Source organism: Podarcis erhardii, assembly GCF_964252035.2.
Source record: "Podarcis erhardii genome assembly, chromosome: 5".
NCBI classification, from domain to species: Eukaryota; Metazoa; Chordata; class Lepidosauria; order Squamata; family Lacertidae; genus Podarcis; species Podarcis erhardii.
This window is the reverse complement of record NC_138509.1, coordinates 95,962,189-96,493,528: the sequence shown is the minus strand read 5'-3', so window position 1 is coordinate 96,493,528 and position 531,340 is coordinate 95,962,189. Positions and strand designations below refer to the sequence as shown.

Here is a 531,340-nt window from a genome sequence, read left to right as displayed (position 1 = left end):
AGTCCTAACAGCAGCCCGAGCCTGTGCGTGTTTACTGGGAAGGAAATTCCACATATTAGGCACGTGTGCGTGCGTGAGTGTTACTTCCGAGTAAACCTGCACTGGATCCGGCGGCCTGGCTCCAGAACTCTGTAGCATCGGAATCGGTGCCGGGGCTTACTTCCAAGTAAACAGGCGTAGGGTTGAACTGCAGCAAAGGTGTTCAACCTTTCCCGCTGGACACGTGTTCAACGTGACATTAAGGCTTTCCCGGAAGTCATCGCATTTAAATAATCGGAAGCACACGACGGTGAAAATAGAGATGGGAGCATTGACCCATTTCTGCACCCGCATGATATATATATACCTGGAAGGGCGTGGATCCCATCTCCGCTCAGGAAGCAAGCTTACTGGATAGGAATATCATAATAAAGTAATGCAAAGCATGCTTTTTGGAAAGCAGGTGGGGAAAGTAGATCCAGGGGGTATTCTTTAGCTGAGATTCCTGCATTGCACAGGTTGGACTAGATGACCCTTGGGGTCCCTAGCAACGGTATGATTTTCTGTGATTTCTGTCAGAGTATGCATACTTACGTCTAGGTTTTTAAGAATGGGCCTCTTTTGCTTTGGCCTTTCCCTGGGCCACATAGAAGCTCAACAGATGTGCTGCTACCTTAAGCCTCACCTGTTGAATTCCCACCTGTCACAGAGACGTTAAATGCAGCCAAAACAAAACCTTAAATCAGGCTTCCTCAACCTTGGCCCTCCAGATGTATTGAGACTGCAATTCCCATCATCCCTGACCACTCGTCCTGCTAGCTAGGGATCATGGGAGTTGTAGGTCAAAAACATCTGGAGGGCCGAGATTGAGGAAGCCTGCCTTAAATTGTACACTTAGGAGGGCAGGTTTGGCTCGCTTCATTATTCGTAACCTGCTTTTTCGTCAGAACAAGGTGGCTTACCAAAGAAACCCAGAACGGAACAAAACGTAGCAGCACATTCAGAACGCTAAAAACAGCCACTGTGAGAAGAGTGATGGGAAGCCCTTTTTGAACTTGAGGGCCGCAGTTCCCTTCTAAGTCACTTTTTGAGGGCCATATGCCAGCCCTAAGTGCTGGAGCCACAGACAAAAGGGGGTGTGTAGAACACAAGTGTCACCTTTGTGAAGTACATCCACACATGCCTCTCTTTGCTCCCTCCTGAAAAGCAAGAGGCAGAAAAGTCGAAGGACAAATTGCAAGTCAGGTAAAGAGATGCAAAACAGTGTGGCCTGGTGAGGGAGCTGAGGACCAAACTGGGGGGGGGTCACATCCGGCCTCGGAGACTGAAGACCCCCCCCCATCCCTGAGTTACAGCATCAAAACGACAGAGAGAAGGGAAAGGGGGGGAAATGTAAGCAGTGAGTGAGTCATAGGATCAGAGAATTGTGGAGTTGGAAAGGGACCCCGAGGGTCATCTAGTCCAACCCCCATTGTTGGTCATCCCCAAAGCAGACCCGCTGAAATAAAGCCCATGGGTTTCAGGGAGTCTTAACTAAATTGGATATGACCCGGCAACTCAGAGTTGCAAACTTTTCAAGCAGCTCTTGATAGCAGCCATTCCTCCTGCTAAGCCCCTGCTAGCCTGTCCATTTTCATTAAGAGCGGAGGCAGATGTAGGTGACCGGCGATGTTTTTATTTTCTTCAAAAGGGAGGGTGGTCAGCCATGGTGTGCTTCTTTCCCCCAGCAGTTACAGCTGCAGCCTGAAACCTGCCCACCGCCACCTACGCTTCCATTTTAAGACTTGTGGTTAGACCAGATTTTGCCTTCCTTCCCACGTTGCGTGAGGTCTAGCGGCTGTAATGAAGAATTCTGGAGAAAACAGAAGCTTGCTCGCTCTTTTTGTGACATTTCAGTTGGTTCTAGTAAAACTGGATTTTTCTTCTCGCGGAATCAGAACCCTAACAGTTAGAAGAGACCCCCCAAGGTCATCCAAACCAACCCCATGTAATAATAATAATAATAATAATAATAATAATAATAATAATAATAATAATAATATCTTTATTGTCATTGCTCCCTCTCAGGGACAACGAAATTACTGTAATGCAGAAATCACAGCTAAATAATTTGGGACCAATATGGATTCATTCTCTCTCTCTCTCTCTCTCTCTCTCTCTCTCTCTCTCTCTCTCTCCACCCCCTTTACCTATTGTTCTTTCCTGCACTGACTCACCTAGCTTATTTTCCTCCCATTCTGTTTTCCTTTCCCAGGAAGCCCCCCACCCCACTTGATTTAAGAAGCTCTTGCGGCCAAGCGCACCTCCCCAGCCACTTGGAGAAATCCGAGACATAAAATAGAAAAGCAATTAAAGCGGCAATAAAAGCAGAGAATAAAACTGGAAATTAAACTCTGTGTCTGCAAAAGGCAGAAGAGGAGCAGCTCCCTGGCTATTCAGAAGTATCCCCATGAATTCTCCCTGGAGGATTGGTGGCCATCATTACAGGGGTGGTGGGTAAGGGGCTTTTTACAGGCTTTGAATGGTTTAAGTCCAGCCTTCAAGGAACTCAGCTGTGTCAGTTCTGCATAGGTAGCCTCCCTCGTAGTTTAGGAAATAAAATTGGGGTTTTTTGGAGAGGGGGATTATATTCAGAGCATAGGAAGATCAGATCAAAAGCTCATGCGATCCAGCAGCTGGCTCAGAAGCCCCAGAAAAATCTCAAGGAGAGTATGTAGGCAACATGCTCACAAGGAGCATGTAGGCCCTCTCTTGTTCATTGCAGCAAGGTAGACTGCGTCCAAACATGGAGGTGCCACTTTGGTGGCAAGTCACACAGAGCTGCTTTCCCGGAGTTGATCAAACTATACAGGCAGTGTGGATGGCGAGATATTTATGGCTGCCAACGTTTCAAGCAAGTGCTGCAGATGTGTCTTTAAAAGCAGCTGGTGTGTAGACTGCTACACACAGTCTACAAGCTCCAGCTTCTGATTTTTGTCACCCAGTGGGTCTCTCCCTCCTTTCTCCAGCCAGCATTACGTGACCACTAAGCATGCTCATTCTCCACTCGGACCACGTAAGGATGGGAATTTCGCTAATACAGTAGTGTCACATGCCAGGGTGGCCTCGTGGTTAGCGCATCAGACTAGGACCTGAGAGACCAGGGTTCAAATGAAGCTCACTGGGTGACCTAGAGGCAGTCATAGAATGGTAGAGTTGGAAGGGACCCCCAAAGGTCATCTATTCCAACCCCCTGCAATGCAGGAATCTCAGCTAAAGCTTCCATGTCAGTGCCTCTCAGCCTAATGTCATTGTTTGACAGTGGAACGGATTCCCTCTGGAGATTGTGGAGTCTCTATCCTTGGAGGTTTTTAAGCAGAGGTTTGGTGTCTGTCTGTCATGGATTCTTTGGTTGAGATTCCTGCTTTGAAGGGACCCTTTCAACTACAATTCTATGATTTCTTGAGGTCCTTGGAGAAAAAGGTGGGAGATAACGGCAATCAATCAATCAATCAATCAATCAATCAATCAATCAGAGGGGGGGTTGCGCCCTGTGGTTCTGTGATTGTAACAAAGAGAGCTGAGTTAAAAGTCAATCAGATTGGCCATGCCTAGTTTGGGTAAAGAACGTGGGTGGCGCTGTGGGTTAAACCACAGAGCCTAGGGCTTGCCGATCAGAAGAGTAGATAAATAGGTACCGCTCCGGCGGGAAGGTAAATGGAGTTTCCGTGCGCTGCTCTGGTTTGCCAGATGCGGCTTAGTCATGCTGGCCACATGACCCGGAAGCTGTATGCCAGCTCCCTCGGCCAATAAAGCGAGATGAGCACCGCAACCCCAGAGTCGTCCCAGACTGGACCTAACGGTCAGGGGTACCTTTACCTTTACCTTTACTAGTTTGGGATATCTCCTTTGAGAGACAGATTCACTCAGAGTTGTGGGTGGATACATCTTTTGTCAAGGAGATTAGCTAATCCTTATCAGCAGATGCCCCACACAGATAGCAAATGGCCTGAAGCTGTTCTGCAAAGAAGAGATATCTTAGAGAGCCTTCCCCCACTCACCTGTGGCTGGAGATCGGCTAGCTGCCTGCCTGCAGAAAACAGTAGTTTTGGAGACGGCTTCATTTGTGGGGAACTCAGAGGACAGTTACACCAAGCAAATGCCACCCGTGCCACTTTCCTTATGGCAAAAGCCCCAAAGTGAGGGGGAGGAGGGTCTTTGCATAAAGTGCTCCAATTCAAGGCTCTTTCCAGAGGGTCTCAAATTTCTCTGGTGGGATTCAATGGCGTAACCAGCCAATTCAGGTTGTGTAACAAGTTGATTGGGAGCCATTTGCTCAACAAACCCTCTTCCTCAAAATATCCAGACTTTTGACAATTGGGGAAATAGAGGGAAGATGTACTGGGTAGTGCCAGGTAATGTTGACCTCCCTGCAAACAAATGAATGCTCTATAAACTCATTTCTGTTTTGTAAAGCCCTGAGCGACTTGGGACCAGGTTACCTGAAGGACACCTTCCAGTCCTGTGAGATGTGGGTGAGATGTTTTCAACTGAGGACCACATTCTCTTCTGAAAAACATTCCAGAACCAGAGGCAAAAGTGGGCAGGGCAATGAATGTAAGTTTTACCTTTGAATTCTAGGTTAGTTTTCAACACAAATACACACACACACCCTCTCCATCCAGGCAAGTGAGATGAGTTGTTGCTTACTGCATTTCCAGTCGCTTCATACCCCCCAAAAAGGCTCAAAGCGACTGAAAACAGAATAAAATGCAGATAAACCCCAAGCCAAACTGAAGAACAATAGAAAAATTCCTAACATGCTCAGCCTTAACTTTAGGAGAATATAAACTGAAATCTCCCCTCTCCAGCCAGAAAGTTCACTGGGGCTCTTAGACAAGTTGTTCTTTCTATCCTTAACCCACCTCACAGGACAGACAGAGAAACCAGTAGGAGAACACTTCAATCTCCCAGGACATTCTATACAAGATCTCAAAGTAGCTGTTCTGTTACAAAGGAATTTCAGAAATAGACTGGAAAGAGAAGCTGCTGAATTGCAACTTATTACCAAACTTAAAACCATGGAGAGACCTGGTCTGAACAAAGACATTGGATTCTGACATTGGATTCTGACAAAGCCATTTTTCACCTTCTCACCCCTTGCTTTTTCCTGTAAGACCTATTGCAGTCATTAAGAGTCGTCAACAGGCTCATCACAGCTATCTGCCAATCACCCAATCCCACCACCCTTCTGAGTAATACCCCTCCCCACCTTCTCACTATATAGAAGGGTCTGGTGACTTCTGTTTCAGTGTATCTGAAGAAGTGTGCATGCACACGAAAGCTCATACCAAGAACTAACTTAGTTGGTCTTTAAGGTGCTACTGGAAGGAATTTTTTTATTTTGTTTCCACCTCACAGGGTAGTTGTGAGGAAAAATGGGGGCTAGGAAACGAGGGGTGTCGCCCTGGCTTTCGTGGGGAATCTCAATAATAGACCAGCAATTTGTGCGCTCGCTCGCTCACTCTCTGGAAGTGAAAAGTCTCCAGCTATTAGGGATTGGGGGAAGGTGCCAGGTCTACTTTCCTAGGGTGGGTTCAGGCCAGCTCATTACGTTTTGGGAGTGCTGCCCATTGTAAGTGCTTTCCCCACCCAAAGGGAAGTGAAAACACATAACTAGAATCAAGCAGCATAAGAAACCAACTTTTCTGCCTTTTCCGTGCCTTTGTCCTTCCTGCTTTTTCTTCTTCTTGTGTTCCTCACTGCTGAAGTCAGCTGTAAACCTCACCCACCCTACAATGCTGATGTGGGTTACCAGCACCCAGTTCCTTATTTGCACAAATGTTTTGTTGTAGTTGTTAAAAATGTAAGGGGGGGTGTCGGCATGCAGAGGGTCGTAAGGCCAGCTGGCTAGCCCCAGCTGGGTCGTCTCCTTCCAGCCGTCCCACTGCAAAGACCCATCAGCCTCTGCTCCGACGTAAATCTGTGACCCAGGCTTCAAAGCCAGGGCACACTATATCAGCAGAGCGAACTACGCACACAGAATAGGCGTGAGGCTTGCGAAAGCATACTACAACTACAGATTTATTAATCATAAATCAGGACAAAGAAACATGTCGTCTCTTTGTCATTAACTAAAAGCGAAACAAAAGAAGTGCCATGGTCAGATCACTTCCTGGTGCAACTGGACTTCTCCGCAACCCTTCCCCTCCGCAGGGAGGTGGGACCGATTCGGATGGTCCGCCCCCGCCACTTAATGGATCCAATTGGCTTCCAGAGAGTGGTAGGGGATGCTTTATCCCAAGTTGATGGCCTTTCAGCTGATTCCCTGGTGGCCCGCTGGAATGCGGAGTTAACCAGGGCTATTGACTGTCTGGCTCCGAAGCGCCCTCTCCGATTGCATGGAGCCCGGACAGCCCCGTGGTTTTCCCCGGAGCTGAGGGTGATGAAACAATCGTTGAGACGGCTAGAGCGCCGGTGGCGGAAAACTCATTCTGAATCAGACCGGACACGGGTTAGAGCTCAACGTCGAGCCTACCAAGTGGCAATGGCGACGGCGAAGAGGGCCTTCTTCACCGCCTCCATTGCATCTGCAGAAAACAGCAGCAGGAGACTTTTTCAGGTGGTTCGCAATCTATCAGAACCACCTGTACCACCGGGGCCTGGTAGGGACCCCAAGATCTCCTGCAATGCTTTTGCAAAGTTTTTTGCAGATAAAATCGCTCAGATTCAGAAGGAGGTAGACTCCACCGTGGGAGCAGGGCCAGGGCGGGAGAGTGCTAGAGTTCTGTCTGGTCCTGTTACATGGGATCAATTCCAATCTGTTACCTCCGAGGATGTGGACAGGCTGCTTGGACGAGTGAAACCGACCACCTGTCTCTTTGATTCTTGCCCATCCTGGCTGATAAAAGCGAGCCGGGAAGGGCTGGGCGATGGGATCTGCGGGGTGGTGAATGCTTCCCTCTGTGAGGGAGCCTTCCCAGACCCGCTGAAAGAGGCGGTCATTAAACCGCTTCTTAAAAAAACATCTTTAGACCCGGCCAATTTGGCCAACTATCGCCCAGTCTCAAATCTGCCATTCTTGGGCAAGGTGATTGAGCGGGTGGTTGCTGAACAACTCCAAGCACGCCTGGAGGAAACGGACCATTTGGATCCCTTCCAATCGGGATTCAGGCCTCACCATGGGACTGAAACTGCCTTGGTCGCGCTGGTTGATGATCTCCGGCGGGCTAGGGACAAAGGTGAGAGCTGTTTCCTAGTTCTGCTGGATCTCTCAGCGGCCTTTGACACCATCGACCATAACATCCTTCTGGACCGTCTAGAGGGGCTGGGAGCTGGGGGCACCGTTATACAGTGGTTCCGCTCCTTCCTCCTGGGCCGTGTCCAGAAGGTGGTGGTGGGGGGTGAGTGTTCAGACCCCTGGGCTCTCACTTGTGGGGTGCCTCAGGGTTCTGTCCTCTCCCCCATGCTTTTTAATATCTATATGAAGCCGCTGGGAGAGATCATCAGGGGGTTTGGACTGGGTGTTCATCAGTATGCAGATGACACCCAGCTCTACCTCTCCTTTAAATCAGAACCAGTGAAGGCGGTGAAGGTCCTGTGTGAGTGCCTGGAGGCGGTTGGAGGTTGGATGGCGGCTAACAGATTGAGGTTGAATCCTGACAAGACAGAAGTACTGTTTTTGGGGGACAGGAGGCGGGCAGGTGTGGAGGATTCCCTGGTCCTGAATGGGGTAACTGTGCCCCTGAAGGACCAGGTGCGCAGCCTGGGAGTCATTTTGGACTCACAGCTGTCCATGGAGGCGCAGATTAACTCTGTGTCCAGGGCAGCTGTCTACCAGCTCCACCTGGTACGCAGGCTAAGACCCTACCTCCCCGCGGACTGTCTCGCCAGAGTGGTGCATGCTCTAGTTATCTCACGCTTGGACTACTGCAATGCGCTCTACGTGGGGCTACCTTTGAAGGTGACCCGGAAACTGCAATTAATCCAGAATGCGGCAGCTAGACTGGTGACTGGGAGTGGCCGCCGGGACCACATAACACCGGTTCTGAGAGATCTGCATTGGCTCCCAGTACGTTTCCGAGCACGATTCAAAGTGTTGGTGCTGACCTTTAAAGCCCTAAACGGCCTCGGTCCTGTATACCTGAAGGAGCGTCTCCACCCCCATCGTTCAGCCCGGACACTGAGATCCAGCGCCAAGGGCCTTCTGGCGGTTCCCTCATTGCGAGAAGTGAGGCTACAGGGAACCAGACAGAGGGCCTTCTCGGTAGTGGCGCCCGCCCTGTGGAACGCCCTCCCATCAGATGTCAAAGAGATAAAGAATTACCTGATGTTCAGAAGACATCTTAAGGCAGCCCTGTTCAGGGATGTTTTTAATATGTAATGCTGTATTGTTTTTAATACTGATTGGGAGCCGCCCAGAGTGGCTGGGGAAACTCAGCCAGATGGGCGGGGTATAAATAATAAATTATTATTATTATTATTATTATTTGTCTTCTCAGAGAGACAGGGAAAAGCAAAAGCTATACACACAATGGAAGTTCCCAGCAAGCTGTGCTGGAATGTAAACAGACATGTGACATGCAACAGTTCCATGTCTGGACAGATTAATATTGAACACTTCTGTCCATTTAAACTTTGTTTAATTATAAACATATGTTCCTTTTCTTTCTCTTTTATTGCTATTATCAGGTGTAGATCAGGGGAGAGAGAAAAATACGTATTATTAGAATTATAGCAGAAAGCAAAAAAGAAAAGTCAGCTGACGTTAATGATCCCAATTCAAACATCTATTACCAAAAGCAGTCCTTGTGCCCAAGTAAATATTGGGATGAGATTGACAGTTCTGCATTCAAATGTAGGAAGGGCCGTAAAATCTTCAGACCATTGAATAATAGGTTTTCTTTGGGTTTTATAGCAATAAGGCCCAACGTGGTGAATCGTGTGCTGGTTATTTGTTAAAGTGAGCAGCTGTTAGGTGCGCCCCTGGTCTCCTGCCCATCACACGTTCTTAATAAAAAAGGAAAGTGTTTTCATTTCATTTTCATTTTGCAAAACGGTGACTCTTCCGAAGCCGAGAGCTGCAAAATTGGATCCTGCTACACCACATTTCTCACAGTTGAGAGACTGCCAGTCCTGCCCCTAGGAGCTCTGCACCATTATGTGCCATTCAAAAGTTGAGGGCCTACCCAAGAAATCAAAGGGAATTTCACCCCTGGTGGGTGGGCAGGAGACAGCTGTTCCCCCCTCAAGTGGCAGGAAGGCACCCCCATTTCATACACACCCCTCTTGTCACCCTCCCAGAGGTAGGTGGAGACCTGCTAACACCCTCTGCTCTGCTGTGGGTTTATTTTGATGTTACCTTTATATATATTTTTCAGTTTAAGTATTTTATAATCCGATGGTTGTAGCTTTGCAGATTAGTGGCTAATCTGCAGCCCACTGGTTGCATCTACCCTCCCAATTTCTTTGGGGGTGGGTTCCCAAGATCCCCCCCCCCCAAAAAATCTTATTTAAATTAAGCTTGCCAGGAAAGCTTGGCTGCAGTAGTTCATGCACTGCTTCAAGACTGGATTACTGCAGTGCACTCCAAGCGGGTCTTCTCTTGTGCTTGATCCGGAAGCTGCAGTTAGTGTCGAATGCTGCAGCCTGATTGCTGACAGGAGTGAGGCCTTGGGAATAGATAGATAAGTCTTGTTTCAGATCTGGCCTGATGGCTTGCAGAGGGGGAGGGCTTCTGAAATTCAGCTGAGGGTTATACACAGCCCACAGGTTGCCGCCTCCTGTTTTAGAAGATTCCAGGATCTGAGAATATTTCACATTTGCTTCAGCGCATTGATTTAAGGGAAGAAAGAGGTGCATGTCTGTGTAAGACACACACACACACACACACACACACACACACACACACAAACACACACTTGAATCCACTCTCCCTCCCACCCCCTCTTCCCGCCAGTGCTAGCCCCATGCATCAAACCGCACATTTTTCTTTCACCCGTTTAATTACTTCAAATTCACAACAATTTGTTTTCTCCCAGGCTTTTTGTAGCCAGGGTGAAATCAAACTGAGCAGGGCTGCCTGCTGCTCTTTAATCACTGCCCATAAATCCTTCTCTAGAGGCCTGCCTCCTTTGGCAACCGTTCAGCAGCAAGGTAAGAGATGGCAATTGGAGAGAGGGAGGTGAGGAGGGCAGAGGTGGAGGGGGCTGCGCGGGGGGGGGGGGGGAGCTCTGTTCCCGGTAATCGGCTCTCCCCCGCCGCCCCCCAGTCCACCCTGTTAATGTCCACCCTACAGGTCAGGCTTTCTGATTTTCCCATCTCAGCCTCTGTTCCCCAGAGAGCAGGCGGATGTGGCACCGGTTCAGTCGCTCAGGCTGGCATCTTTTTAACTGGTCCTGCTCAAGCACCTTGGCTTGTTTTTTTTAGCAGCACTCAGGCATATGGGAACAAGGCAGGTGAACCTTCTCCTGGCAATGATGGGAAGTGCAAGGGGCTGGTCTAGAGACTCTAGATGGCCCCAGATGGGTCCCTTCCAACTCTACCGCTCTATGATTCTATGATGTGGGCAGGGAGAGGGGGTTAAACTCCGCCTGCGTAACGCCTGCAACGAAAAGCTGCAGTTAATGGAACAGGTGGTGGCAGTAGTGCCTCTGAGCCCATGCAGAGTGGTTTCTGCTTGCCATTGAGTAATCGCGACAAGGTCACTGACATCTGGGGTGTCTGGGCAAAGGTTCTGTGGTGCTGGCTGCCAGGAATGCTGCCGGAAAGAGAAGTGGACAAACCAGGCCTGCCACTCCGCAGCAGGAAACCTTTCCTCTCCACGCTGCAGAGGTGCAAGAGTTTTGACTTCCCCCATTCCACAGCAACAGCAACGCCCCATGCAAAACAAAGGCAGAGGGAATGCGTCTCCCGAGCTGCCAGATATGAGTCACCAGACGGGGACAGCAAAACAAAGCTTGCTCATCATGTTAAAGGAGGTTCCCAGTGGCACAACAGCAGTATTTAGATGTGCTTTTCTAAGGCAGGATCTTGCCCCGCGCACTGGCAGTGTAGCTTGGAATGTCCCTGGCATTTCTTGGTCCAGAGAGAGAACATGAACAGCACACAGGAGTTTTTGCAGCAATCTATGGCAACGTTAACGATGGCAGAGGCAATATTGTGCTCCCAAGAACTAAGGAAGATGTAATTATTATTGCCAACTTAAATGTTTGGCTCTCTTTCCACTGAGTTGCAAGTCAGAAGAGAACACTGCTCCTTATTCATTCTCAATAATGAGGAATGCATATTTAAATGCAAATTTCCATATGGATTTTTTAAAATGCAGATTAATTATGAGATGGCACAGAATTTTGAATGAGTACATGTGGAAGTCCCAAAGGCAGTTAAGAGTGAGGTCCCTGATTCTGAGTCAGTATTGCCCTCACTCAGAATGGACCACTGCTTATGATCCATTTTGCAGCACCCCTGAAAAATCAAAAGGTTTTGCAGCAACCCTCTCCCACCCCTTTTAATGCATTCCCTACTCGCAATAACATAACTGTGAGATGTATTTTATTTATTTAAAACATGACTAGCCCATTCTTCATTGCAAGACCAGAGTGGATTACAATTAAAAGTGCAAACCAGATACATAATGCAATCAGCTCGAAGCAAAGGCAGATAAATTACAATCCAGGAATAATACATAAACAACCAATCTGACACAAAACTTCATTAAAGGGCTGGGCAAATGACCATGTCTTCAGCTGACACAAAACAATTAAACGCCCATCGTATCTCCATCCGCACCACATTTTTTTTTATTAAAGATTTTCTTGATTTACAAAAGTGTGTGCAATGTCTCTCGTATATTTTTCCCCCCATGTAACATTTTTACAAATCAGTTTCATTTGTTGAGACATTGGGAAGAAAAGGGGGAAAGAGGTGGAGTGGGGGGGGGGAGATGGGTCGGGATGGAGTTGGATGGCAATGTTTTTATTTTACTTACTATATGTAGGGTTTGGTGTCAGCGTTGCTCGTGCAGGTTCTTTGCTGTTCACTTGTGTTCCTTTGGTGGTGAGAGAGGTTGGGGTTGGCCCAGGGTGTGGTTGTTCATTTGTGGTTGGCTGTGGTGGTCTTTGTTTTCATGTGTGAGTGGAGTGGGTGGGTGTTTTGGATCAGGTTAGCCATATTGATTTGTATGCTGTTGGTGGATTTTTGCCATTGTCTTGTTGGGCTGTGTATGTGATAAAGGGGAGCCATACCGGGGTGAAGGCGTCTTCTTCTGTTTGTCCCCGTGTCAGTTTCAGTTTATTAGTTAATTTTTCTAGTAGGGCTGTTTCCCATACTATTTGGTACCATTGGTCCATGCTTACTCCTGACAGGTCTCTCCAGTGTCTGGTTATGGTGTTTCTGGCTGCTAAAAGTAGGTGGGTTATGAGTTCTTTGTGGTGTAAGTGGACATCATTGTCTTGGAAGATGTTTAGTAAGGCCAATTCTGGGGTGGTTTGGTTATTTTACTTATTTCTCGTATGGTTGTTGTCCAGAATAGTTGGATTTTGGGGCACTCCCACCACATGTGGAGGTATGTGCCTGTGGAGGCCGCACCACGTATTTAAAGAGCAGAGCTTTCCCCAGAGAACTGTGGAAACTGTGGTTTGTTAAAGGTGTCAGTAATCATAGGTGGGTGAGGGAGTACAATACAGTTCCCAGGTTTCTTTGGGGGAAGTCAAGTGCTGTAAATGTGTGGTGTGGATGTACGTAACCTCAGAAGGGAGTGAATTCCAAAATAGAGTCACAATTGTTAAGGCTCACTCTGAAGTCTTTATGGAATGAACCTCAGCTAAAGGCCCCACTGCCAGGAGAGCTCCCCCCCCCCCGGTCAAATCCTAGCTCAGTCCAATTAGTGGGAGGACTGTAGCTTTCCCCAAGGTTCTTAGATACAGTGGTACCTCGGGTTAAGAACTTAATTCGTTCTAAAGGTCCATTCTTAACCTGAAACTGTTCTTAACCTGAGCTACCACTTTAGCTAATGGGGCCTCCCACTGCCGCCGGAGCACAATTTCTGTTCTCATCCTGAAGCAAAGTTCTTAACCCGAGGTACTATTTCTGGGTTAGCGGAGTCTGTAACCTGAAGCGTCTGTAACCCGAGGTACTACTGTATAAGGTTAATCCTCCATCCACCAGCCTACCCCTGGGATCCATACCCACACATAGAATCATAGAATAGTAGAGGTGGAAGGGACCCCAAGGGTCATCTAGTCCTATCCCCTGCAATGCAGGAATCTCAGCTCAAGCATCCATGAGATGGCCATCCAATTTCTGCTTTAAAACCTGCAGTGAAGGAGAGTCCACCACCTTCCGAGGGAGTCTGTTCCATCGCTGAACAGCTCTTACTCTCAGAAAGGTCTTCCTGATTTTTAGTCGGAATCTCCTTTCTTGTCACTTGAAGCCATTGGTTCGGATCCTACCCTCCAGAGCAGGAGAAAACAAGCTTGTTCCCTCTGGCATGTGACACCCCTTCATCATATGGCCATCATATCTCTTCTCAGTCTGCTCTTTTCCAGGCTAAGCAGACTCAGCTCCCTTTACCATTCATCACAGGGCTGGGTTTCCAGATCCTTGCTTGCTTGCCCTCCGCACATGTTCCAGCTTTTCAACATCCTTAAATTGTGGCACACAGAACTGGACACAGTACTCTAGGTGTGTCTGATCAAGGAAGAATGGAGCGGGACTATTCCATCCCTTGATCTGGACGCTATACTTCTGTTGATGCAGCCTAGAATAGCATTAGCTTTTTTTGCTGCTGCATCACACTGTGGACTCTCATGCACACATACACACATTCATAAGAGGAACCTGGTGCATCAGGCCAATGGCCCATCTAGTCCAGCATCCCGTTCTCACAGTGGCCAATCAGATGCCTGCAAACAGGACCTGAGTGCAACAGCAACTCACTCCACTTATTCCCAGCAACTTGGATTCAGACAAGGTCAGCAGGGCATTGACAGTAACTATTTCAGCAGAAAAGAGGAAGTGAAATCTTAACTAAAGCCAGCTACACCGAGGACTTGTTCTCCAACAGAAGTGACTCAACAGGTGGGGCAGAGACTCTGTGCTAGCTTCCTGGCAGGCAGGTCGCTGTTGCTTATCGGGAAGGAGAGGGGCGAGGAGGCAGGGAGGTCAGCATGGTGCAATCACAGCAGCAGGACTGCCAGGTTTGGCTCCAGGGATACATTTGCACCACAATGACTTCTCCACTGCTGCCTCCCCCCCCCCCCGCCCTGTAAGCAGCAGAGACCCTTCTAATTTGCTATGGGGCTTGATGATGTGGGGGGTGGGAGGGTGTCCCATGGAACCCCCAAATTGCTCCCAAATAGAAAACCTTGCAGGATTTGTGACTTTCACTTTGGTATTAAAAATATTAGCACTAGCTGGAAAAAAATAACTCATAAATTACGTGTTGCCAAATGCTTGGAGGACCCTGGCAAATTCTATACTGTTTGGTGGGATTTTATCTTATATGCAACAGATGCAACAGAACAATGTGAAATTGGGTTTTCCTAATGGTTTTAAGTAGCGTATTTTTCGCTCTATAAGATGCACCAGACCACAAGACACACTTAGTTTTTGGAGGAGGAAAACAAGAAAAAAAATATTCTGAATTTCAGAAGCCAGAACAGCAAGAGGGATCGCTACGCAGTGAAAGCAGGAATCCCTCTTGCTGTTCTGGCTTCTGTGATAGCGGTGCAGCCTGCATTCGCTCCATAAGACGCACACACATTTCCCCTTACTTTTTAGGAGGGAAAAAGTGAGTCTTATAGAGCAAAAAATACGGTAATTTACCAACCTGCTATTAAGCCTCTCTGATATTTTTATTGCCTTTATTGTATTGATTTGTTTGATTTACTCCAATATATAGAAACATATTTTAAGGATGTCAGGGTCATCGGGCTCCTGGGCCAGTGGGGATTTGAAAGCCCAGACATTTATCCGATAGCTGCTCATGGATCTCTCAGTCATCTCACGACCACGGAAGCACCAAAAAGTGCCTAAGAAAAGGGTGTGGGGATTTTGCCAAGCTCTGAAAACTCCCTGGCTCTCACACACTTCACTGAACTCGTGAGTACAGCGCTCCCATGAGTGATGGAAAAAATTCAGAGTGAAACATCTGAACTGGCAGCCCTCGGTGTGCAGAAGCAAAGTTCGTGCATGTACACAAGGCAGATGGATGGAATCTGACCAGCTTCCTAGATGCAGGAGGAAGAAATCAGACTAGAAATCATTACACTACAGCTGCTCTAGTCTGGATCCAGTCATTCAGTACCCTCGTCCTTTTGCATTGGGTGGGAAAGCAGCTGTGTGTAGCGCCAGCACAATGACAGAGGCAAGCTAAGCAGTTGTAGAGGGTGGGGTGGTCAAGTGGTTTTCCGCTTGCCCTGCTCCTTTCCCAGTGAAAACCCGCTCTTTAGCGCTGTATTGGAACAAACAGCAATTCACAAAAACTCAGTTGCTGTTGGTTCAGATTGAGCGCTAGAGAGTGGTTTTCCCTGGGGGAAAGAAACAGGACAAGAGGAAGAGTGAATATACTCTGATACTAAGAAGGAGGTTGGCTCTGCAATAGATACAGCAGCCTGCAGAAAGGCAAGTAAACCCCCTGCAGCAACTAATAATTATCCATCCATCCACTTATCTGTATCAGTACAATGAAAGGATAATCTCTGGAAAGCCCCTTGGATGCTATTTCAATATACTCCAGAGGCCGCTGACTCAAGTTGAGAGAACAGCTACAGTTAGGAATGTCCCTATTGGGGACAGAAGTTCTGCACCTTGCGCAGAAATTCAGCACATGTTGCCTTTGCAACACAGAGGGGTAGTGACAGGAAAAGATTCATATGCTGAATTTCTACTTGCCAGGAGGACAAAGAGTCATGTCAGATGAAGGGTGGGAAGCGTGGAAATGTTTTTATTAAATAACATGTTTGCTTGTTTTATCATACAGTGTTGGTTTAAGTCCAGATTTGGAAAATGGTAACACATTCTTAAATGTAATATGGATACTTCTGGAAACTTCCAGAGGAGTAGCCATGTCAGGGTGTTTCCAGACGGGGGCAAAATACTGGAAACAGCTCATTCCTATATCTAAATGAGTCACTGGTAACAGGTTTCGGACTATAGTTGAATTTTCCCTAGAAAGGCTTGATCCAAATTAATTTTGGGGTGAGGAGAATATGGGCTTGCATTTTGATCCTGATGCCATGTGGTCCCTGCAAACAAACAAACAAACAAAATCTTCCATGCATGAGCAGCACCCATCCCACAATAAGCACCACCAATCGAGCAGTTTGGACATTCGAGATAAAGTGGAAAGGAGAAGCCACTCACATTGACAACTCAGTGAAAATTCCTCTGAGAAACAGGGATGGATGCAATTGGGGGGAGTTTCCACCACAGTAAATTTCCTGCTAATATTCAGGTATCCATGCCATTGCTACAGCCATCCTGACACAATGCACACTTCATAGCTGTCAACCTTCCCTTTTTTTGCCAGAAATTCCCTTATTCCAGCGCCGTTTCCCACTGCTATCCCGGATTGTTAGATATCCCGTAGACTGTCCCCAGGACAGGTGAGGCTGCTGATCCCTTATTTTTGAGGCTGCTGATCCCTTATTTTCAAATCTGAAAGTTGACAGCTATGGCACACTTATGTGCAAGCCCTCCTTCCTTGACAAGTGGCGGGTCCAGTCCATATAAATAAAACAATTGTCCAGTAGCACCTTAGAGACCAGCTAAGTTTGTTCTGGGTATGCACACTTCTTCAGATACCACCAGTCCATGGCACAGTTGGGGAGGGGGTGGCTACAGAAGAGCCAGGAGATCCGGCCTCCAGGGAATGCCAGTTCTGGGCACCACAGTTCAAGAAGGACACTGACAAACTGGAACGTGTCCAGAGGAGGGCAACCAAAATGGTCAAAGGCCTGGAAACGATGCCTTATGAGGAACGGCTAAGGGAGCTGGGCATGTTTAGCCTGGAGAAGAGGAGGTTAAGGGGTGATATGATAGCCATGTTCAAATATATAAAAGGATGTCACATAGAGGAGGGAGAAAGGTTGTTTTCTGCTGCTCCAGAGAAGCGGACACGGAGCAATGGATCCAAACTACAAGAAAGAAGATTCCACCTAAACATTAGGAAGAACTTCCTGACAGTAAGAGCTGTTTGACAGTGGAATTTGCTGCCAAGGAGTGTGGTGGAGTCTCCTTCTTTGGAGGTCTTTAAGCAGAGGCTTGACAACCATATGTCAGGAGTGCTCTGATGGTGTTTCCTGCTTGGCAGGGGGTTGGACTCGATGGCCCTTGTGGTCTCTTCCAACTCTAGGATTCTAGGGTTCTATGATTCTATGAATGCACCACAGCTGTTGTTGTTACAAGGGCAACACGGTCCTTGCTGGTTGGATCTGCTGTCCTGGTGGATCCTGCCACTTGACGCGGTCGCCTCACCTTGCCTCATGGGTGGGCTGGCCGTCCTCATACCAATATACCATAGCCAAAAATAACTACTTAGCAGTGCAGAGGTCCGCGGAGTGCTTAATTCCAGCCATCTGGTTTCACTGTCGCCCACATCCCATCCCAGAGAAGCACACAGGAGAGCAATGGCCCTTGCACAGGTTTATCACTATTTAAGTACTATACTTATTAAGCAGACACAGTCAATTGGCTTGGGAAGAGGCAGAGAAGTTTGCTGAAGCTTGGGACGCAGCAAAGATCATGGCCTGCATTTCTCCCTGACCCATCTGCAGCCTCTCGTGCCAACTGACCAAGGGGAAAAGGGTCTGTTCTTGTGCCTTTAATCACCAGTCGATCTGCAGATATCAACCTTAGTAACTTTTCCTTGCATGGAGGAAAAAAAGGTGACCGCTGACCAACACCCCCCACCTGCTGCAATGGGCAAAGTGGTGGAGGCATTTGCAAACTGGAGAAATTTGGAGAAATGCATATATTATCTAAATGCTGATGAATTTTCAGTTTCAATGAATTTTTTATTACTTAAAAAATAATAATTCACAAGTGGATGTGGAAATGTGGTGAACTCAATTTAAGAATAGGGGGGAAAGAGACACCGGGCCAAACCAAAATGGTCAGATTTGTCTACTCTTACGCTGAAAAGGCCATTACTCCTAGGTAAGTGTGTGCATAGGTTAGGCTGTTTCTGCCACACATGAGAGATCTCCAGAGCTACCCAGCAGCTGCCCGTGACAGTGACGCAATCACAACCTACCTTAAAAAGGTAACATTTACATTGAATGTTCTGCCTGCTTTTATCTCTGGCCCTGCCCACTGCTGGCATATGGCCCTCAGAAGGTCAACCAGGAGGGAATATGGCTCTCGGTCTGAAAAAGTCCCCCCACCACCACCACCGCTTTATCTGTTTTAATTTCTGCATGCCAAGCTGTTGTTACATGAGCACAGGAGAGAAAAAGTCCCAGTCGCTCCCACTTCAGCCACCTGTCTGTTTTTCACACAAATCCTTGACGGACCAGGCTGCACTTTGCATGGTAGGAGTAATTGCTTTTTCTGCTGACTCTGACGTTTCGGCTGCTCCGGGCCGTACGTGGATCTACTTCAGAAGCGAGATGCAAAGGGCGAGCCAGCAGCACATGGCTATAAATCTCCAGGTTTCTTTGCCCCGGACCTCCCCCCATTTTTCTCCTCCAGTGGAAGGGTCCTGCCAACTCCAGTTCTATTTCAATTACTGCTGCCTTGAGTTCTCCTTACCAAGCCATTGCGTTTTTATTTCTTACACTGAGCCTGTCTTCAACAACCTAGTGCCCTATAGATGTTCTGGACTTCAACTCGCATGGTGGGGATTGTGGCCCAAAACATCTGGACAGCACCAGAGTAGCAAAGAGCATTGTCTGTGCTAGGAAGTTGCATGCAAGCACTCAGCCAGTGCCTTCACTATATTCTTTTCGGAGCCTGCTAAAAAACGTTTTTGTTTAGACAAGCCTACCCAGATGTTTAGAAAGCTGATGCAAGTTCCCATCTGTTTTTATTCTACTGTTGCTTTACATTTTGAAAGTCTTAAATTATTTTTATTGATACTTTTATCTTTTTTTTTGTAAACCAATCTGAGGTGGGTTTTTTTTAAAAAAAACAATTTATAAAATAATAAAATAAATTTTCATTCTTTAAAAAACGTAAGGCTGCAGGATGGAGGATAGTTGACTGTGCATGTCTACACATTGAGTTCAGTGGGGCCAATTTGCCAGGGACTATCAGTCCCAATTTTCTGGCACCTTTATTGTCCCTGTTTTGATGCTGGGGGGAGGGGCATCTGATTGTAAGCTGCTTCAGGGCAGAGCCTGTGTCCTGTCCCTGTGCTCATGCTGTCCTGTAAAGCACTGAGTGCTTTTTATAAGGTTCTCTCATTGCCTACATTAAAAAGGGCAGTGGTGGATTAAAACTTGCAGAACGTAACAAAATGGAAAGGGGGAAAGTGCCAATAGCAAGGAGGCAAGAGGTTCTGTGGTGGCCCTTGCCATGTCCTAAGAACATCTTGAAGGACAGCTCCAAATGTCACAAGTGGGTGTGACAGCAGAGCAGCCAGGAAAACTCAGCCTCAGGGAGCAAGGGAAGAAACAGCTTGACAAGGAGGACTGCAACAAGCTGCTGATGGATTGGTTATTGTATTCGATCGATGTGGGGGTGGAGCTGTATCTCTGTGGCACAATGGGTCAGCACGTCTGGCTGTTAACCAGAAAGTTGGTGGTTCAAGCCCACCCAGGGACAGTTGTGGGCAAGATTCCTGCATTGCAGGGGGTTGGACTAGATGGCCCTTCGAGGTCCCTTCCAACTCTATGATTCTGTTATTCCTGACACTGCAGCACAGTGGGGCAAGGATGAGGCTGTGGCAGCAGTGGTGGGCTGGTGGCCATTGAGACTGGGTACGGCCGAAGGCAGGGAAGCCCACAGGTGGTGGTGCCAGAGGCAGTGACAGGTGGAGCCAACAAACACTCCTTTTGCCCTGCTCCCTGATGAGTTTGCCAGGTGCAGCAATGAGACCGAGGAGGAAGAGGAAGCAGGCAGCCAATGTCACCCTTTGGACTGGCCAGGCAAGTGGTGGCATCACCCTCCTGGAACTTTGTCGCTGCCAATCAGTGTAGACAATACTGAGCTAGATGGACTTATGGCAGGGGTCAGCAAGGTTTACCTTGCCTGAGCTGGTTCACTCCAGCGGAGATCCCTCCGCCGTGATTTCCGGCACCTGCACATGTGCAGTTTAGTGCAGCGTGCAGGGACTCACCAAGCGGGAGGCTTGGTTTGGGGGCTGCTTGTGGGCCGGCTAAATGAGCCCCGTGGGCCGCTTGCGGCCCATGAGCCCTAGGTTGCCGACCCCTGACTTATGGTCTGACAGTGTAAGGCAGCTAGCTATAAACCTGCTAAATGGCATGCTTTTGTCACTGGGTTAAAAAGCCCTGGGAAACCTTTCCTGTTAAGTTCAAAAGAAAATTGATGGAGAAAAGAATTCAGCTTGCAGTTAAAAACATCAACAAAGTAATGGGGTGTGTGTGTGTGTGTCTTCACACTTAAACATGGAAGTGTTCACATCTTCTGCTCTAACTCCCTGCATTCGTCTGATGACTAACAGAGGTCCATTAGCTTCCACACCCTTCCTGCTTCTGCGAGTCTGCACCTCCTTGCTCTGAAAGGGCTGTGTGGCAAAGCAGTGGTTAACTTGGCCAACCCATTCAGCCCCAATGACATCACCTGCTTAATTGGTTTAACTAGTTGGACAGCCTTTTAATGTGATGCTTTTCTTAGAATGGCTAGGTGCCAAGGAGCCTTGTGATTTCCAGATCAAGAACTGGAAGTGAGTTTAAAAGGCATTGCAAAAGTGTACAGTGCCCATTGTGACAAAGTTAGGGATCTTCCTAGGAAATACAATTAACTGAGAGGTTTCCTGTGTACACACCATAGAAATGAATGGAACATGAGCAACAATCTGGGCTTATCTACACCTCTTGTTTGCCCCAACTGCTGGAAAAACCCAATCTTTAGCACTGAATCAGAACAAACAGCAGTTGTTTTCCCCCTGTGGATGGCTGCTTTTTCCATTTTAGTGTTAAAGAGCAGGTTTTCCTGCGGAAACGGTGAAGCAAAGGCAAAACTGCTCGGATCCATGCTTTCTAGGCACGGAACAAGCAAAAGTGTGGACAAGACCTCTGTCAAATTTCTGCTTACGCACTACATCTTTAAAGCACAATTGAAGCACATCCTTTCCCTCAAAGAATTCTGGGCACTGTAGAGATACAATTCCCAGTGGCCTTAACAAACTACAGTGGTACCTCGGGTTACATACGCTTCAGGTTACATACGCTTCAGGTTACACACTCCGCTAACCCAAAAATAGTGCTTCAGGTTAAGAACTTTGCTTCAGGATGAGAACAGAAATTGTGCTCCGGCAGCGCTGCAGCAGCAGAAGGCTCCATTAGCTAAAGTGGTGCTTCAGGTTAAGAACAGTTTCAGGTTAAGTACAGACCTCCGGAATGAATTAAGTACTTAACCCGAGGTACCACTGTACAGTGCCCACAATTCTTTGAGGCTGGGCGGGGGGAATTTGCTTTGAATGTGTTTTAAAGGCAGGGTGTGTCCACAGCTCTTTGTCTTCAGCAAAGGAGCCCAAATTTTTCCCCTAGCATGGAGAACAAGGACCTGCGTCCTTGTTTTCAGTATAAAGGAAAACAGGCCTTCTAGGATCTGCATACTTAGTTGATTTCGTACCGTCTGACAAAAACCAAAGACCTCCAAAATATATGCAGCCCTGGGCAGCTGAGGGCCTAAGGTTCATGATTACCGTGAGGAGACCTGGGTGACCCACTGTTCCCAGACCCAAGGGACACTTTCGCCGCTCCCTCTCCCCAGTTAGGTATCTAGGAGCTCCCACCCAACCCAAAACCAAAGGCTCAAAACTACAGTGGGAGCTAGGAAACAGCAACAAGGCACAGGGCAATATCCACTCCAGTTCCGTGACTGGTATATGGCAGGGACAGGGCTCCACCTCGAGGAAAGACCTGGAATCGCCTCACGTTGGACATAAAGGATCCCAGATCATTCAGATCAGGGGTCAGCAACCTTTTTCAGCCATGGGCCGGCCCACTGTCCCTCAGACCTTGTGGGAGACCGGACTATATTTTATTTGGGGGGGGGGGGGATGAACGAATTCCTATGCCCCGCAAATAACCCAGGGATGCATTTTAAATAAAAGGACACATTCTACTCATGTAAAAACACGCTGATTCCTGTACCGTCTGTGGGCCAGATTGAGAAGGAGATTGGGCTGCACCCGGCCCACCAGCCTTAGGTTGCCTACCCCTGGTTCAGATCATTCACTGCTACAATTCAACCAGTAGCCTCGGCAAACAGGAGACCAAGAATTATCCTGGGGATCAAACCAAGGTCTATCTTGTTCAGGACTGAACTTTAAGTTGTGACCAGCCCTGAGGAACATGGAAAGCTCACAAAGCAAGTCACAATGAAAACACCTGTCTCTGTCATTGTTTTCCCCTAATACCAGAGACAGACTAAAATAGAACGTGAAGTTTCTCCCCCCCCCCTTTTTTTTTTTTTTTTTTTGCTGCAGTAGTATCATCCATGTATTTATTGCATCTTTGGAAATTTCCTGACATTGATTAGAGACCGTCTGTTTTTAAAACTGCTCCTTTCCCAGCAACCTGACAGGCTTCTCAGGACATGCAGAGAAAAGTGATGGGAAAATTCCCACTGATCTAATTTCTGTGTGTCAACACAGCTATCTTCAAAAGCATGGAGAGGGCAGTGTACCTTGGGCAGTTAAGTCGTAGAGTGGAATTATCAAAGTAACCAAAATACAGTGAAGTCACCAGTCATTAAGAAAGAACATAAAATTTACATAGAAACAACACTCTCAATTTCCAAATTTACCCACAATTGCGTGTGAACACTCCCCAAAGGAATTTTGCTAGTTTTGTCCCAAATTTTGCTAGCTTATCCCAGGCAGGGACCTCTTAAATAGTCTCCCCAGTCCAAGTTCCTCTCTTGGACTCCCTGATGTGGTCCAAAAGAAAGAAGAGCAATACAATTGGCACCAGCTTGGTTGCAGGAGTTGCTGGCAGGAGGTGTACAAGATACCACCCAACTGTCTTAGGGACTCCATTGTGGATTTGTGTAGGGTTTACTCCTGAACCTTTTCTTCTGAAGTTATCCCACAAGGCAGCAGAGCTTTAGGATCAGAGTTTCCTTCTCCTAGATGGGCTACCTTCCCATGTGGACAAGCCCCATGTGCCCCTCATTGTCACGACCCGGTTCATGGGTGATTGAAGTCCCGGCTGAGGACATTGGGACCAGGGGCAAGATGGCGGGGTGGGAGCAGGAACGGGGGTCCAGAAGCCAGGAGTCAGAAAGCCAAGAGTCCAAGGGTCAGAGAGCCAGGAGTCAGGAAGCCAAGTGTCCGAGGATCAAGAAGCAAGGAGTCACGAAGTCAGGGGTCTGAGGATCAAGAAGCAAGGAGTCACGAAGTCAGGAGTCCGAGGATCAAGAAGCAAGGAGTCACGAAGTCAGGGGTCCGAGGATCAAGAAGCAAGGAGTCACGAAGTCAGGAGTCTGAGGATCAAGAAGCAAGGAGTCATGAAGTCAGGGGTCCGAGGACCAAGAAGCAAGGAGTCACGAAGTCAGGGGTCCGAGGATCAAGAAGCAAGGAGTCACGAAGTCAGGGGTCCGAGGATCAAGAAGCAAGGAGTCACGAAGTCAGGGGTCCGAGGATCAAGAAGCAAGGAGTCACGAAGTCAGGAGTCCGAGGATCAAGAAGCAAGGAGTCACGAAGTCAGGGGTCCGAGGATCAAGAAGCAAGGAGTCACGAAGTCAGGAGTCTGAGGATCAAGAAGCAAGGAGTCATGAAGTCAGGGGTCCGAGGACCAAGAAGCAAGGAGTCACGAAGTCAGGGGTCCGAGGATCAAGAAGCAAGGAGTCACGAAGTCAGGAGTCCAAGGATCAAGAAGCAAGGAGTCACGAAGTCAGGGGTCCGAGGATCAAGAAGCAAGGAGTCACGAAGTCAGGAGTCTGAGGATCAAGAAGCAAGGAGTCACGAAGTCAGGGGTCCGAGGATCAAGAAACTTAGGAAGGCCCCAGTCTTGCAGAGTCCTATTGGTCACAGGGCCTGGCTCCTGCACGCACACATGACACTCATTTCTCTCTACAGCACATGCAGAAATCGCCCTATTGACCATTGGACCCACTCTTGGTCTCATCCACTCAATCCTCCAGAGCCTGTCTTTGCATGCAGGAGACATTCCTAACTCACCAAGGGTTTGAGACCCACCAGCCACCCTCACCTGGTTTAGCCAGACAAAGCCGTTCCTGGGATGTGGCCGTTGTGGGGACCAAGGGTGGACAAACTCCCCCAGAAGGAGCACAATGTGTCCCCCACCAGAAGTACTAGCCCTCCCCTAATATCCCATACACCCTTACGAACCAGCCACAGTGAAATCTGTGCCACAGTGTGGCATTAATGGCAAGAGAGGAAGGCTTCCAAGGTGGCCTACAGGTGGCAGCAGAGCCTTCTTGTCCCCAAAGTGGCCTTGGGTGGCGTGGCCTTTCAGGGTCTGTGGTCCCTGGCAGATTAGATAGATGTTCAGCCACTTGTGCCTCAGTTGCTGCCTGCCCCCACCTCCTTCTCTGCTTTGAAGCCCAAGAGACTTTGGCTGCCTCCCAGGGCCTATTGTTTGTGGGGCTGCTGTTTCTCAGAACTTGCCGCCATTGTCTCCCTCGCTATTGTCCATCTCCGGGCTGCTGTTCCCAGGGCCGGCCTCCAATTGCCAGGCTCTGCTGCTCACACCAATTACCAGACAAAGAGCGATGACTCAGACCCGGCTGCGCAGCATGCAGCTGGGGCCGCAGAGTGCCCACCTTCCCCCTTGAACTAGGGGCAGGAGCCCCGCCAGGGCCCCGAGGGGAGGGGAGTGGGGCGGCCGGTGCAACAGAAGAAGGATGGGATCTGCGCTGGTAGAATGATCTCATCCACATGAGGAAGGGCAACGCTGCTGAGAAACTTGCCAATTAAGGAAACAAACAGGAGCATCAGGATGCCTGGGGCGGGCATGTCGACAAGGGGGATAAGGCCCGAGTTGTTGTTGTGTTTTAAGGATGCTTAGTGTGAGCATATGAGGAGAACAATCACTACTGGGCAAGCAAACAAGGCTTGGGGCAACTGCTGTGGACAGGGAGAACTATTTCTCACACCTTTCCTGTTGCTTGTTTTTGGAGAGCCAACTAACAACTTTGCCCACCTTTCGAAGCCAAGTGTGTTGGGAGAACCAAAGGTGCATTATTATTATTTAGCCACTTCCTATATAAAGAGTCTCTAAGCAGCTTGCATGTTTTTTAAAGCATAGCAACCCTACATAAATGATCAGGCGCTGTGATTCCCCACCAGTTTGATTTTACCCCCGGAGGCGTACTCCATTGTCTCTCGAGACAGAAGATGCCAACAACCAAAAGCAGCAGCCGAGTATAGGCCTCATTGGACTGACTATGCCTTGTGACACAGTCCTGGCCATATACATTTCTCCTCCTGCTTTAGATAGAGATATGGATAACCTGGACAGGAGACCAAACTTTGCCAACCTGGTGCCCTCCAGCTGTTTTGGGCTACATTTTCCATCAGCCTTCAAGGACTGGTGGGAATTGTAATCCAAAGTGTCTGGAGGGCACTACATTGGCAAGTAGACGTAGTGACATTGTAGACCAGGGTTGGGGGATCTATGGCTCTCCAAAGGTTGTTGTACTACATCTCCCATCATCCTTGACCATTGTCCCTGGGGCTAATGTGAGCTAGAGTCCAACAGCATCGGGTTCTCCATCCCTATTATGAATTTACAAAGCCATTCCTTCTCAGGGAATACTGAATATTGTAGATGGGGGGTAGGGGAGGACTGGTGATCTCAAGTAGTCCTCTGTATATTTGGCCAAACTGCAGTTCCAACAATCATAGGAGCCAACTCCTAGGGGCCATGGGGGCTTCAGCCTCCCCCAATAAAATATTTGAGGGGGCTGCCCCCCACCCCAGTTGATGGGCATTGCCATTCGGATGGCGTGTGTGCACTGCGTCGTGATTGATTATGCAGGGCAGGACTTACCTGCCCCCCCCCCAATATTTTATTCAAGTTGGCACCCCTACCCACAATTTATTGTTGGAAGCCTTGACATGGTCATTAAACGTGTTGGAAACCACGGCGCCTTTCTGAATCAAAAATCCTCCAAGGCAGCTTAGGATTATAATAAGAACATACCAATTGTTGACAGAATAAAATAGCCCCCTCCCCAAAGAGCCATGCAAATAACAAATTCTGTTCATAAAAAAGAAGCAGTGAAAGATCCCCACAGTGGAGTAACATTGCTTATCTAAGAGCCACCTCAAACATGTGTATTGCATGAGCTGGTTCAATTTACCCTTGTAATTTATCCTTCCTTAGGGAGGAGAGAGGCAGCTTCCAATAATAAAATGAACCCTGCAATCAGAGCTTAACACAATATCCGCATATTATCACACACTACCGTTAAATACAATATATCACATATAAATATATACATATTTAGTTTCCTTCAGAATTTGGGGCATTAATACAGCGCACTCATCAAAGACCACTCTGTGTACTTTAAAAATAAAAATGGCTTGCCTTGCTCCTCCTTTCATGAAGCGGGGAGGGATGTGGCGGGGGGGGGGAGCAGGAAAGGGGGTGTTGCTGTGGACCGCGGTCCCTTTTCCGCACGCACTCTCCACCCGCTGCAGACAATGCCATTGTATCGCAGAGTCCTTAATTGTCGCACGGAGTGTTCTTGACAATAGCCACTTCTCTGGCAGATCAAAGGAACGTAATTGCAGTGGGCAAGGGGGCCAAAATGGCTGGCACTAGCGTGGGGGCAAAGGGGAAGATGAAAGGGCCGGCAGGCTGAGGCCGCTTGGCCATTGTGTGTCCCCCAAATCACATACACACAGGGCTGGCTGTTGGATTCGGGGCCTCCCTCCAGGGCCTCAGTACTTCTCTCCCCCACCCACCCAACCTGACAGAGGCAGGATATGCAAGCGGAGAATTCTCCTTGGTTTCATCTGATCCTCAATACTCTGTGCCAAGTGGAGATGGTAGCACCCTTTGGGTGGCAGGCCCTGGGAAACAGCCAACCTTGCCATTCTCTGGAGCTGGCCCTTCATGCACACTCTTCCTCCTGTCTCTGGGCAACAACTGGGGAGTGGTCCCCCTTGGCCAGGGGTGGATCTACTAGGAAACAGGGTCCATAATTCCAGAGGGGCCCCAGAAGCAATTTTAGTTCACACTGCTTAACAATTGTGGGTCTAGGTAAAGGTACCCCTGCCCGTACGGGCCAGTCGTGTCCGACTCTAGGGTTGTGCGCTCATCTCACTTAAGAGGCCGGGAGCCAGCGCTGTCCAGAGACACTTCTGGGTCACATGGCCAGCGTGACAAAGCTGCTCTGGCGAGCCGGCACTAGCGCCGCACACGGAAACGCCGTTTACCTTCCCGCTATAAAGCGGTACCTATTTATCTACTTGCACTTAGGGGTGCTTTCGAACTGCTAGGTGGGAGGAGCTGGGACCGAATGACGGGAGCTCACCCGCTGCGGGGATTCGAACCACCGACCATGCGATCGGCAAGCCCTAGGCGCTGAGGTTTTACCCACAGCGCCACCCGCGTCCCAGCAGACCCAATTTCATCATTCCACGTCTAGCAGACCCAATTTCATCATTCTACGATGCATCATGAATGCATATAATATTTCCCTAATTTTCATCCCCCCCCAGCATAACTCAAAAACTATAAGACACAGGAAATTTTTATTCACACCAGTGACTTTGACATGTGAGATAATCCAGTACAGCAATTTTAATCAAACATGCAATGTAGTAGTAGTAGTAATAGTTGTTATTATTAAATGTGATCTCTCATGGAATAACCCCATTAAAGAAGATAACAGTGGTTAGCCGGAACTCATTGCTGGTTGCAAAGGAGCCCCCATAACAGCTAAAGCTTCAGGGCCAACAAAATGTAGGTCCACCACTTCCCTTGGCATTTCAAGGGCAGCATTCTTTCACAAGCAATTTTCGGGGGGTGGGTGGGTGTGTAGCACCAAAAATGGATGGAGCACTGTTTGTACAGCAAGCTGCATTCCAGGAGGGGCAGAGAACCCTTTTTGTCTAGCAAGCCAGCTCCTTATCTGTCCCTTCTCCATGGGCCAAGCTTGACAGCCACCTGTCAAAGTCCTTCCTAAACAGCCGGCTGCCAGGTGCTTGGCAAATGCAGGGCAAGGGACTTTCGCAGTCCTGTGCACAGGGCTTGCAAGGCGCTTTGTGCAGCGGTTCCCAAGTGCCCGGCAGCTAGCTGTTCATGTGGGAATGGGAATTTCCAGGCACCACCGCCTTTATTTGCCTAGCACCTGACATAGTATATGATGTCAGGAGGTTGGTGTGTCTTGCCTGAAACAGCCTGGTGGACTAAATGAGGATGTCTGATAGGCCAGATTAGGCCCCTGGGCCTGAGGTTCCCCACCCTTCTACAGTGGTACCACAGGTTACAGACGCTTCAGGTTACAGACTCCACTAACCCAGAAATAGTACCTTGGGTTAAGAACTTTGCTTCAGGATGAGAACAGATATCACACGGCGGCGGCGCAGCAGCAGCGGGTGGCCCCATTAGCTAAAGTGGTACCTCAGGTTAAGAACAGTTTCAGGTTAAGAACGGACCAGAATGAATTAAGTTCTTAACCTGAGGTACCACTGTATAGACATCGACATCACCCAGGTATTATCCAGGTTCAATTACTCGATGAGCAGGGCCAATGAGAGGCATGGCTTGGGGAAAGGGTGTGGCCTGGGGAGAGGTCCAAGGGCCAGGTGGAGCGGCTCAGAGGGCTGCATTCAGTCTCCAGACCTAAAGTCCCTCCCCACTGGCACAGGAGCTTTTGGGAAAGACCACCTCGGTCCACATTATTTTTCTTGCAGCAAAAATAACCAGGAGTCTTCTGGTGGTACCTTAAAGACTAAGGAATTTCTTAAATGGCATAAACTTGCATGGACTCAAGTCCACGTTGTCAGATGCATATGTTTATACCACAATAAATCTGTTTGCTTTTAAGATACTATCCTCAGTTGTTTGTTTCAGGAAGCCAACTTTTGCTGCAAGGGTTTTCTGACTGCAGACATGTTGATGTTAATATTTCCCCCCTCAGCATTTCTTACAGCTTTATGTAACTAAACGATATGAAAGGGAAAACAAATCCAGATCCTGTTATTTTTCTTGGGTGAGTGTATTGGTGTAAAGCACTTCAAAACGGTGCTAGCACTTCAAAACTTTTGTTTTGTATTTTGTGTTTTCATTTTTGTGTTGTGATCAGCCCTGTGATCTTCAGATGAAGGGCAGTATATAAATTTAATAAAACAACAACAACCTGCAGTGGAGAACTATCGAAGCAAGAGCTTTGAGGAGGTTGCCTTTTCAGCTGTGGCTCTGTATCTGTAAAAAGCTGTCCACAATGAGGCCTGTCTAGCTCTATCATTAACACTGTTTTCGGCACTGTGTAAAAAAACACCTCTTTCCCGGGCATATGATGGATTATGAAGATTTTGCTGTTCATCAGTGTTTGGGCTGCAAATGTATTGCCCACAATGGCTGGCAGCAGCTCTCCAGGGTTTCAGGCAGGGAGTCACTCATAGTTCTACTCAGGGATGCTGAAGAGTTTATGTGGGATGCCCTACCACTGAGCTAATGTGTTATTCCCCCCCCCCCCCGATATCTTGCTAGCATCCGTCTGTCTTGAGAGACAATGGAGTATGCCTCCGGAGGTAAAATCAAACCTGTGGGGAATCACAGCGCCTGCTGTGGCTGCAGTGACCAGTAACTCGTAACTGCTGCCTCCCCATGTTGTTTTTGTTGTGTTAGCAGTGCTAAGGTGACCTCTCCGGGCACAACCCTGGGCAGTGTGTATGAATGTCCTGGGCTGCCCAGATAACAAAAAACCCCTCTCTGCTTTGCTAATGTGGTCCAAAGGAAAGCAGAGCAAGGCATTTGGCACTAGCTCGGCTGCAGGAGTTGCTAGGAGGAGGAGTACAAGGCGCCATTTCACTGTCTTAGGGACTCTACTCCGGATTTGTATAGGGCTTACTCCTCAGCCTTTTCTTCTCCTGAAGATATCCCACAACGCAGCAGCTACTTTGTTTTGTGCTGGAACCTTAGCTGGAATTACTGGAGATGATGGCGTCACTTAGAACCAACCTGTTAATCTCACTGAGTTCAGTGGAGATACAAAGGTGACTTACCTGGAACTCACGACCATTGCTTTTTGATGTCTTGGCCTCATGTGTCATCTTGCTAATGCCTAATAAAAGAAATGAGCAATCTTGCGACCTCACCACAACTGGTATTTCCCCTTGTCCTGCACACACTGGTCAACACAACAGATGAAGGATAAGGAAATGCTGAAGCCTATGGCATCCCAATGCTCGTTTCTTTTACTAGATGCTGCAAGAGAAACGTGGGGAAGATGCAGATTGTTAGCAACAGCTGTGCAACGCACATACATGTCCAAAATGTTCACTTAGCCTTTCAGCTGCACAAATTTCGTATTGGACACCCCACTCTAAAAAAGGTCAAAGGGACAGAAGGTGTGCTTTGCTCTTTGTTCACACCCTGTATCAGCGGTGGTTTCAAGTGAGCAGCTCTTATCTATTACAGAATATAGAATACAGAGGCAGATCTTTGGTCCACCTAGCTCAGGACTGTCTACATGGACTGGCTGAGGTTCTCCAGGATTTCAGGCTAGGATCTCTCTCAACCTGACCTGGAGTTGCCACTGGAGATCGAACCTGGACCAAGGATGCACGTTACCTGCCCAAAGGGGAAGGGGAAGTAGAGGAAGTTCTGACCCAAAAGAAGGTGCTTAAAAAAGGTTTTGGCAGTTTACATATGGAAACGGAGCACATTCTATCCTAATAACATTTACATGTATACTGTCCCTGATGCTGCCTGAGATTTAAGTGCTTAATAAACACAAAAGCCTAACGTGTCTAGTTTTTCCCTGCCTCCCATTCTTCCAACTGTGCATTATCATCTTTTCAACTGAACAAAATTGTTTTCCAATGCACATTTTGTGTCCAACTGCACGCTTCAAAGCAACAAAAATCCCTGAAAGATGCTCAGAGAAGTTTACGAGGAGGATTCGAAAGCAGGGTGATTTCACTTCAAATTAGACCAGGATCCTCAAACCAAAAGAAGTGCTTGCTTTAGCTCAGCCTTTGCCAACCTGGTACCCTCCAGATGTTTTTGACTGCAATTCCCATCTGCACCAGATGGAAATGACGGGAGTTGTAGTCCGAAACACCTGGAGGGCAAGCAGGTTGATTTAGATCCTGAAAAGAAATGGGAATGGGGAGCATAATGCTTCATTCTGAGCACCATGTGCATGTATAAAAATATATGAAATATATGAAACGACACGCCATGTGGCTTTATTCTAAGGGCAGGTCCACACTGTACACTTAAAAGTATATTCAATGTGCATTCAAAGCACGTAACTTCTCCCAGAGACCCTGGGGAACTGTAGTTGATGTTAAGGGCGCTAGAAATGGTACCTCCTGTGAGGGGAAAACTACAATTCCCAGGATTCTTTTTTTGGGGGGTGAAATCTGTGCAAGTGTGCATTAAATATGCTTTGAATGTATAGTATGAACAATACACCAAGATACAAAGCCGCAAACGAGTTTGGCCCAAGCACCGTTCACACTCCCTCTCTCCTCAACTTGGGCCTGACTCTGAGCTCGCCGCCCTAACACGTAATGGTGGCAGCAATCCCGTGAAAAGTGGGACTCATTGCCTCATTTTGAGCTCCGAGTGCGCGTACCAAAATCTTTGAAACGGCCCTCCAGATCAAGCCATGTTGCTTTATTCCGAGAGCAGATCCACACTACAAACTTAGAGAATACCCAATGCACATTTGAAGCGCATGGCTTCTCCAGAAGCATCCCAGGAACCGTAGTTTGTTGAGGGTTCTACAAACGATAACCCTGAGAGGGGGAAATTACAGTTCCCGAATTCTTCTTTTTTGGAGAAGATCCGTAAATGAGGATATCCATTCAGGATCGCCCAAGGTCGTCTCTCTCTCTCTCTCTCTCTCTCTCTCTCTCTCTCTGGGCGCTATGTCGAGCAAGAGGACCCAAGTCCTGCCTTTGGCTGTGCCTGTGAATACTTTCTTTATCCTGAGCAAACCGTTTTGTATGACTGGCTTTTCGGACTGATGAAGCGTGTAGCGAAACCTGTAATATATCTGGAGAACCGGTCCAACTCTAGACCCATTGAATAACATCTCATCTCGTTCAATCTTTGAAAAACAGCTTTGAAAAACTTTTTCATATTCTCCAGTGTGATACCCTTGCCATTGTGGCGGCATGGGGTTGCTGTCCCGTGATTGGACTTACACTAGAATAGAATCATAGAATCATAGAGTTGGAAGAGACCACAAGGGCCATCGAGTCCAACCCCCTGCCAAGCAGGAAACACCATCAGAGCACTCCTGACAAGCATTTAGGGGCACCAGGTTGGGGGAAGTCTGGCGTGCTCTGCACAACCTATTGCGCTCTTTAGAGCCCTGGTGGAAGAGAAGCCCTTGGTTTCCCAGTCGGGTTTCCTAATTGTCATTTGAGTCTCCGGCTTCCAAGAGAACCAGCCCCCTACTTGAAGGGCTGCTGGAGAACAGGTCTCTGTTTGAAGGCCTGAATTTGGTTTAAAGGAGACCTACAGTATAGGGGCCTTGACATCCACAGTGAGCACATCGGCAGCAGACTAAGCAGCCACACGTGGGTCGCTTGGTCCCACTGCAACAAGATCAGGTGCATTTCTATGCAAGTTGCAGGAATTGTTTTGAAACTTTCATCTGTACGTGTAATTCATAGAATCATAGAATCCTAGAGTTGGAAGAGACCACAAGGGCCATCGAGTCCAACCCCCTGCCAAGCAGGAAACACCATCAGAGCACTCCTGACATATGGTTGTCAAGCCTCTGCTTAAAGACCTCCAAAGAAGGAGACTCCACCACACTCCTTGGCAGCAAATTCCACTGTCGAACAGCTCTTACTGTCAGGAAGTTCCTCCTAATGTTTAGGTGGAATCTTCTTTCTTGTAGTTTGGAACCATTGCTCTGTGTCCGCTTCTCTGGAGCAGCAGAAAACAACCTTTCTCCCTCCTCTATGTGACATCCTTTTATATATTTGAACATGGCTATCATATCACCCCTTAACCTCCTCTTCTCCAGGCTAAACATGCCCAGATCCCTTAGCCGTTCTTCATAAGGCATCGTTTCCAGGCCTTTGACCATTTTGGTTGCCCTCCTCTGGACACGTTCCAGTTTGTCCGTGTCCTTCTTGAACTGTGGTGCCCAGAACTGGACACAGTACTCCAGGTGAGGTCTGACCAGAGCAGAATACAGTGGCACTATTCCTTCCCTTGATCTAGATGCTTGTTGAACGGTTCATTTATACAGTCTGTATAACGTTGATTGCACATGTAACTTGTTAAGATACAGTTGTACATTTATCCACTCCATGTTTACAGTATCTCCAGGCTTTGTTTTGCACATGGCGCCTTAGTATGTTTGTTGCTTGAATGGTTACAAGTCTTATCTCTATTCCTGCTATTATTCTAGTAAATTTGGTTTTATACTTATAAGCCAGTTTATGGTGGTGTTGTTTTGTTGCATTATTATTACTGTCCCCACATTGGATGCTTTGTGTATACACGACAGTCCTGCCATTGGCCCAGTCACGCCTCTTGGTCGAACCGACCTCACAGGGTTGTCGTGTGAGGAGGGAGAAACGGGTGAAAAGACTCTCCTGGGGCTCCTTTGAAGCGAAAGGCGGCACATAAAGAAATGGAGGCCCGTGCCCTAACACAGAACCACACAAGCGGCCTTCGCGCCTCAGCCCCGGGCCTCGCCTTTGAGGCGGCCGCCCGTCGTGGCGTAACGGCGGCGGCGAAAGCGCCACGGCCCGCTTAGGGAGGCCTGCGCGTGTATCTGTGCGCAGGTTCACGCTAGGCACTTGACACGCGTGTGTGTGTGTGTGTTCGTGTGAGGGAACAAGGCCTTGCTTCGTGGATCTCCCCTCCCAGGCCTGGCCTTTGCCGAGGGGAGCGAGCGAGCGAGGGGAGGCCCGGCCTCTCCTCTCCCCTCAGCCGAGGCCACGGCGCTCGGCGGCCGAGGACAAAAGCGCGAGCATGATCAAGCGAGGCGGGCCGCCTCTGATCATTCAGCGGGGAGCCTTTTGATGGCCGCCGGCCCCCGCCCGGGCTCACAAAGGGCCCATTCAGCGCGGCGGCGGCCGCCTCCGCCTCCTCCTGCTCCTCGGCGGCGCGCAGCGGGGCTGAACCAGGGCCCGGCCGGGCTCCCCTAATGAAGCCCTCCTGCGCCTCCCCTTCTCCCCGCCCCGATGGCAGGACCCTCGCCTGGCACCGCTGCCGGCCCTAATGAATGAATTCTCTCGCGTTTATTTATTTATTATCATTTATTCTTTCGGTGTGCTCCCCCCCCCCACAAAAAAAACACAACCATGAGCGTCGTCGTCTGTGCGGGTCCCCCCACCCCCGAGGGCACCGCATATAGGCGCGCAAGGGCGGCCTCGGCGGCAGCCGCTCCGCTGGCCCCGAGGGGAAAGGGAGGCTCCTTCTCCTCCCTCTCCTCCTCCTCCTCCTCTTCCCTCCTTCGCACCCCACGCCGCCCCGGAGGCGATGGGTCCCCTGGTGCTGCTGCTGCTGCTGCTGCTGGTGGATCGGGCCCTGGCCGCCCCCCTGGGCAAGGAGCTCTGCCCGATGCCCCCCGGCGCCTTGCGAGGTAAGAAGCAGCGTCCGCCTGGGAGAGGGACGACCTGGATTCAGTCATCATTTTTTATTTCTAAATATCGATATAGCCATGTCAAGCCATGCAGCTTTATTTTAATGGCTCAATGAGCACCTGGTTTTTATGACACGCCCTGCTTGGGCAGGCAGTGTCGTGCAGTGGTTAGCGCAGCAGAGGTTTCAGGAGCAGAGGTTTCAGGGTAGCAGCTTTGGCTGCTGTAGTCCCCAAATAGGTTTTGGGGTGTCCTCGCCCCCATCTAAAAACCCTGGAGAGCTGTTGCCGGTCAGTGGAAGCAACACAGAGCCAGGTGGGCCAGTGATGTGATTCAGTGCAGGGCAGATTGCTTCCCTTGTTCCTGTAGACACCATAGGGCTCAGGCACAGCCCCTTTCCCAACTCCAGGCTCTTTTGACTGGTTGTTTCAGAGATTTGAACCTGGGGCCTTCTGCATGCGGAGCAGCTGCTTCGCTGTTGAACTGGACACTGTTGTTACCCCACATCCCCTATGACTTCTGGGGGGGGGGTTAATAGAGGTACTGCAGATAAAAGGGACGCGGGTGGCGCTGTGGGTTAAACCACAGAGCCTAGGACTTGCCGATCAGAAGGTTGGCGGTTCGAATCCCTGCGACAGGGTGAGCTCCCGTTGTTCGGTCCCTGCTCCTGCCAACCTAGCAGTTCAAAAGCACATCAAAGTGCAAGTAGATAAATAGGTACCACTCCAGCAGGAAGGTAAATGGCGTTTCCGTGCGCTGCTCTGGTTCGCCAGAAGCAGCTTAGTCATACTGGCCACATGACCCGGAAGCTGTACACCGGCTCCCTCGGCCAATAAAGCAAGATGAGCGCCGCAACCCCAGAGTCAGTCATGACTGGACCTAACAGTCAGGGGTCCCTTTACCTTTACCTTTTACTGCAGATAAAAAATCAACAGGTGCTGTTCATTCTCGATACAGAGATGCAATAAGGCTGGTAACTTCCTCGTCCAGGTTCTTTTAACCCAGGTCCTTCTGCATGCCAAACAGGTGGATCTACCACTGAGCTGTGGCCGTATTTCATAGACTGCTATAGAGTGCTTCACGTTGGCTGTTTCCATAATCTGGATGACAGTCTTGTAAAGCAGACTAGCAGTATTTGTCTCCCACCCACCCCATGTTCGCAAATGGGGAGAGGAAGGCTGGGCTTGAATGCATAATGGCTTGCCCAAGGCTGCCTTAGGGAGTCCCTGGCAGACCGAGGGGGGATTTGAACCTGGGACTCCCTGCCCCAACACTGGGTCTTTAAGCCACTAGCTCTCTGGCTTGATACAGTGGTGCCTCGCAAGACGAAAAGAATCCGTTCCGTGAGTCTCTTCATCTAGCGGTTTTTTCGTCTTGCAAAGCAAGCCCATTGACGGCTTAGCGGATTAGCGCTATTAGCGGCTTTTAGCAGCTTAGCGGCTTATCGGATAAGCAGATAAGCGGCTTAGCGGCTTAGAAAAAGGGGGGGGAAAGGAAAAATACCCGCAGGAACTCGCAAGACATTTTCGTCTTGCGAAGCAAGCCCATAGGAAATTTGTTTTGCGAAGCACCTCCAAAACGGAAAACTCTTTCGTCTAGCGAGTTTTCTGTCTTGCGAGGCATTCGTCTTGCGGGGCACCACTGTACCAGACTAGTAAAAGCAGGGAGCGAAAGGAGAACGGACACTTCTGGCATACTGTAGCCTTGTTTGCATGCAGAAGGTCCCGGGTTCAGTCCCAGCATCGTCAGGTAACCTGGGAAAGGAGACTGAGAGGAGATATGACAGCAATATTCAAATATCTTAAGGGGTTTCACATGGAGGAGGGAGAAAGCTTGTTTTCTCCTGCTCCACAAGGTAGGACTCGAACCCATGGTTTCAAGTTATAAGAAAGGAGATTTTGACTAAACATCGGGGGGAGGGACTTTCTGACAGTAAGAGCTGTTTACATTGGGACAGACTCTCTCGGAAAGTGGTGGATTCTCTTTTCTTGGGTGTTTTGAAGCAGAGGTTGGATGGCCAACTGTCAGGGATGCTTTGGCTGAGATTCCTGCATTGCAGGGGGTTGGACTAGGTGACCCTCGGGGTCCCTTCCAACTGTACAATTCTGGGGAATGCCCTTGCAATTCTGGGGAATGCCCTTGCCCGAAGTCCTGGAGAGTTGCAGACAGTGAGTGGGGACAATGTTGTGCTAGGTGAACCATTGGTTTGACTCCGAATGAGGCAGCTTCATGTGCTCCTATCCTGTCTGCACTCATGGCCTCTCTCCCGTTGGAGAAAGATCAGCAGCAGGGCATTGCTCAATCCCTGGCATCTCCAGTTGGTCAGGGAGAGAGACGTCTGCCCGGAACAGCTGCTGCCAGTCAGTACAGAGCTGGACTAATGTCCTGACTTTATATGGCATCTTCCTATGTCTCCTCCTTTCTCTCTCTCTCCATGTTTTCAGTCCTCTTCTATGCATGGTAGATCCATGTGCCTACACACTTCTAGAGCATGGGAAGCTGCCTTCTACTGAGTCAGACCAATGACCCATTTAGCTCAGTATTTCTTGCACTGACTGGCAGCGGCTCTCCCTGGTTTCATACAAGACTCCCCCCCCCCAGCTGCTAGGGACTGAACCTGGGACCTTCTGCATGGAGAACAGGTGCTCACCCCCCCCCCGAACTATGGCCCAGCCACCTGGTGCCTTTAGTTCTAGTTTGACTTTCTCCATCTTCATCTGTTCCATGTATGTATGCTGGCATGCACCTCGCTCTCGGTTCTGCGATCGTCACTGCAAAGTGAATGCAGACACAGTTTGGCAGAGGGCGCTGGGATTATTTGATACCAGATGCCCTCAGCCAAACACTTCTGGGAAATCCTTCGCCTTTGTAACAGAGATCAAGCCAACTTGGGGGTGTGGGGGGGAATAAGAAAAATTGAATGCAGCCAGGCCAAACGGGGAAGTTGGCTGGAGCCAGCAACTGACTGCCCTAACTGCCACTTTCCCAACGCCTGTCGTTTTCGCTCCAAGGTATTACCAGGGCCAGTTTGCTCTGTTTTTTTAAACTGTTGACAATTCTTACTCCTATGCAACATCCATATATACTTTTGCCAGTCCCACATCGATGTCTGTTTTGCACTTGCAAGGAATCGGTCCTTCACAGTGGAACTCCCTGCCCAATTGCTATTAGGCAGGCACCTTCATGGTAGTGTTTTTAGTGTTTAGGGAAGCCTTCCCAGACACGTAATTTCCTTTGATTATGCATACATATATTTCTAATAACTGCTAATTTTGCTTATGTTTTGATACATTCTAAATAACTTATTTTGTTTTGTTTTTTAATAGATATTTATTAAAGTTTTTAGCAAAATACAACAAAGAAGAAAAAACACAAAACACAAAAATACAAAAAACACAAAGAATAGATAAAAAGAAAAAGAAAAAAGTAAAAATCCATTATTCTTTTGCTAACTTTAAAGCTCATATCCTTATTTTCCTGACCTCCTCACACCTTCCCTTTTTGTATTTCCATTTACATAATAAGATCAGCAAATCCTTACCCTCTTTTATTTATCTTAACTCTATATCTTAACTCTATTTATCTTAACTCTATTTATCTTAACTCTATATCGTAACATATCACAACTCTATATTTTCACCCATTATCAATTCACTTATTGCATACTCTTTTTAACTCTGTTGCTAATACCACTTATTTCCAATCCAACATCATTTTAGCATTCATTAATTTTATAATGTTTCTGCAGATAGTCTTTAAATTTCTTCCAGTCTTCTTCCACCAACTCTTCTCCCAGATCTCGGATTCTGCCAGTCATTTCCACTTATTTTGAACACCCAGTATTTTTTTTTTTTAACAAAACTTTTGATATTTTATATAAGCCACTTAGGGATGATTAAGCGGTATATAAATCCCATTAAATAATTAAAATATTTACAGTTTAGCACATAGTTAAACTATGGAACTCACTCCCACAAGAGGCAGTGATGGCCACCAACATATACGGCTTCAGAAGAGGATTAGACAAATTCACAGAGCTGTGATCTGCCTCCACAATCGGAGGCAGCAACGCTTCTGAATCCCAGTGTCTGGAAACCTCAAGAGGGGAGAGTTGCTCTTGCGCTCTAATCCTGCTCGAGGGATTCCCACAGGCTTCTGGCTGGCCACTTTGAGAACAGGATGCTGGCCTAGGTGGGCCATTGGCCTGTCCCAGCAAGGTTTTTCTTATGTTCTCAATGATAACAGCCAGAGTGTTTTTAATGGTGACAAAAGGACTACACACATGAGCCTGTGTAGAGTGGGATCGTGCCTGATTTGCTCCCCTGCTTTGCAGCTTCTGAAATAGCTTGCATGTGCACAGGTTAGTAAAACAGAGACCTCAATTGCACAGATAGAGACTACTTTGTGGACTATTGTACTTACACCAGTTTTTTCAGAAGTTGTGGAGGCAGAGACAGCAGGTCCCAACCTGTTTCTCTTTACTTGTGCCGGTTCATAACACCTGCATGTTCTTTTTTTCCGTTTGGACCCTCCACAATCTGGAAAGACTCTGAGTACTTTTTTGAATTCCAATCTTACCAGTTCCGCAAAGTAGGGCTGCCAGTTTCCCCACCGACTCTGTGGCCGTGCCTTTAAGCTGCAGCTTGATGTTCACAGGTGGTAAAAGTGTGGGTCTCCTCCACTCCCCGCCAAGTGCCCCCTACTCATCTCTGTCACTCATCCCTGCTCATCAAGCTGCTTGTAAACACACAGCTGCAAACCCTGGCAGAGAAGTTGGCAACCTTGCCACAAAAAAGGTTGCGTTCCCTAAACGAGCCTGCCGGTTCCTGTGAGCGAGAGGGTGCATTTGCACCCATTTGCAGTGGGTGATGAGCAGGCTGGAGTAGGGGAGCTTCATCCTTCCCACACTTACTCCTTCTCTTCTATAAATGCACTCCGTAAGATGTTTTTTCTTTGCAGCAGGCTGCCTCCCAGTCCCTGAAATGGCTGTGGTGGGCATTTGCAGGGGAGAAGCGGCTGGCAGGGGAAGGAGTAAGCATCCAATGAAGGAATGGGTTTCCAAAACCCAAAAACTGACTGTGCAGACAGTTTTTAAACTGCACCAAAATCCCCATTTCTCCTTAGCAGACAGTTTTGGGGTTTTGGAAACCCATTCCTTCACCGCTTCCACTGCTGATCCCTCCCCCTCGCCAAAAAACACCCCCTTTCCCCTGCTTAACATTAGCCTCTCTGTGTCTTGCCCCTTTGCAGCTCTGTCCAACCGTGGGACGCTGGTGCTGGAAGCTGCCATGAAGAGTGCCCTGCTGTCCCTGGAAGGGGCGCTGTTGGAGCATGCGCGACGCCTGCAGGAATGTGAGGAGTGCGTGCTCTGCCTCTTTGGGAACTGTGGCAATCGGACCAGGGAATGTGTCCGTAAGTGTTTCCCCTGTTCCAACCTCTTGGGGGGCATTGCTGGGTCCCCACATGACTTTTACTAGAACCCCAACATCTATGAACCACAGAGCCAGGTGCAAAAGAATTATAGGCAGAATAGCAGGAGGAAAACCAGGGTGCCTCTGAGCATGCACTGAGCTCACAGCCCTGTTGCACAAAAGTCCGCGCCTGCCTTGGCCAGCTTCCTTAATTTCAGCCACCTAACTCGGCTGCTAGGCTAGGCAGGCCTTAGCCCCATCTACTGAAAATCAGCCTGAGATCTCTCAGTGCATCCTGACCCTTCATCCAGAGAGCCTTGTTGTTTCCAAAAGCTGTGCAGGGGCATGAGCACCAGAAAGGGGAGGAAGCAACGGAAGGATAGGGAAACTCACGCCTCGGGGGCCAATGTGACTCTCCAGGACTCTGTATCTGGCCCTTGGAATGCTCCCTAAGCCATGCCCTCTCCTTAGGCTGCCCAGAGTGGGAATGTGGCCCTCATGTGGAAAAAGGTTCCCTGCTCCTGAAAAGCAAGCATTGGAATATGACCTGGGAGACCCGGGTTCAAATTCCCACACTTGCTTTTCAGGAGCAGGGAACCCACACAGCCATGAAGCTCACTGATCTTGGAGTCAGTCACCATCTCCCAGCCTAAACTACCTCACAGGGTTATTGTGAGGGTGAAATGCAGAGGAGGAGGACCATTTACATGCCACTTTGATACCCTTGGAAGAATAAGGTGAATGCATGAATGCAATAAACAAACAAACAAACAAATAAATAGAGAAGCGGCAAATATTTCAAATGATAAAGCAAGCCCCCAAGCCACCTTTTGATCATTGGTGGGTGCTGTTCGACATCCAATAAGACGCGTGGGGTGGGAGAGGAGATTTTGGTTCGCTCAGAGCATCCAAAGGACTTTGGGGTGACCTGGGAGTGGGCTTCTAGGTCTTCCTCTCTCCGCAGCCTCGGAGTTGCCCCTGGGCTCCCTGCCCAGCTGTGAAGCCGTCCTGCAAGCCCAGGCCATCCCAGAGCAGCCTGCCCAGAACTGGGCCCTCAGCAAAGCGTGTGCTCCATACCGACGCCTCTGCTCAGGCCAGGAAATTTCCCCCGACAGCTGCATACGCCTCATGGTCAGCCATTGCCAGCTCCGCCTGCAGGAATGCCGTGAGTGACATGCCAGTGGGAGGCCAAGGCGGGGAGGGGGGGTGCTTCTTATGCTTCTCTGGCCTTGCTCTGCACCTAGCGCTGTATGATAGAGGCTTCACTGTGGCTTGTGATGGTGGATCAGGGACCACCACCCAGTGCAACCTCCACCACTCTCCTGCCTTCCCAGTGCTTTGGACCACAACCCCAACCAGCCCCAGCCAGCAATGGATGCCCTCCAGAGGTTTTGGACTACAACTCCCATCCGTGCCGGCCGGGACCGATGGGAATTGTAGTCCCAAGCATTTAGGGGCCTCAGGTTGGGGGAAGTCTGGCGTGCTCTGCACAACCTATTGCGCTCTTTAGAGCCCTGGTGGAAGAGAAGCCCTTGGTTTCCCAGTCGGGTTTCCTAATTGTCATTTGAGTCTCTGGCTTCCAAGAGAACCAGCCCCCTACTTGAAGGGCTGCTGGAGAACAGGTCTCTGTTTGAAGGCCTGAATTTGGTTTAAAGGAGACCTACAGTATAGGGGCCTTGACATCCACAGTGAGCACCTCGGCAGCAGACTAAGCAGCCGCACGTGGGTTGCTTGGTCCCAGTGCAACAAGATCAGGTGCATTTCTATGCAAGTTGCAGGAATTGTTTTGAAACTTTCATCTGTACGTGTAATTGGCAGATGTGATTCATATGCCAATCTGTGTCTTCTTTTGCTGTGTTGTGTCCTTTGCCCCCTCCCTGCCCAGCCATCCCTGAGCCAAGATCCTTGCTATGGATCAATAGCCACCAAACCAGAGGACATTAAAAGAGGATTAGGCCAATTCATGGAGGAGAGGGTTATGGATGGCTACTGCCATAATGACTATGCTCTCCCTCTGCAGTCAGAGGAAGCAATGCTTCTGAGCACCAGTCAATGGCAACCACAGGAGGGGAAGGTGCTGAAAACTGCTTCTGGGCATCCAGTTGGCCACTGCAAGAACAAGATGCTGGACTTTGATGGGCCATTGGCTTGTTCCAGCAACCTTTTCTTATGTTCTTATATAGACATCTGAAGGCAGCTCTGTGCCAGGAAGTTTTTAATGTCTGGTGTTTTGCTGTATTTTTATATTACGTTGGAAGCCGCCCAACATATTATATTGTTATGATGGCCCGTCTAATCCCCTCTCCCTCGTCCCCCCTTGCAGGGCTGGAAAGCGACATGGACTATTTGAACACAGTAGCAGACCAGTCCGATCCAGGTGAGGTTGCCACCACTGGCGCAGTCACAGAAAATACCACCTTCCCAGAAGTGGGATGGAGCAGGGCTCGAAAGTCATCCCTGGAGGCTCTGGCCCAGCTAATCCTCTCCCAGGCGGATGCTCCTTCACGTGCATCACTGTTTCTCAATTCCCTTTGACAGCCTCAGCGCCACAGGGCTCCGGGGGCCCCATGCACCAGCATATGTTTTCCAATGCTTCCTGCAAGGGGAAAGGTCAGCGTTGGGCGCTGACAGGGCCACTGGGCCGAGCACTGCTCTCCAGGGACAAAACACTCGCCTTGTTAATTGGGATGAAGCTTGACAGCTACATGAGCACACAGACCGCTGTTTCCCCCTCCCAAAGCAGCCACTGCTGTGCTCTGTGCGATTGCTGCCCATAGGTTTTGGGGAAAAGGAGAGGTTTCCACTGTCTGGGTCCTAGCAGTCAGGGGATCCAACCAAGTCATACTTTTAGGGTTGTTGATTTGGCAAGGGGATTTCATCCACTTCGCATTCAAAGGTGAACGTGCCAAATCCACACTTTCCTAAACAGTACATGAACTGATACGCAGTCCTTCAAAATTCACCCTTCTTCAGATTTGGCAGTCTGATATCTACAGGCAGGCAATGTGTCCAGAAATGCACATGCCAGGGTAAAATGTGCATAAAAATGCATATGTTTCTGATTGTAGCATACAGAAATACATTATGCTAGGGGAAAGCAAAGCAGAAAACTGCAATTGGTATGCATTGCACAATGCGAATGGAGTTGCACAATTTTGTAGCATGCAACTGATGCTGTGTTCCCCAGTTTATTCAGCATTTTCTAGATCATGAGTATGCAGGGAGAGCCGTGTAGGGCAGTATGCAGAAAATCTTATCTGCAGTGCAATGGCTTCTGAGACTTTTATCAGATGCACAGTTCCAGGTCCCATATTAGCTTTCTTTTAATAATAATAATAATAATAATAATAATAATAATAATAATAATAATAATTTGAACGTAGAGATTACCAGGTACAGTGGTACCTCGGGTTACATACGCTTCAGGTTACAGACGCTTCAGGTTACAGACTCCGCTAACCCAGAAATATTACCTCGGGTTAAGAACTTTGCTTCAGGATGAGAACAGAAATCGTGCAGCGGTGGCGCAGCGGCAGCAGGAGGCCCCATTAGCTAAAGTGGTGCTTCAGGTTAAGAACAGACCTCCAGAATGAATTAAGTTCTTAACCCAAGGTACCACTGTAGTCGGAATTGGTGCTCAGCTACCCATTCTGTACTTTTTCAGTGCTTCTGTGAAATCTTAGAACTTGGCTTCCTTTTCCCATTTCAGAGTTGGGGCTGTGGAGAGATGGCAGTTTGCCCCCAAATGAGTTCATCATGGCAGAACTGAGACTTGGTTGTGAATCTTCCAGGTCCAGCTATTGGACTATGATCATGAGTCCTGACAGCCGCCCCACAATGCCCCCTAATTTCTCCTTTTTGTTTCAATTGCCAGGGCTCTGTGGGCACCGCGGGGTGCCACCTCCCAATGCAACGATGGCAAAGGCAAAGATCGTGGGAGGCAGCAAAGCCTGGCCTGGCGCGTGGCCTTGGCTGGTGTCTGTTCGGCTCAACGGAGAGCTGATGTGCGGTGGGGTGCTAGTGGGGGATGCTTGGGTCCTCACGGCAGCCCACTGCTTCACAGGGTAAGGCTGCGCTCTGGAAAAAGTCTCCATGTCTTGCATTCACACATGCATGTCTTCATTTCAAAAACGTACTGCTACTCAGTGAAATTCATGGAACAGTGTGCAGTTTTTTTAAAAAGACTGCTGTGGCACTGGAGCCAGTGTGAGGAATCTCAGGTCCTGGTGTCGAATGTGCCCCACTAGGCCCCTACTTCTGACCCTCAGGGCTCTCCCAAGGCCACACCCTCACCAGCTAGACTTCATGCTATCATTGAGTGCATTGGCCTGGCAGGTAATGCCTCTTGATTGCTTGAATGGAGATTAGAGAGGAGTGTGTGAGCATGTGTAGAAACTAGCCTATCTCAAGAAACAATGGCGTGTGCCTCCAGGGGTGGAGTTAAAACTGCTGCATTAGCAGCACCAAAGTGTGTGCAAGCCTGGGCAGTGTGTAGGAAGGTCTTGGGCTGCCCAGACGACAAGACCTCCCTCTCAGCCTTGCTGATAAGATCCAAAGGAAAGCAGAGCGGTGCCTTTGGCACCAGTTTTGCTGCAGGAGTTGCCAGAAGGAAGCATACAAGGCGCCCACCCAACTGTCTTAGGGTCTCTACTCCGGATTTGTGTAGGGCTTACCCCTCAGCCTTTTCTTCTCCCAAAGATATCCCACATGGCAGTGGAGGTTTAGGATCAAAAGGGGAAATTTGCATGAATTGCTCCACCCACATTTGTCTCTGTCCCCGCCCACCGTGGCCCCTGTAAGGTTGTCCAGAAGGGAATGTGGCCCTCTGTCCGGAAAGGGTTACCCACCCCTGACTTAAACCAAGGATGGTGAGCCTGTGGCCCTTCAGATGCTGTTGGATTCCAATCATTCCTTGCCAATCGTTCCACTGGTAGCTGTAGTCCAGCATTGTCTGACCTCTGAATAGCAGTTGCTATGTATCACGTGAGGGCAGAGGGCTGTCCTACTGAGAACCTGCTTGCAAGCCTCCAGTAGTCATCTGGTTGACCGCCATGAGAACAGGATGCTGGGCTAGACAGGACATTGACCTCATCCAGCGGGGTTCTTTTAATGCTCTTATTGAGCAAAGTCCAGCTTCCCCCAGTCTTTGCTGCCCCCTGGCGTCGGGAAAACCCGTTGGCTCCAGTTAAAGTGAAAATTGGCTCTGGCCGACATCCATTGAGCACACTGAGTGGGCATGGAAGGCTCGCTGTTTGCTTTTGTGTGGTGGGGCAGCAACCAAAAACCAGGGGAGAAGGGGGGGGCATGGCTGGCACCCTGAACAGAAGCACTCTACTGTGTTGTTGTTGTTGTTAGACTGTTTCCCCTTATGATAATAATTTGAAACTACAAGAGCCTTGACTGCTCTGTAGAAGCCAAAGAATAAGCGAGCTAACAGGTCAAGGTAGCTTATCTTGGTGCTGTGACCAAAAAGGCTCTGCTACTCCTGGCAACCTGCCAACCAGAAGGTGGGGAGACTTGGGGAAGATCCTCCTCCAAGGACCAGATCACACAAGGAAATTTGAATAGGAGAATGTGGTCCAAAGTCCCTCCCAGCTCCATAATTCCTTGATCAGATATAACCCTACCCAAACTGTTCAAGCCAGCCGCCAAATCCAACAGCTGGTTGGCATCTGTTAGCCGGTACAAATAATTGTAGATGTGACGCTTTGTTTTCTTCCTATGAGCACTTGAGTAAATCGCATGGCTTGGGTGGCTTTAAAAGAGAATCGGACAAATTCATGGAGGATAAGGCTGTCAGTGACTACCAAACCTGATGGCTACGTTCTCCCTCCACAGTCGGAGACAGTAATGGTTCTGAACGCAAGTTTCTGGTGCAGGTTGGGAGAGGGCTCATGCGCTTGAATCCTGCTTGTGGGCTTCACATAGGCATCTGTTTGACCACTGTGAGAACAGGATGCTGGACTGAGTAGGCTACTGTTCTTACGTACCCTCCTGTCTTTCTACCTGCAGAAGCAGAAACGAACTGGCCTGGTCAGTGGTCCTGGGCGATTACGACCTGACAAAGCTGGATGAAGGGGAGCGGGTTGTTCCGGTCAGTCGCATCCTTTCCCATCCCAAGGTGAGCTGGGGTCGCCAGTGTGGTGTAGTGGTTAAGAGCGGTAGACTTGTAATCTGGTGAACCGGGTTCGCTTCCCCGCTCCTCCACATGCAGCTGCTGGGTGACCTTGGGCTGAAGTTTCTCAGCCCCACTCCCCTCATAGAGTGTTTGTTGTGGGGGAGGAAGGGAAAGGAGAATGTTAGCCGCTTTGAGACTCCTTAGGGTAGTCAAATCCAAACTCCTCTTCTTCTTCCTGCTCCACCCACCCACAATGATCCCATTCTTAGGGCCTTTCTCCGTTCCTCCACTCTCAACTTCTCTTTTCTCTGCCCGCAGTTCAACCCCAAGACCTTCCACAACGATGTGGCTCTGTTGGAACTGAGCAGCCCCGTGACTCCATCGGCCTGGGTGACTCCAGTGTGTCTTCCTGAGCGACCCATGGAACTGGGCACAGGGATGCCCTGCTATATCATTGGCTGGGGATCACTCTATGAAGGTAGTGTGAGGAAGGGCAACCCAGGAGCTTGTGGGGAGTGGGGGCTAGGGTTGAGGGAGAAATTTGGTTTAGTTCACATCTAATAATAATAATTATTATTATTTCATTATTCATACCCCACCTATCTGGCTGGGTTTCCCCAGCCACTCTTGGCCGCGTACAGCATATATCAAAACATAATAAAACATCAAACATTAAAAACTTCCTGATACAGGGCTGCCTTCATATGTCTTCTAAAAGTTATGTAGTTCTTTATCTCCTTGACATCTGAAGGGAGGGCGTTCCACAGGGAAGTTGCCACTACTGAGAAGGCCCTCTGTCTGGTTCCCTGTAACTCCACTTCTCGCAGTGAGGGAACCAGCAGAAGACCCTCGGAGCTGGACCTCAATGTCCGGGCTGAGTGATGGGGGTGGAGATACTCCTTAAGGTATACTGGGCCGAGGCCATTTGGGGCTTTAAAGGTCAGCACCAACACTTTGAATTGTGCTCAGAAACACACTGGGAGCCAATGAAGATCCTTTAGGACTGGTATTATATGGTCCCAGCTCCCATATAGCTGACGGAACAAACTGACTGAATTTGCCCTTTCCAAAGCAGTACGCCAACCGAAACACAGCCACTCTTTGAAATTTGCATTTCTCTTAATTTTGCGATGCCGTTTTCCAGCCACATACAAAAATGCACTTTACTAGGCTAAAGTGTGCCTGTGAACGCATATATTGGTGAAAACACATTGCATAAATGTGCTAATAGTTGAGAAACTTGTGTTGCAAAAATTTGCGCACAAAAATATGTATTTGGGATATCTCAGTTGGTTAGATCAGGAGACTCTTAATCTCAAGGTCATGGCTTCAAGCCCCACATTGGGCAGAAGATTCCTGTGTTGATGACCCTCTTGGTCCCTACCAGCTCTACAATTCTATCAATTAGAACTAAAATGCTAAGGAATTTTCATGAGAACTCCACCAAATCTGGAGCTGGGCCCTAGAAAAAATGGAATGCCTGGAGCTACTGGCAGGGTTGGCCTCTCCCTTGTAGCTTCATCCAGCTGCCACATGGGAAGGGTTTCCATCGCCATGCCAAGGTGGTCAATTTTGTGGGGAGGTGGTGGTGGGAATTGAGATGCCTCCATAATGTCATATGCTTGCCCCATAGATGGTCCAGGAGCTGATGTAGTCATGGAAGCCCAGGTTCCCATCCTAGCTCAAGACATCTGCCGTGGTGCACTGGGGCGCCAGCTCTTTACCAGCGCCATGTTCTGCGCTGGATTTCTCTCCGGGGGTGTTGACTCCTGCCAGGTAAGGGGGCTCCCTGAGGAGGGGGTGGTGAGGGACAGTGGAGCAGTGCCAGGGGGGTAGCCTTCTGGCATTTCCAGCACACTGCTGGCACAGAATTTGGCATCAGGGCTTGGCAGGGATGGGCATCTGCTGAGAGCCCACGATTCCACCAGTGGTCAAGTGACAAGGACCTCCATAGTCCTGCTTCTCTTCACAGTTGCATCCTGCTTGTTCACTTGCCTCTCACTCAGGCCCAGAGCGGGAAAGCAAGGAAATAACAGCAGTGGTGAGGAGAGAGCGATGGGGAGAAGCTGCCACTGACTCCATGCTCAGCTGACAGGCTCTGTCCGGCAGCAGTGCTGAGGCAGAGGAGGAGCAGCTGGCAATAGTGGCAGGAAGCAGTCAGAGTCATGGAGGGGAGAGAAAACGCCATATCCTACAGCGGCCAGCTGGACTGGCAGGTGTGCCATGATGCCCACATAACTATTATAAGAAGACTCCGCTGGGTCATGTAGTCCTGCCTCCTGTTCTCACAGTGGCCAATCAGATTTCTCCAGGAAGCCCACAGGCAAGAGCCCTCCCTCCCTCCCTGTTTCCCATAAGAACTTCCAAAGAGCCTTCCTCAGATCTCAGAGTGTCCAACCAGATGCCTGTGGGAAGCCCGCAAGCAGGATTCAGGCACAAAAACGATCTCCCCTCCTGCAGTCTCCAGCAGCTGGAATTGAGAAGCATCCCTGCCTCCCAAACCACGGGAAGGGGAGAGTTGCTCTTGTGCTCGAATCCTGCTTGTGTGTTTCTCCACAGGCATCTGGTTGGCCACTGTGAGAACAGGATGCTGCTGAGGTGTGTGGTCGTCACGGCACCAGACCTGCCAGTCCAGCTGGCCACTGGAGGCTACAGAGTTCTGCGCTGAATGGCCCTTTGGCCTTTTCCAGCAAGGGCAGGGGGGGGGCAGGATTCCTTGACTTGCACATTTCCCTATTTTGGACCCACAGCTGTTTCTCCTTCCAGGGTGACTCTGGGGGACCACTCACTTGCTGGGACCCTTTGTCAGAGCGGTATGTGCTATACGGGATCACCTCCTGGGGCGACGGCTGCGGTGAGCGTGGGAAGCCTGGGGTGTACACCCGAGTCGCCGCCTTCACAGACTGGGTGCACCAGCAGATGGAGAGTGAGTGTCAATGTTGGCGTCATTGCTCCCAACTCCTCCAACGGGGGGCAGAACAAATGGGAGGTTGACTGGGGCCAGTCACACCTTTGAGGTTCATGGGACATGATGGAGGATGCACCCAGATGGGGAAGAGTTGCTGTAGCCCGAATTAGCCACATCTCTGAACCGTACCTCCAAAATACAGTTGCAAAAAGCAAGGCACTCAGTGGGCCTCATGATTGGTCTGGCGTTGGTGAATTTCACTTCAGGCACCTTCTGTCCCTGAACTGTGCCAGCCTGCCAATATAGGAACGACTATTTAGAAATTGTTGTCTGGGTTTTGATTTTTCCTCTCCCCCCCCTGTACATTTCCCCTTGTGTGTTGTGTTTCCTTAAATTGTAAGCCTGCAGATAGGGACTATCTTGTTTTGATGGTATTTAAGCTTCTCTGGGAGCCTTTTTGGCTGAGGAGTGGAGTACATGTGCTCTAAACGAAACAAGCAAATGAATAAATCCAAAACTGAGGGTGGGTGCAGGGTTTGCTCTGGTACCTCTTCGTGCTTCACAAATCCAATGTGTTGCTCTCCATATGTTGTTGGACTGCAACTTCCATCATCCCCTGACCTTTGGCCACACTGGCTGGAGCTGATGGGAGTTGGAGTTCTGCGACACCTGGAGTGAGCTGCGCTGCCTACCCCTGCTTGATGCCTTTCAGGCCAGCCCTGCTGGGAAATCCATGTTCCTTCCGACCCTTGGTCAGGCCCCTCCCTCTCTCCCGGCCGGAGCACATGGGCAGTGCTGACAACAATTCCCCTTTGCTAATCCTCTGCACAGAGTCGCCCTCCAGCCGGGAGCCCACCTGCTTCGAGCTGCTGGCATTGGCTCAGTTGCCACCCGATAGGCAGCGAGTGGAGCTCTCACACCTGTGTGCCTTCTACACCCAGCCCTGCTCCCCCTCTGCTAGTCCAGCGGCTTGTGCCCATGCTGCAGATGAGAAGTGCAAGGCCAAGAGGCAGCAATGCGGTGAGTGGCATGGCAAGGGCTGGCTGGGAGCAGGCTTAGCATGAGAACCCAGGGTATTACAGCTTGTAAAGAATCATTTGCCTTGTCGCCTGCGGCGATCACAATTCTCTCTAGGGGATCAGGCAGGGACATTAAAAAAAACACCACAGTTCTCTGCTGAAGCCTGCTGAAATGAGACAAATGGTCCTGGGGAGTCTAGTAAACATTTATGTGGGCAAATTAAGTCCACTTGGGTGGGCTTTTCTTCAAGGTGGGGATAATTGGGTTTTGGGGAGAAGGCTCGCCGTTACTGTACAAATCAGTATATGGTTGGTGTCTGCTCACATGAACACAGAGATAGCCAATCTCCACAGCAGGGAAAGTTATCTGCAACATTTCTGTCTCACCTTCCTGTGAAGTTATTCTCAAGGTGACAAATCCAATGAGAAGCGTAGACAACAAATCCAAAATTATAAATGGATTAAAAGAAAGCTAAAATGACACAATAAAAATGGCTATCAGTAGGAACACAATCAATATAAAAACAGCAGCTGTTGGAAACTTGTTCTCAATGGAAGCAACTATAAACGAGTGTTTGTAGGGGGAAGGTCTCAGCTGCCTGATGAGCTGTGATGGGGAGAAGTGAGCCTCCTCTGAATAGGGGATTTCATGGCCCAAGTGCCACTACGGAAAAGGCTCTGTCCATCCATCCCCAGCTTGTTCTTCTGATCTGGAAGGAAGCAGGCATTGTCCTCAGCAGGTCAGGCAGTGTCACATGGATGGAGGCAGTTCTTAAGATAATCTTTTTCCAGACTGTTCAGGGCTTTTAAAAGTCACAGCCAGCACTTTAAACTGAGCTCAGAAACAAACTTGTGATTATGATGGAAAAGGCTGGAAGCCTCTAAACTTCCCAGAGGTTTGATGGTCACCTTCTCCCACGCAGCATCCATGGAGGAAGGCAGACATCAAGCCTTTGGGGAGTTCAGAGGATCCCACTCCTTCCCTCTATAACTGTGACCTAGCACATGACTTGCATATTCTTCACGAGGTCATATCTGTGAGCTGAACTTCACCTCATGCTTTGAGAATTTCACGCGGTTGGTTTTGAGCGTTCTATCCCCCAAGGCAGCACACGTGAGAGACTGGCACACCATGCTTCCTTTGCCTAAAAGGGTGTCCCTGGGAAGCTCTGTTTCTTTCCCATGTACTCTGGCGCTCCGTTCAATGCCTTGTTTTGCTGAGGCTTAAAGCACCCCCAAAGTGAGCCAGACTGGATTCTTGGTGTCTTGCTGAGGGCCATTGTCCTTCCCAGGCTGGGCCCAGGAGGCTGATTGTTCTGTGTGGCATTCCTGGCTTAATCAGGTCTACATAAACACTTGTTTTTCTCCAAAGCATTGTTGGTTTTGAGGAGAGGCTTAGATCTGATCAGAGCAGCGCTGCCAGTGTCTTTTACGGAGCCCAGGGCCCTGGTGACAAAGCCGGTTCTCAGCTCGGAGACGTACTGAGTGAGAGATTGAAAGGTCCATTATGAAGTTCCTGCTGATGTGCAATTATTTATTTTGTATAAAGCACTTTTACCCTGTTCTTCAGACACAGAAAAGGCTTCTTGAGTGTGTTGCAAAGATTGGTCGTAAGACAACCTGGGCGGCTTTAAAAGAGGATTGGATAAATTCATGAGAGATTAGGTTGTTGGTGACTAGTAGCAATGATAGCATCTGCCCCATGATAGCTCAGTTGGTAGGGAATGAGACTCTTAATCTCAGGGTCATGGGTTCAAGCCCCACATTGGACAAAAGATTCTTGCATTGTAGGGGGTTGGACTAGATGCCCCTCGTGGTCCCTTCCAACTCTACAGTTCTATGATTCTATGGTTGGCCACTGTGAGACCAGGATGCTAGACAAGATGGGCCTTTGGCCTGATCCAGCAGTGCTCTCCTTACATTCTTCCTAGCATCAGAGCCCTTGTCCTTCCCATTCTCCCTCTCTCTCAAATTCAGCACAGTAATATCCAATCATGTATACTATAAATGAAGAAATAATGAGCACAGCACATACGACATTATATCATGCAGGCACATTATGAAAATTGACCAATTCTGTATGAAATTCATTAGTTATTTGATTTCCTGCTTGTGATTTTATATAATGTTAATTTTACCATGAATGCCACATTCCATTCTGCTTCTCTCCCCCCCCCCAAAAAAAAACCCATTTAGAAACATAAGGGACAGGTTATTAGTTTTTCCAATTGCAGGTTATTTTTTTAAAATTTTGCAGCTGATAATAAAATAGTTCCATACCGGATTCTTTTAAAGTAATAGCTTTTCAATCATGTAAAATAACAGTTTTTTGGACTGTAAGGAATTAAGCGTGATCTGTTCAGTGTCTCTTAGAAACGAAAGCGAATACCCCAAAGGGGCGTAATGGAGAAACTCGAGCGCATCTTCGAGGCACGTAGGGGCAAATGATAGATGATATGAAAAATGGATGATCACATTTTATGGCTTTTTTAAAAAGACGTAGGTACAGCAGGGAGTGGCCAGTTTCCTGAGTGAAGCACGTTGGAAGGAGCTTTTAATCCCCACCTTGGTTGTGGTCTCAGTGAAAATCACACGCAGCTAGTAGCTCTGAGAGGGAAGCATCAGATCATAGAATTGCAGAGTTGGAAGGGACCCCCAGGGTCATCTAGTCCACCCCCCTGCAATGTGGGAGTCACAGCTAAAGAATTCCTAACAGATGGCTATTCAACCTCTGTGTTGTTGGTTGTTGGCATCCACCTGTCTCAGGAGTGCTCCTTTGTGGGTCAAACCGTTGGAGAGTTACAGCGCCTGCTGTGGCTGTAGAGAACGATACGGGAGAGACAAGTTTCCTTGCAGCTGGAGCAGATGAAGGTGTCTGGTTGTGCTGATGCTGGTGCACCATGCGTTCTTCCCCGCAGTCATTCCTCCTTTGGTCACTGCTGTGGATGTACACCCTGACTGACTATCTCCAGGCACTGTGCTTGTCTGCAAGGGATTCCCATATGGCGGGGTTGAAGTTGCCAGCCTTTGTGTCCTGTTTGCAGACATCTTTGTAACGCAGAGTTGGTCTGCCAACTAGCCTGGGACCCGAACCCAGCTCCTCATAGAGCACCTCCTTGGGTATCCTTCCATCTTCCTTTCTGTGTACATGGCATCTCCAATGAACCGATTGGGACCCATGATGGCAGCATGGGAGGCTTTCATTGGAGTCTTGCTCTTAGCGTCTTACAGGCAAATTAACTGAGGATAAGGCTGCCAATGGCAACTAGCCATGACAAACATTTCTCCCTCCACTGTTGGAGACAGTATACCTCTTGAATACCAGTTGCTGAGAATCAGAAGTGGGGAGAGTTGTTGTGGGACTCAGGTCTTGCTTTGGGGCTTTTGAGAATAGAATATGGGACCAGATGAACCTTTCACCTGACCCAGCTGCAGGACTCTCCTTCTTGTGTTGCTCTTATAGCACTCTTAACTTGTTTTCCCCAGAGCTGCGCTCATATGCTCAGACCTTGTTGGAGTTCCTGCGTCGGGCGGAGGAGTTTTTCCGCACTCAGATTGACTTCTCGTTCTTCACACACTCCCTCCCCCAATTCATGGAGCAAGTTTACCACCACCTCTTCCCTCCTCGAGCACGCCAGGATTCCAGAGGTACTCCTTGGCCCATGTCTTGGGATCAAGACAGAATTTATATAAGGGATCTTGTAGCTCGGGTTTCACCGGTCTGTTGCACTCCAGAGGTTTGGACTACACAAACTATCAGCGCTGGCTGGAGCTGATGGGAACTGTGGTCCAAAACCTCTGGAAGGCTAGTGTTGAGGAAATAATGTAAAGGTAAAAAAAAGGTAGGGACGTGGGTGGCACTATGGGTTAAACTACAGAACCTAGGGCTTGCCGATCAGAAGGTTGGCGGTTCGAATCCTCACAATGGGGTGAGCTGCCGTTGTTTGGTCCCAGCTCCTGCCAACCTAGTAGTTCGAAAGCACGTCAAAGTGCAAGTAGATAAATAGGTATTGCTCCGGTGGGAAGGTAAACGGCGTTTCTGTGTTGTCCGCGACTGGACCTAATGGTCAGGGTTCCCTTTACCTTTACTTTTACCTTTACCTTTTTTTAAAAAGGTAACTTTACTTTTACCTTTACCTTTTTTAAGTCCAGTCAAAGTTGACTATAGGGTTGCGGTGCTCATCTCACTTTCAGGCCAAGGGAGCTGGTGTTCGTCCACAGACAGCTTTGCAGGTCATGTGGCCAGCGTGACTAAATCGTTTCTGGCACCATAATGGAAACCAGAGCGCACGGAAACACTGTTTACCTTCCCGCCACAACGGTATCTATTTTATCTACTTGCACTGGTGTGCTTTCGAACTGCTAGGTTGGCAGGAGCTGGGACTGAGCAACAGGAGCTCACTCCATTGCAGGGATTCAAACTACTAACCTTATGATCAGCAAGCCCAAGAGTCACAGTGGTTTAGACCACAGTGCTACCCGTGTTCCTACTGTTGAGGAAATATTGGGGTTCTGGCACACAGTTTCTCCCATTTCATCTGCTTGCCAACTTCCAGGTTATACAAAATCCCAGACAAAGATGTTTTGCTACATTGGAGAAACCAAGCTGCGATGTCCATTGAATTTCTAGGTCTTTAACAGGATGCATTTTTGCACGGCCAAATAAATTTATAGTTTCACCCCATCGTCTCTCTATTCCAGGAAATGCAGCCCCTGCTGAATTTCTGCCTTTATATCTCTGTTCAAAGCATATAGACTGACTTTGTCAGGAGAAAATTTGCAATGCATCCTCTGCAGCAATGGTCCTAGACCTGAGGAATGCCTGTTGCCCCATTTCCGCTGCTGTTCATCAACGGAGTTTCATCCTCATACTCACCTTGGTCCTAATGGCTTGTGAGCGCCCAGAGCTATCTCCACCTGCAGCTGAAAACTACAGGGACACAGTTCCTGGCCCTATTTCTACCCAGGGACAGAGAGTACCATCAGAACACATTATGACTGACTTATGGCTAAAGTCCCTAGCCGTGCTGCAGCCACCATAGGTGGGGAAGGGGCACTTCTCCCCTACCCCAGACTGACACCCGCATTACCCCCAAGAGCAGGTTGCAGAGCCAGAGGCGGTCATTGCCACAGGAGGTGGGCGAGAGAGCCTGCAGCCGGATGCCAGGAAAATGCAAAAACGAGAAACCCAGACTTCGCCCAGGAGGTAAGGCGACACCTGTGTTTCTGTTCTCCTGGTGCCTTGCTTGTAGGCATAGTGGCATGGTGCTGAGTGGGAAGAGTGTGTGTGTGTGTTTGTATGTGTGTGTGTGAGAGAGAGAGAGAGAGGGGGGGGAGCACTCTCCCATTAGAGCAGCCAAGAAGGGAAGCATACAGGAAGAGGATTCAGGGGAGCTACTGAGTTCTTCTCTGGCTTGGATTTTAATTTTTGGGGACCATGATGCTCGCTGAGGAGTAGGGAAATACAAAATTCACCACTATTAATCAGGGAACAATACTATAACTGCTGACCTTCCGACCAGCAAGCCCAAGAGGTTCAGTGGTTTAGACTACAGCGCCACCCGCTCCCTCATTTACCTTACTATAACCACAGAGAAAGAGAGAGGCGGGAGAAAATCAGATTTGTTGATAGTTATTTACTTCATAGTCCTGTAAAAGAAATTGTTCAAAATCTCAAAGCGTTGGGGTTCTAGAGTTAATTGCTGTAAACAGGCATAGCAATTGTACTTTCGTATTGGCAAAGGGCAGTGAATGCAAGCGGAAACTCAGGTGGATCGTGCCCACCGGCCCACCTCTAATTCCACGTGTTTATGCAAACTCACATGCGGAGCCTACTATACATGTGCACAGTGCGCATAGACTAAGTCCATGTGTGATCTGCTCCCTAGATAATATCCGGACTGACAAAGGGTTTGGATCAACCCAGAAGCTTACTTGCAACTTCTTCTTCTTTTTGGCCCCAATAAAGGTGTTGAGCTGCTGTTCCTTTAGATTCTTACCATACTGTTCCTTTGATGTTAAAAAACCTTTCATTTCAAAGAGAGGTTGCATTGATAGGCATAGGAGAGGGGTCAGGGAAGAGATCTTCAAAGCCAGGAGGTGAACCTGGCCAGACTTCCGAAATGTGCAGCCTCCTTCATTTTTACTCAGTGACGGTTCACGGAAACACACAATTAGCTACAGAGAGAGTTAAAGAAGTAGGTTTCTGTAGGCAAGGGCTGTTCCGAATGCTCATACTAGGGACCCCTCCAGGCAAGCTGTTTATTGAGAATTCATTGGTTTGTTTGCACACAATTTGATGTGTTTAGAGCCTAACACTCAGAGACACACCTGGGAGAGGACGTACAAGCTGCATGGCAGGCTTGTGGGTGGGCGACTCAGGAGCAGAGGTGCTGGGATAGAGATGGGCTGAGACCCTTTTCCTTACTCAGTGTCTCTTTGCAGGCCTCCTCGGTCCACCCTCCCCTCCTTTGCCTCATTGTTCCAGGGCACGGGGCCCAGTTTGGGCGACTGGGTGCAGGAGCTGAATGCCCTGGCCGAGGGCTCGAGAACCACAGCCGGCGGGGAGGAGCAGCTGTTCCTGCAGGTATGTGAATGGGGAGGGGAAGAGAGAGACAAGATTGGAGCAGCACTCTGGCTGCAAAGGCAGACAGGAAGCCATAGAAAGAGGAGAGAGATATGGATCACAGTTTCAGTCAGCTTCGTGGCGTTACTCTCATTAGGCAGCAGGCCCAGGCCTACCATAAAGCAAAGACAAGCAGTTGCTTCAGGCGGGAGCTGCTGGGTGTCAGCAACAACCTCCCACCACTATTCCTCCTGAGGTCACCCACCCTGTCACCCACCCCCTAAATCAGTGGTTCCCAGAGTGGGGGTACAGCTCCCTGCAGGGTGATGAGATTGCCGGGGGGGGGGTGCTAAGAGGCGAGGGGGACGGGGGCACTGGAGGTGTAAATGACTATCAGAGTTTGAAAAGCTAGTATCACTCAATCAGGTCATCCATTCTGTTGAATTAATCACACCAAATAGTTTTAACAGAGGTTTGATTGAATGTGCAATTAATTGTTACTATTTGAATTTTATTGTATTGTTATCTTCCTTAGTGGGTTGTACAAACTTCTACTCTGTACAGTGGTACCTTGGGTTACAGACGCTTCAGGTTACAGACTCTGCTAACCCAGAAATAGTACCCCAGGTTAAGAACTTTGCTTCAGGATGAGAACAGAAATTGTGCTCCGGCGGCAGTGGGAGGCCCCATTAGCTAAAGTGGTAGCTCAGGTTAAGAACAGTTTCAGGTTAAGAACGGACCTCCAGAACGAATTAAATTCTTAACCCGAGGTACCACTATATAATGCATTTTATAGGATAGGAGGCACTTGAGATGAGTTTATGAAAGATTGGGAACCACTGCCCTAAGCTAACTGCCAGGGCTTGAAGTAAGAGCCGACAGCCAGCCAGCCAGTGAACAGTCACTTTCTGTTCGTGCAGCAGGAGTGGGAGGAAGCCTCCTCGTCCTTTTCCCTGAGCAGCAAAGTATCTTGGCTTTTCTCCCAGGGGACCCATGGTTCATTTGCAGCTTTCTGCTCCTCCCCCAATATAAGTGAGAAGCACTTTGGTGCCATTAATGCAGCGGTTTGACTTCACCCCTAGAGGCATACTCCATTGTCCCCCGTGACAGACAGGTGCCAACAACAATAAAGCACTGGGGGAAGATGCATTTAGGGCACTGACACAAATCGCCCCTGTGATGGCATCCAGATGGTTTTTGTGCAGCGTTTTACGTGTTGCTGAAAGACACAGAATATCGATCAGTGGTGCAGTGAAGCACCCCCTTGTTTCACAGCTAAGCCGAGGAACAGGCAGATTACATCACATTAGCAAGCATGGCTAAAGGTTAAACCAGAGGTCAGCAACCTTTTTCAGCTGCGGGCCTGTCCACCATCTCTCAGACCATGTGGTGTGCCGGACTATATTTTGAAGGAAAAAAACAAAACAAATTCCTATGCCCCACAAATAACCCAGAGATGCATTTTAAATAAAAGGACACATTCTACTGATGTAAAAACACACTGATTCCCAGACCGTCTGCAGGCTGGATTTAGAAGGTGATTGGGCTGCATCCAGCCCCCGGCCTTAGTTTACCTGCCCCTTGGCTAAACTGACCCTTTTATTTTTGGGAGGAAATAAAGCCCCCAATCCCTTCCCAACGAAAAACATGCAAGCTTTGGAGCCCAGTAGAACTCTTCATCAGGATGGATATTCAGCAAAGCAGGGGAGTTAAAAATCTGGCTAGGGCTGCTGGGAGTTCAAAACATCCAGAGGACACCCAGTCTCTTTGTTCTCAAGGTCCTCCCATTATGCTCTTTCTAGTCATTCCTTGGCAGTTCTTCTGGTTTGGAACCGGTCAGCCATTTGACTTGCCAGGCCACTTGCCAGCCCCAAACAGACCTACCTATCGGCTCACTCTGAGCTATACCTCTGCCTTCTTTCCAAACACAGCAGGCAGATGGGGAGGTGAAGGAGCTGCAGGAACAAGGGTGGATCTTCCTTCAGCAGCTGCGAAGAGAAGTGGGCCTTCAGGATGCTTCCCCCGAAGCTGGGACAGAGGAGGAAGACACCATTGCAGCCACCACCACCACTCCCCAAGGTCTTGCCTTGAATGGTATGGAATGGGCCATGGGGCAGGACCAAAAATGGGAAGGTGGGTGGGTGGCTTTGTATTTGTGGCCTTTCCCGCCCCGACTTGGCCACAGTGATCCATGCGACGGTCATCTCCAGGCTTGACTACTGTAATTCGCTCTACGCGGGGCTGCCCTTGAAGCTGTCCCAGAAACTCCAGCGGGTGCAGAATGCTGCAGCGAGGCTCCTCACGGGGTCTCTGCCATGGGAGCATATTCACCCAGTGCTTTTCAAGCTGCACTGGCTCCCGGTGGAGTACAGGGTCAGATTTAAGGTGCTGCTTTTGACCTTTAAAGCCCTTCACGGCCTAGGACCCTCGTACCTACGGGACCGCCTCTCCTGGTATGCCCCACGGAGAGCCTCAAGGTCCATAAATAACAACACCCTAGTGGTCTCAGGCCCTAAGGAAGTTAGATTGGCTTCAACCAGAGCCAGGGCCTTTTCAACTCTGGCTCCGGCCTGGTGGAACGCTCTGCCTCATGAGACCAGGGCCCTGCAGGATCTGATTTCTTTCCGCAGGGCCTGTAAGACAGAGTTGTTCCGCCTGGCCTTTGGCTTGGAGCCAATTTGATTCTCTCCCTCCCTCTCTTTTTTTTTTCTTTTCCTTCTCCTCCTGCGATGAGGCTACATTTTAATATTTTAATGTTCCATTATTTTAATGTTGTATTTTATTTTTGTTTTTAAGTTGTAATCATTCATCTTGTTTTTATTATTGCTTGTAAGCCGCCTTGGCTGGGGAGGGCGGGGTATAAATAAAAAATTATTATTATTATTATTATTATTATTATTATTATTATTATTATTATTATTATTTGGGGCACTTGGAGGATGGTGTACCAGAGCAGTCAGTCCCTAGAATGAATCAAGAAGCTTACATTGCAGGGGTGGAAGGAGGCCAGATCTTTACTTCCCTGCAGGCCAACCTTGGCAGGTGGGCAGCACCACCAGTCAATCAATCTTCTGGTGTTATGATGGCCTGTGGTGGGGAGGGGTCTGCACCACTAGCGTATTCCTTTAGCGCCGCCCAGCAGGATGGAACTCTCCGCTCACCAGCACATGGGCACCGTTTGGCCTGGAACGGCCTGCTTTGTACTATCCCATGGTCAGGGCTGTATACAACTTTGCAAGCCCAATTTCAAATGCTGGTTTTAACCCATCAACTCTTTCACAACTGGAGAACCCAGTGTTTTACAGAGCGCCTTGGATGGCTCCGTCAGAGCAGGAGACTCGTAATTTCAGGGTTGTGGGTTCGAGCCCCACATTGGGCAAAAGATCCCTGCATTGCAGGGTTTTGGACTGGGTGACCCTCATGGTCCCTTCCAATTCTATGATTCAATTAAAGCCTCGTGAGCCTGCCTGGGCCTTCTGCATGCAAGGCATATGCTCTGACACTAAGCTGTGGCCATTCCGTAAATTGCTCTGTGATGGTTTTTGGTGCTTGGTTGTTGTTTTTTAATCAGTTCACATAATAACTGGAGACTTTCATAGTTGGCATCTAACAAATAAAAGAATAGCAATGGTGATACCTATTCAGAATTCTACCCCGAGGAAACAGGGGAACCGCCATTGGCAGAATTTCTCCACTTCTCCCTATCCGCCCTCTTTCCCTTGTTTCCCCTCCCCAGCTGTCCCCCTCCTCTCTCTCCCCCCCTTCCCCTGTGGTAATTAGGATTAAGGAAAAAAGATCCCCTTGTCCAACCTTCACCAACCTGGTGCCCTCCAACTGCTGGCTGATGGGGAAGAAGAGAGACAGGTTATGAGCAAAGCAAGGCAAGCTAGCTTTGTTCTGTGACTTTCCCCGTAGCTTCTCCCCAACTCTTAAACCTTTACTTTCCCATCTTGCTCTGTGGCAGACTCCCTGGCCAGCGAGGCCCACCCCCAGCGGGAAAAGCGCAGCCTTGGGAACGTGGGCCCCATTTGGGGAAAGGATGACACCTTCCCCCAAGGTAGGTTTGTCCGAAGCTTCCTCAAAACAGAAGGAGGGGAGGGGCCTTGGGTAAAGGGGCGGAGCCTAACAGCGTATGGGAGGGAACATCACCTGGTGGATCTAAGGGCAAAGCCTGTCAGCTTAGTATGGAGCAAAGAGGCCACATGTCCTCCTTTGCAGAGGAAAGTCCTCTATTTGATGGGCTGTCGGGAAGCCAGTCCTCTGTTTGAAGGGCTGTCCAGTCTAAGTCCAGTTTAAGAAGGTGTGCAATAGGGGCCTTGAAGTTGCCCATCAGCAGGTAACAGCTGGTTAGCAGACGGATCAGCCGCACAGCTCACCTGATCATAGTCTTCTCTACAGTGAGATATATTCCACAGGCAGCGACCAGTTTGTGCACGGCTTACATTCTGAGGCACCGGACGCTCACGTGAAATTTCATATAATCGGAACACCCATTGAAAAAGCCTGCAAACACCCCATTCCGCCCCTTTGGGTGACATTTTTTGGTCCCTTTCAGGTTCGGTGTGATGCACGCATGCACGGTCTCACACATATCAGACATGCCTAAAACGGTCGCTGCCTGTATTTATTTTTAAGTTAGAGCAATTATTTCCAAATGTGCATGTGTAAACATAAATCAGCATGGACAAGTATTTCATAAGCTGCAAGGGAGCTATGGGCAGGGTGGCCTTGGGGCAGAGGAAGGATTCCCCCCCCCCCCAACTCCCGACGAAAATCGGCCCCACCTGAAGCTGCCATTTGCCTTGGGAGGAAAGGTGCAGCTCCAGAGCCCAGCAGCCTTCTCTCCAACAAGAATCTTCCCTTCTGCTCTGAAATACTTTGCCTGTTCTCTCCCAAATCTTCTATCCACCTGCCTCCCATCCCACTCCCCTTCAGTTCCTGCTGCAGGCTCCAGCTGCCGGGGCGTCAATGAATCTGCCCAGCAGGTCCGTTCCGTGCGTGAGATGCACCGCTGGATCCTTCAAGTGCCTGAGAGGGACCTCGCCATGACCTTCCAGGAGGTGAGGAATGAGAGGATCTGTCAATTGTGGTTTCTTTCCATTCTCGTTTGTGCTCATCTTAAATTCAGATCTCCACATTCCCACATCAGTTTGCTGATCCCCCATGCCGCCACAGTACACGTGAAAATTCACTAGGCTTTTTAGTGCAAATTCTGCCTAATATGTACACATTTTTGCAAGACAGTTTTCCCTAATATAATGCTCATAATACAACGGTTGCCTTCCTCTGCACACGTTCCAGCTTGTCAACATCCTTCTTAAATTGTGGCACCCGAAATTAGACACAGGACTCCAGGTATGGTCTGACCAAGGCAGAATAGAGCAGTACTATTATTTCCCTCAATCTGGACACTAGAGGTCCATTGAATAGCATCAGCTGCATTTGATGCGTTGTTGCATTCTACTCTGGAGGCCCAGCATAGCCACCAGGGCCAGTAGCCATTGATAGCCCTCCACTGCGGCCTTCATTGTCTTGGCCCCCCCACTCGCTTCCTTTATGCTGCTGCCGCCGTTGTTTTCTCGCTTTACGCCTCTTTGTTCTTTTCTCCAATCAGATCCTCGTGGATCTGGGCTCCAAGAACTCCAAGGGCCTATACAGGGCACGCGTCCAAGCCACCGTTGGACACAGATCCACCTCCTTCACCGGTCTTGTTGGCCTGGCCAGCGACTCTCTGTACCGCAGCATGCCTGGCCTCATTGCTCTCGCCCTGGAGAGCCTGAAGACCTAACCTGGCTGCTCCTAGCAGGGGCTGGGCTAACAGGATGCCCTGCGAAACCAGAGGACGAAGGCACAGAGATGCCGCACACCCCTCAGTGAGGCCCCTGTCCTCCAGGTACCATGGCCTGGGAGTAAGGAAGTGTGGCACAGGTTTGCTGATCTGCCCGTGCAGGAATGAGGGGCCTTTCCTAATCCAAGGGCCGCATTGCCTTGTTGGGAACCTTCTGGGAGCCACATGCCAGCGGAAGGCAAGGACGGGCAGAAGGGAGCAAGCAGAGCAACAGACTCTCTACCTTTGTGCATCTGGCTGCATTCCAGCCAGACAAAAACCAGAAGTTTACATACACACACACACACACACACACACACACACACACACACACTCTCTCCAGGCAAACAAGAACCATTGTCAGTGATAAAAGACACATCCCAGCTAGGTCAAAACATTCAAAGAGGGGCAGGGCTGGGGAGCACTGGGATGGAGAGGAGACATGGCTTAGGGGGAGGCCTGGAGGCAAGGGAGATGAGCCTGGGGGGCAGCATTCAGCATCTCCAGGCCTCTTGGGTTCTTCATTGTACTATTGTAAGGGCAGCTCGGAGCACAAGCTAGTCTCTCTCCGCACCAAACCACATTCTGATTTTCTTTTTCCATTTGCTTAAACTGGGCACTTTTATTCTGAAGAAAAAGCAGGCATGGGGCCCCAATACAGAACATGCTCCTGGCCCAGATCACAGCCTCTCACACCCAATTCCCTGCTGAAAAATCTGCCCCCTTCCAGGCTTCTGTTTACCCCGCAAGGCGCTGCTTGCAGGAAACAAATCCAGAGCAGACAAAATATCAGTTAGGTGATGATGATGGCAACTTTCAGGACCTGAAACCAGCTGAGGGGCAAGCCTCATTGGGGGGGGGGGGGCAGTGTCATCTAATTGCGACTTTCTCTTCCAAATAAAAGCGGCAGGAGTAGAATGTGGAGGGACCCCCATTGTCTAAGGAAGTGTCTCTGGGGCTGAGAGTGGCCGAATAAAAGCCTTGCATTATGGGAAATATATTTATTTGTACAAAGGCTTGCTTTTGTAAAGAAATAAAATTATATTTTGTGGTATATCTTGTGGTGTGTGTTTTTTTAACCTTACAAAGTAACCGAAGCTTGGCAACTGGAAATCTTTCTCCCTCTCCTAAAAGAAAAGAGGAGGATAAGCATCCATATTCTCGCTAATCTGGTGAAGGCCAGATGCTTTGGCAGGGAGCATCAGCCCCTGCCAGCGAAGCCATCAGACTTCTGGTCCAGCGAGCTCTGTACTGTTTCCACTGGCTGGCAGCAGCTCTCTCTGGAGTTTGATTAATCGCAGAGTTCTAAGATTGAGTTAACTCATCATTAGCAAAAACAATATCCACAGTCTTCGTTGGATGTCAGACCTAATGAATGCAGCAGCTCATTTCTGGTGGATTTCCTCCATGAAAATCAGTTGCAGAGATTGAAAGTCCCTTCCTCCTCACAGCCATCTAAGTCTCCTAGCTCTACTAGCAATCTGAGACTGCCTGTGTGCAGCCAACCTCTCCACCACCCTTTTCATGCCTCTTCTGGGTCTGGGAGATGGGTGGGCAGGGGAGCTTGTAGTAGGAGGGGGAGACACACGTGACACTTCACCAGTCAGATTCATCTCTGCTTCCTGGCCTCCTGCTTCTGATTCTGGACTTATCTCTGCCACAGACTCTCCCAGCTCACTAAGCCCTGTTACCCTTCAGCTTCCGACAACCTCTCCCCATCTTCTCCCTATGACCACTCATTGTCCCACCACCACTCCCTGGGCAGAATCTGAGCCATCTTCCCTTGGGGGTTCCACAGCTGGTTCCTCCCACCATTCATCTGTGTCCAACCATTCATGACTCCAGCCATAGGAACATCGAAACCTGTCTTATAGTGAGTCAGACCACTGGTGCATCTAGCTCAGTACTGTCCACACTGACCGGCAGCAGCTCTCCAGGATGTCAGGCAGGGATATCTCCCAACCCAAGCCTTACCTGGAGATGTCAGGGATTGAAACTGGGACCATCTGCTTGCAATGCTGACACGCCACCCCCTAGCTCTGGTCGTTCCCACACAATGTCGTCACCTTAGCTCTGACCTCTGCTGCCCTGGGCCCCTTCCTCTGCGAACACGTGTGGGATGTGAAACACAAGAGCAGTGAAGTACAACATTCCTAGAGTGAACATGTTACACATGGGGAGAAATGTTTGTCCAGCCAGCAGCTAAACTTCCTGTTTCCTTCTGGCCTGGGACAGACTCCTCTGCATGTGACTAGAGGTGGGCATGGCCTCACCTGTGCAGGTAACAACAAAAGCACAGGGCAGGGCAGCCATCTCTCTCTGACTACTTTTGTCAAAGAAGCAACATCTGCTTAGCCAAAGATGCTCTCTTGGCCTCCAGCCAAGAGAGGACAAAGGGACTGTCTCCTTATGAGATAGTTTCCAGGTGTATGTTTTCTAACTTAAGTCTGCCTTCTGGGATCTGATTGTGAGCAGAATGTGAGTGAGTAAACTCTTTTTATACTTTTATAGAAGACTGTGTCATGTCTTATCTTTTATGAGAGAATAAGGGGAAAATACCAGAACAGTTGGTATAGAGGCTTTAGCGAGCCTGAGCAAACACATCCGCTGTGAGTTTTAAAAGGGGGATGTTACTCTGCTAAATTGTGAACTTGTTAACACAAGTTGGAAAGGCTATAATCAAACAATATATCCTCTCCTGCATCCCTGAACATTCCCACAACATGCAGCCCCTGGAAAGTTGCCTGTTGAGAAACAAAACTCCTGACCTAATGGGGGAGGGGATGGAGAGCCTGACTCCCCAGTTGTCCAGGCGTTGCCTTCTTTTTCTGGCTCAGCTCAAAGGCAGCAGCTGTGCGATCGCATAACTCAGTGCCCAGAGATCTTGTTTCCACTGGGACAGGAAGCGGCTGTCAGGGGAGCTTTAATGGATGAAGTGGACTGGGCAGTGCCCTGCGGGGTGGGGAGTGGGGGGATGGCTTGGCGTGGCAGTCAAGCTCATGCACTTGGAGCCTGCAAAGATGGCAGCGGTGACCCTGCTCCCACCCCAAAGAACTTCCTTTCAAAGGCAGCCGGGCTCTCACATGCTTAATCTCACATCGGCAGAGCAGCCTAGAATCATAGAATCATAGAGTTGGAAGAGACCACAAGGGCCATCGAGTCCAACCCCCTGCCAAGCAGGAAACATCATCAGAGCACTCCTGGCATATGGTTGTCAAGCCTCTGCTTAAAGACCTCCAAAGAAGGAGACTCCACCACACTCCTTGGCAGCAAATTCCACTGTCCAACAGCTCTTCCTGTCAGGAAGTTCTTCCTAATGTTTAGGTGGAATCTTTTTTCTTGTAGTTTGGAACCATTGCTCCGTGTCCGCTTCTCTGGAGCAGCAAAAAACAACCTTTCTCCCTCCTCTATGTGACATCCTTTTATATATTTGAACATGGCTATCATATCATCCCTTAACCTCCTCTTCTCCAGGCTAAACATGCCCAGCTCCCTTAGCCGTTCCTCATAAGGCATCATTTCCAGGCCTTTGACCATTTTGGTTGCCCTCCTCTGGACACGTTCCAGTTTGTCAGTGTCCTTCTTGAACTGTGGTGCCCAGAACTGGACAAAGTACTCCAGGTGAGGTCTGACCAGAGCAGAATACAGTGGCTCTATTACTTCCCTTGATCTAGATGCTATACTCCTATTGATGCAACCCAGAATTGCATTGGCTTTTTTAGCTGCCACGTCACACTGTTGGCTCATGTCAAGTTTGTGGTCAACCAAGACTCCTAGATCCTTTTCACATGTACTGCTCTCAAGCCAGGTGTCACCCATCTTGTATTTGTGCCTCTCATTATTTTTGCCCAAGTGCAATACTTTACAATACTTTACAATACCTAGTTAGCGGACTGTCAGGACTTGGGGCCGCTTTGCAGGAGAGCTACCGGATTTAAGTAGAATTGTCGCACAGAGAGACATATCCAAGCTTCAGGATCTTGGCCTCCCTGAGAGATTTCAGGGTGTGTAAAAATAGGGATGGGAAGAAATGGATCCAGTTCACCTTTAAAGGCGACTTCAGCTCATTCTCCAAAATACCTGGACCAAAATGCAGCCATTCTTTGACATTCCCACTTCTCTGAATTGCGATACAGTTCTCCATTTGGGTTGCTCTCAGTTTCTCCTTTTTCTTCATTTCAATTCTCCAGATTTTTGCTGAAATTGGCAATTTTTTAAAATTTAAAAGAAACCAAACCATGACGGGAAATGCCTCATTTTAGTGTAAAATTATCCCCATAAACATATTTTTGTATGCAGTTGTGACTAAAGCAATTTGCCTTTATGTAATGCTATGTGCATTTTAATGCACACTTTCCCCTAAAATTGTTCGGTTGAAGAACTGCATAGCAAATTTCAGAGCAAGTGCAAATTTCAAACAATAGTAGTGTTTCTGGTCACATTGGTTTGAGGAGAGGAGTGCAAAACAGGCAGTTTCTCATTAAAATAAGGAAGAAAAAATACCCGCCGTCCCCATTGGGTGCAGAGCCACTGTGAACTTTTTGTTTAAGTTTTGAACTTCCATGCAAATAAGGAATGAAGTTTAATAATCGGCCTCAGCATCATTTGGAGGCACCCGTTTAAGAACATAAGAAGGGCCTGCTGGATTAGACCAAACAGGGTCCACCTAGGCCAGCGTCCTATTCTCACAGTGGCCAACCAGATGCCAGTGAGAAACCTGCAAATTGAATCTGAACACAAGACCATCACATATGATAAAAAGCATCTTCTTTCTCTTTACATTTCCAACACTTGTTTGATTTAGATTTATACATTTTTGCCAGCTTACTCAGTGTTAGATACCAACGATCTATCATTTTCATATAATTTTCTCTTAAACCATAACATGCGGTACATTTTATATCCATATTCCACAATCGTTCCTATGGAAACTGCTCCATTTCTGCCCCCAAAACTGATCCTGCACCTCCATTCCACCTGATACCCACAGCACAAAAACTACACCTTGCATACTGAAGGGTCAGGCTGGGATCGGGGTGCTTTGCCCCTCCACTGGAGCCCCCCATGTGGGGCAGCTCAAGCCCTGCCAACTCTTTGTCCCTTGTTTGCCCGGAGCAAAACGTTCCTCTTGGCTCAGAGCGGGGAAGGAAGGGATAGATTTGCTGCCTCTTGTTCCTCAGTCCGGCAGCTATTTTCTAACTCTCTCCCTGCCTGCCCCTGCCAGCCTTGCAGCTGCCGCCATCCGTCCGCATTCCCAAGTCACGGTCCCAGCTCGGACTTCCGTCCCCTTTGGAAAAAACACGGCTGAGGCATTCGGAGGGGGAGCTGGGCACAGAGACGGCACAGCCGACCCGGGTGCCAACATGGACAGGCGGACACTCGCTCTGCTCTGGGTTTTCATCCTCCCAGGTAAGGATGCAGCTGCCTGCCAGAGGCTGCAGACCTGGGCCTAGTGGGAGAAGTCGCAGGAGGTGCTCCCAGCAAAAAGGTGGCTTCCAAAGCTGGGAGACTTGGAGGTGGATATGCGGAACGGTTCACTTCTAGTGAGGAGTCCTGGGGGTCAGGCTATTGGCATCAACAGGAGGGAGAAGGAGGGACTTTTCTGCCCCTTCATGCTATCTATCTATCATCTGTCTCTATATCAATCATCTCTATCATCTATCTATCTATCATCTATCTACCGTATCTATCATCTATCATCTATCTATCTATCTATCTATCTATCTATCTATCATCTATCTATCTATCTATCATCTATCTATCATCTATCTATCTATCTATCTATCTATCTATCTATCTATCTATCTATCATCTATATCATCTATATCTATCTATCTATCTATCTATCATCTATCTATCTATCTATCTATCTATCTATCTATCTATCTATCATCTATCTATCTATCATCTATCTATCTATCTATATCTATATCTATATCTATATCTATATCTATATCTATATCTATATCTATATCTATATCTATATCTATATCATCTATCTATCTATCATCTATCTATCTATCTATCTATCTATCTATCTATCTATCTATCTATCATCTATCTATCTATCATCTATCTATCTATCTATCTATCTATCTATCTATCTATCTATCTATCATCACCTATCTATCTATCTATCATCTATCATCTATCATCTGTCAATTTATCATCTATCTATATTTCACTAATTTTACATTCATTTTGACATTTCAGAACTTCAATTCCTTCCCCCTCTTTCTGCAGTTTCTTAAATTTGTTTTTAACATCTTCTGCATATCCAAATGAACTTAATTTGCTCATTTATTTATCTTCTTTAAATATATACTCATGAAACTGCAGGTTATTACAATAACCCTGCCAATGTTTTTTTCTGTTTATAATTTATCTGTAAATATTCAATAAACCATTTGCATTCTTTTGTTTAAAAAATTGTTATCTTGATTTCTTATTCTTCCAGTAACCTTCGCCATTTCTACATATTCCACAAGTTTTTGTATCCATTCTTCCTTTACTGGGACTTCTGCTTCTTCCCATTTTGGGGCAAGTAACATTCTTGCCACTGTGGTAGCATGCATGAATACGTTTCTATACATTTTAGGTAGTTCTCTCCCTATAATTCCCAAAAGAAAATCTTCTAGGGTTCCCCCCAAAAAGGTTATTTTAAACATCCTTTTCATTTCATTATATATCCCCCTTCATGTTAAACCAGAATAAGCTTCCAGCATTTATTGAAGCTGATAGATGAGGCAAAACACATAGGCACAATACTTCTCATTTTCTATGTGGGAATTTTCACATTTTATTCCCCAAAATTCTTGCGGATACTTATCTTTCATGCCTTCTTAGAGAAATGCATAATCTTGAACCTGGAAACTTCTTACCAGATGGTGGAGACGGGGAAGGGCTTTGGGCACTCTGCGTTTGCTCAGGGGAACTCTTTTCTTCTCATATTTCATGCTCCAGCGTGGGTGCTCCGGTACAGAGAGCATTGAAAGAAAAAGGGGGTTGTTGTACTGCAGCTGCCTTGACTCAAAAGAGGGGCAGAACCAGAGGGATATTGCATCCAGGTTCAGCTGAAGGGTTAAACTGAGAGCCGATGTGATGTAATGGTTGGTGTGTCAGAGCAGGACCCAGGAGACAAGGGTTCGAATCCCCACTCGGCCAGAAAGCTCTGTGCGGTCTCTGTGTGTGGTTTGGGAGCTGCACAGTCAGGGAAAAAACAATGCTGTCCAGGGTTGCAAAGACTGTGGAGAGAATAATTGGGTGCACTCTTCCCACCTTGGATCAAATCTATGCTTCCAGGTGCCATAAGAAAGCTGCAGAGATAGCGCAGGATAGTGCGCACCCCGGAAATGATCTCTTTCAGCTTCTGCCTTCTGGAAGAAGGTGCAGGGTTATAAAGACTAGGACTAGCCACCTGAGAAACAGTTTCTATCCAAATGCAATTTTGATTTTAAACGCAGTGTAAGGAGTCTCTATGGGTGTATATTGTATTTAAAAATGGGGTATCAGAGTTTTTAGTGGGCTAACCAGGTTGGGATAGCTGGGATAGCAGGCTTGTTGGTTTTTGAATGTCTTATGTAGATTTTTTCAATTTCGTTGTTCTGTATGGGACAATGACAATAAAGATTATCGTATTGTATCGTATCATAGCTCACAGGGTGACGCTGTCTCTCAGCCTATCCTACCTCAAAGGGCTCTTGTGAGGAACTCTTCCTACTGATGTCAGCCAGGCCCTGTCTCGGCACTGTTTTCGGCACCTGCCAAAAACATTTTCACTTAGACAAGCCTACCCAGGTGGCGTGCTCTGGTCCATGGGGTCATGAAGAGTTGGACACGACTAAACAACTAAACAACAACACCCAGGTGTTCCGAAAGCTGGTGCGAGTTCCAATCTGTTTCTAGCCTACTGTTATTTTAGCAAGTAGATAAATAGGTACTGCTCCGGCAGGAAGGTAAACGGCGTTTCCGTGCGCTGCTCTGCTTCGCCAGAAGCGGCTTAGTCATGCTGGCCACATGACCTGGAAGCTGTACGCCGGCTCCCTCAGCCAATAAAGCGAGATGAGCGCCGCAACCCCAGAGTTGGCCACGACTGGACCTAATGGTCAGGGGTCCCTTTACCTACCCTTTTAAATCCATTTGGGGGGAGGTATTGCCTTGTTGTTTTTTTATTATGCATTTTTGTGTGTTTTTGTTGTATTTTTGTGTGTGTGTGTGTGTGTGTGTGTGTGAACCACCCTGAGTTCTACAGATGAAGGGCGGTATACACATTTTAATAAATAAAAAAATAAAAATAAACGTCTGAGCTTGCAGGAAGGCTGATGAGCTGGAGCAAAGCTCTTCCACTTCTCTGGCCAGCTCCTGGGATGAACCACTGCAAAAGAGGGGTCTATCTGAGCTCCCCCTGCTTCTCTCCCCTTCCCTCCAGCAACCCTGGGCGTGAACATGGAGGAGAAGCTCATGAAGTACCTCTTTGAGGAGAATGGCTACAACAGTAAACTGCGGCCTGTAGCATCCAAGGACGAAAGCGTCACCGTCTCCCTGGCGCTGACCCTCTCCAATCTCGTCTCCCTGGTGAGCCCACCTTCCGGGATCCGTCAGCAACTGCTCACCACTTGTTGTCTTACGTGAAGAGCGTAAGAGCCCCTCTGGATTAGCCCCAAAAAGGCCCATTTGGTCCAGCCTCCTGTTCCCCACAGGGCCAACCGGATGGCCCCTCCCCACATCTTGCATTCGGATGTTGAAATGAGGGACATGAGGCAGGAGTTGGTAATGCAGGTGAGCTGTGCACAAGCAAGCTGCCAGCTAGCTCTGCTGAGGCTCTTTTTATTAGCACAATATGCAAAACCAGTCAAATACATTTTTGGACTGTGTCCTTTACATCTTCCAATCACGCGGTCATGGGGTGGTACAAAGTTATTTTGGCACCTGTTTCCACCGCGTCACTTTCCCCTTGAACAATGAATAACGAAGGAGACAAAGGTCACAGACAGGGCATGGCAGACCACAAAGAGAGCAAAGGTTAGATAGAGGGCATGATGTTCAGACAGCTGTGGCTTGTCTGCGGGTGGAAGTGTGCTCCACATCCGGCGGTCATTCCTTCAGGAAGTACACTGCTGTGGAACATGGATGCTCCATTTCACTGTTGTGGCTAGAAGCATTTGATAGACCTCACCTCCAGGATTTGAAAAGGACTAGCTGTCTTTAAAAGAGGGTTAGATGAATTCATAAAAGAGGAGAGGGCCATCAAGGACTGCTAGCCACAAATGGTCTGCCTCCACAATCAGAGACAGCGATGCTTCTGAATGCCAGTCGCTGGAAACCACAGGAGGTCTGTGCTTGGATCCTGCTTGTGGGTTTCCCACAGGCATCTGGCTGGCCTATGTGAGAACAGGATGCTGGACTGGAGAGACCATTGGCTTGGTCCAGCAAGGTTCTTATTTTGTCCAAGCTCTGGTTTAAAACCATCTCAGGCAATGGCCATCACCGCAAGGCTACTGTATCTGTGTCCTGTGTTGCAGATCCTGCCCTGCTGGTTAGATCATATAATCCCCAAAGCCCGTCCCAATTTTACAATTGCAATCCCCATAAATTTATTGTGTGCATTCTGAAGAACCGTTGCCTTTCGTCTGGGATAGATGGACCAACGGTTTGCTTTGGTGTGATGCAATTTCCTGTGTTCCAGCTCCCTTCTCCTTCTCGTCCTAATTGGAGCAGCCTAATTTCAAAGCCTCAGCATCCTCAGTGACAAAAGCGATGGTACCCAGGGCCCTCTTTAGCGTATGTGGCGCTGGGGTGCAAAAACTGCCCAGCGCCCCCAATTTTTTGGGGGGTGGGCAGGCCAAAGTTGTTGAGCCTTTTTTAGGGGGGCAGCTCAGAGTTGTTGAGCTTTTTTGGGGTGGGGCACGCAACTCTCTCCCATGCCGCTGGGTTTGATCCTCCCTTATTGTGTGTTGTTGCAGAAAGAGGCCGACGAAACTCTCACCAGCAATGTCTGGATTGAGCATGTGAGTAGCAGAATGCCCCTGCCAGCTCCTCCGACCCAAATCAAAGCCTGGTCATTGAAGTTTTTGTGTGTGTGTGTGTTGGTTCTCAAACTTAATCCATTCCGGAAGTCCACTCCAAAACCAATGCATTCCAAAACCAAGGTGCGCTTTCCCATACAAAGTAATGCAAAATGATGCACACTGGCCGCTTGTGGCCCATGGGCCTTAGGTTGCGGACCCCTGACCAAGACGTTTGAGAACCAAGGTACTACTGTATATCTTCATTACTTCCAGCTGAGCTAATGCTCTAATTTGAACTCCTGATTCGTGGCGCATTAGGCTTCTGTTTTATGGGTGTAACTTCATTGCTGATCTCACGCTGTTTGCTGCCGTGAATTTTCTCTATCTCTCTTAACGTTGGCATTATAGAATTTTTTTTGCGGGTAATTAAAATAAAGTAAATCCCTGCAGGAATGGATGGACTACCGGCTGAAATGGAACAAGACAGAATTTGGCGGCGTCGGTGTGCTCCGCCTGCGGCCGGACAAGCTGTGGCTGCCTCAGATTGTCCTGGAGAACAAGTGAGCACCAGCTAAGTCGCCCTTAGGGTTGCCAAATCAGTGGGACCACTATGCTCCTCTGCTTTCTGAGGCAGCTGGCTCTGCAGAACCTTAGCGGGCGATGTCTCCCTCCAGGCTGGTTCTTTCCTACATGGGGTGCAGGGCAAGGGTGGCATGTCCTGTGTTGCCACCAGAGGCAAAATGGGAAGTGCTGCCCGGCCCTACCGTTGCCGCGCAATCTCCACGGTCAGAAGCAATGCCGTTTTCCAGCAAGATCACGCTGAAATCTCACGATATCTTGAACGCCCCACGAGATCTTGCAAGATTTGTGGAATGCTCCCCCTAGGGAGGTTCAGTTAGTGCCATTGTTATATGCCTTTAGGTGGCAAGCGAAAACGTTTCCCTTCAACCAGGCCTTTGATTAATAATAATAACAACTATAATTTCGTTATTTGTACCCTGCCCATCTGACTGGGTTGCTCCAGCCACTCTGGGCTGCTTCCAACATATATAAAAACATAATAAAACATGACACATTAAAAAGCTGCCCTATACAGGGCTGCCTTCAGATGTCTACTAAAGCTTGCATAGTGATTAACATCTGATACCCTTTTAAATGTGTTTGTGAGAGTGGGTGCTCAGAGGGCATGGGATATTCGTTTGTCTTTGTTTTGATTATGCATCATGCATTTTTATATTAGTATTTTTATGCTGCGGACCTCCCTGAGATCTACGGATGAAGGGGGCGGTATACAGATTTTTTATTTTTCGCTCTATAGGACGCACCGGACCACAAGACGCACCTAGTTTTTAGAGGGGAAAATCAAGAAAAAAAAATAATTCCCCCCCCCAACCCCAAAGAGCAGTCTCGGGGCTGCAGGGGAAGCCTGGGTCTCCCCCCCACCAGCCCCAAAGAGAAAAGAAGCCAAGACAGCGAGCGGGATCCATCCCGCTCGCTGCCTTGGCTTCCTCTTTAGCCTTGCGCAGCCTCTCCAGCCGAGAGGAGGGAGAAGGGACTGACTGGCCACCAGTCCCTTCTCCCTCCTGGGGAAAAGCCCGCAAGAGCCGCACGAAGCTTGTGTGCAGCTCTTGGGGGCTTTTCCTGCCTGCCTCCCCCCTGCATTCGCCCCATAGGACGCACAGACTTTCCCCCTTATTTTTTAAGAGGGAAAAAGTGCGTCCTATGGAGTGAAAAATACGCTAATAATAATCGTCCTGGAAATTGGCACCAAAGCAACTTCTCCACTGGTGGGGGAGGGTTACCCATGGGGGGGAACACCTCAGGGACTTCCACCGACTGAGATGGCAGCTTCACTTCACCTCCTGGGTGGGCCAGGTCTGGTTTCAGGGGGAGGACAGAGGCCATGGTTCCACGTGGTGTGCAGAAACGCCTGCGTGGATGGGTGGATCGCCTTAGCTTGGCGCAGGATCCCGCCCAGTTTCTCTGCATCCTCCCTGCTTCCTGGGGGCCTGCCTTGCCGCAGCGGACAGGAAGCAGTTCCCCGGGAAGGACGATGCCCTTCTCAGCCCACGGCTCCCTCTCCCTTTGCAGCAACGACGGGACCTTTGAGGCCACCTACGACGCCAACATCCTCCTCTCCTCGGACGGCAGCGTCTACTGGCTGCCACCCGCCATCTTCCGCAGCGCCTGCCCCATCAACGTCAACTACTTCCCCTTTGACTGGCAGAACTGCACCTTGAAGTTCACGTGAGGAACCTCCAGCCCCCTTGCCGGGCTTCTTCGGCGCGTGTGGTTGGGTGGTTGGGTCCCTAGAAACTGCCACATGGCTCGTTCAGTAGAGTGCGAGACTCTTCCCCTCAGGGTCGTGGGTTCGAGCCCAGCGCTGGGAGCAAGATTCCTGTATGGCAGGGGGTTGGACTAGATGACCCCCGGGGTACACCTTCCAACTCTACAGTTTTATGATTCTATTATTCTGATTCACACATTTTTTGGGCAAACCATTTCCCCTCGTATAATGCATTTCCAGATAGTAATATACGTATTGCTATGCTCGCTTTACCCTGTCGAGTGCACGCTCTCTCCTTTTTGGTACACATTGATCACAGAATTGGTTCCCTTTAATACAGGCACGTCCAACTCCCCAGAGACTGTGATCTATTCCCACTATAAAAAAATCTGGCAGTGATCTACCCATTGTCATTGGAGGGAGGAGGAGCGTGTGGCGGGTGGATAGATTGCCCAGAGTTGTTGAGCTTTTTTTATTTTTTAGGAGATCCCACGATCTACCAGGATCAGCCGGGGATCTACCGGTAGATTGCGATCTACTGGTTGAACATCCCTGCTCTAATTCAACCCCTTGTATTGCAGGAGTCACAGCTATTGAGGTCTGGGGGGGTCGCTGGGCCTGAGGTTCCCATGTGTGTGTGTGGGGGGGGGGTGTTTTTAAAGGCTTCAAACAGACCGTCCGTCAGTTTTATGAAGTTTGCTTGGTGGGGCAGAGACGGTTCAAAGGCATCCGTGGAACCTTCGGCCACAGGATTCTCTGCTGACTGGCTTTCCGCCTGCCTTTCCCAGCTCTCTGATGTACAGCGCCAACGAGATCAACCTGGAACTCATGTCGAAGAAAGATGAAGACACCAATAAGTCGTACGTGGTGCAGTGGATCACCATCGACCCGGAAGGATTCACCGGTAAGTGGGGGGGAGGGGGGAATGTCCTCCTATAGGGGGGTCAGCAGCAGTGGGAGGAGGTCTCCCAACCCATGCCCTTTCAAAGTTGTAGGGCAGAAAACCATCGTCCTCAACGGCTGGGGGAAGATTCTCCACCCCAAGGGTTTCATTCCAATCTGGGCAACATGCCAAGGGCCACGTGTCGGCGGTGGGCGGGGCTAGAGGCAAACTGGGCGGAGCAATGAGTGCAATTTTCACTTTTGTACAGCAGCAGTGCCGGATTTATGTATAAGCTAAACAAGCTATAGGTTAGGGCCCTGCACTCTTGGGGGTCCCCAACAAATTTAAAGGGGGAAAAAGGTGGATGATGTACATTTCCAAAAAAAAGAAAAGAAAAAGGTGGGTGTACATTTCCACAAGATAAAAAATAAATAAAATAAAACCTATATACAGCAACAGTGTTTTGTGTTGTGTAGGCTCCTATGACGTAAGTAAAGGGCTCTGCCCGCTAGCCTGCTCCCTAAAATATCACTGGCTTGCTCATTTCTATATATAGGGTGCCTACATTCTGCATGGACTGGCTGCATGGCAACATGTAGCATGCAGCTGCAGACTGCAGGGCAGCACAACTGAATGTAGCTCAAGCTGTTGTACCTGTTGTGTAATATTAAAGAGTGCTTGTAGACTGATGATCAGGCAGCACAGACTAAGGGTATGAGTCTTATGCCTACTGAATGATTTTATATAATACATAATTTATTTATTTTGATCCCGTTATGGCTTTAGGTACCTATTAGGTCCATAAATTACCATATAGCATACAGTGGATGCTTGGGTTGCGAACGTGAACCATGCAGGAGGCATGTTCGCAATCCGCAGCGCTGCGTCTGCGCACGCGCGGGTTGCCATTCAGCGCTTCTGTGCATGTGCAAAGCTCAATTTAGCGCTTCTGCGCATGTGCAAGCGCCAAAACCCAGAAGTAACCTGTTCTGGTACTTCTGGGTTCAGCGCGGTGTGCAACCCGAAATCGCGCAACCTGAAGGGTCTGTAACCCAAGGTATGACTGTATATTCAACACAAAAAAAGCGACAGTTTGTTGTTGACAAAGGACAGCTGGACATATAAAGGGCCCCTTCCTCTTCAGTAGCTTAGGGCCTCATGAAACCTAAATCCGGCCCTGTACAATAGGCTAGTTCTGACACACCAACACACCTTTCTCTCCTCCAGGAAGGCATTGTCAGAGTTCAAGGACACATCTCATTCAGGGAGAAGCACCAAGGTGGGCATGAAGCAGGGCCAGGAGAGGGAATGGCAAGGGAGAAGGTGTGGCATGGGTAAAGTTTCAAGGGCCAGAAAGAGTGGCTTGGAGGGCCTGAGGTTAGACCTTTCGGTTAGAGAATCCTGGGACCTGTAGTTTACCCTCTCATGGAGAATAATAATAATAATAATAATAATAATAATAATAATAATAATAATAATTTATTTATACCCTGCCCTTCCTGGGTCAAAAACCAGGCTCAGGGCGGCTAACAACTAATTTAAAACACTTAATTGTAAAAGCAGCATAACATACAGTATAAAAACATTAATAATAATAAAACTCAAAGTTCAGAAATCAATTTAGGGGAAATCCATCTACTAAACACTAGAATAGTCACCAGGGCTAGCTGGCTGAATTAGTCCTACTTGGGCCAGCGAGGAGACCAGGGGAGAATTAGCTGTGGGATCCCAGAGCTGGTAATCTTCATAAAAGGGGACGGGGAGGGAAGGAAGGGGAATAAAAGATCAGGCTGAATTCAAATTAAAGGCCAGGGGGAAAATCTCTGTCCTACAGGCACGGCGAAAGGAGGTTAAATCCTGCAGGGCCCTAGTCTCATGGGACACAGCATTCCACCAGGTCGGAGCCACCACTGAAAAGGCCCTGGTGGAGGATAGTCTGGCTTCCTTAGGGCCCGGGACCTCTAAATCATGGTTATTCATGGACCTTAAGGACCTCTGCGGGGCAGACCAGGAGAGGTGGTTCCATAAACACGAGGGCCCTAATCCACAATGTGGCAGCACCCTTAATGAAACTACATCTCCCAGCATTCTCTGGGAGAATGCCAAATGTCCACCCTGCCTGCCTCCCTCCTGGTTCATGGGCCTTGCGCGTCTGCCCCCCTCTCCTTGAATGCTCACGACACCCCTGTTAAGAGCTCGGGAGTAATTTTACTTACCAGCGCTCAAGGGGGTCCCCGTGCAGAGTTTCAAGACAATAAAGCATTATGACAGCACTTTGCAACCACAGCCTATCAATACAAAATAATAATTCCTTGCGTTTATGTGGAACTTGCAGAGCATTCAAAGCGCTTTCTCACAATTATCTTGTTGTGATCCTCACAACATCTCCATTTGGCAGATCCAGTAATAGCACAGTAATTCACCCTCTCTCGGATCCAATTCGCTGCGTGCCGTCGCTTTGTGTAGCTGGCGGGGGGGGGGGCGGCAGGGGGAGAAGGGATGGGAGTCCTCAGCAGACGTCCTGCATCTTTTTGGTTGCAGGACTCCCATCTGCTAACCTCATTGCAGATGCAGGCTGAGTCAATAACCCCTCAAAAATCAACACTAGAGAAGAGATGGTTTGATCTTCCTGCTCAGTTCATGTTTGCACTGGCTCGGCCTCTCCTCCCTTGAAAATGTCCCCTTGAGCATATGAATAAAGAGATTATTGTGGACTTCAGGAAATGTAAATTGAATATTCAGCCACTCATTATTGAGGGGAAGTGCGTGGAACAGGTCTCGGTGTTTCGATTTCTGGGAATGGAGTTGAGAGATGACCTAACCTGGGGAGAAAACACTAAAGACCTGATGAAGAGAGCACAGAAGAGGTTATATTTTCTGAGAATCCTCCGGAAAAACAATCTCTCAAAGGACCTGTTGATGGCATTTTACCATTGTACTGTGGAGAGTGTATTAACTTATGGTCTGTGTGTGTGGTTTGGGAGCTGCGCTGTCCAGGGTTGTAAAGACTGTAAAAACTGCAGAGAGAATAATTGGGTGCACTCTTCCCACCTTGGATCAAATCTATGCTTCCAGGTGTCATAAGAAAGCTGCAGAGATAGTGCAGGATAGTGCACGCCCCGGAAATGATCTCTTTCAGCTTCTGCCTTCTGGAAGAAGGTACAGGGTTATAAAGGTACAGGACTAGCCGCCTGAGAAACAGTTTCTATCCAAATGTAGTTTTGGTTTTAACCGCAGTGTAAGGTAGTCTCTATGGGAGTATATTGTATTTAATTATGGGGTATCAGAGTTTTTAGGGGGCTAACCAGGCTGGGATAGCACGCTTGCTGGTTTTTGAATGTCTGATGTAGCTTTTTTCAATTTCGTTGTTCTGTATGGGACAATGACAATAAAGATTATCGTATCGCACATTACTCTGGATGTCCGGACTGGATGCCTACCCTCACATTCTGAACAGAGGGGCTTCTCTCTGTAGCTGTGTGGCACTGGCTGATGTAGTTATCCTTTTTTCACTGGTGGTGGAGATGCCTGTCTCTTTTCCCTAATCTTTTAGATGTGGCGGCCATTTTGTATTATGCTTCGCCTCAACAGCAGCCATATTGTGCCCCTCTCCATTTCGACAGCAGCCATATTGTGACTGGCGCCCCCTTGGCACTTTCTCCAAATTCCAAAATGAGCCAACTGGTGCCAAAAAAGATTGAGGAGAAAGGAGCAGAGATGTTTTGTCCTTACTTACAGCCTTGTACATAGCAGGGAGACGCATAACCAGACTCACAGAGGGAAGACTTCCTCAGAACCACGCAGCCAACCAGAGCATGTGTTACCTCAATAGAGATTGTGCCGCTCCGACTGGCTGCTAAGCAACATCGCCATCTTCCTCATGGCTCGTTGACTTTAACATTAACAGAATTAAACTTTAAGCTGCAAACCGAATTAACGCTGCTGCCGTACTTCCACTGGCTAGGAGCCCTCTCCATTCTGGGTTCCTGTGAACTGCGGCATACTCTCTCTCTCTCCCCTATCCAGAGAATGGCGAATGGGAGATCATTCACAGGCCGGCCCGCAAAAACACTGACCCGTGCGCCCCTCGCGACAGCAACAAGCACCAGGACATCACCTTTTACCTCATCATCAAGCGCAAGCCGCTTTTTTACATCATCAACATCGTCACCCCCTGCATCCTCATCGCCTTCATGATCATCCTGATTTTCTATCTGCCTGCTGACTGTGAGCAAAATCTAACCTTCAAGTCCAACCCTGTAACCTTGGCGTTATCAGCACACTGCTCTAACCAACTGAGCTATCCATATCAAAGCATGTGCCAATGAGGGTGGGATGTGTAGGACCAGTTCCAGGCTCAATTTGAAGTTCCAGTTTGATCTATAGAGAATTATGTGGCTCAGGACTCTGTCTTCCTCCTCCATGGGAGGCCCAGAGGGTGGTGATATTCTAGAAGGGCCTTTTTAGTGGTGGCTCCCTGTTTGTGGAATACTTTCCCCAGGGAGCCACACCTGGCACTATCTTTCTCTATCTGCAGGTGCCAGGCAACTTATTCTTTATTTTTACCTTCACCCAACCTTTTGACCCTTAATTTGAAGGCTCTCAGGTATTTGGAGCCTCTTTTAGTGGGGCGGGTTCCACGAGGCCTGTCTTCTACCTGCACAGGTGTGCTTTGAGTTTTCATTGCTCCTGTTTGTTGCAGTTGATTTCAGCACTCATACTATTTGTGTGAGTCTCTATGTCTTGCTTCCTAGACGAAAGCGGCTAATAAACTCCCCTCTGCTCCTTCTTTTGTGCCTTCCAGGTGGGGAGAAGGTGACCCTGGCCATCTCCATTCTCCTGGCTCAGTCTGTCTTCTTGCTGCTGATCTCCCAGCGTCTCCCAGCCACCTCCTTAGCCATCCCTCTCATTGGCAAGTAAGTCTTGCTCTGCCTGGAACACTATATTGAAGGACTAGGCTATCAAGGTCTACCAGCTGTTATGGCTACGCTCTCCCTCTTGAATCTTCTGGTCTTGCAGCTAGCCTTTCCTTGTGTTCTCAGCCTGCTTGTTCCTTTGTGATCCTTATCCTTTTTCTGCGGAGAAGGTCCTGTTGCTCCGCCATGACCTCCCTGCCAATTTGGATACAATAAAGGAACTGGAGGCCCCTCGACTGTCCTCGGGTCCAGTATTGGACCACTTTGACTGGATATCCCCAGCCGATGTGGACAGACTCCTCCGAGCTGGAAAGCCCACCACTTGTCCTCTCGACCCGTGCCTGTCTTGGCTGATTAGAGGGTGTCCAGATGAGGTGCGGGCCCCCCGGGGGATAGCATCAATTTGTCCCTTGGCACGGGGACATTCCCAGGGGAACTGAAGGAGGCAGTGGTGCGCCCGCTCTTAAAGAAAACATCATTAGATCCCTTAGATCTATCCAATTATCGCCCGGTTTCGAATCTTCCGTTCCTGGGTAAGGTGATTGAGAGAGCGGTTGCTGAACAGCTTGGTAGGTTTCTGGATGAAACATCGGCTCTGGATCCATTCCAGTCCAGCTTCCGCACTGCTCATGGGACCGAGACGGCTCTGGTCGCCCTAACAGATGATCTCTGCAGGCAGCTGGATCGAGGCAGGTCGGGGCTGCTGATTCTTCTAGACCTGTCAGCAGCCTTCGACATGGTCGATCACAACGCCTTGCCGACGTGGGGATCCAGGGCGCAGTCCTTCAATGGCTGTGCTCGTTTCTCTCTTGTCGGGGACAGAGGGTGGCGCTTGGGGGGGAATTGTCATCGCGCCACTCCTTGGTGTGTGGAGTGCCCCAGGGTGCGATACTCTCCCCAATGCTTTTTAACATCTTTATGCGCCCCCTCGCCCAGCTTGTCCGGAGTTTTGGGCTGGGTTGCCATCAGTATGCTGATGACACCCAACTCTATCTGTTGATGGATGGCCATCCTGACTCGGCCCCAGACACACTGATCAGATGCTTGGAAGCTGTGGCTGGATGGTTACTTGGGAGCCGGTTGAAGTTAAATCCTTCGAAGACAGAGGTCCTCTGGCTGGGACGGGACGATATGGGATTGAGGGGGCAACTCCCATCTCTTGCGGGGGTGCAATTAGTGCCAGCACCGTCCGTTAAGAGTTTGGGTGTAATCTTCGATACCTCCCTCTCCATGGAGGCGCAGATTACAGCTATAACAAAGGCAGCATTTTTTCATCTCTGCCAAGCTAAGCAGTTGGCTCCTTATCTCTCTCGCCCTGACCTAGCCACTGTGATCCATGCGATGGTCACCTCCAGACTGGATTATTGTAACTCGCTCTATGTGGGGCTGCCCTTGAGACTGACGCAGAAACTCCAGCGGGTGCAGAATGCCACGGCGAGACTCCTTACGGGGTCTTCGCTTAGAGATCACATTCATCCGGTGCTATACCAGCTGCACTGACTCCTGGTGGAGTACAGGATCAGGTTTAAGGTGCTGGTTTTAAGCTTCAAAGCCCTATACGGCCTAGGACCCTCGTACCTACGGGACCTACCGTCTCTCCTGGTATGCCCCACAGAGGAACTTACGGTCTTCAAATAAAAACATCTTGAAGGTCCCAGGCCACAGAGAGGTTAGGCTGGCCTCAACTAGAGCCAGGGCCTTTTCGGCTGCGGCTCCAATCTGGTGGAACGCTCTGTCACAAGAGACAAGGGCCCTGCAGGACTTGACATCTTTCCGCAGGGCCTGCAAGACAGAGCTGTTCCACCAGGCCTTTGGTCAGGGCGCAGCCAGACTCCCTCCTTTGGCAATCTTTACAGAACTTTTGTATGGTTGCCATCAATTTTGATTTTAATTAATTTTTATAATGTTTTTTGAATGTTGCACTATTTTAGTGTTGTTAGCCGCCCCGAGCCCGGCTTCGGCTGGGGAGGGCGGGATATAAATAAAATTTATTATTATTATTATCATTTTGCATTCTCCCCCTTCCTTGTTCATTCAGATTATTTCCGTTGTTCAGTATGAATTGTGCAGCTGCCTGGAAGGCTCTTGAATGGGGCAGCAGCTGTGCAGGGCGCCATCATTTGAAAACATAAATATTGCGTCAGGGACCGTGCTGAGGAAGGCTGCACTGAGGAAGAATGGTGGGAGCTACCCCCTCCCCTTGATCTTCCCAGGAGCAGGAGGACAGTATAGATTTGGAACAGTGGTTTGCAGAGGGGCATAGTTCCGAAGGCAGAAGCTGGGAAATACTGGAGGGGGAAGAGCTAGAAGAAGAACAACTGGGAGAGAGAGGGTTAACAGATTCACAGTCTTTGGGTAGCAGTCCTCCACTGCCCTCCCCAAGGTCGAGAAGAGCTCAGAAAGTCTCATAACAGAAAGCGCAGAGCGTACAAACTCAGATTACAAGACGTAGGAGTGACATAGATTAATAGGGACGGAGTGGGGAGTAACCCTTAATTGGGAGAACCGCCATTTCTAGGGAGACGTGTTCTTTTGTCTCTCACTGTGATTATTAAAGAATCTAAGCGGTAAGTCATTCCTTTCGTTTGATCTTACTCTTCACTGCCATGGGCGAGGAAGGCGATTCCCCGAAACCTGACATATTGGCTCCCATTTCTTTCAAATGCACCTTCTGCCTCTCTCCCCTTCCCTGGGCAGGTACCTGCTTTTCGTCATGCTGCTTGTGACTGCCGTGGGGGTAGCCATCGTCACAGAGCTCAACATCCATTTCCGCACCCCCAGCACCCACATCCTGACCGACTGGACCAAAGAGGTGAGCTGTGAGGGCCGGGTAACAGGGAGGGGGTGGAGATGTGTAAATCCCACATACCATGCATCCAGGAAATACCGCCAGTGTGGTAGTGTAGCATAGTGGTTGGTGTGTCACAGTAGGACATCTTGGAGACCGGAGTTCAAATTTCCACTGGGCCACAAAGCTTCCTTATACCCAGTCAGACCATCTATTGCCTACACATAACAACAGCAACAACAACAACAACAACAACAACAACAATATTACTTATATGCTACCCATTTGACCAGGCCTCCCCAGCCACTCTGGGCAGCTCCCAACAGAATATTAAAAACACAAAAAAACATTAAAAACTTTCCTAAACAGGGCTGCCTTCAGATGTCTTCTAAAAGTCAGATAGTTGTTTATTTCCTTGACATCTGATGGGAGGGTGTTCTACAGGGCGGGCGCCACCACTGAGAAGGCCCTCTGCCTGGTTTCCTGTAACCACTTCTCGTAGGGCGTGAACCGCCAGAAGGCCATTGGAGCTGGACCTCAGTGTCCGGGCTGAACGATGGGGGTGGAGACGTTCCTTCAGGTATACTGGGCCAAGGCCGTTTGGGGCTTTAAAGGTCAGCACCAACACTTTGAATTGTGCTCAGAAATGTACTGGGAGCCAATGAAGGTCTCTCAGGACCGGTGTTATGTGGTCTCGGTGGCCGCCCCCAGTCACCAGTCTAGCTGCCACATTCTGAATTACAGTGGTGCCCCGCAAGACGAATGCCTCACAAGACGGAAAACCCGCTAGACAAAAGGGTTTTCCGTTTTGGAGGTGCTTCGCAAAACGAATTTCCTATGGGCTTGCTTTGCAAGACGAAAATGTCTTGCGAGTTCCTGTGGGTTTTTTTTCCTCCCCCCCCCCCCTTTTTCTAAGCCGCTAAGCCGCTTATCTGCTTATCCGCTAAGCCGATAAGCCGCTAATAGCGCTAATCCGATAAGCCGTCAATTGGCTTGCTTCGCAAGACGAAAAAACCGCTAGACGAAGAGACCCGTATTAATTTTGTCTTGCGAGGCACCACTGTAGTTGCAGTTTCTGGGTCACCTTCAAAGGTAGTCCCACGTAGAGCACATTGCAGTAGTCCAAGCGGGAGATAACCAGAGCATGCACCACTCTGGCCAGACAGTCCACGGGCAGGGAGGGTCTCAGCCGGAGTACCAAATGGGGCTGGTAGGCAGCAGCCCTGAAGTCTGATCCTAGTGCTACCTGGAGTTGCCAGGAATTGAACCCAGGACCTTCTGCATGCCAAGCAGACACTCTACCATCTGAGCTATGGCCTGACCCCAAGGACTAATCACTTCCACAAGGAGGCTTCCAAGACCTCCAAGCAGCAACATACCTTCCAAGCATCCCTATTTTAATTCCCAGAGTTACAGAAGCCGCCCTGGCTTCTGATTTGATCCCAGAAAGTCCCAGGGGTGAGCTGGTGCTTGCAGCCAGCACTGGTTCTTGCAGTGGTGCTGGGTTTTCGCTGGGTTTTGCGGCACCCAAAGATGGACATCCCGATTTTACATGCCCCGATTTTCTTCAGGGGAATGTTGGAGGGTATGCAGACATGGAATATTCCTCCCAACTGTTATAAGAAAAAACTGCTCCTTTTCCCTTATCCAAGAGCCCATGTAGAGTCCTTAAGTGGGTCCCCCATCGGTGCGAGAAAATAACAGAGGCCAAACAGAGAATATTGAGAAGCAAAGCAGCTAGTAAGCCTGATCTTTATTAAACTGTTGCAACAGGGTGCTCCCCTCACACGCAGGAGAGGAGGAGGAACCCAGAACAATGGCATGCAAGCCCTTATATAGACTTTTGGAATTTCCCACCCTGTAGCCCAAGACCACCCCCCAAAACGTCATACATACATCACAGAAGGAGGCGGTCTACAGCAGAGATCCTGCCTGCCAGGATACCTGATAATGGTCACTGATTGCTTTACCTGGGCAGCCTGGGCCATTCTTTTGTGATGGTTAATATTTAGTTCCTGAGTCCAGGTCGCAAGCTCACTCTATTCATACACAGATGCGCCTTTAAAACAGGATTTGTAAGCAGAAAAAAGACAAAGGGAAAGCAGAGGAATATTCGAGGTCAACTTGAGAGAGTCAAAATGGCTTCAGGATTGCTCTCCTGTACTGTTTCAGACACGTGGTTTATATACTTATGCATGTGTTTGCCTTGGACATTTATGAACATTTAAATTATATTTGAGTGCTTAGAATTGTTATGACGCTACCTCCCCCAACCTTTCTGCTTCCCTGTCTCCCCAATGCTGCAGATTTTCCTGGAGACCCTCCCTCGCCTCCTTCGCATGTCCAAACCGGTCGAGAGTGAGCCCGAACACAGGCTGGTGATCCGGCGATGCAGCTCTGTGGGCTACATCGCCAAGGCGGAGGAGTACTTCACCGTCAAGTCCCGCAGCGAGCTGATGTTTGAGAAGCAGTCGGAGAGGCACGGCTTGGCTAGCCGCATCACCCCTGCCAGTGAGCTTGCGGGGGGCAGAGGGTGGTCACTGCTCCCAGGGGGCCAGAAGAGAGCCACCATCTCAGAGGGCTTGGGGAGAAGATGAGGCAGAACTTACGGAGGGCAGGACAGGCGCATGAGAACATGGGCCCTGCTGGCACAGACCCAAGGGACCACATGCTTTGCTCAACAGTTTTCTGTGAGCCATACAGTGGTACCTCTGGTTGTGAATGGGATCTGTTCCGGAGCCCCGTTCATAACCTGAGCAGAACACACCCCCCGCGTCTGTGCGTCCGCGGGTCGCGATTTGCTGCTTCTGCGCATGCGCGCGACGTCATTTTGAGCGTCTGCGCATGTGCGAGCGGCGAAACCCGGAAGTAACCCTTTCTGATACTTCTGGGTCGCCACAGGACACAACCTGAAAAGATTTAACCCGAAGCGTCTTTAACCCGAGGTATGACTGTATTTTATTTTGTTCCATCTCATTTTTAATTTGTATACCGTCTTTCTGTATTACTTTGCACAAGGCAGTCTGCAAAGCTGAAGAAACAGCAAAAAAGACAGTTCACCCATCTAATAACAACCTGATCCAATGCACAAAAGTCATAATAAAAACATAATTTTGAAATGAACAACCTATATCGAACAAAGCAAAATTCATTAAAATATAATAGAATCAAATATCAGCAGATGATAATTAAACAGTTTACACTTAACAATTATGATAAAGAACTACAAAACTAAAATCAATAAAAATAATGTCAAGTCACAACGCATAAAATACCACAAAACCTGCAAAACTGGGTAAAAGGGTCAAATTGAGAAACAAGGAGGCACAAGTTATAAAATTATTATTTTTTAATATCCCTGGTGGGCAGGGCCAGAGGCAAAAGTGGGTTTTACGGTTGCAAAGGAGGCTGGTTTCTATGCCCACACACATGCCCTTCTCTGCCCTCAGTCCACGCAGGTTAGAGGCATGGTCAGAGTTCTAGGACATAGTCCAGCCAGGCAAAAACACTCCAGCAGAGGGTGAAGGGGTGTGTGGCCTGGGGAGACTCCCAAGGGCCCGAGGGAGAGGCCTGGACTTCTCCCCCCCGCCCGCCCACCAGCATGAGGCTCCTCCACCATCTATCTGGCACAGCATCCTGTTCTCACAGTGGCCAACTAGATACCTCAAGCAGCACCTGAGTGCTCAGTTATCAACAACAACAACAATAATAATAATAATTTATTATTTATACCCTGTCCATCTGTCTGGGTTTCCCCAGCCACTCTGGGCGGCTTTCAACAGAATATTAAAAATACAATAAAGCATCAAACATTAAAAGCTTCCCTAAACAGGGCTGCCTTCAGACGTCTTCTAAAAGTCAGGTGGTTGTTTATTATCTTGAGATCTGATAGGAGGGCATTCCACAGGGCAGGCGCCACCACCAAGAAGGCCCTCTGCCTGGTTCCCTGTAACCTCACTTTTTGTAGCAAGTGAACAGTCAGAAGGCCCTCGGCACTTGACCTCAGTGTCCAGGCAGAATGATGGGGGTGGAGACGCTCCTTCAGGTCTACTGGGCTGAGGCCGTTTAGGGCTTTAAAGGCCAGCACCAACACTTTGAATTTTGCTCAGAAACATACTGGGAGCCAATGTAGGTCTCCACCAATGAATCACAGTGGAACCTCCTTTGGTTGCTTTTTATGAGAACTGTAACGAGCCTGAGAGAGGCTTCTGCACCAGGATGTAATGATCCTTAAAAAAGTCTTAACCAACTTACATAAAATATGCATTATAATTACACATCGGGTCAGATGTGAAAAGCAAGGAAAGTTTAGAAAGAATTATAAACTGACACACACCGGTGTGACCAGTCAGTAGAACCTCCGCTCTGGTTCACCGTGACTCAAATTCAAACTGAATTTTTATCTAACACCAGAGCACCATCTCCAAAACACGCTGGCTGCCAGGAAATTCGAATATTGTTTTTATAGACTGTAAATTTAGCTGGTGGATGTAAACGCTTGGGTTGTAAATTTTTTATGCCTGCCTTGCACTGCTGCTGTGGGCCGTGCTTTTTATTATTGCTGTTATCAGAACAGCAGCTTAGAAATATTGTTCATAAATAGATAAATGTTTGAAAGCCCGGGAATTGACGATGCGCTAATCTGCATTCGTGAACACTGCAGGGTTGTTGCAATGGGAGGGGGGGGGACAGGAGAGCCTGAACCCCTCTTCTGCAGCCCCCACTTCTTAGCAAATGGAGGTGATCACACACACCCATCTGCTTGTAAATTGTGGAATGTTTATTCCAAAAACGTTATGCAGCCAACTCAGTGACAACGATTCGCATGGCGACTAATTTATAAGTTAAATACTGCAGAGGGAACACAGAAATCTTGCAAATCAGTGGCAAACCAGACTGTGCCGCCTTCAAAACACCCTCAGCCGCCCCTGGGCAGATTAGAGCCCCTGTAAGCAGAGAAGCAGAGGTGGCCCATCCCATCTTGCCGCCTGAGGCGAAACGGGAAGGAGCTGCCCTGAGCGCGAGACGTATTTTTCGCTCCACAAGATGCGCCTGACCATAAGACGCACTTAGTTTTTAGAGCAGGAAAACAAAACAAAAAATATTCTGAACGAAACAGTGGATGTATGATTTTTGTGGTTCAAGCTGTGGCCACAGACATGTGATCTGATGGTGAATTTGGGGTGACCCAATACAAAAATCCTGAGGATCCATGGGCTTTTACCTCCCCCCTCCCAGGAAGCCTCAGCTAGTGTCCCTTATCCCTCTTCCGATCCCACCGATCAGCTGTTTCCTTTCAATACTCCCTTCCCTCTTGTTTGCCTTAGTGTCTTTTCCTTAGCTGGAGCAGTTTTTTTGCTCCTCCTTTTCTTCTAATTTCTCTCCTTATTGCTTTAGTCTTCCTGTCTCCTCTTCTTGCAAGTTTGCTGTCTTTACCTCCCCACTCCCAGGCAGTCTCCTTTATCTCTAGCGTCCTTCTCTCTTTCAAAAAAATAGGATGATCTGCTTTTTGCCCCAGGGCAATTCAGCTCCAGGGACCACACATTCTCTGCATAAGACGCACAGACATTTCCCCTTACTTTTTAGGGGGGGGGGTGTGCGTCTTATGGAGCGAAAAATATGGTACATACACTCTTGACACCCCCACTGAAGCCTCGCTTACTAGAGTCACAAGAAGGCAGCTGAGACTGTCCTCTGTGAAGTGGACTGCACGGTCACCCAAGTCTCGCTGTGGCCCAGGTTTGGTTCCAGTGGGTGGCAGGGGAGGCCTCTCTGGGGCTGGCAAGGGGCACTGCACCCCAGCAGCAGCTCCAAAGATCAGAGAGGATATTCTCGACGCATTGCAGGGGGTTGGACTAGTTGACCACGGGGGTCCCTTCCAACTCTACAGTTCTAGGATTCCATGAAGCCCCTTTTTGATTATGAGTCCACTGAGGTCATCTTGATTACAGATGGATGAATCTGCCAGCTGTGCTTAATATGCACATTTCTGCAAAGAAGTTTTCCCCAATAAAATGTGCTTTTGCTTCCCCAAAATGGAGAATGCCGCAGCGAGGCTCCTTACGGGGTCCTTGCCACGGGTACACATTCATCCAGTGCTTTACCAACTGCACTGGCTCCCGGTGGAGTACAGGGTCAGGTTTAAGGTGCTGGTTTTGACCTTTCAAGCCCTATGCGGCCTAGGACCCACGTACCTACGGGACCGCCTCTCCTGGTATGCCCCATGGAGAACCTTAAGGTCCACAAATGAAAGGTCCACAAATGAAAACACCTTGGAGATCCCAAGTTGCAAGGTGGTTAGATTGGTCTCAACTAGGGCCGGGGTCTTTTCAGTACTGGCCCCGACTTGGTGGAACGCTCTGTCACAAGACGGCCCTGCTGGACATCTTTCCGCAGGGTCTGCAAGACAGAGCTGTTCTGCCTGGCCTTTGGTTTGGACTCAGTCTGACCCTTATGTTGCCCTCCCCTTATGGTCTTGATCTATCAACTACTCTTAAAATGAGGCTGCATTTTAAATTGCTTTTTAACCTGTATTTTAAATTGCCCCCCCCTTATGTTTTTACTGTGATTTTATTGGTGTTAGCCGCTCTGAGCCCGGCTCTGGCCGGGGAGGGCGGGGTATAAATAAAATTTATTATTATTATTATTATTATTATTATTATTATTATTATTATATATTTGATACTGACTTTATATGCAGCCGACACATTTTTGCGCCCACTGCTTGGCTGGAGAACTGCACTGTGAAGGATGGCTGTACGTTTCAGTTCAGGTCCCCCCAGAAACCGCAAATTGGGTAGCTTCACCCCAAAGTGCAAACTGAACTGAATTCCTCTCGCCACCCATCATAGCCCAGTTTGCTTGATCCGGGAGCTGGGACCCAAATTCTGTGCTGCCCTCTCGGTGGCTGCCTTCACCCTGCATTTGTGAGGACCCCCCCCCCCCCGTTTCCTGGATGTAACCTGCTCAACGCTTCTCTCCTCTCTGTCCGTCAGGGCCAAACCCCCACGGGGTGGAGGGCACACAGGAACAGCTCTACAATGAGATCAAGCCGGCGATCACGGGAGCCAACTTCATCGTGAAGCACACGCGAGACAAGAATGACTACAATGAGGTGGGCTTGGCAGAAGGGTCACGGCTCATCTCTGGTTTACCTTTGGTTCCTCTGAGCCCACAGCTCCTTGCTAGTGCCTTAGATTACAATGGATTCCCCCTCAACAGTCATCTATGCCCCCCCCCCCCGTCCGCACTATGCATTTAAAGCAGTATCATTCCACTTTAAACAGTCCTGGATTCCCCCAAAGAATCCTGGGATCTGTAGTTTATTGTTTGGTGCTGAGAGTTGTTAGGGGACCCCTGCTGCCCCCACAGAGCTACAGTTCCCAGAGGGGTTTAAATAATAATAATAATAATAATAATAATAATAATAATAATAATAATAATATTTACACTCTGCCCATCTGGCTGGGCCTCTCCAGCCACTTTGGGCAACTTCCAACAAAATATTTAAAAAACTCCTCTTCCCAGGGAACTCTGGGAATTGAATGCTCTGCTGGATTTTAACCCTTGCTGGATCCAGGAGATTAGGAGGGATTGAGGCTAAATCTCTGCCAAACATAAGACCATTTTTAACGATGTTAAATCATCTTAAATAGTAATGATTATATTAGAGCGGCCTTGTACCAAGTCGGATCATTATTCCATCTAGCTCAGTGCTGTGCGGCACTGACTGGCAGCTGCTCTCAAGGGTTCCCGGCAAGTGCTATGGAATGGCTCTCCCAGAAGGTGCCATTGGGGATGAACCTGGGACCTTGTACATGCCAGGCTTATACCTGCAATTTTGCAATACGGCAGGCTTGCAACTTGCAGCGCATTTAACTGCAGGGTTGCAGCTTTACACATCTGGCGGCTGGTCAGCCGACACCACACAAATTAAGCATATGCAAGGTGGAGAGATTAAAAGCTCTTTTCCTGCCACAGAAATGACTTTGAAGCTTTCCACGTTGCTTCCCAAGCTCTGGGAAGGTCTTTTTGGCCCTAGGAGGCTCTCTGCCTTCTGGTTTCACGGGAAGCAAGGCCTGCCTAGCATGCCAGCTTTGAGAAATTGGCCACACAGGGGCAGTTCTGGGGTTGCTATGACTATGTGCCTTCTTGGCTTTCTACATGTGCTGGGCCTGGGTGTAACCTGTGAAATGCGGTCCAGGTCCGGTCCAGAATCCAAAGGTTCCGCTGGGAGTCAGTCCAACAGGGCCAAGGCGGGACACGAGGCAGGAAACCAGGCAAGGACAGGTACAGGGTCTCAGGCAGGTTCTAGCATACAGCAATGTCGCTCCCGCAACCTGGGGCGGGGTCCAACAGCCTTTTATCTTTGTCGGGGTAACGGGCGGCCCTGATCCCCCGGCGACTCACCTCCCTGTTTCGCCTGAAGGCGAGCACTCCTCCTGTGAGTACTCAGGTCTCTCCTTCTCTCAGACCTTAGTCTCTGCAGCTCAGGAGACGTTGGTGGGTTACTAGACCCAGGGACCGCCTCAGCCTCCCCCTGACCAAACCAGTAGTGGAGCAGCTGTAAGTGATGGCCCAGCTGGAGGCAATGAGGTCATCCCCGCATCTGGAGCTGGGGCAGGCTCCAGCCCCTGACTCGGCCCAGCTGGTGCTTGTTGCAGGGGAACCTGTGCAGACTGGGACTCTTCAGAATCAGGCCCCAGACTTGGTTCAGATGCCGCCTGAGGCAAAGGATCCGGTACGGACTGAGACTCCTCTGGTTCCAAGTCCGAGCCCAAGTCCCAGGCTATTACACTACACAATCGCCACCCCCTGCCAAAATGTAACCTCTCCTCAAGTTGGGAGCCTACTGTATCCCAGCTGAGCCCTGCCCTCCCTTTGCATCCTTCATCTCTGGCTGCTCACACCAACCGAGTGATAGGACCAGCCTTTGGCTCATGTGCCGCGGAGGCTGGATGGTAATCTGTCATGGATGCTTTATTGAGAGGAGGTCGGACTAGATGACCCTCGGTTTCCCTTCCTGCTCTACAATCCTATTATTCTCTGCTGCACAGCCCAGCTGCTGAGAGAGCATACTTGGATACCCTCACTTTCTGTGTCAGGCTGTGGTGCAGAATGTACTGTATGCATCGACCAGGAAATGGGAAGGTCCGTGTGTGCTTGAATTGGGCCATGACCTCTGTACATTGGTTGGGGGGGGGGAGAGATTTTGTGGTCTTTGGGCCCTTCCGAACCTTGCGATTTCATTGGCAGGAGATAGACAACTGGAACAGCATTGCGCGCACGGTGGACCGCCTTTGCTTCTTCCTGATCATGCCCGTTCTGAGCATTGGCACCTTGTGGATCTTCCTGAACGGGTCCTACAACCACCCTCCACCCTTGCCCTTCGAAGGGGACCCCTACGACTACAATGAAGTAAACAAGAATTACATCTAGAGCTGGAGGGGACCCTTGACCGCCGCCTCCCCGGATTCAGAGGGCTGCACTAGGCCCTTGACTCCATTTGAGAGCCGGTCTTCTTCCTTTCCTCTTACCTGTGAGATGGGACACAGCCCGTACTAACTCACACTCGCCTCCCAAGCCAGCTGGCGTGTTGCATTCTCTTAAATTGTTTCTGCTTTTCTGCCTTGTCTCTTGCGGTGCAATAAAAGCTGTGTTTCCCAAGCGCTGGCTCCGAAACTACAGGGAGAACATGTTCAGGCAGAAGAGTCCTGAATAGCAAGGGGGAAAAGGTTGATGTAACTTTTCTTAGGCAATGTGTCTCTGGGTGAGGAAAACCACCCTCACTACGTTCCACACACAAAAAATGTATCCCTTTCCATCACTGGTAAATTCTTGCACGTGACAGAGAAATATTATAAGCTGCCTTATGTCAAGTCAGATACCCTTGGTCCATCTAGCCTAATATTGTCTACACTGACTGGCAGAAGCTCTTCAGGGGAGGGGGCATTCTCAGCCCTGCGTTGGGATGCCAAGGATTGAATCTGGGGCCTTCTGCATGAAAAGCAGGTGCTATATGACCACCCCTCTCTTTTTTAAAGAAATGTGGTTTAGTTTGAACTATGGAAAAGCCAGCCATGCAAAGCTCCTATTGGGCAATGCCTGTGCCTTCACCAACACTACTTCCTGATGCAGTTTTTCAACATCCTGCAGTCCAATACACACTTACCTGGGAGTAAACGTGTTTCCAGATTAGGGATGGACAAATCTGAACATGTCAGTTTCTCTTTTTTCCAATCTTAGATTCAGTTCCCCACATATCAGTTTGCTTTTTTAAAAAGAGTCCTTGTGAAAAATTGTCAGAGTTTAGTGTGCATTTATCCAACATATACTCAGTTTTGTATGCAGTTTTGACTAATATAGACATTTTCCAAGACGTTTCCAGCAATAAACAGCATTTTTAATGTTATTTTCACAAATATATGCCTTTTTAATGCATGCTTTCCTCTGTTATACCAATTCCTGTGCACATTATTGGTCAGAATGCTACATTGCAAAATTTAGAGAAGTACAAAGCTTAAAGGATGGCTGTGTTTCAGTTTGTGTATTGTATCAGGAGGAGCAAATTAGGTAGGTCCACATTAGAATGCAAACTGAACTGAATTTATCCCCCATCCCTCTTCCAGACATGAAGCTCATTTTGCAAATGGGTCATTCAGATCTGATATTTATTCTGTGTGCGCATTTGGCAAGTGAGCTTCCACACATTCCTGCTGGGGGTTTTAAGGTAATATTGTTCCTGTACACCACTTGCCATTGTAGCAGGAACCCCCCACCCCAATCATTCAGTTTGTATAAACTTCACACACACTCACACACTACATATGCCACACTTCTGTTATAAATTCATAAGAAAATCAACCATACATCGGATTTGCACTGTTCCATTTTTAGTTTACTCCATGAAGGAAGGACTACAAAATGGGGAAGGTTTGATACAGGGCAGCCATAATCCCTTCACCATCCCAGCACATCTACAGGAGCCCTGCCCAGTTGCTATGCCAACCCTGATGGTCCTAGACAGAAGACAATCAAGATCACAAAAAACTTGCATATGGGAGTGGATTCAGCATGGACTGAAACAAAGGACACTGATCAGATCTTCCCTCAGGGGGCAGGAAACTGCAAACTCCCCTTTGTCTCCTGGAAGTGACTCATGGGGAGGGGGAGAGAAGGGAACCAGCCAGGTGACAGGACACTCAGGTTACCACTGCAACTCCTCCCTCAACCCCTCCTTTCTGTAATGTATGCATGATGTTTCTGGGGGGTGGGCTTGACCTAGAGGAGGGGAATTTCAAAAGTTTTTATAAGGTCTTGCACACCATTTTTCTGTGTCTTTTCTCTCACCTGCAAGTGAGGGGAGCACCCTGTTGCAACAGTTCAATAAAGGCCAAGCCTACAGGCTGCTGATTTGCTCCAATTTACTCTGGTTGGTGTCTTTACTTTTTGTCCAAGGGAGCCCTCGGATTTTCCGGTAACACCATCCATATCAGGGGGAGGGCTTGATGGAATGTATATGTGGTTTTTGTCCTTACCTGAGCAGTCAGAGAAACCTATGTGAAGTCTGCAAACAGGAGCTGAGGGCAAAAACACTCTTCTCACTTATGATCCGCAGCAACTGGTATTCTGAAGCATCCTCCATCTGACAGGGAAGGGAGAACATCGCCCTACGGTATCTTCTCCCATCCTGGTGTGCAGGTATTTCTGCATATGCACCTTTTAATTAAAAAAATATTTCCCCGGATACGCACAACAGCAAATACTGCTTACAGGCTTCATTTAACAAAATTTAGACACCATTTGACTGTAGCAAACAAAAAGAAAAACACTACTCCGCAGCCAGTTATTTATTCATTTAAATAACATGTCTCAAAGCGATTTAACAATAATTACAATTGCATATTTAAAAGCAACGATGGCTGCGATTGCATATTTAAAAGCATTTAAAACAATTCCATATAAGACAATCAAAACTACCACATATAAAAGCAATTTCAAATCCGACAGAAGATTCAGACAGGGATGATCGTATTTCAGAATGGGCAAAATGGAGGTTTGTGTATTTGGAAGCATTGCATTAAAAATAACCATACAAAAGGCCTGACACTGTTGGAGGGAGAGAGTTGGAAGAGAGATTCCTACTCTCCAGCAGCACTTAAGCACGATGGTGATTGCTCAAAGCACATTAAAAGTTGATTAGATTTTGATACGGAAGGGGGGGGCATGTCTTCTTCACCTTCTTCTTCGCTACAATATATCAATTTATTTCCAATTGTCAATGTCAAAAGGGACTAAAATCTATAAAATTCATAGAAAATCAACGTGCCAATTTGCTCAATTTCTCTAGGACTCCATCACACCTCCCCTGTCCTCCAAAATCCCTCAAGCAAGGTGTTAAGACCCTAATCCTGTCAAATCGCTCTGATCAGCCTTTCCTCCAGGCAATGTCAGGTGGCAGCCTATGCATATTTGGGACCATTGTCTTCTCATCCCCCCCCCCCCGTACTCAGGAAGTGTTTTCTGTGCATATCTCCAGCTCTGCATATTCCCCCTCCCTCCTCCATATGTTAATCCTGTGTAACCCAACCTCTCCTTAATGTATTCATGATGTAATCTGTGTAACCCAACCTTTCCTTAATGTATTCATGATGTAACTGGGATGTATTTTGCACTGTATTTGGGGACATGGAGGGAGTTTCAAAAGTTCATGTCACCCCTTTCTCGCTGTTCAATCTCGCCTTGAACCTGTTGCGCAATAAACTTGGATCTTCTGCAGTTTGCTCCTGTCTACGGCTGAGCTCATTTTCCTCCGCAGGGACCCACGGACTTAGTCCGATGAGCTGGGTGGCAGAGCAGCCTCGCACCCAGATTTTTGCCGTAACAATTTACACCTGCCCTCATCCACCTTGAAATGAACATTCATGACAAAAATACTTAGGCTAGAATAAATCACAGCCTCAATTCACTCTGCGCTGTGCGCCCCGAATCTTCATCCAAAATGGGTCTCAAAGTTGCCACAAAGCAACAGAAGTGGCCTCCTGAAGCGACCTCTGGACTGAGCCAAGTCATGTCTGGGGGCTTATTTTTAACCCCAGGCCCTGCCGCGTCTGCTGCCGGCTGTTGTGTGGAGAAAGGAGGTTAGGGGGTCAGGCTGCGGTGGGCAAAGGAGACATGGCCTCGGAGGAAGTGCCTTTCTCTGGGGCACAGATCCCATTTCACAGGAAGCAGCTGGGGTTCCGGGAATGTGGACCACCAACAGCTGTGGCCTGAGGGTGGGCCAGGATCTTGTTGGGAGTGACTGGGATCAAAGGGCAGGCGTGAAGGCACCAAGCTGAGGAGGATTCCTGCTCCCTTCAGTGACACCATCACTGGCTCAGTCGGGGGGGGGCGTATTGTGTTTTCGCGCACTGATCCCCTCAGCTTCTCAATAGAAATGATGCAAATTTATTTATTTAATTGAATAAAAGAAAGTGTCCCTACCAGAGAGGAACAGCAAACTAAGCTGATGGACTACAGCGAAATGGCAAAGCTGACTGGGAAGCTCAGGAACCAAGAGGACATAAACTTTTAAAAGGAATGGAATTTTTTAATAATTTATTTAGGAGACCACTGTAAGCAGATGAAAACATTAGCAGGGTTTTAATTTTTTTTAAAAAAATATATCTTTATTAATTTAAAATAAATACATTTATGAAAAAACAGACGTACATACAAGTAAACAAACAAATAACAGAAAAATCAAACAAACCACCACACTATAAGATACAAGAAGATTAATATAATTATCATCATATATACTCCTGATAGTGAACTCAATTATAAAACTTATAGAGAAGAAATTTAAACATTAGCAGGGATTTAATATCACTTGTAATGTAACAGGTATTATGGATAATATGGATGAATACAAAAGATAGATTAGAAAATAATTTGTAGTTGGAAATGTTTACATTAGGACACATGGGAGGGATGGGGGAAGTCACGAGATTCAGATAAGTCTCTTTATATGGATATGTAAATGGTACTGTTATAAACTTATTTTTGTAAAATCGAATAAAGAATGAATTTAAAAAACAAAATTTATTTATTTAAAAGCATTTATAAACTGCTGAATTATTTTTTTTCCTGAGAGGCATACAATGCTTTCTTTCTTTTTCTTTCTTTTTAAAGCATCTTTGAAGAATAATAAAGCCTAAAGCCAATATAAAAAAGCATATAAAACAGGCCCCACACCAAGCAGGGGGGCTGCTGCTGGCAATATCTGAAGTTGCCGGGAGGGTGGAAGAAGGACTGTACTGTTTATAGGAGGCCTAGCGGAGCCTCCAGGGACCTCCCCCCCCCCCAGGAGTAAAAAAAATAAAATCCTAGGCTGGGTGGTATTTTTGTCAAGCTTCTAAGACAAAGACCTTGAGCAAGTACACCCCAGGCAAGTTTGAATTCTACTCTCCGCTTTCCCCAGAAATTAAATAATGATAAACACCAAAACAACTGGCAAGCACATTTCTCGGTGTCTCCTGTTGGCAGAATATGGCACTCAGATAAGGATGGATGAATCTGTCAATTTCAGTTCCCTTATTCCGTCCGTCTGTCCCCTTTCCAGTCCTGAATTCAGTCCTCTACTGTCAGGGGCTCAGGAGCAGAGGCACAGGGAAGAGGGGAAATGGAGAGCGAAGGGGAAGAATCCGAGGGGAGCGTAGGAGAAGAGTTACAGATAGGTAGCCGTGTTGGTCTGCCATGGTCAAAACAAAATAAAAAAATTCCTTCCAGTAGCACCTTAAAGACCAACTGAGTTAGTTCTAGGTATGAGCTTTCGTGTGCATGCACACTTCTTCAGATACACTGAAACAGAAGTCTGTTTATAAAGGTCCGGTGACTTCTGTTTCAGTGTATCTGAAGAAGTGTGCATGCACACGAAAGCCCATACCTAGAACTAACTCAGTTGGTCTTTAAGGTGCTACTGGAAGGAATTTTTTTATTTTGTAGGAGAAGAGGACAGTGGTCCGAGGGATTCCATGAGCCTCTCCAGCGAATCGGAAGATTCACAGAAGGGGGCACCAGTGGCCAGGGGCAGGGGGTTCCCAGGGGGAACGCCCCAGGAGCAAGGGGGCAGCAGGGACTCCCAGAGCAGTAGTTGGAAATCAGGACCAGCTTCCCCACCAGAGCAGAGTGGGGGGGAAGAGTCCCAAGCATCGGGGCCACTGCACTCCCCACCAGGGAGAGAAGACGAGGCAGAGCTGACCACGCCTCCATCGGAGAGTCGGGCGACGGAGGGGAGGTCAGATCCGGCCAGTGTCCCGGAAGAGGGAAGCAGTGACAGAAGTAGTGTAACGGTTAGGAGAAAGGTCACTGGGTTGGCGCGAGAGGCAAGTTCAAATGCACAGGAGCGCGGGACAGCAGAGAATGAGGATTGGGAACCGGGTCCTAAAGCCCGACGGAGGCAGGGGGAGGAGCTAAGCGACTCAGCGTTGGAAGAGTCCAGAAAGGGCAATGCCCCAGCGGGCAGGAGGACCCAGAGGAGGAGAGAGCAGCGGAAAAGGTGGAGCAGGGCTAGGATCTTAAACTGGTGTCAGAGGGGAGGAGACTCAGACGGGACTTCGCCGATCTAGGGGTTAAGACGTAGGGCTGCACGCTGTGGCTTTGAAATGGAAACTGAACTTCAATAAAGACTTTTATACATTACCACAGCCTAGCGTTGGTCCTCTGTGAGCTGGGACCTAGAGGCAGCTCTGACATCTACATTTCTGCAGCAATTTCCCCTGGTGCAACTCCTCTTTGTAATGAAGGGGCATATTACAATATTGTTCTATATTATCCCAAAGGGGGGGGGGGTTCTACACCAGCCAGAGGGACAGGGTTTTTTTTCTGTTGCATAAATGTTACAGTGCAAATGGGCCTCTCTTTGGAATGTCTGGCTTAGGTGGGTAAAAGATAAGAGCAAGTTTGAATGGGTGTTATTGTGGCCCCAGACGGGGGGGGGGGGGCTGAAGACAAGGAGGTGAGTTGAAAGGGAGGAGGGTAATGGACAAAGCCCCATCTTAATGCTATTAGTATAAATCACATGTTTTACATGTGAGCACGTGTCCAGGTTCATGGCGTGGAGAGGCTGGTGCAGGAAGGAAAGGGGGGGGGGCAAACCCATGTAAGGACATAGGAAGTTGCCATAACTTTCGGTTTACAAGAAACCAGGTGGTATTGTATTTCGCAAATGTATAAAAAGCTGGCTCGCTCAGAATTCGGGGGCAGACATCGGGCAACACGTGTCTGTACCATTTTTTTGTCATGACAAAATAAAGGGATTTTTCCTGCTGTCATTTTGACTCTTTTCAAGCGTCTCTATTGCTCCAAGGATCTCATCAGATAAGGGGTCATAAAGAATGTCCTTCAAAACCTTACTATGCATTTTATGCAAATCTCTCCCTCGTATATGCACCTGTCAACCTACTGTTTGGTTGGAGAACCGTTCTGCAAAAATTCAGAGGTATGAATTCAAAAGGATAGCTTGTGTTTCAAGAAGTGTGAATCAGGTAAAGGTAAAGGGACCCCTGACCATTAGGTCCAGTTGTGACCGAAGAGAAGAAGGGGGAACACTTCCTACCTCTGATGCACAAACCCGTAACATCACAGAAACAAAACACCGGAGGGGACTTTGTAGGGCAGAGATGGGGTAAAGGTAAAGGTAAAGGGACCCCTGACCATTAGGGACGACTCTGGGGTTGTGGCGCTCATCTCGCTTTATTGGCCGAGGGAGCCGGCGTACAGCTTCTGGGTCATGTGGCCAGCATGACTAAGCCACTTCTGGCGAACCAGAGCAGTGCATGGAAACGCCGTTTACCTTCCCGCCGGAGTGGTACCTATTTATCTACTTGCACTTTGACGTGCTTTCGAACTGCTAGGTGGCAGGAGCAGGGACTGAGCAATGGGAGCTCACCCCATCACGGGGATTCAAACCGCCAACCTTCTGATCAGCAAGCCCTAGGCTCTGTGGTTTAACCCACAGCGCCACCTGTGTCCGGTAATTTCTCATTAAAATGCAAACAAAATTGAATTTTCCCTCCATCCTTATACTCAGGTAGAAGAGACAGGGTGGAAGGTGTCCTCACCTAATCTGAGGAGTTCCTATCATGCAAGATATAAGTCCTTCTCTTTGATCATCTATGGAGAAAAAAACCTTTTCTCATCCCACCTCTACTTTATAGGCAAGCCACTGCAATCTTTTGGTATGAAGCCCATCTCAAGTGGGCAGAAATTTCTCGGAAATTCTGCTGCCGGAGGCTGGTCGTCCTCTTTGTTCCTATAAATAGGGGCCCTGGCCGCTTCCCTGATCACACAATGCCCTGGGCACAGACATGTTCCTGGCACTTTCTCCTTGCGGCAGTTCTCCCCCAGCTCCACTGGGAAGATGTGACTGCGCTCAATGGCTCAGTTCGGCTTGCATGCCCAAGGGGGTTGGCAGGGACAGCCAGCCCCCCCCCCCCCGCTTCACCTTCTCCACTCTGTTTTTCCAAAGGCAGTCATCCATCACCATCAAGGAAACAGCTGACAATGCAAGCACTCGTGGGACAGCTGGTCTGCCAAGTGGCTGAAAAGGAGGGTTGGGGGATAGGGGGGAGGAGGAGGATGAGAGAGGTGGGTTTCAGCTCAAAATAGTCCTCCAGACCCTCCCACACACACACTGCTGCTTGGGGTTAGGAAGGAAGACCGATCTGCGCCACCGGCATGGGTTGGCCTAGCCTGGTCCTCGCCTTCACCTTCCTCACAGGTAAGGAGGCTCAGTCCAGGTGGAACTCCTGGGCTCATGTTGATGCGCTAAAACGGAACTCGGAAGCTTTTCCTTGGGAGCGGGAAAGGGGGGGAATTGCTTGGAACTGAGATGAAATGCGAAAGTAGGAAACTCCTGTGGGGAGTCAGATGGTTGGGAATGGTCTACACAGCTGGGCAGTGGGTCTCCATGGTTTCAGGCAGGGGACGGCCCCAGCAAAACCTGGAAGTGCAGGTGGGGGCTGACCCGGGGACCGTCTTAATGCAAAGCGGATTCTCTGCCCCTGAGCTATTGCCTAATGAGCAAGCAAGGGATGGGCGGGCCCCACCCTCGCCTCTGCAGCCTCCTTCTGTGGGGTAAAACAAATGGGATATCAGAGGGATTTGTCATGGACACAATGCAGTTGGGGGGAACTAGGCACAAAATTTAATGGATTGGAGATGATAAGATGATGATAGATAGATAGATAGATAGATAGATAGATAGATAGATAGATAATAGATAGATGATAGATAGATAGATAGATAGATAGATAGATAGATAGATAGATAGATGATAGATAGATAGATAGAGATAGATGATAGATAGATAGATAGATAGATAGATGATAGATAGATAGATAGATAGATAGATAGAGATAGATGATAGATAGATGATAGATAGATAGATAGATAGATAGATAGATAGATGATAGATAGATAGATACATGATAGATAGATGATATAGATAGATGATAGATAGATGATAGATAGATAGATAGATAGATAGATAGATAGATAGATAGATAGATAGATGATAGATAGATAGATAGATATAGATAGATAAATAGATAGATATAGATGATAGATAGATAGATAGATGATAGATAGATAGATAGATAGATAGATAGATAGATAGATAGATATGAAACTGGAAACAGGTAAGTGACACCTAAGGAGCATTTACAACACCTTTGTCCTTTTCAGTTTTAAGCTGCTCCTACCACAAGCCTAAGACTTGCTGATCAGAAGGTCGAAGGTTTGAATTCCCGCGGCGGGGTGAGGTCCCGTTGCTCAGTCCCAGCTCCTGCCAACCTAGCAGTTTGAAAGCACACAGTGCAAGTAGATAAATAGGTACCGCTCTGGCGGGGAGGTAAATGGTGTTTCCGTGCGCTGCTCTAGTTCACCAGAAGCAGCTTAGTCATGCTGGCCACATGACCCGGAAGCTGTACGCCGGCTCCCTCACCCAGTAAAGCGAGATGAGCGCCGCAACCCCAAAGTTGTCCGCAACTGGACCTAATGGTCAGGGGTCCCTTTACCCGTGGGTCATCTAGACCAACCCCCAGCAATGCCATGCTCCAGGGGTGCCCTGCCACCAAAGTGCTCACCTACGAGGGCTGGGTTGCAGAGGCAAGACAATCCAAACAGAGAACCAGCCTAAGCCCAAGCAGGATCCAGAGACAAAGTCAGGCACGAGTCCGAGGTCAAGATCCCAGGGAGGTTGGGCAAGGAACAGCAGAGCAAGGCAGCAAGACCAGACTCGGGAGCAAGGAGCCAGAGAACGCCATTGTTTCCAGCATCTGGAAATCTCAGGAGGGATGACTTAACTGGGCCAAACTTGGGCTTCCTATCGATCAGCCACCTGACATCACAATGGAACGAGGTGCGAGGTGCTTTGAAGTCCCAAAGTTGGGATTTCCCCTTGCAAGACCCTGATAAAAGGGAGGTCTTTCTTCTCCCTTCCTGAGTCCAGGACCATCTGATTATGGCAAGGGAATGACTATTAAACTGCATAGACAGGCCCTAAAATATCCTAGGTAGGAGCAAGTGCCCTCTGAGGAAAGGCTGTGAAGTTTGCCTTCCCCCCTCAAAGTCATTGTGGATGAAGAGTCCTGCTTGAGGGAGAGCAGCTGCTGGTCATGTCCATTAGCAAGCACGGGGGTGGCAGGTGCCAGCCGACAGTCACATTAAGAGTTTTCCAAAGTTCAGTCTCCCCTTGGAGCCGCCCACTCAGCCTCTCGACCCTGCCTGGCTCTATCAACTCCTCAGTAGGCAGCTGCAATTACCCTAATGAAGGCAATTTGCCAGCACTTCTCCCACACACTTCCCTTTTAGATTTTATTGGGCAGTTATCGTGGGCTAATAATTTGATAATGTACGGGATTAAAAAATAGTTAGCAAGGTAACCATCTGTGGACTAGACTAGACAGGGATAGATGGCAGGCGGAGCTGAGGGGCTTTAATATTAATCCATTATTATTTATGGAATGCATTCCACCTGCCTCATTAAATTCCCATTTCTGCCCAGGGATGGGAGTAAGTTTGGATTTGTGCAGGGAGCGGGTTTTTGTTTAGGGAGGCAGGGGATGATAAAGGTGGAACGTGATAAAGGTGTGTGCAAGTACGCTGGGTGTGGCGGAAGTAAAAAGGGAGAAGTCTGCCTATCACTAGAAATTCAATTCGCTTTGCATTTAAAGGTGAACTCATCTAAACCCGCAGTTTCTGAAAGAAGATGCAGACCAAAACATGGGCATCTTTCAGAATCCACACTTCTCCAAATTTTGCAATGCAATTCGCCATTCAAGCAACGTGTACAAAAAAAAGCATGTAATTAACAGGGTAAAGCGTGCATGGCAATACATATATTACAGTCCAAAAATGCATTATTAGTGGGGAATTATTTGCAAAAAAATAAATAAAAATTAATTGAATTGTAGAGTTGAATTGAATTATAGAGTTGAAAGGGGTACCAAGGGTCATTCAATCCCTGCAATGCAATAATTAGGTAACATCACATGCAGAAGTGTGTATATTAGGAGGAATTTACATTAAAATGATGGTTTAGGGTTGTTGTTGTTTTTTAAAAAAAGAATGCTGATGAAGAAATGCGGAGAACTGAAATTAGAAAAATGAGAAACTGAGAGAAACCAGAATTTTCAGATTTGTCAGTTCCTCCTCAGACGTTTCCTGATGAGATTGAACAGCAGTAAGTGCTGCAGAAACCAAAGAAAGTGATTTTCCTCACTCAACACACAATTCATTCCCAGAACTCTCAGAGCCGGCCCTACCATTGGGTCGAGTGAGGCAGCCGCCACATTCAGTAGATGCCTGATGTTGGAGAACAGCCATGAGATGTTGGAGGACAGAGCTGGGTGTGCCACACAGCCAGCCCTGCACCCTTTGTCAACTCTCTGGCCCACACCTGGTCTTCTCTTGCCTTGACGACTATAACCTTCCGCTCTCAAGTCTCCCATTGTCCCACCTGGTTCCCCTCACAGCTACCCATCATTTAGCTGTCATTCACTCCTCTCATTACTCTGACGCCCCTCCTTAACCTGGCTTTCTGTCCACACCAAAATCCAGCACAAGCTCCTTCTCCTTATCTCCAGGGCCCGTCCCCTTTATTTCTCTGCTCTCGTATCCTGACACAGCTCTGCCTGGGGTCTTTGTCCTCAGGCTCCGCCATCCTCAGGCCACCTGCTCCCCTTGCAAGGACCCCCACACTTTCTTGCTTGCTGCTCCCCATGTCTAGAGTCACTTTCCCTAACACCTGTGTGATGCCACCTCCTTCACTTCAAATGCTTCCTCGAAACCCTCCTTTTGCGTGGCAAGTTCCCCCCCCCCCCCGTGGAAATAATGACACAATTTTTAAGGTCAATGGGTTAAATAAGGCCACAACTTTTATTGGTTACAGGTGATGAGCGGTATTGGCTTAGGCATTGGTCCTAACTGACTATATCCGACTTCAGCCCGTCCGCCAGAAGTCCGGAAAGGCTTAACCACCAGTAGGGGGAGTCCTGCTGGTGCACATCAACTAGGAACTCCTCTAGGGTCACCACTTGGGGGCATGCCTTAGGCCCTTTCCTCCCTAGGCTTCGGACAGGGCCGTGCCCCCCGGGATCCTTTACCGGGCTACCCTTCAATATGTGGGGCAGGTGATGGTGCTTCCTCCCTTCTTCCATCTACAGTGCAATACCAATGCCTAACCGCCAATACCCAGAAAGATGTGACGATTTGCTACGAGGTAGGCAGAAACCAAGTGGCTGGTGCCAATTTGCCAAGTGGAAAAATTCCTACCAGGCCCCTCAATGGCGACCAACCAAGGTCCATAGCAAGGTCAAGGAACGGAAACCTTATAGGGCGGGAAAAGCAGGAAGAGCTGGTAAGCAGCAAAGAGGGAGATCCCCAGGCATGTCCTGCCTTAAATAGGGCAGGCCACACCCCCAGAGCCAGCTGATTGGCTGGCCAGGAGGTGACGCGGCCGGGAATCCCCCCAGTCGTGCGGGGGCCCGTGAAGCCGGCAACTCCACCTCCTCCAAAGAGCGGAAGTGGCTTTCCAAGGCACCTTTGGCTCTCCATACATAACAAAGAGTTGCTTCTTCATTGTCTTTCTCCAGTGGTCCTGAGCCGAAACCAGGAGGAGAAGCTTCTCAAAGACCTGATGGCCAACTATGACCGCAAATTCCGCCCAGCCAAGGACGAGAGGGACATTGTTGACGTTTCGGTCAAGCTAACCCTCACCAATCTCATCACACTGGTGAGGAAGGAAGGAAGGAATAAAGGCTTTATTTCCTCTCCCCCATGCAACATTTAGTTAAACTATGGAACTCCTTTCCACAGGACACAGTGATGGCTTTAAAAGATTAAATTCATGGAGGAGAGGGATATTGATGGCTATTTAGGGCATGTGACTGATTCTTGGGGGCACTGCAGAGGGCCCTACGACTGTCATGTAGAATGGAAAGCAAGAGGTAGATGCCGAATTTTGGCATTTCTTACATTCTTAACATCTCATACCTAAAATAGACATTTCAGAATTCTGTTGCTCACTAGCAAGGCTGCATGATCTAGTTCCTAAAGGAAGCACGAATGCATCTGCAGCAAGTTCCAATAGCAGGTGGAAATTTAAGGCTCAAGACAGATATATCATTTAAAAAATCACAGCACGCTCTTCACACATGATGTGAGCCTGGCTTCCCGACTTGCACAGCGAACACACATTATATCAAGCTGAATGTAGCATCAGCCTCCAGTCTTGCCTCTCCTTTTAGCTTTAAGTATGTTCTCCATCATTTTTATTGCTCAAAGCACCCAATGTACATTTATCGGCTCGTACATTCAACCTTAGCCTTGTTTTCAAAAATGAAAGGAGGGAAACGTTTATAAACAGTCGCAAAAGTGGCGGTGCCTTGGGGATGTCGTCATGGGTACAAGCCAACTGGCACCCTTATTTATTTATTTTATTTTATTTTATTAAACTGACATACTGCCCTTCATCCGAGGGTCACAGGGTGGTTTGAAGCCACCTCTTGCTGCGTATTTCCACTGAAGTAGTCTCACTAAAGGCCAGGATGCAAAGATGACAGAGACTGCCTCTACAGCCCCCTGTTTGCTGTCAAAAGGTGTAGGTTATAGAAGTTCAGGGTAAGTTGTAGCAAGACTGGATCAATGTTACAGTTGTCCAACTGTGAGGGCATCTCCACCTCCATCGTTAAAAACCTGGACGCTGAGGTCCAACTCCGAGGGCCTTCTGGCGGTTCCCTCATTACGAGAAGTGAGGTTACAAGGAACCAGGCACAGGGCCTTCTTGGTAGTGGCGCCGGCCTAGTGGAACGCCCTCCCTGTGGATAGCAAGGAGATAAAGAACTACACAACTTTTAGAAGACATCTGAAGGCAGCCCTGTATCAGGAAGTTTTTTGTTTTATGCTGTTTGTACAATGGTACCTTGGGTTACATACGCTTCAGGTTACATACGCTTCAGGTTACAGACTCCGCTAACCCAGAAATAGTACCTGGGGTTAAGAACTTTGCTTCAGGAAGAGAACAGAAATCGCATGGAGGGGGTGTGGCAGCAGCGGGAGGCCCCATTAGCTAAAGTGGTGCTTCAGGGTAAGAACAGTTTCAGGTTAAGAACGGACCTCCGGAACGAATTAAGTACATAACCAGAGGTACCACTATATATCTGTTAAAAACCACCCAGAGTGGCTGCACCAACCCAATTAGATGGGCAGGGGTACAAATATAATACAGTGGTACCTCCAGTTGCGAATGGGCTCTGTTCTGAAGGTCCGGCCGAATCCTGAGGTTTCCACAACCCGAGGATCACTGTTCTGCATATGTGCACGGGGAGGTAGACCGCTTCTGTGCATGTGCACGCGGCAAAACCCGGTCTGATACTTCCGGGTTTGCCACTTCTGTAACGTGAAATTTATGTAACCAGAGGCTTATGTAAGCCGAGGTGCTACTGTAACCATAATAAGAGCAGCAGCAGCAACAACAACACTCACCTTTTCTCTGCTCTTTCCAGGCATGGCCCACTCTTTAAAGTTCTGTGTCTGAGCATCATTCCCCTCCCCTCCAGAGCTTTCTCTGTGGAAACCTGCTCTTTGAAGCTCAATCGGAGCAAATGGCAATTGACAGAAAAACTGAATTAACATTTGCTCTGATTTAGCATTAAAGAGCGGGTTTTCCTGGAGCAAAAAAACAAGTGTGCTCAATCGTGGAACTTTTAAGCATGGACCTGTGCCTGGGAAGAGCAGGGCAAAAGGTAAGTGTGGATAAGACCTTAGATCAGTGTTTCCCTAACTTGGGTCTCCAGCTGTTTTTGGACTACAACGCCCATCGTCCCTAGCTAGCAGGGCCAGCGGTCAGGGATGATGGGAACTGTAGTCCAAAAACAGCTGGAGACCCAAGTTTGGGAAACACTGCCTTAGATGGTTTTCAAAGGAGGTTTCATGGAGGATAAGGCTACAAGCCACGACCTAGATGACTTTAAAAGGGAGAGAGGGCTCTTGTGCTCAGATCAGGCTTGTGGGTTTGACACAGGCATCTGGCTGGCCACTGTGAGAACAGGATCCTGCACTAGATGGACCTGATCCAGCCACAGGGTTCCTCTTACATTCTAACTCTGTCTCCTCTCTTTTTCCAGAATGAGAGGGACGAGGCTCTCACAACCAACGTTTGGGTAGAACTGGTAAGAGAAGCAGGCCCAGCTTCACCTGTTATCTTTTATGTGTTGCAAATTATGGACCCTTTAACTCTGCCTTTCCTACCCTGGAAGTCTTAAAAGCTAGTAACTTAATTTTGGGGGTGGGGTGGGGGGTGGGAGACAAATCCAGGGATACTGATGATTTTCCTAGCATCCTGGATTCTGGGTCTGGGAACTCTAGTTGTGCCTCTAGTTGAAATTTACCCTGGATTCAAATTTACCAGGAAGGAAGTCAGCCTCAAGACAGTAGCATGTTCCATTGCAAAATATCCACCAGGCCAGCCAGTGTGATTAACTGATTTCTTTGTTGGCAGAAATGGCACGATTACCGCCTGCAGTGGGATGCGGCTGATTACAACAACATCAAGTGTTTACGAATCCCCTCCACCATGGTGTGGCTGCCAGACATTGTCCTGGAGAACAAGTCAGTATCCTAAAGGGTTGTTCTCTTCCTCCTCCTCTTCCTCCTCCTCCTCTTCCTCCTCCAGCTCATCTGCCAGCTGGCTGCAGGTGAACTTGGGATTCCCCTTCTGTAGATAGGAGATGTGACCTAGCATGTCTCCTTGTAGCCAGGTAGCTTACTTGATCTTGGTGGGGTCCTCCTGGGCTCCTTCCACAAATTAGTTCCCAGAGAAATTGCTGAGTTTTGGGGGAAAGAGTAGCCTTCACCCAGAAGGAGGCAGTGTCTTTCTCTAGTGCAAAGAATCGTAAAATTGAAAAGCTGGAAGCGACCACAGAGATCATCTAGTCCAATCACTGGCAATGCATGAATCTTTTGCCGAACATGGGGCTTGAACCCACAAACCTGAGATTAAGAGTGTCAGGCTCTACCGACTGAGCCCTCCCTCGTGAACTAATTAGCTGGAAGAACAATTAAAACAGAGCTTACAAGCAGCATTTAAGATTGCATTATATGAGCTAGCACTGTCCTTCCTCATAGAAGATCCTTTTAATAAAATTGGTGGGGAACCTCCAGCCCTTGAGTGTATTTTAGGTCCCAGAAACATCTGGATTTGGCCCACAAGGGCTTTGGGGGCAAACTATGCCCACCTGTCTGTTACCAGGCAGGTGCCATATGGCATTAGGTGCTGTCACATCTGATCTAAGTACGCTGATTTTGGCACTAAGCACCACACAACGATGACTGGAGATAATCTTATCTCTGATCTTAGCGCTGTGGCACTTAGTGCTGAGATCAGAGACAACCCCATTCATTTGACTATAGACTGCCAGAAGGGTCTTAGATGGTCTTAGAAAGTCAGGGAAAAGAAAGGAATCACAAGGCCCCATAGCAGAGGGTAGAAGAGGCCCTTTTCCAAGATAAGAAGAGGGCTCCCCCCCCCTATTTTCCCACTCTGTGGCAGCTCTTAGCTAGGAGGTGAGGCTGCTCTCTTCTGAGACCAGCGCTAGGATAGGGAAGAAAAAAAATATGCCGAGTTGCCTCCCCACAACAGCACTGGGGCCGAAGAGGAACATCTCCTATCTCAGCGCTGGTACGGAGAAGATGAAAACACTGTTTTCTCACTCTTTAGCAATGAGTACAAGAGGAGCATCTTCTCCTATCTCAGCGCAGGTGCAGAGCAGAGGGGGGAAAGTGTTTCCTCGCTCCATAGCAGTGCTGGGGCAGGAGAGAAGAGTCTTCTATGTGTGCCTGCCTGCCTGCTTGAATGTGCTTGTGTTGACCATGCCCACCTCTGCCATGCATCCCTCTCAGGGGTGACCAACCTTCACTGCAGCCCTCGGGTCCCAAACGGCAGGAGAGCTCTGCTGCAAGAGGGAGGGGAAGGGATCCTGGCTCTCCTGACCTCTTCCTGGAAGCGGTTGGAGGATGGATGGCGGCTAACAGATTGAAGGTTGAATCCTGACAAGACAGAAGTACTGTTTTTGGGAGACAGGAGGCGGGCAGGTGTGGAGGATTCCCTGGTCCTGAATGGGGTGACTGTGCCCCTGAAGGACCAGGTGTGCAGCCTAGGAGTCATTTTGGACTCACAGCTGTCCATGGAGGCACAGGTCAAATCCGTGTCCAGGGCAGCTGTTTACCAGCTCCATCTGATAACCAGGCTGAAACCCTATCTGCCTGCGGACTGCCTTGCCAGAGTGGTGCATGCTCTGGTTATCTCCTGCTTGGACTACTGCAATGTGCTCTACATGGGGCTACCTTTGAAGGTGACCTGGAAACTACAACTAATCCAGAACACGGCAGCTAGACTGGTGACTGGGAGCAGCCGCTGAGACCATATAACACCAGTCTTGAAAGACCTACATTGTCTCCCAGTACGTTTCCGAGCACAATTCAAAGTGTTGGTGCTGACCTTGAAAGCCCCAAACAGCCTTGGCCCAGTATACCTGAAGGAGCATCTCCACCTCCATCGTTCAGTCCAGACACTGTGGTCCAGCTCTGAGGGCCTTCTGGTGGTTCACTCCCTACAAGAAGTGGTTACAGGAAACCAGGCAGAGGGCCTTCTCGGTGGTGGTGCCCTCCCTGTAGAACGCTCTCCCAACAGATGTCAAAGAGAACAACAACTACCAGACTTTTAGAAGACATCTGAAGGCAGCCCTGTTTAGGGGAGCTTTTAATGTTTGATGAATTATTACAGTATTTTAAATTTATTTTTTTTTTGGGGGGGGAAGCTGCCCAGAGTGGCTGGGGAAGCCCAGCCAGATGGGTGGGGTATAAGTAATAAATTATTATTATTATTATATTATTATTCCTCCCCTTGTTCCCCTCAGCATCGACGGGGTGTTTGAGGTTGCGTTGTACGTCAACGTCCTGGTGTCCCCTGATGGCAGCATCTCCTGGCTCCCCCCGGCCATCTACCGCAGCGTCTGCCCCATTGTGGTCACTTTCTTCCCCTTTGACTGGCAAAACTGCTCCATGGTGTTCCAGTGAGTACTAGTTGGAGCCTCCTGCACCCGTGGCAGTTCCCTGCGTGATTTAGAGGGTGGAGGGGGTGTCTCAGTGAGGGTGGAGAGGAAGGCAGTAGATGAAGGGGGACTTATCTTGCTCATTCATGTTCCTAACCCCCCCCCCAAAAAAAGAAAATGCTACTTATGTTGGAAATTTTAATGCCTGAAGGGGACTAATATATATTCATTTCTAACTGTGGGCACATTTTCTTTCTGCATTTATATCATATTTTTAAAATTAATTTTTCATATGCTAACATATATTTGCTTGTATTTACTTATTTAACGAAATGTATCTGCCGTTTGATTGTTAGCTCCCCACTTCTAAACAGTTGCATAAATTCAAAGTATGCAGCCCTATACAATCAAATTAATTTAGAAAATACCTATATGCATTATAAAACATACACCGAAACAATATACATGATAATGAGAGGATAAACAGGTATTTTAAATAATCATTTTATCCGTTCATACATTTACTTATATTAGCATGTAACCTGATATCTAAAGTTCCCTTTTTATATCTCACACAACCAGTTCCCAACAGTCTAAAATTTCTCTAAAATTTTCATATTTCTTTAACATGAATAATATCAATTTAACAATTGCCACCTGCTCCCATAAAGCACTAACTAATTCTTCCTTTTTCAGTTTATGGCCATCCTTCTAAGTCCTCCTTGCTAGAGCTGAAAATATCCAACACTTGAGTGTGGATATTCTTCTGTATCCTTTGATCATTCCCATTGCTCAAAAGGCATAAAGAGGGATCATTGGTCTGCCTCAGTCCAACTATTTCATTTACAGCTGAAATCACAATATGCTGATAAGGTCTGGCCGTCCAACAACCCCACCAGATGTGAACCATGGTTACCTAGGACTCAGATCTGATGAACCTTGGTTATCTGTATATTGTAGCACAGTAAGGGATTCTGCTCTGGTCTAGAGGCCTCTGGAAGTGATTGGCTGAATTGCGCTGGTGTCATAGAAGGCCTGGCAGGCGTTCTCAGGCAGGAATCGTGGCTAAAGAATCCTTGACCAATGGCAATCCAACTTCTAGTTGAAAACACTCAGTGAAAGAGAGTCCCCCACTTTCCAAAGGAATCCATTCCACTGTTGAACAGCTCTTACCACCAGAAGGTTCCTCTTAGTGTTTAGTGGCAATCTCCTTTTTTTTGTAATTGGTTCAGCTCCTACCCTCTGGAGCAGCAGGAAAAAACCTTACTTGATTCGGCCTTACTGAGTGATTTTATGTTTAAGGTCACAGACCTACAATGCCCGTGAAATCAACCTGCTGTTGACCGTCGAAGATGAGCAGACAATAGAATGGATCTTTATTGACCCTGAAGCTTTCACAGGTAACCCCACCTGCATGCAAGCCGAGGGGGACAACGGGTGGGAGGAGGTAATGATGCTGTCCAAATCCTTATAAGAACATCAAAAAACATAAGACTAGTCTTGTTGCATTGCGTTGGCTAAATTCAGCCTCCAGTTTCCTGCAGCAGTGAGTCTCATGCCTCTGCGAAACCTGCAAAGTCTCCAAGGAAAAGGGACACCCTTCCCCTGTCATTTGTTCCCATCCTTTGGTATTTACAGTTAAATTGCCCCTTACTATGGAGGCTCCATTTAATAGTAACGGATAGATATATCTTCAGTGTCAAGTTATTTTTTAAGGCTTTCTAAGCAACCATTCATACCTGCAGTGAATTCCACGAGTTAAATAAAGAGGAAGCACATCCTTTTTTCCTGGTCCTGATCCTACTGCCTGCCAGCTTTGCTGGCAAACTCCCCTGATTTCTAATGTTAGAAAATGTTCAGGGGATAAATCTCTCTCTCTCTCTCTCTCCTTCCACCTGGCACCACTCTTTAGGAAATGACAGGGCTGCCTAGAATCCTGAGGGCATTTGGAGGATTTGGAAAACAAAAGCATTTTTGGCACAGATACCACAAAGGCAAAGCATCATTTAGACCAGTGGTCAGCAAACTTTTTCAGCAGGGGGCCGGTCCACTGCCCCTCATACCTTGTGGGGGACAGGACTATATTTCGTATAAGAAAAATTGAACAAATTCCTATGCCCCCAAAATAACCCAGAGATGCATTTTAAATAAAAGCACACATTCTACTCATGTAAAAACACACTGATTCCTGGACCATCCGCAGGCCGGATTTAGAAGGCAATTGGGCCGGATCTGGCCCCCGGGCCTTAGTTTGCCTACCCATGATTTAGGTGCTCCCTGGCCCTGGCGGGGGCAAGGCGGTCGAGTCGTTCTGAGTGGGCGAAACGATTTAGCAGGGAAACTGTTTAACTATAAACCATAGAATCATGGAAGTGTAGAATTGGAAGAGAACCTGAGGGCCATCTAAGCTCTGTCCATGAGGTGTAAGTCAGGGCATTTCGTATAATCAATTTGACATACCAAACATGAGAAACAGATGGAATAAAGAACTGGAGGTTCGTATCTCACCCAATCAGTAGGACAATGTTTTTAACTTTGGTAGCCAATGTGTCGTTAGATTATGAATTATGCATTATACAACAAAAAGTAATAATTAGAATTCATTGGACTCTACTACACCTGCACAGAAAGGGATGATCTACAACAACATGCTGCACATAATAAGGAAATGCTTCTTTGAAACATGCTTATGCAGTATCCGACGCTTGCAAATTTCTGGAGGAAAGTATTAAGATGTATAAATACTGCTTTGGGGGATATTTTAAAATTGCCATAGGATAATATTATTCCAAGCCACATACCAACCATATGGGGTTTGACTGCGGGTCAACATAAATTAGGGCTGCCCTATGTCCGGGTTTGAAATAGTGTCCAGGCGGAATTTCCAAAATCACTAAAAACGTCTAAAAACCATAATAATAATAATAATAATAATAATAATAATAATAATAATAATAATAATTTATACCCCGCCCTCCCCAGTGGCTAACAACTGGTAATAAAAACAAGTTGATTAAAATACAATTTAAAAAACAAGATTAAAATACAACATTAAAACATTAAGATGCAGCCTCTTCACAGGAGGAGAAAGGAAAAAAAAAGAGTGTCAACCCATGTCAGAAGTGGGCAAATTTCCTTAAAAGCTCGACAACTTTTGTGCCCAGGTCCCCACTTTTAGAAATATGGCAACCCTAACGTAAGTGGACTCTTCATGCCCTTATTTCTGCTAAAAGACTGGTATCGAGACATTGGAAAGATAATACCATGGCCCCCCTTTTCCCAGCTGGAATGGGTAACATTCCAGGGGCCACAATCCAGTGGTGAATGGGGCCACTGGCAAAAGGTGGGTGGAGCAATGCATGCAAAATTCCCCTTTCTAGAGTAGGGTAGTTCCTACACAAACTCACACATCCCTCTCCTTCCTCCATCCAGACTGGCAGGAGACATTATCAGAACTCAAGGGCACATTCTAGCCAGGCACAAATCCTTGGGGTGGGTGTGAGGCAGGGCTGAGGAGGAGGGGTGGCTAAGGAAGGGGGTGGGGAGAGTCCTGAGGGCTTGGGGAGCTGCACTTGGGGTCCCTCTTCGGCTTTGCACCTGTCACCTGTTTGCATCCACCTCTTAATGGCTTCCAAGGTTTGCCTCACTTTGCTCTCTGGCCATGTGTCCCCCCCCCCCCCCAGCCTGCTTCTGTGGGTTATTAATAAGAATCACTGCAGGAGAATGTTTGGCATTTGTCATCCCCCCCCCTTTGTTCTGCTGGCTCCTCTCCTTCCCTCCCAGCCACTCCTATAGCTAACAGTTACATTTCAGCCAATTGATCCAGGAACGCAGCCGTCGCCAGCAGCTGCCGCTGCCATTCTCCATCATGTTTTAATAGCATCTCGGAGGTGGAAAAGTTCCTCTTTGGAAGCGAGAGGCTTTCTTGTTTTTTCATGATGGGGGACAAGCCAGTTATTTTGCACGGTTAAAAATCTATCTCTCCCGCAGACGGCGGGGGGAATAAACAAGAAAACACCAGCTTAATAGCGTGTCACGCTTGGCTTCGTGTTGCAGCCCAGAGAATGAGAGAGAGAGAGAGAGAGATAAATGTGGGCTTTTATATGGCAGCCGGGCCACTGGAGGCCTTGGGGACCAAACACATGGCAGAATCAGCTCTCTCTCCATCAGATTCCAGCTTCTGGCAGAAGTCCCTCTGCGGTGCCAGGCAGTAAGCTGGCAGCTCCAGGCATCCTGGCCCAGATGATCGGATGAGTCTTGCTATTGTGGATATATCGTTCACACAGGGCTCTAAATCCTCACTCAGATCCTGGGCACTTTTCTCATGGGCTCTGTTGTATCAGTTCTGTCTCTCTGTCTCTCTGTCTCTCTGTCTCTCTGTCTCTTTCTCTCTCTCTCTCTCTCTCTCTCTCTCTCTCTCTCTCTCTCACACACACACACACACACACACACACACCATGTAGGAAAGAGATTTCCCTCTGCACCTTTATTGTTTGCACTCGTTTCCCCATCAGCTCGTTCATCGCCAGCAGCTCCCTTCACCCAGGCTCCGTTCCTCGTCTCAATGTGGCAGCCTGGCTTCAGATCGAGGTGGCCGCCAGGACCAAACTTGGGGACCCCCAAAACAGCAGCAGCTGGTGCCCACTGGGAATAGTGGGGCAGTTGGCAGGGAGGTCAACAGTAGGGGGCGCCAGAGCTAAGGACAGGCAGAGCAATTTAGACAAGTTTTGTCCCCTCCTCATCTCTTGATTTCCGCAAGGGCAACACTGAGACTGTGAAGGGAGAAGCTGCTGGGCAAAGTGGGTGTGTCTGGGGCAAACTGAGGTTGGAGGGCCCTTAGTGAAAGAGGCACTACTGCCCACAAATGTTTGGAAGATGGGGAGCTCAAGGTGGTCTGGAGGCAATGAGCGATGCTTTCTTTTCAGGTGTGTTATTAGTTGGGCGAAGGCAACATTTCTCATCAAAGAATTATTTGATAGGCTTTTGAAATCTCCTGTTGGAGACTATCTCTGCTGGAGAATATTCTGCAGAATAGCCACTCCAGTTTTGCAAAGGAAGAATTTTGGGTGCTGCTGTGACCCAGAATGAATATCATTTAATGTTATTTCCGTATTGTTGAAGGAGGGAACAGGGCTAGAAACTTGGTGCACCTGTGTTTGTTTTAAAAGGTTGGGATGCGAGAATTCATGGTGATGTCAAAAATAGGGAATTGGAGAAAAGTGGGAGGGGGAGAGCTCTGAGCTGCTGGTCTCAGAAGTTCCATAGTTAATGTGACCGATATTTGTGTGTATATTTGCTCCTACCCACATGACGCTGCCTTCTCCTGACAGAGAACGGGGAATGGGCAATCAAGCACCGGCCAGCCAAGAAGGTTGTGAACGCCCAGCACTTCACACCAGATGACATAGGGTACCAGCAGATCATCTTCTTCCTCATCATCCAGAGGAAGCCACTCTTCTACATCATCAACATCATCATCCCTTGCGTGCTCATTTCCTCGGTTGCTGTGCTGGTCTACTTCCTCCCAGCGAAAGGTCAGCGCCAAAAGTATCACTGTGGACTCAGCTATACAGCTGCAAATAAGTGTGTTCTAAAGTGCAATATACAAATGTGACACCAGATGGCGACAGTGAGCTATGGCAAATTCAATGTATTTTTCAAAACTTTTTTTAAAAAAAACACATGTATTTTCACAGCATTTTTCAATATGTTTGTGGATTCCACCTGTGGTGCTTTGGTTGGCCTGGGTTAGGTCTGGTTAGCCTGTGGCCCCCCGGGTGTTGATGGATGATGGGAACTGTAGTCTGGAAAGCCCAGCTTCCCCCAACCTGGGCTAAGGATTCAGCACTCTGGACAGCTCCCAGGCTTTGCTTCACAGGGAGGCAAGGAACCGGGTTGGTCAAGAGGAAGTGGAAATTGGTGGGTCTTCCGATGTGGCTGAACTCCAACTCCCATCAGTCCCAGCCAGCACAGTCAGTGGTCAAGGATGATGGGAATTGTAGTCCTGCAACAGCAGAAAACCAACAGGTTCCCTATACAGGAAAGGGGGAATTTAGTGTGTGCCTGCCGGTTTTTGCAGCAGGCACGTGTTTAGCATGACACGGGCTACGATCGCCTCCAAATTTGCGCTGTTGAAAGCACTCTCACGACTTCCAGGCCTATTTATTCATTTCATCAGATATCTAAGTTTCCCCTTCATCCAAACAGACTGCAGGCAGGTGTAAATTAGTAAACATAGGGTAACCTCTTTACGCTTAGGGTCTTTGGCTCCTGGGGTGTCCATTTTCAGGACCCACCCTGCTTTTTTCTCAAGCTTCTAGTAAGAACTAACTCCACCTGACGATAAAATATAAAACCCGCATAAAAAGCAAAGTGCAGAAATGGAACATAAAGCATGAAACAGATCGTAAAACAGTATCAAAATCCTAAAACCATCAAGAATTAAAAACTGCAGGAATAAAATTTGGGAAGGCTTAGGAGAAAAGAAGCATTTTCTGTAGGTGTCAAAAACTGGTATAGCAACAGCAAAGTGATGACATAAGAGAAGACTCCTGGATCAGGCCAATCATCCATCTAGTCGTAAGTCCTCCTTTCTCAATGCCATGTATAATTTTATAAACTTCTATCATGTGTTCAGGGACGCAGGTGGCACTGTGGGTTAATCCACAGAGCCTAGGACTTGCCGATCAGAAGGTCAGCAGTTCGAATCCCCTCAACGGGGTGAGCTCCCGTTGCTCGGGCCCAGCTCCTGCCCACCTAGCAATTCAAAAGCACGTCAAAGTGCAAGGAGATAAATAGGTACTGCTCCGGCAGGAAGGTCAACAGCGTTTCCGTGCGCTGCTCTGGTTCGCCAGAAGCGGCTTAGTCCTGCTGGCCACATGACCCGGAAGCTGTATGCTGGCTCCCTCAGCCAGTAAAGCGAGATGAGCGCCGCAACCCCAGAGTTGGTCACGACTGGACCTGATGGTCAGGGATCCCTTTACCTTTACTACCGTGTCTCCTCTAACTCAAAGGCCCCAACGCTGCAACCTTTCCTCTTAGGAGAGTAATCTAGAGGACCCTGAGTTCCTCAGCACAATGAGAGAGGAGGAAAAACTTCTCTCCATCCAAACAATGTACAACAGCACAGGTTAAGAATCCCTCCCTCTAACCTGATAGATCAGCTCCTGCCTCCCTCGCCACCTCTGTTTAGCAGAAAAGAGCTGAGAAAGCTCAGAGCAAAACTGGGTCCCATCTCAGCAGGAACAAGGCCAAGATGCAGCCACGTGGCCTAGTGGCAACTGGAAGTTTGATAGATAAAGCCCCTCGTCCCCTAGCCTGCGATTAGGCAGTGGAAACACCTGCAGATGGGACTTACAGAGCATCCTGGTAGGAGAGAGTTGTTTTTAGGGTTCAGAAGACACAGGGTGGAAGGTGCTTTGCATCATTTTGAGGGCTCTGCCTCTCCCATCTCTCATCCTGGTGCCATTTACTGGATGTGAGGGCTGGGGCAGAAGCAAGATTGGGAGTAGGGCTGGCACACAAGTGAGAGGGGCTTGATCCAGCTGCAGCCCTGCTCTTCCTAACGTCTCCAGGACCAAGACTTGAATTGAGTTGGGGAGGTTCATAAGGAGCTCCTGGCTCACCAAGGCCAGCTTGGTGGGAGTCAATCAATGACGTGGTCCAGAGGCTGATGTCTCTTTCCCCGCTAGTCTGGGGTTTTGACTATGCTGTGAACCAATCAGTGAAGCATCCCTTTCTTTTAACCCTGTGGCAGTAGAAAAAAAATGGAGTTGGAAGTCCTAAGTTTAGAGAGGAAGCCCCTGGTACTATTTCAGATACGGTTAAGTACTTCATTCGTTCCGGAGGTCTGTTCTTAACCTGAAACTGTTCTTAACCTGAGGTACCACTTTAGCTAATGGGGCCTCCTGCTGCCGCTGCGCTGCCCCCGCACCATTTCTGTTCTCATCCTGAAGCAAAGTTCTTAACCCGAGGTACTATTTCTGGGTTAGCGGAGTCTGTAACCTGAAGCATCTGTAACCCAAGGTACCACTGTATTCCCTGCCTGTCAACTGGAGAGAGGAGGACAATAAGTGATACTTCTGTATCCCAGGCCTCTATTTTCAGAGCAACTAGGCATTCCTGGGGTGGACCTTCTTGGGACGGGGTGTGAGAGCATGATGAAGCAAGACAGAAGCCTTATTGCCTCCCTCTCTCTTTCTCTCTCTCTGCAGCTGGTGGTCAGAAGTGCACGGTTTCCATCAACGTCCTCCTGGCCCAGACCGTCTTCCTCTTCCTGATTGCAAAAAAGGTCCCTGAAACCTCGCAGGCAGTGCCGCTCATTGAAAAGTAAGCAAACAATGTTTAGGGAAGCTTTTAATGTTTGATGCATTGCTGTATTTTAATATTTTGTTGGAAGCCACCCAGAGTGGCTGGGGAAGCCTAGCCAAATGGGCAGCGTATAAATAATAAATTATTATTATTATTATTATTATTATTATTATTATTATTATTATTATTATTATGTCCTGTAGGTGGCAGTGATGGCCTCCAGCTTGGGGGCTTTAAAGGAGAATTCGACAAATAAATAGTTTCCAAAAAGCCACTCGTTTCATTTTAGCAAAGATTCCCCTGCATTGGGACATCGGCATGTTTCTGATGTTATTACACCAGTTCATCACTGAAGTGGCAACTCTTTGCGAAAGGGAGTTGCGGAATTTATCTTCCCAGCACTGTTGCGCGACAGATAATGGATAAATCCATTTTGCCGGTGGGGAATGAGGGAGAGGTAGCAGCTTGTCCAAGGCCCCGTGAGAAGCCTGCGAGAGTGGCAGGACGTGAGCTCTAGATGTTGGATTTGATCTCCGGCTGTTGGCATGGCTTTATTTTATTATGGCGGAAGCTCTTGAGGGCTAGCACCCACTTCATCAGATGTTATCCTGATAGATGCGTGACTAAGGCAGAGCTGCTTTCTAGACCACTGGCTGAAGCACCTCCTTCCTCCATTAAACCTCACTGCAGCCACTTTTGATGGGGAGGGGACTTTGCAGTTTGCCAAACTGCTCTGTGAAGTGCTTCTCCCCCTCCATTCAGCAACTCATCAGAAGACGTACACATGGTTGGTGGTTAGGATAGAAGGGAAATTTGGTTCTGTTTGCATTTTTAGGTGAGCCTTCCTGATTTGCCGCCCCCCCGCCCCAAGATACAATAAGTTAAACACAGCTGTCCTTCAGAATTCACAACTCTCTGAATTTTGTGGTGCATTTCTCTATAGACAAAAATTGGGTATACTAGGGTGCCTACAAATGCATATATTCACAAATGCATTACAGTGGAACCTCAGTTTTCGAACGTCTCCATTGATGAACGTTTCGGAACCAAAACGCCATAAACCCAGAAATAAATGCTTCCATTTTCAAACGCGCCTCAGAAGTCGACCTTCTAAGGCGGCCTCTGTTTCCAGTTTCCTTGTTGTATTGAGGCTTTTGTATTCAGTTTTCAGTTTTTGAACATTTCGGAAGTCGAACAGTCTTCCGGAACAGATTATGTTCGAAAACCGAGGTTCCACTGTATATCCAGGTTTGGGGTTTTTTTGGTTGTTGTTGTTTTTTTGCAAAACTGTGCCTACAAATGCATATTATTAGTGAATGCATCATATATGGGGAAAGCGTAAAATTGCAAAAACATGGACACATTTGCATACTGATATGTGTGCATTAAGGGGAAGGCATTTTCCATTTACTTAGAAGAACAAATTCTCAGACTGATGAAGAATAGGAAATGGTTGATTTTGCCACTGACTAGGGCAGGTGACCTGTGTGCCATTTCCCTTTTTCTCCCCAAAGGTACTTAACTTTCCTCTTGGTGGTTACTATTGCCATTGTCGTGAATGCTGTCATTGTACTCAACGTTTCCCTGAGGACCCCCAACACTCACTCCATGTCCGCACGGGTCCGAGAGGTAGGTCCAGTGGATGCTGCCCAGAAGCTCTGGGCTGGTCCCCTGCTCACCTTAGACCTCCTTGCACCGCTGAGCCCCAAGACTTGGCCTTTGCCTTACCTAGGAAACTGCCTTATCCTGACTCAGACCACAGGTCCCTCTAGCTCAGCGTTGACCACACTGACTGGCAACAGCTCTCTGGGGTTTTATGCAGGTGTCGTTCCCAGTCCTACCTGGAGATGTTGGGGATCAAATCTGGGGCCTCCTGCACACAAGGCATATCCTCTGCCACTGAGCTACGGCCCTGTCCCCTTCCTTCTTTCTTTTTTTAAAATAATTTTTATTAAGTTTCATCTTACCGAATTAAACACATCAAACCAATTAATCCAAATTATAACAATACAAATCATATAATCCAATTATTTTCCAATTTATAATTTTTTGTGGGGGGTACCCATGCTTCTTGATCGGCAGGAGTCCAATCCTCGAATATTTGTGCTGCTTTCATATTAAGAATGATATTTCCAGTCCCCTCTTCTCAATCCTTGTCGTTACTCATTTTCCTTTTCCTTCACCTCCGAGTTGCTCCGCAAGTGGGTTGAAAAAAACACAGTCTTATTTGTGTTTCTGTGTGGGCTTTGTACTTCCTTCTTGAAGAGCCACAGCCCTAGCTCAAACCCCAGACCTTGCCCTTTCATGTAACAACCCACTTGGAAACTGCCACAGACTGGCTGGGCACCAGGAGTGCCAGCTTAGCCCTGCGACCATGGGTGCCCGGGGCCATGGGTGTCATGCAGTGGGGACTTTTGTGGGTGCTTGGGCACCCAGGGCCCCAAGGAGATGGCAGAGGAATGGTGGGAGGAACCAGAGTCTGGGGAATGGTGGTGGGGTGACAATGAGTGGTCAGGACGAGGCGACTGGGAGGAGGAGGTGTCAGAAGCTGAAGAGGCAACAGGGCTTAATAAGCAAGGAGAGTCTGTGGGAGAGAGAAGTTCAGAAACAGAAGCAGGAGAGGAGGGAGGAAAAGAGGCAGAGATGAGTCAGGCTGGTGAAGAGTCTTGAGTGTCTCCCCCTCCTGCTGCAACAAGCACCCCTCCCTGCTGGTCTCCCAGAACCAGGAGAGGCATGAAAAGAGCAAAGGAGAAATTGGAGGCACAGTCTCCGATTGCTTGGGAAAAGCCATGGCGAGGAGGGGACTTAGGCAGCTGAGGGGAGGAAGGGACCTTCAGTCTGGAGACCCAGTGTGGTGTAGTGGTTAAGACCGGTGGACTCGTAATCTGGTGAACCGGGTTTGCGTCTCTGCTCCTCCACATGCAGCTGCTGGGTGACCTTGGGCCAGTCATACTTCTCTGAAGTCTCTCAGCCCCACTCACCTCACAGAGTGCTTGTTGTGGGGGAGGAAGGGAAAGGAGAATGTTAGCTGCTTTGAGACTCCTTCGGGTAGTGATAAAGCGGGATATCAAATCCAAACTCTTCTTCTCCATCTCAGCAACAACTTCATGGGGGCAAACCTGCCGGACATGAGTTGCTGTGCTCATTAGGCCTGACACTCCTGTGCCCTTCTTGTTTTGTCTGATAAAGCATTAACTCCAACTTGCTCTGTGTGGTTTCCTGCCGGCTCACTCCTGTCAGAAACCCTCCTGAGCAACCTCACCATTTTCTTCCCCCACCTCCCAGGTGTTTCTGAGGCTGGTGCCACGCTACCTGGGCATGCACATGCGGCGTGTCGACGCGCCCACAGGGAATCGTCTCGTCCGCCGGCGGAGCTCTCTGGGGCTCATGGCAAAAGCGGATGAGTACATGCTGTGGAAGGCACGAAGCGAGCTCCTCTTTGAGAGGCAGAGGGAGCGTGACGGGTTGGTGAAGATGCTTCTGGCGCAGATAGGTAAGTCTTGGGCGAGCAGCAGAAGGTGGTCTGTTGTGGAAGGGAGCAGACGATGGGGAAAGGGGAGATGTTTCTTTTTTTTATAATAATTTTTATTCATTTTAAAACATATTATTTATCATACATACCACAAAATTTCACATCTTATACAATCTTTTTGGACTTCCATCAGCACCTCTGATGATCCCCCATTTTTATCATTTCTTCTGCATTTCTTAAATTCATATTGCCTTTAATTATCTTAACTAACACCTTCCATTTTATCCAGTTATGCAATAATTCAAATTATTCACCTCACAAAACATCTTGCAAACCTACAAATGTAATCTGATCATCACAATTACTTTTCAAATAGTCCGTATTTACACCAATCTTCTGTGAATCTCTGGTCCTGCCGGTTTCGATTTTTTCCTGTTAATTTATCTAACTCTGCATAGTCCATCAATTTCATCCTCCAGTCTTCTTTCGTCGGTAATTCTTCTTGCTTCCATTTTTGTGCCAACAGTATTCTTGCTGCCGTCATTGCATATAAAAACAGCTTACAATCTTTTCTATTTATATCATCTCCTACAATGCCAAGTAGAAATGCTTCTGGTTTCTTAATAAATGTATATTTCAACATTTTTTTCATCTTGTTATACAGTGGTGCCTCGCAAGACGAAATTAATTCGTTCCGTGAGTCTCTTCGTCTTGCGGTTTTTTGGTCTTGCAAAGCACGGCTATTAGCGGCTTAGCGGCTTAGAAAAAGGGGGGGGAAGGAAAAAAACTCGCAAGAACTCGCAAGACGTTTCGTCTTGCGAAGCAAGCCCATAGGGAAATTCGTCTTGCGAAGCACCTCAAAAGACGGAAAACTCTTTCGTCTAGCGAGTTTTTCGTCTTGCGAGGCATTTGTCTTGCGGGGCACCACTGTATATCATTTCCCAGAAGTTTTTCACCTTTTTACATTCCGGGGGGGGGGGATGTTTCAAGTTCTTCCTCTTCCCCCACCCCTCAGCCTTCACGAGCTCAGAGCCCTCTTCGATTTGGACTGGGGAGCCTGTGTTCTTTTCCCACAGATGTCACTAGACTACAACTCCCATCATTCCCTGAGCAATGCCCTTGCTGGCCAGGGCTGATGGGAGTTGTAGTCCGACAACAAACTCTTGTTTTAGAGTCCCAGTGCTTTCTTTCTGGGGGTACTCAGTGGGGTGCAGGACCAACACATTTCCCCCAAATGTGTGGCACTTACTGCAACAACTTCATGGTGAGGAACAGCACCCTTTTTCCTAAAAAAAAGAAGAAGGGGGGGGGAAGCAAAGCACTGCTAGAGACTTATAGGGTTTCTTTTTCTTTTATTGATTTATAATAAAAACAAGGAAGACTAAGCCACAAATTGCAAGAACAGGGCAGGAGCATAGCAAAAAGGAACATAAGACTTACAGTATTTTTAAAAGTGCATTTTAGCACACAGCAGGCGGTGCTAATCCGCAAACAGCATCCGTCCCCTTTAAATCCCCAGAGCTGCTTCTGCCAGCTCACTTCATCCTCAGCTGTCCTCCTCTTCCTTGATCTTTCTGGGCAGTTCTTCTGAGCTAGGCCACGCCCTGCAGGCGGATTGCCTCTTCATCATGTGGAGGAGACTTTAAAAATGCTATTAAAACCCATTCTTCTCTATTAATTCCACTGCAGTCCACTCATACCAGGGGCCGCCAGAAGACTTTAACATTTTAAAACCAGCATCTTAGTGTTCTGCTGCCCTCTGTCTTTCCTGCATGCTCTTGGGTCAAGTGTGGAAGCTGTTTTGGCCCCCAACAAGATCTCCCCTGTTCAGATTCTTCCTCTGCAATCTTGACATTTCCCCTTTCCCAGGAGGCAGCTTAGAGAACGGAAGTCCCCAGGAGATTTGCAACAGTCTGTGCCGTGCTACCCCGGAGATCCAGGCCTGTGTCGATGCCTGCAACCACATTGCTAAGACTTTGGAAGAGAAGAAGGACTTTGACAGTGTAAGTTGCCATCTCAGATGTACAGCTGTTTAGGGACCTGTTCACACAGGCATGTTCTTCTCCTGCTGACTCTGGCATCAAGCAATGTTTTGCATGTGTGAATGCGCAGTCATAGGAGAAGATTGATTGATTGATTGATTGATTGATTGATTGATTGATTGAAATGATATCAGGGGAAAAGGCAGAGCACAAATCAAACCTATTTTTAAGCAGAGGCAATTAACACATTGTTTAGGTATGCATTCAGTTAATTAATTAAATTATGTAACACTTAACACCAAAACAGGTTTCTAAGCGGTTTACCATTATTGTTTATGGTTATTTATTAATTTATGTACTGCTTAATGGCAAAAAATAAGGCTTCTGAGTGGATTGCAAAGCATGAAATCCCAGCTACTCACACGTTGACACATCCCTTGTTAAAATACACCATAAAATAATTCTGCTACAATATTTAAATAAAAGCGTAACCCATAATCGAAAAGGGCAATAAAACAATCCCATTAAAACAGCACGGCGATTGAAACGGGAGATCAAGGGAATGCCTGTGCGAACAGGTGTGATTTCAAAAGCCGTCGGCATGCCAATGCAGATGGCGCCTCTCGTATTTCATTCAGCTGTGGGCTTTCATCTTGTCTGTCGAAAGCCCTCTTCAGGCATTTCTCTCCACACTTCTTCTTGTGCTCTTAAGTGCACTGCCAGGGCATGTGGTGCTCCCAGTGTTGCCCAACTAAGGAGGGCATATGCCAAGCAGGGATCTATGGGGTGTGGCAGGCCCTTAGGTAACCTGGTCCCTAGTTATTCAGGGCTTGTAAGTGCTAAGAGTAAAGCCTTGAATTGTGCCCAGTAACATATCAGCAGCCAGTAAAGCGGCTCCTTGGCAGGGGTCTTATCTATGGCATTGACAGACTGTGCAAGTCAACAACCCAGCTGCTAAAATCTGCACCAGTCGCAGCTTCCGAGTGAAACCCGATCGAATAATGAGCAGGCCTTCCGCTGCCCCAAATGGTGGGGAGAACCAGGAGATGAAGCGGTTGTGGTCGCAGCATAAGCCAGAGGGTTGAAAGAATGAGCTGAGGAGGAAACCTCACCATCCCGAGGAAACCCATACCAGGGGGCTGTGAATCAGTGGCAAAGGAACACCAAGACCCCAACGTCCTGCTTTGGAACCGTTAGAGGACTTACAAATCAGTGGGCAAGACAAGAACTTTATTGTCCCCCCTAAAGAAAAGAAAAAATGGAACAGACACAGGAAACTCCACCCAGGTACAACTAAATCCAGCGCCACCCAGGAACTAAGCTGTATAATGACACCATTCTTATTTTTATTAATTAAATTTCTATGCAGCTCTTCATCCGAGGATCACAGGGTGGCTCACAGTATAAAAACACAAAATCACAAACAAAACCATACCCCCCATACTGTCCACACACAAACACACCCTCTCCTCTCTTCAGAGGCTCCAGGCAAAGACTGTGTTGAGAATCCTCCGTTGGGAATGTTTGCCATGAAATTGGTCAGGGAGGGAGGGTGTGACTGTTCCTCCTCACCCCTGGTTTCACCTCTTTCCACCGCTACAACAGCCCCCCGGGTAATTTAATGCTAGTTTTAATTTCCCACAGGTCCTGTGGGCAAGGGTGCTGCAGCGTCCTTCCCAGTAGGCCTCTGAGAAACTAAGCTTTGGCTGCCTGTGATTGGGGTGACAGGCAAAAGGGGACTGCTTTGTTTCAGCCCTGCTCCTGTCTGTCAGGCTTCAGGAAATCCAATAATAATAATAATAATAATTATTATTATTATTATTATTATTATTATTATTATTTATATCCCGCCCTCCCCAGCCAAAGCCGGGCTCAGAGCAGCTAACAACAGTAAAAATAACACCGTTTACATAAAATCACAATCAATTAATTGAAATACATTCTAAAATCAATTCAGAATCAAATTAATGGCAACCATTGGGCTAGAGTTCTATGAGGATTACAGAAGGAGAGAGAGGGTCAGACTGTGCCTTGGCCAAAGGCCTGGTGGAACAGCTCCGTCTTGCAGGCCCTGCAGAAAGATGTCAAGTCCCACAGGGCCCTGGTCTCTTGGGACAGAGCGTTCCACCAGATCGGGGCCACGGCCGAAAAAGCCCTGGCTCTGGTTGAGGCCAGCCTAACCTCTCTGTGGCCCAGGATCTCCAATATATTTTTGTTTGAAGACCATAAGGTCCTTCGTGGGACATACCAGGAGAGGCGGTCCTGTAGGTAAGAGGGTCCTATGGTGGGCAACCAAGAATTAGATAAGCAAGAAGAGTTCTTACCAAGTCTTTTATTCAATATTCACAGAAAGAGGCTTTGAAAAGTGCCTCTCTTGCAGTAATGGCGTTGCTCTGATTAAAGCTCCACCCCTTCCATCTCTCCTGTTATACATCATCCGTAAGGTGGCTGATCTGTGCCTTCTGCCTTTAAGCTTTCTCTTCTCCTACTCTCAGTGCCCGCCGGGTCCTGGGAGAGGGGGGATCTGGTATGCTTTCTAAAGATACCAAGACTGTCAGCTGTCTCTCCTCCTCCTCCTCCTCTCTCAATATTTCCCAGCTTCTCCCCTCTGCAGCCTCTGAGCTATGACCGTCTGCAAACAACTGTTGTAAATCCATGCTGTCTCCCTCTTCTCTGGGAAGTGCCGGAGGGGGGGAGATGGACTCCACCATTCCTCCTCAGTCCCGCCCTCACACTGTCAGGCTCGAAGGACCCCTGTGGCAGCCTCCACGCCCTCTTCCGCTGGACAACTTGCACACCTCTGAGCCACCGAAAACAATTCTAACGTGCATCCTGTCTGGTGTCTTCTTTTTTGCAGGAGAACGAGGAGTGGATCTTGGTGGGCCGGGTCATTGACCGCGTCTGCTTCCTCTTCATGGCCTCCATCTTCATTTGTGGGACACTGGGTGTCTTCCTGATGGCTCAGTTCAACCAGGCTCCTGCAGAGCCCTTCCCAGGGGACCCCAAGCTGTACCTCCCCTAGGAATGAGGTCTATCTAGGGGTGGCGGCAGCAGTGGCAGCAGCGGTGGCAACCCCTCAACGGCCGTGTGTTGGCGCCATCTCTCTAATGAAACCTCTGTGCTTGGTGGGCTTCTATGCTGAGAGCCAATTATGTCCCATAGGAATGCAAGAAGACTCCATATCCATTGGACCATCTATCTCAATATGGTCTACACTGGCAGGCAGCAGCTCTCCAGGGTTTCAGGCAGGAGTCTCCTCCAACCCTACCTTGGAAAGGGGATCTTCTGCATGCAAACCATGTTCTTTATCACTGAGCTATGGCCCTCCCTCAAAGCCACAAAGCCTTCTTGTTTAAGTTAGTGTCTGCTAACGTGTTCTAGCAGGTGAGCACACCAGGATTGCCTTTTTTGGTGGGTTGCAGGGTTGCCCGTCAGTGCCTTCCCTGGTTCCTCAGCGAACAGCTGAAGCTAAGAGAGGCAGGCACTAGTTGTCCCCTCCCTGTGAGACCGTTGGAAAAGCTGCAGCCTTAAAGGTAGTCCATTACCTGGGGCTTGTCCATTAATCAGATATTTGACTGCATTCAGGCAGCACTTCATTCCTCTTCCCCAACATTTACTTACCTGAAAAATTCTGCATTTTATGTGCTCTCTCACACGACATGAAAAGCTACTTCTGGAAACATAGCAAAAATTGTAGTCCTGATTTCCATGTCCATTGCTTTTGGAAGCAACCAGTTCGCAATCCCTTTGTGGCTGTTTCTAAAAGCAATCAACGCGGAAATGAATATCATGGGAGTTTTGCATTGTTGTTTTTTCTGGAGTTTGTGGAGGGAATTTGGGGCAGGGATCTGGCAGAGCATTCCCTCCTGCCGTTTGCATGAATGGACTACACACATAAAGAGTGGCAACGTGTCCAATGGCAGGTGTGAACAGAATTGAGCGCGGCACAGTGGCACCAAACGTCCAAAGGCCACAGTTCCACAAGGCAATGTGAAAGGAATGTGAGAAACTCATGCAGATGCCTAGTGGAATTGCCATCAGGAAAATAAACAGGATGGAACACACACACACCCCGACACACACACACACACACACACACACACACACACACACACACACACCTGAAGGTGGTCTTTGTCTCTCAGCAAGGGCTGGGGCTAGGAAATAGAGCAGGGGCCAGGAACCTCAGGGCTGGGGCCAAAAGCACCCTATCTGTCTGGACCTCAGGAGCCTCCGCACAACAACAGCACCCCTTTCCCCAGGCCTCTCGCAGTGAGGGAACCGCCAGGAGGCCCTCGGAGGTGGACCTCAGTGTCCGGGCTGAACGATGGGGGTGGGGACGCTCCTTCAGGTATACTGGGCTGAGGCTGTTTAGGGCTTTCAAGGTCAGCACCAACACTTTGAATTGTGCTCGGAAACGTACTGGGAGCCATTGAAATCCTTTAGGACCGGTGTTATGTGGTCCCGGCGGCCACTCCCAGTCACCAGTCTAGCTGCTGCATTCTGGATTAATTGCAGTTTTTGAGTCACCTTCAAAGGTAGCCCCACGTAGAGCGCATGGCAGTAATCCAAGCGGGAGATAACCAGAGCATGCAGCACTCTGGCAAGACAGTCTGCGGGCAGGGAGGGTCTCATCCTGCGTACCAGATGGAGCTGGTAAACAGCAGCCCTGGACACAGAATTAACCTGCACCTCCATGGACAGCTGTGAGTCCAAAATCAGTTGCACATTCCTAGGTCCAGCTTTACTTCAAATGCTCTGTGTTTCTTTCTTGCCTGGGATGTGTCCTTAACCCGGATGCGATAAGAACACAAGGCAAGGCCTGCTATAGGAGCAAGGAGGGGCTGTGGTTCTTGGGCAGAGCACAGTCTTAGAGAGACCAAGGTCCGCAGCCCTGGCTTCCTTGTCTTCTTCAAAGCAGCGTCGCAGCCCAGAGCGCTGTTTGCAGAGGCAGGAGAGACAAATTGCAGTGCCGCTTGCTCCTTCAGTCCCCAGCTCCTGTTCATCCAGTCAATAGCGAAAGACGATTAGCCATCTCTCAAACTCTGCTCCAGTCCAATGAGAGGCCTCCTCCTTTTATCCCTGCACCCTGCAGTTAACGCCACTTCCCTCGCTTGGGCCCAAAGCTTATTTTCCCCGTTGCTCTATCTCGCTCCTGCAGCCCCCGACTGGGGCTCCTCAGACACGGCCATTTGGACAGGTTGGCGTTTCTGCTGTCAGAACAAGGCCCCGAGGCCAGAGCAGCTCTGTTTCCTGCTGCCCCTGTGCCGCTATATTGTCCTGGCCCCTCTCCAGGCCTTGTCAAAACAGCCGTCTCAGAGGCCCTCTCTGCGGATAACTCTTCCGAGGACCTGCCAAATCGCCTGCCTGCCGCTCCCCGGAGCTGTGGCAGGTGCAACAGGCCAGCAGCGGTAATGACAGCGAGCGAACGAGAGGCAAAGAGAAGGGTTTAGATAAAGTCCCTGTCATTAATCCAGACTGATCCTGGGATTTGTGGCTCGCGCGTTCTTGAAAGGTGGGCTGCTGTCGTTTCCTGAGAGGGAAAGAGAGTTTAGAAACTGACACTCTCTCTCTCTCTCTCTCTCTATCTCTCTCTCTCTCTCTCTCTCTCTCCAGTCTGCTTAAACTTTAGCTGAGTTCCCTGCATTTGCAGGGGTCCCTACAATTCTATGATTGTATGAAACCGCAGAATTCGCAGAGGGCAAGAAGGTGCTGTAGCCACGAGGGCTTGCGGACACGGACAATACAGCAGTGGCAGCTGGTGACCACTGAGGCTGGTGGGGTGGCTAATGGTAGGCGGGGTCTGCTGGGGTAGGCGGAGCCTAGATCTTAGGAGGAGGAGCCAGCCAATCAAGGTTTTCCCTCCACCTTCCTTTTAAAAGAGAGCAAGGGGAAGAAATTCAGATCAGTACACATTTAAAGACAGATTTGTCAGTTTTGTTGCCAAACAATGTGGGAACAACAACAACAACAATTTATTTATATGCTGCCCATCTGACTGGGTGGCTTCCAGAAAATGAAAACATCAAAGACTGTAAAGCACCAAACGTTAAAAACTTCCCTGTACAGCGTTATACAAAGGAATCCGAAATGCACACTAATTGAATTTTGCAGTGCTTACAAAGATGCATATTATTACGAAGGTTGCACACCCTGAATCTCTGCCGTGTAGTAGCAAAATTCCAGGGGGTTCCAGGTGCTCACCCAGGGTTGTGTTTCGTTGGGAAGTTGAGGCACAGCAGAGGCTAGTGTCTTTAAGAAATATGGTTTATTTTACACATATTTACACCTAAACCCTTCAGCGCAGGGGGCACAGAACATTATGCCCCAAGAGTGTCTCTCATTGCCCCTCCCAGAGCTTCAGGAAGCTTGGGTCCAATGCAGTGGTCAGTCGTGGCCCCTGGTCTCCCTGGGCAGCCTCTTCCAGCCAGCGCTGCATGGGCATCTTCCCAGTGCCTCCTTCTTGTTCCCAGAAACCATCATTATAATGTCATGAGAGAGGAAGAAAAGTGTTTCTCCGCCCACTTTCTACACACCATGCATAAATTTATACACCTCTAAATATGTCTCCTCTCACCTTTTCTCTAAATGGAAGAGCCCTAATTTCTGTAACCTTTCCTCACCCTTTCCTGTGCTATTTTTTGAGGTACATCCTGTGTTGCCAACAGGGCTGGGAGCTGGGTTCCCCTCCCAACACGGTGGTTCTAGGGTTTGCTAAGGATTGGGACAAGATAAAGAGAACAGAGCCTAGGAAGCGGGGAGCAATGGAATGCATGGAATATGTGAGCATTCAGCACCCCCAGAAATAATACCTCCCCACCATCATTGACAAGCTGGAAGGTGTGCAGAGGAGGGCGACCAAGACGACCAAGGGTTTGGAAACCAAGCCTGATGAGGAACGGTTGAAGGAGTCGGTTATGTTTACCCTGGAGAAGCGTATATGGGAGCCATCTTCAAGTATCTCAAGGGCTGTCACATGGAAGATGGAGCAAGCTTGTTTATTCCTTCTCGGGAGGGTAGGACTTGAACCAATGACTTCAAGTTACACGAAAGGAGATTCCAATTAAACATTAGGAGCATCTCCACCTCCTTCATTGGGACACGGGTGGCGCTGTAGGTTAAACCACAGAGCCTAGGACTTGCCGATCAGAAGGTCGCGGTCTGAATCCCCAGGACGGGGTGAGCTCCCGTTGCTCGGTCCCTGCTCCTGCCAACCTAGCAGTTCGAAAGCACGTCAAAGTGCAAGTAGATAAATAGTTACCGCTCTGGCGGGAAGGTAAACGGCGTTTCCGTGCGCTGCTCTGGTTCGCCAGAAGCGGCTTAGTCATGCTGGCCACATGACCCGGAAGCTGTACGCCGGCTCCCTCGGCCAATAAAGCGAGATGAGCGTCGCAACCCCAGAGTCGGCCATGACTGGACCTAATGGTCAGAGGTCCCTTTACATTTACCACCCCCATCGTTCTGCCCAGACACTGAGGTCCAGTGCTGAGGGCTTCTGGCAGTTCCCTCATTGCAAAAAGCCAAGTTACAGGGAACCAGGCAGAAGGGCTTCTTGGTAGTGGCGCCCGCCCTCCCACCAGATGTCAAAGAGAAAAACAACTACCAGACTTTTAGAAGACATCTGAAGGCAGCCCTGTCTAGGAAAGCTTTTGGTGTTTAATAGGTTATTGTATTTTAATATTCTGTTGGAAGCTGCCCAGAGTGGCTGGGGAAAAATAGCCAGATGGGCGGGGTATTATTATTATTATTATTATTATTATTATTATTATTATTATTTCTTTCTGGCTCAAAGAACTGTCTGACAGTGGCATGGACTGCCTTGTAAGGTGGTGGACTCTCCTTCATTTGTGGTTTTTTAAAGAGAGGTTGGATGGCCACCTGCCAGGAAGGCTTTAGCTGAGCTCCCTGCCTTGCAGAGGGTTGGACTAGATGACCCCCAGGGTCCCTTCCAGCTCTACAATTCTATGATCTTCCTGTCAGGGGCAGACTTTGGTAATCTTTCATAATACGGTGCTCTGTGCAAGGCCTAAATGTGGTGCCTCAAAACAGAACTTCTGAGTTATGGATATTCCCGATTTTGAGTACCCTTGGCACAGTAGCCTGTGCGGTGGAACCGCCCACACTGCCCAAATCCGGTGCTGTCCCTGCCTCTGGAAAGTTTCCTTTTGCCGTTCACGCCCTCTGCTAGCTGACCTCCTCATCTGATGCATATGCCCTTCTGGGCTCCAGCGACGCCATTGTCCCCGCACAACAGGGCAGATCCGGGTAGTTGGCATGGGAACACTAGGAGGAATGGGGATGGAGATTAGAGGCTGGGTTTGCTGGAGGTGGCAGTCTCCGTCCTAGGATGGGCCAACTGTTTGGGTTTCTGTGGTCTATGTTTCTTCTTTCCTCCTGCCTCCTCCTCCCTGGTCCGTGGCTGCTGCCTCCAGAGCCCCACGTCTCCTCGAGATGTCTGTGATAAACTCCCAGCCTTCCCCCTTTGGACACCTGACACGGGAGAGACACATTGAATCCGTGGCCAAGCCACTGAAGTGGGAAGATGCCCCAGAGCTCCTGGTTGGGGAGGCACCTCAGGGCTGCACCGGTGATGTCTTGGCTACTGGGTCAGATTCAACACGGCTTCAGAGGCACCCCCTACAGGTAGTCAACACATGGGGCATCAAGGAGTCCAACTGCAGCACAGAGGCTTGGATGTGTTATGAAACAGCACCCTCCAGAACAAAGTGCCAGGGTGCCCTGGATTTACCTCTGGTGCCACCAGTCTACGGAGGGGGTCAAGAAGGAGAGCTGGGTCCCTCACGGCACCGAGAGGCCGGCACTCATCCTGGACTGCAGTTACTGGCCGGGGCCCAAGAGCTCTGCATCACCTCCAAGGCTGAGCGCCACGGTAAGGACCCGTTCTGATGCCCAAGGAGACTCGAGCAGGGGGTGGGGGACTTGAAGCCCAGGGGGCGGGGCAAGTGGTCCTCCCAGACACACTATCTGGCCCTCGAGAGTCTCTCCTGGTCGCACACCTTCCCAAAGCCACACCCCTGACTGTCTCTCCTCCTTCAGGGCTTTCAACTGGCTGAGATAGAATAATAGGATTGTAGAGATGGAAGAGACCCCAAGGGGTCAGTCTGTGCAAACCCCTGTAATGCAGGAATCACAGCTAAAGGGTCTTTGAAATGTAGTCTTGCTGTTTGCTTGCCTAGATGAAGATAGGTGTGTGTGTTTGTGTAGAAACCTATGGTCTGTGCGTGGCTGGAATGTATCCTTCTGTACAAAGCCAAGAGTCACGCACATTGCTCCACCTACTTTTGCCTCTGGCCCCACCCACTGCAGGCATGTGGCCCCCAGAGAGGAAATATGGACCTCAGATTGAAAAATCAAACCCTCGCATAGAGTTAACGGTCACCGCCTGGGAGGATGGCTTCCCTGTTTAAGCATTCCTTTATAGCATAGGGTTACCAGATGTCCCCAGTTCCTGGGGACAGTCCCCAGATTTGCAAATTCCGTCCCCGGACAAATTCCGTCCCCGGAATGTCCCCAGATTTGCAAACCTGTCCCCGGAAACATGGAAGCTGCAGCCTCAGCAACCCGGAGCCAGCCTGGTAGCGCAGTTGGCTCTGGCTGGCTTCAAGAGCTGCTCGCTGCCATGGCACCCGCCATTGTTCCTGCACCACAGCAGCGAGCAGCTTCTGAAGCCAGCTAGAGCCAACTGCACTACCAGGCTGGCCTCTCCTGGGCAACGGCTACCCGCCCGTGACTCCCAAGCCTCCCCTGATCTGTCAAAACAAAGGGGGAAGGGGGAAGGAGATCAGGGAAGGCTCGGGAATCACAGGCAAGTGGCGCGCCGTTACCCAGTTTTTTTAAAAAAAACTCTGCGCATTTATGTTTCACAGGGTGCGAAAGAAGGGCTTTGCACCTTTATACAATATGCATGCGTGCTTGGGCCCAGAGTCTTTTGCCTCACCAACCCCTCTACTGACTCCCTCTTGCTACTCAGCTTAAAACAAAAGTATCCCCGGATTCATTGAAAAAAATCTGGTAACCATATTATAGCAGGGATGCCGAACGGAAATGACATGGGCGGGGTGTTGTCTTCCTCGGTCGGCAAATGCTCTGGGGGGGGATCCCACAAGTCAGAAGGACATTTGTCCTGCAAAGCCTAGGATGACCGGCTCCTTGACCCTGAAAATGAGTGACTTCCGACAATAACGGACTGGCATTACCAGCTACAAGAATTTGCTGAAATGGCGCAGTTAACAAATACCCTGAGAGGCAATTCAAAACAAAAATTTGTTGAAAAGTAGGATAGATATAAAACATATCTTCAAAACTATAGTAAAGGTTCGCTATCTATGCTAGCATTTGATTGACGTTGGAGTGAGTTGAGAAATAAGACTAAGAGCACATATTGATATAGGAATGTATTACATAATATGTAAAGAAATATACAATAATATACAATACATTCATTTGTAAAAAAGGAATATACAACGGGAAAGACAGGAAGTCTAGTGTGTTGGTAGGTACCTCGGGTTACATACGCTTCAGGTACCTCGGGTTACATACGCTTCAGGTTACATATGCTTCAGGTTATAGACTCCGCTAACCCAGAAATATTACCTTGAGTTCAGGATGAGAACAGAACTCGTGCTCCAGCAGCGCAGCAGCAGCAGGAGGCCCCATTAGCTAAAGTGGTGCTTCAGGTTAAGAACTGTTTCAGATTAAGAATGGACCTCCAGAACGAATTAAGTACGCAACCAGAGGTACCACTGTATATGATTTTGGGGGGGGAAATTTTGTTTTTGTTTTTTCTCTTTGTTCTTTCATTTTTTTGTTTCATTTTCTTTCTAGGTATATAAAATTTGTATATAATTTTTGCATACATGTTGGAAATTATATTATAGTAAGTCCTGTAATGTAATATGACAACATTTACCGATGTGATATAAGAATGTTAACAAATAAATAATATGCAAATTCGGGGGGAAAAGGAAAAAAGGAAAATGACTGACTTCTCCTGTGCGGCAGGAGGGGTCAGAGCCCCCAGAAGGCCTGGCAAGGACCCAGAACTGCTGGTTAATGTTTTCTAACGCATAGTGTGAGCACGAGAGCAAGAACCTGGCTGCAGAATCAGGACAAAGGTCCATTTAGTCCAGCATTCCGGCCCAGTCTGTAACCCTGGAGAACTGCTGCCAGCCAGTGTAGGCCGTCCTGAGTTAGATGGACCAATGGTGTGTCTCAGCCTAAAGCGGCTTCACAGTGTCTTTGTGCTTCTTGCACAGGACTTGTCAACAGCTCCCAAAGAAGAAGCTACGTCATCAGAGGTGCGGCCGGCGAAAGGGGACTCCTGCTGTTGGCCACCGAAGGTTAAGTACAGCCTCTGAATTTCTGGGAGTTCCCACATCAGAAAGAGACAGAGAGGAGGTTCAGCCCCAGGACAAAGCAGCAGCAGTAGTAATAGTAATGATAGCAGTGTAGAATCATTGAATTGCAGAGTAGGAGGGGACCCTAAGGGTCATCTAGTCCAACCCCCCGGCAATGCAGGAATCTCAGCCAAAGCAGCCCTGACAGTTGGCCATTCAACCTCTGCTTAAAACCTCCAAGGAAGGAAAACCCACCAGCTCTTGGGAGAGTCTGTTCCACTGTCGAACAGCTCTTGCCGTCAGAAAGTTCTTCCTGAGTTTGAGTCAGAATTTTCTTCCTTGTAACTCAAAGCCATTTTCTTCAAGCAGGAGAAAACAGTAGTCATAATAACAAATAATAATTTGCTTCAGTCCTAGTAGCATTCTGTTTACTGCCTGTGTCTATTTTGCAAGAGTTCATTCATAAATCCATTCCACCACCACCCCTTTCTGTATTAATCAGGGATTTATTTATTTTTTTAAACAACCCTGCAAAAAATTATACTTAAATAGTTATGTTATGCCAAAATACAGACAACAACCAGTACAGTTTTGGTATTTAATATTTTTATTGATTGTGTTAAAAAGTGCAAACATGAGAGAGAGAGAGAGAGAGAGAGAGAGAGAGAGAGAGAGAGAATGTAAACTATCAGCGTCACAGCCTGGAAGGACATAAGTACAAAATTGCAGTGCAGGTCCAAATAAAGTATCTGTTCATACAAATATTCCCTTTACAAATAACAAAGAAATGTAGAAGTAAATAAGGAGATGAAATAGAATGGATAGTTATAATTATATGCAAGAAAAGAGGGTAAAATATGGAAACCGGGGGGGACGGGGGGGGAGGAGTCCGAGGGCTTGTATAATCCCAGTATTGTATATATGGAAAATGTTTGGAGTGTATGGAAATAATGTTAACATAAAAATCTGCAAATAAAAAATTTAAGAAACAAAGGAACAAAAATATGTAAAAATATTCTCCACCCATTAGTCCCATCATTACTGGGAATAAAGCAGTGCTTTTTTTCTGGGGGTATGTAGGGGTACGCATACCCCTAAACATCTTGCGAATCTTTGTACTTTGATCCGTTTACCGTATTTATTTTTCCTGATTTGAAATATAAAATGGTGGTTTTCTTGAGTCAAAATAAGAGTACCCTGAAACATTTAATTTTTTTTTAGAAAAAAGCACTGGAATAAAGGTTCTGTAATGTCTTAGGTGAGCCAGACATTTGCACGTAGGGGTGGCCATGAGAGTACGTGTGTCTCGATATGCATATATGAATATAAAAAATTGTTACAATTCTGGCAGAGCCTTCAGCTGAAAAAGCAACCGGCCTCTCATGCCCAACACATAGCAGTCCCTGCAGAACAGCACCCGCTTTGGGGCAGGAGGGGAATAGGTTCCATGCCTGAGCCATGACCGTGCATCTCTCTCCTTTCCTCTAAGAATGCAACAACTGCTGCTTTCACCTGTGTGGCCCTGCCCGCCCCTGCCACCTTTGCCTCCAAGATGAGGAAGGCCACGTCGTCCTGTGGTTCTGCAGACCTTTCCGACTGGGCCTCGGCTGTCTCCGTTGCTGCCAGATGGAGATGGTGGCTTTCACCGGCGATAACCAGCTTATCGGCACCGTGCGCCAGAGGTGTGTGTGTGTGTGTGTGCAGGCAGTTCAGACAAGGGCGGCGGGAGGGTTCAGAGGTGAGCAGTTGTCCATGCCACTGGAGCATGCATGAGATGCCCAAATATTCTCGGCTGCTACATACCCTGAGCCTAACTTTTAAGGCAGCTCTGTTGCCTGCTAGGAAACATAATCCACCATGTACACTTCTTTGATGGGATCTATCTGCCTACCAGTCCCTGGGATCTGTATCTTGGTCACACTTGAATTCAGGACAGTGGGGAACATTCTCCCACCATCCTTGATTACTGTCCCATCTGGATCAGGGCGAGTCCAACAATATCTGGTGGCTCTGCTCTGATTTGAAAATCTGGGGCCGCCCTTGGGCCTGATCCGGAAGCTCCAGCTGGTGCAAAACTCTGCAGCTGGACTGTTGAAGGGGGGGGAAACCATTCCAGCACATTAGCCCGGTGCTCAAAAGGCTAATGTGCTCAAAAGGCTAATGCCCATAAGCCAGCAGGCGAGATTCAAGGCCCTGGACAACTGAGTTCCTGGATACCTCTGGGACTGCCTGATCTCTTATGTTCTTTATTGATCTCATGGGGGAGTCACTGTTAGGGGTCCCCCATGGCTCGGATAAGGAGATTTGCATTTTCTATTGTGGGTCCAATTGTGGGGACTTCCCTTCCAGTTGATTTCTGACAGTGTGCCAACTAGAATAAAATATTGTGGGGGCCCAGGTAAGCCCCGCCCGGATAATCAATCACATGATGCAATGCATACACACCATTTGAATGGGAATGCCCATCAGCTTTGTGGGGGTCCGGCCCCCTCAAATGTTTTATTATGCCTCCACAACCCCTAGGACTCCTGTGCTGACAATACTCCTCCATTTTGAACTTCAGGCATCGCTGAAGACTATTCCAGCAGGCTTTTAACCGAATTCTAATTTTAATCATTCTAACTCTTTTATTGCACAGTGGAACCTCGGTTTTCGAATGTAATACATTCTGGAAGACCGTTTGACTTCCGAAACGTTCGGAAACCGAGGCACAATGGGCAGTCAGCAAAATCCATTGAGAAAATAGAAAAGCATGCAGCGGAAACTGTTTGACTTCTGAGGCATGTTTGAAAAGGGAAGCAATTATTTCGGGTTTTTGGCGCTTGAAAACCGAAACGTTCGGCTTCCGAGATGCTCGAAAACCGAGGTTCCACTGTACTGGGTCTTAGAGACCACTGTAAATTAAGCAGGATATAAATTATCAAAATATACCAATGAAATGAAATGTCTTGGGGTGTGGCTATGGAACTGAAAGGGTGGACCTTGGAGACAAGGCCAATCTCAGTTCCCCAGTTCTGCGTTATTGTCGACATTTGAACAAAGCAGTGTGAACTGACCCCCTATTGGAGTGGGTGGGCTTCCTCTGTCCTGTTGGCTTGGAGATTTATCCCAATCCCCAACCCACAGCTGCTCCCCTCTACTGTCTCTGTGCCTCCCACAAGACTCACCCGCTGATGTGCTTAGGTGCTGCATCTTCTCCCATTTCCTGGAAGTCAGTGATGCCTGTGGTTTTGCCACCATGAAGATCTATGGCTCCTGCATTCCTAGACGGTGCTTCTCCGAACAGGAGTTCCAGGTACGGAAAGAGGTTGAGGGGCCCATGACAGATGGGAAACAAGGCGTCTCAGAAAGGGAAAGTAAGTTTTGCTTTGTCAGAGAGATCAGCACTCCTTCCAGGGTGGAAGGTGGTGGCCCAGGGATGGAAATAATAATAATAATAATAATAATAATAATAATAATAATAATAATAATAGGCACTACAGAAATTCACTATGGGCCACAGGGTGCAGCTGAACCAGGTTCCACAATAAAGGATCCCATAATAAATTACACACACACACATATATATACAATAATAAAATAGTAATAATAGAGATTAATGATATGTACGTGTAAAAACAAGATTCAGCCATGCTGAACTTTATAAAGTAATTGTAGAAGACAATATTGAATATGCCTTTCCAAATGTAGACGCTTGCTTTCATACATTTTTTAATGTTAATGGTCACAAATTGCTCAGCTCACTGTTCGTTTTCTTAGCTGAAGTATATTAAAAATCCCAACGGAACAGCTGTGCCACAAGGCAGGCTGGGTGCCTTATCTCTACTAAGCATAGAAACAGATGTGTGACATTAGATTAGTTTTAAGGATCAGGTCAAAGAACTTCGCAATTAGAAAAAGTAGGATAATTTTTTCCAGATACAAAGTATACAGACATATACAATATCTTCCATCTTACTGCAGGTTTCGTTTTGTTTCAAAAAGTAGAAATTTATTATACTGTACAGTTTATTGTGGCTCATATTTTGAATTTGATATATATGGGGGCACCAGAATCCTTTCAGTGCTTATACGGGTCTTAATCCGGCCCTGAGAAGGCCCTTCCACCCATCCAAGCCCTAGCGGTGCTGTTCGAAATAAGCCACCACATCAACCTTTGCCAACCCGGTGCCCCCAGATGTTGCAGTCCAAAACATCTGGAGGGCACCAGGTTGGCGAAGGCAGCCTGAAAGTGAGGACAGGGAACACTCCTTTCGCTCTCATTATCTTCCCAACAACACTTCATCATCACCACAGCTCCGCTGACATGATGTGATCATTCACCCATGGATGACAGAGTGTCACTTCAATTCAAGAGCCCTGTGATCTTGCCATGGGCTGTTGACGCCTTTCAAAGTTAGCTCCACACCCTTGACTTGCTCCTTCGATGAAAGCCCGGCTGGAGCACCCTTGTCTCAAGAAGGGAGAGCCCAGGGTGCTTGCTCACAATGCCATCATTGTGGGGAGATGGTTTCCTGTAGGTCCGGCCCTACCGTTTGGCAAGGTCAGGCATCTGTCTCAGGCAGTACATAATGGGCAGTGGCACTGAGTTTTTGGAATCTGAAGAAGTGTGCATGCACACGAAAGCTCATACCAAGAACTGACTTAGTTGGTCTTTAAGGTGCTACTGGAAGGAATTTTTGAGTTTTTGGAAGACAGAGCAGTCTTGCCAGAGCTTTGAAAGCTAGCCTGCTTCCATCAGGTGTGAAGGACTTTCTCCCACTACCGTTGCCGATGTGAGGGTCAGGCAGCCATCTGAGGCATCTTGTTCTCTGCCTCAGGTAGCAAAGTGTCTTGGCTCCCAGCTCAGTGTGGCATTCAAGGAAAGCTTCTCCCATGTTGATCATTGAGCATGACCTTTGCTCCTCCTCTCTCCAGGTCCTCTCCTCCACTGACAGCGTAGTAGCCACTATTTGGAAGAAGTGGCCAGGATTCAAGGAGGAACGCAACATGGATCATGAGTCCTTTGGCGTGGACTTGGGTAGGAGAATTCCCGTCCTCTTTTGGGCAGAGCACAAAACATTGCAACCTGGTTGTCACTTGCGACATCTACTTGCTGTCTAGCTGTTGTTGTTTAGTCGTTTAGTCGTGTCCGACTCTTCATGACCCCATGGACCAGAGCATGCCAGGCACTCCTGTCTTCTGCTGTCTACCGATATTATGCTAATATTATTAAAAAATCAGAGTCCTTAGTTTAGCATTTGCAAAAGTGCTCAGGGTGCCTCTAAAATGTTGTTAGCATGCTAGAGGGGAGGAGAGGGGAGAGAAGAAGGGGAACACTTCTTACCTGTGATGCACAAACACATATCACAGAAACAAAACACTGGAGGGGTCTTTGTAGAGCAGAGATGGGGTAAAAGTAAAGGGACCCCTGACCATTAGGTCCAGTCACGGGTGACTCTGGGGTTGCGGTGCTCATCTCGCTTTACTGGCCAAGGGAGTCGGCGTACAGGTTCCGGGTCATGTGGCCAGCATGAACAAGCCGCTTCTGGTGAACCAGAGCCACACATGGAAACTTCGTTTACCTTCCCGCTGGAGCGGCACTTTGACGTGCTTTCGAACTGCTAGGTTGGCAGGAGCAGGGACCGGGCAATGGGAGCTCACCCTGTCGCGGGGATTCGAACCGCCAACCTGTTGATCGGCAAGCCCTAGGCTTTGTGGTTTAACCCACAGCGCCACCCGCTGGGCATAATCAGGCAAGCCAGACCTCTCCATCTGGACCATGAGGCTGATTCAGGGAGGCTATGCCCACCTGCTCTACACGTGACATCCGACACCTGGGGGGAGGCAAGTGAGGGTGGGGCTTGTTCAAATGGACCTTGTGGGTGCTGATGATTAGCCGTGCCTGCAAAGCCTCCTTGTGCAGAGGATTTTCCCACCTCTCCTCTGGCTCTGTGTCCCTCATGCAATCCCCCAATCTACTTCAGATGTTTCTTTGTGGGGGGGGAACCCCCACAACAAATTTAGGGGGTGCCTTTAGGTAAGGCATTTCTGCCTGCCTGTTTCCACTAACATATGTGTTTTAATGCACGCTTTAGCCTAGTACATACTGTCTTTTTCGCTCCATAAGACGCACTTTTTCCCTCCTAAAAAGTAAGGGGAAATGTGTGTGTGTGTTATGGAGCGAATGCAGGCGGGAGGCAGGCGGGAAAAGCCCGCAAGAGCCGCCACACACACGCTCCACATGACTCTTGAAAGGGAGCACTGAGCAGAGCCTGGGATGCCTACAGGCTCTGCTCAGCGCTCCTTTTAAAATATTTTTTTTTCTTGCATTTCCCTTCTAAAAACTAGGTGTGTCTAATGGTCAGGTGCATCTTATGGAGCGAAAAATACGGTACGTCTTTATATGCAACACTTGGCTGGAGAACTGCACTGCAAAATTCTGAGAAGTGCAAATGGCAGTGTTTCAGTTGGGATATTGATTCAGAAAGTGTTCACCTGTCGGATTCCCTCCCCTCTACATAGAAGTAAACCCCTTATTCAGTGGAGCTCAGCAGCAAGCAAGTGGGCAGTTTATGCCTGCACCAGCTCCCCAGAGAGAACTCCCACATTCTGAGGTGCCCAGCCAATAGAGCATGAGACTCTTATTCTCAGGGTTGTGGGTTCGAGCCCCAGGTTAGGCAAAAGATTCTTGCATTGCAGGAGGTTGGACTAGATGACCCTCGGGGTCCCTTCCAACTCTACAGTTTCTATGATTCAGCCACCTCACAGTTTTCTGCCTCTGTGACAGATTTCTCCTGTTATCCCAGCAGCAAAACTGACTCCAGCAAGTTCCTCTAGCCCAGCTCTTAGCTTTGAAAGATGCCGCCTTTCTCAGACTCTGATGGGTATTCCATTCAAATAGCGGGAGAGACATTCCCAGCTCTTATCCGTCAATCCTTTGATGCATGTCCACTCGCTCTTTGTCATCCAAATGCCTTTTGCTGGGCTTTGAGCGTTCTTCATTGATACTGCAGCACTCAGAAGCCAGCTTCGCGGAGCTCAGGGACACTTACTCCTCTTGGGCAAAGGACGGGAGAAATTCAATTTCGCTTGTACTTGTAAGGGTGAACCGTCCTGATTCGCAGTTCCAGAAACAACACACAAACTTCAACATCAAAACAGGGCTGCCTTTTGAAATGAACACTTGTCTGAATTTCACAATGAGTTCCTCTGGCCAAGTAATGCGTACCAAGATGCATAGGGTGTGCACAGAATGCATACATTGGTGAAGATAACATTTAAAATGTGCTATATTGGGAGAAATGGCTATGCAGAATGTATATATTGGGGGAAATTGCATAGGAACGTATGTACATTAGGAGAGTTTTGCTGGTGGGGTTTAATGAGGACTTTAAAAAATAATGGAGACTGATTTGGAAATTTGGCAAATGTAACTTAAGACTGGGGAACTGAGAAACTGAGAACCAGGCTTCACTAGATAGGAACGCCCCATTTGGCTGCAGGCTTTAACCACCAAGGGAGAAAGTCATCTGAGCTCTGGGTGGTTTACTTATGGGGAAAAAACATGCACAGGAGTGACTGTGAAAGTGGCAGAAGAGAGCTCTGAATTTCTGCTAGACCGGGGGAAGGTGTGCAACTCTGGGAAAATGTAGAACCCTCCATATTATCAATCAGTATGGAAATGGGAGCGCTTGATTCCTAGCCTTGCACTGATAAAAAGGAGAGAACGGCATCTCTTGAACCCAACAAAACACAAACATTGGAAGTTGGAAGAGAGCGCTTAGAACCGACCCGTTCCCATCACAGCAAGACCAATTTCACACTTTGAAAGCATTAGATCTAGCTCAATGCAGGCTCCCTCTTCAAAAGAAAGGCGATTTGTACATTCTCAGAGATAACTTCTCCCTTTAACTTCACCCCAGTCTTGAAAAATACTCTCCCCCCCTTCTCAGGGGACAGGCTGTCTGTGCATGGTCAAACTATTTAGCATGAGGTGGGAGAGTACTGGAAAACAAAAGCTGGCCTTAGCAACCCCATCCCAGGAGTGAGCAGGGAAGTGTTCTTGCTGTGGCAATATTCTGTCCTCTTGTGAATAATACCCAGTTCTCTTTCCGGCAGTTGCAGCAGACCTGAGCAATGAGGAGAGGGCTTTGCTCCTGGCTGCAGCATTCCTGCTGGTAAGTGGTGAAGCTGCGGATCGTTGCCACTGTGTGTCCTCGGTGAGTCAGTATCCCAACCAGGCAAAAACACTTGGGGGGCAAAGCAGAGTCAGTGAGGAGTGTGCCCCCCCCTGAGACTTCTGAGAGCCAGGTGGAGAAGACTAGAGGGCAGCATTTAGAGACCCTGGGACTGAGGTTCTCTAGTCTGGATTCAACAGTGTTATGATACTGGCTCTTTCCCCAAATTTATTCTTTAAACCCCTTTCCTACCAACAGGGAAGAGACTCCTGCACATCAGCCAAATATTGGCTGTGGGTATGTATCCTCCCCAACCCGCCTTGCATGACAACAGGCTCATAGCGCCCTCTGCTGGCTGCCTTTTGCAGCCACAGATGAACAATGATCACCTCCCAAAAAAGGATGCATGAGTCAAGAACAGCTTGGCACTGTTTTGCACTGACTCGCTTTCCCTTTTCCCCTGAGAACTGGGCCCAAGCTGGTCACTTTTCCCCAATGAAATGTGTATGCCCATTTATGTTACTCTAGCTCACGCCTCTCGGTTTGTGACGAAATAGAAGACTGCGACCTCCTTTTTGTGTTTTGTTTCCCAGAACTTCATGTTCTTTGAAGTGAGCTGATGGGCAGCGCTAAGAGAAGATGGAAAGGAACTTTTGTGGCTCAACCCCGTTCTGCACCCAGAGGATCCCCAATTGTAACGTCTTGCCGTGGAGAAGCTCCCACAGTGTCTCCGACTAGGAAGGCCAACTTTGTACTGAAATGCCTGTACCTTTCACAGCTGCCTGGGATCCAGGCATCCAACAGGATAGGCTGCCCCTCCTATAGAGGTCAAGAGACGGAAGAGAAAGCCTCACCTACTAAGGGTCTGTGTGTCAGGCGGTTGTGAAAGGCCCAAGAGCCAGTGCAGAGAGGAAAAGTTGGCAGCCCTGTCACAGAGGCACCCTGTTCCACTTTGGAGCAAGGGCATTCGTCACCCCACTTTCTCCTTATGCAGAGGATGGCCACGGAATCATAGAATTGTCGAGTTGGAAGGGATCCCGAGGGTCATCTAGTCCAACTGCCTGCAACGTGGGAATCTTTTGCACAAGGTGGGGCTCGAACCCACAACCCTGAGATTTAGAGTCTTGTGCATCCCAGAAGGTGATCTGCAAGGTATTCTTTAGCTGCGGTTCGTGCTTTGCAGGGGGCTGGAATAAATGACCTTTGGGCCCCTTTCAATTCTGCAATTCCGTGATTCTGACTTGATGCCAGTGGAAGCTGCTGGTTCATGAGAGAGAATGGGGCAGTGCCCAACGAACCTGTTTGCCCTCACTTGGCCCCAACTCCGCTTACCTTGCTATTCAACCAGTCCAGGGAGTGGGGGCACTGCCTTTCTTCCCCTTAGACTTAGCATTGGCCTTGTAGAGTTCAGCAGGGAGGGAGAGAAGCAAGGGGACAAAACTGGAATGAGTTGGCTCTGCCTTTTCTTGGCTTTGGCGCCACCTGCTGTTGGGCTCCCTGCCATCCATCCTACTAGCTTCAATGGGTAGCATGAGCTGCCATTGCATTCGGCACCTTGGAATTTCGAACATGAAAACAAGATTCCTCGCAGAGCCCAAGAAAGGTGGATCAAGAGCCATGAGGCCAGAATCCAGCATTTTGCAGTCCCCATGTTCTCAGGCTTCTGGCACCGAGGGTAACTACTGAACTTCCTTCTGGAGCTCCTTAGAAGCCATTTTGCAATATAAATGGCCTATAAGTTGTAATTTATAATAATGTTTAGTACGGTATCTGCTAATTGAGGATAGGTGGGTGGCTTTTAAAAACTTTTCCATGCTAGCTTTTGTTGCGTAAAATAATTTGTGCTGGATACTTGCTTTAGTCTTCAGCTTCTAGTGGGAGTTTTGTAGTTTTGAAAGCTGTTTTATGTAACTTGTACATTGCCTAGAGAATATTAGGATGTGGCTAATAAATTTAAATGCACAGCATGTGAGGATTATGCTGCAAACCTTTTTGATGAAACTTGCTGATGAGTTTGTTTGGTGAAAGCGTCCACTCAGACGGAAAGTGATGCTTCCTCAAAGAATTGACTTTGCTCATGGCAGTGTCAGCATGTAACCAAATCTGGTTGGCTAGGCAGCATCATGGCATAACCTCAGTGACATCACCAGGTAGCGAGATATGCTTTGCTGTGTGGTGTCATCATATAACCTCATTCGCCGCCTGATCTCCGACTGCCTGGAATTTCCCTTGACTAATCAAGGAAAATGATGTAGGAATAAGAAGTTTGTGTTTGTGGTAGCAGCACAGAGGTTAAAAATATTAGTGAGCCTCATCAAAGGAAAAATAAACATTGTATATTGGGATGATGATTGCTAGTCCCCAATCCTCTGGGATGGTAGCCGATTGATCTACGCTGGTGAGCAAGGCAGCAAGCACTGGGGCCCACCAATCAACATTGGCCTTAAGAAGCTCGGGTGAAATATTGTCTGCACCAGGAGCTTTGCTAGGTTTAAGAGACACGGAAGTTAAAAAAGGCAGTGAGCCTCATCAAAGGAAAAATAAACATTCACAGAGTTTAGGATTTTCCCCCCAGCAAATGTTTTGAAAGTTAGCTATCTGCATGGGGGATGGCAAGGAACTCAGGGCTGGTGTTAGAAGTGGGATTTTTAAAAGGTGCATTTGATCCTTGGCTGCTGCTCTCTGAGGATACCGAGTGTTGAAAGTTAGGCACTCTCCTGAGTTTTAGACGGAGGCCCTTTCCTATCCCGAAAATGCAACAACAGGAGGTGCCCGAATTGGGCCTGCTTGTCATCGAGACAGCCAAGCTGCCAGGGCTGTACTGCTTCAGACTACCAGTGGGGACTTGCATGGCTGAATGCTCCTCCCATATAAAAATGTCCCAGCACAAGGAAAGCTGAGATGTCAGGGGGAAGCCAGGCTAGAACTCTTCTCTCCAACATCTAGGTTTATATTGTAATGGACAGAGATGATGTTGTATGAACACGCGATTGTGTGAACCTGTACCGGAAGCCTGAAGCAGTACAGGCCAGGCAGAGGCTGACCTCCCCAGTGACAACTGGGCCCAGGAGGACCTTCTGCATGCCAAACATGTGCTCTGCCATCAAGCTGCGCCTCCTCCCCGAAGTCGCCAGCCGACTGATCCATCCCCAGGGGCCCATTTTCACTCCAGGGTGGCTTGCGTTCCAGCTTTGTTACGGATGGGAGGAACCACCACCCAACATACTTCAGTGCTGCTTAAAAAATCAAAACAAAGAGGCAGCAAATTATTAAAGCGGTTCTGAATGGAAACCAGAGGGTGAGCAGAGAGAGATAAAAACACCTCTGGACCCCATATTGTCATGGTAGGCGCTGCAGGGAGTCTGCGTTTTCAGATTGAACAGCAGGCCTCGTCTCTTAAAGCCGAGCTCATGAGCAGATGAAGCAACAGCAACTTGTTTGGCACACAGCTGGGACCTCGAGCGAGACTAAATCCTTAAGTGCCATCATTTGCGGAACAATTAAGGCAACATGGTGGGCAGGAAGCAGCATCTGGCGGCTTAAGCTCCCCTTCCGTGGGTATTTTGCTGGCTTACAGCGCCCAAGTGCTATTAGGATGGAAATCAAATCCCACTCCTGTAACCAATATCGGAAGCGGCAGGGGTCGCGTGTTTATCTGAATAATAAATGTCGAAATGCAGCGGCTGTGCCGACTCATGATCCCGTAAGTAGCAGAAAAACCACAAGCTGCATCTAGATGGGATGCGATGTGCGCCTAGGAATGCAGATCGCCCTGTGGGAAGAGAACAGGGGGGCCTGGGCCAGAGGAGGAACCGACCCTGGTGGTCGGAGACAGCAATGCTTCTGAACGCCATTTGCTGGACTCTTGCGTTCTCACGTCCTGCTTGCGCGTTCTCTGGCCGGCCCCTGCGAGAACAGAGTGCTGGATTGATCCAGTGGCCTCCTCTTAGGAAGGGGGAAATGGAAAGAGAGAGAAACACACCAGGGCTGAATGAAGACACAGCAAGATTCTAGGTCATGTCAACATTCAGAGGAGGAGGCACCACACCATAGAAATAAAGAGAAAACACTGCCCTCTTCTCTGCAAAGACAAAATGCGCCTCTGTTGAAGGAGCTGCTAAACCACAGGCAGCCTCTCCAGCACTCCCTTCTGAAAATTTCTCATTTTTTAAAGATGCCTCCCATAAATGTCCCCACTGTGAGGACTGTGGAATTGTTTTCCGCCACCCTAAAAAAAAAATTTAAAAAAATTGATTCCCATAGGTCCTGAGCTATGACAATGATGCCGTGTCTTTTTCTTGTGGTCTCTGAGGTCCAGTCCCCATCCCCCCCCCAAATCCCCATTTATTGTGGTTTCACAATTTGTTGGAAGCTGCCAGAGCGGCTTCGCCCCAAAGACACCGCTTTCCAGTAATAGCTCAGTGACAAGTGTCATACGTAGCCCTGGTTTCCAGACTAAAAAGGAAAACCCCAGAGGCAGAACCAGAAGAGGTGCTTGCTCTGATTGTCCCTGGTCTGTTTTCTTAATAACCTTTGAATTCTTGTTCCTGTTCTATTGCACTGCCATGGCCAAAAGATCTTAAACGCCTGTCATGTTTGACTGATTTATTAGCTCAGTTAACTTTGCAACTGGGGCAGCCTGAAGAGAACCTGCAAAGCCCCCGCCCCCCCCCCGAGTGTAAATGTGCAGTCATGCACATTTAACCTGCTTAAAGCCCCAGCACCTGCCTGTGTTCCCCCAGAAGTCAAAGAGAGTGCTCAACTCCTCCCCTTAAGGTCTTCCAAGCAGGTTGCCCTCTCAGATACCTGTTAAGCAGACACGACGACAAGGAGGAGGGAGTAGAGGCCTAATCGTTTATTGGCAGAGGTGAAATGGGGGCACCTGCCAATCGCCAGACTGCCTCCGCCTCTGCAGCAGACATCCGGTTAATACTGGAAATTCCTGGGCAGGAAGAGCCACTTAGCAGGAGGACCCTCCACATCGAAGAGAAACGAGGCGGTAGGGCACCCGGGCTCCGGTGTGGAATGCAAAGTACGGTCACCCACTGGGCTGGACCAAGATGCTTGGGTGCTGGAAGGTCAGTCTTTGGCACAGGGGTGAAAGCCATTGTGTGTCAAATGCCCAGGCCATCCTGCCTCCTCAGCCAGCGGACACATGCACACAGAAAAACCCTCCTCTCCCCCTGCCCGCCTTTTCTGAGCCAGGCTGAGGAGGAGCTGAGTGCTGTATCCCCTCCTCCTTCTGCTCCTCACAGTGCGATCTTGGTATTTCGGAAGCTTGAGTTATCCCTGAAAGACAGAGGAGGGAAAGGCGGTTAGCAAATGTATTCTGTCCAAGAAAAGCGGCTGCAGTTTGGTCCACGATGCTCAGGGGAAATTTAGTAGTCAAACATGTTCAAGTTGTGTCGTCCCCCATCCCCCCGCTGCAGCAAAAACAAAAAAAGGTTGCTGAGTGAACAAGTACAGGGCATGAATTTTGGCCACAGGTAGGCCCAGGAAATCCAATAATAAAAATAATTATAAACAGGCATCCTGAGACCCTGTCTATCACAAGGAACTGCATTGCTTGAGATATCCCCCAACTCTTCACTGATGGGAAGAGTGCCTCCCATGCACGTAAAGACAAAACGTGAATAGAGCAGCTTGTGACCCATAGTATCAGCAGAACTGCAGGTAGGTGGATCAAGGGAGAAAAATTGGATTCTGAACATCCCTTCCTTCAATTTAATGGTTGGTGCTGTTAGCCACATGCATCCAATATGATTCAATTCCCTATCAAAGTGTACATTATCCTCCCAACTGCATCCCCCGCAACCATTTCTGGTTCTGTTCAAAACCTTGCCCCCTGAACAGGTCATAGCTCCCCTAACAACAGTAAAGGGGGTGGCCTATGTGTTTGAGAAAGGCGAGCCTAAGAACCTGATCTGGGAAGATGCAGCTCTGCTAGATCAGGGGAGGGAAAATGAGATGACTCTGAAGTGGAAGGGGAGCTAAAAGATCTCCCTACTAGCAGCCACATAGGATGCCACAAAAAGCCTGGAATGGGCTTGGTAAGATGCTCAGAGAGCAAACTCCATTGGGCAAGGGCGACTGGAGAAACCCCCAGGGGGGAAATACAGGATTGGCCTGGCCTGCAAAACTATTGCAAGGCTGTCAAAAGCAAGGCAGAGTGAGAACATCTGGAGGACCTGGGACAAGAGGCAAGGGTAAATGCACCAGGTCCTTCAGGTGCAACCTTGCACCATGCTTGATAAACAGGTGCACATGCATGTAAAGGGGGCCTCTGAACATAACACGTTTGCTGCTCTGCAGGCCACACTGCAGAGTGGCAAGGAATGCACATCTCCTCCCCAGGAACCAGCGTGGCTCAGCCACTATGCGTCAGGGCAGCAAGCTCATATTAGCCTGTGGAAGGAGACACAAATCTCCACCTCTTGCGTTTGTGCTTTGTGACACTTGACTTAGACTGTGTAAAATGTTTGCAGGACTGGGGGGCCCTCGCTCTGCTCCCTGCTCTAACAGCTGGCATCCACCCAACACAAGCAAGTGGGAGACGTACCTCTCAGCCTCACAAGGCCTCCTCCCTCTGGAACAGCGACCTTTGCAAACAGGCAAAGGGGCTGTCTGGAAGTGGGCAGCTAACATACGGCCATTAGAGAACCTGGTTTCCACTATTAATGTAGGCTCATAGAGAGATGATATTACTGAGTGGAAGACTGATCACAGCACAGATGCAGGGAACCTTTGGCCCTCCAGATGTTGCTCAACTACAACTCCCATCAGCCCCAGCAAGCATGGCCAATGGCCAGGGATGAAGGGAATTGGGCAGGTTGCTTTTCATTCTTCTTCTTTAAATTTCCCCAGAACCCCCCCCCCAAATTACATTATGAAAACTTGTATTCTCGTACACACAATACAACTTATAACAGTACACATCTCTCCTACACATCCTTATTAAGTGATCCACAAGCTATTTCAAACCTTTGGAACTGGTCTTTAGTTGTATTTCGGATATATTGTATTTAGAATGAAATTAATAAAAAACTGAAAATTGGGGAAAAAAAAAAAAGGAACTGGTCTTTAGTTTTACTGGAGAACAAACTAAAGCTCCATCGTTCTCCCGCAAAGGTGTCGTTGTGCTTTGTTCCTCTCGCCAGCCTCAATTTGTGAGTCAATTTCTCCATAAGGGCTATACGCCACACACTATTGTACCAAGCATTCAAGTTTGCGTCTCTTACATCCTTCCAGAATGTGGCTATTAACCATATGAGAGAAATCCGATTTATCCACCAAGTCCTGATTTTCATTTAAAAACAGACTCCGTAATGGGATGATGGGAGTTGTAGAGCTGAGCGACAACTGGAAGGCCAAAGTTTCCCCACACCTTTTCTACAGGTAACGTTGACAAAGGTCTGTTTTATTTCCTTTTTTTCCTCTTGGAGACCAGAACTGGCTTTGCGCAGGCCAGCCAAGGCGACCAGAGCTTTGTGGTCTGCTCTGCAAGGCTGCTGCAGCATTAAGAATCGCAGCAAATCTTGTCGACAGAGAAAGGCCAATAGTTTGTCCCGGCAGTGGGACAAGGGAGCTGCCCAGGCTGAGAGTGACCAAGAGTCTATGCTGGGGAGGGAGAGAGGGGAGGGGAGGGGGGGCTCTGGCTGAGAGGTGCACCTCACAATCATGTAAGAAGAAATATGAGGCCCTACCCTGGGTGTGTGAGAGAGGGAGGAAGAGCCCCCGTTCAGCGGCCGCCGCTGTTCACCAGCCCATGAAACTCCTCCCAGGCCCTGGCAAGCCAGAGGGGTGGGGGGACGAAAATGAGAAGAGGGTAGGGTGGGGAGGAAGAGAAGGGGATAAAACAACGGTGACAACACACACACACACAGAGGAGAGGAAAAGAAAAGAAAACGAGCACTTCAAACCAAAGGCTTTAACTCTGAACAAGAGCAAAAGAGCAATCGTGCGCAGTTTTAAAGTGCTTGCCCGGAAGGCGCAAAGCAGGCTCCTAACAAGGGAAGCCGATTTGAAAATGCAGCCCAGGCATCTCAGGGGGGCAGAAGGCAGGTCAGGAGCTCTTCACCGTGTGCCCCAGCCCCACAACGCCCGAGTAGGCGGCATTTGCTCCCATTTTCCCCTGGCCTCACCCACTCCTCCCCTCCCTCTGTTGGAAGCGTGATTTTTTTGGGGGGGGGCTCTTGGGACAAAGATCCGTGCTGTTTTTAATCTTCTGTTTCTCTGTAAAGTTCCACGCATACCGTACACGGTGCAAATAATGGTATTCAGAGACACAAAGAAGTACATCAAGCTACCTTGTATGGATACAAACCATTAATCCATCCAGCCCCTTGTTTTGTCCAACAGAGGGAGAAAAAGAGGGAGGGGAAAGATGGCCATATGAGGTTGTCCAACACTAATCTAGCTCAATATGGCCTGTTTACTGACCACCACCACCTCTCAGTGCTACATGAGGTCCTTAAGTGAAAATGCCAGGGAGGCAGCATAAAGCATGGATGCAAAACATGTGCTCCTCTACTGAGCTATGCTCCTCTCTTCCTACCCTATGGTCCATGGGTTCGAGCCCCACGTTGGGCAAAAGATTCCTGGGTTTCAGGGGGCATGACTAGATGACCCCCATGGTCACTTCCGCTCTACTATTCCACAATTCTGTACAGGCCTTGCCATGCTCACCTTATTTCCATAGTTCTTCTCTCTGCCCCACTTTTCCAGGATATATAAGAAACAGCATCTCATTGTCTCAGAGCAATTGAACACCTAGTCTAGCATGGTCAACAGAGGCCTCAAAATCCGAAGGCTCCAGCTGGGAGATCTCTGAACCTCTAAAACCTGAAGCCCTTTAACTGGGAGGGAGACTCCCCAGCAAGCTGATATCTTGCTTTCGCTGCCTAAAACCTCCCCCCCCCCGAAAACATGGGAGAGCTTACAAGCGATGAAATTTCTCCACCACACTCAGGCCTGAGAAGAACCCTGGGCAATGCATCACGCTGCATGCTGAACACAAGTCCGTTAATAGAGCCATTTTTTGATTGGAAAGCGGAAGCCAATTGTTGCCAGTCACGTCCTGCCTTAAATCTGCTTAGCTAATGACACCCACAATAAACATAAAAGCGTGATCACTATCTGCAGCAAAAGTGCTTTCAGATAAATCTCGGGGAATGGGCCTAATGTTGCCTCCTCTGGCGCTATTTTTCTCACTGATGGGCCAAGTGAGCAGGAATTGGGGGGGGGCGCCTGCCTGCTTTGCGGAGTCAGACAAATGGAGGCGGAATTGGGAGAGAAGACGATTACCTTAACAACTGCCCCTTCGCGTGGCTTTCTGCTGCCAGAAATACTCTCTTCTCTGAAACTCTTCTACAGCAGCACAGGGGGGAGAGCCAACCCGGCTTTCACAATCTCTACACCCCTTCACTGGGTTCCCCCCTCTAACGCTACTTTTCAGGCTGGAGTTCAAGCTTTACCGAGTCACGACACATTGGTTCACCTAGCTCAAAGATGTCTGCACTGGCTGACGGTGGCTTTCCAGGGTTGCGCTTCAAGCCAAACTACAGATTTTCTCCCATTCCCTCGCTCCTAGATCTCAACAGATCTGCTGCCTCACAACTTGCCAGCAATCCCACCTAGAAGTCACCAGTGTTGCTTCCTCGTTACCAAAAGAGGTGCAGATTTTGTCATCACGATCTGTCTACATCACATGGTTTTTCTCAATCAGAACCCTTACTTCTGTTGCTTTGAGATTTGCCTGGAGAATCCCAGAGGCTTGTGTGGGGTGAGTTCCTTCTATCAAATGGCAGACCCTTCTCCCAGTTCCGCTTTCCTTCCATATAAGATGAGCGTGGGATGAGCATGTTCCTAGTAATCCTGCAGCCAGAATACCAGGGAGTGTCTTTAGGAGGGGGAATGTTTCTGTGGGACCGCTCTCTGTCAGCTGGAGCTGCAGAAGCTGCCAGGGGGCCAATTAATGCCTGCTGTGAAGGGGCTCAATTAAGATGCATTGTTGACTCAAGCTGGCACAACTTCAGTCAGTTTCCTTCTCCCCTGCCTGCCCCACGAGCTGGCCTTTCCTGTCCCTCTGGCTCCATGCAATGTGGACGGGAAAGAGATCAATCCAGCTGCCCCACAGGACCACTTTGGTGCAGAAGCAAAATCCCCAGCCCTGCTGCCATGCTCAGGAGCAACTGGAACGGGTCCTTTTGTCTGAGCCTCCTGGAGACAAAGGATTTGTGCTGCAGGAAGGACCGAGAGTGCAAAGCGATTCCAGGGCTTAAACACTTCTGACTCCCGTGGCTGAACTCTCTTTGAGCTGAAAATGGTGTGAGAGAAGGGAGGTGGAGGCCTTCAGTTTAAAGCTCTTAGGCCCAGCCTGAGAAGCCCTGCAATGGCCACCAAGAGCAGACTGGGGCCAGAGAAGCATTTCTAAGTTTCTCATGGGGGGAAGAGGGCTGGGAGGAAAGAGGGCATGGAGGGCAGGCCACTGACTTAGAACAGAGGTGGGGAAGTGGTGGCCTTCTAGCTGTTGTCGGATTCCAATGCCCATCGCTGGCCATGGAAGGTGGGGCTGATGGGAGATGCAGTCCGAAACCATCAAGATCAGTGGCTCCCAAAGTGGGCAGCACTTGTTGGTGTAACGTGAACAATGGGTTAAATTGCACAGGGCTTGGTCTGACACCCCCCATGACCAGATGTTTGGAGATAAGGTGCCAGGTGCACTGGGTTACCATAGCAACACCACCGAGGTCGAGTGTATGGCTTGTTGAGCCATGCACCCTCCCCACTGGTTCAGGAACGCAGAGACGAGTCCAATAGTCTCTAGGGTGTTGCTTTCGTTATGTCCTGGGAGGTCCATATCCTGAAGTCCTGTCCTGTTTGCTGTTCAGGGTCTGACTCTGAATATGCAAGAGTTAGAGGAAGAGGCTGTGGGTTTGACGCAGCAACATTAGCTAGCATGGTGATAGTTTTTGTGGCTCTGTGCATATGTATCTTGACTTCAAAGCCCTGAAGAACTGTATATATTAGACAGTAATGTTTAGCTTTGTCTTGCGCCAGAAGACAGTAAACACTTTGTTGCTTTGAGCGGTGTGGGAGAGTTTTTCCCTTAACCGGGAAATCTGGAAGAAGCTGCTCTGATGGGAGCAGGAAATCTCTGAAGACTCTGCTGGGGCTCCCTGTACTCAGCTGATGCGTCACATGGCTCAAGTTGTGGTGAACAGCCAACTGACTTCCACCAACAGTACCACCCCGTGGGGAGCCACAAAGAGGCAAGCGGATGGAAACGGGGCGCAGAAGGTGCAAATGACTATCACTGGAACTCGCTCGTGAATTTTGTAGATATAATTAAACTAAATAGGTTTAACTGGATTTTGAATAGATGTGCAATTAATTGCCCATTTTGAATTTTACTGTGATGTTACCTTCCTTAGTGGGTTGTGAAAACTGCTCATCCAAGTAAGGCTTTTTTATAGGGTGGGGGGGCACTGGAGAGGTATTTATGGAACCAAGGGGGCAGTGACCCAAAAAGTTTGGGAACTACTGATCTATTTAGTCACCGACATGCTACCCCAGGCTTAGGAAGTGCCACAAGACTTGCTTCTGTAGTTCTGGAAGAGAGCCTTGCACCCTCACAACAAATGATTGTGGCAAGGGGTCTGTTTCTTCCACAGTGAGACTGCATGGTTTTGGAGGAATGCCCTTGCAAACAGGGGTTGATGGAGGCACAGAAAAGTGTGCTCGCATGAAGAGAAGACCCAGGCAGCCCCCTGTGCCAGCTTACCTCTTCATTTTGATATTCAAATTCTTTTAGTTTGTGTTTTTAATCACAAACCACCGGGGGAGCTCTAATGGCTGAAAGGCAGCCGGCATTCAGTTAACACTGTCAGTAAATGAGCAAAACAGTCAGTGGAGGGCAAACGTCTGTGGATTGCTACCTCCCGAGTCACCTTCACAATGCAAGGAAGGGTTCAGAGCTGAGCCCGCCAGAGGGGGTTATAAGCGGCAGCTCAGCTGCCCAGAGAGGAAAGGCTGTGAGACCCAGGAACTCACATTATCCCAAACTCGGCTCACGGCATAAATAATGAAGTGATGGGAACACAAATTACCCCCCGAGCGAGCAAAGGTACCGTAAAGCAGGCAGTGAAGGCTCCATTAAAGCAAAGACCAACAGGCACACTGCCTTGCTGCATGATGCATTTTCCATCAATCTGATAATAAAATTCAGGAGATTTCTCTTCCCTGCAGTGCCTGGTGAATCAGAGACCTTAAGTCCTTATATGCTGGAGTTCCAGGAAACTGATGGGGATCCGCTACTGTGCAGCGGATACTGGAAAATTTGCCTCATCTATTCTGCTGCTCTCTAAAACTCAGCTGTCACCTGTTTGTGGTGAAATTCATTCCCTGTCTACCCTAGCTAGTCTGCATATGTCTATACATACATTTTTGTGTGTGAGAGAGGGGGGGGGAGGGACGGACGGACGGACGGACTCTGGAATTACCAGTTTCACAGCTTCATTTGTACTGACTACAAGGGGGTGCAGAATAAAAGTCTGATTTATTTTAGAGCTGTGATTCACTGAATTTATTCTATTACCATTGCATTTTGTTGAACTATTTTACAGTATTGTGTGTGGTGCACTGTGTGTTGGGTCTTTATTCTTAACCCCCACTAAATGTGCCCCAACTTCAGTTGATTATAAGACTGCAGAGTAAGTCTATGTTATCTTTTCATTATAAAAAAAAAACAACATCATGCAGATTTAGAGGCAGGTTTTTACAAACAAAAGCCAGACCTGGATCAACAACTGAGCAACGGCTACTCAATGCAGAAACAAAAGCAGATGGGTGATGGGCAGAACAGTATCAGAATCCTCCCCCCCAAAAAACCTTTTGTTCTATATTGATTGCCAAGTTAAATACCCACCCATGCAATCACAACACTCTCACATCCAGAAGTACCATCATGGACACCAGGGACTCTTGATGAAAACTGGCAACCATCTCAACATGAGATGCTCCCCGCTCCCTGATTTTTCTTGTGCAACAGTCCCAACATGAATCACTTTCTCCAAAAATAAAAGGATTCCACAAACTTCCCTAGATAAGCTGCACCATCAAGAAATGACTCTGCCATCACCCCACACAAACACAATATTTCACCCAAGCCAAGGTGGGGGACCTCTGGCCTTCCTAATATTACTGGACTCCAACTCCCATTGGCCCTAACCGCTGGCCATGCCGGATGGAGCTGAGCAGAGGTAGTGTTCAATGGGTGGGTCTCACCCCAACCTGAAGCAAGCTGCACCAGCAATGCTACCACTGGTTTTCCAATGTCACTTGGGGGTTTTCATTGGGGTGGCGGAGAGGGAGAGAGAGAAACGAGGTGGAGGCAAAATAGGAGAATTACAGAGAGACAGACAGAGGGAGAAAAAGAGGGAGGGGAAAGATGGCCATATGGTAAATAACGAGAAATGGGTCCTACATTGCAGGATGCAACTACAACGCAAGTCTGAAAAGGGTCAAAGTTGCCAATCTAAATGAATCCTCCTGCACTTAAACCCATTACTAATTGCCCTCTTCTCACTAGATACAAGGAGGGAAATGTTTCTTCATCTGTCCCCATATTTGAAAGCCATCAAATTCCTCACCTCCTTCAAAGATCCGAAAAGAAAAGCCCCCTCCCAATAGGGAGCAGCTGCCTTGGCTCTTAGCCGCCATCTGACATGTCCTGCACAAAGTTGCCAATGATGCACTGGCTTGGGGTGGGCAAGTTCAGGATTCTACTACCTGGCAGCTCCATCAGGGCAGAGAGTACCTAGCTTAGGACTGGATATGGAATTGTTCCTGCCTTCCAACCTGCTTCCTAACAGCCTACAGCTCAGGCAACTCGCAAATGAAGTCTGCCAACCTCCCGGCATTAATGGATGTCAGGATGCAACCTCCATGATCAGGGACAGTATACCTTGGAGAACCGGAAGTTGAAGGACAAGTAACAGAAGGGATAGCTGTCTCCATCCCTGCTCATGAGTTTTCAGAGGCTGCTGGTTGGACACTGTTGTAAACACAGTGCTGAATGAATGAAACCTTTGGTCTCATCTAGCCAAGCAATATTTTCTCTCTCTCTCTCTCTCTCTCTCTCTCTCTCTCTCTCTCTCTCACACACACACACACACACACACAGTTGGCATCTGTCTGTCTCAAGAGACAATGGAGTGTGCCTCCCAGGGTGAAGTCAAACTGCTTCCCTGGGGCGCAAGCCTGGGCAGTGTGTCTGGAGGTCCTGGGCTGCCTCACTGATGTGATCCAAATAGGTTTGGCACCAGCTTGGCTGCAGGAGTTGCTGGAAGGAGGTGTACCAGATGCCACCCAACCGCCTTAGGGACTCAACTCTGGAAATGTGTAGAGTTTACTCCTAACCCTTTTTTTCTCCCAAAGATATCCTGCAAGGCAGCAGAGGTTTAGAATGAGTTTTCCTCCTCCTAGATGGGTTACCTTCCCAGGACGAGTTCTGTCTGCCCCTCGCTTCCCTCTACAGCATATGCAGAAACCGCCTTATTGACTGCTGGAAACACTATTGGTCTCATTCGCTCAATCCGCTGGAACCTGTCTTCGCATGTAGGGGAAGTCCCTAACTCACTGATGGGTTTCAAACCCATCGACTACTGTCGCCTGGTTTAGCCAGCCAGTCAAAGCCATTTCCCGGGGTGTAGCCACTGTTGCATGCTGACAGCTTCTGAGAACCACAGGTGAGAGCGGAGTGCAAGATGGGGACCAAAAGTGGACAAACTACCCCAGAAGGAGCCCACCAGTGGTACTACCCCTCCTTTAACGCCCTCCTCTGGGATGGTCTTGCTTCCTTCCTCCCTGGGATTCTGCTAGCCAGGGGAAAAGAAGCAGGTGCCCTGCTGCATCCTTGCTCACTCACTGGACCAGAAAACCCTCTTACTGCTGAGTTCTACTTCTGCATTTTATTCATCTGTCCTCCCTCTTCCTTGGCTACGTTAATCTTCCAGCGTCAGCCCACGCGCCCCAACCTGCATCTTTGCTTATAGTGCACTTAAGTGAAAAGGGTTTTTCACATTTTTCACCCCCAATATGAAAGCTCTTAAATATGCAGCGATCCTTCATCACTTTGCGGGAGAATTAAAGTCATCTTCAATGGCCTGGCCTGGTAAACTATAACGCTCTCATTTAAAATACAGCTGTCCTCTCCGTGTACTATAATCCTCTCTTCTAGTTAAAGGGCCTCTGTCACCGGGGGGGGGGGGTTAATATACAGCATTTATTATGATTAGAAATCATTTGTACAGCACAGTAAATTTACATAGCGCCTTCCTGAGAACATTTATAAATCTAATGGGTCTATAAATCCCCGTTAGTCTCTGTGTTTTATGTCTCCAGGAATGTGGTGCACTCAAATCACACCCCCTCCCCTCCTGCCACCTTGGCTTGGAAAAGGGGGAGACCCACAATCCCAGCCCACTCTACCAAGCAGCTACCGGAGGGCCAAGGCTGGTTTCGGGGAACGCTGGCATTCCTTGAAGGCTTACTGACAGCCAAGCCACCTTCAAACTCACCACTAGTGAGCTGACTCCGCAGGGAGGGAGGTGCTAAAGGAGGCCCTCTGAGTTCCTGGCCAAAATCCTACGTGAAGCAGATGAGAATCTTTCCCAGAATCCTCCAGGGAGAAGAGCCAATATGTTGCAGGACTCACAACTCCCATCATCCCCAATCAGCTTGGCCAATGAGATACAAGATCACAGTCTTTGTACTTTGCAGCACCTGGAGAGGACAAGGGTGGCTGCCCCTGCTCTGGAGGATGCTGGGACCCCTGTGGCAGATGCCCAAGGGTTCCTTAGCGGACCAAGGGACACACAAGCTCCATCAGACCTCCTGTTCCCACAACTGCCACCCAGGAAGCAGAGCGTATTCCACTAGCTCTGCTGCGACACACTAACTCCAACAGGCACCTTCTGCCCTGAACTGTGCCAGATGGTAGGAGCAACTATTCAGAAACTGGTGCCTGAGCTTTGATTCCGATTTTCCTCTTCCCTCCCTGTTCCTTTTTCCTTGTGTGCTGTGCTTGTGCCTGAGCTTTGATTCCGATTTTCCTCTTCCCTCCCTGTTCCTTTTTCCTTGTGTGCTGTGCTTGTGCCTGAGCTTTGATTCCGATTTTCCTCTTCCCTCCCTGTTCCTTTTTCCTTGTGTGCTGTGCTTGTGGGTAGGTACTGTTTTGCTCCGATTGAACTCAAGCTGCCCTGGGAGCCTTTCCTGGCCGAAGAGTGAGGTACAAATGCTCTACATAAATGAACAAACGGGGTCCCTTGAAGGTGGAGAGCACTGATGCCGGTGAGCTAGGCCACTAACTGCAGGCAGCAAGAAGGCTGTGCGTAGCCCTCAAGGCAACACGTGCCAGAACAGAAGAAGCTGTGTGAGACACCAGAAGTGTCCCAGTGTGGTGACAGCGCCACAGCTCCACAGGACAAGGAATGGATCCCTGCATTAACACGGCAGACACAGAGGCAAGCCCATTACAGCCAGTGCTCCCCTCCCCCCTCGCCGCACGTACTTGATGCTGTCCGTGTGGGTTTTGTATTCCATGATGGTGTTGGGGGGCAGGTTCAGCACTCGCCGGAGCGTGTCCCGTATCCGGGCCGTGGTCGCTTGGTCGCTGGCCGTCTTGTTCCATATGGAGATGATGTCCTCCTGCAGGGCGAATGCCGGGGGGTGAGCAAAAGGGGATCTCCCACGCCTCAAGACGGCAAGGCTGGTCCCGCGACACCCAGAGCGCGCCTTACCTGGAAGCGGACGGAGACGACCGCCCCACAGATTTCTTCGCCCACCATGAACTGCTCTCCCAGCATTGCCAGGATGAGGTTCTCCCAACACCGAGAAGCTAAGCCCTTCCGGAGACGGATGATCCACTTGCCGCCGTTCTTGTTGGCATCATCCTGGGAAGACGAAAAGGAAGAAAATGAGGCCAACTTTCACACTGCCCCAAACCAGGGAGGGCTTTTCTTCCCCGGCTGCCTCTACGAAAGCAGTCCTTGCAATCTTTTTAGGCTGTACCCAGTAAAAGCAGCGGGATGGGCCAAATAAGAGCAATATGGCACCTAGGAGTAGGGGAAGGACAAGGCCTCAGACTATTTCTTTTTCCTGAACAAAATCATATATTGAGAAAAGGGACTATTTCAATGTCATATTAGCTATGTTAATAGCGATAAAGCTTCTCTTAGACCCCCAACGACTCTATTGGCACCTGCCCTGGGATTTTAGGGTGAAGGGTGGGAAATAAAGTAGAGGGGATATCTCAGTTGAATGGCATGAAGATTGCAGGACTTTATTTCTGTATTCTGGCGTTTTGTCTCTTCCAGCAGGCCTGTTTAATATCTGGTTTCTTTTCTTGCATTTAAACCTCTTAGGTACAACTTCGAAAACTATATTTTTACTTAAATGAAGGGAGTTAAAAGTTTTAGATGAAATAGTCTTAGGAAACAGTAACTGATTTCCTAGTTTGAATGATCACCCACTAACAGCAAATGAAAAATAAACAGATGTAAGTGCAGCCAGTGAGACCTATTACAGACCCATCTGCACCCCTCAGCTCAGCTTCTGCGTCCTTTTTGTGATCTTCTCCTGTTTCCTTCCTACTGCAGCACCTGTCAGGACTCACCTCCCACATAGGTTTAATTCCTTCTTTGAAAAGGTGGAAGTCGCTGTGGCCCGTCAGGTCCCCGGGACGAACCATGTGGCTATAAAATCTCCAAAACTGCTCCACCTATATCAAGAGGAGAAGCACAGCCAAGTCAGGCAAATCTTCCAGGAGCCAAGACAGGTCTTCCTTTTCAGATTCTGGCTATGGGTGGTTGTAAGACAGCCAAGTCAGGAAGGCGTGACAGCAGCATCTCTTGTAATATTGTAAATGTCCAAGGCACGTTAAAAAAACAAACAGTGACAGGCAAGACCCCCCCTTCCTTATTCTAACTCCCACTCTCTGCTAAATGTCTGTCTGTCCCTTTGCACTTATCTTGACTGCACAACATTTCACAGCAACCTGCCCTACCACTCCCTGACTCACTTGAGCCACTGCCTCTTTCTTGGAACTCAAGCAACACTTGAGGCAGGTGACCAAATCACAGCATCATTGTGTGGTTGCTGTTTCCACTGCAGCTTCCCACCAGTGACTGATGTTGGCTTGGCATCGGATCAACCAAATATAGGTTACGTAGCAAAAGTGTGCTAAACCATTATATAAATATTAAAAACAGCTATCATATATATGCCACCTTTAGCACTCGAAGTGCTTCGTATAGGTGATCTTGCCATAATCCTTACAGTCATACCATAGGGGTAGGAGAGTTCTTACTCTTATTCGTATTATTTATTAAATTTGTATAGCACCCTATAACCACAGGTCTCAGGTCACATGTTACAACATAAAATCACAATCACATCATGCAAACAGGGAAGGGCTGGGATTAAACAACTGGGGAATGCGTATTTATTAAGCAAAATCTGTGTGCCGCTTATTTGCAAGTGAAATCACCAAGTGCTTTAGAAAGAATATAACATATACAATAAAACTGTCAATAAAAAAAGGAAGGTGAAATTTCATCCAGGGAGGTCTTGATTTCAAGTTCATTCTCTTAGCTGAGGGAAAGAACCCATAGAATAGTATAGGACTGCATGCACTGCATGCTGAAAGAAAGCCCCTACCCCAACCCCTGGTGCCCCTAGACAGAATCTGGAAGCAAGAGATGGTAAAGACTTTCCCCTGACATTTGGGAGAACTGCTGCAAGTCAAAGCAGACAATATGGGCTAAATGGGCCAATGGCCTGAGTGCGGATATGGCACCTTCAGTTGCTCAATACAAGTCATAAGCATCTTTTACTCACCGGCCTTCAGAGCAAGAATACAGCCTCCTTTCCCACAAGTTTGTAAAATAGTAGGAACTTGGGACCATGAAACATTTCACGGTGTTTAGCCACGGTTAAGCAACAGACCATTGACTGGTAGTATTGTGAATGACTAACTGGCCACTGGAACCCCCACCCTCATATTGGGGGTGCAAGTTCAGGAAGAATGGGAGCAGAAGCAGCGGCAAAATGGGTGCCACTTGCAACAACAACAACAACATGGAAAGTCCAGGGGCCTCACAGGCGCTTGTGATCATAATAGTGTCCAAGAAACTGAGGAGGAAGAAGAGAAAGAAAGCACCACTTCTCTGTTCTGCAGCAAACCGCTTTGCATCTCAGACTATCAAAAAAAAAAAAAAAAATGCCCAAAGCTGCGGCAAATTGTAAAAGAAGTCCCCCTTGCCAGAATGGAATTCAGATACAGCTCACGTCCCTTAAAATTCCACACCTACAAAGCTTTTTGCGGTGCTATATAACATGCATTATTACATCATTTGCAGAAAGGGGTTCTGCCTTTCGAGCTTTTAGGAACTAGATGGGGAGTTACACATCTTAGGCAAATGAATAAATATGCCACCCCTGGAGATCAATTCATAGCAATAACTGCACGCCAGCGGTTCTGGAGAGCGCTGCTGCCCTCCAGTGGCCCAGACACAAGCAACTGCAGGCTTGCAGAAACTGTGCTGAATTATGCGGAGTAGAACTTGTCAGAGGAGCAAGGCAATCTTCTGCATCATCTACTAAGGAAGTAAGTTCCACCGAGTTCACAGAGGCTTACTCTCAAGTAAGGGTGCCAAGGACTGCTGGCTAAGGCTCAGGTTATATGCAATAGTACCAGAACTACTGGTGTCAACACAAAGTACTAGGTGGATGCAAGGTTCTCAGTGGGTCACTCAAACGACAGTAATGTGGAAAGGAAAACGGGTCACATGTTTACTATCAGCAAGCTCATGGCTTCGGTTCTGAACAGAGCTACTGAGAAACAAGAGGATGGTATCAGGAAGGTTGGGGAAAGCTATGCAAAAGCACAATAAATCATTAGTAATTAAAATTATTAATAATTATAATACAGTTTCTTATGGTCCCAGGGTCGGTTGCACCAATTTAAAAACACAATGTCAAGCACAGTTTTAGACAATTTACTGCCACAAGAATAGAGAGGGCCTTGTCTACCTATCTATCTGTCTATCTTAGGAAAAGACAGCCCCAAAACAGCCTATTGAGGACTGAGCATGCTCAGCGGTCACAGAAATGCTGGATGTCAGCCTAGAGAGGAAACAGAAAATTTGGGGGGAAGAAGAATGGGATGGGTTGGAGTATCCTGAAAAGAAGACATGTCTGCCTGGCACACTAAACAGGAGCACTCCTCACTGCAAAACTTTCCCACTTGTGACTTCTACTGCAATCTTCCCATTTGTTCATATACTACAGTAATTCCAGCTGCTCATTATTTTTGGTTTAGGGCATTGGCTAGGCAGTCATGAAAGGGAGGTGGGGCTGGGCACAAGGGTCCCATTTGATTGGTTAAACAAGAAAGCCAGAGAGGAGGGCCAGTAGAATTCTCTCCTCACCACACCTCCCTTTGGCTACAAACAATCCAGGCACCTGCGCTGTCGCCCAGAGAGTTTCGGCACTGCAAACCTGCTCAGCCAGCTTCTTTCCAGGGCTGAGCATATGCTGGAAGACCTGCTCCCTGCCTTGCAGGCCTTTTCCCATCTGACCTGGGAAGATGAGGACCGGACTGACTCCAGCTACAAAAGCTGAGGCTGCTGAACAGCTGCCTTTTGCATCTTTATTTTAGATATTGTTGTGATTTATGCAGAAACTGTTCAGTTTGGTTTTGTCTTTTTTAATGTTTTATTTACTGTTCATGACTACTATTGTTCTGCTGTAGTTATGTGTAGTTTTTTCACGTTGTAAGCAACCTTGAGCATGCCCTGAACTGTGGAAAGGTAGCATGCAAACAGAATTATATATGTATGTCAAGATTTTAAAATGAGACACACAACCACACAAGAGAAGGCCTTCTTTCAGAACCACACTTTGCCTTTGACACAGGGTCATGTTGGGCACTTTAGAGCAGGGGTTGTCAACCTGGTCCCTACCAGCCAGTAGTGGGCATTTCAGGATTCTAGGTGGGCGGGAGGGGGTTCTACAGCACAAGCTGAATCCTCCTTCCATTGAGCACTGGTGGGCGGTAAGGAAATTTTACCATCAAGAAAGATGCATTAGTGGGCGGTAGGTATAAAAAGGTTGACTACCCCTGCTTTAGAGGAAAAGGAACGCCCTTTCTCTGATGGGGCCATGAGAACAGGAAGCACCTAGGCTGAGACACAGGATGGGGGGGGCATTTTGAGAAGTTGCCTGTGTGGCTGTTGAAAAAGGAGGGTGGGACCTAATATCAGATCAAGAGGCCCATAAACTCCAGCATCCTGCCTCCAAAAGTGGCCAGCTAGATGTTCCTCGGAAGACTGGAGGCAACTGCTCTAACCCATATTCACAAAGCACCTGGTATCTACCACTGAAGCTCCATTTAGCTGCCATGGCTACCTAGCATAAAGAGACGCGTCCCTCATGAATTTGTCTGACCCTTTTTAAAAGCTATCTAAACCAATGGTCAATCCCTGTGGCAGTGATTTCCACAGGGTGGTAAGAGATCCGTACAATGTAAAACTGCACACGGCGGCTGGTTCAGAATTCCTCCGTACAAGATGCAAGGGAGCCACTGCCACTCTGAATCCCCTATCGGTCCAGCCTAACTCTAAACACGACAGTGCACACACTCACTGTGAACGTAAGAGATATACAAAGCTGCCCCTTGGCCCCACTACCCCGATGCTGCCTGCTTGGACCGGCAGCCGCCCTCTAGGGTTTCAGAACAGGAGATTGCACCAGGGATCTTATCCATGCTGAGAATGTGCCCGATGGCTGAGCTGTGGCCCCTCCCTGTTTGCTTCTCATGCGCAGATAACACCTGCCCCGCAAGCTGCACTGAATCCAGTTAAACGAGCGACAAGACAGAAATGCAACTCACGGAGGCGAAGGTGCCAATTTGCTTGATGTTCTGTTCATAGCTCTGAGAGCTGGTGGGCCTCCCGGGGGTCCGCCTGGAGTACCAGAAGGTGTAATTATACTGCAGGGGGTGCTCAGCCGGCCCTGGAACCACAGCCTGTGTGAGAAATTGAAACAACTCATTTGTCCTTACGCATTTCTCTAAAGAGAAGGCTGAAAGATGTTTGCAGCATTAGAAGCCTGCCTGCTCCTGCCATCACGGAGCGTGAAAGAACATTTTAGCCTCATTTTCTTCCTGAAATTCGATCTCTGCTAATAGCTTGAAACAGACCATTAGTCTGGCAGGAATTGACTATACTTCAAACGAGAGATTAGCAATCCTCAGCATGCTTGAGCTTCTCCAAGCTGGCAGAGGACGAGCCCCATGAGGGACGTTTTGTGTTTCTCAAAAGCAACTCATCAGACAAGGCCAGTTCATGAACTCCGTCTACATGCCTTTATAGGTCTCCAATTGTTAGGATAACGGATCTTAACGGGGGCAGGCAGTGGGGGTCTCCTCTGTGAAGCAATGGAGAAATCTATCCCCGTTCCAAGCAGGGAAAACAGATGGAATTGAACATTTCAAGCGAATCAAGAAAACCAAATGTCGGTAATGCATACATTAGAACAAATGTGATCATCTTTACAGCTTTCCAGGGCCAAAATCACCCAACTCAGCTCCCAGCTAACAAAAGGCAAGCCAGGAAAACCTGGGCTTCATCTCTCTCCCACCCCAGAAACATCTGCACTGAAATAACCCCAGGTATGAAATAGCCCAGCTCCTTCCTGCCAGGAACACAACTTTTGAACAAAGGATGGGCTGGAGTGGGAAACTCTCATTTCCCTCAAAATGCCCACTACTTTGGCTTGGGGGGGGGGGCTTGTTTGCTGAAGGAGGAATTCAAGGTGTCTCTAGCAGGTTTTTGCACCTCCCCAGCCCCTAGCCAAAAGGGATCAATGCAAATGAGGGCCAGAAGACAGCATCTCTCTTTCACTGTCAATAGTATGATCAGGTTCAGCAATTTGCTAGTGAATGGAAACTGGAGAACACACTGTTAGAGGATAATGCTGCTCCCTGGCTTGGGTCCAGCTATTTGGTGTCAGAATCTTGGCCATGGGGTTCTATATATAACAAGCAAAATGCTGGTTATTCCGACAGGGAGAGGAAGAGTACACCTATACTGCAGAAGTTGGGTGTCCTTGATTTTGCTGGGTGTCCACCCCCGTTTTTTCTTCCCAACTGCAACATGTTTCCTTTGCCCCTTATAATTTGAAGGAGTTCGCCAACATTCAAACCTACTTCCACCTTTTGTTCCATTTGATCATGCTAGAGTGGGATGCAATTTCTACACAAAGGTTCTTTTTAAAAGGAAGATGTTGTGCCTTCCTCAAGGCCTGCACACACCTTACGTCCCAAGTCCATGGCTGTTGTGCCAAAGGAACACAAGGCACCTTTACCTTGCAGTAATTGGAAGCCTAAGGGGTGAGTACAGACTGTTCCCTACAGGTGTGGGCCTCAACCACAGCAGCTCTCTAATGCAAAGGGGAGGGCAGGAACAGATGGGCTAAACTACACAAAAAGCCTTCTCAAGCCCAGAGAAGAATCTCTGCCAGAAAATAAAAGGTATTCTATTAGGTTACATTTAATCAAAGGAACTTTGGGCAGTGGAAACCTTACAGAAAAGAACAGACCCAAAGTCCACAAATGAGTTTGCTTGAAAGGCAGGCAAGTGCCCCCTTTCCAAAGCAGAGCAGGGGCACCAGTCCTGCTGCCTTTGTAACAAAAAAGCCTCTAAACCAGGGGTGGTGACCTGCAATTCACAGTTAGGAATAACCCCTTTCCTATCTCACTGCGGGCCATCTGCTTTCACGGCTGCTAGTGAAGGCAGGAGAGAGCTGAGGAAGCACAGCCAACAGGCAGGATAGGCACATGAATCTTGCGTCAAGGTGTGTGCTTACTGAAAAGTAGAGGGAAGGTGGGCAGCCACTTCTGTAGGTTCATGTGCGCTTGCGCCAGATGGAGTCAAGGAGCGCAGTTCTAATATCAAATTTATCTACAGCTAAATGTCTGCCATTATTGTCAGGAAGCATGTTCTTGCAGAAAGAGAGATTATCTATTGCAAGCGGCTTTGGCAAGGAGAGGATACAGACATCGTGTAAGTGCCGCCCAAGGTTTCAGTAGGTATTAGGAGTGTTAGGGAACTTTGCCTTCATGACATGTTCCTAGCCTCAAGGAACAAATGGCAGCCATTTGCTTAGATAGGAGAACATAATGGGTTGTCCACGTGGAAAGTCATTAATGCTTTAGGGCTGAATTTGTTCCCAACTCCAGAACCGTATGGATGAATGGAATTGTTCGTTATCAGTCAATTCTGCTTTCAAGATAAACATTTTCAAATAATTCATATCTTCTTTAACAAAGGAAAGGCATGGAGACTAGGGAAGGGTCTTAGTGAAAGTTAACCATAGATATTCTCTGGACACTGGAGCTATAGGCTAACGCTTCCCCCGCTCCCTCAGAATCATCAACCGAACACTCCAGTCTGGTCTACAAGGAAGAGGAAAGAACGTACCTTCCTCTTGCTGATACTTTGGGGTTTGTCTCTATCATTTTTTTCCTTCTCACCATCTTTCTGTGTGCTGTTCTCTTCATTCTGGTCATGATCTCCACTGTCATCATCCTTCAGACTGGCAAAGAAGTAAATAAAATAATCAGTTTGAAAGCTCATGACTGCTGTTCCTTTTTGGTATTGTCTGAAGAACTTTTGTAGCACACCCCTGGAAACCAATCTTATAGGAAACAGTTTAAAAAGCTGGATATGTTTAGCCTGCCCTATATTTGCCATCTTTAAAAAAATAAATAAATCCCTGACACCAGTTTAAAACTGTAAACTTACTGGGGCTAGAGACCTGTTTATAAAATTTATCAAGAAAAATAAAACATCACATGCATTGATGGTCGTGTGAAATGGAGTTCCTTTTGCCTTAAACAGTCTCTAGCCTATCATCCAGCAAGGTCCCAGTCTCTTTCTTTCACAGTTATTTTTCAAAGTGTTATTGTACCCCACTAGTCCACTACAAATTCAGCGCTTTCTTCTACCACATCTGCACACCCTACTACATCCCCCATTATACTTCTTTCCCGTGTCCTGATACATGCCACCATACCAGGGAAAGTATGTCAACAGTGCTAAATAATGGTCAAACAGTGGCAGTTACATCAGGTCTTAGTGGAGTATTTTCTTATAGATGAGAAGTGATTGCCTGCAATAAGAAACAAGTGTGTATCTTGAGACTGGACCCAAAGATGTCAGTTGGGGGTTTGAACAGAGAGGTGATTATCTCCCCCTGGGTATCTCTTTGCCAGCTACAGGTGCATATCAGGCAGATACACCTGAGGTACAGTGGGGGAGAAACCCACCTCTTGATTTTTGCCTGTTAAAGCCAGTGCCTGTGTCTGTTGGGAAAGTGGCAAGACTTGTGAACGTCAACAGTGAGATACAGCCCCTTTCTAAACAAATGCAAACTGTCACTCAACCACATTTTTTCTCTACCAAAGGGCAACACAGCTCAGTGACAGAGCGCCTGCTTTGCATGAAGGTCCCAGGCCCAATGCACAGTATTTCCAGGTGGGTCTAGGAAAGTTTCCTGTATGAAACCCAGGAGAGCCACCACCAGTTTGTGTGGCCTGGGGTTGGGCAGAAGGCAGAATGGGATTGATTGGCAGATGGTTTTCGGTAGCTCAGTAAAGGGTTGCCACCTCTCTCTCTCTCTCTCAAATTTTAAAGAATAAAAACAAAAAGCCTTCCTCTTCCCCTGTTTGGCTGTCAAAACACCTGATCCACAGTGAATTTACAAACAACTGCAAGGTGGCAGACTTTGAGGTCCTTGCAATAAAACCAAGTAGTTCCCACAGGCTTGAAGACTGCCCTTGCCCTCATTACTGAGCTCTGCCCAACATGGGAAGAGACCATACCCCAGTGGTAGCTCACAGGATCCAGCTGCAGGAAGACCCTAGATCAATCCCCAGCATCTCCAGATAGGGTAGGGAAAGGCTTCATACTGAAGAACAGCCTCTGCTGGATCAGGCCAACAGCCCATCCAGCCCAGTACCCAGGGCCAGCCCAAAGCATTTCAGCACCTAAGGCAGACCCCAAAACGGCTCCCCTACCCCAGCCAGGGAAGCAGGGGGTAAGGGAAGGTGTACATCGTCAACAAGGGAGGGTGGGGGGTGAGAGAAAGATCTACCTCTGGATCTGCTGCCGCTTCACCTTGCCTCATGGGTGGGCCGGCCCTGTCCTGTCCCCTGCAGGGGCCAACCAGGTGCCCATTACAGGGAAACCCTCACTCAGGGTCCAAGCACAAGAGTGACTCTCTCCCCCTCCCAAGTCTTCCAGAAACTGCCATTCAGGACCATTCATAGGAGCCAAATCATTGGGCCGAGGTCCCTTCAGCACCACCACCCCAGTAAAATATTTGAGCCCCCCCCCCAAAAAAAAACTTATGGGCACTGCCATTCAAAGGGTGTGTGATCTTCTGATCGACTGTGCAGGGCGGTGCTTACCTGCTCCTACCCGCCCCGCCCCCCCCCACCAATACAGTGGTACCCCGGGTTAAGAATTCGTTCTGGAGGTCTGTTCTTAACCTGAAACTGTTCTTAACCTGAAGCACCACTTTAGCTAATGGGGCCTCCCGACGCCGCGCGATTTCTCTTCTCATCCCGAAGCAAAGTTCTTAACCCGAGGTACTATTTTTGGGTTAGAGGAGTCTGTCACCTGAAGAATCTGTATCATAAAATCATAGAATCGTAGAGTTGGAAGAGACCACAAGGGCCATCGGGTCCAACCCCCTGCCAAGCAGGAAACACCATCAGAGCACTCCTGACATATGGTTGTCAAGCCTCTGCTTAAAGACCTCCAAAGAAGGAGACCCCACCACACTCCTTGGCAGCAAATTCCACTGTCGAACAGCTCTTACTGTCAGGAAGTTCTTCCTAATGTTTAGGTGGAATCTTCTTTCTTGTAGTTTGGAACCATTGCTCCGTGTCCGCTTCTCTGGAGCAGCAGAAAACAACCTTTCTCCCTCCTCTATGTGACATCCTTTTATATATTTGAACATGGCTATCATATCACCCCTTAACCTCCTCTTCTCCAGGCTAAACATGCCCAGCTCCCTTAGCCGTTCCTCATAAGGCATCGTTTCCAGGCCTTTGACCATTTTGGTTGCCCTCCTCGGGACACGTTCCAGTTTGTCCGTGTCCTTCTTGAACTGTGGGGCCCAGAACTGGTGCCCAGAACTGGCAGGCGCAGCTTCTCCCCGCCCTGCAGCCCCGGGCGCCCTACTTGCCCTCACGGAGGGAGGGCGGCCTGCCTCTCCGCCCATCTCCGGCCCCCTCCGGGAGCGCAACGGCGGTTGGGGGCCGGGCCGAGGGCGACGGGGAGCCGCTTTGCACGGGGACCCCCTCCGACTAGGCCTCAGCCGCGGCGCCTCCGACTCACGCGTCGAATTTGTTGTTCATCCTCCTCGGTGACTCTCTCGCCGCCGCCGCTTCGCCTCGCCTCCTGCCGCTCGCCCGGCTACTTCCGCTCAGCCGCCGCCGCCGCTTCCATAGACACGCCGCCTACGCCGCCCTCCCTTTGCTTCCGGCGGAACCTGGTTCCCCTCGGCCCACCGCTCCCGGCCGGCTTCGCTGAGGCTCGTGTGCGTGACATCCGGTCATGTGACCGGCAAGCGGCTTTTGGGACTATGGTTTTCGACGAGCGTCTAGGGGGCGGCGCTCTACATTTAGGCATCTCTATGGTGGAAGCGCGGACTCGGCTTTGAATCCAGAGGTAGGAAAAGGAGGGAGGAGCGCCTTTCGTTTTCCGCATGGGCATTTCCTGGTTCACATCGAAAAGCAGTTTTGTTTTTAACGTCCTCAGGGAGAGAGAGAGATGAGGAATCAGTGGGAAATCTGAGGTCTTGACGTGGTGTGAGGGGGCACCAGCATATGTCACCTGAGGGTCTTCTCCATGCACCCCCTCAGAGGGAGCTGGGGAGAGCGGGGCTTTCTCAGTGGTGGCTCCCCTTTATGGAATTCACCTGTGTGGTTGTGTGTAAAACCTGTGCATTTTAGGTTGTTTTATCCTAGTTTTCAGTGTTTGTTCCCCCCCCCAGTGGCTTAGGGTTTCATTTTTTTTAAAGTGACCCAGAATGCTAATACAGTGGTACCTCGGGTTAAGTACTTAATTCGTTCTGGAGGTCCGTTCTTAACCTGAAACTGTTCTTAACCTGAAGCACCACTTTAGCTAATGGGGCCTCCTGCTGCTGCTGCGCCGCCGGAACACGATTTCTGTTCTCATCCCGAAGCAAAGTTCTTAACCCAAGGTACTATTTCTGAGTTAGCGGAGTCTGTAACCTGAAGCGTCTGTAACCTGAAGCTTATGTAACCCAAGGTCCCACTGTACACAATAACAATTCTGTGACAATTCCAATTTCGGCTGGTTGGTGGCACTCGAAAGAGAGTGACTTGCAATAGTCATAGACTATTTTCTGATGCTTGGATACCTGGCCAGTGTACACATTCATGGCAGGGGAGTGGCTAATCCATGTGCTGTCATGGCCCCTATGGCAGCAGGGCATAGCTGGTGGGCATGACCCCATGTATTTGCACAGTGCAGTTTTCTGACCAAACAGGCGCATCATACAAAAAATGTGTTCTGTCAAGGAAATGACTTCTTTACAGTGAAATATGAAATTAATATTCAGGGCAGCAGCTGAAGAAGGAGCAAAAAGGGTTTCCTCCTGTGTGTGTTTCTTTGTGGCTGATTAGCTGCTCTCCCTGTGCAAAGGTCAGAGGGGGCAGGGTTTCTGCTGAGGTAGGTGATTAGCTGTGGGAGGAGCTTATCAGAGCTTGCAGGCCAGCGGCGTTTGATCCATCTTTTAGATTTAGGGGAGCTAGTCTCAAATGTTTGTTGGGGGAGATCTAGGGGTTTTTTGGGGGGGGGAGTTATTTGTCCTGTCTGCACACTTCTTATGATGGAGGACCGCTGTAGCCACCCCCAACAACACGTTCTCAAGATGGAGAGTGAGGGAACAGCTGCAGTCGCCTGCGGTTCCTGCACAATGTTTGCCATCTTGCCAAAGGTTGCAGGCAGCTTTACCTGCAGCAATTGCATGTTGATTGCCCTCTTAAAAGACAAAGTCCAGCAACTGGAGGAACGTGTAGCTACGCTACAAAGAATTAGAGAGCTGGAGCTCTTCTTGGAAGCAACAGAGCACACTGTCTCCACCAAGGAGGAGACAGGGGACTCCCCTGAGAAGGAGGCTAGTTCACCAACACAAGAGCCAGATATATGGAGAAACGTGACTCAAAGAAGTAGGAAGCCCAGGGTTCGCTCTGATTGTTTAGAAATACACAATCGCTTTGAGGTCCTCTCCCCTAGCATGGAAGACGAAGAGCAGACTCCATTTGAGGATCTCTCCCTCATTACAGTCGATCAGGTATATGAAGACGAGCAGCAAAGTCAGTCCTCAGGGAACGTGCAGGCGACCTTGGAACGGACAGCTCACGGAAGAACCCCGACCAAACCTAAAAGGAGGCGTGTAGTGGTGATAGGGGATTCCCTACTGAGGGGAACAGAAGCAGTGATCTGTGGGCCTGACAAGATGTCTCGGGAAGTGTGCTGTCTCCCCGGGGCTAAGATCCAAGATGTAACTGAACGACTGCAAGGAATCATAAAACCCACTGACAAATACCCCTTCCTCTTGGTTCATGTGGGAACCAATGACACTGCAAGCAATAGCCTCCAGAAGATCAAAAGAGACTATGAGGCTCTGGGCAGGAAATTGAAGCAATTAAATGCACAAATTGTCATCTCATCTGTCCTCCCAGTTGAACGACGTGGCCCAGGGAGAGAGAGAAAAATAGTGGAAGTGAACAGCTGGCTTCGCAAATGATGTAAACAGGAACGGTTTGGATTCTTAGATCACGGACTGCAGTTTCTTGAAGATGGACTTCTGGCAAGCGATGGGCTGCACCTCACAACGGTTGGGCGGAATGTTTTTGCCAAAAATCTCAGAAACCTCATCAGGAGGGCTTTAAACTGACTAATGTGGGGGAAGGAGACAGTGCTCCTGAAGGTAGGAGTCTATCAATTGATGAAGATGATCTTCCAAATGTCATAGACCGAATGGAGCAAACAGCACGCAGACCTAGTGATGGGAGGAAAAAATCCTTAAATAAGAGACACGGGGGAATGATTAATGGACTTCAATGTCTGTACACTAATGCGCAAAGCATGGGTAATAAACAAGATGAGCTCTTGGTACAGCAAACTAAATATGACATAATAGGCATCACTGAAACCTGGTGGGATAAGTCCCACGACTGGAATGTAATAATGGAGGGATACAATCTATTTCAGAGAAACAGACCAGACAAGAAAGGAGGAGGAGTGGCGTTATATGTCAGGGATGTGTATACCTGTGAAGAGATCCAAGATTTAGAACCTCAAAACTTCCGGTCGGCGCCAGCGTTTAATGGCTGCTCTTGCCTCGAGCTCCGAGGCAGGACTGCTCCGCGAGTTCGGGTCTGACCCGCTACGGCAAGCGGGGGACTCCTAAAATCACAGGCGCAGAAGCCTGTGGGCAAGGAGACTCGGTGGGCACCTTTTGCGCCCCCCGGCACTGTGAAGGAGCCTTTTTAAAGGCTCCGGAGCGGCATCGGGAGTAAGCGTGGTGCTGAGAGTCGCTACCCAGCCCGTGGAGTGAAGCCGCGTCGCCATGAACGGAGAGCGCCGATTCCTTCCTGAAATTGAGAATTGACAGCAACACCCGTGAGTAAGATTGAGGGACTGAACGGGACATTAGATTTGGAGATTTAACTGAAAACGGGAAAGGCATAAAATAAGGAAGTCTGCCTCCCCGAACTGCATGACTAACAAAGCAACGAAAAGAGTAAGCTGCATTTGAAAGAAAAAACAATTGTGGATTTACAGAGTGAACTCTTGACTTTTTATTCATTGCTCTATGTTCTGCCTGCTTTTTTTGTTATTCTTTTCCTTTTGGATACAATTGAATGCTCCCTCTAGAGGGTCTAAAGAGAAACTGTAACATTGAGAAAGAAACAGTGGGATTTTCCACTTGTAAGTCTTTCCTGTGAGAACGACCTTGAGGACATGAGCGGCCCAGATGAGATAGTAACCAGACTTAAAACAAAGCAAGCACAGCAGAAGAAAAGGGGCTCAATATCAGGCACAACACCAGCTGCACAGGAAAAGACAGCAACAGCATCTATGGATCCTATGACACAGGCATTGCTTAAAATAAATCAATCTTTGGAAGCTCTGACAAAGCAGTCCACAGAAAATTCTAAAAAATTGACAGAACTGACAACAAGACTGGACTTGAACACGGCAAGTGTATCATCTAACACAGATTCTATAAATAGATTAATCCAAGAAAGTTCTGAAACACGAAAAATTGCGGAAAGTGCAAAAAATACTGCAGAAGAGAAGGGAAAAGTTTGAGCCGATCAGAAAAAAAGTAAATGAACATGATGCAGCCTTGTCCTTACTGGAACTACAGAGAAAGGAGAAAAATTTGAAATTAAGACTGGTACCCGAGAGTGAGGGGGACAACCTTGTGGAATTCCTTAGAAACAACTTAGAAATGGACGGAAAGATTATCCACAAACCTAATGAGATAAGTAATTGTTTTCAAAGTTTTTTTAGGAAACTGTATGCACAAGGGCCAGTCAATGAACAAGAAATTGAAGAATTTATCAGAAAATATGGTCTACCAAAAATTTCAGAACAAAGTAAAATGATCTTGAATGAAAAAATAACAGACCAAGAAATAGAGGGTGCCATTCAGAACATGCAACTGGGAAAATCACCAGGACCAGATGGACTGACTGCTAGATACTACAAAACGTTGAAGGAATGGTTAATACAACCATTGAAGGAAGTTTGCAATGAAATTATGGAGGGGAAAAAGGCACCTGAATCGTGGAAAGAGGCTTTCATCTCACTTATACCGAAAACAGAGACTGAAAAGAACCAGGTTAAAAACTACCGCCCTATATCTTTACTTAATGTGGATTACAAAATTTTTGCAGACATTTTGGCAAAAAGACTGAAGAGAGTGTTGATAGGGGAGATTCATAAGGACCAAACTGGCTTTCTCCCAGGGAGACATATGTCAGACAACGTGAGGAACATTACAGACATTTTGGAGTTGTTAGAAGTTGACATTAACAGAAAGGCGGTTTTGATTTTTGTGGACGCGGAGAAAGCTTTTGACAATATTTGCTGGAGCTTTATGAAGAAGAATCTCCAGGGGATGGGGGTAGGCCAAGGTTTTGAAAACGGTATAGGTGCAATATATTCCAAACAAAAAGCAAAGCTAATTGTAAACAATGTGGTAACGGAAGAAATATCTATAGAAAAAGGTACACGACAGGGGTGCCCAATATCTCCTTTGTTTTTTATATCGGTCCTGGAGGTTTTGTTAAACATGATTAGAAGGGACCAGTTGGTTAAAGGAGTTCAGGTCGGAGTTAGACACTACAAACTAAGAGCATTCGCAGATGACCTAGTATTGACTTTACAACAGCCAGACACTAGTACCAAAAGAGTATTAGAGCTAATCGAGACTTTTGGTCAAGTAGCAGGATTTAAACTTAACAAACAGAAAACGAAAGTGTTGGGGGAAAAATTAACTATGGAGGAAAGAGAGAGATTTCAGAATGAAACAGGCTTGGAAATAACGAAAAAAGTGAAATACCTGGGGGTAAACTTAACATCTAAGAACGTGAATTTATTTAAAGACAATTATGAAAAATGCTGGTCAGAAGTAAAGAAAGATTTAGAAATATGGTCAAGACTGAGACTTTCCTTGTTAGGCCGAATTGCTACTATAAAGATGAATGTATTGCCTAGAATGTTGTTTTTATTTCAAAACTTACAAATATTGGACAAGATGGACTGTTTCAAGAAGTGGCAGAAAAATATATCAAAATTTGTCTGGCAGGGCAAAAAGCCCAGAATAAAATTTAAGATTTTAACTGATGCAAAAGACAGAGGGGGGTTTGCCCTGCCGGACTTAAGACTCTATTATGAATCGGCAGCTTTCTGCTGGTTGAAAGACTGGCTACTTCTTGAAAACACAGACATTTTGGATCTGGAAGGGTATGACAATAGTTTTGGTTGGCATGCATATCTATGGTATAACAAGGCAAAGGTATATAAGAGTTTTAAAAACCATATTGTCAGAAAAGCATTATATAATGTTTGGATTAGATATAAGGATCTGTTGGAAAGTAAAACTCCCAGGTGGTTGTCACCAATGGAAGCTAAGGCAGTGAAAAAACTTAATATGGACTCTAAATGGCCAAAATATTGTGAAATTCTAGAACAAGATGGTGAAAAGGTTAAATTTCAGAGTTATGAGAAATTAAAGTCCAAAGTTCGAGATTGGTTGCACTACCATCAGATAAACGAGACATTTAAGCAGGACAGGAAAATTGGATTTCAGAAGGAGAGGTCAAAATTAGAAACAGAATTGTTAGAACCCAATACAAAAAATTTGTCAAGAATGTATAACTTGCTGTTGAAGTGGAATACACAGGATGAAATGGTGAAATCAGCTATGATTAAATGGGCACAAGACATCGGTCATGACATTATGTTTGCTGACTGGGAACAGTTATGGACCACCGGTGTTAAATTTACGGCATGTAATGCCTTAAAAGAAAACATAATGAAAATGATCTATAGGTGGTACATGACCCCAGTCAAGCTTGCAAAAATTTACCATTTGCCCAATAACAAATGTTGGAAATGCAATGAGACTGAAGGCACTTTTTATCACCTTTGGTGGACCTGCCCGAGGGTTAAAGCCTTTTGGGAAATGATCTATAATGAAATTAAGAAAGTCCTTAAGTGGACCTTCCCTAAGAAACCTGAGGCTTTTCTCCTTGGTATGGTTGGCCAATTGGTGTCAAAAAAGGATAGGACCTTTTTTATGTATGCTACTACAGCAGCAAGAATTCTACTGGCAAAGTATTGGAAGATGCAAGAACTACCTACTCTGGAAGAATGGCAGACAAAGGTGATTGACTTTATGGGACTGGCAGAGATGACCGGCAGAATCCGCGACCAGGGGAAAGAGACAGTGGAAGAAGACTGGAAGAAATTTAAAATGTATCTTAAAAACTGTTGTAAAATTGAGGAGTGTTAAGATGTCAAGGGGTAAGAAAAAGAGAATTACAGCTGTAACTAAAAAATTAAAGAAAACTTAATGAAAGGGAACTAAAGGGATTAATGGATTAAAGGGTTGCTAAAAAAAAAATTGTAAAATAAGGATGCACCGAAAGGGAGGTATGGGGAAGTCGGAGGGAAGAAGGTATATGAAAATAAGATTGTGAAATTATATGTGTTTGTTTTTGATTTGGTTTGTTTGTATTATGTGTTGTGTTTGGCTTTTTGTTTATGTGTTTAAAAAAAAAATCTGAATAAAAAATATTAAAAAAAAAAAAAAGATTTAGAACCTCAAAGCCAAAGTGAGAGCATTTGGGTCAAAATTAAGGGAGAGAAGAATAACAGGGACCTCATTGTGGGAGTTTACTATAGATCCCCAAGCCAAACGGAGGACATAGATGATGCCTTCCTGGAACAGATGGCCAAGCATGCAAAAGGAAGGGAGATAGTAGTAATGGGGGACTTCAATTACCCGGATATTTGCTGGATGTCAAACTCAGCCAAGAGCATAAGGTCAAACAGATTCCTCACTGGCCTTGCAGACAACTTCATTGTCCAGAAAGTGGGAGAAGCAACAAGAGGAACAGCCATTTTAGATCTGGTCCTAACCAATGTTGATGACCTGGTTAGTGGGGTAGAAGTGGAAGGATCATTAGGCGCGAGTGATCATGCTCTTCTGAAGTTTACTATACAGCGGAAAGGAGCAGCCAAGCATACTAGGACTCAATTTCTTGACTTTAAGAAAGCCGACTTCATAAAACTTAGGGAAGTGCTGGGTGAGATCCCATGGACAGTAATACTAAAAGGAAAGGGAGTTCATGATGGCTGGGAGTTTGTTAAGAGGGAGATAGTAAAAGCACAACTTCAGGCAATACCAATGAGACGGAAACATGGAAGGTGCCTAAAGAAGCCAGGGTGGCTATCTAAAGAACTTTTAACTGAGTTCAGATTAAAAAAGGATGTGTACAAAAAATGGAAAAGGGGGGAAACCACCAAAGAGGAATTCAAACAAATAGCCAGCACGTGTAGACACAAAGTCAGAAAAGCTAAAGCACAGAATGAACTCAGGCTTGCTAGAGAGGTTAAAAGCAACAAAAAAGGCTTTTATGGGTATGTTCGTAGCAGAAGGAAGAACAAAGAAACAGTGGGGTCACTCAGAGGAGAAGATGGTGAAATGCAAGCAGGGGATACAGAAAGGGCCGAACTCCTCAATGCCTTCTTTGCCTCAGTCTTCTCCGATAAAGAAAACAATGCCCGACCTGAAGAATTTGGAGCAAATGATTCAGCAGAGGAAACACAGCCCAGAATAACTAAGGAGATAGTACAAGAATACTTGGCTAGTTTAGATGTATTCAAGTCTCCAGGGCCAGATGAACTGCATCCAAGAGTATTAAAAGAACTGGCAGATGTGATCTCAGAACCACTGGCACTCATCTTTGAGAATTCCTGGAGAACAGGCGAAGTCCCGGCAGACTGGAGGAGGGCAAATGTTGTCCATTTTCAAAAAGGGGAAAAGAGAGGACCCAAATAATTACCGCCCAGTCAGTCTGACATCAATACCAGGGAAGATTCTGGAGCAGATCATTAAGCAAACAGTCTGTGAGCACCTAGAAAGGAATACTGTGATCACCAATAGTCAGCATGGATTTCTGAAAAATAAGTCATGTCAGACTAACCTGATCTCGTTTTTTGACAGAATTACAAGCCTGGTAGATGAAGGGAACGCAGTGGATGTAGCCTACCTTGATTTCAGCAAGGCATTTGACAAGGTGCCCCATGATATTCTTGTAAAGAAGCTGGTAAAATGCGGACTTGACTATGCTACCACTCAGTGGATTTGTAACTGGCTGACTGACCGAACCCAAAGGGTGCTCATCAATGGTTCCTCTTCATCCTGGAGAAGAGTGACTAGTGGGGTGCCACAGGGTTCTGTCTTGGGCCCGGTCTTATTCAACATCTTTATCAACGACTTGGATGATGGACTCAAGGGCATCCTGATCAAATTTGCAGATGACACCAAACCGGGAGGGGTGGCTAACACCCCAGAGGACAGGATCACACTTCAAAATGACCTTGACAGATTAGAGAACTGGGCCAAAACAAACAAGATGAATTTTAACAGGGAGAAATGTAAAGTATTGCACCTGGGCAAAAAAAATGAGAGGCACAAATACAAGATGGGTGACACCTGGCTTGAGAGCAGTACATGTGAAAAGGATCTAGGAGTCTTGGTTGACCACAAACTTGACATGAGCCAACAGTGTGACGCGGCAGCTAAAAAAGCCAATGCAATTCTGGGCTGCATCAATAGGAGTATTGCATCTAGATCAAGGGAAGTAATAGTGCCACTGTATTCTGCTCTGGTCAGACCTCACCTGGAGTACTGTGTCCAGTTCTGGGCACCACAGTTCAAGAAGGATACTGACAAACTGGAACGTGTCCAGAGGAGGGCAACCAAAATAGTCAAAGGCCTGGAAACGATGCCTTATGAGGAACGGCTAAGGGAGCTGGGCATGTTTAGCCTGGAGAAGAGGAGGTTAAGGGGTGATATGATAGCCATGTTCAAATATATAAAAGGATGTCACATAGAGGAGGGAGAAAGGTTATTTTCTGCTGCTCCAGAGAAGCGGACACGGAGCAATGGTTCCAAACTACAAGAAAGAAGATTCCACCTAAACATTAGGAAGAACTTCCTGACAGTGAGAGCTGTTCGACAGTGGAATTTGCTGCCAAGGAGTGTGGTGGAGTCTCCTTCTTTGGAGGTCTTTAAGCAGAGGCTTGACGACCATATGTCAGGAGCACTCTGATGGTGTTTCCTGCTTGGCAGGGGGTTGGACTTGATGGCCCTTGTGGTCTCTTCCAACTCTATGATTCTATGATTCTATAAAGGGGTCGCAGCCTCGTAGGGAGGACCGAAACCCTCGGAAGAGCACCATTGGTTAGGCTCCGCTCCGGTCGGGAAATGAGAAATACCAACACCAGGATTCAGGAAAGCAAAATCTGATCTTTATTGAAAGAAGGGGGGGGGGACAGTTGCAACAGGGTCCCCCCTCAGGTAACAAGGACGGAGTGAAAACCTCGAACAAAAGAGCTGCCTTGGTTTTTATACCTTTTGGTTTCCATACAGATCTATGACAAAGAACAGCGGAGGTGGCAGGAAGTGTGAAGAGAGGATTAACATAAGGTAAGTAGGAGTTTGTAAGATCTTGGGAGGTGTCAATTTTGCTGGAGGGCTGAAATAATATGTGTTGAACTTTCTATTTATCTTGGATCTGGCTTTTTATCTACAGGAAAAACCAGTTATGCAGATCGTGAGGCTGGATGTTCCGGAAATAGTTTCAATGTTAGTATGAAATCCTGTTCTGCATAGCTATCAATTCAGGTGTGATAATCTCATGTTTGCATACTTATTGGAAAATAAAACTAAGAGTTTGTATTTGTGTGTATTCATGGTATTATTTGCAGACCCAGTAGGTGGCAGTGTGGGTATAAATAACTTGTTGTTTTATTGATGACTCTCAGGGGTCCCTTCCAATTCTACAGTTCTAGGATCCTATGATTCTGCATGGTCAACATTCCAGGGACAGGATCCATCTTGGACATAATAACATAGGAAGAGCTTCCTGGATCAGGCCAATGGCCCATCTAGTCCAGCATGCTGTTCTTGCAGTCAGCGGCGTAGCATGGGTTGTCAGCACCCGGGGAAAGGCAAGTAATTTGCGCCCCCTAACCCGGGGAAAGGCAAGTAATTTGCGCCCCCTAACCCGGGGCAAGGCAAGTAATTTGCGCCCCTAACCCCTAACCTGCCGCCGCTGCCAGCTTCTTCTTGCTGCTGCCTGGGCTGGGGTATTTACGGTAAGGTAGCCACGGCAGCGGCAGCGGGTCCGTGTCAGGTGATCTGAGGCAAGTTGCCACTGGCGTTGCCGCCCAAACGACGCCACTTGCCCAGAGGAGGAGGGCAGAGAGGCAAGGAAAATGCAACATGGCCCAGCAGCTGCAGTGGCGGCGGGGCTGTGAGGAGGGGCTGCCTGGCGCGCCCTCCGCGGCCCTGACGCGCGGGGACCCTGAGCGCTGAGAGCCGCTGCCTGCCAGACGCCTTCAGCCCGGACGAGCGCACAGCTCGTCGGTTCAGCGAGACATGGGGCTCTGCTACAGCCTGCGCCCGAGGCTCTTTGGCGACTCCGGAGGCGGCGAGCGCGCCCCCCCAGATGTTGCGCCCGGTGCGGCCGGCCCCCCCTGCACCCCCCACGCTACGCCACTGCTTGCAGTGGCCAAGCAGATGCCTGTGGGAAGCCAGCAAGCAGAACATGAGCACAAGAGCCCTCTTCGCTCCTGTGGTTTCCATCAACTTGCATTCAGCAGCAAACTGTGGAGGCAGAGCAGAGCCAACATGGCTAGAGTGTCCATCGATAGCCCTCTCCTCCATGAATTTGTCCCATCCTCTTTATAAGCTGTTCAGGTTAGGGGCTGTTGTTTTGCAGGCTCCTGTGCACAGCGGAAGGATGAGCAGTACGTGCCACATACTTTACATTACTTTATTTACACTTCAAAGCTGATAGATTACATACATGCATCTTGCTTCTGCGAGAGCAGAGAAGCAACCTCTCTCTTCGGAAACACAGGGAGAACTGTGAAAAACAGGAAACCAGTGTACATCACATCCAGTCTCCCTTTCCCGTGGGAAAGCCCAACAGTACGCTGACTGTGGAATGTAAACACCTGTCTCGTGACAAGCACTTCGCTGCACAGTGAAGGAATCAGAAACCAACATCCTCCCCCTTTCTGTGAACATCACTGGGCAGCGTGTTCGTACAATATCAGTACAAACCCAACTTCTGTACATAGGTACAGTGTTGATCCCTTGATACAATCTTGGACAATACATCAGCAGGAATTTCATTACCTGGCATATAGGACACCGTTACGAGTCCCTTCTGAATACGTTCTCTAGCATGTTGCAACTTCAATTACAAGTGCTTCGTGCTTTGCTTATAACCTTCAGAATTCAGCAAAGCCAAACATGCTTTGTTGTCCTGGTAACCCTGGATTGGACATTTGACAGGAATTTTCATGTCTTTGCACAATTGTAACAACCATTCACAATCTTTAAGTGAATAAGACAGTGCATTCAGTTCAGCTTCACAAGTACTTAAGCTAACTGTTGTTTGCTTCTTGCATGACCAATCAAATAGACCCTGATTGTACATATAGCAAACTCCAGATGTGCTTTTCCTGTCTGTAGTGTCACTTCCAAAACTTGCATCTGCAAATATCTCAAGACCACCAGACTTCTGATTGTTAAATCTCAGTCTGTAATGCATAGTGCCTTTCAAATACTGCGCTATGCGTTTCAGAGCTTTCCAGTCCTTAACAGTAGGATTGTTGACTTGTCTGCTTAGCAAATTACAGCTAACAGCAATGTCTGGTCTTGAACATCTGGCAATGAAGTTTAGCTTGCCTAGCACACTTCTGTACAATGTAGTGTCAGAAAATGCTTCTTCAGTGTCATCTACCTGATAACCTGTTGTCATCGGTGTGTCTACAGGGTTAGCATCCATCAGGTTTAGTTTGCTTAACACATCAGCAATTTTCCGTGACTGGTGTACTAGAATGTTACCATCTTGATCTCTCTCTATTTCCAGAGATAGGTAGTTGTTTACCTCACCAAGATCTTTCATGTCAAAGTGCTCTTTCAGTTGAGCTAGGGCGTTATTGTACATTGTGATATCTTCCCAAAAGAATAAAATATCATCAACATAAAACAAACAATACAGTTTCTTTTGCCCCTCCTCTTTGACAAATACACATGGATCAGCTTTCCCTTGCTGAAAACCTAGAGAAAATAATACTTCAGTGAGTTTTGTGTGCCAACACCGTGCACTTTGTTTGAGACCATAAAGGGACTTCTTCAGAGCACAAACATATCCCTGTTTTACCTGTACGCCATCAGGTGGAAGCATATAAAGTGATTCACCTAGAGATCCGTACAGAAAAGCTGTATTCACATCGTGGTGACCAACGTGTAGATTCTCCTCTGCAGCTAGCTTGAGCATAAGCCTAATGCTCTCATACCTCACGGTGGGTGAGTAGGTCTCGTGATAGTCTTCACCTGGTACTTGTGCAAAACCTCTGGCTACCAATCTGGCCTTGTGTCTGACTATCTTGCCATTTTGATCAGTCTTCGCTTTGAAGACCCATTTGCTTCCAAGCAGTTTCATTCCTGGAACTACTGGAACAAGCTCCCATGTTTTGTTCCTCTCTAAGGAATCAAGCTCAGCCTTCATGGCATTTAACCATGGCTCAGCTTCCTTTGAATCCAAATCCTGGATTTCTTGGAAACTTGAAGGTTCAAATACCTTCTTGGAGCTTTTAACATCTGTTATTGCTATCTTAGCAAACTCATCAGCAAATCTCTTTGGAGGTCTGCCTTTTGTGGCTCTTTGTGACCTGCGAATTAGCCTTAAGTCTTCAACACTCTCCTCTTCCTTCTTAGGAGAAAAATGACCTATTGTGAACAATGGTTCTTCCAATTCTTAATCAGAGCTTTCAGAGGGTCGCATAGAGGCTTTCGCACTCTTGAAATCCTCTGAATCACCCAATTCAGCTTCAGACTCAGAATCAGAACCTTCATCAGTGGGTGTGGGTTGTTGTGGCTGCTTTTGCTGTTGTCCATCCTCAGTCTCATCACTGTCATCAGGATAAAATTGGAAAATTCCCACATTCTCCCCCCACTTGGCATTGTACTCAACACTTCTTGTGAGCTTAATTGTCTTAGAGTCAGTCATCATTATTCTGTAAGAACCTTTCTGGTAACCTAGAAAGATACCATGCAATCCACGCTTGTCTAACTTGGAGCTTTGTGGTGTGTGAACCCACATGTCAGAACCAAAAATTTTCATGTGTTTGATGTATGGCTTTTTGCCAAACATCTTCTCATACGGGGTACAACCAATCGCTGAAGATAACCTCCGATTATAACTGTAAGTAAAACACGAGAGAGCTTCGGCCCAATAACTCTCTGGAAGATTTGCATCATGTAGCAAGGTTTTTAACCCTTGAAGCAATGTTTGATTTGCCCTCTCACAAAGTCCATTCTGCCATGGTGAGCGAGGACTAGACAAATCGTTTTGAATTCCTTTCTCAGTCAGAAAAGCTTCAAACTGCTGAGAAGTGAATTCTCCCCCGCGATCACTGAAAAAAGTCTTTATCTTCTTACCATGCACATTTTCCAACCAAGCACAGAATTCCTTGAACCTTGGAAAAGCCTCTGATTTCTGCTTGAGATTGTACACATAAATATACCTGGAAAATGCATCAATGAGAACCATGAAGTACCTATTTCCACCCAAAGAGGGCGCTAGTGGTCCAACCAAATCAGCATGAACAACCTGGTATGGTTCTGTAGCTTGCCTACTAGACACCTAACCTTTTGCAGCCATTTTCACCTTGTTTGCTGCGCATGCCTTGTACTTCATGTGGTACCTGCAGGGTTTAATAGTCATACCTTCAACCAAGGCAGGCATTTTAGATACTGCCTCAGAATGCAAATGACCAAATTTTCTGTGAAAATCGTGAATACATTCTGCATGCAAACTTTTGTTAGTACCTGCAATGCAACAAGTTTCATCCTGCACAACATCATCAAAATACAAAACAAACAACATATTCAGCATCAACATATTCAGCATGCAATACATAATCATTTTTCTTTGTGATGATGCACTTTTTGTTCTTAAAGGAAACAATTTTCCGTTCATTCAGCTGTCCAACACTGAGTAGATTATATTTGGCATCTGGTACGTAAAGTACATCTTTTATCAATAAGTCCAAACTGTGAAGAACAACAGTTCCGTAGCCTTTACTGGGGATTGTGTGGTCATCCGCCTGGTGAATCGCACCTTCCTGCGGTGTAAAAGACACAAACAGTCGCTTATCGTTGCACATGTGGTGGGTCGCTGCTGAATCAACAACGAAGAAAGATCTAGACGTCTTCTGGACCTTTGCAACCTTTGGAGTGAAGCGTGAGACCATTGCCTTGTGCTGCGTTGTCCTGGACACCGGACCTTTGCCTTTGCTCTGGCCTCTTCCACGCGATGAGCTTTCGCTGCGCTGCTCTGTCTTGGCCCTGGGATATTTGCATTCCCTCTTCATATGGCCTAGACGTCCACACGAGTAGCATTTCACTGCCTTCAAAGCTTTGGCGCCATCTGGTGGTTCCACTGCACTCTGGGATGATGTCTGTGAAGACTCCCCCTTACCCATGCAGCTAGCACCCCGGCGGTATGCTTCATTCTGAATCATGGCAGTAACTTGGGCTACTGTGAGCTGAGCAGTGTCATGAACAGCAATCTGAGTGCCAACAGACTCCCCATTTGCATTAGCCAGCCTTCTGCAGCTAGCCATCATGACTCTGGCATTAGCCTTCTGCTGCATTAAATAAGCTGCGTCTCTGCTGCTTCAAATCAAGCTGCTTTATACAAGCTGCGTCTGTGTACAGCTGCAGCTGCTTCATTCCAAAAGCAAGTTCAAAAGTACTTTCGATTTTCCAAGCCTCCCCCAAGCCTAGGAGCTTGTGCCTTGAGCCTTTGCCTGTGCCGTGGCAAACGGCTTTTAAAAGTTCAAAGTCCAGCCATAAAGCCATTAATTAGGAGCTGGCAGGCTGCCCGTAGCATTAGCACATACCTCTCATCAATCAACTTGATGCGCAGAGCGATCCGTCCCTCTGTTCCTCTGCATTCTTTTGCCGGCATTCTGAAGTCCATCCGTCAGTTTGACTGCGTTTTTCTGGGCCCGATAACCATAAATGTTGTTTTGCAGGCTCCTGTGCACAGCGGAAGGATGAGCAGTACATGCCACATACTTTACATTACTTTATTTACACTTCAAAGCTGATAGATTACATACATGCATCTTGCTTCTGCGAGAGCAGAGAAGCAACCTCTCTCTTCGGAAACACAGAGAGAACTGTGAAAAACAGGAAACCAGTGTACGTCACATCCAGTCTCCCTTTCCCGTGGGAAAGCCCAACAGTACGCTGACTGTGGAATGTAAACACCTGTCTCGTGACAAGCACTTCGCTGCACAGTGAAGGAAGCAGAAACCAACAGGGGCCACCACTGCTTCCTGTGGAAGCAAGTTCCATCGTGCTGCGTGAAGAAGGACTGTCATTTATCTCTCCTAAATCATCCAACATTCAGCTTCACTTGTTATGAGAGAGGGAGAAAATCTTCTCTCTATCCGCTTTCTCTAGGCCAGGCACAATTTTTTTATATAAAAAAAATTATTCATTTTTCTTTTTCATTCATTATATACATCTCAAATTCTTAACATTTACTACATATTCCTCCCTCCCTCCCCTCCAAGGCTTCCCCCAGCTTCCGCTTCTGCTTTGTTTCTATTTTCACCCAATTTGCTATCTCTTAACAGAAAAAGTTATTAATAACATAACTTCAAGCCTAAAGACAGAAAAATAACAGTAAATACACCATCCTATTTCACTATCTTCTAAACATTTCCTAATGCTAATAATGTGAATGTTTATTTAAATCCTGCCACCAAGTCTATTGACTGTGTTTCTGCAAATATAATATGAATGGTTCCCAATCTTTTTCAAAGTCTCTGTTGTCTTTCTCTCTTAATCTGTCTGTCATTTTTGGTATTTCTCCAGTCTTCCAATTTTGTGCAATCAACATTCTTGCTGCTGTAGTGGCATACATAAACAAAGTCCTCGTTTCCTTTGGTATGTCTAGACCTAAAATACCTAACGAAAAGGCTTCTGGTTTTTTTACATGCCAGGCACAATTTTATAAGCTTCTTTTGTGTCGCCTCTTACACACCTTTTATCTGAACCAGAGTTTCCCCACACTTGGGTCTCCAGCTCTTTTTGGACTACAATTCCCATCATCCCTGACCATTGTTCCTGCTAGTGAGGGGTGATGGGAGTTGTAGTCCAAAAACAGATGGAGACCTAAGTTTGGGAAACCCTGATCTAAACCCGAAAGTCCCAAATGCTACAACCTGTCTTCATAGGGGAGTCACTCCACCCCTTTGTTGTTGTTTTTTAAAGATATTTATTAAGATTTTATATAATAAAACAAACATACAACAAAACAAAAAGAAAAAATACATCACAAAGAAACAGAAAAAACAATAAGAACATAAACAAGAAAAAATCCATTTTTTAACTTAATATCTATGTAACCCTCTTTCTTGACTTCCTCGCATCTCCCTTTTTTGTGTTCCCCTTTACACAATCAAGTTCAGCAAATTCTAACCCTCTTTCAAACCTCATTTAAAATTATATATTTCAACCTATTATATCTCCAATTTTTCTTCTCTTTTCAAAATCAATTTTTACCTATTCTTTATAACTTAATCCCTTGTGCCAATTTGTTTAAGTTCGACATAATATTACTCTGGTCTTTCCCCCCTTTTCTTTTTAAAATTTTTTTGCATACTCCTTTTAACTATATCACTGATGCCATATTCTCTTTAAATCCAACATCATTTTAACATTCAAACATTTTACAATGTTTCTGCAGATAGTCTTTGAACTTTTTCCAATCCTCTTCCATCGACTCTTCTCCCAGGTCACTCCACCCCTTTGATGACCGACCAGAACCTTCCCCAGAATCCAACCCTGACTCTTGATCATTGGCCCCACTCCTCCAGCTCAGCCATTCCTTAAGACCCTGATTTCTCCTCTCTGGTCCTGCTTCCGCCCTCTCCCAGGTCATCTAACTCCTGGATCTGCCCATCCCCACCACGACATCTCCATGGGGCTCATGGCGCGCATTGTCCCTCAGCCATCCCGATGGACCAGCCTCCACTAAAGAACAGGGATCTTCTAATAAATCTCAGCACCCTTGACAAACGACAGTAACCAGGATTTTTTGGCAGAAGCCACAACTGTTTAAAGTGGTATCTGTCAGGGAGGGAGCTGTGGTGATCACACAGGGTCCCCGGACGTTTCACCATCTATTGATCCCTGTATCACCACTTTATTTCTCGCTGCCACCAACCAGGCCCTACCTAGTACAATACTGAGTCCAGTCAGGGTTAAATTGGAACATAACGTCTCTTTATTTATTGCAGTTTAACAAGCGTGTGGTTTCATAAACGGTATCGGTCAATTACATTCATGGGGTGCCTATCCAGACCTATAACTTCCGCTACCTGCTCTCTCTCACTAAACCACCTCTCAGATATTTACTTGTCTTCCTAGCTCCTAACTGTTCCTGACTCAGCTTATTTTGCTACACTAACTCAACCTGGGACGCAGGTGGCGCTGTGGGTTAAACCACAGAGCCTAGGACTTGCCGATCAGAAGGTCGGCGGTTCGAATCCCTGTGATGGGGTGAGCTCCCATTGCTTGGCCCCTGTTCCTGCCAACCTAGCAGTTCGAAAGCACATCAAAGTGTAAGTAGAGAAATAGGTACCGCTCCGGCGGGAAGGTAAACAGCGTTTCCGTGCGCTGCTCTGGTTCGCCAGAAGCGGCTTAGTCATGCTGGCCACATGACCTGGAAGCTGTACGCCAGCTCCCTCGGCCAGTAAAGTGAGATGAGCGCCACAACCCCAGAGTCGGTCACAACTGGACCTAATGGTCAGGGGTCCCTTTACCTTTACCTAAGTCAACCTACCCACAGATTCTATCCCAATTCACTCCAACCCAACTCCCAACGAACTCCTCCTCTCCGCCCCTCCCAGAGCTGGTTTTATAGTCCCTCTGACTCCACCCCCTGGGTTCTGATTGGGTAACCTGTTTAACTATTTCACCTCCCGCACTTGCATATGTTAACGTCACAGGAGCCGACACACAATGTGTAATCTGTTACGAAAAAGGACCAATGCAGCAGCGAGCTGCAGCTGGCTGGAATTGCCAAACAGGATGTTGATGTTTGTGACTGTACCGTGGGAACGAAGGGACAGTCTATTCACTGTACTGAGCACTGGATGTTAGCTCAGAGTGTCATCTGATCTGTACTGGAAGTACAGGGGTGGAGTTTTATCTCTCTGCTGTTGGTGTTTGGAGAGTGCAGACGTGTTTCTCTGTACTGCTGCATAGACAGAAATAAAGGCATGCAAATCCATTTCTGTCTGTCTCTTTCCCCCTCCTGGGGAAGACAGGGAGGAGGGAAGAGTGGTGTGTTCTTCTCACATTTGAGGAGGATCGCCGATAGAGACTTCGCCTGTCTCCTGCCGGGAGTCGCAGACAGGGAGGTCAACAAGTAATCTAAGCCGGGTGCCCAGAGAGTGGCAAATTCCTCTGACAGGCTAAAGATTACAACATAATCAACTTGGGGAATTTTTTTACCACAGGATGTGGTGAGGTCAGTACTTTAGATTTACAAGGGGTTCTGAGAGATGATTGGGAGATATGGTTTGTCACTATTAATGGACAGCTAAATAGAAACTTAACCCCAAAAGTTAGGACCAAGATTCAAATCTTGACTGGGTAACTTTGCTCACTAGTAACCTTGAACCATGAGGACGAGATGGTTGGACAGTGTTCTCAAAGCTACCAGCATGAGTTTGACCAAACTGTGGGAGGCAGTGGAAGACAGAAGTGCCTGGGCCAAGTGAGGCTGCTGATCCCTTATTTTGGCTGCTGATCCCTTATTTTTGAGGCTGCTGATCCCTTATTTTCAAATCTGAAAGTTGACAGCTATGGTGCTGGGGCACCTGCCTGTTTCCTCTTCTTCATCATCCTCCTCCTCCTCGCTCTCAGCCTCCAGTACTTCCCAGCTCCTCCCCTCCTCTGGGGTGTGTCCGGTTTCCCACCACCAGGAGCCAGGATCCAAATCCCCCTGTGGTTTCCCTGGGGGGCCCTTGGCCAGGTGTCCTCCACCATTCCTCCACATCTAGCCTGTCCCTGACAGTGCGATACTGCTTTTAAAAATGTAATGCAGATGGGGCCTATGATAAGTCATTCGGGGGCAAGGCATATTATTATAGGAATGTCACAAATGGGTATGTGAACCTATTAACGGGGGTCCTTGGGTAAAAGAATACCCACCTGGATGAAATTAGGAATATTTGTTTCTTTATTCAATTTATAATACATTGCATGGCAAGTCCCCCCCCCCAGTGGAAATAATGACACATGACACAATTATTAAGGTTAATGGGCTAAAAAAGGCCACAACTTTATTGGTTACAGGTGATGAGCGGTATTGGCTTAGCCCTTGGTCCTAACCGACTATATCCAACTTCAGCCCGTCCGCTTGACATCCAGGAAGGGTTAACCACCATTATAATAAATAATAATACATTTTTATTTATACCCTGCCCTTCCTGGTTCAGGAAACTGGGCTCAGGGCGACTAACAACAAATTTAAAACACTTAATTGATGCTACACAGGTTACATACGCTTCAGGTTACAGACTCCGCTAACCCAGAAATAGTACCTCGGGTTAAGAACTTTGCTTCAGGATGCGAACAGAAATGGTGCTCCAACGGTGCGGCAGCAGCCGGAGGCCCCATTAGCTAAAGTGGTGGTTCAGGTTAAGAACAGTTTCAGGTTAAGTACGGACCTCCGGAACGAATTAAGTACTTAACCTGAGGTACCACTGCACCAAGAAAACAGCATAAAATATGGTATAAAGCGTAAATAACAATAAAATCAAAAATCAATTTAGGGGGAAAATCCATCCAATAGACATTAGATGATCACCAGGGCTAGCTAGCTAAATTAGTCCCACTTGGGCCAGCGAGGAGACCAGGGAAGAACGAGCTGTGGGATCCCAGAGCGGGCAATCTTCACAATATGGGGAGGGGGAGGGAGGAAGGGGAACGAAAGATCAGGCCAGGTTCAAATTGAAAGCCAGGTGGAATAGTTCTGTCTTACTGTCTTAGAAGGAGTCCTGCTGATGCACATCAAATAGGAGCTCCCCCAGGGTCACCAATAGGGGGCGTACCTTAGGCCCTCACCTCCCTAGGCTTCGGGCAGGGCCACGCCCCCCAGAATCCTTTACTGGACTACCCTTCAATATGTGGGGCAGGTGATGGCGTAACCTCCCCTCTTCCAACTACAGAATTATACCAATGCCTAACTACCAATAGCCAAAAAGTTGTGACGATTTGCTACGAGGTAGGTGAAAACCAAGTGGCTGATGCCAAATTGCCAAGTGGAAAAATTCCTACCAGGTCCCTCAACGGAGACCAACCAAGGTCCATAGCAAGGTCAAAGGCAAAACCTATAGGGCGGGAGGGTGGGAAAACCAAACTGCTGAGGAGCGGCAAAGAGGGAGATCCCCGGGCACGTCCTGCCTTAAATAGGGCAGGCCACACCCCCAGAGCCAGCTGATTGGCTGGCCAGGGGGTGACGCGGCTGGGAATCCCCCCAATCGCATGGGGGCTGGGCTGTGACGCCCGCAACCCCACCTCCTCAGAAGGGCGGAAGTGGCTTTCCTTCTCCCAGAGGAGTTCTGGGCAGCAGAAACATAACCATCAGTAGCAACATTTAAATATTCTAAAACCAGTTTAAAACATGTAGATATGAAAGGGGCAATTCAGCTGTCAGGAAGATAGCCCATCTCTGCAGCCCACCCACCTCCTCTCTGGGTGCAGAAATAGCCCCCCTTCCCCTCTGGAACTTAGTAAGGAACAGCACAGAGCTTATAGGGTTGTGGCACCATGGCCAGTCCTCCAGTTATAGGCTTGATGCTGACGCTCTTCACTCCTTCTGGAAGCTGTAATTTAAAAACCCGCAGAAGTTTGGTGAAGACAATGAAGAGTTCGGTCCGCGCCAAGCGCTCCCCCACACAAATGCGATGCCCTGCATGGGGAGGAACATTGAGATCCAGGTTAGTTAGTCTTGCGTATTCCTTGCTGTCCAGGAAAAGGTGACACTATTCCATAAGGCTCACACAGCCATTGAATGACACACACACATTGCAACATACATTGTGGGGCATCTGCGGGCATTTTTCGGGGATGGGGTGGGAGAGAGGGCACACTTACCTACTGCAAAGGGTATGAAGGCTTCCTTGCAGAAGAATTTTCCATCTTTGTCCAGGAAGTGATTTGGGTTGAACTGATGAGGTGTCTCCCAGTGGTCAGGGTCATACAAGACAGAAGCTACATCGGGGATGATGACGGTGCCCTGCAAAACCATTAAGTAATGATTATAATCAACTCCTCAGTTCCAATGGCTCCACATATGGACAGATCAAAGTAAGCTCCTGGAATGGAGTGGGAATGGAATCTTAAGTACAGTGGTACCTTACTTGTTGAACTTAATCCATTCTGGGGTCCATTTGACTCCCAAAACCACTCAAAAACCAAGGCGCTGCTTCCGCTTGGCTTCAGGAGCTTCCTGCACTCAATCGGAAGCTGCGTCAGATGTTCGGCTTCCTAAAAACATTCGCAAACCGTAACACTCTCTTCCGGGTTTGCGGCATTTGGGAGTCGATTTGTTTGGGAGCCAAGCCATTCAACAACCAAGGTACCACGGTACTTCTGTATCATATTTGCATAACTCAAATACGTTGGGTGGTATTTTACTGAGGTTTTGCTCATTTAGCTGCTGAAATTAATGAACACGACCAAGTTAGGGCTGTAAATTTCAATGGGTCTACTTAGTGCTAAGGCCACTCTGAAGCAGAGCTGGGAACCTGTGGCCCTCCAGATGGTCTGACTTAATATAAGGTGGTTGCCCGCGTTCCATGGGAATTTAAGGTATAACAGAAGGAGGAGAATCGGTATACCTTTTTAAGACGATAGCCTTGCAGGGTTATGTCTGTTGTGCATTCTCTGAAGGACCCAACCAGCAGGACATTGCAGAGGCGCTGGACCTCATGAATGACGGCATTGGTGTACGGCAACCTCTTCCGATCCTCATAACAGACCTCTTTGGAAGGATCCAGGACGGCATGTAGCTCCTCCCGGACTTTTTCTGGTGAAATATACACACGCATGCACACAAATCACCATGTCATATCAGATTAGCGGAGGAACCTCTGGCAGTCCTTCGGATAAATTTATATTTGATCCATGTCAGGACTAGGAAACCCCAAAGATCACACTGCCTTCCGTGAAACTTTTGGGGGGCCATATCCTAGCCGGGGCGGGGGGGGGGCAGAAGCAAAAGTGCATGGAGCAATGATGGAAAATTTCACTTTTGTGCAGCAGCCTAGTTTCTGCACACATCCCCTAACGCCTCTCCGTCTTCTATCCAGGCAAGGAAGAAGCATGATCAGTCGGTGGCGTAGGGTGAGTTTCTGATGCGCAGGGCATGTGCATGCATGCCCAGAGCAGGCACACATGCGCATGTTGGGGATGGGGGCGGAGGGTGAACAGAGCCCTCCAGTGCCAATCAATGCCACTGGATTATGAGAGGGTGCAAGCTGCACCGGGGCTGGGCCTTTGGACAGAGCCTCCTCCTACAGAGACAGGAGAGCATGGCTCTACATCAGCCAGTTGGGGCTTCCCCCTGCGTGGGTGCTGGGCAGGCAGGTGGTGCAACGAGGTCCTGCTTAGTTCCGGTGAGGTGGGGTGGGGGGGAGCCTGGATGGCCAGTGCAGAGCCACGCTCTCCTCTCTCTCTCTAGGAGAGGAGATGCTGTCGCTGTGCGGCTTGCCTCCTTGCAGGGCACCTGGGAGCGGCGTCAGAGGTCAGTGGCAGTGTCGCGTCAAATGAAATGTCTGTGCAGGTGGGGGAAAGGGCTGGCAACTTGGGCAGGTGCAGTGTGGGGCCCGTCCCAGCCCCAAAGATCCGGCCCTGGGGCAGCTTGCCTCCCCGCAGGGTGCCTGCAGTGGGGGCACCTGGTTGTGTCCTCTCACACCCGCAGAATCACATGTCTGGGGTCGCCCCTGCCACAGCCCCCGTCAGGCTATGCCAGCGATCAGAGTTCAGGAGCACATCTCAGCCAGGCAAAAAGACTGTATTTTTCCGTGTATAATACGCCCCCCCCCCCATGTATAAGACGACCCCTATTTTTTTGGACCGCAACAAAACTATTTGGGGGGGGGGGAGATTGCCCAGAGTTCTACAGTCTGCCTGCCAATGAAAATCGCACCCATAGCCGCAGCCACCAATCATCTGCATGCTCGTTGCCAAAAGCCCACCTGTACACTCGACGCAACCACGGCCAATTGCAGGCACGCATCGCCGCAGCCATAATAGCCAGCTCAGTTGCAGCAACAGTAGCCAATCAGCAGCAGGTCTTGCCAAAGCAACCAATCACAAGCCCAAACGCCACTGCCAATCTCCTGTTGGCTGCTGCCACCAATCACCCGTCCCCCCTCTGCTATCCGTGTATTAGACGACCCGCAATTTTTGCCTATTATTACTAAGCAAAAAATATTGTCTTATAGATGGGAAAATACAGTATTTGTGCTATGAAATGGAAGCTGTGAGTGCTGTGACCAGGGGAGAGTTCTGAAGGCCAGGTAGCATTACCTGCAGAGCCACATCCAGCCCCAGGCTTGCAGTTCACACACACTGACCAATTGGGTTAGTATGTTAAGGATAAACTAATGTTGATAGTTCAGAGGGAAATTCCCAAGTGTCAAAAAAGACTATTTATATATGCTACTACTGCAGCCCGTGTCTTGTTAGTCCCCAAATGGAAAAAGAGCGAGGTCCCAACCAAAGAAGAATGGCAACTTAAACTGATGGAATACGCGCAACTTGCAGATTTAACATATAGAATAAGTGAACAAGAAGAATATACATTTGAAGAAGACTGGAAGATGTTTACTGAATATATGGGTGAAAATTGTGTTCATTTAAAAACACTGGAAGCATTAAGATAAATTCAACAGTGTCAATAAGTTTCGATGGATATAACAATGGTTTACAAAATGAACTGGTAAGCAAAATGAACCACGGAGAGAAGAAGGGAAGCCATTGATTTAAGGTTGTTTAAATGAATATTTTGAAATGCAAATTAGAAAATTTTATTAAAATTGTGTGTGTGTATATATAAAACGTTAAGAGAAAAGGTGGAGGTGGTATATGCGCTGGCGAGTTAGGTGCACAGCAAGCAGCTTTCAAAACCAACTCTTTGCTTCAGTGAAACAGGCTGCAAAGTCCTGCCCCCGTCCCCGTCTGTTCAGCCAGCTTGTGCATGTGCTCGTGGATCTTCCCACATGATGCTTTCTACCTATAAAACGTATCTGGACTTGTTACGGAGGCCTCACCTTGGATGTCTTGAAAGGCTAGCATGTAGAGGAGAGCCCAGAGAAGCGTGACGGAGGTCGTCTCGGTCCCCGCTGCAAAGAAGTCGGTGATGACGTGGATCATGTTTTCCTCGTCAAAGGTGCTGCTGGGGTCGTCTTTGCTCTGTTGGTGCCCAAAAGGTGAGAGTAAGGTTAAAGGGTTCAGTGGCGTTCCGTTCTTTGTGTGGCCCCTGGATAGGGCAGCATTCTGAACTATGCCACAATACAGTGTGAAACAAATGGCAGTTGGGCAGAGAGCAGAGCAGGAGTGGGGGAACATTTTAGCCTGTGGACCGACTTCCCGTCTAGGCCACCTTCTGAAGGACCATGGTAGGTGGGGCCAGAGACAACTCTCAGGACCCATAACAAACTGCAGCCCCCAGAATTCTTTGAGAAAAGCCATGACTATGTGAGATAGTCTGGAAAGTGTGCAGAGGAGGGCAACTAAGATGATGATGATGATGATGATGATGATAAAAATTATTTATACCCTGCCCTCCCCAGCCAAGACCAGGCTCAGGCTGGCTAACACCTTATAAAAACAAATTGATTGAAATACAACTTAAAAACAAGATTAAAATACAACATTAAAACATTAAAATACAGCCTCATTTCAATGGAAACTCAAATCAAAAACTTTTTGGGGGATGAAAACGTCAAGTCTTCTACAAGGCTAACTTTCCAGACTGGTCCTACATGGGCCAGAAAAAAGCCCGGGAAGTCCCCAAATAGGCGTTCATTCACAGGAGGAGAAAGGAAAAGGAAAAGGAAAGAGAGGGAGGGGATCAGACTGGTTCCAAGCCAAAGGCCAGGTGGAACAATTCTGTCTTACAGGCCCTGCAGAAAGAAATCAGATCCCGCTGGGCCCTGGTCTCATGAGACAGAGTGTTCCACCAGGCTGGAGCCAGTGTTGCTCTGGTTGAGGCTAATCTGACTTCCTTAGGGCCCGGGACCTCTAGGGTGTATGGACCTTAAGGTCCTCCGTGGGGCATACAGGGAGAGGCGGTCCTGTAGGTACAAGGGTCCTAGGCCATGAAGGGCTTTAAAGGTCAAAACCAGCACCTTAAATCTGACCCTGTACTCCATTGGGAGCCAGTGCAGCTGGAAAAGGATCTAGGAGCCAAGCCTTATGAAGAGCAGTTGAAGGAACTGAGTATGGAAAAGAGGAGATTGAGAAGAGATATGATAGCCATCTTCAAATGTTTTAGGGGCTGTCACAGGCTTGTTTTTCCCTGCTTCAGAGTGTAGGACTCGGACCAATGGCTTCAAGTTACAAGAAAGGCGATTCCGACTAAGCATCAGGAAGAACTTCCTGTCAGTAAGGCTGGATCTACACTCACCTTTAAAAACGTTGCTAGAACGATATTAGAAAACGTTGAGACAGTCCTGTTTGGTTTCGCTTTGCTTCCTTTCCACGAGGTCTGCCTAAGTTTATGATAGCTAGTTGCTCTGCAGAACCCTCTGGTGTCACATTTTAATAACACATCATTAACATTAAAAAAGAACGTCATATGGCTATGGTTATCAGAACCACTGCTTAACTCTTTTTTAGTGTTAAATGAGCTGTTTGACAGTGGAAATGTCTCCTTTAGGAGGTTGTGGACCCTCCTTCCTTGGAGGCTTTTAAGCAAAGGTTGGATAGCCATCTTTCATAGATGGTTTAGCTGCATTTCTTACATTGCAGGGGGTGGACCAGGTGACCCTCAGGGTCCCTTCCAACTCTTCGATTCTACAATTTACCAGCATTTCCACCACCTCTTCAGATGAGCTCCAGCTGCACAGAAGGCAGCCCCTTACCTTTTCAATCTGATTCAGATAGTAGTCAATTAAATCCTGCGGGTCAATTGGGTCCCTGGTCTTCTCGTGGCTTCTGATCTCGTCCCTTATAATTGCATGCCCTTTCGCCAAGCATTCGAAGGCCTTCTGGTGAGGTCCCGGCAAATGGTGCATCAGCCCAGGGAAAAGATCATATGCCTGAAGATGGAGGGAAAGAGGAGACGCTTGGTTATCTGCCCTCGCCGCGTTAATTGTAGCTCTTTGAAGGGCACGCGGGCATACCCTCCCATATTTTGAGTCCCAAAGCCAGAGTGCATGTCTTCCCGCCCGTACTCCTGCGCAAGTCAGTGGACCCACGTGAGATCACGGAGCCCAAAAAATGCACTTTCCCCAGAGCTATGCTTGCACGGTGCGCCAAAGCATGCCTTTTTTGGGCACCACACTAAGATCGGGCCACTTTTCGGGGTGAGAGCTCGGAACAAAATTGCACGAGATCGTGACACCCAAAATGGCTGCCCTGCCCTCACATGAGAAAATGGGATGTCCCATTTTTTCTGGGACAGTTGTGAGGCATGTGGGGGGGGGGGTAAGCAAAGGCTGCTTTCGTGAGTGTGTAATTATGGCTCCCAAAAAGGATCTTGTATATTGAAGGGCCGGTTATTCCTTCAGGCTATTAAAGCTAACGGATAAATAAATAAATAAATAAATAAATAAATAAATAAATAAATATTAATTATGGGTCCTTGGGTAATATGCTTATGAGGGATAATTGTCTGAAACTACATTGCTGTTTTTGGAATACTGCTTCCCCCCGTCTCTCCTCAGATCCTCGCTTTCTTCTCCTTTCTTGCTTTTATCGTCTCTCTTCCTCGCTTTATGGTTGTTATTATCGCTCTTTGTGTATCAGAAAGTGAAAAAATAAAAACAGTTACCAAAAAAGAGAGAGAGATTATGGGCCTGACATTGCCTTTGAAGCACCAGCATTTTAATGAGGGATGCCAAGACGACGTAGCATCAGATAAACCTACCCATGGCTGCTAGTCAGTTCTGTCTTCACTGCGGGAGGCTGTGATGCTTCTGAAATGGCAGGTGCTGGAAGCCACAGCAGGGGAGAGGGCTCTTGTGCACACACAAAAAGGATGCTGGACTAGAGGGACCTTTGGCCTGATCCAGCAGGACTCTTCCTAGGTTCACCCCTTTCCCTTTTCATCCTCACAACAACCATGTGAGTTAGGTTAGGCCAGGCATAGGCACACTCGGCCCTCCAGATTGGGACTACAATTCCCATCATCCCTGACTACTGGTCCTGATAGCTAGGGTTCATGGGAGTTGTAGGCCAAAAAAACATCTGGAGGGCCAAGTTTGCCTATGCCTGGGTTAGGCTAAGAGACTGTGTCTAGCTAAATGTTGCCCAATGAATTTTGTGGTTGAATCCTGGTCTTTGAGGCCCTAGTTCAAAACCTTGCAGGATACTTTTGGGAGAAGAAAAAACTAAGGAGTAAACCCTACACAAATCCAGAGTGGCGTCCCTAAGACAGTTGGATGGTGCCTTGTTCGCCTCCTTCTGGCAATTCCTGCAGCCAAGATGGTGCCAAACACCTTGCTCTGCTTTCCTTTGGACCACCTCAGTGAGGACAAGAGTGGAGTCTTGTCCCCTGGGCAGCCCAGGACCTCCAGGCACACTGCTCAGGCTAGCATCCCAGAGAAGTCACTTCAGTGCCTCTAACGCAACGGTCTGACTTAACCCCGAGAGGCATACTCCGTTGCCTCTCAAGACAGACCGATGCAATAACCCAGCTACCCTTCTGACACAGGACATTCACTTAATTTTGTTTTTTGAAAACTTTCGGAACACGCACAATTCGAAACGGGCTGGGCAAAAAATGGAACATGAAATCGACAGCCTTGACCATATCTTGGAAGACCTCGTCGTCGTAGGAGAAGCGATGCCCAAACACCACGGACGAGATCACATTGGAGACCGCAGGGAAGATGGCGAGAGCAGGGTTCATGGGCTTCCCTGAAAGGGCAGGTGTGATAAACTGTCATCATTTAACATTCAGACCAGCATTTAGACCTGCCTAATATGAAGCCAAACGTTTTCACCTGAGAGGCCAGGAGCAAATCTAGTAGGAGGGGGAGGGCTGGGTCTGCTACAAAAAGTGGCTCCATTCATTATTGCTTTTGTGCTTGTCTTTCATTTCATTCTTTCAATGTATGATTCTGCCTGACACAGTGCTGGGAAACTTTTGGCCTGCCACATGTTATTGTACTACAACTCCCATCATTCCTGGCCTTGGTCCATACTTGCTCAGGGTGATGGGAGATGGAGTCACTTCCTGCATGTAGAAGCATCTCCTCCTCCTCACAGACTGTTCCTTGCCGCATGCTACGAGAGTGAGACTGAACCCAAAAGTGGCCTTCTCTTTGCAGAAGATCCTGCACAAGACCCAGACTAAATCCCTCGGGGCAAGTTAGGTAGGATTGCACCAAGGTTTTTTTTGTGTGGTGTTTTTCCAGGGTGCAAGAGCAAATAAACACGATCAGTGAAACACTGCACAAAATCAGTCTCAACCCTGGAGCCCTGCCAAGAATCAGGGCAGGAGTTCAGAAGCTGTTGCATTTAAAGAGGCTGTGCTCTGTTTTTTAGTTGTTGGTTCCAAAGGAGCCAGGGAGGGTGCCCTCCTGCATTTTGGGTGATTCTGGAGGGGAGAGGGAAAGGGCAGTCTCCATAGACTTGCAGATCATCACATTTTTAAATATGTGGTTTCCTGGATCATAGAACTGTAGAATTGGAAGGGGCCCTGAAGGTCACTGCAGATGCAGGAATCTCAACTAAAGCATTTATGAGCTGCGTAAATTCCAGAGCTTCAACAGACACATCCTAGGCACGCCTATGCTTTTCAGTCTTACACCCACGAGGCCTAGAAGCTTAAATAGTCACACTAGAAGAAACTGATCCTATAAATGCATTGGGCAGTTAAACCTTCCATTTCTGCATTGTTAGCCCCGACCAGAAGTGCTGATCAATTCACAAGCTTGAAACTGCACATAATGTTTTTAATATTTAATGCTGTATTGTTTTTAATACTTGATTGGAAGCCGCCCAGAGTGGCTGGGGAAACTCAGCCAGATGGGCGGGGTATAAATAAAAAATTATTATTATTATTATTATTATTATTATTATTATTATTATTATTGTTATAATATAATGGTGGTGTTTCTGACCTCCCTCATTTCGAAATAGTTCGAGGAGATAGTTTGACTCCTGTTGAATGCGGTACTCCACGCCCTTCTTCCCCATGCCTAAATTCCGCAGGGTCATCAGGCTAAAGCGCCTCTGCTGCTTCCAGATGTGGCCAGTTGCAAACAGAACTCCTGTTAGAGCAGATCAGCAATACGTTATAGAAGCATCGGAGTGGGGTGGGAAGAAATGCATCAAAGAACTGTATACTGTATGCCTTACGGTGGAAAAAGTTTGTATGTTTTTAGCTGTTGGTATTTTATCTGGATTGCTTTAAATTGTGTGAGCTGCCTTGAGCCCTGGCCCAGGAAAAGGCAGGATATAAACAACAACAACAACAGCCTGGAGAAGCCAGAGATGGAACCTAGGATTTTCAATGGGCAATCCAAGCGCTGTGCAATTCAGCTACAGACAATCCTGGACCCAACTCTAGTTGTGTGTTCATTATGCATAGCTGGCAGGGCAAAATGTGGAGGGAGGTGGAAGACATATGTGCAGCTCATTCCTATTATTATTATTATTATTATTATTATTATTATTTTATTTTACATCCATACACAATTTTGGTACATGTACAGCCTTAAATAATTATACCATTAAATATTGATTTAAACTTGTATTTGTACATGCTCTTTTCTTATAATTTCTAACTAAACAAAAATAAACCAAAGTAAAAAAATCCAATAAACTAAATTCCAATAAACTAAATTATATGAAAACAGACTTCCCGTCATTTCCCGATGTAAGTTACATTTATGACATTGAATGTACTTATACTTCTTACCTTACTCTTACTATAGTTTCTAGTACTTTCTTATAACATATCATACCGTTTTCCCTTGCTTAGTAGTATTTAATTTACACAAGGGTTATTAAAACGCCATAGATGTTATTTTTGTAGGTATTTCTTGAACATATCCCATTTTTGCAGGAATGATTGTTGTGTATTTCCCCTTAATCTATCTGTCAATTGAGCCAATTCTGGATAGTCTAATAACTTGTTCTGCCATTCCCTTACTGCTGGTACTTTCCCCCCTTTCCAGTTTGATGCAATTAATAACCGGGCAGTGGCTGTTGCATATAAAAAGATTTCTCTTACATTTTTCAGGATATCACTGCCTAAAATTCCAAGTAGAAATGCTTCTGGTGTGTGCAGCTCATTCCTATTGAGGAAGTATGGATGGATGCCATTTGGATCCACTGGGTATGAATTTCGATGGTGTGTGCGCTTGTATGTAGAAGCTCGTCCACATTCTGCCATGGCTACTCAAATATCTGCCAGAAGCCACTCATGCACTGTGGATTTTTGAAGGGGTCAGTTACTGAGAACATTTGTGGGTGCCACAGGAGGTACTCGTGGGTACCCCAATGCCTGCAGGTGCCACAGCGGGGTCCTCTGGAGTAGCAGATTCTGAGCTAGGTGGACTCATATTTTTACTTTTTAGGAAATAGCATCCTATATCCCCGCATTGTATGCAAAAACAAGAGGGCCTGGAAATAGACTGATTTGTCCATTTCTGATTTGTCCATTTCAGTATACAGTGGTACCTCAGGTTACAGATGCTTCAGGTTACAGACTTTGCTAACCCAGAAACAGTACCTCGGGTTAAGAACTTTGCTTCAGGATGAGAACAGAAATCGCACACTGGCGGCACGGTGGCAGCGGGAGGCCTCATTAGCTAAAGTGGTACCTCAGGTTAAGAACAGTTTCAGGTTAAGAACGGTACCACTAGTTATGCAGGTCCAGCTTACCAAACACAATGCGTTCCCTGGAAATCATTTGTTAGGCGAGTGTTTGCATAATGAGTCCACAATTTCTATTGATTCCTATGGGAACATTTCTAAATGGGGATTTGATTGATTCCCCCCCCCCCCCCGCCATGGTTTGTTCCTAGGAATTGCTGAAGCCAACACGCAAAAGAGAGACAAAGGGAAAATTGATTTGTCCGGTCTAACGAAACACAAGCAAGCAACGAAGTAAGGAAGTGGGCAAACTCTGGCTGTTTGGATATCTGGATCTGTGGAGTGTTTAGCGAGGTCGTAATTTTGTACGTTAAGATAAGTGAATTTTCAGATGGCGAGCGGATCGACAGCGGAACCTGCGTGTATTGGGAATTCAATTAGCATTTTTGATGGACATTGTTTTTTCCCCTGTATGCTCCCCGCCCCCTATTTGAGTGCATTTTGTTGCATTTGATCAAGGTAGAGCCCAGAAATCTCAACACTCTTAACGGTAAGGAGGTTGACTTACCTTTTCCCTTCATTGTCTCAATCACGAAAGGGGTCATGGGCCGGCCCGTCATCTGTTCGGAATGCGTGATCAGCGCCTCTTTCACAGCATCAAACCCATTCAGGATAATCATGGGTTTGTGTCCCACCCACATGGTGAAGATCCTCCCATAATCCTTTGATATCTGCAATTTAGACAAATAAAATAAAATAACTTTTCTTGCAATTATTTATTTAATTCTTTTTTGAAACAACTTTGTAGGCAACTCTAGCAAAAGCAACTTCCTCCCAATATGCTTTGCTGCCTGAAATGAACAACAAGTTGGCACCTCCTTCCCGTTCCACATACTGTCAAAATGCAAACCGGCAGTAAATCACACAGTTCAGAGTTTGCTCTTTACAGTATTAGCAAAAACACAATTTCCGCAGACTTGGCCGAGTGTCAGGCCTAATGGGCAGAGCAGCTTGTTCTCTGTGATCTTAACTCCATGAAAATCAATTGTTGAGACTGAAAGTCCTCGGCTCCTTGCAGTCGTCTGTCCCCTCTTCGCCAGTGCTTTCTCCAAACAATCTGAAATTGCTCCTGTGTGAAGCCAACCTCTCCTCTGCCCTTTTCATGCCTCTTCTGGTTCTGGGAGTCAAGGGTGGAGGGGAGCTTGTCACAGCGGGGGGGGGGGGAGATACCCGTGACTCTTCACCAGGCTGACACATCTCTGCCTCTTGGCCTCTCCTGCTTCAGCTTCTGCCTCTGATACTGGACTTCTCTCTACCACAGACTCCCCCTGCTCACTGAGCCCTGTTACCTCTTCACCTTCCAACACCTCCTCTTCTCAGACTTCTCCCTCTGACCACTCATCATCCCACCATCGCTCCCTGGACTCTGAGCCGCCAACCCTAGCTGGTTCCTCCCACCATTCCTCTGCATCCAACCAGTCCATGACACATACAAAAGCTGACTGGACTGGTAGATGAACCTTACTTCAGTGCTGCTGCTGGGGCATCCTCCTTCTCCATACCTAAGGGTATCTTAAGGACCACCTGGACCCTTAAATCCCAGCTGAATCACTGAGATCATCTGCAGGAATGTTGTTGGTTGTCCCCTGAGTTGGTGAGGCTCATTTGACGTCAGTGCAAAATAGAGGGTGGAATTCAACATTGCATTCTTCCGCTTGTTCCATCTGTCAAAGGATTTCAGCTTGCCAGGTGGAACAATCCCCCTTCTCCCCCCCCCAGTGCTGTTCTAGGGGGTTCTACCAACCATCCATAGCAATGGGGGGGGGGCTGCATGGGATGCAGAAAGGGAGAAAGCCACATTTTGCAAGTGTAGTTCCTCACACAGGGCTTCCATTGACAGGCCTAGTTGGCTAAATCCTCTTCTTACCCGAGACCTTAGTGTCACTGGTCCAGTCCTGTGGAATGTTCTGCAAATAGACACTCAAGTTGTCACGTTCTGTTTCCACCTTTAAACACCCACTGAAGACTTTTATTTACCACCAGTGGGGAGTTTTCTGGGAGATCTCATGCCATTGGTGGTTTGGTCCAGAGTTTAAAGAGGGCCACTCAACTAGGGATGTCAGAGAATTCCAATAAAGGCGAAATGAGAGTGGAAATTTCCCATGCCGGTTTATTCATCCTATATATACATTGCTGTTTCAGACCTGGTGTGCTGGGAGAATGAATTACTATTTTCCCTTGTTCAGTTCTTTACAGTGTTTATCTGGATGGGACAAGGTCACATTCCATTCCTTCCACTGTTTACCAACTAGCATACGAGCTGCGGCCATAAATAACTCACAGATTACATATCCAGTCTCCGCCATTAAAATTCCACTCTGGAGTTCTTCCTCGGGGTTTCCGGCTGATGTCACTATTTATGGCAGTTGAGTTCTACTGCCCTCCAGGGGTGGGTGAAGAGTCATTATAGAATCATAGAATCATAGAGTTGGAAGAGACGACAAAGGCCATCGAGTCCAACCCCCTGCCAAGCAGGAAACACCATCAGAGCACTCCTGACATATGGTTGTCAAGCCTCTGCTTAAAGACCTCCAAAGAAGGAGACTCCACCACACTCTTTGGCAGCAAATTCCACTGTCGAACAGCTCTTACTGTCAGGAAGTTCTTCCTAATGTTTAGGTGGAATCTTCTTTCTTGTAGTTTGGAACCATTGCTCCGTGTCCGCTTCTCTGGAGCAGCAGAAAACAACCTTTCTCCCTCCTCTATGTGACATCCTTTTATATATTTGAACATGGCTATCATATCACCCCTTAACCTCCTCTTCTCCAGGCTAAACATGCCCAGCTCCCTTAGCCGTTCCTCATAAGGCATCGTTTCCAGGCCTTTGACCATTTTGGTTGCCCTCCTCTGGACCCGTTCCAGTTTGTCAGTGTCCTTCTTGAACTGTGGTGCCCAGAACTGGACACAGTACTCCAGGTGAGGTCTGACCAGAGCAGAATACAGTGGCACTATTACTTCCCTTGATCTAGATGCTATACTCCTATTGATGCAGCCCAGAATTGCATTGGCTTTTTTAGCTGCCGCGTCACACTGTTGGCTCATGTCAAGCTTGTGGTCAACCAAGACTCCTAGATCCTTTTCACATGTACTGCTCTCAAGCCAGGTGTCACCCATTTTGTATTTGTGCCTCTCATTTTTTTTGCCCAAGTGCAATACTTTACATTTCTGTTAGATAAAATGGCGTCCGGCACGTTTCCTTGCTGCGTCACTCTGCTGTCCGTGCCGGTCAAAACAACGTCTTAGCTTTCTTAGCTTAGTCTTTAGCAGAGCTCACACAGCGGGAAAAGCTGTTGCTTTGTGTGGGTAATAATTCAAACTGGATGCAGGCTTTTCTCTTATCTCCAATAGTCTTTAATGAGTAGAATAACAACATAAATCAGCCCAGCGAATTGGCTGCCATCCCTCCACTTTCTCCGTCAAAAGCGAAAGAAAAAAGACACACAGAGAAACACTCCCCTATGTGAACATAGCCACGCCTCAGAATGTGAGACGTCACTCAGAACTGTTTAACCCTGTAAGTTCTGATTCTCCTCCTGTTAAAATTCATCTTGTTTGTTTTGGCCCAGTTCTCTAATCTGTCAAGGTCGTTTTGAAGTGTGGTCCTGTCCTCTGGGGTGTTAGCCACCCCTCCCAGTTTGGTGTCATCTGCAAATTTGATCAGGATGCCCTTGAGTGAGCACATGCCGGTGGTGATCAGTGGCAGAGTGTCGTGGAGTCGATGCTAAGAGCTGATTGACATCAGACCTGAGTCTACAGGATGGCTGGACTCCGACTTTCACGTTCTGCCTTTCAAGTTGGCAGACACAGGCTTGAGTGGCACAGTGAACTCCCCAGACCACACTGGGGAGCATTGCCAGGATTTTCCCCCCTGCCTGAATCTCCCCGCTGCCTGTGTAGGGCAGCAGGGAGTGATCGCCATTGACTCGTGACATAGCAGGTAAGAATTACCACAACCCACAAGTGCCAGAGGTTCTCCTCCTCTGGACTAGAGTCGTGCAACCAATATGCCCCTTTGGTTTCAGATAGTACATGGGCAGACGGGTCTAAAAAGCCTGGGACACAATTTTTCATGGCCCACTAGCAGCTATGGTGGTTCATTGACTGGAATTAATGTATTTAGTATTAACTCTGGAGGTGTATATTTGGCTTTGACCAAACTAAGCATCCTAGAGCAAAATATACATCACGATTAAACACCGCCCGCCCCCGCCCCATCATAGAACCATATAATCATGGAATTGTGGAATTGGAAGCATCTTCAAAGGTCATATTGTCCACCCCCGCAAATATAACCATAAAACTGTCATCGCCCCTTATTTGATTTAAGAGCATCAAACATGAAAGAAAAGAACATGCTTAGAGTGCACTTCATGTTTCAGAGACAGAAACACCCCTCCCACTGTATATAGGTCTCGTGATTCACACTGTCACTAAAGAAAACAAGTATAAGTAAACTGTCTCATCTGAGCCTGGGTGTTACTTATAATCGAGTACAAGAAGTAACAGCCAGAGCAACAAGTGTATTATGTAAGCAATGTATGAGAAACGGTGTGTCCTGCCCAAATTGTTTCTTCTTCTTCATCATCATCATCATCATCATTTTATTATTTATACCCTGCCCACCTTACTGGGTCGCCTCAGCCACTCTGGGCAGCTTCCAACACAGTATAAAAACATAATAAAACATCAGTCATTAAAAACGTCCCGATACATGGCTGCCTTCAGATGTCTTCTAAAAGCTGTATAGTTATTTATCTCCTTGACATCTGATGGGAGGGCATTCAAAAGGGTGCGTTTAATATTTTGTCAGGAGGCTCCCAGAGTTGCCAGGAGGCAACCCAGTGAGGTGGGCAGCATAGAAATAATAATAATAATAATAATAATAATAATAATAATAATAATAATAATAATATCGGAGGGGGTTCACATGAACAGCACATCTTCCTGGCTGCAAAAACGGTGGGGAGACGTACTCTTCTCTCAGTAAAACATAAACAAAAACCTGTCTCATTTACAAGAAGCATCGTCAATTTTTTGCTTGCGACTTCTAAATACATACCTTCTTGTGCATTTCATTTCACTTTTAATATGTACACTGCCTTTCTATATTACTTTACACAAGTTGGTTTACAAGCAGAAGAAACCACAATTTATACAACGAAGGTGATACACCAGGGGTTGACACCCTAAGGCCCATGGGCCACAAGCAGCCCATGGGGGTCATTTAACTGGCCCATGGACACCCACTGCCCACTCGGGGACCCCTGCCGCCCGCTCGGTCGGCTCCTGTGTGCTGTTCTAACCCATCTTTATTCGTGACAAGTAGCCAAAGTATTCTGACCCCCTTCCCTTCTGCTGCTGCCATCTTAAATCAGTTTCATTTCAACAATATGGCAAATCATGCCAGCATAAAATAAATACCTTGGTGTATGTTTCCTGGTTGAGACTCAAGTCCAAGCGCCACAGACCTCCAATGATGGGAAAGGGGGTTGGCCCAGGTGGGTACTGCCGACTCAGCCATTGCAGTTTTAGGAACTGCACGATCAGGAGAGTTACAATGGCAATGGCAAAGAGCCCGCTCACTCCCACCATTGCCCTGGCTGCTTTATCCCTCGGATTTAGGATCAGCTTGTGCCTTTGAATGGTCTGGAAACATCTGCTTCCTTAGTGAGCTGTCTTCATCTTCAAGGCTGCCTGAAAGTTTTTGTGAAGGCTGCCTCAGCTTCCTCATTTGTTACTGCATGGTGGCAATTAGATAAGGAGGTAATAGTCATGTTGAAATTGTAATCAATATGATGATTTAATAACAGGGTGAGGAGATTGTGGGGAACAGGCCGTGCTCTTTCTTCATGACAAAGGGCCTCTCCCTGGTCTTGCAACTATTGCATTAAGGCCGTGCTGCAATAGCATCCAGCTAGAACGAGCTGCATCAAATCATTCGGAGCAGGCATGCAGAACCTGTGGCCCTCCAGAAGTTGTTGGACCACCTGGGTATTGGCCGTGCTGGCTGGGGCTGATGGAAGCCGGAGTGTGACATCGGAAGGAGACCAAGGCATTTGGAAACGATGCAATAAGGAGTGAGGCAACAGGAGCTGTAGCAAGATGAAGAGGACAGGGTAGTTCTAGATGACATGTAGATGACATAATCCTAGTCTTGCGCTACTGCTAAGCAACTTAGGCACCACCTATAAGCAGAAAGTGTTCATTCATTCCTGCTCTCAAAACAATGTTACAAAAGTTGGCTGCCACCCCCTCTCTCTGCCAAGCTGTGGCAGGGTTCCAATGGGTTCCAGTCTGTGTTCCTTTGGAGAATTGAGGTATGGCGGAGCATTCCCTAGCTTTAAGAAATATGGTTTATTCGCCTATTTATACCTTCTGTCTGCATGGAGGGGGTCCAGATCTTACAGTATGGTCATTTCAAGAGGGGCTTGTGCCCCAAAGCAGTGCAGCCCTGGAGTCGAAGGCATTTCTCCCAGCCAGCAAGCGGCCAGCCTGCCCAAGATGGATCCCAGTCTTCCTTCCTTCCTTCCTTCCTTCCTTCCTTCCTTCCTTCCTTCCTTCTTCTTCTTCTTCCCAGCAACCCTTCCTCAAGACTCTCTTTTCCTGTCACCTCACACAAAGCTAGGCTGGTTTCCTTCCAAACCCTCAGTCTGTGTCCACACCTCAGGGCAAACGGCCAGGGCAGTTGTCTTGCACTGCCAATTGTCCTCAATGGCCCTGTATTCTGTTTTATCATATCATCAATGCATAGTACAGTATGTTACAGTCAAACACATGGTAACAAGAAATGGGGGGGAAGGGAGAGACTAACATAAGTACATGACACATATCTGTAAATAAAAATAGTAACATATTATAACTCTTATAAGCCTTAATTTTAACTAGCCTTCCTCTTTTTATCTGTTTTCCTATCTGTTGTCTTTTTGACTGCGCTTTCTTATTTTACTAAATTATTTTCATTACCTTACACTGTCCCACTTGGTCACATCTGCTGCTGGGTATTTCCCGCCCTCCAGTCTGTTACACTTACTTTCTTGTTATACTATTTTCCCCCTATATTTCACATATAATGCCCAGTCCTCTTTTAAATTCTTATCGTCATTATTTCTTAATCTAGTTGTCTTGCTGGCAAGTTCTATATATTCTAATATTTTAAGGTGCCATTCTTCTCTTGCTGGTACTACATCTTTTCTCCACTTTTGTGCTACCAGAATTCGGGCAGCTGTAGTCACATACATCCATAGAGTAGTTTGGTTTTTTGTTTTTTCCATTGTTATTCTTCCCAGAAGGAAAGCTTCTGGGTTTTCAGGTAACGTTCTTTTAAACGTTTTCTTAAGTTCATTATGGACCATCTCCCCTATTTCTTTTATTATTCTAGAAGGCCCTGCATTGTTTCTTAATGACCCTAGCTTGGCCAGGTTGTTTTGCATAGACTAGCCCAGGAATTCCTCTACCGCTTGTATTTCTCCACATCCCAAATAACCAAAATCCTATCATTTATTAATTTCTGTGGTTTGGGGGGAATTCCCCCTCCCAAGTCCATAACAATAATTTCCCACAACCAAATCTTTTGGTGCTTAGCTTCTCCAAATTCCCAGAACTTACTTGACCATGATTATATTATATTCTGCCCTTTAGCTGAGGGTCACATGGTGGTTTAAGATATAAAAACACAAAAATATGTAACATAATAATAAGCGAGAACACAGTAATCCCCCCCCAAAAAAACCCCACACACAGTTTATAAGGCCATGGACTGTCTAACTGGCCAAAGGTCTGGGAGAACAGGAATGTATTTTCCTGGGGAGGGTGGTTACATGAGACACTGTTCTCTTGGTGGTGGCCCCTTGCCAATGGAATTCCCTTCCAAATTATATGTGATCTGCCCACACTCTTGAAGGATCCTGAAGTATTATTTGATTTGCAGTTCTACAGTGAGTTTTCTCACTGTGGTTCCTTGCATTTTATTTGATCTGTTCGTTTGGGAACTGTTTCTCTTTCTCTGATTGTGTTTTGCTATTGTGCTCCATTTTGGAATAAGGGCAAGATATAAATGTATCAAAGCAACCAATTAAAGAACCCAGTCCCACAGAAGGCTTGGGTAAGTTAAATAAGAATAAAAGATATAAAGGTGGGCACTTTTGCATCACCATAAAAGAAAAAACAAATAACTGAAAACAGGACAAAATAAGGCACGGATTTGCATAAAATGTGCATATATTCATAGTTGCAGACTGAGAAATAATTTCTATAACTGCTGCCCAGGAGCTAACTGTTGATAAACCACTTCAAAACCTCTACTCCCGCTTTGTAGGGTTCTTCCTCTTCATTTTATTTATTTATTTTATTTTTAAAATTTCCATACCACTTTATATTTTTAAGAAAAATCTCAAAGCGGTTTACAGCATATTAAATCAAGAAAACATAGATAAAACAATCTGAAGAAAGACAAATATAGAGTATACAGTCAAAGCAACATAACAGAAAATTAAAATATTATCTTAAAGATTTCAAAATAAAACATTACAAAGGAGGTCAACTACAGAATTCATATTTAACATAGTAGGGCTGGTGAGGGAGCCCTGCCCCCTAGGCCAGGTGGAAAGGGCCTTGCGGGGAGCAGCCTTCACGCCCCACAGCCGGGCAATGTTCTTCTAGCCTCACAAGGAGCCTCTTCAGTGGGGCTGGTGAGTCTGGGCCCTGCCCCCTAGGCCAGGTGGAAAGGGCCTTAGTCTGGGAGCTGCCTTCACGCCCCACAGCCAGGCGATGTTCTTCTGGCCTCATGAGGAGCCTCTTCAGTGGGGCTGGTGAGTCTGGGCCCTGCCCCCTAGGCCAGGTGGAAAGGGCCTTGCAGCCTTCACGCCCCACAGCTGGACTTTGCCCTGACAGCTGTTCCAACATGTGATGTTGATGGGCAACCATAAAAAACATTTTTCTCCTTAACCATTTGTATTATTTTATTTATGCAGGGGGTTGGACTAGATGACCCTTCCAACACTACATTTCTATGATTCTATGATTCTATATATTGGAAGAACATGCACCACAGCCCCTTGTGGACAGCAGCTTCATGCTGCAATGTTCAGGCAAAGTTTTTAAAAGTTTCACAAATCTTCTTGCATCATCTCTCACTGGGCTACTGAGTTAATAACCAGCTCATAAACTTACTTCAACAGTGGCTGACAATTTTCCTGGAAAACTAAGCAATGCTGTTCCCAATAAAGATTTGAAAGACTATGGGGGAGTTGATTTGGTGTCAGGGGTGTTTCAGTTGTAAGAAGTCTGAAATAGCTGGCAGTATGGTGTAATGGTTAATGTGTGGGGCAGGGCTAGCCTCACAATTGTTGTTTGTTAAGCAGTTGATGCTCCACACATGCACACACACCCAAAACAGTGCTGATCTTCGCTCCCCACTTCTTCCTGATGCTGATATTTATCTCCCCACCCCCACCCCATTTCAGATGCTGATCTTCACTTGGGGAATATCGGAAATGGGGAGGGGGGAGTCGGTCTAGTCCTGCTGTGTTGGATGAGTTTCAGTTAGTAAGGCCCAGGCATGTGGACAAGGTGTTTGGATTGGTCTGGGCGACCACTTGTGCCCTGGAGACTCTTGGCTTATAAAAACTAGCAAGGAGGGGGCAGCTGGCTGGGCCAGTGAGGTGATTAATTCCTCCTTGCGAGAGAAAGTGGCCCCTGTCACCTCAGGAAACCCTTCCTTAACTCAGAAAATCTACCAGCCAGTTGCTAATCTCCCCTTCATCAGCAACGTTCTTGAGCAGGTGGTTGTAGACCAGATCCAGGTGCTCTTGGAGGAAACTGATTTTCTAGATCCATTTCAATCGGGGTTTTGGCCCAGTTTTGGCCCAGAAACTACTTGGGCAGCCTTGTACGATGATCTCTGTTGGGAGAGAGATAAGGGAAAGGTGTCCCTTTTAATTCTCCTTGACCTCTCAGTAACTTTCAATACCATCAACCATAATATACTTCTGGGCTCCCTCTGAAGACTGTCCAGCTGGTGCAAAAGGATATTGTCACTGGGGCAAGCATATTACGCCAATCCTGGCCTGACTGCACTGGCTGAAAATTAGTTTTAGGGCCCAGTTCAAAGTGCTGGTTTTGACCTATAAAGGCTTAAACAGCTCAGAACTGCAGTACCTCAAGGACTGCCTCTCTCCATATGAACCTACCCAGACCCTGAGATCATCTTCTGAGGTCCTTCTTCATGCGCCTCTTCCACAAGAGGTCAGAAAAGTGGCAACGCGAGAATGGGCCTTTTTTGCAATGGCTCCCCATCTGTGGAATGTTCTCCCCAGGGAGGTATGGCTGGCGCCCTCATAATACACATTTAGGCTCCTGGCAAAAGCATTCCTCTTCAACCAGGCCTTTGACATTCTTGGCAGATGATGCGTAAGGCACCGTACAAGTGTCCTGATCCACACGGATTCAGACCACTGCAAATAAGTAAATACAGTGGTGCCTTGCAAGACGAAATTAATTCGTTCCGCGAGTTTTTCGTCTTGCGATTTTTTCGTCTTGCGAAGCACGGACTTTGGAAAAGCTTCAAAAATCACCAAAGTCTTCAAAAACCTCAAAAAAGGCTACCACATCACGTGCTATGAGTTGCTCCTCGAAGTGAATGCACGGTTTTAAGAAAAAGGAAACAAACTTGCAAGACAAAGGAAACAAACTTGCAAGACGTTTTCGTCTTGCGAAGCAAGCCCATAGGGAAATCTGTCTTGTGAAGCAACTCAAAAAACGAAAAACTCTTTCGTTTTGCGAGTTTTTCGTCTTACGAGGCATTCGTCTTGCGAGGTACCACTGTAGTCCAGGCAAAGGGGAGATCAGCAGTCCCAGGAAGCCAAAGCACGAGAGGGAATCAGCTGTGGGTTTTCAGGACCATGGCCAGTGATCCTGCTGCTAAGACAGACCATGCAAATTTCAAATCTAGGTACCCACCAAGAAGTTGTTCCAGTAACAACAAAAAAGAAGTGTTAGTACTGCATACCCTCAAGTATCCCCTGGGAAAAAAAGCATTGTTGTTGTTGTTGTTGTTGTTGTTGTTGTTGTTGTTGTTGTTGTCGTCGTCCCCCAATTTGGAGCCTTCCAGCTGTTGCTCTCACCACCCCGCCAAGCCGGCTGGAGCTGATGGGAGCTGCAACAACTTCTGGAGGGCAGAAGGTTGGAGAATGCTGGTGGGAGAGATGGGCTGGCTACTCTGCACCAGAACACTACACCTTGATGAGCGATTTCTTGGTAAATTCAGGATAAAGCAAGATGGGTGTGATGATTGCACCCTGCAGATTGAAGTAACTGTGTCAGTGTTTAAATCCTGGCTTCACTGGCATTTACTGGGGATTAAGGGAATAGGAAAGCAACAGCCGTTAGGCAAACTCAAGACTCTGAAAGGAAAACAGCCATAAGGGAGGTGATCCATGTGGCAAGATCTGCCAAGAACATCTTAGGATGCAACTTAGGGGACTTTCCCAGGGGAGTTGAAGGAAGCAGTGGTGCGTCAGCTCTTAAAGAAAACATCTCTAGATCCCTTAAAGGTAAAGGTAAAGGGATCCCTGACCATTAGGTCTAGTTGTGGCCGACTCTGGGGTTGTGGTGCTCATCTCGCTTTACTGGCCAAGGGAGCCGGCATACAGCTTCCAGGTCATGTGGCCAGCATGACTAAGCCACTTCTGGTGAACAAGAGCAGCGCACGGAAACACTGTTTACCTTCCCACCAGAGCGGTACATATTTATCTACTTGCACTTTGATGTGCTTTCGAACTGCTAGCAACGGGAGCTCACCCCGTCGCAGGGATTTGAACCGCCGACCTTCTGATCGGTCTTATTCAACATCTTTATCAACGACTTGGATGATGGACTCAAGGGCATCCTGATCAAATTTGCAGATGACACCAAACTGGGAGGGGTGGCTAACACCCCAGAGGACAGGATCACACTTCAAAACGACCTTGACAGATTAGAGAACTGGGCCAAAACAAACAAGATGAATTTTAATTTTAATAGGGAGAAATGTAAAGTATTGCAGTTGGGCAAAAAAAATGAGAGGCACAAATACAAGATGGGTGACACCTGGCTTGAGAGCAGTACATGTGAAAAGGATCTAGGAGTCTTGGTTGACCACAAACTTGACATGAGCCAACAGTGTGACGCGGCAGCTAAAAAAGCCAATGCAATTCTGGGCTGCATCAATAGGAGTATTGCATCTAGATCAAGGGAAGTAATAGTGCCACTGTATTCTGCTCTGGTCAGACCTCACCTGGAGTACTGTGTCCAGTTCTGGGCACCACAGTTCAAGAAGGACACTGACAAACTGGAACGCGTCCAGAGGAGGGCAACCAAAATGGTCAAAGGCCTGGAAACGATGCCTTATGAGGAACGGCTAAGGGAGCTGGGCATGTTTAGCCTGGAGAAGAGGAGGTTAAGGGGTGATATGATAGCCATGTTCAAATATATAAAAGGATGTCACATAGAGGAGGGAGAAAGGTTGTTTTCTGCTGCTCCAGAGAAGCGGACACGGAGCAATGGTTCCAAACTACAAGAAAGAAGATTCCACCTAAACATTAGGAAGAACTTCCTGACAGTAAGAGCTGTTCGACAGTGGAATTTGCTGCCAAGGAGTGTGGTGGAGTCTCCTTCTTTGGAGGTCTTTAAGCAGAGGCTTGACAACCATATGTCAGGAGTGCTCTGATGGTGTTTCCTGCTTGGCAGGGGGTTGGACTCGATGGCCCTTGTGGTCTCTTCCAACTCTATGATTCTAGGATTCTATGATTCTAAGTCCTAGGCTCTGTGGTTTAACCCACAGCGCCACCCACGTCCCTCCTAGATCCTTTAGATCTATCCAATTACCTCCCAGTTTCAAATCTTCCATACCTGGGTAAGGTAATTGAGAGAGTGGTTGCCGAACAGCTTGGTAGGTTTCTGGATGAAACATCGGCTCTGGATCCATTTCAGTCCAGCTTTCACCCTGGTTACGGGACCGAGACGGCTTTGGTCGCCCTAACAGATGATCTCCATAGACAGCTGGATTGAGGCAGGTCAGGACTGCTGATTCTCCTAGATCTATCAGCAGCCTTTGACATGGTTGATCATGAACTTTTGGACCACCGCCTTGCCGACATGGGGATTCAGGGCACAGTCCAACAATGGCTGTGCTCCCTTATCTCAGGTTAGGGAAAGAGGGTGGTGCTAGGGAGGGAGTTGTCACCACAGCACTCCTTGGTGTGTGGAGTCCCGCTGGGTGCAATCCTTTCCTGATGCTTTTTAATATCTTTATGCGCCCCCTTGCCCAGATTGTCCGGAGCTTTGGACTAGGTTCTCATCAATATACTGATGACACCCAGCTTTATCTGTTGATGGACAGCCACCCTGACTCGGCCCTGGACACACTGACCAGATGCTTGGAAGCTGTGGTTGGATGGCTGTGTGGGACCCAGTTGAAGTTAAATCCTTCGAAGACAGAGGTCCTCTGGTTGGGTCGGGACGACATGGGGTTGGGGGGCCAACTCCCCTCTTGCGGGGGCTCAATTAGTGCCAGCGCCTTCTGTCAAGAGCTTGGGTGTAACCTTCGACACCTCCCTTTCCATGGAGGCGCAGGTTGCAGCCACAGCAAAGGTGGCATTTTCCCATCTCCGCCGTATTAAGCAGTTGGTCCCTTACCTTTCTTGATCTGGCCACAGTGACCCATGCGACAGTCACATCCAGGCTTGACTACTGTAACTCGCTCTACACGGGGCTGCCCTTGAAGCTGATCCAGAAACTCCAGCGGGTGCAGAATGCCGTGGCAAGGCTCCTTACGGGGTCCTTGCCGTGGCATCACATTCATCCAGCGCTTTACCAACTGCACTGGCTCCCGGTGGAGTACAGGGTCAGGTTTAAGGTGCTGGTTTTGACCTTTAAAGCCCTATGCGGCCTAGGACCCATGTACCTACGGGACCATCTCTCCTGGTATGCCCCACGGAGGACCTTAAGGGCCACAAATGACAACATTTTGGAGGTCCCAGGTCGCAAGGTGGTTAGATTGGTCTCAGCTAGGGCCAGGGCCTTTTCAGTAATGGCCCCGACTTGGTGGAATGCTCTTTCACAAGAGACTAGGGCCCTGCGGGACTTGACATCTTTCCGCAGGGCCTGCAAGACAGAGCTGCTCCGCCTGGCCTTTGGTTTGGACTCAGTCTGACCCTTATGTTTCCCTCCCCTTATGGTCTTGATTTATCGGCTACTTTTAAAATGAGGCTGCATTTTAAATTGTATTTTAACTTGTATTTTAAATTGGTGTTTTGTTTTGTTTTTCCCCCTTTTATGTTTTTACTGTGATTTTATTGGTGTTAGCCGCCCTGAGCCTAATAATTTATTATTATTATTATTATTATTATTATTATTATTATTATTATTATTAACAGATCTCTATCTCTAGTCTGTCCCAACACAAGATAGAAGATAGGGCTGTCAATGGCTGCCCTGATGCCACGGCAGCTGTGCACCACTTCTAGCACTGAAGGCAATATGCCCCTGAATATCAGCTGCTGGGAAACACAACTGGAGGGGAGAGTGCAGTTGCACCTGTGTCCTGCTTGTTGGCTTCTGATAGGCATCTGGTGAGAACAGGATGCTGGACTAGGTGAGCCTTTGACCTGATTCAGCAGGAGTCCATCTAGATGTCAGGGACTGGACTGAAAAGGAATGGCGGAGGCTGCCCCCTACCCCTCTTGAATCTTCCCACGAAGAGAAGGGCAGTATAGAATTACAACAGTGGTTTGCAGAAGGTCATGACTCTGAGACAGAAGAAAGACAGAGCTGGGAGATAATGGAAGGGTAGGAGGGGGTGCAACAGAGCCAGAACAGCTGGCTGACACATTATCATTAGAAGCATTGCAGACCTCGCCTTCCCCCAGAACTAGGACAGCTGATAGAGTGGAAGAGCAGAAAGCAAACCCACAAAGGGCTTTATGTAGCCACAGTAAGGGGAGTGAAGCTGCTGCTGACGACAGAGAGGGAAAGGAGGGAGATTACTCGGAGCAATAACAGTGATGGATAGGGACTGCATTCCTTTGTCCCTCTCTGTAAATCCTGAATAAATTACATAGTAAGGACTCTTCTTGTTAGCTGTTTCTTCTTGCCGCTCATAATGCAAGCTCATGGGAGAGTTGTGTACAGCTGTTAACCAAATGAAAAACAACAAAGCCAGTGGATCTGATGGGATACCTGCCGAAATCTTCAAAGTGGGCGGAATTGAACTTATACAACAACTTCACAAGCTCGTCCAAAAAATCTGGGAAAGAGAAGAGATCCCAGCAGACTTTAGGGATGCCAAAATTATCAATCTCTTTTAAAAAAGGTTACAGAACTGATTGTGGAAACTATCGAGGCATCTCTCTATTAGCTGCAGCCAGCAAATTCTTGCAAGGATCTTAGCAAACCGTCTCTTAACAATATCCGAGGTGACCCTTCCTGAATCCCAAAATGGTTTTCGGCCTTCTAGGGGGACAGTGGACATGATTTTCACCGCTCGACAGCTTCAAGAAAAATGCAGAGAGCATTTATTGACCTGACTAAAGCTTTTAACACTGTAAATCATAATGCCCTGTGGACTGTCCTTCTGAAAATTGGCTGCCCAGATAAATTTGTAAACATCTTTCGGCTCCTCCATGATAATATGACAGCAACAATAGCAGATAACAATGGCTCTCAAAGTGAACCATTCTCAGTGGGATCAGGTGTTAAACAGGGTTGTGTTATTGCCCCAACTCTGTTCATTATTTTCATTGCCATGATCCTACACTTTGTCGAAGGGAAACTCCCCACTGGAGTAGAAATCATATATCGAACAGATGGAAAGCTCTTCAATCTGAGCAGGCTGAAAGCAAAGAGTAAGGTTACCGTAACTTCCTACATAGAGCTTCAGTATGCTGATGACAACGTAGTGTGCACACACTCAGAGAATGACCTCCAAACCATCCTAAATATCTTTGCAGAAGCTTACGTAAAGCTTGGCCTATCACTCAACATCCAAAAAACCAAAGTGCTGCACCAACAAATACAAAATAACCCCTCTGCAGTGCCACAAATCCAACTCAATGGTGTAACGTTGGAAAACATTGATCACTTCTCCTACCTAGGCAGTTATCTTTCCACAAGGGCCAACATTGATGTCCAAATCAGGCATTGCCTGAGCTCTGCGAGTGCGGCTTTCTCCCAATTGAAGTGCAGAGTGTTTGAGGACTGGGACATTCGCAGGGAAACCAAAATGCTTGTTTACAAAGCTATTGTACACCAACCTTACTGTATGCCTGTGAAAACATGGACTGTGAAAACATGCCTGTGAAAACATGAGGAGACCCAGGGCCAGGGGGTGGGGCAAGGCAGGTGGAAGGAGGCCTTGCCTGATGGAGTCTCCCCCCTCACAGTTCTTCCTCCAGGCACTGCTTCCTTATGAGGAGACCCAGGGCCGGAGGGTGGGGCAAGGCAGGTGGAAGGAGGCCTTGCCTGATGAAGTCTCTCCCCTCACCTGTATAAGAACTAGTATGAAAGAGGCCTCCCAGCATTGTCACAGGCCCATATAAGAACAGCGTAGACAGTTGGGCCTGATGGACATTGACTGTTCCCAACCCTAATCCTGCAGAAAGCCATCTAATTAGATTTTAATTTGTTTTTAGGAGGTAATTTAATTATTGTTTGATTTTATACCAATGTTATGTACTGAAGTTCTCACCCTGGGCCAGCAGGGGGATACTGTAGATAGTTATGCAAATGAAGGATCAAAAGTGACGTTCAGTGATTGGATAGTTTTAGAAAGTTGTTGCAGTAACAAGGTACTGGAGCTCTATATAAGCAGGCTGACTGAGCCCTTCAGTTCAGTTCTGTTCTGGCCTCTGAAGAAAGAAGAGCTGTTTGAAGAATTGCTGTGTCGTCTGATATGTTCACCCACAACTTAACATTATATATTTGATGTTAGCCACCCTGAGCCCATTCTCGGCTGGGGAGGGTGGGATACAAATAAATGTTGTCTATTATTATTATTATTATTATTATTATTATTATTATTATTATTATTCAGCATAGTCATTCAGTTTCATAAGCTGCTCCTACTTTGTTGGTAATCCTTCTTCTTTCTACATCTGTGCATATAAAGTTCTGGCTGCTGCTGTCGTGTACATAAATAAGCTAGTCAGCTGTCTCCGGACCTCTGTCCCCATTCCTAGCAAAAAGGCTTCAGGGTTTGTTTGTTTTTGGAATTATCAGTTTAAACATCCTTTTCACTTCATTATATGTGTTTTCCCCAAAACCCTTCACCTTTTCACAGGACCACCACACATGATAAAATGACTCTTCCTCCTGTTGACATTTCCAGCATGTACTTGGCACTTTCTTATACATCTTTGCTAGTTTTTATGGTGTTAAGGGCCACCTATACATCATTTTCATATAGTTTTCTCTCGCTGTCCTCCTGGCCATCATTATCATGTATATTGCTTGTTTATCACCTCCGGGGTTGCCAGATGGCACTCCTTTTGTAGTTCTGTTTTGTTTACCCCAGAAATATGTGTGCTTAATTAGTTTTGGTAGTTTAACTTTGTCCCTACGTGGGGTTTGTTGAAATGCTCAGAAGAAATCTGATTGGTTCTTACAAAGTTCTTTTGTGAATAAAACGACCTGGGCCGAGGGGCAGGGAGAGATTACTATAGGCACCCTTCCCAGAGTCTTGCTGGTTCAAGCCTCTGTGTGTATTCTTATTAATCAGAGTTCAATCCTTCCTTTACTTTGGGAACGCCTCAGAGAGAAATGTGGGATCTTTCTAGAGCACAGGTAATGCCCAGCTGCCATAGAAACATATGGTTAGGAGTTTGAAGGTGTTCCATACCCCTCTAATCCTTGGATCCTGTAAGTGTTAGGATTTAATTAAGACTTCTAATTCTTGGACTAGCCAGGCCAGCCCCTGATAAGGAGTTAGGCTGGGTGAAGAGTCATTAAATGGCTCGGTGTGTGAATGAGGCCTCCTCCCTAAACAGACAAAGCCAGAGTTTGGAGCAGAGCTGAGCTCCAGTGATGGGACTGAGAGGCAAGAGAGAGAAAGCCATGCCAGGACCAAGACCCTCTTGAGGTGTTAATTCTGTGAAGCCCTCTAATGTTTTTAATATTTAATGCTGTATTGTTTTTAATACTTGATTGGAAGCCGCCCAGAGTGGCTGGGGAAACTCAGCCAGATGGGCGGGGTATAAATAATAAATAATAAATTATTATTATTATTATTATTATTATTATTATTATTATTATTAATGTAGGCTCAGGTTTCATATATGTGTAAATATGGCATAGCTGAGCAAGAATAACTTCTTCACCAAGTTAATTTTATATCACAATTTCAGGGATCAAAAAGCTGGTTGATTTGAAGTGAATGTGTTTATCTTTGCCCACAGATTTAACTACTGTTCCTGGCAGAAAGAGAAAGGGTGCACTGATTTATATATTTGCATAGTGATTCCAGGAAACACTTAATTGACTCTTTCTCAATTGGCACAATGGGTGTGTGGCCTAGATGGACAGATAAACAACTGAGTGGCAATTGTTGTCAAGGCTCTGTCAAGGGCGGCGGTCTCCACCATTCCTCCTCAGTCTCGTCCCCCTCAATTGTCAGCCTTGCACATCTGCTTGACTTTTATGAGTGGAAGGTTCCACTCTCTGAACTGAACCTTATGAAGTGTCTGCAGAACCTGGGGCTGAGCTGTTTAAATATTTGACAGTGGAGATCTTCCCTTAGGAGACTTGAGGTCCGAGAGGTAGACACAAGGAGTTTAAAACCCTTTGAGGTCTTGCAAAGGGGGCTTGTTTCATAGAATCATAGAACTGGAAGGGACCACGAGGATCATCTAGTCCAGTGTTTCCCAAACTTGGATCTCCAGCTGTTTTCAGACTACAGTTCCCATAAACCCTGACCACTAGTCTTGCTATTTAGGGATAATGGGAACTATAGTCCAAAAACAGCTGGAGATCTAGTACAACCCCACAAATGCAGCAATCTTTCATCTAATGTAGGGCTCGAACTCACAGCCTCAACTGAGCTATCCCTGTACATGCATTCATTTTCAATGAGCCTTCAATTCTTCCCACTTCCTTCACTGAAATCAGTTTGGGAGACAGATTTGGGGTGAGACCATGGCAGCTGTCAATGGGCAAAACTATGGTCTACTTGCCCCTTTTAGTTCTGTCTCCACAAACATTCAGGAGAACTGCCGGTGATTTCTGATTCTAGTGTACTTCACTCATATGACTAAATCTTGATCTTCCTTATGTTGGAGGGATTGCAAAGAGAGAGGGATGTATGGGCATATGTGGTGGTCCTGTGAGCATGTGCACAAGTTTTGGGAGTGGATATCAAAGGAAGTTGCTGAAATTATTGGGAAACCTGTTGTTGTGGAACCTAAACTATGCTTGATATCTGTATTTCACAAGGTAAATGCAAACCTATGATGCAAACCCTCTTGTGTTTCTGCTCAATGAACAATAGTCCAAATGTGGAAAGAAGCCTTCAACTCGCCTTAACATCTGGTTTAAGAAGGTCATGTGCATAGCTGGAGTTGTTTCCTGTTCTGGGCACCACAGTTCAAGAAGGATGTTGACAAGATGGTGCAGAGGAGGGTGACCAAGATGATCCATGGTCTGGGAACCAAGACTGGTGAGGGAGCTGGTTATGTTTAGCCTAGATAAGAGGAAAATGAGAGGAGATATGATAGCCATCTTCAAATATGTTGATCGGAAGGTCGATGGTTCAAATCCATGCAATGGGCTAAGCTCCCATTGCTCTGTCCCAGCTTCTGCCAACCTAGCAGCCCAAAAGCACACCAGTGCAAGCAGATAAATAGGTACCGCTGTGCCGGGAAGGTGAACGGCATTTCCGTGCGTTCTGGTTTCCATCACGGTGTCCCATTGCACCAGAAGTGGTTTAGTCATGCTGACCACATGACCCAGAAAGCTGTCTGTGGACAAACGCCAGCTCCCTCAGCCTGAAAGCGAGATGAGCACCGCAACCCCAGAGTCGCCTTTGACTGGACTTAACCATCCAGCGGTCTTTTACCTTTACCTTTTTACCTTACACGGAGGATGGAGCAAGCTTGTTTTCTCCTGCTCTGGAGGGTAGAATCTGTACCAATGGATTCAAGTTACAAGAAATGAGTTTCTGACTAAACATCAGGAAGAACTTTCTGACAGTAAGAGCTGTACAACAGTGGAATGGACTCCTTTGGGAGGTGGTGCACTCTCCTTTTTAAGGAGAGTTTGGATGGCCATCTGTCATGGATGCTTTAGTGGCAATTCTTGCATTACAGACGGTTGGTCTGGATGACCCTTGGGGTTCCTTCCAGCTCCGCAATTCTATGACTCATTGGAAATTGTAATAAATGCCCATCTTTGTTCAGCTATGATATAAAGGGACCACCATATTACATCAAATTCAGTTTTCTTAGCTATCCCTCAAACCACATAATTTTGGGTGGCCCTTCTTTCCTCTAATATCACATCCCACAGTTTATCTAGCCAACCTTTCATCCAGCAGTCTTCCAGTGACCTACTATCCTCAAGTGTGCTGCTGCCGGGAGTAAAGACACCAGGTCACATTGGATTAACTTTGCGTCAACATAAGATGGGATCATTCGAAGTCATAAGGCTGAGTCGGGTGGGATGATTTAATTCATGGTGGCTGAGATTTTAGCAAATTATGCACCCCAAAGTCCTTAATGTAACAATACTTCTACCAGAGAAAGCAAATACACATTGCTTGTGTCTAGGCAGACTAAGTTTTTGTTTTGTTTTGTTTTTTAATTCATTTTTATTGGGTTTTTCATTTTTACAATATCTGTAATCATTACATTACAGGTACATTCAAGTTTCAATTTCCCTCTTCCCTGCTGACTTCCCTCAACTTCCATCCCTGGTTTATTACATCTCATATTACATTCTGCTGTTTATATATACTTCTATATTATCATACTATTAAGTTTCTTGTTTTCTCATAAATAAAATTGCAAGTGTTTATTTAAATCCTGCCAATGACTCTATTTTTTTTGTTGTTTCTGCAAATATGATGTAAAAGGTTCCCATTCTTTTTCAAAGTCACTATTGTCTTTTTCACGTAGTTTATCTGTTAACTTTGCCAACTCTGCATAGTTCATCAACTTCTCTTGCCCTTGTTCCTTTGATGGTATTTCTCCAGTCTTCCAGTTCTGTGCTATCAGAATTCTTGCTGCTGTTGTTGCATACATAAATAATGTCTGTTTTTCTTTCGGCAGTTGTCCTAAAATTCCTGTCAAAAAATCTTCTGGATTTTTTTAGTAAATGTCATTTTAAACATTTTTTTTCCAATTCATTATATATCATTTCCCCAAAAATTTGAATATTCTTACATTCCCACCACATATGGTAAAAGGTATCTTCCCCTTCTTTACACCTCCAACAATTTGTTCTGTTTTATACATTCTTGCCAATTTTGTTGGTGTGACATACCGCCTGTACATCATCTTCATATAATTCTCTTTTAACAATATACAATCCTAAACTTCAAATCAACTTTCCAAAGTTTTTAAAGCAGATTTATGATGCAGCGTAAGGCTTTTTTATGTTGTAAACTGCCCTGTGATTGTCAGTGCGGTATATACATTTCATTAATGATATAATAATTTATCCTATGAACTGCCCTGAGACCTGTGGTTATAGGGTGGTATGCAAATTTAATAAACACACAAACAAGCAAGCAAACAATTCTTGCTCAGGCTTACACTTCCTATTTCTTCTTTGACTGTAACACAGAACATGCTTTTCATTCTGAATGAGTGCCGGGCGAAAGTAGCTTCTTAACTGTCAGGGAACTGCCATCAGAGACAGAGGTGGAGGGAAGGCTCCTGAGCAATGCCGGAGAGGGTCCCAGCAGGGAGAGAGGCAGCCCAGCTGCTGGGGAAGGAAATCAACGTAACACCAGGAGAGAAGGGGGGCAGATGGGGGAATCAGAGAAAAGGCTCCAGGACTCTTCAACGGAGACTAGTGGGGAGAGCACGGGTGCTCCGCTGCCCACACCCTCCCTGCGCAGAAGACTTCCGCGCAGGGAGAGTAGGAGGAGACTTGGTGTCAAAGAACTTTTTTGCTGGAAGAAGTTTAAGAAACGCCCACTGACGGATGCTGCCAGCGACTGAGACAGCCACGAAGTGAAGGGCTGTCCAGACAGAAAGGGTTCAACCAGGCAACCAAGCCAAGAGTGGTGGCAACTTACGCATGAGCAACCCCCTAGAACCATTACATTAACATAGGCACAAAGAGAGAGATAGCACAAGTTCCTTTGCACTTGGCAACCGGCAGGGATTTCTCACTGCGTGCTGATAAGCATTGCATCAAATGGATTGAGTTACCAATGAACTATATATAGAATCTGAAGAAATAAAACCCTCTGACTCAGCCTTAGAAGACTGGAGGACTGGGCTCAGCAAATAGGGGTGAGATGTGTATGTGCCCGCTAGGGATGATGGGAGTTGTAGTTTAAAGACCCTGAAGGGTGGCAGCTTGACAAAGTATGGAACAGCCAATTGCCAGCAGCACACAACTCACATAGTTCCACTTGTAGTCTGAAATGAGCCTTTTTCTCTTCACTGCTCTATTGAGTAGTTTGAGACAATAAAATGATAGTGGCAACCCTCCAGATCCCCATACTTTAAAAAAATAATAATAATAATTCATTTTTATTAAATTTTCCACTTTAACAATCCAATAACGGTAAAGGTACCCCTGCCTGTACGGGCCAGTCTTGACAGACTCTAGGGTTGTGCGCTCATCTCACTCTAGAGGCCGGGAGCCGGCGCCGTCCGCAGACACTTCCGGGTCACATGGCCAGTGTGACATCGCTGCTCTGGCGAGCCTGCACCAGCGCAGCACACGGAACGCCGTTTACCTTCCCGCTATAAAGCGGTACCTATTTATCTACTTGCACTTTAAGGGTGCTTTCAAACTGCTAGGTGGGCAGGAGCTGGGACCGAAAGACGGGAGCTCACCCCGCCGCGGAGATTTGAACTGCCGACCATACGATCGTCAAGTCCTAGGCACTGTGGTTTTACCCACAGCGCCACCCGCGTCCCCAACAATCCAATACAATCACATTAAATATTCCAAATTATACATATACATATCAAATAATCTGAATATTCTGCCAGATTATAAACAGGACTTCCCATGCTTCAAGTTTGGAGGGTTCTGATCATCTCATATCTCTACTGCTTTTCATAGTCACTTCTGATGGTTCCTCTAATTCTTCCTGTTGTTAACCTTCGTTTTTTCACGGCCTCTGAGTTGTTCCCACAAGCAACTTGAAACAAGCAATGATGTGTTTCTGTGTGGATTTTATGTCTATGATCTCACACACTGGTGTTTCTGCTGAATCAATCCAAAGGTCTTTTCGCTGCTGGCAGCCACCATCTTCACTCAGTTCCGATGAAATCAAGTCTAAGTGTCTGCTCATTAATTTCCCCAGACCGGTTGCATCAAACATTAGCCTTTCCAGGGGAGATTTACCAAATCAAACTGGAAATACAAATATAACGACATATTAAAGGCTCACCTCCCTCTATGACTATTTGTAGTTCTGCAACTCCATCTTGACTTCCATAATGGCGGATTTCCAAATTAAAATTGCGACACAGCTGCCACATAGATTCTAGGAAACTGTCTGCTTCTGTCTGATGAGATTCTGCTTCTGTCTGATGTCCACACCCTGGAGAATCTTTTATCCTCTTCCAAGCAAATCAAAGATCAAAAGCCTTAATTATATAGTATTATTATTTCCAAACAGTTTATAATTTTAGAGCCATATTATATAAACAAATACAAAACTTTTCAATCTCGCTTGTTATAGTTAATGTAAACAGCTCTTCTGGTTTTTTTTTTTTTTTTTTTGCCAAATATTATAATAAAGCAAAGTACAATAGTAAGAGAGGCTTACCCCCCCCTTTCCGTTCTGTTCCAACATACCAACTTAGATGTTAATCCTTCTTCCACTCAGTCTTTTTTTGGCACCTCAGTGGCTGGCTTAATTGGCAGAGTAATTTCTCCCTCCTCGCTCGAAGCATGTCCAAACCTTAAATCCAATTTTTCATCTTAAGAAATGGAACTTGATTCGCTCGCAGAGACAGCGTCCAGGAGAGCCAGACTCTCTCAGGGGCTTTCCATCCAGTGCCCCCAGCCCCTCCTTCCTTCCGAATTTGGGGCTGGTTTGTTGGGCATCCGCGGATGAGACTGTGTCTTCCCATACCCCCATGAAGATTTTGGGAGGCTGATTACTCCCATCTCAGCCTCTAGGTACCCCGTGGGAGCTGGAGTGATGGAATTTTCAGCCATCTTCCATGGCGCCTCAAGCGGAAGTCCCAGATCCCCATACTTTAGAGGCTCTCAAAGTGTGTCAGGCTGGGGCTGGTGGTGATCTGCTGGAGGGTCTCACTCCCACTGGCTCCTCCTCTGGCTGGGGCTGGTGGGACTTTCTGTAAACACATGGAGGGCTCCAGGTTGGATAAGGCTGTTTTGCATGATACTGGGATGCAAGACAAGGTTGTACAAGCCATTCCTTTGATTCCCATTTCAACATTGAGTAAGATTGATTTGATTCCCTCCACCCTGTTCCCATTCTTTATTGTCCACCCTTGTTCTCTCGTGAATTTATTATTATTATTGAAATCCCTGGATTTCATACACAATCTTATCTACATGTAAAGGGTAATAATGATGATAATAATAATAACAACCTTAAATAATAATAATAATAAATTTTATTTATATCCCGCCCTCCCCAGCCGAAGCCGGGCTAAGGGCGGCTAACAACACCAAAACAGTGCAACATTATAAAAACATTATAAAAGTTAATTAAAATCCAAATTGATGGCAACCATAAACTAGAGTTTTGTAAAGATTGCCAAAGGAGGGGGTCAGGCTGCGCACTGACCAAAGGCCTGGTTGAACAGCTCTGTCTTGCAGGCCCTGCAGAAAGATGTCAAGTCCTGCAGGGCCCTTGTCTCTTGTGACAGAGCGTTCCACCAGGTTGGAGCCGCAGCCGAAAAAGCCCTGGCTCTAGTTGAGGCCAGCCTAACGTCTCTGTGGCCTGGGACCTTCAAGATGTTTTTATTTGAAGACCGTAAGTTCCTCTGTGGGGCATACCAGGAGAGGCGATCCCATAGGTACGAGGGTCCTAGGCCGTATAGGGCTTTGAAGGTTAAAACTAGCACCTTAAACCTGATCCTGTACTCCACCGGAAGCCAGTGCAGCTGGTATAGCACCGGATTAATGTGATCTCGCAGCGAAGACCCCGTAAGGAGTCTCGCTGCGGCATTCTGCACCCGCTGGAGTTTCTGGGTCAGTCTCAAGGGCAGCCCCACGCAGAGCGAGTTACAATAATCCAGTCTGGAGGTGACCGTCGCGTAGATCACAGTGGCTAGGTCAGGGCGAGAGAGGTAAGGAGCCAACTGCTTAGCTTGGCGGAGATGAAAAAATGCCACCTTTGTTATAGCTGCAATCTGTGCCTCCATGGAGAAGGAGGTATCAAAGATTACACCCAAACTCTTAACGGACGGTGCTGGCACTAATTGCACCCCCGCAAGAGATGGGAGTTGCCCCCTCAATCCCATATCATCCCGTCCCAGCCAGAGGACCTCTGTCTTCGAAGGATCTAACTTCAACCGGCTCCCACGTAACCATCCAGCCACAGCTTCCAAGCATCTGATCAGTGTGTCTGGGGCCAAGTCAGGATGGCCATCCATCAACAGATAGAGTTGGGTGTCATCAGCATACTGATGGCAGCCCAGCACAAAACTCCGGACAAGCTGGGCGAGGGGGCGCATAAAGATGTTAAAAAGCATCGGGGAGAGTATCGCACCCTGGGGCACTCCACACACCAAGGAGTGGCGGGATGACAATTCCCCCCCCAAGCGCCACCCTCTGTCCCCGACCAGAGAGAAATGAGCACAGCCATTGAAGGACTGTGCCCTGGATCCCCACGTCGGCCATAATAATAATAATAATAATAATAATAATAATAATAATAATAATTTATTATTTGTACCCCGCCCATCTGGCTGGGTTTCCCCAGCCACTCTAGGCGGCTTCCATAAAAACCAAAAATACACTAAAATATCACAGATTAAAAACTTCCCTGAACAGGGCTGCCTTAAGATGTCTTCTGAATGTCAGGTAGTTATTTATCGCTTTGACATCTGATGGGAGGGCATTCCACAGGGCAGGCACCACTACCGAGAGGTGGTGGTCCAGGAGTTCGTGATCGACCATGTCGAAGGCTGCTGACAGGTCTAGAAGAATCAGCAGCCCCGACCCGCCTCGATCCAGCTGCCTGCGAAGATCATCTGTTAGGGCGACCAGAGCCGTCTCGGTCCCATGACCAGCGCGGAAGCCGGACTGGAATGGATCCAGAGCCAATGTTTCATCCAGAAACCTACCAAGCTGTTCAGCAACCGCTCTGTCAATCACCTTACCCAGGAATGGAAGATTCGAAACCGGGCGGTAATTGGATAGATCTAAGGGATCTAATTCAGACGTTAAAGACTGAATTATACTAAATAATTGCGCCGGGTGAGAGCTAGCGGATGCAATGGAGGCCGAGAAGTAGGACTTCTTAGCGGCCTTCACTGCCACCTCGTAGGTTTTCATAAAAACTCTATAAGATGTTCTTGAAGCTCCGTCATGGGCACCCCGCCATACTCGCTCTAGCCGTCTGAGGTCCCGCTTCATTTTCCGGAGCTCCTTGGTAAACCAGGGAGCCCGGTTTCTGCGGGGTCGCAGAGGGCGCTTAGGTGTGATCTCATTGATGGCTGCCAGGAGCTAGGTATTCCAGGCCTCAACAAGCTCAGTCAATGAGTCGCCAGGGGGAGAAAGGTCCCGCAAGGCTTGACGGAATCTATCAGGGTCCATCAGCCTCTGCGGGCGAGCCCAAATCGGCTCGCCACCTAAGCAGGGTGGGGGTGGAACGTCAATCCTGGCTTTCAGAGTGTAGTGATCAGACCATGGCACCTTCATCGAAGGAAACATGATCACATCTATACCGACGCCAAAGATCAAATCTTAAATATTAATTGAAACTTATACTTATATGTGCTCTTTTCTTACATTTTCAAACTAAACAAAAATAAACCAAAGTAGAATCAAATAAAGTAACCTATGTTAACATAGACTTCCTGTCATTTCCCAATGTACTTTACATTTACAATATTGAATGAAACAAAATAAAAAAATTCCTTCCAGTAGCACCTTAAAGACCAACTGAGTTAGTTCTAGGTATGAGCTTTCGTGTGCATGCACACTTCTTCAGATACACAATACAATACAATCACAATACAATACACAATACAATACAATCTTTAAATAATCTTCCCAACAATACTATACTAGCTACTATGGATGTGGAATCTCTGTATACCAATATCCCACACAACGATGGTTTACAAGCTATAAGGAATACCATTTCAGATAAAACCACAGCGGACTTTGCTACCAAACTCTGCCAATTTGTCCTTACCCACAACAACTTCAAATTCGGTGATGACCTGTTCCTTCAGATCAGCGGCACAGCAATGGGCACCCGCATGGCCCCACAGTATGCCAACATCTTCATGGCGGATTTAGAACAACGTTTCCTAAACTCCTACCCACTCAAACCTCTCTTGTACCTGCGATACATTGATGATATTTTTATCATCTGGACACATGGTCAACAGACCCTGGACACCTTCCACCAGAAATTCAATGATTTTCACCCCACCATCAACCTAACAATGAATCAATCTATGCAAGAAATACATTTTTTGGACACTACTATAAAAATACAGGATGGGCACATAGACACCACCTTATACCGTAAACCAACTGACCGACAAACATATCTACATGCCTCTAGCTACCATCCCAAACATACCAAACAGTCCATTGTATATAGCCAGGCACTACGTTACAGCCGCATCTGCTCCAATTCTACAGACAGAGACTCTCACCTAAGAGATCTACAGCAAACCTTTTTAGAACTAAAATACCCAGCAGATGAAGTTAGACAACAGATCAACAGAGCCAGACTGATACCCAGAGAGAACTTGCTGCAAGACAGACCCAAAAAAGAAAATAACAGAACACCTCTAGTCATCACATACAGCTCCCAAGTTAAAACAGTACAACGCATCATCAGAGATCTACAACCTCTCCTGGACAATGACAGTTCTCTTTCTCAAGCTCTGGGAGGAAGACCTTTCATTGCCTCCAGACAGCCCCCCAATCTTAAACAACTCCTAACCCACAATAATACTATAACCAGACTTAACACGGACACTGGCACCAGAGCCTGCAATAAACCCAGATGCCAACTTTGCTGCCACATACACCCGGACAACACCATTACTGGCCCCAACAACATCACACATACCATCTCGGGACTATTTAATTGCTCATCGTCTAACATTGTGTATGCCATAAAATGCCAACAGTGTCCTTCAGCTCTCTATATTGGACAAACAGGCCAGACCTTACGCCAAAGAATAAATGGACATAAATCCGACATCAGGAACCACAAGACAGAAAAACCAGTAGGAGAACACTTCAATCTCCCAGGACATTCTATACAAGATCTCAAAGTAGCTGTTCTATTACAAAGGAATTTCAGAAATAGACTGGAAAGAGAAGCTGCTGAATTGCAACTTATCACCAAACTTAAAACTATGGAGAGACCTGGTTTGAATAAAGACATTGGATTCTTATCTCATTATACATGACAAAGCCATTTTTCACCTGTGTATCTGAAGAAGTGTGCATGCACACGAAAGCTCATACCTAGAACTAACTCAGTTGGTCTTTAAGGTGCTACTGGAAGGAATTTTTTTATTTTGTTTTGACCATGACAGACCAACACGGCTACCTATCTGTAACTGAAATATTGAATGAACTTAGACTTATTACCTTACTCTTAATATATTTTCTAATACTTTCTTAAAACACATCGTAGCATTTTTCCTTATTTATTAATATTCAATTTATACAAGGGTCATTCAGAAGCTGCCATAGATGTTATATTGTTATTATATTTTTGTAGGTATTTCTTGAACATATCCCATTTTTGAGTAAATGATTGTTTTGTATTTCCCCTTAACCTATTTGTCAATTGAGCCATTTCTCCATAGTCTAGTAACTTCTTCCGCCATTCCCTTACTGTTTCCCCCTTTCCAATTTGATGCAATTAGTAACTGGGCAGCAGCTATCGCATATAAAAAGATTTCTCTTATATATCTCTTGTGCAATTTTTCAGTAACCAGCTTTGAATTCTTGGAAGAATTTAATGCTGTTACATGACAGAGTGTACAAGACATTTGTTTTTCAACTTTCCTAGATTTCTCAACGAACATAACCTGCATGATTATTGTGCATTATAGGTCTAATGGTTGTGGCTGTGGTTGCGAAACCTCCCACATACTGTCTAAGGCTGCGGTCGGGAAGGTTTCCCTCGCCTGGGCCAGTTCACTCCCGCAGAGATCACTCTGTGGGTTGGATCGCATCTGTGCAGATTTTCTGATGCAATTTTCGGCATCTATGGAGAAGCAATTTCTGGCACCGCAGAAGCAAGTCCCCGCTCCTTGCTGCACCGGTTTAGCGCAACATGCGGGGACTCACCGAGCAGGCCGCTTGGTTCGGGGGCGGCTCCTGGGCCATTTAAACGACCCCCTTGGGCTGCTTGTGGCCCATGGGCCACAAGTTGCCAACCCCTGCTCTAAGGTGAACCAGCAGTAAATCACATCATTATTAGGCTAATTGAATTCTTTACTTTTTTTTTTTTTACTATACAGCTGTAGCCAGCAATTTGGAATTTTTATTACTTTGTTCAAAAAATTCTCTTTTCAAGAAAATCAAAACAAAATAAAAAAATTCCTTCCAGTAGCACCTTAAAGACCAACTAAGTTAGTTCTTGGTATGAGCTTTTGTGTGCATGCACACTTCTTCAGATACACTCTGTCAGTTCAGTGTATCTGAAGAAGTGTGCATGCACACGAAAGCTCATACCAAGAACTAACTTAGTTGGTCTTTAAGGTGCTACTGGAAGGAATTTTTTTATTTTGTTTTGACTATGGCAGACCAACACGGCTACCTATCTGTAACAAGAAAATCAAATCTCTCTGCACTGTTTCCTTATCTTTATTTTCTAACTCCTTCCTTTTGTAATTGTGCATAACTTCTTTTATATTTATCATTAATATATTGATTTTCCAATGTCCTAATTTCTTCCTTTAACTTTTTCACCGCTTGTTGTTGTTGTTTTTTCAATTTACTGGATTCCCTAATACCAATTTCCCTCATCACCACTTTCATTGTATCCCATATTATTGCATGAATACTTTGCCCCTTCTCATCAATCTCCCATATGTCAAATAATTCCTTTCCTATTTTATTTACTGTTTGACTATTATTGACGATCTTTGTATCTAACCTCCATCTTCTGGCTTCCTTATAATCTTTATTTTTAATACCGTATTAACCAATGTGTGGTTGGTTACCTTTACAATATTATTCCAATTTCCGTATTCATTATTTTATATATTAAGTTTTTTGAAACGAAGATATAATCTGTCCTGGAATGGGTCTTATGCATTGGTGAGAAGAAAGAAAATTTCTCTCCATACACGTTTCATATCTTTCCCTTTCACAATTTTGGCTGATCCTCTAGTGTTACTACATCTTTCCTCTGGAGTAGGATTTGACTTACCGGTTTGTTTATCAAATACCATATTGAAATCTCCTGCCATAATCATATAGCCCTTTTGAATATACTCCATTTCCTTAAACACTTAATAAAAAAATTCCATCTGACTTTCATTAGGACCATAAAAATAAATCATAGTGTATTTCCCCCCGTTATTGTTCTCTGGATTATTATCATAATCATCAAACCTTTACTGGCATCACTTACAAACATTCATAATAAATAAGCCAGTGCAATCTTGTCGTCATTTCAACAGTACAGTCATTTGCCCAAGGGAAGAAGAGGCGAGCAATCTGTTTCATCTCTGTGGGTTTCCAGCAAGGGCAGGATCCTGCAGCATACCGGTGACAAAAAATCAAATAGAGGAACTGGAGGTGGTTGGAGGGTGGATGGAGGCTAACAGATTGAGGTTGAATCCTGACAAGACAGAAGTACTGTTTTTTGGGGACAGGGGGCGGGTGGGTGTGGGGGATTCCCTGGTCCCGAATGGGGTAACTGTGCCCCTGAAGGACCAGGTGCACAGCCTGGGAGTCATTTTGGACTCACATCTGTCCATAGAGGCACAAGTCAATTCTGTGTCCAGGGTAGCTGTTTACCAGCTCCATCTGGTACGCAGGATGAGACCCTACCTGCCCAAGGACTGTCTCACCAGAGTGGTGCATGCTCTAGTTATCTCCCGCTTGGACTACTGCAACGCGCTCTACGTGGGGCTACCTTTGAAGGTGACCCGGAAACTGCAATTAATCCAGAATGTGGCAGCTAGACTGGTGACTGGGAGTGGCCGCCGGGACTACACAACACCGGTTCTGAGAGATCTGCATTGGCTCCCAGTACATTTCTGAGCACAATTCAAAGTGTTGGTGCTGACCTTTAAAGCCCTAAACGGCCTTGGTCCTGTATACCTGAAGGAGCATCTCCACCCCCATCGTTCAGCCCGGACACTGAGATCCAGCGCCGAGGGCCTTCTGGCGGTTCCCTCATTGTGAGAAGTAAGGTTACAGGGAACCAGACAGAGGGCCTTCTCGGTAGTGGCGCCCACCCTGTGGAACACCCTCCCTTCAGATGTGAAGGAAATAAGTAGCTATCCTATCTTTAAAAGACATCTGAAGGCAGCCCTATTCAGGGAAGTTTTTAATATTTAATGCTGTATTGTTTTTAATACTTGATTGGGAGCCGCCCAGAGTGGCTGGCGAAACTCAGCCAGATGGGCGGGGTATTAATAATAAATTATTATTATTATTATTATTATTATTATTATTATTATTATTATTATTAATGAGTTATCACCAGCCTAGCAAATATTCATTGTTCCTCATTCATTGCTTGTGCACAAATATCCGGGACCGATTTCTTGCAGTTCTCCTGTGTGTTTCAGAGACGGCAAGGGATTAGCTGAATAAACTATTTGGTCAGATCTATGTTCTGAGCTGTGAGTATATTATTTGATAAAGGATGAGCTGTTATATGCCACCCCAGTCTCTGTGAGCGCTACAAGATTCTAAGGGTTGCAGGCACACTATAAACAGGAAATGAACGCATAGCCACTGTGGTTTTAAACCCGTTCATTTCCTGTTGATGGAAAAGCTGTTGATGTTACGCATGACCTGACCTGCTCCTATGGATCAGATAAGAAACTAAATAACTGATCAAGCCGGCCGTAATGAGGTCACCACAGGTGTCCTGTACTAGCCTACACATAAAATCTTCACAATTTTCTATTTCCTTCTGGAAATAGTCCTTTTGAAAATAGCAGGAGTAGCAAGAAGGAGCAAATAATTTACTCGATGAATATTGAAGAAGGCAAGCTGCCACCTGGTGTATACAAAGTACAAAACTGGGTTTGCTAACCATCTGAAGGCAGCCCTGTTTAGGGAAGCTTTTAATGTTTGATGTATTACAGTATTTTAATATTTTTTGGGAAGCCGCCCAGAGTGGCTGGGGAAGCCCAGCCAGATGGGCGGGGTATAAATTTATTATTATTATTATTATTATTATTATTATTATTATTATTATTATTATCTTTAATAATCTAAATCCGCATCTCTTTGAAATTATACAGTCATACCTCATGTTGCGTCGACTTCAGGTAATGTCTTTTCAAGTTGTGTCCCACGGCAACCCAGAAGTACCAGAATGGTTACTTCTGGGTTTCACCGCTTGCGCAGAAGCGCTAAATTGCACCACGCGCATGCGCAGACATGGCACTTCTTGATGCGAACACTTCAAGTTGCAGATGTGCCTCCGGGAGAGATTACACCCGCAACTCGAGGTTCCACTGTAGTTGCTATCCCTCTGGATTTTGACATACCATATGTGTTGCGTGGCAATTCCCCTCCCCCCATGTGAAATGAAGACACCGGACACATTATTTAAGGTTAATGGGCATAAAAGGCCACAACTTTACTGATTACAGGAATTGAAAGGTATTGGCCTTAGGCATTGGCTCCTATCGACTACCCGGCATGGAGACCGGGAAGGGTTATCCACAAGCCGTGGGAGTCCTGTTGAAGTACGCCAACTAGGATCCCACGGGTGTCACCGCTCGGGGGCATGCCGGAGGCCCTTACCTCCCTAGGTTTCGGACAAGGCAACGCCCCCCCCCCCGGAGTCCTCTACCGGACTACCCTTTTCCTTGGGGGAAGGTGATGGCGCTTCCTTCTCCCCCTTCATTTGCATAACAATTACCCCTGCCAATGCCTGACCGCCAATCGAGCAAAGCTCGCCGCCAATACCTTCAAACCTGTAACCAACTCCTAATCCCTGCTATGATGTCCCCCAACCAGATATCATTTCCAGCATCTGACAGATGCACGCCATCCCATCTGTAGAGGGCCTCGTTGCTGTACTGGATGCCTGGGTGGCCTATGACGCACCCACCCAGAGCCGCCACTCTACGTGCCACAGCCCGCTCCAAGACCTTTCTTGCTTTATTGATTCCAACCGGGCTCAAACTATCCCTCCATGTCCTCCTCTCGAGCAACGAGGACCACAAGACGGTAATGTTTGGATAAGCCGCCATCAGATCAGCAAAATCGTCAAAAATGTTCCATCTCAAGTCTATAGCTTTGCGGTACGCTAGGTCGTTCTCCCCCAGCTGGATAACCAGAGCATCAGGTGGGCCCTCAGAGGCTGCTCTCGCCATCACGGCTGGCTTGAATTCGTTCCAGCGCATCCCCCTTCGCGCTATCCATGCTAGCTCAACATTTGCAGGTAAGTTCACTTCAAGAACACTTCAAGTTGCGGACGTGCCTCCGGGACAGATTACATTTGCAACTCGAGGTTCCACTGTAGTTGCTACCCCTCTGGATTTTGACATACCATATGTGTTCTCATAATTATTTATACCTCTCAGTTTGAGTTCATTAACCATCTCTTTCGTCTTATGCGTTTGCTGTAAAAGTATTATATCTGCTTTGTCATTATTCAGTAATGTTTCTGTCCTCCTTTTCATCATCAGCGCTTGGACCTGTTCCTGGAATGTTCCTGCAATGTACTTGATGTACCGGCACTTGAAGTCCTCACTATTGACAAATATACAAATGCTGGAGGCAAAGCTGTAACGCCTTCTTTGTAGGAAGAATATGAAAAGCAAGCCAACCTGCCTCAGACATCCCAGAGCAGAGCTGAGGCTTAAACCTAAGGTGGCAATGGAGATCAGCAGCTGCCTTGCACTTCTGGCGGTGTCTCTCCTGAGTTTGCAGTTCTTGAAGCTACAGTGGGCAAGGCACCACTTCCCACCTGGACCACTTCCGCTACCTCTCCTGGGGACCCTGTGGTGCTTTGGCTCTGGATGGCATCAAGACACCCTCTCCAAGGTATCATTTTTTGCTTATTAAGGGTTGTTTCCTAATATGAGGGTGTAGCAGCAAGACCTCCCAGCATCTGGGTCACAGAGGAAAGGCCTCTATTTGTTGCTCCAGACACCGACCCAGTTTCCTGAAGGCTACTGGTGGCATGTGAGGTGGGGTCCTTCACCACCCCTGAAGGCCACAGGCTGACTTCTGGGGCACAAGGCAAACTGCTTATTGCTGTGCCTTCCAATACCTCCCCTCCTCTCTCTCTCCCTCTCCACTCTGCCTGACACAGGGGTGCCAACTTGAGTAAAACATTGAGGGGGCCCAGGTAAGCCACGTCCCGCATAATCAATCACAAGACGCACATCATTTAAATGGCAGTGTCCGTCAACTTTGGGGGGGGCACCTGGCCCCCTCAAATATTTTATTGGGGAGGCTGAAGGGACCTCTACCCTTAGGAGTTGGCTCCTGTGACCTGGCATATGCATCCTTGTCCACTCCAACTCATGTTCCAAGGCATGTTATAATTCTGCCCACCCTCCTCCAAATAAATAGTAGGGAATGGGTCAAGCTGTTTCAGTTTCTAATTTTCTAATTTATTACAATCCCACCACGTATGGTAAAATGTCCCCTCCTTTTCCTTACACTTCCAACACATATTTGAGCTAGTTTTATACATTTTTCCTAGCTGCACTGGTGTCATATACCATCTATACATCATCTTCATATAATTTTCTTTCAACAAAGAACAATCTGTAAATTTTAAATCAATTTTCCATAACCTTTCGCAATCTTCCATCATGATGTTATGACCTATATCTTGTGCCCATTGGATCATGTCTGATTTTACCTCTTCATCTTTCATCTCCCATTCTAACAGTATGCTGTGTGCAGCCTTCATTAGTTTCACTTTCCCTTCAATCACATTCATTTGAAACCTAGACCTTGTATAATTGAATCCTTTCTTGCTGTCTTCCTTATATGTTTCATATAATTGTCGATAATGCAGCCAACTCTGAAAATGATCTTTAATCTCATCATAATCTCTTATTTTCCATTTTCCATCATGGTCCTTTATAAATCAACATATGTGAGCCACTTTCCTTTCTTTCCGAGTGGTTTGAGCAGTAATGCTTCATGTGGTGAACTCTCAATAAAGATTTCCTAATTATATGGTTAAGGAGCCAAAGTGTTAAGCTATAAAACCCTATGAAGCAACTGTGTTAAGGAACTGAAGTGAAGTAACTGGAAATAAGCTGACCATTTGCCACCTAGTCTAGAAACTTTTGACATCTGCCTGAAGCGTAATAACGGAACATAAACAACTGAAGTTTAACAGAAGCTGTGCTTGATTAGAAGCCTGTAACATCCATTAGATTTAGTATAATTAATAATAGGTTAACTGTTTCCTGAAAAGGCATTATCTCCCGATACATCCTTTTTTTATTCACATCATTCTGTTAAATTAATCTTTATTGCTTGTTCAACTTCTGCCTGAGTCTCCCAGTTTTTTCCCTCACAGAAGAACCAAAACACAACCTGTGGTGGTTGAAAAATATTTATTATGGAGTGTGTACATGGCAGGGATGCGCTACATATTGGTATACAGCAGTGAGATCCACTACATTTTGGTGGTAGCGGTGGGATCTGCTGCACTAGTACATGCACTAAATAAGTTAGTAATGAAGTAGAGAAGATGTTTACCCAACAATTGGCAGTTTGACTGGGTGGTCACAGAGAATCATAGAGCAGTTGAGTTGGAAACCAACCCCCTACAATGCGAAGTTTGGTGTAATCAAGCAGAGTTCAATTCAGAATAAGAGGTAGCCTTGCCATATTCTGGTTTCCCCCACTTACTCCCTGCCACCAGATACAAGTGGATGTGGACTCAGCCAAATTCAAATGAGGGGACATGGATTTACAGCTAAATAATGATCAAATATGGACAACAAAGGAATCCTTGGGCTGCAGAATCCTCCACAATCTGTCCTTTGTCTTGTACGTGGACCTCCATTTCTGTATTGCTCAATATATGTCTCCTTTTGTGTGTGTGTAAAGCTCAACACTTTAAAAATGGCTTTTAAAAATGTCTGACGGGATGCTTCCGAACAACCCTGTTAATGGGTCATTTACTCTCAGGTGGGTTAGACAATACCCCCGCCCTTTGGATAATTAAACAACCTGGAGTGGGATAATTAAATAACCTTTAAAAGAGGGGAGGGGTATTGTTTTTGTTTGCTATGTTATGTGTTTTTATGTTTTCATATTGTAAAGTGCTCTGTGATCCTCAGATAAAGGGTGTTATAGAAAATAATAAAATAAAATAAAATAAAAACTATCAGCTTATCCCAGGAGTTTGGAAATGTTGGAAAAGAGGAAATGTTGGGAAAGAGGAAAGAACTGGATGACATTGCAACAAAGATGTAATTACCCTTTGTTGCAATTTGGCTGTGGAATTCCATGGAGTTGGTCCTGAGCACATGTCATCAAGTTGAATCATGCAGAGCAATGTAAAGGTAAAGGTACAGCGCTCATCTCGCTTTATTGGCCAAGAGAACCGGCGTACAGCTTCTGAGTCATGTGGCCAGCATGACTAAGCCACTTCTGGCAAACCAGAGCAGCACACGGAAATGCCGTTTATCTTCCGACCAGAGAGGTACCTACTTATCTACTTGCACTTTGACGTGCTTTCGAACTGCTAGGTGGGCAGGAGCTGGGACCAAACAACAGGAGCTCACCCCGTCGCGGGGATTCAAACCACCGACCTTCTGATCAGCAAGTCCTAGGCTCTATGGTTTAGACCACAGAGCCTACCGCGTCCTGCAATGCAATGTAGCATGCTGCAAACCCAGTTTGTTGCTTTAACTGCTCCTGATTCTCAAATCACACCAGTCATGGACTTTTCTAAAGCGTGGGATTAGTTGGGTCATGTTGCAGAGAAGGTTTTCAGCTGTGCACAACTGGAAGGGACTCATTGCAGGTGGTTGGCTATGTTTATTTGAACCCAATTGCCTGCACTAATTATGCTCATACACTTATGCTTTTTAATTTTATTGTTTAAAATACTGAATTTTGCACATAGTGTAGAAAACAATACAACAGAATAGGGGAGAAATGATGAATCACATTTTGGTGGACAGTACATATAAATAGATGGGACGCGAGTGGTGCTGTGGGTTAAACCACCGATCCTTGGACTTGCCGATCAGAAGGTTGGCGGTTCAAATCCCTGTGACGGGGTGAGCTCCCGTTGCTTGGTCCCTGCTCCTGCCAACCTAGCAGTTTGAAAGCACGTCAAAGTGCAAGTAGATAAATAGGTACCGCTCTGGCAGGAAGGTGTTTCCGTGCGCTGCTCTGGTTCGCCAGAAGCAGCTTAGTCATGTTGGCCACATGACCCGGAAGCTGTACGGCGGCTCCCTCAGCCAATAAAGTGAGATGAGTGTCGCAACCCCAGAGTCGGCCACGACTGGACCTAATGGTCAGGGGTCCCTTTACTTTTACATATAAATAATATAGACGACTAGTGTCCCCGGTGCTATTTTTCTACAAAAAGAAGTGCCGGAACTCACCACGAATGCCTCTCTTGTTCTCATATATGCCTTTTTATTTTTAAAACGACACAGTTGTCCAAGATTTACGGGAAGGTCTTCACCATCTGGGTTGGGCACAAGCCGATGATTGTTGTGAATGGCTTTCGTTTGGTGAAGCAAGTGCTCAGCAACTACTCGGAAGAAACCTCATGTCGTGTAGTAACTCCCTTTGTCAGAGACACAATGAAAGCAAAGGGTAAGTGTAACCCATAAAATCATTCCCACTGACCCCACCTCAATGTTGTTGTTGTTGTTTAGTCGTTTAGTTGTGTCCGACTCTTCGTGACCCCATGGACCAGAGCATGCCAGGCACTCCTGTCTTCCGCTGCCTCCCGCAGTTTGGTCAAACTCACGCTGGTAGCTTCGAGAACACTGTCCCACCATCCCGTCCTCTGTCGTTCCCTTCTCCTTGGGCCCTCCATCTTTCCCAACATCAGGGTCTTTTCCAGGGAGTCTTCTCTTCTCATGAGGTGGCCAAAGTATTGGAGTCTCAGAACAGTGCTTTCCACAACCCAATAAGAAAGATATGAACACAATAAAATTCAATTAAAACTAGTTTAATTGATTCAATGAAATTGATCCAGTGATGCCAGCTTCTCAAAGTCTGGTAGTCATTTACACCTCCAGTGGACAGCTGCTGCCCTCTAACCTCTTAGTATTCCAACTTTGGGAACTACTGGTCTAAGAAATTATTCTTCTTCTATTATGTTCTGGGTCAAGCCCCCACCCAGGAAACCTGGGACTCCCATTGGGATATCTGGGTAGCAGTCTTCCCATGATACACAGTTCTCTGTGGAATGTCCACCCATCAGATGTCAAGGAGATAAAGAACTGCACAACTTTTAGAGGACATCTGAAGGCAGCCCTGTATCAGGAAGTTTTTTTAATGTTTGACATTTTATTACATTTTTATACATGCTGGAGGCTGTCCAGAGAGGCTCAGGAAACCCAGCCAGATGAGAGGGGTACAAATATAATTATTATTATTATTATTATTATTATTCCTAAAGAAAATATGTGCAAGTAATAGTGTTCATTCAATAGCAATAGTGGGTCCACTTACAATATACTACATGAGAATCAGAAACTTTATTGTTAGTTAACCTTTGTTTTGCTTTGTATTTATGTGCTTAAACCTTGGTTGCTGTTTTTTAAATTGAATTTCTTCTGTGTTTGTTAAATTGTTGGCTTTTGTCATTTTTGAATTTACTGACATGCTCTGTATTTCATATATTTGTATTTCGGTGTTTTGAGTGTTTGCTGCAAGCCACTTTTGACACAGCTTATTGCAGAAAACTGGCATATTAGTAAACTTATGGGGATCACTGCTGGCATCTGTCTATCTCAAGAGACAATGGAGGAGGTTGGAAGGTTGCAGCGCCTGCTGTGGCTGTAGAGACCGATGTGGGAGAAACATGTTTTGTTGCAGCTGGGGCAGATGAAGGTGTTGGGTTGTGCCGCTGCAGATGCAATGTCCCACCTTCTCCCAATATCCACCTATTCCAAAGGAAGTTTGTGCCCTTAGGCCTTACTCACAGTCAGTTCAGGGGTGCAACCAATGAGCAGGGTTCTCGCAGACTTAGAATTTCAGAGCTGGGGGTGCGTTGCAAGAGGGAACCCCAGCAGGTGGCAGCAGAGAGGCTGCGGATGGTGCATTGGAATAAAGCACAGCAGTCGAGCAGCTGTCTCTTGGCCATGTTTTATACAGATGTTTGGCTTGCAAAATTCATTTCTGAACAAGAAGATCTTGCTGCCCTTAGGTATCCTGTTTTCAAGTGGCCACACCTGGAAGGAGCAGCGGCGTTTTGGGATATCTGTGCTCCGATCGCTGGGCCTTGGAAGAAGAAGCATGGAGTTCTGTGTGCAAGAGGAGGCTGGCCACATGGTGGAGTTCTTCGCAAGCAAGAGAGGTCAGGAATATCATTGATTCTAAGGCACTTTTCCTAACACCGGGAATGAACCAGATCAGCCACCACCAACCAGGTCCCTCCAGATGTTTTAATAATAATAATAATAATAATAATAATAATAATAATAATAATAATAAATTTTATTTATACCCTGCCCTCCTCAGCCAAGACCGGGCTCAGGGCGGCTAACAACCAATAATAAAAACAAGTTGATTGAAATACAACTTTAAAAACAGGATTAAAATACAACATTAAAACATTAAAATGCAGCCTCATCACAGGAGAAAGGAAAAAAGAAAGAGGGGGAAGGAATCAAATTGATTCCAAGCCAAAGGCCAGGCGGAACAACTCTTGTCTTACAGGCCCTGCGGAAAGAAATCAGATCCTGCAGGGCCCTGGTCTCATGAGGCAGAGCGTTCCACCAGGCCGGGGCCAGTGTTGAAAAGGCCCTGGCTCTGGTTGAGGCTAATCTGACTTTCTTAGGGCCCGGGACCACTAGGGTGTTGCTATTTATGGACCTTAAGGTCCTCCATGGGGCATACCAGGAGAGGCGGTCCCGTAGGTACAAGGGTCCTAGGCTATGAAGGGCTTTAAAGGTCAAAACCATCACCTTAAATCTGACCCTGAACTCCACCGGGAGCCAGTGCAGCTGGAAAAGCACTGGGTGAATATGCTCCCATGGCAGGGACCGCATGAGGAGCCTCGCTGCAGCATTCTGCACCCGCTGGAGTTTCTGGGTCAGCTTCAAGGGCAGCCCCATGTAGAGCGAATTACAGTAGTCAAGCCGGGAGGTGACTGTCGCATGGATCACTGTGGCCAGGTCGGGGCGGGAAAGGTAAGGGATCAACTGCTAGATGTGGCGAAGGTGGAAAAATGTCGCCTTGGCTGTTGCTGTAACCTGTGCCTCCTTGGAAAGGGAGGCATCAAGGATTACACCCAAACTCTTAACGGAAGGCAATGGCACTAATTGGGCTCCCACAAGAGAAGGGATTTAGTCCTTCATCCCCATATCATCCTGGCCCAGCTAGAGGACCTCTGTCTTTGAAGGATTTAGATTTTGGACTGCAATGCCCATCCTTCATAGAATCATAGACTTGCAAGGGATATCAAGGCTCATCTAGTCCAGCCCCCTGCAATGCAGGAATCACAGCTAAAGAATCCTTGACGTATGGCCATCTGTCATGGACTGGTGGGATGCGGAGGACTAATGGGAGGCACCAGCTGGGGAACTCCCAAGGGAAGAAGGCTCAGAGCCCAGGGAGTGGTGGTGGGATGGTGATGAGTGGTCAGTGGGAGAAGATTGGGAAGAGGAGGTGTTGGTAGCCGAAGAGGCAACAGGGTTTAGTGATCAGGAAGAGGCTGAGGCAGAGAGCAATCCAGAAGCAGAGGCAGAAGCAGAAGCAGAGGCTGGCGAAGAGAGAGGGCAAGAGGCAGAGATGAGGCTGGCTGCTGCAGAAGCCAGGAGGACTCTTCTTCCTGCTGTGATCAGCTCCCCTCCCCGCTGGTCTCCCAGAACATGAAGAGGGATGAGTGAAGACAGGCAAGATGATGGAGCCTCAGATTGCTTGGGAAGGAACCAGAGAAGGAGGAGCTGTGGGAAAACGGGGACTTTTAGTCCTTGAAACTACCTCATAGCGGCAAATCCTACCAGGAAGCGTTGCTGTGCTAGGCCTGGCCTCCTGAGCTGTCTGTTTTTTTGAATAAAGAGTTAACTTTGCTGGAGCCGTGTGAGTTATTGCTGACTCCAGCTGCATCCAACCACTGCGTAACAACCTCTGGTGAAGGAGAGTCTACCAGATTCCCAGGGAGTCTGCTCCACTGCCAAACAGCTCTTGTCTACACTGACATGGGCTGATGGATATTGTTGTACAAAACATCTGGAGGGAACCAGGTTGAAGGCTGCATCAGGCTATGCATCCATGAGGACTGGTGTTAACCAGGGAATGTGAACAGTTTTGCTGGATCAGAATAAAGGCCCAGCAGCGGCTGCATGGAGAAGCAAACAATCAGGTCACAGGGGGTGTGTCGCCTGTTTCTATCTGCTGTGTGTCCACCTGGTGCCACAATGATGTCAGGTGATTGGCAGGTAGGTTGCCCTGCCCACTTGTCAAAGTTGGCCCCTTGGGGTGGATTCCTTTCCCCCTGTGATCAGAAGGCCTAAAGGAGCAATATGGTTAAAAGAAGAGCGAAACAAACAAGTTGTTCTTAGAAGGGAGCAGAACGATTATGCAGATAAACTGTAAGTGACCTTTCCAACACACATTCAACACTGCTCAGAGTGGTCATTGTGACAGAGGACACCTGTATTTTTCTAGGCGAATCTGTAGACCCTAGAACCCCCCTCTTCCATGCCTTCTGTAGTGTGATCTCCAACGTAATTTTTGGACACCCTTTCGACATTGAAGACAAAGTGTATCAGAAGCTGATAGAATGCATTGAGTATGAAGCACATTTTTTCCTCTCCACATTTCATTTGGTGAGCGACTTTGCTATTTTGCTATATTATATTATTGCAAGACAAAATGTCATCATCCTGCAGTTTGCACAGCAGCTGATAAGCTGTGAGGGGATGGGGGTTAGGATGATGTTTAAAGGGATTGGGTTGCAGGTAAGTGGGGTTGGTGAGCAATGCAAGTGGCGGGGAGCAGCCCCTAGTGTGAAGGAGCGTCTCCACACCCATCACCCAGCCTGGACACTAAGGTCCAGTGCCAAGGGACTTCTGGCGGTTCCCACACTCCAAGATGTGAGGTTACAGGGAACCAGGCAGAGGGCCTTCTCGGTGGTGGCACCTGCCCTGTGGAATGCCCTCCCATAAGATGTCAAGGAAACAAACAACTTTTAGAAGACATCTGAAGGCAGCCCTCTTTAGGGAAGTTTTTAATGTTTGATGTTTTATTCTGCTTTTAATCTGTTGGGAGCTGCCCAGAGTGGCTGGGGGAACCCAGACAGATGGGTGGGGTATAAATATATTATTATTATTATTATTATTATTATTATTATTATTAGTCTCTGAGTATTTGTATATGCATGTGTGTGTGCGCGCGCACACCACACACACAATCTTACCAGTTTTGCAAGGCGCTTTCATGCCACTGCTTGTCTGGCCCGATCCTTCTTCCGTTTGAGGGAGGTATCAGCCACCAGGGAGAATGTGCAGGTGAAAAGTTGATTCCATTTGTGAAAGCTTAATGGGACACCTCAGGCCTACTTAGAGTCAGCAATCCAACGAAGAGACATAAGCAGTGGGACACCTGAGCCAATGTGGAGCCGTGCTTAGAGTGTCAGACTAAGACCGGGGAGACCAGGGTTCAAATCCCCACTTGGCCATGGAGCTCCTTGGGTGACCAAGGGCCAGTCACTGCCTCTCAGCCTAGCCTACCTCACAGGGCTCTTGTAGGGATTACCGTATTTTTCGCTCTATAAGATGCACTTTTTTCCTCCTAAAAAGTAAGGGGAAATGTGTGTGTGTCTTATGGAGCAAATGCAGGCTGTGCAGCTATCACTGAAGCCAGCAGAGCAAGAGAGAGAGTTGTGCAGTGCCTCTTGTTGTGATGCCTTAGCCTGATCCTCCCTCCTCCTTCCTCTTCAACAACATTCGATTCAGAATATTTTTTTTCTTGTTTTCCTCCTCTAAAAACGAGGTGCGTCTTATGGAGCAAAAAATACGGTAGATGAGGAGGGAACCATGTGCACTGCCTTGAGCTCCTTGAAGAAAAAGATGCCCATTGAGGCATCTGGTTGGCCGCTGTGAGAATAGGACGCTGGACTGGACGGGCCATTGGCCTGATCAAGATTCAGGACTCTCCTTACGTTCTCTCTCTCCCCCTCCAGTTGTACGAAGTGTTTCCGTGGCTGATGCGCCGCCTCCCAGGACCCCACCAGAAGGCCTTCTCATGCTTGGAGCACATCCATTCATTTGGAAGGAGTGAGATCAGAAGGCACAAGGAGAAGAGAAAAACAGATGAACCGCAGGATTTCATTGACTTCTATCTGGATGAAATAAATAAAGTAAGTGCCTGTTGGAATGGGGGGCTGTTGGAATGGAGACGCCTCCAGGGCCCCGAAGGAACACCATTCTCTGTAGGTTGGTGGGCTCTGTCCAAAGCATGGATGTATGAGTCTGTCAGTTTTGGTTTTCTCTTCTTCTTTCTTAGCCTCAAGTCCATTTTGCCACGTTTCTGCATCAGCTTATGGGTTTATTTACTGTATTTTTCGCTCTATAAGACGCACCAGACCATAAGACGCACCTAGTTTTTGGAGGAGGAAAAGAAGAAAAAAAATATTCTGAATCCCAGAAGCCAGAACAGCAAGAGCAATCGCTGCGCAGCGAAAGCAGTGATCCCTCTTGCTGTTCTGGCTTCTGGGATAGCTGCGCAGCCTGCATTCACTCCATAAGACGCACACACATTTCCCCTTACTTTTTAGGAGGGAAACAGTGAGTCTTATAGAGCAAAAAATATGGTATTTCATAAGATTTATATACTGCTTGATAGTTTAAAAAAAAGAACTCCCCCCAAAAAACTCAAAGCAGTTTACAAAAGGAATAAAACAATTAATTTGTCTAGTGTTGGACTACTACCTGGGAGACCAGGATTCGAATCCTCACTCAGCTCACCCAGTGACCATGGCCCCTCACAGCCTAGCCTACCTCACAGGGGTGTTGTGGGGATTAAATGAGGATGAGGGAGAACCATGTACACCACACCCCTTGAGCTGCTTGGAGAACAAAGATGGGATATCCGTGCAATAAATCAATATATATTCATTGTCGACAACAGAAGAAGGATGACCCCGAATCGACCTTTGACGAAGCCAACTTGGTTCATGTCATTTACGACCTCTTCACAGCCGGGACAGATACTGGTTCATCCACTTTGTGCTGGGCTCTGCTCTTCATGGTGGTTTATCCAGACATCCAAGGTGAGAGCCGGGATGTCAATGCTCTTGAAATGTTTCAGTCCAGAGGGAGTTTGTGCAACAGCTGGGCACCGGAAAAGCAGCAGAGGGCCGTGGCCCAATTCAAGTACGGTTTTTTTAATGTGGGGTGTGTGAGAGAAAACCCACATATTCATTGTTGGTTTGAAAAGTTCCTAAGCATTTCTGTACACCCACACCAACATGTAACAGCTAGGGCAACTCATTGTATCTTCTGGTATAAAGTCCTGTCCTGATGGCATCACCGGTTTTCAATATGTCTTTCTGCCCCCGTGATTTGGAACTCAATATGGTGTCCATGGTCACCATATTGTATTACTGTCAAAATGTGTATATTCGGAGAAATATACACAGTTTCTCTCTTTTTTCCAGTCTTCAGGTCTCTTTATTTCTGCACCAGTTTGCAAATTCCACTCCCTGCCCCACACTCCTAGTCCTCATGAAAATCTGTCAGCATTTTAAGTGCGTATTTCTTCCCCCAAAACCACATTTTTGTATGCAGAGTTTGCCTAATATAGATACTTTTGCAATATGTAAATAATATAAAGCATTTTCCCCTGTTATTTTAACTACGCCAGGCACACCTTTCCCTAATACACATATTTCTGTACACATTTTCTATTGGGGAATTGCATGACATTCAGGGCTGGTGCTCAGTGGCCATTTCTGATACTTTGAATCACTCTGAGCTTGTGTTGGAATGCATTAATTGTTTCATGAATTTGTGTTTGTTTGTTTGCCTTATTTATATAGTGTTGTGTTTTTATATGATTATAGAGATTGTAATGTTTGTTAATTTTTAATGCTGTTGTTAATTGTGAGCCACTTTGCACTCAATACCGTTGTTGAAAATGTGGGATACAAATAATAGAATGATAGAATTGTAGAGATGGGAGGGACCCAAAGGGTCTCTCTTCTAACCCTCTGTGATGCAGGAATCACTTTTATTATTAAATTAGGTCAAATCAGATGATTTGGAGAAGGGCACATTTTGAAGAGTAGTTGTGTTTTGGTACTTGTATTGTTTTGAAAGGGGCGAAATGGGAATTTGTATGCAAATCAAGCAAAATTTCATCCCCACCCATAGCCTTAGGGATTCATTTCCACCTCAATTACAAATGTCTTTATGGACTGAGGATGCCGAAGGGTTTCTAGAGCTGTGCGGTCATTGTAGTAAGATTGCTTTGGTTCTAAATGTGAACATGATTCCACAGAGAAAGTTCAGGCCGAGATTGATGCTGCTGTGACACGTTCCCAACGCATCTCCTATGAGGATCGGATGAACCTGCCCTACACCAATGCTGTCATTCATGAAATCCAGCGCTACAAATACGTTCTCTTGGTTGGAAATTTCAGGCAATGTGCAAAGGATGCAACTATTTTTGGTTTTCCCATGAAAAAGGTACAGAACTCCGCCCCCACACAACAATGTGCACATCCTGCCAATAGCTAGACTGATGAGAGTCTTCTAATTAGTGGGCAGCATGTGCCCAGCAGATCAAGTCTCCCTGGTTTATTTATACTCCACACTTCCTCACAAATGAATCCCAAGGCTGCTAACAAATACATCATAATACAAAGTACAATCAGGGCTCTTTTTTTCAGCCAGAACTCGCTGGAAATCAGTTCTGGCACCTCTCTGTTGGGTGCCATTGCAAGAACAAGAGAGGTATTCATGGTGAGTTCTTTCACCTCTTTTTCTAGAAAAATAGCACTGAGTACAATGATAACAAAGCTCACCTAAAATACCGATTAAAGGCATACAAAACAATCATAATGAAAGAAATGGTGCAGTAGTCTGACTTCCTGCACTCCTATAATGTTTTCCTGAGCTGGGCTCAGAGAAGAATTTCAGGAGTCACAGATGCCCATATTAAATGAGAGCTGGATTCTTCACTGGCTTGGATCAAAATCTGAGCCTTGGGAGAATTACATACAGGATTCCTTCCATGTATGTCTACCAGCTGTCCCAGCCTACCAGAGCTCTCCTCCCTTTCTATTTATCTGGCAACTCAAGGTATCAAAAGCAGCATTATACAGCGGTCCGAAGGCCAGGTTAAACTCAGGCAGTTTGTGTCTCTCTTTGCAGGATACTGTAATTATTCCTGATATAGCCTCTGCGCTATATGACCCTGAAGAGTGGGAGACGCCTCACCAGTTCAACCCAAACCACTTCCTGGATAAAGAAGGGAACTTCTTCGTCAGAGAGGCCTTCATTCCATTTTCAATAGGTAAATGTGACTTGCCATTCAGTGTAGAGTGCATTGGAATGGCTGGTTCTAGAGCAGAGTTTCCCAACCTTGGGTCTCCAGCTGTTTTTGGACTACAATTCCCATCATCCCTGACCACTGGTCCTGCTAGCTGGGGATGATGGGAGTTGTAGTCCAAAGGCAGCTGGAGACCCAGTGTTGGAAAACACTGGGCTAGAGCAAGGAAGGGTGGGGCTACATTTTTTCAAACCAAGGACCACATTTCCTTTTGGGCAAGATACAAATGTGGGCAGGGCAGCGAATACAGATGTTGCCTTGTGACAGTTTTCTACGCACACTCCCTCTGTATCCCCAAATCCAGGCAAAAACACCCAAGAAGGGTATGAAGGAGGGTTGTTGAATGGTGCGACTCAGGAGGGCATAGGATCTGGGGGGAGCTCCAAGGGCCAGGTAGAGAGGTCTTAAGGGCCACATACCTTAGGCCTGAGGTATCCCAATCCCTGGACTAGAGAAGTCAACACAACATGGGCGAAATCTCTTGGAAAACCTTATGTTGTTGGTCACCCTAAGCTGTCCAGTTATTACAGTGGGTAGTATCTCCTTCCTTAGGGAAGCGTCTCTGTCTTGGGGAGAATCTGGCGAGGATGGAGATTTTCCTCTTCTTCACTAACCTGCTGCAAGCATTCACGTTACGGCTGCCTGATGGCATGCGGGAGATCAGCACAAACGCTGTGAGAGGAGGGTTAGCTGTGCAACCGTATCCTTACATGATCTGTGCTGTTCCTCGCAAGGCTACAGCTTGGAAGAGGGAACAAGAGGCTAGCCCAGAGAGCCTAGAAGCAGACGTCACCAAACCAAGCTGTTGTAGTTTAGTCGTTTAGTCGTGACCGACTCTTCATGACCCCATGGATCAGAGCACACCAGGCACTCCTGTCTTCCACTGCCTCCTGCAGTTTGGTCAAACTCATGTTCGTAGCTTCAAGAACACTGTCCAACCATCTCGTCCTCTGTTGTCCCCTTCTCCTTGTGCCCTCCACCTTTCCCAGCACCAGGGTCTTTTCCAGGAAGTCTTCTCTCCTCATGAGGTGGGCAAAGTCTTGGAGCCTCAGCTTCAGGATCTGTCCTTCCAGTGAGCACTCAGGGCTGATTTCCTTAAGAATGTATCTGAAGAAGTGTGCATGCACACGAAAGCTCATACCTAGAACTAACTCAGTTGGTCTTTAAGGTGCTACTGGAAGGAATTTTTTTATTTCCTTAAGAATGGTTAGGTTTGATCTTCTTGCAGTCCATGGGACTCTCAAGAGTCTCCTCCAGCACCATAATTCAAAAGCATCAATTCTTCGGCGATCAGCCTTCTTTATGGTCCAGCTCTCACTTCCATACATCACTACTGGGAAAACCATAGCTTTAACTATATGGACCTTTGTCAGCAAGGTGATGTCTTTGCTTTTTAAGATGCTGCCTAGGTTTGTCATTGCTTTAATCCCAAGAAGCAGGCATCTTTTAATTTTGTGACTGCTGTCACCATCTGCAGTGATCATGGAACCCAAGAAAGTAAAACCTCTCACTGCCTCCATTTCTTCCCCTTCTGTTTGCCAGGAAGTGATGGGACCAGTGGCCATGATCTTTATTTTTTTGATGTTGAGCTTCAGACGATATTTTGCGCTCTCCTCTTTCACCCTCATTAAAAGGTTATTTAATTCCTCCTCACTTTCTGCCATTAAGGTTGTGCCATTTGCATATATGAGGTTGTTGATATTTCTTCCGGCAATCTTAACTCCAGCTTGGGATTCATCCAATCTTGCCTTTCACATGATGAATTCTGCATATAAGTTAAATAAGCAGGGAGACAATATACAGCCTTGCCGTACTCCTTTCCCAATTTTGAATCAATCAGTTATTCCATATCCAGTTCTAACTGTAGCTTCCTGTCCCACATAGAGATTTCTCAGGAGACAGATGAGGTGATCAGGCACTCCCATTTCTTTAAGAACTTGCCGTAGTTTGCCAATGAAGCAGTAGTAGATGTTTTTCTGGAACTCTCTAGCTTTTTCCATAATCCAGCACATGTATGCAATTTGGTCTCTGGTTCCTCTGCCCCTTCGAAATCCAGCTTGCACTTCTGGGAGTTCTCAGTCCACATACTGCTTAAAGCTGCCTTGTAGAATTTTAAGCATAATCTTGCTAGCGTGTGAAATGAGTGCAATTGTGTGGTAGTTGGAGCATTCTTTGGCACTGCCCTTCTTTGGGATTGGGATGTAGACTGATCTTCTCCAATCTTCTGGCCACTGCTGAGTTTTCCAAACTTGCTGGCATATTGAGTGTAGCGCCTTAACAGCACCATATTTTAAAATTTTAAATAGTTCAGCTGGAATGTCATCACTTCCACTGGCGTTGTTATTAGCAATGCTTTCTAAGGTCCATTTGACTTCACTCTCCAGGATGTCTGGGCTCAAGGTCAGCAACCACACTACAGGGGGTGTACGAGACATCCATATCTTTCTGGTATAATTCCTCTGTGTATTCTTGCCACCTCTTCTTTTTTCTTTTTTTTTTTAAAAATATATTTTTAATAATTTTTACAATACAAAATTATAAAAAAAAATCTACTTTATCACCAATACAATCTTTTTGGACTTCCATCAACTCCACTGAGAATCCTCCGTCTTAATCACTTCTTGCGCATGCCCTGTTTAATATTGCATTACATTAATAACATATCTTATCTCTTTTTCATTTTTACAATATTTCAACTATTAATTCTTCACAGAGCTTCCTGTAAACCTACAAACGTTGTCTGATTGTTACATATACTTTTCATGTACTCCGTAAATTTTCTCCAGTCCTCAGTGAACTTCTGGTCCCGCCGGTTCCGAATCCTTCCTGTTAATTTATCAAGTTCTGCATAGTCCATTAGTTTCATTCTCCACTCTTCCATTGTAGGTAATTCTTCTTGTTTCCATTTCTGGGCCAATAATATTCTTGCTGCTGTTACTGCATATAAAAACAACCTATATTCTTTCTTATTAATTTCATTTCCCATTATTCCTAAAAGAAATGCCTCTGGCTTCTTTATAAATGTATATTTCAACATTTTTTTCATCTCATTATATATCATCTCCCAGAAGCATTTTACCTTTTTACACTCCCACCACATATGATAAAATGTTCCCTCTTTTTCCTTACATTTCCAACACTTATTACTTACTTTATACATTTTTGCTAACTTTACTGATGTGATATACCATCTATATATCATTTTCATCACATTTTCTTTTAATGCAGTACAAGCAGTAAATTTTAATCCTTCATTCCACAATTTTGTCCAATCATTTAATTGTATGTTGTACCCAAAATCTTTGGCCCAATGAATCATAACCAATTTAACCTCCTCATCCTTTGTATACCATTCAAGCAGCAATTTATACATTTTAGACAAAAATTTTAAATCATTATTCAATATTTCTTGTTGAAACTTCGATTCTTGGGGGGGCCACTAGGGGGCGCATCGGAAGATGGCTGACAATAACATCTCTCCGACCCACACGAGGTAATTTGGAGGCTATGATGGGAGTAATTAGCCTCCCTACCCCCCCGATGGTGGGGGGGGACTGCCTTGCCTGCTGTGCCCTATACCACCCCCGAATTTGTGGGGATGGGGGCACTAGGCACAAAGCCCTCCTGTGGGATTCCGGTGCTCCTGAATGCCGTCCCTGATCCACGCCACTAGCTGCAAGAACTTCAAAAGAAACAATTTGGATGAAGGAATGCACATGTTTCAAGGAAGAAGGGGGAGTAAAGACTGCTAACAGAAGAGATCTATGATAAAACAAGAAGAGTCGAAGGAGCAAGTATAAATCACGAGAAGATACGCCAAGACTCGGTATGGCAAAGGGACTGATGGGGGAGGGGGGAAACCTTACTTTCTTTCCTTATGTGATTAAACAAGAATCTCCTCCCCTCATGAGTCAGAAATGTCATTTTAAGGACTTAAGCCATGGATTTAAGGCTGTGTGGAGATAAACTTTCGAACCAAAGCATGTTTTAAGAAGAGCGTGGAATGTATAAGAGCTTTGGAATGACGCAGTTAAAAATGCCGTCGCCATATTGGGAAGTTCTGTCGGCGGACTTAAGTCTGAGAGGAGAAATAGAGAAATAAGTGGGACTTAAGAACGACAGTTCTGTAATTAATGATGGAAAGAGCGCTGTTATCTATGAAGGCGATGATATATGGAAACCATCTCGATTTGAGGATTGGAAGAACAGAAAAATCCACACAGGATTATTATTGGTGTTTATCGGCTTAAGGAGACTATCAGAAGAGATCATAAAGAAAAAAGAGAAAATATATGAACAAGATGTGATGTGGAAACAGCAAGATAAGACTGGATAGAATTATGAACTCTGTTTGGATTGATTTGGACTGATTTGGACATTAACGCAGTAGCAAGAAGATGATCAGAATCCCTTTTCGGATCTTGAAATATGGGTCCCCCCAACAAAATTTAAAATTCGGCTTTGTAATTCGGAATTTATGTGATGTGATTTAATTTGATTTGATTGGCCGATTAATAAAAATTATTTTTTTAAAAAAAGAAACTTTGATTCTTTTTCAGCAAAACCTTTTTCTCTAACATCTTTTTTAAACATTTTATTAATCTGAAAATAATGCAGCCAGTCATTAACATACTCTTTCACTTCATCATATGGTTTTAATTTCCATTTATCCCCTTCTTAAATTATTAAGTTCCCATATGTTATCCACCTCCCACTCATACTGATTTTCTTCACGCTCATCATCTCCAACAGAGACAACCAATGTGGTATTTTTTGTTCCAATAGGTTTTTATACCTATCCCAAACTCCTATAAGAGATCTTCGAAAGATGTGGTTTTTAAATCCTTTATTAACTTTTTTCTTATCATACCATAAATATGCATACCATCCGAATCTGTTATCAAATCCTTCCAAATCCAACAATTCTGTATTTTCTAATTTCATCCATTCTTTCAACCAACAGAGGCATGATGCTTCATAATATAATTTCAAGTCTGGCAAGGTGAAGCATCTGTTAATAACTTAAATTGTATTCTCGGCTTCTTACCCTGCCAGATATACCGTGAAATTATCCTTTGCCATTCTTTAAATATCACAGCCCCTTTAATTATCGGAATTATCTGAAATAAAAATAACATCTTTGGTAACACACTCATCTTAATCTTTGAAATTCTTCCCCAAAATGATAACTTCAGCCTCCCCCACACCTCTAAGTCTCTCTTAATTTTATTCCACATTGGTGTGGAATTATTTTGAAATAAATCAATATTTTTGGGGGTTAACCAAATTCCTAAATATTTCACTTTCTTGACCACTTCTATACCTGTTTGTTGCTGCATTCTTTCAATCAATTCCTGTTCCATATTCTTAGCAATTATCTTAGTTTTTTTCTTGTTCAATTTAAAACCTGCAACTTGACCAAACTGTTCTATTTCTTCTAATACCTCTTTAACACTTGTTAGGGGTTCTTCCACTGTTATAACCAAGTCATCGGCAAAAGCCTTTACCTTATATTCATTTTGACCGACTGTTACCCCCTTTATTGACTCACTCTTATTGATCTTAAAAAGACTTCCAGTACCGATATGAATAAAAGTGGTGAGAGAGGACATCTTGCCACCTCTTCTTGATGTCTTCTGCTTCTGTTAGGTCCTTACCACTTTTGTCCTTTATTATGGTAATCTTTGTACGAAATCTTCCTTTCATATCTCCAATTTTCTTGAACAGATCTCTGGTTCTTCCCATTCTGTTGTTTTCCTCTATTTCTTTGCATTGCTTGTTTAAGAAGGCCCTTTTGTCTCTCCTTACTATTTTTTGGAAATCTACATTCAATTTCCTGTATCTTTCACTATCTCCCTCACATTTTGCTTGCCTTCTCTCCCCCGCTATTTATAAGGCCTCACTGGACAGCCACTTTCTTACATTTCCTTTTCATTGAGATGGTTTTCGTTGCTGCCTCCTGTATAATGTTACGAGCCTCCATCCATAGTTCTTCAGGCACTCTGTCCACCAAATCTAAATCCTTAGACCTGTTCCTCACTTCCACTGTGTATTCATAAGGGATTTAATTTAGATTATATCTTACTGGCCCAGTGGTTTTTCCTACTTTCTTCAGTTTAAGCTTGAATTTTGCTATAAGAAGCTGATGATCTGAGCCACAGTCAGCTCCAGGTCTTGTTTTTGCTGACTGTATAGAGCTTCTCCATCTTTGGCTGCACAGAATATAATCAATCTGATTTCGATGCTGCCCATATGGTGATGTCCATGTGTAGAGTCGTCTCTTGTGTTGTTGGAAAAGAGTGTTTGTGATGACCAGCTTGTTCTCTTGGCAGAATTCTATTAGCCTTTGCCCTGCTTTGTTTTGAACTCCAAGGCCAAACTTGCCAGTTGTTCCTTTTATCTCTTGACTTCCTACTTTAGCATTCTAATCCCATATAATGAGAAGAACATCCTTCTTTGGTGTCATTTCTAGAACGTGTTCTAAGTCTTCATAGAATTGGTCAATTTCAGTTTCTTCAGCACCGGTAGTTGGTGCATAAACTTGGATTACTGTGATGTTAAAAGTTCTGCCTTGGATTCGTATTGATTCGTATCGATTCGTATTCTGTCATTTTTGAGATTGCATCCCAGTACAGCTTTCGCCACTCTTTTGTTGACTATGAGGGCCACTCCATTTCTTTTACTGGATTCTTGCCCACAGTAGTAGACATGATTGTCATCTGAACATTCGCCCATTCCTGTCCATTTTAGTTCACTGATGCCCAGGATGTCAATATTTATTCTTGCCATCTCATTTTTGACCACATCCAACTTACCAAGGTTCATGGTTCTTACATTCCAGGTTCCTATGCAATATATATATATATTTAAAATTATATTTATTACTTTTAAACACTACAAAAAAAAGAGAAAGAGAAAAGAAGAAAAAAGAAAACAATACAATACAATGTATAAACATTACACAACACAACACTAACACAATAAACTAAATAAAGCCAAACAAAAACAATTTAAAACACACATCATACAATTTCAATGTCATATCTTTCATTTACTTGTTTCCACGACCTCCTCACACCTCCCTTTTTGTATTCCACTTCTGTTAATTGTTTCAGCAATTCCTTTCCATCTTTCTCTGTTTTCTGTCCTATATTTATCTTAACATATTCTAACCTTATTTTTCCCTAATACTCTAATAATCTATCTATACTTAATTCCTTATAACATTTCTACTAAAGCCATATAACTTCATTCCAACATTTTTCCAACATTCGTCAATTTTACAATATTTCTATAAATAGTCTTTAAACTTTTTCCAATCTTCTTCCACCGTCTCTTCTCCCTGGTCTCGGATTCTGCCAGTCATTTCCGCCAATTCCATATAGTCCATCAACCTGGTGATCTTCTGTCCGAGGCTCTTAACTCTTTTCCAAGTCCCTTCTGCAAGTCTTCTTCGTGCTTATACAGGAACTTTGCTTTGTCTTCTACTGATCTTATTTTTATTTTCCTTCCTTTGAGGCTGAAGAGTAGATCTCGGGGAAACTCCCTCCTAAAGATGATTTTATTCCTTCTCGACAGGGCAACCAAATCTCCATAGTTAGACCTAAGATCCAAAAGGTATTTCAGAACGTTTTTAAAAATTTCCTCTCTTGACTGTTGTTCTTCTAAGTTCTTCTGGTAGTTCCAACAGTCTCTTATTTTGTTCTTCTCTTTTTTCCCTCCTCTTCCAAGTCTGAAGGCCCTCACAATTTTAGTCTCTTCTTGACCCAAGTCCAGGTCCCAAGAAACAGCAAATTCCTGTGTGAGGAAGTCCATCAAATCCAGTTCAGGCAGGGCTCTGATCCTCAAAATCTGTTTTTCTTTAGATTCAATCATGACAGGCATCAACTTATGATCATCAAGTTGCATCTGTGAGGCTGGGACTCTTTCTCTCTCCAATTGTGTTACTTTAGATTCAACAGCAACAGCTTTCTCCCTAGCCTTCTCCGCAGTTTGCCATGTCAAAGTAGATTCCTGTGTCAATTTCTGGATAGTTTCTGTATTGATGTTCACCTTTTGTCCCATATTATTTATACTTTCTGTATTTAAATCCAGCTTCTTGTGAAGCTGTTCCAGCGAGTCATTTATCTTACATAATGCAGCCACTAAGGCCTCTTCTGTCAACATTCTTGACCGATTCAAGGTCAGTCCCAGAATCTCACAGCTTTTTATCTTACAGCTGGAAATTCCCCCAGCTCAGCTCTTATAACAGTTTCAAAGGCTTCCTCTAGAGGGAAACAGTTTCTATTTGTATTAGTCCTTTTAAACACAGTTCAAACAATAAAGTTAGTTTCAATTTTCAGTTACTTTTACTCCTTTTTAAGAGCAGATGGAGAGAATGGAAACAATGTATCTCTCTTATTTAGCTAGCTGTCAGCGAACGTTCTAATCACTATCAATGAACAATCCAAAAACGTCAGTCTTACTAGCAGCCCGTTTCCAGGTTCGGAGCGGTGGTATTTTAACTTTCTTTGCTCTCTCCTGCAGGCACACACAATCCAAAACAATCCAAACAAGGGGGGTTTGATATTTTCTACCGATGGAAATTTAGTCCTTTACAGTAGGCTTTCCAAGACTTTAGCTTACAGTCTCTTTGCTTCAGTCTATTTACAAAAGGGGAAGGCGGACTTCCTGTTTTGAACCTCCCCATTTCGGTGCCAAATTAAGATGTTTAAAAATCCAATTCTCCGCTCTACTCACGGGTAGTTGCTTTAAAATCAAATTGTCCACAGGAAAAAGTCAGCACTCTCCGGCAACAGCTATGCAGCTTCGCTCCGTGGAAGAAGCAGTCAATTCGAAGCACCGCGCCACTCACCCCACGTCACTCCGGATCCCCGAAACCGGGTTTCCCCGCGAGTGGGGGAGGCGCAAAAGGTGCCAGCCGAATCCCACGTTCACAGGCTTCACCCGCCTGTGATTTTTAGTGGGTCTCCGCCTTCGCCATGGCGGCCAGACCCAGATTTCCACGAGGCAAATTCCTCCCGATCAGAGGAATTCCGCCATTACCGGAGCCGCCAACCCGGAAGTCCTATGCAATATTTTTTTTTACAGCATTGGATTTTCCTTTCGCTTCCAGGTATATCTGCAACTGAGCAACCTTTCGGCTTTGGCCCAGGCGCTTCATCAGCTCTGAATCTACTTGTACTTGTCCTCTGCTCTTCCTCAGTAGCATGTTGGATGCCTTCCAACCTGAGGGGCTCATCTTCCAGCGTCATAACTTTTATATGCCTGTTGTCTTTGTCCATTGAGTTTTCTTGGCAGGGATACTGGAGTGGCTTGCCGGTTCCTGCTCCAGGTGGATCACATTTAGTCAAAACTCTCCACTATGACCTGTCCGTCTTGGGTGGCCCTGCACGGCATAGCTCATAGCTTTTCTGAGTTATTCAAGCCCCTTTGCCACAACAAGACAGTGATCCATGAACCAAGCTACTTTCCCATGAATCCTGATGGAGAACACCCAACTGCATTGGTTAAGAAATCTGATGTTGCTGAACAGGAACTCCTCTGTGGGTACATGGCTTTCTAACCAAACTCAGCAGTGACCTGAAGGCAGCCCTGTTTAGGGAAGCTTTTGATGTTTGATGTATTACAGTATTTTAATATTTTTTTGGAAGCCACCCAGAGTGGCTGGGGAAGCCCAGCCAGATGGGGGGGTATAAATAATAAATTATTATTATTATTATTATTATTATTATTATTATTATTATTATTATTATCTAGATGTGAATGTCTTCCAGCTGCTAATTTATTTGCAATACGATTCAGCACTTGTTTTCAACTCCTGCACAGAATGGTATTAGCTGGATCAGACCAAAGGTCCTCCTCTTCTGGCCCGTTTTTCTCAAACACAGCCTGGGACCTTCTGCATGCAGAGCAGTTGATCTACCATGGCTCTTTTCCCTAATTTCCATAAGGAATAAACCAAGCCATTTCAAGCATGTGTCAGCCATGTATTTACGAAGAACCTGGCATATAATGAAACTGGTCCTTGTAGGCTACAGACAGACACAGCTCGCTCACATGAAGGACAAGCATGAGTGCAGCTTTCCCAGAAAGCAGCTCAGGTTTCGCACAAATTGTAGCCCCACACACATCAATTTTCTGGCTCAAACTTCATCGTTCATGGGCTGGTTCATTGGCAAACCACCCTCTCAGCCTGAGCCCCTGTCTGTGTTGTAGTAATAATACTGACCTGCTATACAGGATTGCTTCCTTGCCAGCGTAGGTGCCTTGCCAGGATCATGTTCACCTAACTGCCTGCTTTCCCCAGATTTTCACATGGGGGCCATGAGTTTCATTCAACATCCTAGAGCCAAAAAGGGTAGCAAAAACCAGTTACATCTTATCATTGTGAAACTACTGCTTTACTTCATCAGGGGAGTCCCTCTTCATGGTCCCTATGCAGGATGAAGGATGCGGTATGGGGACCAGGAAGGGAGGGCCCTTTTTGGTGGTGGCTCCTCCCATTTGGAATTCCCTTCCTATGGAGGTGAGTTTATGGGTTTGGGCAGCTGGTTAAGACTCACCTTTTTTCAGTGGGCATTAGGAGGAGAAAAGACGTGGTTGGAGAAATCAGCTGGTTGCTGCTGCTGCTGCTGCTTTTGATAAATCACTGTTTTGTAGGTTGTTATACCTCGTTGTGTACTTCAGGGACTGTGTTATTTTATGCATACTTTTTTCCATGTTTGACTTTTATAAACCGCCCTTTGTACAAGCCACAGGGCGGTTTGGAACAATCACCCAACTGGATAAATGAATGAAATGAAAGAAGTGGGGTCACTAGCAGGGTTTGAGTAAACACTTGCCATTAAGAAAACAAGCAAAAAAAGTTAAGATGTAATAATGGGGAAATAACAAAGGGTAAGAAGTAATGTGGAAAATATGGTACAAAATTGGTAAGATTATAACAATACTTAATTAAAAGATTATAAAATGAAAGTAGAAGAAAACAGGCAGGAGAAGTAAATATATAATGAACCAGAAGAGGTGGTTGGGGAAAGTGGGGGGGGGGAGGTAGGGATTTATATATCATTTTTTTAAAAAAACATTGATTGTGATGAATATAAAATCTGCAGAACTCAATAAAAACTATTTTAAAAAATGAATGAAATGAAAACAAGGTGAGAACATTGATGTATGTTACATATGCATTATATAAGGGTCTGGTGACTTCTGTTTCAGTGCATCTGAAGAAGTGTGCATGCACACGAAAGCTTATACCCAGAACAAACTTAGTTGGTCTCTAAGGTGCTACTGGGCAATTTTTTAATTTATTTCGACTGCGTCAGACCAACACGGCTACCTACCTGAACATACGCATTCTGTTGATTATAATTTATTTTATACAGTGGTACCTTGGGCTAAGTACTTAATTCGTTCCAGAGGACTTTAGCTAATGGGGCCTCCTGCTGCTGCCGTGCACCTGCCGCATGATTTCTGTTCTCATCCTGAAGCAAAGTTCTTAACCTGAAGCACTATTTCTGGGTTAGCAGAGTCTGTAACCTGAAGCGTATGTAACCCGAGGCAGCACTGTATTGCTATATGAGGTCTCAGGAGAGAAAATGATCTACTATTTTATATGTAAGTTAATAGAGGGGTGTGTGGGTGTGTGGGTGTGCGTAATTTCTGTTGGGAAACCGCATAATATTATAATAAGTGGAGGTCTTGCTCTGGCATTGGAGGGGACACTTTGAGCAGTATTCTACTAAATAGTTGTGCAACTTCCACTTGCAAAATGGGATTCCCTCTCATCTCCCCTCCCCCCATGTGACACCCTGCACCTCTCTCAGGTCTGTTCTGAAAGGTTGGGGTGGGAAAACTTGAGTATACTTAGGGGGCAGTGTATTTGGGAGAAGAGCAGGGAATCCCCATTGCACAGGTGGAGGTTGTTCTGCTCATGCAAGCAGTTACTTATTGTGACAGTTGAATGCTTTGGGAAGCATCTCCAAGACTGAATGATAAAACGAAATGATTCAATGCATTATTATTGGACACCCTGGAACAGAGGCCAATTGTTCACGGAGCTGAGAGGCCATGATGTCACCAAGAACTTTCATTTGCCATCTGGACATACAAACATCTCTGGAGTACTTTTGCATTTGTACAAAAACAAAAGGTCCTTCTTGTAATCAACAGGGGAACAAAAGAACAAATGAACACAGTAAAAGAAGGCAGTTTAAAAAAAATAAAAGTCCAAGAATTAACCAGATGTCTGGGGGAAGGGCAAGACCGAAACCTGAGCTAGTGTTCAGTTTGCTGTTATCTTATATTTTGGTTGTGAAGTTGGAACAAAAGCAGTTTCTGTAAGCTTGGGGGGGGGTTGCAGGGGGGTTAGGCTATCTTCTATCTCTCAGTTTCTCAATTTTCCGGTCATAATGTCAGTCTGCCCCATTTCCACAGCCGTTTGCAATTTTTGTAAGAGTATGCATAAAAAATTCATATGCATGTTTGTTCTCATGCCTCTGTATGTACCCCCAAAATATCCATTTTCATGACTTCCGCCATCCCAAAATTTGCTTAAAAGCTTTGGTGAAAACTCCAGAACAGACTTAGGAGACACACAGGGTTTGAAGAAGGGGGAATGTTCCATTATGCAAGGGGAAATCCTTGCCCTGATGGAACCAGTGACTTAGGACTATGCTCAATTTAACCCCATGTAATAAAATAAAAGAAAATAAAATGACCTCTTAGAAACCAGGGGCTGAAAATCCAGCATTATGGTTTCCTCTCCCCTTCATCTCCCATCCATCCTCTAGATCAAGAGCATGGAGCCTATGGCATCCCAGATGTTTTGGGACTCCAGCTTCCATCAGCCCCAGCCAGCATGAAGTGCCCAAAGTCTTATGGGAACAAAAAGTGCACTCATGAATGCATCTCAAAATCTTCTGCAACCTTGGGCTTCTCAGGAGACAAATTCACCTGGAAAGTGTTCCCAGAAAGTAAAACCACTGACCTAATAACTTACGTACTTCTATGTCCCATGGCTTTCATTCTCTGATTTATCCAGTAACCTGACCTTCTTTTCAAAAAATCACATTCCATTCAAACACACACCACATGCTGCAATCCTCCCAAAAGTATACCAGTTTTAATGGCAGACAAATTATTGTAAACTGTATGGTGGATTACTTCATCATAGAAAGTGCTTGTCTGTGTGCACACATCTGCATTTAGGAGATAATTTGAGATGAGGGGTATGGTGACCATCCCAATGTTGCTGGACTTCAACTCCCATCAGCCTCAGCAAGCAGGGTCAATAGTTGGGGACGATGGGAACTTTAGTCCAGTTTTTTCAGGTTCTGCTGCCCTGTGCTGAGCAGCAAAAGTTCAGCACCCTGGAGAGCTCCAATGTTCTGCTTCAGATGGGGCAAGGAACTGGGTGGGCTAGGGGGAAAGGGCCAGGAACTTGGAACCAGTGGCACATCTGAAATTGCTGGACTCCCAGCTCCCATCAGCTCCAGCCAGCAGGGCCAATGGTCAGGGGTGACGGGAGCAGGAGCCCAGTGTCCTCTGGGAGGGGGGCGGCACAGGTTCCCCCGCCCTGTGCTGACATACACAGGCCTAAAGGTTCTAACTCTGGAATTCTTATTCAAGACTATTCTTCAAAAAAAAGGGTGGGGGTGGTCAAAAGCACTTCTCTCCTTGGTGGGGAGAACTTAGTTCTTCATGTTTCAAGATGAAGTCCTAGGCTCTGTGGTTTAACCCACAGCACCACCCGCGTCCCTCAAAAATGAAAGTAACATAGTATTAATTTAAAGGGTGTGTTCTCTCCCTTGTGATTCCTAGCAACTGGTATACAGAGGCAATGCTTTTAACACACCCACACTAATATCAGCAAAAAATCATCTTGTGGCTGGCCTAACTATGTGGAAGAAGAGGAAAATGGTTGTGAGCCATGACTTGGTGTTAATGAACTGGTGTTGCCAAGAGACCTCATCAGAGCATGAACAGAAATAAGTCTATCCCAGATACAACTGCTCTGCAGCATCCCGAACAGAGTCGGAAAATAATTGTGCAAAAAAGAAAGCAAAGCAGAAAACTAAGCGACACAGGAGGAAATTTTTAACTGATTAAGATCTTCCATCTTTGTGGGTGTTTTCTGCACCTTTTTGAATAGAAGGCTGGAGCAGTGTTCATTGAGGCCAGACATGATGTCAGGTAAGGTCAGAAGAGAGAGACAATGCCTAGTCAGGATGCCTATGGCCAAAAGACAAGAATAAAAAGAGCTGCGTAATGTTGAAGTCATACCTTAGACCAGTAATTCCCCAAATGTTTCTGGACAGTGACACCCACCTTCTTGGTTCCATAAATTCATCCCCAGTGCCCTGGCTGGCCCTACCCTGTAAAAAGGATTATTCATTATAGCGGTTTGACAAACCCGCTAAGGAAGATAATAACACAATAAAATTCAAAACAGTAACAATTAACTTCACATTTATTCAAAATCCAGTTTAAAATGTTTATCTAATTAATTCTACAAAACGGATGAACTTGATCCAGTGACCCCAGCTTTTCAAAGTCTCTTAGCTGCCCCCCTCCCAGTAATGCCTCTGCCCCTGTGGGGTGATATTGCCCACTTTGGGATCCACTGCACTCAGACCTTATTCACAGGTATTGTTGTGTATTTTCAGGCTTTTCCTTTGCAGTCAGGAGGTCTAGAAACTTATTCCTTGTCTCACGAAAAAAGTTTTGATTCTCAGGACTCTGAAGAAGCTACGCAACCCCACACCAGAAGACGGTGGCCTTGGGTTAACAGCACAGCATATTTCCACCTTGCAACTTCTCCTAGGCAGATTTCCAAAGAGACATGAGACGCCGGGTCTATCGAGGGATAGCGCAGATCTCAAAGTAGTGAGGCTGCAAAGTGCCCCCCAAAATAGGTTCTGTATTGACATCTTTTGACCCTTCCGCCAAGTGGAAAGTGAACGCCTGCAGGAGGTTGGAGAAGAAAAGAAACATCTCCGTCTTGGCCAGGTGATCTCCCAAGCACACTCGCTGCCCTGTAGGAGAAGGAGAGAGGTGAAGTCAGGCTGTGCACCGTAAGGACATAAGGAGAGCTCTGCTGTTGGATCAGGAAAAGGGGGAATCATAGAATCATAGAATCATAGAGTTGGAAGAGACCACAAGGGCCATCGAGTCCAACCCCCTGCCAAGCAGGAAACACCATCAGAGCACTCCTGACATATGGTTGTCAAGCCTCTGCTTAAAGGCCTCCAAAGAAGGAGACTCCACCACACTCCTGGGCAGCAAATTCCACTGTCGAACAGCTCTTACTGTCAGGAAGTTCTTCCTAATGTTTAGGTGGAATCATCTTTCTTGTAGTATGGAACCATTGCTCCGTGTCCGCTTCTCTGGAGCAGCAGAAAACAACCTTTCTCCCTCCTCTATGTGACATCCTTTTATATATTTGAACATGGCTATCATATCACCCCTTAACCTCCTCTTCTCCAGGCTAAACATGCCCAGCTCCCTTAGCCGTTCCTCATAAGGCATCGTTTCCAGGCCTTTGACCATTTTGGTTGCCCTCCTTGGGACACGTTCCAGTTTGTCAGTGTCCTTCTTGAACTGTGGTGCCCAGAACTGGACACAGTACTCCAGGTGAGGTCTGACCAGAGCAGAATACAGTGGCACTATTACTTCCCTTGATCTAGATGCAATACTCCTATTGATGCAGCCCAGAATTGCATTGGCTTTTTTAGCTGCCGCGTCACACTGTTGGCTCATGTCAAGTTTGTGGTCAACCAAGACTCCTAGATCCTTTTCACATGTACTGCTCTCAAGCCAGGTGTCACCCATCTTGTATTTGTGCCTCCCATTTTTTTTGCCCAAGTGCAATACTTTACATTTCTCCCTGTTAAAATTCATCTTGTTTGTTTTGGCCCAGTTCTCTAATCTGTCAAGGTCTGTCAAGGGACCCATCTAGTCTGTTCTCACAGTGGCCAACCAGGTACCAATAAATTTACATCCATTGCCATTTGGAGAACTCTTAAGTTGAAAAGCAGGGCATACCTTTCTCAGAAAAATAGTACAGTGGTACCTCGGGTTAAGTACTTAATTCGTTCCGGAAGTCCGTTCTTAACCTGAAACTGCTCTTAACCTGAAGCACCACTTTAGCTAGTGGGGCCTCCCACTGCTGCCGCGCCGCCGGAGCACGATTTCTGTTCTCATCCTGAAGCAAAGTTCTTAACCCGAGGTACCAATTCTGGGTTAGCGGTGTCTGTAACCTGAAGCATATATAACCTGAAGTGTATGTAACCCGAGGTACCACTGTATCTAGATCTTTCACAACCCGTTTGCTCAGTATTGACACAAAACCCCACCACCCTCTGCTGCTGAGGGCCTGAGGTTAAGTGCTCATTAATGTGAAGATTTCAGGCTCATCCCAGGGCATGAAGATGCATTGGGAGCCTAGAGGGGCAAACTGGATTCCCATGGGGAAATCTGCTGACCTGAGCCAGTGGTGGAACATCTCCAGGAATGGCTTAGAACAGGCATAGGCAAACTCGGCCCTCCAGATGTTTTGGGACTACAACTCCCAGCATCCCTGACCACTGGTCCTGTTAGCTAGGGATCATGGGAGTTGTAGTCGCAAAACATCTGGAGGGCCGAGTTTGCCTATGCCTGGCTTAGAAGGTCCTCCTTCCCTGCCCCACATCTGAAACCCCGGAAAGACACTGCCAGAGTAGACAAGGCAGCCCCCTGTGAAAATTCATAGGCAGCCCCCTATGAAAATGAGCCCCTCCTAAGAAAATATGTATTCCTACTGGCCATGATAGCTTGTCTCCACAGCTGGAGAGGCAGCAATGCTTCTGAATACCAGTTGCTGGAAACCATGGAAGAGGACAGGGCTCTTGTGTTTGAATCCTGCTTTGTAGTGATCAGGTGGGATTGCTATGAGGAATTATAACAAATACAGAGTAAGCCATCTGTGTCAGCAAGGAAAGCATTGCGTTGACTGGGTTTAAACTATTTTGATATGATTCTTGATCAATCCACATCTCTGCATCCCTGTTCCATTTCTCTTTCTTGATAAGTCACGTACACAGCCCAGTTGCTTCGCCAGGCAGGCATCCTGGGACATCAAAGACAGTGGGAAGTTTCTTTGATGTAGCTTTTCTGATATGTTAATCTTAGGATGTTAATCTTAGGGCCAGGAAACAGGAAATAAAGGTGATAATGATCGCTGTCCTCCTGGCCGTCCTTCTTATGTATATTGCTTGTTTATCACCTCCCAGGGTTGCCAAATGCACTCCTTTGTAGTTCTGTTTTGTTTACCCCAGAAATATGTGTGCTTAATTAGTTTTGGTAGTTTAACTTTGTCCCCACGTGGGGTTTGTTGAAATGCTCAGAAGAAATCTGATTGGTTCTTACAAACACTCTGTAAAAAGTTCTTTTGTGTATAAAACGACCTGGGCCGGAGGGTGGAGGGAGAGATTATTATACGCACCCTTCCCAGAGTCATGCTGGTTCAAGCCTCTGTGTGTATTCTTATTAATCAGAGTTCAATCCTTCCTTTACTTTGAGAACGCCTCACTGCTTGAAGGCATCTCACAGGCGTCTGGTTGGCCACTGTGAGAACAGAATGCTTGACTAGATGGGCCATTGGCCTGATCAAGCAAAGCTCTTCTTATGTTCTTCATATACTCCTTGGGCAGCCTTAGGCGTGCTACTATGTCTTTCAACTCCCAACAATGCAAAGCAAAACCCTCAAGGAAACCACCAAGATTTTGTCTCCAGCCTTTTCATCTACCTAAAGAAAATGGAATGAAGGCTTCTGGACAAACGAAATTTCCGTCCTTGTCAAGGAAGTGGTTGGGGTTGAAGCTTTCGGGCGTCGCCCATTCATTGGGATCGTACAAGGCAGAAGCCATGTTTGGAAAGATCATGGTGCCCTGGAAAGAAAGAGTCAGAGATTCAGTCCTGCCTTGCTCCTGGGAAGCAGATCATACACTCAGCTCTCAGTTCAGTAAAACCCCTCTCTCCAATAATTGCATGATTCGCTACCTGGAAAAGCAGAGGGCTCTGGCAAAGAGAGACTCAATTGGCCTCTTGTTGGCCAGAGATAATGCTCTGAGCATCTTCACCTCTCAGGGATGGTGCAACATCTTCTGCGATGGGGTAAGACACAAAGGCTGTGTGGACACCATACTTGTACAGCACATTTAGAGAAGATGGCTCCCCCCCCCCAGAATTCTGCGCACTGCAGTTTATTGAGGGTGAGGGGGGCTGTAGCTTCATTGTGGGTAAACTACAGTTCCCCTGAATCTCTGGGGGAAGTCATGTGCTTTAGATGTACGGTGGGCAGAATGTCATTTCCTGCCCAAGAAGAAACATGGCCAGCTTTCCTTCGATGGTAGAACTAAAAGTGGTATCTGATAAACCTCTGCAGCGTTTTCTTAGGCATTTGAATGAAGCAGGGGATGTGGGCAGTTGAGGTTCACTTACTCTCTTAATGGTAAACTGTCGAATCATGGTGTCCTTCACACATAACCTGGGCAACCCAACTGCGATGATGTTGCTGAAGCGCTGGACCTCATGGATCACGGCATTGGTGTAGGGCAGCTTCTTGCGATCCTCGCTGCTGATCATTTGACCAGGAGCCACAACCGCGTCAATCTCCTTCTGGATGTTCGCTGAGTGGAATCCAAACACATTCATTTATTTACACACACAAAAAAGTGCATGCAAAACTTTTTAGCAAATTCATCCCAACACAACAGTCGGTTGGCATGAAAGACAACATTTTGTTTTCTTCCGCGTCATTCAGAAGACGCAGTAGTTGAACATCATTTGCACAATTCAAAACTGGTGCAGCGTTACATCATCTCACCTTGGATGTCTGGATAAAGCACCATATACAGAACTCCCCAGTAGAGAGTGGTGCTTGATGTCTCTGTTCCACCCAAGAAGAGGTCAAATATACACTGGATCATGTTACTTTCATCGTAGGCTGGTTTGGGCTGGTCTTTCGTCTGCAGAAGAGAAGAAATAGAAAAATGGACACACCTAATGTCACGCTTGCAGCTGTAAATTTTCAAGGGCTTGCAGCTAAACATTCACAAAGGAGCATTTCCCAGCAGGAAGAAAAATACAAATTCTAATTGGGGATGGAGCAATTGCTCAAATTATGGAGAAGAAGATGAGGACAGCACATCCTGAGCAGTTCTGGTCATGAACAAAGCAGCTACTTACTTTCTCTATCTGAGCAAGGTAACTATAAATGAAATCTTGAGGGTCATCTGGGAGTCCTGCAATCTGGTGCTTGTTGATCTCCTTCCTTATGAACGAACACACAAAGTCTCGGGCGGTCAAGGCCTTCTTGTGAGGCCCTGGGATACACTTCATAAGCCAGGGCATGACATTATAAATCTGGGGAAAGAGACATGAACAGATGGAGGTGCGGAGAAAGTTGCTGCTCAGTATTAGAGCACCTGCCCTGTGCACAGAAGGGGACAGGTTCAATCCTTGTCATCTCCAGGTAGGTCTGGCAATGTCTCCACATCTGCAACCCTGGAGAGTCGGTGTGGACAATACTAGCTGGAACCGGTGGGATCGCTTATCTCTATATGAACCTTCCCAAGTAATGAAGAGGCTTGAGGAGCTGAGCCTTCAGTGGAAATCCCTCCCTAGAGAGGCCTGCCACACTCTTTCAACTATAGGGCTGGTTGAGGCCTAGATGCTTCAGAAGGCCTTTTAGGTAGTAGGCTGAAATAGGATGCCCTCCAACACATCGAGGTGAAAAACCAGGTGCAGGTCTTCCAGGGCAAGTGATGTGACCCATGCGAGAGTGTGGCCCTGAGATTGCGGTGCCGAAAATAGGCATCATGCTCTCATGAGAAAAATTAGGATATCCCGATTTTATCAGGACACTTGAAGGGTATGAAATAGTTCAATAATTTCTGAACTGCACCAGAAAATACTTCCCATAATTGATGTGTGAACAGAACATGAATCAAGTTTGGTTTGGGGCAGAACTTTGAAAGATTTCTAGCTCATCTTCAAGTTCACTTACATGCATTTAAAAACACAAAAACTTTTTGGACTCCTTGGGCCTTCCTTCACACTTAATTATCATAATTGTTGGGGGATATTGTAATTGTTAAATATCATAATAAATACGATTGTATTTATTTTCTAAGGAAATTCTTCCCTCACCACAAACTGTCTAGCAAAAGTGAAACCTTTTACTGCTGTTCCTTTCGGGAAAGGAAATATTGAAAAGCAACGCAAAATAGTGGCTTGCTTACGTTGTGACCGAGACTGCCAGCAAATTTGAATATGGCCTCCATTGCTTCCAGGAGCTCGTGAAACTTTTTGTCCTCAGTAGAGAAGCGATGCCCAAACACCACGGCGCAAATCACGTTGGAAACGGCGAGGGTCAGAGCGAAGGACGGATTCATGGGTTTCCCTGCAAATGGAATCATCAAGGGCCCATTTGTGAACCAATCCTGTCAAAGTAGCAGAAGAAGCGACAACCAACATTTGCCCCCCTGGTGTCCTCCAGATGTTTGGGACTACAATTCCCATGAGTCCCAGCGAGCTTCTGGATCCAGCTTGGTCACAGGAGGCTCAGATAGTTGTCATGGCTAGAAATGCCTTTTACCAACTGAAATGAGTACGTCAGTTAATACTGTTCCTGGACTGGGAAAGCTTGGCCAAAGCAGTTCATGCATTGGTTATTTCAACACATGAATACTGCGACACAATTGCTGCCAGGAGCGAGGCCTTGTCAGCATATGACATCTGTGCTCAGAGACCTGCAATGGCTGCTGATTTGCTACCCAGACAAGGTCTAGGTGTTCCCGTTAGTATATAAAGCCCTTAACAACTTGGCACCTGAGAGATCGCCTTACCCAATGTATGCCTAATCAATCAGTTTGATCTGTAGAGATGGCACTGCTATGGGAGCTACGTTATATATTTGTAAGAACTCCATCTTTTAGTGCAGAAGCACCTATGCTCCCTTTCTTCATATTTCCACCACACTTTGTTTCCTGTTATTGGATGAGTTGTTTTTTGTTTGGTTTTTGTCCGGGGCGGGTGAGGGGGCTGCTTTAGGAAAATTTATTTGTTGTTATTCATTATTATTGTTGTTGTTGATTAAATTTCTATACAGCCTTTCATCCAAGCAGCACAGAGCAGTTTACAAGTTAAAAACACAAAAATCCATGACATAATTAATTAATTAAATTTGTATACCGACCTATACCTGCAGGTCTCAGAGTAGCTACACCACAAAATCACAATATACACAAAATACATAATAAAGACAAAAACAACTCCATAAGCCAGCCCAAAAGCTACAAAATAGTCAGCCAGCGATGCAGGATCTGACCCCAAGATAATTCCTACACAGCTGGCTATTTTGTAATTTTTGGGCTGGTCTTAATAAAGATATTATTTTTGGGTGAGATGTAACCATAAATAAAAATAGCCAAAGTTTGTGTTGGCAACAGGTGGTGTGGGAGATGCTTCAGAAGAAAAGCCCCAGTGTGAGCCGTTATGTGATTTCAGAACTGTAGAAAATTTAAATTCAGAAGTAAAAGAGAAGCGTTTCTTTCATGCTACAAGTCTGAGATATCAAGAAGTTCTCATCTCACCCATGCTTATTATTTCAAAGTGATGTGGGTATCGTTTGATTCTTAGGATACCCTAATTGCCTTGCAAAACCAAAATATTTTGATGCTGAAATTCTCTCATTGAGTAATGTGGTAACAGAGACATGGAGACACTTTTCTGGTTTAATCTGAGGAATCAGCCATGGCCTCTGCACTCAGCCAACCCAGGATGAAGATCTGAAGAGCCAGCATGGAGCAGCAGTTAGAGTATGAAACTAAGATTTAATAGATCCAGACTCACACACCCTCTCAGCCTTGAAGCTCACTGGTTGACTTTCATATATCAGTCTCTCTCACCCTAACCTACCTCACAGGGTTGTTGTGAAGGTAAAAATGGTTGGGGGTGAGGAAGATCAGTGTATCCTGCCTTGAGGTCCTTGGAAGGAAGCTTGGCTATAATTGCAATAAATACAAGTATCCAGGGCTTTTTTCTGGGGGGACGTAGGGGTACGCATACCCCTAAACATTTTGTGAATCTAAGTTTGGCCTCATTAAGGGGCAGTATTTCAATATGAGTAGGAAAATGACGGTGCCCCTAAACATTTTTTAAGGGGAGGAAAAGCACTGCAAGTATCTATTACAGTTCTTCATACAAGGTTTGAAAAAAATATCTTGGCTGCGCGATTCCCAAAACCTGCTGGTTTTCCCTTGGTCTCCAGCCAAAGGTATTTTGTTTGGTGTTTTCGTCTCCTCTTTGAGAACAAGAGAAGAAAGCAGGTTAAAACTGGAATCCAGTGCAATCAATATTTATGGCTTGCAACCATTGGTCAAATCAGATGCCTATTAGCACAGACATAAAACGTGAATAAATGCATGTTCCATCTAAGATGCAATCAAAACTAAGAGGAACCTTAAAACTTCCTGAGGTTGCTCTTAGATTTAGCTTGCTGAAATTAATGGGAGCATAAGAAGAAAACAGGGTTCTGGACTGGAAAATAAATTAAAGGGCAAATTCTCCCTCCAACCCTGAGCTGTGCCGTACCTTTAGTGCTCTTAAAGTTCTCCACCAGGTGATAAGCTTCATCTTGGATCTGGTACTCCAACGTCCTCTTCCCCAGCCCCAATGTCTTCAGAGTCATCAGCGAGAACTTCCTCTGGTGCTTCCATGTGCTGCCCGTTGACAGCAAGATACCTGGAGGCATTGAAAGTCAGCTGTGGACTGCTGCAGTGGCCCATTATTTGCATTCAGAGCACAGAATCCAAACCCTTCGAAATTATGCTAGGAGGTTGCCACCAAAGCCCTGTTTCCAATGCCAGGACTTTGACTAGCATAGACCCTGACTCCAGCTACAAAAGCTGAGGCTGTTAAAGAAGCCAAAGAGCGTATTAGCTGTGAGCCCTGGAAGACCTTCTTCCATCTGTGCTGGGAGGGCAGAGCCCTGAAGGACTGACGGATGAATGGATGGATGGATGGACTGACTCCAGCTACAAAAACTGAAGCTGATGAACAGCCACTTGAGCTGAGGTATTGCTTGGGTGTGGGAGGGCGGGTTGTTGCTCTTATTGATATTGTTTTTTGGTATCTTTGTTTTATATCTTATGATTTATGCAAAATACGTTTTATTTATTGTTTATGGCTAATTCTGTCATGATCATACATGATATTTCACGGCATAAACTCCATTGAGCATCAATTTGTGGGAGGGGATTGGAATTAAGTCCTTGTGAAAATTCATCAGCATTTGGGTGGAAATCTTTGCAAAACAGTTTCCCCAAATATAATGCAAAAGGGATCTGGGAGGAGCTGCAAGCCCCTCTCTTTGGAAGCTGAGGAGCTTGTGGGGTCTTGCTAAGCCAAGATTTGCACCGTGTGAAGCAGCCGGTTGATTTCATAAGTAATAGGTTTTTTAGCACTTTATAACCAAAGTGTACTAAAGAGGAACTCTACTAAACCCACAGAGCCACTCCTTCAATTCTGCTATGGGAACAACACGACTCTGTGGCTCCTACGCAAGCGAGACAGCCTTACCTTTATTGTTTGCCAGAGCTCTAAAAAACGGGACTACAGGCCGGCCAACTACATCTTCTGGGTGGGTGGTGAGTCCATCTTTCACAGCTTGGAACCCATCCAGAACTACCACAGGGTGTGGACCAAACCATACAGTATAGATGTCCCCATAGGATTTTGCCACCTGTAGGAAAACACCAGGGAAGCTCAGGCAAATAAAAACCACACCCAACCTTTGAGCAATTCTGTTCTTAGTTTTGGGTTGGGCTAAGTACATTAAATTCATGCATTGCTTCCCAATTTTAAAAGCTCCAAAGTTTGGGGGGGGGGGGTTTGCAGCGAAGTGTCTAGAAATGCCATAACAAAACCATCTGAACACATTAAAAACAGCAATACAGTATTATATCGCTGGCCAGGAAAACAAAGAGGACTTTGCTTGGTGACTAAACGATGGCAAGGTTGGTGCCTGGCGGGGCTCCCTGGGCAGAGTGAGGCCACTTTGCCCTCCTTGCAACCTTCTAAAGCCATCAGAGCCACGTACGGTGGCTCACAAGGGGCTCGATAAACCTTACTGATTGCTTCACATTGCAATCGGCTCCAAAGAGGAGATGGGCTGAACCTCAGTGGCAGACAGCAATGGGCGATTCTGAGAGTTTGGGCATCTCTCAGTTTCTCACTTTCTCAGTCTTAAATTCAACCCTCCACATTTCTGCAGCAATTTGAAATTTTGCTTTTGAATTCTCATGAAAAATCACTCAGCATTTTAGAGGGAATTTCTCCTAATAAACCTATTTTTGCATGCAGTAGAATCATGGAATCTTAGAGCTGGAAGGGACCCCAAGGGTCATCTAGTCCAACCCCCTACAATGCAGGACTCTCAGCTAAGCCATCTATGACAGATGGCCATCCAACCTCTGCTTAAAAACCTCCAAGGAAGGAGAATCCATCACCTCTTGTGGGAGACTGTTCCACTGCTGAACAGCACTCACTGTCAGAAAGTTTTTTCCAAACGTTTAGTCGGAATTTCCTTTCTTGTAACTTGAAGCCATTGGTTCGAGTCCTGCCCTCCAGAGCAGGAGAAAACAAGCTTCCTCCCTCCTCCATGTGACAGCCCTTGAGATATTTGAAGATGGCTCTCATATCTCCTCTCACTGTCCTCTTTTCCAGGCTAAACATACTTTATGGACTTTATGGATAGAAAGAAAAGTCAAGGTAGCCCATAAGTAAAATATAAATCTATGGCATGCACAATACAACTTTAAGATTCTAACTTAATAAAATCAGTATCTTAGCCTAATGGACAATAGATTCATCTTCATATGCTATGCCACTGACAAACTGGAAATAACATGCAGAATCTCATGAAAACAAACATTGTGCAAAGCCAGTATCAGACATGTTTTGATTGATCAATCAAAACATGTCAGTATCAGACATGTTTTGATTGATCAGCCTTCTTCTGACGGATAAAGAATACAGAATTCCAACTTGAGCATGAATCCAGAAGGTATAATTGCTTTTACGATGCGCTGCAGCAAGAATTCATTTCTAAATTTCCAAATTTAAAAACACAGAGACTTCTAACAGAGCACACTGGCCAGCCAACCCGCCCAAAGTAATAATCCTGAAGACAGCCAATACCCTAATTTGAAAATGAGGGGGCTGTGGCCACAGAGACCCCGGTATTAAAAAAATCATTTGGCAGCCAAGACTTTAGCATATCCAAAGTTCCAAAACCTAGAGCATCAGAAGAAGCCCTAAGATGAGTCAGACTATTGGTGCATATAGTGACTTGTCCATAGTGACTTGCAGGTGATTTTTAGGGTTTTAGAGAGAGAAGACTACCATCAGATGTTGGAGATTAAACAAAGGACCATCTGCATGAACAACGGATGCTTGACCACTGAGCTTGACCACCCTTCTCCTATCAATCTCCTCTTATCAACCCACTGGGCATTAAGCCCCCATTGCTATTGCCCGTTCCTCTATCCTGTTGGCCAATCAAACTGCTGGGAAATAGATACCTTGGTCAGGCTCTCACGAGTGACGTTGAAAAACCTCAGCTGCCATAGGCATCCAATAAAGGGGAAAGGCGTTGGTCCTGGAGGGAATTGTCGTTTTCTCCATTGCAGCTTCACAAACTGGACAATCAGGAGGCAGAAGAGAAGGAAGAGGAAAATGGAACTTAGTGCCGGCATTTCCATGACTCTGAGTTGCAGAGAGGCATGAGTCGGACGCCTTGCGCTCTGTCCCGTGGGTGTGAGTGCATTTCGTTTGCTGTGCCTGAATTTCAGGCCTTCCCCCCCCCCCACGCTGATTTCAAATCCCATATCTGAACAGCTCCAGGCAGGCACTTTTCGTGCGCTGTAACATGTTCGGAAACTTGTTTTATGGAAAGTTTATGAAAGTCCTCCCTCACCTGAATATGTCAGATCAGTCTAGGAGCGATTAAAGTTACGAATTAATTTAAATACGACAGCTGACACATTTGGTTGACTTTTCCCTGGTGCATCAACTGCAGCTGTAAAAAGTATGGTTGGATGAGCATTTCTTGGGTAAAAAAATCTGTCTTTTGTCATACTTCCTTGGTGCATTTGCTTTTAACAGCTTTTACATTTTGTGTACTTTATGGACTCATTGCTCACTTTTCATTTGGAAAGCAATGAAATTAATAATAATAATAATAATAAATAATAATAATAATAATATCTGATTTTTCTAACCTACTTTACTGGAAGACAAAGAAGTACAGTGGTACCTCAGGTTAAGAACTTAATTCATTCTGGAGGTCTGTTCTTAACCTGAAGCACCACTTTAGCTAATGGGGCCTCCTGCTGCCCCCGCACCGCCACTGCACGATATCTGTTCTCATCCTGAAGCAAAGTTCTTAACTCGAGGTAATATTTCTGGGTTAGCGGAGTCTGTAACCTGAAGCGTATGTAACCAGAAGCGTCTGTAACCCGAGATACCACTGTACATTATAGTCTCAGGAAACTGCAAATAATCACAGTATCCACCAACATCAGATGCAATTACTAAAACTGAGAACAGAAACAATGAAACATTCACACAATTCAAACAAAATGCCCCCCTCTTTTCTTTTCTTTTCTCTTCTTTCTTTTTTTTTACAATAATCACTGAAACATCTAATACTTAAACAGGCAACCTACTTGAGTGACTTTTCCCTCATTTTCATTTTGGGAACCTATCATTTAAATGGTCAAAAGAGATGTGCCAAGTAACAACCTTATTTCCCACTGAGAGCAGTATTTTAGGGCCAGGGTGAGATCTTTCCCTGTGGCAACTGGTTTTCACTGAGGTGCGCATTCCTGCCAGGGCTGTGTGGTCCAGCCAGCCATGATATGAGGATGTAACTTAGCATTCCTACAGTAGTGCGTATAACAGACCTAAGTCCTTTGGCATAAATTAGATTCAAGGCAGGCAGTATAAATTTTTACCATGCTTTTGCCAAGGTTATGGCACTGTCCTCAGCCTCTTTAAAAAACATTTTAACAAAAAAACAAAGCTCTTCACGTATCTCTCTGCAACCCAGATCTGATGGGTATATTCCACTGAGTAACTGAGCACAGGTCACAAATTATGTCTATTTTATTGGTATCAAATAACTGAACCAAATAACTGTTTTGAAGTGCAGCTTTGTAGGGGCCCAGGGAAAAGAGAGACAGCTAGTGCCAGAGAAATAATAATAATGATGAATAGCAATGGGGATGATGAGGAAGAAGTTGTCAAACCTTATGCAAACTAAGGCATATCGGTCTGGAATCAAAGAGATAGATAGGTCAGTTCAAGAGGTTAAAGATGCAGAGATAATCCGGGAGGCCCTAATATAGGGTGGATCTAGACACAGAAAAAAACCTACTATAAATAAGTCAGAAATTAGATCGTTATAACAAAATAAAAAAATTTCTATGGAAAATCGCATTTTAAAATTTCCTGCTCTCTGGCACCAATCTGGTATTGCATGTTTATAGCGCATTCAAATCGCTGTTTATTTACTAATGTAGCTGAGTCCACTGTCTGTTTTATCCCATACGGAACCCCTCTTCTGCAAGCTGAGTTGCATTCAAACATCCAACATGAACAATCACACAAAAAACATTCAAACACCTAAACATTTAAGACCAATCAGTTCTATGAACAAAACAATTAGTGAAACTCAACAGTAAATTAATAGAAGCAAATTGAGTCATAAAACCTAAACATTTAAGACCAATCAGTTCTATGAACAAAACAATTAGTGAAACTCAACAGTAAATTAATAGAAGCAAATTGAGTCATAAAACCAGCCTGTAGCCAATGGCACCTGACTACATGCATGCTGACATTATCAGATTATCAGTTGCCAACAGATTGCTTCTGGCCTGGAATTTATGCCTGTAGCACAGGGGTCAGCAAACCTTTTCAGCAGGGGGCCAGTCCACCGTCCCTCAGACCTTGGGGGGGGGCGGACTATATTTTGAAAAAATATTGAACGAATTCCTACGCCCCACAAATAACCCAGAAATGCCTTTTAAATAAAAGGACACACTCTACTCATGTAAAAACATGCTGATTCCTGGACCATCTGCAGGCTGGATTTAGAAGGCGATTGGGCCGGATCTGGCCCCTGGGCCTTAGTTTCTCTACGCATCCTGTAGCTTTTCCAGGGATGCATTTCGTTCTTCACACCTTCTAAAGATAAAACAAATGGTGATGAAACTCTGCCTCCAGCTCTTCCATTCTGTCCACCCAGTTCCCTTCTGCCTGGACCAAGTTCCTTCCACACAGGCCTTTCCCATCTCATACGCCCTTCTACTCCAAGAGATTAGACTGACAACCAAAGCATAAATTTAGAAAATTGTTTTGGAATTATAATCAAAGGAATTGCAAATACATGAGAAAGGTGTCTTATTACGGCACTTTGAAGACCAGCGGATTTATTGTGGCACTTGAGGCCACATGTTTCTGATGAACAACTTTGTGCAGCAATTAATCTTCCTGCTGCAAGACTCCTTGTGTGTGTGCATGCGTCTGTTTGTGTACAATTGCTAAAACAGCTGCCAAGGCAATAGTAAGAATGCTCATTCAGTTGTCTTCAGCTGCTTCCGCACTGGGCAGACTAGGGAGATGTGGGAGAAATCTGATTCTGTTCACGTTTAAAAGCAGTGCGATGTAATTTGCAATTTCCAAAACAGGATGTGAAGCGAAGTACAACCATCCCTGGAAATTCACACCTCTCCAAATTTTGCAAAAACGCATATACTAAGGTGTAGTGGTTAGAGTGTTGGAGTAGGAGCTGGAGGTCCAGGGCTCAAATTCCAACTCAGTCATGAAGTTCACTGGGTGATCTGGGGCCAGTCACTGCCAGTCAGCCCAACCTATCTCTCAGGGTTATTGGGGGGACTGAATGAGGCAGGGAGAACCAGGCACACTGACTTGAGTTCCTTGATAAAATCTGGATATAAATGCAATGAATAAATAAAACAAAGTGTGCATAAAATTCAGCGTAAGTGAAAATAGCATGCCAGAAAGATTAGGCGGAATTGCATAAAAACACGTGTTTAATTGAGGACATTTGCTGGTGAGTTTTTATGAGGACTTTTTTAAAAAATCAAACCAATCCAGAAATGTGGGGAACTGAAACTTACAGCTGGAAAAATAAGAAACAGAAACCAAAATTAGCAGATTTCCCCGTTTCCCTACTATACAGTAGCTAACGCTTCCTTCACACTTTTTAGAAGGCATCTACATATCGTGATCAACAAAGAAGCTGAACAGGTCAGCGTAGGAGTTGGACTAAGAAAATCACCATCCTCATCATTTGCTCTCCAAGGGATGCTCTTTGCACGGCGGGAAGCATAATACCATTGCTCACTTGTTCTTCTCCTGCAGACTGGGGAGGAACAGGTTGTGGCAACCCGTTTGTGGGAGGTTTTAATGTGCCTTTAATTGAAGCATAATCAGTGGCTTGAGGTGGTTCCCAGAATTCAAACCTTCAAAGTAAAGCTGGCTGGGGAGAGATCACATCACAACACCTGAACAACTTTAGCTTGAAACACATGTTAAGGACAGTGATGATTCATGGCTGTTGTCAGACCGGTTTCTCCAAACAAATCCATGAGGAGAGGCATGCAATTAGAACCGAAACCTTGAGATATAAATAATTGCACAAGCTTCAGGCCAGAGCTGGTTAGGTGTCTGTGTTTTCATCAGACCCTGAGTCTGAGATGAGCCAGGAGCCAAGAAAATAACACCCGTGAGAGCAGCCAGCGGTCAGGATCTGACAGTCAATGAAGAAACCAGAAGCTGTGAGCAAAGGCTCTGTTTTCAAGTTCTTGGTTTTTAGAAAGAATCCTCTTGTATGTGCTGTTTTTAATTGATGAAGTAAGCTGGCCTGGGAAGGGCCAGAGCTCAGTGGCAGAGTATTGCTATGCAGGCATGTATCCCAGTGTCACGGTCCAGTTTACAGGCGGTTGAAGTCCTGGCGGAGGACGTCAGGACCGGGGGCAAGACAGCGGGGTGGGAGCAGGAATGAGAGTCTGGAAGCCAGGAGTCAGGAAGCCAAGGGTCTGAGGGTCAGGAAGCAAGGAGTCAAGAAGCCCAAGGCAGGGAACATGTTGCTGTGGCAAAGAGCCAAAGGGAAATGCTGACCTTATATCCCTTCCTGGCTCTTGCCACCAGGTGCTGTGAGTTACCAATCGGCCTCACCTGTGTGGCCGCACCTTGCTTCTAGAGAACAAACTTAGGAAAGTCCCAGTCCTGCGAAGCCCTACCGGTCACAGGACCTGGCTCCTGCATGCACTCCTGACACCCAGGCTCAATTCCTGGAATCCCCAGGTAGGGCTAGGAGAGACCTTCTGTCTGAAACCCTGGAGAGATTCTGCCAGGCAGAGACCTAGATCTAAAGAGAGAAAGTTGTGTTTCAACATTATGTAATATATGTCTCCCACTGATTTCAATCTGACTAAAGTGTGGCTAAAGTTCTCTGGACTGGGGTCTTGTGGATGCTTGGCTGGCTGGCTGGCTGTTGAAAGTGTTTGCCACCTTTCCACTATGCACCCAGGACCATAGCTGTCAACGTTTCCCTTTTTTTAAGGGAAATTTCCTTATTCCGAATAGGATTCCTCGCAAGAAAAGGGAAAAGTTGACAGCTATGCCCAGGACCCCCGAGGCCTCTCCCATAATAACAGTGACATGAAAAGAAGCGTCGTAAAATATCCCTGAGCCATAAAAGAGCTAACAAATTTTAGTAGAACAGGCTCCTCAGAAAAACCCAGCAGCAACTGCCTATTATGGTAAGAATTCACAACACGAAGCATTGTAACATTGAACGTTGTAAAAGGTTCAAAGGTGGCAACACCCTAAAGACAACAAAGTGAAATCTAATTTCAGTGGGTGTCCAAAACTTTTATTGAATCAATGTGATTATTCTTCGCATGTTTCACTGACAAGTTGTTACTTAGGAAGGAGGCCAGAGAGGGAGAGATGGTATAAACCAGCATTTTGAAAAGCTCTGGGGCTGGTTGGCAGTTATCTGGGCCCATTCCCCTCTGCTTTCAGGTCCATTTATGGCACTACAACAGCCTTGGTCCCCCTGGCTGATGATATTTGCTGACAGGGGGAGTGTGACTCTGCTCAATCACCTTGATTTCTCTGAAGGTTTTAAAACCATTGACCGGGGTGCTCTTCTGTAGTGACTCTGGGAAGTGGTGGGGTTGGAGACCCTTGTATTACAGTCGTTCTGCTTCTACCTTCAGGTAACAACAACAACAACAGTTATTATGGCTATCAAATTCGTATGTTGTTGAGAAGATGTACAAGGCACAGAGCTGGCCCAAGACATTTTGCTGCCTGAGGCAAAGGACAAGATGGTGCCTCCCCTTGCATGTTCAGAAGGTGGCTGGTCTGCAAAATGACTCAAACGTCAACGCTGGCAACAGGGTAGCAGCCTCCCCCAGCACACCTGAGGGTTGCTGGCTAGTTCAGTGGGGCCAGAGCAGCCACAGAGGCAGTACTGCTGCCACCCATAAGTAACTTTGCCCTGAGGTAGTTGCTTCCCTCTGCCCAACGGTTGTGCCAGTCCTGACAAGGCACTTTCAAATTGCTTTGCAAAGTGCTGTCACAATCCTGCACTGGACCAAATGCTCATTGGCATTACAAATGCCTCTTCCACATTAGGAAGGATCAGAAAGCATTAGGTAGAGCACATTCTATAAGCAGAAGGTCTCCTGTTCCATCCCTGGCATCTCTAATTAAAAGGACCAGATGATTGGAAACACTTCTTGAACGTCTCAAGAAGCCAGATCTGGTCTTGGGTGAGTGTTACAACACAACGTGCAAGAAAGAGATCCAAAAGCTCAGGAATTTGGCACATGCTATAGGTACATGCTACAGATCCAAGCTTGGGGCGTGATACTGTTAAGTTTGAACATGCAAAATGTGGGCTGATATGGCTTTGTCACTCTAATTAAGAGAAGTGATTTAAGTGAGACATATGCCTAAACAATACCAAAATTTAGAAGATGTCTCAATATGTTTACTATTACAACTTTACCATAATCTTGCTCAGCAAAATGTACATGAATCTATGCAAACCTCATCGCAACTCTGTGAAACTGGTTTAGCGTAGCCTTGGCAGCCCAAGTGCTAGGAAATGTGTGGCTAGTCTTTCCCCCTGGCAAATATTCAGTTTACTGATCATGCAACTATTCTTTACCGTTGCTGTGTTGCACTGCAGTATTTCTTTTAATTAAAAACAGACAGACAGACAGACAGACAGACAGGGTTTTATGCTTTGGAAATGATCCCAAATTTAGGGGGTGGGAAGCCTCATATTTCGCTTATTTACAAGGGCTCTTGGGTCTGTAATAGTGTACAGTAAGTCTTGAGCTCAGCTCACATCTGCAGGCAATCTCTAGGGTTGCAGTTTAAAAGGTGGTTTTAAAAATGTGGGCTGGGGACTTCCTCAGTAGGAGTCTGTCAATTGGAAGATCAATGTGTTCTCCTCCATTCCCAGCTTCATGAATTGTCTGTCTTTCATTACCGTGAATGGAGTCTACTGCCGATGGGAGCACGAGATATGATAGAAGTATGCTAATGGGTTTTTTATAGCTGCAGATGGTCCTACGAATGGGCAGGAGTCGGGGTCTGAGCTGAGTGCTTGGCAGATTTATTCATTCATTTGGGGGGTTATAGGCCTCCTTTCTCCTCTGAGAAATGAAGTACTCCAACTGCAGCAAAATATTAGAAACAGGAGAAAGCCAAAAGTCAACAGAAAAACAACCTCTAAAATTACATATACCGTATTTTTTGCTCTATAAAACTCACTTTTTCCCTCCTAAAAAGTAAGGAGAAATGTGTGTGCGTCTTATGGAGCGAATGCAGGCTGTGCAAATATCCCAGAAGCCAGAACAGCAAGATCCCTGTTGCTGTTCTGCTTTCTGAGATTCATAATTTTTTTTTTTCTTGTTTTCCTCCTCCAAAAACTAGGTGCATCTTGTGGTCTGGTGCGTCTTATAGAGCGAAAAATACGGTGTATAGGAGGGAGCAGTAAAACATGGGAAAACCCCAAAAGCTAGGGCTAAACAAAAGAAATCTGTGCAACATATAATTCAAGAGAGAGCTGGGAAAGTACAATGAAACCAGTAGAGGATGTTGTGATGCTCACCTGACTTCCTGACAGTTGTGTTGTTTCTGCTTATTGGGAAGAAGAGGTGGAGGTTCAGGGGAGGTCAGCACAGTGTATATGCACTGGCAGGAACACCAGATTAGCCCTGATGGTGTAGACTTTATCACTTTATCACTACCTGAAGGAGTCTCAAAGCGGCTAACAATTTCCTTTCCCTTCCTCCCCCACAACAAACACTCTGTGAGGTGAGTGGGGCTGAGAGACTTCAGAGAAGTGTGACTGGCCCAAGGTCACCCAGCAGCTGCAGGTGGAGGAGCGGAGACGCAAACCCGGTTCACCAGATTACGAGTCCACCGCTCTTAACCACTACACCACACTGGCTCTCAGGTGAGCACTGCCACCCCACCAGGCCATCTGCTTGCTGAATGGAACACGAGAGAGAGAGAGAGAGAGAGAGAGAGAGAGAGAGAGAGAGAATTTGACTGCCAACTGCACACAAAAATTGCACATCCCACACATTCCGGGAAAAGGCCCTTCCCGGGCATTCTGCCCACCACTTCAGAAAGCAAAGGCATGTATGAAAGGGCTGCCCCAGATTATCTCAGAGGGCAAGCAGATGCATGGCAACTGAAAAAGGCATCAAATTAAACACATGCCAACTTTGGGGCACAAAGAAAATATTGGGAGCAACCTGATGAGTGGTCGTAGTTAAGCCCTTTTGGGTCCAGGGAGCTTCACTTCCTTGATTTCCAGTAGTGTTGCCAAAGGAGGGAAGGAAACAGGCTACCTTGTTTCTGTGCTTTTAAAAGCACCTTGATTTGTAAAAAATGATAGTGCCACCGATTTCTAATATCTGCAGATCAAGCTGCTTCTAGAAGCATGGGTTCATAATTTCGTTTTTTAAAAAGCTGTTTCCCACACTGCTGACTTCGTTAATCGAGTGCACAAGTCTGAGTTTGTTTTTTCAGATTAGAAACTAAAAAAGGTCACCCCAGTCCTCTTCTTCAGTTACTACAACGTTCCCCAGGTGCAGATCTCTTTCATCCATAGCTGTCAACTTTCAGATTTGAAAATAAGGGATCAGCAGCCTCACCTGTCCCCGGGGCCAGTCTACGGGATATCTAACAATCCCAGATAGCAGCGGGAAACGGCGCTGGAATAAGGGAATTTCCCACTAAAAAAGGGAAGGTTGACGGCTATGGTTTCATCGCTTGCATTTATTTTGAATACCTAGATAATTATTTTGCTAGAAGAGAGAAACAAACACGCTGATAAGTTGTTGGTTTCCCAACAAAAGAGTTTCCCATAAGCGACATCTTCCTGTTCCCCTCAAACAGAAAGCACAGTGTGGAAACCCATTCTGTGAGTCACCTGGCAGATGCCTTGGCATCAGAGAATACTCATAAATCACACCTTAATTAATGACAGATTAAGGGACAATCTCGACAGGATGGCAGAGATTCCTGACCAGCCGTCCTGACTCTTTAAATTTGAGAAGAAAGCAGTTGAACGGGGGGGGGGGTGGAATGAACTCAGGTTATGGCAAAAAAGCTCTGGGGCTGAACGATGTGGGTGGAGATGCTCCTTCAGGTCAGCAGCAACACTTTGAATTGTGTTCAGAAATGTTCTGGGAGCCATGGTAGATCTTTTAGGTCAGGGGTTGGCAAACTACGGTCCCCGGGCCGGATCAGGTCCACCAGGGTTCTAAATCCGGCCCGCCAGGAAGCCAAGACTCCCGACAATGGCGGCGAGAGGAACAGGCTGAGCGGTGGCGGCTCTGCTGATCAAACGCCGTGCCGTGCTGAGGTAAACCAGGCGCGGCGTTTGATTGGCAGAGACGTCCCCGCACCACGCTGAGGTAAACCAAGCGCATTTGATTGGTGAGCCGCCGCCACTCGGCCTCTTCCTCCCACTGCCGTCGCTGCCCTGGTCCTCCTGTGTCTGCTGCTGTCCTGCGTCCCCATGAGGGGGGCAGCAGCGGTGTTCCTGGACGACAGCCGACCCAGGCTAGGGCTCGGCGGGGCCACCGCCACAGTGCTCTCATTGGCGGCCAAAGTGACGGTGGAGGATGATGAGGTCTGCGGCAAAGTGGCCCAGGCGGTGCCCTTCACCTCCAGGGAGCAGGAGGACGAAGGGGCGGAAACGCCTGCACGGGGTGGGAACTGCAGGTGAGGCAGCAGCTTGTCCTTGTCTCCATCTCCATGCTCCTTGGAGAGTTGCACTGGGCAGTGGGCACCACTCTCGACCAGCTCCTGCAGGCTCCCAGCTCCCGCAAGCGTGCCAGCCCACTCTCCAAAACATCCCGTCTGGCCCCTGACAGTGTCTGAGGGACAGTGAATTGGTCTCCTGTTTAAAAAGTTTGAGGGCCCCTGTTTTAGGTGTTATAATAAATGCATTCTATTCTTTCTATCGTTAGAACAAAGGAAGGAAGTCAATATGTGTATATGCATGTAATGACTAGATTAGAATGATGATATGGTTTTATTTGTAGATGTGTGTTTTTGGTTTTTGTGTGTGTGTGTTTTCTCTTGTGTGTTTTTTTTTTTTCTTCCCTTGTTTGCGCTGTTTTATTTCGGATTCAATGTTTGTAATTTTTGTTGTAATTTTGCGTTGAAAATTAGAAAAATTAAATAAATAAATGCGTTCTAAAAGCATTTACTAAATGCATGCATCAGGATGAAGTGCAGGTGAATTTTCATGAGGAGTTAAGGAAATAAATAAATCATGAACTGTGAAGAACTAAATTTAAGATGGGGAAAATGAGAATCTGGGAGAAAGCAACACTGACACAGAGTCATTCATCCCTACCTGAGATTCATTGGGAGTCATCCCTCCTTTCTCCAGACCTGCCCAGCTGACCTCATCACTGGCCGCTGAGCCAGTGAGAGCTCAGACTGCACAGTAGGCGTGGCTTAGTCAAATAGTGGGGGCTCCCACACTCATTAATACCATTTTTAAAACAATAATAATAATAATAAACCAAAGAAAAAGGAAGGGAGAGAAAGAGAGGCGATGTGTCTGCAGGAGAGATGACTGCAGAGACATCTCTTAGCAATAATTAGAAACAGGAGGTTTTCTGAAGGAGAGACCGAGGACAAAGGATGAAAAGGGACATTTAGGGGGATGATTGGGCTAAGTGGACTTTTCCTACTCGCAGTCCTCTCTCTCTTCGTTATACAGTTTCTGAAGCTGCTATGGGCACGGACCCACTTCCCCCCAGGACCGACGCCTCTTCCCGTTATTGGCAATCTGTGGCTCCTGGATTTTTCCCTTAAGAAAGAGATTCTTGCTAAGGTAATTACTGGCAGTGGTTGGTGGGCAGGTGGGGGGTGGGGGGCAAAGGCATGGTGCCCAGGACCAGGATAACGTGGGTCATTTGCACAGAGCTTACTTAAGCATCGTTTTGATCATTACTGTGATATTGGCTGAGCCCCCAGAGGACATCAGGGGAAAGATTAGAGACAGTCAAACCTGTCCATTTTGGTTTCTTTGTTTTCTGATATTAAGTTCAGATTTCCCCATTCTGCATCAGCATGCTATTTTTTAAAAGTCCTTGTGAAAGACCTCTCCAGCATTTTTCTGCAAAAATTTCCCAGTAGACACACGTTTGCAAGCAATTTCCCCTAAAGTAATGTATTCTTGTATGTTATATCCGCTAATGTATGTAATGCATCTCGATGCACACTTTCCCCAAATATGCACATTTCTGGGTCACAATATTTGATTGGGGAACCACATTACAAAACTGAGAGAGGTGCAAATTTCAAAGGATAACTGTTTCGGTTCACGTCATGGTTTCATGAAGTGTGTTTTCAGGAGTTTCATAATAACGAGCGAACGGAAGCAAATTTCTTCCCCATCTCAAGGAGGGTTGGACTAGATCAGGTCAGCAAAGTGTGTTTAGAACGAAGTTAGTGACCCTCAAACTGGGGAAAACAAAGATAATTAAGTAGAGGAAACAGAAAGAGAAGACTGCAAAACTGAGTCCTCTTACCTATTGTATTGGTGCCTTGTGTTTCTATCCAAATTCACTATTTTCTTTTAACCCAGCAAAGTTGAATTAGAAATCCTTCATCTCCCAAAAGAAAAGAAAAAATTTATCTAGGGCCCTTGATTTTTATTTTCTGTAAAAAAAATTAAAAAAATAAAAAGTTACAGGGACCCTGGAGAGCCACTGGCAGTCAGTGTAGACAATGCTGAGGTAGATGGACCATTGGTCTGACTCAGTAGAAGGCAGTTTCCTATGCTCCTATCCTAGTAGGTTCCCAGCTGACTGCTGCATGGCAGGGAGAGAGATCTTTTGCCCTCCCCAGAAGGCACCATGAGTCAGAAGGTTATTTAAAAAGCAACTTGTTTACCCAGACGCTCCCAAGTCTCTCCAAAGGCAAAGAAGTCTTCTGTCTGGAAGAAAAGGACTCCCCAGGAAGGAGAGATGATAATCTCCACACTCGTTTTCTGGCTACTGCTTTAGTGCCCTGCAGGCATATATATCATAGTCCAGTTTGGGTGCGATGCTAAACCATAGTTTTAAGGTAAAGGTAAAGGTACCCCTGCCCGGACGGGCCAGTCTTGCCAGACTCTAGGGTTGCGCGCTCATCTCACTCTAGAGGCCGGGAGCCAGCGCTGTCCGCAGACACTTCCAGGTCACGTGGCCAGCGTGACAAAGCTGCTCCGGCGAACCGGCACCAGAGCAGCACATGGAAACGCCGTTTACCTTCCTGCTATATAGCGGTACCTATTTATCTACTTGCACTTAAGGGTGCTTTCGAACTGCTAGGTGGGCAGGAGCTGAGACCGAACAACGGGAGCTCACCCCGCCACGGGGATTCAAACCGCTGGCCATGCGATCGGCAAGTCCTAGGTGCTGAGGTTTTACCCACAGCGCCACCCGTGTCCCCAAAACCATAGTTTTAGCCCTATGCAAATGGTCAGCATTGCGCCTCAGGCTGGAGTGCTCCCCCTAATGGTGGGTGGGCTGGGCCCACGTCAATTTGCACTCATTTGCAAATTGCTAATTCATTTGTTAGTCTGTATATGTGTGCACACAGAGAATACAAACAGGAGAAACTTCTCAGAAGTGTCAACCAAAAAAAAAAAGGTTGATTACAGCTCAATACATTCCAGAACACTGGTTCCTTCTTTAGGAGCAATTGTAAACATTCAAATTGTGCCTTTACCAACCTGGTGTTTTGGATTACGACTCCCATCAGCCACAGGCAGCACAGTCGCCCAAGTCGCACTGCAGTTCACCAGGAGACTTTGCAAGGCAACACTTTTGGGAAGCCCTATGCAAGGTGTCTCCCCGTATTGCCGGGCAGCAGCCTGTGGGCAGCCAGCCTGATCTGGTCTTCTGAATGCCAGCAGTCATGGAGAACCTGGCAAGGCAGATGCCAGCACCCGAGGCTCTCTCTAAAAGTGCTGCAGTTCTTGAGGGAGAAGGCCCACCATTGGTGCTCCATGACTCAGCAAGGAGCCAGCTGTGGCACACCCAACCAAGAGGGATACTGGCTCGGTCCCGGAGTGCCCAACCAGACAGCTGCCAGCATCAGGGACCAGAGCAGAAGTAGCAGCCAGGAAGGGCAGGCCTGCTCCAGGGTTGTGGTCATGTGGCAGCAGGGATGGGATATGCCCATTTCACAGAAGGCCAATATGCCTCATGGTAGGGCTGGCACCCCTTCTTCTAGTTGCGACTTCTCCACTCCACGTTGTACATACTAGCTGCTCCCAATCTTGTTTACCACATTGCACTGCAGACAAGTAGAAGTTGTTATCACATATGTATAAGAATTTGTGTAAAAGGTTGTACATCTCTTGATTTGTCCCGCTGCTGCCAACTTCCTTTTTGCTGTATTGCCCAGTTGGTTAGAGCATGGTGCTGATAATGCCAAGGTCGCAGAGTTGATCCCCCTACAGGACAGCTGCATATTCCTGCATTGCAGGGGATTGCAGATGATCTTCAGGGTCCCTTCCAACTCTATGGTTCTGAGGCTCAACTATAGCAACAAACTAGACTGTACAGCTCAAATATTTGTGCACAAGGTACATAGATTGTACCTTCATTGAACATTGCATGTAAACAACCCTGCAGAGATTTGGGGTTAAAGGACTTCATGTTCCTGACCTCAGGAATCTTCATAACAGTCCTCTAAGACAGGTCAGTGTCCATAAGAAAGTAGTCTCCAAATATTTTCACGGTCAAGGCAAAATCTGAACTCAGAGCTTTGTAGTTCACAGAACTGCATAATTCCCAGACCCCAATCCTTTATTGACCCCTTGCTAAAAGAAAAATGCCAGAAAATCTCCTTTCAGCTCACTTCTTCAGCTGTGGTTTTAACCACACTGTGCATAGCTAAACTATGGAACTCCTTGTCACAGGAGGCAGTGATGGCTACCAACTTGGGCGGCTTTAAAAGAGGCCTGGGCAAATTCATGGAGGAGGAGAGGGCTATCAGTGGCTGCTAGCCAGGATGGCTATGCTCTGCCTCCACATCTGGAGACTGTGCTGTTTCTGAACAGCAGCCGCTGGAAACGGCAGGAGAGGAGAGTTTCTCTCGTGTTCAGAGCCTGTTTCTGGGTTTCCTGTGCGCATCTGGTTGGCCATTGTGAGAACAGGATGCTGGACTAGATGGGCCATTGGCCTGATCCAGTAGGGATTGTCTTATATTCTTGCTTTTTTTAAAAAAAAATAAAAATGATAATGAACTTTCTAGTTGGCAAACATCTATGGAGACATCTACACCGTCTGGGCAGGAACCATGCCTTTTGTCGTGCTGAATGGATACACGGCAGTGAAAGAGTGCCTTGTCACTCACTCGGAAGAGACTGCGGGAAGAGTGCTCTCGCCTTTCTATAAGGATCTGATGGGCGAAAAAGGTAAACACCGATATTATTCTTTTCTTGGAAATTAGACTAAAGCAGATCTTTGGTGTCCTTCTGATGCCTTGAACAAACAGGTGACAAGAAGAAAACTGGTAAACTGCTGGCACAGAGATACTGCAGAGCTGAAGCTCTTAAATTCTTCCTGCCAAGTGAGGTCCAATTTCAGTTTTTGACCTCACCCCATCTCTTTCTTAGTATGCAAGAGGTAGATAGATAGATGATAGATAGATGATAGATAGATATATGATAGATAGATAGATAGATAGATAGATAGATAGATGATAGATAGATGATAGATAGATAGATAGATAGATAGATAGATAGATAGATAGATAGAGATAGAGTGGTACCTCAGGTTACATACACTTCAGGTTACAGAACCTGAAATAGTGCTTCAGGTTAAGAACTTTGCTTCAGGATGAGAACAGAAATCGTGCTCCGGCGGCGCAGTGGCAGCAGGAGGCCCCATTAGCTAAAGTGGTGCTTCAGGTTAAGAACAGTTTCAGGTTAAGTACGGACCTCCGGAACAAATTAAGTACTTAACCCGAGGTACCACTGTAGATAAATAGATGATAGATAGATAGATAGATAGATAGATAGATAGATAGATATAAACAACATGAGTCAGGAATATGGAATCCTGTTTCAGGGATATTAAAATAAACTGTTTTCTTTAACACTTTTATGAACAGAATAGATGTTAACCTTTACAGGTTTGAGCACTATCTGTTCGGAGTATTTATTACAAACACACACGTACAATGCTATTTTTCTAGGGGGGAAAGAAATGCCAGAAATCACCATGAACACTTCCCTTGTTCTCTTAGAATGACAATGGAGAGGTGCCAGAAGTGAGTTGTCATGTAGCATTACAAAGAATCTATCATTCACATTTCTTTGTGACTGCCTAATAACTTAATTGTCACAGTCTGTACCTTCTGCAATGCATTTCCCTCTGACCTCACTGCTTCCCATCCTGCCAGTAGCTGAGGATATCACTTTGTGCATCTTAGGAAGTAGACTGTGGTCTAGAAAGCTCACACCGGCCTTCGTCAATCTGGTCCTCCCCAGATGTTTTGGATGACAACTCCCACCAGCCCATCCAAGCCACCTGGAGAGCCCCAGGTTAGCAAAGACTGGCTTGTGCCATAGTTAATTTGCCAGCCTTCAAGGCGCCATCTTTATCTGTTTAGCCGCAATGGATAAACACAGTTGAAAGATGTCATTGCCAACATTATTGTGGAGGGTAAAAGATATTATCGCCCATCATATTACAGCTGCACTGCTTGACACAGAAAAAGGATTTTCTTTTGTGTCACACAGGCATTTATCCTACGAACAACCATAACTGGAAGCAGCAGAAATACTTTGCCATGATGGCACTAAGAAGCCTTGGGGTGGGGAAGAAGCACCTGGAACACAGAATTCACAACGAAGCCCACCAACTCCTAATGGCAGTGACAAGCAAGGAAGGTAAGCTTTTAGTTTTTGATTATGATAGCCCTCTCCACACAACACGTGATCTGGGGTTCCTTCTTGCAATGGACCGATCTGCAAGGCACTCGGAAGACAACTGTGCAGAAATGAAAGGGTACAGCCCCATCCCTCTGGAATTCAGCTGACGGCTGATGCACTTGCCAAAATAACTGGTTATCTTGCAAAGAGGAGGACACCACTTCCTTGCAGTGCTTGCCCTGCACAGCAGCTGTTTCCAAGTGATTCAATTGTCTTTAAATTTGAGATGAGCAGGTTTGTTTTGTGGCTGTGAACTCATCTTCTGCCAGTTCTGCCACATATGAATGCAAAGTGGAGTGTGGACAAAATGAAACAAATGAGGTTTGCTACAAGAGAGAGGGCCTTTTCAGTTTTGGCACCCCAGAGGGGTCTGCCTAGTACCAACATGACGATCTTTTTAGGTGCCCGGTGAAGGCGTTTCCGGTTGTAAATGTTTTTTACTGCTTTTAAAAAAGAAACTTTATTATTTTAAAAAATGCAAAATACAAACAACATTCAACATATTGATACAAAGGGTGGTGGGGAGGAAAACTAGAATATATAAGCGGGAGGGGAAGAAAAAGGAAAAGAATACCCTACATTAATTCATTGGCGATGGTGTGTGAGTGTGTGTAAAGGTAAAGTGACCCCTGACCATTAGGTCCAGTCATGACCAACTCTGGGGTTGCGGTGCTCATCTTGCTTTATTGGCCGAGGGAGCCGGCGTACAGCTTCCGGGTCATGTGGCCAGCATGACTAAGCCGCTTCTGGCGAACCAGAGCAGCGCATGGAAACGTCGTTTACCTTCCCGCCGGAGCGGTACCTATTTATCTACTTGCACTTTGACGTGCTTTCGAACTGCTAGGTTGGCAGGAGCAGGGACCGAGCAACGGGAGCTCCCCCCCCCCCCCCGTCCCGGGGATTCAAACCGCCGACCTTCTGATCGGCAAGTCCTAGGCTCTGTGGTTTAACCCACAGCACCACCCACGCCCCTGAGTGTGTGTACCATGCCACTAATACTTCCTGCATTCACAGGTTTAGCCTTCGACCCCCAGACCCCCATAAACCACGCTGTGGCCAATGTCATCTGCTCTTTGCTGTTTGGGCATCGCTTCGCCAGTGAGGACGACTCTTTCAACCGATTGATAAAAGCCACCTATTTGATCGTCTTCATTCCGGCTTCTTTCAGGGGTGGGGTGAGCTTCCTTCTATTCCTGCTCTTGTTCTCTTGAAAGCCGTTTTCTGTTACGCTTCCTCAAATTAAGTGAAAACAGGGACCTTTCCGCTCAGGGTCCTTGTGTTCTCACCCCACACAGTGCATGCTGCAAAACGCCACCTATTTTTGGGGTTTGGCATGACCAGCTGCTGCCTTCCTTTTTATTCTTTTGCAAGATCAATCTGCATCCTTTGCAGAAACATTGCATTCTTCTGAAAAATGGCCTGCCTCCCCTTTCCAGCACATTAAGGTTCTCTCAGAGCCGTTTTTTGGCTCACTCGGAATTAATTTCACGACACTCCTCCTCACCTGCATTTTCCTTTGTTGCCACAGGTATATAATGTTTTCCCGCAGATTATGCGCCGCCTACAAGGGTCACATCAACAAGCGTTTGAATACAACAACTTCCTCCATGCCCTTGTGAAGGACGAGGTCCAAAGCCACCAGGAAAGATGGAAGGAAGGTCAAGAACCAGAGGATCTCATTGACCTCTACCTGGACCAAATGGCAAAGGTAAGAACATGGCTTCTGTCCAGCTTCATCACCGTGCCTGTCCTCCTGAGGCAAAGTGGCTTTGGGCAGGACTCAGCATGGCTGCTAAGAACAAGCCGGCCTCTGATGTTGCTTCACCCACAGCCAGCCAGCTTTAGGGCACATTTAAAGCACTATCTGAAGAAGTGTGCATGCACACAAAAGCTTATACCCAGAACAAACTTAGTTGGTCTCTAAGGTGCTACTGGACAATTTTTAAAATTTTATTTATTTATTTAAAGCAATATGATACTGCTTTAAGCAGCTGCGGATTCCCCCAAAGAATTCTGGGAGCTGTGGTTTGTTAAGGGTCCTGACAGTCGCTCGGAGGCCCCCATTCCCTTCACAGAACTACAATTCCCAGAATTCGCTGGAAATTAGGGGTGGAATCCCTACTACAGTGGTACCTCGGGTTAAGAACTTAATATGTTCTGGAGGTCCATTCTTAACCTGAAACTGTTCTTAACCTGAGGTACTACTTTAGCTAATGGGGCCGCCCACTGCTGCCACGCCACCGCCATGCAATTTCTGTTCTCATCCTGAAGCAAAGTTCTTAACCCAAGGTACTATTTCTGGGTTAGCGGAGTCTGTAACCTTAAGCGTCTGTAACCCGAGGTACCACTGTATTCTGGAAATCACGCTAGCAAGGCCCATGAGGACCCTGACTGAGGTTGAATGGGCCCTAAATGTACCACCTCCGTATTGATGAATTGCATTTACATGCCACGCACAGAACGTCAGAAGTCCTCCGGGCAGTTTAAAACTCAGTGCCAAATGCAGTCCAGAGTCCTAAACAATTAAACTAGTTAGCAACAATAGAAGGCAGCAGAAGACAAACTATCTACAAACAGGGCTAGTCCACATGAGGCAAGATGAAGCGATTGCCTCAGGTGGGATGACCCACAGTGGCAGCAGATCCAGCCTCCAAGGGATGCCTCACTTGTAGCAACGGCTATGGGACACCCCTTGGAGGCCGGATCTGCCTTTCCCACAGCACCACACACACACACACACACACACACACACACACACACACACAATACCACCTCAACAGCAGCCTCTTGGTGAATAGGAGGGTCTGCTGGTCTCCTTCCTCCCCTAGAAAGGAAATGGCAGGGGCTGCCCTCTGTGGTCTCCACCCATCTGGCACGGTTGGGCCCCTTTTCCCCACACAACAACCTTTGATTCCCAGTTCAACCATCAGGTCAGGTTGATTTGATTCTGCCCCCTGTGTTTCTGATGTGGATCTTCACTCCCTGTTCTTTCCTGGTGGGGATGCCGCACCATTTTGTGGTTCACCACAGGTGCCAAAATGTCTTTGAGCTGGCCCTTGTCTACAAACCAGCCTAAGCACAGCAGCATAAAATCAATTTTGAAGCAGCCAAGAGAGAAAAAAGTTGGCGGCAGAATCTGAAAATATCCAATAAATATAGCTTTGTGCTTACCCTTCTGAATGTTGCTGCTCATTATATGGAAGATTCCCCCCCAGTTTTCTGGGGGTCAGGAATAGGCTGGGAGTGGGGTATAAGTAGCTGCAGAGAAAAAGGAGCGTTTCGGGAGCCCTGACTGTTCAGCAACTGAATCTCTGGCAACTGAATCTTTGACTCATGACCTGACTCTGCCTCCAATACTGGCTGGCCAAAAAGGCCAAGGTTACTTCACAAGTAGCTCTTGATGGAAAGGGATCCACTAAGCTTTTGTGCATTCTGCCCACAGAGCAAAGATGAGCCAACGTCCACTTTCAATGAAGACAACTTGGTTCAAACTGTAGTTGACCTCTTGATCGGAGGGACCGTGAGCACCACAACTATCCTGTACTGGGGATTGCTTTACTTGTTAAAATATCCAGATGTTCAAGGTGAGTCACTCATCATCATCATCATCTGCATCATTTTATTTGCAGTCCACCTTCCCATACTTAAAACCATGCTCAAGTCAGCTTACAACAGGAAGAGGTTTACATCTGATGTGAGGAAAAGGCTTCAAGAAGTATGCAGCCCAATTGAACAATTTCCATATTAATAGTAACATGATCTAAAATAAAGATGTACAAAAAATCAATATCAATAACAACAACAACCCCCACTGAACTCCCAGGCCCAAGGGTCTGTTCAGCAGCCTCAGCTTTTGTAGCTGGAGTCAATCAGTCAGGGCTCCACCCACCCTGGCCAGGTGTGAAAAGGCTTGCAAGTCAGGCAGCTGGTCTTCCAGGACTCACAGCCGAAGCTGAGGCCATTGCAAAGTGTGTTGCTAATATTGATTCAAGAACCGTGTTGCCCAGTCCAGGTGTGAGCATGTGCAAGACTGTGCATGCGACCCAGGAACATCAGCTGGGGATGAGCATCCACGACTGTGTTGCAATGGGAATGGGAATACCAATGCCGCGTACTCTGAATGGTATAAGAGGTCATTGTTTTATGGTCCACCTTGTATTTGCCAAATGCAGGGCAGAACGGAATACGGTGCCTTCTTACCAGTGGTGTGGTGTAGCCAGTGTGGTGTAGTGGTTAAGAGTGGTAGACTCGTAATCTGGTGAACTGGGTTTGATTCCCCGCTCCTCCACATGCAGCTGCTGGGTGACCTTGGGCTAGTCACACTTCTCTGAAGTCTCTCAGCCCCACTCACCTCACTGAGTGTTTGTTGTGGGGGAGGAAGGGAAAGGAGAATGTTAGCTGCTTTGAGACTCCTTTGGGTAGTGATAAAGCGGGATATCAAATCCAAACTCTTCTTCTTACATCCCTAGCCAAAGCTGCACATTGCATGAAATGTGTGATCCCATTGAACGTGTCTGGATTTGGGGTTAAAACAGCACATGTTGTAGAGCAGGAGTTCCATAAACTCTTTTTCTCTGCCCCCAACCTGACCCTGTAAAAAGCATGATTCAGAATAGCAGTTTGCACAACACAGCAACATTCAAAGCAGTACAGTGGTGCCTCGCAAGACGAAAAGAATCTGTTCCGCGATTCTCTTCGTCTAGCGGTTTTTTCGTCTTGCGAAGCAAGCCCATTGACGGCATAGCGGATTAGCGCTATTAGCGGCTTAGCGGCTTTTAGCGGCTTTTAGCGGCTTATCAGCTTAGTGGATAAGCAGATAAGCGGCTTAGCAGCTTAGAAAAAGGGGGGGGGAGGAAAAAAAGTCGGAAAAACTCGCAAGACATTTCGTCTTGCGAAGCAAGCCCATAGGGAAATTCGTTTTGCGAAGCGCCTCCAAAACGGAAAACCCTTTTGTCTAGCGGGTTTTTCGTCTTGCGAGGCGTTCGTCTTGCGGGGCACCACTGTAACAGTTCACTGCACATTTAGTCCAAATCCAATGAAAATTGTTTAGTTTAGTTCATTTGACAAAATTGATTAACTTGGTCCAGCACCCTTCTGTTGCCCCCTGGCCTCTTAATGCCCCCCTAGGTAACCCTGCCCACTCCCAGTGGGTGGTACCACCCACACTGGGTCCCTCTGATGCAGAGCATGATTAAGAGCAAGACTAAGTTTTCTCCCCCGGCGTTGCTGCCATAAACCACCCCTTCCCAAGCCACTGTTTGCATTGGAATGGGACTCAGCTACTGGGGTCAGCAGCAACTTCAAGGAGGCAGTTTTTTTCCAGGACCATGGAGAGAGGAGGAGGAAAATCAGCTTCCCACTGGCCAGAGTTTCAATCCTGACTAGGCCCACCCGGCTGCTGTTTAAAACAAAACAAGAAACACACCCAGGGACATTCAATACAATGTAAGGCCCCCATAGAGAAAGCACCCATAAGTAGAGGGTCGGTAATACTTTCATGATGCTGTTGCATTACAATTAACAACAACAACAACAACAACAACAACAACAACAACAACAACAACAACAACAACAATAATAATTTATTTATACCCCACCCATCTGGCTGGGCCTCCCCAGCCACTCTGGGCGGCTTCCATAGAAACCAAAAATACAGTAAAATATCACACGTTAAAAACTTCCCTGAACAGGGCTGCCTTAAGATGTCTTCTGAATGTCAGGTAGTTGTTTATCGCTTTGACATCTGCTGGAAGGGTGTTCCACAGGGCGGGCGCCACTACCGAGAAGGCCCTCTGCCTGGTTCCCTGTAGCTTTGCTTCTCGCAATGAGGGAACCGCCAGAAGGCCCTCGGCGCTGGACCTCAGCGTCCGGGCAGAATGATGGGGGTAGAGACGCTCCTTCAGGTATACTTTTAGTTTTAATATAGTTTTAAATGCTGTATTTTGCCATGGAAAGATTTTGTTTTGAACAGCAATTTTTTTAAAAAATATTGAACGCATTCAACAAATAGACTAGCTAATAATGACTGTAGAAGAACAAAATTGCATGTTCAGTCGACTACATGTGTGAAACTCCTAAAATTACAAAGCAAGCTGACAATGGTGCAATCCCAGATTAAAGAGCAGTGAGAATTGAGTCAGACTTGCAAAGCATTTTGCAAAATATCAAGAGAGTTGGAGGAAGGGTGTGAATCTCCTGTAATAGGAGCCAAATGAACAGGTCTAGGCAGAACCTTGTAGAGCTGGGTCTCACTTCCTGCTGAACCGCTGCAGGCAGAAAGTCGACCAGTATAGCTTCCCTGTCGACATGTCTCCTTACCCAAAAAACTGCACCAGGGGAAATTCTGCCTGCCATGTGGCTGTGAAAGAAATAGGAGAGCTTGAGGGTAAAAAAGCGAGGTGACCAAAGCATATTGGTAAGGCCTGGGGCAGTGAGGCATTCACAAAGTAAAGGAAGGATTGAACTCTGATTAATAAGAATACACACAGAGGCTTGAACCAGCATGACTCTGGGAAGGGTGCGTATAATAATCTCTGCTCCTCCGCCCCCTGGCCCAGGTCGTTTTATACACAAAAGAACTTTTTACAGAGTGTTCGTAAGAACCAATCAGATTTCTTCTGAGCATTTCAACAAACCCCACGTGGGGAAAAGTTAGACTACCAAAACTAATTAAGCACGGGGTAAACAAAGAACAGAACTACAAAGAAGTATATTTGGCAACCCCTGAGGTCATAAACAAGCAATAAACATGATAAGAAGGATGGCCAGGAGGATCATTATCACCTTCATGTGAAACCTGTTTCCTGGCCCTAAGATTAACATCCTAGGATTAACATATCAGAAAGGCTACTTCAAAGAAACTTGCCCACTGTCTTTGATGACCCGGGATGCCTGCCTGGCTGTGTACGTGACTTGTGAAGAAAGAGAAATGGAACAGGGATGCAGAAGTGTGGATTGATCAAGAATCATATCAAAATAGTTCAAACCCAGTCAACGCAATGCTTTCATTGCTGACACAGATGGCTTACTCTCTATTTGTTATAATTCCTCATGGCAATCCCACCTGATCACTACAGGGCAGTATGTTCTACAGCCTTGCATTAACTTACAAGGCACATTAACAACTTAGGGTCAGGATACCCCAAGGACCACAAACTCACTATATCGCTCCCTGATCACTGAGGTCTGTGGCAGAGTGAGTGGCCCTCCGTGGCTCACAGCTATCAGGAGCTGTACATTCAGTATTGTGGGCCCAATCCTGTGGAGCTCTCCAAAGGCTGAGAACAGAGTTGAACCCCTCTGATGTTTTTTATTCCAACAGGCATTTCTGGTTTTAGGTTGGATTTGAACTGGCTTTGGGGGGGGCACTGTTGGTTTGCAAGCCCTCTCCTCAGAGGCTGGCCCCTCTCACTGTCCTCAGAGCTTGCTTACCGGTAACCTCCTCTGGCTGATATCCAGACAGACCAGGGAGATTTTGATAGGCGACATTTTCCCAAGCGTGGGTAGAATGCACAACCCCTCCCTCCTGCTTCCGCAGGAGAAAGAAAATAAGTCAGAAATCTATTTACATTATGTTTATTTCTGACATTACAGCACTAGAGAAAAACACGTCCTTTCAGTTCAGTTCTTCTAGCACGTCTGACAAACTTCCTGAACATGCGCACACAGAAGGTTTCAAATTACACTCTTCACAAAGACTTATCCAGCCTGTGAATGTCCTGGGAAATTCTTCTTTCCCACAGATAGGCACATCATGTGATGTCAACAATCTGGCTGTATGCAGCTGTGATGTTTCCATATACTGACAGCCACCAGGGGGCGCATTGGAAGATGGCCGACAATAACATCTCTCCGACCCACACGAGGTAATTAAGAGGCTGCTATGGGAAGTATGCAGTCTTCCTGGCCCCCCCAAGGGGATGGGGGGGACTGCCTTGCCAGCGGTGTCCATAATTCACCCCCGGATTTGAAAGAAGGGGGTGCGGACACTTGGCACAAGCCCTTGTGTGAAGTCGGCTCTTTCCGGACGCTGTCTCCAATCAGCGCACTGGTTCGCTTTAGCTCAAAATATATAATTGGAAATATATAATTGGAAAGAAGCTAAAGCACATACATCAAGCGAAGATTGGGAGTTAAGACTGCTGATTAATGGATCTCTGCGAGCGGAGCGACAGGCGGGACAAATAAATCAAGTGATGAATCACAATTCAAAGACTGGTATGTTTGGAGCGAAAAGGAAAGGGGGTGGAGGAAAAAACTTTTCTTTTTTTTTTGCCTTATGTGAGTATTAATAACCCTCCACCCCAGAAAGAAGAATCGTTGCAATTTATTAATCACAAGCAGGAATTCAAGAACTGTATGGAGTGAATTATTGATCAAAGAGAGGATTGGTAAACATTGGAGAACGGAGGAAAGTTTTATGACGCAGTTTCAAATGGTGTCTCGCCAAGACAGGCTTGCCTAAGAAGGATGGGGGGGGGAGGACCAGGGTCATCGGAATGTGAATGCTTATAGGAATGTGATCTAGACCTTGGCAGAGCCCTCTGAGATGTTTGGCAAGCCTGGGAAAATTAACGGGCAGACCGAGGGTAAGTCTCTTTACGGAGGTGTGGAAATGGCGTCTGTCCTTATGTGATATGATTTTTGGAGAGTGTAAAACCCACACAGAGGATGTTTGTTTTCAACCCGCTTGTGAAGATTATCAAAGATCGCAAAGAAAGGAATATACGATAACAACAAGAAGATGAGGAAAGTAACAAAGAGACTATCTGGACAGAACTGGATAGAACTGTCTAATTAAAGCAGCAATATAAGTGATGTTTGGACACCTTTTCGGAGCTTGAAGGATGGGTACCCCCAACAAAAATTTAAAAATTTGGCTGTATAATTTGGAACTAATGTGATCTGGAGATAATGTGATTTGATTGGCCTGTTAATAAAAATTATATTTAAAAAAAAGAATTTGAACTGGCTTTGTATTTTGTAATTCAGTTTGTGGAATTGAGTTTAGTGCTAAGATGCTCATATTGCACAGTGGAATGTTCTCCTCCTGCCAGACACCTCCAGGCACATTCCAGGGGTGTGTGAATCAATATATAACTTGTTGAAATAAAGCAATCAACCTTATGACTGCCTATTTTCCATATGCCTGAAATCCAAAGAGTCCAGGGCAGAAATGGGGAACCTGCAACCCGTCCAGATGTTACTGAACTACAATTCCTTTCAGCACCAGCCAGCAAGGCCAATGGGCAGGAATCATGGGAGTTGTAGTCCAGGACCATCATGAGGTCCACAGGTCCTCCACCCTTAAAAATAAAATAAAATAAAAAATGTAAAATGAAAGATGGAGAGTTTTTTCACATGTGATGGACATGTGAAAAAATGAGGCAAAAATGGGATATGATTTATAATGAATTGAAAAAAATGTTTAAATATACCTTCCCCCAAAAAACCAGAAGCCTTTTTGCTGGGATTGATAGGAGATGAATTAAGAAAAGCAGATCAGAGACTGTTTATGTATGCTACAACTGCTGCCAGAATCTTAGCAGCACAAAAATGGAAAACTCAGGAAATACCAACACTAGTGGAGTGGCAGACAAAAATGGTTGAATATGTAGAATTAGCAAAATTGACCCACAGGATCCGTAACCAAGAGGAAACAAAGTTCAAAAATGAATGGGGTAAATTTGTGGAATATATAGGTAATAACTATAGAAGTTTAAAGACTGTAGTAGGATTAAAATAAATTTTGTGACGTGTATAGAATGCTATTAAGAATCTGCGAAAAAAGAGAAAATTTAATATGAAAACCTGTTGAGGGGAGGGAGGGAAGTCCATGCGCGATAGAGCGTTTAGAAAATAAGTAGACATATGATTGTGGAATGTTAAAGTACCGGTATTTATTTTGTTTATGTTAAAGAAAACTCAATAAAAAGCATTTAAAAAATCAAAAAAAATCAAAAAATCAATGAGATGGTATGAGGAAATGAAGACTAACAAGGAAGAAGAATTCTGCTGGTGTCCATTAAGGGAATTATTTATCTGCAGAGAAAATCCATGAGGAAATAGACGCCGTTCTGAGACCTTCCCACGTCATCACTTATGAGGACCGGATTAAAGTGCCCTACACCAATGCTGTACTTCATGAGGTGATGCGCCACTGCAATGTGTCCATCACTGGACCTTTCCGGAAATGCTTGGAGGACATCACTCTGCTGGGCTTCCCCCTTAAAAAGGTACAAGATGCCCCTTCCCCCAAAGGCAGCACTGGCGGAAAGGCGGGGTATGAATACACATACAATAAATATAATCATCATTGTGACCATTATTGGCACCAGTCAGGAGCTGGCATGCTTTGGGTTCCTCCAGGCAGCCTGTTAATTTGCTTACATGGAGGGCAGACAAGGCCCCATCTTGCAAAAAGGATTGCCCATCAGTTGTTTCACACAATTTTGAATCACGTTTCTCATTTATTTTGCTTACTTATTTATTTCATAGAATTCATACGCTGTTCGATTTTTCTTATTTTTAAAAAGCAGTACAGTCGTACCTTGGAAGTTGAACGGAAAGCGATCCGGAAGTCTGTTTGACTTCCAAAATGTTCAGAAACCAAAGAGCAGCTTCTGATTGACTGCAGGAAGCTCCTGCAGCCAGTCAAAAGCCGTGGAGGCCCGGTCAGACGTTCAGCTTCCAAAAATCGTTTGAAAACCGGAACACTCACTTCCAGGTTTCGATTGTTCGGGAGCCAATTTGTTCGAGATCCAAGGTACAAAAAGGATAACAGTAAAATTATTTCTAGAAAGAACTAACAAGGATATTCTGATGGCAACAATTAATTTGCAAACTCATCCGAAGTAATTCTCCCTCCTTTTGCGCAGGGGACCCTGGTGCTGCCCAACCTCCACTCGGCGCTGTATGATCCAGATTACTGGGAGACCCCCTGGACCTTCAACCCGGGGCACTTCCTCGACTCGTTTGGCCGGTTTGCAAGCAATAAAGCCTTCTTGCCTTTTTCGACAGGTAAAGAACCTACTCCTTCTCCTTCCCAGGATGCAGTTTAATGGTGAAATCCCATACCGTGATGGTGGTGGTTGTGGTGGTTGTGATGATAATAATAATAATAATAATAATAATAATAATTTATTTATACCCCGCCCATCTGGCTGGGTTTCCCAGCACAATAAAACTTCAAACATTAAAAACTTCCCTTTACAGGGCTGCCTTCAGATGTCTTCTAAAAGTTGAATGGTTGCTTATTTCCTTGACATCTGATGTCACCCACAGGGCAGGTGCCACTACCGAGAAGGCCCTCTGCCTGGTTCCCTGTAACGTGGCTTCTTGCAGCGAGGGAACCGCCAGAAGGCCCTTGGCGCTGGACCTCAGCGTCTGGGCAGAACGATGGGGGTGGAGATGCTCCTTCAGGTCTACTGGGCCGAGGCCATTGAGGGCTTTAATGGTCAGCACCAACACTTTGAATTGTGCTCGGAAATGTACTGGGAGCCAATGTAGGTCTTTCAGGACCGGTGTTACGTGGTCTCGGAGGCTTCCAAGTTAAACAGACCACCTTTGATGATAATTGGGTAACATCAAATGAGCATGACCAACATAGTAGGCGAGGGCTTGGAACTGTCTTTCTTTCATGGAAGCGATTCTGTTCCTTCGATTCTCCTACAGGGCGCCGGTCCTGCGTGGGAGAACCTTTGGCAAGGATTGAGCTTTTCATCTTCTTCGCTAACCTGCTGCGTGCCTTCAAGTTCCACCTTCCAGACGCAGAAAAGGAAGTCAACATGGAAGCCATTAATGTAGGTACCTGTCAGCCGCACCCGTACAGGATCCTCGCAATTCCACGCTAACCCAACCTGGCTGCAATTTCCTTCCAGGAGCATCTGGGTGGGCCAGATGGGGAGCTGTTGGAAGAGCCAATGTCATCCATTCTCATTGCCAGCAGTGGCTCGCAAGCTTCTTAAAGCTGCCGCCCTCAACCTTAGTTACCTGTTACTCAGGTGAACTTCAGCTTGCACCAGGAGAAGCCTCCCGGAACGAATCAATGAATGGCCATCTTCTACCTCTCTCCAGGTGAGAGATGGAGAAGTGGCTGAGAGAGAAAACCCAGGTGGGAGCTGGGAGGAAAGGCAGCCACAGGTGACAGGTGTGGCTTCCATCCAATGCTTGCGGGTTAATTGCAGCGAACTTTTTTGGAATGACAATTCTTGGCCTCCCCTAATTCTTATGCTGCCATTTTATTTCTTTTGTTAGGCATTCTTCTCTCTCCTGTTCATTTTTAAGTGACTAAATTAGGTTAGTTTGTTTGTAGTGTTTTATACAACTCAGTAGGGATTGGCTCCTTTGCATTTACTTATTGACAGTATTAAATCTAATTGTTCCTAGTATGTCTCTTGAAATGTTATCCTGACTCTTTGGGCCCCGTTTTGTGGAGATCACACTTCGTGAATCCGACGGAAGTGGGCTGAGGTTCATAAGAGCTTGTGCCATAATAAATGTGTTTATTAAGTGCTGCAAGACTCTTTGTTGCTTTATCACAGATGCCATGATAGCCCAGGTTTTGAACACCTGCCACGCTTAATTCCATGCTGCTTCCTGTGTCATTTTGTAGACAGAAACCTGGAATGTAAGTGTTTGCATTTCTCTGTAGCTAAAGGGTTATAACCAGACCACACCAATGACTGCAGGAGGCGCCAAATAAACCATGCAGGGCTGGGTACTGTGCATTTTGACAACCCTTGTTATCCATTTAGGAGAGATACCATCTCTTACCTCCAGGATCTTCCCACCCACCCTTTCCCACTAACAGGGAAGGAAAAGGAGATTGCATATACACACATACATATACACAAATACATACAGGCAGTCCCTGGTCTCCAAGCTTGCTCTGCTTTTCCTAATTTCCCGTGGTAGCATGTTGGAACAAAGCAACAAAACGGATATAGGGAGTGATTGCCACTACAAAGAAAATCATTGTCAATTTCCTTTATCCCAATGGGGCAGACAAATTGAAAACGTAGACACTTGCAAAGTCTAGTGGGCAACACAGATGCCTGGAAGAGTTGTCTATAGCAGAGAAAAATGAGGCTATTTTCCATTTTCCTTACTGTTTTCAACACACACACACACACACACACAACTGGCAAAGCATTACCATGAAAAAAGCACCACAGTATAAAAGAACACAACTCACCAAATAAGCTCGTGTGAACGGAATGCCATTTAACATTTTAATATATTATTTTCAAAAGACGTTTCACCGACGACCTCATTTGTTAAAAAAAATACAATATTTTAAAATCTCACTTAAGAAATGCTTTCCAAGGAAATCTGGAAAAAGATCAGTTTGAACTATAGAGGCATAACTCTCTCCAACTAATAATTTTAAAATTATAGCTCTTCTTAAATCCGTCACGTGCGATTTCCTCCCCGCAAAGTTTCAAACCAATGCCTTATTACAAAGGGGATTATTCTCGCTTCACCAGCTCACATTGTCCTGAAAGAAGCTCCTTAGAATCTCCCCAACCAGATAAACACAACTGTTTAAATAACTTAAATAAATAAATAAGACGTTCTGGGCAACTGCAGCCCAGCTGCTGCAAGATCAGCCCCACCAAAAGGCTCAAATAAGGCAGGAAATTCCAGCCAGGAGGTTTTTCCTTCATGCCTCACCGGATTCTGGCCAAGGTGGAGGGAATCACCGAAATCAGGAGGCAGAGGGCTTGAAAAAATGAACGTTGGAGTGTGGTGGAAGAGTGCAGTGGGAAATCGAGAAAAAGGAATGGGAATCCAACGAGGCAGGAACAGAAGCATGGGGTTGGGCTAGATGACCCTTGAGGTCCCTTGCAACTCTGTTCTATGGAGCTGGGAGAGGAATCCAGTTTAGACAGAGCTGTTATACCTCCCAAGTCCTGTCCACTTATCACCTTCCACACAATACTCATTTTTGGGGGGGAGTCTTGACTGTGAAGGACTAAGCCACTAAGGGATATGATGAGAGGTTTGCTGAGGGGATGGTTTTCCCAAGCAGCTTTGAGCAAGTCTGCCCAACAGTCAACCTGCCTTTGTGGGCTGAAGACAAATAGGTTTAGAAACGTACTTTTTTCACCCTTCGGTTAATTGTACACAGGTGGTGACAGGCAGGCTACTCACTCACTGGACCCGTTCACGGTTATTGTCTCGAGGCAATACTGGTTCCATTTATTATTATATAAATCTGGTTTTATTTTTGGTCTTGCGGGTTTCAATGGAGAGCAAGATAGAAATGCCTCAAATAACATAATGTAAGCCATCTCCTGCATTTACACCTAGTTTGGGGCAGCCAATACAGTGGGGTGGGGGGGATTGTCAAGCACCTAAGACGCTGCACCCAGCTGCGAGTGGCGTCTTGCATATGTGGAAAGCATCGCTGGCCGCAATCACTATCTTTTTAAAAACTTCCTTCCTGAAAGGATGGTAGCATTTCCTGTCTGCTTCCTCCTGGCCTCCTTTCCCCACTATCTGTTTCCAAAGCTTACTTGGTTAACGGTTTTGTCTCCGAGAAACCGACTTCCACTATGAACACACACACATACACACACACATAGGGCAAAAGTCTCACCACCACAGAATCAGAACAGATTTGAACACAGCACATGCACAGCGGTGCCTTTCCGACGATATTTAGAGGGCACTGAACAAAGTACACCAAGCAAAGTCCATGGATCTCGACACAGTTCATACGGGGGTATTTGAAACAAACAAACAGGAGAGGAATTGGAGGTGAGATTTCGTTCCGTTTGATTTTAAAGAGAGGGCCAGATGCGACTCTGCCTGGGGGGGAAACCCAGTTGGGCCCAACATCCGTCGGGTTAAAGAAAAAACAGTGTTGCCCTTCTCAAGGCGCCCACCACTTCCTCCTTTGCTGGGTGTGCCAATTCCAAATTACATTTTCATCACAGCTTTGAAGGAGACCTGCAGAATGAAAGAAAAACAAACATGCACACTGTTGGAAACAAAAACAGAAACTGCTGTTTTGTGGGCTCCACCCCCCCCCCAAACCTTCAAGAAAGAGTCCAAAGGAGAAATCCACACAGTCAAGAGGTCCAACACGAATGGCATGGAATTCAGAGAAGCTGAGCTCTTATAAACAAGCAGAGTGCCTAGTCCTCCTGATATGTCTGGAGAGGGCTTTCAGTACACGGATGCTAGTTAGAGAGGGGCGTGCTTCTAGGGTGGGAGTTTGAATCGGGTGCTAAGGGCCTTTTAAAGCAGATTTTAGCTCGTCTATGAAGCAACACACCTGAGCTCACAGCTACCAGGGCTGCATCATTCAATAACATCCCAAACCTCTCTGGAAGGGGTAAGATGTGTGCCCACTTAGCTGACTTGATCATCCAAGTCATGTTATATGTCTTGGAGAAGACTTACATTGTTTGTTGATGCTAGATTTATAATGTTAGGAGTTGGGGAGTGCTTAATATTTATATTCCGCCCATCCGGCTGGGTTGCTCCAGCCACTCTGGGTGGCTTCCAGCACATGTAAAAGCATAATAAAACATAATAAAACTTTTCAACACAGGGTTGCCTTTAAATGTCTTCTACAAGTTGTGTAGTTATTTATCTAACCATCTGATGGGAGGGCGCCACCACCGAGAAGGCCCTCTGCCTGCTTTCCTGTAACCTCACTTCTCTCAGTAAGGGAACCGCCAGAAGGCCCTTGGAGCTGGACCTCAGTGTCCGGGCAGAACGATGGAGGTGGAGACGCTCCTTCAGATATACTAGGCCAAGGCCGTTTGGGGCTTTAAAGGTCAGCACCAACACTTTGAATTGTGCTCAGAAACGTACTGGGAGCTGGTGTTATGTGGTCCTGGTGCCCATTCCCAGTCACCAGTCTGGCAACTGCATTCTGGATTAGTTGTGATTTCTGAGGCACCTTCAAAGGTAGCCCCACATGGAGTCACATTGCAGTAGTCCAAGCGGGAGACAACCGTAGCATGTACGACTCTGGAGAAACAGTGTGTGGCATTAAGGAACTACTTTTGAATTTGTGTGTTGTGTCTAACTTGCACTCAACTGAACCCCACAAGAATTCTGGCCTGCGCAAGCGTGTTTGGAAAATTATGAAGGTTGCTCTGTAGAAATAAACTTTTAAAAGGGATATTCTAGGTCTGTGTTTCTTGGCTCTGCTAAGGCTTCTCTGTTGTGATTTAAAAACAAGCCAAGTTAAGAACTGTCCACACAGGAGTGGAGATTTGGCTGTCTGGCTCTGAGTATAATAACACTGACCTACCTCACAGAGTAGTTTTAAGGCCAGCAAGGCTTTAAAAAGCCTCTTCGTCACCCACCCCCTTCGGATGTTATACCTTGCTCATCCAACTCATCAACTGCTGGCAACTTATTTAAATGGCTATTTTCAGGAGTGATTTTAAAAGCCTTTTTATTGTTCTGAGAAATCTATGCACATAGGCAACAAAAGCTGTAAGAGCACAACTAGAAGGGATGTCAATGCTTTTAAAGCAGGGATGAGGGATTTGTGGTTCTCCAGATGTTGCTGAATTAAAACTCCTACCGTCTCCGGCCCCTTGCCTCTGCTGGTTGCAAGGGCTGATGGGAGCTGGAGTCCCTCAACATCTGGAGGGTCACGGGTTCCCCATCCCTTCGTTTTACAAAGTCAGCTTAACATGACCAAAGCAGCTCACAGACCAGCAAATTAGGACCAGGGTGGCTTGTAAATTCGGGACTCTCAAGAAGACATGCAGCAGGATCCTATTTGGAGACTGTATTCCCCTTTTTCTTATGGTGGGAAGATGGGGGGGGGGGCAGAACAATTATGGGGGTGCCTGGAGTGTTTTGCTATTAGATTTGCTCTGGGATTTTCGGTCAAATTAGCAACGCCAACCCAAAGGGCTCTTTCGGGCTCCTTATAACTTCCTTGGGAAATAGAAAGGATAGCTCAGTTGGTTAGAGCATGGTGCTGGTAACGCCAAGATCACAGGTTCGATCCCCGTATGGGACTAGGCGATCCTCAGGGTCCCTTCCAAATATGCAATCCTATGATAAGATGAAAAGAGGTGGCAGTTTGGCCTGATCCAACCCCGGGGCAGGCTTGTTCATAATAATAACAACAACAACCACCACCACCACCACCACCGCCCATCTGGCTGGGTTTCCCCAGCCACTCTGGGCGGCTTCCAACAGAATATTAAAATACAATAGTCTATTAAACATTAAGAGCGTCCCTAAACAGGGCTGCCTTCAGATGTCTTCTAAAAGTCTGGCAGTTGTTTTTCTCTGGTGGGGGGGGGGCATTCCACAGGGCGGGTGCCACTACTGAGAAGGCCCTCTGCCTGGTTCCCTGTAACTTGGCTTCTCGCAGGGAGAGAACCGCCAGAAAGCCCTCGGAACTGGACCTCAGTATCCAGGCAGAACGATGGGGGTGGAGATGCTCCTTCAGGTATACTGGACCGAGTCAGGCAGAAGGCATCACTTGCCGCTGCATTTCTCCTTTCCTCTCATTCACGTTGTCTTCTGAGCCACTCCAGTGGTCATTTCTCAGAGCACTTGAAAGGTCCAGAAGAGCCCGCCTCCAAGGTCTCTTCCAGACAGTCTGTCTGTTCAGTATTCACCCCAATTTGTTTGCAGGGAGACTAGGCAACACTGGCTTTTGAATGACATTGGCTACTGTTTCTGGGAAGTTTAGATGGTGTTGCCTCAAAGCAAGCAAGTTGCCCCGCACTCTCCTCTGCATTTCCCCCTCACTTTCCTTATTGCACAATGTTTCTCTTGGGGAAACTCGGGGACTGCACAGTCAGCTACAATCTGAATTTCCCTGTGTGTGCTGGAATCCCACCCAAAAAGAACGACAGTCTGGACGTGCCCAGGAAGTGCAAGGGCAGGGGAGAAGGGCACCCCTGGGAGCCATGTCTGCAGTAACAGGGTGCCCAGAGTCAGCTGAGGCAGAAAGTCCCTGGGTCATTCGGGGGGGGGCACACGGAGGGCCCCAGAGGATGATCTCAGGGTCCGGGGTGGTTTACATGGGGAGAAGAGGTCCTTGAGGTACTGCAGTCCTGAGCCATTTAAGGCTTTGTAGGTCAAAAGCAGCACTTTGACCTGGGCCCGGAAACTAATTGGCAGCCAGTGCAGTGCATTGAAAGAGAAAGGGATTATTATTAGTATAATTACAGTCATACCTCTTGTTACGTTTGCTTCAGGTTACGTGTTTTCATGTTGCATCCCATGGCAACCCAGAAGTTCTGGAAAGGGTTACTTCCAGGTTTCGCCGCTTGCGCAGATGCGCAAAATGACATCACGCGCATGCGCAGAAGTGGCGAATCGCAACCCGCGCGTGCGCAGGCGTGGGTTGCGTTCCTTTTATGTTGCGAATGGGCCTCTGGAATGGATCCCGTTCGCAACCAGGGATACCATTGTATTATTATTATTGTTATTATTATTATTATTAATTGAATTTATATACTTCCCTATACCCAGAGGTCTCAGGGCGGTTCACAGAATAAAATCAAAATATAAAACCACAAAATACACAATCAAAATGAAAAAAACAACCCACTCGTAAACCGTTTTGATATTTTGTTTTTTGTACAAAAATCCAATCAGTGTATAAATTTTATGAAATAAATACAGTGGTGCCTCGCAAGACGAAAAGAATCCGTTCCGCAAGTCTCTTCGTTTTGCGGTTTTTTCGTCTTGCAAAGCAAGCCCATTAGCGGCTTAGCGGCTTAATGCTATTAGCAGCTTAGCGGATCAGCTGATAAGCAGCTTAGTTGCTTAGCGGATCAGCTGATAAGCGGCTTAGCGGATCAGCTGATAAGCGGCTTAGCGGATCAGCTGATAAGCGGCTTAGCGGATCAGCTGATAAACAGCTTAGCGGCTTAGAAGGGGGGGGGGGGAAACCCCACAGGAACTCGCAAGACATTTTCGTCTTGCGAAGCAAGCCCATAGGGAAATTCGTTTTGCGAAGCACCTCCAAATCGGAAAACCCTTTCGTCTAGCGGGTTTTCCGTCTTGCGAGGCATTCGTCTTGCGGGGCACCACTGTAGCTGTCTGGAAGGCACCAGATTGGGGAAGGCTGAACTCCATTCTGATGGGTAACAGCTCTCTTTCCAAGAATCTGGATAGGAATCTTCCAGCACGACTGAGGATCACTGAGTCAGACCCTTGGTCCGTGGATACCTCAGTATTGTCTACACTGACTGACAGGAGTTCCGCTCTCCAGCCCAGGCCTACCCGGCAATGCCACTGGGGTTGGAACCTGGGGCGCTCTGCACATGCACAGCAGATGCTCTACACTGAGCTATGGCCTTTCCCTCCACACGAGGCAGGAAGAGATGAGAGGGGCAGAGAGTGAAACTGATGGGAGGAGCCTCGAGGAGGAGAGCCCAGACAAGCCTACAAGTCACATGTCCGCTCTTGGAATCCGGGCGTGCCCTAAGTCAGCCTCAGCCAACCTGGCGCCCCCCTGTCTGGGGCTGATGGGAGTTGTAGTCAAAAACAACTGGAAGGCACCAGGATGGCCTGATGCTGCTCTAAGCGACTGCCTCCTGTGCCAAGCTGAGAATTTAAAAATGCAATTAAAAACGCAATTAATTTAACATGAACTGATTTTCAAAAGTGCCACTTGCCTCTTGCAGCCTTTGCCCCAAGGTCTCCTTGCTCCGAATGCTCTTCCTGTGCAAAAGAAGATATTACTATTGCAAAATACAATGTAGGGCCAGTCCTACATCACTAACCAACAGCTTCAGAGATATCCTGAAGGAGCCAATTTTTGCTGCTGCTGCTGCTTTTGCTTCACACCTTGCCAACACTCACCACCCGACTTTGCCATTAGAGGGGCTAATGAAAACATGAGCTACAAATGGCAATTTCTGTTGAGAATGGGAAATATTTATCTATTTTTTACATTGCTTACACTGGCACCATTGGCATCAATAAAATATTATCTTAAAGATTTCAAAATAGGTAAGGTAAAGGTAAAGGAGCTCTGGACAGTTAAGTTCAGTCAAAGGCGACTATGGGGTGTGGCGCTCATCTCGCTTTCAGGCCGAGGGAGCCGGCGTTTGTCCACAGATAGCTTTCCGGATCATGTGGCCAGCAGGACTTCTAGCGCAACAAAACACCATGACGGAAGCCAGAGCGCACAGATTTCAAAATAAAACATTACAAAGGAGGTCAACTACAAAATGTGGCAGTTAAATATAAATATAAATAAGAATGAGAGAACACATTTCAAAATAAGATATTGCTTAAAGGAAGTCAAATACACCATATTTTTCCGTGTATAAGACTAGGGGTTTTTTTACCAAAAAATTAGGTTTAAAATAGGAGTTCATCTTATCCACGGGTAGTGCTGAGGGGTGCTTTCTTAATTTGGAGTCCCCCAAAATTCATGTATTATACATGGAGGCGTCTTATACACAGAAAAATATGGTATTATGTTTTTATTATTTATTACTATGGATTGTTCATTGGTGTACGTGATATTTTGTGTATTTTGTTATGATATTAAAATTACTTTTAAAAACCTAGTAGTGAAAAATGGTTTTCTATTTGTAGTGTGGATCAGTTCCTAGAACAGGACTCTCAAAGAACAGGACTCCCCAGCCAAAATGGGGGGAGACAAGGCAAGGCAGGTGCCCAGTCCTGTTTGCAAAGACATCCGTGTACAGTGGTACCTTGGTTCTCAAACTTAATCTGTTCTGGGAGTCTGTTCGACTCCTGAAACCGTTCAAAAACCAAGGCATGGCTTCCAATTGGCTGGAGGAGCTTCCTGCACTCAATTGGAGGCCACAGAAACACTTACTTCCAGGTTTGCGGCATTCAGGAGCTGATTTGTTCGACAACTAAGCCGTTCAAGAACCAAGGTACCACTTTATTCTGAACCTGGTGCTCTGCAGATATTTTGACACTCCAACTCTCATTGTGCTGGAGCTGATGGGAGTTGATCATTCAAACATCTGGGAGGCAACCGGTTCGGGAACACTGATCTAGCAGAAGCAAGCATGGCTTTACCTGTCTATTTTGGTAGCTACGATCACCGTGAAGCTGCCTTCTGTATCTGGCAAATATGTAGAAGGAACAATGGCGTAATTCCCTGAAGAGAGGCGGCACAGCTGGCTTACTTCCTGCGAGTAGCAATGAGGCACACAACTAACCACCGGCTCCAAGTGCAGGAAGGAAGACGAAGGCATTTTCACGTTGTTGTTGTCACTGGGGACCTAAAAAGGATTGCAGGCTGTTAAGAAGGCTTCCCTGTGACCCTCAGGTATCGACTCCCTTAAGTCAACGGCAGGGCTCAATTGTAACACAAAACCAAAGCCTGCCCACGAACCATGGTTTGTTTCAGGCCAAGAAACCAGCATCTGAAACCGGGGTTTGAAGGAGTTTGCAAGTCACAGCTTGCGCTAACCACAGTTTGCTTTTCTGCCCAAATTCAAAGATGGCTGATAAACCACATTTGAGGCTACCGGTCTGCCTCAGGAAGGAATTGAACTGATAAGGGACAGTCCCAAGAAGATAGGAAAGAGAGAGAGAGACAAACAAAGACAGAGACACAGAAGCAGAGAGAGAAGCAGTTCCAAACCATGGTTTATCGGTTGTACTTATGGAAGCTCCAACCATAGTGTGGATTCTTAATCATGGTTAGCCACGGCAGAAAAGGCCTGTTCTTCTGTTGCCACCATCTGGACCTCAGGTGAAGGAGGCACATGAAGAAGGGCCTCAGAAGATGAATGCAGGGCCCGGTCAGTTCATATGGGGAGAGTAGGTCCTTGAGGTTTCCTACCTGGAAGATGTGAAACCCTATTGGGCGGCACTTGTTATCTGGGCAGTGCTGGCGGAGGGCAATCTTGATGCTGCTCTGCCCCACGCCTGTGGGGACGGAGAAAGGGAAGCAGGGGTTGGTGTGGAAGGAAGGGAAGTTGCGGCTGCCGCCGGCGTTCTGCCCTTTCCTCCAGCAACCCTCCAGCCGGGCTGTGTCCCACTCGCCCCCCGGGAGCTCTTCACGGATGGCGTTGTCGGGCGACGGGAGTTTTATCTCACTACAAAGGCAAGGCGAGGAGGGCAAAGAGAAGAGATGGGGGAGAGAAGGGAGAGAGGTGGGGTTAACAAAGGGCACTTCTAGACCACAGTACCCATCATGGTGGTTCTGCGTTAAAAGGCCAACCCCCATTGGTCAGAAAATGGAAAGCGTAATGCTGGTGGACAACAAAAGAGGTCGAAAGACTCTCTCAAGGCAAATCTTAAAAAAAATGTAGTATAAACACTGACAACTGGGAAACACTGGCCTGCGAGCGCTCCAGTTGGAGAACAGCCTTTACCAAAGGTGTCATGGGCTTTGAAGATGCTTGAACTCAGGAAGAAAGGGAGAAACATGCTAAGAGGAAGGCATGCTTGGCAAACCATCCCCATGATCAACTCCCACCCAGAAACCAATGTCCCCACTGTGGAAGGAGGTGTGGATCCAGAATTGGCCTCCACAGTCACTTACGGACTCACTGTTAAAAACCCTGTTTATGGAAGACAATCTTACTCAGCTACAAGGGATCGCCAATGAAGAAGAAGAACCTGGGTCACCAAACCCATATGTGATCCCTTAAATTGAGATTCATCTGGACATGTTATGCTTCTCTATAATAAATTTATATCCTGCTCCTGCCCACTCCAACCTGGCTTAAGACCTGATTTTGGAGGGGGAACCGCACTGGTTGATGACCTGCAGTGAGGCATGGACCACCTGGTTCTCTTGGAACCTCTTAGTGGCTTTTCATAGAACCGTAGAGTCGGAAGGGACCCCAAGAGCCTTTAGTTCAACCTCCTGCAATGCAGGAATCACAGCTGAAGAATCCATGATGGATGGCCATCTAACCTCTAGTTTGAAAACCTCCAGTGAAGAAGAGTCCATAAACTGCTGAAGGAGTTGGTTCCACTGTCAAACAGCTCCTACCGGCAGAAGGTTTATCCTCTTGTTGTGGGAGTTGGGCATGTTTAACCTGGGAAAGAGGAGACTGAAAGGAGATATGATCGCCCTCTTCAAGCATCTGTCACACAGAAGATGGAGCAAGCTTGTTTTCTCCCATCCTGAAGGGTAGGACTCGAACCAATGGATTCAAGTTACAGGAAAGGAGATTCCGACTCAACATCAGGAAGGACTTCCTGACAGTAAGAGCTGCTTGACAGTGGAACAGTCTCCCTCAGAAGGTAATGGACTCTCCATCCCTGGAGGATTTTAAGCAGAGGCTGGATGGCCATCTGTCATGTACAAACTAGTTGAGATTCCTGCATTGCTGGGGGTTGGACTAGATGTCCCCTGGGGTCCCTTCCAACTCTACGATTCTATGATATAGCACTTGCAGTAACAGTGCCCACCATTATTTAAATCACAGGGTGGGAAATCTCAAGATGCAGCTAAGTTTCACACAAACTGCCAAGCTCGGTGTCACAACACCTGCTTCCCAACCCTCAGCATCTCCAGGACAGAACTTGTGTCTGAAACTTTGGAGAGATGCTGCCAGCCAGAGTTGGCAAAACTGAGCTGGGTGGACTAAGGGTCTGACTCATGTACCACCCTCCCTCCCCACGTTGCATTTCCTTTCTTTCGGATGCACCTGAGGGATATTCTTCCGCTGGAGAAGACCCGAAGCAGGAAGTTGCCCTCAGCATCGTTCAGGAAGGTGCTGGGGATGACCAGGTAATAGCCAGGAGGGAGGTCACAATGCAGGTGCACCTCTCGGTTGTAGGAGTGGCAAACGGTGCTGGAAACTGGAGGAGCAGAGAGCGTCTTTGGGAGGCTGAACTGTTTCTTTTCGACCTGGAAGGTGGAAAATCAATGGCAGTGCTGCAGAGGTCTTACAAAGTCTTACAAAGTCTTACTACGGCCTCGGCCCAGTATACCTGAAGGAGCGTCTCCACCCCCATCGTCGGACGCTGAGGTCCAGTGCCGAGGGCCTTCTGGCAGTTCCCTCATTGCGAGAAGCAAAGCTACAGGGAACCAGGCAGAGGGCCTTCTCGGTAGTGGCGCCCGCCCTGTGGAACGCCCTCCCATCAGATGTCAAAGCGATAAATAACTACCTGACATTCAGAAGACATCTTAAGGCAGCCCTGTTCAGGGAAGTTTTTAATCTGTGATATTTTAGTGTATTTCTGGTTTTTATGGAAGCCGCCCAGAGTGGCTGGGGAAACCCAGCCAGATGGGCGGGGTACAAATAATAAATTATTATTATATTATTACTATTACAAGTGGTCAAGGCAAACACAAAGCAGGAACACAAAGCATTCGTGTCCCCTGGAAAGAGCTGTTTTTGCTTTCCCCCAGGAACCCACCCCAATGTATACAAAGAAAGCCCCCATAATCTGACCTTAGAACCTGTTTTGTGCTCAACAGTATTATTATTTATTAAATCTGTATACCGCCCACCACCCATACATTTCAGGGCAGTTCACAAGATAAAACTACAGTCGTACCTTGCATCTCGAACGGCTTATTGCTGAATGTGAGTGTTCCAGTTACTGAACATTTTTTGGGAATCAGAAATCAGGAAGACCAAAATTTTAACAAGGAATGGGGGGGATTATAATTTATCTTAAAAACCATTGTAAACAGCTAAAATCATTAGTAGAATTGGAATAACACTTGTAGTTTAATTTTGAATTTTGGATATAATGGAGATGTAAAAGCTTTGGATTATTATAAAAGGTGCAGGAGGAAATGGTTAACAAAAGGACCCACAAAGGGGAAGAGGGAATTTCAGGAGAATCGTGTCTTTCTGTTGGTTGTTGGATAATTGACTGTAAAACTTTAAACTGAAAAACTAAATAACTGTATTTTTAAAAAAGAAACATTCTGTATAAGGAGGCGGCCCAGATCCCCACCCACACTGCTCGTTACCTTCCATATGTGGAGCCCCACCGCATGGTAATTTTTGCCTCGGATGCCATCGTTTAAAGCGGGATCTGCTTCCACTAAGCGGGGCCAGTTGCGGATCCTGCCCGCCCAGTCAGTGCTGTGCTTGCGGTGTTTCTGCAGGAGGGCAATGCACACCTCGCTCTGCTCAAAGACCCTCAGCCAGAACTTGGGATTCGTGGGGAAGGTGCTGTTGTTGCGGCAACCACCTGCGGATTGGCCCCTCACCCAGGACCCGTACAGCTTCTGCGTGTGGCTCAGCACTCTGTCTGTGGGGAGAGATGGAAAAAAATACGGTATGCACACATCACATCACTGAGCCAGAGCAGCATTTGGGGTCAAGGGGAGACCGCATCTCTTTCCTTGTGTCCTACCGGTGTAAAGGCTCTGAAGCTGTCCTTCTTCAGTAATCGGGTACCCAGTTATGATCTCATCAAATTCCGCAAAGAACTCCTCCTCTTCGACCCAAAATTCTCCTTCCTGAATCTGGGACAACAGCTCTGCAGCAACCACAGGGTCCAGTTGGCTCCACCCTGGACCACTGAAGAACAAGAGGCAACAAGGACAAAAATGAATGTCAGTGTGGGGGTTAGAGTGCCGCTCAAGGACCTGGGAGACCAGGGTTCAAATCCCTGCTCGGCTCACTGAGTGACTTTGGGCCAGTCACTCAATCTCAGCCTTATCTAGCTGACAGGGTTGTTGTGAAGATAAAATGGAGAGGGGGAGAGATATGGGGAATAAATGTCATAATAGATACATTTATTATTATTACTATTATCATTATTCACAATGTCATTCAGTGTTTCCCAAACTTGGGTCTCCAACTGTTTTTGGACTACAGCTCCCATCATCCCCAGCTAGCAAGACCAGCGGTCAGGGATGATGGGAATTGTAGTCCCAAAACAGCTGGAGACCCAAACTTGTGAAACACTGGACACGGTACTTTAACAAAATACAAAAGGTGAAGTCCCTACAGCAAAATAGAAATTTCCTCTCAACTAGCCCTGCGATGTCACTCTGAGGCGCAGTGGGAAATTAATATGGAAGCTGCCATTTTAATTTCCCACAATGCCCCAGGACCAATGCTACATCCAGAGCTTTGGAGAAGGGAAATTAAAATGGCTCCTCCATGACACCCCACAAGAGAGAGGCCAGGGCAAGCACAGTGTTGGCGCCTGCCAGACCACTGGTCCCCAGGCATCTGCCCAAGGATGCTGAATGCCAACCAGGCTGGCAAGTTGGGCTCCCGGGTGAAACAGAGAACTACGGCTCCTGTGGTTTTAAGAGGTGTATAGAAGACAAGGTATGCCGTCTGAAGGTTTGTCTTGTCCACAAGTCCTTAAGGTGGAAGAAGGGGCTCTGTCCTCTTCCTCACCTGGACACCTTCCTGAGAGACAGCCTATCTGGACATCTCCCATTCTACGTCTGGTTTCGCCCGACAGAAAGAGCCAAAAGTTGACATGCTTCATTGGCGCAGAAGTAGAAAGACGAGAATGGTTGTTGGCACACCGGCAGGTAACAATCAGCAAAGGTGTGTGTGTTTGTGGTTTGGGAGCTGCACGGCTGTAAAGACTGCCGAGAGAATAATTGGGTGCACTCTTCCCACCTTAGATCAAATCTATGCTGCCAGGTGCCATAAGAAAGCTGCAGAGATAGCGCAGGATAGTGCACACCCCAGAAATGATCTCTTTCAGCTTCTGCCTTCTGGAAGAAGGTCCAGGGTTATAAAGACCAGGACTAGCCATCTGAAAAAGAGTTTCTACCCAAATGCAATTCTGGTTGTAAATGCAGTATAAGGAGTCTCTATAGTATATTGTATTTTAAAATGGGGTTTCAGAGTTTTTAGGGGGTTTTGAATGTCTTATGTAGATTTTTCAATTTCATTGTTCTGTATGGGACAATGACAATAAAGATATTGTATCGTAGCCTACGTCTATATTCACTGTCTTCTCCTTGGCGAGCGCATTAGCAAAAATATAACCCTCTTCCCACTGGGGCACACTGCCCCACCAACCTCAGCCAGCCCCCACCCGCCTGCCCCCTTACTTCCAAGCAGTCCAGAAGGTGGCCCTGGTTGTCAGCTTCCTCCTCCTTAGCCTCCATGTTGCCCTTGTAGGGCTCAGAAGGGATGGGGGCGGAACTAGAACAAGCTGGCTCTGCCTGTCAATGGGCTCTAGCGCCACCTAGGGTTGGGCTCCCTGCATGCTGCCCTACCAGCCTCAACCAGTCATCAATGTCCCCCTTTACAGCCCTTCAAAGAAGGGATCTGGGCTGCGAATGGGGCAATTAAGAGTTCTGCCACCACCGCCAATGTATGCAGAATCCTCCCAAACCGATATAAGCAACTCGCTTCCTGGTTTGAGGACAGACCTGAAGAAGCATTTATGGTGTTTGCAAATGGCATCTGATGCAGACCCACGCAGGGACAAAAGCACGGCACCAGGGCATCCTTAAGAAACTGGCATGTGGAACGCCCACTCACCCCTCCCTCCAGGGCCCTTTCCAGCAACGCCTCCCCCAGGGGTTACGGATCCGCAGCAGGATGATCTCCTTCCGGGACACTTTGGAGAGATCTTGCATGTCGACAACGATGAAGGCGTGGAACTCCCCCAGTTCGCTGGTACCTGGGCATGCGGAGAAAGCAACACAGACATGCCCCACAGACATGCAAACATCATCTCTTTGCAATGGCAGCTCCCAGTTTATGGAACCCCCTTCCTATTATCTTTCTCCAGGCGTCAATTCAAGGTCTATTTATTTGCAGAAAACTTCAGTGCAACCAGAGTAACTATACTGGGATAATAATATTGCTAATGGTTTTGGTTACGCTTTTGGTTACTGTACTGTGTTTTAGATTATGGTTTCGAATGCTAACTGCACCTCAGCAATGAAATACAAGGGTGTGATTGTCAAAACCTTGAAAATGAAGACTGCTTACAACAGACGCATTTCAGAAAGCAGCCTGGCCATCCATAGGCTTCTTGCCCAGCTAAATTCTGAGACTGAACAGGCTTTAAAGAGCTCCATGTTTACCTTGCCGTGAGCTGAAGACGGAGCAGCTCATCACGCATTTCTCTTTCAAGTTCATCAGTCTCCTAAATACCGCCTTCTCCAAAACTTTGCCTGCCCTCTCCCTTTCTGTGCTCCGGCCTGGGTCTTTGAGGGACCACCTCTCCGCTAGGCCTCCTGTCAGATCCACAAGAGCGTCAGCAACCTGGCCTGCCCAGAGCTGTTCGTAAGATCCATGCACCCTAGAGAGAGAAAACACAAAAACTCCAGGACATCATACCAGTACTTCAAAAGAAAGCTGAAGTTGGTGAAAATATGTAAAGTCCCTGCCAATCCTTGGGAAATCCGCTAGTGCATCAGTTAGTGGTAAGTGTATCAGAACTATTGAGGCGAGTCAAGCCTACTAAATATTTTTGGTGGCTAGAAGCTTTCGGATGTGTTTTGCAAGACCAGGCAACTCTGATACATTGGGCACCAGCAGCCAAAATTATCCACATGAATGGAAAACGCTATGTCATCCACACCTATTTTTGTAAGGAAGAAAAATAAGTGCACCAGATTTGGAAAGCATTTAGAATCCTGCTGAAAATATTTTTGTTTAGAAAAATCTGAATAGGTAACTAACTTTTCCACAAATTCAGAGTCCTCACTATGCAGAAAGCACAGCTAAGGGCAATTCTGGAAAAGAAAACAAGGACTGCAAAGGACACACAGGCCACGTTTGCATGTAACACTAAACCATGGTTTAGTACTGCATACAGGAATGGGAATGAGGCTGAGCCAGGCCTTGGGCTCAAACACTCCCCACCCAAGTGACTCCCATGCTGCTGGGAGAAGGACTGGGCCAGCATTTCCTTTCAGTTCCTCCAAATCTTAGCTTCTTGTTGAGTGTGAACCAGGAGTGGTGTTTCACCACAAACCCTGGCCAGTTTAACAAGCCAATTCCACAACCCATAATTCAACAGTGGCTTGTTTTAAAACTGTACAGGGCATAATTTTTCTTGATTTTATTCACTGGGAGAACCCCATCAAGAGTAGCAGGTAAGTCACAATAGGAACTGTCGTCCTATAATCAATTTCCTGGGATTTCTGGGCCCGTTTCTCTCCCAGAAGTTAAGGAGACCTTTTGAGCCCCTAGAGGGTAAATGTCTGGCCTGTCACTTGGCTCTGCCCAAGGAGGAACAAGGCAACACAATGGACTGACTGTCGGTCCTAAAAGATGAGCCGTTTGCCCTTAGGGAATTATCAGGGAAATCCTCTCATTTTGTATTAATTCCCAGTGTCAAAGTAAAGAAGCCAGGAAAGCTTTCAAATGTTTACGCCCCTTCAGGGTTCTTCCAACCACTTCCATGTGTGGAAGATCACACACAAAATGAACACTCAGCGCAACCAAGACTTGTTTGAAAATTGCTGTGTGAATCTGTGCAGCCGGGCACACGGTTTGCAATCCCCTCCAGGGCAAGTCCCTCCACACGTACTTGGCATAGGCCTTTTCCAGGAGAGGGAGCCAAAACACATCTTCTGTCTGGCACTGCGAGAAGCAGAGTTTGCCCCCCAGGCAAGGCAGGCGGTCGTCTATGGTCACCTCCACCCAGTGCCCAAATTGCCAAACCCGGCAAGTGAAACAGCCTCTGTATTTCTCATCTCTCCAGCTGGGCTGACCTGGAGGTATCACCTGCGAAAACAAAACAAGAGCAAGTCAGAGGCAACAGGAGCAGGCAAAGGCTTTTGCATTCCGCGTCTGTGCAGGCGCCCGAAGACTCCTTTCCTTCCTGCCTTCTTAAAACATAGCAAGATTCTAGTCCTTATGGCTACAGGAAAAAAATCTTAAAAGCATATGTGCAACCTGGGGACATGGCACAATGAGCAGGGCAGTGTTTTGGTAACTTATGGCCCCTCCTCTAATCTTCCAAACACACCTTGGCCAGACACCCGTATTCATTCTTCCTCTCATTTCCTAAATAGAAACTTCTGCTTAATATGTGAAGTTTAATCTGACTGGGAACCAGCAGTGAGATTTGGAGTGATTTTAAAGGACTTGTTTTGAATCAAGCGGGTAATAATAATGCACTAAAAGTAGAAGTACCATCAATGAAAGATGGGCAACATGACTGAATTAGCAAAAATGACGGCAACAATTAGAATGCAATCTGATCAAAATCTCCAAACAGGAATGGAAATGCATAGAAGAATACATGTCCAAAAGAAGCTCCAACAAGAATTTATTGATATGTATAGACTGATTTCACAAAGTTAAGTTAAACAGATATATAAGAATGTATGTTTAACTATTAAGATACAAAAATACAATCACAATAATAAAGTTTTAAAATAATAACAAGGAAGTCACGCAGTGGTGAAGGGAAGACACAGGGCAAGAAATATGAAGCAAATAAGAAATGGCTAGATGTCGGTACATAATGGAATGTGAAAATGTGACTTTATAAATATAATATATGTATTACTATGTAAAAATTTCATATTTGTACTGTGGCGTTAATAAATAAAATCAAATAAAAATAATGCAGTAAAATGCACCTTACGTTTCAGAGGCACTGTGCCAAGCTAGGCTTCCTGGTGCCAAAACAGATAGTGAGTCTAACATCCGCAATTTGTTGTCCTCCAAGTGTTTTGGACTGAAACTCCCATCATTCCTGACCATTCATCATGTTGGCTGGGGCTGGTGGGAGTTGTAGTTCAAAACATCTGCAGAGAACCAGACCGTAAGAACATGGATCCTCTCCCAATCAAAGGAGCAGCACTGTCCTGTACCTTGGCCAACAAGTATTTACTCTTCTGTAAAGCGGCACAGGCACACAGGAACCAGCAGTCTCCCAGCATCCCTTGCTTGACTTGCCACTCATATTGATTGTCGGAAAATAATCGAGGTGTAGAACAAATCTCCTGGTGGGGAGAAAGAAACAGTGCAAGTTTACTGCTAACTTTTTATAGAGCCAACTGTATTTCAGGATTAAACAGAAAGGCTCTGGGATTCTGCTTTGAGTGGTGTTACAGAACAGATTGGTTCTATTCCTTGGAGGTTTTTAAGCAGAAGCTGGATGGCCATCTGTCACGAATGCTGTAGTGGAGATTCCTGCAACTGCCTGGGGTTGGACTAGATGACCCCCAGGGTCCCTTCGAACTCTACGATTCTATAATTCTATTGCATGTTCTGTACTTCATCATTTGGGACTAAGCCAGTGCTCCCCACCCGATTCACTTGCTACCTATTTTGAAAAGCTGCAGAATTAGTCAGATCATGTAAGTAAATTTATTATTTTATTATTAATTTGGGCTGGTTTTTTGTAGTTAAGCAACATGTTTTCCTCAAATTAAGCATGAGGCAACTGTGTAACAAGTCACTGCTCTGGAAAAATCTGGAATGCTGTGATCATACAGGTGCTCATTATCTATAAATGGGCAGCTGCTGTCATGGGTCATAAATCAACCCTCAGATGCTGTGCACAGAGGTGGAAAATAAACCTAAGGCTTTAAGAATGGAGAAGCAAGTTCTGGGGAGAGAAACAAATGGTACTGTAAGTTTCCACCAGCTAAGACAGGAGCCGATTGTTTCGCACCAACATAACCTCCACTTGCCCTATCCAACACAAACCTGCATTTCCTAGTACAGCTTCCCCACTGTTTTTCAAATGTGCATGAATATTTTTATAGTAAGGTATGTCTGCATAAAGACAGGGGTGCCCTGTTAAAAATAAAAGGTGGTTTTGCAAACTTTTCACTTGAAGTATGGGAGCAGGAATGAGGTTGATCTGGGATTCTATTTGCACAATTAGAATGGCATGGAGGGGCGAGTGTGTTAACAACAACCCCCCCCCCAAAAAAAACAATTGGAGGAAAACACCAGCTGTACCCATGGAGGCTCCTCACATGATTTCTAAATCACCTGGGAAGCATCCTCCCCCCCAGTTGGAAAGGCTCCCTGTTTCAGAAGCTGACCCTCCACATTGGCAAGGACAAACACTTGCATCCTTGTTCCCACTCCGCCTGACCACATGGAGTACTAAAATGCCTAGATTGGGTTGATGTGGCTCAGGGCAGCTGGGAAACCCAGTTCATTGCAGATTCTATGATTTTATGAAGTCAATAATCCACCATGGCTGCTCTTAAGAGCCTCACTCTTGTCCTCATCCTGGGATGATTTTTTTAATAAAAAAAACAAACCAACAACTTATCATACTTTTCGTTCTATAAGACACACCAGACCACAAGATGCATCTAGTTTTTGGAGGAGGAAAACAAGGGGAAAAAATATTCTGAATCCCAGAAGCCAGAACAGCAGCGATCCCTCTTGCTGTTCTGGCTTCAGCGATAGCTGCACAGCCTGCATTCGCTCCATAAGACGCACACACATTTACCCTTACTTTTTAGGAGGGGAAAAGTGAGTCTTATAGAGCGAAAAATACGGTAAATTTGTTATTTGTTCGGCTACTCACTAGTGACTAGGATTTTGCTTTTAAAAAAACCCACATCAGTCAAAGGGTCTCTGTAGGCTGGTGGGTTTTGCATGTATTTTATTTAGTCATTTAATTAAAAAAAATACACACCACTTGACAGTAAAAAAAACCAAAAAACCCTCAAAAATATAAAACAATAAAATTGGGGGGGGGGGGAATCACAGCCATGGTTCAAAACATACAAAAGTTAAAATACTAAAACAGATTAAAATTGTCTCAACTTACTAAGCAAATGGGTAGGCTTGTCTAAACAAGAATGTTATTTGCAGGCACCAAAAAGAGTACAGTGAATGTAGCGATCAGGTGGGATTGCTATGAGGAATTATAACAAATATAGAGTAAGCCATCTGTGTCAGCAATGAAAGCATTGCGTTGACTGGGTTTAAACTATTTTGATATGATTCTTGATCAATCCACACTTCTGCATCTCTGTTCCATTTCTCTTTCTTCACAAGTCACGTACACAGCCAGGCAGGCATCCTGGGTCATCAAAGACAGTGGGCAAGTTTCTTTGAAGTAGCCTTTCTGATATGTTAATCCTAGGATGTTAATCTTAGGGCCAGGAAACAGGTTTCACATGAAGGTGATAATGATCGCTGTCCTCCTGGCCATCCTTCTTATCATGTTTATTGCTTGTTTATGACCTCACAGGTTGCCAAATATACTTCTTTGTAGTTCTGTTCTTTGTTTACCCCGTGCTTAATTAGTTTTGGTAGTCTAACTTTTCCCCATAGTTTTGGTAGTCTAACTTTTCCCCACGTGGGGTTTGTTGAAATGCTCAGAAGAAATCTGATTGGTTCTTACGAACACTCTGTAAAAAATTCTTTTGTGTATAAAACGACCTGGGTCGGAGGGTGGAGGGAGAGATTATTATACGCACCCTTCCCAGAGTCATGCTGGTTCAAGCCTCTGTGTGTATTCTTATTAATCAGAGTTCAATCCTTCCTTTACTTTGGGAACGCCTCAGTGAAGGAGCCTGCTTGCTTGATCTCAAGAGGCAGGGAGTTCCAATGTGCAGGCGTTGCCACACTAAACAATCAAGTGCTTAGAGATGTGGAACGGGTCAAAGGATAAACCAGGACATTTGTGGTATGAAAAGTTACTTGATTTCAGTGGGAAGTTACAGCACATGCATTAGTTGGAAGTGAAGCAGTTTGACTACTCCAAAACCTTGGCAGATGCAAACAGTATTGAAAGTGGGACTGCGTTTAACTGCCCTGAGCACAAATCATCACGAAAGCACAATAAATAGGGTGTGTGGAGGAGCCAAAACAAACCTGAGGTCTCAGCCAACAAATCTCCCCCCTGAAATGAGCCAGAGGAGTCGAGTAGTTAAAAAAGAGAGAGTCGTCATTAGCCGGAAATGCGAGGTCCTTGTAAAGATCTCCCTTGAGATCTGACGGCTCCCGGTCTCCCAGCATCTTCTATGAAACAGCAAATATTTGCATCAACGTCAGAGGCTGCAGGACTCCAATTTAAACCTGCAACCGTATTAGAAAGGAGGGAAAGGAACCACAGTTATAAAGATACACACTGTCATAAAAGAAAGGGTGGTGGGAGAGGAGAGAAAGCAAAGAAGACATAATAATAATAATAATAATAATAATAATAATAATAATAATAATAATAAAATTATTTATACCCCGCCCGCCCTAGCCAAGACTGGGCTCAGGGCGGCTAACACCAAGTATAAAAGCAATTGATTAAAATACAACTTAAAAGCAAGATTAAAATAGAACATTAAAATGCAGCCTCATTTCAGTAGGAACTCAAATCAAAAACTTTTTGGGGATGAAAACGTCAAATCTTTACCAAGGCCAACTATCCAGACTGGTCCTATGTGTTCCAGAAAAAAGCCAGGGAAGTCCCCGAATAGGAGTTCCATCACAGAAGGAAAAAGGAAAGAGGGGGAGGGGATCAAGTTGATTCCAAGCCAAAGGCCAGGTAGAAGAACTCTGTCTTACAGGCCCTGCAGATCCCGCGGGGCCCTGGTCTCATGAGACAGAGCGTTCCACCAGGCCGGAGCCAGTGCTGAAAAGGCTCTGGCTCTGGTTGAGGCTAATCTGACTTCCTTAGGGCCTGGGACCTCTAGGGTGTTGCTGTTTATGGACCTTAAGGTCCTCCGTGGGGCATACCGGGAGAGGCGGTCCTGTAGGCCCCCAGAAAGAGGCTCCTTTCTAATACAAGAGCTTGGGATCACAGAATGGACTGGGCAGGAGGTTTTGAGTCGGATAAAAGGAAAGACTTCTTCATGCAAGGCATAGTTAACTTACAGAACTCACTGGGGATGGCCACTAGCTTTGAAACAGGACTGATCAGATCCCTGGGCTGGTTAGGCATGACAGCCAAAAGGAGCCTCCAGCTTCAAAGGCAGTATACCTTTGCACAAAAGATTCAAGAGGCAGAGAGCAAGAGAGGGCTGTTGCCCTCACAACTTACTTGTGAGCTTCCCAGAAGCACCTGGCAGGGACCGTGAAACTGTTGGGAGTCCATTAAAGGAGGAATGTTAGAGAAAAGAATTGCAACGTCATTTGGGGATGACTTTGCGCTGTCTGTGGACCAAGTCCAGAGATGCTCAAAAGTAGCAGAAGCTAATGCTCTCCTTACCCTATAGGTAGCCAAGAAAAATCAGACTCCTGCTCCCCCTAGCGTGAAATGAACGTTAAGTCACTTACCATGCCTGCTCTCTGTTTCCGTCCCTTTTACCTGCAATAGTCTTCATTCAGAAACCCCGGATACGTCCTAAAGAACCCACAAGCTGGGTCTATACAAATCGGGGGGGGGGGAGGGAGAGGTACAGAGAAAGGAATCAGTTTGCATGGGGAAAACCAGACTCGATACTAGTGATTCCCAACCTTTTTTGGGCTGTGTCCCACCTGAGCATCTCTAAAATCCTGACGCACGCCCACGTGACATATAATTCTTATTATTCAAAAAGGGATCTCCTATTCACGCGGAGGAAGCCTAAAAGGCCATTAACTTGGTCTAAACTCATTCTCAAATTGCCTCACTTAAAAATCAAATTGCCCCCCTGTGGGGCGTTTGGGAACCACAGCTCTACACGGTGAGGAGCCGAGTGAGAAACAATGAGGTTTTCCGGGCCTTTCAGGCAAAGCAAACAGAATCAAAACTCTGTAACCGGAAACTCCAAATTTCTGCCCCTGATATAAATATAATTTGCTGTTCTTATGAGGTTGGCCCTGGCTGAGGCGGCGATGGTGATGCCAGCATTGCCAGAACAGGATAGGGAGATATGGCAAAATAAATGAACATTTTCCCATTTATTTGCAACGAGCCCCATCGGCACTATAGATATATGGCAGTATTGTGCTTTAAACCATCATAGCTTCCCCCAAAGAATCTTGGGAACCGTAGTTTTTTAAAGGCCCTGAGAGTAGCAAGGAGACCCTCCTCTCCTTGGGGGCGCTACAATTCCCAGAGTTCCCTGGGAATACGGGCTGGTTGTTAAAACACTCTGGAAACTGTAGCTCCATGAGGGGGAATAGGGGCCTCCTAACAGCACCATTAACAAACTACAGCTCCCAGAATTCTGTTTTTGCTGTTGCATGACTCAGCACAAATGTATCAGGTGTTCAAAAAGGAATGCAGTGGTGCCTCGCAAGACGAAATTAATCCGTTCCGTGAGGCTCTTCGTATAGCGGTTTTTTCGTCTTGCGAAGCAAGCCCATTGACAGCTTAGCGGATTATCGCTATTAGCGGTTTAGTGGCTTTTAGCGATCAGCTGTTAAGCGGCTTAGGGCTTAGGAAAAGGGGGGGGGACCGCAGGAACTCGCAAGACATTTTTGTCTTGCGAAGCAAGCCCATAGGGAAATTCGTTTTGCGAAGCGCCTCCAAAATGGAAAACCCTTTCGTCTAGCGGGTTTTCCGTCTTGCGAGGCGTTTGTCTTGCGGGGCACCACTGTGCTACCTTTTCATTTATCTAGGATTATTTTTAAACGGCAATGTTTATTTATATTTTATAATTTTATATTTAGACCTTTTATTCTTATTAAACAACTATCTGCCTTTTAGAGGACATCTGAAGGCAGGCCTGTATAGGGAAGTTTCTAATATTTGACTGTGGTTTTATTATTTGTCGGAAGCTGCCTAGAGTAGCCGGAGCAACCCCCCGTCAGATAATAATAATAACGATAATAATTGTATTTTAAATGAATATTTTGGATTGCTCTTTGCAAATCGCTTAGGGGTTTTCTGTCAGGTAAAGCGGTATATAAATGTTGTACAATAAGCAAAAACAAACAGTGTGCTGCCCTTCTCGTGTGGAGGCAGCTGGAAGAGGCCACTCCCTTCATCACCAAGACAACCCTGCTCACACTTCTTCCCCACACAATGCCAGGAACAATGAAATGCTCATAGAATCCTAGAGTTGGAAGAGACCACAAGGGCCATCGAGTCCAACCCCCTGCCAAGCAGGAAACACCATCAGAGCACTCCTGACATATGGTTGTCAAGCCTCTGCTTAAAGACCTCCAAAGAAGGAGACTCCACCACACTCCTTGGCAGCAAATTCCACTGTCAAACAGCTCTTACTGTCAGGAAGTTCTTCCTAATGTTTAGGTGGAATCTTCTTTCTTGTAGTTTGGAACCATTGCTCCGTGTCCGCTTCTCTGGAGCAGCAGAAAACAACCTTTCTCCCTCCTCTATGTGACATCCTTTTATATATTTGAACATGGCTATCATATCACCCCTTAACCTCCTCTTCTCCAGGCTAAACATGCCCAGCTCCCTTAGCCGTTCCTCATAAGACATCATTTCCAGGCCTTTGACCATTTTGGTTGCCCTCCTCTGGACACGTTCCAGTTTGTCAGTGTCCTTCTTGAACTGTGGTGCCCAGAACTGGACACAGTACTCCAGGTGAGGTCTGACCAGAGCAGAATACAGTGGCACTATTCCTTCCCTTCATCTAGATGCTATACTCCTATTGATGCAGCCCAGAATTGCTCACAATAGCCCCCACAGAAAACCCATTCAGGTCTCTTCACACCCACACCACATTTAAAGCACATGACTTGCCTATGCCAAAGAATCCTGGGAACTGTAGCTTGGAGAAGGCGCTGGCACTTGTGAGGGGGCAAACTACAGTTCCCAGGGTTCTTTTGGGGGGGGGGAGTCTTGCACTTTAAATGTACGGTGTGTGGATGCGACTGCAGGCATCCTCAGACACAACCGACCCCCCAAAAGCGACCTCAGAAGCGCAGAAGAGCATCTTCGCCCTCAGCAACCCCCGACTCACCGCGACCAACATGGATGTCGCATCGCCAACACCATGTTCTTTCATGCCATCAAAAGCCAGCGACACCTCATGTCCCTTGTCCCCCACAAACGCACGCAGGGCCACACCGGTGGACGTGTCAGCCTACCGCCCTCAGGGCCGGATTGAGACCTTTAGAGGCCCCAAGCGCTTTAAAAGATTTTGATGCCTCTGTATATGTCTAATTCAGCCGACGCAACCAACAAACATGTGAGCTTCAATGGACCGAGTGGCGCTTTGCCAGTTGACAGATTCTAATTTTGTTGTATTTCCAAGATTAATGTATACCATTAATATCTATTAATTATTATCATCTATTATCATCTATTATCATCTATTATTATATTATTATTATTATTATTATTATTATTATTATTATTATTACTATTATCATGTGTGTATATGGATGGGCGGGGTATAAAAAAATAAAATAATAATTATTTTTTTATTACGCCATTTTTTTCCCATTTATGTAGGAGGCTTTAAATTGCTGCGGTGGCCTTCTCTTGGTGCTTATTTTGCTTCACGGTTGATCTAGCCCCGATCCCCATCTTTCTCACCGCAGATCCAAGCTATTTCTTCATTACGTTCCTATCCTCCAGGGATCCCATGGCGGTCTACTTGATTCTCCCCTTCCCCATTTCACCCTCACAGCAACCCTGCAAGGCAGGCTAGGTTGGGAGCACCGGTGACAGGTCACCCGGTGTGCTCCATGGCTTCCCAGGGTCCGGTGGTGCAACACCCCAAGCCAGCATAATGCATCTATATGCATGCCACCCGCCACCCCCAGCCCCATCTTCTAAATCTGTGCTTTCAGCTGCTGTGCAACAGGCTGAACTTTAATCAGGGGAAAAAAGAGAGAGGAAGGCAGCAACCCACTTCAGGGCAGGATGATATTTTCCACAACAACTAAAAAGCCCAGGCGCCTTGTTCTGTGTTGCACTGCATCGCCATTCCAAGCAGAAACCCCCACCCTGGACCACACCGAAGGCCTGTCCATCCCAGTCTTTCAGGATCTGCCCAGCAAGCCTGGCCTCCCCTGTTTTGCGCGCCCGGCACCTGTGAGTCACAGGTACAGTGCCTCGGAACATGGAGGCTCGCTAGGTGCCATGCCCGATCGCTGCCGATTGCGCACCCCCTTTTAGCGCCCTTCAAGCAAATGGATGGCAGCGAATTCTAGCACACCAGGAATCCATCTCACCCCAGGAAAAGCCATGCCTGGGGCAGCCCCACCTTGGCCCCACACCAGCTTCCGCTTCCTCCCCTTGCCCTAGCAAACAAAGCCCCTCTTGTTCTCTTCCCATGGCAAAGCAACTCTGCATGCAGGCGTGCATGGTCGTGCAAGCAAGCAACCCCTTTCGCCCCTTGCACAGCGCGCTCTGCATCCATCATCCCCGGTCCCACCTTTCAGCCAGATCGCAGCGGAGATCTCCTCTCTCCAACCAACCCAAAGGAAGGTCCGAAGCACACGATGCAGCCACGACCAATGGCAAAACCCCCTTGTTCCCGGTGCAAAAAGACACACACACACACAAACCCCCGTGCACTACCTTTGTAGCCTAGAAAACTACTGTTCCCATCATGCATCTGCGTCGACGAGCTGCAAGGCTCCCAGCATGCATTGCTAGCCGGAGGGACTACACGTCCCAGCATGCCCTTGGGGTATTTTCTCCCTCTCGCCTGTGCAAAACTGCCCCGGGTTTCCCCCACCCCTCTTTTCAGATCTTTGAGCGTAGGCAAGCTATGCATTTTCTAAAAACAATAACTCAAGCTCTGGCACAGAGTGCCAAATAAGAGGAATGGTTAGTAGCGCACGGAAATGGAACCTCCCAGTTATTAACCCGCATCTGTTCCAGCGCGTAACAAAATCTGGGACTTGAGCTGCCTTGAATTCAAAAACTGGGCTCCCTCGTCTTCTACAATGTTTGCTGCCCTTGCAGTGCAGACCACAGCTTGTTAGGGTTTAAAAAAAATCTGCTGGCAAGATAAATCTTAGGAGCATTCCAGTTCTTTTTGTTTGCAACCGCCTCCCCTCTCACTTAATTGCATGACTAGATGGACAGTGACACAGAGCCATGGGTCTGTTTAACATAATCATACCGGCAGTTTTGTTCTCATTTCCTTTCCTAATAATCCTGCACATGGAATTTGCCTTTTTCGCAGTTGCCACACACTGACCCCAGGAACTCTTTTTCTGATCGTTCGCCACCAGTTCAGATTCTATAAGCATATACGTGAAGTTAATGCTGGCTGGGGCTGATAAGAGTTGCAGCCCAAAACTTGTTAGGTGAAAGCTACCTTAAAACACCAACCAATTTATTTATTGTCCCCCCCAACAAATATCCTGGCTATACCCATGGTCCATGTGATGCATACATTCCACCAGTGATCCTGCTCTGCATTGTTATGGATCCGTTGCTAATCCAGCTTTAAAGAGCAAGCACACTCCTAGCTACTCGGTCGGGCTGTGATTGCTCAGTACTTGAATCTCATTATGTTATGTACTGAGTTCAATAGGATCCAAATTGCAGCAGTCTGATTGGTCCTAGAACAATAGGATTCAGAATGCAGCAGTCTGATTGGTCCTAGAACAATGCAGCAGTATGACTGGTTGGCAGGAACCACCCAATCATCCTCCAGATATAAGTGAATCCACAACCTGATTGGCTTACAGTAGAATTCCAGAATTAGCCAATCATGTGCAGCCCATTGTGTAAATAATGTACCGTATATAAGCAAAACAAAACAAATTCCTTCCAGTAGCACCTTAAAGACCAACTAAGTCTGTTCTTGGTATGAGCTTTCGTGTGCATGCACACTTCTTCAGATACACACGAAAGCTCATACCAAGAACTGACTTAGTTGGTGTTTAAGGTGCTACTGGAAGGAATTTGTTTTGTTTTGACTATGGCAGACCAACACGGCTACCTATCTGTAACCATATATAAGCAGATACTTTGAGGGGACTGGCATTCATTCCTCCTCACCACTATGAGCTGAATAAAGAGCATGAAATCACTTTGCGACTCTGAGTATATTTCACATTACTATATAGAAATCTCATCACAAACAAGCAACCAGCATTGAGCAAACCAAGAAATTCTTAAGGTTTGCTGAAAAATACTTGCTTCCCTGGGGAGAGAGTTTTGAACCTGGAATCACCAGGCTAAGCACTGTTAATTTGCCCAGGCATTTTAAGGATGACTGCTGTTAGGTTTTGTGCTGGTGATCTTAACAGTGCTCAGATTGATTTAGTGTGCATAGTGTTGTTGTTTTAAAATTTTGTAACCCACCCTAAGATCTGGATGGCAAGTGGTCTAGAAATGCCAAGAAATAAATATGGTAATTAAGTGTTCCTCTGGCAAAGTCTGTGAATCTTGCATCAATACTTTCGTGCCCTGGTGTGATATTTGTCTGGGGTGGGTGGGGCTAAGGTTGAGACAAGCATAGATGGTGCAGTGGGGGGGGGGGGAACAGGCAAAACTGAGATTCAGAAAGTCACAAAGTTTAGTTTAATTCAACATTTATCAGTGATGTTATCATAAGGCATCAATGTACGTTTAAAAAAGGAATTTCCACCAGGGTTACATACATTCTCTCCGGGTGGGGGGAGGATTGCAATAAAACGGGGGCCTAAGACAGCCCAGGGTGCAAGGCGGGTGGGGGCAAGACTCTGCCAGGCTAGAACTGCTGTCAAAGGGGGTGCATGCCAAGAGTGGCCAATTGTTTGCAATGCATCAGGTGGGTGTGTGGAAAGGGAGGGAAATCCCCACCATATCCCCCACTGATTTTAACTAAATTTAATCTCTGTTTTGAGGGAGAGACGAGCTTGCTGTGACTTCAAGGTACCACAAATTAGGTGAAGCATCTTTCCGATGCTTGTAGTTTGTTATTGCTTTATCAAGCTTTGAGGCGAAACACCGACGCTGCCTGAAAATCAATTTAAAATCAAAGAATGGGTGGGGAGAACGGAAATGTAAATAGCAAGCACCCACTATTTTTCTATGTTCAGACTGCTGCCCGAGATGCCTCGCTCCTGCCTGCAATGTGTCGAACATGGCCTCTCTTTTTCCAGAACGGGCGACATTAACCAATGTTCTTGTTGAAATGTGGTGGCCACGAGCACAGGCAAAACCCATGGCTGCTCCACACTACTTTGTGTAACAGACAGGGAAATGAGGAGGGGAATTGTGTGTGTCCAAAAACTGCAGAGGAATCACCGACTGCAGGTCCCAAGGAAGAGTCCGCCACGTGTTCCCCAAGTGCACGGGGGCAAGACATCTACGGCAGGGGGGGAGGAAAACTCTTCGGGCTGAGAAAAGCAGTGACGTTTCAGCAAAGGGAGGGCCAGATACACGAAGTCACACACCCTTATCAGACAAAAACACACATGCTGAACATAGAGCAGCCTCTCCCCCCCCCCCACCTGCAATTTGCATTACCAAAAAACCCCCAACCCAGTTCATTTCAACAGATCTTTTTTTGGTGATGCAAACTGTAGGTGCTGGGAGCCTGATAGAGATCGGAGCCATGGTGTAGGAGGTCAAGGGCTTTTATCCCCCTTGGGTATGCTCCCCATCTGGACCAAGTCCCAATGCCTGTAGTTTGCCGCTTTCTCCCTCCCTCCTGCAGCCAGCACAGAACTCAAGTAGGAGGGGGGGGCCAAAGAGGAGACGTTCAGGGAGCCTGATGGGAAGCCTCTGAGGTTTGCATCCATCCTGCACATGAATAAAAGGGTTCCCCATCTGTTCTTTACAGGATCACAGCAGCAAGCACCAGCATATTCTTGTCTGCCACAAAGCGTTAAGCAGCCCTTCGGGCACACTCAACTCTCAAAAAGGCAAACAGTTAATTTAAAAAAAACACACACATTCCTATACTGCCTCCACCCCTGGAAGATATGGCAATTACCAGCACCCTGTTTGATTTTCGTTGGAAGCCTCTTTGTAGACCTATTTGTTCAATCCTCAGCTCTCTGCTTCTTGCAGAAAAAGGCGCTCAGAGAGAGATATTAAAAACACAGCCGCTCCCACAGCAGGAAAACGTGACGCTGCACCGTTTTGTCCACTTCCAGCCATCTTCTGAAAGATGTACCAATGCCTCTACATACGGTTGCCCTTCCATTCACTTTCGACAAACAGCAGTTCGGCTGGCTGGTCAGAAGGGCATTGCATAGTCAGTCTCTGTTTCTCTCTGCCTAATGGCCAGGAAGGAAAGGCTTTGCTGGTGGGCAGCATGGCTCTGATCTCATGAGATGGCTTTGGAAGAAGCTGGCTTTCAGATTCAACGGTTGCTTTTTCATCCAGAGAGAGAGAGAGAGAGACTTAAAAATGTCCTTAGCCAAGACACAGGCTGAACAGGACACAAAGCATATCATTCTGCACTCAAAACCTAGGCTGTTTGTCCATTCCTATGACCATTGGGAAGCACCAACAGACCAGAGACAATCCAACAGAATCTTCACTTCTTCTGGCCTCCTTTAAAACGAGCAGAATTTGCACATTTAACAAATGCGGAAAGTTACCGGAGGATTGTGCCTGAGTTTGCCATTGCATCCCATTTGTTAATTTGCAATATGAGTTGGGGATGCGAGTCAACCTTACCTGCTGTTTTCAGAGCTGCGTTCCAGACACTAATGAAGGATTTGCAGCGTAGTTTTAGGAAAACAGGCCCCCGGCCCCATTGCAGTTAGTTGAGTGGGTTTGGTTTCAAACATCCCGCAGAGGAGAAAATCAGAAGTGAAATGACGGAGGATTTCAAATCCACCCCGTCTCCTAGCCTTTAACGCTTGACCAGCTTGATGAAACCAAGGCATTGCTTGAAGGCATTGTTCTAAACCCTCCACCTCCTGAGTAACACAGTAAAAGAGCACAAAAACAGAACAGACTCCCCCATCACTCCTTTTCTGTTCTTTGCAGAACACTGCCAAACCTTCAAATCTCCATGATCCTGATAGTGTTCCCCACTCCCTTTACTTCCTTGTCAGTGCACAGCCAGTGGCGACTTTGCCTCTCTGAAGGCCTGGAGGACACAGACCCTCCCAAGTGCCCGAGAGAGAACTCTTCCCATTTGCAGTGGGAGAACAAGAGTCGCCCTGGAATCCACATTCATGATGCATCAAGTCAACAGATCCATCCCGTAACAGTTCCCGCTTGCAGCTAGAAGGGGAGACATCCCTGATATCTGGCTGTGCCAACGAATCGGGCACCGGAAGGCACATTTGTGTGTGTAATGGGGGCGGGGGTGGGTGGGAGCGACGACAACAGGTCCAATCTCCCCCCCCCCCCCAAGCTGTGGCACAGAGGGTCAGGAGACAGCACTTGGTTCACGTTGCCCCTCGCCTGGCTGCTCCTCCACTTTCAAATGCCCGGCATGAGCTAGGGAGCTAAGCAGACACGTTTACGTCCCTGAGAGAAATGGCACTGTGTGCAGCTTCTGGGGGTTTGTCCTCTACCACAGCAGCCAGAGGGTCTGCCATAACAGCTGCCGCATCCATGGAAAGGAGCGGGTTCAGGCCCTGCGTCAAGATCTGCTGAATGGTCTTCCGCAAGTTGGGGTGCAACTGGTTCTGGGTCTGGTAGAAAATGTCCAAGGCAAACGACTTCAGGGTGCCGGTGCAGAGGTCCTCGTACAATGGAATCGTGTACATCCGCGACATCTGCAATACAAATGGGACTCAGTGACCATACAAAAATAAATATGCATTCTGGTTTAGAGCTAACAAGGAAAACGGATAGATCAGTGGTACTGCATAAGCCAGCCAAAGGACTGTCCTATTATTATTATTATTATTATTATTATTATTATTATTATTATTAAATTGTATACCACCCTTCATCCAAAGATCACAGGGCAGTTCACAACATAAAAATACAAAATAGAACACAAAATACATAACGAAACAAAAACAAACCAATAACCCTCTCCCACAAAAACATTTTTATTATTGTGCAAACACATTATTCTTGTACCCTAGTAAAAGGAAAAGTACTAGAGAGCACAGCAGCAGATATGTTCTATGCAAATGAGACTATTTTATTATTTTGCTAGTTATGCTGTTTCAAATGTGCCTTTTATATTTGACTTCAGTTTTCTTTTGAAATGTTTAAGATAATCAATCTAAGTTAGCGATGTCCATTAATTTCATTGTGTCCTCCTTCTTGTTACAACATCATCTCTTCTCATCTCTTATCCCTCCTCTCTCCTCCTGGGCGATGCTTCTTCGCATGTTTCCCACCCACATCCAAACTTTTCCTCCACCTCTTGATTCCCTCCTCCGTGTAAAGCACCTCCTCCAGATCAGGAAGTCTTGGTTTGGCTCTCAACCTTAAACTCGGCAGGCGGCCTTTGGCGAGCCACCCTCTCTCAGCATCAGTCCTCTGTCTGCGCTACAGGAAACATAATACTGACCTGCCTAACATCATCCAGCCCACCAATGAGTTCAGCCACCAGTTTCCACATGCCGACAAACTGCACCACACACCTGATCCACACACTCAGTCCATCAGCAGGAGTTCCAGGGTTGTTTCATGCCCAAATCTCATGCCCCCGAGAGACGCAGGGCGTTTCTAATCTGGAAGTTAGTACCTGGTTTTCCAAGAAGCGCCGGACTTTGTGAAGATCAGGATGGTAGTCGTTGCGGACAATGATCTGCAGCCAGCGGATGCGAATCTCTGCGTTCATGCCGTCCAACTGAGCCGAGTAGCATTCAGACAGCTTCGATATCACCTCTGAAGAGCACATACGGAAACGTTCAGAAATGGAACAAGGAGGCCTGGCAATTCTCCAACCCAGAAGGGCTTCAGATCCTTGAGAAGACTGAATTTGCAAATCTAACCCAACCACACCTTAATTCGAAAAATGCCCCTAGATTTTGGTCTGCCTCTGGCTTGCTCTGAAGTTTGTATGAGCGAAGGCAGCTAACATTCACTGCCATTCATAGCATGGTCGCTTCTGCTCATATGGTGAGATGCTCTGAACAATACTAAGGAGGAAATGAAACTCATAGGGACATAGGAAGCTGTGGTTGATCGTGCAGGTCCACTACTCCATCTAACTCAATACTGTCTGCACTGGCTGGCAGTGGTTCTCCAGGGTTTCACACAGAAACCTTTCTCAGCTCTACCTGGAGATGCCAAAACCAGACCTGGAATTTTTTTGCATGCAAAACATGGGCTACCCTTCCAAATTGCAATCCTACCCCCAAACTGGCTACAGGCATGCTGATCCCCGGGGTGAGAGTAACAGTTAGACCGGATCTTTGTAATTTATAAAAAGACATGCTTTTGCTGTCTCTAGAGAATCCACAGCTGTGAAACACTGGCCAATTTGTTTCTCCAAATGGATGTGGCGAGATGCAGCGTCTTGCGACCATCTCTTTTGCTTAGGAGTTTGCAGTGTTTCCTTACTGGCTAATAAGCCACCTGGATGTCAGAGCCTATTACGGATAACTCTGGAAGACCTGAATATTTATTATCTGGTTATTGAATTTCTATACCGCTTAATATATTAAAAGTATCTCTAAGCGGTGTACGAAGAGCTTAAACAACAACAGACGACTTAAATATTACACAAATACACAGTTACATATTAGAATGTTACATTAATACAAAGTCTGTGTGTGTGTGTGTGTGTGCGCGCGCGCGCATACTGCATTCTTTGCTCTATAAGACACACCAGACCATAAGACGCACTTAGTTTTTGGAGGAGGAAAACAAATTAAAAAATATTCTGAATCCCAGAAGCCAGAACAGCAAGAGGGATCTGGCTTCTGGGATAGCCTCTTGCTGTCCTGGCTTATGGGATAGCTGCGTGCAGCCTCTCCCGGGAAGCGGGATGAAGGCTCCCCCTGCCTGGAAGAGGCTGCGCTAAGGCAGAAGCCAGGACAGCAAACGGGATCGCCTGGCTTATGGAATAGCTGTGCGAAGCCTCTTCCAGGCAGCAGGAGGAAGGCTCCCCCAAGAGCCGCGCTCCCTTTAAAAAGCCCCCAAGAGCTGAACACACGCTCTTTAAAGGGAGTGTTGAGCAGAGCCTCCCGCCTGCATTCGCTCCATAAGACGCACACACATTTCCCCTTACTTTTTAGAAGGGGGGGAGTGCGTCTTATAGAGCAAAAAATATGGTGTGTGTGTGTGTGTGTGATGATCAATTCATTTTCCTTCTGATACACCCACCTCCTCAGCCTCCGGGTTCTCACCCAGGGCCCAGACAAACACTCAGCAAGCCCACAAAAGTCTCACAACAAGAAGAGTTCCTGGAAACAACAGACATCACCCTAGTCTCCCATTCTTTATCAGAAGGCACAAGGCATGTGATACGTCCTCAGGCTGCCCACAGCTGTGTCCCATTCAGCTGTACTCACCACACCCAGTTTCAAGTACAGCAGTTTTGTCAAGTTTCCCAGGGGATCCTGTCCTCTCCTCCTCCAGCTCCATACTACTGGCTGGTCACTCATGCTCCCATTTTACACTTAGGGCTGTCTCCCATACAAACCTTTTACTTGCGACCTTCAAATTTTTCTGGCTGAGCTACGTAGGGACTCAGATGCTCACCTGCCAGCTCAACGAAACTCACCTTCAGGCAGTGGAGACCCGTCCAGCAGCCTGTCAAGGAAGAGCACGGTCTGGAACGTCCGCCATTCTGCGATATCAACGCTGCCGGCAGCAGCCACAGCATCCAGAGGCTCTGTAGTCCAGAGGCTGAAGAGCGTCTCCACGGGGCAGGTCAGACTGGATCCCTGAGATAAGTCTGGCTCAATTAAAGGAGGACCCGTCGCATTGAGCCAGCGTTCAAACTCTAGTCCTGCAACAGACACACAAACCAGAATCAAACAGGGAGCGGCCTGCACTTCTTTTCTGTCAGGTTTCTGTGAGCACTTGCAGCTATGTTATACTGGATCAGGCTGGTGGCAGAACACTATCTGAACTGGTTGGCAGTAGTCCTTCAGCATCTCAGGCACAAATATTTCTTCGGTCCTGTCCCTGGGGATGTTTTTCGCTCGTGATACCAGTGTACCATTCAGCAGTGGATGGTACTCACTAGAAAAGCTATGGACTCTCCTTCATTGGAGGTTTTTAAGCCAAGGTTGGATGGCCATCTGTCTTGGACCCCTTAGTTGAGATTCTTGCATCGCAGGGGGTTGGACTAGATGTTCCTTGGGGTACCTTCCAACTCTACTGAAAGAATGATTGCCAGACGTGGAGTACACTTCCACCCGCAGACAAAGCCACAGCTGTCTGAACATCATGTCCTCTATCTAACCTTTGATCTCTTAGTGGTCTGCCGTGCCCTGTCTGTGACCTTTGTCTCCTTTGTCATACGCTGTCCAAGGGGGAAATGATGCGGTGGAAACAGGTGCCAAAATAACTTTGTACCACCCAACGATCTCAGGACCGTAAGATGTGTAAAGGTCACAGTCCAAAATGTATCTGACTGGTTTTGCATATTGTGCTAATAAAAGGAGCCTCCACAGAGCTAGCCAGAAGCTTGTCTTGGAGCATGCTTGCCAGAGTGCTTCTGCACAGCTCACCTGCAATACCAACTCCCACCTCATGCCTTCACTTCACTCTACGATTCTGTGATTCTATGAAACTGGGACCTTCAGAAGGCAAGACAACAAAGTAAAGCAAAGCATGGGTCCCAAGTCTACAGACCATGTGCCAAGGCAATCTTAATCTCCAATATCACAAAACAATCATACCTCTCCCTTCTCCCCACTCCAAGCCCTACTCAGATAATACCATGAAATAACACTATTATTGTTTACACTGCAGTCCTTGGATATGACACAGCTTGGGGTCAGGAATCCTAGCAGATCATCTGCCCCAGTACAGATCATGCCAAGCTTTCAAGATCTTCCAAGGAGACCCTGCAGGTCAGTTCATGACCATTATTATTATTATTAACATTTCTATACCACCCTTCCATCTGTAGGTTTCAGGACAGTTCACAACATGAAATGCAAGATAAAAAAATACAGAAAATATATAATAAAAACAAGAACAGACCAATAACCTACTTCCCTTCCCACAAAAACATTTAAAAGGGTATCATATGTTAATCAGCCCAAGGCCTGGTTTAAGAGGAATGTTTTTGCCTAGTGCTTAAAGGTGTATAACGAAGGCACCAGGTAAGGCTCCCTGGGGAAAGCATTCCACAAACGGGCAGCCACTACAGAAAATGGTTTGTCACCACATGGCAATGCAGAAGTGGATCTTCTTGATGAGAGCAACACTCTGTGATATCCCCTTCCTTGAGTAACCGGTGAGGTGGAGACTGCAATGAACTTTAAATGCTGCTTGAAAACTCTTGTGTTTACCCAAGCTTCCCTGGACTCTGACTCTTAACTTTTTAATTTTCTGTTTGTACAATGCTCAGTTTGTGACATGTTTGGCTGTATCCAACAAAGAAGGTCCAGTGAAATTAATGAACCTCAGTCAGTCACATCCATTATTTTCAATGGGTTTATTCGGAATAGGGCTGACATTGGATACAACTCCTTTTAATATAGATTTTAGCAATGGATCAGAATGGTAGATGGAATATATCTGGTAAGGCTTGGGCTGGATATAGAAGGTTTTTAAATATGACCCAGGGCTATGATGATTCAATGAGCAGGTGATCTACAGGGAATATCTGGGGAGATGCACATGAAAAGGATTGGACTTGCATGGTCTTATGCTGGACCACTTTGAAGAATTGCAGGCATCCTTGCCAAAACAAGCTAACAGTGGAGGCTGGCATTCCAGTTAACCACATGTGCTTTGACGGGAAAAGTAGATGCACACCAGATAAGCCTGATTTTCCACGCAATCTGCATGTGGGGTTCATATTGTTGCTCTGAGCAGTTTCTATTTCTCTGAGACACGACCCCACGGCTTTGCACAAATCTGTGGGTTGTTTAAAACACAACCCTAACAAGTAGCAGGGTGTCAAAGGCTGTTGAGCAGGGAGTGGCAGGCAGTTCCACAGGCTCAGGAGGGCCTTCAAGGAATTTTGCAGCAGTTTAACATGCCTGCTCAGATGGAGGAGCCAAGTGCACCCTCGCTTGCTTCTGGGATCACCTCCACCTTAGGAAGAGTACATACCCTAGAAAACAGGCTAGAAATCCACCACATAAAATCCACAAAATGTTAAGACAGGTGCCGTCTCTACTGAAGACCTTCACCATTCAACAAGCCTTTTAAGTGGAGTTGTTGTTGTTGTTGTTATTGTTGTTGTTGTTGTTGTTGTTGTTATTATCCTAATCTGTATCTGTATTGGATCTGAACTGTTTTTACACATGAAACTGTCTTATGCATGTCTTCATCGCTGATGCTTTCACTGTTAAATCGCTTCTAGGTGTTTCATAGGAAGCAATTCATAAATGGAATTAAATAAACAAGCGACATAATTCTGTCGAGCCTGGTTTTCTTTCTTTCTTCTCCTCAGCACCTTTGAGAGATGATATTATGATGGAGATTTCTTTCTGCTGGCAGGCACAACACTAACCAGTCAGAGAGGGGAAGGAGGACAGGGGCAAACTCTTGAAACTGCAGATGGGAGCCCATGGAAAATATATAGCTTAAAACCAAGCAGCAATTAAATTAAATACAAATACAAGCCACCCAGCTCTTCACATGTCTTTGCTGCAGGCCACACCCTGTTAAATACTTCCCTTTTCTCCTCCCAGCTCTAAGTGGTGTGAACTTAGAACAGCAACAGCATGAATTATATTCAGATTCCAGTATCAGTGATGAGTCAGCCATCGAAAGCAATTCACAGTTGTGACTTCCTTGAACCCAGCCCCTGCCTTCTCCTCCTTTGCTATGAATTGCAACCTACAGATTTAGCTTAAGCTGCAAGAGTGCAAGAAACAGTTGAATCATTGGCAGGCCAGAGGAGACAGCTCTTTGCTGCTTCTCATAGAATCATATAATTGGAAGAGACCTTCCATCAACCCCCTGCAATGCAGGAATCGCAAACTAAAGCACGCAGGACAGGTGGCTAGCCAAGTTTCCAATGAAGGAGAGTCCGCCACCTTCCAAGGAAGTCTGCTCCACTGCTGAACAGCTCTTACCTACGGGACCCTTGTACCTACGGGACCGCCTTTCCTGGTATGTCCCACGGAGGACCTTATGGTCTTCAAACAAAAACATCTTAGAGGTCCTGGGCCACAGAGAGGTTAGGCTGGCCTCAACCAGAGCCAGGGCTTTCTCGTCTGCGGCTCCATTCTGGTGGAACGCTCTGTCACAAGAGACTAGGGCCGTGCGGGACTTGACATCTTTCCACAGGGCCTGCAAGACAGAGCTGTTCCACCAGGCCTTTGGCCAAGGCACAGTCTGACCCCCTCCTTCGGTAATCCTCACAGAACTCTAGACCAATGGTTGCCATTAATTTGATTTTGAATTGATTTTAAAATGAATTGATTTTAAAATGCTGTGTTGTTGTTAGCCACTCTGAGCCCGGCTTCAGCTGGGGAGGGCGGGATATAAATAATAATAATAATAATAATAATAATAATAATAATAACAACAACAACAACAACAACAGACAAATTCTTCCTGATGTTCTTGTAACTTGAAGCCACTGGTTCAAGTCCTACCCTCTGGAACAACATTAAGCAAGCTTGCTGCATCTTCCATATGGCAGCCCTTCAGATCTTTGAAGATGGCTCTCATATCTCCTCTCAGTCTCCTCTTTTCCAGGCTCAACATCCCCAGCTCCTTCAACCGTTCTTCATCGGGCTTGGTTTCCAGACCCTTGGTTTCTCCCATCCCATTCCACCCTCTTTACCACCTGACTGCCAAAGAGGCCCACACAAAGCACCACGACTGTGGAGCCCTCCCCTCTCTCTGTCCCTGTCTGAATGGCACAACAGCTGCTGCACTGCACACCCACGGAATGAAGGCGATGCTAGTGCAGAAGCTCCCAGGGTCATTTATTCTCACCGTGCTTTAATGAAAGCAAAATCAGCCAATGTGTTCTTCTCTACCTGTTCTGCTCTCAATGCATTGTTCTTTCAGTTCTGGAAAGAAAGCCAGGAAGGAATCCAAGAGATCTTGGGCCACCACACTAGTGAACTTGTACTTCTCAATGTAGGCCTGGAAGAGAGCCGGGAGAATGGGTCAAGGAGTTGGCAAGTTTCAGGGGAAAGAGAAAGACAGTTAAGTAGCAAGATCAGGGAAGGAAGGGCAATAAGGGAGAAGGCAAAGGGGGATGGAACAAGCATGCAGAGGAAAAAGTGAAATGAAACAGGTAAGGAAAGTCTGTTTCCCACAGGAGACTGCATAGGAGAGAGAGAGAGAGAGAGAGAGAGAGAGAGAGAGAGAGAAAGAAAGAAAGAAAGAAAGAAAGAAAGAAAGAAAGAAAGAAAGAAAGAAAGAAAGAACTTATGTAAACCAACATTGTTGACCCACATTACCACTAACACCCCAAATCATGAAACTCCTTCCTCCTAAAGATTCACTAAAGGACATTCATCTGTCACAAGAACTTCCTTTAAATTATTTGGCACTTTAGTCCTTTAGGAAGGCCAGGCTGAATGCAGAATTAAATATATAATGCTCCAGAAAGTTGTTGGTAATTGGAGAGCAGGGATGCAACTGGCCTGCACGACAGGCAGCATCTCTTGGCGTACATGAACACAAGACTCAGGCTAACTGCAGAACGAGCCAGAAGCCACGCCTGAGAAAACCAGTGGAGATTTATCTAGCATACACTGCCATGTCAGCTGCTTAGATTAGAACAGTATGCCCCGCTTTTCTATTAAAATATCACTCAGAGCAGCTTGCAGTGAAAAACAAAAATGCAATATAAGGATACTAAAATGAAACAATCAATCTATTAATATTAAGAACAACAGTAATATATATCCACGTTCCTGCTCCTCTTGCTGCATCCAGCCCAGCAGTTTCTGGAGCTCTGACTCAGGACCCCTTAAGTATTGCCTCACTTTCCACCAGCACCAGCCTCTATGTTCTAACTGCTGCTTACTTGATCTCTTCCTTAACACTTGTGGGGATGGGGGGACAAGCAGTGAAAGCGAGGTCTCTGGCAACATGTAGGCCACATTCTCAAGATGGGTGTTTGCCATGAAACCCCTTCTATCATGTCTTCCTTCTCCACTACCTCCCAACTCATTGCTTTGACCGGTCTTGAAAGACCTACCAGTACATTGGCTCCCAGCACGTTTCCGGGCACAATTCAAAGTGTTGGTGCTGACCTTTAAAGCCCTAAATGCCCCTCAGTCCAGTATACCTGAAGGAGCGTCTCCACCCCCTTCATTCTGCCCGGACACTGAGGTCCAGCACCGAGGGCCTTCTGGCGGTTCCCTCGCTGCGAGAAGCCAAGTTACAGGGAACCAAGCAGAGGGCCTTCTCAGTAGTGGCACCCACCCTGTGGAATGCCCTCCCACCAGATGTCAAAGAGAAAAACAACTACCAGACTTTTAGAAGACATCTGAAGGCAGCCCTGTTTAGGGAAGCCTTTAATGTTTAATAGACTATTGTATTTTAATATTTTGTTGGAAGCAGCCCAGAGTGGCTGGGGAAACCCAGCCAAATGGGCAGGGTATAAATAATAATAATAATAATAATAATAATAATAATAATAATAATAATTTATTATTGACTGAGTTGTTTTAACTGGGACCCTTTGCTGATCTATTTCACTGAGCGGACTCCTGCAGAGGTATCCTCATCTAACAAACAGCTATTTTCAAGCCCTTGCTTATAGCATGCCATACTGCCTCTCCTCCTCCTTTTCTAAATTTGACATCCCTCTCTTTCTCATGGATGTTGCATACAGGCAAGAGTCTCACATACATGCACACGGACACACCCCGCCTCTGAAACCCAAGTTACTAACTCGAAGGAAGGCATCAAAGCGTGCTGGGTCTCCACAGAGCTGAGACAGGTAGTAAACAAAGCAGTAACCTTTCTCGTACGTGAAGAGGTTCATCAGATTGCTAGGATTCACACCTGTAAGACCGAGGGATGGGGGATAGGCAAAGGGAGGGGAGGAGAGAGAGAGAGAGAGAGAGAGAGAGAGAGAGAGAGAGAGAGAACACAGTAGTATCTTGGTAAAACTGCAAGCAAAAATGCCATCAGAAGCTTCCTTGGTCCACAGCTTTTTTCCCTCCTCCTCAAATTACAGTTTTTAATGACTTATTTATACAGCTTCATCAGTGTCGATGGTGCTCCACAAAGTTTCAGAAGCAAAAAATGAAACAGGCCCCTGTAACCCCACATGCCAAGAGTGTGCAATCTAGAGCAGAAAATGAAGAAGGCAAGAGAGCGAGAGGGATGAATCTGTGGTCACAGCCACACTCCTTCAACCAGGCATTGGTTGATTAAGGTTCTATGGCTATTAAAATCTGTTTGGGGGGGGTATTGGCTTCTTTGTTTTATTATGTATTTTATATTCTCATTTTCTGTTTTTCTGCTATGAACCACCCTGGGATCTTGGAAAGGAAAGGAAATCAGGAAGACCAACATTTTAATAAGGAATGGGGAAAATTTATAATTTATCTTAAAAACCATTGTAAATAGTTAAAATTGTTAGTAGGATTGGAATAACACTTGTAGTTTAATGGTGAATTTTGGACACAATGGAGAGAAGAAGAGGAAGAAGAGTTTGGATTTGATATCCCGCCTTTCACTCCCCTTCCGGAGTCTCAAAGCGGCTAACATTCTCCTTTCCCTTCCTCCCCCACAACCAACACTCTGTGGGGTGAGTGGGGCTGAGAGACTTCGGAGAAGTGTGACTGGCCCAAGGTCACCCAGCAGCTGCATGTGGAGGAGTGGGGAAGCAAACCCGGTTCACCAGATTATGAGTCCACCGCTCTTAACCACTACACCACACTAGCTCTCTAGAGAGGTACCTCACTGGAGAGGTAAAAGTTTTTTACCTCACTGGAGAGGTAAAAGTTTTGGATTATTCTAAAAGATGCAGGAGGAAATCAACAATAGGACCCACAAAACACCAATAGGACCCACAAAGGGGAGGAGGGAAATCCAGGAGATTCTTTGGAATCTTGTTTCTATGTTGTATATGTGACTGTAAAATTTTAATCTGAAAACCCCCCACAAATATATAAATTTATAAAAAGGAAAGGGAAGGAAAATAAAAATAAAATAGCACCCTTGTACTACTTTCATAGTTTCCTCTAAAGGATCTTGGGTACTGCAGTTTGTTAAGATTCTCCTAAGAATTCTCAGCACTCTTTACAAACTACAGTTTCCAGGGTCACTTGGGAGAAGCCACAGCTGTGAAAGTGGCGTAAGAGTGCTTCCTGGAGGAAGCACATGAAGAAGGGCCTCAAATGGTGACCACAGGGTTTGGGTTGGTTCATATGGGGAGAGGCAGTCCTTGAGGTATTACCATCAAGTAATCTAGCCGTTAGGCCTTATGTAATCTCCTGGGGTTCTTACAGTACAATCCTACAGAGTTCAGTGGGGCATAGGCTTACTGTCAGGCAGTAAGCACAATTCAAAGTGTTGGTGTTGACCTTTAAGACCCTAAACTGCCTCGACCCAGCATACCTGAAGGAGCGTCTCCACCCCCATCGGTCTGCCTGGATGCTGAGGTCCAGTGCCGAGGGCCTTCTGGCGGTTCCCTCACTGCGAGAAGCAAAGCTACAGGGAACCAGGCAGAGGGCCTTCTCGGTAGTGGCACCTACCCTGTGGAACGCCCTCCCATCAGATGTCAAAGAGATAAACAACTACTGTATTTTTCGCTCTATAAGACACACTTTTTTCCTCCTAAAAAGAGGAAATGTGTGTGCGTCTTATGGAGCGAATGCAGGCTGCGCAGCTACCCAGGAGCCAGAACAGTTCTGGCTCCTGGGATTCAGAATATTTTTTTTCTTGTTTTCCTCCTTCAAAAACTAGGTGCGTCTTATCTTATGGTCTGGTGTGTTTTATGGAGCGAAAAATATGGTACCTGACATTTAGAAGACATCTGAAGGCAGCCCTGTTCAGGGAAGTTTTTAATGTGTGACATTTTGATGTATTTTTAATCCTTGTTGGAAGCCGCCCAGAGTGGCTGGGGAAACTCAGACAGATGGGCGGGGTACAAATAATAAATTATTATTATTATTAGCAAGGATTGCAGCCTTAGAGACCCTTCTGTAGTCAAAGAATGTAAAGAAGCAGGGAGATGAGAGAAAGAAGGGAACCCAACAATGCAGGGGCGTTTTGTGGGACTGAAATCCAAAATAACCATCTCCATACTTTATCGCGAAAGCTCGTTGCCTGCCCCCTAATTTAGAGCAGCATTTTGGTAACAAAGTTCCACTGTGCTATTTCATGCTTGGCCTCTCTCTGCGACACTGAATTTGCTTTGTGGAACTGACCCAAGATGCAGCCACCTATTTCAGGCTTCAAGGGGTGGGATGAGATTACAGCCATGATAGCAGAAGCTCATGCATAGCAGGAAGCCAGAGATGGTCAGGGTGAGCCGGCCTGTTTTATAAAAGCCGAGACCCAGCCGGCTAATCTCAACACAGGACATACCTGGCTCCAGCTTGACCTGAAGCTTGCTAACAGGGTTGTCCTCCCCAAGGAGCTTCATCTGCCTGTGGAGGGCATCAAGGCGGAAGGCAGTCTCCAGGCACGTAAAGGCAGCACCTGCACACGAAAACAAAATGTATTGGTGCCTGAAGCCTGCAGCCAAAAATCTGGCTGTGCATTTCAAATATACCGTACATGTGGACTTCAGCTTCCCTTCCCATTGCAGCTCCTAGCCACCTCTTTTCTCTGATCATTCTCTCTCCCAGTCCCTCCGGCCGTCTCACACTCCTCTCGTGGCCTTCTGCTTTTGCCTTCCCTCCTCTGGACCGCTCCCAGTTCCAAACCCCATTTCTTAACCTCCCCGTGACCCTCCCTATTAGGCCTGCTCTCTTCACAGGACCTCACCATTCTGACCCAGTCCTTGCTACCATCTGAACAACTCACCTACTGGCAGACTGTCCCCACCTGTCTGTGACATCATGGAAGGCCACCCAAACACAACAAGAAGCTACATTGCCAAATTGCAAAACCCCTCAATCTTGGCATTATAATTAAGATTCAGGGAAAGTAATTAGTTCATTCAGCGTTACAACAATTTTACAGAGAAGGGGTGGGCACACTTCAGGTTTGTGGCATCTGCTTCCTCTGTTTTTCACTAAAACCTCAAGGGAACCCAACTGGAGCCAACTGCAAAATAGTAGGTTGGATATAGACTTGGAATCGGTGCAAGGTGCCTCTGAGCACACGCATAGCCCAGGAATTTATATCCAGAACCTCAACTGAGCTCATAGTCCTTCCACACAAAAATCCGCTCCTGGTTTCCCCCCAAAGCTTTCTTTAGTTCAGCAGCTTAATTTAGAGAATTCTGATCTACTGAAGATTGTCCAGACCAGTTGATTGCAATCAATCTTCTGCCCACAACTGCTGTGAAGTAGGTCACTGCTTCAGGAACTGGTGAAATGAAGGCCAAGAGCAAGCAGCTAATCTGAGATAAATGACCAGGTTGAAATCCTGGGCTTCCCAAGAAACGCCCAGTGTTCAGCAGAGGAGATGGCACAGGATCTCAAGGAAACAGGTGATGGAATGGTGTAAACTTTAGGGGTGTCACCCTGAAGGCAATTTTAAATCAAGTTATGTGACAGCTGCTACCACATGTTGAGCTGTTAAAGTGAATCACATAAACTGGGACATTTTCTGCATGGAACTGGAAACCCTTTTGTGTATCAGTTAACCAAGAATCAAGCTGCAACCCACAATTCATCGACTCCAGAGCAGTCTCATTAAAATTCAGTTGTTTCCGTTTCAGTGGTCCAATCTCTCCTCTGATTTCCTATCTTATTTGTCTTCAGAGGTCAAGGTTGGGTATGATTAAAAGACTGTGAGAGCAGGATTCTTGGTTCGGTACATATAAATAGATGGAGATGGGATTTTGCTTGATGCTACTGTTACATGTGTGCTAATGTACCATTTGATTAAACAGAAAGAAAAAAGGTTAACAGCAATTGTGAGATGATACAGGATTGCAAGACTCTGCAACCTGACTACCCTTCTAGAATTCACGTACCGAGACAAAATACTGAAGCAACTTTTTTTAAAGCTACTTCCGGACTAGTTAAGCTTCTCTCTTCTTGCCCTTGGGATACTGCTTAAACAGCCCTCACGTTAACTGTAAGGTTGTTATTGCACTTTGCCAGATCTTAACCTATTATAGCATTTTTAAGAATGGATTCCAAATGTCACTGAATTTGTCCATGACAAGTCTGTGTTTATCTGCAAGTTGTTCATACATTGCGAGTTTGTGTAAGTCTTCAAGTAGAAGGGAATTAGGGCTACTCTTGAGGCAGGATCTAAAACCCATTTCAAATAATAGTTTCAGATCTTGATTAAATAATGATGGCTTTCGCCAAAGGACGGACAAAGTGCTTTACGGACGTCAGGAGACGAAGGGGAAATTTGCTCCCGGGAGGGGAGGAGCCATGGGGAGGTATCTTGAGCCTGGCTTCCAATTTGTTGAGAACAGTTATTTGGGAAGTATCAAGAGCTCCAAGAGATCTAGAGTGTCAGGATTGCAGCTCCCTGGTGCTTGGTTAGGAACTGTAGATGCTATAAGAATGGCAGCTCTTGAGGACCCCTGCTAACGGCACCCAAGTTGCTGAAACAAGCTCTTCTTTTCAAACGATGTAAACAAGGTCACGGAAGCGCCACCTACCCTGCCGCTTACCATAGGTCTCAGTGGTGATCCGGCGCTGAGCGTAAGTGGCCAGCCCCTCGCTCAGCCACATCTCTTCCCACGTGGCATTGGTGACGGCGTTGCCAAACCAGCTGTGGGCCACTTCGTGGATGACATCGATGATGAGGAATTCGTCGCTCTCCAGGATGGAAGAGATTATGAAGGTGAGGCAGGGGTTCTCCATGGCGACAATGGGGAAAGAGGGAGGAAGGAAAACGATGTCGTACCTGGAAGGGACAAGGAGGGGGTGGGGAGGACGCAGGTCACTCTCAGGACCTTGGAGCCATAATTCTCACAAGTGTGTGGAAATGCATAGAGGAGTCCCCCTTCCCAGCAGTGGAAGACTTTGGGCTCTCAAATTTCAGCCGCGCCCTGTGAGATGCTAAAATTTGGCACCCTTCAACTCTTGAGCTCTGTTCTAAAGCATTGTTTTGGCACCCCAGTGTGACCCCAATAGTCACTCCACCCTAAAACTGCCTGTTCCCAGTCTCTCCCAGCCCATCTGTGCACTCTGGGGGCGGGGGGCGGATCCAATTAAGCGGTTGGTTTGGCTGTATGTTACGCATCCACCACTTCTCAAAGGAGCTGAGAGCGGCAAACCTGAAAATTTCCCATGTTATGGGGGTAGATTAAGACAGGGACTGGCTTTGTGCAAGGACTCAAGCCCTGTAACACACTGCACAAAATCAGTTCTGGAGTTCCTTTCACACAGTCCAATGGACTAGCCCCTTATTTATCACAGTCTTTCTACTTGCAGTAGGAAAATGAAAGAATAATGCAGCCCTCCACAGCTACGGCAATGCCTTCCCTCCCACATTCACCTGCCACAATTTAAGAAGGATGTTGACATGCTGGAACGTGTGCAAAGGAGGGCAACCCAGATGATCAAGGGTCTGGAAACCAAGCCTGATGAGCAACAGTTGAGGGAATTGGGTATGTTTAGCCTGGTAAAGGGGAGACTGGGAGGAGATAGGATAGCCATCTTCAAATATCTGAAGGGCTGTCACATGGAAGATGGAGAAAACTTGTTTTCTGCTGCTATGGATGGTAGCACCTGAACCAATGGATTCAAGTTACAAGTAAGGAGATTCCGACTAAACATCAGGAAGAAATTTCTGGCAGTAAGAGCTTTTCAACAGTGGAATGGACTCCTTCAGAAAGTGGTGAGCTCTCCTGCTTTGGAGATTTTAAAGCAGAGATTGGATGGCCGTCTGTCATGGCTGCTTTCATTGAGATTCCTGCATTGCAGGGGGTTGGACTAGATAACCCTCAGGGTCCCTTCCACCTCTATAATTCTATTCTATGATTCTATGACTCCATGAAGCGCCTTGAACAATTGTTGATTGTATTCTTGATTTGAAAAACCACCATTTAAAAGTCTAACATTTCACCCATTAGCTCTGGATTCTGATCCTTTTGCACTCTGTGTCAGAATGAGCCAGACTTTATATTATTCCAAGTTTTCTGTGCAAGGAAACAGCGTGCTCACAATTTGCCAAAGCACCCTTAACTTCAGAATAAAACCCTTCCGGATGAGGCACCCATTGGATGCCTGATACCATTCTTGGTACCCAAGAGGTGCGGGTGGCAGGCTAGAAAAGAGGCCCTTGAAACTACTGAATCACTGCTTCTACAGATACCTTCAATATTATTCCAAAAGCGTGAATGCACCAAACCTACCTTCCCCATATATAGGGCCCATAGAGGCTCTCTGCAGCACTGAGCCAGCGCTCAACCCGACCCGAGAGTTTGCTGATAGCTGTTGACAACAGGCATGGTTCCGCCCACACTTTGCTCCTGTTACAAAGACAGCAACAGTCAACTCACTGACTTCATGCTGGTTCCGCCATTCATATCATTCACTACTGATTTTGGATCCCTGTTACGAAACCTAAAATACACATTTGCAGACAATATCAAGGTCTAAGTCAGGAGTTGTCAACCTGGTCCCTACCGCCCAGTAGTGAGCATTTCAGGATTCTAGGTGGGCAGTAGGGGGTTCTACAGCACAAGCTGAATCCTCTTTCCATCGAGCACTGGTGGGCGGAAAGGAAATTTTACCACCAAGAAAGATGCATTAGTGGGAGGTAGGTATAAAAAGGTTGACTACCCCTGGTCTAAGTAAAGTTCCTGATTGATGATTAGGCAAAAGCTACAAATATTTTCCTGGATATGGAGATGCCACACTGTGTGGCAGGTGTCTTGCGGCACAACCAGTCAGCAGTGTTCAAGCTGCACAGGTCTGATCTACAAGTGTGCAGTGTCCCATATCACCAGGAGCAGCTTTTCCTGATCCATCTGGCACGATGACTTCCAAGCACAAGCCTTGCATTTACGCATTAGCCTGGTTGCCGCAGGTGAGCAAGGATTCTGTGCAGGCGAGCAAGCGGGCTGGTGGAGGAGGCATAGATTGCTCCATCCTTCCTCGATCAGTCCACTTCCTCCACCACCAGCATGGAAATGCAACATGGAAAGTCTATTCCTCCACCACCAGCATGGAAATGCAACAGGCCAGAGGAAGGCACCTGGATCACTCTATCCCTTCTCCACCACTCTGCTTAGTGGGAAGCAGTTTTCTACTCTTCCACCACCAGCACAAAAATGCAGGCTAGTAGACGAACAATGAAAACATACAGGCTAATGAACTTTGTGGGCACATTTGAAAGGCTGCTAAAGCAGCTCCTCACAACGAGCACAGCTCAGGCAGACAAAAGTAGCTTACCTAGGACCAATGTCTGCAGGTACAAGGTCCCCTGCCACCAGTGCCACAAGGTAAGCAGGAATTGGGTATTCCATGTAGAACTGATAGGTGCCCTCTTCTTCCTCATAGGTGCTTTGGGTAGCACTCATCAACACTTGCATACCTGCAGGAGCCTGGGAAACAAGCAACGGGCTGTCAGGATGCTCTACGGGCCAAGGAGACTAAGAGCTGGTTTGCACAACACTCAGTCGCCTGGTCTGCACATCCCAGCAAGCTAAGCTGTGGCTCACTGTGTGCAAACATGCAGAGTCCTGGAGAGGAGCAAGTAGCCACTTTGCTCTTCCCTGGTCCTTTTTGTTTTTCTTGTGCTGCGCTGAGCTAAGCCAAGGTTTGACTTGGCACGACATCCAAGCACAAGAAGGGCTGTAACTCAGGGGCAGAACATCTGTTTTGCCTGCACAAGATCCCAGGTTCAATCCTTGGCGGCTCCAGGTAAGGCTGGGGAAGGGTTTAAATCCTGGAGAGTAGCTGCTAGCCTGTGTTAACAATACTGAGCTAGATAAACAAGGCAGCTTCCCTTGTTCCTATGGGGTGAGGCTCGCTCCTCTCTAATCACAAACTGTAGCAAAGGTTTTTTTCTTGACTAGTGCTTGCAGTTGGTAAGGAGAGAGTTTAGCTACAAGTCTGGGTTTGGACAACAGGCTAAGCCAAACCTGGGCTTAGTTCAGCCCAGTGCAGAAGCAAACCCCCAAAAAAGAGTGGAGAGCAGCTGTGAGTTCTTCTCTGGGAACTCATATCTTCACCGCTGTTTGGTGACATGCAAACCAGGCAAATGTGCACTAAAAAAAAACAGAAACTGCCCATGCAATCCAAATTCCTAAGATAAAAGGAACTCTATATAAACTGTGAAAAATGAGAAGATTTCCATAATTTATCCAAGTCTGCGTAACTTTTTGTTGCTCTGCTAGTCACTGGTAGGTCAAAAGAGCAGTAAAGGGCACTAAAGCCCCAGCTCCTACCCTTGGGAAATCCTTCCTGCCAACCCTCTGGCATCTGAGATAACAACAACAAGAGATTAGACAGCCGGACAGCTTTTTCTAGGAAGGATATTCAAGAGGTGTGAGCAGTATCAGTTGAAGCAAGATGTCTCTGCCCTAGCCTGGGGTGAGAAGAAGGGGAGATTGTGATCCACTAATATACCAACTAGCCAGTTTCTCATGGACCAGTATTGTCAGCCTTTCAAAAAGGATGCTGAATCAGACTTCAATTTGAATGTCAGGCAGCTACATTTGTGAGCCAGCGTTAATACTCAAAAGCATTTAACGCAAATTAGTTATGCCTTAAGAGAACATCAGTGTGTACTCTTGCTTTTTAAAATTTAAAGCACACCCATGGAACGCAGGGGATCTAGTAATAAACAAAACAAAAAAGCAATCCCGCACAAGTCTGAAGTCAGCTCAGCCTAATCCTCCAACCACTTGAGTGAACAGGGAGACACAGATCAAAGTCTCTTGTGCTGATCGAAATGGATCAAGAGGTATAAAAGACAGTGGCTCATGGATGCCCAAAGTGATGTTTATTTCAGAGTCCAACTCCTGAACAAAAAGAACCAGAGTTCTTTGGGAAGGGGGGGGATGCTTAAAACCTGACTGCCTACCTGCACATGGCCTTCTGGCAATAGACCCAGCAGATAAAGAAAAAGTTGTTAGCCAAACACCCATCCCAAAAGTATTAATATGGTATAAGGGAAAGCACCAAACTTTTTCCCCAAACAGGTCTGTTCAGACAGATCCCAACATTTCACAGAGCACAGCAACCTGAACGACTGTTTCTCCTCCCTAAGGAAATGGTGGTTTGTTACAGGCTTCCTCCTACCTTGACGATGGCGGAGTAAGTACATTTCACAGCTGGCGTGTCAAAACAGGGGAAGAAGGAGCGATTGCACACGGAATGGCCTTGCGTGAAGACAAATGGCTTGGTGTTGCCGTAGGTCAGGTCAGGATCCAGCCACCAGATCTAATGGAAGCAGCAAGAAGGAATGTGTGAGAAATGACAGTAATAAAAGCAACGGCCCTAAGGGAGCAGAGAGCATTTTTTAAAAGAGTGAGACGAGTTTCATTTTATTAAACTGCACACATCACTCATGAGGGAAGAGGAGAGGGAGGCAGACAAGCTGGCAAATACCCCACCCTGTGTCTGTCCATGAGTAAGCCAGACTGCGTCCTTTTCCACCAACATTGGCACAACCGTAGTTAGTGGAGGACCAACCAAATGCCCTGTATGAAAGTGAACCAGGAGAGGCAGGCAAAGAAACCATCACAGTTTATCCATGTTGAAAGCTGTCTAATTGTTAATAGTTAATTACTTAGCCAGTCCGTACCACTACTACTTAACATACCAGAAGGAATGGCTCCTCCCAGACATACCTCACCACCACTTCAGGTCACCAATTCTTTGCTCTACCAAACTCAACTGCCTTGAGGAAACATACCAAATGCCATCTCTGCATGCTTTTTGCCAGCAAACTCAAGCATCAATTTTTGTTCAAGAAAGGTGTTTAAAATAACACTGACAGATGCCCAAGCTGGTGTCATTTCCACATTGCTGCTGCTAGTTTTGAAGTATTGTTCTGTTTGTAACAGGTATTTTGTTTTACTTGTTTGATTCATGACTTCAGGCATTCTATCAAAAAGTGACAGTAAGCTTTATAAATAAAAATGTATATTCAGAGGGCATCAACAAGTCAAAGGCTGGCTGGTTTATTCCGAACAGGCTTCTTTGTCCCACACTTTCCCATCATGCGTGCTTGAAGGTTTTCCATTTTATCTTCTCCCTGGTGCCATGCATCTGCTCAGATTTCACAAACCAGAATAATAGCATGTCTCTCTATGCTTGATTTATAGCAAAGAAATAACTTAATAACTTCTCTGTGTAATTGCAGGCAAGTTCCCCCCCCCCATGTGATTGTTCTTCTCAGCAACCCTGGCTCACCTGACCTTACCATAACTGGAATCCACCGCACTGGACTAACCTGCACTGGCGGCATCACAATGTGTACAAGTGCCATTAGAAACAGAATTAAAATGCAATGCCAAAAACAGCAGCAGGACTTACATATATGCCTAATTTCTACATACACAGCAAGCCTTGCTCACAGTGAATCCAGATGGCCCTTAGCCACGTGGTAACTTAACCTTTGCTTCTGCCGTCCAGATGTTTGGACTATTATTTATTATTTTTATTTATTAAATTTGTATACTGCCCCACACCCATAGATCTCAGAGTGGTTCAACTATAACTCCCACCAGCACAAGAACATAGGAAAAGCTCTCTCATACTAAGAATGGAAGCCCTTTTTGGACTATCTCAGGAAATATTATAGTTTGATGAACTTGCAAGCAGGATCTGAAATGTGAGCAACAGAAGGAATTAGAGAATATAGTATTGATGTATTGGTATAAGAAGGCATTGTGCAGCAAGCGGGGGACTGAAACACAATAGAAAATGGGGTGGGAAGTTGAGAAAAGTTAAAATTATTATGTATTGAAGTATATATGTCCAACTTTTGAAAATTCAACAAAAATTATTACAAAGGAAGCTACCTCATACTGAACCAAGCCACTGGTCCAACATGCTCAGTACTGCCCACACTGACCGGCAGCAGCTATAAAGGGTTTCAAGCAGGGGATGTTCCAGGCCATACCTGGAGATGCCAGCGACTGAACCTGAGACCTTCAGGATGCAAAGCAGATAGCTAGGCTGGCTGGAGGTGCTGAGAATTGTAGTTCCAAACATCTGGAGAGGACCAGGTTGGTAACTTTCCATAGTGTGCATGCAGTCAGCTGGCAGCCTGGTCATCAGTCCCACCCTGCCATTACTATACTCCTGCCCTTAATCAGAAACCCAGAGGAACAGTAAGAGTTTCCTCACTTATCCGCACACTACAGATCAGCAGAGGGTAAGTACTGAAAAGGCTGCTGCTACCCCTCGGCTTCCAGCACCAAGCCTGTTGGCAGCCACATCATGGACTTGGCATCAAAGGTATTATGGATGGTCAAAAACACACTACAGTTTACATTCTTTTACTGATTCAATGATTAATCTTTCCGTTGGAAGAAAAAATCCAGGAGTCGTCCCAAACTAGGTTGCCCATGCTCCAGATACAGACATACCCATACTAGACCAACCCTCTCTCTTTCTCGGCCCTCAATCATTGTGGTACAGTGGTGCCTCGCAAAACGAAAATAATTCGTTCCACGAGTCGCTTCGTCTTGCGATTTTTTCGTCTTGCGGAGCACGGATTCCCCGGGTATTAACAGTTTTACGAAAAAGGAAGCAAACTCGCAAGACGTTTTCGTCTTGCGAAGCAAGCCCATAGGGAAATTCATCTTGCGAAGCACCTCGAAAAACGGAAAACCCTTTCGTCTAGCGAGTTTTTCGTCTTGCGAGGCATTCGTCTTGCGGGGCACCACTGTATGTTGGGCCAGCTGTGACATCGGCAGCCAGCTGACCAATCCCCTCTCTTCGTCCTCTCCCTATTTTTTAAAATTTCAAGCTCTAAACAGGACGGAGAGATTCAAGCGTGCCATTCATTTAGTGGGCATCTAGCTAGTTCCAAAACATTCCGATCTCAAGGCTACAAGCCTATTTTTTATATATATTTGGACTTTTACAGTAAAGACAGTTCAAGCCTTCCTACCAATCTGCGCTTTACGCCAAACAGCACAAGGAGAAATGAAATGCTCATAAAATGTGTGCCTTGTTCACTTGGAAAGAACAGCAAGGGAGGAGTGCAGAGAAACAGAAGGAAATTAATCCAGAGCTGTGTCAACATTTCGAACGAAATGGCACAGAGGTCTCCAGCTGTCTTGACCACGGGCAGCCTTCCAAGAGGCAGCACAGAGAAAAGGCCTTTCCAGTGCCCTCTTTTTAGAACCTGGTGGACAAGCATGGCTTGTTCCATTGTCATGAAAAGCACACAACAGTAAAGATAAGTTCAATTGTCTGATTATCACAAAGAGAGAGAAAAGATTTACGAGAAAAATACCAACCATTTATGGATAGCTGCTCCTAAGTGGGTTAAAGCCCTATTTTCTCGACCTCACCTATCAAACAGGGTGAAGAGGGAATGGAAAGGCCCTGAGGATTTGAAATAAGGATGGGGAAATCTAAGTAAATACTATATTGTCCAGCAGTTGATTTCAAACAGATGGGAAGGAGCAAATAAATTCCAGCACAGAAAAGGATGATGGCCAAAGGCAACAGACTTTGTCATCCCAGGGAGGGGAGGGAACTGCCTCAAGAGTTAGCCTCAGCATTGTATAAGACCCAGTGCTTTGTTGTGGTGCACGATGCTATGGAGAGTGCTGGCCCTGTGCAACTAATCACCAAAGTATGTAAAAATAAAAAAGGGAATTATACGGTAGCTCTGCAACCCTCAAAGAGCCTTAGGCCACCCTACATCCACATGATCAGGAGACTGTTCCCTTTGAGACACTCTAGAATTGTGTCCAGCCCCATGTTTTGTTTGCCACATTGCTCTCATGGCAGTATATGCAGAAATTAATAAGGAACAGGGAGTGCACACCCCAAATTAAGCTTTGGGGCATCATATACCACCCACCCACCTCCAGAAGAGTGGTATCTATGAAACACCAGAACACTGTGTCCACTTGGTGTAATTTCTGAGCAATTCACCAAAAAGTATACTAGATCTACATCGAGAACTTCCCGATATATGTGGAAATGAGTAAGAAACTGGGATTGTGCACACCACGAAACCAAGAGACTATCGCTTTCGGACTGCCCTAGCCTTATTTCCAACTCAACTCTTTCTTTTTGCAAAAGACACTGCTGGCCATGGTGCCCCATGCAAATCTTTGCAAATAAATATAAGGAACTGGAGCTGCACAGCCCACAATAGGCTTGGGGCCACCCCAAATCATACTTACCCAACCAGAAGGCTGTCACCTTCAGGTTGCCCTAGCACTGCACCCAGCCCAGCAGTCAAGAGCATTGGGTCCACACTAATAATTGCCAATGCATGCAGAAATGATCCAGGAACTGGGGTTGTACATCTGGCACTAAGCTTTGGGGGTTGAATTAGAGGACCCTTCCAACTCTATAATTCTATGATATCAAGAAGACCATTTCATTTTGGTGGAAGGGACTACCAAGTGTGCTTCTCTTAGTTTCTTCTTCTTCTTTTTTATTGGCTATTATTTACATAGGAGCTGCCTGCCTGATCGTCTCTTGTAGCAGATACGATGTTAGGGTGACTCAAAGGCAATAGTCTCTTGCTTGCAGAAGTGCATAACCCTAGCTCCCTATTTTCATATACGTTGGCCATTATTGGTGTGGGCACAGCCCAGCATGTGTGACGGTGTCTTGCACCAAAATGAAGCATTGCTGTGGCAATTCAAAAGCATCAGTCTCCTGGTTGTACCAGTGTGTGACCCCACATCTGTTGGGTCCACGCCCCCAGTTCTTTATCCATTTCCCCTTATATACTGATAATAAATGGAATGGAGGAAATACACTTCTCAACATCCTGAGCCAAATCAAAGCACTGGGTGGCTGCAGTGCTAGGAGTGTCTCACAGAAGATACTCCCCTGGAGCTGCAGGTATAAGACTTATTATGGTAGCCCAAAGCTTTGTATGGAGTGCACAGCTCCAACACCTTATTTGCAAGTAGGATTACCATGTGTTAAAAAGCACTGCACAAAATCAATGGCTTGATAGAGAAGAATTATTGAGGGTCTTGAGGATCTAAAAGGGGAAAGTCACAGAGATATACAGCATACCCCAAAACTTATTTTGGGGTGCAGTGGAACGTAAGCCAATTGCTTACTGAAACTGCTCATGTCGCATCGTTGCAAATTGTCTTGGGGAACTGGCAACTAGTTACCAACACCAGTCCTGTTTGCAGTCCAGCTTCTTTAAAGAATCCTTTAAATTCTGGTTTCATGAGTGTGCTGAAAATTCTGTGCAGGGAGATCTCTAAACCCTCCTCACAGCATATCCAGGATTCTCTGGGGAGAGGGAATGGCTCTTATTCCAAATCTCAGTCTCCTTGACTTCACTGACACATAGCTGTTTTCTTGACAGAAGCCTTGTGATGGTACCATCCGAGAGTGTCCTTGACAGCTGTTCCCCAATTCTGACCCTACCTTCTAGAAAGACTGTGGCAAGAATCAAACTCTGAACATCTTCTGGAAGTGATATAATATCCTATATAATAGAGAGGATAGAGAAATAGGGAGCGGAGGCAACATCTTTTAGAAATGTTCTTCCATGAAAATGTTTTGTTATGCATGCAAGTTATTATCAGACACCTGTTAAGTCTTTGGGGTGGGGGGAGTTGAGTTCATTACAAATGCCATGTTCACTGGAAAGGATAAGGCAGTGTTAGCAGCTGTCACAAGGTGACCTGTAACAGATCAAGAGCAAAGGATCGCTGGTTGGAGAGTGAAGGGAAGGGGAATTCAAGTGGATCCCTGCCCCCACCTGTCCCACATGCCTATTTGCAGAGGAGACTTTCCAATATCTTAAACCAGTTGCATATGATATCCAAACTGGGAAACTGTGCATTAAGGGCTCGTTGGTCCTGGTTTGATATTCTGATTTGAAGGGAGCCTTCAGACCAGTTTTCCAGCTCAGATGTCCCAGGAAACTGTAGTTAAGAAACGAGAAATCTCCAATACAGTTGGGTGCACCAGAGGATGAGGGAAGCAGAGGGGAAAGGAGCAACTGAACTTCATTAATCATTTGTTGTTGGGTCAGCCCCATTACGTTTGATGCAGACCAATGTGGCATGACAGCTAACGTGATAGATTTGGAGGTTAACCTCAGAGAAGTCTTTTCACATATTTTTGCCTGCCACAAAACCCTTGCCTGTTGCGTAGGATGCTAGAATGCATTCTAGGAAACACTCACAGCTTCCACAAGGGTCCGGACAGTGGTGCTGGATCTCTTCAGGAGGGTATCCTCCTAAAATAAGAGGAGGAACCTTTATGGCTCTCCAAATTGTGTTGGCCTTCAACTCCCATCAGCCCCAACCAGAAGGCCAATGACCAAGAATGGCAGAAGGCATAATCTAATTATATATGGTAGACCTGTTTCCTGTCCCTGCTCTGGAACATACATCAATTGTTCTGGTTTTCTACATCTAACAGGTTTTCCCCATCTAATGGTCTAGCTCCCATTGTGGCAAAGTTCCCCACTTGAAATGTATTTAAATGCATTTATTTTTTATTCTTTTTAGCAACTTGTCGCTCAAGTTATTTTTCTGCATCCCTTACTGTCAGTTTGCATTTCTTTTGCAATAATCTGCTTTCTTTTTCTTGTTCCCGTCACCTGGATGAGACTTCAGTTTCCTTAAACGAAGCTGGCCTTTATAACTTCCGTGACTCTGTTGTTTAACCGCGCTGGTCTCCTCTTAGACCTTGCAGCATCTTCCGTACTCCAGCCGAGCTGCTGTCAAAGGGCAGTCAGCTCCAGATCTGCACAGCCTCCATGACCATCACCCGCATTGCCAGTTATCCCCTAAAATGCCCCCACAAGCACCACCCACCCACCCCAAAACACACAATCTTTGGGGTTGCGCAGAGAAAGGGGCACTTACAGCAGGTGCATCAATGGTGGTGTAGCGGATGATGACCTGGAAGGGCTGGTGAGGCTCCAGGGAAGACGGTAAGGAGATGGTGAGGGCCGAACCGTAGTCCGTGAAGGGGTCCACCCTGAAGAAAAGCGGGCAAGGGGCCACCGAGGCCGGCGAGGGGTCGTCGGGGAAGGTGGGAATGGGTGGCGGGGGCACCCCAGGCACCAGAGGAAAGTCGGAAAAGGAGCACGAAAAGTGGTTGATGGGGCTGGCCGGGGCAGCGAGGGGAGAGTGGGGGGCAGCCGCTGCAGCCCTCAGGGCACCCTCGGGGTCCGGCGGAGGGGCCCCATCCTGAGAGCCAGGGGCAAGGGGGCAGTCTGGTGAAACCAAGAAGTCGGGGGGCCCTGCCACTGGGCAGCTGTGGTGGCAGCGGGGGGCGGCCAGGGGGTCTGCCGGGGGCCCGGGGCCCGCCAGCTCGGGGGCCAGGGGCGGCCCCAAGGCCGAAAGTGCGCTGGGGGTGCTGAGCGGGCAGTGCGGGTGGGGGTCCGAGAGGGGCGTGGGAGAGGGGCAGCGGGTCAAGAGGCGCCCGGGGGCCGGGTCGCTCCTCTCCGGGCCGGACAGCTCCGAGGAAGAGGAGGAGGAGGAGGAGGAGGAAGAGGAGGCGGGGGCGGGGTCCCAGGCGGGGCACCTCGGGGCGCCATCCCCGCCGCCGCCCCGGCTCTCCGCGCTGCCCGGCGAGGCGGCGTCGGGGAAGACGAAGCCGCAGCGCCCGCCGCCGCCGGCCGGGGAAGGCCGGAAGGCGACCGAGGCGACCCGCAAGGCCGGGTGCGCGTCCAGCACCAGGGCCTGCCGGCGGCTCTGGCTGCCGGTTCGGCGTCCCCGCCGGGCGCACAGCTCCAGCACCGAGCAGCCGGCCAAGGCGCGGGCGTCGGGCCGCAAGTGCAGCCCCAGGCGGAGGTGCCGGAGGCGGAAGAGCGAGGAGCTGGAGGCCGAGGCCACGTCCGGGGGGCTCTCCGAGGCCGCCATGGGCGGAGAGAGGCGGCCCAGGCGGCGGCTATGTGAAATCCATGGGCGGGAGGCGGCGGCGGCGGCGGCGGGGCGGCGGCGGCGGGAGGCTCGCGCAGGCCGCTCGGCAGCGCCAGGAAGAGGCTCGGCCCGGCCCGGCCTGGCCCTGCCCAGCGCCGGGGCCTGGCTGGCTGACGGACGGACGGGCGGGCGGGCTGACTGGCTGCCGGGCTCGGGTGCGGGGCCGTCGGCCGCCGGGAGGCGCCCGAGGGAAGCGGGAGGCGGCTCGGGGCCAGGAGGAGGCCGGCAGCGGCCAGCAGGGGGGAAGGGAGAGCGGCGGCGGCGGCGGCGGAGGAGGAGCGGAGGCCGAGGCCTCGCCGTCACGGAGAGGATTCGGAGCGGAGTCGGGTCCACCCGGCAAAGGACCCTTCATATATATCCCCCAGCCTGATTATTTCGTTTTCTCATCTTTGGGTACTCGACACGTTGCACTGAAAAACAAAGCCAAGCAGAAGAGACTCTGCACATGCTCTAGGGCAGTGTGTGTTGGCAGGGCGTTGCAAACGCGCGCGCACACACACACACACACACACACACACACACACAGTCTATTTCAGAAATAGACTGGAAAGAGAAGCTGCTGAATTGCAACTTATTACCAAACTTAAAACCATGGAGAGACCTGGTCTGAACAAAGACATTGGATTCTTATCTCATTATACATGACAAAGCCATTTTTCACCTTCTCACCCCTTGCTTTTTCCTGTAAGACCTATTGCAGTCGTTAAGAGTCGTCAACAGGCTCATCGCAGCTATCTGCCAATCACCCATTCCCACCACCCTTCTGAGCAATACCCCTCCCCACCTTCTCACTATATAGAAGGGTCTGGTGACTTCTGTTTCAGTGTATCTGAAGAAGTGTGCATGCACACGAAAGCTCATACCAAGAACTAACTCAGTTGGTCTTTAAGGTGCTACTGGAAAGAATTTTTTTATTTTGTTTTGACACACACACAAGTACGTTAAGTTTGAAATCCAAACAAAATAAAAAGATTCCTTCCAGTAGCACCTTAAAGACCAACTATGTTAACTTAGTTGGTCTTTAAGGTGCTACTGGAAGGAATCTTTTTATTTTGTTTTGACTATGGCAGACCAACACGGCTACCTATCTGTATTTGAAATCCAAAAAATAGGTTAAACACACTCTTTGGGCAGAGCAGCTTTTCCCTTAGTACAGGGGTTCTCAAACTTTTTTCTCTGGGCAAGTGATGCAGGTGTATTTTTGTTTTGTAAACATGGGAGGAAATTCACACAGCTCTCCTGCCTTTCAGCTGATGATGGTAGTTGAGGTACTTAAGCCCTGAGCCCTTTAGGTAAATCATTTTGCCTACTGAATCAGCATGCCTGCTTGTTGATAAATTTTGTTTCCTTTATCTAATCTCAGGATGCTACAAATCAGAGTGTGTTGCATCCAGATTATAAAGAGTAGACCTGAAATTGCTGGTCCTGAATAAGTTACAGATAGGTAGCCGTGTTGGTCTGCCATAGTCAAAACAAAATAAAAAAAATCCTTCCAGTAGCACCTTAAAGACCAACTAAGTTAGTTCTTGGTATGAGCTTTCGCTGAAGAAGTGTGCATGCACACGAAAGCTCATACCAAGAACTAACTTAGTTGGTCTTTAAGGTGCTACTGGAAGGAATTTTTTTATTTTGTTTTGGTCCTGAATAAGTCATGGCCATTCATTTCAGTGGGTCCACACTGGGTAGGGCTAATATTGGATACAAGCCAGTATAAAGATTTGTACCTACTAAAATCAAGAGCAAAACTGACCAAACATTCACAGAGCTGGGTTTTTTTTTTTTTTAGTGTTCAATTTCAATAATGAATCATCTAATACAGGAAACCAGCTTGAATGACTTTTTCCTTGTTTTTGTTTCGGGAGCCTATTATTTCAGTTGTCAAGAGATATTTGCAAGCTGGTGTTCTGCTAAAAGCAGTATTTATAAGAGCCCTGTGGTAAAAATTTCCCTGCGACAATTGGTTTAACACATAGTGGGGGCAGGGCTGCTTGTGTGCTGGATCCACCCCCTGGCCAAATTTCACCTAGTTCATGGCATCAAGTGCACACTCTTCTCTTGCCCTTTCCAGCCTTCCCCTTGGGAAAGTTGAGGTGGCGCAGGAGTGTTGGGTGCTGCTCAAAGGTGCCCAATAGCATATGCCCCCAACCACCTGGCAGGTGAGGAGGCAAAGAAAGCTATCATACCTTTGCCTCTCCTCAGCTCTGGATTGGAGGAGCCGATTCCCTAAATGGCTTGTGGGTGAATAGACCCCACTTAACTCAGTGAACTCTACTCCTGACTAGATATGCATACAGCTGTTCGACTTCCTTACTCCTGTGATAATTCGCTTTTTCAAACCATGCTGTTAACCAATTAGCATAGAAATAAAGCTTGATCCTTGACTGCAAGGGTACCTTCCATCCTGGCATGGAACAGATTATTATTTCTGCAGAGCCAACAGAAGCAACTGTCCTTACCATATACATTGATACCTCTGGTTACGAACTTAATTCATTCCGGAGGTCCATTCTTAACCTGAAACCGTTCTTAACCAGCGTTCCACTTTAGCTAATGGGGCCTCTTGCTGCCACCGCCGTACAATTTCTGTTCTCATCCTGGGGCAAAGCTCTTAACCCAAGGTACTACCTTGGTTAGCGGAGTCAGAACCCAAGGTGTTTGTAACCCGAGGTACCACTGTACAATGATGTTACTTGCCCCTGTCCCAGCACTGCTTGCTTTAAAACTACAAATGCATTTGATTACATTTGTGCCCCGCCTTTGCTTAAGGAGTTCTGGGGTTCTCCCCTCCCCTCCCTTTTAGCCTCGCAACCACCCTGTGAAGCAGATTAGGCTGAGAGACAAGGGACTGGCCCACTCTCCCGATGAGCTGCATGGTTCAGTTTGGAGCACAGAGTCCTTAAATCTCGGTCTCCCACTCCTAGAGTCAAATACTTTAGCCACAAAGACACACTGGCTCTTCCTTGCAGAAGGGATGTAGCTTTGTGTCCCCTTTACTGCTTTGCACTGCACTTGGGATGCAGCCAGCGCTTCTGAAGAAAGAGCTTCAGCTTGATATACTAGGGATGTTGATTTGTTCATGTAGCTGACACCCAGTGCTCCCCCCCCCAAAAAAATAGGTGCCAGTACTCACCATGAGGTTGTTAGAGTAAGTATCACACTTTTTAACAACAACAAAAAAGAGGTGCCTGTACTGCATACCCTTGAGTACCCCCTTTTTTAAAAAAAACACTGCTGGCACCAAGTAGTAGCAGCAGGGCAAATTCCATGTACTTTATTGCTGGGAAGATAATCCACCACGGCCCAAATAACAGAACGCACACAAGAGTTTTACAAAGCCCAAAATAGTTTTTATTCACTTTTTCAGATTTCTGTCTCAACAAGACAATTTGCAAACATGCTAAGGCTATAAAATGTCCAACTGGACCAAAGGAAAAAAAAGAGGAGGGGAAAAAAGACATGCAACGCTGACCAATTTTAAAATCACAGCTATTACAAGACTGACCATGCCCACCTGGGCTACTGGCCCCAGACAACAGGGATGGCGTACAGTAACCATGGTAACGTACCACACAGGACTCAGCACCTGAGGTAGGTCTCTTTACAGTAAGAAAATAAAATTTCCTACACCAGTGTTAAACCCTGATCAGCAGGAGCCTGCTAAAAATTGCAGTGGTGGTGGTGGGAGGGATACTTATAGTAACAAATATGCAGAAAATAAAAAGCTTGCACGCAGACAGAGTAGGGCAAAGAATTAATTGTTACAAACACCCAAGTATCTGAAAAGCTTCCCAAGTGAAGTATTAGCGTATTTAGATCACTAGATCTATAATTCAGCAGAGGCCACTTTGAAAACTTTTGCAGACAGCACCAGGGTATCAATCTGATGGTGGTTAATTGCTGTAGTTCATTAATGATGGATGGATGTGCTCAGGAAAGCAGAAGCAGTTTGCATTTCCTTTCTATAAAATATAAACCGAACTCTACTGATAGAGAATGTGTATTCACATTCCCTTTATTGCACCAGAGCAAGTGGCAATGAGTTTTTCTTTAAAGGCATCTAATGCTAATGTGTGGTTCTTCCTCTCTTGCTACTGACAAAGCTCATTTATGAATCTCACAAGAGACACAAAGAAACCTGACCCCCCCCCACTGCAGGCGTGTTATGGGAAACAGCTGCCACTACTTCCATGTGCCCTAGCAATGTGCCAAAGAGCATGATGGGTCTGATGAAACCAAGCCACATCAACAGAACCCATCTCTCCTCTGTGAAGGACAGTGACAACAGGACACAGGAGGAGACAAGGGCAAAAGCCCACTTCCATCCAGAGATCTGGGAAATTCCAGCGCTAAGAGAAAACAGACTGCAGAAGACAGAACAGGGTCTAACGCAGCCTGGAAAAAGCCAGGTTCCCAGTACCGTAAAACTGTACAAAAATGATAGAAAAGAATATGCACTGGTATTAACACAGCGCTCATTTTAATATAAAATAAACAGCTTACATTTCCACTGTAAATATAGGCTATGTACAGAATTCTGTATAGATATAGCTACATGTATAAAGCTTCAATATAGGCCTCTTGATAAATTTATAATCATGGCTCCCTGAGCCATTTTGTAGAGTGCATTTAATAGCAAAAAACTAGTAACAAGAATATGGAATAAATACCATAATAAAAACCATAAAGAACCCTCCTTACAGTACTTTTTAGAAAAGAACTGAATCGTGACCCACAATGCTAAAAATTAAAAGATGAAAAGGCAATAATCTGCTTGGAGAACATGAAGACAGAGGAGTTCCTGCCACAGGCAGAAACTGTTACCCTCCTGATTAAAGTGACATTGCCCTGAATTTTAGCCCTTGACAGCAATCTTATTTTCTGCAGCAGCAAACATGGCATAGAAGCGAGAGTTCTCATTGGACAGGAGAACCGATGGAGTATCAAATTCCATCACCTAGAACAAAAATTAAGGGGGAAACCATTAGAGATACATGGAATGTATACCATTAAACCTTTCATTTACCAAAAGGAGTAACACTGAATAACACAACAACATTAAAGCAGTCCAGCCTTCCTCAACCTAGTGCCCTCCATATGTTTTGACTATAGCACCCATCAGCCCCACACTGAAGCTTTCAAAAACAAGTTTTAAAGCACCCCAACAAAGAACCTGTTCAGATTTTCCTTAAAAGTCTCCAATGAAGAATATCAAACCACCCCTTTAAGGCAGTGTGTTTCATTGCTGAATAGCTCAGAGGTTTTAACATTTAAACCAGACCTGAGATCTCTCCTAATTATGTAAGCATTGCACAATTCTGTCCCGGGTTGAAGAGGGGCTCATTGCAACGGCTTGAGAACACTAGTTCTGTGTGATCTTCTGCGTAGGGGGTGGGGGGGAAAGGTTCATTTCTTGCTCACCTGCCCTTGCATCAGAACCATGATCCGATCAGAACCGAGAACCGTATGCAGGCGGTGAGCAATTGTCAGCATTGTGCAGTCTGCAAATGCCTCCCTGATAGTCTCCTGGATCAGCAAATCAGTCTCTGTGTCCATGGCAGCTGTTGCTTCATCTAAGATCAAGATCTGAATAGAAAGCGTAACATGAACGTTGTTAAAAATAGAGACATACACCTCTCTCAGTGCTCCCAAGAAGGACCAAAAATGTAACAAAACAAAACAAAGCCCTGACAGAAGCTGCCAAGAAAACCAAAGGGCAAGTAGGAAAGTACCGTATTTTTCGCTCTATAAGACGCACCAGACCATAAGACGCACCTAGTTTTTGGAGGAGGAAAACAAGAAAAAAAATATTCTGAATCTCAGAAGCCAGAACAAGAGGGATCACCTCTCGCTGTTCTGGCTTCTGGAATAGCTGCACAGCCTGCATTCACTCCATAAGACGCACACACATTTCCCCTTACTTTTTAGGAGGGAAAAAGTGAGTCTTATAGAGCAAAAAATACGGTAAGTACAAATAGACAAATAAGCGAAGAGAATAAAGTACTTTTCCTAGGTGAGGGAGAGAGACTAAACAGAGAGAGTAGTCACAGGGAGCTGCCTCTCATAGTGGGAATCCATAGACCTTAGTTGTTTAGAGTCCTCCTGCTCTGCCCCAGAGAACAGCCCACTATGAAAGGACTCAAAGGATCCACTGGGTTCACCAGGTGTTCCTGAACTGCAACTCTCATCATCTCTGAACACTGAACACGTTAGTTGACGGGGAGTTGGAAGTCCAACAGCATAAAGAAGGCACCATCTTGGTCACCCAACAGGGTCTTAACCCTAGGAGGCTGAATTCTGCTTTGCGCTGGCTCAACACAAAAAATAGTGCAAACTTGAAACACCACCTTAGCTGGGGGGATTAGGAGGAGGAAGCCTATTAGGCTGCTGGGATACATTGGACCCCTTCTATTATTTACTATGACTAGTATTTCACCTATGCATTTAAAGTTTCTGTTTGCTCCCTCTTCTGCTTTTCGTCCAGGTCCTTCTAATAGCCCATAAATGACTGCCTAATTGGTGGCTTGGATCTTTTCCCTAGGCACAAGGCACAGGCCTGTTTGCCCCCCCCCAAAAAATACAACATTACAGGATGTTCTCTCTGTACGTTCTTCTTCACTACAAAAAATTAAGTTGATATTGTGGGGCCCAGTGTACCACAATACGTTTTGTGTCCATCTAGGAGTCTGCTGGACCCCAACAGCAGATTGATACTGTCAGAATAAATGGTGGATAATGGTTAAAAAAAACGGGACTGCCAAAAACTTCAAACATATGCTGGCTTTTATTGTTTCCTTCTTTTTAAATCCAACATGTGCATGCAATGTGCATCACAGTAGAAAATTGCCCTAGCAGCGTAACAGGAAAGGAGCTGAAACCGTATGCACTCTTCTGCCTGTGCAGATGAGGATAGACCAAGCAAGGAGGCAGAGGATACAAGGAGGCAGAGAGTAAAATGCAGAAAGCTAAACAGGTTTCACTTTTGGGATCAAAGGATGAAGCCGACATGTGTACTCTGAACAAAGACAGCATTCTGGAAAATTATCTACAGTAAAAGATGTGGTAGCCAGTTGACTATTGCTTTAATCCTGACATTGGAACAAGCTTTTCTTAGGGAAGAAGATAATATGCCAAATACATATGGTCTTTGTCTTCTACACACCAGCTCACCTTACAACGGCGCAGTAATGCCCTGGCAATACAAAGCAACTGCCTCTCCCCGACAGAGAAGTTCTCGCCATTTTCCATCACTTCGGATTCAAGTTTCATGGGCATCTGAGAAATCTGAACCAGAACAAGGGAACAGAGATGGATCAATGCTGTGGTCTGGCACGGTTGCAGCACAACAGTGTTTTCCAGGGGCACCACAACCGGTTATGAGAAAAACGAAGTGTGTCACAAGAGTCCAAGCACCTCTCACACAAGGAACACGACACACAGATCCAAGATTAAAAGTAAGCATTCTCCTCTGATTTTTAGAAACCTCCAGCGTGGACCACACCAGATTCACACAGCATCACCAAGGAAGAGCCCCTACCTCAGTCAACAGTGTGCACAAGAATTCATCTGGCACGGTCCTTTATTAATTTATAACATCTGAATCACTTTTACTCAAAAGTGAGTAATGATCTCTGACCCTTTAAGCGCGCAGGTCAGCAGTGATCTTGGAAACCATGTACAAATTGTATGCATATGTGTGTCTTAGAAGCTGTTATCCAGATGGGTTATGCTGACCCCCATTATGTGCATCACTGCACATCTGTGCAAGTCTCCTTAATCCTTCCAACTTTCCAGTTGTTTATATGAGCCAGGCCTCACTCTAAAAAAACAGAGCCAGTAAGGGTATGTGACCAGTTAACAATTGTGCTTAACTTCGAGCCAGATAATTTAATAAATGTATATAATTTGCACCTTATTAGCTTTCCCTGCATTTTTTTTCCTTTTACAAAACAAGATAGAGGACTCGTTTCAGTCAATCCTATCCAATTGCTCTATACCTGAAGGAATGACCAAGGGTACCCAGATGGGTGGGGTATAAATAATAAATTTATGATGATGTTGATGATGATGATTGCTTGCTTGCTAAAAAAACTTTTTTCTCATGCAAATGGGACACTGGCAACCATCTTACATGGCCAAGGTGCTGCACTTGGGCTGCTAAAGAACCCCCAACCCCTGTCACCAATCTCCTTACTTACACAGTCCTTCATGTGAGTCCTCTCCAAAGCATCCCAGATTTGCTCTTCACTGTACTGTGTGAAAGGATCCAAGTTATATCTAGAGGAGGGAAAGAGTGTAACAGGATACGATCACCAATTCTCTTCTCGAAAGGCATGTAAGCACCCACCAAGACACAAGCACCATGGAAATCAGGCCATCTTCAAAAGACAACCTCAAGGTAGCCAAAATCAAAGATGAATTGCTCCAAACCTGCCACTTTGCCCAACGCTCAAATGCCATACTAAGCGGACATGTTTTTGTGACTTTCTGCAGCCAGCACCACAGGCTTAGAAGTCTGTAAGACTGAATCACCTTTGTTCACGCAGGTTAGGTAAAACTAGGGCGCGCTCCCAAAAACAAGTGTCTAGAGCAGAGGTGGCGAACCTATATTGGCCTGAAGGCCAACCCTCCAGGGGCTGTAGAACTAGAGTTGGAAGGGACCCTGGGGGGGTCAATCAAGTCCAATCCCTGCAATGCAGGAATACTGTCCTCAGCCGTCCCTGGGTGGGCTCAAACCACCAACCTTCTGGTTAACAGCCTGACACACTGACCCATTGCGCCACAGAGGACAATTGTGGGTGTGGCCACCATATACAGTTACACACAGAGAGAGCCACGCAACCCTCCCTCCTCGGTTGAAAAACACAGATTAACTGTGGAGTGGGACTTATCAACTGGGTGACAGGGAAGAGGGGAAATCTGCACCCCTCATAAGAGTGCTGGGCTCTGCCCAACCCACTGCTGGGTCTACGGTATTATTATCATCAGCTCCCACTCCCCAAATCAGTAATACCTGAGGGTGGGGTGGGGGAGAAGCCCTTGACCTGGGGGTTAGTCGCAATGGCAACCATTTATCACAGAATACTTAAACCAACTTTTCCCAACCTGGTGTCCTCTGGCTGCTGCCGGACTACAGCTCCCATCATCCCTGACCATGAGCTGCATGGGGCTGATGGGATTTTGGAGTCCAACAACATCAAGAAGGCAACACGTTGAGGAAGATCGAGTCAATATTTAAGCAGCACTAAGATACTTAATTCAATTCCCTTTTGCCTTACAAAAGGAACAAAATGGGGACAGTGGAAGTAGACAGCAGCAGTGAATCACTACTCCATGTCCCAGGGCAATAGAACTCCCTTTTCTATTGTGGCTAAGGCAATTTCACTTGAAGGGTGGCAGGTGAGGGAGAGGAAGATGCAAGCTCTTTTCTACCTCTTTAGCTATGGGTGAAACTAACCTCACGGTACCACTGAACAACACAGGCTCTTGAGGAATTATGGACAGCTTGCTCCGGAGATCTGCTAAGCCAATGTCATTGATTTTCACTCCATCAATTTTAATGCAGCCTCCTGACAGTTCAACCAAGCGGAAGAGAGCCATTCCTAGAGAGGACTTCCCTGGGGTGGAAAAGCAAGGAGGAATTAAGGGTTAACTGGTGACTTCTGTAACACACAGTCATGGTCCAAGTCCAGACAACAGGCAGAAGCAAATACATTAAAAACTCACTCCATGAATGGTTAAAATTAGAGATGCCATGTCAGCCTTTTAGCAGCCAAAAGTTACTTTTTAAAATTTGCCTAATATATTTAGATTCCACCTTTCAAGCAGTTCACACCTTAACATCATGGCTTATAATTGAATAGACATAATATAAAAGTGAAATGGGACAAGGAGAGGAGAATAATAAAATGCAGGTTCTATAGCTACATCTGACTGCAATTCTGAGAGTGAAGGAGCCAAAAGACTATAATAAAAACAACTCTGACCAGAGAAAAAGCCATATTCCTGGGAGGAACCCAGAAGACACTCAATTTATTTATACAGTGGTACCTTGAGTTACATACTTAATCCGTTCTGGAGGTCCCTTCGCAACAGGAAACCGCTCGTAACATGAGGCACGCTTTCTCTAATGGCGTCTCCTGCTGCTGCAGCACCACTGGAGTGGGACTTCCGCTCGCATCCTGGGGCAAAGGTTGCAACAAAGGGCATCTACTTCTGGGTTAGCAGAGCACATAACCCGCAGCATTCGTAAGGGGGACGGTATGTAACACGAGGTACCACTGTATTTATTTATGAAAAAGTATTTCTATACTGCTATATCTTAATATATACCCAAGTCATTTAAAACAATACAAACATACAAAAAAGCGTTAGAAAGACAAAAAGAAACATCAGCAAACCATTTTGGAAGGATGTGTTCTTTACTGCCTGCATAGGCCTGGCAGAAATGAAAGGTTTTCAAAAGATGTTTAGAAGTTGGCACAGAAGGTGCCTGCTGAATCTCTCCTGGCAGAGCATTCCGCAGGATTGGGCCAACGGGACTAAATGAAGCCAAACCATCAAGTTTTATTGTAGTGGGTGTGTCAATTGTGCAGATGCATATAGTTGCCAATGTGCAGGGTGTTCTTCTTCAGAAATAACAAGTGCCAGGCACATAAGCCACTAGGTGGCTCCAGTCAGCTTTCATTGGTACTGATGGCAGCACTTTCGCAAAGATACAAGGGGCTGGATTTTAGCTTCCTGGAGTGTTGCCTAGATATGTCCTTACCTGACCCTGTCCTTCCCACAATGCCAATCTTTTCCTTGGGTTTGATGGTGAAGGACACTTTCTTGAGGACAAGCGGCAAGTTCTCCCGATACCGCATTTCTGCATTTTCGAAGATGACTTCTCCTTCCTGGGGCCAGTCTGGAGGGGGAGCCTTGTTCTTAATCCGAGCTGGAGCCTCCAGAGAAAGAGTCTTAGAAAGTTGCAGAGGTTAAAAAAAAAGAGGTCAGGTGTCAGCTGAGAACAGTGGCCCCAGGAATATGTTCTCATAAGAGACTACAGCTGGTAACTGACTCTTCAACACAAGCAAGATTCAACAGAAACTGACACATCATGCATGGGAGAGATGGGGCAGCTCCTGACCTCGAAGCATTTTTACTGAGATCAAGGCACTCTTTCCCTCAAATCTTCAGTCATGGAAGGAAAATACCCCATGATGATGGGACAGCTCCTCTTACATCCAATTTGGGAACAAAAGTGTCAGAAGCTTCTGGAGCAAAGAGCTGTCTCAGTTACAGCTATTGCCCAAGGTATTGGTTTCTCAGAGAATTCTCTCTCACCCCTCCTCATTGCATAAGCTAGATGGATTATGACTACATAAACTTTTGGGGATAAATATTGGCAATGCGGGAAATAAATCTAGGACACAGAGGTGACCTTCTGTCAAACTCTTTTCTCAGCTCTCTGTTGAGTATTGCTGCTGTACTACCAAATTTTATTTTTGAGAGCAGATTCAGCTTTGACAGCCCCCAAAACTGAGGGGGTGCCTCCTCCCAGTGGAGATTTCAGACACTTCCTGAAACGGAGGGGAAAAGTCACCATCACAAGATCTCATCCCCTTCACAAACAGAAGGAACCTCACAACTCAGAACATTCCTTCTTTCTTTATTTTGACAAGTGTTCTTCCTGGAGTTCAGTTGCCAATATTGTACGAGAGTTACTCTGTGCCAACACAGTGCAAAGTAAAGTGATTTCATTTAAATAACAATCCTCCACATTTTTATGATCATGCCACCCACAAGGTTAAGCTCATGTCACAACGTGTCAAATTAAGCCAATTTTTAAAATATGTTTTTCATTAATGCTTCTTAATGAAATTTCCTAAAAGAAATGAAAATTAATGCAGTCAAATGATACAGAATAAATCAAGACAAAGTGTTATATGCATACATGTAAAAATTAAGCCAGTACAGAGCACAGTTAAATGGCTGGAGGGAGTTTTATATAGAGAGGTCATCTAAGACCATTAAAAGCAATAGAAAAATATTTTGAGTACCTTGATATAGTGGTCAATCCTCTCCACTGAGGTGAAGCGGGCCTCTGTCTCTGAAGCTAGCCTGACTGTGAACTGGAATAACCCTGTGAGCTGATGACAAAACAGACAAGGATGTTATCTTTAAAAAATAAATAAATGCATTTTAAAAGAGAATGCTTCTAAGGACTGGTGATAAACATTTTAGATTAATCTGAGTAGTGATATGCAAGGAACCAATATGGAATCTGAACTATTGCCACAACAGTAGAAGAACAACATGAGAATTATAAGAGGCTCTTAGATTTAACCTAAAGAAAGTGATTTGAAACCTCAAAGATAGCAATTTCATTCTAGATTCCTACTCTTTCCTCCTGTTGTCCTATTAATCTGTAGGTAATAAGAGTCTGTGTTGGTAGCCTATTGAATTAATTGACCACAAAGGTGTGTTTTCTATCCAAATCTAATGGTATTTTAAAATGAAAAACACTATTTACTTTTAAAAATTAAAAACAGCTTCTGAACACAGACTAGTGGTTATGATTTCTCATCTTCATTTGAATGAATTTAGCTTTCCAAGTAAACATCAAACATTAATGATTTCCTTATACTGGGCTGCCTTCAGATGTCTTCTAAAAGTTGCAGTGTTATTTATCTCCTTGACATCTGACAGGACAGTGTTCCACAGGGCTGGTGCCACCACCACGAAGGCCCTCTGTTTGGTTCCCTGTAACTTCACTTCTTACAGTGAGGGAACCACCAGAAGCCCCTCGGATCTGGACCTCAGTGTCTGGGCTGAACGATGGGGGTGGAGACCCCCCCCTCAGGTATACTGGGCCGAGGTCGTTTAGGGCTTTAAAGGTCAGCACCAACACTTTGAATTGTGCTTGGAAACATACTGGGAGCCAACGTAGATCTTTTAGGACCGGTGCTATATGGTCCCGGTGGCCGCTCCCAGTCACCAGTCTTGCAGCCGAATTCCGAATTAATTGTGGTTTCTGAGTCACCCTTAACATAAATGCAAAAAAAGAAAAAAAGCTCCATGGTATTATGTAATATCAGCAATCCAGCCAATGTCTGTGGGCTCAGACAGAGAGGCAAAGCAGGGTGGCCAGTTTTTAGCTTTTATTATAGATATGGTCAAACAATATATTTTTACTACTGCACAAGAATGGCGTTTCTACTTACACCTGGAGTTCAAAGATTCAAATGCAATTTTGAAAACTTCAGAAGGGACGCCATTACCTGAACAGCATAGGAGATGGCCAGCCCAGCATAGGCAGGCGAGATCTGGCCGTGCATGAGAACAATCATTAGGCCAGTGGTCGTAATGAGGGCAATGCTGACAATATCCAGTCTGACAGCGAGCCAGCGCATTGCACAGCTGAACAAGTAGAAGGGTGACTGATTGTCATCCAGCAGTTCTTGATATCTAAAAGGAAAATGATGAGAAATATTAGTAGGATTCTAGGTAGCTTACCTTTGTTTTAAATGCAGAGAAATTTCACCAAAAATTGACTGCAGTCAAATGACAGCAGTCAGTATATATAGAGTCCAGTAACGTGCAAATACTGTGTTTCAGAGACATAAAGCAATAACCTGCGCAGAAACTCCTGCCCTTTATTGTAGGCATGGATTGTAGAGAGGCCTTGAATGCTTGATGTGATGTGTGAGAGGAACGGGGACTGTGTAATGTTGTCCAGACGCTTCAGCTCCCGAATGAAGACTCTGCAGAAAGAAAAGAATCAATTGGAAGGGCGAGATATCTGGCCCTGCAAACTACTTGTGTAACCTGTCTGGGGGAACATTACTGCAGAATCCCTGAACAACGGTTGCGTTTACCTCGATACAACATGCAGCACTATAAAAAGGACGACAAGGGGCCCAACTGCCATCAGGAACCATGGAAAGACACCAGAGATCACTCCCACACAGAAGAACACCAGGATGACGTTCTGTATGAACATTTCCGCTTGAAATGGCAGGCGAACATCAACTGGAAAAAAATAGACGGAGATGGCAGTCTTCACATAGGAGACTGAACACAAAAAGAGTTCTGATCTGGTAAAAGCTCTCCTTCAGAAATTCAGGTCTCACTTCTACCCAGGAAACAGAAACTTACCACCATATTCTTCCAACCCAGGCCATATCTATCCAGAACTCTAATTCTGGCTGTCACCATATCTACAACTTGGCTGTCACCATATCTACAACCAGGCTTGTTCAGCTACAGAAATACCAACCTGCCACTTTAGGAAAAACCCTGACCCACAACTTAATTTGGAGCCATGCTCTCCTCTTTCATCTATATGCATTTGAAAAAAAAAAGTTGCTATATATATGGAATATATGGAAAATAACTGTTTACAGCTGAAAACGCTGGCAGCATTAAGATAAATTCAATAGAGTAAAAAAAAATCGATGGATGTAAAAGTGGAAAACTGATTTGAATGGTTATAGTAAAATATGCAGGGATGTATATGCAAAATGAACCATGGAAAGAGAAGAAGGGAAGTCACTGGATATTTTAACATTTGTAAAATGTTTATTTGGAATTACAAAATTGAAAATTTAATTAAAAAAATTTTTTTAAACCTCACTAGTTTTCATACTAGAAAAAGTCAGTAAGGACTTTCCCTGGGCTGCTTTGGGAGGCAGAGAGTGGGGTATAAAATTGACAAATAAATAAAAGAAATTACTCTGCCCCACCAGTCATAGATACGTTTCATATTTTACATGCATTTTTTAAAGTTTCCATAACATCTGGAGGGGGGGGATGTTTCAACATGCTAAAAAAAAAGCATGTGGTACAGTCTTATTGGAACCACACCACTTCAAATTGGCAGTTATTCTTGTATATTTATTTTCCACATGTGTATGGGTTACATGCTTGAATGTCAGCCAATTTTTTTTTAAAAAAGAATCTACACATAGAAAGCTTGCCACCAGAAGAGGTAGCCCTGGCAGAAACACATCCTTTCCACAGTTACCAGTTAGTCCGAACAGGTCACTTACAGAGACCAAGTATAGGTCATTAACAGAGACCAATTACCTTCATCCATGTCTTTGGAGAACCTATTAAGAATTCGCCCTGCAGGAGTTGTATCAAAAAATTTCATAGGGCTGCGAAGAATCCGTCGGAAGAGCTCATCATGGAGCCTGGAGGAGGCTCTCAATGTCCCCTGCAATGAAAATAAAGGAAGTTTATGGAATTAGACAAAGATATCTGGTATATGCACTTAAAACTAGGCTGAAGAACCTACAGCTCTTCAGATGTGGATGAACTCCCAGCATCCCTGACCTGCCTGGGGCTCATGGGAGTTGGTCCAACAACATCTGGAAGGACAGATTCCCATCCCTGGCTGGCAGGCTTCAAAATGGAGATTCACAGAACATCTCTCAATATCTTTCCCACCAGCTCTTTTCAAAAGAAGCAGCTAGGCTATTGCAACCACAAGGAAGCATCCCTCCTTTCCTTCCTCACAATGCAAGAAGCGAAGCTTCCAAAAGAAAAAGCAGACTCTGCAGAGAGCCCTGGGAATGCTTTCCTGGGAATGCAAACTAGGGTGGTGGCAGCTGGACAGAGGGGGAGAGGGAGGCTCTTCAGTCCATGGGTAAGCCAAACAGGGTTCTCGTTTGGCTTGCAAGTCTATTTCCCCCAAGTCACCTGCTCCACACCTGACATTGTATGCAAAATCAGGTGCAGATGCAGCTGAAAATGAACAACTGGGAACCTTAAAGGATGCATCCAATGTTTCCTTGGAAAGTGGGGCTTGTATAATAATAATAAAAAAAATAATAATTTATTATTTATACCCCGCCCATCTGGCTGGGCCTCCCCAGCCACCCTGGGCGGCTTCCAAAAGAATATTAAAATACTATGATACATCAAACATTAAAAGCATCCCTAAACAGGGCTGCCTTCAGATGTCTTCTAAAAGTGTGGTAGTTGTTGTTCTCTTTGACATCTGGTGGGAGGGCATTCCACAGGGAGGGCGCCACTACCGAGAAGGCCCTCTGCCTGGTTCCCTGTAACTTGGCTTCTCGCAGTGAGGGAACCGCCAAAAGGCCCTCGGTGCTGGACCTCAGTGTCCGGGTAGAACGATGGGGGTGGAGACGCTCCTTCAGGTATACTGGACCGAGGCCGTTTAGGGCTTTAAAGGTCAGCACCAACACTTTGAATTGTGCTCGGAAACGTACTGGGAGCCAATGTAGGTCTTTCAAGACCAGTGTTATATGGTCTCGGCGGCCGCTCCCTGTCACCAGTCTGGCTGCTGCGTTCTGGATTAGTTGTAGTTTCCGGGTCACCTTCAAAGGTAGCCCCACGTAGAGTGCATTGCAGTAGTCCAAGCGGGAGATAACCAGAGCATGCACCACTCTGGCGAGACAGTCTGCGGGCAGGGAGGGTCTCATCCTGCGTACCAGATGGAGCTGGTACACAGCTGCCCTGGACACGGATTTAACCTGTGCCTCCATGGACAGCTGTGAGTCCAAAATGACTCCGAGGCTGCGCACCTGGTCCTTCAGGGGCACAGGTACCCCATTCAGGACCAGGGAGTCCTCCACTCTTCAGTACTCTTTAAATCTTTAAAGAGTATTCAGTACTCTTTAAATCTTCCACCAAATGTCAACCTTGCTGGGACTGCTTGCTGCACTCAAGAGCAGCTCCCAAGCACAGGCAATCCTGGACAAAGTCAGGTTGGCAGTTGGTGCAGATTAATGGTGGCTACAAACCCTGCTGGAATCCCCTGGGCTCAGGAACTCCAGAGTGGATTGAAACCCAGCCGAAAGCAGATTTGGCAGCCCAGCACCAATCAGCTGTGGCTGCAAATCCCATTTTCAGCAGGGATCTCCATTTGTAGCCCAGTATGAGTGTGCTTCCAATTCTTTCCCTTGAATCTGAGTCACCTGACACATCACGGGTTGACAGGCAGGTACCAAAAGGAAATGAAGGAATATTCCTCTGCGATACGACACAAAGCTGGCTCACCTCAGTAAACCTGGCCATTGGGCTCTGCTGCACAAAACGAAAAAAGAAGCCATTCTGTTCCTGCCTCTGAGACATACACATACCTTGACAAAGACGACGCCACGCACAACCTTCAGAATCAGCATGATACACATTGAGAGCGCATAGATGCCAGCGTAGTAATGCATATGTGGGTTGTCCTTCATACTGCTGCTCACAACCGTTTCATTTCCCATCATGAGAGTAGTGTTCTATTAAAAATCAAGAACATACACAGTATATAGATCTGCTCTGTTTCACAGTCAGTTGACCAAACTTTGTATTAGCCTTGAATTTCTATATTTCTACGAATGAAACTCTGCTGGTGGAATTTTTAGAGTCCTTCTGGAAGTCTAGGATAATACGGCTAAATATGCACTTTAACGTCAAAGCAATTATTTAATTAAACCATCAAATCAGGCTCACAAGTTTGTTCTTGCAACAATATAAGGCCCCATTCCCTCTGAGATGAAGTTACTTTGGCTGACAATTATCTTGGAAAAAAACTTTCCCTTGTATACATTATTGCACTTACAGATCTGTCATTCTCCATTCTTTATCCTAGCTCTTTCTAGATACTGGACCAACAGACGCTGTCTCTCAGCCACCTGGTTCTGCTCCAGTATCAAAGCCTCCCTAGAAATAGTTATTAACAATTTTGATTACTAGCTCTCTAAGCTCATTTTGCATATGATTGCTATAAGCTTTAACTACCCCGTCTCCCAAAGAGCTTACTTTCTTGTTGTAAATTTCAACAACCTACAAGGCCATGTGGGTATAATAATATTGACCTACCCTACAAGAGTTAAGTACAATCAAACCTCGGCTCCCAAACACCTCTATTTTAGAACGTTTTGGCTCTCAAACACCAAAAACCCAGAAGTAAATGCTCCAGTTTTAGAACATTTATTGGAAGCCGATTGTCCGACGCAGCTTCCACTTGAGTGAAGAAAGCTCTTGCAACCAATTGGAAGCCGCACTTCAGTTGTGAAACATTTCGGAAGCCGAACAGGATTATGGAATGGATTACATTCAACAACCGAGGTATGACTGTACTGCAACAAGACGATGTATGTAAAGCACTCAGAATGTCTGGAAACACTTTATAAATGACAGGTATTTGTGATCCACTGACTGACAGGATGGTGTTTTAGCAAAGCTGCTGTCTGGCTGGTTCTCACCCTTGTTATGGGAGGATTTGCAGGTGGGCCTGTAGTTCTGTGGGAGAGCACATGCCTTGCAGGATCTAGCCTGGCATTTACAGCTAAAAGGACTGCAGAGACCATGTGATCCCATGAAGACAATCTCTTCTTAATCCACTAGCAAATCAAATATATTGTTGGCTCTTACCCCACTGCCTTGCTTGATCCAGTAACTCAGCCACCAATTGCTGAATGCAGTGCTGCCCACATTCAATATAAAGAGAGCCATGATGATGATAAAAGCAATGGGGCCTCCAGCTGCTTGGATATAGACGCCATAAACTGACCAAGGGACAGAACCTTTGCCTTTCTCTTCCAGCTGCATGAGTTGACCTAAAACACACACATACACAGAAGGGGGGGGGGAGAGAGACAGACAGAGAAGCAAGAAGTGAGCAGACTAACAAGGCAAGACCCAGAGACTGCTATCTGTACTGTGAATGTTTCAGCATCCTCCTTATACAGATTTCCCTATCTATGCATGGCATATAGTTTTAGAAAACAAATAGATTGAAATTATTAGTGGGTCAGAATTAAGTTCTGCTCTAGGTTCTCTCATATAAAGACAACCCCTATCAGTATTCAGGCCCTCACATCACTCAATGCAAGTTTAATGATTAACCAGCATCTCTGTGGCACACAAGAACTTAAAGCTTCAAATGCCAAAGGGCAAGATGGGTCATCCACACCTAAACCAGGTTGTCAGCTGTATTGAAAACCATCTGGAATGTACTAAATCCAGACAGAATACACTCATGGACTAGATCACTTTAAGCCAGAGTTCCATTTGAGCAGAAGTAAGTTTGCATGCATTTCTGGGTGGAAAACGGTACCTTCTTCCTTCTTGACTGCTTTCTCTTTCTTCACAGATCCTGTTTTAGTGCCTTTATCTGGGTGCCTTTTCAATGAATTGTTTGTGGTTTTCTTTAAATTAATCTGGGGGGAAAACAAATGGGGGGAAATTGGACACAACCTATTTTAACTCCGAAACAGCACATTCAACGAAGATAATTGCAGAGACGGTTCTCAGTAGAAACTTCCTCTATCCACAAGAAAAAAACCAATGACTAGTCACTTTCCATGAGAGCTGCAATTTCCAAATGGCTTGCAAGCATAAGAAAAGGTAGTAACAGATACCTCAATGTGTGGAGTCTCTCCCAGTTGCAGGTTATTAAAAATGGTTGCATAGTCACCATTCAGATTCATCAGATCCTCATGGCTTCCCCTCTCAGTGACACAACCCTCTTTCATGAAGATCACTTCGTCACAATCCACAAGATACTACAAGGCCAAACACAGGGAGAGAATTATTACTGTGTGAGGTTGCTATGCCCAAATTCCTTTTTCATTTCCCCCTCCCTGATGTTAATGGGTTATCACAATACCATGAAGCAACTAGCCCAATAATATAGGTTTAATTATAATTACACCAAACAGTACTTCCATCTGTTTATCCTGAAACTGTGTCTAGTCAGCTTTACTGAAGAACATCGTTACTGTTTTTTTGAAAGCAGTTTATTTCTGTCTAAAATGCCCATCCCTGTTTTATGATCCACTAGATTTTTCCAAACTTGAAAACCCAACTGCTGCAGCCTCATTTCCTTATTCTGCACATTAACCACCAGGTGTACTGTGCGTGTGGCTGCAGTTATTTAATTCTGGATGCATTTCCTTGGTTTCTCTCTGCAGACTCCCTTGGCTGCCTTCCCCTCTGCGCTTACACTTAGGATAGTGAAGATGCCTCTTACCTTTCCCCTCTGCGGAGCGATCAGCAATTTGGGCTATACAGATTAAAAGCTACTCTCAACAGCGGCATCTACCCTCACCCAAATTTACTTTTCCCACGTCAAACTGATGGAGAGACTGAGGGTAGAACCACAAGTGTACCTGCAGCTGGTGGGTGATAAAGAGAACTGTTTTTGACTTCATGTGCTTCCGTATTGCACTGTTGAATATGTGGTTTCCAACATGGGCATCCAAGGCGCTGAGAGGGTCGTCAAGGATGTAAATGTCCTTGTCGCTGTACAGAGCTCGAGCGAGGCTGATTCTCTGGCGCTGCCCCCCACTCAGGTTTGCGCCTCGTTCACCAATCTAAGTTAAAGATGCTTTGTTAAAGGATCTCCTTTTTTATCACTTAAGATGAAACATTACATTTATATCCTGTCCTTCTACCAAAGACCTCAGAGAAGTTGCACGATAGCCCAGCAAGATGGGAATCAGTGTTTATTGGCCCAAAAACAACAAAGGCCTGCACTACGTTTCCTCCACATTTGAGCCAAACCACCTAACTGCTACAGCTCACTGGGCTTGTGAATCCTGGGAAGTAAGTGCAGTCAAAGGCAAAAAGAGAACATGACATGGCCAACAGACCAGTACACCAAAATGAGGTGTGTGTGAGTGCCTGGCCTTATAGTGAGCTGTTTGCCCTGGGAGAGTGGCTGCCTAACAAGATTCCTACCTCTGTCAAGTCTCCATTAGGTAGGATAGCCAGATCAGGTCTGAGACAGCAGTCATTCAGCACAGTGTTATACCTGGAAAAAACACATTTTTAAAAAGCAGTGAACAGCAACATTTCCAGGTATGGTGTTAGCTGCAACAGAGGAAGGAAGGACTGAAAAGGAGCTATGAAAAATTAGAAAAGGAGCAAATATACCAAAGAAACCAAAGGCCAGAAATTGCAAACTTTTAATCAGACGAAGGCAGGCAGTACATATTACAAAACTGCTTCAGAAGGCATGCAATGATAGTACGGAAATAAAGGGACATATGGAGTATCTTTTTTAACTCACACCAAGCTGGACCAGGCTGAGCATTTGCAATTTGTCAGTATATCACTACAGCTTACAAACCTTTCTTCTTCAAACTCCTTCCCGAAGAGGATATTGTCTCTAAGTGTTGCATTGAGAATCCAGGCCTGCTGGGCTGCGTAAGCAAATGTTCCATCCACAGAAATGCTGCCTTCCAGCAGAGTCATCTGAAACAAGCAGAAGAAAGTCGAGAAATGATACCATTCCACATCTGTATGGGAAAGGTTTTCCCTCCTTCCTTTCCTCTTATACTCCCCCCCTGCCCTGCTCAACCTCTCGAGCACAAAAAAAGCATAGCTTGTTTCAAGTTCAGCATGCATAGCTATTTAAAACTTTTTAAGATCTTAAGCATTGTTGTTTATGATCCAAGTCTGAGGTCTGATAAATTATTTATCATGTGGACTAAAGGTACATTGAGCAAAATGCTGGTGGCACAGATATCGTGCTCCTCTCACAGGCAGAATGCAAACAGAGCCAGCAAAACAGACAGTGTGAAAAAATAAGAAAACATGAGATTGTTTCTCACCTGCCCTAAAATGGCTGAAATGAACGAGGTTTTCCCACTCCCCACGCTGCCACAAATGCCAACAAGTTTCCCCTAGATTAGACCGTAAAAAGAAATGTTATTCTAACAGAAATAGTATTTCATGGTAGGAAGCAATCTTAACAAGTGCAAGGGGTGGGGAGAGGAATCACTGGCAATATTAGATTATACAATTGGGAGGGGGGGAGGGAAGGAGACAAGAAATCTGCAGTACCGGAGAAGGCTGCCCTCAGCATTAGTATTTTTAGTCTCACATCAGTTCCCTTGCCAGGAAGTTGCCAGTATCTTCTGGACTTACTTGCCACAAAACAACTTCCACAAAACTCAAACTATAGTAAACTCAAAGCAACGACCAGCACAATTCTATGCACATTGGTGATTACTCCCATGTAAGCATGCACAGGACTGCAGCATCAGTTTTTGCATTTTAAATTTTTATTTAGATACACTTATATTCCACCTTTCCTTCAATAAGTTCAAGGTGGCATATCTAGTTCCCCTCCTCCCCATTTTATCCTCACAACACAACCCCTGTGAGGTAGGTTAGGCTGAGAGTGAGCGGCTGGCCTAAGGTCACCCAGTCAGCTTCATGGCCAAGTGAGGATCTGAACCCTGGTCTCCTGGGTCCAAGGTCCAACACCTTAACCACTACGCCACTGGCTCCACACTGTGTTGAAGGGAAGTCACTTTAGCCTTTCGCTTATTATACACAGCACTGGTGTTTATGTGTGAAAACCTATAGGAGCACTCACATGGACCCTTCCCGTGGGGCTATATAGTAGGTCACAGCTCTGTAGCATGCCTGACCCTCTTTTCAGGACTTAATACGTGTATTATTGCACTGATGTACTGAAACTGTATTTGCCGCAAACACAAAACACAGCCTTTTAAGTTCTGATGCAAAGGAGAGAGACTTTTGATTCCTCACCTTCTCGATTTCCAGGTCAACATTGTAAAGAACCCTCTGCAGCCGTACATTTGCTAGATGGACATTTTTGTTCTCCTCCTCCGGGCTTGGCGGGTCGTCGCTGTCCACTAAGAGTTGACCCTTCTGCTCAGCTAGCATCGCCTGCTGTCCCTCGCGTTGCTGCAACTTCATCTTCTCTTTCTTGCCCTTCTCTTTCTTGTCTTTTTTCATTTTAGGAGTCATCTTTGGGGAGCTCTGGACACTGGCATGGGAGGATTCCCATGCCAAGGTGGCATTTTTCACCTCTATGGCGGTGTGTGGGTTGGCTGGTTTTTTCCTTACCATATGAACCTCTTCCATTAGAAACAAACTCTGATAGGAGTTGTGAGAGAGGTGCAAAGATGAGACACCTGGTCAAGACTGGAAGGGGACAAGCCTACGGCACACTCACGCAGCAACACACATCAGGCTATACAGTGGAAGGAAGCTGAAGAGCAAAAGGTAGCTCATTAGTGAAAACTAACTCCAGGTCCACAAAAGGGCCTGGCTAGCCATGAATGTGGTGGTTCTCAGACAGAGAGTCTTCTGCAGAGTCACCATTCTCTGGACACAAATATGGTTAGCTTCAATATCGTCCGTCCGTCCCCCCCATTCATCTTGCATTTCAGGGTTTGGAGGATGACATAGAGTGACAAGAGGAAGCAGAGGAAAGGTTTGCTCATTAGAAATCCCACAAGACTTAAGGATGCAAAATGTTTCTTAGCCAGTGTTCGGGGGGCGGGGGTGTGGCTGAATTCCCTGCACAAAATTCAGTTGCCTAAGAATTTGACAAGTTACAAGAAACTCTGAGGATAGTACAGAGGCTCTTTATCATGTTTTCCACCACATCCATATACTCATATATTCTTAGGTTCCACAATATCTGTCAAACAGTTTAGCACAGAAAAATCAAATGAAAACCAAGCAGTTTCCAGTTAGTTAAACCGCTATTTCCAACCAATATGCACCTTTCCCTCAGATACCAATTCCCTACCCAGAAATAATTATGGGAATTGCACTGGACTACTAAATTAGGTCTACTCTACTCTGAGCAAAACTCAGTTGATTCCTCTTTGTATCTTTTTGTAATGATTCTGCTGCTGCTCTCTCAAATAATTAAAAATGATTAAAATGGGCTAAATCACTGGCTTGCTTGAGGAATTTCTGAATGTTCAAGTGGCAGTAGCTTAAAGATCCAAGAGCCATTTATGCATATAAAATGTATATATACATACATATGTAAAATGGCTTTGGCTTTGGGGAAAGAGCTGGGCTCCAGCCAAAAACTCCTAGAAGCCCAGAGAAAAAGGGGAGGGTGTGGTATATCCAAGCTGCAATGTGCATCCTGGTTGTGTTCTGATATGCACTCTCAACACACACAGGACAATGGTGAGGTCTAGCAGCCCGGACAGCTCTCTACTGCAAAGGACTGAACATCCTAAAATAAGCCACAGAATCTCCTGCAACTCACAGGGATTCCACAGAAGAAACAGATATGGTTTTCTGAAGATTGAAAGTCACTGTTCTAAGCAACCAACTGATACTATAAACTATTATGGTTACCTATATTCCTTACAGTAGCCTGAAATCCTCACATTTGAAAATGCATGTATGACATGCTGTCCATGTTTCTCTACAGGCTTATGCTTAAGAAGGATGCAATCCTACACTCACTTTTTACAATGGAGGTAAGTGCATACTTTAAGATTTGAGTCAGTATATTACAGTAAAAATGGCCAATCTTGCAATTTCAAGAGAAGTCAATAATGTCTACATCACACCCTTCTTGGGCTGAAAGGAGCTAAAGTAGCAAGGTTGCGACTGCTCACCTTAAATCTGTCGGCTGCAACAGATGCTTCAGAAAGAGACTTCACAGAAAAAGGTGTGACTTTCAGAGCAAAGGTCATTGAGTTGAATACTGTAACCACAGTAAAAGCCTGAAACACAAATGGAAGAATTTTTAGCACAATATTTAAAAGGATGCCTCCTCCTGTATCAGCCTGCTTGAGCATTAACATCAGCAAAAGAAACCCTGCTTGTAGCCCCAGCCCCTAATGAAGGGGGGGGGGAGAGAGAGAGAAGTGCATGTGAGGGCCTTTTCTGTGGTGGCCCCGTCCCTGTGAAATAACCTCCCCTTTGAAGCGCTTTGTGCACCCGCACTGCTGACATTCCACTGACAGGTGGAGACAATTTTGTCAAGGCCCTTGAGGATAGGAGAAGTTGGATCCTAAAGTTGGTAATTATTGCTTTTATTTGTTCACCCCCGATTTTTCAACTACCAAGGTGGAGGAAAGCTCTCTCCACCCAATGTAATGGCAATGGGAAGAAGCGTCACAGACCAGAAGCAGGTAAAGGATGATTTCAGCCACCCAGCCTGCCCATTCCCATGTCTGAAGTTAACATTACCTGAGCTGCTGTTAGATCATAGCCAAGGATCATATGAACAGAGAAGGTCACCACACTGGCAATGACTACAACTATGGGAGCCACTCCTACAGTAATGCTCTGGACATATCCAACACGTTCCAAGATTTTGCGTTCTTCCTCTCTGATTTCTGAGAAGAGAGAACACAGCCGCAAAACACATGAGACAAGCAGAACACGCAGCACATGCATGAAGCTCTCCATGTTAGTTAGAGAACTTTCAGTCATGACATCACAGATATGTTCCAGAACTAAACTTATCGTGGAACAAAATGATGATATAGATAAGTACTAATACCAAAGACAAATAATATGCCTATGTTTTAGGTTTTAAAATGCCCAGCACTGGAGCGCGTCATTTTTAAGACTAGCAATCCCAAGCATGAATGCAGATTGGCTCTCGCATTACAAGCAGCCATACAAGTTCAACAACAGTGAGAAAGAAAGAAGTTTCCAGTGTCATGACCAGGTTTCAGCCGAAGCAGAGTGCTAAATGATCTAGCAAGGTCTCTTTCTTGCCAAATTGTTGGGAGGTGGAGAGAAGGGAAACTGACACTCACTTTGAACATTCTGAGAGAAGGCTTTGACCCAGGCATACATTTTAATGAATTTAATGTAATTAAGAACTTCATTCATTTTCTGGACACGCTCATCGGTTACAGACACACACTGCCTTCTGAAATAAGCTGTGAGGCGGGATGCAAACATCTGCAATGAAAAGAGGCACCATAAAACCCAAGAGCAGACACAGTAGGATCACCTTTAACAACAAACAACACATATTAATCGAAGTTCACCAGGTCTGTGCAAGGTGACTTAATGGTGGTTTTCTCATCTCTAGGGGTCTTGTTGCCCAAGAAGGAAGGAAGGCTATCTGAAAGCATCCAGACACAGGATAAGTGGCAGGGAGCATTAAAAGGAAATAACAAAGTCTGCCACGAACAAACCACATTTCATTTCTCTTGCTTAAAGCTACAACTTTCTAAATGCAGTAATATTATTCAGAAGACTGGGGTTTTTTAGAAAACAATTTTGGGTTACGTTTTTATATGTCAGTCATTGTAGTAGTTTTAAAACACTGTTTAGATATTGTATGTGATGTACTGTGTGCAATATGATTAACATTATATAGTGTGTATTTACTAAATATATTACATGGGGTATTTTTTAAAAAATGTATGTTTTTAGACTTCATGGTTTTTACAGACATTTCCCTAAATAGTTTCATCAAAAAGCATTGGGAGCCATTTCTATTTGTGTGGTTGACTTCTTTGCAGATTTACCACAACTGTAATTGATCCTTATTTTTGTGTATCATCTAGCAAAGAAGATCAGTGTTTGACCTTCATATGCAGCCACCAACATGCAGCTGACATGCTTTTTCCTTTACACAAAGGAAGTGCTACTCATATAAAAAAATGCATCACATTTGATTGAAGCAGACTTTCTGACCTTTCCTTCCTAAATACACCTTCAGCTCATGGGCAGATAGGCACCCACTCACCATTGCTGGGTAGAAGAGAATGAAGACTGCCGATCCCAAAAAACCTGTTGGTCCCAGTATGATGACGTTATAAACCATGCCAAGAATAGCAACGATAGGACCTCCAGCCAACAAGCTACCCACTGCTGTCGCCTCATACATTCTCTGTCCATCATTAGAACACATGTTTATGAGCTGAAACACAATGCAAATGAAAGATGACCAGGGAGAAGAGACGCACATTATCCTCAGAAGATTTAACTCCTATTATTTACAGGTAGCTTTTCTGCACATTTGCATTCAAAGCCGTGTACAACAACCATTTAATTCATTTTGTTTTAAAAAACAACTACTGTACCAGTCAATAAAATTGAACACCAAAAGGCAGCTATGGAGCAATACGGAAAGAAAGAAACTCCAAATGACTGTTCAAATCCAAAGGTGGGGAAAGAAAACTCCTCAGCAAGGGAATTCCACATTTGAGTACCACTGCAGAAGAAGCCCTGCACTTGATATCCATCAGTTGTATGGCCAGGAAGGGCCAACCAAATAGCTTGGAAAGATTCATATGGGTGATGCTGGCCTTTCAGGTAAGTCTGCCCCTACCCCACGCCAAGCCAATTAAGATGAAATGCAAGAGCAAAGGCACTTGCAGATAAACACTCCTTGAAGCAAGCACAGCAGACCATTTTTTGCTCCCCACCTTCAGAAGTCTTGTTATCCTTCCTGGCTTTACTTTAACCAGGACTAGTTCAGATAACGACTAAACAGCATGCTTTCAGAAGGCACTTGGGACAGGTTTATGCTGTGGAGGGAACACACAGAGCCCTCTGCATAAACTGCTTGCCTGAGTTAACTGTCTAGCTGGGAGCTGTATCTGCTTGACTTGAACTGCAGGTTACTCTGAGTATGTGGGGGCATCCCCACACCACCCACTCCCACCTCCCCCCCCCACCGCCCGGTATTTTTGCTTTTTGCAATGGCAAAAGGATGCATTTCAGCCTACCTCTCCCAAAGACTTTTCCTTGATATTTTTCAGCTTGAGTATTTTCTTAAAAGCCATGGTAAGGATAGCTCCGCGCAGTCTGACCCCAGTGCGGTAATTTAAAGCCCAGGTTAAAGCCAAGGACCAGGAGCGCACTATCTCTGTCATTAAGAGGCCAAAAACTAACAAGAGGCTGTACTGCAGGTTGGGCTCCGTTTGCTGCGTGTATTCAAGGAGGTGTTTCACAACAAAGGCCTACAGGGAGAAATGCAAACATGCATGAACACCTCAATGTGCCAGAGGAACCATTTAATTGTTTTATGTTAAGTTAGAAATAAGGAGCTACTTCATTTCCAGTAAGAAACATGTATTGTTGATTAGAAGTCTTTGGAACCACAGCTATTAAATAATCCATGCTGAAAACAAGCAGTAAAGTCAAAATTCCGCAAGTGAAATAATTTGGAATTTTTCAATGGTTTATAAGAAAATCCTGCTCCTTGAGGTAATCTAACTTAACATAAATCTGTCAGTTAGCTGAAAGCAATCCATCATCATATTCTTTATAGTAATCTGTACTTATGCAAAAACTGAGCACATCTTTTTTAAAAATAAAAAATAAAAGATATACACATGACATTAAGACCTGTTTTATTTCTTTGTTTCAAACGTGCTTATTTGATAAAAAGGAACAAATGTACCTACAGTTGAACTGGGGAAGAGTGTGAGAAGGACATTTTGCAAAACATTCCTGAAAATAAACATCAGCAGTTTAATAGTAAAGAAAAGGACAAGCAAGAAAATAAAAAAGGCGATAGCAACAATTAAAAAAAAATGCAACCCTTCTCCCACTCCACCCCGGCCTCCCCCCTCAAAAGACAAAAACAATTTTACCTCGGCAATCACATTTCAAACACCACCTGCAAAGAGAGAGGGAAACAGCACCAAAGCACGAGTCCCCCATCGCGTGTGCTGACCAAGGGGCAGAGTGCAGTACACAACTCACGTTCATCGCAATATTAAGTACTAATAAATGGAAGCAGTAACTTTATTATTATTTTGTAAAGTGCCACCATATTAAAATGGATAAAAACATCTCACAAACACTGTACAAAAGAAAAGAAAAGAAAGGTGCTGTGGAAAACATACAAATCTGCACACACAAGGAAAAGTTATACAAGGCCTGAATCCAACATACAGTCTGGCTTCCGACACAAAACCAAGTTAAAACTTCACATACACACAGAATTTAAACGATACATGAAAAAGCAGAGCCAGTATTTGTTCACAAAGTCCGAGGAAGAGCGAAACTTGTGCGGCTAGTCAGGAAGACTTCCAAGGCCAGGTGGGCTTTCGTGATTGGTTTAACAGAGCTCTACTACAATAAGGCTTCCCAGCTGGACTTTTTCAGCGATGCCTACAGATGCTGGCGTTTAGGGTTCTTTAATCAGAGCTGAAGTACCTTTGCCAACCACAAAAATCTGAAACCAAGGCAGCGGTTTGGGAAGGCTTTCAGAGTCCGCAGGAAGTCCTCTTGACTAAACTAAGGTTTGCAAATCAGAGTTCTGTGCAACACAAGAATGGATGGGAAACGAACGCACACTGCTTCAAGCAAAGGTAATAGCTGCTAAAGCCCAGCATCAAGTGACAGATTAAAAAATGGAGGCAGAACAAGCACGTGAGTCCTGAGGTAGTCAACTCTGAATGTCATAATCGAGAACTCAACTGTATAGCATTTCTCCCATGCACTTCCATGTGCACATGTTAAGAGCCAGGTGTCCATCGTGTTCCCAAAGTGACCATTAAAAGCACAAAAAGAGAGCCTTATACAAATTCCTGATCAAAGTGCAACAGCTCATGTTTCAAGGTTACGTAAGCCAGCTTTCTCCTCCATTGGCCTTGCTTTACATCCTTCATGTTCAAGACATAGCAGGCTATGCAGCTGGCTTGGTGTTACTTAAGCAAGAAGGTATTTGGTTCTTTCCTAGCATTCAATCCTACAAAGGCAGCTGAGTCAGTGGAAGAGCCAATAACTCCTGAGCCAAAACCTTACAACACACTGACAGGTGTGGTACAGGGGGGAAAGTCTCTAGCAGAGCATGTGCAACATCAGAAGGAATTCTCTTCTTCTCTAATTTAGAGCGTTCCTTTTTATTGCACATGAAATCAGAAACTCCAGTGTAGATTAAGAAAGGTTGCTTACACTTTTTTAAGATTTGAAGAAAGTTGTTATAGCAATATTAAGAGGGGAAATGACAACATTTTCAATCTTATAACATTGTTTTTGGTTAAAGCAATGAAGAGAATACCATCATATAAAACTGTACAAAAATTATAGCTACCAAAACTAGCAGAGGTATGGGAAATTACTTCTGAAAACTATCATGGAAATAGCTGCCCTTAGCTGCCTGACTATCTTAAGCATTCCCATGAATAAACGTCACCTTACCTTTCATCTTGGCGTTGGATTCTGCCCAGCTTGACTGTCTCATTCTGATCGCAGAATACAGCCATCCTGGAAATTCTAAAGAACAGCTTCTGTCATTGGTTCCACTACAGAGAAAAATCCCCCCCAGCTGCATCCAGCTTTTACAGCACAAAGGAAGCTGTGGCTGGAGTTGAACTGGAAGAGTTGGAGGCTTACCTCAAATAGCTCCCCCTTCCAACCAACCCCCCTCCCCACACCCCACAATACACCTTCTTCAAAAACTAAATGAGGAATCAAACTGCACTTCACTGCAACAGGAACTTTTGCTGTTCTTCCAAAGAGAAAAAGCTGCTTTTGAGCATCATCCAAACCCAAATTTAATACCTTTGGCAGGACTGAGCAAACCTGAACATGAAATGCTTAGCAGCCCCCACAATAGAACATATTTTTAAAAGTTACATCTCATTCTGAGCTCTACAGGCATTAGACAAACCCATGTTGTCTCAACTGGATGAAGGGTTAACATGAGTCTGAAAACAGTGCCAGGAAAGAAATTTTTACAAAATATACTTTAAAGGGGGAGGGGGCAGACTATTGCACATCTGGATATACAAGGAACTTATGGACAGTAACACCTCTATGTTTAAGAATTTTAAGAACTGCTGCTTCCCATTAGCATACCATGTTTACTCCTGAGAATGGCAATTTGCAAAAATGGCTCATTTTACTTAGCAATACAAAAGGGTAATTTGGGTGCTCTGTTTTCAAGCACCACTCTCACACGAAAAGATTTAAAAACAAAACAAAAAACAAAAAACACTGATATTTCAGCATGAACAGCAATTAGGTTTCAAAGTAGTGAGGTAGTAAGGATTCCTCTCTTGTTCCAGACAACAAAGTCAATTAATAGAGTTCTTCATTCAGAGAACACAGGTTACTGAGTAATGGAGGATGTGCACAGATTAGGTACATCCTAATCCAGCACAGAGTATATTCTATTCAGTTCCTTCCTGTCTTGCAGTTTGGGTTTGATAGATTGGAATCATATAGTCCAAAGACATAAGGGGCAACTCTGCTACTGACTCTATGCTAGAGGTAAGAGCATCCACAGGTCCCTGTAGTGAAACAATGACAGAAGCTCTTCTTGGGGGAAGCTTGTTCTGATTAAACCTCATTCTTACTGGCAATTAAAAGCATTATCAAATAAAGCCACTTGCAAGTGATTCAAAGTTCCACCACCAGCTATTAACAAACAAAACAGAACAAAGAAAACCAAGAAAAACTACTTACTCCCTTCTTAACAAGGAACGCAAGAAAACTTTCGAGATTTAAGAAAATGAGTGGGGTTTGGAAATTTTTAAAAAGAGAGAGACAAAAGACAAGACTGTTTTTAACATTAACCTCAGCTGTACTTACCCAAGCATTGAACCATCCCGCTTAACAGCACACTGAAATGTGTACTACAAGCAATAACACTGCTCCTACTCCTCAAGGGAAATTTGTAGAGAATAGATTTAGTCAAGATGTTAAAGAGTAAATCTTGCACAGCACGTGCAACAAACAGGCGACAAAAAAAAATGCTGTGAATGTCAAGTCCTACATGCTGCATCTTCATTACCACCTACAAGTAGCAGCTACAGTCTTCCAATCATGCCACCAGAAGGATAACCTATCCGACTGCCTTTTCAAAGAAGTCGAACAACACTAGCTCTGCAGAATCCTCTGAGCCCTGTTTCCTACAGATCTTAAGAAGTGATTTAGTACCAGCACTCCATTCCATTTATTGCAGAGAGCACTCAAAGCAAGTGACCTAACAAAGGACTGCTTTGCTGATTTCCCCCAAAATTCATCACCCTCCCGTATCCAGCCACCTGGTACAAACAATAAAAACCGCCATACACACACAGAACAGTTTGAAAGCTTTAAGATTCCCGCAGCATTCTGAAAAGACTTATTCATTTTCTGCAAACTGCAAGGCATATTTCTAACTAATCAAAACATTTCGAAGATCCTCTGCAAGAACCTGGAATACATTAGCACTGGCAATGGGATGGAGCCCACTCTGGATGTTAGACAAAGGATGGATAGTACTTACTGGTCCACTGAAGCCAGCAAGTTGTGTGACCATCAAGCACACTATGGAAATGATGAGCCTGGTGCGACAGAAGACCCATACGACCCTTCGGAGAGAGGCATCATCTGGCCCACGTTCATGCAGTTCTCGCTGCCACAATCTTTCCAGCCTGGAACAACACAAAATACAGATGTAAGGAATCTCACCTCCATTTTCTTCAACATCAAATAACATGAACTAAATGGGACAAGAGTGGGAAATTTTTAATAAAGAAAGAAGGAGAAAGAAGAAGATCCAAAGGGGAGCCATTAGCATAGCCCTTAATTAGATGGTCTTCAGTTCATTTCTGACGGCAAGGGAAAAGACAAAGAAAACAGATAGGAGAAATTTCCAGAAAGAAGTAGCCAGAACAGCCTTCAATCATCACCTGACACAACATATTACAGTAGGCTATCCCAAGGAAGGCAAATCTTTTTAGAGACAACATAGCAAAAACATACCTTCTGCAGTTAACCTCTGACGACTCATGGGTTGATAAGGACCATACATCTTCTGTGAACAGTTCTCCTTTCTTATAGGCTGTTCGTGCCAGAGGAGTAAGCCAAGAGAATGTCAAATAGGAGAAAAGTCCGGCATTGTCTATTGGATGTCGATGTCTATAATTAGAGGAAAAGAGATATTATAACAAAACCAAAAGCATAAAACACATTACAGCTTTCAGAAGTAAAATAAGACCTTTAATTATTCAAGATGGTGGCTGCCACTTTTTCTTAGCAAGCTTAGCTGTATGAGTGGGAACTCACTTTTTAAAATCCAAGTTGCTGTTTTTCCAACAAGCATGCTTCTATCACCTCTAAACACTTCTATTTTCAGATCAGTTGTGTCTGTAGTTTAATACACAAAGTCTTACTTTGAAGTAGTCCGGATAGGTTTCATCAAGTTCAAGCCATGGTGATATTTTCCTCTGTGATGGCCCTTATCCAACACGCCCAAGTGAGAATTTGTTGGGACATCTAATGGAAGACCTTCTGCCCGAGCAGCTGTTTCCAATGCATCTTGGAATTCAAACGGCTTGACAGGAAAAAACAGAATGCAAATAAATTGGATTAAAAAGCATTATTTCTGCCTCAGTCCATTTCATATCTTAAGGATCCTAACAGAATGGCAAAGCACATACTTTGCATATCCCACTTCAATCTCTGACACCTCCAGGTAAAAGTGGGAAAGACTCCATCTAGAAACCATGGCTAGGCACTGCCAGTCAGTGCTGACAATGCTGAACTAGATGGGCCAGAGGTTTGAACCTATATCTGTCAGCTTCCTGTATTCCAAGCAATTCGACGACCCTGCTTGATGGGGGCTAGTGCGTTCCCATCTAAAACAGGAAAACCACAGGATTGCTCTTTGCTGGAGGGAATGGCATCAGATCATCTTTTATCTTCTCCTCTGACTTAATATCTGGTGACTGGCAGACTGCATCATATCCCTCAGAGAAACGCTCTGAAGACCACCAGTAGTTTGCATTTAAATTATAATCCCTCAAGCATTATAATCCCTCAAGTGACATTTCTCCTACGGGTCTGAGTCATGGGGCACCATATTGCCTGGGGAATTGAAATCTACATAGCTACAACACAGCCCTCCACCACCTAATCCAGTGGCATATGTAGAATCTACAGAATTCCAGCTTTCCAGGGGGAGATACCATAACTACTACTACTACTACTACTACTATTATTATTATTATTATTATTATTATTATTATTATTATTATTATAGAATTTATAGAGCATTAAGAAAAGGCAATGCCAGTTCTAGGATAAGAAACTAACAAGGTCTTTTGTGGTGCTTCCAGCAAGCTGGAGCCAGGACTTCTATATGTCCTGCCAGGATTTTTCCTTGACCTTACTCACTCCTGTTGCATGCGTCTGAAAATTGAAGTTCCATTTTGCTGTTATGGTTAATAGCCACTGATAGACCCATCCTTCCTTGCCTGCCTTTCCTGACTGATGAAAATAGTTCTCATCTGGTACATTGCTATATCTGATTTGTTTCTTTCTGGCAACACCCAGCGCATACACCCAGAACATACACAAGATCCTGTTAACAACCAAAGTTAATAATTTCAAAACACTGGATGAAACAGGTGTGACACCATTTAGTTAAAGCTGCAAATTAATGTGGTTTCTCCACCCACCCCAGAGCAGCTTTTCAAAAATGAATTTCTAACTTGCTTGCTTTGGATAATTTGAAAAGGATATTCTGTGTCATGCAAACCCATTTCATTGATCTGTGCCAACCCCAATTCATCAGGGAGTTCAAAATAACAAAAAGCTTTCACTTCATTTCTCAAACAATTCCAAATCCTCCAATCAGGAGAAATTCTGATTGCTCATTAGGAGAGAGACATTTGCTATGTACACACCAAAGTTGCTATAACTTTATCAATTTGTCCTACAAAAGTCATAGCGGACATGACTCTTAAAGAAACAAAAATTCCTACCTGCATGCAACTTGGAAAAAAGTATTTATTCTTCAAAAGGAAGGAGAAGTTATTGCATATACTACCAAGTTCTGGAGCCCAGAAACTGTATCCTCTCTACATAAACAATCACAAACCAAGAGCTGCATTACATAGTCTATACTGTATTAGGGTAGTCAAGTTAGGCCTAGCAACAAAGGATGCCCTTAATAAGGCAGTTAAGTCCAGCTGTTATTGTTCCTTGGCCTAGAACACCACTCCTGAAATTAACTAGCAAACACCAATTGTCAGGTTATTTTAGTTTATCAAAACTCACCTTTTCAAGCAGGGGAATCTGTAGATATCAAACGTGTGACAGAAAGAGGAGTGTTCAGTTAGGATGTAGGAAACCCAGCCCACTGATTCTTGAAGTAGGATTGGGCAAGTCACTAATTAACTTACAAGAATGCCACAAAGCTAAAATACCACATGAAGCTGCTAGCAGCAAGAATACCCAATACTTTACAGATTCTTTTTTAAATAATCTACTTTAAACATGTGCTTCATAATTTTACTTTCTTACAAGACAGATGACTTAATGACTTTTTACAGACAGGAGAATCTAACAGAATAATAGTATAATCTAATCTCCAATATATAATTCAACAATTGGTGGTGTATGACACAACCTTTGACTAGTGCCTATGAAAGCCCATGTGGTACAGAATACAAACTGAGCTGAAGAGAGTTAAAGTGTCAGAACATGCCGTTCTTTTCTTCAGAAGAAGAACTCTGCCTCTTCACTCAGTAACATGGCAAGTATTTGAAATTTTCCTGGCCACTGCTCTGCTCAAAGCACCAGCCTCTCTAGCACATAACGAAGATGTTATTTTGCATCTTCATCTTGTAGCCCAGTCGAGACACAAATGTGACTTGCAATAGCATAGCCTCAAGTGAATTACTCAAGCCCTGATTAACTTTTCAAAAACCTTCTCCAGTTTGCCTCAGAGCTCCCACGAGACACAGTAATTGAAAATCCTATCATCCTCTATAATCCCACACACGAAGCTATTACATGTGATTTGAAAATCACAAGGCCTTTATAGCTGTTCATTTTCTGAAACCATACTAAGAAGGTGGGGAAAAGAGAGAGAGAGAGAGAGAGAGAGAGAGAGAGCGCTCATGAAATAAAACAGACAGTAACATACTATACTGTATACATGTAGCTCAGCATAAGAGAAAAGTGGAGGTGCAGGTGGTTAACCTTAGCTAACCTAAACAGGTATTGCTTCCGGAAAGAAAAAATACCTTACAGTACTTATTTCATTTCAATGACTGAAGCAGATATGAGAAAGCTGCAAGCACCTCTAACTGGTTTACAGGGTTTTCTAGGAAGTTTTTTTTTTAAAAAAAAAATCCCTATGAAGGAACCCTAAGATGGTTGGATAGCGCCTTATACAGTCATACCTCAGGTTTAATGTACTTCAGGTTGAGCGCTTTCAGGTTGCACTCCGCAGCAACCCAGAAGTAACAGAGTGCGTTACTTCTGGGTTTTGCCACTCACGCGTGCGCAGATGCTCAAAATGACATTACGTGCATGCGCGGAAGTGACAAAACGTGACCCGCACACACGCAGATGCACCATCGCGTCTTACGTTCTGTTCAGGATGCGAACGGGGCTCCGGAATGGATCCCGTTCGCATCCCGAGGTACCACTGTATGCCTTAAATGCAACTCCTGCAACCCAGCTAAACGTATTGCTCTACTTTCCTTTGGACCACATCAGCCAAGAGAGGGGTAATTTGTCTGGGCAGCCCAGGACCTCCAAACACACACTGCCCATGCTGCTGCCCTGGGGAGGTCAATATGGTGTTGCCAATGCAGCAGTCTGACTTCACCCCCAGAGGCACACTCCATTGTCTTTCAAGACAGACTGACGCCAACAACAAAGTAGTTAAGTTAATCCATGTATTGCCTGGTCTGGGATAATGGCTCACCAAATATGGGTCCTTTAAGGGAACATAGGGAGTGGCTCCATGCCAAAGAGCAAGTGCGTGGGCTTCTCTCCCTCAACTGTTTGTGAGTTAGAAACACAAAAGGCCAGAGTTGACTGTTGAATTATGTGAGCTATAATCTGGAAGCAAAAGCTCTCTGGAAAGTCAGAGAGAGAGAGAGAGAGAGAGAGAGAGAGAGAGAGAGAGAGCCAGCCATGTCTGACTGGAATCTAAGGCTGTGGTGATGGGATAGGGTGTTAATGCTGCGAACCCCTCAGTCATAGGATCAGCTTGTATTGTTGACAATCACCTGTCTCAAGAGACAATGGAGTGCGCCTCTGGGGCTGAAGCCAAACCAATGAAGAATCATAACGTTTGCTGTGGCTGCAGAGACAGGTGGCAGTAATAGTAGTAGCGGTAATAATAATTCATTATTTATATGCCACCCAGCTGACTGGGTTGCCCCAACCTCTATGGGCAGCTTCCAACAAATTAAAATGGATCTGTGTAGGGTTTACTCCTTAGTTTTTTTCTCCCAAAGATGTTCCACAAGGCAGTGGGTATGGATTTTCCCTTGGGGTATGTGTGTATATACGTATATGCATATACATATGTACATATACGTGTGTGTATGTGTGTTGTATATATGTGTAAATAAACCATATATCATAAAGACTCCACTGTGTCTCATTCTGAAGAAAACATGAACTCTGGGTAAGCACCTGGAACCCCTGGAATCTTACAATGCTTGGAGATTGGGGTGAAACAATATTTTTATTGTACGCCTGTTTATTTTACTGTATTTTAATGTTAGTATATTTTCTTATCTTGTTCTAAACTGCCCTGAGATTCCCCAATAGGTGGTATGTAAATACAGTCGTACCTTGGTTCTCGAACAGCATGCGTTCCGGGAGTCTGTTCGACTTCCGGAACCATTTGAAAACCAAGGCGTGGCTTCCAATTGGCTGCAGGAGCATCCTGCAGCCAATCAGAAGCTGCTCCGGCCTTTCAGCTTCCGAAAATCATTCAAAAACCAGAACACTCACTTCCAGGTTTCGACCGTTTGGGAGCCGATTTCTTCAGGAGCCAAGGTGTTTGAGATCCAAGGTACGACTGTACAGTACTTTAATAAATAAAATAAATTAATTCCCCCAGTCATGTCACAAAGTCAACTAACAAAGAGCCTAAAATAATGTAAAGGAGCCCTTCTACCTAGAAGTACTACATCAATCCTTAAACATTTCTGGGCCACGACAGCATAATGCACAATTACTACACAGCTACAAGCGCATTTCTCATCCTTACTTCAAGGCGTCACAGGCCATATCTGAAGAAGTGTGCATGCACACGAAAGCTCATACCAAGAACTAACTTAGTTGGTCTTTAAGGTGCTACTGGAAGGAATTTTTTTATTTTGTTTTGTACAGGCCATTAATGCAGGTATGAACAGTGTTCCTTTGGTCTTCAAGCCACGGTGGAGCGGGTGGGGAACCATGCAGAAAAAGAGCATCTACCCCTGCAATTCTTCCATTTTAAAGTGTATAAATGGCATGCACCTCCTAAGCATGTATTTGCACTGTAAAAATATTCAGAACCTGCAACCCTGGGCTCTTATGCTCCTAGCCCTGCCCCCATCACCCTTTAAGATTACCACATCTTGCCACCTAGAACCACATAAACTGTCGTTAACTTATGGTTTGCTGAAACAAGACAACTCCAAACCATTAAGTAACGGTCTTAGCAAACTTTGATTAAGATTAACAACACCTTAGTGTTTGGAGGCAATGTTAAACTGTAGTTAAACTAAAATGGAACTAGAAGGTTCTGATCTCTTCCTCACAGCCAGGGAGGGGGGAGTACACAAGGCTGAGGTTCAGTGCAGCTCACAATATACATATATATTGCAATGTATAATCTCTGGATGGTGGTGGAAAGAAACCACAATCTATCTTAAAAAAAATATTTTACAAGGATTTTGCATTATGGAAGGGTACAGCTGCAGCTAGCGCTTTAGTGCCCTCATAGTTGCTGACAAGACTGAATTATGCATTGTTTGTTTAATTATTACATTATTTCTACAATTAACTTAATACACTCTAAGAACAGAGTTTTGGCTGCCCACAAGAGCAACTTGCATTTCCTCCCTGAATTACTTAGCTGTGTAATCCAAAAACTCTACTGATATTTTTTAATGAAATGAAACTCAAAGAGAACATTACAATCTTTTCTGAATATTTAGTTTTCATCAGCCATAGTACAGAGAATCCAGTCCATTTTACTCCTTGTTTGCAGAGAATTAGCAGGAGCTTCACCAAACTGGATTAAGTACCAACTTATTTGCACTTCTACAGTCACACAATTAAGTTTCTGGCTCACTATTTGTCCCTGCAGTTAAGAATAATGAAAAGAACAGCAATGCATCTGCCAGAAGCACAGTGAAATTTAACAATCAATAATGTTATGCAGGGCTGTTCTTCGCAGATCAGGGGTTGGGGTCATAGTACGCAACGTATCACAACTCTAGGAGTATTTGGGTCCTCTAATTATTGAGAAGTAAAGACAGCAGCAAGCAACACATTCATGCAGCCTCCCACAACATCCTGCCCTCCAGATGCTTCGAACTACAGCTCCCTTCATGCCTAACCGATGGCCATGCTGGCTGAAGCTGATAAGAGTTGTAGCCCAAAACATCTGATGGGCAGGAGGTTGAGGAAGACTGCAGTAAAGAGACTGTCACATCGTTATGCAAAGCTCCATCATTTTAACCTAGTTTAAATATTTGCCTAACATAACCAAAACTTCTAGGGTTCTTCAGCAACATGCTCCCCTAAAACCACTGACATAAAATATGAATACAACTCTCACAAATAGTTACTCAATTCAGCACATTTACATAATGTGTTCCTTGCACAGTCTCTCCTCACACTGTGTGATTTGTGGACTTCCTTGCCAAGCAAGGTGTTAAAAAGGCTTAGTTGCAATAAATTTCAAAAAACATGTAGCCTGGAGGAAAGAATAGCAAGAGTTTGATCACTTCAGCAACTTCGTTTCTACATGTCTTTTATCCTTCTAGCAAGGCTCTTCATTATTTCAAGTGACAATTTAATACTTTTGTTTTTCAACGAGGGCCACAGCCAAGTTTCGGGTTTGGTTTTTTAAAAAAATAAAAAGAAAGAATGTGCAAGGCCGCCCTATTGCAACATTTCCCATGTCTACTCCATGGGATGCAGAAATGCCTTCTGTCCACCAAGGGCATCTGAAGGCTAGGCTGCAAGGACACAGGAGGGGCCTGAATTGCAATGACAGAAAACAACAAGACCCGCCTAGTGGCTGCCTGGCACAGCTGGGAGGAGAAAAGAGAAGGCAAGTACAGAACAAACACCCTCAAAAAGAAGAGGGCATGAACAATAGTTCTGCAAGAAAAGAGGAACTTAGATATATATTGTTAAGGAGTTAACAGGATAGCTTTGAAGGGGAGGCTAGGCAGATGACAGAAATTGCAACGGTAAGAGCAAGCTCCAGGAGTGCCATGAAGCAGAGGCAAGCCAGTGATTATATGGCATTGCCATGTGGGGGGCATGAAGCTGCCTCTCACGCTGCAGTTTTATTTATCAAGAGCCTAACACAATAGAAAACTGAAAATAGAAGGTCAAGTGTTGTGTGAGGGTAGGAATAAAAATAATTCTATAAGAATAGCTTTGTAAGTTTTATATACCGAACTGCAAACATCATGGGCAAAGAAGATGGTAATAAGGTATCCCAATGGAAAATGGACAGGTGTGGGAAATACAGTATTTAGAACCAACATAATTAATTAGGACCATCAGAAGTATACACAGTATTCGAGAGACAGCATTCCCCCGATTTATAAGACAGCATTATGATACTGTGTTTTCAATCTCTTTTCTAATATTTCATTATGTGGATTAGCCTCTTTTTTCCTGTTGCTGCACAGACTTGGAGAGCTCAAATGAAAACTCCAGGATAACAGCAGGTCATAGCAAGAGTGATTTCCTGTCTTGTTTCAGGCAAGAAAATGCTACTTGTGAACCAAGAGGATATTTCCTCCCACTTCACTGGATAATCCTTTCACTTTTTAAACTTTAACAGGACCACAAAACTCTCTGTTCTGGGTTGAGTGCCAAGGCAGTTAGTTGAAGGGGAGTAAAAAATAGCCCCAGATCAGTTTAAATCCAAAGAAACTCAGTCTCAACTGATGCCCTCACACACCCACAAAATTGGCTCCAAAATGCTGGGAGATGCTCTGGAGCAAATAGGGAGGAGGACACAGAAGAAAGAAGGGGAAGCCCTGTTGGATACAACCCCCTAATTCTGATTTTGAAAAATGTTTGGCTCAGCCCATTTTTGCAACACAATTGCAGCTCTCTTGATGTGTGTATCCAGAAATGGATATTGTATTATCCATGCTTTTGACACCTTCTTTTTAAAATCTTTCCTCCACAATTTCACAAACATTGTTCGCAGATACTTAACAGACCCACGTTCAATTGGCCAGATTATGATAAAGGAAGCCTTCAAGGAGAGCAGAGAACATTAAAAATATGCTACATTAGCTGTACAGTCCACAGGCGACTACCCCTAGCTGCTTCAAGCTTCTTTGCTGAGAATGTTACACAATGCATAAACCCAAGCTAGGACATAAACCAATCTGAAGAGCTATCAGACTACAGTAGCTGCAATGCTCTCAAATCCTTGTGGTTTAAAGAGAATGATGCCTGCCTATAGAAACACTGTTGTCACCAGAAATGTGCCAGTTAAGTGCTACTATTGGATTCTGGATTTCACCCGTGGAACCAGCTTAGTGAAAGGTCACCACCAGCATTTGAACACAGGCATTCTAACCTCCCCTAACAATGAGAGCAATATTCTGCTGAGTCACAAACAACAGCAGGAAGCCTATAGCATTAAGGAGAAGCTAAGAGCTGACACTGCACTTGAAACTATGGCCCACAGCGCAGTCTTTGAGGTTCCAAGCTCTTATGGGGCACCTGCTTAAAAAAACAATGGCAGGGGGAGTTTTCCATTAACTCACTTGAACACATTCCTTCATTTCGGGGCACCATATATATTGCAGCATAAGCTTTTATGGGACAGAGCTGCATCTTCATCAGATGCAACAAAAAAGAAGATGCAGCCCTGGCTCAGTTCACATCACAGTAAGAGTGTTATAGGGCTGGGCAATATTCAACATTTCAAACATATTCAGAATTTCCACATGGTGTGATAGGAATTTTATGGTCTTAGATATATGGAAATGTTCATAAATGTACTAACCAAGCATGTACATAGATCAGCACAGGAAGACCGACCTGGAACTATTTTGATTCCTAAACTGAGCAAATGTTTTCTCTGCAAGGTCAAAGTGGGAAACCTCCCCATTGTCTCTTTCCTCACAAATCCTGTCTTAAGGGCACATTTAAGATATGAAAAGGGTGTGAGCCTGTGACATGGCCCAGGAACTAAGTATTTATCATTACAAAAGACTGGCCAGGCTACCCAGGAAATCCAATCAAGTAACCCGCCAGACAGGAGATAAACAACATTCAAATTTCTGTTTTAAGACCGACTTTTTGGTGATGTAGGTGTGATGTATCTGAGGGGTGGTCTTAGGTTACACCCCTTCTGTGATGTATGTATGATGTTTTTGGGGGTGGTCTTGATCTAAAGGGTGGCGATTTCAAAAGTCTTTATAAGGCCTTGCGCGCCATTTTCCTGGGTTCCTCCTCTCTCCTGCAGGTGAGGGGAGCACCCTGTTGCAACAGATCAAAAAAGATCAGGCTTACTAGCTGCTTTGCTTCTCAATATTCTCTGGTTGGCCTCTGTTATCTTCTCCTACCAATAGGGAACCTATGTAAGGACTCTATATGGGCTCTTGAATACCCCATAAAGGAAAGGGGCAATTTTTGTTTACAACAATGGCAGTGTATCACCAGCCAAACACTGGTCTGGTGATATACCGCAATATTGAAAAAACAAGCTGCATTGGCCTCAGCCTGCAAGGCCCTGGGTGAAATTGCCGCAAGAGCTGAGGCGGTTTCACCCCAGCGCCTAGCAGGCTGGGACAACACAGCCTTTTTCTATGGCTCAGCTGGGGCGCAGGAGGGGTCCCACTAACAAGACTCAATGTTACAGATAGGTAGCCGTGTTGGTCTGAACAAAGACCTTGGACCTGGTCTGAACAAAGACCTTGGATTCTTATCTCATTATACATGACAAAGCCATTTTTCACCTTTTCACCCCTTGCTTTTTCCTGTAAGACCTATTGCAGTCGTTAAGAGTCGTCCACAGGCTCATCACGGCTATCTGCCAATCACCCATTCCCACCACCCTTCTGAGTAATACCCCTCCCCACCTTCTCACTATATAGAAGGGTCTGGAAACTTCTGTTTCAGTGTATCTGAAGAAGTGTGCATGCACACGAAAGCTCATACCAAGAACTGACTTAGTTGGTCTTTAAGGTGCTACTGGAAGGAAGACTCAATGTGTTTGGGTATAGTATTTTCTATCATATAAAAATAGGAATTCTCATGCACAGAGCAGCCATAACTAGGTAAGGTAAAAGGTAAAAATTAGGTAAGCAACATGCCAATCATGTTATGCAATCATAAGCTGCTTTCTGTTAACATTACCCTTTTCCAAAGTTTCCCAGAGTATTGGTTGGTTGCTGTTGTTTATGCATCTGGTTGCAAAGCAAAGTATCCATCTCTGTCAAAATTACTACTAGGCCTCCCACACTTTCAAAAAATAATTGGATTCCCCCCCCCCCCAACCTAGGCTGCACACATTGCAAGAACAGCGGTAGAGCAGCAGAATGACAGCAGACAATTTCCGGGGCAATTTTATTATTTATGTAAAACCCTATTTCCTAATTAAGATGCAGATTTTTTTTAAGGCAAGGGCTAGAATTTCATAAAATGTGTACAATGAAGAGTCAGCACTAATATGATCCATGAAAAGCATGGCTGTTTGCATGAAATCTGATTCTTCTCATTGAATAAACTACCCCTAAATCACAATTAGCCAAGAGTGTTCACTGGTTAAATTTGGTTTTCTTATGATTGCATCATGAACTTTTTTCTAATAAGTATTAATAATTTAAATAATAATTTTATTATTTATACCCTGCCTATCTGGCTGGGTTTCCCCAGGAAAAAGGATTTTCCATTTTACCAGCACTTTTCACAGAAGATCTCAAAAAATCACCCATCCCTCAGTAGGTAAAAGTATCCCCTGGCTACATACAGCCTCCAGAAGGCCTATTAGAACTTCAACACTTCATGGGACACAAATGGATTCCAAACCCTTGCTATTACCATTATAATTATGAATATGAAAGGACAACCACACTCACTGAAATCCTAATGGTAGTAAATAATATGCTCATCTCAAAGCAGCCTAGGAAAGGTAAAGGGACCCCTGACCATTAGATCCAGTCATGACTGACTCTGGGGTTGCGGCGCTCATCTCGCTTTATTGGCCGAGGGAGCCGGCATACAGCTTCTGGGTCATGTGGCCAGCATGACTAATCCGCTTCTGGCGAACCAAAGCAGCGCACAGAAACGCCGTTTACCTTCCCACCAGAGCGGTACCTATTTATCTACTTGCACTTTGATGTGCTTTCGAACTGCTAGGTTGGCAGGAGCAGGGACCGAGCAACGGGAGCTCACCCCGTCGCAGGGATTCAAACCACCGACCTTCTGATCGGCAAGTCCTAGGCTCTGTGGTTTAACCCACAGCGCCACCCGCGTCCCCAAAGCAGCCTAACTACCTGCAATAAGCAGGGTGTCTATGAATTAACCCATACTACTTTGATTGCCACACATCAAGAGCAAACTGGCTGACATTCCACAGGTGCATGCATGATTAGAAGGGTGCATTGCTTTAAAAAAAGCAGGTGATGAAGCATCAGCACCAAGACATACAAGGTTCAATCTACCACACCTCCATTTAAGATCTTGGGTAACAAGAGTTGGGAAAACTAATGAAAGCAGCTGCCACACAAATCTGACTCTACTAGGCAAATCCATCAGCAAGGATACACCAGTACCAATAATAATAGCATATAAATAAGCCAGTGACGACCAACAATTTCATTCAAGCAGACAACAGGGAAAGTTTCTACTATCCAAGGACTCTCCTTCCTTGGAAGTTTTTAACAATTATATAATTCTATGATCTGTGTGAGTGTATCCTCATCACAGGTCTCTTTACTACATGACACATAATCTACTGGAATCTGGCACACAGTATTTTCTGTGACAGCAACTGTGAAATTCTGTTTGCTTGTTTGTTTTTATTAAATCAGTGGTTTAATAAAATCAGTGGTTTTTATACCACCCTTCATCTGAGGATCATATAGCAATTTAAAATATAAAAACACAAAAATACATAACGTAGTAACAAAAATTACCAATAAACACACCAGTTTAAAAGGCCACAGATGGGTTTAATTAGCCAAAGGCCCGAGAGAAGAGGAATGTTTTTGCCTGGCGCCTAAACATATGTAACAAAAGTGCCAAGTGAGCCTACCTGGGGAAAACAATCCACAAGTGGGAACCCACCACAGAGAAAGCCTGTTCTCATATTGCCACCCTCCGGACCTCTACAGGCTCTTCATATGTTCTCATTATAAATATGAAGCTGACGTAATGAAATTAAAGCTGCTAAACTAGGCAGTTCCAAAAGCTGCCACTCAAAAGACAAAAATCACAGCTCCTGACCTTGTGTTTGTCTTGCTGGTAATTCAGCCCGTCTTGTTCTTCATGTTGGCGTGGGCTGCCTCTCTCCCTCACATTTCTATACCCAGGACTGGGTATAACATATTCTTTTCCTAGATCGATATCTTTCATCTTCTCCTTCTGTTAACGCCAGGGTTAACAAATGTATCTGCCACACAGAAAACTCTGGAGGAAAAAGAGACAAAGCAATCTTGCATTAGAATCATCACGCCCCGTATCTTCTTAAAGGATGTTTTAAACAAGCTTGGATTGCAGTTTTTGAATCCTATAGCAAAATATGACCATGCTATTATCCTTCCGTTACCACCTGCAGATCCATGTCAGAAATTAGTCTAGCGCCAGGCACATTTTGTGACTGGTACGGGTCCAACTGCTGTCACACAGATCTCTTAATGCTAGGTTGGTGATTGGGGAAAGCAAAATGTCACTTTGAGAAGGATCTGAAATATTTTATTTCAAGCTTGAATTTGATTTATTCTGGATTGTTTTATTTGACGTTTTAATGTGTTGTAAACCACTTTGAGATTTGTTGTTTACAATATAAAGTGGTATAGAAATGGAATTAATCATCACCATCATGAATTTGGAGGGGGGGGCGGTGCCAAGACATTCCATTGTGGCTACTGTGACCTAGGTCTAAGCTGCCATTGGGCGATTAGATTATATACCTGAGTGTCTAACATTGCTGCAGATTATATGTCACATCCCATGCACCAGCCTAGCAGTGATCTCAAAGTAAAGAGAAACACACACACTACTCCCTAAAAAGTTTGTCATGCAAGTTTCAGAAGCAGCATTTGGAGTCCATGTGCCTGAGGATAGCTTTATCATCTGTTCTAAAACACTTCACAATTCTTAACATGCAGGACCCAGCCATGATCTTGACAAGCACAGAAAGGTCATGAGGGACTACTGTATTTGACTGAACAGACCTATCAACACACTCCTGAATTTCACTACATGTTTCCGAAAGGAAAAGCACAAGATGTAGCAATATGAATAAAACTAAGCTTTTGTCGGACGGAACTATGCATTAGGAAGAATGGAAACCCAGCTATTCTAAGCAGCACAAGGCACAAAGTTGGCTACAACAAAACACATACTTTAAGTTCCTACAGACAAAAAGTGGCAAAAAAGGGATTATGCCTCATGGTAACATAAAAAACAAATTGCAGTTCTGCCCACAGCTGTAACATACTAGTCTATAAGGAGTTATGGTACTTTAAGGGACAGTGTCTATGGGTGCCAATCTCCACAACAATTGTTGCTATTTCAGACTGAATATCCATATCAGCAAAGAAGGCATAATTGCCATTGCACAAATATAGCAATAGCCGCTCTAAGCCTCCCAATGGGAAGAACATATTCCTTTTAGAAATCTGTTGTTTCATCTTTATTCTTATAGGACCCCACTCAAACTATTTTATGTTACTCATAACTAGCTAAGAATCAATTTTCCACATAAATCTGTCAAAGAAACAGGTTTATTTTTAAGGTAAGGATAAGAAGATGCAGTCACTTCTGAAGAAATGCACATGCAGAAACAAGCTGTTATTCTCTGCAAGTTCATTTGAATGTTATCTTGCACTATGCAATAGTTACAGCCAATGCACTGTATTAATGCACCTCACACTGTGTCTCAAATACAGCAACAATGCAAGTTCAGTGTATTAGTCACTAAGGCTGCAGGACTAATCTTATGTAATGGAGTAAACACCATAGAATTCAATTGGTCTTACAGTAGTTTCAAGTAGAAAATAGTTGGGATCACACTGTAAGCAACTATACCTTCCATAGGAACTCCTTCATGTTACTATGTTTTCATCCTCCCAATGACGTCCATATTCCTTTCCTCACCCTTTTTTAAGGTTATGGCAACAAATCAACTGTCTATAAAGCCATCCCTTGGGGTGGGGGTGGGGAGTCACCTTGATCTGGTGTCACTGCCTTTGATACCCCAAGGGCATTTAAAGCAGTCTTTACAAATAAAATTAATACATCATCATAGCAGATCTATGAAACAGCCTCAGAGTGCATGAGTCTGCAAATCTTGCTATGTTGCCATGAAATAATCATTTTTGTCATTGGTAAAAACTGCACAAGTCTTCACATGAATTTAAAGATCTTTAGCAAAGCTATTTTCCTAAGGTACCAACTGACAGATCGATGTCCTTTTCATGTGCAGCTCATCAGGGTAGTTGCATTTGACTTGTTCCAAGGGATCTATACTGAACCCCCTCCCCCAAGAAAAAAACATTCACAGAACACCACTCCCTTATAAAATTTCTGGGTAGTCAGGATTCTGCATCCTCTCTCTCTGCTGCCAGAACTGATGCTTGGTCATCCATTACTTTGTTTGCAGCACCATCTGTGGGGCCAATTTATAAACAGCAGCAAGCAGTTCTTGTTTTAAACAACACTTTTAATGCATAATTTTAGAGCTGTGGGGCAGCAGCGGCAGCGCCTATCCTATGTTTCTCAACCCTTATGTCTCTTGAAAGGTACCCAGCACTAGACAGCCTCCCTTCTGCCACTGAGAACAGCAGCAGCAGCAACGTAAACAAGGGAGGGGTCCTCAACCTGTAAACTGCTCTGCATAGGCCATTTCACAATCCCATTCACTTCCATGCAGATACCTGAAGAGGGTGAGGGGCCGCCTTTTAAAAAGCACAGCAAAGTGAAAGAGGGAGGACTTGGATGACTGAAAAATCATTATTCTGCATGAAAAGGAAGAACAGGAAAGTCCTTTGTCACTAGATTTGTAGAAAGATGTGCAGTTCTTCTGCAGGAGTGTGCAAGGGAGGAAGCATCCTAAACCACTGGTAGGGCAGGAGAGGAAAAACACCAGGTCTGACTCTGCACCTTCTAATCTCTCTCTCTCACACACACACCAATTTCTGTGTTCATTCATAGGCTCTCCCCCCCCCGCCTCCATAAAGAAGTTACAAACAAAAATTCAAGGAGTGCAATCCGAATCACACTTACTAGAGAGTAAGGCTGCGATCCTAATGCCAGCCACTTACCTGAGAGCAAGCCTATGTCACTATTGAGCACGGTTGGCCTTCCTCCCAAGTAAACAGGCACAGAAGTGGTCAGCCAGCCCTTCAGAAGGACTCCCAATGCCCTCTCCCCCCAGTTGCCCTCCCCACTTAAGGAAAGCGATGTCTGTTTCACTGCCCCCTTCAAGGCTCTACCCCAAAGGTCTCGATGAGGAAGAGCGTGGGTGGCACAAGGAACTGCCCAAGTTTGCAAAACGAAGAGGCAGAAACGAATCTGGGCTCCTGAATAAACTGGGAATGATGGGGAGGTGGAGGTTTTTTATTGTTGTTTTTTTGCTTGGGGGAGAAGAAAGAAAGGAGGAAATGAGATTCCACTTCTTACTGGAACCGAGGCTGCATCAGCAATTAGGGAAGGCCGTCCTTTTGGTACTGTTAATCTTCTGACTGCATATGCAAATCTATAGATAGATATGTACAGTGTGTCCCCTTCCCAATCCTGCCCGTTCCTGGCCCCACCCCGCACGAAATGTCTCATGCATTCATAGGCATAGGCCGCCCCCTCCCATAAATAAATTACAAACAAAAAACCCCAGCCCAAAGTCAAAGGTATTGTGGGGGGGGAGGGGCGCCTCCCCGGCGGATCTCTTTCAAAATGTCCTCCTTCTCTCCCCCCCCCCGCACCTTCCAAAACACCCCCCCCCAAAAAAAATTACCAAACAGCCTCCACCTTTTCCTTACAAGGAACTCCGTTCAGAGTCCAGGGTGGAGAGAAGGGAAGTCTTCAGGAGCAGCTCCCCCCAAAATGTATATATGACCCCCCCTCACAAAAACGACGCCTGAGGTCCCCATAACAGCCCTTGACCCCCCCCAAAAAAAGGACTTCTGAGGAGAACAAACCTCATTTAAGCCGTTCCCCCCCCCCTGCTCAAGTGTCTTGTGAGGGGAGGGGGGCATTTCCCCAATTTAAATAACCGCCCCCCCCCCTCTATTTGAATAACCGCCCTCCTACCTGGCTTGAGCGACAGCGCCTCTACAGCCCTCAGCGGCCCCGGAGCCACAACTGGGGTCAATAGGCAGCCCGAGAACCTCAGTTCGGCTCCTCAGTCGCACTGCGCCTGCGCGGGCAGCCCAGTCCGCTACCACTTACCACCACCACCAGCAGAGTCTTCTTTTCCCCTCCTTCGCGGGGTGCTTCGGGAGATGTAGTCCGCGTTCCCTGCCTGTGCCCCTGCTCGGGCCGCGGAGAGGGACTACGCATCCCACAAGACAGCGCGCGGGGCGGCAAGCCGGCTCCTTGCCCCGAAGGCTCCTCCCACCTTTATCCTCTCCTCTCGCCGGCCGGGTCCTGAACATTCTGAGCGCCTCTCGGGTTCTTCTGGGCGCTTCACACGTGCGCTTCCCACCCCCTAGGGCGGCGCACGTGTCCGGGGGTGGTGGTGGAGGGTTCCCAGCTCGGACGCTGAGGTATATTGCAGCGGGAGCTGCAAATGGCACGAGCCGGTTTTGAGCTGCGCGGACCCATGCGCGCTTTCCCTGGTAATGGGGTCCCATTGAACTGAATGGGGTGCTGTGGGGCTCGCTTCTGTAGACCCGCTGTCGCTGTTAATCTGCAGTCTCTGCGCGCGCGGTGGTTTTGGGGAAAGGGGAGCTTCTCCCCCCCCCCCCGGAATGAGCTCCGTTGGATTTTTCTTTGTAAAAAACGCCCATAGGATTTTGCGCTGGTACTGAGCCGCCTTCGTAGGATGCGCGGAGTGGATAGGAGTGGTTTAGTTTTGACAAGGTTCATGTACCGCTTTTAAACCTCATAAGTAGTTCAGATAATCAATGTGAAACATTCACTGCTAATACCAGTAACTTTAACAACAAACTAGTCTCAGGGTCGTTGCTTCTACCCCCACGTTAGGAGAAAGCTTTCCTGCGTTACAGCGGGGTGGTCTAGATAGCGCTCTTGATCCCTTCCAACAAGTCTATGATTCTATGAAATGCACATCAAGCTTATCATATAGAGTTGGAAGGGACCCCAAGGGTCATCTACTCCAACCCCTTGCAATGCAGGAATCTCGGCTAAAGCATCTCAGCTAAAAACCTCCAAGGAAGGTGACTCCCACACTTCTTGTGGGAGTCAGTTCAACCGCTGAACAGCTTTTACTGTCAGAAAGTTTCCCCGAATGTTTAGTCATAATCTCCTTTCAACTGGAAGCCATTAGATTGAGTCCTACCCTCCAGAGCAGGAGAAAACAAGCATGCTCCCTTCTCCATGTGACAGTCCTTAAGATACTTGAAGATGGCTATCATATCTCCTCTCAGTCTCCTCTTTTCCAGGCTAAACATACCCAATTCCTTCAACTGTTCCTCATAAGGCTTGGTTTCCTGACGCTTGATCATCTTGTTCACCCTCCTCTGCACATGTTTCAGCTTGTCAACCTCCTTAAATTGTGGTGCCCAGAATTGGACACAGTATTCCAAGTGTGGTCTGACTAAGGCAGAATAGAGATACTATTACTACCCGTGATCTGGACACTAGACTTCTCTTGATGCAAAGTAGAAGTAAAATCAGTGTTATCAATGGGCAGGGAAACAAAATATTGGAAAAAATATTGGTATGAGCTTTCGTGTGCATTTCTTTTCTTGTGGCTGCCACACTGAAAGACTGATTGCTAGCAAGTGTGGCACAAACGTTAGTTGGCACTTGTAAAGGTGCCAGTTCCTCACACCAAAGCAGTCAAGTGGGCATGTATCGAGAGTAAGGTGGTCTGTACTTTGTGCAATTCATTGCATTGCCCTCTGATTTGCAGTTCCATCCTGCCCACACTACGCTGCTGGGAGCAATGATGCAGCTGATGAGGTGCACTCTAGTCTACGAAAGCATATGCTGTGATGTCATGGAATGTAAAGCTATTGATAGCAACTGGCCTTAATGGCTATATTTACCATCAGTATTAGAAGCAGAGTATAGTTTCTGAAACTCACAGGAGAGGAGACCAATGCAGTTGCGTTCATGTCCTGCCTGCAGATTTCCCACAGGCATCTGGCTGGCCATTAGGAAAACAGGATGCTGGACTAGATGGGCCATTGGCCTGATCCAGCCCTAAGGCTGGATATCTAGGATATGGGGCAGGGAGAGTTAAAACATTGGGGCTAAAAGGCCATGAATGCCTTGGTTGTGGCTTTGTTTCAAGGCTGCTTCTGCGTTTTCTTTCTGTTACACTTTATGTAGTTACTGTCTTAGTCTGCAATTAACACACTTGCCCGAGAGGAAGCCCCGTTGGCTTTAGTGTGGCTTACTTCTTCTTCTTTTTTAATATATTTTATTAAGGGTTTTCTTGTTTTACAGTGTAAGTGTAATGCCTCGTATTTTGTCCCCTCCCCCCCCCCCCGTGTAACATTTTTACAAATCCATTTCATTTGTTGAGGCATTAGGGGGAGAAGAAAAAAGAAAAGAAAAAAAAAAGAAAAGAAAGGAGGGTGGAGGGAGGGGAGATGGATGGGGGTGGGGTAGCGGTGTTTCTATTATGCTTAATGTATGTAGTTTGGTGTCAGCGTGCTTGTGTTATTCACTTGTGTTCCTTTGGTGGTGAGAGAGGTTGGGGTTGGCCTAGGATGTGATTGTTTGTTTGTGATTGGCTGTGGTGATCTTTGTTTTCGTGTGTGAGTGAGGTGGGTGGGTGTTTTGGATCAAGTTAGCCATATTGATTTGTATGCTGTTGGTGGATTATTGTCATTGTCCTGTTGGGCTGTGTATGTGATAAAGAGGAGCCATACCGGGGTGAAGGTGTCTTCTTCTGTTTGTCCCCGTGTCAGTTTCAGTTTATTAGTTAATTTTTCTAGTAGGGCTGTTTCCCATACTATTTGGTACCATTGGTCCATGCTTACTCCTGACAGGTCTCTCCAGTGTCTGGTTATGGTGTTTCTGGCTGCTGAAAGTAGGTGGGTTATGAGTTCTTTGTGGTGTAAATGGGCATTGTTGTCTTGGAAGATGTTTAGTAGGGCCAATTCTGGGGTGAAGTCTAATACTTGCTTTGTTATTTTACATATTTCTTGTATGGCTGTTGTCCAGAATAGTTGGATTTTGGGACACTCCCACCACATGTGAAGGTATGTGCCTGTGGAGGTGCACCCTCTCCAGCATTTTGGTGAGGTTCCTGGGTGTATTAGCGCTAGTTTCCTTGGTGTTAGGTACCACCTGTAGGTGAGTTTCAGTGTGAGTTCTTTTCTTTTCGTTGATATGGATTTAAAGGGGGGTTTAGACCACATTCTGGTCCATTCTGGTCCATTGAGTGGGGTTAATCTCATAGCCTATGTCATTCTCCCATCGTTTTTTGATTGCGTCTAGGGGATTTAGTGTGGCTTACTTCTGAAGAAGACATGTCTAAGATGGCACTGTTAATTATTTTCCTGTATACTCCCCTGAGAGTTTTAACTGAAGGGCAGAGCTGACATTTTCTAAATAAATACATGAAATGCAAGCACTCCATTAGATCCTAGCAGGCCCAGAACTCATGCAAGAGAAGAACAAGGTGACCTACTTACAAGGATGGTATAATTAGCAATGGTTTCCTACCTTACTGACCACCTCATTTGGGGCTAAATGTGTTAGGAAGGAAATGCTTGGGCCTTGATTCAAAACCTAAGTACTGTAAGTGAGAGTGGGAAATGGTTGCTGCTGAGAGGCAAAGCTAAGGCCACGGAAAATAGAATAATAGTCATCTAGTCCAACTCCTGCAATGCAGAAATCACAGAATCCCTAACAGGTGCTCATCATGGGACTGAAACTGCCTTGGTCGCGCTGGTTGATGATCTCTGGCGGGCTAGGGACAAAGGTGAGAGTTGTTTCCTAGTTCTGCTGGATCTCTCAGCGGCGTTTGATACCATCGACCATAACATCCTTCTGGACCGTCTAGAGGGGCTGGGAGCTGGGGGCTCTGTTATACAGTGGTTCTGCTCCTTCCTCCTGGGCCGTGTTCAGAAAGTGGTGGGGGGGGGATGAGTGTTCAGACCCCTGGGCCCTCACTTGTGGGGTGCCTCAGGGTTCTGTCCTCTCCCCCATGCTTTTTAACATCTATATGAAGCCGCTGGGAGAGATCATCAGGGGGTTTGGACTGGGTGTCCATCAATATGCAGATGATACCCAGCTCTACCTCTCTTTCAAATCAGAACCAGTGAAGGCGGTGAAGGTCCTGTGTGAGTGCCTGGAGGCGGTTGGAGGATGGATGGCGGCTAATGGATTGAAGTTGAATCCTGACAAGACAGAAGTACTGTTTTTGGGGGACAGGGGGCGGGCTGGTGTGGAGGACTCTCTGGTCCTGAATAGGGTAACGGTGCCCCTGAAGGACCAGGTGCGCAGCCTGGGAGTCATTTTGGACTCACAGCTGTCCATGGAGGCACAGGTCAAATCTGTGTCCAGGGTAGCTGTTTACCAACTCCACCTGGTACGCAGGCTGAGACCCTACCTGCCCGCGGACTGTCTCGCCAGAGTGGTGCATACTCTAGTTATCTCCCGCTTAGACTACTGCAATGCGCTCTACGTGGGGCTACCTTCGAAGGTGACTCGGAAACTACAACTAATCCAGAATGCGGCAGCTAGACTGGTGACTGGGGGCGGCCACCGAGACCACATAACACCGTCTTGAAAGACCTACATTGGCTCCCAGTAGATTTCCGAGCACAATTCAAAGTGCTGGTGTTGACCTTTAAAGCCCTAAACGGCCTCGGCCCAGTATACCTGAAGGAGCGTCTCCACTCCCATCGTTCTGCCCGGACACTGAGGTCCAGCGCCGAGGGCCTTCTGGCGGTTCCCTCATTGCGAGAAGCAAAGCTACAGGGAACCAGGCAGAGGGCCTTCTCGGTAGTGGCGCCCGCCCTGTGGAACGCCCTCCCATCAGATGTCAAAGCAATAAATACCGTATTTTTCCTTCTATAACACGCAGATTTTTTCTTCTAAAAAGGAAGGGGAAATGTCTGTGCGTGTTATAGAGCGAATGTGTGGTCCCTGGAGCCGAAAAATCATGCAAAAATCAAATCGCGGCGCTGCACGCTGCACGGAGAAGCGAAACCTGAAAAGAGGAAGCGGCTGCTTTCCTGCATTCTGCCTCAGGGTCTTACTGCCCACCCCCCTCTGTTTCGTTGCTGTGTTTGCTGAAACGGAACAAAGAGCAGGGAAAGCCCCTCCCCTCCAGGCAAGCTCCGGTGCTGCTGGGGGAGAGGGAGAGAGAGGGGGGAAGGGAGAGAGAGGGGGGAGGGGGAGGGAGAGAGGGGGGAGGGCGAGAGAGGGGGAGGGAGGGAGGGGAGAGAGAGAGAGAGAGAGAGAGAGAGAGAGAGAGAGAGAGAGATGGCTGGCTTGGGTGGGGGGAAACTTTTGCCTTTCTTTCCTCCCTCCCGTTAAATCCCTCTCCTGCATTCTTAGCCAGCTGCTTCTCTGCACACCCCTCTAATGTCCCTTCTTTGTTTTTCCTTCGCTCCCCACTTAAAATGTGGTTACAAAGCATGGATCCACAGGGATCCTCAGGATCTTTGCATTGGGTCACCCCAAATTCACCATCAGATCACATAGCATGTCCATGGCTACAGCCTGCACCAAAAAAATCAGGCACCCACTGTTGCTTGGGGCTGCAGTGGTGCAAAAATGTGGTTTAAAAGCATGGATCCACAGGGATTCTCAGGATCCTTGCATTGGGTCACCCCAAATTCACCATCAGATCACATAGCATGTCCATGGCTACAGCCTGCACCAAAAAAATCACGCACCCACTGTTGCCTGGGGCTGCAATGGTGCAAAAATGTGGTTACAAAGCATGGATCCACATGGATCCTCAGGATCTTTGCATTGGGTCACCCCAAATTCACCATCAGATCACATAGCATGTCCATGGCTACAGCCTGCACCAAAAAAATCACGCACCCACTGTTGCCTGGGGCTGCAATGGTGCAAAAACGTGGTTACAAACCATGGATGCACAGGGATTCTCAGGATTTTTGCATTGGGTCAGCCCAAATTCACCATCAGATCACATGTCTGTGGCCACAGCATGAAGCACAAAAATGATACATCCACTGTTTCATTCAGAATGTTTTTTCCCTTGTTTTCCTCCTCTAAAAACGATGTGCGTGTTATGGTCAGGTGCGTGTTATAGAGCGAAAAATACGGTAACTACCTGACATTCAGAAGACATCTTAAGGCAGCCCTGTTCAGGGAAGTTTTTAATCTGTGATATTTTAGTGTATTTTTGGTTTCTATGGAAGCCACCCAGAGTGGCTGGGGAAACCCAGCCAGATGGGCGGGGTACAAATAATAAATTATTATTATTATTATTATTATTATTACTCCATCCAACCTCTGCTTAAAAACCTCCAGTGAATGAGAGTCCATCACCTTCCAAAGCCCTTTCCACCCATTTAACAGCTCTTACTGTTGGAAAATTCTTCCTAATGTTTTCTCGGAATCTCTTTTCATTTGAATCAATTGGTTTGGGTTTTACCCTCTGGAGCAACAAAAGACAAAATTGCTTCATCTTCCATGGGACAGCTCTTCAGATATTTGAATAAATGGCCTCAGGGGTAGCTTGCAATAAAAGGCCAATCAAAATGTAATTTGGATATTTCTCCTGGAGCCAAGTATGGGGGAAGTGCTATAGTTAATTTGCATATGTAAGTTATTGCTACAGATGATTTGCATACACTCATTTTTACAGTCCACGCTTCTCATATGTAGAGCAGGGGTGGCAACCTGTGGCCTTTTGGATGCTGTTGGAGGGCTCCCAACTGTTGGAATTTTGGTTCCCACCAGCTGCAACTACTCTATTCCGAACTTAAAAATGGAAAGTGTAATGCTGGTGGTCAACAAAAGAGGTTTAAAGACTCTCTCAAGGCAAATCTAAAAAAATGTGACAACTGGGAAACACTGGCCTGTGAACACTCCAGTTGGAGAACAGCCTTTACCAAAAGTGTCATGACCTTTGAAGACCCTCGAATGTAGGATGAAAGGGAGAAATGTGCTAAGAGAAAGGCACACTTGGCAAACCCTCACAGTGATCAACTCCTGCCAGGAAACCTATGTCCCCGCTGTGGAAGGATGTGTGGATCAGAATTGACCTCCACAGTCACTTTTGGACTCACTGTTGAGACCATGTTCATGGAAGACAATCTTGCTTGACTATGATTGATCCATTGCCAAATAAGTAGAAGACTCTTCTCCCATTCACTAAGGACAGGAAGGGTATGCCATTTTGTCAGCTATTTGCTAGTCATTGTACACCATTTACCCATAATTTCCCTAACAAAGGAGATACTTGTCAGGACCATTTAAATAATGGCTTCTTAGGCTCCTTAAGACAAGAGGGTTGGTGGAACCAGCAGTGCAGCTGATTGTTATCAGCAGGGAGGCATTTGTTAAGTAAATGGCTCACAAGGCCCAATAAATATTTGGCAGAAATTATCTCCCCTCCCCTCCCCTTCCCCTTTCACTCCTTAGGCATGACCCTGGTGACCCCAACATGCAAATGTTCCAATCACCCATTGCTGCAGCATTTCCTCTTTCAGATTCCATTCTCCATCTCATGATCACCCTCAGCATTTTGGTCAGGAGACCATGTGTTCAATTACTAAACCATCTTAATTTCAACTTCCCCTTCCCTCAGTAAAACAGTGGACACTCAAATGGAGCAAAGGCTTATTTAATTCTTTTGCAGATGTGGTTGCTCTCCAACTCCCATCAGCCCTAGCAAGCAAGGGATAAGAAACAGTTGTAGAGCAACATGGAGAGCGGCAGGTTCTGCACTCCTGTTTTAAATATACCTACCAGCCCAGGGGGACTGGGCCTTCAACAAAACCGAGTGGGTGGGACATAGTGTCTGTCAATCACCTGACATCATGATATCAGATGGCTGACAAGGATGTGGGACAACACAGCTGTCAAAGTTTTCATTGAAGCTGCTGCTAACACAGAGCTTTGTGCTATTGGACCAAGGTGGGCTCCCTACTTGGGCATTGGGACCATACCTTTCTCCAGCAATTGGGAGCTCACATTAAGCTCCCAACTGCTCCTTTTGTAGCCAGGTGACATAGATTGTCAGGTATGGAGCAGGTGGGCGTGGCTTGCAAGGAACAGCCTGGCAGGCAGTATTGGGACCACTACCCAGCGAAATTTGGTCCATCATCCAAAATTCCCCATCTACAACCAAAACATTGCAGTTGTGGAGCACTCTTGCCTTTTTTCAGGATACTCCATTCCTGTCCCACCCTTCATTGCAGGGGGTAGGGCTAGATGACCTTTGGGATCCCTTCCAACGTGATAATTCTTAGCGTTTTTTGGCCACTGAGCACATTCTGTCCTCAGTGGGTTGTCTGGAGCCATTTTTGCCCTGTTAGGTTTGTTCCCTCCTAAATAAATATGTATGCTGTTTGTTGATATATGATGATGATATCAAGGCTGAGCCTACAAAACAGATATTTTTAATATTTTAAAAAACATACTGCTCCAGGGTAAGAACTTGAAAAAGGGTGAGGGTGATTTAACACTTGGGAAAGTTGTCTCTTTACTTTGTGACTTGGGAGTTGGCCACAACCGTCTCCTGGCACCCTGTGAGAAACAAGACACCAGGAAGGACAACATGAAGCCATAATTTCTGACGAAAATATGCAGGTTTTGTTCTGACATTGTGTTCCAGAGCTCCTTTTTAAATGTCCTAACCCAGCAAGGAAGAACAGTGCCTGGAAGAAGCCATCTGGGGCTGCTAGTTGTTAAATGCACATAGTTGCCCGTCAACAAGAGCCAGATAGACTCCAATAAAACTCTCTTCTTTTGCCTTCAAAAAAAGAGGAAAACAGCCAGATAGGAACCGTTAACTGCAATATGCTTTATGGTCCTCATGTCATCTGTCTTCACCATAATTTGAATGGGACCAATCTATATCACCTATATTTAATAAATAGAATCAACCAGTGTTGCACAGGCTGTGTGTCACACACCACATATATTTAAGGCTCATGATGCTTCTCTGCAAACAGTCCTGGGAACTGTTTTTTGCCTCTTACAGGGCTGCATCTCCCAGCACCCTTGACAAACTACAATTCCCAGGATTCTTTGGGGGAAGTCATGGGCTTTAAATGTGTGGCCGTGTTGTTGTTGTTTAGTCGTTTAGTCGTGTCCGGCGCTCTTTGTGACCCCATGGACCAGAGCACACCAGGCACTCCTGTCTTCCACTGCCTCCCGCAGTTTGGACAAACTCATGCTGGTAGCTTCTATAACTCTGTCCAACCATCTCGTCCTCTGTTGTCCCCTTCTCCTTGTGCCCTCCATCTTTCCCAACATCAGGGTCTTTTCCAGGGAGTCTTCTCTTCTCATGAGGTGGCCAAAGTCTTGGAGCCTCAGCTTCAGGATCTGTCCTTCCAGTGAGCACTCAGGGCTGATTTCCGTCAGAATGGATAGGTTTGATCTTCTTGCAGTCCATGGGACTCTCAAGAGTCTCCTCCAGCACCATAATTCAAAAGCATCAATTCTTTGGCGATCAGCCTTTGCCTGGGATAATTCATATGTATAGATATCTCTGGGAAAATTAAAATGGTGGGTCTCTGCACTTTGCAGTCTGCCAGGCTACTGTAATGGTCCAAACTATAGCTTCATGGCTGAATGAGGGAACGTTTGACAATTGAAAAAGAAAGTAAATAAATTGCCTAAGGGCCACACTCCCATCTAAGCAATCTTCTGGGGAGCACATGCAAATGGTGGATGGGGACAGAGGCGATGCAACAAATGTAAATGTTAACTTGGTACAGTAGGCTAGTTTGAAGGAATGTGTGAAGTAGGGCTGGTGGGGTGTGGGGCCAGGAGAGAGTTGCGAGGGCCAGATAGAGGGGTCTGGGGGCTGCATCTGGCATTCATGTCAGGTCTCCCAGCCTCACTCTAAGTGCTACACCATCAAGAGTAATATGAGATGGGAGCCTTGGGGACACTAAATGAGGTGAAGGGACAACAGCAACTGTTCTTTGAGTTATTCTCCTTCTCCTCCACAATTTCTCTTCCCTGGGGCGCGAGCCTGGGCAGTGTGTATGGGGCCCTGGGCTGCCCAGATGACAAGAACATCCCCTCTTGGCCTTGCTAATGTGAGCCAAAGGAAAGGAAAGCAATATGTTTGGCACCAGCTTGGCTGCAGGAGTTGCTGGAAGGAGACAGTGTACAAGGCACCATCTAACCGCACTGAGGGCTCCACTCCAGATTTGCATCAGGTTTACTTTGCTTCTCCCAAAGATATCCCACAAGGCAGCAGGTATGGATTTTTCCTCTGGGATTTACTCTCAAAGCATTTCTGACAAATGAGGTTTAGGACCAGAGTTTTTGTCCTCCTAGATGGGCTCCCTTCCCAGGTTGATGAGCCCCATCTGCCCCTCACTTCCCTCTACATCTCGTGCAGAAAGGATTACATTTCCATGGACAGAACTAGGACAGGAGATATATCTGATACCATGATCTTGGGATGCTTCTGCCAGTTGCTGCGTGCCCCTTGCAGACTTGGGGGCAATTCACAGGAGCCTATTTTCCCCAGGGGACGCTCTTTACCAGTCACTTTTCAAAGAGTTCCTGGTTTCATCAGAGGCTCTTATCTCTTGCAACTCACTTCACCTTCTGATTCATCCCTTTCTGGCAGGTGAAAAAAACCAGCTGCTGCAAGCAAGATGTTAGGTTTGAATTCCAGGGTAAGTGAGGATAAAGACAAATTGTTACAGCTTATAGTTAAATTTTCTTATTCTTAAATGGAGTTATTGTTTCCTTGGACACACATTTCAAGTCTATTGAATTAGTATATTGATTGTTAAATTCCATACTGATTGTCTTTATCGTTTTTGTAAAGAACTATGCAGAAACTCCGGTTTTAGTATGCTGGCTGTTTGGCTGTAACAATAAACATTCATTCATTCATTCATTCCTACTTATCAAGTGGTGACTGAGAAAAAGCCTCACCACTAGCGAAAGCTCCCAGTCTTAGAATAACTGGGGCAGGGCTGAGGATGCATGTTTTTAATTGTTTAATTGCTCCTGCAGATGGTAAATTGGTCCTTTGCATTGGGCCTGATCTGGAGAAGCAAAAGAGCTGTGTTGAAATGTAGCCACCCATCCCTCACCTTGTTCATTTATTTTATTAAATTTCAAAAAATTCACATATACACCCCAAAACACAATAAATTTTTCTTTTTTCTTTTACTTCCTTTCCCGTTTTCCATGGTGTTTACAATTTCTCCCCTTTGCTTATATCATAACCACCATTCAGTAACCCATGAGTAGGCAAATTAAGGCCCAGGGGCTGGATCTGGCCCAATTGCCTTCTCAATCCGGCCCGCAGACGGTCCGGGAATCAGTGTGTTTTTACATGAGTAGAATGTGTTCTTTTATTTAAAATGCATCTCTGGGTTATTTGTGGGGCCTGCCTGGTGTTTTTGCATGAGCAGAATGTGTGCTTTTATTTAAAATTCATTAGGTTCTCTTATTGCTGTTGGCTCTACCAATTCCGCCTAGTTCATCGCTTTTCTTATCCATTACCCTGGTGGGGAATCTCTAGCTTATGGGCAACCATTTACCTGCTCTTGCTGCCACAGCACCCACTACAAAAGACAATCAGCACCAATTTTGGGTGAGGCCTCGCCCCAAATAGACGCAGTCATGCCCAAAATCGGCACAGATGGCAGCACCACTTCTCCGCTGGTTGAGGTGGCAGGGCAGATGGGGCACCCACAGGCGTGCTGCTTGGGGAGCTTCTGCCGCCTGAGGAAATGCCTAATGGTTGGGCTGGGTCTGTGTGACCCGATCCAGCAGCCAGCCAGAACCCTGATACTGAGCAAATTGATCTCAGAGGTCCCATTGGCTCCAGTCCAACCAACTGCAAATTACCTGGGCTCAGATTGCAGCCTGATTACGGAGTACTTTTCCCACACCACAATGGCGCCCTGCAAAATCCTTTTGCAAGTGCTTAATAACAGGCTAAGAGGAAGGGTTGCAAAATGACCTGTAAGAAGAAAACCACAGAGGATGCATTATACAGTGGGAAACTTGTAATAAATAGTCTTAAGCATGGACTCGCCTGGTGTTTTTAACACACAGTTCAGCCGATATCTTATGTTTCTTTTCGAATTCTGTCTTAGCTCAAGAGCACATTTAATGGAGTGGCTGGGTTGGAAATAAATTCTTCTTCTCTCAGTTAACCATCACTGTCTTTTGCTTTCTTTAAGATGAAGAACAATAATTTTTGATATAGCAGGATGTGCTGCCCAGGGTTAAGTATTGATATAATTTGGGGGGAGACCCCCAAACCCAACAAGACTCCCCTCTCAGCCTCGCTGATGTGGTCCTAAGCAGAGTAAGACATTTGGCACCAGCTTGGCTGCAGGAGTTGCTGGAAGGCAAGATTCCAGGCAAGTTGAAAAATACAGTCTAAGCTTCCTTTCTGAGGAATATAGCAGGTGAAACGAAGGAAAGTGGCTATAAAATAAAGGGTCATTTTTGTGGCAGAGAACCAAGTAGCAAAATAATGCAACTGAAAATAAAACAAAAACCTATTTTAAAACAGTATCAACTACAAACATTTTAATAAACATTTTAATGCTGCTTTTTAAAGATTGATTTGTGGCAAGCAGCCCAGGGAATATTTGCTGAGAGACTGCTATATAAATGATAAAAGTAACAACTTTTCTTCCTTCTCCTCTAAGGGCTTTTGTCTATTATTGCCCGCCCAAATCTTCAAAACTTTCTTGATGCAAAATCCTTTCTATCATGTCCTCTGCTTGCTCCTTTTCAATGCCACACATAATGAGCCATGCAAAGTGTTTTTTTGTTTGACTGTTGGTGCAAATTTAAGTATAGTTATTATGGCAAACTGAATGTGCTGGTTTGGCCACAGTTAATCAGATATCTTCCTGTAGAATATTCCACCGGGAGCTTTGAGCTTGCAAATATAAACTAGTTGGGTTGGAATTTTACTGCTGTTTGGGGTTATTTTATTCTGAGTGGTGTATTTTTGTTTTGTAAGCATGGTTGGAAATTCACACAGCTCTGTTCACCTCCTGCCTTTCAGCATTTGCCGCCTGAGGCAGCTCCCTCACTCTGCCTCCTGGTAGAGCCAACAACGTACGGAGAGTACCACTTGGGCACCATGAGTCCCTTGTAACCAAATGCAACTATTTTCTGCCGGGGAGCATTGTAGACATGCATGCTGGTTCCTTAGATCAGTGGCTCTCAAACTTTTTTTTTTTCTGGACCACACTTTCAGAATAAAAATCTGCTTGTGCCACACCAATTTTTTTATTGATAAGAAATACATTTGGAAGGTGGGAGAAGAAACACTCCTCCAACAGTGCTTGATTAATAACAAAGAACACAACTACTTTATAATAAGATCAACATCATCAATTTATTTATCTAGATGCCTCCCATCTGACTGGGTTGCCCCAGCCACTGAGGGTGGGGCGGGGGGGTGGGGAGGAGAAGAGTCAGAGTGGGAACAGTCAGAAGGAGACAGATAGGAAGTGATGGAAGGGGAAGAGGGAGAGAGCTAGGAGGTGGAAAGGCTCTCTGATGCTGAAGCAGAGCCCCAGCACCGCACAGGGAGTTCAGGAACAGAGAGCCTATGCCTGTGCCTTTGGCACAGGAAAGGAGAGGGTTAAAGCACAGAAATCAGAGACGTCCCATGAAGCTTCCCCACCTTTTCTGTTGGAGGGGAAGCAGGAGAAGACCACTCCTCGAATCTGAACCCGATGATTCGGATGCATGATTGTACTGTGCTGCTTGTACATATGCAAAATAAAGAGCTGTAAATATCTCTCTGAGTGAGCAAAGGGTGCTTATTGCGAAGAGCACACACAAGGCCATCACACCTATTAAGCACAGTAAAACATCAAACATTAAAAACTTCCCTATACATGGCTACCTACAGATGTCTTCTAAAAGTCAGATACAGTGGTACCTCAGGTTACAGACGCTTCAGGTTACAGACTCTGCTAACCCAGAAATAGTACCTTGGGTTAAGAACTTTGCTTCAGGATGAGAACAGAAATCGTGCTCCAGTGGCGCAGCGGCAGTGGGAGGCCCCATTAGCTAAAGTGGTACCTCAGGTTAAGAACAGTTTCAGGTTAAGAACGGTCCTCCAGAATGAATTAAGTACTTAACCCGAGGTACCGCTGTAGTTGTTTATTTCCTTGACATCATAGGGAATCCAAAAAGCATAAAACAATGCAGCCACATAAGAACATGGCTGATTCCCAGAACACAATATTGATTGTCCTTGAATCTTCCTGCCACACTTGCCATCCTCTCCTGCTACTCCAATGTGGCGTGCCACACCCTTTGAGAACCACTGCCTTCGATTCTTGCAATGCTTTGGTTCTCATTAGACCCTGTGGAACAGTTCTACATGACGATATTGAATCAGGCCGAATGCGAGGGGGGCTGTATCTGTCCCCACCTCATACAGTGAGGTCACCAGGGGCCCCCAGTGACGTCTTCTTGGGTGCACACACATTTTTGCACACAGAGACCCTGCAAGAGCACATGGCTACCACTTACTTCTGCGTGGAAAAGTGTTGAGGACAGTGTTGCCATGGGGTTGTACCTGCCCACTATTGAACGACCAGCACTGATCGCAGAGAAGATGCAAAAGATGCAATGCAAAAAATGCGTAGGCTCATTGAGCACACATCTTCAGCGGGGGCGGGGGGGGGGCCCTGCAATACACTACCCTTTCATATGCAACTCGCCTATCAAAGTGACTCAGCATTTTGCTAATCCCAAGATTACGTAAATCTGAGTCTGTGCATTTGTTCTACTGACCTCCTACCTGCTTATACACCCACACTTACCTAATAAAATCCCAGGCTCAGCTACCATTGTAGGGTGTGTGCTGTTATTTTTCTGGCTTATGAAACACTTTTACATGCTAACATTGATGCCGTTTTGCCATCTCAGTATAGCTTTTCCCTCAACAACCTATGTCACTATGATTCCTTCTGTAAAGATGATGAGCTGCAGCGAAGATTGTGACTTGCCATCGGCCATGCAATAATTGCGTGGAAGATTTAGGACTTGCTTGGACTCCCCCGGACCTGTCACTCACAGAACCATGCTGGCTCCCAGTGCTGGGTTTCAAAATATAGGCTAAACAAATTCATTTGCATAAGAGAGCAATCTTTGCATACCGTAAGTTACAGAGCACAGGGTTAGTAGCTTGGGTGTCATTTCTCATCTCTGTATAATTTGGACTTAGATTTCACACATCACTAACACCTAAGAGGCCTCATTTCTTTCTTTCCAGGAAAGGAAAAGTGACTTCTGTCATTTTAGCACAGTACAATATGGTTCTATAACAATGGCTCTCCAGTGATGACATTTTGCATAAGAACATCAAGGGGGACTTTGTCAAAAGCCTTACTGAAATCCAGATATACTATGACCACAGCATTTCCCTGATCCACCAAGCTTGTAAAGGTAAAGGTAAAGGGACCCCTGACCGTTAGGGTTGCGGTGCTCATCTTGCTTTACTGGCCAGCAGGACTAAGCCGCTTCTGGCGAACCAGAGCAGCGCATGGAAACGCCGTTTACCTTCCTGCTGGAGCAGTACCTATCTATCTACTTGCACTGGCATGCTTTTGAACTGCTAGGTTGGCAGGAGCAGGTACCAAGCAACGGGAGCTCACCGTTCGAACCATTTGCACCATTTGAACCGCCGACCTTCCGATCGGCAAGCTTGTAACTCCATAAAAAAAGAAATGATTCATCTGGCATGACTTGCTTATGAAAACCCCATGCTGGGTCTTAATAATCACAGTATCCTTTTCTAAGTGCTCGCAGACTTCATTATATGCCTCCAGTCTGCAGGGACCTCACCTGTTCTCCAAGAATTCTTATAGATTAGAGACACAGGCTCTGAAATTACACCTGCAAGCTTCTTTGTTTTATTTTATTTTAAAATTATTTTTATTAAAGATTTTCTGGGTTTATAAAAGTAGATGCCTTGTTTCTTTTTTCAGGTTGTACAGACTTTCTTACAAATCAGTTACATTTGTTATGAGACATTAGTGTTGGGGAAGAAGGGGGGAGAAGAGGGATGGGGTGGTGAGGCTTATATTATTTTGTATAGTGTATGTGTGGGGTTTTGTGTCAGAGTCAACTGCGTAGGCTCTCTTTTTATTCGTTTATTACATTTTCTTGGTAGTTAGAGGTATTGGGGGGCAGGTGTGGTTGGTTGGCTGCAGTGGGGTTTGTTTGCATTTGTGAGGGGGGGCTTGTTGGGACAGGTAAATCAGATTGATTCGTATGCTGTTGGTGAGTTCTTGCCATTGTCTTGTTGGGCTGTGTATGTGATAATGGGGAGCCATACTGGGGTGAAGGCATCCTCTTCTATTTGTCCCCGTGTCAGTTTCAGTTTATTGCTTAGCTTTTATAGTAAGGCTGTTTCCCATACAATTTGATACTATTGGTCCATGTTTACTCCTGATAGGTCTCTCCAGTGTCTGGCTATGAGGCTTCTGGCTGCTGAGAGTAGGTGGGTTATAAGCTCTGTATAATGTGAGTGGTCATTCTTAAAGATTTTCAGTAGGGCCAGTTTTGGGGTGAGTTCTAATACCTGTTTAGTTATTTTGCATATCACTTGTAGGACTGCTGTCCAGAATGGTTGGATTTTAGGGCATTCCCATCACATGTGGAGGTATGTGCCTGTGGTGAGGTTCCTGGGCGTATTGGTGCCAGTTTCCGTGGTGTTAAGTACCACCTGTAGGTGAGTTTCAGAGTGAGTTTCCTTCTTTTGTCCGATATGGACTTAAAGGGAGGTTTAGACCACATTTTAGTTCATTGGGTGGAGTTAATTTCATAGCCTATGTCGTGCTCCCATTGTTCTTTGATTGTGTCAAGGGGATTTGTAGGATGTTGGAGCAATATTTTATATATTGTGGATGCCATCCCTTTGCCGCCGTGTCCCTCAGGAGAAGGTTTTCAAAGGTGGTCAAGGGCCTAGTGGCTGCTGATTTTACTGCTGGATTGTTTAAGGCATGTAGTTGATGGCGTGTTAGCCAAAGTATTTGGGTCTCCCCTAGTTTGTCTTGTATTTCTTGTGTTTGCATAGGTTTGTTGTTTTGTAGATATCTTTTAGACAGTGTAGGCTTCCAACGTCTTTCTGAAGGTGTGGAAGTCATTGCACTCTCTCTAAAGCACAGGGGATTTCCACTGGAAAACTAATAGGTCATATGAACTGGAAACCAGAATAAGGACATCACCATGCAATGTTCCTAGTGTTACGAAGGCAAGAGTAACAATTGAGACTCTCCAATAAAGTCAGCCTGGAGTGTGTGGGAGTGCTTTGCTCTCTCTGTGAAAATCTTGCCCAGGAATGAAGTGTTTGAGAAACTGCAGCTGTAAACCGAACAGCATTAAGTTGCGCACATTATGTTGGAAATGTCAAATCTAACTTTAGAATTACCAAGCCACTGGTTTCCATCCACCACACAAATTCCTGTGAGGCGTTAGAGGCTGCCATAACTACATCTAGGTGTAATGTGCCTTGGGTGTGACTGATATGGGCGGTGATTAACTTACCTGCTCTGTTTGCAGCCCAATCCTGGAGGTCTGCTCTCCAGGCAACACACGGAGATGCTGGTACCTTCACAACAGGATTCACCCAGTGAGCTTCATGGCCAAGTGGGGATCTGAACCCAGGTCTTCTAAGCCCTAGCCCAACACTCTGGTTTCCCAAGCCACTCTGGGCGGTTCCCAACAGAATATTAAAAGCATGATAAAGCATCAAACATTAAAAGCTTCCCTAAACAGGGCTGCCTTCAGATGTCTTCTAAAAGTCAGATAGTTGTTTATTTCCTTGACATCTGATGGGAGGGCGTTCCACAGGGCGGGTGCCACCACCAAGAAGACCCTCTGCCTGGTTCCCTGTAACTTCACTTCTTGCAGTGAGGAAACCACCAGAAGGCCCTTGGAGCTGGACCTCAGTGTCTGGGCTGAACGATGGGGGTGGAGACGTTTCTTCACTACATGGGCTGTTGCTCACACTGGATTAATAATAATAATAATAATAATAAATTTTATTTCTACCCCGCCCTCCCCGGCCAGAGCCAGGCTCAGGGCAGCTAACACCAGTAAAATTACAGTAAAAACATAATAGGGGGGGGGGGGAATCAATTTAAAATAAAGGTTAAAATGCAATTTAAAATGCAGCCTCATTTTAAAGTACCGGTAGCCCATAGATCAAAACCATAAGGGGAGGGAAACATAAGGGTCAGACTGAGTCTAAACCAAAGGCCAGGTGGAACAGCTCTGTCTTGCAGGCCCTGCAGAAAGATGCATTCCATCAACCAGATTCAGGCACAAAATTGTGGCTCAGGAGCCTTTATTCCTTTGAGTTTGGAGGAAATCCAGGAGTGGAGTTTTGTGCAAACGGCTTGTGAGCTCAGTTCTGGTACTTGGGTGGCTCAGGAGAGGATTCCTTGAGCATGTCCTCAGAGGCACCCTGACTCTTCATTCCCAGTGTGTGAGTCAGGCTCCCGAGCCATTTGCCTCTGGTTGGCCTGATCTGTGGCCTAATCTCTGGTTGGCCTAATCTGTGGACTTTTTGTTCTTGCTGCTGTTAAACATTTAGGATGTTTACCCCTTTCCTCCCGGCTTCCCCCAGAGGTGAAGACCCAATGCCGTTTAGAGGAGGGGGTGAATGTGTACAGTATTTGTGGTTTTTGAACTGAATGCGTAAACAGCAAAGACTTCTCAACGTTGACACAATTCCCAGAGCCCAGCCTTTCAAGATAAACATCTATGACCATGAGACTAAGGATAACATTACAAAACATTTGTGGTGGAGCAATGGAGCAGGAAATGTTTCTTAAAGGCACAGCCCTACACAGGACTTTTCCTGGATGAGGGGCTGTTATCTTCTGGAGCCGCACTACACCTGTAGAATGACCGAGAGATGCTGGTGGGCCACTCCATCCCCTTCTGCAGGGGAAGTCACGCTTCCCCTCCAACACACAAGCTGATGAAAGCTTGCTCTCTGGCAGGGCACAGACAGCAGATAACACTCTGACCGTCCCCTTTCCCAGTTTCCCAAAGATATTGCTGCACGCCACCCTAATCTCCAAGTGACATGAGTTTCCAGAGATTCCAAGTGCTTGCCCAAGATTCATATGCACCAGCAGAGACTGTGGTGTCTTTATGATATATGGTTTATTTACACATATATACAACCCGAGCCTATGATGAAGGGGTTCACAGCATGGACACTCCAAGAGGGTCTTGTTACTCCCACCCCTGGATTCAAACACCACTCTGTCTTCCTCTTTTCCCAGATTGCTGCTTTGCACTTGGGCAAAAAAAATGAGAGGCACAAATACAAGATGGGTGACACCTGGCTTGAGAGCAGTACATGTGAAAAGGATCTAGGAGTCTTGGTTGACCACAAACTTGACATGAGCCAACAATGTGACGCGGCAGCTAAAAAAGCCAATGCAATTCTGGGCTGCATCAATAGGAGTATAGCATCTAGATCAAGGGAAGTAATAGTGCCACTGTATTCTGCTCTGGTCAGACCTCACCTGGAGTACTGTGTCCAGTTCTGGGCACCACAGTTCAAGAAGGACACTGACAAACTGGAACGTGTCCAGAGGAGGGCAACCAAAATGGTCAAAGGCCTGGAAACGATGCCTTATAAGGAACGGCTAAGGGAGCTGGGCATGTTTAGCCTGGAGAAGAGGAGGTTAAGGGGTGATATGATAGCCATGTTCAAATATATAAAAGGATGTCACATAGAGGAGGGAGAAAGGTTGTTTTCTGCTGCTCCAGAGAAGCGGACACAGAGCAATGGTTCCAAACTACAAGAAAAAAGATTCCACCTAAACATTAGGAAGAACTGCTGTTCGACAGTGGAATTTGCTGCCAAGGAGTGTGGTGGAGTCTCCTTCTTTGGAGGTCTTTAAGCAGAGGCTTGACAACCATATGTCAGGAGTGCTCTGATGGTGTTTCCTGCTTGGCAGGGGGTTGGACTCGATGGCCCTTGTGGTCTCTTCCAACTCTATGATTCTATGATTCTATGATTCTATGCTTCCAACTCACATCACTCCAAACTATCTGCTCTCAACTTTGCCTTTTCCCTTCTCACTATCCATGAGTTGAGGGAGGGGGGCACCACCCATTTGTCACCTTGCACAGAGCCACTTCCTTTGTTCCCCTTCATGGCCCATCACATCACCAGGAAGCTACCTAGCTATTTCAGGAATTGGAAGGTGGTCCGGGAACTCCCCCCCCCCAATAACAGTGTTATGCCCATTTCTCTGAAGCATTATGTCCGTCCTGGGATTGACTGGTTGGAGCCACTCATCAACAGAATCCCACCTGCATCAAGAAGCCCTTATAAATGGAATCCTTATAAATGGAATCCGCGCAGAGGCAACCAGAAGTCTATTTGTAGGTAGCTGTGTAGGGCAGAGATAGAAATGTTTGTTTCCTTTCCTTCTCCCTTTTGTTCTCTTCATAATAGCTGCTGGAGTTTATGTGCATTTGTGACAGCTTGTGGGAGGCTGTGTCCTTCCAACACTGCCTTGAATGTCTGGGCTCCTGCCACACATTCGTGTCTGGGGAGAACTGGAGGAAAGCAAGCAGTTCAGTTTCCTGGAGAGAAAGGAGAGGTGGGAGCTGGATGCCCCATCAACTTTCTAACTGATATTAATCACTTGCAGCCTTAAGAACTGATTGCCTTTGTCTCAAGGTCGGAGGGGGGAACAAGGGCTGTGCAAGAGCTCGCTGTAGCTTGACGTCTGTAGCAACTGTTTGTGCAAATAGCCTGAGAAATGAATCGATCTTCCTATGTTTTGTTTGGCCGTCACGTCAGCGGCTCGTACCAAAGGAATATACACGTGTTGCTGTAGATAAAAGCTTGAGGTATGGAGGCATGCAAGCCAAGACCTGCGCGATCAGTTAAAAAACTAAGGGGAAACTTGTGCCTTTCTTCCTGTGCCAGGATCCACACGGCACGAGTCCCGAGTTGCCCTGAGCAGAGCAAAAAAAAGGTTTATCAAGTCCGCTTGCAACAAAACATTTACAAGAATAGACCAGGAAGGGTTTTTTTTTGGGGGGGGGGAGTGGGCTTCTGGTGGTGGTCACAAGGGGTGGAAACACTTGGGTGAAAGGAAAACACCCATTCATCAACTTCACTATCTTTATTAAATTTTCTGTCACTTTGTATGGAAGAAAAACTTTCAAAGTGGCTTGACAAGATATTACGCTGATAGTATGCAGTGGTCTGACTTCACCCCCAGAGGCACACTCCATTGTCTCTCGAGACAGATGCCAACAACTGTGTTCCTCTCTTGATTTGCAAACAGGGACTGAAGCAGAGCAAGAGCTCCAGCTGGTGGCTACGAAGTGAACCATCTCTGGGGGAAGCCAGGGAATGCACTGGCTTTGGGAAAAGCTCCCACGCCTTTTCAACAGCAGCCTGGAGACTGGAAAGGAATGCTTCTAACACAGGGTTGGGGAACCTTATTTCAGCCAGAGGGCCACAATCCATTCTGGGTCACCTTCCAGGACAGAAGTGGGCAAAGCAATGAATACAAATTCAACCTTCCTACAAAAGGCTGGTTTCCACACACAGAGACACGGCTCTCTATCCAGGCAAGAAAGAGGGTGCAACATAGTGGAGCCCTGGGGAGGAGGTGTTGCCTGGGAAGAGTCTCAAGGGCCAGACAGAATCTATATCCATAGCAGTGACCAGGAGAGGAATGACAGCTGGGAGGAGCGCAGAGAGAAGTGAAATAGAAAAAAATTAAGGTCTTATATATATAATAAATGTTCATGGATGTGCCAGGCAAACACGTACATAAATGTATGGGCCACATGTCTGAGGCAGCACAGGAGGGCAGCCCTGGAGCCATTTTGGCTCCCAAACTGACCAAATGTTTTCTCTGCATGGTCAAAGGAAAATGGAAAAGCCTGCCCATTGTCTTTTCATTCACAAAACCTGTCTTAAGGGTATATCTGTGTATGAATTAAGGAATTAATGCTCAGGAATTAAGTATTTGTCACTACAAAAGACTGGTCAAAACAAAATAAAAAAATTCCTTCCAGTAGCACCTTAAAGACCAACTGAGTTAGTTCTAGGTATGAGCTTTCGTGTGCATGCACACTTCTTCATACAAAAGACTGGCCAGGCTCCCCAGGGTATCCAATCAAGTAAGCATTAACAGGTAACCTGCCAGACAGGAGATAAACAATGACAGGAGATAAACAATGCACTCAGATTTCTGTTGTAGCCCGCCCCTTCTGTGATGTATGTATGGTGTTTCTGGGGGTGGTCTTGAACTCCAGAGCGGGCAATTTAAAATGTCTATATAAGGACAGACACACCTTTGTTTGAGGTCCTCCTCCTTCTCCTGCATGTGAAGGGGGCATCCTGTTGCAACAGTTCAATAAAGATCAGGCTTACTAGCTGCTTTGCTTCTCAATATTCTCTGGTTGGCCTCTGTTCTTTTCTCCGACCGGTGGGGAACCTGCAAAGGACTCTGTAAGGGCTCTTGTGTCCCCCATAAGGGAATAAGGGCAGATTTCCATTTATTACAGAAGAAATGTCATGGTGCATCTACAGCCTCACAACTGGGCACCTTCATCAAACAAAACACATCTCTCCGGTGTGGGTCTCTACAGCCACAGCAAATGCTGCAACAGGCCAACAGTTTGCTCTCACCCGCAAAGACACATTCCTCCACTGTCTCCTGAGACAAACAGAAGGCAACCTCTGGTTATCTCTCTGTGTTAAGAGACTGCTATTAAAGGTTGGGGTTGGGCCAGTAAGCTGTCCTCCTGCTTCCGGATCCCTAAATCAGCCTTCCATAACCTGGTGCCTAGAAATCACTTTTTTGGGGGGGGGGGCCTACAACTCCTTTCTGCCCGAATCAGCATTCCCTCAGAAACCGTCAGTCCCATTAACCAAGAGAGAGAGAATGTCATGACTGTGTGATTTTGCTTCATTTAAGATTGCTGGACTTCTAATTCCAAACTGAACATTTTATTATTTCTTATGAAGGTAAGGCATAAGACTATAAACTTAGGAACCACTTCCTTGCTTTGTCACCAAGACCTGCCGATTGGCTTCAGCCAGTTCTAACATTTGCTCCCCAGTTGTTGGAGGGATGGTGAAGTATTCCCACAACATCCGAAGTGACATTTCCCCCATCTCCATCTGACAGGAAACATCAGGAATAGATTCACAGCTCTTGTCTTCACTGTGCTGTTGGCAAATGCTATCCCTCCTCCCACTCCCCAAACGATAGTACTTTGGGGTGTGATGTCCGCAAAGAACGCCTGCTAAAAACATTCTTGTTTAAACAAGCCTACCCAGATGCTGAGAAAGTCAAGGTAATTTTTATCTGCTTCAGCATTTTTATCTGCTTTTGTATGCTTTCAAGTAGGGTTGTGATTTTTTCTTGATTTGGCTGTTTTACCTTTCGTAAAACGCTTTGAAGTTGTTGGTTTTTTGGTTTTTTTTAGCAATCAAGTGGTGTGTAAATTTTATGAAACAAATAAGGAGAGTAGCTTCCCTTTATTTGTGAATCCTCTTCCAATCTGGCCACCCCCCTCCCTTGGACCTTCAGATACAAAACAAGTAAGGTTTCCAATGCTCTTGGTGTCTCCCTTGACACTTTTGGTGTATTTGGTCTTTAAGTTTCACTTTCTATTATGACCGATTAGCGCAGAGAATGAGGGAAACAAGGAAGCAGATGCTGGATACATCTTTCCTTTTCTTTGATGGGGTTCCTACTTTACCCCAGCAGTTGAAATGGTAATACTTCCTTGCAAGATTATTATTATTATTATTTCTAAATAAAAGGTAAAGGTTGTATTTCAGATTACTGAATATATTTGCCACTGGAGATGCTGCCAGGGATTAAACCTGGGGATTTGTGCATGCAAATTACCGTAGATGTTCTACCACTGACCTTCAGAAGGGTTAGAAGGAATCAAGCAGCCCTTAAAGTATCCTGGACCCAAGTCATTAAGGGCCTTGCACATTAATACAATGACCTTGAACTTGGCCCAGTAACTTATGATCAAACAGTGCAAGGTTTTTAAGCACAGGAGTTATGTGCTGGTGGTAGTTTGCCTCTACCAACATCTAGCTGCAGCATTTTGCCCCAGCTGGAGCATCCATAACAGGCCCCCAAGGGTAGCCCCACATGGTGTGCATTGCAGTAATCAAGCCTTGGGGTTACCAGAGCATGAATCATGGTGGCCAAACTATCCCTGTCCAAGACATCGCTGTCCAGCCACTCTGGATGGCTTCCAACAAATATAAAAGCACAATAAAACATCAAGCATTAAAAACTTCCCTACAAAGGGCAGCCTTCAGATGTCTTCTAAAAGCTGTATAGATATTTATCTCCTTGACATCTGATGGGAGGTCATTCCACAGGGCGGGCGCCACTACCGAGAAGGCCCTCTGCCTGGTTCCCTGTAACCTCACTTCTCGCAGTGAGGGAACTGCCAGAAGGCCCTTGGAGCTGGACCTCAGATGGGGGTGGAGACGCTCCTTCAGGTCTACTGGGCCGAGGCCATTTAGGTCTTTATAGGTCAGTACCAAAACTTTGAATTGTGCTCAGAAACGTATTGGGAGCCAGTGAAGATCCTTTAGGACCAGTGTTATATGCTCCCTTTGGCAGCTCCCAGTCACCAGTCTAGCTGCTGCATTCTGGACTAGTTGTAGGTTCTGAGTCACCTTCAAAGCATTTGGCGATAAAATTCCTAGCCACTGAGGCTGCCTGTGTCACCTTCAATGACAAAGATGGATCCCCAAACTATTAACCTGTTCTTTCAGAGGGAGTGTAACCCCATCCAGAATAGGCGGCTAACCAATCTAATCTCCTCAAGTGGTTTTCTGGTATCAATCAATCTGCAAGTGGCCTACCTGAACTCTTCTACTGCTCAGCATCATGGTGTCAAGGCTAAGTATTGCCGGCAGCACCGTTTGTACAAAGAGGAGCTCCTTTGCTGACGCAGCGTCCTTTATCCCAGGCAGATGCTCTCTTGCGCTGACATGCCAGCTAATCCTCTCCCACAATTTTGGGCTGCTTTATTTCCCCAGGGCAGCTGGTCTCTGATGCAGCATCTGTTTCTCAGCAGAAGTCTAATCTAGCTGTTTTATTCCTGCCAACCAGCACAGTTTCTCCTCTTCAAACCCAGCCTTGCCTTCAGTGATGCTGTAAACCTTTAGTCTAAAAATCCTTGCCAAGCCTATTATCTAAATAATTCACTCATTAGCTTCCCCCCGCCTTGGAAAAAAAGATAAATGGGTCAAGATCTTGTTTATATTTCGCATCAGGTTACAAATATGCTGTCTTTTCCTAGATTACTACAGATCCAGGGGTACTGGTATGGCCTTGGTCCAGTATACCTGAAGGAGCATCTCCACCCGCACAGCTCAGCCCAGACACTCAGGTCCAGCTCCGAGGGTCTTCTGGGGGTTCCCTCCCTGAGAGTAGTGGGCTCAGGCCTGTCCTACACCCTGAGAGAGGCATTGTTGTTGTTGTTTAGTCATTTAGTTGTGTCCGACTCTTCATGACCCCATGGACCAGAGCATGCCAGGCACTCCTGTCTTCCACCGCCTCCCGTAGTTTGGTAAAACTCATGCTGGTAGCTTCGAGAACACTGTCCAACCATCTCGTCCTCTGTCATTCCCGTCTCCTTGTGCCTTAAATCATTCCCAACATCAGGGTCTTTTCCAGGGAGTCTTCTCTTCTCATGAGGTGGCCAAAATATTGGAGCCTCAGCTTCACAATCTGTCCTTCCAGTGAGCACCCAGTGAGCTGATTTCCTTAAGGATGGATAGGTTTAATCTTCTTGCAGTCCATGGGACTCTCAAGAGTCTCCTCCAGCACCATAATTCAAAAGCATCAATTCTTCGGCGATCGGCCTTCTTGGTGGTCCAGCTCTCACTTCCATCCATCACTACTGGGAAAACCATAGCTTGAATTATACGGACCTTTGTCGGCAAGGTGATGTCTCTGCTTTTTAAGATGCTGTCTAGGTTTGCCATCGCCTTTCTCCCAAGAAGCAGGAGTCTTTTAATTTCGTTATTGCTGTCACCATCTGCAGTGATCATGGAGCCCAAGAAGCTAAAATCTCTCACTGCCTCCATTTCTTCCCTTCTATTTGCCAGGAGGTGATGGGACCAGTGGCCATGATCTTGGTTTTTTGATGTTGAGCTTCAGACCATATTCTGTGCTCTCTTCTTTCACCCTCATTAAAAGGTTCTTTAATTCTTCCTCACTTTCTGCCGTCAAGGTTGTGTCATCTGCATATCTGAGGTTGCTATTTCTTCCGGCAATCTTAATTCCGGCATGGGATTCATCCAGCCCAGCCTTTTGCATGATGAATCCTGCATATAAGTTATCGCAAACCAAAGCACTCACGCAGGACCTGCTCCAAGTCTGGGGAGAGGCAAGCAGGCAAAATTTTATGCATTTATCCTTATTTAAAAGAATAAAAATAAAAATTTTTTTGGGGGGGGGGTTCCCTGGGGAATGCCTTCCCATCAGATGTCAAGGAGATAAAGAACTACTTAACTTTCGGAAGGCATCTTAAGGCAGCCCTGTATCGGGACGTTTTTAAGGATTGATGCTTTATATGTGTTGGAAGTAGCCCAGCGTGGTAGAAAGACGGGTGGGGAATAATAATAATAGTACTGTAATAATAATAAAAATTGTGAATAAAAATTATAACTTTTATTATTTTACTCTGAACTCAGCAACCATTTTATTTGGCTGCAGGATCGCTTCCCAACTTCTGTGCATAGAACAAGCCGCTAAAGAAAAAAAAGGCGCCGGAGCCACGCGCCGCCGCACGAAGTCGAGCGTGCGCATGCGCCGCGCGGGTCCCTCACTCCTCGCCTCCCCCCCCTCGCGCTGGTCTTGGCTCTCCGTCTTTTGTCCATTCTGATGCACCGTCCACCTACCCCTTTCCCCGCTCTTTCCGGAAGCGGAAGAGGCGGGCCGACGGAGGCCGCGAGCGAGAGCGAGTGAGAGCGAGCGAGGCGTGATGGCTGCGTGCGTCGGCGGCTCCTCCTCAGGGAAGCGTGGGGCCGGGGCCGGGGGCTCCCGGGGAGCCGAACCTCGAGAAGAGCCGCCGCCGCCTCTCCAGGCCGTGCTGGTCGCCGACAGCTTCAACCGCCGCTTCTGCCCCGTCTCCAAGGACCGGCCCCGGGTGAGGCGGCCAGGGGGGGCGGCGTGGCCTTGCCTCCCTCACGGAGGCGCCGGCCGAAGCGAAGCGCCCGGAGCTTCTGCCTTGCCTGAGGGTCGGTGGGGGGGGGGCGTGTCCCAGGTTGGACCCTCAGAGGCATCTCTGGGCAGGTCTGGGAGAGACCCGCTAGCTGGTCAGCGCTGATAATTCCGAGCTGAGTGCCCAGGTGTTTTAGAGCCCTAGAGTTGGAAGGGACCCCGAGGGTCATCTACTCCAACCCCTTGCAAGGCACGGATCCTGGCTAAAGGATCCCTGACAGATCCCCCCCCCCGACCTCCACATTAAAACCTCCAAGGAAGGAGATCTCTGGACTACAGCTGAGTGGACCAGCCTTGGGTGCCCAGGTGTTTTAGAGCCCTAGAGTTGGAAGGGACCCCGAGGGTCATCTACTCCAACCCCTTGCAAGGCACGGATCCTGGCTAAAGGATCCCTGACAGATCCCCCCCCCCGACCTCCACATTAAAACCTCCAAGGAAGGAGATCTCTGGACTACAGCTGAGTGGACCAGCCTTGGGTGCCCAGGTGTTTTAGAGCCCTAGAGTTGGAAGGGACCCCGAGGGTCATCTACTCCAACCCCTTGCAAGGCACGGATCCTGGCTAAAGGATCCCTGACAGATCCCCCCCCCCGACCTCCACATTAAAACCTCCAAGGAAGGAGATCTCTGGACTACAGCTGAGTGGACCAGCCTTGGGTGCCCAGGTGTTTTAGAGCCCTAGAGTTGGAAGGGACCCCGAGGGTCATCTACGCCAACCCCTTGCAAGGCACGGATCCTGGCTAAAGGATCCCTGACAGATCCCCCCCCCGACCTCCACATTAAAACCTCCAAGGAAGGAGATCTCTGGACTACAGCTGAGTGGACCAGCCTTGGGTGCCCAGGTGTTTTAGAGCCCTAGAGTTGGAAGGGACCCTGAGGGTCATCTACTCCAACCCCTTGCAAGGCACGGATCCTGGCTAAAGGATCCCTGACAGATCCCCCCCCCCGACCTCCACATTAAAACCTCCAAGGAAGGAGATCTCTGGACTACAGCTGAGTGGACCAGCCTTGGGTGCCCAGGTGTTTTAGAGCCCTAGAGTTGGAAGGGACCCCGAGGGTCATCTACTCCAACCCCTTGCAAGGCACGGATCCTGGCTAAAGGATCCCTGACAGATCCCCCCCCCGACCTCCACATTAAAACCTCCAAGGAAGGAGATCTCTGGACTACAGCTGAGTGGACCAGCCTTGGGTGCCCAGGTGTTTTAGAGCCCTAGAGTTGGAAGGGACCCCGAGGGTCATCTACTCCAACCCCTTGCAAGGCACGGATCCTGGCTAAAGGATCCCTGACAGATCCCCCCCCCCGACCTCCACATTAAAACCTCCAAGGAAGGAGATCTCTGGACTACAGCTGAGTGGACCAGCCTTGGGTGCCCAGGTGTTTTAGAGCCCTAGAGTTGGAAGGGACCCCGAGGGTCATCTACTCCAACCCCTTGCAAGGCACGGATCTTGGCTAAAGGATCCCTGACAGCTGACAGATGCCCCCCCACCTCCACATTAAAACCTCCAAGGAAGGAGATCTCTGGACTACAGCTGCCTGTACTTCTAGCCAGCAGCCAGGGAGGTTGGGAAAGCACTGCTGGCATCTGTCTCAGGAAGGTTGCAGCGGCCGCGGCGGCTGTAGAGACCGAAGTGGGAGAGACATGTTTTGTTGCAGCTGGGGTGGATGAAGGCGTCCTCCGGTTGTACTGCTGCAGGCGTACCGTGGCATTTATTCTCTCTGCGCTCCTCCTCCTCTCCTCTTCTCCACTGGTCACTGCTGTGGATGCATACCCTGTCTCCAGGCACTGCGACCATTTGCAAGGGATTCCCACACAGCCGGGTTGATGTTGCCAGCCTTCACGTCACAAATCTAGACATCTTCGTAACGCAGAATTGGTCTGCCAGCAGCCTTGCTCCCTGAAGATGACTCAGCTCTGTGTTACAAAGGTGTCTGCAAACGTTACATGAAGGATGGCAACATCAGCCCTGCTGTGTGGGACTCCCTTGCAGATGATTGCAGTGCCTTGAGGTCTGGCTCGGCCTAAGGCAGCATCCTCTGATGTTTGTGGAAGGACTGCAGCTCGTGTCTGCGTTGGCCTGATTCAGTCTTCAGTGTCATCTCCAGCTGAGTTGAGAGAGACTCCTGACTGAAATCCTGGAGAGCTGCTGCTGGCCAGTGTAGGCAGTATTGAGTTGGGTGGACCCCCGTTGTCTGGCTCATTTTGGGGAGGAGCCACAGCCCAGAGAGTTAAAGTGGCTGCCTTGCAAGCAGAAGGTCCCAGGTCTGATCCCCGGTGGCATCTCCAGGTAGGGTTGGGAGAGGTTCCCTGTCTGAAACCCTAAAGATCCACCACCAGTCACTGCAGACAATACTGAGCTAGATGGACCAATAGTCTGACTTGGTATAAGGCAGCTTCCTATGTGTACCCTATGAGTAAGCCCCATTGGATTCAATAGCTTCCCTGTGGTTGGTCACAGTTTGGATTGTGCTGTCATTCAGTGGTTGAAATTCATTCCCCTTCCTCCCAACACTGATCTTTGTTCATCTTTGGAAAAAGCTTCACCTCTCCTGTTGCATGAGTTGGCTGTTAAAGCAGCAGAAATTATTTCTTTTCTTATAAAAAAGAATGGCTGACCTTCAACTAAACAATTGCACAAGCCGAATGAGCCCCTTGTGCAATGGACTTTTTGTTTTCTCCTTGCCCCCTGCCCCCATGCACACACCCCATTGTCCCCAAATGTGCTGCAGAAGGTTGGGGGAACTTCATAAAAGATTTAGGGGGTGTATGGGGAGAAGAGGCGGAGAATGTTTTATTGTGTAAGGAGAAATCCTAGCAGTGACACAATATTTTCTTTAGTGCTATGTTGAATTCCACCCTTTGTGTCTTCCATTCTTGGAGAGATGACTTCCATTGTATCTTTAGACTCCATTCATAGCACACTCCTTTCTTAACTGATAGTTCCAAGAATCTCATTGTAGGGACATATTTAAGATGTTCACCTCCAGCCTCTGAGCCATGCACCCAACACTGCAAGCATTTTGTATACACACAAATGCCAATGAAAAATCTCTGTATTGGGAAGTTTTAGGGATAATTTCTGAGGGCTGGAAAGATGTTATTTTTTCTGAAAGTAAGCCAGATTGTCATCTTTCCACCTGTCAGAACATTAGCTTGCATCTTTTAAAGTAAGGAAAGTCATGATCCCTTATATTCAGTGCAATAGAAGGGTTAGTACTAAGACTTAAGCCTTTCTAGATATTGTCAGTTGATGGAGAAGGTAACTGCTCTGGAATAATTCATATGGTCCATGAACAACAGCATGCCTTCCACTGAAATTACCAGTTGTTGTGGAAGATGCGTCATCCTTTGATCTTGCCTTTAAAAGGGGGGGGGGGAATCCAGTATTTAGGAAGCCCTTGTAATCTGTGTCATTGCTGGTTGTTAAGCAGGCTTTGCTGGATAGTTTTTCAGTTTACAGCTGGCAAAACTTATTAAAAAGAGACACCTATTATTGTGAAAATAGCAGCTGAGCCCTGTCATAGTTCAAGAAAAGAGAATCAGTCAGCTCTTGAGCAGATTCCTTGGTAGGCTGGAGAATTCATCGTTTTCTTGCAAGAGGAGTCCACAGTGATGGCTACTGGTGGCTGATAAAAATATTATCCAGTTTTGAGGCACCTGCAGTCATCTGAGGAGTTATGTGCAGCATTTACTTGATTGCATGCTTGTTTTGGAATGAACACATGCAACAGTTTGCTAAAACAGTTTCAGCAGAGTGCATGTTAAAGAACACACAAAGAGAACTTGGGACTCATTTCCAGCAAGAAACTTTAAGTGAAGAATACCATATGCAGCAAGCTGGAGTGAATTGATTAGACTCAAGTTGCTGCCAAGTTTTTGTGGCACGATGAGGGGAAGGGAACTGAACTACCGGGTAATTTTTTTTGCAAGGGCTGATGGAGACAATAGCATTGCTCTTAAGAAACTCTCATAGATGAACTTGTAGGCTGTGAGCAGGAACGAACAGAAGGGTGCCATGACTGAGAAGGCCCAGTTAAATATAGTCACCTGTCTTAACTTGAGAAGCAGGAGAAGGATTTCCCCCCGCCCAGCAATCTTTGATTTAAAGGGAGAGTGTGTGGGCAGATGCATTTCTAAAAGTTACTGAGTCCAGACGATTAAGGGTTTTAACAATTAGCACTTTGAAGTTTTCCTGGAAGCTGTATGGTTCATTGAGTTAGCTGGCTTTCGGCAAAATGCACAAGCCAGACACCTAATGTATAGGCACGTGTACACCTCAGACATGCAGGTCCCCTTAGGTCTTAAAACGTTAATGTGGGAACTTCCCATCAGTCACTAGTTTACAGTGAAGAAAAATAAACTACAAATCCATGCTGTGGTTAATTAGGAAACAATCTGCACCAGTTTAACGTTCCGGCTGTTGGAGCTACTGTTGTCATGTGTGCCTGGAAACAATGTGTGCCATTGTGTAAGAAAGGAAAGATGGCTGATCAGTGTGATAAGAGAGCACTTTTATTCCCTGAAATTTGAGGATGTGGCCATATGTCAAGAACCCTCCCACCACAAGGTAACAGCCAGGGGGAAAGGGAAAAAGGAGGGATCAGGGATTATAACAGCTGAAGTATGGCTGTGCTATCTCATTTCCTGTACTTCCTGTGAATGAAAGACTGAATTTGGGCTGAAACGAAATTACAGGCAGAGGTTTCTAGCAAAAGTTCTGTTGGTTCGCCTGTCTAGACTCTGTGGAATGAAGCCATGAGGCAGGGAATGTGTGAGAAGGCTGACTTGTGGGTTTTTTGGAAGGTTGACTTGTTAATTGGTTTATACGCAGAAATGATTCAAACAGGTTTTACGGTGAGGAAAAATAAAACACATACCTGGACCGTGGTTAGTGAAAAAGGAACTCCAGCAAGTATTTTGGAGGCTGCTTTGCTTTTTACCTTGCTGACGTGGAAGCTGCTGTCGTAATGTGTCGCTTTGAGGGAGTTGTGGCTTTGCTGGAGGCTAAAGAGGCAAAACCACCACACAAAACTGCATTCCTTCCCTGCATTGAATTAGCCAGCCAGTCTTGTAAGAAGAGTACTTTTACTACCTAAAATTTGAGGTTGTCGCAGCCTGGGAGGATGTGTAGCTTTAGTGTTGTCCGATGAACACTTCGGTCCAGGGTACCATAAGGATCGCCCAAGTCCTTATATCCCAGCTTGTTCACTGGGATAATCTGGAGGAACGCTGTTCATTGTACCCACTGCTACAGAGGCCTTACTGGCCTCAAACAGAAGTCAGACATTTAGTGTCAGTGGTCCCTCACTTTTGAAGACTTTCCCATGCCAACAGGCCTATGTAGCAACTTGAAGGTTTTTTGTTTTTTGAGTGGCCAGTTGTTTTAATCATTGTTTTGCACGGCTCTTTCCCATTTTATCTTTGTATACCACCCTGATACTGTAGTACAGGGGTCTGCAACCTTTAAGACAATAAGAGCCACTTGGACCCGTTTCCGAAGAAAAAAAAAAACTGGGAGCCGCAAAACTCGTCATTATAAAAATAACTTTTTTGTCACTTTTTATTATTTCTTTGTTTGACCCCTCAGAATTACTCCTCCTCATAGAAATAAACGTTAAATTAACAAGTTACCTTTTTTTGTGAGTGTGTTCTTCACTCCCCTTCAAAACAGTGACCAGCATACATGCCCCCTTTCAATGCAGCGGGCGGGGGGGCGGGAAGGTGACGTCGGGACGGTGCGTGACTAACGCACGCACCGCCCCCATGCGACGTCACAGCCAGTACAGCGCCCGCCACAGTGGGGAGTGTCGGGGCGCACAATGCACCTCCTCCCCTCGCTAGTATCCGCTCCGGAGCCGCGGCAAAGGTGTCAAAGAGCCACATGCGGCTCCGGAGCCGCGGGTTGCAGACCCCTGCTGTAGTAGATAAATGGCAGTATATAAATAAATGATGACTTTGGCAACTGGACATGCAATGTTTTTAACCTTTGATGTTTTATTGTGTTTTTAATATTCTATTGGGAGCTACCAAGAGTGGCTGGAGCAACCCAAGTTAGATGGGCAGCATATAAATACAATCATCATCTTGCCACTTATTTTGGGAGATTGGTTGAGGACAGAATGGGAGATAAAAGGATGTGATTTGCTGGCTGCTGCATCAGCAATAGGAGATAGGAGAGCACGACACAGCAGGAATTCATACCAGGCCGTGTATTATTGGCCGTTAGTATGTTTTGTTGAAGAGTCAGGTTAAATGGAGCCTGCGTGCAGTGATAAAAGCTTGTGGAACTTTAAAGCAGGAGAGCATACTTTGTGATGCAATCCTTTGCATTTCTGCTTGGGTCCAATTCCCACCAAGTTACGTGGGAATGTGCCTAGATTTGCAGCCTTACAGAGCAATCCTAGGCATGCGTACTTGTGTTGATTGTCCCGTTGTGTTAATTGGGGCTTACTTCCAGGAAAATGTGCATAGGATTGCTGCCTTAATTTCTTTGATAGACCAACCAACTAAGGAGGGTTAAATTAGTGGAGCCGAGACTGAAAAAGAATGGAAAATTAGAGGCAGTGGGTGAAGATGTACCCCAGTGCCTGGTTCAATATAGCTGTTGCTATGCTGTGATGCGTGTCACCTTCCTTTTACATGAAATGGAAGATGTGCTCATTTGGATGTCATGCTGGCTCTGTTGTATTGCTGGACTAAGGCATGAAAATATTAATATGGCCTATTGATAAAAGCTGCAACTCATTGTTAACTTAGCTTGTCATTTTAATATATTCAGAAGGCCACTTGTGGTGAGATTTGGTAACATACACAATTTAAAATTTTAATTGGCTAATGCTAGAAGAAAGATGGAATGTCGTGCACGACTAAGAACATAAAACTTTCAAACTTGGCAGTGCTGTTAAAGAGGATCAAAAAATTATTCTAACAAGTTTCAGGGGCATGAATTCTATAAACCCAGGGTATGGGGTTGTTAATTTTAAGGTCAAATTACACAATATGCTAAATGCATGATTGCATTCAATATGTCTGGTTGGTTTTTTTTAAAACCTAGTGGCTGTGGATTGGGACTATGCAGGGAGTATCTCTGTGCTGGACATCTCTGTCCAGATGAATATAACCCCTTGAAGTTTGCCATTGGGGAGAAGACACTGTTAGCACCAGTAGCAGCTTGGGGGCTGATTTTTCTCAGGTGTGCTGTGGGAGGGCAGGCTTAACCCTCCTTGCTGTGGTCCTGATCCTATCCCCCCCCCCCATGGCTGCTATTTAAAAACAACACCACACAAACTGTTTCATTGAATACAATCACACATTGAACAAGACGTTAGGGTGTGTTCCTGCTAGCAGAATTATAGAATATAATGTATTTATTTTTTTTGTGGAGACACTGACTTTTCTTTATCCTGTAGGCTCTGATTCCATTGGCAAATGTAGCCATGATAGACTACACCCTGGAATTCCTAACTGCAACTGGAGTGGAGGAAACCTTCGTCTTCTGCTGCTGGAAGTCAGCAGAGATCAAGGAACATTTACTGTAAGAGCAGACACATTTTTGTTGCTTTTGGTCCTCCTTAGCTTTATCTCAGGTCAGCTATTCCTGCTGATGGTGGGTGCATGGCTTTTGTAGGCTGGAGGTGGTCTGCCCCCATAACCTCTTGCTTCAAGTGGCATATAGGTTTGTGGCATCCAAGGGCAGATATGCTACAAGATGATGCTGTGCTTTACTAGGAATTGGGTGCCATGTATGAGTATGCTAAGTGGTGGAACTGAGGCAGAGAGAGATGTTGGGGGGAGAGGGAATGTTAGCAAGAGAGAAAACGGGATTTTAAACCTGCCACTGCTTTCCTCAAAGTCTGAGAGCCAGTGTGGTGTAGTGGTTAGGAGCGGTAGTCTCGTAATCTGGGGAACCGGGTTCGCGTCTCTGCTGCTCCACATGCAGCTGCTGGGTGACCTTGGGCTAGTCACACTTCTTTGAAGTCTCTCTCTTTTTTTTAAAAAAAAACTTTTATTAACCGACCAATCAAATCAAATCAAATCACATAAATTCCAAATTACAAAGCCGAATTTTAAATTTTTGTTGAGGGGACCCATATTTCAAGTTCCGAAGGGGGATTCCGATCATCTTCTTGCTACTGCGTTAATATCCACAAATCAGTCCAAATAATGTTCATAATTCTATCCAGTCTTATCTTGCTGTTTCCACATCTCATCTTATTCGTATATTTTTCCTTTTTTTCCTTTATGATCTCTTGTGATAATCTCCTTATCACGATGGTTTCCATATATCATCGCTTTCATAAATAACATCACTCTTTCCATCATTAATCTCGCAAAACTGTCGCTCTTAAGTCCCTCTGAGGAGTCTCACCCACAATATAAAAACAGCTCTGTTCCTCCTCCCAGACTTAAGTCTTCCGACAGAACTTGCCAACATGGCGACGGTATTTTTTACTGCGTCATTCCAAAGCTCTTATACTTTCCACGATCTTCTTGAAACATGCTTTGGTTAGAAAATTATCTCCACACAGTCATAAATCCACAGCTTAAGTCATTTACACGGCATTACTAACTTGTGACTTGTGGGGGGGGGATTCTTGGTTAAAACTTCTTTGAAGTCTCTCAGCCCCACTCACCTCACAGAGTGTTTGTTGTGGGGGAGGAAGGGAAAGGAGAATGTTAGCCACTTTGAGACTCCTTTGGGTAGTGATAAAGCGGGATATCAAATCCAAACTCTCCTCCCCCTCCTCCTCCTCCTCCTCCTCCTCCTTCTTCTGTAGTACACAGTCTTTATACAAACAGTAGGGTGACAGAATAGTTAAGATATCAAAGATACCTAAAAATCAACTCATTCTTTCCAGCTTTCTTTTGTTAGGTGAGACCCACATATGAGAGGTTTCCTGTAGATGGTGCCTTTTATACTTCGCACACAAGGCAATATCTCTGTTTTCCAGGATAATCTGGAATAGCTCCTGATCTCCAAATTTATAGCGGTGCTAATAAAGAATAATAAATGTGGGCTAAGCAGTCTTGCAGTTTTATGCTCTGCTCAGGTGGACTCATTTGATGATTTCGGTTTATCATGCTGGTTTTGGTTTTTTTAAAGTATGTATGTCTTTGGATTTATATCACTCCTTATTCTGAATGCTTAGAATGACTAGTAGCATTTTAGTACTCTGTGTTTCTTTGAAAGCTCCCCATGCATGGAGAAATCTATTAGCCCGATCCTCCGCATTTTTATTATTAAATTTATTAGATGCCTTCTCTCGCCACATGCTGCTCAAGGCATCTTTACAGAAAACAAAAAAGTGGCAAGAAAGAAACACTTATTTTCATTAAAACCAATGGGGGAGGGGGTGTTCGGGTTATTTTCTTGTTGCTCCCTGAAGACACTTCAAGCCATTTGATTTGTAATATGGTTTTTGTTTCTTCTAATGCCAGAAAAAAACATCATGGAGTCATCATCTACTGTACACAGTGTGCATATGTCCCCTTTAATTCCATTCTATCTGCCTTCTTTGCCAGGAAATCTAAGTGGTGCCGTCCAGCCTCTCCAAATACTGTACGGTTTGTGACTTCAGACCTCTACCGCTCACTTGGTGATGTGCTGAGGGATGTTGATGCCAAGTCACTCGTTCGCTCTGACTTCATCCTTGTCTCTGGAGATGTGGTGTCCAATATTAACATTTCCACAGCTTTGCAGGAGCACAGGTGGGTATCTGGGAGGAAGATGAAGCAGCCTTTCTTGAGTCTCTGACTGTTTTCTCCTGGTGTGTGTCACTTAAATTAAAATCTCTCTTCCTTCACCACACCCTGACCACCTCTTTATAGGCTACGACGGAAGCTGGAGAAGAACGTGTCTGTGATGACAATGATTTTCAAGGAATCCACACCAGGCCACCGTTCCAGGTGCCAAGAGGATGACGTCATCCTTGCCATGGACAGTGTGACGAAGCAAGTGCTGCACTACCAGAGAACTCAAGGGCTGAAACGCTTCCGGTTCCCTACGGTGTGTTAATAGGGGAGCAATTGTCAGGAACCTGAGGATCAGATTGGGCTAAACAGTTGCACGAGTGGGAACCAGCGCAACGAGTCCTGTTGGTGCAATAGGGGTCTCCCTTCCCAACTAGCTTTGAGGTGCTGGGGATTCATGTGGGGGAGGAGAGGAGAGAATTGCTTGCAGTGATGGAACAATCCTAATAATGTGACATTGAATTCCTCATCCAGTTATGTTCTTCTCCTGATAACCCATCACTGGTTCCCTTCCAAGACCCGGGCTCGGGCTTGCTTTTGAGCACAGACAGTTCAGTGCACCTCCCGTCTTATCTTGCAGGGTCGGTTGATGGTTGAATAAGAAAATGTTGTATGCATGCCTAAAACAGGAGTAGGGAACCTTGCGCCTGGCTGCAACCCACAGAGCCTTGGGGTTCTCCCTCTCAAAGGAACAATTAGGCTCTGCCTCCATGGTCCAAAGCAGTGTGTCTTGGATTACCAGTTCAGACGGTTGGAATCACAGTTGGGTAGAGTGCTGTTGCGTTCAGATAATGGGAGAAAGAAGGGGGGATGGAGAGGACAGAAGAGTGAGATAAGAGAAGGGGAAGTTTAAATTATTATTATTATTATTAGAATGCTGTGGATGTTTGTTTAACACTTCCTGCTGTGAGGGAACCCCACACGTTGCCTTTAAAGTGTGTAAAGTCTTAAACTAGGTGCATGATCTTCACTTTCAGTTCAAATCCTAGGCAAGCTCATACAGTCGGGGAAAATACGTTCGTCCCCAGCTTTGGTGGGACTCGTCCTAGCCTGAGTCAGTGGTATTTCAAGTCAAAGGATCTTGGGTTCTGATAAAATTTGAAAAGACACCTTTGCCTGAAACCTTCAGAGCTGATGGCTCTTAGAGCAGACAAAACTGGGCTCTCTTGGTGTGAAGCAAGTTCATAGGTTCCTATAGAAGACGTGCAGATTGCCTGTGTTTTCCTTTGTGAGCACCTCCACTTAACTTGTGATACTGTCTGGAAACACTGGGAAGCTTATTGTTTTACATCTCATTTCACCCTACCAATGGGGTCACCGGGGAGTGTTGTAGAGCTCTCTAGATTCCCTGTGTAGTGTTGTGAAAAACACACAGGCCATTCACAAGCAGAAAACCACTGATTTTTAAAGAAATGTTAGCATTCTTTACCAGGAAACTTAGAAGAAAAGCAGGTAATGGTCATGCCATTAACATTCAAACATGCATTGATTATTAAATGAGTATTAAATGCTGAAAACGTATTGGAGTTTGCTCCTGATTTCAATTCTGTGTACTGTTTCTGCAGGCACTAAATGTTTTTGCTGCAGGTGGTTTAGTCTGAGCTTGTTGTTGGGCTTGGTTCATGTGACACCATACACACGTGGTCCATTCAAGGCACTCCTCCTGCCAGATTCTTGCTGTCAATTCTCTAGGTTAGCACGTATCGAATTTGTTGTGCAAGGCTCACTAGGCCTTTGCTGTGTCCTTACCTTTTTAGAGCCTGTTCCAGGGCAACGTTGAAGAAGTACAAATACGACATGATTTGTTGGACTGCCACATCAGCATCTGCTCTCCACAGGTGGGTGTCAGAAGCAGACTCAGTGTTGCTGCTGGAGAGGCCTCCATCTCAAGTGTTGCTTTGTGTTTAGCAACGTTAAGGCACAATGTGTTAGCTGGACGCTGAGGGCTGGCTGGGGTCTGCTGCTTAGGGAAATAGTTTATGCAGAAGGACTTCTTCAGCCTAGAGGAACAACTGCTTTGCAGTGAAACAAACTGAATCTTCCATCCGTCATTGCATGGCCCTGGGTATTATGGGAGAGTGAGAAAAACATTTCTCTGCTCTTTCCACACAATGCATGATTTTATACGACTTTTGCCATGCCCCCTCTTACTTGCCTTTTCTCTAAAATGGAAATCCCCCAAGGGTTGTAATCATAAGGCTATGGAGGTTAAGGCTATCAGTGGCTACTTGGATGCATTAAATCTCTTTTGTGTTACACATAATGGTGTGTGTGTGTGTTTGTTAGAAATTCACTGCATTTTCTTCATCTTGATGCAAAGCTTTCTTAAGAGGATTATTTGGAACTGTGACTTCCTGTTCTGGCTTGTTTACCCTTATGTTGCGCATCTTCTCTTTTCGCAGGTGGCAGAGTTATTCACAGATAACTTTGATTATCAAACTCGGGATGACTTGGTGCGTGGGCTTCTAGTGAACGAAGAAGTAAGTTTGTGCGATGGGAGGCTGCTCTGAGAGGATGAAGAGCCAGAGGCTGCACAGTGCTAACGTCAAGGACTGATGAAGGGGTTTGTGAGTGGAGGAAGTATAGGGAGCTGGGGGCCTCAATCTTTAGTGTCATATTTGAGCAATGTTTTGGCTTAATGTGGCAGATTGTTGTCCCAGGCTGGTTGCTGAGGCACATCCACTGCCTTTTGACATCAGGAACACACCTTCACTGTATTCTTTTCGGCAGCCACTTAAAACGTGTTTCTTTGCACAAGCCTATTCAGACATACATACATAATTTTATTTGTATGCCACCTTTTCATGTGCCACCATGGTGAAGGTGGCTTAACAACATGAGAAAAATATATATGGACATAGCAAAGGTAGTTCTAAACAATAAATAAAGCATTTAAAAATACAAAACCAAACTGAAATGTTTCCATATGAATCACAACAAAATCTAAAATAAAGATAAAACCAAGAGCAACAACATCCTCCAACAAAAATTCCCCAACAACAGCCCAGCTCAGGAGTCTGTTTAGCAGCCTCAGCTTTGTAGCTAGAGTCAGTTAGGGCCCTCCCAGGCTAAGTGGAAAAGGCCTGCAAGGCAGGGAGCAGGTCTTCCAGGGCTCACAGCCAAGACCATCTCTGACCTTTTCTTTATCTCTTTTTAACGTACGTGTTGTCTTATGCTCAGCTTGGTATGTGGCCTAATTATTGTGTGACGACCTATGAAAGTAGCTTTGCAGGGGTGCCATAGCTGTGTGCAATGAAACCCCTGGAAGGGTAGAAATCCAACAAGCAGCTGAAGTCTTTGAGAATCCAAAATCCGAGTCAAATTCCAGCTTACAGGAGTCAAACTATCAGCCCCTTTGCTTGGGAATCGGGGACCATGGCCTGTCCTTGCTGTTTTTTGAATAGCATCTCTGAATAGTGCCTCTCTCCTGGACGCTTTAGTTGAGATTCCTGCATTGCAGCGGGTTGGATTAGATGACCTTTGGGCGCCCCTTCCAACTCTACAATTCTGTGATTCTCCCTTCTCCAGGTCCTGGGCAACCAGATCCATATGCATGTGACATCCGAAGAGTATGGCGCCCCTGTGTCCAACTTGCTGATGTACGAGTCCGTGTCCTTTGACGTCCTGCAGCGCTGGGTTTACCCGTTGACTCCGGAGATGAACTTCACCGACGACAAGACGCAGAGTTGCACGCATTCGCGGCACAACATCTACCGGGGGGCGGGGGTGAGCCTGGGCCATGGCAGCGTCTTGGAAGAGAACGTCCTCATCGGGCAGGGAACATCCGTTGGCAAGAAATGCTCCATAACCAACAGCGTTATTGGCCCCAACTGCAAAATAGGCAAGTTCTTCCCTAGGCGAGGCTGCATGGGTTGGTGGAGAAGTCCGCACCGTTTTGTGGTTGAAGGAGCTGGAGTTCTGATAGAAGAAATGCTAAATAGCCACCAAGAGACAAGTGGGGGAGGTGAAGTTACGTCGGAAGGGGCAGAATTATCCATCTCTGTCTCAGGGAATTGGTTCTGCTACTCAGACAGTGTAGCATAGGCTTGGACAATCTGTTCTGGATTGCAAGCTGTCACAGCTGGGTTGGAGTGCATTGCATGGCCTGGGCTGGTTCAGGCTCAGACTTCATGGGGTTGACCCATTGGGTTATGCTTGAGCCTTTCTTCTTTTGCTCCTTGCATTTGCCCTACATAAAAGACCTGCTGCTACCTCTTGTCTTTGAGCGCCAGCATCCCTGGGGACAGGCTCAGAGCTGTCACAGCATGCTAGGTTCTGCTCAGAACATGGAAGGTGGCACATCTTACCATCTGCAAGAGAAGGATGGGTGAGTGGGAGAGGTAGGAAATTGGGGAAGCTGTGACAAAGGAGGGCTAGGATGAGTCAGGGTATATATTGGCCATCCCAGGTTCTTGCATGGAGCGTCTGTAGGGTTAGCTAGCAGCATTGAGTGTTTCTGCTGCATAATGGGTAACTGTGTAGTGTAAGATGACAGTTCTGTTTCACGTCCTTTTGTTTGTGATTGGCAGGGGATGAGGTCATTTTGGACAGGGCGTTCCTGTGGAACGGCGTCCATGTAGGAGACCATGTACGAATCCAACAGTCTATAGTTTGTGATGAGGCCGAAGTGAAGAAGGGGGTAACCTTGAATCCTCACTGCGTCCTCACTTCCCAGGTGAGTTTGAAGAGCTGCTGCTCTGCCCTTGGACTTGTGATACGTCGGTGGACAAATTTCTGGCCCTTTGTCCCCAAGACGCCGTTTCAGAATTAAAATTCTGGCTGAAGACTTGCTCAGCAGCAACAACAACATTTTATTATTTGTACAACAACAACAACATTTTATTATTTGTACCCTGCCCTTCTTACTAGGGTTGCCCCAGCCACATTGGGCGGCTTGATGAATGCCCTAGGCTTATCACTGACCCAGCCTCTGCTGCCAATCTGCGAAATGGGGATAATGATGACTTGCTCGGGGGGGGGGGCCTTGCGACGTAACGATTGCAAGGCATTTTGAGCAGCTATCACCTTTGCTTTAAAGCAAGAGTGTGGTGGCCAAGATGAGAATTGCTGGCGGCTTTGACCACTGACCCTTCCGCAGGCGCTTGGATTTGTTGCTTGGACCATCTGCCTGCATGAACACTCTGGAATTCTGGGTCTGGGGTTTGCAGGTGCTTTTTTCTCCTGGAGGAGTCAAAAGCACCAGGTATTCCTGGCATAGTTGGAAACATTGCTTCATTTCCAGGTGGTGGTGGGACCTGACATGGTCCTCAAAGAAGGCACCGTCATCTCTCTGCATCCCACGGATGAAGAGGAGGAGGATGACGACCAGTTCAGTGATGATTCGGGTGTGAACAAAGAAGAGAGCAACGTGAAGCTAAAAGGTGTGTGAGCAATTCTGTCTGGAATTGCTGGCAAACAAAGTGTGGGGTCCCCTACCTCCCCCCCCCCCCATGCCTTGTATTCATGGTGGCTTTTGCAGAGCCTTGTGCTTGTTCAGTTTGGGAAATTAGATATATGTGCAGGTACTGGTGGTTAAGCAAGTGGCCGAGGGACCTTTCCCTAGGGGAGCAGTAGGGAGGGGATGCAGGAGAGGACAGAGACTTCAGCTCCTCCTGTTAGGTGGTGCAGCGTTCAGCATATCAAGCTGATTTTAGGTTCAAATCCAAGCTCAGCCATGGTTTTGCCAGCCTTAATTTCTGCATTTTGAAAATTGCAATTAGGGCTTAACTGCTGGAGAACATAAGAAGAACTGCTGGACCAAGCAGGACCCAAGCACAAGAGCTGTCTCCCCTCCTGTGGCTTCCAGCAACTGGTATTCAGAAGCGTTACTGCCTCTGACCATGGAGGCAGAGTGCAGCCATCATGGCTAGTAGCCACAGATAGCCTTATTCTTCATGAATGCGCCTAATCTTTTAAATACACCCAAGTTGGTAATCATCACTGCCTCCTGTGTGCTAGGTGCCATAGGCTTAACTGTGAGCTACATAAAGAAGCAATAGCTTGAACCTTCTTAAAAGGGAGAGCCCACTGTTAACTCTGCGTTTTTGGTTGGTTGGTTTTTTGATAACATGGAAATAATCTGATGCTGTGTTTTAGAGAACGATTTGAAAAGAAAGATGACTGTCTGGGGGAAGAGATACAGATGGGGAAATACCATGCTAAACATGTACAGTACCATTTTCAATATTGAACACAGGCTGCCAGCCTTGATCTACAGGTCATCACACACTGTTTGGGCCACATCTATCGGGTGTGTGTGTGTGTGTGTGTGTGTGTGTGTGTGGTCATGCTGGCTGCCTCCTTTTCTTAACCCAGCCTGTTTCTTGAGAAGTGGTTGAAATCAGGCCAACGTTGCTTCCTTCCCCCCTACTCTAGGCTACAATATAGCGGACGTTGGCTCAGAGGGGAAAGGCTATCTCTGGAAAGCAGATGATGAGAATGACGTGGACCAAGTGGAGCAAAGGCAGAGTCTTTGGGGTAAGAACAAACAGCACTGGGGCAAAGTGGGTTTGAACAGGCGCCTGTTGGTGGAATGTCACAGCCACAGAGGAGAGGGCTGTTGATTGTGGGATGCCCTTGGAATGATCAGGAGCTGGGCAAAAAAGCAGAAGAGGCAGCAGCTTCCCTTAGCTTTGCAAATGATTGACTTGTTCCATGTTCAGGCTTCCTCCATATGGCACAGCCAGCAGCCAGATACAGGATTCTTATTCTTAATATTTTCTTTATAGTTATATATTTATACACCTTTTCCCATGATGGGAATCAAGGCAGGGGTATCTTATTTTAGAGAAAAAAATAAGAACTGCTAAAATTATAGGGGGGGGGGACTATTATTAAGGAGCACCTAAACATTGATGCATTTAAAACTATATACACATATAAAATCTATTAAAACCATACAGATAATCACAATAAAACAGCATGGCACCAGCCGTTTAATTTAAAGCAGGCAGTCCCCAAAAGCCGGTGGGAACAAGAAAGTCTTCACCTGTCGGTGGAAGAACAACAAGGAGGAAGCCAATCTAGCTTCTCGAGGGTGGGAGTTCCAAAGGCTGGGGGCAGCCACCGAGAAGACCTCCTAGGAACATGTCCTACTTGGGAGGCCATGCCAATGCCTTCCATAGGCAGGATCCTGCACTCCCGGGTGACAGTTTCCTTTCCTAATACTTGTTGTGGTGTCCAAAGGTCAGCTGAGAGCATCTTGCAGTACATAATCCTTGGAAGACTGAGCAAGGGTGGGGTGGGGTTCAGCACTGCATTCTTCCAATTGTTCATCTCCACAGGCATTTCAGCTTGCCAGATGGAACGATTCCCCCCCCCCCACATGCGCTGTTCCTGAGGTTCTCCAGATGCCCCCAGAGCCAATTTCAGGGGTGTGGAGGGAGGCGAGGGAGGGGGGAACCTTGTTGTGCAAGTATAAGTCCTTGCTCAGGGTTTGTGCTCAAGGCGAACCCTGCCCTTTAAAAAGCCATTCTTGAGTGGCTTCATAGCTTGCATAAACACCCAGCGGGTGGAATATCATCCTCTGGGCTGGGGCGTAGAAATGACGAAGGGGTGCTTGGCCAAATTGATTTTGGGGGGAACTTCTGCAGCTGGTCACATTCTCTTTCCATCTTCAATAGGTCCCATTTTAAATGCAGAAGAAGAAAGCGAGTCAGAAAGTGATATGAGTCTGGGGTCTGAAGGAGCAGACAGCCGGACAGCTTCTCCTCTGTTGGATGATATCAAAGGTAAGAGCCATTTGGCTTTCAAGGTAAGGAGGTAGCTCTGCATGCATCCTCTTTCCTGTTGTGTACTGTGTAGAAAACCACTTGTGCAATAAAAAGAATCCAAGTTTGGCCACTGGGCTTTGCAGATTTGGGAACTGATGCCTCCTGCTATTGGCTCTTTCGCAGGGAGTGCCGGTGTTTGTTGCTTCTGATCTAACAATCTGCTGTTTCCTTGGCTTGCAGTTTTCCAGAATGAGGTGCTGGGTACCCTGCAGAGGGGCGAAGAGGAAAACATTTCCTGTGACAACCTGGTTCTGGAGATCAACTCTCTCAAGTATGACAATGTTTTTCCCCACCCCCCAGACGTTTTGAACTTGCAGGAGGTTGTTGTTTGAGGGTGGTCAGTCTAGAGACAAGACAACTATGCAGAGCCGGAATTGCACGTGTGAGGCCCACAGTTACATGTACAAAGCTCTATTTTGAGTCAATTTGATTTTTGAACAGCAGGAGATAAAGCAGAATTCAGGTCAATTCCCTGTTCTGTTCCTCTTGCATCTCAGGCTTATTTCTAAAGCCAGTCACGGAAGTGGGCAGGAGGAGGAAGAGGATGCTCTGACCAGGCGTGTCTGTATGTTCCCTGTCTCTCCACCTCTTCCACGATAGCAGAGACATTTTGGGTGGTTGCAGTGCTAAACCAAACTGCTACAGGATCCTTTCCCACTCTGTAACCTTACGCCCATGGAGGATAAGGCTATGCTCTGCCTCCACAGTCAGAGGCAGGATGCCTTTGAGACCAGCTGATGGGAACTGCAGGAAGGATGCAGAGATGGATGCTGGAGTAGGTGGACCATTGACCTGGTCCAGGCTCCTCTAACATTGATGTTCAAGAGCTGCCCACTGTTTGAGAACCACTGAAGCAAAGAATCTGACACATCTTCATATTCTCCTCTGGGGTCTTCTGTCAACAAGCGCATGGGCTCTGCTTCTGAGCTGCAAGGCCCAACTCCCAGGTGCCTCTGCGATAGCTCAGTGGGTAGAGCAAGAGACTTTTAATCTTAGGGTCGTGGGTTTAAGCCCCACGATGGGTGAAAGATTCTTGCATTGCAGGGGTTGGACTGGATTCTATGATTATTAACACTTGTAGTGTGAGTTACAGTATGTGTTTCTTTACTGCTAATGGTAGTAGGCATAGTAGTAGTAATAAATCAACTGAGAACATAATCTGTGAACTTCTTGTCAAATCGGCATTTTACTTTTCTCAGCATGCTGTTTATATAAGATTATTTTTGTGGCAGTAAAGTTCTGGTCGTAGGCTTTGCTGGCACTCTTAAATATTTAGGGCTGGGTCTGGACACTGGGGACTGTGGCTGAGCATGCAGTAGCACAGAGCAGATAAAGATGGTTAAAAACAAAGTAGTGAATAGAAAGGCTTTTTTCAAATGACAGCTATGTTAACACAGAATCTTAATATAAGCATGATAGCCGTAAAGTGAATCTCTAAACTAGATCAGTGCCTCTACCAAAGATAAGTGAGTTATGGGAGAAGTGCTGATAGTCTGCCTACCAAACACAAGGCATTTCATTTTCTCCTGATGAAAGTAAGTTGTTCAAGTCTCTCCAGTAGCTCTCTGACCTTGCTTCCACCCTCCAGTCATGGGAATTTCATTTTTGCCTGCTAATTTGTTTTTGTGAGGGGAAGGCAGGGATAGGCAGAGGCAGAAAGGAGCAGCCCTGCGAGGAGGGGAGGGGAAGAAAATATAAATTTTTCCAGTGTGCAGCTTTAACTTCAAAAACTACCATGAGTGCTGGCTGTAAGAAAGAGCCTATATGGCAATATTTCAAAGATGTTATCTTTGTAAGTAAAAAATGGAAGCATGTAAAATATGCAGAGGTGCCAGGTCTGGTTGGAATGAAAAAGTGTAAACAAACAAAGAACAAAAAAACCCACCCTTCTTAGTTGTAAATGAAAACCACATGGTCAGACTTCCGCCATTGTTTAAAAAATGTCAGACAAATGATCACAGCAGGGAACTCTTTAAAATGACTTGATTTATTTGGATATTCTTCCTTGCTCATTTGAGCCACCCCACCCTGCAATGCTACACTAATAATTACAGAGTGTTGTTGAAAGCACTGTGCGTTTTCTTTAAGCTGTGCATATTGATAGTGGGTAGCAGATCAGATAGGGGAGATTGATGAGTTCCCCATCCATGTCCCATAATGCCTTGCTATCTCTCTCTTTCCCATTCAGATATGCCTATAATATTGGCCTGAAAGAGGTGATGGAGGTGCTCAGCAAAGTCGTTCTGGAGTTCCCACTGCAGCAGCTAAACGCGGAAAAGGACCCTCAACATTACTGCATGCTGGTAGTCCCTGTGAGTTTCCCTGCTCTCTCGCTGGATGCAGTGTCTGTCCTTAGTTCTTCAGGAACTCCTCTCTATTTGGAGAAAGGGCAGTATTCGCTGTTCCAGAGACACAGGTCTGAACCAGCTGCCTCCGATGAGATACTGCTAGATTCTCCCTGGGCAATTGTTTCCTGTGTTGGATTTTGTGAACTGTAAAAGCATTATCTGCAGAGAAAGTGTTCGCTGTGTTTTCAATTTCCTGCTCATCTGTGGTCTGGAAAGCTTATTATCTATCATCTATCTATCTATCTATCTATCTATCTTTTCTTTTCTTTTTAAAAAAATACTTCTTATGCACCCTTCACCAAAAAGGCAGCATACGAAAGTGTAAATAGGATCAATTCACGCAGCATACATTAAAAGCCAACAAAGCAAGCATAAGAAAATCCAACAAGTCAAAATCCCTAACGTAGCTGCATCTTTTCATTCTTGCTTCCCCCTCCCCTTTCCTCTGTCATGGTGCCGCTGCCTCTTAAATGCTTTAATAGTTTTCTTTCGTAACTCCTCTTGCCTGTAAGTATAAAATAGTAAGAAGCTGTTAACAGGCTCTGGCCAAAGTGCTATACTTAGTGGGGCTGTCTTGCTGCTTCCAGAGTGCTAATTAAATGGTGCAGGAGAGGATTGGCCAGGAATGCAAAGGGCTCCCTGTCTTTCATCCTTTCTCCTGTTCCTGGCAGTCTGTGCTGATAATCCTTGCAGTGCCCTGACTTGTCTCGGGCGAGCGCAAACGGAGCTTCAGGAAGGCTTCTTAAGCGAGGGGTGCATTCGACAACTAGCCTCCCCCAGAGGATACATGGGGGGCTCCACTGGAGCCCAACTTAATTGCTCCTTTCTTCCACTCCTGCTGTTGTGTCAGAGGAACCTGCCTGGTGCGTTCTTGCTCAGAATTGTCTACACCAGAAGTGGGAAACCTTTTAAGAAGAGGATTGGACAAATTCGTGGAGGAGGGGGCTTTCGGTGGCTACTAGCCATAATGGCTGTGCTCTGCCTCCACATTTTTGAAGGCAGCAATGCTGCTGAGTACCAGCTGCTGGGGAGGGGAGGGGGCTGTTGTGCTCGCATCCTGCTCGCGGGTTTCCCACAGACATCTGGTTGGCCTGTGTGTGAGAACAGGATGCTGGACTAGATGGGCCATTGGCCTGATCCACCAAGCCTACCTGTCATGGATGTTTTAGCTGAGATTCCTGCATTGCAGGGGGTTGGACTAGATGACCCCTGGGGTCCCTTCCAACTCTACAATTCTATGGTTCCGTGTTCTTGGTGGGCTTGTTTGTTTGTTTTTCATCCTGAGGGCCATATTTTCTCATGGTCAACCTTCCTGGGGCCACCTGCACATTGCAGGTAGGGCAACGGATGTGGCTCTTTGTGTAGTGGGCTATAGGTCATCCATGCAAAAATTGGTGTTTTCTATAGAGGCATCTCTATGCATCCAGGCATTAACACAGCTGAAGGGCATATAGCAGCCAGGCAAAAGAACTGGAAGAGTTCTTTTGATTGGAATCCCCTCTCCATTCTCCCCCACCCCGTGTTGATTTCTCTAAACCAGGCACCTCTACCCTTTCCAGACCCAGGACCCACTTTTAATGCAGCAGAGACTCATTTCTTAACCTTTCACCATATGTTTGCATGGTGGCAGTGCTCCTGTTGAGACTCACCTTGAATCAGGCTGCAGCCCACCAGGTGAAGACCAGTGTTCTAGGCTGATACATTGCTTTGGGTTGGAATCTTGTCCCTTCCATTGAAGGCTCTCCTCTCTTCCTGCACCACCCTCCCTTTTCTCCAGTCCTCTGGAGCTAATCTGGGGAAGGTGTGTGGGTGGCTGCAAGAGGGAGGGGAAACTGGGCAGAAACTACCTTCTTCCAAGTCCCACGGACAGAAGCCTCTGCTGGATTAGAGAGCCTTCCGTCAGCAGACAGACCCTGCTGGATCCAATCCAGTGCTTTTCATAATGAATATTGCAGGTTTTTTTTTCTTCTTTCGGCTAAATGTTTTCCATATTTAACTGGTTTTGTTTTACTCCTTGTGTGTTGCCTTGGGTGCTTACAAAAGGTGAAACATGAGTAAATAAATTCTTTTTTTTTTTTAATGCCTTTTTCATGGTACATGCAAAACTTGCCATTCATTCCTGTTATGCGGAGGGCTTTGCCAGGATGTCACTCACGTCCTCTTGAGTGTAAACAAAGCTTGCAAATTAATTCTGCGTTTCCATGTCATGCAAGCTGCCCCCAAAATTAACTCCACACACACACAAGCACAGAGTATATACAGTCCCCGCCCCTTGCATCTTTATTTTAATTTACGGAATAAATAATAATCCGCTACATGATCAAGATACTTTTTAAAAAATCAACCCAATTTCTAGAACAAATGGAAATTACTTTTTTTTTTTTAACAAGCTCTCTGTTAATAAGCAAGCAGCTCTGGTCCTTGTGAGAATGTGAACTATTAGTGGGAATGTTGACTGCCTTTAGAGCAAGTTTTTGGCTCCCCAGCTCCCATATTCTCTGACCTTTGGCCATTCTGGCTGGGGCTGATGGGAGTTGTAGTCCAAGAACTTCTGGGTGGCCTTTGAAGGGCGCACAGATAACGCACATATTTATACAGTAATAGATAATGTGAAAGGAGTTTAATTTATTTTGGCTTCGCCCAAATCTGTAACCTGTAACTGGTTGCTGTGGAGCAAAATCAACAGAAGCGCTAAGCCTCAAGTACAAGCGATTCTTGTTTATTTGTAAGTTGTAATAAATTCCCACCATGCTGCAGTGTATGTGATGGAGCTGCGTTGTAAGGCCCTCATCCGTCCTGAACTGCCAAGCAGGGACAATGCACCATCTCCAATTGCACGAGTTTTAATTAGTATCACAATCAGATGTTGCTACAGGTGCTAATAAAGCATCCTGTCGTTCTGTTGCCAACTCTTAAGGCCTTGTTTTCAAACATCTGGAAAAGGGGTTGCACTCAATGACCCTTGGGGGCCCTTCCAGCTCTACAATTCTGTCATTCTATGATTCCAGAAAGGAGCTAGCTCTAAATGTGTTTAATGTTATTGATGGCCAAAGTAATTTAGCCTTAATGCAGACTTTGCCAACCCCGGGGAGTATCAGCTTGGAGGGTACCAGGTGGTCAAAGGCTGCCTTATTGTTTTCCATTAATTTAGGCCATCTTTTCTCAAACTTTGGGCCCCCAGCTTTTATTGGACTACAACTCCCAACATCCCTGACCACTGGTTCTGGTAGTGAGGAATGATGGGAGCTGCAATCCAGCAGCAACAGGGGACCCAAGGCTGAGAAAGGCTTATTTAGACAATGTCAGGGCTGTGAACTGCTGTCAGCATGTCAGGGTCAAATTCTCTAGTGATAAGATGATGAACAAAGGAAGCCTTATACTGAATCAGGGCTTTGGCCCATCCAGATTGGTACTGCCTGCATTGGCCGGTAGTGGCTCTCCAGGGTTTCAGGCTGAACTCCTTCCCATACCTACCTGGAGATGCTTGAGATTGACCCCAGGACCTTCTGCATGCTCTGCCTGTGCTCTGCCACTGAGTTATGTCTCTCCCCAGAGGGCTCTATATTTGTATAACGTAACACAATGTTTCTCAAAACTTGACTCTCCAGCTGCTTTTGGACAACAATTCCCATCATCCCTGACTAGCTAGGGATGATGGGAATTGTAGTAAAAAACAACATCAGCTGGAGACCCAAATTTGGGAAACACTGATGTAATGGCACGTCTGTTATGATACCTCTAAGTGGTCACCTCTTTGTCTCTCTTCTGCCCACTTTACCCCTCTAACAGTTGCTGAAGAACTGGGCTCCAGTCTTCAAGAACTACATAAAGCGGGCGTCAGATCACTTGGATGCCTTGCACGCCATTGAGGAGTTCTTCCTAGAGCACGAAAACCTATGCATGTCCATGGCCAAAGTGAGTTTTTATGCCAATGGGAAGGGTGTGTGTGTGAGAGAGAGAAAGAGCTTGTTCTTTCCAACGTGTCTGCTTGAATTATGCCTTGTTTTCTGCACCAGCACTTAGAGTTGTCCCTTATCAGGAAGGGAAGGGTTCATGTGCCTGTCAGCAGGAGTTGATTAAGAAGCTGCTTTCCGATCGTTGAAAGGGACTTGTTTGTGCAGCCAACACGGTTGGCGCAGAACACACTGCTGTGTGCCCCTTGTTAAAGGCAAATGTCCAAGACGCACAAACACCAAGTGCTTGCTGTGTAGCAAGAAGACGCTAACCCTCAGATCAGATCCCAGTTTAGAAAGCAAGTTTTTGCAAAGGCTCAGAAGCCTAAGCTACTCAAACCACAGGGGTCCGCACAAAATCTTCTGTTTTTGGCAAAAGATGCCACCTTTTCAGACTTTTCCTCTGTAGCATTGTTGAGTTTGAAGGAGGGGTGTTAAGTGAAAATGGAGACCTTTGAGATTTTGCGCCGGCTCCTGAATCGCAGAAGTCTTTCTTCTCCCCTGCGCTGGTGGAGACATACAAGTCTCCTCCATCACCTGCACTGCTGAGACTGCCAGGGACCTTGGAGGGCGTGTGCCTCTTCGCCAAACGTTCCTCTTCAACCAAGCTTTCTGCTGATTAATATTCCACAGCGTTTTAAATGTATTTGTGGGAAGGCGGCGGGGGGCGGGTGTTAATAATTTTGGTGTCTTTGTTTTAACTATCTTGTATTTTATTCTGAGAGCCACCCTGAGAACTTGTGATGAAGGAACATTTTTGCCTGGTGCCTCAAGATATATAATGAAGGTGCCAGGCAGACATAACTGGGGTTTGGCAGTGTGGTGGGGCTGCATTGTTTTTATTTAAAAGTCCTGGCATTTCTATGAAGCCTCAGAAACTGAAAGAGGGCTGTGGGAGCCTTGCCTGCTCTGCACAGTTCCCTGTCCTCAGCCTACTCATCTTGCATCCCAGGGCCTCTCCTACCAACCAGCCAAGCTTCTGACATTGGTTTGCTGTGCCCTTTCGACCCCCGAGTAAGCACCTGATCCAGAATAAACTGCCCACTTCTTCTTAGTGCCACTGTATTCTGCTCTGGTCAGACCTCACCTGGAGTACTGTGTCCAGTTCTGGGCACCACAGTTCAAGAAGGACACTGACAAACTGGAACGTGTCCAGAGGAGGGCAACCAAAATGGTCAAAGGCCTGGAAACGATGCCTTATGAGGAACGGCTAAGGAAGCTGGGCATGTTTAGTTTGGAGAAGAGGAGGTTAAGGGGTGATATGATAGCCATGTTCAAATATATAAAAGGATGTCACATAGAGGAGGGAGAAAGGTTGTTTTTTGCTGCTCCAGAGAAGCAGACGCGGAGCAATGGTTCCAAGCTACAAGAAAGAAGATTCCACCTAAACAGTAGGAAGAACTTCCTGACAGTAAGAGCTGTTCGACGGTGGAATTTGCTGCCAAGGAGTGTGGTGGAGTCTCCTTCTTTGGAGGACTTTAAGCAGAGGCTTGACAACCATATGTCAGGAGTGCTCTGATGGTGTTTCCTGCTTGACAGGGGGTTGGCCCTTGTGGTCTCTTCCAACTCTATGATTCTATGATTCTTAAGTGCCCATGGCTTTTGTTGCAGGTGTTGATGACTTTCTACCAGCTGGAAATCTTGGCAGAAGAGATGATTCTCTCCTGGTTTTCTCAACGGGACACATCGGATAAAGGCAGGCAGCTTCGTAAAAACCAGCGGGTGAGTCTCCAGAGTGAGAGGAAGCCTTTATTGGCAGTTGCGTTGACACTTTCTGTTGAGACCAGCAAGTGCACACATGGCACCTTTTGGCAGTCTCTCTCCAGGGTTTCAGGCAGAGGGAACTGCCAGCCCTACCTGGGGATGGGGGAATGAACCAAGGACCTTCTGCGTACATTACAGGTGCTCTACTGCTGAGTTCCAGCCTATTTAAGCGGGGTAACATTCAGTAATGTGCTGACACACCCCTGCTGGAGCCTGAAATGGTACAGGCCATTCTGCCACCTCATTCTGTACCTATAAGCCCCATGCAGTGTGTGGTAAACAAAGGATGAAGCGAGCAAACTTCTGTGTACGTGTGGATCAGCCTATACAAGTGAGCTCAGTTGTTGGTCGCGAAAATGTCTGAAGCTGTTGGTGTTCCACTGGGGAATTGCCTTTGCCGATTTTGTCACGTCCTGTTACAGCTTCTTCTTTGCTTCCTCAGCTTCAGAAGTTTATCCAGTGGCTAGAGGAGGCCGAAGAGGAGTCGTCCGAAGGGGAGCAGAACTGACCTGGCAGCCTCTCTCAGAAAGAGATGCCCCCTCTCCGTGCTTCCAAGAGGGAGAGGGCCGCAGTGCCAGACCTTGCCTGGCGAAGCGGCGGAGCAAGCAAGAGCGAGACCCGGTGCATGGCGTGTACGTGGGGGACCTGAAAATCAAAGCTGACTGACAATCCCATTGCTGTTTATGTACTTAGCATCTTCCCCTGAAAAGGCACCGCACACAGGACAGTGAGAGACAAGTCAGAAGGAAAAGCCAGAGACATGTGGAATGTTAAAAGATTTTTCTGAGACATGTATGTGTGAGGGTGTGTGTATGTATGTGTGTATACAAACATGTATGTGTATACACACAAACATCTATGGTGCTGTATAAGGAAGCTGTCCACTGGGACGGGGGCTTTGCTGCTGCTGGAGGTGGTGACAGAGGCAGTTCCAGACCGATTTCCATGTCAGCCTTAACCCTTGGGGGCTTTGAGCCACTTCAGATTTGTGTAGAAGACAGTCCCATAAGACCAGATGCCCCAGCAGCCCCTGACTTTCCTGTAGTGCTGCACGTGCAGTGGGTGTCGTCCCCCCTCCCCCCATTTCCTTGAAGGGAACAGCTGGTAAAGCAACATGAGGCAGGAAGAGAGTTCAGCAGCCCAAAGTCAGGGCTGATACCCGAAGCCTCTGCTGCAGATGGAGGTGGAGTTGTTCCTGGATCCGGAGAGATTCAGAAGAGAGGTGGCTTAGCTTCCGTTTTAGCTTGGAGGTCCACTTGGCAATGCAGCCTTTGCCAGAATCACAGAGCCTTTTCTGTTTCAACTTCTGTTCATACAAAACGGGGAAACGTTCACCTACCTCACCAGGAGTTCATTCATAAATGAAAAATCTGTAGCAAGCAAGTGTTGTTCTTACGCCCCTGATGGTGGGAGCCTTTTGTCTGCGTCAAGCCTGCTTACTGACCAATCTCAACCCTTTGGATCTGGAACAGCAGATCCACACCCAGCTGCAGCAGAACAGATGTTCTTTTTATCTTACTAAGACACTGCTGGAGTCTGTCCTCTGCAGCATTTGACAGAGGTTGCTTCAGAACCCTTTGGGAGTTCTCTTTTGGCCCCTGGGGACACTCACATGGCATAGATGCAAGTTAGGTCAATCACACATGCTCCACATAATTCTAGAGATTTTCCAGCCATGCTTTATACAGGGCATAACCAAGATGGTTCCTTCTAGATGTTGTGGGACTAGAACTCCCATCAGCCCCAGCCATTGTGACCAGTGATCAAGGATGATGGGAGTTGTAGTCAAAGCAGCGTCTGGAGAGGACTGCATTGGCTAGCCCTGTTTTATATAAGAAACACTTATGTTTCCTCTTAAATACTGACATCAGAAGGCCTGTGGTTCTGGGTTTGGCCTAGGAGTGTGTGGTAGCACGTTCTCCCTGCTCTGGCACCATTCTCATAATTCACAGAGTCCTCAAGCAGCCACCTTCTCTTGAGTTGCAGGTCAGCATCATCCTTCTGCTAAAAGGGAACATGAGGCACAGCAGGCAGTTGCCTGTGTCTATCATCAGTCAGTCTGACTTGTTGACCTTGTTCCTTCCGGGAAAGGGCTGCAGTCTATCTAGAGGAAGGGAACCCGAGCTTTGCCAGTCTGGAGGTGGCTGTAACCATTGGTGCTGCTGTGCCATGCCGGCACATGTGGACTGCCAGAAGCCTCTGGGGGAGCATTGCCTGCTGGGATGGAAGCTCTTGAACATTGGTGGTGGTGTTGGGCTCTTCTTGTTGCCACATCCTCTTGTAAATGTTGGGAAAGACGATGTGCTTTTTCTGTGTCTGCCAATATTTAATTTGGGGAGTAATTAAACATCCCTTCTGCAAAGAATGGGCTTTCTATTCTGTAATGTCGGCATCTGAGCAAAAGTCTTGGGTAGGCCTCATTGGTCTGAGGCTCACAGGTTACCCCACATACGAAGAGTTTCTTAAATCCCATTTACATGTTGCTCAATTGGTGTGGTCGCTATAGCTCCTGCAGCAATATGTGTACCTGGAATGAGTTCTGCCCGTGTGGTTCACGTTCTTGTTATGTTTACGAACCGCACAAATGATGTCTGGACCCTTGGGAGGCCCGCCACTAATGCATGGTTTGCAAATGTGTTAGGAAGCCAGACTAGGTGAGCAGAAGCCGTTCTACCTCTCCATACCTGCATGGAGGGGAACAAACAACCACAGAGGTAGTGGCAAATGTAGCAATTGAAAGGCATATCGAATGGGGAGCTTAAGGTCCATTCCTTGTTTTGTGTGCTGAACAGGAGTTCCAAAATCCTTGTCGTGACTGGATTCCAGTGAGTGACTTAGTAGGGATTTTAAGTGGATTAATGGGACTGGTAACTTTTTCAATTAAGAGATACATGCCATTCTGAGAAATCATACTAGTAGCTGTCCTATTTTGGGTAACGTGACTGATGGGGTGGCTATAACGCAATCAGCAATGGAAAACGACTCTTGGGTGAGCTTCTGACCTGAACCATGGCAAGGTTGGCAGGATTGGGAAGTTGGTGGTGATAATGTATTTATGGTAACCAGTCACACACACAGTTGAAAATGGGCACTCCAGCATTGGTAATCCAATTCACATGTGATTTAAAAAACAACACCTTTGTCCCAGTTCACAAGTGATAGGATTGCACTTCCCTGATGAACTGTAATCCAGTGATTTCACTACTTATTTCCTGAGATAGCAAATCGTAGCAGAACGTGTTTCTTTCAATCCTGGTGTCATGCGATGCACACATTTTTCTTACTTTTGCTATGGGTAAAATTTACCTCTCCTTTTTAATATTAACCTGGTCCCTTGAGAAATGGAGGGCAATGTCTGGCAATTTTGAAGTCAGGGAAGAATTTGTTTTTGGTTTTTTTAATCTTCTCTCTTGGCTCTTGGAAATGTGTCTGGTTTTATGGACCATTAAATTGAAAAGAGTCCCTATTTGAGACTTTGGAAAATTTTTGCCCCTCCTGCAGTGATAAATTCTGTATATGAAGCCTTCCTTAACTCCCCCCACCTGCACACTATAACTGTTTATGGATGCAGATATAACACTCCACACACTCTAGTCTACTGTGAGCTCTCCAAGTGTTTACAAGCTGTATAAAATGCAGACATTTAAAAATCTTGCTGGATGCCTGAGGTTTTCTCTTTTAACAGTTCAAAGGTGGCTTTAAAATGGGTTTGCCTTGCAATTCCATATCTGATGGGGTTTTTTTTGACTAGAGGCAGAGAATACTTTGTGCCATGTAACAAATCTATGTTCTGCTCAAATCCTGTGCTCTGAAAGTACCAATTTTTATTGTGTGCATTGATTGCTAACATTCAGTCATACTGGAATTGGAGCATTCTCTAGATTTGTTGAACAAAAGAATCCAGCAGTGCCATCCTATGCATGTCTGTTTGGAGGGAAAAAATCCTACTGGGCTCACTGGGATTTACTCCCAAAGTGCGTTTTAGGCAGCAGGCTTGAGAGTATGAAAATGAAGCTGTTACAAATGATATATCAGAAGCAACCATCTGAAAAACATTTGCACTGTCCAGACCAAGGTTTCCCAAACTTGGGTCTCCAGCTGTTTTTCGACTATAACTCCCATCATCCCTAGCTAGCAGGACCAGTGGTCAGGGGTGATGGGAATTGTGGTCCAAAAACAGCTGGAGACCCAAAGTTTGGGAAACCTGTGTTCTAGACGATGTCCGGTGATGTTACTTTAAAGAACCTTGCCTGAAAACCTGATTTCAAGGTAGACTCCCAATTGTAGCTGAACAACCCTTTATATATTCCTACTTGATAAGTGGAACAGAAACAGCTTCCCCCCAACCTGGGCCTAGCCTATATGCGTGTGGTTTGTGTTCAGCAGTTACATGATTCCCTGAAATAATTGTGTGCTGGGGCCTATCAAGCATTTTGCTGGTATAAAAATGAATAATGTTGGATGCGAATCACTCCATAGAATATATCACAATCTTTAAATGTGCACCAGCATAACCCTTTATATGAAATGGAGAGGATGTGCCTGCTTCTCAGATACTGCTCATGCAGTTGCCAAGGTACGAAGAGAAAGACAGTGTTGGGCTAGTTGCTGATAAATCTCTTTGGTCAACAATGTAATTTGGACTAGGGGGTAGAATCCTGCCTGTTTGGATTGGCACGGTTCCACTTGAGAGGGTGGGAAACTAGTCTGAGTGCAGCAATGGGAATAACAAATCACAGTGCAAAACACAACCCCCCCTGTGCTTGAGGCTATGTGCAAACTGCAATTCCACACAAGTTCGGAGAAGGAATTGTGAGAGTGGCATTGGGCATTGAATTCTGCATTCCTGAAAATCTTTGCTTTAAAATAATGTTTAGCCTTCACGGGTGTGAAGATATGCTTGAAAGCTCATGCAAAGGCTGAAGAAACCTTAGCCACAGGGATTGCTAAGTAAGATTTGTTCAAGGAAGAGGTGGGGCTTAAGACTTGCATATCTTTTTGGCCCTTTCCATGACTAATAGGAGCAGAATGAATAATTCAGAAGAAATTATGCAACTGTACCTAATTTGCATAATTAACAAGGCTCCAGAACTTGCCTTTTCTTGCTGCATCATTTTAATTTATTTTGTGTTTTTTAATTTTAAATCTCTATAAATTCTGTATAAATAAATGCAAGACAGCTTAGAAAAAAGAAATGTCTTTACACACATCACTTGAGAAGGGGAAATTAACAATAAAAATAAAACATTTGGGGTTTTTTGTATGCTGCTTTTCCACGGTAAACCAAGCATTACATAGTGTACACTGCATCTGTTTTGCCAGGTGGTCTGTTTAAACTGCCTGGTGGCAATTTGATCCATTAAAATAAATATATTAAAAAGTGAAGGTGGCAATTTGATCCATTAAAATAAAATTCCAAAATCCATAGTGAAATGATACCTCTTACTGGGACAAACCAAAACGTCACAAACTATTGCAAGCTTTCAAGTTATCCAGAATTCATCAGGTAAGAGGTTCTAAAAGGTAGGAACTGGAGGGAAGTGCAAAACTGTTTGTTGTAGCCATACAGTCAGCATTTAGATTGCCCCATTTTCAAAAAAAAGGGTGCCGCCATTGCTTCTTTATCCTTGCTTTGTAACCTTATATGTGTAACACCTAGCACAAACTTATTCAGTCTGCTACTTCCACCTTGGAATGAAGTCTAAAAACCAGCCTTATTTGCATAACATCTTTCCTGATTAAGTGTTCTGGGTGGCTCAAGCATTTGCATATTTTGGTTGCTCAACAATGGATTTTGGAGTTCCTGTATAGATAGAAATCAGTTCACATTAAGATCCGATCACTAGGCAATCAGCAAGCCCCTAGCTGTTGACAGGATCAGGTACAAGTGTAAGCCCTTCTGCAAACGAAAGGAGAAGCAGAAGCAGTCTGACAAGTCTTCATGTGAGAATTGGTCTCAGGCATTCCAGAGGGGCACCTAGGTAAGAGGCCTTTACCACTTGAAAGGTTAAGGCAGCAACCATGCACAATCACTAGAGTATATCTTATTGAACATTGTGCTACCTACTTCAGAATAATCACCTACCTAATAGCTGACATAAGATTTAGCTTTCCACCTCACAAAAGGAGGGGAAATGTTATTAGGAAGTAGCATCTGCTACCGGGCCGGGCCGGCCCACCCATAAGGCAAAGTGAGGGGATCGCTTCAGGCAGCAGCAGATGCTGATCTTCCTTGTTCTTGATGTAGATTTTCACTCACCCCTTCTTCTCTGGTGTGGGAGGCACCATGACTCAACAGTGTGCATGGACACCCAAGAGAGAAGGGACCACTGGCATCTGTTCAGAACTAGCTGCTCCCAGTCTCTATTCAGCCCAACTCCAATAGGACTGAATTTCCATATAAATTCCGACCCAGCAGCTTGACAGGTCATGCTCTGCCTCCCCATGAGAGCTATCTCCACAATAAATGGCTGGTTTCTAAGGTGCCTTAGGATTCCTTGTAGCTTCTGCTGCAGCAGAATAATGACTGGAATGTGGTTGCTTTAAAACTGCCTTTTTATCAGTTCTCAGACTGTATTTAAGCTCCAGAACCAACATGGCTATAACAGAAAAACATTAAGCACCCTTCATTCACTGCATCACCAATTAATTTAAAGCTTATCGGTGATCTAATGCTTACCTAAAGTAGCAGCAGCTTTATTGTCTGTAGCGACTTGAGCAACCACAATTTATTTTAAAGTCAACAGGCGCTCTGCCTCCACTCATGTGCATATGGTACCTGCAAGAGAGATGGGAAACCACTAGCTCCAAGAAAGCAGGGCCTGCTGGCTAGTCCCAACAATGCATACTGAGCACCTGTCTTTGAAAACAATAAAACAAGCCTAAGTGAACATTTTTGCTTCTGAGCCAAAGAGAGATAGAAATACGTTTGTGCATATATGCTTGTTTTTGTTTTAACGGGGCTTGGCCTGGGCTTCCTATAGAATGTTTTCTGGTGCTGTATACTTCCCCTCACGCTGCAAGTTTAGCCCTGAAACATCTTACGAACAAAAGGAGATCAGGCCATGGCCCATCTAGCCCAGCATCCTGTTCTTACAGTGGCCAACCAGATGCCTGTGGGAAACCCTTCAGCAAGACGTGAGCACAAGGCCCTTCTCTCTTACTGTAGTTTCCAGCAAGAAGCATTGCTGCCTCCGTCCGAGGAAGTATAGAATCAGAGAGTTGGAAGGGACCCCAAGGGTCATCTATTCCAACCCCCTGCAATGCAGGAATATGCAGCTGTCCCGTATGGGGACTGAACCTGCAACCTTGGCGTTATCAGCACCACACTCTATAACCAACTGAGCAGGATAGTTCTCTCCTCTCTCCTCCATGAATTGTGATATTTTGTTTCTGTCCTTAACCCATATACACTTTGCACATATCAGAGGAATGAATGATCAGTTTATTACACAAAACTGAATTTATATCTTCCCTTTTCCTGCTAGGAGATCAAAAGAATACTGTGCGGGGCGGACTTGTTTCCATTTGTTATTATGGCATGTATTTTTGTATTCCAAACCGCCCTGTGATCTTCGGATGAAAGGTGGGGCAGAAATTCAATAAAGAGGAACAGCTGCTCTCTTAAAGCCATCCAAGTTGGTGGCCGTCCCTGTCTCCTGTGGGAGGGAGTTCCATAGTTTAACTCTGCTTATCTGTCCTGAATCTTCCAATATTCAGCCTCGCTGGATGTCCATGGCTTCCAGTTTTATGGAAGAGAAGCTTCTGTCTTTCAACTTCTCCGCAAGCTGTGCATAATGCCATGCGCATGAAAAATACTAAAAAGCATTGGAAGTACTCCACTGAGGTTCTGTCCCCCGCCCCCCAAAATGACCTGTTTTTGGGTGGTGTGTGTGTACATACACATATATACACCCATGATTTCCCCCAAAAAGCTCAACATCTTTGGCTGCCCCCCCCCCCCCGATGTCATGAATTTCTATCATGGCAATATTTTAGTACCTGTTTTCTACTTCTCTGTGGCGCGCTTAAGAGTCCTTAAAGCGGTCTGGGTACCACCTCCCTCGGGGCAAAATAAATAAATGAAGAACCCCCCCACCCCCCCCCCAATACCCGGCCTTCCCCTTGGCGACCCTCCCCCTGCGAAGCAGCTTCTCCCTGGGGCGCGGCTGCCCCTGGCCATGGAGGCTCCATTCTGCTGATATTCCCTGAAGGGCGAGGCGAGGGGCGCTGGCTGCAGGGGTGGCGACGGGGCCGAGGCCGAGGCCGGCGTCCGCGTGAGGCGGGGCTGGCGAGGCCCGGCGGCCGCGGAGGGGAGGAGCCGCCGCTGCCAGAGGAGGCGCTGAGGCGGAGGCGGGAGTTTGCGCGGTGAGGCGGCGGCGGCGGCGGCGGCGGCGGCCGAGGGGACCCGGCCCGGAGAGCGCGAGGCCTGCGTGGCCCGCCCAAGCCGCCCCGCTCCGGCTTCTGGAGAGGCCGCCGCGGCCGGCGGGACGCTCTCCGGCTTGGGCTACTGCTAGGCCGCGCCTGGCTTTGCTCAGAGGTCCCGGCGAGGAGGAGGAGCGGCGGCGGCCATGGCGGCGGCGGAGACCAAGATCATCTACCACCTGGACGACCAGGAGACGCCGTACCTGGTCAAGCTGCCCATCCCGGCCGAGCGGGTGACGCTGGGCGACTTCAAGGCGCTGCTCAACCGGCCCAACTACAAGTTCTACTTCAAGTCTATGGACGATGATTTCGGGTGAGACGGAGGCCCCGCTCCCCTCCTCTCCCTCCTCTCCCTCCTTCCTTTATCTTCTCTCCCCCCCCTTCAAAATCAACGCCTCGCCCCGGACACGTCTGCAGCAGCGGCGGCCGAAGCCCTCGGGATTCTGCCGCAATGAATGGCCGTCCTGTGTTGCTGACCTCCTTTCCCTCTCCTCCTCGCGAGTAGTGCGGGGCGAGCACAGCCCCCTGCCCTGGCTCATCTCCAGTGGGACCCCCAACAGGCAGGCAAGAGATTCTCCTTTCATAGGAGGGGACCCCGTCCCCCCAGGGTCATGTACTCCAACCCGCCCCCCCCGCAATGCAGGGATCTCAACACAAGCATCCATGGCAGTGTTTTGCTTAAAAACCTCCCAAGAAGCGGGAGCCCACCACCTCCCGAGGTTGTCCCATTTCCTTCTCAAGCTGATAGATTCTCAAGCCTTTGCAGAAGAGCCGAGGGAAGGGGAAAGGAAGGGGCTTGGGGAGACCTAAACCCACCTGAGCAAAGCCTCCTTCACCCCAAAGAGGTGAAATGTGGAGTGAACCTTAAATGCTCTTCTCTGCTAGGAGGATCTTCCAATGGCCAACCAGTGCCGGAATCGAGGTCTGTGTCTCTTTCTGGCTGCCTCTCACACACAATTCTCCCCATGTCACGTTGGGGGTTCTTTGCATTGGGGATGGAGGACTTGTGGCCCTCCAGATGCTGTTGGAAACCCCCCCCCCATCACACCCAGCTAACATAGCCAGGGAGGCTGGGAGCTGGGTTCCAGCATTGTCTGATTCCCCAGACCTCCCTTGCAGGCTATCTTCCCTTGAATACATTAGAGCAAGGCACTTCATAAGTTCCCACTCCTGATAAATTTCATTTTTCTTTGAGGAAGGAGATCTGTTGTTTGTGGGAACGGAGGTCTTCCAGCACCAGCCTTACTGCCGGCAAGCAGCCCAAGCGAGGAGAGAATAGGGCCGCTGGTGACTTAAGTGCGGTTGTAAGAGATGTGCCCCAAGAATCCCTTGCCGGGTCAAGAGGATGGGTTCAATAGTTGCCCTTTCTTTTCCCCAGCATCCTCTGCAGTGCACTTCTTAGCTTGTGCAGTCCCCTGAAAGGCCTTTTGTATACAGCTACTATCTAAAACTGTCCAGAAGAAGCAGCTACTGTAGAGTCCTGCTCTTTCACCCTGCAGCGCTCCCCAACATCCAAATCTTTGGTGTGTTGGGGACACTGACACCGCAAGGGAAATTAACCATGGTCTCTCTCCTGTCACTGTGCCCCCCCCCCCCCTGTTTTGATGCTTCCTTTTGCAGGACAAGGTAGTGTCTCTGAGTAAAATGCAGGAGAGGTTGTTTTCTTTTGGGCTGGCTTAGCTTCCCAAAACCTATTCCTTGTAAAACCCTGCCCTCTGCTCTGATTGTGTTCTGCTTTGGTTTGTGAGCCTCTCCCACAATCCTCTGAAGGCCGTGTAATTTTCCAGACTCTGATTGTATGTCCTAAGACACAAAGAAATTCCTCTTTAAGGAATTGGCTATGTACGGCTGCTGCTCCTTTCCCCCCCTCCTTATATTTCTGTGACACTCTCTTTCCTTCTTCGAAGGGTCTTTCTGTCTCTTGCAAATACACACACACACACTTCACACCTTGCTGTCTTTAACATCCTATCTCTGTGAATCTTTCCTGGTTTCCTGCTGCTCCTAGGGCTCCAGTAGCATTCACAAGATTGAAGTGTTCCTTTGGTGTTTGCTTGTGAGAACTGGACAGCAAGTTTTGTTAGAGCTTTGTAGTCCTACAAAGACATTCTGCTTGTGGCCACCTACCCTGGGGTTGTATCCTGCTCAGAGCTCTTGTTATAAAAGCTGATCTACACGTGCAGCACAAGTACATGGACCATCCTTTTTGGTACTGTAGCAATTCACAGTAGAAATCAGTATTTGTGTGCATGCTCCCCCATACACAAAACATTTCAGCAAAAAAGCTGAGGTAGAATCTCTCTTTCCATGGGTAGGAAGCATTTAATGTGTGGCACATTTGATTCTGTGACTTTCCCCAACTGCGTTCTGAAATAGTACAGTCCCATAGCTCTCCCCACCCCCGTCCTCCTGAATTTGCAGATGACTGCAAAGGCTGGTTTTGACCTAACAATGCATGTTTGGCTCAGAAGCCTGCACAAAGCTTGTGGAAAATGTAGGGAGTAAATCAATAGGAGGCATTTCCCCCCATATAAAGCACAGGCCATGATTTGCTGGTTTTCCTGGCATATGAAAAGTTCCAGGGATGTTGAGTTTTTTTGGCTCACATATTTGCTGGCTCTGTGTTTGTCATTCTTGATTTCAGTATATTGTATCTTGGTCCCTAAGCCCTAATATTTTAGCTGAGTCTGCTGTGTGTTGCTAAACAGCTGTTGCCTCCCAGGGAGAGAGGGCCTGGCCTTTCCTTGGTGGAGGAAATGCTGTGGATATAATGTTTATAAACCAGCACATTAGGATCTTTGAAATCTTACACTGGAAAATAATTGGTGCAGGTCTGTTGCAATCTTGCCATATGGGCTGAAATTGTATAGTGGTAAATGAAACATATGGGAAAAGTCAGGCTATTCATATCCAGCACTATGGTAGGATAGTGACTAGTGGATCAGAACTTGACCATGGAGACTTGTGTTTGAAGCTTTGCTTGGCCAGTATCAATAGCTCAGTTTAAGCTGCTTTATAGGGTTTTTGTTAGGATAAAACAAGAATACCGCGCACCCCCCCCCAAAGTTCTCAGAGGATTGGTGGGATAAAAAATGTGACACAATGATAATTACTTTATTTGGTGACAAAGATTCAAATTATTTATGCAGAACAGACTCTTTAAATAAATAGGGCGAACACCACAGTGCCTGTCCACCAGACAAATGGACGTCACTTGCAAAATAGATTCTGCTGGCAACCCCCTTGATTTTTCCCCCAGAGGGTTGAAGGTGGTAGGGAGGAGACATCGGATGAGAAGGTCATCTCACACAAGCAATGGTTATCGGCAATGTTAGAAACTAAGATGTGGAAGTTAGGAACTAAATGGCGCATTAAACCTAGGTTATGGGTGCCACAACAGAGTGTCTAGGCGGTTTTTATAACAAGAATGCAAAGCTGCAAATGAATGAACTGCAGCTACAATCTTATGCTCATTTTTCACATGGTCTAGTTTTCATCTTGGTATGAGCTTTCGTGTGCATGCACACATCTTCAGATAAGGTGTCTGAAGAAGTGTGCATGCACACGGAAGCTCATACCAAGAACAAACTTAGTTGGTCTCTAAGGTGCTACTGGACAATTTATTTATTTATTTTTATATATTTCTACTGCGTCAGACCAACACGACTACCTACCTGAATCTAGTTTTCGTCTGAAGACTGAAAAAAACAACAACCCATGCTTCCCCTGCCTTCCCTCCCTAATATTCTTATGAGGGCTCCTTCTCCAGTCTTAAGAGTGGCTGGAGTGGGGAGGCAGAAAAAGGTCTTTCCTTCCAGCAGTGGCAGTTTTAATCTGAAATCTTAGGTGCTGTACTGCACCCAGAGCTCAGGAACTGCTCGCATTAATGAAATTCCCTGTTGCAAAACTCGCCTAGAACAATGGGAGTTAAGAACACTGGTTTTCGGCAAGAGTATGTAAAGGTGTACATCAGCTCAGTTTGTGTATTGCATGTTTGCAAAACGTCTACTTTTTTTTTTTTTTTAGATAAATAGTGTGGATAGCATGTTAAGCCAGGCCTTAGATCTGCATTTAAGTACTACCTTTGCAAGGATACGTTGTGAGTTAAAGAGGAAAAAAGGGCTTCTAGCAAAATATTACTCAGTGGCCTGGTTTGCATGTTACTCTAAAGTTTAAACATACTATGGTTAAATGCGTCCATGCTGCTCAAAAGTTCCTAGATGCTCCTTTCCTGTTCCTGCTGTTGCCATGCCAGAGACAAGAAAGCTGGAGTCTGGCTTGTCACGTTATCTGAACCTGGGCTCCTCAAAACAAACCGCAATCAGGAACCAGGGTTTACTCTTGGCTTAGTGCTAGAGAAGCCAACCATGGGCCTGAGTTGGACAAAACACAGCGGAGACTCTGGCTTTTGTCATCTGCATCACGGCAGAAGCAGGAGTTGGGGAAGTGCTTTGTGGGAAAATCTTGAGCAGTGTTCAGGGACACACTGCTCAATCACTTTAAATCATAGCTTGCTTTAAGCTATGGGTTAATGCAGGGGTGGGACACCTCTGGACCTCCAGAGGTTGTTGGATTACGGCTCCCATCATCCCTGACCATAGGTCATACTGGCTGGGACTGATGGGAGTTGAAGTTCAACAACACCTGGCAGGCTACAAGTTTCTGCCCTTGGCTAACAGGATGTGTGGACAGGGCCAGTTTTCTTTAATATGCAAAAAGGAGATAGGATGTTTAAGAGTAAATGAAAACAGGACTAGGAGATAAATAAGGACATTTATATCTATATAGTCAAGTCAGGTAACCTTTATTGGCATCACATAAGAACATTCAGAATACATTCAGAATAGCTAGGCCAGTGCGATCTCATTGCCACCCCAGTCACCTGCCAAAGGGCTGAAGAGGCGAGCGATCCACCTCATCTCTGGTTTCCAGTAAGGGCAGGATCCTGTAGCATACTTCGGCGACAAAAATCAGATAGAGGAACTTAGCTACTGTCTTGGTGAGCTCCTGGTCTCTCCCTTGTAATAAGAAGTGCATGACCTCAGCCTCTGGTTTCCATGTTGGAATACATAGATGGTCTAGAAACTGTTGGCAGAGATCATCATACATTTTGCATTTAAGGGCCATGTGAATATCTATATAGTAATGGAACAAAAGATTCCTCAAAATAACTTGAGAAGTGCATTCCTATATAAGCGTACTTGGAATTAAGTCCTGTTGAGTTCAGTGGGGCTTCCTAGTTAAATGGCCTAGGATTGCAGCCGAAAGTGGATTACACAGCTCCCAAATCCTTTGCAAGTGTACATTTTTACATAATGAAGATTTCCACTTCGCGTGAGCATGTTCTAAAATTTAAACAGTACTGGAGAAATATAACTAATATATCATTTAATAAATAAAACAGTTGAATGTTGGATATCATTTCCATTAATTTTGTACTTTACTTGAAAGACTTCCATAGGAAACTATTATAGAAACCATTGTCATTGTATCAACAACTGCTGGAATAGGCATGACAAAGAATTGTGTCACTAAACTGTGAAGGCTTTAGAAAACAGTGGGGTTAACTTAGTAGACATAGTTAGCCAGCATGTGGGAACAGAGCCGACATCTGAATAGCTTCATTAAAAATGTGTACTGTAATTTGTGAAGTACTTCATGCCTTTTTTACCTTTTACTTTTGAAAACTGCTGTGAGGTAAGCCTGTATTATTCCCAGATTTGCAGATTGAGGAGCTGAAGTGGAGAGGAGATGACTTGCTCAAGGCCTTGCCAGGAATCTATGACAGATCTGTCTTTGGAGCCCAGCTCCCCCACTTCCAAGGCCAACTCTCTTTCACAAGTTCTTGTTACACCTAGCAGAGTGGGCTTGAGTCCACGAAAGCTCATGCTGTAATACATTTGTTAGCCTTTAAGGTGCCACAAGACTCTTTGCTGTTCTTGCTACAGATGTTTTTCTTTTAACGGTGGGAATATTGAGTTACATCAGTAAGCAAATCAAGGTGGTTTTTTTTTTGCGAATTTCCATATGTTTTGCTGTTCAGGTATCACTAATGTTATTTAAGCAAAGGTTCTAAGGTTCAAATGGAAAAGGTCCTATATAAATGGTAGGCAGTAGTGAATTTTGGAAAGTGGTTTGTGTTAGGAGCAGTTGCCTTGGTTTCATAAATGGTTCCACAGAGAGAGAAGGGCAGGGTTTAATCTTGCAGGTCACAAATGGGATGTCTTTTAGATCCCAGCAAGGGCTGAAAGAACAAATGCGGAATGCTCAGGAATGGGCAGTAAACCTTGACTCACTTGGGCCCCAAAGCAGCTAAAACAGCTGTGGAGGAAATTCATTCTACACCCTCATCCTCTTGAGAACTGGGTTGCTTGCAAAGCAATGCAAATTTTACAAGATGTCAACTTAATAAAAGCCACTGTGTGTGTAATAATGGGCAGTTATGTAATGTGCCCCAGTCTGCCTGGGCGAGGGCCCCACTTCTATTCAGAAGAGAATCTCTTTCTCTGCAAGACAATAGGAACACCAGGCCTGGAATGTTGTTGTGCTCAGCCCTGGGCTTCTCAAACAAGAGGAATGAAGAACTGCTAATTTGGAGAAGAGCTTACTGATGTGTCTACTTGAGATTAGCATAAAGACAGAGGGCGGTTTGGGAGGGGGGAAGCTGCAACTCTGTAAATGCATTGAATTTCTCCAAAGGCTCAGGGGTGGGCAGCTGTTTCCCCTTCCCTCTTTTATAGTTGCATTAATCCTGTGAGTCAACAATATTCTTATAATATTCAATGATGATGATGATGATGATGATGATTATATTCCTGTTTTACAAATGAAGATTCCTAGTCTTTGCAATTATTATTTGCTCCTGTCACAAGAAGTGGAATGTGGTGGCGGGGAGAGGCTAGAGCAGAGGGGTTTTGCCTGTGGTGCTCCAGATGTTGTTGGACTCAAACTCCCATCTGCCCCAGCCAGCATGGCCGGCAGTCAGGGAAGATGGGGATTGTCGTCCAACAACATCTGGAGGGCCACAGGCCAGCCACCTCTAACATATAGAATCCCGAGTTCTACGAGCGAGGGTGTGACACTGATGTGATGGATGAATGCAGAGATGGCAAGGAAGCCCCTTGATGGAGAGAATAAAAAACAAACTACTGACCCCAAAGAACACCTACAGTTGGAAGCATGCATGCCAGACTGTGGGCAAGAGTGAACCATTTTGTATTGGATCCCTGAGTGATGGATCGGCTGCCGATCTTCTGTTAAGAGTTTTCCACCTCCTGTTTGTTCTAAGGTCCTGTTTGTTCAGCTACATGCATTTCGTTGTGAGCTGAAGTACTGTGTTTAACTGCCTTCTCACTGTTCCAGATAATTTGCCTTTTGCTACAGGTTGTGCGGTGTCTTGTAACTGCTGTGTGCTTGGGTTAAAGTGAATGGCAGTCACCTTTTTAATGGTTTTTTTAAAGCCCTTCCCACTACATTCCTCACTCACTCACACAGGGACATGAATGGCATGTTGGCATCTTGTTATCTTGCTATGATGACTGGCTTCTCCAGTTTTTATTATTATTATTAATGCTGATTAGTGCTTTGTACAGTTGTTAACCTTGCTTGTTGTGGTTCTGTCCTGTTATGCACAGCACTGTTGCTAGGAGTCAGAAGTCCAGCAGGTGTCTTCCTAACTGCTTTCTTCCTAACTGCACATAACAGCCTCTGTCGCAGTGTTTGGAATGGGCACCCTGACACTTCTCATAAAAGCCAGATAAAACTATCAGTAAAGGTAAAACACACTAAATGCCTGGGCAGTGAGCCTTCCCCTGGTGCAGAAAATACAACAGTACTAGGCAAGCCTCCAGAAATAATATACTCCAATACATATTTTACTGGTCTGCGAATTCATACTGTGACAGTCTCCCAGTGTGTTGCTGATTTGATCTCAATCTCTTTGGTCAAGTTTGCATTCTCACTCTTTCCATCAAACAGATGTTTCTGTTGTGGCCATTGATGAAGAGCATGATTACCAACAGAAGCTGATCCTTCTGGTCTTTCCTACATAACATTTCTGCGTTTGGCACTCTGGTTGCCTGTGCCAAGCATACAGCATTTTACCACAGACTTTTGGGGCTAGTATGACACCCCCTCTTCATTACTAGGAAATTGTGGAAGTTTTCATAGAATCATAGAACTGCAGAGTCGGAAGGGACCACGAGGGTCATCTTGTCCAACCCAGGGTGCAGTACAGGAATCTCTTGCCCAACATGGGGCTCGAACCCACAACCCTGAGATTAAGAGTCTCATGCTCTACCGACTGAGCATCCCCTATATAGAAGTTCAAGAAGCATGTTAACGTATTGCAGCTCTAGGGTGATTGGCTAGTGGTGACAAGGTTGTGCCTGAAGTTCAGCAGTAGGTTAGTAGTAGTGCTGTGCCAAAACGGTTCCTCCAATTTCTCCGAAAGCTTTTCCTCTATGTGTGAGAGAGGCTTTACAATTTCAGTTAGTGCAGGGTTGAGCTTAACTTGCCCTTGAGAGATGGCCGGGCATGGTGTCAATTGGAAGGTATGTTGAGGTCCTGTAGGGTTAAAATACATAATTTTGCATCACAAGGGTGTGAAGACCTGCTCAAAATCTATCAATTTGGTGATTGGAGCAGAAGGTATGTGTTAATAGAGAGATAGTGACACTCCCTTAAGCTGTTGAAGGTCTCCAGGCAGGGGACTTCCGGGTTGGCGCCATCGCCGAATGGCGGACTCCCTCCGAGCTCCGGAGGGAGTCTGCTCGGCAGGGGCTGGGTCCTACCGCACCGGCGATGCGGGGACCCTTAAAAACCACGGCCAGAGGAGGCCGTGGACATGGAGACTCGGCTGGCACCGCTAGCGCCCTTCCGACTCGGGAAGGAGCCTTTTTAAAGGCTCCGGATCGGGTGCCGGGGAGAAGCGTGGTGCTTGAGTTCTCTGCTATCCCTGCCGAGCGCAGCCGCATGCCATCCGGCGGAGAGCGCTGACTTCTTCTATTGAAAATTTGGATCTAAAAGAAGAACCCGTGAGTAATTGGAATATGGACTAAAAAAAGGGGACAAATTTTTAAAATTTGGAGCGAACGGGGGAGGTGGAAAAAAGGAAGTCAGCCCCCCCCTAAATTGTAGAAGAGCCAAAACAAAGGAATGGATAACTAAGATCGAGAGTAACCTTATTTCACCGAATTAGCAACTTCGCGAGGGAAATTTATAAGATTGAGCCGGAGGAGAAAAGTGGAATTTGTATTAAAAAGCAACACCCCCCCCCCCCGGAATCCCTGGAGCGATTCGTGCAAATGCCTGGAGAAGAATAACGGAGGTTTTGACAGGTTTTGACAGCCGTCAAGGAGCTGCCAAAACGGAAGAATGTAACAGAGACTTGGTTATGGACTTTGCCGGTTACATTTGATATAAGTTGAGTATAAATTGTTTCAAATTGTTCAAATAAGGATAAACAAGCTATTTGGACTGGTGGATGGGCTTTGGAAGGGAACTTTGTTATGGGAATCCATCTAGAGGAGCTGAGGGATATTGCATGTGTTTTTGACAGGAAACTTGTGCAGTTGAATAGAACTTTTAATCTCCTGGGAAACTGCAGAAATGGAACATTATTTTGTCTACAGAGGTCTACACACTATAGGAAACAATGGAACTATCTGTTGGAAAATGAAAGGATCATGATGTAATGTTTTGTTCCTGAACAACAAGCCTCTGCAGGGATATTAGAAACTTTTGGAGAAAGAACATTTCTGTGGGAGAACAGAGAAACAAAAAGGAGGAGAATGGCCGACAAGAATAAGGAAACAACAAGAACTGGACAGAAATGGGAAAGGGGATATTTGGGATATCCAGATTTGACAAGCTTATGGAATTAAAATTGGAGTTTCTACTCCTGGATATAAAAATCTGGATAGAAGAAATGGACCCTCTTCTCGATAGACTTTTTTTTAGGATTGGACATTCGTAATTAAATGATTGGACATTCGCAATTAATAAGACTGGCAAAGAATCAGAGGGATGTGGGTTTAATGTAATGTGGGAACTCCAGGAAGATATTAGAGATGGAGGGCTAGGAGGAACGTAACAGGGAAAAAGGGGAGGGAAAGTTGGAATCCAAAGGTTGTAAAATTATTATTTAATTCTATGTTGTTGTTTTTTATTTGTATTAAAGGGGGAAACTCGTGGAAGGGAATAGATCGATCTTAGGGGGATGGGAATTACGCTAAACTGGGCAATGGAGGATGATTGCAATTTGGGGATAAGAATTTGTTGAACCTAATTGTTTATTTGGAAGATTTGGAATACATGAGGGGGTGGGGAGGGGAAGTCCTAGTTATTGGAAAAAGTTTATAAATTGGATTTAATTTGTTTTAATTTGGAAAACCTTAATAAAAATTATTTTTTTTAAAAAAAAATGAAGGTCTCCAGGCAGGGGAACGTGTTCATTATCCTGACAGCGGGCAGGCGATGCAAGGTCGGGACAGCTGTAGGCTTGTACTCAGCTGCTGCTAAGCAGGGGTTTTGGCATTGCCCTATCCTGTGAAAGCAAAAGGGTTTTTTCTTCCTAGGTGTTGGACTGCTTCCCCCAAGCCATCAGATTCCTGAATACCAAGCTTGCAATATCTTGCTCTGCTGACAATTGGTTGCATCTACAGTTAGACACTTCACACCCACACCAGAATTATGAAGTTTGATTGCTTTTGGCCATTTTTCTGGATAAATTTTGGAGTCTGTGGCAAGTGATGGGTGGAGAGTGGACAGATACTTTTGTGTGCAGTAGTGAGGAGACTACGAATGTGAGAGATACCATCAGGATAATAAAGATAATTCAGATATCATCTTGGGTAGGTCAACTCACAGGCAGATTTGGATTCCTTGCTTATCCTGCCTTCTAGCTATGGCAGCCTGACTTGTTGCTGGAATTTTTTTTGATGGGAAGTACATAGTTAGAAGGGACGCGGGTGGCGCTGTGGGTAAAACCTCAGTGCCTAGGACTTGCTGATCGTAAGGTCGGCGGTTTGAATCCCTGCGGCGGGGTGAGCTCCCGTCGTTCGGTCCCAGCTCCTGCCCACCTAGTAGTTCGAAAGCACCCCTAAGTGCAAGTAGATAAATAGGTACCGCTTTATAGCGGGAAGGTAAACGGCGTTTCCCTGTGCTGCTCTGGTGCCGGTTCGCCAGAGCAGCTTCGTCACGCTGGCCACATGACCCGGAAGTGTCTTCGGACAGCGCTGGCTCCCGGCCTCTAGAGTGAGATGAGCGCACAACCCTAGAGTCTGTCAAGACTGGCCCGTACAGGCAGGGGTACCTTTACCTTTACCTTTACATAGTTAGAAGTTAGAATTTTACCACTCCAATGTATGCCACTTCATTTATTTCTTGAATTAATTTATTAAAATTTATGCAGTATACCGCTTGATTACAAGAAAACACCTCAAAGTGTTTATAAATATAACCTGCCCCTCACTTTATGGTCCCAGAGAGGGTTACATAAGCAGTCACATTTTAAAAGAATGTTCAATTCATTGAAACCATACATTAAAACCACAATGCTAAAGAAAATCACAGCAACAGAAAAACAGGAGTTGCTTGTTATTATATTATGTATGTTTGTGGTTTTATACTGTAAACCACCCTGTGATCCTCGGATGAAGGATTGTATAGAAATACAATAAATAACAAATCAACATCATCTTCAGAGGGGAAACATCCACTCAGCCCAAAGTCTTCCTGTTGATTTACTTGATGTGCTGTTGCACATTCATCTAACCTGGAGAGATCATCTTGGAATTCCAGTTCTCCAGGTAGCTGTGTGTGCTGAATGTGGCCCTCGCTTATGAACACATTGCCTTGGGATGCCAGGTAAGGCATTGGGATGGAGACCATTTGTCTTCTCCATGAAAGTAAATGGTGTAGGATTCTTTCCATCGACTTGTGTGAGGGGCCATAGTTGATACCCACTTCACCCCAGACTTGGTTGTTCAGGGTCCATCTCCCTTACCGCCCAGCAGTAATACTCCAGTGTGGTGTAGTGGTTAAGAGCGGTGGACTCGTAATCTGGTGAACCGGGTTCGCGTCTCTGCTCCTCCACATGCAGCTGCTGGGTGACCTTGGGCTAGTCACACTACTTTGAAGTCTCTCAGCCCCACTCACCTCACAGAGTGTTTGTTGTGGGGCAGGAAGGGAAAGGAAAGTGTTAGCTGCTTTGAGACTCCTTCGGGTAGTGATAAAGTGGGATATCAAATCCAAACTCCATTGGGGCCCCCTCAGTCACCCTGCTCTCTCTGTCTGTGCTCTACTCCCATCATGATGCCCAGATCAAAAGAGATGAGGACTCGAGTTTGAAGAGGAAACTTGTGAATTAAGGATAGGAGTAGAGTGAGTTGTAACAGCCAGAGTATGAAATTTCAACCAGGAAGGCTTGGGTTTGTCTCCATTGAGCCCTGAGGCTCGCTGAACTCATTTGGGACCATCACTGTCTACCATAAAATGAGAATAAAATGTGGGAGCTGAGGGAACAATATGTGACGGAAGGATGGGAAAAATGAAAGGACAACATTGTGCCACTGCTATTTTATAAAGTAAACATCAGCCTGGCAGCTGGCAGGCAGTCTGAAGCTTCTGGGTCGCTAGGCCTGGTATAAATGCCAGGAGCCTGGTCTTCTTGCCCGTACCTGTTCAACAAAGTGGCACCTTCTAACTGCTGCACACCTGGCTCCAGTTTCAGCAAAGGACAACAGGAACCCTGTGTTGCAAGCTCACCATCTCAGGTCTAAAACAGGTATGGCCCTAACTGGCACCCCTTTACTCCTATCATCTCAGGTCTAAAACAGGTATGGCCCTAACTGCCCCCCCCTTTACTCCTATTTGAGAATGCCTGGCTAGGGATTTACTTGCAAAGTAAACACTCTACTGCTAGCTGCAACCCTTCCCTTAACAGAGAAGCAAGCGGTCTTTCTGTTAGTGTGACACAGCGATGAGATAGCTGCTTTCCCCTCCTGATTCTTGCATCTCTCTTTGCAGCTGGTGTTTCCAATTTTAAGTTCCGAGAGATTCCCTGGTCTCAGCTGGTGAGTGAAAATTAGTATCCCAAGTAATTGCTGGTCTGATGACTAAGCCAGGGCTGCTTAATTATCACCCATCTTTCACGGGATGGGTTCAAGGCTGAGCTTTGCGGGACTTCGCAGAGGAGAGAACAAAGAAAGCGCTGCTGGAATTCCCAGTGTGTCAGCCAGATGCTGCTGGTATTTGGCAGCCTCCTCTCGCACACATGTGCATGGGGGAAATGTGTTGACGTGGGCAGAGCAGCAAATTGATTTATTTTTATTGTATGTCCTGTTTGAAATCAGTGCCAGGAACCCCTGTCCTCCTAGCAGAGACATTTTCCAAATAGAGGATGGATCTCCTAATAAATTGCAGTCCTCAAATGATGTTCCACCTTCCCCTGCCTTGTGAACTGCTAGCCATTTGTATCCCAAGTTGACATTTCTTGCTATTGTTGACAGTTTGCAGGAGCCCCTTGGCTGTGTCATGCCGCTGGCTGATGATGGCTGCCTCTGTCACTTGAAGTGGGTTTTGTGGAGGGCCAAGAGAGAATGTGAGGACACTATTTGCAAGCTTTGGATGTGCTGTGTGGCTTGTTTGCTTTATTAATTTCCATTGTTGCTCATCTGGTTGAGTGGCAGGGCTGCCTTGCTTCTGAGCTCCAGGCACTGACTTGCTGGCTCCACCCAGATATTGTCGTCTGGCTCCTTAAAAGAGCCGGGAATGTTCTGCCCTTGAATTACCTTGGTTCTCCTATTGTCCACTGAGGTGCATTTTGTCTGTTCTTTTGGTGCAGAATGATGTGATACCATGTTTTTTCTCTGCCCTTTCTTTGTCCTCCAACTGAATTTAAGCCTGAGTATGTGGTGCTGTGGGTTAAACCACAGAGCCTAGGACTTGCCGATCAGAAGTTCGGCAGTTCGAATCCCTGCGACAGGGTGAGCTCCCATTGCTCGGTCCCTGCTCCTGCCAACCTAGCAGTTCAAAAGCACGTCAAAGTGCAAGCAGATAAATACGTACCGCTCCAGCGGGAACGTAAACGGCGTTTCTGTTCGCTGCTCTGGTTCACCAGAAGCAGCTTAGTCATTCTGGCCACCCAGAAGCTTTACACCGGCTCACTTGGCCAATAAAGCGAGATGAGTGCCGCAACCCCAGAGTCAGTCACGACTGGACCTAATGGTCAGGGGTACCTTTACCTTATGTGCACATTTGTCCATTGTTACCCATGCCTCTCCCTTCTGTGGTCTCAACCCCTGCCCCCAACAAAATTAGTGTGTAGCTTCCTTGGAGCAAGGACCTGCTGTTTTGCTTATGAAATGGGGTGAACTTTGGCACTGTGTAAATAACTACTGATCCCCACCCCCACCCCGTGGGACTTGATGGCAAGTAATACCTGAAAGAATTCATCCACCTTTACTTGGGGGAAAGGAAGCCTATAGTTTTATTTGGGAAATTTTTGCAGCCATTGCAAATAAATAAATACAGTCCCCAAGTTTCCCTGGACCATTTTGTAGTACACTTCCTAGAGTTCCACTATCAAAAGCTCGTTCTCCTTTTCATACCTATTTCAGCACCATAGGCTTACAACATACCTCTTGTTTAGATAGGTTTCTGTAAACTGGTATATAGCTCGTTGCCGTTGCTGCTTTTATTATTATTTAAATGCATGAACTGTGCAACAATTGCAAAGCTCTTATGGAAGAGAGCAGTGAAAGGTTGTTTTAATGTTTTTTTTTTTAATGCTGCTTTCAGTGCAACACTTAACACCAGGTTAAAAAACTAGTGAGCTGCAAAGTCGCTCAGAGGTCTCTGTGATGCAATGTAATGGCTGTTCCCTGAATAACGGACATTCACATTTAACTTGAGGAGCACAGTGCTTTACTGTGTTTTACTGATGCAGGGCATTTTCCATTTCTGAAAAGAATGGCCTCAGATTCTGTACATTTTGGTGGTTTTTGAGGGAACCATCTAGACCAAATCTGCACAGTTGGCAGCATCTTAACCTATGAAGAATTGCCAGAAGACCCTGTGCCAGGTCAGGTCTTGTTAAAACAGTGAGTCATCCTCCCCCTCTGGCTACTTGGAGAAGAGGACTTGCGTGGTTTTCTGGTTTAGCCTGAACTCGCCTGTCTTAGGCTAACAACGAAGCTATAGCAGCAATTGGTTTGATCTGCTGATGCATCTTTTAAGATTTATTTCTTAGGACTTTGTTCAGATCCGGTTGCCATTTAGAATGCGAACACCTGATGCAAATGGAGAGTAAATTTCAGCTTCCCAGAAGGACACATCCGGCACCTCTTTGAGGGCCTCTGTTGTTCACTGCTGAGAGGGCTTCTCTGTCAGCATTATTGTGTCAAAGATAGGGTTACCAGACGTCCCTATTTTCTGGGGACAGTCCCCGGATTTGCAAATTTGTCTTCGGACAAATTCCATCCCCGGAATGTCCCTGGATTTCATCTAATGTCCCCAGGAAACGTGGCAGCAGCCGTGGCAGTCTCAGCAGCCAGGAGCCAGTCTGGTAGCGCAGTTGGTTCTGGGTGGCTTCAGGAGCAGCCAGCTGCCATGGCGCCCACCATTTTGCCTTGCTGGAAGTCCCCATATGATGTGTTGCGCACAAGACACATCATATGGGGACTCGGTGTAGGGCCTGAATATTCAGTGCTGGGCACCACCGGCAGGCAAGAGCTGCTCGGGGTTGTTGATCTAGGTGCGCCACTGTGACTTGGTCTCAGCTCGCTGTCGGCGCCGCTGTCCAAGACCTGCAGCTCGGGCTCCGGCTCAGCCACCAGGTGGTGCTTGGGGAGCTGTAGCTGCTGCTCGGCTTCGCCATTGTGCTCCTCGACTTGCAAGCGGCGGCTCAGCTTGTTGGCCAGCTCGTCTTTGGCCATCGCAGACGAGATGCGAGCAGGAGATGAGCTGATCCGGCCCAAGCTCACCTCCTCCTGCTCGCTCGTCACTGGCTCTGCCCCAGACCCGCTGACAGGGCGTGCCGTGGCACAGATGGGCGGCCGCCAGACGATTCCTGAGCAGGAGTCGCCCAGACAGAGGGGCAGGGCAGCAGCAGCAGGAGGGGGTTTCTGCTTACGCTTACTCCTGAGTAAGCCTGTAGGGGATCGCAGTGCAAGGAGGGAGAGGGAGGGAGGGAGGGAGGGAGGGGGGAAAGCATGGCTAGTGCTCCAAGAAAGGCCAAGAAGCTAGTGCTTCCAAGAGGAAGGCTGTGCAATAGACGAGACCACAGAAGAGATTATGTCTTTATTTTTTAAATAATGTTTCCCCTTTTTTTATTTTACAAAATTATTTATTTATAGTGTCCCCAGATTCATTGAAAAAAATCTGGTAACCTTAGTCAAAGAGCTTTATTGAAGTATAATACACAAGGCTTGGAATTTTCTCATAATGAGACAATTGAGTTTAACTGCCGATAAGCCTTGTGACTGGCCAAGAAACCGAAACTAGGAATCATGGTTTAAAGTCTTCCTGTAAACTATGGGTTGGTGTGATGTCCGAGTTGACGAACAGTAGTTAGGGCAGTTGCCTCGAGTGCTGAGCTGATGGAAAAAGAAAGCATGCAAGCATCTTTGAACTATTGGATGTTCAAACCATGGCTTGGGTTGTGAATCCATCCTTTTGAGTTTTCTAATCAAACTTGTACATGGATGTACTCCTTTCTGGCAAGTCTTTCCTCTGCCACCTCTCTTCCTCAACATATCTTACCAAAGGTTTCCTTTTCCTTAAACCTTTTACAGTACTTCTGCTTTTTCTCAGAATATTTCCGGTGCCTGGGCGATTGCTGACCAAAGACTAAAGTCCTGCAGCTGTGCAGCATCAAACTGTTCTCTCCTCAGCCAACAATATGTCTGCTGTGTCTTCCGCACAATGGACCCTGTGATTCAAGGCAGCTTCTGAGCTGCCCCATTGCTGTTCACGGCCTAATTCCCTCGTAATTAAGGAAATAGCTGACAATGCGCAAAATGATGCAGCACACGGTGCTTCTTTTGTGCTGGGTGAGATCATCACTTGGACTGGGGTGGGGGCAGAAAAAGCATGTTGAATTGAGTGTTTGTCATTGTGTGTCAACTGACTCATCCTGCCTGTTGCTTACCTCTGATAGCAGCATCTTCTCCCACAAGCAAGGGAAAAGCCTGGCTAGGCTAGGTAACACCCCTTAGATTCCAATGCTTAACTCCCACTGTCTTCCAGGTGTGACTTTCCATGGTCCTCAGATCTTGCTAGCTGCTTGCAAGTCCTGTGTACTAGATAATCTAGTTGTGAGAAGCATGGTCTGGCTACTTGGTCTCTGGCTCTGTTTGCAGATTGTCTTTTAGGGTAAGCATGCAGAGTGACCCCATATGCACAGAGCACTGTCTGCATGCTAAAGCATTCCCACATTTACCAGTTTCTGCCAATTTCCACTCACGTCTGATGCTTGGGGTGATGCTACTCCAGGTAGTGCTATTTGCCCATCTCTAAAGCTTTCAATGGGGACACGGGTAGCACTGTGGGTTAAACCACAGAGCCTAGGACTTGCCGATCAGAAGTTCGGCGGTTCGAATCCCTGCGACGGGGTGAGCTCCCATTGCTCGGTCCCTGCTCCTGTCAACCTAGCAGTTCGAAAGCGCAAAGTACAAGTAGATAAATAGGTACTGCTCCAATGGGAAGGTAAACGGCGTTTCCATGTGCTGCTCTGGTTCACCAGAAGTGGCTTAGTCATTCTGGCCACATGACCTGGAAGCTGTATGCTGGCTCCCTTGGCCAATAAAGCGAGATGAGCACCGCAACCCCAGAGTCGTCCGCGACTGGACCTGATTGTCAGGGGTCCCTTTACCTTCACCTTTAGAGCTTTCAATGGAGCCTGGACTTGCCTTCATTTTTAGGTATCTGTAGCACGCAGCACTTTACTCTCTACTGTGTCAATTTCTGGCCAAAAGTTCTTTTCGGATTTGTTTTCCTGAACTTACTCGTTTACTTCCTTCAAAACCCTGTAGTTGGCATATCATATGTTCTCTTTAAACCCCTATAGTCATTAGTCACTCCTGCAATTAAGAGTGAAGGGTGGGTCCCCTCACTCGCTGCTCCTGTTGTTGTGCCCCCTGGCAGCTCCACTGCCACACTGTCCACATGATGGCAGCACGCCTGCAGTGCCCCAAATGCATGTCGGCTCAGTACCAACTGCTGAACAAAAGGGAGGCATTGTAATAAATTAACAAGCAGAAGGCAAGTTTCTCTTGATGTGTGTGAAATGTTAGTTTTTTTATATATCATGGTTCTACAAGTCCATATACATAAGGGCCTAGATATTACGGTAACTTCCATTACTTCATGTATTCAGGCTATTGTGCCTACAGGAGATAGGATGAGCGCATTGCCCTTTTGACAATGATCTGTGCAAGCCTTAGCAGAGAAGCAACATGTTGGCCTTGCATTAAGCCACAGCTTTCCCCCTTAAATTGAGTCCAGATGTGTGATGGAGCTGTAGCAACATATGGAAAAACCCCACTGGCTGCTTGTGAGCAGCAAGTCACTTTGGCAACAGCAAGAGCTTGGCTTGAGGCCTTAAGACTAATTGCCAGTTGTCTTAAGCCACACGCCCCAGCCCAGGGAGCTAAGTAGCTGGGCAGGGGAGTGGTGTGCGATGATAACTAGCTTCTCAGAATTTACTTCTGACATTTTATCCTAGCCTTTGCTTCTGCAGGTCCCCTTTGAGCAGTGTAGATAGGGCTTGGCATCAAAATTAAGTGGGTCTGTCTAAAAATTAAATATTCTGTGTAGCTCCGGTGGGTCCTATCCACTTCATAGGCAAACTTCATCCACACTGCACTCGGCAATGAAATTTGAATGTCATGTGTGGGGCCTATATTTGGAGTGGCAAAGCCCCAAGCAATGTAGCACACCAGGGCACGCACATTTGGCAAAAGAGTTTTCACTCATAACTTGTCAGTTTTTACTCTCGAGCTGCAGTTACTATTTTGAGACGCCTGCAAATTCATTTCACATTCTTGATCTGGCACTATGCTGTCCTGTGGGGTTGGGAGCCTCCAAACTAGCTGCTGCTTATTGACTTTGTAAGAAACATCTACCCTTCTGAAAGCTGAAATGTGGCCAACTTCTTGTCCAAAAAAATCTTTAGAGGGAAGGAAGAGTCCAAGGGAAAGCTCTGTATGCTATGCTTTTGTCAGCTTGCATTTCTATGATTCAGGGTTGATTTCAACTTCTAGCCGGTTCAATATTTTGGAGAGGAAAAAGGACAACACCCTATTTCTTGAGGGTGTGTGTGTGTCAGAACAAGAGCTGGGAGCCTCTGACTGTGAAGTTGGATGAGATGTAGTATGGAGGGAGATAATGAGACTGTGTGTGTCCTTAGTCCTCAGAGCCCTGTTCAGGAGCAGAAGGGAATGGCCATATGCAACATGACCCTCTGCTATTAGCAGGCAGGATAAAGCATTCAGATTGGGCCGGAATGTGTATAAATGCTAGGATCCTTCTGTCCTGGTCCGGTCAACAGAGCAGGACCTTTCTCCAGCTGCACTTCAGGCTTCAAGTAAAGCCCCAGTTCAAGTAGAGAGGTAGCCCCCAAGAAAAGGAGAAAATTTAATATATTTTATTGGGGAATTTCAGTAGCTCGTAGCTGTTGTCACTTTTCTAGTTGTAGCAGGGAGAGAGAGGGCTTATGTGGTCCTTGCAGGCTTTGGGATGAGCTTGATAGGCCAAGGTGCCATGCAAGAAAAATCCTGTTGCAGAGAGAGGATAGCTGCCAGAAGGCCATATTGCCTGTGCTGGGAAACTTCTCTGTCCTATTTTAGCTTGCCTTTGTTTCTTTGCTGAAACATACTTTGTTCTTCATGCGATGGTCATCTCCAGGCTTGACTACTGTAATTCGCTCTACGCGAGGCTGCCCTTGAAGCTGTCACGGGGTCTCTGCCATGGGAGCATATTCACCCAGTGCTTTTCAAGCTGCACTGGCTCCTGGTGGAGTACAGGGTCAGATTTAAGGTGCTGCTTTTGACCTTTAAAGCCCTTCACGGCCTAGGACCCTCGTACCTACGGGACCGCCTCTCCTGGTATGCCCCACGGAGAGCCTCAAGGTCCATAAATAGCAACACCCTAGTGGTCCCGGGCCCTAAGGAAGTTAGATTGGCTTCAACCAGAGCCAGGGCCTTTTCAACTCTGGCTCCGACCTGGTGGAACGCTCTGCCTCATGAGACCAGGGCCCTGCAGGATCTGATTTCTTTCCGCAGGGCCTGTAAGACAGAGTTGTTCTGCCTGGCCTTTGGCTTGGAGCCAATTTGATTCCCTCCCCCTCTTTCTTTTTCCTTTCTCCTCCTGTGATGAGGCTGCATTTTAATATTTCAATGTTGTATTTTAATCTTGTTTTTAAGTTGTAATCATTCAACTTGTTTTTATTATTGCTTGTAAGCCGCTCTGAGCCTGGCCTTGGCTGGGGAGGGTGGGGTATAAATAAAAAAATATCATCATTATTATTATTATTATTATTATTAGTAGTAGTAGTACAGCCCCCTGCAATGCAGGAATCTCAACTAGATCTTACTTGACAGACAACCATCCATTTGTCCAATGAGCTTCTTGCCCTCTTTGGCTTCTTCTACCTGTTGCTTCTTTTCGTTGCTTTATAGTTGGCTTAGAAGATCCATTTAGAAGTGGATATGAGCAGTTTTGTAGAGGGGCATGCCTGTGTCATTGATTGCTTGCCCTGGCCTGAAAGAATTTAGATTTAGTAGGTGCCTAACAACTTGAGAGATGAGATTTGATACAGAAGATGTCACTTTCAGTTGATAGAACCTTTCACCTTCAGGTTTGATAACCATGTACCTGTGAGCAGCAACACCACAGCGGTCTCTCAAGTACCATTGGTTGGCAACTGGCTAGAATACTTTTAACCAACTGCCTTGTATTAAAAATTTCAATTATAAATACAATTACATTTGCATAGGTTAGCATAATAACAGAACTGTTTAAATTCATTGAAGTAATATATATATTTCAACATAACAGCCCTGCATTAGCTTGAATTGTGCTTTATATTGCATATAGTGGTTGGCCTAGGTAGGGACATGCATCTCTTTGAATGGATCAGGGACACCCATCAAGCCAGATGTGTACTACAGTGTACATTTGGCTGCATATCCTCATAGGCTGCAAAGGGAGGTCTCTCTTGAAGGGTTGGGACACATGTCTCTGTGAGTTAAATATATATACAGTGGTGCCCCGCAAGACGAATGCCTCGCAAGACGAAAAACCCACTAGACGAAAGGGTTTTCCGTTTTGGAGGTGCTTCGCAAAACGAATTTCCTATGGGCTTGCTTCACAAGACGAAAATGTCTTGCAGGTTTGCTTCCTTTTTCTTAAAGCCGTTAATACCCGGGGAATCCACGCTCCGCAAGAGTGGCTCCCTTTTTCTAAGCCGCTAAGCCGCTAATCTGCTTATCCACTAAGCCGCTAAAAGCTGCTAAAAGCCGCTAAGCTGCTAATAGCGCTAATCCGCTAAGCCATCAATGGGCTTGCTTCGCAAGACGAAAAAAACGCTAGACGAACGGATTCTTTTCGTCTTGCGAGGCACCGCTGTATGGACCTGTTTTTCTGTTGTATCATTCTGTTGGCATCCTGTAACCAAGATGGCCAGTGCACAAGCTTTTGATGTTCTGTGGTCTGGCCCTGTGATGGGAGCTAAAGGGGAGTGGGAAATAGTTCGAGGATCACATGATGTGGCACACAGCTGTAGCCACTTTTTGGGGGAGAGCATCCACTGAAAGATGCAACTGGCGTGGATGTCATTGCAATTTGTTGTTTCTGTTGATGGAGGCAAGGACGGTGCAGTCTGCCACAGCTGTTACTCATTGACCAGTGAAATAAATGACTTTGTAAGACAAAGAGGAAACAAAGCTGTAGCTGAATGGTCAAGGGAGATCTGGAGTGGAATTCTTAGGCTGGAGTTGAAAACTCTTGATGTTGCTTCACAAAAACACTTGGCAAGATCCAGGAATGTGGCTTTGAAGCTGGTTGCAGCAGATAACCAAGGCCAGCCTACATCTTTCTGGCAAGTTGATAGAATTGTAGAGTTGGAAGGGACCACAATGGTCACCTATCTAGTCCACCCCCTGTAATGCAGAAACCTTACGCCCAAGGTGGGGCTCAAACCCATGACCCTGAGATTAAGAGTCTCATGTTCTACCATTTGTTTTGTTTTATTTGTTAAAGTCATATCCTAACATTCCTCCTAAATCTGTGAAAGAACATTACCGTTAAAAATAAAATCATGTTTGGAACATTTAAATACAATAAACATAGCAAAACATTAAACAGATGTTAAAAGAGATATGACTAAATCATGTGTCTGGACATGCCCACTGAACCAGAAAAGTTTCAGCAGGGGTCACAGTGTTACCATGTCATCTGCCTAGTGCTAGTGGATAGGGAATTCCAGAATGCTGGGGCTGCCACATTAAAGGAATTATTGTCTGTGCCGTTTTGCATGAAGAAAGTCTGAGTTTTGCGCTCTGGAGAAACAATGGAAATAAGCAAGTTGGTGGTATTCAAAGTTTTACTCAAAGTAGACTTACTGAAAATAATGATATAGTGTGTATCTGAAGAAGTGTGCATGCACACGAAAGCTCATACCTAGAACTAACTTAGTTGGTCTTTAAGGTGCTACTGGAAGAAATTTTTTTATTTTGTTTTGAAAATAATGAACCTAACTTAGCTATGTTTCAGTGAGTCTACTTTGAACAAAACTTAAAAACCACCCCATTTGTTGATAACCAGTTGAATGTTATTTCCAAACCAGGTGTTTCTATTTTTCCTTTTCTTCTTCTGAAATTGCAGTATTGTTGGCATTATGGGGCTAGTGGTTAGGCAGCTTTTTGTGATAATGCTTCTAGTTGTGGGGTTGAAGAAGCTCAACTCCGTTCTTTTCTCTTTTCTCTCTCCTCCCTCGGCCCTTCCTGCCCTCCTGCTGAGTTGAGGCTTTTCCAGGAATGAGCAGTTTTGCTCACAAAGCACATTCCACAGCCTCAGTTCCTTTTTGGCAAGAGCATTTGCCTGCTATTAAACCAGAGCCAGGCCCAACTTGTCAACCCTTTTTCTAAGGCTGGGGCTAGAGGGGTGCAAAGCAAATAGAGGGGTGCAGAGGTGCTCTATTTAGCTGCCTACTTGAGGGTTGGTTCTGCCTTGATACCTGCTAAGCCCTCGGTGTCTGAGGAGCACACGGCTACTACCCCCCCCCCCCGCTCTGCATTCTGGCCAGACAAACTTGCATGGGAAGTCTGAAATCCCTTTTATTACACCGTCTCCTGGGAATTAACTGAACTTTGTTGGCATACATCTGTCTCAAGAGACAATGGAATACACCTCTAGTGGTGAAGTCAAACCTGTGTTAGCAGCACTGAAGTGACTTCCCCAGGGTGTAGGCCTGGGCAGTGTGTATGTAAATCCTGGGCTAAATCCTCGTTTAGTCGTGTCTGACTCTTCGTGACCCCATGGACCAGAGCACGCCAGGCACTTCTGTCTTCCACTGCCTCCTGCAGTTTGGTCAGACTCATGTTTGTAGTTTCGAGAACACTGTCCCACCATCTCATCCTCCATCGTCCCCTTCTCCTTGTGCCCTCCATCTTTCCCAACATCAGGGTCTTTTCCAGGGAGTCTTCTCTTCTCATGAGGTGGCCAAAGTATTGGAGCCTCAGCTTCAGGATCTGTCCTTCTAGTGAGCACTCAGGGCTGATTTCCTTAAGAATGGAGAGGTTTGATCTTCTTGCAGTCCATGGGACTCTCAAGAGCCTCGCTAGTGTGATCCAAAGGAAAGCAGAGCAATACCTTTGGCACCAGCTTGGCTGGAGGTGTTGTTGGAAGGAGGCGTACAAGGCACCATGCCACCGTCTTAGGGACTCTGGATTTGTGTATGGGTTTACACTTTAGACTTTTCTTCTCCCGAAGAGATCCTGCAAGGCAGCAGAGGTCTAGGATCAGAGTTTTCCTTCTCCTAGGTACACAAGCTCCATCTGCCCCCATATCCCTCTAGACCACGTGTAGAAACCGCCTTCTTGACCGTTGGACCCACTACTGGTCTCATCTGTTCAATCCATCAGAGCCTGTCTTTGCATGCAGGGGAAGTCCCTAATTCACTGAGGGTTTGAGACCCATTGGCTCCCCTCATCTGGTTTAGCCGGCCAGTCAGAGCTGTTCTAGAAGCTGTCAGCATTTACGTGGAAGGAAACTGAGTGTGTGCAGGGCTTAGTTAAAGCACCAACACCCACCCACAGATTTGTTGCATTCCTGCATTGCCCTTTATGGATCTCAGTGTAAAGGTGGTGAACTCCTGGTCTCCCACTCTGTTATTGGCCAGCCTCAGATCTGCTTAGCATCTGTGATGGAACAACAGCAAGCACCTTCAGGCCATTTTTGGGGGCTGGATTTGAACAAGAGTTCACTTTGCAGCCATATTTGTGGGGTAAGATACAGAGGGTGGTGAAAGGCTTATTGCAGCCACAATATAATCATGTCTAGTCACAACATTTTAACTATCTTAATTACTACATGCAGAGGTAGAAAACATGTCACTAATGTGTTCCCTAATGGTCATTGTAGCCTCTTATTATCCTCAGAGCAATTTCAGTTTTTGCTGTGAGTAAAACACACTTCTAGGCAGTCAAGCTTTACAAAAGGTTGTTCTCCTCCCCATTATTTGTTTTTTCTTACAGGCTACAAGTAATTAAATATAGTTAGGTGTGTGTGCAGACAAGTAAGAATATTTGAAGGTTAGCTATTTCTGTGGATTTACTGCCAAGCTAGGATACAGCAAACAAAATAACAGACTTTTGTAGCTAGCAGCACAGCATCAAGTGATTTGCACTGACAGTGATGTAGATTGTGTTATATGAACAGAGGGTATATCACTAGATTCAGTCAAAGTAGCAAATTCATCTTGTGCAATTTGCCATTCCTGTGAAATTTTGCCCTTGCTCATTGGGAACCGCTTATGACAAACACAGGTTTGATAATCCTGGTGTGTGTTAAGTTGCCTGTCTTACTATGGGCACTGCTCTTGAAATATAATCAGTAATAATTTCTAATAGCTAACAACATTCAGGGGGGGATGGGCACAGCATTTGGCTCAACAAGCGCCTGGAATCCCTTCCAGTATGCTGCCTAGTCAAGGTTTGTGCACACTGCAGCCTCTGTGTCCTGGGTGTCAGAAGTGGAGTGGATGCCAGCCTTGGCATCAGATTTGCTCTCAGCTCCCTCCGTTAAAGGGGGAGGTTCCTTGACTGGAGAAGCTGAGAGAGGCATATCTGGAAGACAACACTTCTCAAATTTTTCCTAAACCTACTTTGGGGGGTGGGTCTCCACCCCCCCCAACCTCCTGGAACCCTCCCTCGGATCAGACATCTTTTGGGGGGTTGGAATCTGTTACCCCGACCCCCTGGGACTCTCCTCCAGGTCTAACTCCCATTTTTCCTTGGGGTCTGACCACTCTTCCAGGGGACTCAGGACAGATGGGGAGGGCTTCCAGCATTGATACATTTCTCTTGAAAAATGTAAGTCGCAGGCCATATGTATACTTAACCTTCAAGTAGATCCCATTGAACACAGTGAGGGTGATCTGAGTCTGGGTGCATGTGATCCAATTGTGTGGGAGAAAGAAACGAAAAAAACCCGAGCATCCGGAATGCTTCCATGAATTGCAGTTAATGTAGAAGCAACATGTTCAGCATAATGGAACTAAAAATTAAACAGTTCATGCACTGCAGTTTGACAGATATAACCCACATGTTTTTATTCCATTTTCCCCCATCCATGAGGACTAGATCCTCCTGCAAATGAAAATGACAATCTTTGGGTTGCCAGCTTCTTCAATAGGTTCTGTTCTGACTGTTGTCACAGTGCCTGCCACCAAAATGTATATTGAGTCAGACTGTTAGTCTGTCTTGTTCAGTATTGACTTTATTGACTGGCAGCAACCCTCTTGGGTGTCAGGCAGGGGGTCTTCCCAGCCCTACCTGGGGATGCTGGTGATTGCACCTGAGATGTTCTGCAAGCATAGCAGGTGCTGTACCACTGAGCTATGGCCCTTTCCACAAAAGGACCTGCATGCAGGTGATAAATTTAAAAAACCTGAGCATCCATAAGCCTCTTTCACCTAGAGTTATGATCCTGTGTCAAGGTGGTCCCTTGGTGCTCTGCAGATTGCACTCCTGGTTTTGTGAGTAAGGGGTTGCCCACAGGCTTGCAGTTCAGTTTCTTGGCACAGAGCCTTTTGGAGCTCTTTGAACCTCTTCTCCCTGCATCTCAGTAAGACACAGCTAGCTGGTTGGTTGGTGCAGAAGATGTGGGAAATGGTGTCACTTTAAAAGACTCCATTCAGATTAAATGAGTGCATCTGAGCCTTCAGGGCTTCAAGGAGCAGGTTCCTTTGATGTATAAAGTAGGGACAGAAGGCGTCGTCTGGGTGGGGCAGAGTTAATTAGGATGGAAAACCTTATTTGCCTCCTGCAATTTTCTGTCCATGTTTTGAAATGGGCAGAAAAATCCTGCCTGCAGAGGAGTTCCACAACTGGAAGAAGCACCAAGTCTTCACCAAGTGCCTGAAAGGGGCCTCTCTGATCTCAGCTGGGACTGAGTGACACTGAATTGAGCCCACAATATTGAACACTCCTGGTGGAACTGAGTCGTGTAAGACTACTCACAGTAATTCCTCTCAAGAGCTCTGTGATTGGGCAGGGATATAAGCCATCTATCAGTCCCTAAGGTATCCTTGAACCCAAGTCGTTAAGGGCCTTGTAAATTAATACAAGAACCTTGAATTTGGCTCAGTAGGAACTAGTTGTTGTTGGCACCTGTCTACCTCAAGAGACAATGGAGTGTGCTTCTGGGGGTGAAGCCAAACGGCTGCACTGGGAGCATCGAAGTGACCTCCCTGGAATGCAAGCCTGGGCAGAGTGTATGGAGGTCCTGGGCTGCCAGAACGACAACACAAACACACACGGGCTCACTGATTTGGTCCAAAGGAAAGGAAAGCAATACGTTTGGCACCAGCTTGGCTGCAGGTGTTGCCAGTAGGAGACAGTGTACTAGGCGCCATTCAACCATCTTAGGGGCTCCACTTTGGATTTGTGTAGGGTTTACTCCTTGGCCTCATCTTCTTGCTTTTAAACACTATAGTTATATGATGGTAATAGCCTGTTCCAGACTTAGTCTGTGTCCCCACGTAATTTCTAACCCTCCTTCCCTCCGGTGCTGTAGGCTGATGGGCCTTTAAAGCTCACCTTGCACATTTTCCAAACCCATTTTGATGTATGGATCCTTGAAGCACCGGGAAAGGTTCTCCATATAGGTGGCCATTTTTCAAATAATCTTTGTACTGTACAGATTATCTTCATTTTGTGCATGAAGTTACTTGAGTCCGTTTTTTTTACAGAACTCAAGGCCAGGCCAGAAAGCCAAGGATTCTTGTGTGACCAGAATAGCCAGTGGATTTATGAAGGGTGGGACTAGTCACCACCCCAACTAGTAGAAGCCACACTGTGCCTCATTCAAGTTTCTCAGCTTTTTAGGCAACCATGAGGACTAGAAACCCAACATTCAGAAAGCTGAGCTTCTGAGGATTTTGTTTGGAGTGAATACATTTTTCTCAGCAGAAGTGGGCTTAGTTGATCATGGCACATTCAGAGGTATTTTGCCTGAAGAACATAGGATTTCCAAATATGAAAGTGATTGACTCCCCTTTTTAAAAAGATGGGGCCTCTCCTAACAGTAACACAGTGTCTGAGTTACAGATAGGTAGCCGTGTTGGTCTGCCATAGTCAAAACAAAACAAATTCCTTCCAGTAGCACCTTAAAGACCAACTAAGTCAGTTCTTGGTATGAGCTTTCGTGTGCATGCACACTTCTTCAGATACACTGAAACAGAAGTTTCCAGACCCTTCTATATAGTGAGAAGGTGGGGAGGGGTATTACTCAGAAGGGTGGTGGGAATGGGGGATTGGCAGATAGCTGTGATGAGCCTGTTGACGACTCTTAACGACTGCAATAGGTCTTACAGGAAAAAGCAAGGGGTGAAAAGGTGAAAAATGGCTTTGTCATGTATAATGAGATAAGAATCCAAGGTCTTTGTTCAGACCAGGTTTTTCCATGGTTTTGAGTTTGGTGATAAGTTGTAATTCAACTTATTTGAGTTTGGTGATAAGTGTCTGAGCTGAACCCTGTGGGCTGCCTTCTCTGCACCCTCCACCCCACCAAGGCATTGACCCAAATGATTGTACTTTCTTGCATGGTTCCATCTGGTGAAGCGACTTCAAAGTCTGTCTCATTTTGGCAGGAACATATGGCCTTCCATAAGTGAGGAGGGTTTTGTGGTGGGGATATCTCAGCCTCTGTTCAGCCTGCACGCACAATTGCTTTCATTTATGGAGCTTAGACTCTGTGTAAATTGAGGAGAAAAGGTCATATTTGTGTCTTGTCTTATGCTCCAGGATGCTCAAACATGTTGCTACATGTTCTTTGCTGGGATGGAAATAAAGTGATTTAAATAAGAGTCAGCTAAAGATTTCAATCTTAAGCTTTTAAAGGCCGTTTGTCAAATAGCTCTTGTTTTGCTGTGTGCCAGGGGAAGGTTAAGCCCATGTGCCTCTAAATCGTCCTCACCAGCCAAGGATGCCTGAGGCCAGTTGCTGGAGGACTAAAGGAGGGCAAGGGGGGCAGCAATCAGACAGCTCTGCTCTGTTGGCCAGGCAACAGCAGATGGCCAGTCTCCTTGTCTTTAAGTTATGCCTGGCCAGTCCAAAGACCTTTTGCTAGCTGCCAAATTCAAGGCCAGATGTTGCTCACACCTGTTCCCTTCTGTCCTCAAAGGGGCATCTGAGAGCTTGAGTGCCCCCATTGGAAGATGGCCGACAATACCATCTCTCCGGACCACACGGGGTAATTAAGAGGCTGTTATGGGAGTAGGCAACCTCCCTTGTTGCCCCAAGGGAATGGGGAACACTGCCCTTGCTTTCTGTGCCCATAAATCACCCCCGAATTCAAAAAAAGGGGGTGAGGGCAATAGGCAGAATGCCCCCGTGTGGACCCCGGCTCTCCTAGACGCTGTCTCTGATCGCGCACTAGCTGCAGCAATTTGGAATAATTAATTACAAAAGAAGCAAATGCACATATTTCGAGTGAAGAAGGGGAGTGAAGACTGCTAATAGAAGGGACCTCTGTGAAAGAAGATGACGGGTTGGAGCAACAGGAATATTTTACGAAGAAGATATCAAAGGCTGGGTATATCGGCAACGGGACTGAATTGGGGGGGGAACCTTTTTTTCTTTTCTTTTATGTGATTAACCAAGAACCCCTCCTCATTAGAACCGTCGGTTAACTGACCCAAGCAGGATGATTAAGGGCTGTGTGGAAATGAACTTTAACCAAAAGTATGCTTTATGGAGATTGAGTAAAGAACAAGAGCTTTTGGAATGGAGCAGTAATAAATACAGAGTCGCCATCTTGGCAGGTTTTGCCGAAGGATTTATAGCCGGGAGGAGGAATGGATTTGTTTTCAGACTGCTTTCCTGGTGAATCTCCTCAGAGTTTGAGAAAGGCGACAGATTTGTGAAGATTAACGACGCTAAGACTGTTTTGCTTTATGGAAGTGATGTTATACAGAAAACGTCTGGATATGGCTCTTGCATAAAAAAAAAAATATCCACACAGGATTACAATCTGTTTTAACCCGCTTGTGGAGACTATCTGAGGAAAAATATATGAAAATAACAAGAAGAGATGTGGAAAAACAATAAGAAAGGACTGGATAGTACTGTGAACATCATATGGTCAGATTTGTGGACATTAAAGCAGCAAGAAGAAGCAAGAAGATGATTGGATCCCCTTCGGAACTTGAAATATGGGTACCCCCAACAAAAAATTAAAATTCGGCTTTGTAATTTGGAATTTATGTAATTTGGTTTGATTTGATTGGTCGATTAATAAAAATTATTCTTAAAAAAACGGAGCTTGAGTGCCCCAGAATCCCTGCCGCTCTGATCTGGAGGCATTGATACACTTGCAGAACAGAAGACAACTGTTCACAAATGTTGCATCTGTAGCATGGCTCGGAAAACTAAGGCCTGTGGGCCGGATCAGGCCCAATTGCCTTCTGGATCCGGCCTGCAAATGGTCCGGGAATTGCCACGTGGATTGCCAGCACGCACGCATTCTTTCCCTCTCCCTCACATGGCGGCTGTGCCTCCTCCCTCCCTCCTCCTGGCTTCTTCCCGCCCTGCCTAGAGGAGGAAGGGGCTGGGCTTTGTTGGTGCCAGCAGCAGCAGCAGCGCTCGAGTGGCCGCCATTTTAAGCAGCCCCTCTCCGTAGCCCTTTTGCGTGTTGCTCATTTTCCCTCCACCGTTGCCACCAGCCCCTGCCACTCACAAGACACAGGTAAGCAGCCACCGGGGCTCGTAGTGCTCTTGCATCATTTCTGCCCCCCGCCAAAATATAGTCGGGCCCCCCCACAAGGTCTGAGAGACAGTGGACCAGCCCCCTGCTGAAAAACTTTACTGACCCCTAATCTATAGGTTCACTCCACTTAGCCAGCAACTATAGATTTAAGGAATCTCTGCTATTTTTTTTTTTTAAAGGAAACATTAGTCTTGGCAATGCAATATAATATGGGCTCCCCATAGTTTATGCAGGTTACAGAACCCAGTTTTCCTTTGTACAGGATTGGGACCATCCCACCATGTCCCCTTTGACTTCTGTCTTCCGGATATGTTACGTTATAGTCTGCCTTTCATACCTTAAAATACCCTTGTGGTAAGTTGTTGTGTGTAGTCTAGGAGCCAGCAATAGAAAGGGGATCAGTTTTCTTCCTCAGAATAAAACATCAATTGAAATATTGAGACCTGACAGGATAATGTGGCTTACTTTGATTTATCATTTTAAAGTGAACAATGTTTTTACCTGTCATTGTGCAAAACAGCCTTGTTCTCCCCCCTGTCTTTCTTTTAAGAAGGATTCCCATGCAGATTCGTGCTTAGTCATGTAGTTTTCCGGGCAGCCTAGACACGTCTCTACATCTCAATCTTGCTTCGCTTCACAGGGCTCTCTAAGGGACAAATGAACTGTTAAACACACACACTTCCTTTTATAGAAATCATAAATAAGAAGCAGAAATTGGAGAGGGCTTAGCTGCAAGTTGACAGATCCACAAATATGACCTGAGAAATAAGCAGATTAGGAAGTACAGATGTTTCTGGTTGGATTTGAGCTGTCTTGGTTGGGTAGGAAGGATTTGGATGTGGAATTGAGATGCATTGATGTATCATACCCAATCTCTGCCTCTTAAGAAACATCTTCAGGTTTTATTATCGTGGCAGTCCAAGTTCTTTTGGGGTTTTTTGCCCTGGAATCAGACTGCCAGCTCTGTTATTTTTTGACCTCATGTGCTGACCTGTACTTTGACATCTGTCTCTCTCTTCTTTTTGCAGCGTTGTGAAGGAAGAAATCTCAGACGACAATGCAAAGCTTCCCTGTTTCAACGGCCGCGTGGTGTCTTGGGTAAGCTGGATTCTTGACTGGGTTTCTTTTTCCAGGCAGCCGTGTACAGGAGTGGCTTTACCATGTGGGCAGGTTAAGCAGCTGCTTCAAGTGACATAAAAGGTAAAGGTACCCCTGCCCGTACGGGCCAGTCTTGCCAGACTCTGTCCGCAGACACTTCCGGGTCACGTGGCCAGCGTGACAAGCTGCATCTGGCAAGCCAGCGCAGCACATGGAACGCCGTTTACCTTCCCGCTGGTAAGCGGTCCCTATTTATCTACTTGCACTTAAGGGTGCTTTCGAACTGCTAGGTTGGCAGGCGCTGGGACTGAACTACGGGAGCGCATCCCGCCGCGGGGATTCGAACCGCTGACCATGCGATCGGCAAGTCCTAGGCGCTGAAGTTTTACCCACAGCGCCACCTGCGTCCCTTTCAAGTGACATACTGGAATCCAATTAGCTGAGGTGCCCCTCCTCACAGGGCCTGTAACTGCAATGCCTAATTCTCAGGTTTACTGTGCCTGTGTGGCCTCCTCATCTTTGGTTCTCTGGCCTCTACCCACCCAGCACCTTCTCCGTTTCCATTTAAAACTGAGCATGCTCTATTCCAGTGTTTCCCAACCTTGGGCCTCCAGCTGTTTTTGGACTACAACTCCCATCATCCCTAGCTAGCAAGACCAGTGGTCAGGGATGATGGGAATTGTAGTTCAAAAACAGCTGGAGGCCCAAGGTTGGGAAACACTGCTCTATTCCAGTGTTTCCCAACTGGCCGCAAAGGAGGAGCAGCAGCAGCCTTGCCTAGGAAAAAGAAAGGGAAACACAGTTTGTCTACTGCCGGTTTGAGCACTTTATACCACACTGGGCTAGGAGCTCAGCTCAGCCATTGGAGAGGAAGGCAGCAGAAGCCTTAAAACTTGGAAGGTGAAAGAATGTGAAAGTTAGCGGCTGTGTCCATGTCCCAGTCTTCCCGGTAGCCCTAAGCTGAAGCAATTCCCTGTTCTGTCTTCACTTGCCCTACTTATACCTTGATGTGAGAGGAGCCGGGGCTTTTTATCCTCCCCCCCCCCTTTATCCCTTAAAAGGTTTTTGCAAGGTAGTTCCTTCCAGTGAATGCCTTAATTTTGCACATGTTCAGCTGAAACCAGGTGGACCACCTCAGAGTAAGGAGGGTTGGGGATCACATTCTAGACTCTGGAGCACTTCATCAAGCAGGATGCAATCCATAAAACCCATTTTTGGATTCCTTTGGACTCCTAACCCAGTGGGTAAGAACCTAACAATGTAAAACTTTCTTACGTATATCTACTCAAAGGTAAGTCCCCTTCTGTTCAGTGGAACATACACTGAAGCAAGGGCGCATGAGATGGCAGCCTTGGCATGAAAGAGGAAGGAAGCAGGGAGAGACTCATTGGCAAGTGGCAACCTCTTCTTTTCCTTCCATGGCTGAATATGGGATAAGCTCCAGTGCATCCTCATGAACTAACTTGCTGGAAGTAGATGGATCTTTGGTATTTAGTCATCAAAACAATTCAGTTGTATGCCACTGATAGAAAAGTTGGGCAAGTTATTGTGTTTGGGGACATGCTTCAATCAGTTTGAATTAAAATTAATCAAGACCTTAGTAATATGTAAGTGCAGCATGGTTCAGACCAGTGTTTCCCAAACTTGGGTTTGCAGCTGTTGTTGGACTACAACTCCCATCATCCCTAGCTAGCAGGACTAGTGCTCAGGGATGATGGGAACTGTAGTCCAAAAACAACTGCATATCCAAGTTTGGGAAACCTTGGTTCAGACAATCATTCCTATTTTATAAACCATTAGAAGAAAGGGTCCTGGCTAATTTTCCTGGTTCGTTTACCAACACTAACGTAAATTAAAATGCTGAAACTAGGCCAGTACCCGTTTTCATAATGGGAAAGATCTCATACCACTGCTAATCTCCCAGCTCCTTTAAATTCTCTTTCAGTGTTTGCCAGTGGAATGTAAACATCTATCCTAGTTAGGTCTAATGCTAAACTAGCAATCTGCTAAACAAATCAGGATGTTCTAAATTAAAACCTCTAAAGTCACAGGCTGCTTGGTAGGTTCGATAGGAGTGAATGTGTAAAACTGATTTCTGAATGTTGGATACGCTGTAAAACAGCTGCTGAGTAATGAAGCAGTGTCTTTAGCAGCCTCTTTTTGTATTTATTTTCAGACACATCCAGATCTCTTCTGTGAGCTTGCTTTTACAGCAGCCATAGAATGGGTTGGGCTGGGCTGCCATAGTGTGTTTTGCTTCAGGAAGCAAATGTCTTAGCCCAGTACTGGCTGTGGAAGCCAGATGTCGTCTTCTAATACCACAGGTCCCAGTGGAGTGTTAGCTCTGTGAGCTTAGAGGCCCGGATTTAGGTTGCCACTTATGCTAGATTTGGATTCTGAACGCTTTACCATCGGTTGCCCCTTTTATGACATGAATAATATCAAAACTGCTCTTGTCCCTATGATTTTAAGGAAATCCTGCACAAGTTGTGCCCTACCAGGTTGAGTAGACCTCATGTTTTGGGTGCCTGCCCGAGGCTGGAAAAACCAAGGGGTGGTTGACCACTGAAAGCCCGCAACACATGACTGGTGCAATGTGTTAGTTTTATGGGTAACGCATTGTGCTGGCCTGTTCTAGGGTGCAACAGTTTGCACGGTCGCTTTACTGTGGAAAAAGTCCTCCTTAGCTTCTCTCTCTGGGCAGTCAGTCACAGAACTGCTGCTGCCATATTAATATTGCCAGATGCTCCAAAAATTGCTGCGCTGGCTGGTGGTGATGGGAATTGTAGTCCAAGACATCTGGAAGGCACCAGTTGGGAAAGGCTGTTGTAAATGGTTGAACTTCCACAAGGCCTTCTTTGGGGCTCAGTCCTATTCCTGTAATGCAGGGACAGGGATAATGGATGTGTTCATACATCATGCATAGCCACTGCTCCCACCTTCCGTTGCACTCTCCCGTCACCCACTTCTGGAAGGGGGCCACCCACCCACACGCAGGAGGAATCCAGAGGATGGAAGAGGAGGAGATATGTATATACACTATGAGCAGACATCTGTCCTCCCTGCTGCCTCGCTGCCCCCCCCCCAATCCCTACTCCACCACCCTCCATTACAGATTTTGGCCCGTCTTCTCTTTCTCATAGAAGCCAGTAGTCCTCATTGACCTGTAACGAAAAATGAATGAGGCTGCAGTAGGAAGATGTTTCATAGAATCATAGAATCATAGAGTTGGAAGAGACCACAAGGGCCATCGAGTCCAACCCCCTGCCAAGCAGGAAACACCATCAGAGCACTCCTGACATATGGTTGTCAAGCCTCTGCTTAAAGACCTCCAAAGAAGGAGACTCCACCACACTCCTTGGCAGCAAATTCCACTGTCGAACAGCTCTTACTGTCAGGAAGTTCTTCCTAATGTTTAGGTGGAATCTTCTTTCTTGTAGTTTGGAACCATTGCTCCGTGTCCGCTTCTCTGGAGCAGCAGAAAACAACCTTTCTCCCTCCTCTATGTGACATCCTTTTATATATTTGAACATGGCTATCATATCACCCCTTAACCTCCTCTTCTCCAGGCTAAACATGCCCAGCTCCCTTAGCCGTTCTTCATAAGGCATCGTTTCCAGGCCTTTGACCATTTTGGTTGCCCTCCTCTGAACACAGTACTCCAGGTGAGGTCTGACCAGAGCAGAATACAGTGGCACTATTACTTCCCTTGATCTAGATGCAATACTCCTATTGATGCAGCCCAGAATTGCACTGGCTTTTTTAGCTGCCGCGTCACACTGTTGGCTCATGTCAAGTTTGTGGTCAACCAAGACTCCTAGATCCTTTTCACATGTACTGCTCTCAAGCCAGGTGTCACCCATCTTGTATTTGTGCCTCTCATTTTTTTTGCTCAAGTGCAATACTTTACATTTCTCCCTATTAAAATTCATCTTGTTTGTTTTGGCCCAGTTCTCTAATCTGTCAAGGTCGTTTTGAAGTGTGATCCTGTCCTCTGGGGTGTTAGCCACCCCTCCCAGTTTGGTGTCATCTGCAAATTTGATCAGAATGCCCTTGAGTCCATCATCCAAGTCGTTGATAAAGATGTTGAATAAGACCGGGCCCAAGACAGAACCCTGTGGCACCCCACTAGTCACTCTTCTCCAGGATGTTTGATGGGGAGGACAACTTGTCTTGATTATCGGACATTGGTATCAGTTATCACTTACCTGGGATTTGGGAGGGGGTGGAGAGACACCATATTTCCACAGCATCAGCTGTGTTTCTGTTTGGATAAAAGTTGAGGGGCAGTCAGAAACAGAAACTGAGGTTGGGGAGAAACAAGTCTCATAGATCTAATCGGACCAAAAGTTAGTTGCAGCTGACACTGCAGCCCCTTCCCCCTCCCCTCTGATAGATGTCAGTGGCTGCCGTCAGTCGCCATGGGAGACATTGACAGAGCAGCAGCTGGGAAGGTTGGGGCAGCGGAGAGGTGAGGAGCAAAACCTGCCCCCTTTTAGAAATAGATGACCTCAGAAACAGCTATTTGCTGTAGAATATCCTGCCGAACTATATAGATTACCAATGCTTAGTAGCACCCAGTCCTAGAATAGTCATTATTATTCCACAAATATGGCTTCTAGCACACAATCCTGAAAACTTCATTTTGAAGAATAAATGAAGCTTCTAGCCCATTTACCTGCAAATCGGGAAATACTCTAAACCTATTACTGTGTTAACAATCTGTGCTAGACAGAGTGTTGTAGGACTTTTGAATAGCCAGGTGTGAGACCTTTGCATTTATTCACCTGTCTCTTGGCAAGGTCCTGGCCCGCCTCCCCCCACTATCCTTTCCTTCCAGGGATCATTGCAAATGATCCCACATTCTGCAACCCCTGAATATTATCCAACTAGAATAATCAGATTTCCTAACTGGCAGGGTTTATTCCAGGCACAGAATTTTGAGATTTCTAGGCACAGCCTTTTGGCTTTGTATGCCATCTGTTTCCTAGCAGGACAGCTGGGCCCTTTGAGTGAAGAGTGGCCTCTTCCTTTGTGCATTGTGCCTGTCGCCTCCTGCTCTCACATCCCCCATGACTGTGGGGTGAGGGTGTGTGTGTGTGTGTGTGTGTGTGTGTGTGTGTGTGTGTTGCTGGGTCCAGACACTGAGGAGCTATTTCAGGAGTGTGACTCTAATTTTAGGAAGATGGGGTGGGGGAGTTCAGCCAGAGTCCGTCCAGACAGCTCAAGAGGCCAGGGATTAGGCAGGATTGTTCATCCAAGGAATCCTGTCTTCAGGCATGTTGGTAGACGGATTCCCAGCCTGTCGCTCCTGGGAGAAAGAATCCACCTACTTCCTGTAGCTGCCAAGTTGGCTCTCAGCGCTCTTCTCTACAGAAAGGTAAAGGTACCCCTGACCGTTAGGTCCAGTCACGGACAACTCTGGGGTTGCGGCGCTCATCCCTCGTCCAAGGGAGCCGGCGTTTGTCCGCAGACAGCTTCCGGGTCATGTGGCCAGCATGACTAAGCTGCTTCTGGCGAACCAAAGCAGTGCACGAAAATGCCGTTTACCTTTCCGCCGGAGCGGTACCTATTTATCTACTTGCGCTTTGACGTGCTTTTGAACTGCTAGGTAGGCAGGAGCAGGGACCGAGCAACGGGAGCTCACCCCGAACTTCCGATCGGCAAGCCCTGGGCTCTGTGGTTTAGACCACAGCACCACCCGCATCCTTCTTCTCTACATAGGTTTCCTTAAACATATACATTGATTTTAGCAGAAGGAAGTTACTATTAAGTGATGGTTTAGTACTTTTAGGAAGTACTTGATGCAGGGGAAATGGTTGCAGCAGCACCAGCAACAATTAAAGAACAACAGATATTCAGTGGGCTATCCTTGCACCTCTGTTTTAATGTCAGTAAACTGTGAGGGACATGGGTGGTGCTGTGGTCTAAACCACTGAGCCTCTTGGGCTTCCCAATCGAAAGGTCGGCGGTTCAAATCCCCACAATGGGGTGAGCTCCCATTGCTCTGTCCCAGCTCCTGCCAACCTAGCAATTTGAAAGCACACCAGTGCAAGTACATAAATAGGTACCACTCTGGTGGGAAGGTAAATGGCATTTCTGTGTGCTCTGGCTTCCGTCACGGTGTCCTGTTGTGCCAGAAGTGGTTTAGTCATGTTGGCTGCATGACCCAGAAAGCTGTCTGTGGATAAATGCCGGGTCCCTTGGCCTGAAAACAAGATGAGTGCTGCAACCCCATAGTTGCCTTTGACTGGACTTAATTATCTGGGGTGCTTTACTTTTTTTAACTTAGGGTGTCCCCTCCCCATCTTTTGCAGCTTTATTTGTTAGTATTATTTTTAGCGTGCAAAGCTGATTTTTAGTCTTTCTCTGAAGCCTCTTTTTGCAGGTGCCTCTGTAAGTGCTGTGATTTGTCCTTTATCCCTGCAGTTAGAAGTTAGATCTTGGCTCCCATCCCAGCTGCACAACCTCAGAGTGACATCCTTATTTGTTATGGTGTCACTAAACAGATGTATGTAACAAGACCAACAGGCTGCTTTGTTATATTGCAATACTTTGAACCTACCCTTCAAAATGGAAGAAAATTTTTAGCTGCCTAGGCTGGCTTACCTTGAGCTTGTTTTCTCCTTTCAGCTGGTGTCTGCTGAGGGGTCTCATTCGGACGCCGGGTCTGTCTGCGCCGACAATCAGCCAGAGCTGCCGCCCTCCATTGAGCGTACTGGAGGGATAGGAGACTCCAGGCCTCCTTCTTTTCAGTAAGTTGTGTGTCTGTGTCTGTGTATAAGGAGCAGCCTTACCTTGAGCAGGGAGAAAGTTGAGCAGTTTCTCTGCAGGAAGCGCGTTCAAGGTTCCATTCTCCTCTGGCGAAAGGGAAGCTTAGTCTCTGCCTGTTTCAAGTGGCAGGGATAAAAGTTAACACTAGAGAGACCCAATTCCTGACCATGGTAGCCTTGTGCCTGGAGTGCTCTCAGCACGGGATCCGCAAAGGAAACTGAGACCACTGTTGAACCTACTGGGCTTCTTTCCTCTTTTAACACTTAAACTTGACGCAGTGGCTTATGGACACTGCTCTGGCACCCACCCCTGCCGTATGTAGGAGTGTCATACATATACGAAGAAGAGTGTGCATTTGGTTTTTTAAAAAAGAAAGCACAGGGAATGCCAAATATTCAGGCCCCCATCCTGCCGTCTGACATGGTACAGTCCACAGCACACCTTTTGCATGTTTTAAGTTCTGCCCTCAGCCTTTTCTTTTAAGCCTCACACTTCTGTGAGCAAATTTGGAGGAGGTGCTTCTGTGCAGTTTTCTACTATGTGTGTGTATTTGTTTGTTTTTTACTTTGCAGTCCCAATACTGGAGGAAGTCGAGAGAACCTGGATAATGAGACGGAGACTGACTCAGTGGTATCGATACAGAGGGAAAGGCCGCGCAGGAAAGATGGACCTGAACATGGTGAAGTTTATTTCCTAGAGTTCAACTGGCTATAGTAGTAGTCCCCACCCCACCTCTATCAAAGTCTGCTCTGTAGGCTGTGCCCTTGACTCTGCTGCTGTGTGCATGGGTCATGTTCTTCCCCATCCTCGGGGCCTTGGGAGGTCCACCTTCTCTGCCGCCATCCCAAGCCAACAATTTTTGAAATTTCCGTGCAATTCAGGGTCCACAGCCCTGTACCCACTCAGGGGCTGGCTCCTCCACGGACCCAGCTGCCCATCTGACCAAATGAGCAGACTAACTTTCCCCTTTAAAACAAAACAAATTCTTTCCAGTAGCACCTTAAAGACCAACTAAGTCAGTTCTTGGTATGAGCTTTCGTGTGCATGCACACTTCTTCAGATACCTGGTGAGGTTGATGGACTTCCATTTCATGCGGCTCAATGTGGTGCCTTCCATAGTTCCAGTTACAGATAGGTAGCCGTGTTGGTCTGCCATAGTCAAAACAAAACAAATTCCTTCCAGTAGCACCTTAAAGACCAACTAAGTCAGTTCTTGGTATGAGCTTTCGTGTGCATGCACACTTCTTCAGGTATCTGAAGAAGTGTGCATGCACACGAAAGCTCATACCAAGAACTGACTTAGTTGGTCTTTAAGGTGCTACTGGAAGGAATTTGTTTTGTTTTCCCCTTTAAAACAGAGAAGAAAAAATTATCTGACAAGTTGTGGGGAGAGGGAGCCCGCTCAAAGATTGCTTGGGACTCAGGAAGGCCTTCCCATACTGCTCCTTCTCACAATGTGAAAACTGGGTTCAGATTTTTAGTTTTCTGCTAATGGAAAGAGTTTGCCAACGAGGGCTGCTATGTTGATATAACCCTCTCCAACTCAACCCTGCCAACCTCCTTCAGGGTGGTTGTTCTGTAGGATTGCTTAGTTTGCACAGTGTGTTATGAAGGCACTATTATTTGTAGGCCCCCTTATATTTTCGCTTCCCCATCACTAGAAAGGCAACTGGTGATCCTTTCCCAGGTTGGATATATATTTGTTTGACTTTTTGAAGGCCTTCTCTTCTGAATGGTTCCCCTTGGCCATTGACCCTCTCCTCCTTTTACTCCAGCCCCCAGGGTGAACGGGACAGCCAAGGCAGAACGGCGTCGGGAACTAGGGGGCTATGAAAGCTCCTCCACCCTCATGAGCAGTGAACTTGAAACCACCAGCTTCTTCGACTCAGATGAAGATGATTCTACAAGCAGGTAAAGGAATATTCATGGCTTGGGAGAAAATGATCTGCTATGACTGGAGTCTGGTGAAGGATCCCAAATAAAAACTCCTCAGTTCTTCTTTCCAATCTAATGCTTCTCCCTTGACTCGCCCCAGTCATTTCTTTTTCCATATTCTAGTCTCCCTGGAACAATTGCGGAAGCAAAGAACTGATTTGAGTTCCAGAGATTTGGCCTTTCTTCACATTGTGGCAGTCAGCCAGGGTCTGTAAAAGTGTGTGGACTTGCCAGGGACCTGACCCTGACTCTCTTGACTGTACGCGTAGGAGACACTTTGTTCAACTGTGCTTGTCTTATTTGCACACACTGCAGTATTTACCGTATTTTTCGCACCATAGGGCGCACCAGACCATAGGGCGCACCCAGTTTTTAGGGGGGGAAATCAAGGGAAAAAATATTTCCCCCCCCCCAGCCCCAAAGAGCAGCGTACAGGCTGCACACAACCTCTCCCTGCCAGAGGGGTTGCGCGCAGCTATGGAAGAAGGCAAGGCAGCGAGCGGGATGGATCCCGCTCGCTGTTTTGGCTTCCCCTTTAGCCCCGTGCAGCCTCTCCTTGCCGGGAGACGCTGCGCAGGGCTAAAGAAGCCATAGCCCCGTGCAGCCTCTCCTTGCCGGAGGGGTTGCGCGCGCCTATGGCAGAAGCCTGCATTTGCTCCATAGGACGCACACACATTTCCCCTCAATTTTTGGAGGGGAAAAACTGTGTCCAATAAAGCGAAAAATACGGTACCTGTGCATCATTTTTCTTCTAAAGAAGAACCATCGCATCAGTATTCGCCTGGAGTTTGGTAGACTGGGTGCAGGATATTTTTTATCTTCCAATTGCTCACATTGCCAAGCTGGTTTAGGCAGTTTTCCCTCTGTCCTGAACATTGTTCGGCCACAGTTAGGTACAGCTGCAAGTAGAAACAGACTGTTGAGTGATGTGAACACCTCCCCCATCCCCGAAATGCTCTGTAGGTATGTTTTGCTCACCACCGGCTTTTGTTAGAAAGTCGCCTACCAAACATGTTCAAAGGAGGGCAGTGTGTATTCCAGTTCCTCCCCAGTTCCCTTAACACCAGGAACAGGATACCTATGATCCAGATGTTGTTGGGACTCCCAACGCCCATCTGCTCCAGTCAGTGGTCAGGGAAGATGGGAGTTGTAGTCCAGCAACACAGGCTCCCCCTCCCTGCTTTATGCAAGAAGCAATAAATGAAACTTTTTAATTGTTTGCCAGGTTCCCCATGGAGTCATATTTCTCCCACAGTGTAAATTAGTCTTTGCCGAACTGGTGGCCCCCAGATGTTTTGAGTGACAACTTCCATCAGCCACAGCTGAACAACTGTGCTTGCGGAGGCTGATGGGAGTTGTGGTCCAATCTGAAGGGCAACATGTTGGCAAAGCCTGGTACAGAGTGCCTCTGCAGCATGTGGCCTAGCCTGTTCTAATCTCTTGAAACTCATTTTTTGTGATGTGTCTGCTCATTTGCTGCTTTGTTTTTGTGTGGTTGGGGACAAGAAATAGATGGAAGAGGAGGTCCTCTCTTGTGCAAGGGATTAGCCAAGGTGGCTCCCTGTCCTCTTCTAATTACAGTGGTGCCCCGCAAGACGAATGCCTCGCAAGACGAAAAACCCGCTAGACAAAAGGGTTTTCCGTTTTTCGAGGCGTTTCGCAAGACGAATTTCCCTATGGGCTTGCTTAGCAAGACGAAAACGTCTTGCGAGTCTTTTCCCTCCCCCCCCTTTTTCTAAGCCGCTAATAGCCGCTTAGCCGCTAAGCCACTAATAGCTGCTAAGCCGCTAAGCCGCTAATAGGGGTGCTTCGCAAGACGAAAAAACCACTAGACGAAGAGACTCGCGGAACGGATTATTTTCGTCTTGCGAGGCACCACTGTACATTCCTAGTTACCCAGAGGTGGTTTTTTTTTGTTTGTTTTTTGCCTCCTCTCTACCTTTTTCTGTGCTTTTCCTGGTGGCCACCTTGTGAGCCTTGCTTTTGCCTCCATACTGTAGGTTCAGCAGCTCAACAGAGCAGAGTAGCGCCTCCCGGCTGATGAGAAGGCACAAGCGACGCAGGCGGAAGCAGAAAGTACCACGCATTGAACGGGTGAGATGCCTGAGGAGGGTGTCTGGGAGTAGGGAGAGTGCTGCAAGTGACCTCACGAGTGGTTGGGCACAATTTAAAAATTAAGGAAAAAAGGGAGAGAACCTCTGAGGGCATTGTTACCCCACCCTCTCCACAGGTCTTGCAAGTGGCATCTAGGTTACGTTTTGGGTCTTACCCTCTTCCTTTCTGTTGTAGTCCTCATCCTTCAGCAGCATCACAGATTCTACCATGTCGTTGAACATTATCACAGTTACCCTCAACATGGGTGAGTACAGGTAGTTGCTTGAAGCCATTTGGCCCACATAACCCAGATTGGGATGGCGGGAAGGAAGTGGGCAAACAGATATTTTGCATCTCAGGCCTGATTGCTGAAGAGCAAACTACAGTCGTACTTTGGATCCCAAACACCTTGCAAGTCGAACGTTTTGGCTCCTGAATGCCACAATCCTGGAAGTGAGTGTTCCAGTTTGCAAACGTTCTTTGGAATCCGAATGTCTGACGCGGATTTCAATTGGCCGCAGGAGCTTCCTGTAGCCAATTGGAAGCTGCGCCTTGGTTTCTGAACGTTTTGAAAGTCGAATAGACTTCTAGAACGGATTTCATTTGACTTCCGAGGTACCACTGTACTGGATTTTTTCTACCATAGACAAAATGTTATTTCATAATGTAATGCTAAATGGCCTGTGCCATTTATTTATTTTTTGCTAAATGCTACATGTTTATATCGTTTTCCATTTGTCCATAGTCTCTAGTATGTGCTACCACACAGGTAATGCCTATCTCTGTGTGTGCCCCCCCCTTTTTCAAAAAAAGGCAGTTTCCTTTTTTGCTTACCAATAAAACAAGATGATTTAGATTTGGTCATCCAATCCCCCCCAAACATTTTCAGCCTGTCTCCATTTTCTGTTGTCTAAAAATACCTAACAGGCATTCCTTGTAGCTAGTTAATGGCCTGACTGAATTAATGAAATGCTGGTCATTGCTTGTGTGCTGTTCTAACTGCACAAATACCTCCCCTTTGGGTCCCTTCCAACTCTATGATTCTATGATTGTACAGAGAAGTACAACTTCCTGGGCATCTCCATCGTCGGGCAGAGCAACGAGCGTGGTGACGGCGGCATCTACATTGGCTCCATCATGAAGGGAGGGGCTGTGGCAGCCGATGGAAGAATTGAGCCCGGAGACATGCTGCTGCAGGTGCTTTTTAATTTTTTTAAAACTTTGACAGCCAGATGTCCAAGAGGCCTTGGTTTCATGCTATACTCACAATACGCGAAGCTCAGTGCGATGCGACGTGCAAAGGACTGGGGAGGAGCAAAGCAGCTGCAGGTTTCTGTCCAGGAGCCCACGCAGTTGAACAGTGAGCCTAGGGTTTGGCTGAGCATGACGTGAGAACCAGGCCCCTTTCTACAGAATCTGTTATCCTGTTATCACGGCAGAGATTTCAGTTATGGCTCAGTTGGCAGAGCATGAGACTCTTAATCTCAGGGTTGTGGGTTCAAGTCACACGTTGGGCAAAAGGGGGTTGGGCTTAGATGATCCTCTTGGTCCCTTGCAACTCTACAATTCTGTGATTCTATACCAGAGAGTGTACTTGCTATCTGTGGAAGGTGGAAGCACAGCGACTCAGGACAGAGATAAAATCAGGATGGCTGATTTGGAATGTCTTGTTTGTGTAAATGATGTGGTTCTTATCTCAAGGGAACCCTGGGGCCATGATAAACCCTCTGGGCTGTGTACCTAAGGCTTTGAAAGCTTAAAACATGCCTGTTACTAGGCAAGAACCGTCAGATCTAGGAAAGAGGCCATAGGTGGGCGCACGTTGCGTGTACAAGCCCAAAGCTCAGTCCATAGCATTTGTTTAAAACATCTTTAGTCAGCCCTTCACTGACAAGGAACCCCAGGGCAGAGAACAACAAAGCAATTAGTATTCCGCAGTACAAACACTAGAGCCAATAATATATCAACGCAACCATACCCCACAAATGCTTGGGTGAAAAATAGGTCTTCAGGTGGTGGCAGAAACTGCTAGGTGATTTCTGTTTCAGATAGTCTTCTATCTCAGAGGGACTGGCACCAGGGGACCACCACTGAGATAACTGCATAGCAGATCTCAAATGCCTGCAGCACAGCCGAGAAAGTCTGCCCTCCTGTTCTTAATGCAGAGGCAGTTTCATATATATGAGCAGATTTTTCAAGTATTTAGGCCCCATGTTCTATAGGGCTTCATAAATCACCCCTAGCCCCTTGAATTTTGCCCAAACAGCATATTCTGAGCAAATGTAAATCTTTCAGGGTAGGCGTTCCATCCCCCCAATGGGTTAAGCCACTTAGAAGCCTAGCTGTCACATTCTGCACTCGATGCAGCTTCTGGAACTTCATCAAGGATAGCGCCCCCCACCCAGCACATTATAATAGTCCAGCTGGGAAGTCACCACTTCATTGGTCACTGTAATCAGGCACTCCCTGTCCAGGAACTGCTTTACCTGATGAACCAGCCATAGCTGACAGAAGGTGCTCCATGCTAGCCATCTCATTGTCCAAGGAAGGGGCAACCCCACTTGGAACAGGCCAGCAATCTACTTCCCAGATCTGATAACTGCCCATGCACAGCTCCTCTGTCTAGTTTGGTTTCAGTTTTGTGACCCTCCTCCAGTCCACCACTGTGTTCAGGCATTGTTCCAAGACTTGTACAGCCTCACCTGATTTAGATGGAAAGGAGAAACATGGCTGGGTGCCACTTTGCTCCGTGATGCTAAATAGCATGAGGGATACAATGGAACCTTGCAAATCCCCGCAGCACAAAGTGTGCCACAAGGCTGAGCAATAGCTCCCTTCTGAAACTGGCCCTGCAGGTAGTAGTGGAACCGCCAGATCACTGTAGGCTTCCTAACCCACGGAGCTGGTCCAGGAAGATGCCTTGGTCAATGGCATCTAAAGCCACCAAGAAGCAACAGTCAGACTCCTGCTGTCGCGCTCCTGATACAGGTCCTCAGTCAGGGTAGCCAAGGCTGTTTCAGCCTCAAGCACAGGACTGAACCCAGACTGGAAAGGGTCAAGGCAATCAGTTTCTTAGAAGACTATCTGATGTGGAGCAGCCACTGCCCTCTCCAGCACATCTCTACCTTGAAAAGGTGGCAGGGCTGGGAAATACTTCTACCTGATGGCGACCAGATTGATCCATCTATCCCAATACTGCTATCAGGCATCTCCACATGTTCATTTAAGACCCATACACTTTTGTGGGGCTCATACATTTTCATCTTTCTCTGCAGGTGAATGACATCAATTTTGAAAACATGAGCAATGACGACGCTGTGCGAGTGCTGAGGGAGATTGTGCACAAGCCAGGGTAGGTAGCCTTTACTCCCCCTGCAGCTCCAGGGCAGCTCACTCTCTAAACCTACAACTGTTCTTGGGAGTGTGGGCTTGGTGGCGTCTTGTAATGCAGGGCTGGCACTCAGTTTCTAGCAGTGCCCCCTGGTGCCCTGCAGAAGATCCATGGCCATCTTGGACTGCTGACTGTTCCAAGTGAGCCTAGAGGACAGTTAAGTCCCGCAGAAAAATAAAAATTTTCAAGGAAAGATAGCCCAAGGCTTACAGGTTCATTGTGTGTGAGCAAAAGACAAAGATAGTGGCACCAGCCTTCATCTATTCTAGTTGCTGCATTTGGGTTTGGTGGCAGTGGAATTCTGTTTAGGCAAAAGGACAGCCTTTCTGGCCCCTGACTCTTTGTTTTCCCCTTTCTCTTATATTATGCTATTTACTTTGATATAGCAGAAAGAGGAAAACAAAGTGTCAGGGGGCCAGTGTTCAAAGCAAGCGAGAGCTTCTCACATGTTTCCCTGTCTTGTTCCATCATAATACCCCAGTACTGAGCTTTAGGGACGTAAAACTCACCTACTCAGTTTATAGGGGAAGATTTATTCTTGTTTCTTCTGCATGTCTAGATGTGGGTGGCTTTTCTGCGAACTGAGCTGACCAGATCTGGTAGCAGTGACAGCCATTATGTTTCTCTTCCAGGCCCATCACTCTGACTGTTGCCAAGTGCTGGGATCCCAGCCCCAGGGGCTGCTTCTCGCTACCCAGGAGTAAGTGGTTTTTGCTTCATTTCTTGGTTTGCTTTGTAGTGTGCATGAGGACTGGTGTTCTATAGAACCAACAGTTAATAACGTGCCCCACCCCAATATAGCTTGTTGCAGGATACAAGTGGCCAAGGGAGTTGCATGTTTGAATGCTCCTTTACTGGGATGGAGTGGGGGCTCCTTGTACCCAGAAAAACAGTGTATGGGAGAGAAAGCTAGGCTGAAGCCCTTCACCCTGCTAGTTTTACTACACACAGGGAGATTTTACATACCTGAGATCCAGTGTGGTGTAGCGGTTAGAGTGCTGGACTGGGATTTGAAGGGCCAGGGTTCAAATCCCCACTCAGCCATGAAGCACCCTGGGAGACCTGGGGTGCCAGTCGCACTGGCTCTCAGCCTAACTTACAGCACATGGTTGTTGGGAGGGCAAAACGGGGGGGGGGGGCATGTTTGCCACCTTGGAGAAAGGTACCTTGGAGAAAGGTGGCATAAAAATGTGACAACAAATAAATATTTTGTAGGCGTGATCCCTCACCTGCATCAATAATAATAATGATGATGATGATGATGTATTACTTATACACTACCCTATCTTGGCTATCTTGGAAACACCTGACTGCTTCTTTCTGTTGAATGTATAAATTGGCCCTAAGGGTGTGACGGAGGTTTCAAACCCTTTTTTTCTGGCCCTCTGTACTGCTCTCTCTCTATCTGCCTCTCTCCTGCCCCTCTCCATCACCCCATGCCTAATCAGTTCCCTATTCCACATCACACCCAAGACAAGCTACCTAGTTAGCAGGCCAATTCCCTGCATGCAGCCCATGCCCCGCATACCCCCCCCCGGTGCCCCCTGCCCGCCTCTGCCTAGGGGGAGCTCCCCCCCCCCACACCCCTAGTGTTGATCCTCCCTCTCTTCTTTCTCCCCCAGTTGCTCCCCAGCGGATCTGGGCTGGGCCAGACTCTCCATGCTCCGATCCGGGTGAGTCCCGGCTGATGCTGGGGGAGGACAGGGCTTGCCCAGAGGTGGCGGGTTTGGCGAGAGGGGATGACTCTTGAGGAGGGGGCTTCCTCACGTGCCCTGTGTGTTTCCTTTAGGTGAGCCCATCAGGCCCATTGACCCAGCAGCCTGGGTTTCCCACACCGCGGCAATGACCGGCACCTACCCAGCGTACGGTATGAGCCCATCCATGAGCACAATCACTTCCACCAGCTCCTCCATCACCAGCTCCATCCCAGAAACCGAACGTAAGTCCTCGTGCCTGTGTGTCCCCCACCCCTGCTCGGCTTCTGGTCACCTGCACGCCGTAACCTGATAGGAGCAATACATGCACAGGGGCAAAACCCAGATTTGAGGCTTGGAAAGAGGATGGTTTCCCTCAATAGATCTTGAGCTGCATGGAAAGAGGTGTTTGCTCCATCTTTTGCTAAAGCAACAGGGATGCTTTTAGAAGCTAAATATTTTAAACCAAAGATTGGAGGATGAGCGGGATGAGGGACCTGTATGAGGCTAGGCGAAACAGAAGGCCACAGATTTCTTCACTTAGTTACTTCTTCTAGGATAATGAGTGTTTCCTGTTTGTTTGTGTGGTCGGTGGGAGAATCAAGAGGGTTGCAAAAAGGAGGGAGGAGAACCCTGAAAACTTTACAGGGCCATCTATTTTTATTTATTATATGTATTGGTAGCATTTTTACATCCATGCCTCAAAGCGACTTACACGTTGAAAATAAAAATAACAAAAGACATCACATAAACAAGTAGCAGTGTGCAGTGATTTTTCTGGTGGAGCAATATCCTCAGTGAAGCAGCGTTGACTGAATTGCTTGAGATAAATGGCTATGTTTGGGGCTGAAACACTGCAGTGTCCCTTGTAAATGGATTGAAGTTAAGCAGTCGCTGGCTGAAAACCCTGAATGGTCCCAGAACAACTTCAGGGAGCATGGTTTATTCAGGTGGACACAGTGCTGGCTTCCTGTTAGGCAAATGGTGAGGAAGTTGGAAGATGTGATGCTGAGCACAGGAGAACTTGCCCTCTTTTCCAAAAGGGAGCTCAAGAGAGGAAAGGTGGATGTGTTAGGAATTGTGCAGCAAAGAGGTATGTTTGGGGCGGCTGCCTCATAGCGCTGGCCCCTGAGTGGGTTTTGGCCAGAGGCAATGAAGTTGGCCCGTTGAGAAGAATGGCAAGGCCTGGTGCTGTAGCATTACTGAAACTAAGCAGATGTGTACCTGATCAGGTGTTTAAGCTGCTCTGAGCTTTCTAAAAAAAGAGCTGTTGTTGAAGGATAAAACAGTCTGGGTGGTAATGGAGGTTGTGCGCCAAGGCTCCGCAGAGCAGGTGGAAGGCGTAGCGGGCCAGAAGCTGATCTGGGGGGAAAGGGTTGCGATTTATGGGGGTTTGTGCCTCCTGCGAGGCAGCAGCCAGAGACGGAGGATAGGGAGCGGCCTGAGCAGTCAGAGATGGGGGAGGAAGGACAGGATGTGCTAGGAGAGGAGGGAGATGTGGTGTCTGAAGGAGGGAGGCTGGCAGAATCCCCTCTCCACTGTCCCCCAGGACCAGGAGCAGCTTGAAGAGGCAGGCACAGCTACAGCTTCTGTGTCGAAGGACTCACAGGCCGTCAGATGAGGGTACTTAAGTTTGGGGCAGCCACCCATTGCGCCAGCAGTCCAGCTCGGAGCGTAAGCCCGGGGGGGGGGGCCGCTGGCTGCCTAGTCACCAGAAGAGTGTGTGTGTGTGTGTGTGTGTGTGTGTTTAGTGCACCTCTGGGGCAACTGTAAGTTTGTGCTTTGTCAGTAAAGGATTAAACCACCGGCGATTTGCCCTGCTTGGGCTGGGTGTGCTCAGGGCGTTGTGGTTAGACTGCAGTTGCCTGTTTCTAGGAAAAAGGCAAAGAGCAGCCCAGTATGAGGCCTGCCGCTCTCTCTTTTTGCACCTTCAGTGGTTCTTAGGGGGAATCCTGACCCAAGAAGGATTGCAGAAGCTTAGGGTGTGCCTGTGATGTATTGTTCCCTTGCCCTACCCTCCTGTGTGTGGCACCTTCATGTGCTCCTCTGCCTTTCCATCCCCTCTCATCTCTGCCTCCCTTCCCTCCGTCCGACCCGCAGGTCTCGATGACTTTCACCTGTCCATCCACAGCGACATGGCCACGATTGTCAAAGCCATGGCTTCGCCAGAGTCGGGCTTGGAGGTGCGCGACCGCATGTGGCTGAAGATCACCATCCCCAATGCCTTCATTGGTAAGACGCAGGCCCTCCACAGGGCAAATGGGTGAAGGGCCACGGGAGAACCACTCGCTGTTTGCCTCTCCCAAGCAGATAACGGTCTCAAGCCCCTATTTGAGATAAGCGACGGTAACTTCATACGGAGGACAGCTTAGATGTGTATCAGAGGGAAAACATACTAACCCGTTTGCAAGAGAAGTATCTCTAAAAATAGGATTATACATGGCATCTTTTGCAGAATTGTATTCCTTAGAGTCTCAGCTTTCACTCTCTAGCCCTCAAGATCAGCAGAATAAAGAGGATACTTAGCATTTACACAGTGCACTTAAGTGTTTTATGTGTCCTGTAAGATGGGTCTTACTATGCCTGTCTCACAAGTGGGACTGGGGTGTCCTTGAGGCTGAGAGCATAATGGCTTGCCTGAAATGAGTTCAGGGGTGAGAACAGATTTGGGTCAGAAACGTCTGGTTCACAACCTTCATTCTAAGCCACTGTGTTGCATCAGATCGAGCACAGAGGTTGGTAAGATGTTATTGAGCACGTCAGGAGGAGCATCTAGGTACATTGTGACTCCATCATGACTTCTGAACATCATCTTCTTTATAGCCCAGTAAGCTGGGTGGCGCTGTGGGTTAAACCACAGAGTCTAGGGCTTGCCACTCAGAAGGTCGGCGGTTTGAATCCCCGCGATGGGGTGAGCTTCTGTTATTTGGTCCCAGCTCCTGCCCACCTAGCAGTTCGAAAGCACGTCAAGTGCAAGTAGATAAATAGATACCGCTCCAGTGGGAAGGTAAACGGCGTTTCTGTGCGCTGCTCTGGTTCACCAGAAGCAGCTTAGTCATGCTGGCCACATGACCCGGAAGCTGTCTGCGGACAAACGCCGGCTCCCTCGGCCTATAGAGCGAGATGAGCGCGCAACCCCTGAGTCGTCCGCGACTGGACTTAATGGTCAGGGGTACCTTTACCTTTAAGCTGGACTAAGGCAGCAAAAGAAGGCTGGAGCCAGCTTCCCTCCAAGCACCTTCCTCTCCTCAGAGCAGAACAGGGTGCTGTCTGCTTCCATCCTTGCTGAGTCCCTCTTTGCTGCTGTCTCTTGGCAGGATCCGATGTGGTAGATTGGCTCTACCACCATGTAGAAGGCTTCACAGATAGGCGAGAATCCCGCAAGTATGCCAGCAACCTCCTGAAGGCCGGTTACATCCGACACACTGTCAACAAGATCACTTTCTCGGAGCAGTGCTACTACATCTTTGGCGACCTCTGCGGCAGTAAGACTCCTTCTTTGCACTGTGCAGGGGGTGGGGTGGGGAGCAAGAACAGGTAGTGGGTGGTTCTGGCAGGCTCTCAACGTGGCCATCTGTTTCCTGGGAGACTAAAAGTAGGAGAGCCCTCAAAGCAAGCCCATGTGGGTTTACAGAATCATAGAATTGTAGAGTTGGAAGGGAACCCGAGCTCATCTAGTCCAGCCCGCTACAATGCAGGAATCACAGCTGAAGAATCCACGACAGATGGCCACACAAACTCTGCCTAAAAATCTGCAAGGAAGGAGAGTCCACCACCTCCCGAGGGAGTCTGCTCCACTGTCAAAACAGCTCTTATCATCAGAAAGTTCTTCCTAAAGTTCAGTTGGAGTCTCCTTTCTTGTTGAACCTGACACCGTCCTTTCCCTTCCGTCCTGTATTTTGGAGTCAGACTAGTCACCTTCTCTGTGGGGATCTTTAGCTTTCAATCAAAAACTCCCCCCCAGGAGATAAGCATCCTCCCATGCTGCCCACTCCCTCTTTGCACTGCAACCTGAATTTCATAGGTAAGAAATGAGGATAAGCTCACTTATGCCCTTGCTCCTGGTGTAACCTTTGCCCTTTCTCTGTCCCTGTTTCACAGACATGGCCAGCCTGTCCTTGCATGACCATGATGGGTCCAGCGGCGCCTCCGATCAGGACACCTTGGCTCCTTTGCCTCACCCAGGAGCTGCCCCATGGCCCATGGCCTTCCCCTACCAGTATCCGCCACCCCATCCATACAACCCCCACCCTGGATTTCCTGACCCAGGCTACAGCTATGGAGGCGGAAGCGCGGGCAGCCAGCACAGCGAAGGTAAATGTGAGCCGTGTGGGACATGGGCCGAATTCCTCCCATGCCATAAAGATCGTATCACATGCAAGCACTTGGCTTGTTAAGTCTGAACAGCTGGACTTCCTCTTGAGGAGCAACCTCGCTTCTGCCCAGAGATAAATGGGCCAAGTGGGTTTGGAGAGGGATTTGTTCCTTTGGATTGCAGGTGTTTGTTAGGGTCAGGTTCTTGTGAGTGTGCCAGAGCCTGCATTTGCTCAGTTGTGAACCTCTTTTGGCATCTTTTTGTCAAAGCCAGAAGGTTTAGTGGCTGACCCCAAGGTTGTGAGATCTGCTTAGAGTCCCTGTGGTTCCCAATGTGGGGCACATGCCCCACGGGGGGCGGGGGGATTTGATTTTTAAGGGGGGCAATTTGGGAATGAGTTATTAACAGTGAATGGCCTTTTTAGTTTTCCTCCACGTGAATAGGAGTTCACTTTTTGAATAATAAGAATTATATGTCACGGCAGGGTGTGTGTGTGTGTGACATCAGGATTTTAGAGATGCTTAGGTGGGGCATGGCCCAAAAAAGATTAGGAACCACTGGCTTAGACCTTTGGGGGGAATTTCATTTAGGGCAGAGAGATCTGCTGAAAGTATTCAGAGCCTTCTCTGTAGCAGCACCCAAATGATACCCAAAGGCCCTTCTCGGTGGTTGCACCCTCCCTGTGGAACGCCCTTCCATCAGATGTCAAGGAAAATAACAACTACCTGACTTTTAGAAGACATCTGAAGGAAGCCCTGTTTAGGGAAGTTTTTAATGTTTGATGTTTTATCTCTTATTATTATTATTATTATTATTATTATTATTATTATTCTGTTGGGAGCTGCCCAGAGTGGCTGTGGAAACCCAGACAGATCAGCAGAGTATAAATATTATTATTATTATTATTATTATTATTATTATTATTATTATTATTATTATTATTATTTAATCCCGGGAGATCTGTTTGGCTTTTGCCCTGGCCGTGTTTTAATGTTGCCTGATGGCCTTTCTTTATTTCTGAAGGCAGCTGTATATAGGGAAGTTTTGTAATGTTTGATGTCCTAATGTGTTTTAATTTACTGGAAGATGCCCAGAGCCTTTTGTTATATGATTGTCATTTTCCTTCTACTGGAGATCATATAACAACAACAAAATTAGTATAACATCCCTGCCGCTTTGCTTCCTGCTCCCCACCATTTGCCTGGCTTCCCACTTTTGTGCTGCACTTCCATGGACTTTGGGCCTAATCCAGCAAAGTGACAGCTGGAGGCTCCTGTGAGGTTATTCCTACCTATTCTGATGGGCCTGACCCAAATATTCTCTTGTCCTCCCCTTCCCCCCATTTCTTGTGCAGGAAGCCGGAGCAGCGGCTCCAACCGCAGCGGCAGCGAGAGGAGGAAGGAGCGAGAGCCCAAGGCCGGGGAGTCCAAGTCGGGCGGCAGCGGCAGTGAGTCGGACCACACCAGCCGCAGCAGCATGCGGAGGGAGCGAGCGGCCAGCGAGCGCTCGGTGCCGGCCAGCCAGCGCAGCCACCACTCGATGGCTCACAGCATCCGCAGCCACCACAGCCAGCAGTCCTACGGGCCTCCCGGCCTGCCGCCTCTCTACAGCCCTCCCATGCTGCTGATGCCTCCGCCGCCTTCCGCCCTGGGACCCCCGGGGGCTCCCCCTGGCCGAGACCTGGCCTCTGTGCCCCCTGAACTGACGGCCAGTAGACAGTCATTCCGAATGGCCATGGGCAACCCCAGTGAGTTTTTTGTGGATGTAATGTGAAACGCCGCCCCTCCCTCCGCCTGCCTGCCACCCCCGTTGGTTTTGTCTCCTAGGAACAGCCCGGCCTGTGGGGGATTCCTTTTCTTTTCTTTTTTTGGTCTTGGCAATTATGAAAAGGGAAAAAACCCCCGAAAATAAACTGAACTAAATGTTTTTGATTCTAATCCCTGCCTGCAAGAGGGCCCGGCAGCCTCGCCTGAACCACCCCTGGACTTGATTGCAGAAGCGCGTCCCCCCCCCCTTGCTTGTGCCAACCCCTCCCCCCATAACCCCTTCTCTAACCCATTAATCCGCATCTGCCTGGGGACTCTGCTGCTCGCCTGTGTTTTCCCTGCCGGCTCACTTCTCCTGCCCTAAACACATGCCCTCTTTCTTCTCGCCCCTTTTTGTGTCCCTCTCTGTCGAGCAGCCAAGAATTACGGGGTCTTTGACTTCCTCTGAGCTGGCCGCCCGTGCTGGGGAGAGCCGCAGCGTGCTGTGGTGTTTGGGCTCCCCCACAACCGAGGAAGATGCAGAGCCCTGCAGGCAGGCACTTGGCCATGTGGGGGCTGAAGATGGCTTCTTTCCATCCTGGTGGAAGGTGCCCCACCTTATCCATAACCCCGGGAAGGGAGCAGGGCTCAGATCCAGCTGTGCCTTCAGTCTTCCATCTGATAAGATGTAGCAGCTTGGTGGCCATTGGCATGAGTTTGAGAGGAGAGCTCCCACCTTGCCAGGCAGGTGAGAGTTCCCCTTGAGAGCTTCTCAGATGGTGATAAGAGCTGGAAGCCACCAAAGAGGCTCACACCCTTCCTTGATTCTTTGCTTCCCATGTCTTGATTAGCGCCAATAGCGAGAGTGCCAACTCCCAGTGTCCATAGTTCATGTTCCTGGAGGTACTACAGGTACAAGTGCCCCCCTTTCTAATACGCTTTCTTTCTCTACCCGAGCACTCATGGCGAGCCATCTTCTTGCTGTATCTCTTCGACGTCCAGTGGCCTGTTTAGTAGAGCCTTTTTTACTGCCACCCTTTCACACCCAGGTCTCTCTTGTGCCCATCAGTCCGTTGTCTCTTAAGCCAAGCTGTTTTTAGATGCTCACTGCCCTCAGCCTGCTCCACTGTGTCGTTTATGCCGTGCATCCACACTACATAACCCTGGCAGCAGTATCCCTTGGTATTTCCTCTGCCCACCTCCCCCTCTTCTACCTCTCTTTCATCCTTCCTTTTCTTTTTAACAATCCCAAAACTGAAAAAGTGATTGGGGGGGGGGGGAAGGAAGAGATGGGGGGTGGGGAGGTAGACAAATATCATCAAAAAGATAATTTCATTAGCACAAATAGTATGAAATAAGTTCTGTGGGATTCAGGTTTTTAAGCAGAGGTTGGAAGGCCACACGTCATGTATGATCTGGTTGCAATTCCTGCATTGCAGGGGCTTGGACTGGATGAACTTCCAGCTCTACAATTCTATGAGGATTTTAATAAAGAAACTTTTGGGGTCGTCATGGTTGTGAACATGGGTGGATCTCCAAAATCAGAAGAGTTGCTGCACTAGGCTTATGTTCCAGGGGCCAGATGAGTTGCCCCAAGTGGACCCCTGCACCATGATTGCCAGAAGCAAAATAAACAATAAACTTATGCGGTGCTCCCGTTCACTGTTCCTGTCACGCAGCATTGTCCTCTGCCATGATGCTGCAGTCCGTTTCCCCCCTCCCCCAAACATTCATTCATCTTTCCTTGGCCATTGAGAATACACTGACATTTTTATTGGGTTGTTTTTAGGGTCTCCCCCCAAAAAAGTATTTTATGTACTCCAGCAAATATCAGATTGCTGAGCCTCCTCCCTCTTGGATGCAGAAGTCTAATAAATATTTTAACTGTATTTTTAACCATAACTATTCTCAACCATAGCTTCTACTAGAGGTGTGCTTAATTTACCCAAGTGCCGAATTGTTTTGCTGCAGTTCCATCACCCAGGCTAAGGATCAGTGAGGAGTGGCTGTCTGTCCATAGCTTTTTCCTCTGCTACTTTTTAAAGACTGCTGTGGTGATCTGTAATCATGGACTCTTCCCTTTGATAGCTGAGGGACAAGTAGTAAGTTTACCAAGGAACTATGACCACGTTTATTCTGAACGTGCCCAAGGTTAGCTGAAGCCTCACCCTTAACTTAGACCAGCACATTTTATGCCAGTTGTCATGCCACTACCCATCCCAAACTGATGCTGAGCCATGCTTGGAAACGAGGCCTAACTTTTCACTGTTGTGCATGGAAGAGGGGGCTTTAAAAATGTACTCTCCAAGCTGAGTTCTTGCTTCTGCTGTCCCCACCCTCTGAAAGAGCACCAGCACACCAGTGAAAAGCAAGTGAGCAGGGCATGTGTAGAAAATAAGGGCTCACTCTTATCTCCCTTGCAGTCCTTTCCTTAGCAGCTGCTAGGCCTTTCTGGTTTCTTCCCTTTTCTTGGACACAAGTGCAGCAAGGTTTGGGCTTGAAGGCGGGGGGGGGGGGGGAGAGTCCCACAACCAAGCCCAGACTGCTCTGTGGGCACACTCTGCATTTCTTGTGTGTCTGGGGTATAAGCAAGGCCTCTGGCTTATCTGGATTGCTTGCAGCTGTGCTGCAACATAGACACTCCAGAATCACACATGGGGCAATGTCAGTTTCCAAAACATTCCTAGCCCTCACACTTGCAGGGGCAGCACAGTGGCCGTGTTTGCTAAATCATAGAAAATACAAATGGTTGAAGAAGGGATTTAGGAAGTCCAGAGACATCTTCACCCAGTGTAGCGCTGTGCCCTTCCTTGTGGATTCTGTTTAATCCCATTGCCTTTTCTATACTTGCCCTCTCCACTGCATTTCTCAGTGAATCCTAGCCCATCCTTCTTGGCCACCCATGAGCAGAATTTCTTACATCTGCAGGCAGGGAAGGCTTGCAGTAGAGGAGTTATACTAAACTACAAAGCACACAGACATATACAGTCATGCGTGACTTTACACAATTTTCACACAGTTTCCCATACAGAAGTTCTTGTAGGAAACTCATCACACGTGAAGCAATACTTAACTCTGCTTGCTATGGCAGGGATTTGTTCAGTGGAGAATTCCAGAGCCCTTGACCATCCCACACCGATGCAAAAATTTGTACGATTTATCACAGCCCACCTTTAGCTAAACTGCTTTTGTGCTCTTGCCAAGAACCTGGTTGGGAGAAGCACCCTCTATTATACGGTACATTCTAGTCCCCTTACGGCCCATAACCACCTTTGGCCTTCCTGCCATGCAACAGTTGTCTTCTGCACCAAATGTCAACCATTTTTAGAATGTCTTGTGGGGTTTGTTGTTTTTAAGATTGAAGTGTTCCTTCACTCCTGCTTTCCTCTCCAGTCCAGCATCAGCTCCCCCTTTTTTGCTAGTCCCCTACGCCCACCACCGTGATGCCAGTTCTTCTACACCTTTGCCACTGCTCTGCTCATTTGGTCTATTGAACCATTTCCCCCCTTTCTGCCTACCATTAATCTCTCTTTCAGGGCGTTGCCCGTGATCTCACATGTCAGGTTGCCAGTCCTCCCTCTCTCCTCCTGGTGCTATATTGCCATTCTGTCTTCCCTCTTCCTCCTCCTCCTCTAGTCCCTTCCTCACCTGGTACTACGTCGCCATCTTGCTCTCTTTTCAACTCCTTCCCCCCCACTTTGGTGCTATTTTCTCTCGTCACACATATTGCCCCTTCCCTCACGCACCCTTCGGTTTTATATAAATTGAAACCACCCTACTTGTTTTTATTTATAAAATAGTTTTATTGGACTCCACCTTGCCTGTGTGTGGCTCATTTTTGTCAAGTGTCCAAAAGATTTCGCCTGCCCCTTGTACACATGACTCCATCATAATCATATACAGTCGTACCTTGGATCCTGAACGCCTTGGCACTCGGACGTTTTGGCTCCCAAACGCAGCAAACTCGAAAGTGAGTGTTCTGGTTTGTGAATGTTCTTCAGAACCTGAATGTCCGACAGGGCATCCTGCTGCCAATCAGAAGCCACACTTTGGTTTCCGAACATTTTGGAAGTCAAATGGACTTCCAGAATGGATTCTGTTTGACTTCCGAGGTACGGCTGTATTTATTATTATTAT

The 531,340-nt window shown here is 46.4% G+C and overlaps 14 protein-coding genes and 5 long non-coding RNA genes across 39 annotated transcripts; 12 read left to right on the top strand and 7 right to left on the bottom strand.

Moving 5' to 3' along the window:
• The first annotated feature begins 33,915 nt into the window (after positions 1 to 33,915).
• PRSS56 (serine protease 56) lies at positions 33,916 to 63,754 on the top strand. Of its 4 annotated transcripts, none has more exons than XM_081862351.1 (17): positions 33,916 to 34,854; positions 40,103 to 40,264; positions 41,228 to 41,428; positions 42,587 to 42,640; positions 44,138 to 44,327; positions 46,276 to 46,384; positions 46,700 to 46,859; positions 48,015 to 48,157; positions 49,148 to 49,307; positions 50,121 to 50,309; positions 53,795 to 53,956; positions 55,411 to 55,514; positions 56,796 to 56,894; positions 58,805 to 58,967; positions 60,838 to 60,930; positions 61,809 to 61,933; positions 62,488 to 63,754. In XM_081862351.1, exons 1-17 carry the CDS (start codon positions 34,752 to 34,754, stop codon positions 62,659 to 62,661), a joined length of 2,391 nt encoding a protein of 796 aa, XP_081718477.1. In that variant the 5' UTR covers positions 33,916 to 34,751; the 3' UTR covers positions 62,662 to 63,754. The 4 variants fall into 4 exon arrangements, 3 of the variants coding, with proteins under 3 accessions (XP_081718477.1, XP_081718476.1, XP_081718475.1); XM_081862350.1 differs by having other exon boundaries at positions 33,917 to 34,854; positions 55,406 to 55,514; positions 56,753 to 56,894; positions 61,821 to 61,933; XM_081862349.1 differs by having other exon boundaries at positions 33,920 to 34,854; positions 55,406 to 55,514; positions 56,753 to 56,894.
• Positions 63,755 to 67,993: 4,239 nt separating this feature from the next.
• On the top strand, positions 67,994 to 93,247 carry CHRND (cholinergic receptor nicotinic delta subunit). Its single transcript, XM_081862558.1, has 12 exons — positions 67,994 to 68,109; positions 71,129 to 71,274; positions 72,663 to 72,707; positions 73,158 to 73,267; positions 74,799 to 74,954; positions 75,783 to 75,898; positions 79,904 to 80,104; positions 80,682 to 80,793; positions 83,491 to 83,605; positions 85,888 to 86,092; positions 90,577 to 90,695; positions 92,837 to 93,247. Exons 1-12 carry the CDS (start codon positions 68,064 to 68,066, stop codon positions 93,017 to 93,019), a joined length of 1,554 nt encoding a protein of 517 aa, XP_081718684.1. The 5' UTR covers positions 67,994 to 68,063; the 3' UTR covers positions 93,020 to 93,247.
• A 7,962-nt stretch (positions 93,248 to 101,209) lies between these two features.
• Positions 101,210 to 129,022, top strand: CHRNG (cholinergic receptor nicotinic gamma subunit). 2 transcript variants are annotated; one of them, XM_081862568.1, is made up of 13 exons: positions 101,246 to 101,342; positions 104,281 to 104,331; positions 105,718 to 105,857; positions 108,250 to 108,294; positions 108,624 to 108,733; positions 111,040 to 111,195; positions 112,477 to 112,574; positions 116,505 to 116,708; positions 119,388 to 119,502; positions 120,999 to 121,113; positions 122,770 to 122,977; positions 124,826 to 124,959; positions 127,796 to 129,022. In XM_081862568.1, coding segments are annotated over exons 2-13 (1,491 nt in total). In that variant the 5' UTR covers positions 101,246 to 101,342; positions 104,281 to 104,330; the 3' UTR covers positions 127,961 to 129,022. The 2 variants fall into 2 exon arrangements, with proteins under 2 accessions (XP_081718693.1, XP_081718694.1); XM_081862567.1 differs by lacking the exon at positions 104,281 to 104,331 and having other exon boundaries at positions 101,210 to 101,342.
• Positions 129,023 to 132,878: 3,856 nt separating this feature from the next.
• LOC309341881 (phospholipid scramblase family member 5-like) lies at positions 132,879 to 145,242 on the top strand. Its single transcript, XM_081861740.1, has 7 exons — positions 132,879 to 133,828; positions 136,215 to 136,298; positions 137,785 to 137,977; positions 139,479 to 139,590; positions 141,213 to 141,315; positions 144,396 to 144,454; positions 145,048 to 145,242. Exons 1-7 carry the CDS (start codon positions 133,390 to 133,392, stop codon positions 145,072 to 145,074), a joined length of 1,017 nt encoding a protein of 338 aa, XP_081717866.1. The 5' UTR covers positions 132,879 to 133,389; the 3' UTR covers positions 145,075 to 145,242.
• A 4,052-nt stretch (positions 145,243 to 149,294) lies between these two features.
• On the bottom strand, positions 149,295 to 172,066 carry EIF4E2 (eukaryotic translation initiation factor 4E family member 2). Of its 5 annotated transcripts, none has more exons than XM_081862853.1 (8): positions 171,922 to 172,064; positions 169,050 to 169,111; positions 166,407 to 166,541; positions 162,129 to 162,233; positions 161,254 to 161,406; positions 161,025 to 161,161; positions 152,158 to 152,238; positions 149,295 to 149,743 (listed from the first exon to the last, which is right to left on the bottom strand). In XM_081862853.1, exons 2-7 carry the CDS (start codon positions 169,101 to 169,103, stop codon positions 152,193 to 152,195), a joined length of 630 nt encoding a protein of 209 aa, XP_081718979.1. In that variant the 5' UTR covers positions 169,104 to 169,111; positions 171,922 to 172,064; the 3' UTR covers positions 149,295 to 149,743; positions 152,158 to 152,192. The 5 variants fall into 5 exon arrangements, with proteins under 5 accessions (XP_081718979.1, XP_081718977.1, XP_081718980.1 ...); XM_081862851.1 differs by having other exon boundaries at positions 168,997 to 169,111; positions 171,922 to 172,061; XM_081862854.1 differs by lacking the exon at positions 166,407 to 166,541 and having other exon boundaries at positions 168,997 to 169,111; positions 171,922 to 172,066.
• Positions 172,067 to 172,118: 52 nt separating this feature from the next.
• LOC309342372 lies at positions 172,119 to 182,101 on the top strand. 2 transcript variants are annotated; one of them, XR_014156736.1, is made up of 3 exons: positions 172,119 to 172,254; positions 181,793 to 181,849; positions 181,956 to 182,101. It is a non-coding gene; the product is annotated as an uncharacterized lncRNA (long non-coding RNA). The 2 variants fall into 2 exon arrangements; XR_014156737.1 differs by lacking the exon at positions 172,119 to 172,254 and having other exon boundaries at positions 181,666 to 181,849.
• Positions 182,102 to 193,106: 11,005 nt separating this feature from the next.
• On the bottom strand, positions 193,107 to 209,332 carry LOC309342218 (cytochrome P450 2J5-like). Of its 2 annotated transcripts, none has more exons than XM_081862618.1 (9): positions 204,880 to 204,968; positions 204,099 to 204,261; positions 201,832 to 201,981; positions 200,463 to 200,623; positions 198,625 to 198,801; positions 196,810 to 196,951; positions 194,374 to 194,561; positions 193,628 to 193,769; positions 193,107 to 193,442 (listed from the first exon to the last, which is right to left on the bottom strand). In XM_081862618.1, the coding sequence occupies exons 2-9, from the start codon at positions 204,229 to 204,231 to the stop codon at positions 193,261 to 193,263; spliced, it is 1,275 nt and encodes a 424-aa protein (XP_081718744.1). In that variant the 5' UTR covers positions 204,232 to 204,261; positions 204,880 to 204,968; the 3' UTR covers positions 193,107 to 193,260. The 2 variants fall into 2 exon arrangements, with proteins under 2 accessions (XP_081718744.1, XP_081718743.1); XM_081862617.1 differs by lacking the exon at positions 204,880 to 204,968 and adding an exon at positions 209,012 to 209,332 and having other exon boundaries at positions 193,108 to 193,442.
• A 14,462-nt stretch (positions 209,333 to 223,794) lies between these two features.
• LOC309342426 lies at positions 223,795 to 226,977 on the bottom strand. Its single transcript, XR_014156802.1, has 3 exons — positions 226,752 to 226,977; positions 225,882 to 226,367; positions 223,795 to 225,440 (listed from the first exon to the last, which is right to left on the bottom strand). It is a non-coding gene; the product is annotated as an uncharacterized lncRNA (long non-coding RNA).
• Positions 226,978 to 237,958: 10,981 nt separating this feature from the next.
• LOC309342188 (cytochrome P450 2J2-like) lies at positions 237,959 to 260,423 on the top strand. 2 transcript variants are annotated; one of them, XM_081862546.1, is made up of 9 exons: positions 237,959 to 238,174; positions 241,777 to 241,939; positions 243,504 to 243,653; positions 245,969 to 246,129; positions 247,485 to 247,661; positions 248,432 to 248,573; positions 249,803 to 249,990; positions 250,678 to 250,819; positions 259,971 to 260,423. In XM_081862546.1, the coding sequence occupies exons 1-9, from the start codon at positions 238,007 to 238,009 to the stop codon at positions 260,261 to 260,263; spliced, it is 1,584 nt and encodes a 527-aa protein (XP_081718672.1). In that variant the 5' UTR covers positions 237,959 to 238,006; the 3' UTR covers positions 260,264 to 260,423. The 2 variants fall into 2 exon arrangements, with proteins under 2 accessions (XP_081718672.1, XP_081718673.1); XM_081862547.1 differs by lacking the exon at positions 259,971 to 260,423 and adding an exon at positions 251,408 to 251,898.
• A 4,906-nt stretch (positions 260,424 to 265,329) lies between these two features.
• LOC309342185 (cytochrome P450 2J4-like) lies at positions 265,330 to 276,756 on the bottom strand. Its single transcript, XM_081862543.1, has 9 exons — positions 276,484 to 276,756; positions 274,481 to 274,643; positions 273,494 to 273,643; positions 271,141 to 271,301; positions 270,086 to 270,262; positions 269,724 to 269,865; positions 269,339 to 269,526; positions 268,644 to 268,785; positions 265,330 to 265,893 (listed from the first exon to the last, which is right to left on the bottom strand). Exons 1-9 carry the CDS (start codon positions 276,661 to 276,663, stop codon positions 265,715 to 265,717), a joined length of 1,482 nt encoding a protein of 493 aa, XP_081718669.1. The 5' UTR covers positions 276,664 to 276,756; the 3' UTR covers positions 265,330 to 265,714.
• Positions 266,804 to 267,593, top strand: LOC309342408. Its single transcript, XR_014156784.1, has 3 exons — positions 266,804 to 266,926; positions 267,171 to 267,390; positions 267,524 to 267,593. It is a non-coding gene; the product is annotated as an uncharacterized lncRNA (long non-coding RNA).
• A 10,316-nt stretch (positions 276,757 to 287,072) lies between the features above and the next one.
• Positions 287,073 to 304,994, top strand: LOC309342219 (cytochrome P450 2J4-like). Its single transcript, XM_081862619.1, has 9 exons — positions 287,073 to 287,381; positions 290,798 to 290,960; positions 292,290 to 292,439; positions 293,496 to 293,656; positions 294,010 to 294,189; positions 295,924 to 296,065; positions 302,529 to 302,716; positions 303,359 to 303,500; positions 304,155 to 304,994. The coding sequence occupies exons 1-9, from the start codon at positions 287,211 to 287,213 to the stop codon at positions 304,331 to 304,333; spliced, it is 1,476 nt and encodes a 491-aa protein (XP_081718745.1). The 5' UTR covers positions 287,073 to 287,210; the 3' UTR covers positions 304,334 to 304,994.
• Positions 304,995 to 305,685: 691 nt separating this feature from the next.
• On the bottom strand, positions 305,686 to 331,712 carry CAPN10 (calpain 10). 4 transcript variants are annotated; one of them, XM_081862462.1, is made up of 14 exons: positions 331,540 to 331,712; positions 327,539 to 327,627; positions 326,141 to 326,344; positions 323,161 to 323,292; positions 321,867 to 322,063; positions 320,413 to 320,630; positions 319,862 to 320,003; positions 317,754 to 317,920; positions 317,365 to 317,648; positions 316,085 to 316,287; positions 314,263 to 314,518; positions 313,491 to 313,696; positions 312,104 to 312,149; positions 305,686 to 307,436 (listed from the first exon to the last, which is right to left on the bottom strand). In XM_081862462.1, exons 3-14 carry the CDS (start codon positions 326,282 to 326,284, stop codon positions 307,407 to 307,409), a joined length of 2,025 nt encoding a protein of 674 aa, XP_081718588.1. In that variant the 5' UTR covers positions 326,285 to 326,344; positions 327,539 to 327,627; positions 331,540 to 331,712; the 3' UTR covers positions 305,686 to 307,406. The 4 variants fall into 4 exon arrangements, with proteins under 4 accessions (XP_081718588.1, XP_081718585.1, XP_081718587.1 ...); XM_081862459.1 differs by having other exon boundaries at positions 326,141 to 326,287; XM_081862461.1 differs by lacking the exon at positions 331,540 to 331,712 and adding an exon at positions 331,369 to 331,515 and having other exon boundaries at positions 326,141 to 326,287.
• A 1,912-nt stretch (positions 331,713 to 333,624) lies between these two features.
• On the bottom strand, positions 333,625 to 363,327 carry RNPEPL1 (arginyl aminopeptidase like 1). Of its 2 annotated transcripts, none has more exons than XM_081862309.1 (11): positions 362,182 to 363,327; positions 355,433 to 355,573; positions 353,579 to 353,730; positions 352,537 to 352,653; positions 350,848 to 351,083; positions 348,630 to 348,743; positions 345,982 to 346,094; positions 344,108 to 344,216; positions 339,709 to 339,936; positions 337,723 to 337,865; positions 333,625 to 336,793 (listed from the first exon to the last, which is right to left on the bottom strand). In XM_081862309.1, the coding sequence occupies exons 1-11, from the start codon at positions 363,181 to 363,183 to the stop codon at positions 336,521 to 336,523; spliced, it is 2,628 nt and encodes an 875-aa protein (XP_081718435.1). In that variant the 5' UTR covers positions 363,184 to 363,327; the 3' UTR covers positions 333,625 to 336,520. The 2 variants fall into 2 exon arrangements, with proteins under 2 accessions (XP_081718435.1, XP_081718434.1); XM_081862308.1 differs by having other exon boundaries at positions 350,836 to 351,083; positions 362,182 to 363,223.
• Positions 363,328 to 364,342: 1,015 nt separating this feature from the next.
• Positions 364,343 to 368,022, top strand: LOC309342360. Its single transcript, XR_014156723.1, has 3 exons — positions 364,343 to 364,647; positions 364,860 to 365,179; positions 366,608 to 368,022. It is a non-coding gene; the product is annotated as an uncharacterized lncRNA (long non-coding RNA).
• Positions 366,569 to 412,516, bottom strand: ABCC5 (ATP binding cassette subfamily C member 5). Of its 4 annotated transcripts, none has more exons than XM_081862113.1 (30): positions 412,378 to 412,516; positions 408,352 to 408,534; positions 396,066 to 396,226; positions 395,656 to 395,811; positions 395,177 to 395,324; positions 390,678 to 390,911; positions 389,693 to 389,866; positions 388,749 to 388,896; positions 388,171 to 388,319; positions 387,594 to 387,701; positions 385,747 to 386,097; positions 384,801 to 384,872; positions 384,317 to 384,441; positions 383,926 to 383,998; positions 383,355 to 383,558; positions 382,605 to 382,748; positions 382,301 to 382,403; positions 381,616 to 381,800; positions 380,331 to 380,477; positions 378,310 to 378,439; positions 377,100 to 377,253; positions 376,857 to 376,985; positions 376,503 to 376,689; positions 375,282 to 375,371; positions 374,009 to 374,198; positions 372,698 to 372,857; positions 371,439 to 371,517; positions 370,411 to 370,524; positions 368,662 to 368,826; positions 366,569 to 368,197 (listed from the first exon to the last, which is right to left on the bottom strand). In XM_081862113.1, exons 2-30 carry the CDS (start codon positions 408,478 to 408,480, stop codon positions 368,096 to 368,098), a joined length of 4,311 nt encoding a protein of 1,436 aa, XP_081718239.1. In that variant the 5' UTR covers positions 408,481 to 408,534; positions 412,378 to 412,516; the 3' UTR covers positions 366,569 to 368,095. The 4 variants fall into 4 exon arrangements, with proteins under 4 accessions (XP_081718239.1, XP_081718240.1, XP_081718241.1 ...); XM_081862114.1 differs by lacking the exon at positions 412,378 to 412,516 and adding an exon at positions 411,393 to 411,417; XM_081862115.1 differs by lacking the exons at positions 388,171 to 388,319; positions 388,749 to 388,896; positions 389,693 to 389,866; ... (4 more) ...; positions 408,352 to 408,534; positions 412,378 to 412,516 and having other exon boundaries at positions 385,747 to 386,212.
• On the top strand, positions 368,834 to 369,808 carry LOC309342459. The gene is made up of 2 exons (XR_014156837.1): positions 368,834 to 368,973; positions 369,210 to 369,808. It is a non-coding gene; the product is annotated as an uncharacterized lncRNA (long non-coding RNA).
• Positions 412,517 to 439,386: 26,870 nt separating the features above from the next.
• Positions 439,387 to 468,894, top strand: EIF2B5 (eukaryotic translation initiation factor 2B subunit epsilon). The gene is made up of 16 exons (XM_081862415.1): positions 439,387 to 439,584; positions 447,064 to 447,188; positions 449,177 to 449,362; positions 449,483 to 449,660; positions 451,162 to 451,242; positions 451,807 to 451,884; positions 452,933 to 453,245; positions 453,934 to 454,079; positions 454,647 to 454,785; positions 455,780 to 455,881; positions 457,027 to 457,134; positions 457,357 to 457,447; positions 459,365 to 459,488; positions 463,314 to 463,439; positions 465,089 to 465,199; positions 465,684 to 468,894. The coding sequence occupies exons 1-16, from the start codon at positions 439,420 to 439,422 to the stop codon at positions 465,747 to 465,749; spliced, it is 2,139 nt and encodes a 712-aa protein (XP_081718541.1). The 5' UTR covers positions 439,387 to 439,419; the 3' UTR covers positions 465,750 to 468,894.
• A 4,771-nt stretch (positions 468,895 to 473,665) lies between these two features.
• DVL3 (dishevelled segment polarity protein 3) lies at positions 473,666 to 531,018 on the top strand. 3 transcript variants are annotated; one of them, XM_081862397.1, is made up of 17 exons: positions 473,668 to 473,978; positions 505,186 to 505,255; positions 511,889 to 512,010; positions 512,602 to 512,708; positions 513,805 to 513,940; positions 515,965 to 516,058; positions 516,254 to 516,323; positions 517,116 to 517,255; positions 519,334 to 519,410; positions 520,082 to 520,149; positions 521,072 to 521,122; positions 521,239 to 521,388; positions 523,244 to 523,375; positions 524,461 to 524,628; positions 525,245 to 525,457; positions 526,813 to 527,205; positions 527,641 to 531,018. In XM_081862397.1, exons 1-17 carry the CDS (start codon positions 473,812 to 473,814, stop codon positions 527,670 to 527,672), a joined length of 2,190 nt encoding a protein of 729 aa, XP_081718523.1. In that variant the 5' UTR covers positions 473,668 to 473,811; the 3' UTR covers positions 527,673 to 531,018. The 3 variants fall into 3 exon arrangements, with proteins under 3 accessions (XP_081718524.1, XP_081718525.1, XP_081718523.1); XM_081862398.1 differs by lacking the exon at positions 521,072 to 521,122 and having other exon boundaries at positions 473,666 to 473,978; XM_081862399.1 differs by lacking the exon at positions 521,072 to 521,122 and having other exon boundaries at positions 473,667 to 473,978; positions 526,813 to 531,018.
• The last annotated feature ends 322 nt before the right edge of the window (positions 531,019 to 531,340 follow it).

Bases quoted from the DNA above. Each gene is read 5' to 3' on its own strand.
- PRSS56 (XM_081862349.1), top strand. From the start codon at position 34,752: ATGGGTCCCCTGGTGCTGCTGCTGCTGCTGCTGCTGGTGGATCGGGCC. The intron at 46,860-48,014 runs GTAGTGTGAGGA...CTTGCCCCATAG, and splicing joins CTGGGGATCACTCTATGAAG to ATGGTCCAGGAGCTGATGTA. The intron at 58,968-60,837 runs GTATGGAATGGG...GCTCTGTGGCAG, and splicing joins CCAAGGTCTTGCCTTGAATG to ACTCCCTGGCCAGCGAGGCC.
- CHRND (XM_081862558.1), top strand. From the start codon at position 68,064: ATGGACAGGCGGACACTCGCTCTGCTCTGGGTTTTCATCCTCCCAG. The intron at 68,110-71,128 runs GTAAGGATGCAG...CCTTCCCTCCAG, and splicing joins CTGGGTTTTCATCCTCCCAG to CAACCCTGGGCGTGAACATG. The intron at 71,275-72,662 runs GTGAGCCCACCT...GTGTTGTTGCAG, and splicing joins TCTCCAATCTCGTCTCCCTG to AAAGAGGCCGACGAAACTCT.
- CHRNG (XM_081862567.1), top strand. From the start codon at position 101,300: ATGGGTTGGCCTAGCCTGGTCCTCGCCTTCACCTTCCTCACAG. The intron at 105,858-108,249 runs GTGAGGAAGGAA...CTCTTTTTCCAG, and splicing joins TCACCAATCTCATCACACTG to AATGAGAGGGACGAGGCTCT. The intron at 119,503-120,998 runs GTAAGCAAACAA...TTCTCCCCAAAG, and splicing joins GCAGTGCCGCTCATTGAAAA to GTACTTAACTTTCCTCTTGG.
- LOC309341881 (XM_081861740.1), top strand. From the start codon at position 133,390: ATGTCTGTGATAAACTCCCAGCCTTCCCCCTTTGGACACCTGACACGG. The intron at 133,829-136,214 runs GTAAGGACCCGT...CTTCTTGCACAG, and splicing joins CTCCAAGGCTGAGCGCCACG to GACTTGTCAACAGCTCCCAA. The intron at 144,455-145,047 runs GTAAGTGGTGAA...TTTGTTTCCCAG, and splicing joins TGGCTGCAGCATTCCTGCTG to AACTTCATGTTCTTTGAAGT.
- EIF4E2 (XM_081862851.1), bottom strand. From the start codon at position 171,941: ATGAACAACAAATTCGACGC. The intron at 169,112-171,921 runs GTGAGTCGGAGG...CTTCTTTGCCAG, and splicing joins ATGAACAACAAATTCGACGC to TCTGAAGGATGATGACAGTG. The intron at 161,162-161,253 runs GTAAGGCGCGCT...TTCGCCCTGCAG, and splicing joins TCGTCTCCGTCCGCTTCCAG to GAGGACATCATCTCCATATG.
- LOC309342218 (XM_081862617.1), bottom strand. From the start codon at position 209,182: ATGGTGGGAGTGAGCGGGCTCTTTGCCATTGCCATTGTAACTCTCCTG. The intron at 200,624-201,831 runs GTCAGAAACACC...CTGCCCTTTCAG, and splicing joins ACTATTTCGAAATGAGGGAG to GGAAGCCCATGAACCCTGCT. The intron at 193,770-194,373 runs GTATACCGATTC...ATGGTTTTGCAG, and splicing joins AAGGCTATCGTCTTAAAAAG to GGCACCGTCATCATCCCCGA.
- LOC309342188 (XM_081862546.1), top strand. From the start codon at position 238,007: ATGGAGATCAGCAGCTGCCTTGCACTTCTGGCGGTGTCTCTCCTGAGT. The intron at 241,940-243,503 runs GTAAGTGTAACC...TGCTGCCCTTAG, and splicing joins AGACACAATGAAAGCAAAGG to GTATCCTGTTTTCAAGTGGC. The intron at 248,574-249,802 runs GTGAGAGCCGGG...ATGATTCCACAG, and splicing joins GGTTTATCCAGACATCCAAG to AGAAAGTTCAGGCCGAGATT.
- LOC309342185 (XM_081862543.1), bottom strand. From the start codon at position 276,663: ATGGAAATGCCGGCACTAAGTTCCATTTTCCTCTTCCTTCTCTTCTGC. The intron at 274,644-276,483 runs GTATCTATTTCC...GTTTTCCTACAG, and splicing joins CTCGTGAGAGCCTGACCAAG to GTGGCAAAATCCTATGGGGA. The intron at 270,263-271,140 runs GTAAGCAAGCCA...CTCTTTCCCCAG, and splicing joins CTGGCAGTCTCGGTCACAAC to ATTTATAATGTCATGCCCTG.
- LOC309342219 (XM_081862619.1), top strand. From the start codon at position 287,211: ATGATTGGGCTAAGTGGACTTTTCCTACTCGCAGTCCTCTCTCTCTTC. The intron at 292,440-293,495 runs GTAAGCTTTTAG...CTGCATTCACAG, and splicing joins GGCAGTGACAAGCAAGGAAG to GTTTAGCCTTCGACCCCCAG. The intron at 294,190-295,923 runs GTAAGAACATGG...TTCTGCCCACAG, and splicing joins ACCTGGACCAAATGGCAAAG to AGCAAAGATGAGCCAACGTC.
- CAPN10 (XM_081862459.1), bottom strand. The intron at 322,064-323,160 runs GTACAGGACAGT...TTGTTTTCGCAG, and splicing joins GTAAATACTTGTTGGCCAAG to GTGATACCTCCAGGTCAGCC. The intron at 307,437-312,103 runs GCAAGTGGCACT...TTCATTCTGCAG, and splicing joins TGGGGCAAAGGCTGCAAGAG to GTCTCCTTCAAAGCTGTGAT.
- RNPEPL1 (XM_081862308.1), bottom strand. From the start codon at position 363,183: ATGGCGGCCTCGGAGAGCCCCCCGGACGTGGCCTCGGCCTCCAGCTCC. The intron at 351,084-352,536 runs GTAGGTTTGGTG...TGTCCCTTCCAG, and splicing joins GGGCCCTATATATGGGGAAG to GTACGACATCGTTTTCCTTC. The intron at 336,794-337,722 runs GTACTAACTTCC...TTTGTATTGCAG, and splicing joins GGCGCTTCTTGGAAAACCAG to ATGTCGCGGATGTACACGAT.
- ABCC5 (XM_081862113.1), bottom strand. From the start codon at position 408,480: ATGAAAGATATCGATCTAGGAAAAGAATATGTTATACCCAGTCCTGGG. The intron at 383,559-383,925 runs GTAGGAATCTTG...TCTTTAACTTAG, and splicing joins CTAATGGAGACTTGACAGAG to ATTGGTGAACGAGGCGCAAA. The intron at 376,690-376,856 runs GTTATTGCTTTA...TTTTCCTTTTAG, and splicing joins GGGCAGGAGTTTCTGCGCAG to ATATCAAGAACTGCTGGATG.
- EIF2B5 (XM_081862415.1), top strand. From the start codon at position 439,420: ATGGCTGCGTGCGTCGGCGGCTCCTCCTCAGGGAAGCGTGGGGCCGGG. The intron at 454,786-455,779 runs GTGTGTGAGCAA...CCCCTACTCTAG, and splicing joins GAGCAACGTGAAGCTAAAAG to GCTACAATATAGCGGACGTT. The intron at 457,135-457,356 runs GTAAGAGCCATT...CTTGGCTTGCAG, and splicing joins TCTGTTGGATGATATCAAAG to TTTTCCAGAATGAGGTGCTG.
- DVL3 (XM_081862397.1), top strand. From the start codon at position 473,812: ATGGCGGCGGCGGAGACCAAGATCATCTACCACCTGGACGACCAGGAG. The intron at 513,941-515,964 runs GTAAAGGAATAT...TCCATACTGTAG, and splicing joins GAAGATGATTCTACAAGCAG to GTTCAGCAGCTCAACAGAGC. The intron at 519,411-520,081 runs GTAGGTAGCCTT...TTTCTCTTCCAG, and splicing joins GAGATTGTGCACAAGCCAGG to GCCCATCACTCTGACTGTTG.